The 576716-nt window shown below is 48.0% G+C and overlaps 2 protein-coding genes across 10 annotated transcripts; both read right to left on the bottom strand.

The window, feature by feature from the left end:
- Positions 1–133907: 133907 nt before the first annotated feature.
- Positions 133908–257730, bottom strand: CYRIB (CYFIP related Rac1 interactor B). 9 transcript variants are annotated; one of them, XM_090283358.1, is made up of 14 exons: positions 257688–257730; positions 222911–222963; positions 177699–177733; positions 177452–177470; positions 162813–162895; positions 155765–155886; positions 150437–150542; positions 144433–144569; positions 143371–143448; positions 141241–141357; positions 140178–140257; positions 138836–138962; positions 137627–137697; positions 133908–134648 (listed from the first exon to the last, which is right to left on the bottom strand). In XM_090283358.1, exons 5-14 carry the CDS (start codon positions 162883–162885, stop codon positions 134585–134587), a joined length of 975 nt encoding a protein of 324 aa, XP_090139484.1. In that variant the 5' UTR covers positions 162886–162895; positions 177452–177470; positions 177699–177733; positions 222911–222963; positions 257688–257730; the 3' UTR covers positions 133908–134584. The 9 variants fall into 9 exon arrangements, with proteins under 9 accessions (XP_090139484.1, XP_090139489.1, XP_090139482.1 ...); XM_090283363.1 differs by lacking the exons at positions 162813–162895; positions 257688–257730 and adding exons at positions 163772–163854; positions 257448–257641; XM_090283356.1 differs by lacking the exon at positions 257688–257730 and adding an exon at positions 257448–257641.
- A 19650-nt stretch (positions 257731–277380) lies between these two features.
- On the bottom strand, positions 277381–545032 carry ASAP1 (ArfGAP with SH3 domain, ankyrin repeat and PH domain 1). The gene is made up of 30 exons (XM_090283355.1): positions 544949–545032; positions 518450–518532; positions 489909–490035; positions 388002–388074; positions 367413–367558; positions 348923–348997; positions 348362–348411; positions 342949–343078; positions 341390–341475; positions 334068–334143; positions 332614–332700; positions 327312–327412; positions 324991–325060; positions 313288–313375; positions 312004–312052; positions 308319–308482; positions 306617–306750; positions 304956–305047; positions 302703–302889; positions 302383–302468; positions 301232–301347; positions 301011–301078; positions 299885–299992; positions 297787–298015; positions 291560–291730; positions 285714–285783; positions 283718–283776; positions 280463–280935; positions 278720–278842; positions 277381–277620 (listed from the first exon to the last, which is right to left on the bottom strand). The coding sequence occupies exons 2-30, from the start codon at positions 518503–518505 to the stop codon at positions 277546–277548; spliced, it is 3369 nt and encodes a 1122-aa protein (XP_090139481.1). The 5' UTR covers positions 518506–518532; positions 544949–545032; the 3' UTR covers positions 277381–277545.
- Between the last annotated feature and the right edge of the window lie 31684 nt (positions 545033–576716).

The following is a 576716-nucleotide window of genomic DNA, read 5'->3' as shown; positions in this document are numbered from 1 at the left end:
TATGTAAAATTAGAATGAATATAAACTACCCAAAAAAGGCAATAGAGAGTAAATGTATTTAAAGTATTCAAAGACCTCACATTATTGGGGAGGTGGTAAAAATATTAATTTGTATGTAAGTTAATAAATCTACAGTCAACCTTGTAATCTCTAGGGTAACTACTTAAAGTATAACTAAATTCTAATAAAGACGAAAAATAGAATTTAGAGGGAAAGTATAATTTAGCAATATTTTCATATTCTTAAATAAAACAAAAAAATTAAACATGAAACAAGTGGATCAAATAGGAAATAAATAATAAGGTTTAAAAGCACGAATACATCGGTAATCACATTTAATGCTAATGAACTGAAGTTTCTGATTGAAAGACCCACACTGTCAGACTAGGAAAAAAAAACTATATGCCGCTTACATGCAATACACCTTAGATAAAAAAGACACAGAAACATTAAAACTTGAAGGGTTTAAAAACATAAACTTCGCAAAAACTCACTAATAACATCATTCGATACAGATTCTAAGGTAAGAAGCATTATCTGAGGTAAACAGACTTATCTCATGGTACAAGGTCGATTCACCAGGTGTAATAAGTCTAAATTTTCACGTAGATAACATCAACTGTGGAAAGTAAAATTTAACAGAAAAGGGACAAATGGAAATAATATCATAATGGGAGATAAATATGGTATATAGAACCCCTCCAATCTGAGGCCAGACCCCCTTCCCTGACTATAATTCCCCCTTTTCTCTACACAGGGGGAATGGTGGGACTTACTGGTTTTTAACCTTTCTTGGCTTTTATATGCCACTTCTTCTTGTGTCCTTCAAGTCATCACTGAATACCCTTATTCTACCTAGTCTCCAAGTCCCAGCTCAAGTGTCACCTCCTCCAAGAAGCTGTCCCCTGACTTAGAACATGTGCTTCCTCCCAAACTCAGAAAGACGTTCTAGGCACTTGGCACTTCCTACAATACCTTAAATTCAAATTATTTTTGCACCTGTGTTAATGTCTCCTGTTACTAAGGCAGGGCTTCCATGTGCTTCAACCTTGTATGGATTATGTCCAACAGAACACAGTTCAAACCATAATGGGAGCTCACTGATATCCATTAAATAAACAAATGATGAATTTCCTCATTTGCCTTTCTTCCAAAAATGTCAGCCAACTCCAAAGCATGGAGCTGAGACAGAATGAGAATGTCTGTTTTGGGAGAACATGGGCCTCCTTTTAGACAAGAGTTCCTCAAGCCAAAAACATCTAGAACTTTTGCAGTTGACTGTGCCCTTCAAAAGGGGCTCCCTGGAGGCCGTGACTGAATTCCAGGGACACATGCCACCCTGCCTTGCCAAGAGCTGAGAGCCTGACCGTCTTCCCAGTCTTAAGGAGACATCGCTTCTAGAGCCGACGATTCTTGTTGTCTTCTGTTACATGTAAATACTTCGTTAAAGTGACTGTATTTCCCTCCACCCTGATTGTCAGCCCTTTCTTCACCAGAATTAAATCGGGAGGAAAGGTAAACGTGGCTGAGACATTGGAGGGACCCAGGGCTTCCAAAAGAGCTGCTTGACTTTGATAAGATACAGTACCGTCTCCAAGTCTCTGCGTCATCGTTTATAAAGGGGAAATAATAGCACTGCTTATTTGGTAGGGTCGGCGTGAGAATTAGGTGAGAAAATACATGCGAGGCCACCCAACAACGCCTGTGAGGAAAGGTCAGCTTCTTCCCCGCCTTCCCTGACTCTTAGGAGGCCATTACTCGTGTTCAGAAAACCCGTCAGGGAGAGAGGGGAGATGACCAACCCACGCCTGTCATCTATCTCCCCGGAAAAGAGGACAGACTGCCCCGGCTGCCTGGCATCACCAGAAGCCTGGCAGCTGTTCCGAGGATTCTCTGAGCGCTGGATGAAACCGGATTTCCCCTCACCAGGGGCCCCTGACTCCGGTCCAAAAGTGAACTGAGTGTGCCATCTAGAGGACACCCGTGGGTGTGTGGGCCCAACACCTGCTTCAGCCTCCGGAGCAGAGATGGAGCGTCACTCCTGCACCAGCCGACCTTGACTGAGGATCTGCTGTCACATGATGCAGCCCCTGCCCTTGGCGAGCTCACAGTCCAGCGGGGAGTTCACGGCCCGGACTAATCTCAGTGTCCGAAGTGAGACCTGGGTTCTAGTACAGGGTGGATTTGCCCACTGACAGGTCACACACCCAGTAAAAAGGGTGGCTGAACAGGGCCTTGCGCTCAGGATTTGGGTTCCGATCTCTGGACACGCAACCATGGTTACATTGGACATCAGTAGGGCCAAGCGGAGGTCTTGTGAGTTGAGACCTGGGCCACAAGGCTAGAAAGCAGCAGAGCCGGACTGGGGGACACCAAGGGATTGACATACACCCGAAGCAGCCAGGGACAAGGGCAGTGTGGACAGACGAGCTGTGGGTGGAGTTTCCTGAGCTGCGTGTCCTTAAAGAGCAGGTAAGCAGAAGCCAGTTCTTGCTCTACTTTGTTGAGGCTCCCACCTGCCAATGAGGGTTTAAATAAGGAGCCTTGGCCGCTGGCCGTGTTCAGCTATCTCTTCTCACCCACTAAATCTGGTGCATTTGGAGACGGCCTCTCTGACTTTCAGGGGTGTTCCTTCAGTTGCTGGTTACTGTGCTTACGGTCCTGGAATCCTGCAGCTCAATGTGGCTCCGTGCAATTGAGGGCATTTAAACTGGACAGGAAAACTTTTCCAGAAAGAAGAATGTGCTCCAAGGTATGAAACGTTGCACCAACATAATAACCTTTACAAACTACAGACCTACATGCTAGGTCTTTACTGCGTTTGTGGCCAGTTTCAGTTCTCCTACATGGTCATCACACAAACATGCATTGTGCACCTACTATGTGCTGAGTAATTTGGGAAGCAAAGCACTGAGGATTCGGTGATGACCATGGTGGTCACCGTCACTGCCCTCACAGAGCTTGCAAGTCATTATCCAGACCACTATTTCATCAGGGTGAGTGCACAAAAAGGTAAAGGGTGACTTCGCTGTGCAAAGGCCGAGCATTCATGGACTGCAAAATGAAACTGGATTTGTGGTCAGCTTTTCTGCTCGCTCCCTAAGGACCCACAGCGTCCTGTGCCCACTGTCCTTAGCGCTCTGCACAATATTTCTGTTGTCTTTGTTCTTCACTTTCTTGTCTTATTTTTATTTTTATTAGTTTATTTTTGTCTGTATCGCTCACGAGACTCTCAGCTTCTTGAGGTCAGGGGAAAAAAATTCTTATTTATCTCAAGATTTCCTGTGTCTAATAAATAGGCGGTGCTGGCTGACGTTTTTGAATAAATAAAGAAAAGAATGGAATCAATCAGTCGGTCAATCAGTCTTGAATATTACCAATAAAACCACATTCATTAAGTTTTTCATTTGAACCGCGTGAGATTCTAGACACAATTATCGATGATTGGTGAAAAATTGTAGCGTGACATGTTTCCATCCAAGCATATCATTGCAAGTCACTCATCACTCATTGCATGAACTATCTCCCAGACACTGTGCTGGCTACTGTCTCGAGCAGGGAGACAAGCATTTTCATAAAGAATCATAACATGCCTCCAGATTCTCAGAGAAGACCTTGCCCGCTACTTGCAGGGGTAATCAGAATAATGACTCTAGGGAGGACCAGGCTCATCTGTGCTGAAGGCGAAATTAACCTGAAATCCAGCTGTAAGTACTGGAAACAGAGCCCTCTGCCCCAGGAGTGGAGCGGAGAGGGGATTGCTTAGGAGTATGTCAAAAGACTGTGCCACACGTACACAGACACTTGTCACAACACAGTCAGTGTCTATAAACCTAAGTGTGAAATCCTAATGAATAGTTTTGGGTACTCCTCCACTTGGTTTTCCCGGAAACCTGTTTTAGGTCAACAGTCATGATATTTCCTAGTAGTTCATTCTCTTCCAACCCCATCCACTTCAAGTACTTTTACACACTCTCTAAGATTGGGTCTAATCGTGCTTCAACCTGACAATGCTCCCCGGGCCCTGAAAAGTCACTGTATGCACCTGTCTGGTCCTAAGCTTTTAACAAGAAAGCCCAGGTAACACAAGAGAAACTATGATTTCATGAGCATCTATCTGCTATGTGCCCGTAACTAAGCTAGGCACCTCCTCATAGAGAGATCTCATTCAATTAGCATAAAAATATGACATAGTGAGTATTATTAACTCCATTTTATACATAAGGAAAATATTGTTGCGAGAAGCTAGTTCTCCTGCCTGGGGTTCCCAGATGATGAGCAATAGAACTAGGACCTTAATCCAGGTCTATTCCCCAAAGACCATTTTCTTGTCCCTATACCAATATTTCTCAAAGTGTTATTATGTGTGAATGATAAATATTTTGCTTCATCTTTATTTTGTTTATTTTTATGTTTTATCTTCCACTAGTGGCAAGTGATACTGGTTTTCAAATTATGGTGTGTAAGATTTTCCTCTTTAAAAAGAGTAATTAATTTTTAATAAGAGATTTCAAGATATATGTTATGTAATAGTACAGTTGGTGTGTGAATATATGAAACACCATAAATGTGATGCAGAACTGACCAATGTCTGGGAAATGCTGCTTTGTCCTTTATGTGCTTTACTTCCTGCATTTCTGTGGTTACTTCTTGGTCTCTTTACCTTCAGATCAGATTCTCTCAACTCTGGGTGCTCACTAGAATCATCTAAGAATATGTCCAGGCCCCATCTAACCCAAATATATAAGAATTTCTGAAAGTTGAGCCGAAACATCAATATTTTTCAATATTTCCCAGATAATTCCAATGGTAAATGAGTGTTAAGAATAGTTTTGGGTATGCAAAGAATACAACACACTGCCTGCCATGCAGTAGAATATCAACTATGATTACTCCATGAAGGAATTACTTGTTCTGGACTCTACACCAAGCCCAGGACCCTGCTATGGATCACTAAGGCCATACTTGAGATTATATCTTCAGGCCTGTTCCCTGAACTCATATATGAGGTGGTAGTCTGTTATAAAGTGAGTAACTATTATGACCAAATAAAAATGAAATAAATCCCAATTTCTTTTGCACATCAGTGTGTTGACATTGCTTTTCTACTTTCTGAAGGATCTGAGGCAATTTAGTCCTTCCATAAGCAGAAAGTAAGCCCTAGGGTAACAACAGGCTTACCAACAGTTGCATCATAGAGGCACCAGAAGAAAAAGAGAAAGAGCAAGGGATCAGGAACCTATTTGAAGAAATCATGACCAAAAATTTCCTTAACCTGGTGAAAGAAAAAGACACACAAGTCCAGGAAGTGCAGGACGTCCCAAACAAGATGAACCCAAAGAGGCCCACACCAAGACATGTCATAATATGCATTCTTGATACCCAATTTATAGAGGAAGAAATCAAAGCTTAGAGAAAAGGAATTTGATCAAGGTCACAAAGCAAGTAAATGAAGGAGGTAGGATGAGACCATGTCTAGTTTTGCCTAAAACCAAAGCCTGCGCCTGGTTCAGGTGAATTCAGGGGCCACAGCAGTCAATGCCAAGATGGACTCAGTCATAGCACGTGTAGTGGTGAAGCAACAACCAAACAAAAATTTACAGACTGGTTGTAGTTAGAGATTCAGCTCACTGTTTTGGCCTACTTCAGCAGATCTTTCCCCAAAGGTCCTTTTTCTTTTTTTTTTTTTTTCTTTTTAACCTCAAATATCCCAATTGAATTACTATTGGAAAAATCCTTAAAAGATCATCTAATCTGATTGCTCCTCCTCTTAAGATGAGCAAAGTGAGGTCCAGAGAGGGGAACTGATTTTCTTAAGGCCACAGAGCAACTTATCAATATAGCTGTGACCAGGGCTCTGGCCCTTGTATTGTGTTCCAGAACTCTTTCTAAGATGCTTTGGGAGGTGGGGGGAGGTGGGATGGAGGGCAAAGGGAAGGAAATTGGGACAATTGTAATAGAATTAATAATAATGATGATAATGATAACTTTTAAAAAGATGTTTCTGTATAAACAATGCTAGTTTTATCCTCTACCTGATGCTTAGAGTCAGTTTAGCTGCTCTGGTTATGATATATAATGTAAAATAAAACATTAAAAAATCATATGATTGGCCCTGGATAAACTTGTATGGAGAAAGAAGGAGGGGGGAGACATTTCTAGCTAAGGAAACATCCAGAATAGTCATGAAAGAAATTCAGCTTAGTGTATTGAATAGAGGTATCCATCTGATGTAACCTAAACTGACATGTCAAGGGAAGTAAAAAGAAAGTATAAATTATTTCTACCTTAAACTCATTCTAGGGCATTGAAAATACAGTGGGGATCATGGCATGGCCTGACTTCGGGAAACTTAAGGTCTGGTTGCTTACATGAAAAATAAAGCAGGCATTTACAGTAACAAAGTGTGATGAATGTGATGATGGGTGTAAGCACAATGCCCTGCAGAAGGATCGAGCAGGAGCTCATTAACCAGACTCAGGAAGCTTTCTTGAAAGAAGTGGCAGCTAAGCAGGTTCCTAGTGGATAAATAAGACTATTGGAAGACAGGTCAATAGAACCATTCAAGACAAAGAATAATCAAATTAAAGACATAGCAGTTAAAGACAACATGGCTTGTCTGAAGCGCAGTCCAGAGCTCAGTAGGGTAGACCTTAAAGAATAAAGAGCCGATGGTTAAAAATGATGTTACAGTAAAAGACATAGACCAAGATGTGATGGACTTAAGAGGTTGTTCTTGTTATTTGGGATATTATTCTCGGGGAAAGGGGGAGCATTGACGTTACTTAAGCAGTTGAGTGACGTGATAAAATGCATGCTTTAGATAGATCAATGGAACCGCCCGCTGGTGGATAGAATGGAAGAGGGCGAGACTACAAGCAGGGAGACTAGTCAACTAGCTGTGGCAATGTTCTAGAAGAAGAATGACAAGGGTATGAACTACAAGTTTAGGAGAAAGAAGGCAGTCATACAACATGGATAAAGTAGAATCAGCACATCTTGGAAGTTGGTTAGATATTGAGAGGGAGAAGTTAAAAATAACTCTCAACTTTCCAACTATGGCCATTGGCACCTTACTGGGTATTCACCAGGATAAGAGCTTCTCAGTGTACAACACATGACCCTGAAAGGGTAAGGGCCTGAGGTTCCACGTAGGATCTCTGTTAACGCTACCCAAACAATTTTCAAAAGGAAAATAATGTTTTTGAAAATTTCACAGGCAGTGATATCTGAGCCTAACTGAAGGGCTTAATTGAATAGCTAACATAAGTGATTATACCAACCACTTTAGAGCATGAGGGGAATAGATCTTCCCATTTATATCTCATCACGTGATTTGACTTTGAAGAACTAAATACAAATCAAGACATACGAGATCCAAATGCTGTCTGATTTGACCAAGAATGGGAAGGGTAGAGAAGGTGAGAAAGCAAATCATTGGAGTATTTCAGAAGTAATTATTATATATCTTGAATACCTTACAAAAAACACAATCCCGATGAGTGAATCAAGGACTAATGATAAAACCTGAGGACAAGGACTTGCTCTGCCACACTGTCAAATCAGTTTAAACTTCATGCAGAACGTGTCTGGCTACTGGAGGTCGGGCTTTTGCCAAACCTCAGGGATGTGATGGAGCCATTTTTCAGACCTCTGCATTCCTATAGGTCTTTCCACCCCCAGCTCTGTCCCCTCTAATGTTGTGTTTCTCTAGGGATGATAGATCTTGGGGTCTTGGGTCTGATTCAATGTCTGCCAGGACTTGGAGACATTTTAAACAAGTTAGAAGCCACGTGTTGTTTTCAATTAAAGGTTTAGTAAGGCAAAGGAATACCAGTTCAGCCACCAAAAATTTGGGTCTTGGGCAGCTTCTTTAGCCTTCTTGACAGGCGGAGTGTGTTGTGGTGAGCCTGGCTCCTGTCAAAAGCAATGAGAGAGACAGCAGGGGACACTGGGAAAATTAGGCTTGGCACCAACCTAAGCCACTGAATATCCCAAATGCATGGCATGTGAAGTGAGGTCTGAGCATCATGGTTGGGCAAGCTATGAGACTTGGGGGTAGAATTTGGGTAATTGTGAGAAGTTATTGAAAAGACTGATCTCAAGGCAAAAATAGGAAAAATATCTATGGTCAGATAGAGGGTAGAAATGAGTAAGGAATACACAAATTCTTTCTAGACTTTTACATTATTCTTAAAAGTCCACTTGATCTTGGCTTGCTCACCAAATTCATTCATTAAATGGATATTTACTAACCCTGAACTGTGTGTGTGTCTTTTAAGTACTACATATGCTATAAAATACTTTGATATAAAGAGGAGATTGGTTGTAGAGAATGCACCAAGAAGTCCAATACATATTGTGTTACCATGGAGAACATCACAAAGTATTATGGAAACAGGTCAGGAACAGCTCCTGGGAGGAATGATGCTTTATCTGCGTCTGGAGGGAGCGTAGAAGTTCATGACATGAACACTCTCCAGGATGGGTGGAGTATAGGATTGGTGGGAAGAGCTAGGTGTGAGGACTGGAAAGTGGGCTGGTGTCTTTGCCTCCAGAATTGCCCAACCCCATCCATTCTCTACTCTATCCCCACACACAACCCCAACCCTGTCACTATTTCTACACAAAACATATTAATGACTCTATTTGGATTCAGGGTAACATTCAAACTCCTAGCATGCAGCATACAATTAATGTGCTCATTCCACGTGCACTAATTTAGCACCTACTGCACGCCAGAAACTGTGTACAGTGAGGATTACTATGTGGGCCTTAGCCATGAGAAGCTCACAGGCTAGTGGGAAGAAAGATGAGTATCTAAGAGGTTCTGTACCATGTGATCAGAGTTGTGACAGATAGGTGCCTACAACACTATACCGCAGAAGAAGGACTCATACCTCCTGTATACTGGCAGTGTCAGGGCAACACCTTCCAGTGGGGCTGCGTTTAAGTAGGAGAGCAAGAAAACATCTAGAAGACAGGGAACAGCACACAGAAACGCATGGAGGCAAAACTGGATTTTCAGTGGTGTCCATAAAAGTCCAATATTGCCTCAGCTTAGAGACAAGCAAATGTGGGGCTGCAAGAGAGGAGTGGGCTCACATAGGCAGAGACCAGATCATGACCTTGGACTCCATGCTAAGAAGCCTGTATTTTATCGCATCAATGATGAAGAACCATAGAAAGGTCATGGTCAGTGCTGCAGAAGATAGTCTGGACAGGAGCCATGCGAGAGGGAGAATGATCATTGAGGGTCTCCTGCAATAGTCGAGGAGATTAAGGGCAAATGAATGAACAAACAGATCAATGAATGATCATATAGATGAAGGGATCTAATAAGTTCAGCTGGAGTTTCTGTGCACACGAGAAAGGGAAATGGCTTTCTCTTTTCTCCCCCCACCCCAGCCATTCACGAATGGTTTCTCTCTTTTGCACGCATGAGTATCTCTTGTTCAGATATTGGGATCTCAAAACTTCAGCCTGAGCGTCTTGTATTGTGCTGGTTATATTTAAACAATTCATTCTATGAGGCAAGTGTCTAAATCAATTAAGTCAGAATCCCCAAGGTTCCAAGGCAGAGAATACAGGTATAGTTTGGACCAGAACTGTCTTCAGTTAGAGCTCTTCTTGGATCGCGGTGACCACAGAAGAGAAAACCTGAGGACGCTAAGATGAAGCAAAGGCCTGGAAAGTGGGCATAAGCCATGAACCTCGAAGAGGGGGATACTGCTCTCAGATTTATCGCAGTAATTCAGAGGCCAAGGCTAGAGAATTTTGACCCATTGATCACTAGTATTAATATGCCAATTATGTGCACACCACGTGTGCACAGTAGAAACAAAGAGGAATAAAACACATTCCTGACCCTCAAGGAGCTTATTGGGGCTGGGTGGGAAACAAGTAATAAAACTGCATTGTAATAACCGCTGAGACACACGAAAAATAAAGGAGGGTTTCATCCCACCTGCGAGGAAGGAAAGCCTTGACTTGGGAAGGAATTGTCAAGCAGGATCTAGAAGAGTGAATAAGGCTTCGTAAAGTCAAGAAAACAGCTCACACCAAGGCACAGAGGTGTGAATGTCAGGTCAAGCTTGGGAAACTTGAAAAAGAACTTCACCAGATCTGAACACTGAAGACTGAGGACCTGCGTATGATCCCTCTGTCTCTCTCCTTTGCACTCAGGGCAAAGGTTAAAAGCGCAGCCTTTAACCCTTGACATTAAAAAGGCTAGGATAGCAGACACTGACTTCAGGCAGAAGAGAACTACAAGCGAGGTCATAATTAATCAGCATATCAGAAAACCTGTGAGGCAGCCATTGTTAAAGATGAAAAAAGTTAAATATGGTCTATCTATGGGGAACTTCCTATAATCATGTCTGAGACTATGAACTTGGTCAGTTGCTTGATAAACTACAGGGAAAGCTGAACTCCTTTCCCAAACCTGCCGCTTACTTAGCTGCATGACTATAGGAAGGAAAGAAATTTCCTGAGCCTCAGTTTTTTAAATCTATAAAAGGGGATGAGTGTGTGTGGAATAATTCTCACTCCACAGGGTTATTATAGAATTAAATATGAAATATGTGAGATCATCTAGCACAGAGCCTGACACCCAGCCAAAAATGAACAAACGTGAGCCGCTTACACTCTCCCACCCCCTTGAATCCTGGATTGAGTTCAATGCACACATCTTAGATGAACAGATGTTCCTTTATTCTTGGTTCAGACCCCTATCAGCCTCCACATAGTCTATTGGGTCTACTACAAGATGTCAGAAGAAGATTCCTAATAACACTTACTACCTGCCAAATCCTTTTCATTGGATGTTCACAACAACCCGATGAGGTAGCTGGAGGTTATGTGGCCCAATTTTACTGTTGAGAAATTCTGAGGTTCAGAGAGCTGACATGATGTTTGAGGTCATACAGCCAGTCATGGGGCAGGGTCAGCAGCTGGCTCCCAACTAAACAGGCACTGCAAGGAAGGGCGCTCTGAAAATGAGAGCGAGGTGACCTCAGGTGCCTTTGCTCAACAAGCCAGGCCTAGATGAAGTATGGCCTCTTCCACACGCACCCAAGTGGACGTGTCTCCACCCCTGCTCAGTTACAGTCCCCAGTTTCTTCTGAGTGTCCCATGACACATCCATGTGACTTGTTCAGTTCCAGGTTGTATTTCTAGAACTTTGTTATTAATGATAAAGAGCAAGAATAATTCTCATGATACAGAAACAGCATTTATTGAGGACACACCCAGGAAAATAATTGGTAGGCTTTCTTAATTCCTAAGTCCATTAAAAAAAAAAAAGTGAACTCAATGAGTGAGATTTGAGATCATTAAAAGTAAGTAAAATGTCTTCTGTGTCTGTCTTTTTTTTTGACCACTTTGGGTAGGTTTTGTGCCTTTTTTTTTTTTTTCTAACTTCCAGATTTCATACTTTCTGTTCAGCTTTTGCAACTTCCCAAGAGCCTGGTTTAAAGAAAAAAATAGAACCAGAGCCCTTCTGTATCACTTTCAAGAAGGTACTTTTTGCAGAAGGAACTTGGAGCCATAAAAAGCCTTTGCAAGCTACAAGCTTGCTTTAGCTTTTCTCTTCCCTTCAAGATCATTCATTTTTCTTCTCTGTCTCTTCTTTGTTCTGGTTAAATAAGTAGTCTCTGGATGATTGGTGTTGCATATCTTTGGGAAAAATTCATGCCAGACTAGTCAAAACGTAACGGCTGCTGTCATCGGCTTGCAAGAGTTTCCAATTTAGTCCCCAGCAAAGAAACCACACACACAGGTCTCCTCTAACTTTGACACTGGAAATCTCTATTTGAAAGTTTTTAGATTTTTTAAAAAAACACAAATAATCACAAAACAGCACTGTGTCACCATGGATCTATAGTAGAATCCCAAGCGTGCAGCATGCAGCGCACAGGGCTCCCTGGCTCCCTCCTCCACCTCTTGGCACACACGGAAATAAACTCCGGGCGCCTGCACAGCACACTGTTCACAGTGGTCTATCTACTGAAAACATCTGGCAGCTTTGGCCACTCGAAGTGAACCTCCCAAGCAGAAGAACTGTAGTGTACAATTTAACTGAAAAAGAAGAAGAAGAAGAAGAAACTGTGCCCTCTCCCAGCTTTGCTCCTGACTGGCCAAGAGACACTATACTGTTCCTTTAGCTTACATCTCAAAACATTTTTTAAATGCATTATTAAGGCATTGCCCTATCTCCTTGAGCAAAGGATACTAAATATTGACTTTTCTGGAAGATGCAAAATCTCCATTCCATGCCATGCTATTCAGCATCTTTGAGGGCTGAGTGCCAAGTCCTAAGGGTGCAGAAGCAAAAGACATTGCCCCTTATTGTATATATTTGTGGCACTAACATGACACTTCCCAGTTAATGTGCTGGGATGCCCAGGACAGCTGTGCCAAGGTGTAACTCTCAGTACTCAGGGAGGCTGGGCAGGGTGGCATTCACCAGAGCCCAAACATGGTCCACTCTGCCCTGAGCAACCTTCTCAATGTAGCCCCATCCTGCAAAGAAGGTTAGAAAGAACATAACTAAGAATACGGACATGCCTGGGGTTGTTTGTCCCAACCCTGAATCACTCAACTTTCATGCTTTTGAAATCACATAGCGACTTTTTGTAGTTTTCTTTTTCTGTTTCCTTCCAGTTAATTGCCACATCTGGCTGTCTTAACTGTTCCAACCTTCTTGGTAGCTGTTTCTAGTCTTCTTTTAGAAGAAGAAGAAAAAAAAGCAATTAAGCAAAATCACATTACACTCAACAAACACTTCCTGAGTACCTCCCAAGTGTCAGGCGCGCTAGGCTCCTACAGAGGAAGGGAAAGTGTCCACGGAGAAAGCACGGAGTTGCGTTTTTCAGTGGGGTTGCCACCTAAAATTTTAAATAGGCCCGAGCTGACTAACCAATAGGTCTCCAAATCCGAGGGCTTATGTCTGAAACTATTGCAGAGTGCTTCATGGGTTTGAAAGCAAAACCCAGTGAGGAGTTTTCAAAATTGGAGCTGAGGAGTAAGCGTCGTTCATGCAGAAACCCTCAGACTGCAGGAGTGAAAAAAATCACACAAGCCCTGAAACAGAACCAACTTCACAGTCCTGGCTCCAGCCGTTACTAGTTGAAGAGTTGATATTTCAGGTTGCTTCATCTGTCTCAGCCTCAGGATCCTAGCTTAGAAAATTTGGGAAATAATAGCTACCTTCAGAGTTATTGCAAAATTGGGAGATAATATATACAGCTACAGCTTGGTCCTGACTCTGAGTTGGTATTTGATAGATGGTAGCTTTTTCTTTTAAGTTCTACACCTTATTTTTAGAAATTAATCTACTGATGCTAAGGAAAGAATGTTTTCCAAGTACGTAGATTTAAATACCGGTTACCGAAGTGCTCGGAGAGTAGGGAAGAGGTTGTCAAGTACATTTCCATTAACTACCAACTTCTTGTCTCTGAAAGGCTTTTAAAACTGCCTGGCTTGGCATCCTGCCTCCACAGAGTGGACAAATATGCATCTTGTTTTGTCACACATTATTTTTTGAACACCTCTGTGATGCATTGTGCACAGCATATCTTCAAAGTTTGCTAAGGGAATAGAGAAATGATGGAACACAGTTTTCGACATTGGTCTGGGAGCTCATGCTAAGTCAGCTCTGGCCGGTTTCCGTTTTGATCACATCCTGGAGATGAAAGCCTGTTGACTTCGGAAGAGCCCCTGGCTCCTAAAAGTGGAATCACATGGCAGTGTGACAGGGGCAGAAAAAAAGATGTTTCCCGTCCTGGCTGTGAGCTGAGACCATGCTACCTCCCCTCGGGGAACTCTGATTTTTCATCTACAAATGCGGATAATAATAAAGTCACTGTGAAAATTCCCCGAGGAAAGGTCTGCCATACGCCTGGCCCTGCACTTGGCCTGCACTTGACTTGCAGCTGCTGTCAGGTTCTCAACCCACTCTTTGTATTTGTGATCATCCTAAGTCAATAACTCAGCCTCTCCAAACCTTAGCTTCCTCACCAATGCATTAGGAATGATCACACCTACGCTGCAGGATTTGGTAAGGTGCCTACCATGGTCTGTGCCTATTCTTTCTTCACCGTATAGAATTATGTTTACAAATTTCTGGTTCATTGGAAATTCTAATCACTGAGGAATGTGTGTGTGTGTGTGTGTGTGTGTGTGTGTGTGTGAATTTCAATTGCCAAATAACAACAACAACAATAATAATAATAATAATAATAAAGCCACTCTATATTTTAAAACCATAAGAAAAGCTGATTGTAATCTAAATGCCCCCCGGAACCAGTTCCCATGTCAGAAGCTTTGGGGCCCACATGGCCACGCTCATTCTGAGCGGCTGGATACTGAGGCCAGAGCTGAGAATCCACACAATGCCCAGCAGTCAGAGGCCCCCACTGGGAAGGAGACGGCCAGACCCCGAGTCATGTGGGAGCTGTGCAAATTCTGACGGGCAGAAATAGCGGCATCAGATAATGCCCAGAGGCGCGCTGGACAATGGGCTTCATTCTCATCCTCGTGAATGAGTGGGGAAAGTACTGTCATCTCTTCCTGCGGTTTCCTGCATTTTCATTGACAAAAACATAAGAACACTTTTGTTTGCTAACACAGGGCCCTCGGCCAGCCAGCACTATCCCAGCGGCCAATCTGCCCCAATGAGAGGAAAGGTTACTTCCTCCGTCGCTCCCCTGCACTGACCACGGCCTCTGCCAAATCCTGTCATGTGCGTGGGAGAGAAGACAAAGCCCGAGGCACAGTGGCCGGGAGAGAAAACCACTTCTCGCTCTTGCCCAGCGTCTGAATCCAAAACGCTAAACCAGAGTCTGGCACTGCTGTCAGGCTCCGTGGTTGAGGTTATGATTCACGGACGGAGCTGGTGTGGGAAGTCTTCTTACACACGGTCACAGAGCCACGCGTTGCAGGCGGCAGGGGTGTGGCAGGGGCACCTCAGAGACTGTTTTGTGAAGGCTTTTCAGAAACAAGAGAAACCGATTAATTACAGCGTTGCCTAATTACAGTCCCATTTGGAGCTCACACGCTGGTCATCTGCACTGAAGTTGAACCCCCATTTTAAGCAATCTCCTTCAAAAGCGAACATCGAGGCCACGGAGGCCAGGGAGCTGCCTGAAGTCAACCCGGTGAGTAGGTGCTGAAGCCAGAACTGCAACCAAGAGAGGAGAAAGCCTCGTCTAGAAACAGAGATTTAAAAACATTGCTGAACAGAAAAGCTTAGCGTGGAGTCCCAGAAATTATTTCCTTTCCTTCTTAGGAAAGGAAAACGTCCTGGCTAATTGGTGGGTCTCCCACACTGCAGTCTCTCCTGTCCGCAGAAATCGTCCTTCCAACAGAAGAGAATGACAACCACAATGACAATACTTATCACTCCCTCTTCATTGAATGGCCATTGTCTGGCCAGATATCACTCTCAAAGCTTTAAATATTGAGTACAGTGTCATCCCACGCACACGGACAACCAGAAACACAATGAATGAGCTCCCCCAGGCTGAGGCCAAATCCCAGGTGCTAAGGGCAGGATGACCACGTAATCCATCACCCGAACCCGGACAGACCTCAGAACAAAGGGGTGCAATGTGAATAATGACTCCGAGATGGGCAAACCAGGACATACAGTCACTCCAGTTTAGCAGCCAAAGTTCCACGTCCCAAGAAGCCAATCTGTTATTTTTCAAGGAGCAGACATGGGGGAGGAGGAAGGCAGACATCTTTGGTGAGATCCTTTGTGTGCTTAGGCCTTGACTGAACACCCTGAAGAAAGTGTATTTGAGGGGGTAATGGAATCTAAATCTCCTCCGAGCCTACAGGGACATCTGTCCCCTCACTCGCTTCCACTCCGGCCCGTAAGTCCCTTCCCATTCCTGAAACGCTCTCTCCGCGTCTCAAACAGCTTTCCTCTGATTAATTTCTTCTACCTTTCAAGTGTCAACTTAAAGCGTCACTATTTTTCAGAGACTGGCTTTACCTGACCACCTGGACACAAACCCCAATCTAAATAGGGTCTGTTCATGGCACCTACAAAATAACTCAAAATGTATTTCCTTGTATGACTCATTTGTTTGTTTGTTTGTTTACGTGTATCTTCCTATAGAATATGCCTTGTGAGAACAAGGAAAGCAGGGACTGTACTGCCATTGTTCCTTGCTGTATCTCGAGGCTCCCAGAGCAGCGCCTATTAGACAGAATTGTTAACTGAGTGAATTAATCCACTGAGATGGAAAAGCAATTGAATTTAATGAACATATACTCTGTGCCATTTAATTCCCACAGCAACCCTGAGGGATACATATAATTTCCAAGTTGCAGATAGGAAAACTGAAACTCGTCAAACTACTTAGCCTATACAAGGTGGGCCAGTGACCAGATTACCTGAGTCAACTCTTCTGGCTCCTTTTTTTGTAGAAATGTCTGGGATACCAAATTACTAACAAGGAAGTAACCTGATGCAGAATTAATCATACCAGTGAGTGGTAGTTGCAGTTCTGAATGATATTTTGTCCCAACTGAAGGATTCACTCTGTCCCCATCACAATAAAGCCCATACGCCTAAGGCCTAGGAATGTCCCTGCTTCCCAGATGAACCTTGCTAATTTCTGAGGATTTTATTCCTTTACCCTGGTGTATATGCAGACTGTGTCCTTCTGTTACTGTGCTAAGCACACAAAATACATTTTCTCTTCTTAATCGTATCCCAGTTGTATGTAGCAAGTACTATTACCATCACCATTTAACAAATGGGGAAATTGAGGCTCAGAAGGAATTCATGAACTTGCCCAGGATCACACAACTACTAAACAGCAAAGCAAGGATTTGAGCTCAGGGATGCAAATTCCAGGCTTTTAACCCCTTTATGTGAGAATAATTAAGCCACAGCTTTTCATAATTCCGTTCCACTCATGACCATAAGGCCTGGTCAGGTTCAACCACACTTCAACGATTTCCAAGTTGCCTCAATGCTAAGTCTTCCCTTTACATGGCACAATCATCCCTTTGCAGACAAAGAGAGATCACTAAGAGAGATGTGCCCAGGAACTTCTTCCCACGTCACATTCATCTATGGAAATGTGGACCCAGACACCCCACTGTGAGAGTGCCAGTCCTGTTTCCATTGGCTGTCCTCATCCATAATAAGATTAGGGTAGTTTCCACCCAAAATGAGGCCTGTCTCTGACCTCATGTCCCCAACGGAGGGGCACCTAACTCCATTGACTTCAATAGCAATCTTTAAGTAAAGAATAGACCTTTATTTCATAGCAAGAGTGGGGAAAAAAAAAAAAAAGCCCATTTCCTGCTTCCTATCCCACAGGCCGCAGGGCACCTCCCCTGAATTTCCTCTTGCTTTCTGTGTACAAGCGTTCTTTCCACTGGTTAACTTCTCCCCAGGTGTGCTCCTTGCTGGGAGGCGGAGGGAGCCCATTACCACCTACCCCCTGGGACTGCCAAGCCGGAAGAGCCTTCCCAGTGGGGCTATCTCAGAGGAAGGAAGAGCAGATGTGTGACCTGAAATGCACTGGGCTCAGGGAAGAAGCCTCAGGTGTTTCTACACCTGCTGCTGGAGACAGTACCTATTCGCTGCTGCTGCCCAACAAGCAGAAGCCAAGGGCACGCTTTGGAAATCATGTAATGTTAGTAGATGGGTCAGCTAAGAGGCTGTAAGATCTGTTTCCTGGATCCCAGTGACCAAGAGCCTGTGAGCTACAGAAACTAAAAACACTACATGAGCATCTTAGCAAGGTGGCTAAATGGGATGGAGCATCATCCCACACACCCAAAGGTTGCGGGTTTACTCCCTGGTCAGGGCACATATCCAGGTACATGGTTTTGATCCCCAACCAGGGGCAAGTATAGGAGACAACCAATTGATAGTTCCTTCTCACGTCAATGTCTCTGTCTCTGTCACTCTGTCCCTCTCTCTTCCTTCTTCTCTCTTTAAAATCACTAAACACATCCTCAGGTGAGAATTTAAAAAAGAACAAACCGTTACAAGAACTAGGTTTTATACTTCCAAGAGCTAAATATCTCTTATTTCCTCTTAGTATATTTTTTATTCTGCAAATATTTTTCCAATGATCATGTGTTACTTTCATGATTATATTTGTTTACAATTATTAATCAAAATAAAATTATATTTTTATTCATGAGAAGACTTGATAAGCTACTTAAAATGTCAGGTTTAATAACAATAATTTGAGGAGAAAAATGAGAATGAAACCCTCTTAAAAGAAGATAAACAAATCCATTCTGTAATACAAATCAGAGGATGACACCTCATTGTATAAATCTAAAATAGTTTTTTATGGCACTTAGAATAAATTTCTAATCCTTCCTCATAGCCTAAAAGGCCCAATATAATCTGGCCTCCACTAATGTCCTCGATCATACCTCCTGCCCTTCCTCTCCTTACTCACTACAATTGGTATCCTGAAAACAACAGCTTAACCCTGACTCAGGATATTTGCACAAGCTTCCCATTGGCCTGGAACACTCTGTCCTCCATCTGCACACAGGTATCTCTTTATCCATTCAAGTCTCAGCTCAAATGTCACCTCCTCGGCAAGGCCTTTCCTGACCACCCGATACAAATTAGCATCTTCCCACCTTCCCCACAGTCACCCTCGCAAACAATTGTTATTTTGTCTTCTTGATGATATGCATTACTAGTGAAATTATCCTGCTCATTTATTTGTTCCAGACTATCATACATATTAATAGAAAATAATAATAATAATAATAATGATTCTAGACCTCTACTTACACACTCTTCCCACACTTATGGACACCCTAATATCTATATTAAAGCCTTTTCCCTAAAATGCTTAGAATGAGTAATTCTCTTGTCTTGACCAAAACCATATTGACACAAAAGGGATTTCATATGCTACTGAAATGAATGCCTTTCTCTCTCAATATTCAACAAATATTAATTAGGTTAGTTACTGTCTTGAAAAGCAATTGGATCCTCGTCAGGCAAGAAGAGTTCACTACCTTTGACCTAGTTACTCCACTTCTAAGAATTAATCTCTTCTAAGGAAGCAATCATTAATCCAGACAGAGATCTAGGGTTACATAAAAGGGCGTTAATAAGAGCAAAAGTAATACCCTCTTCCCAAATAAATGAAGACCAAAAAATCCAACAACAGGAAAGTAGATTAAAACTTAAGGTGTATTCATGTAACTTCTATGAATCATGTTTTTTTAATTACCTTATGATGTGGTAAAATTATAAATTGAAATATACATTATTTGGTATATTATGTATTCACTTTAGTTTTTCAGACTAAGTGAAGTGAAATTGCAATATATTCCTGCTATTTAAATAAAGCCTTATTTTACTTAACCAAAGTTAAGTGAAGATGCAATATATCAAATAATATATGAAATATTTCAATTTGCTGAAATAAAATGCATGCCATGCTCTATTGCGTTTTACCTTAGTGACTCCAGGCAGATCAGTTAACACTTTTAATGTCTGTCTCCATGTCTGTCAATTGGAAACCATAGCACTTGCCATGGCTTTCCTGAAGAGTCAGACGATATGTTTTTTATCTGAAGGGCCAGACCAAATAAGAGGCCTTAGGTACCTCGTTCTCATTACACACAGGGTGGTCAGGAGCAGGCCCTCAGGAGCCAGGGTTCAAATTCTGGCTTTGCCACTTATTAGCCATGTCACATTCGGAAAGTCACTTAGCCTCTGTGCCTCATTTTCTCTGTCTGAACAACAGACTTTAATTATTCATTATTTCATATTGTTATCATGAGAACTAAATTAGATAATTTGTGCAATATTTAGGACAGTACTTAGTACATGGTGACAGTTAAATCAATGCGAAATCTTCCTCCGAGATTAAGCAACTTGCCCAGAATCACCCAGTTAATACTGAACTAATATAAACAAAAATATAAATACAGCATTAACATTTGCATTTTACAAACTTTTATGTCCTTAGATCTTCATAACAACACTACAAAGGAGGCATTGTCACCCCAACCCCACAACTGAGGCTGCTGAAGCTCCGTACAGCTGTCACGTGCCTAAGGGCACACAGCTAGATGACAAAGGAATAAGGACTTCATCCATGTCAGGCTAACTCCATCCCACTAGGACCTCTCCATTGGGCCATAAATCCTGGTAATCTTTCACGTCAAGTTTCTAGTGTCATCGTGAGCCATTGCCTTACCCTTAACCTTCTACATGATGGGATCATTTTCCCCTACACTTTCCCCTAGTGGTCAAGAACCAGCTCTTAAGCATCATCACTGTATCACCCAGTACCTAGCATGGCTCCTGGCTAGCAGTAAGCCCCAATAAATCAATGTCGAATGAAAGAAGAAATGCACGCATGTCTGAGTCAATGGGGGGAAGACAGAACAGATTGTCCCCTACCTATTAAGGCTTGATCTCAATAGCAGGACTAAAAGCTGAGGCAATGAGCTATAAGGACAGACGCCACTCGCTCCCAGCAAACGCTTGTACTCTCCCTGACTAGTCTGCCATCAACTCCAGTCAACAGCACAATCCTACGGCACATTAAGCGGAGAATTTGATCCAAAAGAAACACAGTAAGTAGGTACAGCGGCCATTGTTCTGATTAAAGACTGCCTGCCATAGGCTGTTTGCAGAACTCCTTGATTTAAATTAGGTGGACCCCATTTTGGCAGCAGAGATACAGCCACGTGTTCCTCAGGCCTCGTGGACTGATGACTTAATCTGTCTATGACACAGTGTGGCTGATCGGCATCCAGCTGTGGAAACGCCAAGATGATCAATTAAAGCTGCCCAGGTCAAGTCCCCCAAGTCTCACTTGGTGAACTGAGGCAGGCAGTTCTAGGGTCAGCCTTCAGGGAGCAATTTATCGCAACAACATTCCGACTGGCAAGGAGCTAACTAACGCTTGGTACCCACTGACCATGCACTGGGCTCCCAGCTTAGGCTGCAGCATAAACCCTCTCTGTCAGTCCTCCCAGCAACCACCATTTTACTGGTATGCAAACAAGGCTCAGGAGGTTAAGTAACTCCTTCTGACACGCATCTGGTATGTGGCAAAGCTTGGATCCAAGCCTGGAGTTGTCTGGTTTCAAAGACATTGGTGTTGGTAGGGTAGGTCAGAGGCAGACCTGCTGGGCTCAAATCTTAGCTCCCGTGCATGTTAGGGGAGGGCCTTGGTAAGTTTCTTAAGTTTCTCCATCCTCAGCAGCCTCACCTGTCAAGTGGACACCATAGTCGTACCTATTTCATAAAATAGGCATGAAAAGTGAGATCACAGAACAAGTAAAGAGCAGTTTGTGGGCTGTTAACTGTTATCTCACCGAGTCGCTGACAACTCTGAGGTGTCAGAAGAAAGAAGAAAGTAAAGCCCAGAGAGTCACATGGGTTCGGATGAGGCTCCACAGACAGGAAGTGTCCGCGCTAAGATGGAAGTCAGCACCGGCCCTTACACACTCAACCAAATGCCTCCGACTCTCACTTTATCTCCATGGACCCCAGAACACACCAGCCAGGTCAGAACCCGGTGCCTCATGTAAGGAGACTGAGCGCAGAGCAACACTCACATGTTGGAATAAAGAGGCAAGCCTGACTCTCCCCCACCCCGCAATGTCTGTGAAAATCAAGTCCATGGTGAACATGGTCTGGGTCCAAACCAGTCCTGCAGCTTACGAACCCTGAGACCCATTTCTCTCATCTGCAAGACAGAAACAGCAGTAGCCCCTCCTCATGTGTTCGTTGCACGTGTTCAGTAAATTATTGTTGGGGAAGTGTCTAGGGCCGTGACTGGAATTATTGAGTCTGACTATGGCCGAGTGTCTTTATCTCTACTTGGGACTCACGGCCCTTCTATCTTCTGTGATGGTTGTGAATGTTAAATGATTTAATCCATGTCCAATGCTTAGCATGGTGTCACATTCATGTTGGAAACACTCGGTAAATGTTACTTGTCTTCATGTAGTAGTGGTAACAATGGCGGTGATGGTAGTGAGTCCTGAAAGTATAAACCTTCTGGTAGAGCTCATTCTCCCTAGATTGTTACCAGACCTAAATGCTTTTCTTATCTTGGTTCCTTTCCTGAGAAATTCTCCCTGGGGGAGAGAGAATAAGATGACAGTTCCATTCATTACCCCAACAATGGGAAGGGTCCATCTTGCTAAAGGAATGGAAAGACAAAGTTCATCTGCATATAGTCCCCTCCTAGGGAGTTGCTGTGAGGATGAAATGACACCCCACGTGGAAAGGTCATGGTGGTTGGCACAATGCACCGGAACTGCCCCATGCTTTACAAATGAAACAAGTGTTAGAGAAAATGGCAGCCGGTGATCTGAAGGTCTCCCATCTCTAACGCTCTTCACATGGAAGATTGTCTGTCTGCATATATGTTTATATGCTGTCCTGGATGGTGGCTAAAAAACAACTCTCAGCCAGCAGTGCCCCCTAACAATCCCATTCTAATTGAAGACATTAGGAGTCTAAGTCTTCACCCCCAAAAACTGATGCTCAAATGACCCATCCCAGTTGACTCAAGAACGCATTAGTGCTCCTCAGATCTGTACGCAGATGTGTGCTAGGCACTGTGGGGAAAAGCAAGGTTCAGGAAAAAAATGTGGTACCCCCTTGGTGCTGCTTAACGAACTAGCCCTCGCCTACCTCAGTGGCAACAACACACACCTCTCGTCCTGGCTCTCTGTGCTCCGGCCGCATTGATTGCCTTTTTTGTTACTCGAAGTGACCTCTCTCCTGACCTCAGAATCTACAAATTTTGTTTCCTCTTTCTGAATGGCTCCCTTCCCCCTTCTCACCACCCTTCACCCCCTGCTCTTGCTTATCATCAGTCATCTCTCAGGTCTCAGCGCAAATGCCACGCAGAGAAGCCTTATCCCACTCCCACGATAAGCAAGGACATGTCTTCTGGTTACATGGGTTTATCTCACCCTGCATTTCTTCTTGCAGGCCTTAACCGCAAGTGCAGCGAAACTATTGACTGGGTCACTGGGTGTATAAAGTCTCTAGCAGCCACTCAACTAGATTGCAAGCTGCAAGAGGGTAAACCCACACCTGAAGCTCTAGCACCTAAGACAGCAGTGGGACTCGGCTGCCACTTATTAACAACATGGGCATTGAGTTCCACAATTAATAAGAGTGTGAGATATTTTAGGGTAGCTGAGTTTATTTTTATTTTTTCTTTTGTTTTGTTTTATTTTTTTAGAAGAGGAAGAGCGGTAGATTAAATTCCCTAAAGCTACCTGGTATTAAAAAATGTTGATGTCTTCTTTCAATGTGTCTTTTTAAAATAAATTTTTTATTCCCTCCCTTTGAATCTGTTCAGGGGGCCAATATTGCAAAGAGATTAAAAAACCCTCAGGTGTTGGCAATATCTATACCAAAGTTACAATTCGTTTACTTTTTGCTCTATTAATTCTACTTCTAGAAATCTATCCCACAGAAATACCTGAAAAAGAATGAGATGACCTAAGGACATTAGTGGTAGCATTATTTGAAAGTCAAACATCAAAACAACTGACAAAAGCCCTGGCTGGTGTGGCTCAGTGGATTGAGCATTGGCCTGCGAGCCAAGTGTCGCTGGTTCGATTCCCAGTCAGGGCACATGACTAGGTTGCACGTCAGGTCCTCAGTTGGGGGCGCAAGTGAGAGGCAACCACACAGTGATGTTTCTCTCCCTCTCTTTCTCCTTTCCCCTCTCTCTAAAAATAAATAAGTAAACAAACAAACAAATAGATAAATAATTTAGGCTAGTTTCATCCAATCACATCTTTTCACAGACCAGAAAACCAAGGCCCAGAGAGCACCGAGGCCCAGTGACTTTAGTCAACACCCAAGGAAATTTTTTTTAAAAAAGAAAAAAAAAGGGATATTATCTCCCCCAAAATGTAAATAATTATAATCAAATCTCCTTTTCCAAATGGCTCTTTCCAAACGGCAATGGGAAGAACATGGATTTCTATCTCATAAGATTAAATTTGAATTCTATTTCTTTGTATCTATACAAACTTGGGCTATCTCTTAGCCCAGCTGAGCTTCAGAGTTCTAATCTGCAATGAGTGGATAAAAATATCTATGTTCCCAGGTTGCTGTGACAATTAAATGAGTTGATATATGTAAGTGCTTAACCCTCTGCATTGTCGTAGGTGCCCCAAAGTGTTATTCCCTCTCTTCTCCCTGACTTTTACTTTTCTCTCTGCTAGACACAGGACCTAAGAATTTGAGTGTTGTGTCTACCTTCCAAATACCATTCTCCCCGAAAGAGTCACCAACACTCAAAATAACCTGTGACCACAGTCCAAATAGAGTTCACATTGATCAGTCAATTAAAACCCACAAAGTAAACCAATCCTGTAGGGAGCAGCAAATCAAGCTGAAAATAGTTAAAACCCATAGAAATTTGCATCAGAAATATCACTTCCCTCTGACATCTCTCAAATAGCTATCAACTTAATTTTGGCTCTTTACACAGTCTTTCCCCCAAAATTCTACTGGAAGTTTCCGATATGTTTATAGGAGGCTTTTGAACCAATAACTTCTCAGGAAGTTCCGAGAATTAGCTGTTCTCCATCACGCAGGCTCTCAAGGGAAATAATGCTGAAGGCCACTACTGACTATCTTCTCCAATTCCCACATCAAGGTATTCCTGGAGAGCTAAATGATGCACCAGTGGAAGACAGACTTCCAATAAATAAATAAATAAATTTTATATATATATATGTATATATATATCGTCGGCAGCCGTCCGTCTCGAGAGACGATGGTGTAGCTTCTTAAGAGTCTATCTGCACCGCCGAGAATGGCTGTGCAGTCCGACTCGGGAGTGACACGGTATCTGTCTCCTCCTGTGTTGAATCGACATCTTGCGATGACGCTGGAGTGTCCTCTCCAGTGAAGCTGAAGCTACAGAGCCTGGGCAGGGTGATATGGAGGGTCTGCTGTTGCCCATGCAGCAGACCCCCCCTCTCTTCGCAGCTGAAGGGTCCAAGGGAAAGACGGAGTCAATACAGCTTGGCTTCAGGTGCGCCGCAGGAGTTGCCGGTGTTGACTACAACGTCAAACCGCCTTAGGGACTCCGGCTCCGGATTTTCTGTCGGGGTTTACTCCCTTAGCCTTTCCCCTGAAGAGGTATGCCGCAAGGCAGCGGAGGTTTTTTGGAGTCAGAGTTTTCCTTCTCTGATGTGCCCTGACTGGAAGATCGAACCAGCGACACTTAGCTCGCAGGCCGACGCTCAATCCACTGAGCCAAACCAGCCAGGGGGAAATAAATAAATTATATATATACATATGCAGTATAAAACTCTCAGGGTTTACCTGGAATTCATATGAAGGCTTCCGCTACAGAAAAGAGAGACAGAGGGTTGGAAGAAAATAAATGTGTGGACTAAAAAATATTGGGAAGCAAAAGAAAAGAGAGAAGTCTCTAAAATCTAGTCTTCCCTGTATTCCTGAAGGGTGACAGGTGAGATGTCTAGGAGGTCAAGACATGTTGACCTAGGAGGTCAAAACATGTGAGATGTCACATTTGGCCCTGGAGGTCAAAACAGCCCAAGTTACTCCCTCATGGTCCCCATCACAGTGGCCTTTTGTTGAAAGCCTTTTATATAGCAGGTGCCAGGCTGGAAGCTTTATATACATTCTTAAATGGGAACTTTAGATATCCATTTAAAGACTTATTTTTGAAGGAAGGGGGAAATTTTAAATGTTAACCAAAAGAATGACATTTTTGCCTTGGCTGCCGTGGCTCAGTGGATTGAGTGTCGGCCTGCAAGCCAAGTGTCGCTGGTTCGATTCCCAGTCAGGACACATGACTAGGTTACACGTCAGGTCCCCAGTTGGGGGCGCATGAGAGGCAACCACACAGTGATGTTTCTGTCCCTCTCTTGCTCCTTTCCCCTCTCTCTAAAAATAAATAAGTAAATAAACAAATAAATAAATAAATAATTTTTTTTAAATGATGATTTTATCCTAGTGATAAGATATGAAAGATCCCCATTAGAGCCACTCTGGTTCCTTTTAGTACCTTTGAAATGCTGCTACTTAAAATCCGTCAGAAGTCCTCCGTTCCCTATACTGTACTTTACATCTCCGCGACTGTTAGCATAACTGGCAATTTGTACTCCTTCATCACCCATCTTCCCAAGCCCCCTCCCATTTGGCAACCATCAATTTGTTCTGTGTAAAGTACAGCATAATTGATATCATTAGTAATATTGTAAAACTACGTATGGTGTCCCATGGGTGCGAGACCTAACTGGGGTGATCACTTCAGAAGCGATGTAATGTCTCATCGCTATGGGGTACACCTGAAACCAATATAATATTGCGTGTTACTGGCAATTGAAAAATAAAACAAAAAATGTTAAGTGCACCGTTGCTTGTAGACGATAAACCTAATTCCTTACGATGGCCAAAAGCCCGACATGATTTCATTCCTGCTTACCTGCCCCGCCCCTCAGTTTCTGGCCATCCCTGCTTTAACAGTGTACGCTCCAGACATACGTCACTATGGTTTCCCCCCCTGTCCCCCCCAGGTTGCCTCTTTCTCACTCTCAGACGTCTCCCCTCGCTCTTGTCTCCATCCATCACACCCCTTCGTTAATTGCTCAGGAAAGTTGTTGATAAAATATTTCTCACTGAGTCATGCATAATTGGTTTAATGTCTGAGTCTCCCAAGAGCATTTGCATTTTAATAGAGGACAATATTTTATTAGCATTAATGTTAATTATTAAGTAAAATCGCTTTCCCTTTTATAGCACTTCAGAGTTTACAAGGCACATTTACATATAGTATCACATCTATATTCAGAGGTGAAGAGGGACGCATGTTTTTCTTTAAAGAGAACAGTTACCTTGAATTACTTTTTCTTCCTAGGGTGTGATTCTTTCCTTTACTTGAGGGGAAGAGTATTTAAATTTATATATTATATGCAAACAAGGAATGATGCTAAACCCTAGACTATTTGTACAGTTAGGGGAGATTATGGGGTAATTCTCCATTTTAATAGAAAACTTTTACTTCGTTATAACAAATAATACTTATTATAACAAATATAAGAAACTAAATTTTACCTCAAAAGAGAGTTCTTGATAAGAACATTCTCTTTTTTTGCCAGATACTCTTTTGTATTATGTTGTTGTTGTTATTCTATTACAGTGGTCCCAATTTTGCCTCTTTGCCTTCCTCTGCTCAGCCCACCCCTACCCCCACTCCACTCCCACAGTCAATCCATATTCTTTTACTGGAAGAACAACCAATCATCGTTAAACAAAAGTGAATTTCCACTCATGACCATACAAAAAAAGTAAAGCTGGGATGTTAGGACATCTGTCAGGCTTCCAATTTTGCTTCTTTCTCTGAGCTCTTTGACACTTGGAATCCATTAGAGAGGAAAACATGGTGGTCTCTCCTTGTTGGATCTCAGTTTCAGTCATTGAAGAAGGTCTGTGATGAGAGGAATTTTGCAAATCTTAATCAAACGGCTGTGGCTCAATTGCAATGAAGTGAGAGGCTAGACATGGGAACGATTGGCCAGCGCCCTAACTATAGATAATACAGTTAAGGTCTACGCCAGCGTTCCAGCAGCGGAGACCGGACATGAAATGCGTAGAGGGAACTTGAGTGCACCTCCTACTCCCTCCAACGTGGACTGAGGTGTCATCTTCCTGCCGTGTGGCGACATCTCCAAGCCCACCATGAATGTTGCCAAGCATCTCAAGAAGGAAAAGCCACACTGAATGTGGTGATGCATTCAGAAACTCTACCGTTTTTTTTCATATAAAATGTCCAGCGTTCATGCAATAATTACTGAGAAGAATAAGAAACAGGACTGATGGAAATAAAGAGGCTGACAGCAGAAGCAAGCACATGGGTGACCCACTTATTGGACTTCATAGACCTGGACTTCTTTCAAACTGTGTTAATTATTGATACAGAAAACAAATGGATGGTCACCATATGTGAGGGGCATGGGGAGGGATGGGCAAACAAGGTCAAAGAAATTGAGAAGCACAAATTGCCAGTTACTAAACCATCCCAGGGATGTAAAGCACGGCACAGGGAATATAGTCCGTAATACTATAATAACTGTGTACGGTGCCAGGTGGGTGCTAAATTTATTGGGGTGATCGCTTTGTAAGGTATGTCAATGTTTAAGCACTATATTATACACTTGAAGCGAATACAATATTGTATGTCAACTATAATTCAAATGAATAAAAATGCATTTCAAATTTTTTAAAAACAGCATCACTTCTTTTTTAACTGTGATAGCATGTTCAAGAACATAGATGGCAGGGTGTATACCACTATTAGATACCTGGAATCTTTAAGGAAGGATAAAATGGAATTCCTAGCAATAAAAAAAAATATAGTAACTAAAATTAGAAATGCAATAAATCAATACAACGTATTGCATACAGCTCATAAATTAAAAGAGCTATCCGTAGAAATGATCTGTATTGAACTGTAATAACTATGTATGGTGCCAGCTGAGTACTAGACTTATTGAAGGGATCACTTCATAAATTATATATATATGTCTAACCATTATGCTATACATCTGAAATGAATATAAAATAATATTGAATGTCACCTGTGATTGAAAACTGAAAAATAATAAAATAAATCTCAAAAAAAGAAAAGAATTTATATTGAAGCACAGGAGGACGAAAAAGGTTGAAATACAAAAAAAAAAAAAACACAAATAATGAAAAAGTAATACAAGTATGTAAGTATAATTCCACAAAAGGAGGAAAAGATATGTTGACAATTATCAAGTACGTGTGGAATATTTACCTAAACTGACCCTATATTATAGTATAAAACAAGCATCAACCCAATTCAAAGGATTTACATCATTTGAAATATGTTTTATGACTGCACTGGATATAAACTAAAAATCCACAATAAACAACTAGAATAATCTCAAGTGTTTGAATAGACTTTCACTTGTTCACCAACTGGGAGTTCTGCAAATACCCGTCTTCTGGGTTTTTATGAAGACTTCATTATATAGACATGGTTGATTAACTCATTGGCTATTGGTGATTAATTCAACCCCTGGCCCCTTTCCCCTCCCCCGAAATCAGGGCTAAGACTAGACGTTCCAACCCTCTCCAGCCAACATCTTTAGGAGCCTTCCAAAAGTCGCCTTTATTCACATGAACCCGGGTCTGGTGGGAAAGGGCTTATTATGAAGAGCAAGACACTCACTTCACATGTATGGCTCTGAAGTGGTTCTCAGGAACTGAGGACACAAGACTAAATTTTATAACAAAAGATGCTTTCCTTATCACTCCTGAAATTCCAAGTGTTTTGGGAGCTGTGAACCAGGACCTATGGATGAAGACCAAGTATATATGAGAAATATATTTTGGTCATCTGAGTGGCCAATACAATAATTTCTTTTTTTAAAGATTTTATTTATTTACTTTTAGAGAGAGCAGGAGAGGGGGAGAAAGAGAGGAAGAGAAATATTAATGTTTGGTTGCCTCTTGTGCACCCTCAACTGAGGACCTGACCCACAACCCAGGAATGTGGCCCGACTGGGAATCGAACCAACAACCCTTTGGTTTGCAGGCCAGTGCTCAATCCACTGAGCCACACCATCCAGGGCAATACATATTTCTTATAAATCACATTACCACACCCCATTTTTAAAACTTGCTTGTTCAAGATACTCATCTTAACTAAATGCCTGATACGGTCTTGTGCTATTGAGCAAGAGAAAGTTGTTTATTTTGTTTCGTTTTAAAATAGAAAAGTATCCACCTAGAATAGACCAAAATAAATATGTATATTTCAAATATTATAACATGGAGAGTAAGACTATTAAAAACCTAAAAATAAAAGACTTCCAACTAATAATAAAAGCATTTGGAAATTAAGAACGATACACAAAAAATTCCTCAGGTGTCTCCCTGAATCGGATACCAGGGCCCTGCAGATTCAACGGTCTGGATTAAACTCTGGACCTAGGTGAAAATTTTAAAACACGAAAACACAATGGGGTCGCCAAATCATCTCTTGTGTTCATTAACTGGTGAGTCCTCGATGGCAAACTGCTCGGGTCCCGTGCACACCAGGCAACCAGCAAGCATCTAAACGTGTTTGCTATTGTCTGCACCCAAGTCACGATGTGAGCACCAGACCTTGTTCCCTTTGAAATTCTGCCTCAACCTCCCCCCCCAACCCACTCCTGCCCCCCCCCCCCCACAATGGGCAGCCCTCAGCACAGCTGTCTGCTGTCCCAAGCAGATGCGGAACAGAGAAACCTCACTCGGGGTCGGATTCCAAACGTCTATCAGCCCTCAGATCCTAGTCCCCAAACTATCTCCTTGCAACAGAGCCTAGTCTGGAAACAAGACAATTATCTTTTCTAGCGGGGGGATGTGGGGAGCAGAGGAAGGGATGTGGAAAGGAGGGAGAGAGTGAGGGGATGGGCAACCCACAAACTGTGGTTCGTTTTCAGGAAGCGGCTAGGCTGGATCTTTCAAAGCAGCTCATATTTTCTCAAGCTGCGTTTTCTTGGAGGTCCCCCACTCCCGACACCCCCACGCCTTCCTTTCAGCCCTTGCACCACCGCCAGCCGGGGGAAGGGGCCGTGGCGCGGTCATGGTCACAGTTCCCTTGGATAAGCTGTACCGTCATCTTCATAAACCTCAAGGCTCAAGGTGCGGAGGGAGATTGGAGGGAACTAGTTTTTCCGTTGGTTTCTCTCTGACTTCCGCTGCTAATCATTCCTAGAACAGGAAGCTGGACAAGTTTATGTGGGAGACACTCTTCTGCCCAGGCAGGTTTCCTCACGCTCCTAGGGCACAACTGGTGAAGAAAGCTTCGGGGTTACATAACCTCCTTTCTTCAGAGTGGTTTCCCACCAAAAGGTGAATGGACGGCCCTCCTCGGGGAAGCAGGGCAGGAGTCTCTGGGTTGTGTCCCCTGCTGCCCTCGGACTCCTGTCCTAGCGGAGGGAGGCCGAGGGACCAACGGGAAATCAGGAAAGTGACAGTGTGTTAGAAGCGCTGTGTGAAATCAATAAAAGCAGAGCAAGGACAGTGGTGGGGGAGGGGAAGCGGGAGGGCTGCCATTCTGAACAGGTTAGAGGATATAAGCCTTGAAAAGATGACATCTGAGCAAAGCCTTGGGGAAGATAAGGAAGTCAGTTATGTGACTATCTGGAGGGCAGCAAAGGCTTAAGGTGGGACTGTCGCCTGTGTCTTAAAGGGACAAGGAAAGTGGCCATGGTAGCAGGAGTGGTGTGAGGAGAGAAGAAGGGACGAAGATGCTGAAAAGCTTTGGGCCCAAGAGCAGGTGGGACTTTGCAGGTGGCCCGTGGGTTTAACCCAACGGGCACGCATGTTCGTTTGAACTATACAGATTTTTTTAAATTTTTTGATATAATTATAAGATCTATCACAAATACAAAAAGTTGTATTTCTTGCTTCTCTTTAAAAACACGAGTATCTATTGGGGTGGCCAAAAAGTCCGTTTATTTATTTTTTTTATAAAATAAAGACACATTTTTCATTTCCACAATAACTACCGATATGGATATTTTGAGTACGTCAGCTGTCTCCCGCTGTTGGCTTCTAGGGGGTAGAGGCCAGGGGGCTGCTAAACATCTTCCAATGCGTAAGACAGCCCCACAGCAAAGAATTATTTGGCCACAATGTCAATAGTACCAAGAAACTTTGCAAACCACATTTGACATGTTTGATTGGTCACAGTACCTTCTCCATACGCTGCACAAATCTTTTTTCTTTTATGTTTTCAGTTGCATTTCTACCTTTCTTGAAATCATAAAGTATTATATGCCAAAATATTGTGCATTTTCTTCCATGTTTAATTTTAAAATGGCTGCACAAAAATTCACCCATTTTGATGTTTTTTTAAAAATGCACACTAATATAATCTAACGAAATTGTTTCAAATGACATTAAAGACAACTAAGCACTAACTACTAGAGCCATCGTACAGAAAAAAATACATAACAGACTTTTGGGCCAACCCAATAGCAATACCAAGTCTGTATCTCAGCATGGCTGGAGCTTTATAGTGACTCTCGGCGTAAGGCAGGTAGATGGTCCAGTTCACACAGCTCCTACCCCTTCTGTTACCCATTTCTGACCCTTTCACTTATTATAGCTCTACGATTGTCAAGCCCTCATCTGATCTAACATCTTTGGTAAAACATATAGAAAACTAAGGCCTAGAAGGAGGGAGATGGTGGACCCTTCAGTCACAAAATCAGAATCTGTGCCTTCCAGCCAGCCCCAATAAATGCAAAGGCTAAAAATAAAACCCCCACAGGAATTAAATTTACCCAGGCCAGTTCTTCCTCCTACTGCAACCCAGTTGCTAAGCCTCCATAATGCTCTGGACTCAGATTCTTGGTCTTGTTTCAGAATTATTTTTAATTCGGCTTTGATTCTGTTTTACTCAGTCCCCCACCATGAGCTGTGTTTGCGGCTAAGGGCTTGAGCAAGCAAACAGCTCAGAGGCCCCAGGCTTCACCAGAGTTCAGGTGGAAACTGTAAAACCACCAACTTCCACTGGAAGCTGGTGGAAACCTCTTGTCTTGCCTGAGTGATGGCACCTAGACGTTGGGCTGGAGTCACACAGAGAAGGCTGCCTACTGCTCCTGTTCACTGGGATTACGGCCTGGCCTGGCCTGGAGCCAAGGATATTAGAAAGCCTGTCTTTGGGGCTGTCTGTGCTCTTCCCATTTGGTTCACACCTCCACCTCCCCTTCCGGATGCAGGCGCATTTCTGGCACGTTTCTGGCGCATTTCTGGTGCATTCTCACACTCTTCAGCAGAGATCTAGAACTCCACGTATAATAATGTCCCGCCTTTCCCGGTGCACATTCCAGCTTCAGGCTTTGTGGTAAGACGGGAAGACAAGAGCTCTCCGAATTGAAAAGGGGTCGAAGACAGATCTAAGCAAAGAGAATGCTTGCGCATTCATTTGGTCACTCATGCACTCACATAATAGCCCAGGATTCATTGCCTCTGGGGCTGAGGATTTGGAAAGTCTCTGTGGACTAACACACCTGCTCTGCCCTCAGGGAGCTCACAGAACCCCTTCCCAACCTTACAGTGTGACCCACGGGATGATGGAGGGGGGCCTCACTGGAGCCTCAGTTTCCTCATTTGTACCAGAAGGACCCGTTAACTTCTGCACCAGCTCACTGTGAAGAACAAGTGAGACACGCACAGATATTAACACTCTTTACAAAGGACAAGCTCCTCATCGCCTGGTTACCATCTCACATGACGTGTGCTCAAGGATTTGAACTACCATGAAACAGTCTTTAAGCAGATAAATGCAGAAGGAAAATCTCTTCCTTATAGCAGGAAGCTAACAAATGTAGAAAAAATGATATAAATAGAAAACCACCTTTTGGTAATCCTTATAAAAATAGTTGTCAGGCAAGAACCATCAATGCTTGAAAAAGCTAGGGGCTTACCATGTGAAGAGGTACAGAACATTTACATAATGAAGTATCTTCTGACATGATAGTTATTAATTACAGAGCAGAAAAAAAATGGTCATTTTACAGCAGAGAAAGCCAGCAAAGTCAAAGTCAGGAGAGACTGACAATATACGCCTTCTGATACAATGCATGGAAAAGGACGGAACATCACATCTATGGCATTCCAGCTGAAAATGCACAACCTGAGTCTCGTCATGAGGAGACACAGGAAAAACAAGACTGAGGACCACTCTACAAACTATCTTGACCCTTACTTTCCTAAACTGTCATTGTCATAAAAGACAGAAAGGCTGAGAACTGTTCTGTATTCAAGGAGGCTAAAGAGGCACGAATAGATTCAACGCATGATCCAGCGTTGTCTTCGGCTGTATAAGTGTATCATCGGCATCACTGGAAAATCTGAATGAGGTCTATAGATCGGGTAATAGCTCCATATTAACGTTAATTTCCTAGTTTTGATGGTGGTTGTGTGAAAGCGTGTCTCTGTTTTTAGAAAACACAGAAGTCCTCAGTGGTAAAGGGCATCGTGTCTGAAACTAAATTATCGAATACTTCAGGAAATAATATTAGAAAGATATATAGATAGAGAAATTAAACCAAATTAGCACCAGGGGATTCTTTGTACTATTCCCCAGAGAGGCCCAGCTATGCTTTCCGGAAAGCCCAATATGTTTTCCCCATTTTTTATCCCTGTCTTCGGGGCTTTCGATATTCATGACAAGATGGCAGATGATGCTAAATGGACCCGTTCCCATAACTACCCGTCCACGTCATGGAGAAGTGTCGTTAAGACTAGCTATCATAGCTGAACCAGCTGGGATCTTAAAACTTTATCTCCTGGAGCCCATGGCGCAGCACTGTCTCTTTCATGCCTGGCAGAAGGATATCTCCACTGCGGTGCATCATGTCAGGGCACATCCATCATGCAGAAATCAGGTGGCAGTTGGGTCCCTGGAGCCATGCGCCCCGTCTGACACCTGATTGTTGTTCTGGACTCTGTGCGTCCTGGAAAATCGCTGGTTAAATCAACCCAGCCACGGATGCTTGGCATTTTGGGGGATCATGAAATGTTCAGTCCCAGAGAACGGGCACAAAGTAACCTACCACCCCCAAAGTGACCCAAAGACTAACCAGGACAATGCAGACAAGACTTTGTCCCCTTCCTGGACCTGGTTAAGACAACCTAGAGAAAGTGCAAGAGTGCCCCCTTCCGCCCAGAATTGGAATTGGTTTTTTTTGTTGTTCCTTCAAACCCTTCAGCCTTCAAGAGAACTTAAAAGTCAAGCCTTCCAGATAAAAACATGATTCCAGAGAACGCATTTTTAAACACTATACTTCCGTTGTCCCTTAAGCCAGCAGTTATCATCCACAATAAGATTTCATCTTTAGCATTTTATTCGATCCCTTCCAACCACTTCAAGAGCAGAACAGAGCAGCCATCGCATCACCATGTCCCCTCGCAAACGATTTGAAACAGATGCACCTGTTGGTAGCTGATAATGCTACCGGAACAAAGAAACCGTTTGGCGAATAGGTTAGAGGCAGTAATAAACTACATTTGGGTTAAAAGTGAGTTGAGAAGACATGGAAAAGAACACCAGACTTGGAAATTGAAGACCAGAGTTCAACATGCAGCTCTGCTCCTCATGAGATGGGAGATGTTGAGCAGTCAGCATTGATAAAATGGGTATGATACGAATGTGTTATCTGGTGCAAGGTCGCCATACAAACAACATTGCTCTCGTTAGCCACGGTTTACAGATGAGAAGACTGAGACGCAAAGGGTTCAATGAATTCCCCGAAAACATGCAGCTCGTGCATGGCAGAGCCCAGTTTCAACCTTAGCGACACAGGACTGCAATGTCTCAGTTCCTCCCATGCCACCCGCCCCTGCGATTACAAGGATTTAATATTATTTGAATCCCACTCATCACTGGTCCCATCCTCCAGTCCTCCAGCACCTCACATGAAGTCCATCATACAGTAGGTAGTTATTACACATACTTGTTGAATAAACCAGGCCATGAATCCATGAGTGCGACAGCTAATAAATGGTTGATTCATTTGCAAATACTGTTAAACAGTTGCATGCATGACACGTGGGATATGGTTGTTTCACATTCACAAAGTCAAAAAAATATTCCTCCCACGTTGACATGATGTATCATATATTAATGTGTGTGTTTGCATTTGTAGCGCATATGTGTGTTTCCAAAAGAGGGGAAACGACATGAAAATAACACTAAGTTTTTTTTTTTAAGTAATTACTATCATGTTAAAGCCCTTGGAGCGAGGTGAACACCAGACCCCTGTCTTTGGGAAGCCTGACACCCAGCTGACAGCCCTACTCTGAATCACAGAGAGAATTGTCTTTGATGAACAATTCTGGCTTTTTCTCCATCCGTGTTTGGTGCTCAGAAGGGGATCTGTTCTGTGCATTTCCAAGGTTCTGGCTCAGAGCAAAATACCAATGTGACCAGGTAACCTTTCGTCACACAGTAAAAGCCACCAGCACCTGCCCCCACTCTGCCACTCTCCAGAAAGGGGTCTCTGGAATGCGGAACTGCCAAGCCTGCCTCGGAAATGCATCTCTGGCCTCCACAACTACACCCAGCTGCCTTTCCCACTTGCGTTGTGTGTTTTATGTTTTCAAGACCCTCCTCCTCCTACGTCTTCTTGGCTCTGGTTCTCAAGCTGTAGTGGAACATTTACTGACCTCACAGACTTGGGGGTAGTTAGAGTCCACAGGCCTGGTTCGTCCTGCATCGCTCAGCAGCCGGATGCTTTAGGCCATTTCTTTGACCCCTCTGAGCCTCAACGTCCTCGTCTGTGAAATGAGACTTAGGATGCAGAGAGGCTTAAAGAAGGAACACAAGTGAAGTTCCAGAATGCTAACCAATTGGAAGTGATCATTATGCTGAGATATAGGTAACAAATAAAAGTATAGTTTTTAATGATGCAAAAGGACAGAGTGGGTTTTGGAGAAAGCAGGTGGTCATGAAATTATACTCCTCTTTCAAGACGCAGCTTTAGCACCACCTCCAGGCCCTGCAGGCAGAGCCGGACAGGGCTCCCCATGCCTCGGCCAGTCCCCCGTTCCCACACCGAGCACACTCATCTGCGACCATCTGTCTACCTGTCCGCAATCCCCAACCAGGCTGAGATCAGTCCCAAGGCCACAGTCAACACGTCCTTCTGTCTCCATCCTTCAGCAGAGATGGTTTAATAAAAAATGCTCACTGAAGTCGTTGCCTTGAACTTGTCATAACCAACAGAAGGTGACAGGTTACTCAACTAAGCACTGCACTAAATTGTAGACCAGAAAGAGACTTAGGCTTTTTAAAAAAATGACGTTGAGGCTCAGACAAGGGAGGGGACTCTCCTGAGAATGGAGAGCTGGTGACGGAGCTCAGGCTGAACGTGGGGTCTTTGGGGTCAAGACCAGAGCTGCTTCCACCACCAAATATCTTCTTCCAGAGGCAGCTGCCCAGTGAAATGTGAATTTCAAATACGCAGCAAATAAAGTGTTAGTATAAGTATGTCAGATGCATAATTTAGGACACACATACACTTTAAAAGATACATTATTTATCTGAAATCCAAATCGAACTGGATCGCCTGTATTTTTCTTTTCCTTAATTCAGCTGCCTTCTCCCCAGACTTCAGCATGGACCTAGTTCATCCACCCTGAATCACCTGGCTGATGGGGGCCAGGTGGCACATTTTATGAAAGCCGGGGAGACAGGGAAGGAAGGACAGTGTGGCATTAATTGGGAGGCTCTGGAGACCCTGATACCACAGGACAGTGGCTTCAGGCACCTGAAGGAGAAACATCAAAGAGCGGCGATGAGGAGCCGCGCTGCAGAGAAGGAGAGGACGGGACTTTGTAGGGAGACCCAGAATCCCGCCAAGACACTGCCCTGCCCAGCAAGAAACTCTGAAAAGCTGCAATAAAAATATATCAAGTGAGATCGGTGGTGCTGTGCTGAGGCCAGCACTCGGCAAACTCCCCGAAGTAGCTTTAATTATTCTTCTTATTTTTGAAGGAACGAGCAGTCACATTTATTGAACATTTTTGCCTGCACCCAGCACTGAGGTAAGAACTATACATATATGATCCCATTCAAACCTCATAACAATTAGCCAGGGCGGTCACTGTTATTAATTGCAATCTACTAGGGTTCAGAGAAGTGGACCCCTGCCCAAGGCCACACAGATACTAAGTGGTAGAGACAAGATTTGAACCAAGGTCTGCTTATGCTTAAAGTCTCTCTTTCTCTACTGCGCCAAGCTGCTTGGAGGGGTTGGAAGTGTCCTTTTGGGATCTTTGCCTTTTGATGGCCTTTCTGGTACTGATACCCACTAGGAGACTTGAATGCATTCTTTTTATCCTCATCCAAGCATATGTTTTATCAATGAACGAAAGAAAGAGAGAGAGACATAGATTGAGGTGTCTCCTGCACACACCCCGACCAGGGGCCGAACCTGCGACCTAGATATGTGCCTGACTAGGACCTGAACCCTCCACCTGTTGGTGCGCAGGATGATGCTCCAACCAACTGAGCCACCCAGCCAGGGCTGGAGGACGTTCTTTAATGGGTTCCAGCCATTTTCCCCTGGAATAGCCTTCTGACCCCTGCCAGAGGGGGGGTGCATGTCAGCAGATGGTACTGTCCCCTGCTGCCTCTCAAGGATGAAGTGCAAGGGGATCAAATCCAAAATGGGGTGCCTCTTCCTTCCAGAACCCCCGAGTGACCAGCGCCTCGAGCAAGGCCGCACTGTGGGCAGTGACGCTCCCGGCCCCCGCATGCCCTCATGCCCACTCTCGGCCCCATTGCTCCTGGCCCAGAGCCAGGGGCAGGCTGTGGAAAGCCAGGAGGGTGGACAAGTCTGAATGGAGCCCCCCCTCCCATAACCACACCCCCCAGCCCCAATTCAGTTAAAGATTGCAGGAAGTGGTTTGTCCGTTTAGAAGCCATCGCAGCTCTGGGGCCTTTCTGAGAAATGAGCTTGCAATTCTCTAAAGATAGATTGCGCAAAATGGGAGGGGGCGGCCCTCAGGGACCCTCCAACAGCAACTCTCCTGGGGACTTCCAGAGAGCAGTCAAGTGCCTGCCACCCCCACCCCGCCCCCTCCAGCAGCTGCTGGCCCTGGATGGGCCAAATCAACGCTCCACTCTGTGGTGTGCGCTCTTGTGCAAGGCTCGGGTTTCGTATCCCCAATGAACACATTTTGTGCTGAAGAGCCCATGAGGCGGGGGTGTGGGGGGGCACAGGGTGAGGGGAGTCAAAGCGGTGGGGGCGGGGTTTTCAGCTGTTCATGTCATTTATTTTCCATGGGCTCTTAACTGTAATTTCAAACTGTTTCTGGGTTTTCTGAAACTGTGTGATTTGACCTGAGGCTCAGAGGGAGTGTAGGCCTCTCTCCAGACGTGAGTTCTTCTTGTGCCTAGGATGACAGGTGGCAGGATCTAGGAGGGAGACGGGGACCCTAGTACCTTGACGGACATAACAGTGAATAACAAGCAGTCGGCTTGGTCGGGGGGGGATGATTAAAACATGGAGGTGGCTTCACTCAAAACCTTGGAAATTTAATCCTACTAATCACATAGGGCTGGCCTTTGAAGAAGCAAACGTGCACAATGTTTTACTTTGGACAATGAGTTTTTAAGCAACTGCTTTTAGAGAAAGGATATAACTCGACCAAGGACTAACATAGACTTGAGGCTTCTTTAGGCCATCAGCACATATGCCCGATTAGCACTCCGATCAGAATTACTCCTTCACGTAAGCAGCCCTCAATGATTATATCAGTTTGTTTGTGGATCTTTTCTCTTGAGCATTGGGAATACAGGGGTAACCAAGACACAATGAACTTAGGGTCTAATGAGAGAGAGGCAAAAAATGTAGACAAAGAGAAAAGCCTTCAATTCCATGTAATAGGAGTAGGATTGCAAAGCACAGGTAGGCAGAGAAGGGAGTGAACACTTCTCTAGAGAGGCAGGGAGGCTGGTGATGGAAACATCAAGGAAGACTTCCTGGAGGAAATGGCAGCTAAGCTAGGTTTTGAAAAGTAAATTCTACAGTCAGATCTCCCTCTTTCATGTGATTACATATAAGGCCCACCCAGAAAATCCAAGATAATCTTCCAATTTTAAGATCCACTTAGTTTAATCACATCTGCAAAGTCCCTTGGTTTTTGAATTGTGGGTTGTATTTGGATCACCAGTTCAGTCTCTTCACTTGTGATAGGTCTGTTCAGATTGTCTATTTCTTGGACAGTTTCAGTAATTGGTATCTTTTTAGGAATCTATCCATTTCATACAAGTTGTCTAATTTATTTGCATACAATACTTTTTATTTCTATAATATCAGAAGTAATATACCCTCTTTCTGATTCTTCTTCAATCTGAATAAAGATTTGTTCATTTTGTTAATGCTTTTGAAGAACTCGTTTTTGACCTCACTGATATTCTTTTTTTTTCTAGTCTGTAATTAATTTCCATTCTAACCTTCATTTTTGTTTTTATTCTATTTGCTTTTGGTTTATTCTGTTTTTCTTTTTCCAGTCAATATGGAAGTTTAGATTATTGATTTTAAGTCTTCTTTTTTAATATTAGCATTTACAACTATACATCTCCCTCTGAGTACTGCTTTAGCTGCACCCCGTAAATGTGATATAATGTCTTTTTGTTTTAGTTCACACAAAGTTTTTGCTAGCTTCCTTTTTGATTTCCTCTTTAACCCTTCAGTTATTCATTAACTTTCCAGATATTTGTGAATTTCTCAAAGGTATTTCTCTTATTGATTTCTAATGTCATTTCATTGTGAAGAACATATTTTGTATTACTTCTACCTCTTTAAATTTATTGAATTTTTATGGACTAGAATGTAGTCTATCTTGCACTTGAAAAAAAATGTATCTTCTGCTCATATTAGGTGGAGTGTCCTACAGATACGTAAGGTCTATTAATTTAGAGTAGTGTTCATCTCTTGTATTTCTTTGTTTATCTTCTGCCTACTTCCCCATATATTCTACAGTGAGATACTGAATTCCCCAACTATTACTTTTAAATTGTTTATTTCTTCATTTCTGTCAGTTTACGCTTTGTGTATTTTGATGCTCTCTTGTTAGATGTATATGTGTTTATAATTGTTATATCTTCCTGATGAACCAGCACTTTATAATTATAAAACATCCCTCTACATCTCCAGTAACATTTTTTGATTTAAAGTCTATTTTGTATGATGGACACTCATGCTCTCCTGCTGTCGCTGGGTGTTTAATGTATCTTCTTTCATCCTTTTACTTTCAATGTATTGGTAGCTTCGAATCTAAAGTGTGTTACTCGTAGGGAGCATGTTTCTTATCCAGCCTAACAATCTCTGGCTTTAGATTAAATCATTTAATTGAGTCTCATTTATGATATTATTGATATGGTTGGATTTACAGCTGACATTTTACTTCATTTTCTGGGTCTCATGTCTTTTTTATTTCTCTATTCTTCCTTTATGGCTTTTTTATCATTAAGTGAATATTTTCTGAGGTTGCATTTTTATGGCTTTAATAACTTCTTTCACTAGATTGCTCTAGGTTTGCTATTTACATCATATGTTATCAAAAAAAAAAAAAGCGTCAGCTCACTTTTTCGTAACATGAGAAAAGAAATCCCTGCCATATAGACCTAACACTTATGTTTGTTTGTTTGTTTTTGTGGCAGGACATGAAATCAGTATGTAAAGTGAAAATACTATAAAGAGTGTAACTGATATGTCCCTTAGGAGCTCCGGGACTTAGGTAAAGCTAACTCAGCTCCTCCACCCCTCCAATATTAAATATAATTGAAACCAAGTCCTTCCCTATGATTTTGCCAAATTTTCTTTTAGAATCGTTGGCCCCCCTCCTCCCTTGCACACCTGTGACAAAGAATCCAAACATCTGGTGGTTTTAGAAACTACACTGAAGCCTTGGGGTGTCATGCAGGAGGAATATCATTTCTCATTTCACAGGACTCTTTCATCTTGCCAGGTCTCTGCCTCACGATCGCCTCTCCCACAGCCTCTGTTCCCATTACCTCACCCTCCCTGCCAAGCACAGCCCCCTGGCAGGCGGATGCAGTGACCCCAGGCCTGCCGCTTGCCTTCTGGATTCTTGAGACCCAACATTTCCTCCCCTTCCACCCTCCACACCCATAATACCTCATCTTCACAGCTGACGAAAGAGAGAGAAATGGGAGACTGTGGCATTACTTGTCCCTAAGAGTAAAGATATAAAATCATGGATCGCGCCAGAATTTAGAGCATGTTGGAGAAGTAAAGGACACACACACACACACACACACACACACACACACACAAGAGCACATCCATCTTTCATTCTACTCGAGCGATGTGAGAAATGGCGCACCACACCCCAAAGCACCAGGAAAGTGTAGGAGGCCCACTGAGGCACATGTGCTCGACAGGCCTCAGATCGTTTGTCCCTCGTTAGCGTTTAACCACAAATCAGCACATCCATGTAAGTCCTTTATTCTGTGACTGTGGGTCTCTGTGTTAGAGTCTTGTGCTATAATAGACTTCAGCAAACTTTACAAACAGTTCAGAAAGCAACCCTGTATAGCAAACGATCTGTAAAACATGTGAGTCATGTTTTTACAATAGTTTGTGCTTAACAGAATTTGCCTACTTTGCTGCAATAAAAACGTAGAAATATTCATAATAGCACTGCTGAGGTCACTGTCCACTTGACAACATCCCTAGTCTACCTAACACAAAGATGACGTTCTTGCCACTAAGTCAAAGAAAACAATAAAACAAAGTTTTTTCAGAATGTGATTGGCAGTTTGATCGACAACAACTCCCACTGTCCTGGCCCCTCACCCAGCTCTGCAAAGGACAGCCGGTCTCCTGTCACTTGATCTCAAAAATAGAAAAATCAACATTTTCTAAGAACAGTGTTAGGGGCTGATAATGATTGATTATGCAACCAATAATACATCGATTTCATTTCACTTGTCTCAACTTATCTCATGGTTTGGTTAAAAAAAGAGATGATTCAAAAATAGTTTTAAAAATATGCATTAATAAGCCCTGACCTTCCATTAAGAATCACAGAAGTCTCTTAAGTACCCAGTTTAAGAACAAATAAGTGCTTTGTGCTTTTCTGCTACATTCCAAGAATTTCTAGATGAAATCTCCTTTGCCGGAGTATCATCAGCAGTTCTAAAAACATAAAATGTCATTTGGTTTGAAAAAAGCTAATAAAGGAAAGTATTCAGATAGCCAACCCCTGGCATAAGTACATGATTCTATAGTTTACAAAGCCCTGACAGACTAGCTCTCCCAACTCTCTACGGGGCCAAATGTACAGGAATTAATGGTCCTGATATATCTTCACTCTGTCAGCAGTTTTAATTCAGAGCCTATTGTGTGTCAGGTTCTTTGTTCAAAGCTGTAGATACCGGCAAACTGACACATCCAAGCCCTACCCCGCAAGCACCTCGTCTGGCCATTGCCCAGACGCAGACACAGTCATTCCACAGATCAGTATGTGCGTGGAGGCCAGCACACGATTTCCCAGGAGCAAAAACTAGCGACAGCTAGTAAACATTGAGGCCAAGGCTCAAATCCCTAGCCACTATCTTCAAGATTTCTGATTTTTACCTACAGGGTGACGTAACCTATCAGCGTCTCCATTTCCTCATCTGTAAAATGGGATGATGATGGCATCTGCCGTATCTGGTCGTGGTGAAACTCAGAAGAGTTAACACTCGGCACTGAGGAATTCCTCAAGAAATATCCATGTGCTTCTTCTGCCCTTACCTTCCACCTTTCCTTTCAAAACCCCTCTCCCTACCCACCCCCTTACCTCTGAGAGTATCTTCTCTCCCAACCATAATAGGCTTTGTTATCTCCTTCACTCCCATAAGAAATTTTAAATAAGTTATGTTGATTGTTTTAGGATTTTTATGGTTATAAAAGCAATACACGCTCACCGCAGAAAAATATTTGATAGTATTGATAAGGTTCGAAAAAGGAAGGAAAAAATAATAAAGCAATTGCCTTAAACTCAGAGAGAACCACTATGGGTATATGTATTTTATGCGTATACTTCCAGATCTTTCTGTAAGCATACTTTTGTTAAAATTTTATAACATTTTAAAATGTGCTTTTCCACTAGATACTATATCATTAGCATCTTTTTATTGAAATAAGTACCCTTTTGCATTATTGATAGCATTCCATAGCTTAGATGGAGCTTCCTCATCGGTCTGTACAGTCATGTATTCACGCTGCTTACAGCCATGTTGTGGAGAATATGCATCCTTGCCATGTTCTTTGTTGCCCGTCCTGAACAGTTCCTTTGTACCCAGTCACCCCTTTTAACACAAAGCCTTCACCTGCTCACAAGTTCCATTAAATTGGGCTCTAAGTATGTCTTGTACTATTTAAATTTCTCCTCCAGGCCGAGAATGGATCCTTGAAAACAGGAAGTTTTCAGTAAGTTTACACCATTGAGCCTGTCTGTCTCACAGGCTTTCTCTGAAGGTCTTGAAACGTGCTGTTCCATCTGGTAGCCACTTGCCATGTGTGTGACTGTTTTAATTCTTTTTAATTAAAATTAAATTAAAATTTTAATTCGGTCACACTTGCCACATTTCAGTCACGCGAGAGCCACAGGTACCTGGTACGGCCATATGGGACTAGAAAACAATCCCAGCATCATCACAGCATGTTCTTTCGGGTAGCCCTGCTCTAGAATTGGCTCTGGGGACAGAAACAATGTTCCCCCACCCACTTCTCTTCAATGCAGGACCCAAGTGACCCCAAAACAGACAGATCCTCTGACATCTCTGTCTATTACAGTTTGGTGGGACTTAGTAGCCCCAGAACAAAGGCCATGGTCCTCCTCACACGTCTCTCATCAGCTGAACCCCTCCCTCTCCCTCTCTTCCTCTTCCTCCACCCACATTGCATGACTATCATTTTCCCTCTCATGCTTCTGTGCAAAAGCAAGCCATGACCCCTGCCTAGAAGGCCTTTCTTTTCCTTCTATGTTTGGCTAAATACCATTTGTCCTTCAAGACTTGGTTTACACTTTGGCATCTTCTGCCGAGTCTTTCCAGACACTTTCTGGCCGTATTGGATTCCCTTCCATTGTGCCCCACAGCACCCAAGACATATTTACTTTAAGCTAAAGAAGCTTAAGCAGTAGGCCCCTTCTGGGCCCCCAAAAAGAGCTCTAGCGCTGTGTTCACATGGTCACACATTTTTGTAAAATTGCAAAAATAAGATATTTTAACTGGAACCAGTTAGGAAACACTTACCTTCCTGTCAATGGCACTGCTGACGCTGCCAACATTTGTAGAATACATTTGGGAAACGTGAGTTGGGAATGTGCCACTGAATCTGCAAAAGAAAGAAAAGCATTTTATGTGAGTTAAGAAAGTCAGAAATGAAAGGTACCTCTTTGTCATCCTTAAATAATGGGGAAAACATTGAGACTAAAAAACTGCAGATGAAAGAAGAGCGATATAGAAGTGTGATAGAATCCATGGAAATTATTCTGACCTCAAGAAGTACATTGCCAGACTTCTGGTCAAGATGGCGGCACAGGTAAACACGGCCTGCCTCCTCACCGAACCACATCAAAATTACAACTGCACTATAGGACAACTATCATGCAGAACTGTCAGAAATCAAGCTGGATACGACTACAGAATGAATACATATCTATCAACAATTGAATCTAAAAAGCAAAATAAGCAAGCAGAACAGAATTATAGATACAGAGAACTTTTTGATAGTTGCCAGATGGGAGGGTGTGTGGGGGATGGGTCAAGAGAGGAGGGGATTAAGAAGTACAAATTGGTAGTTACAGAATAGCCATGGGGGTGTCAAGTGCAGCACAGGGGATATAGTAGCCAAAGAACATGTGTGTGTAACCTTGGACAAGGGCAATGGTGTAGGGAATTTCTGAGGGAGTGGTGGGGCCTGGGTGGAGCAGGGCACGGGGGGAAAAATTGGAACAACTGTAATAGCATAAACAATAAAATATAATTTTAGAAGAAAAAGTAAATTGTCATAAAAAATATCAGACCATAGCAAAGCAGCAATTCACTAAGAGAAAGAAAAAAAAATCGAATAGAGTAATGAATAGGCTCTCAAATAATTTGATTGTCCAATTAATGAAGAGGACTGAATCCTACAAATACATTGGGAAAACATTTAAGTTTCTTCCTGATTTAACTGACATTGACAAAGAAAAAAATACTAATAATACACCACTAAATAATACATGGGGGGCAAATCTGTTAATAATGTCATCAGTGCAAAGAGTACAATAGACAGAATAATGCTCGCCCTCCCCCAAAAGATGCCAACTTTCTAGTCTCCGGAGCCTGTGACTATATTACCTGGTATGGCAAGGGAATCTTTGCAAATGTGATTAAGGGCACAGACCTTGAGATGGGGAGATTAGTCTGGACTTTCTGGGTGGTCCCAATGTAATCACCTGAATTCTTAAACATGGAAGAAGGAGGTTTTCAGAGGGAAATCTGACTACAAAACATTTTGAGCTTTATAGATAGAGGAAGGGGCTACCAGCCAAGAGCTGTGAGCAGCCTCTAGAAGCTGGAAAAGGCAAGGAAATAGATTCTCCTCTGGAGCACCTAGAAGTGAATGCGATCCTGCTGACACCTTCATTTTACTACAGTGATATCTGTATTGAACTTCTAACCTAAAGAACTGTAAGAAATATTATGTCTGGTTTTAAATCATCACATTTATGATAACTTGTTACAGAAGCATTAGAAAATTAATAAAAATAGCCTGTAAGACTAGCCAAGTGCACAGAAAGTGTCCTGAAATCTGATTGTTTGTGTTGTGGAAAACTTGATGAGACTTTTCCAAAACTTGATAATAATCCTGAAAATTCATGAGACATTATTGATTTAAAAAAGAAAGAACTTGTCAAGGAATTAATATAAATGACCCATGAACATGGACAACGGGGTGGGTATTGACTGTGGGAGAAGGGGTGAGTGAATGGAGCAATAAGGGGAAAAATAGGACAACTGTAATAGAAAAATAATGAATAATTTTTTTAAAAAGAAAGAACTCTGTGCAAGCATATTGCAGGAAACACTTAATTGTCTTTCATCCTTCTTATAGAAAATATCACAAAACCATTGCCATGGAGAAGCAATCAAAGAATGCATAGCCAAAAATTAAATAACAATATTATAAAGGTGGGCCAGGCATTTAATTAATGAAAATGCAGTTGTCTTTATTGTGAGATATTTGTGTAATAGCTCTGTTTCTGAGGGTGGGTTCCCCAGATGCAAATCCCCAGTCAGGGCCTGTAATTTATTTGGGAAGGGCACCGGCACCAGGACCAGATTCGTACGCAACCAGTACGGCCACCCAGAGCCTGTGTTCTGAAGGGTCCTATGCTTGGTTTAATGCTCTGCTGTCGTCATCATGAAATGCATAATTTTCAACAAGGGGTCCTTCACTATCCTTTTGCAATGGACCCTGCCAATTAGGTCCCTGGGCATGACCAGGAAGTACCAACAGGAGAGTAAGGAAGTGAGAAAGAAGAGAACGCAGCTGACCAAGGTGTGCTCTTGGGCAAGTCGCCCCTGTGGGCAGTCAGGAGTCAGTCCCTCTGGGCACCTCCGGGAGTCTGTGTGGAAAATACCTTGGAGCTGTCCCACCCAGCAAGGGCTAATACACCAAGGCTGCGTGCTACTATGTCACACACTTCTGCACCCACCCATTAAGTTAGGTCTTCATCGAGAGCCATCAGTGGGTTCTTCTCAAACCAGTTCATGTCTTTTTCTCCCCTGGGAAATGAGGATAGTCCTGGCTTTCCTGGCAGGTTGTCATGATTAATAAGTGAATTCAGTTCAAGCACGAAACCCAGCACCTGGGACAGCAGAAGTCCTCAAATTCAGCTAATAGTACATGCATGTAACTTAAATAATCTGTACACCTGCAGTATCTGAGTATTTTTTTAAATACTGTTTCTATGGAATCTAAGTCAAAGTCTTTGGGAAAATTTGATGAAGGGGAGTTGGTTTTAAGAATTCTTTGTTGAATTAATTATGAACAAATCAACCATAAATACTGGAGGAAAAACATTGTAAAAAGTTAGAGTTCTAAAATCAGATTGTTTCAAAAGTATCTCTAAGCTCCTGATGCACTTTAAATAAACCAGAACTGGAAACATAAATGATACATTATGAGTCTGGCACTGTTTTTTTTTTTTTTTTTTTTTTTTTTTGTTGCTGTTGCTGTTTTTACAAGAAAGATGAAAACCAATACCTAAATGCCTTATTTCAGAAAATAAGTAAATGGCTATTTGTTTTGATTCAAAAAATATTGTAATTATACATGTATTTTTTAAATTATTACTTTCTTTTAAAATCTTGGGATTAGCCCTGGCTGCGCTCCGTTGGTGAGAGCATCATCCTGAAAACCAAAAGTTGGCTGGCTCGATCCCCGTCAGCGCTTGTGTGAGAGGCAACCGGTCAATGTGTCTCTCTCATGTTGCCGTTACTCTCCCTCCTTTCCCCTCTCTCTAAAACCAGTAAGCATGTCCTCAGGTGAGGATTTTTAAAAGATTTCAGATCAGCTGGTAAAATACAGGTTCTGCTCATGTTAAAGACAGGGCTTCTAATACAGAAGCTCAAACTTTTGAACGAACAAATGGTGATAAAAAGATGAATAACAAAATGAATAGCTAAATAAATTGGCCAGTTCTCTTAATAAATGCCCTATTTTATAAACCACACTACTCACGAAGGATAAAAATTTTTACCCTTTTGTTACTGATCTAATGGCTTGTTAGACCATATATGTAAACAAATACGGGACAGCTTCTTGTGGGCTTCTCTTTCTTTTCAAGTTCCTAAAGCTCTCCTTTTCTCTGCCATCATTTTTCCATTTTCTTCACCTGCTTGGATGGATGAAAGCATCTTAGTGAAATAAAAAGCTCAATGAGGTGAAAATACATCCCATAAAAACTCCCATTAAGGAGGTTACCCAAGGGGCTTGTCCTCTCCTCTCTTAGATGACTATATTTCATTCCTCCCGAGGAAACTGGACACCCTTAATCCAAAAAGAATGCACTGTGCATCAAAGAGCAAGAGACAGGATCGGGTTGCAATTCTTTTCTTTTCCAAAGTGGGCTCAGGGGGAAGGGATGGGAAGAAATGTATAACCAGCTATTCTGAGGCCTTAGGAGCACAAAGCTAGATCCCTCTAACTTCTGCCTGGTTTCCTCAACCTCGGCCCGTTGGACAAAGAGATTCTGTGTGAAAGGGGAAATCTGTGCAAAATAGAAAAAGAAAAAGCTGAAGCATAAATAATAAATTTAGTATATAGCTCTACAAGTAATGTGTATGTTGCATCCATGGATTTTGCCTTAATTGGACGAAGCAATGCAAAACGGGAAAAGAACACAGGACTCGGAATTGAACAGAACTGGGTTCAAATCCTGGCTAAGCCATTTAGTGTCCCTGGGAGGCCCTGAGGGAGGTTATCTAGCCTCTTTGAGAATCTGTTTCCTCGTATGTTAAGTGAAGACAATAATACCTATTTGGAAAAGTTGTGAGGATTGTATAAAATATTAAACAGAAAAGTATCTAGCACAGGGTCAGTCTCAAAATAAGTCCTGTGTGTTGATCTAAAGTAAGAGCTTTATTTCAGCTGGTATCCAAAACCTCACTTTCCATCTCCTGGGAGCATTCGTCACTTGAGGTAGGTAGCTCTTTACCCTGGCAAAATGTTTTACTCTCTTTTAAAAAAATGTATCTATATGAATTGTGTTGAGCATTATACATCCACTTGTTTAATTCCCACAACAACATTACAAGGCAGCAGTCCCCAGATGTTTTGGTACCAAGGACTAGTTTCCTGGAAAACAATTTTCCCGCTGACTTGGGGGGTAGAAGAGGGGATGGCTTTATACCCTGCCACCAGATGCAGCTTCATTGCCACTTGCCACTCACTGATAGGGTTTTGATATGCGTCTACAAGCAGTTTATTTTCTATGGTTTCTGCGCCGTCAGACCTCTCTGCTAGCGATAATGTGTGTTCGCAGCCTTCCCCCAGCGCTAGCGTCACGGCCTCAGCTGCTCCGCAGACCACCAGGCATTAGATCCTCATAAGGGCGTGCAGCCTGGCTCCCTCCCACGCGCAGTTCACAGTAGGGTCCGCGCTCCTGCGAGAATCCAGTGCCCCCGCTGATCTGACAGGAGGCGGAGCTCAGGCGGCGTCGGGAGCGATGGGGAGCGGCCGTAAGTACAGGTGAAGCTTCCTTCGCCTGCATCTCCCCTCCTGCCGTGCGACCTGTTCCTAGCAGGCCACGGACCAGTACTGGAGGTACAGGATGGCTGATTCACTTGCCTGAGGCCACACATCAAGTAGGAGACAGAGCCAGGGACTGGCTGCAGACTTGTCTGGCTTCCCTTCTTTTCTGGGTCCCCCAATCTCATATCAAAGAGATTAAAATTGCAAATATAGACTTCCCCAAAACCTAACCTTTTTTTCTTGATAAACATTTATAGATGACATTGACTGTGTTATAGCTTGATTTGAAGAAAGCCTATGATTTTGTTTATTTGGGGAAATTTGCTGCCTGTGTTCATTTCATTGAAATTAGAAAGTCCTAAAAATATTTATACTTCTCAACCAAATAATTCTCCCTCTAGGAACCTAGAAGAGAAATGAGAAGAGTTCCATAGCACAGATATTCATTACACCGTTATTAAAAATTCACGGCAATTGAAACCATCCAAATTCCCAATCAGAAAGGAAGAGGCAAATTCACTCTGGCATACCTATTTGAAGTAACATTACCTGGTGAGCGCAGTAACCATTTCAAAGAATTTGGATGACACTGAACAAATTTTAAGCACTTCTGAAATAATATAGGTGGTAAGAGGTAAGACACCCTAAAAACTAAGCGTTTTTGCCCTGGTATTAGTTTCCCAGGGCTGCGAACAAACAGCACCGACTGGGTGCTTGGGGCCTCTCGTGAGGCTGCCACTGGGCTCCGTCATCTGAAGGCTTGACTGGGGTGCAGAGTCCCCCCTCCATGATGGCGCCCTCACGTGGCAGGCCGTGGTGCTGCTTGTCAGCTGGGTTGCCTGAGTTCCCCACGTGCTGCTTCTCCTCCCCCAGGGTCTTCTTCTGCCCAGGCCCCCCAGGATAACCCGGACTTCCCCACGTGCAGCTGGGTTCCAACAGAGAAAGAGCTAGAGAGCACGCCAGACAGAAGGCTGGGTCTGTGTATAACCTAATATAAGACGTGAGATCCCAACACTTCTGTTGTGCTGTGTTCACTGCAAGGGAGTCAGTAAGTCCAGGCCATACTCAGGGGGTGGGACCACGCAAGGTCATGAACATCAGAAACGGAGGACCATCGGGCACCATCTTAAGGCTGCCCAGCACAACATTTGCTTAAAAACCAATAAAAAATAGATACAAAATCCAACCCAAAGATAGGTACAGTCATTTTAAGGAAGAATAAATTCAAATGGTTAACACACATAAAATTATATCCATAGAAATAAATGTATATTAAAATGATGAAATACCAGTTTTCTCTTACCATGTCAGCAAATTTTTGCTTTAATTGGATAATACCCAGTGTTTATAAGGGTGTGTAAAAACAACTCTCACTGTTGAAGGCACTCCCCTTGTAGGACAATTTAGCAATATCTCTCTTTTTTTTTTAAATGCACATACTATTTAACCCAGCAATTCCTATGTTTATTGAAATGTACTGTGCAGATACATTTTCAAAGACATATATATTGATATTTATTGGTGCAATGTTTTCATTGAAAATTACTGAAAACAATACAAGGCTGACTAAATAACTTAGAGAAATCTATGCAGATGTTAAAAAGAATGAGGCAGCTTTCTACATGCTTATAATAAAAATCTCTTTGTTACTTCATTAAGGAAGCACAAGGGACAGAGGCATATTTGGAATATAATTGTTTCTGAAAAAAAGAAAAAACATGCACATGTATATATACATAAAATTTCTGATCGACACCTACAAAAATATAATGGTGCCTATTTCTTGAAAAAAGAGAGCAACCCCACCTATTCCTTCACCTCCTCCTCCTGAAATAGACTCTGCTTCTCCAAAATAAAAACTTAGGGGTGCTTCTGATTCAAAGGCAGGGTGGTTGAATGGGCACCCCGAGAGATGTGTGGCTTCAGCCTCTGGGGATGGGAGCAGAGCCTGGGTGGAAGCAGGGTCCGCTGTGGAAGACATCAAAAGCCCAGAGGGAGCCAGATCCAAGATGGAGCCCCTTCCCCCGCCTCTTCTCCACCCCCGGGGACAAAGGGCCACTTGGAATGTGTGCCTCACTGTTTTACCAACCAAAGATTTTCACTTGGCAGCCTCTGTTCACACAACACGAACTGTCTTCCCTCTGACATCAGTTCTTTCTTGAAGAAGACAAATAAGAACGTCTCCATCATCACAGCCCACGGGCCAGGACAATGGCCAGAGCGTGGCTGCCAACCCTCAGTGAAGGGGGCCTGTGTGCCTCGCCCGCCACCCTCCTCATCTTTTATCTGCTGCCCGCGCCAGCGCGCTCATTTTTCCTGGGTGTTTTGATGACTTCTCTCCTTCAGCTGCTTTGACAGAATTTGCCGGCTGCCCGGCTGATGTGGAACAACCCTCCTCTTGTGCCTGGGCCGCTCTGTCGTCTCCCGAGGCCGCAGGGGAGAAAACGTGTCTTTGTGGCTCCCCTTCAATAGCTCTCTGAGTCCAAACCCCTCGTGGGTTCTGGCAAGAGGAGCTCCAAGACCTGAATAGATGGTGCTGTTTGCTCCTCTTTGCAAAGCCGACCTCTGGGCCTACAGAAATGTACCCACCATCCAGGCCTGGTAGTTTGGGGACAGATTCGTGGGTGAGCTGGCGGATGTCCCAGCCCATGGAGAATTATTATGCTCATGTTTGTACAGCTCATTCAAATCCATCCCCAAAATGTTTTCAGAACTTCTGGCTCATTCGATTAACCTTTATGGTGCCCCTACTTTGTGCCTAGCACAGCCCTTACCATTAAGTGTCACCCTGAGCCCTGTGAGCACACCCCACTGTGGGTGTCATTCTAGTCTCTTCATCTTACTATTGAGGAAACCAAGTGTCATAGAGGTAGGTGACTTGCACACAGCCACACAGCTAAAAAGTTATAGAGATCTAGCCAGTGGCCCAGTGCTTCCATGCAGAGGCGGATTTAATGGCAGGCGCACGGGCATGCGCCCTGGGCCCCGATTTCTGAAGGGCCCCGCAAAACCCCAACTTCACACTTGTTTCTAATGACACAAGTTTGGTTTCATATGTGCAATTTTAACTACGTACAAGTTTACAGTCGGCGGTAAAGCCTGATAGGATGTTCATATTCGCTTATTTTCATAACTTCGTGACTACGCCGCATCCTATACACACACTACCCTGCACAGGCCCCGCGCGGCGGCGCTACTGCCCATCGGAGCGATGGAGCCGTGCTTGCTCCCCTGTACGGACAGAGGCTCCTGCGGCGCGGACTGACGGTGCCCGCAGGTACGCAGGGGTGCGAGTTAGCTTGTGGGTGTGTGCTTGTTTCAGCTACGGTTTTAAAAATAGTTTTCTGTGCGTATAAATAAATATTCAGGTGAGTTGAAATTATATTAAAATAAAATTAATTCCTATTGTTACATCAGCACCTGGATTTTCGTAGTTTATGAATAATTTTTGAATTTTAATTAATCGTTAATTTATTGCACTATAATGAAAAATCTCTAGTATTCTAATCATTCAGACTATTAAATTTTATATTTTTCTTTTCATTGGTAGCTAGAACAATGAAATGACATCAAAACTTTGTGATTATTATTATGCTATAATTAATTATACATCTATTAAAAATTTTTGGAAATATAACGTTAATAGTACATAATATTTTTTGTTTATTTAAAAATATGGTTAACATGTATTTTTATTTTCCCTGTCTCTCTCTCTTTTTTTAAGGGACCCAATATTTTCTTCTGCACCCAGGGCCTCAACTGACCTTAATCCACCTCTGGTTCCATGCACCCTGAAAGCCATTTTATTTCCTGCTAAGCAACAGAGAAGGAATATCACCCCACCACCCTAGATGCCAAATGCCATCCCCCTCTCCCCACATGTAAGAGAAAAAGTGGAAATAGCTGATTCCCCCTTCCCTCCCTTCATACTCCCTCTTCCCTCACTCAACACCAAAAGCCCCCTTCAAATAAAAGCCAGAGTTGGTCACCAGGCTCTCAGGTGAAGGTGACCCTCTTCCCTATGACATTCTGAACCTAGGCGTCTCCAATGCATCCATCTCAGCCTTGGCTGGATGCTGAAAAGTGAACTGGGAAACACTCCAGGCTCCAGTAGCAGGACTGGAGATGAGACTCGACTCCAGGTGACCTTCAGCAAGGCAGTTCTGTGTGGCATTTTTCCCTCTGCTCCCACCGAGACACTGATAATCCCTCCTTGGGTGTTGGAAGTACTAAATGAATGGGGGGAAATGGCTCTGGGGAGGCAGAGCGCGTCCACCAGTTACCCTGAAGCAGCAGCTGCGGCGTCAATACTGGCAGTGACTATAATCTTACTGCAGCCCCGGGGAGAAGATAAACTGTGGCTTTTCTTTCACTCCCCCGTTGTACTCACTGACGTTGCGTCCTGTGAGGACACCTTAGTTTCCAAAGTCTGACTGCAAGTCCAGGAACAGAGCAGATTCTGAGCCCGCAGGTCAGCGGTCAGGCCTGAGATTCTGCTTGTATAACAAGTCCCCAGGTGATGTCATGATGCCGACCTGTGGCCCTCACTTTTGGTGGCAAGAATCTGATATTCTAGCCTTCCCAGACCTCCTGCCTCTCCTTCCAAACTCCATTGCCCACGGATCTACAGTCCTGAAACTCTCTACCTCCCACACACTCCAATGAAAACATGTTTATTAATCTGAAGTGCTAGTCATTAGTCCATCTTCCCAGTAGACTGTCAGCTCCTCAAGAGCAAAGATTGTATTGTACATGCTCAATACATGTGTGCTGAAGGAAAGCACGAACATTGACTGAGAACATACCTACAGTCCAGGCATCCAAAGCTGTGTGTCCCAAGATACATGATGAACCAAATGAACCAACTCTAAGTATTTCTCATGTAGCCACCGTGGTAAGACATGAGCTGGGAACCACAAATATGACACAAATACTCTGACTTCAGGGGCCTTTCCATCTGGATGGGGCAATGAGACCTAGGACAGGACTTAGATGAATAAAAACTGTGGAGGGGGGATAGTCAGGTGCCAGCTTACATGCTGCTCACTCGGAGAATTGGGAGAAGAGAGAATGAGAACTACCTGCTCTTTCGTATACAAAGTCAACTGTCTGTTTTGACTGGGGTCAACTGGGCATCTCTTGTGTTAAGGCTGAATCTCGTCCCCTGACAATTTCTGTGTTGAAATCCTAACCCCCAAGGGCCTCAGAATGCAACTGTATTTGGAGATAGGATCTTTAAAGGGTAACTAAGTTCAAATGAGGTCAGGAGGGTGAGCCCTGATCCAATAGGACTGGTGACCTTATAAGAAGAGGAGATTAGAACACAGACACTCATGCAGAGGGAAGACCATGTAAGGACAGAGGGAGAGGCCAGCTGCCGGTCAGCCAAGGAGGAAGGCCTCAGAAGAGGCCAACCTTGCCAACAACTTGACCTCAGATTTCTACCTCCAGGGCTGTAAGGAAATACAGTTCTGTTGTTTCCGCCACCCGGTCTGTGGTGCTTTGTTGTGGCGGCTCCAGCAAAACTAATACAACTTGTCTATTAACCTCTTTGCTGCCCAAGGTCATTACCTTTCAAGGCAGGTGAGGGAGATGGGAGGCAGATGTTTGTTAAGCACTTCCAGTGGGATTGTGTTAGGCACCTCCCCTGGTCTGATTCACTTCTCTTCACAACCATGTAGGCTAAATAGCCACATTATTCCCGTTTTGCAGAGAGAGGCCAGTGAGGTTCAGAGAGATGAAGAACTCCCCTCTGTCACAAGGAGAGATGACAAGGAAGCCAGGTTTGGGATGCCTCCATTTACCCTAAGACCCTCCACTACATTGCCTCTCTCAAAGCCGGCCCCACGGACCTGTTAAAAAAAAAAATCACTGGGAATAAACACTTACAATATTTAAAAAGAAAGAAGAGAAAGAAAACCAAAAGGCAGACTGTGTAGAGGTGCCAAGGAAGATATTTTTTAACACTGTATATCTGAGTAGCATTACAATTGCGAGAACAAACGTGAGTGCTACTCCTGAACAAAGAGAAAGTAAGAAAATATTGGAACTCCGGCCCCCACACCCACATGTCTAACCCTTTAACACTGAACAGCCTACAACGATTGTGAATTTAATTCCTGGTCCTAATCTTTCCACTCCAGTTGGCTTTGTGAGTTGTGGCTTTTATCAAAATTGAGGGAGAGTGTATTAAATACAATGTTGGATTCATTGGGGAGAAAAAAAGCAAAAGAAAACTCTTGGTTCTTCAATGCCAGGGGCTCACAAAGGCATAGAAACCATGAGGAATTCCAAGGACTTACTCAGAAGCCGCTCTGCAATGCATTTCTGGAACAAAGGGCCAATGTTCCTTTCAGGGAAGAGCGTGGTCCTGCTTTCCGGCATTTTTCTTTAAGTCATTAGGGCCTTGCCAACAAACAAACATATACTTCTCCTGGGAGAAAGAATCTCATTCAACACAGCTTACAAGAGTTTGATTATTGGGGAGGGGTGCTTCGTGGCACGTGCCTCACCAGCCGGCCCCCAAATGTACAGATCTGCGTACAGGGCTTTATTGATAGTGGCCACAGACAAATGGGAGCTTGTGGAGAGAACTCACATTTCATGGATGCTCACTGATCTCAGCCATCCTGACTAGCACACAGTTCCGCCAGAAAGAGCTGAAAAGTCTGCCTCGTTTGGGGGGGAATTCACTTCCTGCCCATTTAAAAATATAGAAATAATAAACTCATGTCTTACAGATTTGAGATTTCCTTTGCCGTGGCAGTGCAAGGGTTTTGGAGGACCTGGGATGATATGAAATGGAATGACATTAAATAATTGAACCCTGAGCCAGATATATATTTCACCTTTTAATGAACACAAAATATCATCGGGTGGGCTCTGAAAAAAAATATTATAGACCAGAGTTCAAAGTCCAGTTTTGCTACATACCAGCTGTATGCCCTTCGGGAAGCATCTTAACCTCTGTAAACTTCAATATCTTTATCTCTAAAGCAAGGATAATAATGTTACCTCCTGGGACTTATGGGAAAATGAAATTAGATTCTACAGAGTGTTCAAACAGTGCCTAGCATAAGGATAAACTCTTAAAATATGTCACCAATTCTTCCTTTTTTTCAAGGAACTGGTTTCAAATTCACAGAATGTTTAAAATGCACCTAAGGCTAAAGCCACACCGCTAGTAACATAGGTAGTGAGAGATAGGTCGTTCTACTCCAGCCGTTAGGAAGAGGTGGGTTTTCTCTCCTCCGGACCTTGGCCTCTAAATTCATTCATTTATTCAATCATCATTCATTGAGCACCCACTCTGCATGCCACCAGCCTGCTGGAGCAGGGAGGGCCACAGGGATGAATAAGAAAGTGTCTGGGAGCTCAGACTCAAAAGAAGGCAACAAGTGTGTGGAAAACACCACACAACAGACAGAAAAAAGCAGAGTTATAATGAAGGAATAAACACTATGCAAAAAAAAAAAAAAAAAAGATCTGACTGATTCCACCTGCGGCCACACACCCATATACCATCATGGACTGGAAGCTTCGTGAAGATTCATAATTTGTTTTCTATGTTTTCTGTGTTAGCAAGTAGCACATGGCTTGATACTCAAGTAGGTACTCAGAAAAAAAAAAAAACAGTTGTTGGAATAAGTAAATCTATCACTGTCTTAACCCATTTTGACCAGAAGACACTGACATGTTGCTGTTGTGGGACAGAAGGAGCAAGAGGTGTTTTGATGCAGAAGGGCCACCATTGGGCACCTGCAGAACTGGAGGGGTGTTCTCAGGACAGGGCAGGAGGCGCAGATGTGGGCTCACCTCTGTGGGAATGGGAACAGAAGTCAAGAGGGGCCAGTAAGCAGACGGAAAAGCAAAGCTGAGAGCCGGTACAGCAGCCGAGGAGACCAGCGTTCCCAGGAGGAGTCTGCAAAGTCCTCTGGGAGCAGAAAGCACCATCCTTGGAGAGTCGGGTATAAATGAGGGGGGAAGACTGTCAACGGCTGGTTAGGAGATGCCAGGAAGGCAGCCTTGGGGGGAGACACATGCTCCCCAGGCCCCCTAGTCCTGGTGGGAAATGTTATCTTCACACAACCACGCATTTCCACGGACGCTTCTCCCACCCTGGCCCTTCCTCAGCTATTTGTGTGGATGCTGTGGTTTTCCTTTCTGACCCGTCTTATTGAAAGTTTGGAAGAAAAGCAGAAGAAGCCAGGATGTTGTAGAGAAACTGGGTTGGCAGAGGGTGAGGACCTTGACCCTCGTGGCATTAGGTGGGGGCAGCATGAGGCTGCAGGAAGACCAGACTTTTCAGCTTCTCATTTCCTGCCGATGTCAGCCATTCTGTAACTTCTGTGCCTCTGTTTTCACATCTATCAAGGGACGCACACACATTTCACAGTATCTTATAGACAATGCAATAAAATTACAAATGAGAAAATCCCACATATCATGTCTGGGACCCAATAGGTACCCAGTAAACAGGAGCTTCCTTTCCTTTGGGTAAGTCTTATAACTGCTGTGGGTCTCTATTCTTTTAGAAGACAGAGAGAATTAAATTAAGCCCTACGTGTCTCACATAGTTTTAATGAGGATCCAGATAAAAGCTACTGGGTGTTTCACATGTAATGTAGGTGGCTCTCATCCCTGCAATGCTTTTTTCCTGGCTGGTTCTACTGGAGGAGCTGGATATAAGCAAAGGCACATGAATGAATGGGTCATGGAAGGATGAATGGATGGATAGAGGTGTCTGAGTTCATTCCTACAGATACAGAATCTTCCCAGTTCAAGCTGCTTCAACCTCTGAGTGGCCTCCTTAGAGGCGCGGGTCCCAGAATTCACCTCTGGGGTCTGAGGTCTGTAAAAAGTCTTTCTCCTTATTTTGTATACCCACGAACTTGACATTCCCCATCAAGTCTTGTTTAGAAATGGCAGTGCAGCCTGAGAAACTTGGGTTCAACTTGCCATGTAGAATTTTGTTAATGGAGTTGTATAAACATAGCTCTTTATTAATCTAAATTACTGGCCTTCAGGGTGAGTTTATTTTATTTGCACACACAATCCTCTGTCTCTGGGACCCCTGAAGGACAAGTGTGTTCCAGTGAGAACCAGCCTTTTGTGAACCACTTAGAAATGGACCTTCAGGAGGTGCTGCGTAAACAAAATGGAATGAATTGTTCCCCCTGTCAAGAGCGAACAATTCATAATGTGCCCCTGAATGGAACCAACTGGTCCTCCTGTCAAACACTCTGCACTTTGATGTCCACTTTGCTGGTCAGAAAGAAAAAAAGAAGAAGAAAATAACAGTCCTTTTTAATTTTTTTTTTTTTCAAAGTGAAAAGAGATTTTTTTTCAGATTAAAGAAAGAAAGAAGTTTATTCTTGGTAGCTGATAATTTATTCTAGCACCCTTCCTGGTGAACTGCTGGAGAGGCTGTTTAGAGATCTGAATTTGACTTCCTTAACTAAGAAAACCTTGGATCATGCAATTAAAATATCCTTTACCAGTGTTGGCAAACCAACAACAATCTTCCTAAGTGGCCATTGGGTGAAGTAGAAATAGTAACAAGAGCAATCACTAACATCACCGTCTCTTGCTATGTGCCAGGTACTGTACACTCATACTTTTTTTTTTTTTTTTTTAGTTTATTTGTTTGATTGTTTTTATTTATTTTTTTTTATTTTTAGAGAGAGGATAAAGAGAGGGAGAGAAACATCACTGTGTGGTTGCCTCTCACTTGTGCCCCCACCTGGGGACCTGACGTGCAACCTAGTCATGTGCCCTGACTGGGAATCGAACCAGCGACACTTGGCTCGCAGGCCGACGCTCAATCCACTGAGCCACAGCAGCCAGGGCTTGTACACTCACACCTTTTATGTGCAGTACTAAACAATTTAACCTGTATAACAACCCTATAGGATAGGTGCCATTATTACCTACGCTTTAAAAGTGAGAAAACTGAGGCAGAAAAAGATTAGGAGACTTACCCAAAATTTCACAGATAAATACATGGTGGAACCAAGTATTCAAACCAAGGAATTACAAGCCAGGGTGTCATTCCTGAACCACGATGCTACAGAGAATACTAGACTAGGGACTATGAAATACCCTTTGAGTCCACATTCTGCCATTAATTCTCCATCTGACCTGAGACAAATTACAGAGAGACCTCAATTTTCCAACCTCTAAAATGAAAGGTTTTAATGAGATTATTTCATCATCCGTTGGGTTTCTGTGATTTAAGGCAACTGAAGCTCACTTTGGATAATTTAAATCCAAAGAGGAGGAAAAGAAGAGGAAGGAGGAAGAAGTAAAAAGAAGAAAAACGGGAAGAACTCATTGGCAAGATCTTTAGCAGCTCACAGAATGGATAGAGGGCTAGAGGCTAGAGACCCAGGCCTGGAAACAGAGTGTGCGTAGGACAGAAATGAGCACGGCCTTCAGGATCTGGTTGAAAAGACAATACTAAGCTGGCTCATTTAGGTGCCACGGAGGAAGTAAATGAGCCTCCAAAGTTTCGTTCCATTCTTACGTCGTTTTTCCAGAGTCAAAGTCCCCATGGCAAGTTTATTGACCTTGCTTGACTCACATAACCACCCCTCTGCTAGGAAAGGCAGGGCACCAGACTTACAATCCCACCAATGCTGTACCCCCAGTGGGGCTAGATCTGAGAATCTGAGTTCTATTAAGGAGGTATGAATTAGGAAAAAATCTACTACTGCATGGACGGTCACTTTCAGATGAACGTATACACTGAAGGAGATGTATATAAAGTTTGACTTGGACTCAGCTTACAGTCATAGTGCCCGTGAGTTGTTGTATGAAGGTGATAGCAATGGCTACTGTCCTTGATGATTTTTCCACTGTTGTGCCATTTTCATCATAGAAATTGTGGGGTTCTGTGAAGTCGCCAGGACTAGGTGGCAGGAATTTATGGGACCAAGTCACAAATAGTCTATCCATGATACTTCTAGTTGTGCTCCTGCCTCTCAGAAGTATTGATCACACTAAGTTGAGCCCTCTGGGGTTGACTCTTCCTGCTAGAGATAGTATGAAGAATAAACTGGAGTGAAAACCATTTGGATAATTTTTGCAATATTTCAGATGAAAGATGATAATTGTCTAAACCAGGTCAAAGATAATAGGGATGGAGAAGACAACAGATCCAACAGCCAGTTTAAAGGTTCTATGACTGGACGCAAAGACCTGGTAAACAAAAAGGAAAGGTAAGGATGACCTCAAGTTTGTGGCACGGATGACCAGGTGGATGGACAAACCATAGACGCTGGAAATACAGGAGCAGTTGGCAGTTTTCAATGGAAGGTAATGAAGGCAGTTTTGGACATGTTGTATTTACAGTCTTTGTGCACATATCCAGAGAGACATCTAGAAGTCAGTGGAATATTAAAAAAAAAAAGGATATAAACCCAGCATGAAGTTTGAGAATGAGATTTGGCAATAATCCACAGCAGCATTCGTTTAAGCCGTAGGTTTGCCTAACCAAAGAAGAGTTAATGAATTGAGAATGAGTTGGTAAGGGATTGGAGCGGTCAGGAACAAGTGGCCGATCCCTGATGTACAGCAGGAAGGGGGAGAGAAGCCCACAAGGAGATGGAAAGGAAGCATCAGGGAGGTAGGGGAAAAACAGGTGCAGAAGGAGTCCGTGATATCCAAGACTAGGAGTATGCCTGCTAACAGTAAGTTCAGAATGAAACTCAGAATACAAAAATGCAAGGAGAACCCTGGCCAGGTGGCTCAGTTGGTTGGAGCATCAGCCAGTGCACCAAAAAGTTGTGAGTTCGATTCCCAGTCTGGGCACATACCTAGGTTGTAGGTTTACTCCCCGGTCGGAGCACATTCAGGAGACAACCAATCAATGTTTCTCTCAAACATTGATGTGTCTCTCTCCCCAACCTTCTTCCCTAAAATTAATAAGCATATCTTCAGATGATAATTTTTTTTTAATGCAATCCAGGTGGAAGCCTGCTTCTGCAAGGGGCCCTGTGGGAGGATGGAGCACTACATAGCTTATAGAAAGACTGACCATAGCAAGATGAGGCTGGAAGGTGGGCGGGGCCAGACCATGCAGAGCCTTGTGAGTCATGACGAGGAGTCTAGACTTTATACTAAAGGCGGAGGAGGGCCATTAGGAGTTTCAAGCAAGAGGATGACATGATCAGAATGAGCCTTGAACAAGCTACAGGGGGATGATTCCTAGAAGGTCAAGAGTAGATGCAGCAAAACAAGTTAGCAAACACTTGCTTAAATGTTAAGAGTGAAAGAAGTGGGCGTGGTCTAGCACATGAGCTCTTGAGTCAGACTGCCTGGATTCGATTTCCTAGCTCCGTCACTAACAAGTTGTGGGCAAAATGTTTAATTTTTTGGTGTCTCCGTTTTTATATCTGAAGATAGGTTTGCAACTATTCCCTACCTCCAAAGATGGTATTAGGATTAAATGAGATCATATGTATGATCTCTCAAAAGAGTGCCTGGTCAGTCGTACACACTCAAATCATCTTGCACTATGGTAGAAGGGCAGTGAGAAGGAATGGCAATCAGAACTGCAGCAGAGAAAACGGAGAGATGTGAATGGTTTCAGGACTTTTTTTTTTTTGTTAGCAAGTCATAGAACTTGCATCAGCTAAATTCACAGAATTTGTCTGACTTATAGGAAAGTAGTTGAAAATTATGTTGAAACAGTAGCTTGTAAAAGTGTAGTATTTTGCGAGCAGAGTTGCGTTTTCGAAGCTGTTGCAAATTCAGATTTTGCATAATGAACATGGAAATAAAGTCCGAATAAATAAGCAGGCACCCTAAAGGCCGGCATGCCTCCGAACAGGTGTGGGAAGCAAGCTGTAACCTCATCTGCAAACGGGCACATTATGTGTGAAGCGTTACCAATTGTTACGCTCTGCGTTCTGGAGAGATTTCCCATAACAACTGGTAAAGATACCACTGAGGAAACAGGAAGGCTTGCAAAGGCCACAGCAATTTCTCATTCTTCTCTTGACACTGAGGTCCAAGAATCTGGGATATTTTATGAGCGAGGATTAAAAAATATATGTGAAGGCAGAAAGCACATAGCACAGTCCCTAGCTCACAGAGGCCGCTGAATAAGTGTTATTTTCTTTCATTACATTAGATGACAATTGTTACTTATCTGCTGGATTTATTAACATCACAAACCACTAAGTACAAAGTAGGAGCTGATTCATTAGCTACGAATGTTCAAAATATATCACTTTGCTTAAGAAGATAATAGCTATTTGCTATATTCATTTTTATAGCAACATAATTAATAGTGAAAATTACATTGGCTGTATATTTGCTTTTGAACTCTTTTTTAAACTATATGCAGTCATATCTCGGTACCCATTCAGTTTCAGAGCTCGTCAAACCCTGTACTCATCCAATTTTGATGAGAAAAAAAATGTTCCAGCACTCGGCCCCTGCTCGCCACTCGGCGCCCCTCTCACTCGATGGATCAGAGGTGGACGCATCGTTCTCCCAGCGGCTCACAAACAGTTCCGCACGCATCGGTGTCGCCGCCCATCACACGTTCCAAAGCGCATGAGCGAGCCCCGAGGTACCACCATAGCCATTTTCACTGTAAGATAAATGGTAGCGTTAAAAAAAGTGCTCAGAGCCTCTGCCCAAAGCTTTCTCGCGGCCATGACCCCATGACCCATTCTTACACAGACAGCACATTCTTTGGGTCAAAGGAAGAAACAGAAAAGGAGAAATGGAGAAAGCTCGCTAGACGCAAGTGTTGTGTGAAACGCTCTCACATATGTCTGATGGGAAACTCCCCGCTGTCTGTGCAGCAGGAACTGTGGTCCCATTTCACAGAAAGAGAACCTGTGGCTCTAGGAGATCAGCAATCAAGGGGGCAGAGCTCATGAATAGCACATCAGGGGTCTGTCGACTCCAATCTACTCTCTTTCCGCGGCCCCCGTGTTCCCATGCCGCGTTTCGGCCCTCGGAGCATGTGGGAAACATTTCTTCCTTACGAGAAAGGAAGCAGACAGCTCACTTTTACAAATGTAAATTCAGTTCAAGATAAAGACAGGTTTCACCCTCCTGGCCATAATAGAACTGAAACTCCTTGCTAAAGAAGTTGTTGCCATCTGGGGTCCATTTACACAATGGGATCCTACTCAGCCATAAAAAAACAGGAAATCTTAATTTTGCCATGGCATGGAAGGACCCGGAGAGCATGACGCTAAGGGAAGTAAGCCGGTCAAAGAAAGACAAGTCCCATACCACTTCACTCCTATGGAATCTGATGAACAAATTGATCTAACAGGCAAAACAAAGACAAACTCATAGACACAGCGAACAGACTGACAGCTGTCAGAGGGGAGGAGGGCTGGGGGCTGGGTGGAAAGGTGAAGGGGTGAAACAAACAAAAAACTCATAGACACGGATGACAGTGTGATGATGACCAGAGGGGAAGTGGGCAGGGGGAGGTAGGACAGGGTAAAGTGGGAATAAATGGCGATGGAAGGAGACTTGACTTGGGGTGATGAACACAGAATACAATATACGGATGATGGATAGAATTGTACAGCTGAGACCTATATGATTTTATTAACCAATATCACCCCAGTAACTTCAATAAAAAATAAGAAAAAGAAGTCTTTGCCACGGTGAAATTGAGACATTATTTAGAAAGCATCAGTGTTCTTCTGGTCACTGTGAAATACGTTAAGGCAACCCCGGCACACATGTAACTAAATGATTTTGTTACAAGTTTTGGGGAGGAGAGTGCAAGCTGACCTTGATGAGTAAGAGAAATATAACAGTCATGAAGAGGGTGAGGAATAGTGACAAGCTGAGGACGTTTTAGACAAGGAAAGTCACAAAGAAATAGAAGCTGACTAGCAACTCTCTCTTACACACACACACACACACACAGAGTGATCTGGAATTTAGAGAACTCCAGCTGTTTTCAAAGACTTCTTTGTCATTTTATTTAAAAAGCATTTTATGACTATTAGTTGCTTAAGTACCTGTTTCTCTTCATTTTGAACTCCTTGAGCTTAGCATGTTATTTATTCTTGTATCTTTAGTACCATGTACAATGACTGGCACATGGCAGACATTTAACAATATCTATATTTTTGATGGGATGGGTGGAGAAAAGAATGAAGAATAAGGAGATATTAGATGAAATGAATGAATAAATACAAATGAGCATATTTATGGATACATTTTCATCAATAATGTTTTTTCTGAATTATAAATGCTTTGAAGTTAGGAGTGTTATCAAAATGCTATTGCCCAGTCTGCCCACTAAAAAGAATTAGGTCTCAAGTTTGTGACAGCGGCCATTGTCACAAATAGGCTTCACGGGGTAAGAAATTTTGTGGAGGGGGCTCCTCAAATATACAGAAAGGCAGAAGGCCAAAGTATTATTTTAATAGATTATTGATATTCAAACGCCGAAAGACAGCAGAAATCTCATAATCGACATTGGTTGCCATCTACCACTCTCTTTCCTAATGGTCTGACTTCCATCTGTTTTCTGAGAGGAGAGCTTATAACTCAGGCTCAGAAAGTTGATTCAGGACCGTCCCATACCCTTGGCCAATTCAGAATGACCCTCAAGACTTATGCTGAGAGATCTCAGGAAAAGAAGTTTTTACATCTGCTGGCTGAGACAAGAAGACATACTGGCCCAGGAGCTGTCGGGCTGTGCCTTGGAAACAAAGAAAGAAGCAAACTTTAATGGGAAGCCAGAAAGAAAAATGAAAAAAAAAAATCAAGTCTTCAATGAGAGCATTATCTGGGACTAAAGCTTTGGTTCTAAACTTTTTAGTTAGTTATTGGTTGGTTTTTCAGTTGTTTATAAAGTAATGCATCCTAACTGATACCACCATCACTCATCAAACACAATCCTAGCTGAGCAGATGGTGAGAGAGCCATCCTGAAGAATTTACTCAACTTCAGCTGGTGTTCACACTTAATTTAGGGGCCAGCAGACATACGATGCACTATCGCACTCAACAAGGTCAAGGATCTGGAAGGTCCATGGAAGGGAAGATGTAGGTGGGAGCAAACTGGAATGACTCTCCATGCTCAAGAGTCTGTTCTTGGGCCTCTGTGGAGAATCCGGCTGAATCAAACACTGTCCACCCCCTACCACCAGACTTCAGGGTTCAGCGGGGAAACCAATTGAACTCTCATCAAGATACGGATGGAGGAGACTCCCTTGCCCCTCAGCTCTTTCCTTAAAAGGACTCCATTGCTAAAGATACCATTACTAAAACAATGGTATCTTCCTCTTCCTAATGGCAGCTGCACCAAAAGCAGTTATGACAGAAGGGACTGAAAATGTGGAATTTAGAAATTAAGGAAATGAACAAAGCTCTTAAGTGGCCATGATTTCTTAAAAATCCCAGAGCATATCAGGGGCTGGGGTAGGAGAAGACGGAGCAGCAGCTGTCAGCTGGAAATGTGATACAGGGGAACATAATCAGGTTGGATTTCCAAAGCCCATATGGTTTACAGCAAGGGATAGAACTTTCTGAGCCTACATCACCCAAGTTTAAAAAAATCTTGTGTTCTGGATGGGAACCGAGGCTTCCAGCTACAACCACTTCATACAGTGAGCTTTGACACGGATCTTATTATTCAGGAAGTTTCTTTGGTGGGCCAGAGCGGCAACCCATCCCCCAAAGGGGATGCTAAGTCCCCCAACCACCCCATACCATGTAATCAAGTGAGAGAAGTATAGGGTGATGCAATGAATTGCAGCAGGATGGGATAGGAACAAGAAAGAAAAACACTCCAAAACCCCCTAATCTTTTCTAAGTCAGTACAGCAACTGGAGGATTTAAAATGAAATTCCTATCCATGGGACAATGGCCAAACCAGGAGACAGCGTAATTACAGGAGATAAGACTTGGAATAGGATAAATGAGAAACATTGCCCCAAAGTTACAGATTTGACAGGAAATAAAGATCACACACACAGTAAAATGTCTGTGATCTTGGGGACAACATCAGGATTTAAAAATGTATATGTAAAAGGAGATAAACCTACATAAATTTAAATTTATTTAAATATAAAAGCACGTTCAGTAGTTTTATCCAATTCAACAAACATATACAGTGAGCCTACTACGTGCCAAGCACTGAGTTAGGTCCCGGGAGTGAAACAGGGTTTCTCAACTTCAGCATGATTGACACTTGGGACTGGATGATTTTTTCTTGGGGGGCAGGGGGAGGGGGAGGAGAGCGAGAAGCCATTCTCTGCATTGTAGGATTTTTAGCAGCTTCTCTGTCCTCTACCCATGTAATGCCAGTAGCACCCCCCACACACTCCAGCTAAGACAACAAAACTGTCTACAGAAATTGCTCGGTGTCCACTAATTCTGAGTCCATTAGAATTACAAGGGAATCACAATCTCTTGAAGAGAACGCCAAGCATCTCCCCTGGGTGGGGAGCACAAAATTGCCTCTGAGAACCACTGAAATAGAGAGATGATTGAGAGAGGATCACCGCAGACCACTGTACTCATATGCGCTCTGGCGTGAAACTTTTTTGTCTGGCTCCCCAATCTGTCACTTACTAGTGGTGTAAGTTTGAGAAGCTTAGTAACTATATTTCAAACTTTAGGATTATTATCTATAAAGTGGAAATAACAAATGTTCTCACCCATAAAATGGAACTAACTCTTTGGAATTGTTAGGAGGATTAATGAGAAGATACATGTCAAATATTTAACACAATACCTAACCCCAATTAGCAATGCAAATGTTTTCCCAAGGATCTTACAGCATAATGCAAAACAATAACAGCAAATACACAATTGATTTTCATAAATCTCCCTCAAATAGTATCCAATATTCTCCCATCGTGCCAAAATCCCATTCCACCTCTGATTCATTGATGCGATTTCCCCCTTTACGCCCCATGCCCATGGCCATGAAACAGACTAGAGACTGTGCCCCGACCCTTCGGTCTCCATCATCCTTCTCAACACATCTTGCTGCCAACGTTTATTTGCTGAGGACCAACTCTGAAACCATATCATTTCCCTTACTTCGTTGGCTCTGTATGGCTTTTTCTGTCATTCAAAGTCTTCCATGATTTGGATTCACCATGGTTTGGAAGCTCACCTGCTTCTCAAAAATTAGTTCCACCCCAACCTCCTTCAAAAAATATTCCCAGGTCCTCTCAGGTAGAATTTTTTTTCTTTCTCTGCCACATGTTTCCTTGTACTTTCATGCATCTACATGTTAACTTATAATGATCTTCATGTCTGTCTCCTTCATTAGCATGAGACCTACAAGAAATCAAGACCAATCTTTTTATTATTTCTGTATCCTCAGTGCCCAAGCTGCTACTGTAGAGTTATTACACACTACACATGAAAAAGAAAAGAAACAGAACTTACAGAACACAAGAGAAATGAAATCCAGACAAGAACCAACCAGAATAGACACTATTTGGTCAGCCACGGCTTCTTAGCCCATTAGAATTATAGAGTAATCATAATCTCTTCAGGAGGACTCCAAGCACCAGTCATTTTTAAGTTCTTCAAGGTGGTTTCAATTGCAGAAAACTGTTGTACAATTGCATGTAGTATCTGAGAATAGTTTTCCCACCTGGGATGGCCGAGTTCCATTTGTTGGGGCAAGGCCGACTAATTGATAGTAAGTAGCTGCCTGGAGCGTTGCCAGCAGAAGGATTTTGAGGATCCCTTGGGTCTCAGCAGAAGAGAGAATGGTGATTGATTGGCAATGTCTGCCAAGGGCAAGTAATCAGGGAGCTGCAATGACCATGCTAATTTATATCTTTGTGATTGATGTATGCATGCGAAGGAACTGAAAAAATTTAATGACTATTATGTATATATGTGTGCGTGTATATGCATATATAAATGATAGTCATATATGTAATGCTATCGTGTATACATAAACCTACATATCAACATATATATTTATATATACGATTATAGCCACCATCTTTGGCTATGTGTTAAGCTCTGTGTTTAAACACGGGAGGTATAACTGAGCAAAACTGATGTGGGTTCTGGCCTCTCAGAATGTGTATAATCTAAGGGAAGGCAGTTATTTATCAGATAACTACATAGATAATTTAAAAAGTGAGAAAGAAAATTAAAGGATGCTCTACGAATCGCCAAAAGGTGGTATTGAACTAGCCTGGAGGGCCAGACAAGCCATCCCAGGAAAGTGGCATTTGAGCTAAAATCTGGGTAATGAAAAGGGTTATGAAGAGGGAGAGAAGAAGAAAGAATTCTCCAGGCCAGGGGCCAACACAGGAGGGAAGGATTGGAGCCCAGGCTCCCACACATAGAGCTGCATTCTGGGCAGGTTACTCCAGCTCTACCTGCTGCCTCTGTAAACTGGGAGACCAGTAAACCGCACAAGACAGTTTCAAGGCTGCCCCTTCCCATGATGGAGGCAACGTGACGCGTGTGCCATGCCACAGGGAGGGAGAGGCTCCCCGATAAAAACCATGAACCCTGTGGAGCCAGAGAGCCCTGGCATCGGGTTTGGGCTCTGGCATCTACTGGCTGTGTGGCTTGGTCAGAGTGTTTCATCTCTGTGAGCCTCAGTTTCCACATCTGTAAGTTGAAGGTTGTAATTAGCTGAACTGAGAAGACCACAGTGGTGGGGAGGAGCCTGTGCGCTGGAGTCAGACTGCCCACACTGAAATTCTGGCTCCGGTCCTTTCTGGCTGTGTGGCTCGAGCAACATAACCTCCCTGTGCCTCAGTTTCCTCATCTACAAAATAGGGGTGATAACTGGGTCCACATAAGTAAAGGGTTTAACACAGAGCCTCTCACAAAGAATGTACTTGGCAGAACTGACTGCTGGTAATTTCTGATTGGTGGAATTTACTCTGCGTGATGACTTGATCAGAACATTATCTACTCATAAGAGCTCATTCTGCTCATGGCAAAGGAAAGCTACAGCCGTGAGCGTTTAAGGGCTTTCGAGCTGAGACCCACAGCAGAGCGTCCCCACAGAATGTGTCTGTCTGGGACCGAGCAGACCTGCTGTTGGCATGGATGAGGCTGCTCCCTTGGTCCCAGCTGCTCCACTGGACGTCTAGCGTCTCACTGTCCGCAAAGCCAGGGGCCCACGCGGAACCTGCGTGCCTCCCCCACGGCCGGCCGAAGTCGGAGGAGCCCCGGAATCCCAGGCTGTCGTTTAGGACAACGCAGCATGAGGAAGAGAGTGGCAAGGGGCGAAGTCTGCGCTTTTCCAGCCTGAAAGACCAGGCACAGTTGTGTTGGCATATTGCATAGATTCTCTTACTGGGTCCTCAAAACAATATTCTAGAGAGTGACCCTTAGCGTCATTTTGCAGATGAGAAAACTTCATTGCACAAAATAATTGGCAGAACTGCCTGACTTCAAGGCTTTGCTTAGAAAAACAAGGTCAAGCCCTGGCTGCTGTGGTGCAGTGGATTGAGTGTCACCCTGCGAGCCAAGTGTCACTGGTTCGATTCCCAGTCAGGGCACATGACTAGGTTGCACGTCAGGTCCCCAGTTGGGAACGTGAGTGAGAGACAACCACACAGAGATGTTTCTCTCCCTCTCTTTCTCCTTTCCCCTCTCTCTAAAAACAAATAAATAAAATAAATTATTTAAAAAAAAAAAAAGAAAGGAAGAAAAACAAGGTGAGCATTTCTCACCATGTGCCCCATGTATATGAATAATTGTTAGTCAAAAAAAGGTCCCAGAGTCAGGTCCCAATGTTGTAAATACTCAAACCACATTAGACACGTTTGTCTCCCAGAGTGCTTCTCAGAGGCTTTAATATCAATGTGTACGTTATGAACTTGCAAGTAGGGGCGTGACATGCTATATGAGCTCAAAGCCCATTCTTAACAGAATATTTCACGGCACTACTATTCAATGGAACATATATTGGGAAATTCCATACTACGTTACATGAACTTCCTCAATAATAAATAAATATGATGAACGGGCACGTGAAGAGACGAAGGAATGAATTCAGTGCTATTCTGGTGGTACCCTCTGGGTATCTGATTTGGAATATGAGGCATGATCTATACGAGTATATTAGTTTGCTGGGGCTGCCAGAATGAAACGCCACAGACCAGGTGGCTGAAGCAACAGAAAATTACTTTCTTGCAGCTCTGGAGGCTGGAAAGCCAGGATCAAGGGATTGGCAGGGCTGGTGTCTCCTGAAGACTCTCTCCTTGGCTTGCAGATGGCCGTCTTCTTGCTGTGTCTTCACGTGGCCTTTTCCCTCTGTGTGTGTATCCCCCGTGTCTCTTCCTCTTCTTATAAGGACAATAATTATACTAGAGTATAGCCTTACCCTTATGACCTCATTTAACCTAATGACCTCTTCAAAGGCCCTGTCTCCAAGAATAGTCACATTAGAGGGTCGGAGCTTCAATGTGTGAATTTGGGGTGGGGGGACACAATTCAGCGCACACCAGCCTATCCTCTAAGTCAGGTTGGGTCAGCAAGGAGATGCCTGGCACTCGTCTATAAATGAAGGTTGGGCAGGGAGAACACCCTTGGGACGGAAGGAACCGTGAAGGCTCCACGTGGCAGGAAAGGACGTGCACCAAGAGGGTGGGCAGCTCTGCTCGTCCAAACGAGTGGGGAGCAGAAGGAGCAGCAAGGTGCCTGCGGGAGGGGAGGGCTGCATTCTCTCAGGGCTTGTGCAATTCCAGGGGGGTGTTTCCTGGGAAGAACAGTAGGCGGTGATGTTTTCTGTCCTAGGTCCACTCTCCAAAAGTAGCACTTCTTCAAGTTCAAAGACATCAAATCAAGTGGGGTGGGTAGTCAGACTGAGGGACGCAAGAGAAGGTGGCAGAAGGGCAGCACATTCCGTGGGCTTGCTCCCCTCCCAGTGGCCCCACCGCCACCTCCCAGCCGGGCTCCTGAGGTGCTGAATGGGGTTGTGTCCCTGAGAAGGGAGGTCCCAGGAAATGGGGAACATGGAGGTGTCAAAAGCAAAGTTCCAGAAAGGGACCAAGGTGATGGACAGACTATTGGGATGTTGTATTTTATCAGCGATGATGCTTACTAGAAAAATAGTCCAAGTGGCGCGAACACTAAGGGGCTGCCTGGAGGAGGCATGTGAGCAGGGCTAGTTAGTTCGGTGGCTCCATAACCCACCAAGGACTCAGGTCACCGCCAGCCTTCCATGCTGCCATGATCGGCATGTTCTCCTCGGGCTCATACCCTCTGTGGTCCCCAAAATGGTGGCTATAGCTCTAATTATCGTATAGGAGCACAGCAGTATCTAGGAGCAGCAGCAGCATGCCCAGTTTCTTCCTGAAAATAAGAAAAGCCTTTCCCAAAGGCCCTGCACCACTGACTGCTCCTGTCTTATCAGCTAAGAGGAGTTCCCAGCCCGTGCCCGAACCTGCCATGCGCAATGGACGGGTGCCATGAGAGCAGGCTTGGTCTAGTAAGGAGTTACTCCCTGAGCCTGGGCCAGGCTCCCTGGAAGGTGGGCCCCTGGGCAAAAGCAGAGTTCTGACAGCAAGGAAGAGAGGGTAACGGCCGTTGGATGATGGCAGCCAACAGTGTCTGCTGGAGACTGAGCAAAGAAAGCAGGAACCACAACCCAGGAAATGGGAGCAGAGAAGACGCTCCATCGTCATGGCGAAACTAATGAGACAACCGTGCCGGAAGGGCTCCCTGCGGGGATGCGCGCAGACCTACCCGACTTGTCCTGACTGAGAGGGAGGCGTGGCGAAAAGGGCACTGGGCTAGTCGGAGGGACAGGAAAAGCCATCAGCTGCCACATAGGTTGTCATCTAGAAGCACCGGGCAAGCCCTACTCCCCTCCCCCACCCCCACTCCCCAAAGCCACGACGAGCACCAGGGTGATCGACTCCATTCCGGAGCATTCTTGCGGTAAGTAGGAAGACTGCTTCCCACGGATTGAGAGACTTGTGTCCAGTGTCCACCACAGCCTCTTCCTGGGCTCATGACACTTGGTAGGTGACCTCTGAGCCTTGATCTCTTGATCCAAAAACTACAGGTGATAAAAATACTTCTCTCTTCAAAGCTTTGCAAGAATTATAGATCATGCAAGGGCTGGGTATTGTCAATCTTATGAATGGCTATACACTGTATTAATGTATATTAATTAATGGCTATATTAATAGTCATTTGTACTCTAAAACAGTCTCTAACCGCCTCAGACTGAGCAAAGTATCAGACTCATCCTACAAAATGCAACCTCGCCACGCCCCAAAATCAAGCCAGCCAAAAACTTAACTAAAGAAACCACACTGAATTCATTTCTAATCAAAACAAAGGTCCTTAACCTTTGTGACCTCAGGCTCTAAAGACAGACAGCTCCTTTCCAGTTCTCATACAAGTTTTCTTCCTATTCTTCTTCTTCTTATTATTATTATTATTATTATTATTATTATTAAAAACAGAAATAGTTTCCACAAAATTCCATGCTCCAGCAGTAATAATTACCCAGCATATCAGCTCTTGGGTTAAAAATTGTGGTTTTTCATTTCTTCTCCTAAGAAAACACCATCCAGAAATATGATCACAATATTCCAAAAGGGGACATGTCGTCATTTTTCACTGATCTGGGGTGCGGGCGATATTATCTCCCAATTTGTGTACATTGCAAATCCAGCTTTTAAAATAAAGACGGGCTTTGATTACAGAACTCCTCTGATGGCAATTTGAATTTAGTGGCCAGAGTGAAGTGTGTCCATCTTAGCTCTGCTACTGACTTGCTGTGCAAACTTGACTCAGTCGCTTTGCCTGTCTGGGCCGCATTTTCTTCAACCAAGAAACGAGAGATTAGCTTAGTTGACTTAGATTCATTTTAGTAGTAAAAACCTCCACTTCGCTGACCATTTTTATTTCTAATTCTCACTACAAACTGAGAAGCCTGAGCCTCAGCAAAAGTAAGTCTGGGTTCAAACCCCAGTATATTGTCCTTAATGTGTTACAATAATATCTTGAGATGTCTGCTTTTTTCTATTTTATCATTTTTAGAAATTTTTCAAATAAGCCACTTATTCCTGACTCCCCCTTCTAGATCTGGACTGTGATCTCCCCCTGCAAAGGATGGGGATCATGGGAGTTGGGTCATCCTGAAGGGGTGGGAGTGGGGGGTTAAACATGAAACTATGGGACTCCTACAGCTTCTCTCGGCACCCCATTTCTGTGACAGACAGCAGGTTCCCAGCTGGGTGTGACCTCCGCCCAGCTAGGCATTAGAAGCTACCCAAGTCCCTCTGAGAACCAAGGGTGAGAAGCACGAGGCCCCTCCCCAAGCCTACCTTTCATCTGCTTACAAAGACTCTCAGGCCATTACAGGGGCTCAGGCCTGGAGCTGGGGTAAGGGGATGCTAAGGCTGGGTCACCTCCGACAAAGCCCTCCCCTTTGGCCTTTCCCAAGCTGGGTGGTGGACCAGTGCCTTCTCCTCTCCTAGCCTGATCATCTACAACAAAGAGCTGCATGAGGGGAAAGTGGGAAGGGGAGAGGGTATTTAAAGAGGGGAAAAAAATGCCCATTCTCAACTCAAACAAAAGATACAATTAAATGGTTCAGAGGAAGGCCCTGCAAGGTGCTGAGGGGGCCTCTATGAAATTAATATACTTCCCTAGGCCTGCTGAGAAAGCCGCTCCCCCTGGGGAGTCCATATGCACAAGAAATGTTCGTGCAGGGATCTGGTGTGAGATTTATTGAAAGGTCTGCAGGACAGAACTGATTGAAGACCTTTGTCTGTCTCAGTCTCCCAGGTACTCAGGGAGGACACCAATTCCCCCACTCTTAACGACCTAGGGAATGAGAACAATAATCTGGGAATATTGGTTATAGCTTTGTCAATTGCCAACAGAACAGAACCCCACTACTTGGAGGCTGTGTGGCCTTTAGCAAGTTACTTGACCTCTCTGAGCTCAGGGTTTTCATCAATATCTCTCTTGTGGGAATAAGTAAGTATGAGATAAGGTATGGAAAATAGTTAATTAATAACTAGAGTGCCTTTGCTTCTCTCCCCTTCTGCCTTTCTTTCTTCCTGTCTGTCTTCCTTCTTTCCTTCCTCCCTTCCTTTTCTTCTTCCATCAATAGAATGCACATTTCGGTACCAGCTCTGGACAAGTGACTTTGCCAAGAGCTAAATTTACACACTCTCTGCTTTCTTTCCAGTGAGAACAAAAGCAATGAAAATCATGCACAGGATGGGGACTGTAAATATTAAGGGCCTTCACCCTAAGTGCTGGGGTTCTCCTAAGCAGATCTGAGTCTATTATTTCCCAGGTGATTCCTCAGGTGAACTCTATAAGCTACCAAGGCAGAGTTGGGCCCAGGAGTCACATCTGGTGACTCTTGGTCCATGTTCTTTCAATGTGAACCTGAAGACAGGACATTAGAAGATCATGAGCCATGAGTCTTAAAATATGTTATTTAATTCATGCTCATACATGAACTGTCTTCCTTTTTTGTTTTGATTTCTTTTTGTCTTAAAAAAAAAGAGATAATTTTTTTAAAGTTAGATCCCTTTGGTGATAACACAAGTCGATATAAAATTCAGCTTTTAAAAATAGCTGCATGGAAATGTAGACCCAGAGAAAAAAGGTCACCGGGGGCTGGGGCCCTCTTTGAAACCAAACCACAGAGAGCCCTGAGTGGGCTGCTCACATTCCAGCTGAGACTGTGGGCTGCGGCGAAGGCCGAAGCAAAGAGAAATCGCAGGCATAGCTGACCTTTGCGAGGGTGTCGATTGTGTCTAGAAGGGCCATGTGGAAAGAGCTCTGGGCATGACGTCAAGAAGGGACCGCTGCCGCCGCTCACTGGGAGACTAGAACGAGCCCTTCATCTCACGAAGATGCACCTCCCCTCATGTGTGAGGGACAGAAAGGACCCAGTACACCACCGTGGAAGAAAGTGTTTCCAAAATACACATCTGTGCTGTTCAATATGGCAGCCGCTAGCCACATGCACCTACTAAAATGGAAATTAACTAAAGCTAAATAAAATGTAAAATTTTGCTTTTTAGTCACACTAATCACCTTTTTCTTTGAAGGTAATTTAAATTTAATACTGGAAATTGACTTTGGTATTCGCTTTGTATAAGATATCAGTAGTAAATTACAACATAACCAATAACCAGTATTACCAGCAACCATAACGGACAATATAGGAAAAAAATAGATTACATACTAACTATAGTTGGGAAAACAGTGTGGAGCTATCAGAGAGACACCGGGGAGTTTTTAGTTTTATTTTTCAACACTAGCCACCTTTCAGATGCTCAGTATGAACAAGTGCCTAGTCCCTACTGTGCTGAACGTGACTGTGTCACCACCACAGAAAGTTCTGGAACAGCACTGATCTAAGAATACAATCCAAACGTTAATGACTGCTACCCCTGGGAACAGGGCAGGGGCCAGGAGGAATTCTAAATGTTTCTTTTGTAAACTTCCATCTTGTGCATTTTGCCATGAACAGGCATCTTATTTATAACTTCCAAAATAAAGAGTACCGAGGACGTTATTACCATTAAGGACAGAATAACAGTCACCTCCAGGGGATGGGGCTGGTGATCTGGAATGGGTAAGCACATCCACCCAACAAAAGAAATTAATGTCCCCATTCCTAATAGCCATAAATATGGGTAAAGTGATAAATATTTTAAATTATTAAAGCACTTTAAAATTATTTCAGATTGCTACATTTGTTTAATGTACTTTTTCATATGTGTATTTTATTTTGCAGGACACATTCTAATGAGACTGACTTTAATAGATAAATTACACTGCTGTCCTACTCAATAAGGAGGTACCACCTTTGGCATCAATAAATGAGCTCAGGTCTGGGGCATGGGGAGTGGGGCTCAGCCCTCAGCTTCACCTCCTCTCCCCAAAGCTGCCTTCAGTGCTGGCAGCCCAGCCCCCATCTGCTCAGCACACCCTCCCTGCCTGACTCCTACCAGGATGTCTGCGGGAAGCCAGCAGAAGGTAGCAGGTAATGATGACAGAACTTTTCTCAGGGGCAACTGGACGATACAGGGGTGGGCAAAAATAGGTTTATGTTGTAAGTACATGAAACAGAGTTTATTTTTGTGTTATTATTTATTTAGTAATTATTATAGCATTTATTATTATTACTAACTTACTTTTGCTCACCCCTGTACATACATCCAATTTGCAAGCATGCATGTGCTTTGATACAGCTATTGTAATTAGATTTTGACCTTTAAAAAACATAACTGTACAAAGATTTAGCTAGAAGAATGTTAATAACAGATTTTCATAACATTCAGGAGAAATAATTAGAGATCATTTAAATGTCCAAACTAACAAATGGATCAAATTCTGATATATCCACATAGCTCTCAATAGCTTTAGCAGCTCTTAAAAATCATATTGTAGAGGAACAGTTGATACAGAAATCCATTCTGTTATTAAGAGGAAAACAGCAGGTTACAGAAAAACACTTACAGTATGATTCTTTTCTGGTCATGAAAAATTTATATTGAGAGCTACCTTTGCTGATTTTTGTACATCATTCCCTAGCTGGGAGGTGGCGCGTAACTGATTACCTGCCCGTGCGTGGGGGCCAGGCTTAGTGGCTCACTTCCCACAAGTAGAGTATGGAAAGCAATAGTCCACACACAGTAGAGAAGCTGGTGATCAGAGGTCAGGCGTGTTGATTGCATGTACCCTGAAATGACATGATGAGAAGGGCACTTCTCCCCTGTGGTCTTCCTCCCCAAAACCTAGACCCCTAAATCTACTCATGAGAAAATCGTCAGGCAAAGCCAAATCGAGGGACCTTCTCCAACATTCCTGACTCATGCTCCTCAAATCGGCCGTGGTCATGAAAAATAAGGAAAGACTGAGGTGTCATAGACCAAAGACCAAGGGGAAAGGTCGAAGCGGGAGAGCTCGTATGTACGATCCATGGGCATGGACTTGGGGGGGGGGGGGGTTGCTGGGGAAGGGGGGTGCTGGGTGGAGGGGAGCAAAGGGGAAAAATTGGAACTATTGTAATAATATAATCAATAAAATATACTTTAAAAAATCTTAAAAGGAAACAGCAGGAAAAAAAAGAAATTGGGAAAATTGTAACAGCATAATCAATAAAGCATATTAAAAAAAGGAAACTAAAAAAAAGAAAAGAAAAAGAAATCCAGTGAGGGAAAGAAGGAAAAAAAGGAGGGAATGAACGGATAGATGTCACAGAGGATCGGTCTAACACAGATGAGGCAAACATCATTCTTACTTCTCAAGAGAAAATTTTAGGAAAGATCCTATATTAAAATGAGAGAACCATGTCTTAGTACTCTCACTTTTACATTATATTCCTCTGGCTCGACGGATTCCTTCTCCTGTCATCAGTAACATTTACTGATCATCTATGCACTAAACACTGTTTTCTCGTGCAAACCTCTCAACAAGACTGTTAGTTAGACATTATTATCTCCATGTTGCAGATGAAGAAACTGAGGTAATATAAAGGTAAGTGATTTGCCTATGGTCAAATAGATGATCAAGGGTGGACCCAGGGTTTGAACCCAGGAACTACAACATACTCTCAGTCATATAACTTTACAATCTCTGTAGCAATTACCTGTTCACCAGTCATTATCCCCACAAAACCATAAGCTCCTGGAGGGCAGAGATTACATTTGGTATTTTTTTCCAACACCTAGTTCATGCTCGGTGAATGGCTGGGAGACAAGAACTGCTTAGTTTTCATATTTTCCTTGTTACATTTACAAGAAATGTACAGCATTTAATGAGCATACAATGCAGTGTTTTAAAGTAGTCACTGTTCATCTCTGTATCTTCAGATCCTAGCACTGTATCTACACATTATTTGATATATTCTCAAAACAAAGAGTGAATAAAGAGTTTTTCCAGTAATCTTTTGGTCAATGATCACATTGGTACTTCAGTTAATACAAAAAAAAAAAAAAATGGCATTAAAGACACAGAGGGAGATGTGCCTGGGTAATTGAGCCACGTGTGACTAACAAACCAACACCCAGAGCCAATCCATCATATTTCTTTCTGCACAAGAAAAAAACATTGCGTGGCTCCAATAGTCACATGTCTGTCTATCATCCCCTCAAGCTACAGTAAAATTAGACCTTTATATTAGTAGTGCATCTAATTTACTATTGCTCACATACTTAGGAAAAAAACATAAGATTTGAGATACTGCAATAGGTGCTACATAAGTAAAAGCAATAAAGGCCATTTAAAAATAAACTCACAGGGGACTGGAGATTATATAAAGAAAAAAAGAGTGGCAATACTGTAAGACTATCTGTCTGGACCTAAAAATAAACCTGATGTGGTCATAGCCCCCCTTCTTCAGATCTTCTTTGGTGTCTGTGTATCTCTTGTGGTTCTTACACCTTCCACTGCTAAGGTGTAGCAGGTCACCGTCTCTGACCTCCTCTGTAAGATCAGATGGAAGCCCGCAGGGTTGGGACTATCTCTTGTCTGTTTCTGAACTTTCCAGCATGTAGCACATGACCCTGTGCCTACTAGATCCCCAAGAACTGAGGGCTGTTAAGGTCTTCTTGGATAGTCTCTCCATTCCTGGAACATGGTCCTATGGAAAGCAGGAGCCACTTACTGTTAGGTCCATTGATTAAAATGAACCAAATTGCCAAAATGTTGGCATCTGCACTTTGGACCCAATCCTCCTCTGTTCCTTCAAACTATTTCAAGAAATCCAAGCCCAGTCTGCTCATCACTCCACAGCCTCGGCCATACATCCAATGTCAGGCAGTATTACCTCTAAAATGTTCACTGGAACCATGATAGGCAGGTAACACATCTCCTTTTTATGATGAAGAGACTGAAGCAGAAGATTGAAATGTTTTCCCCAAAGCCATCCAAGACACCAGGTGACAGAATCGGGCTTGGAAGAATGACTGTACAGACGCAAAACCTACATACAACGTCCTTTTGTCTCGCTGCCTTCTCATTGCCAGACGAGGGCACATACTCATACACGTGGGCCTTATTCGTCCTCTTTTGCCTGCAAGAAGTGCAGACTGAGAAGACATACACACCTAGAGGCAGAGCCCGTCACAGCGTCCTATGTTCCCTCGTCCATTCGGTTCCTTTGACAAATATTTTTTGAGCGCTACATGCGGGGAGGCGACGTCCACGGACTTTTACTGTGAATGGCTAAAAAGGAAGATTTTTTTTCTCTTTTTTGCTTGTTTTCTTTTAAAATTACCGTTGGTGTACAATATAATACTAGTTTCAGGTATACAACTCAGTGATCAGACATTTATATAACTTATGAAGTGATCACTGCCATAAATCTAGCACCCATCTGGCACCATATGAAACTATTACAATATTATTCACTGCTTCCCCTACGCTGTACTTTATATCCCTGGGACTGTTCTGGAACTACCCATCTGTACTAGTAACTGTGTGAGACTTTACAGGCCAGCTGGTCTCTGACACAATTACCCAGCTTCATCCCATGGAGCCCAGAGCAGTCACTGACAGCATGTAAACAAGTAGGCGTGGCTGTGTTCCTATAAAACTTTATTTACGATTTGACCCCCAGTTGTTTGCCAGTCCCTGAGATGGAGAAGAAACATGGAAATAGGTTGAGATAGACCAAAAGTTGAGATAGACCAAAAGTATTGGAATAAAGTTAAGATCTATGAAGAAAATAAAACTGTGTGATAACACAAGAGATTGGATGGTGAATTGGGGTTGGGTAGCAAAGGGAGGAGAGGACATTTGAGATGAGACCAGAATGCTGACACACCAGCCATGCCAGGGTCCTGAGAGAGGGTTTTCCAAGTAGTAGAAAGAGCAAGAATGAAGACTCCCAAACAAAGTGTGTTTGGAGAACAGACGGGCCAGCTTGTCTGGAACAAGAGTCATAGGAGATCAAGTCAAAGGGGGGGAGGGGGGAGGACCAGATAGAGCGGATCTTAAAGGCGCTGGAGTGGGATCTTCTAAGTGCAATAGAAAACATTTGGAGGTGGTTTCGCAGCCTTGTGGCATGATATAATTTATACGTTAGAAACTATTAACTCCAGCCAGCGCACAGTGAATGGACATTAGAGATACAAAAGCAGAAGAAAGAGCAGGAGGTGGCCTACATATGGAGGGAGAAGGGCAGAGAGTAAGAAGGGGCTGGGCCCCAGAGGGCAGAGGGGTTTCAGAGGTGGCTGAGCCACGAGGAGCTGCTGGAGGATTCCAGATCCAGGTAACGACGTGCAGAATTCCAGCACATGTTCCTCTGGTTCGATGTACTGACATAGAACAACTGCTGGGCTTTAGGCAGGATCTATATAGGTCAAAGGGGAGTGGTGCCGACAGAAAGCACGGTCTGCGTGCTCAGACAGTTGACCCCAGCCCACCTGCAAGATGGCTCAACTCAGGTCAATCTGCTAAGAGGCCCCTGCGGAGCCCTCCAGGTGATGCCTGTTGTATCATACACTGTTTTGAAACATGCAAACCAGACAAGAAGGAACTATCCAAACTCCAATTTCTTATCACCAAAACGTCAAAAAGGAAGCAAGAAAACATGGCCAAGTCCAAGTTGAGTTCATTAGGCTTGTGTAATAAAGCAGTCTTATTCATGTTTTTCTGTAATCTTTAATTTTTAATAAATGTTAGATCGTAGTAAAAAAAAAAAAAAAAATACACGGCCAGCTCAGCTAGGATCAGTTTGACCTATTGACAAAAAACTCAAATATTCCAGGACATTCTCCATGAGAAATCCCTCTTTGGGCCCTCAAGGGCAGTGTATTTAGAAGATCTTGAAAGCATATTGAGGAATGTGGATATAAGGCATTATTTCTTGTGGGAGACCAAGGCCTGGGGAGACCGTCTGAGGCTAGCTGAGGAAATCGGTCTCTGCTTTAACGCTCCAAACGGTTGAAGACCAGACTGTCCACTGTAAGAAGCTTGAAGCCTTTCACCAGGAGAAAGGCATACTTTCTGTTCTCCCATTATCAGAAATGCTGTCAGGCACATAGTAAGAGTTATGTAATAGGAAGCAATACTTTCCGGCCATTTCTCCATCCTCCTGTTATATAATAATCGTGCCAAGATGAAGTGGCCAACGTCTAAGCCGCAGAGATGCAACCTTGTCAAGTGAATTTATAGGTTACACTTCCTTTTCTTTTTTTTAGCAACTACTCCTTACCCCCTCAGTTCCCCTCCCTCACACCCTGCCAACATGCTAGTCTCCAAGCTGATTTTTTTTCTCATTAGGTGAACCCGTTCCATTCATGAAAATAAGAGGGAAAGGTTCTTTTCATTCATTCATTCATTTACTCCTTCAGCCAATCAGTCGACAAATAATGATTTAATAGCCTCCCACATAAAAGATTGTGCAATGAAGTCGAAAGACAATAAGCTTCAAATTATGTGTTTGAACCTCCCCACTAGGTGACCTGGCACAAAGGACTTACTCTGAGCCTTCTTTGCAAAACGAGCTAAGGCCACCAACCCAGTGGGATCATGGGAAAGTTAAGAGATACCAGAGGCAAAGCATCTCTTTATAGCTATTCTTCTTCTTCTTCTTCATATTAGCAAGCATTTGGAACCAGGATTACCAAAGTGGAAAAGACCAAGTCTCAGCTCTTAGGAAGTTCACAGCCAGTGGGAGAAGACACTAGAGTGAAAAAGGAAGGTAGCAATTATAATTTGGATCTCAAACGTACATTGTTCAAAGTAAGGAAAGGGTGCAATGGGGACACTGAGGAGTTCCTAACTCAACCTGTTCTCTTTCGTATCAAGCGGCAGCATTTCATGTCATGTATGCAATTGTACGACCCCAAAATAAGTAATCTTATAGTTGAATTAAAAGGGTATCAGTACCTCAGCTTGGTAGGAATTTAATACAGGATGTACAAACTTCCAATCCTAGGAATGCAAATATCCTTGAAAATTCAAAATTCACCTGTGCAATTCACCATATCAAGAGAATAAAAACATATATGACCAACTCAATTGGTGCAGATGAAGCATTAGACAAAAGTCAAAGCCTACCCATGATAAAAACTCTCAACAAACTAGGAATAGAAGTTCCTCAAGCAGATAAAGAGCAGCTACAAAAAAATGTACTCTAACATTATACATAAAAGTGAAAACCTTGTAGCTCTGCATCTGGGGACAAGGCAAAGTTGTCTGCGCTCACCATGTTTAATCAACTTTTTATTAGAGGTCACAGGCAGTGCAACAAAGCAAGGAAAAAATAAAAGGCAAACATTTTAGGAAGAGAGAAATAAAATTGTCTCTATTTACAGATGATCTAATTGTCTATGAAGAAAATTTTAAGGAATCTACAAAAGTAAAAAGCTATTGGCACATGTGAGTTTAGAAATGCTGTAGGATAAAAGCTTAGCATTCAAAAAATAATAATAAACTGTATTTTTATACACTAGCAACAAACAACTGCAGATAACATTTTTAAATAACATTTATATTATCATAAAAATGAAATTATAGGGATAGATTTAAACTATATGCAAGACCTATATACTGAAAACTAACATTTAAAGACTGAAATAGAGAAGCTGACATTCACGGATGGAAGGTTGCGATATTGTTAAGATGGCCATTATCCCCAAATTATCAGTAGATTCACAAAATTACAATCATAATCCCAGCGGGCTTTTCTGTCTGACAAAATGACTTTAAAATTTATATAAAAATTTAAAGCATCTGAAATACTTAAAAGTAATTTTGAAGAACACAGTTGAATAGCCTGAGAATTATTGTAAAGGTACAGCCATCCTGTCGGTGAGGTACTGGCACGCGGACAGACACAGAAATTAAAGGAATGGAACAGGGAGACAAGAAATGGACCCTTGAACTGGCTGATTAATGTTTGACCAGAAAGCTATGAAAATTAAATGGCCCAAGAATAGTCTTTTCAACAAAGGATGCTAGACCAACTTGATATTCTTACAGGAAAAGATTACCTTCAACATTTACCACACACCAGTCACAAAACCTAACTTGAAAAGGATTATAGGTCTAAATATAACTGCTAAAATTATAGAAGTTCTAGAAGAATACATAAGAGGCAATCTTGGTAGCACTGGATTAGATGAAATTTTCTTAGGGGGAAAAAACATGAGGCATAAAGGGAAAAATTGATCAATTTGACTTCATCAAAATTTAAAATTTCTGTTTTTCAAAGACACCATTGAAAAAAAATGAAAGGCAAGCCTGGAAAAAAATATTCACAACTAGATTTCAGATAGTGGGTTTGTATTCAGAAATATATAAAGAACTTTGCAACTCAGTAATAAATAAAACAGCAAAATTGGCAAGGGAAAGGGAAAAACAATTTGAGCAGACACACTTACAAAAGAAAATATTCAAATTGCCAAAAAATCATGAAAAAGATGCTCAAAAGTATTAGTTATCATGGATCACAATGAGACACTACTACACGTCCTTTAAAACGTCTAAAATCAATGATATTGACAATGCTAAGTGCTGACAAGGAAGTAACTGATATTTTGACACATTGCTGGCGAGAGTTTAAAATGATATAATCACTTGCAATAACTATTTGGTACTTCCCTATAAAGTTAAACATACATTGACCGTACAGCTCAGCTGTTCCATTCTTAGATATCTACTCAAGAGAAATGAAAATGTGTTCACTCAAGACCGGTACATGAATGTTTAATCAGTTTTACTTACAAGAGACAAAAACTGGAAAGAACCCAAATGTCTATCAATGAATCAACACATAGCAATAACAAAGAATGAATTACTGATACATGCAACAGAATGGAATTACCTCCAAAACATTACCCTAAGCAAGAAAAGTGACCCACGAAGGAATAAGTTCTGTAAGATTTTATTAATAAAAGATACATCTAATCTATAGTGAGAAAAGGAGTGATCGGTGGTTGCCCAAGGTCAAGACCAAGTCAAAAGGAGCACAAGGTAGCTTTCTGCAGGGATGGAAATGTTCTCTAAATTCACTGTCGTAATGGTTCTTTGAGCAAATACATTTTTCAGAATTCATTAAACTGAATGTTTAAAATAGATGCTTTTGCTTACATGGACATCATACCTCAATAAAGTTTATTTAGAATAATTTTTAAGAGGAAGGGAAGGAAACTTGGTTTGGTGGGGCATTTAAGCCAAGATGTACAAATTTCAATCTAATGGACTTGGGAAGAAATGAAAGGTCAGTACAGAAGCTTCCAACTGATTGAAAGGTCAACCACAAAAGAAGCCTTCTAAGCAATTTCCATGAAATTGAACAAAGATATTCTACAAAATCCTATTAAATCTGTGTAGACTAAGGTCCTACAACAAGACAGGTGATACACTCAAAAAAAGAAAAGAAGAGAGTTTCATGAAGGGTCTCTTTTCAAAAGTGTGGGCAGAGTTAGGAGAACTAGAAAAAGGTGGTGGGGGACCCAGGGACTAGCTATAGTGGAGAGTCATTGCCACATGGAGTGTTAATGCATAGGACAGGCGCCACCCAACAGGAGCTGCAGGCCTGGGTGATAGAAAAGAGCTTCTGCCAAACATGGCTAAATATTCTTCTCTCACCCTCTGGTCTCCTTCCATTGGCAAAACCCAACCCAAAACTAGAGAAAAGCGAGCCCAGAATATACTCATCCTTGAATTCAGTCTCCTAAGGCAGAGCAGGTGGAGAAGGAGCCAAAGTGGACCCGGAGGACAAATCAAGGCGATCCCGCCTAAGGCCCATTTCAGAATTCAGTGCGTTAAGCCTATTTATCATACTCTTGTTTTATGCCCAGCTCCATACTTGGCCCCGCACAAGGTATTTTTCATGGGAAAAGACAAAAAAAGAGAGTACTTTGTTTTATAAAGCATTTTTCCATCCTTTGTTTACTGGATCTTCACAAAAGCCCCATGAGGAAGGAGAGCAAGGATTATGGTCCCCATAAGACAGACTAAGAAAAGAAGGCTCATACACATTGGTAGTTATAAAATAGTCAGGGGGCTATAAAGGGCATCATGGGAAATACAGTCAGCAATATTACGATAACTATGTATAATGCCAGTTGGGGTACTGGAAATATCGAGGTAATACTAGGTAAAGTGTGTGATTGTCTAACCACTAAGCTTTACACTTGAAATCAGTACAAAACAAAATGTAAAATAAAGATAAAAATTAAAATAAAAAAGAAAGGAAGGTTCGCCCAGCAATGGATGGAGCTCCACGGCTTGATGCCCACGTGGCTGTCCAATTGTATCCCTTCACGGATCAGACCACAGTGCAGAAATGGAATTCTAGTCTCTCTGGTCATGGATAAAGGAGCTATTCTGGAGAATGGACAGAATGCCCAAGTGTCTAATACACTCAGGCCCCCGTCCGCCCAGGGATGGCCAAAATGCTTATTCTAAAATGTATATCTGCCCACGTGACTTCCCTTCCTCACACCCTGCAATTTGCCCCTTTGCCATATAAGAGGCCTCCATGGCTTGACCTATGTTAACCTCTCAGACTCATCCTCCCTGGTGCTCCATGGGAACTTGTATGAAGCCACCCATCACGAACTACCCAGAGAGGCTTATGTCGAGCATCTCTGTCTTCCTCTGGCCCTTTGGTTGCATTCACTGCTCCGGGGACCCACTAAACACACAGGACTCCTGCTTTGCCTCTTGATAGTATCTGCCTTTTGAGACAGTAGGATCTCATTAACCTTAGTTTATCAAGAAAGAGGAATTTCAAATGAGTCAATTTTCCAAATTAAGAAAATAAAATGTGTAGTTTAAGTATGAACTAAATATCTTAGCTATCTTGGAGGAAAAAGTGTCTCACGTCTCTTGGCATTGTCATTGGAGGACAATAAACATCACTTTAGTCCTATTCAGTGTCCAAGGTCATCGTTCACTGCACCGTAACAGCCACCGGAATAGTGACCTATGTGGCGTACTGTCATCCTTGCACAGAATGCTGGAAGGTGGCCCCTCACTGAGTTTTCTCTGCTTTTTGATGGCCATTCTCTGTCTGGGTGTCTGGATTTTATGCAGCTTGCCTGAGTTTGACCTTGCACTCCCTTCCTCTTCAGACTTTTCATTTTTCTTTATCTAATCTGCTCTGTCTTAGGAAATGAGATTATCAAGTTAAACTGTTTCTTAAGTAAGAAAATATAAGTTTTGCACCAAAGCCAGAAAGTGCATTCCTTCCCTCTGTGGTCTTTCTGACATTGCCTTTGACACCTTTGAGGGGGTTTTCTGCCCATTTCCTGGCTCTCAGATGTTTGTCATGTAGCCAATGTGGCCAGATAAGTGACCTCGGAATGAGAAAGGTCTTATCAATGTCCTGGTAAATTACTGGGTGAGATCCCCTAGCACTGGCTCATTAAACCATTCAGACTAATGTCACATCTGCTCCCACACCTCAGGGGCACTTTCCAGAAGGTTATCCTCTCCCTTTCTGCTTTCTTAGCAAAACTGAATTATTACAGGACACAGATATGTTGGGAAAGGAGCCACGCTGTCATCCTGCAAGAAGGAGCCACTCTGAATCGGTGTCATCCCAGCCCCTGAGATTTGCCCGGGTTCACGCTCGTCGACCCACCTGAAAAAGATATCCTTTGCTCACACTCCCCTTGGGCCAGGGTGTTAACGCGGTGAAAAAATTTAAAGTGTCCTCTCTGGAAACAGCGCGATCAGACCCTTGGTAAAAATTAGAAAGGGGGTGTTTGCTACTAGCCATGAAGAAGTGAGTGATGAAATCAAAGTTTATAACATTCACTATGTGTTAGATTTCCATTTAGCTTTCCAGTCTCAGCTCAGGCTTCACGCTGATCTGTCCTGAACCTCTTCTCCCGTCTATGAAATTCTTCCTCCCAGTCGCCCTGGCTGTTCTCTGTAAACCCAACGAAACCATTGTAACGCCTCATTAAACTCGTGAATCGACTACTCTCACGCCCCCGCTAGGCGCTGAGCGTCTCAAAGGTAAGACTGGGCGCTGTTCACCGCTGCATTCCCAGAGCCAGCTGCCATGCCAGCACGCAGAAGGTGCTTCGTCCGTGTGTAAAAGCTGGGATGGAGCATACGTTTGTAAAACTTCAGCCGCTCCCTTGTTTCATTGTTCCCTTGGTCCAGCTAAGGCTGGATGCCTTAGTCCCCTGCCTGCCTCCCGTCAGAGATTTGGACTACTTTGAGCTTGTGGGCATTCAGGATCCAAGTAACTGGGGCTCAAAGATAGGGTCACCGTGCAACAGTTTTACTTAAATCTTACTTTTCCATTTCATCTTTTATAAAAGACTGAATACATTTCTTAAAGTGGTTGGCACGCTTTTTTGCAATGAAGGTTTGAGTGCCTTCAGGGAGCAACCAAGGGCCTAGGACCAATGTCTCTCTCTTCACGTGCTTCCTGGAGGTGACTCTCTGGGGGACGGTGGCGGGTGGGAGGGGACTGGCCAATCAAAACCATGCTTGTCTTTGGGCTAGAGATGCTACTTCTGGGATTTACCTGAAGGGTCTAATCAGATAGCTATGCACGGACATTTACCATAAAATTATAAACATATATTAACAAAAATCTAGAAACAGCTCAAAGAGCCAACAATAATCAAAGAAGGTGTGATTCATTCATAGACCAGGATACTAGGCATCCATTAAAATTTCTGTTTTTAAGAAATATTTACTATCATAAGAAAATGCTCATAGCATAATATGGTCAGTGCACATTATAGAATATATATATATATATGTATTTATATATACATAGGTGCATAGTTGAGAAAATACTACATATACATATTTATTTGGGAAAGGGTAGTATATGTACACACACAGTATACCCTCAATTCTAGATGGTAGCAATTTAAGGCTCACTATCCATTTAATGTCAAATCTGAATGCTGATAAATACTATAATATCAATAATAATGTAATATTTGTAATAAAATACGTCCCAGTTCAGAAAAATTAAAATGTAGGGAAAAACTTAACTTTGTTAGAAGAGAGGAAATAAAGCCATTAGATTTCAGATTTAGAAAAATAACATATATAAGTGTATGTTAACCCATAATACAGTGAAATACTTGAAAATGTTAAAGATGACTGTCTCTAGATTGTTGTGTTTTGTTTATTTGCTTGTTTGACACTCCAAAAGTTTCTAAATGGAAACTCTCTTTCTTCAAAATGCTTAGGTCCTGGTAAAGGGAATCAGATGCATAAACCAACGTTAGGAAGGCTTGCAACTACGAGACAGTGTCTACAGAGTTCAAAGAGCTGACAGTGGCCAATTCTATCAGATATGATAAGGACAAAGAGCGTCTCATCCCGGGGTGATGTTTGAGGTGACTCTCCAGAGAAAAGCAGAGGGAGATGGGCAGCCAGTGAGGGAAGGGCATTGCACGTGGAGGGAACAGCATAGACAAAGACATGGCTTTGTCTAGGCGTCACAGACACTCCAGGATTTCGCTCACTGAACACCTACATGGGGTGGTTAACATCTGCAGGACTTGAAAGATGTTCTCCCCTACCACACTGAGACACATCAAGATGTAGGTGCCATAAAATCTAAAATTCAAATAACTAAAACAGTTCACAATACAAAGCAGGTGCTTAAAAAAAACTGTGAAATGAATGAAGAAATGTAGCTCAGGATTCAGCTCTTCCAGTCAACTATTGTCTTTGTGCCTCCATCTATCTTCTGTCTTTTAGAAAATCTTTCCTTGATGGTTATCATTGTTTTCTTTACTTCAGCATCTACGAGTTAGATTTAATGCCCAAGAGACTCTTGAAATTTTAGAGAGCTAGAAAACGAACTAATTTTTGTTTCATCTCTGCTGTTTACTAGCCTGCGACCTCAGACAAATGGCTTGAATTCTTGGAATCTTGGTGGGAGGAGAGGGGAAGCTTGTCTGTAAAATAGAGATAATTATATCTTCCCTGACCTTACAGAATTGAGAGACTCATATTAGCTAATAATTGTTAAAGCCATCTGTGATATCTAAATTCTATACAGCTACGAGAGACTACCGCTTTATAAATCATGGGAAAAACTAAAAAGGGTCAATAATTTGCCCAAAGTTGCAAAGAATGGCAGGATGAGACTCTTGACCCAAGTCTTCATCTCTGTCTATAACACTCTCACTTGGAGCTCTTTGCTGGATGGAAAGGGGGGAGGGGCGGGGAGGGGAAAGATCCTGTACAGAGGAGGGGTTCTGAGTCTCACTGTTTTGCCTAACCTTATAACTTTTCCCTCACCTGTCCCCCTTTCCAGTTGCCTTCTCAAAGGGCAACCAAGTGGTCACGAAGCTATGGGTAAATGCCATCGCGTCTTACAAGATGACAGTCACCAGACCCTTGCGTGGGGAGAACAGCCAGACCAGGCTTGGGCGGCCAAAACCAGCACAGGTGTGCACAGCCCATCCACCCTTCAGCATGATTAACTCTTCCTCCATGGGCCAGGACATGAGCATTCATCTTCTTGAGTCCTTCAGCTATTAGCGCCCAGGACTCTTCTCAGGCCATATATCATGGCACCGGGAGCAGGGGGTGCAGACAAAACCGGTCACTTGTGTTGGTGTGTCAAGAGGATGATTAATGAAAGGCACATGTGGCCTCGCAGCTTCTGACTCACCTAACTTCACGAAAGACACTGACTCGCTGCTTTTCATGAGCCATCCTTCCCATCGCTATTTACAGTAACAGTTCCAGCTCTGAGAGCCTCGTTTTGAAAGGAAGAATGGGAAAACGCACAGGTGTCTCAAACAAGGGTGCAGACTCAGCTCTCAGTTCTCTGAATACTGCTGCTTTTCTCGAATTGAAGTTATTCACTCACTCAACAAACATGCGTGAGGACCTCCTCTGGGTGCTTGGGACACATCCGTAAGCAAAACAGACGAAATAATTCTTACCCTGCTAAAGCTTTGATTCTTGTCATGGAAGAGAGGGATTTATACATGCTCTGGGGGAGAAAAGAGCAGAGAACTGGAGTTAAGTACAGGAGTCCGGGGCCAATTGTAATTTTAATTAGAGAGTCAAAGTCCGCTTTGTTGATAACACGATGTTTAAACAAAATGTGAAAGAGAAAAGGGGGTTAGCCAAACAGAGGTGCGAGGGAGGAGTCCTCTAAGGAACAGGAGGGGCAGCCACTGGGAAGGTCCTAACGTGGACGCGTGTCTGAACTTCTTGAAGAACAGCAAGGAAGCTGGTGAGGCTGGGGTAGCATACATGCGGGGTAAATAGAGTCGCAACGTGGTCAGAGAGGAAAGGAGGACTGGGTCGCCTAGAGTGTTGTAGGACATTACAGGGACACCAGCTTTTTCTCTGTGTGAAATGGGAAGCCAATGGGAGGTTTTGATCTAACTTATGCTTTAAAAGAGCCTCCCTGGCTATCATTTTAAAATAGACTGGATTGTCACGGGGGAGGCAGGGAGGCCACTTCAGAAGCTACGACAGTCACTCAGGTGAGAAATGATAGTGACTTTGACCCAAATGTTAAGCAATGGAGCTCTGCAAAATGGCCACATCCTTGGAAGACCATATCGCATTAAATTTAAGATGCCAGGAGTTGGGATATATTCCTAATTTGGAAATATTAAATGGTGATATAATCTTTATCCTCGTATCCAGGAAATAAGGGATTCTTAAGTTAAATGAAGAAAGGGGTTCGGCAGATTTGAAGTGGAGATAAGAGAGAAGAAGAGCCCAGGTCTGCGGCCTGAACAGCAGGAAGGACAGAGCTGTCCTGGCTGAGATGCGGAGAGCCACAGTGGGGGGCAGGGTAGGAGGGGAGGGAGGTGTGGACCGGACCAGCGTTACAGCGTGGGATGTGTTAAGCTGAGCATGCCCTGTGGGCTGTTGAATATACATGTTCAGGGGGGAGGTTTGGACTAGAGTTACCAATTTGAGGGTGTAAGGACATAAACAATAATTGAAGCCAAGAACTGAACGAGGTCACCGAGGGAACACACGTAGGTAAAGGAGATCCCAAGTCTGAAGGCCCAGGCCTTCCAATGTAAGAGGCCTGGGCAGAAAAAGAAACCAGCAAAGAGACGTGGAAGACGTACCAGTGAAATAAGAAATCATTGAAAATGACCATGAGTTTTGGATTGGTTTGCTGAGGGGAAGAAGCAATGTACCTAAACGCTTCTAAAATAAATACAGGAAAAACGACTCGTGTGTGGGCTCAGGTGACAAGAGGTGAAGCCAGAATGGGATTATCATGGAAATGACCGCAGCGAAGAGCCTGTATCACGTGAGAAGAATCAGAGCAAAAAAGGTAAGGACACCAAGAAAATGATCACACTACTTATTTGATGTCCTTCTTCACAAGATGCCTTCTGCTGGGAAAGATTTAAGGTGGTTTGTGAAAAATCAGCTCGTTTGCTTTGAATATCTTTAACCTTGCAAAGCATTTCTCGGTCCCATCCTAATGTCTCCCCATCACTTATTCGGCGTATACTGCGCCATGGTCATCGCCCGATTCACCCACGTGACAGAGACTTAGTCACGGCTCTGTGAGCCAGTATTCCAAGCACTGGGTCTAGACAGCGGACCTGAACCCACACGGTTCCAACTGTCTTTTCCAGCGTGAAGCCAGTCCAGACACAGGACGAAGTGTTTCACAAACTAATTTCTCAGGCGCCCTGTTTTTAAATCCACCCAATGCTGAGAAGAAACCCAGAACACACCAACCATGAGCAGCCAAGCCGGCGGGAACCGAGTCCCCGTGCTAAGTCAGGGTCCATGTGGCCACAAGACTCGATTATCCTCCCCGAGGTAGGCAGGGGACATCAGAGTCGCCTGACAGTAAGGCCAGCCCACCTGTGCAGCACCCCTCAGGTTTAAAATCGATTGTCACATCTTGCATTAAAATGCACGGCAGTGTTGCGAGGTAGCACAGTTGTCAGGCTGGTCTTGGACGAGAAAGCGAAGGCGGGAGGGAGGTGAAGCGGTTTCCCTGGGCACGGCCAGGAGCCGGCTCAGCTGGGACTCCAGCCCAGGCTTCAGTGGTTTGTAGCCAGCGGTGGGTCGGGTGCTTGGAGGAAGCTCCAAACAGATAAACAGTAAAAAGGGCCTGAGTCAAAGCAAGAGCAAGTAGACGATGGAGGGGCCAGGAAGCAGCTGGAGGAGACAAGGCTCTAGGCAGCGGGGGAGCAGCCACTGGGGGACAGATCTGGAGGCAGCAGGCATGTCCCAAAGGGGAGTCCAGACCACGGACCGCTGTCAACAGAGGAGCCAGGAGACTTCTCTGAACCTAAGGGCTGTGCCCAGCAGGGAGAACCCAGCAGGCCTGGATGTGAGGCCGGCCAACCATCCCGCCCTCCCAGGACTGGGGTTGTTGCCCAGGACACGTTTGAGACTTGGGTTTTAAACCAGAAAGGCCCGGGCAAACCAGGTGGAGTCAGGCATCTTGGTGAGAGTTTCAGCCGTGGCCCTCTATGCAATGTGATCCTTGGGCGAATTACTTCCCCTCTCCCCATCCTCCTCGCCACCAACGTGGGTGTAAGAATGGGCGTCTGGTAGGCTTATCATGAGATTTAAGCAAGAAAAGAAAGAAGTGAAAAATCCGTAACAGACCATCTGGCACTTGGAAGGCGTTCAATAAATGGCAGCGATTGTTATGACTGTGATGTTCTGAGACTGGGATTCTCAACTGTACTTTTGTGGCCCTTCTGGAAGCTGAAACGCGTTCTTCACATCCTCCCGGAAACGATTCTGCCGGGAGCAGGGTCTGCGGCCAGCTGTTACAGATCTTCATAAACACCGCACGCTCAGAGAAGCTGAGGCAGCAGTAACAAGGAGCAAGTGAGAACCCAGCTGTGGGCTTCTCTGGCCTCGGGCCCCTCCTTCAAGTTCCTGCAGCTTCCAGGATAAAGCGTATCCTAGATGAACTTGACCGCTGGAAAAGTTTATCACACCAGACGGACCCTGGGAATGACAGGGAGGCCACCCCAGCTCCCTCGTGACTCAGTGGACCCCACACTGGGCCCCATCCTCTCGGCCTCCCAGGACATTTCCCCAAACACTGAAAGGGGTCTTCAGCTAAACTGATCACATCACAGTAGCTGAATCCTGGTGAGCAAGTTCTAAGTATCCCCTCTGTGAATATCATTCTAAATGCCACCAGTATCTGAGGCATTAATCCGCAGCTCTGTGACAGACACATAGGTTGGGCCCTGTATAGAAAATCATTCTGTGTCCCACGCTAGGTACCAGTTTTCACTTTGAAGCTCTGCACCACACTGTAGGCCGTTGTTTCTCTGGGCCTCAATGAGCAGTGTCCATCGTATGGTAATACGGTCCTTCATCTATGTGCCAGCAGCAGTCTGCAAAGGCAGGAGACCTCTCCGTGCCTCATCCATGGAGGACGTAGAATAGAACACAGCAATTAAGAGCCACAATGCCTGCCTGCTAATGGGTACAAGGTCTCTTATTGGGTTGGTGGAAAATGTTCTAAAATTCACTGTGGTGATGCTTACCTATCCCTGTCAAACCTACTAAAAACCACTGACCACTGAATCGTATACTTCAGGTGAATGTAGAGTGGCTGAAGTGTATCTCAATAAAGCAGTTTCTGAAAAAAATTTTAAAAGGCTCAAGAGCATGACTGCCTACGTGATCCGGAGTGAGTTCCAGTTTCTCTGGGCCTCAGTTTCTTCACCCCTAAAATGGGTTCAGACAATACCTACCTCAAAGGGTTGTGAGGAATTAAGTTAGCAATTGCTTTTAAAGTAATTAGACCTAGAAAGCAATATGTCAGGGTGGTTATTTGGTTTTCATCTCAGGACACACGGTGCAGTGTCTGCCGCAGTGAGTGAGTGATGGAGGTCTGTGAAATGCAGGACCCACGAGCCCCTCCAGGACTCCAAACGTGGACAGGCTACCCCACACGCCGTAATCAACAGAAAGAGGATGGGGCTAAGGAGCCAAATGGCTTGAGTTCAAGTTCTCATCACCCCCTTAGAGCAGGATGACATTGAAGAAGCCACTTGGTCATTCACCAAAGTCACTTTGTCATCCGCCCTGAACAAAAGCTGAAAATTCTGTATCCACCACCCTCCACGAGTGGGGCTGTTAGTTTTGTTTTGTTCATGGAGTTGTTTCTTTGAGTCCACGTATAGAAACACCCTTTAAAACTATCAAGAACTGTGTAAGTCTAAGGCCTTCCCCGAAATCGGGTTTACCCTAAACATGGCCCAGGTTGCTCGCTGGTGCCGAGGGTCCTAGTATTCGCTCCCAGGCTCCCTGACTGAGATGCATCGGCACAGGAACACGTGCCAGATGTCAGACCCAGGTGAGGTCGTGCCCCAGCGAGAGGAAAGAGGGCACTGAGCTCCACGCGGGGTCCTGCTGTGCTGACCCCCAGGAGGGCCGGGAACGCCAAAGGAATGCTGCTCCTTTAACCGCTGACCCTTTGTGCCTCACCAGTGAGGACACTCAGACAGCAGCTATGCCCTCAGCAACAAGCACTTCCAGGCAGCATTTCCAGCATCACGAGGTGGGAGGTTGAAATCAGCGGGGCTGCCTCCATAAAATCGCAATCCTCAAGCCTCTACTGCCATCTACCGGCTCTCCTGCGGCTCCGCCGGCAAAAAGCCAAGAAAGGCCTTGCAGGTGGGGGTCATCTTAGCAGATCTCCCCAGGCACAAGGGACAGGATCTCAAAGACCCAATCAGTCCATGCCCTCGTCTTCCAAATGGCCCAAAGAGATAAGGGGACTTGCCTGAGGTCACACCTCTAGCCCCCTGGCAGTCCACACACCCTAGATCTTAGCTCTGCCGCACCTGAGGCTGTTTGTACCTACCAAGGTGACATGTGAGGGATGCTGCCTTAGAGAAAAGAGTTTCTGTGAGGCAGCCCTTGCCTCCCCATTTTCTGTCCCACCTTCATCCTTTCACACCGACAGCCCCAGACTAGACCTGCACCGATATGCTCTCATCCTCCTAGAACCCAGAGGTCGCGTACTGCCCAGAGATCCATTTCAGGGAGAAAAGGCTGAACCAGTCCTGTGAAGGTATTTGCTTATTGTCTTAAGAACATGACGGGCAGGAAAAATCCTGTTCAGTAGACGGGCAGCACCCCATGTTATAGGTAAGGAAACTAAGGCGAGCGGCATCCGAGAACCGGCTCCTGACACACACCTGCCGTCAGGGTCACCTGGGCACTTTACAAACCCCAAAGCTCAGGCCACACCTCGGACCTGCTAAGTCAGAACCTCTGGGGTGGTTTCTGAAGCCCTTCCCTCTGTGCTCAGGTCACTCCCATGTAGAGACAGGTGTGGAGCCAGGGATGGTAGTCACCGCGTCAGGAGGTCAGACCACAGAGCCCCAGCGGCCCCGCAGCTCTGAGGTCACCGAGGAAGAGCGCTGCCCACGTCCCAGCTGTGTGCATCACACTTTAAAGATTCTCGCCAGCACCACCTTCGATGTCAGGAATGACACTGTAAGTGACCCCCTTGTCTGTTTCCATCGATGCGCTTTGTGAAGAACGTTATCACTTTTCACAGATGGACAAACAATATCACTTGTCACAAAACAAAACCCAAGCATACAAAGAAGTACACTTAAATACAAAAATTAAAATAAAAGCATGCATTGGTGTCTGAAATTGCATCATCTCATTTTCTGACTTGGAGGGACCGTTGCTTCCTGAGAGGAAAGAACGGTCCCCCTCGCTGCTTCCGAGAAGACTGAGAGAAGGGGTCTGCTTGAGCATCACATAAGCGTGTGCGTGTGGGGCCTCTACGTGTGTGCGCGCCCTTTTCCCTGTAGTTCGGCCTGTCTCCAGCCCCACAGCAGAGCCCGGGGGGGCGACGTCCCACCAGGATCCCCTGTGTCGTAAGCCCTGAGCCCAGGACTGTGGGTTCTCGGCCAGATTACAACAGCATCCTGCCCGGGGTCTTATCCAACAACGGGGCCACCCTTGCTCATGACTAAGAGCAACAGACATTCCTTTCACGTGGCCCCAGCCCCTCCCTGCTCCAGGCGCTGGTCCACCTGCTGGAGCGGCACCGCCGGCTCTCCCTTTGTCCTCCCGCCTGCAGACCAGCTCCCTGGCCCACATTTCCTGCAGGTGACTCCCATCCTGATGCTTGCTCAGAACACAGCTGCTTGGCCAGGACAAGCAAGCAGATGTGGCCCCCGAGCCCCAGCTGCCTCTGGCAGAAGCGCCCTCCGTCCCACTGACCCACGGGCAGCTGAGAGCAGCTGTCTTCGTTGAATGAAATGAAGGTTCATTAGCAGTGACTGGGGATGGCACGATTTGTGTCTGGTTTGAAAATATTTGGAATTGATCTTATTCAACAACCACTTGGAAGAAAATGGGTTATCCAATCTTTTGCTAATCAAATAGCACCATCACCTGTACACCTTTAAAAGAAGGAACTTTTAAAAACTAATCCACATTAACATATGATTGATTTATATATTTCAGATAAAGCAGAAAAGCAAGAAGCAAAAAAAACGTGTGTAGTTCCCCCCGTATAGAAAATATATTATTCACCACAAATGATAATCCTTCTCTCTTCATTGTATACCTTATTTGGTATTTTTAGACAAAAATGAGTTTATGAAAAACACACTACTTTGCATCATTTTTTCCCAAAGCGATATGTTACAACCATCTCTCTAGTGTTCAGTGTCCCTGTGTGACATCATTTGTATCGACTGCCGAGGAATCCATTTGCAATTGATTAAGATGACAGGGAAAGAACTAAGGCACTGAGTCTCCTAGACATTAGAGCTTATATCATCTATTTCCAAGAAATAAAAATGAGGGGGTATGAGCAGCTGCTTAATAGGGGAGCAGCAATGTCCACCTGCCTGGGCACCTGCCTGGGTTCCGGCCTCAACCCTGTCACCGTTACCCGCATTGCCTTCGCAGGCCTGGTTTTATGACTCATCTAGGAAATCTGCCTTTTTAACAAGTTGCCCATTTTATTATCAACTGAATTCCCAATGAGAACCTAAAGAGAACCACCTGAAGTGGCTGACGAGCATTAGTCAGAAGAACACGTTAAGTGGAATTTTGCCCTGGATGGGCACCAGCCAGGGGTGGATACGGCTTCTTGCCCCGTCCACAATCTTACATGTCAAGACCGGAAAGAACTCTGGAGAAAAGATCTGGAAGTCTGGGTTTTATCCTCACCTTCCTCCGTTCACCAGCCAAAATTCATGGCCATTACGCCCCATCTACCTGAGTCTCAGTTTCCTAATCCATTTGCTGGGGCCACCACTTACCAAGCTGAGAAGGTTCTTGAACAACCAATAAAACAACGAAGCAGTGTACCAACAAAGAGGTCCTTATGAATTCTTTTATAACTCTATCAACGGCTAACTTAACACTTGAAAATACACCAAAGAATTTTAAATAGGGAAGGAAACTCTGAAGCCAACTAATTTTAGAAATAGAGAAACTGACTTCTTGAGAAGTTAGAACTTGACTCAAGGTTTCACAGTGAGTGAGAAGCCCAGCTAGTGCTGGAAGCCAGCTCTGGGACTCACGGGGCAATATCCCTTTTAAAAGGCCACCTTTACTGTGATGACTGTCCCAGGCATGCTCACAGAATGTGTTGAAGGCAATTCAGTTCATTCCCACTTATTTGGGTTCAATTAAAATAAACATTTGCCACTTGAAGTGACCTCTTCGGTCACCAAGTTCCAGCTCTAATTTTTTATTTATTTATTTTCTTTTTTTACTTTTTACCTAAACTTAATGCTTTCAACTTTGAGGGCTATACAAGATAGTCCTTACCTAACAAGAGGTGCCTGAACAGAGTAGGGAAAAGCATAAAGAAACTTGGGGGTTGAGCTCTTCCCGTGCTGGGAGCTCTCTCACCAGGCACAGCACCCTCCTGAATCGAACCCAAAGTGGTGTGGTCAATTGATCACGTCCCAGGAATTTGGAGAGCGGCCCGGGGCCGGGAGAATCACTTACAGAGTCACAGAGCGGTGCGGCCCCATCACATGAAAGCCACTTCCAGCTTGGAACGGATCGCAAATTCCTGCCTTCTGAGTGGTGTTTCAGATGACTGGGAGCTGGCCTGTCTGGGGGCAGCCACCAACGCAGCCGAAGGAAGTTGGGGGGAGCGACGGCGTTCCAACCCCCTGCCCGAGCGAGACCCATCATCACCGAAAACAAGGACTTTCTGGTGCTCCCCCAGGTCTTGCCTTCACTGAAGGTTTTTGAGCAAAAATATCCAGGTTTGATTTGCCGGCAATTTGAAAGACTGAAAGCATTTGTCATTTAATAGCATAGGGACTCCCCTGCTCCAACCTGGAGATTTTCTCAACTGCCCACGCTGCAAAAGAAGGACAATAGGGTTGTGCACATGTCATCTGTGTGCCCAGCACTGCGCTAAGTGTCCTTGCGGGCCTTGGCTCTTCTGATCCTCATGCACAACCTCAGAAGAGAGGTCCCACTATCACTATGGCAGCCAAGGAACTTGGGACTCAGATGCTTAACTGACTAGTACAAAGGTCAACAATTGATCAGTGACAATGGGGGAACCTGACCCGGATCTGCCTGACTTCAAAGCCCAAGCTCTAAACATGTTGGATAGATGTGGGGGCTTCTCATGCCTCGATCAGACAGACAGACAGACGTCAATCCCGAGATAAGCATTAAGGATCTGACCTTGTTTTGTTGCTTCTGAGACCAACTCATATTCCCAAGGCACGTTGTGAAGTTTTATAGCCTGAACTTTTGGGACGTCTTCCTTCTGTCAAAGTGTTTCATCACCCTCAATCCCTGCCCTCTGCACCCCACAATCCTCCTGGTCCCCAAACGTCTTTCTGAGAAGTCGGGTGTGGGCCTCATTCCCACGAAACAGGTCCCCTGGCGTCACAAAGGGATTTTTGTCTACCCTCCGTCCTTCAGATGGAAGTTTCAGCAGCGTTTCTCACTCTGATTGAAGTAACAGAGCATGATTGTTCTCTGGTTCATGTGGCCCTCACATCCGCTGGTGTAAAATGCGATTACATTTTCTCCTAAAACCCTAGGGCTAGAAGGGGCTTGGAAATGTTATCTTTTACTCCCTCCCGCCTTCAGACGAAACCCCCTAAATCAACAAAACATTGCAACATCCTGTGAGATCTGGAGGAAGAGTATGATTAGCCCCGAATTAGATCCTCGGGGACAAGGCGGAGTGGCTGATCCGAGTCCCTCAAGTAGATTGTAAGAAAGGCAAGAGCTAGGTCCCTCTTACATGGCACCTGAGCGCTACCACTAACTATAAGCTAGGGACATCATGAGGTACAGAGACACAGGCGCACAGTGTCTTTTTACTGGCATTCGATTTCACCTGTCCAGCATCTCCTGCACCGTGCTAAGGATGTGGAAGCAGACGGAGCAGCTCACCACCCTGCAGAAGCTCAGGTCTCAGCCTCGGACAGGGAACCACCTGGGCGACACGCTGACGTTGAGCGCCCTCTGTGGGCGAAGCCAAGCTTTGCAAGCTGGTTTACCAAGGACTGTCCTACGTCTGCCTGGTCCATCCGCTGAAGTTCTACAACCTTTTATAGGACGCAGAGCATAAAACGGTCCTGAGGGGGACTCCCAGCCCAACTTTGCCACCCACCAGCTGGGTGGCCATGGGAAAATGACTGCCATGGGTTGAGTTCCAGTTTCCTCATGTCTACACCACGGTTGATAATACTGTGCAGTGGGGTGAAAGCTGCCTCCACCAAAGATATGTACACATCCTAACCTCCAGAACCTATGAATGTGGCCTTATTGGGAAAAAAGGAGTCTTTGCAGATGTTGCGTCATTACCTAGGAAATCTTTTCCTTCCTTACAGCCGACACTCGGGCCTTATCTCAGGTGAGGAAGCGACCCCGGCACGGGACCGTTGACATGTTTCCTGGAACACATGTTTTCAGAGAAGAAGACAAGGAGGAGTAGGTAGCCAACGGTCACCAAGCTGCTGTGGGAAAGGGCCCTTATCTGCTCCGCCCCAGCTCTGGACCCAGGGACCGGTGTCCGCCTCCCCACGGGTCACCAAAGCTGGGGAGGGAGACAGCCACACAAAGGTAAAGACGCAACAAGATAAACACTTCCGAGAAAGCTGGGCCCCCAAGCCTGGGGCTGCACTGGGCCAACGCACCACGGAGAAAATGTGAGCCCCACACAAGGCTCCTGGCATGGAAGGGGGTTCAATCAGCCGTAGTCAAGTTAGAGAGGTCTGTACGGGGTCTTCCCGCAGGGAACCCCCACTGCAGCGAGGAGGATAGGAAGGATGGTTGAAAACCTAAGGGGCCATATGATTCCAATAATAGTTCCAAAAGGTGATAGAGTGATCCCTCGCGACAGGTGAAAATCCGGGAAGTAGGAACCTTACATTTATTTTAGTATTTACTCTACAGTACCACAAAATACCACGATAAAGTGAAAAGTCCGCAATAAATAATTAAATATAATATTTTTTAAAATGCCCTGATACAGTGAGGCCATGATAAGTGAACCACAATATAGAGAGAGACTACTGTGCAAAGTACTATGCAGTGATTGAATAATTCAACCAGATAAACCGTAGGATCAATAATTACTAGAAGAGTCCAGAGGAGCTATTCAGACAGAAAGGACTAGCAGGACTTGGCTTGATACTGTCTATTATTCACTAAGCACCTCCTACCCGCCTGAGTTTCAGCATTTTGCTTCCAGCAACCCCATGAGGTCTGTATAAATGTCTCTGCTTCACAGAGGAGGGAGCGAAGCCCAACAGGGCTGAGGGATCTCCCTCAGTCACTCAGCTGTGGAGCCAGAGTGGGAACGCGGGTCTATCTGGGCAGGGGCCACGTCCTCAGTTTCCTCAGCTAGGGACAACAGGGGCGACCCAGATACGGGCAAAAGAGAGGACAGATCATTCCAGGCAGGTGGAAAAAGCCTCTGAAATGAGAAACAGGGAAGTCAACATCACATTCAAAGCCATTAACAGAGACGGACTCAGTGAGGATAGAGGTTTCTGGAATGGGGGATACTGACTGAGTACTCACTATGCTAAGTGAGTTCTAAGAACTTCACATGTGTTGTTTCATTTAACCCTCCCAATAACCCTGTGAGGTATGGAGTGTAATCATTCCCAATGTATGGATGAGAATATAGAGGCACAGAGAGGTTAAGTAACTTGCCCAAAATCACACAGCTGATAAGTGGCAGAGGTAGGATTTGAACACCATCTGGATTGGAAGGCCATGCTCTTAATCAGCACATTATACATGAAAGCATCAAGCTAGAAAGGCTGGATTCAGTGTGGCAAGTATTTGAACTTGATCCTTCTACACAACAAAAAAAAATGAAAGAAAAAAAGAAAGAAAGAAAAGGAGGTTATAATGAAATAAGTGTCCTTATAAAAACAGACCAAAGTGAGAGCAGAGAAGCTCTGCACGAGAATGAAGTCTAGAGAGGAAAGAAGCAGCGGCCCCCTGCCCCTTTGAGTCCTTCACATCTCTTATTTCCGCTACAATCCCATGATCCGAGCAGAAAGGATCGTTTGGCCATGCAGAGCAAGAGAGTCTGGAAGGAGGGAGGGAAAGTCAATCAGATGCTGGAGCCAGAAGCAAAGTGTGAAGTCTAAAGGCATCAAGTCAGGGTGCAAGGAGATGGGAAAAGTGGAGGTGGTCGTGGGAACAATGGAGAAGAAAAACTAACACGGATTTGGTGACCAGCTGGAAAGAAATGCTTGCTCCTGGCTGTGGCTGAGTTTAACCTCCAGCGGACCCCGCTTCTGACCCACGAGACAGGCTAATAGGTCCTCTGAAAACGTAAGGGGGCCAAACAACTGAAGCCGTCTCTTCCCCAGAAAATCGCAGACGACCTGTGGCTGTGTTCATGCCTGTCCCCTACACGCCTCTGCAGAAGGATTCATGAGCCCAGGGTGGGGTTGTCCAGCAGCTCTACGAAGAGAAAGACAGGGCGTGAAGACAGCCTCCAGGCGTCGTGTAGAACGTCACAGAGCTGCTCCTGGCTTTCATGGGGGGCATCACCTAGTACAAGGGTGTTACTGACCCTGCCCACCTCACCCAAAAAAAGAAAAATTTAGAGCTCTGGGAGCATGGGGCAAAGAATGAGCATTTGTTAAGGTGGCTTCTTTTCCAGGTAATGATCTGGTCCCTCCCCCACAGCTGTCCTAGAAAGTCCCCATCTCCCTGGGATGTGGTTCCCATGAGGAGTGGAGGGCATTTCACAGGGGTGGAAACCCACACCCAGAAACACCGCAAAGGCCCATGGCAGAGCAAGGTCACCGTCCCGGCTAACAGCGCTAGTCCAGGGTCAGTGTCGCCTTTCCCCGTTGTATTTGAGATGGCAGGTTCCTCAAGGAGAATCTCAATCCTTCCTTCCATCCTTGGCAACACCACCAAGGAAGGCCGCTGAAGATGTGCAGCGTGGGGCGTGGCTTGTTGGATGACCTGACTGCTACAACTCACCTCTTTGGCGCCAACACTTCATTCCTACGACCCATCCCTCAAGCTGTCTCTGGTGCCCTAGTGCTAAAGCCTTTGTCTTCTTCTCCAACAAAGGCAATTCCCTTCGTCTCTTTCAAGGCTCAGCTCAGAGGCCATCTTTCCACTGGAGCCCTTCTGCGCTTTCCACATGGTGACCGCCCTGACCGTGGCCTCTCCCAGATCACTTGGCTGGTCCCTCTGCTCTGCACTCCCAGCTGTCACCCAGTCACATTACACATTCCTTGAGGCACTGCCACGGCCATCTTGTATTCTTCATCAATGTTGATGAGCGAACACAGAAAGCAATACACGCACAGGGGGATGAATGGATGGGTGGATGGATGGACAGATGCGTCAATAAATAAATCAGGAGAGAGATAAGAGGGAGGAAAGAAGGAGTCCTGGGACAGACACTAAGCCATCGTACAGGGGAAAAAGCAATGGATTTTACGCCAGAGGCTCCAAGTTCCCTACAGCACTTTACCCCTCATTGGCTGTGTGTTCTAGAAAAAAATTCCTTGCCCTCACCTGGCTTCTTTCTACTCGTGTTTAAAAAGAAGAGTTTTAGAAGACCAGCATCACTACAATTCCTCTTGCTCCAATTCTGTGAATGAAAGTGTCCCCCTTTGACAAACTCAGTAACGGATGTTTTGGCCTCCGCCCTTGAAAATGGCAATTCTCCTTCTCCAGCGTCTTATCTGCAGCAACCCTCCTCTGCCTCCTGCCCCCTCCCCGCCCCCCCAGCATTGCTGTCTCCTACAGAACCTCCTCCAGTGGTTGGGAACAAAAGAGTATCTTATCTGGTCACTCTGTGACAGCACCCTCCTGCCCTTGGAAAACCTGAATGGATTTGCCTCTGATAGTGTCCCACCCAGGAACGGCCAGGAAGGCAGCTCGTCTTTCTTGGAAAGATTGTGCCGTTTCGTGCTGCTATCAGGGCTGACATGGACTCCTCGCCCTGGGCCCTTCCGCGAAGTTCAACTTCAGGTCAAGTCAGGCAGGGGGCCCCAGCAGCTCAGGGGCAGAGGACCCAGAAGGAAGAAATTCCAGGATGTTGCCAGAAGCTAACAACAGTTCCCAGCTGTTCCCGGGCTGGAGTGGGGGTCTCCACACAGACGCGGAAGGAGGGGTCCAGGCAATAGCTGTGTCTCCGGGCCAGGGTGGAGAACGGGCCAGTGGGAACAGACGGCGCTTTCTTATTGGCAGCTCCTGCACATCGCCCCAAGACCTCCCTCTCCCCGGACCCCCAGGGGACTTGACCTCTGCTGCCTGCATGGGCTATCCTATGTAATGGCCTGAAGACCTGTGCTCCCAGCTTGCCCAGGGCCAGGAGCCCGACTCTGTGATTCCGGTTGGGGCATGGGCCACGACATGCTCTTACTTACAAGTTAGTTCCAGAAAGACCCTCTCCTGAATGGCACCCAAACACCACCTCACTTAGAATGAATGCTGCTTGAAATGTCCCTTCCATCTGTCTGGCCAGCTCCTACTCATCCTTCAGGTCACATCTATGCCATCTTCCTCAGACACACGCTCCTTGCCCACCCGCCACAAACCAACTCTGCCCCTCCGCCCAACACAGCAGCCCTGGGTCTTTTCCTTCTTGGAACTCCACCGGTCCTGGGCCGCGTGTGTCCGTGCAGTGATTATGACCCTCACTGCTTCTTCGTGGTGGAAGAGCGTGTGCTGTTTTTCTGTTTTTGTTGTTCATTATCATCTACCGAGAGTCCACACATAGCCTGGTGCACAGTAAGTGACCAACGAACCGCAGTAGAAAAGAAGGAATAGGTTTAAGAATGAATGGATGACTTCATATAGAAGAGTATGATCTTCAGAATCCTAAAGAGAAAGCTTTAGATTGATTAAGAGTCATGAAGCCCAACATACATGGTATCTTAACTGCCTTTATTTTTAAGTAAAAAATAAATAAATAAACACAAACAAAAGCAAAAACCATGATGAAGACCGTCCTTGGCCCTGAAAGAGTTCACAGGCTACTCAGGGAACCAGACATGAAATCTTGTTAATTCTCCACATTGGGGGGAAGCAGCGTCACCCACCTTTGACCAGAAGGGGCTCTGAGGCTCAGAGACATGTTCTTGGCTCAAACGACGGAGCGAGTGGGTGTCAGCGTTAGAACCCCGGCCTTCTACTGCCGTCCCCCTTCCCTTTCCAGACTTGCACTGACTTCTTAATTCTTTCCCTTGAAAGCAGATGGGCCCAGAGGTCTGGTGGCCTATGCCATGTGCCAGGAGTGACTCCAGAAGGGCCTGGAGGCGGTCCCGCTGCCAGACCCAGGACCCTGCTCTCTGTTCCAAGCTGGCTGTGGGGTCAGTCTGAGAGGGAGGAGACTTGGGCCCCAGGTGGTAGCGACCCCTCTCCCCCACGGAGCTGGGTTTCCCTTCTTTCCTGACTCAAGGAATTTTAGCAGCTTCCTTCGGATGCCAGCCACCGTGGAAGACATGGAAGATTAGCGAAGGACTGCTTGGCTCTGGGGACACCCCCAAGGAAAGATGTGTCCTGACTTAGAAACGGCTCCCTTCAAAGCTGAGTCAGTGAGCACCCAGCGAGCAAATGCCTACCCCGAACAGCACGAGGGTTCCCCTCACACAAAACTGGTTCTGTGCTATTCTGAGCAAGTCACTCAAAACCTTTGAACTTGGCCTTTCTTATCTGAAAAACAGATTCGCATGATGCTGTGAAGACCAAACACGATAAACGGTGCAACACCGTTGGCACTTAGAAAATGTTCATTCTACGATATCTCCTGCCACCCTCCCCTCTGGTTTCTAAACCTTCATTTTCCTCCTCTTTTTCCTTTCCCAGGTCTCATTGGGTCTTGATCGCATTCTGTTATTTTCCTGACTGTTCCTTACATGATCAAGGTCCTCCAGATTCTGATCATCTCTTCTGGGAATGACTCCCTCCTCCCAGCGGTCAGCATGCAAGAGACCCCAAAAGAAGAGCAAGTCAGTTTTCCTGAGAGAGGCAAGAAAAACTGCTGAACTATCGACAATAGGGTGTAAGGGCCCAGCAGGAGAGGTGGCGGCACCCAGTCAGTGTAACGGAGCCAGCGCTCAGAGCTAGGCCAGGGCCGGAGAGCAAGATGGGACTGAGGAAGTTTTGTGGGGCCTCTGTGAAAGCTTGGGATGCCCTCCTGCAGCCCTGGGAAGCTTTCAAACATGGGAGTGAGCCCTGGTTGGTGTGGCGCGTTGGACTGAGCGCTGGCCTGCGAACCAAAGGATCACCAGTTCGATTCCCAGTCAGGGCACAAGCCTGGGTTACAGGCCAGGTCCTCAGTTGGGGCATGTAAGAGGCAACCACACAGTGATGTTTCTCTTCCTCTCTTTCTCCCTCCCTTCCCCTCTCTCTAAAAATAAATAAAATCTTTAAACAAACAAACAAACATGGGAGTGAAATGATACCTTGTTTCCTTGAAGCCAAAACTGTCCATGAAGCTAAAACTCTCCATGGAGGGGAAGGACAGAAGAGAAATTAGACACTAATAGGTTAATTAGGATTGGAGGTGAACCCGGTCATGGTAAGATCAGGGCCCAAATTAAGGCAAAAGACCATCCAGATAAGGAAATAGATAAAGGGAAATGCTCGACACACAATACAGGGGAATTTGCCCATCGGTTGATGCAGGAGGCAGTGGGAACAAACCCACAAAAATGCCTCTGAGGTCCCTGGCTTGGGAGGCCAAGCTTCCAGTATCCTTGCTAACAGAGATCTGGGATGCAAGAGAGACACACCCGGGAAGAAGAAACCAGTTTGGTTTGTGACACGCAATGTTGGAACGACCTATGGGGACACCCAGGTCATGCCCAGGAGGCAAGAGGGCAAGTGAATCTGGGTGGACCCAAGAGACGTCTGGGTGGGGGACACAGTCTGGTCATTAACAGAATCTACGGGAGTGGATACGCTCACCGCCAGGATAGCGTGAGTCCTTATTTAAATAAATAAGTAAATACACAAATACACAAATACATAAACAAACCAACCTAACACACCAGCATCTCAAAGGCTCTCAGAGAAGGGAGGCCGGGTAAGGAGCGCAGGCAGAAACGGGCAGAAAAGTAGAATCAGGAAAGGCCGAGAGGAGAGAAAGCAGCCATGCAGTGAATACACAAATTTGTGGATGTGCTGAACTTCACAGTACTGTATGGCAAAATACGTCAGCTTTGCTATAGGATAACTTAAAAAATAAACTCGATGAAATACAGAAAAAAGGAAAAGTCACGTAGATTCCAGCCACCAACAGAGGAAACCTCTGTTAACATTCTGGCGCCCAGGGTGGGCACAAGTAGGCCCGCAGCTGTTCGTTTGGAAAATGATACAATAATTAATAAATAATAATGCAAGAATAAACTCTTGTGTTTCAAGTACGCGCAACTATCAACCTACTTTGGCCCCACCCCGGTATCCGGTATTCATTTCTAGTCTTTTTTTCCCACTTAGGCATTTTTTGGAATGGAATTGTACGTGCAATTAACCAATGCACATGTCCTGGTTCCTAATCTACATCACATTGTTTTAAAATTCCTTGTGTTAAACCTAACGGTGCAGCAGGAAGGGCGAGGGCGGGGGCGGGGGTGGGGACCCCAGATACTGTTGGATTCGGCAGAAGACAGAGCGTAAGCCGGAGAAGAGGATACGGTTTCCTGCAAATTCATTTTCAATCCTAGCGAAAGCTTAGAACGATCCATCCTTTGCGAAAGCTCTGCCCCCATTTTTCAAGGAAGGAAAACACGGAGCTTGCTTATTCTTTTTTCTGGAAAGGGAGGCGGTGGCCGTGCGACTCACCGGCCAGAGGCCCTCTTCCGTGGGGTGCTGTCGCCATCTGCTGAGCGGGGCTGGCATCGCCCTGCAGCGCCCGCGGGGAGTGGGAGCCCACGACCAGGATTGCCTTCACCTGGCCTGCTCCCTCGCCGAATAAATACTCTGCCACCCCCAAGGTCATAAAGAATTAAGCATCAAACCTATTACCAGGGAGTGTAGGAGTCTGGACCCCACAGAACGCAAGGGGGAATGAGTGTGATTTAAGCTTTTTTTTTTGTGGCAAGAAGGCAAATGGGTAGGTGAGGGGCACTGGTTTGCAAGTAAGGACCCCAAGGCCCAGGCCCAGCCCTGCCGCTAGGACAGTGAGAGGCGGGTCCATCAGAAGGATCGCAGGTTTTGCCAGCAAGCAGACGAGGATTTGGGATGCACGTCACAGCCATGTTCTTCTTAGTTATCAAGGTGATTGTTCGCCTGTGTCTGCTTTTAACTTCTTAAATTGTGGGCTGAGTGTAATAAGAGTGATCAGTTAGCCTCTGCAAACTGGGTCTCTCTCCAGAGGGTGTCTGTGAAGGCCATCGTGGAAGATGGGGGCCCCCTCTGACCCACAGGGAGACCCCTCCTGTAACGCCCCCCCAGACCACGGGGCTGCTTACAGCCGTGACCAAGCCCTGCAGCGTTACACCCTTGATCCTCTGACAGGAGCTCACAGGTGGGACGTGTTTTATCTTCTCTCTTCACTTCATGGACGTCACCTGCTGAATGCCCCCGAGATGTACGAGGCTGGGAGATCCACAAACAGGAAAAGAGCTCAGAGCCCCAAAGCCGTCCTGCGCCTGGTTTCATACCAGCACTGAGACTAACGTGATTCTTGGGCCCAGACTGCAGCCAAGTAAACAGACGTGGGCTTCGAAGGGCCCTTGTGACCCACCAATTTAAAGGGCCAGGGCTCAAGCCTAGAGCAGATTCTTGAGTCACGACCATGACCTCCTCCTTTAGGGGAGCTTCCTACTGGATGCTCCATGAACCACAGCACCCTGATGACAGAAACTTTTGGTAAAAGAGAAGAGGAGTGATATCTCGCTTACTGGCAAGGGAAGCAAAAGTGCCGCCTAGTGTCATTCTTGGACTGATAATCTCCCCACCGTGGCTAACTCCTCTCCTGCTTAATGGTGCTCCTTGGAGAAACTGCCAAGTGATCAGTCTTCGGTGTTCTGTGCTTTCATGACTATAGCATGCTTATTCAGTGCCTCCTGTGGTCAGACACGTCACGGACCCACAGGGCACACGACAGTCAGTAGAGCAGACTCAGGCCCCCGAGGTAGGGTCATGGTGTGGGGCACTGGCCCTGGGACCAGACAGCCAGGTACCCGCCCGCCACTTCCTACCTGAGCGGTCTGGGGCAGGTTGCTCAGCTTCTCTGTGCAGTTATTTTCCCCACCTGGAACATGCAGATAATGATCATACTGATCTCATAAAGCCATTGAGTATTAAGTGAGGTCGTAATAAACGGCTGAAACCCGTGTCAGATGCCTGGTAGGCACTTAATTAATGTCAGCAATGGTTAGGTGGAGCCAAGCCCTAAGTTTTCATTCTAATGTGATAACTGTGCTGAACAGTGTAGATTCTAGTGTGGTTGTTGTTTTTAAGATTTTACTTAGTTTCAGAGAGAGGGGAAGGGAGAAAGAGAGGGAGAGAAACACTGATGTGTGAGAGATACATCAGTTGGGGGTCTCTCACACGCCCTCACCCAGGGACCAGGCCTGCTACCCAGGCACGTGCCCTGACTGGGAACCAAACCAGCGACCTTTCGGTTCACAGGCCAGCGCCCAATCCACTGAGCCACACCAGCCAGGGTAGATTATAGGTTTTAGAAAAGGAGGAGACTATCCTGAGAGTGGTGTACCAACTTAAAATACTTCTTGGATGTGGTGGTAGGCAGAACAGTGGTCCCAAAGATATTCATGTCCTCTAGGCTGGGACCTGTAACTTTATATGGCGAAAGAGACTTTGAAGATGTGACTAAATCAAGGATCTGGAGATGGGGAGATTATCCTGGACTAGCCATATGGGCCCAGGGTAATCACAGGCGTCCTTACAAAAAGGAAGCGGGACAGTCAGAGTCAGAGACAGAAGGTGATGTGATCACAGAACCGGAGGGAGAAAGGGGGACATGAGGTGACTCCTTGGCCATGAGCCCAGCAGGGTGGGCAGCCTCTAAGAGCTGGAAAAAGCAAGGAAGCCTCCGGAAAGAGTGGAAGCTGGCCGATGCCTTGATTTTAGCCACTTAGGACTCATTTTGGACTTAACGGCCTCCAGACAACGACAGAATAAATTTACATTATTATTCACTCCTAAGTTTGTGGCAATTTGTCACAGCAACAATAGAAAGCTAATACAGATTTCAATAAGAAGAGAAACTGATTTTCTTTTGAAAGAGCAGAAAGAGCACTCACTGGCCCGGGGTTTGAATCCTGTCTCTGTACATTCTTGTGTGTCTTTGGACAAGTTACTTAATCTCTCCGAGCCTCATTGTTCCACCTCCAAAATAAAGATCCCCATAATTATTCCCAGTGTTGGCTACAAAAGGACAGAGTAGACACTCAGTAGTTGGATCACTCTTCCATTAGAAAAACAGTGCCCCCCCCCAAAAAAAGAGCTGATTTTTGCATTCAGGCAGTAGCTTTTCTTTGCTTTGATTAAAGGGGTTCATTTGAACAGGGGCCGCTGCCCGTTTCTGAGTACTTGACTTCTCCTTGCTGTTGCAGGCTGGAACCTGGGACTGACTACCCAGATACCACGTGTTTGCTGGAGGTAACACATCGGTTTCTGCTACCAGGTCCTGCTGATAACCTGCGCTCCCCCCAGCCACGCTCCCCTCCACCCCTTGTGACAGTCAGAGACCCCTGGATGAGACTCTGTCCCCTGCTCTGGGCCACCTGTCATCAGCACACCAGTTCACCACTCCCTCATCCCACCCTGGGGTACCAGAGAATAAGGTCAGAACCATCGCGTGCCCACTGGAAATGCCACAGCTGCCATTATGGCCACGGGCAATGACAATGGCCCAAAAAGGTTGGCAGCCAGGCCCTGCACTAAAGACTTCGTGTAAGATGTGAGGCTTTCATTCCTCCCAGTCTTTTCCTGGGAGGGAGCTTTGGTGAGAAGAAAACTGCGGCTTCCCTGAGTATAATCACACAGGGGCATCAGGCAGCAGAGGTGGGCAATGTCAGCAAACAAGCTTGTCCTGCAGATGTTTCGCTTGTAGACGCAACAAAGTCCCCTCCCCACTCAGCCTCCCCTACCTCCTCTCTGTCCCCACCCCCAGCTACACTGAGCTCAGGGGTTCATTCACCCTAAACACTGTCACTGAATACGGTGGGGAGGGAATGCGTGGAATCAGAGCATGAACTCTGGGTGGGGAACAGACAGAGGCACTGTGGGGAGGGGACTCTGGGGACAGGATGAGGGAGGTCAGGGAGAAGGACTCATGGACATGCAGGCCAGACTGAGCAGGAAAAGCCCCGCTGGCCTCTGCCTGGACCCTGTGCGTGCACAGCCTGCTCCCCACAAGCCTCGTCTTAATGCGTCACAAAGACTGCTTTTCTTTTCTTTTCTTTTTTACAGACTGAAGGTTGGTGGCAATGCTGCACCGAGCAAGTCTGTCGGCTCCCTTCCCTGCTGGAAAGGCTGAGAAGGCTGTGGAAGTGACGACAAAGGGCTGAGGCCACTGCCTCAGCCTCGCTGACGGAGCAGCGGCGGGTGGGAGAGGATGGACTCCAGTTTCGAAAGAAGTTCTGTGGGTCCAACGCTCTCAAACGGCACCGCGTGCCACGGAGAAATTGTTCCTGGGAGGAGGACCACGTCGATGTGACAGATGTCACTGCTGTCTTATTTTAAGAAACTGCCACGGCCACCCAGCCTTCGGCCGCTGCCGCCTGACCAGCCAGCACCCGTCCACACCGAGGCAGGGCCTCCACCAGCAGGGAGGTGGCACCTCACTGGAGGCTCCGATGACAGGTGGCACTTCTTGGCAACCAAGTGTTTTTAACGCAGGTGCGCACGTGTTTTGGACACCATGCTGTGGCACACTTGGGCTACACTAGAGCGTGACGTGACTTCTGTGTGCCCTGGGAAGCCAGAAACGGGGGCGACCTGCCTGACGGCGAGACCCACTTGATTGCAGCGGTCTGGAACCAAGCCCTCCCTAGCTCCATCTTCCGTCTTTGTCACGGTCACAGACAGAGCCGAGACCCTGCCTGCAGCCCCCTCGTTTCAGCCGACGCTCGGGGGAGCTTGTTGAGACGGTTGTGCCTCTCCCGTGGTGTAGCCGAGAGGCTGATGCCCAAGGACCAACGTGTGATGGTCCCCACGAGTCAGAGCCGGGACGCAAGCCACAGCCTCCTAAGCCCCGTACTCTGGCCCTTGCTGCCCCTCCCCACGGCAGTGCCCAGAGCCAAGAACTCTCCCAGGGCCTCTTCTGCCAAGGTTCCTGGGTGGTCTAGGAACCTGGACACGAGCATCGAGTTTTATCCCAGAACAAATGAAGGACAGGGAGTGAAGTCCTTCCCCGGCTGCGAACAGCTGGGCCCTGCCGAGGGGCGGAGGGGAGAAGGCACATCATGAGCTGGCACGTCTGCCGCAGGGTCCTGGGAGGGGGCCCGCGCCTCTGCAGAGCCCTCCGGTGGCCACGAGTATGGAAGGGGTGGCAAAGGGTGCGGGACAGCTGCTGAGGGGAGGTGGCCCTGAGCCGGAGAGGGGCCGGGGGCCTGCAGAAATGCCCCAGCGTTCTGGGCACAGCTGGGAACCAGGCCAACACGCAAGCAGCCGGCACCCTCCCACCACGCACAGAAGAACACGCGTCCCTGAGCACCAGCTGTGTGTGACGGGTGTGCGCTGGGGGCTTTTAGGGGTGCTGAGCCAGTCAGAGAGCTCTTCAGGGTCAAAAGCCCCTCGGTCCCAGCCTGAAACCTCCTCCATGCAGGGCTCCGATCGATCCTCTCCTGGACCTGTTTCTTTGCGCTGGACCACGCAGCCCTGAAAAGGCCTGTCTGGAGCTTCTCCTTCCAGGTTCACATCTGGTGCCAAGTTCTCAGTGGACGTAAGAGGCACTGATATCACAGATCAGTTACAAGGCATGTTTTTTATAAGCATCTGCAGGTGACTCTCCAGGTACTCATCCCCAGACACCCCCCTCGAAGGCATGGCTCCTTTTCTAGGCCACCGGCTGAGGCCTTCCTTTCAGCCCAATGCCTGCCTCCTGCCCGACCGTCCAGGCCAGCTTCCTGCATCTCCGTTCTACGGACCTAGAGCTGTGGCCCGCGTGTGCTGGGTCGGGTTTTGACCTCAGGGGGCGCCTGACTGAGAACATCTGCCCTGCGTTCCACTAGCCCAGCTGGGCAGAGGTTACCTGCCCGGAAGAAGGCCTTTCCCTTTCATTTGTCTTGCCTGGTGGCTTCTTCTCTTCAGCTTTCTGGACTTCAGGGTCTTATCCTCCCTCTCTTGACTCAAGTCTCTCTTCTCCAGGCTGCTGCCTCTTCCTGGCCGCGCCCAGCCCCTCCTGAGCCGGCCTTGACCCCAGTGAGCTTCACCTCTGAGCTCACCCCAGGTGCTGTGGCAGGGGACAGCCGGGAGGCCCCCAGGAGTCTCAGGTGTCCCAAAGCTATGTGTTTGGGCAGGAAAGGGAAATAGAGCAAGTAAGTGCATTGCCAAGTTTGCAAAAGAAGTCGAACACGTGGCGGGAGAAAATAAACAGGAGATCGTGGGAGCCTGACACGGAGCCCAAGTCAGCCCCGGGCCCCCACCCCAGAAGGAGGTTTTGTCTGGCATCTCAGGTCTTAGCTTAAAGTTGTGCAAAACTATGCCTTCAATGCCACCATAGGGCCGTGCTGGTTTGAGCATAAAATTAACATGTAAGTCAGTTACAACTAAAGGGGAGATGAAGACATCCCTCTCCTGATTGATCCGGATCTCTGTCTACTGTAGAATGCGACTGTAGAAGTCAGGCTCTAACGTTCCCCGGTGCCATAAACATCCTCGCATCCCGTTCCTCGGAGACGCTCAGGGAAAACGAGGGAAGATGAATCAGCAGGAGAGAGGCACAACCCTAGGGCATGGCATAGTCTCTGCAGTTCTGTGACAGACTCGGGATTTAAAGGGAAAGGATTCAAGTTAAGGGACGCAAGGAGGGTGACGTCCACACGACCTGCCACCGCTGGTCCCCCGAAGGCACACGGATGCGGGAGAACAGGAGGGCGCTGTCGCTGTTCATTCCCGATGAGTCCAGAGAAAGATGAGTGCAGGAAAGTACGGATCCCCCTTCCACACAAAGAAACGCATCTTGCTCGGCCGCCTCCTGTTACAAATAGGAAGCCCACAGCTGGCGGCCCTTAGCCTAGAGCCGAGAGGAGTCCAGCCTCGTCCTGTGCCCATTGGGCCTCCCTGCTCCCGGCCCCAAGCGTCTCCCCTTACAGTACCTGGTTCCTCATTCATCATGAGGCTTCAAGGGCTTCTGTGATCAGCACAAAAGCACAGCACTTTGACCTGCAATAAATCACCGCAGCTAATGATCCTGCTGCCCGTGACCAACTGCAGACAGCCCCGTTCTCACTCAGTCATGCAGTCAAACAGCTGAGGCCACCGCCGGCCTCGAGGGGAGTCTGGGACCAAGAGACAGGGAGCGGGGTCGTCGTCCTCTGCCCTCTTCCTGGCTTTCTTTTCCTCTTTTCTTCATTCCTTCCTTCTCTCCTCCCTCCTTCCCAGCCTTCCTTCCTTCTTCCCTGGTTTCCACCTTTTATTTGCAAAGCACATTCACTCTAATCTGACCCTGGCAGCAGCCTTGGGAGAGGGACACCGTGGCTGACCCTGTCCTCGTTTTACGGGAGCAGGAAACGGGACAGAGAGCGCAGTGGTTCGCCCCAGAGCTCAGGCCGCGGCCATGGCCGACCTGCAACAAGAATGTGTGAGTCTCTGACTCCCGGCCCAGGGCCCTGCCCAGGACTCACACTGTTCCTTAGACATTAGCGTCACAGCCTAAAGGCAGTAGATGCCAAAGCAAGCCGTCCCTGGGGAAACCGTGTGTCCTCAAACAGACCTGGGTCCCTGAGGCCGCACCTAAGGGGGTGATGCATCACTGGGCTCCAGGGTCACACTCCACAGGGTCTGACACCCGCCCCCCAGGGCACAAGCTGGGCTAAGGAAGACTCAGGGAACTAGATCCCCACAGGTCACCGCATCCTTACTCCAGAGGACACGTTCTCAGGGCAGAATGGAGGGAGGGCCACACCAGCCACCACGTGATGGCAAACACTCAGAAGCACGTGCCGTGTTCTGGGACCTGCTCCAAACACTCTCCATGCATGAGCTCCCTGAACCTCCACAGTGATTGTAAAATACATGCACTTCATTGTGCCTACTTTTAGATGTGAGAATTAAGGCAGAGGAGGTCAAATGATTTGTCACGGGCCATACAGGTAGCTCCCGATGGGGCTGGGGTCTGCGTCCCGAAAATCTGGGTTGGGGTTACTAAGCATAACCTCTTTGAACCCAGATTCACCAGGACTCAGAGCCCCGGCCTCAGCCGCAGAAGGGCCTCTTACAGGTGTGCCCACAAGACGGGTCCAGGACTAGAAATGGGGGACGGGGCACTGGAGTTGGATGGAACCCGCCCGTCGGAGCCAGTGGGTTTCCCCTTATTACATGGCCCACTCCTGACCCCTGCTCAAGCATTGCCAGACGGAAATGTGGAATGCTGTCCTCACCCCACTGCAGACACACGCCTGAAGTCCCCTCCCTGGACAAAGTCCTCTTCAGCTGCCGGGTAACTAGGCTGTGTCTCTGGTGCACCCCACTCCAGGCAAGTGTCCCTCCCCTGACTGAGTGTCCTTGACTTTGTGGGCCTCAGTTTCCTCACCTGAAAATTGGCATAATAACAGCTGCTCTCTAACATGTTGTAGAGCTTAAATGAGATGATACAGATGAAGAGAAAAGGAAGCAGGGTGTGGGGAGGAAGGGGTCCCTATTCTGCCCCCCCTCCCCCATTGTCTGTACTCTCCTGTCCAGGCCCCACCCCCACCCCGAGTCCAGGGAGAGCTCAGGCAAGTCTTACACCCTCTGCCAGGCTCCTAGCTCCAGCTCTCACTGAACTCTGTCTCTTAACATTCAAGAGAAGTGCTTTTCTACCACGCTCATTGGAGCACTGGGTTACATTCCGCTCCCCGAATGCTATGGCGAACGGGGATAAATAGCATTGGACGAGGACCTGAACTCACAGTGAGGTGACTTATTTTAACACGAGAGTCCTCGGCACAAAGCCTCACCCCTCGGAGGCACACAGTCGATAGAACTATGACAGTGGCCAGCTTCACACTCTTCAAGACTTTCCTTCTGTCCTCAAAAATAATAGCAATTCCCAACTCCTGCCCTGGCCTGCTGAGACGCTGCAACACTCGGGCCCCTCCGCTTCTCCAAAATCACCTCCTGTCCTTCTCCCCTCCCACGGATGCGCTCCCATCCCACCGGCCTGTCTGCTACCCGCCTCCTCAAAGACGGCAACCTCTTTTTGCCCTCAGGGCTTTGCGTATGCTGTTCCCTCTGTCTGGAATGTACCTTCCCCGCCTATGGCATAAGCATTCCTTTCTTATCATTGAGATCTCAGGTTTCTTGTGGTGTTCTTTCAGCACCTGGCCTAAGGTGGTCCTCAGGTTTCCGAGATGATAGAGATTCCGTTTTTGCTGCACATCTCTGGGTACCAGCATCCAGCACAGCGCATGACCAACAGCTGGTCATTAATAAGTAAGTTGTTGAGTGAATGAATTCAAGAATGATCAATGCAGGAATTTTTTTTCTCTTCTCCCCTCTGCATGCCATTCTTTCCTGGGTGTTTTGCAAATGCAAATGGTGTTCCATTAGCATGCAAGCAGGGTGCGCATTACAGATTCCTTTTGTCTCCAGCCAGGGACGCAGCACAGTACAGTGTTTGTCTACAACACCCCAAAAATGTTTGATGGGTGGACGCATGAAGCACTGAATGAGTGAGCCATCGGCGCTTCCCCAGAACGTGCCGGGCTGAACTGAGTTAAGCAGACCTGCCTGTGCAAAGGAAGTGCCACATCCTGGTGACAGCGGACATGTGTTCTGCATTTGTCAGTAAGGCTTTCTCATGCGTGGCCCCCTCCCATGGCTCTCACCCAGCAGCCCACTAATGGGATCGTAAAGGGAAAGGGATGGGGGCCTGGGCTTTCTCAGGGTCATCGGCTCCAAGCCCTTTTCATGTGAGTTCCTGACTCGATTGGGTGTGGAGAGAAGGGAAAAGGTGATGAATGGCCCCAATACAAGGGGATCACAGATACCTGACTTTGTTCTTATCTCGGGAACTCAGAAGGAGGCGGCAGCAGGCACACTGAGTCATGATGAACTAAGAAACTCAAGAATGTCCCCTGATAAATGTCCGTGGAATAAGTGAATGAAGGCTTCTGTTGCTTATTACCTTTTAAGTGAAAGGGGTCAAAGGTTGGTATTAACCCAGGGCTCACGGGGTAAGATATTTTTTGTGACCTGGTAGGAATTACTGCCAAGGGCGGCCCGGGCCAGCCGGTTCACATGGCTAATGAGGCCAGGGTCACGGGTCTGAGGCCCTCGGGAGACTAGTTATCTGCGGGCTGAGGAGAAATGTGCTTCCCAGCCAGAGTTGGTGCGCTAGCGCTGGGCAACCCGCTTGCCAATTCATGCATTTTCCAGGGGGGGCGAGCACTGGGCAGAGGGCTTAGCTGACACCCTTCATCGGAGAGAGCGACCCGATTCCTGCTGACCTTTGTGCAGGACGTCTTAAGCACAATGACGGTGACCATGGCCAGCACATACTGAGCCGTCGCTGGGTGCCAGGCACGCTGTTCAGTTCCTCCGCGGGTTTTCTCACTTAGTCCTGACAGGTGGGCACCCTCGGCCCCCTTTCCACACCAGAACGTCAACGGTGAAGGAGAGCCTGCCAAGGTGCTGCCACACCCGCTCTCACGTGCGTCATGGAGCTGGTCCGAGGCAGCCCCGCGAGGTCAATTTCATCCTCCTTCTTACACGGGTCAGAAAACAGGCAGAGGAAGAGACCTGCTGACTGGCCCAAGGTCACCAGCTGGGAATTGGCACAGCCGCATCCCCACGCCAATGCCCTTCTCTTAACCAAGATACCAGACACACCGGTTTTATCCTTGACAAGCAGATTAACAAGATGGTCTCTCCGGACGAAAGGTGACAAGTTTAAAATCCATGAAAGCAAGGCCTGATGGCTGCAAGGAACTGAAGAATTGCCACCGAAGGCGTCCCCGAGGCTGCTCTCCGGGCTTGGGGCTGAGCCAGGGGGCGAGGACATGCAGGGGAAGAGAGGCCCTTCGAGCCAGGGGCCTGTTTGCAAGTCGCAGCTCCATCATCTATTGTGTGTTACAGGCAGCGACTCCACAGCTCTAGGCCCAGGGAGGCACGGATCCCAGTGCTCTGAATGCGTGACCCCGTCCGAAGTGGAGACCGGCAGTCTATTCCATGAAGAGAAAACTGAGCCACAAAGAGGGGAAGCAGTTTATCCAAGGTACCCAGGGAGAAAGAAGCGGAGTGGGGATTTCAGTCCGGGGACTCCAGCTACCGGGTCTGTGCTCTGCACACAGGAATAATAACAACCACGCGTTATCGGCCTCAGGCTTTCGGGACCCGATGCAGGGACGGGGACGGCTAAGTGTCCGGAGCACAGCACTGACCTAACACGGGGGACATTTATCACTGCATTTCCCACCTCAGGTGGTTCGTCCTCATTTTTCTGCAGGTGCTTGGGACCCCCCTGATTAGCTACAGCTGGGTGACACAGACACCTAGTCCAGTATGGTCCACGATTGCAGTTAAGCGTTTAGGGCACGGACTGCGCTCCATGGCCTAGGGAAGCATCTAGCCCAGCAGGCCGACCCGGTATGCTCACTGCTGGTGGGCGCAGCTCCAGGTCACCACCAGCCTCGAAGCCAGAGCAGAGCGCCCAGCCAGCGGTCAGGAGCTGCGTGTTCCCTGAAGCCCAAGTCTCCTCTGGAGCTGGCGTCTGCCCGCAAGACCTGAATCACCGGGCGCGGGGCTCGGGGACAAGGCTGCACTCCCTGGGGAGGAGATCTCTACGAGGGCCAGACAGGCTGGGAAGGATCTGCATGATGAGACTGAGGACTTGGGGACAAGAAGAAAGGAAGTGTGGCTGGGGCCAGGATAGCCTCATCCCAGCTACCAGACACCTGGGCAGAAGATGAGGAGAAGAGGAATAAGCCAAGCGGGCCCTGAAGCTTGGTTTCATGCCACTCAGCTAGATGTTCTTAAACCTCTCCTGCCTTGGGACAGCCAGAGTCCTGAGAGCTTGGCGTGGGGGAGATATAGATGAAGCCTTAAGGCGCTGGCCAAGACTGCACCTGGGTGAGCACCTGGCAGGGGTGTCAGGTGGGATTCTTGCACTTGGTGACGCATTGGACCAGATGACCTCAACCATACCATCCCACCTGCCATTCCACGACCCCAGCAGGCCCACTCCCTTGCGTCCCCACCCCCCTCTGGGCCACCACAAGACATCTGAGGACTTAGCTTACATGATAACCCTTCAGTTACAAATACGGAGACAGCGCCACGCTCTGAACTCTGAACTGGACAGAGATATCTCAGGAGAGCAGTCTCCCTATGAAGTCAACACTCCTCCTGAGACCTGCAATTCCACAGGCATGCATCTGTTCTCAGAGGTGAGGTGATGGCCGTGGGGAGGCAGGACCCCCTAGCGTGGCGCCAGGTCTCTCGAGGAGCAGGGATGGGACAGTCCCAGCCATCAATGGAGCTTTGTGGCCTCAGAGGAAAGAGAAAAACGCCCTGTCTCAGGAATGCTACCTCTGGAGCAGTGGAGACAGCCACTCTTTGCCATGATGAAACCCCAAATGCTCTGGGTGTGGTGGGGGTTTTTTAAGCATATTCTGCTGCCACTGAGGAGCCTTGGAAATGCAAAGAGCGTACCAGCCAAGCCATTAAAGGCCCAGACAGCTCAGGGCAGAGACAAGAACAAGGAGCCAATGAGCCTGGGGCAGAGCATCTCAAACAAATAAACATGCGGTTAAAGTATTTCCATGGCCTGTAAATACTGTCTTTCAGGGGGTTCCGCAGGAGACCAGACAGCCTCCCCCAGCGTCCCCCGATAAAAGAGTGACGCTGTGTACCTGCGGAGCGAGCGGCCAGATGCAGAAGCCAGATTTGCCAGCCACCCCTTAATTTATAGGTCGTAAATGATGGAGGCCATGATCTATTGGCCCTAAGTCGGCGAGGGGGTGGGGGATTTGTTCTGGACAAGAGCACACAGAGGGCCCCTGAGAGAAGTGACGGCCTCGGGTGGAAGAAGGCCGGCTCTCGCTCAATGCCCAGTAAAGATGTTCGGGGCCGACGGCTCTGGCACTAGGAGATGGTTGCGGACACCTCGCAGCGAGCAGCTCACTCTCCCCAGCGGGCTGAGGTCCCGGGGACACAGAGGAAGCCCTCAGATGCTACGGTGGGAGACAGCCTGCAGCAGTGGGCACTGACCTTGACCTCCAATGACCCTCCCCCTTCCCACTGTACATCTTTTCAGGGTGGCCTCTTACCCCAGCTTCTGCCCCATCCATACCTGCCCTCAGGTAAAGGTGGGCGCCAGCCTTTCACGTGAGCACGTTGACGTCCTCTGTCCCACGACCACTGAGGCACCAGAGACAGCTCGGTGCCCGTCAAGGAATGGAGGCTCAATAAAGCTTGTCCAGTGCCTCAGGAGACAGAAACAGTCTGTGTATGGCCATCTGTCCATCCAGCGGCCAATCGGTGCTTCTCAACGGGCTCACCTTGTTACAAAATCACAACGTAGTCCCTGCCCAGTGCCCAGCCAGCCAGAGAAAATTAATAACTTTATAACATATAGAAATTGTTGTCTATATGTGGTGATACTTCTTTCTAATCCATTGATGGTAGTATATGAACTTTTGTTTTTGTTCAAAATTTCTTCATATAAATGGAGTCCATTTAAATTAAAAAATGTTCCAGGAATAACAGCACAGGTTTTATAAGAATATGGCAAACCCCTTAAAGGTGGTTCAGGAATGATGAAACCTTGAGAAGGACAACATCCCACAAACAGTCCGTAATTAGAGACAATTCCGGAGAGGGTAAGGTCTAGGCCAGGTCATACAGCAGGTAAAGTACATTTTCCCCAAATTTTCTCTGTACAGTTATTGACATTTCCTGTCCTTTTTTCCTCCCTCATGTAGTTTGTCATTGGTGTAATCCTAGCATCTGTTGGTTTTTTTAAGTGAGTCACCATTACCGACTGAGCTGTGTTTTCCTCACCCCCGCCAATGTTCTTATGTTGAAGCCTGAACACCCAGTACCTCGGAATATAATTATTTGGAGAAAGGGCCTTTAAAGAAGTTAAAATGAATTAAAATGAGTCTCTTAGGGTGTCCTCATGAGAAGAAGAAGCTATTCTCTGATTCTCCCTCTCTCTCTCTTCCCCCCTCTCCCCATTCCCACCCCCACCCTCAGGCACATACACCCAGAAAAAGCGAGAAGACGGCTATCTGCAGACAAGGAACCATAGCGTGGGGGCCCCCTGATCTTGGGCTTCCAGCCATCAGAACGGTGAGAACATGGGTTTCTGTTAAGCCTCTCAGTCTGTGATAGTTTTTATGGCAGCTCAAGCCGACTGAGATACCCACTCCCACACTCTCCCGTGATGATTTCACTCCCTACACTTTTGTTTTCAATTATCTCCCATCCACACACACCCCTTAGAGCGATCCTCTCTCCCCAGCTTCTCACTCCAGGTCAGGAGCCTCCCCGTCTTCCCTAATCACCAGGCTCACGTTGCTAAATCTAGTTGCTTCCCCTGCCCCCTCCTTCGCCTGCCAGCTTCTTTGTCATCCTCAGAAACTTCCCTGACCTCAGTTACTTTCCGCTATTAAACCCTTGTTCCTGTCCACCTGCGTTAGACACTCTCCCACAGCAGCAAGGTCTCTTTTTGTGAAAATGGCAGAAACCCCGGGTTAAAATGCTTTTGAGAAAGAAGGTAACCAAAAGATAAATTGCCGGCTCTAAGAGGGAACTTCAGGCAAGGCTGGACCCAGGGCCTCACTGGTACCAAACATTGCTCTCCACGCCTCTGCTCTGGTTCTCAGAGGGGACCTCAGTCTAAGTCACGCTGTCTCCACGTGACATCCAATGAGGTCTGGGGCTTTGCAGTCTACCAGCTGCGACCCCACTGGTAAGAGGGGGTCTCACCCGTGGCTCCAACAAGCGTTCTGTAATAAGTGATTATTGCAGTTTGAGACCCAGTTCACGGACCCCAGCCCAGGGTGGGGCTTAGATGAACTCCCCCAAATCAGAATGACTAAGAGTGACAGGGAGAGTTCCCCAAAGCAAAATGGAGGAGATGCCACCCCAAAATAAGGAAGGCCTGCCCATCAGTTAGATAGATGATCAATGGACAATTGATAGATAGAGCATCTGTCCAGCATGACTCTTAATCCTATCTCTTAATCCCAGTTTCACTCTTCTTCAATTAACTCTGTTCCCTGTAAGGGAATTCATGTTAGAGATACCTCTGATCACTCCTTTCCCCAGTTCCCCAGCCTTCGGTGACTCCCCACTGGGGCCTGCAGGGTTGGAAGGGAGGGGAATGCCAATGGCAATTTGCAGGCACAGTGACAAAGAGCAGAGTCCTCCTGGAACGAGAGGGAGGGACGTGGAAAGAGGCAGCTTCAGGGACCGAATCACTGCCACGGGGTGGAGGCGGGGAGTTCTGCTTTTGTTTTATTCCCTGTAGCCTCCTGGGACCCCTCGCGCTGAGGAGGCTTGTAAACCAGCCCCTCGTGGGAGAGGCACACACTGCACCTCACAGCAAGCATTCAGAAATGAGGGTTGGAGTCGCGCCGGGTCCCCTGAGTGGCTGTCAGAATCCTCACCCACCTATCAGAGTCCCTTCTCCCTCCTCCTTCCCCAGGAGGGCACATGAGTTTTTCTCTCTTCCGCATCATCATGAGCCCCACTAGAAGGTAATACTGTGAGAACTGGGACTATCCTATCCCAGCATCTAGCAGAGTACCCGGCAAATATATACTCTTAATAAATATTGCTTTATTGAAGGAAGGAGAGGGGCCAAATACTATTTTTTGCACTTCGATAGCACCTAATCCAAAGCTCTGTGTGTAGCATGTGCTCAGTGGGTGTTTCCTGGGTTTAATTTATTTCAGAGCATATGAAAAAGGATTCTAATCTGATTTTCTTGTTTTGGGGTAGGATGCATTTTGGGAAGCAGTTGGATTTGAGTTATCTCTGTGCCAACATACCCCAAATTTACAGCTTCTAACCATGAAACGGTAGAACGCCCACAGATATGGGGACTTACTGGAAAAGAAGCCTTGTCCTATTATTATCTGTCATTCCGCCTCGGTCACGTGCTGCTGCAGCACAGGTCAAAGGCATTGTGAAAACAGATGTGAATGGTCTCGTTGTTGGTGGTCTATAAGGAGGGTCCAGGGCCATGTGCACACATCCCGCCCCCCAACCCCGGCAACTCGGCCCCTCCAGGGTCTTCCCACCTGGAGGCCCACCCTCCCTCCGCAGCGCCAGGTGCCCACCGGGGCTCAGCATCCAGCCGTCTCTCGGCTGCTTGGGAAACCCAGTGGATTCTAATGTTACTGAGCAACTCTGGTCCAACACTCCCAGTGTGAACTGAGCAAAGCTCTGGTTGCTAGGCAACCATTACAAAAGCAGAAGCATCTCCAAAATAAAAAGGGACCCAGGATGCACTTGAAACAAGTACAATCGCACCCTAAGTTTGTGACTGGGTGGAGTACACCCTTACCTGGGTGAGATGCTCTATTTCTTGGCTCCTCTAGAAAACAGCCTTTCAAATTGTTAAGGAAGCTGAAAGTATTGTTTACTCTTTTTCCAGCGTCCCAGGGAAGGAACAAAAGGGAATGTTTCAATCCTGGCAAGCAGTGGCTGCTCAATACATGTTTGTTGCATGACCATGAATGAGTAAACAGATAAATAAATGGATGTGTGGGCAACAGGATCTGCTTTTGCATCCTGAGGGAATTGGAGCCTGGCATGGTTCAGTTGACTGGAGCATCGTCCCATACACCAAAAGGTCATGGGTTTGATTCCTAGTCAGGGCACCTGCCTAGATTGCGGGTCTGATCCCCAGTGGGGGCATGTATGGGAGGCAACCAATCGATGTCTCTCCCCCACTCCCCATCAATAAATAAATAAATAAAATAAAAAGAAATACAGGGGTGGGTTTCTGCCAGCCTCTGGTCAATAAAATTTAAAAACAAAACAAAGATATCAACTTATAGAGTGGTTTTATTATAAGCCCACAGATTCGTCGGTATTGCTCCATTCAAGAGCTGAAGCTTGAGCGGGAGTCGGGCTTTGTGACTGACTTCTCACAAATGCAGCGGGGCAGATGTCGCTGTGTGGGACCAGGTCATAAAAGGCCTCAAGCCTTCCCCTCCCTCTCCCTCACTCTAGCTCTCTCGCTCATCATTCACCCTGGGGGAAGCGACCTGCCTCATCCCAGGCTGTCTATGGACTCCTGCCAACAGCCACGGGAGAGAACTATCCTCAGAACAGGTTCTCCAGCTTCAGGTAAGCCTTCGGTCGACGGTGCCCTCGGCCAAGGTGGCATTGCCTTCCCATGGGGTCCCCCTAGCCTGCACCACCCAGCTGAGGCCACTCCCAAATTCTTGACTCCTAGCAACGGGGAAATGTAAATCAAAAGGTAGCTATTTTAAGCCATGTTTTGGGGTGATGTGTTTATGTAAGAGATAACAATCGTCTTTCACCTGTTTTGAGATGATGGCTTATTATAATACTCACTCTGTAACCCTGACCCCTGGCTTCCTGCGTGAACTCAGTGAACAAGGGGGATCAACTCATTTCAGGGTAGGCGCGTCCCCAGTCTTTTATGGGCACCCAGAAACAGGGGCATCATTCACCAATAAAAAAGACTGTTTAATAAAGAACCACTGGACAGCGTAATTATTTTAAAAGGAGCCACTAGAAATTTACCCCCAAAAAGTGCCATTAGAATTTGCACAATTGATTTCTCTTACTGAATGGGAAGGAGCAACCTCTAGAAGGAATACAAGGCCTTGGTGTACCCAGGGTACAAACGACACAGGGCCTGGCCTGAGAAGTCCCAGCAGAAGGGGACTGAGGGCTCACACCCCACCTCCCCTGGATGTCCTCCTGCGGCCCTGTCATCACAGGCGTTCCCCCAGGCTGAGCGGGGAGACCTTCTCCTGCCTCGTGCCAGGCACACCGTGGGGCCCGTGCGGAGCAATCTCTCCTGCCCTCTGCCGGCCGGAAGAAAGCACCGATGTTCCCCACACCCAGGGTCACACGCTGGACCCTGACCTTGGGGGACTCAGTGTCAGCAAAGCCTACACACCGCTGCAGAAGTAGGAGAAGGTGAATGAATAATGCTGGCGGATCCCCGCCTCGTTCCCTCTGTGCCAACTAGGACGAGGTGGATTTAAAGCCAGTCTCAGGCAACGGAGGCTAACTGTCTGCCACGCAAAGAAAGACCCTTGCTCTCTTGGAGAAAAACAAACAAATAATGTGTGCCCCCGTACGGGCTGTGACGCGTGCAAGGAAAGCGGTCCTGAGCCCCCGAGTCCCAGTTACGAGAGGGAGGGGGCGTTTTTGAGTATGCTCGATGGCCTAAGAACATCTACGGATGGAAACTAGTGATTTCGATGTCCCAGAGCAGAGACTCACGCTCCTCACCCCTGCTTCTGAGGCTTCCTGTGGGCATGACAGCAGGGACACGGGAGGCTTCTGAAGCGCAGCGTCACCACTGCCTTAGTTCGGTTCATTCAAACACAGCTTGTTGAGTGTCAGCTATGTGTTAGGCAGTGTGGTGGGTTCTTTATGGACATCATTTAATTTGACCCCATAACACTCCAGTAAAATGAGAAAAATGAAGCTGGGGGAGTTTGGAGGACCTGCCAGGGGTCGTAAATGGAGTGGTCTGCTCAGCTCCGAACCCAGACCTGTGCGGCCACGCCAGTCTCGTGAGAGACCAGCTCTGTTTTCCACCGAGACAGAATCCCAAGATGCCCACCGGCTCTGCTGTCCCCTGGGTTGACCAAGGTTCCAACATTTTGAAACAGTTCAATTGCTTGGCTGAATTTATTTAGAAACAATACAGCCCTGCCTATTGAAAGACATTCAAACGCTTCCCCTGCTTTTGCCTTTGCGCAGCATGAGACAATCAGATTTATCACAGAATCCATAAGAATCCCAGCAGAAGCGGTTGAATTTCACCAAGTTATAGCTTTACTGAAACATTGGAAATAGCTCTGAGTTCCCCATAATTCAGGTCTTACCTCCCAGAGCTCTTTAAGGGAGTCATTTAATGCAATCACTGTAGTGTTGAAAAGGAAGATTCTAGAGGATATAAAGAGAAGCGAGTGTCAACCCCCTCCACCACTTCTCCCAGCCTATCCAAGTTAATGCATCGGGGAGGAAGCTGAAGAGGGAGGAAGGGGAGCCATGGGGGAGGGGAGGCTGGCGAACCGAGATGGAAGAGAGGAGACTGACTGGAATTCCAAAATCCCAAAGCAAATAAAGCAAAGGGGTCTCTGGCTTCACCACCAAGCTTCCTGCTGCGTGACAATGCTGCCACCTTCTGGCACAAATTGGAAATTCATGAGAAAATACGGCCAATCACTGTCATTCAATAGATGAACCACAAAGATGTGATCCTAATATATTGATACATACCAATACAGTACATATGTATAACTCCCCCAAGGTATTCCTGGGATCTATTTAAACTATAATTAAAGAATATATCCATTTTTCAATCTCCTGCCCTTTAAAATAGACTACTGAGTGCCTGTACCATTAGAGAAACCCCTTCGATGTTCCTGCACCAGGCAGCCAGTCACCTGCCATCTGTGACGACATGGGGAAACCTTGAAGGCCTATGCTCAGTGAAACAAATCAGACAAAGATCACGTCTGCTTATTATTTACATGTGGAATCCAAAAATACCCACACACTCACAGGTGCAGAGAAGAGCTGGGAGGGGTCTGCAGCAGAGGACTGCAGCCTCCCTGGGCTGACGCAGTGGGGAGACTCTCTGTCCTGCCCACCGCGGGGGCTCAGGCCTCAGCCAGCTGCTGCCGTGCAGAAAGGGGACCATGCAGGGCAGACGGGGGCTTCTGGCTTCCAGGTCCCAGGTTGACCTGGAAGCCACTCAGCTGCATCTTCAGACCCCACGCGCCTCACAGGCCGCAGGTTATGTCCAAACCCTCCCCCAGGAGTGGAGCTCGGTGCTCAGGTTTGAGGGTGAAGGGAATGCTCCAGGGGTGTTTGAAGCTGGGCTCCAGGGTGCGCCTCACCTTGAAGAAACAGTACCCAGGGAGAAAGAAAGACCGAGGAAGGAATGATCACGTGTGTGGTCATTGGTGATGACGTGGAGTAAACTCGCTGGGGGACAGACTTCCGTGGTAAAAGGGTGGACACCAGGGAGGGAAGGGAACGGAGTGTAGAAGGTTCTGTAAGGAAGTTGGGTGGGAAGAGGAGACACTTGGGGGAGAGGTTTCTGAAGTGGCAGAGACCTGATCTGATGGTCAGGTCAGGGGAAGGGTCCGCGTGAACCCCAGAGAGGGAAGATGAATTTGGGTCAGCCCCTTGGCCAGGCATGCGGCTCTGGAGAGAAGGCCTCATTTCAATTTCATAGACAATAAGGGTGACAAAGAGACTGATTTTCTCCAGTTACACATCAGGTGCTGCGGCAAACCCTTGAACAGTTCTGCAAATTTTTTTCCTCTCCAGTTTGATATGAGGATGACACGAGTTCACGCCGAGTACAACGTTTACTGGAACTGTGGAAACAAGCGAGCGCCGCGCGCCCTCTTGTGGGCAGGGCGTGACTTGCAGGCCCTGCCGTGAGGTTAGCCTTCGCGTCCCGCTCCACTTAGTTTACACCTGTCAACGCAGACAACACACACATTTGAGGACTGAGCTGAGCCACTGACCCCACAAGGTTGGAGAGTTCAGCCTCCTCCCATCTACTGCCACGGACAAGACGACAGCGACAGCAGGACCCTGCCTTAACCAGACGTTGCCGCAAGGGTTCTACCGGGAATAGAATCCACGTGTGCGCGTGTGTATGCAGGTGTGCTCATGTGTGCATGTGTGTCCGCGTGCACGCGTGTGCGAGAATGTGAGAGAGAGAGAGGGAGATGGAAAGTGTTGGTTATGTGTGCTGAGGGCACCCTTGATCTCTGAGGAGCGGGACCCCAGCTGCAGCAGGCGGACTCCACCTGGGATTCAACATTTGGGCCGGGAGAGGCCGCGGATCCTGAGCTGGCTGCTGCATGCATCCAAGAATGAACCAAAAAAAGCAAAGAATGAACGAACGAACGAACAAACAAACGAATGAATGAAAAGTGGGGCGGACCAAAGTGTAAATCTGGACGTAAAGCTCAGTTTTCTGAGTTGCCTGGAAACCTCCAATTTGGGTCCTGAGCTTTGCAGCTTCCAGCCCAGCGGGCCTCAGGTTCCCTTAGTCACCACCTAGCCAATAGGGTTCCTGTATTCTTTCCGGAAGGAGCAAGGTGAGTGGTCATTTCCCTTCCGCACCCCCAAAATTTGCTTTAGAGACACTTCTGAGGGTTTTCCCTCTACAGCCTCCTTCCACTAGAGCTTACCCTCTTCCTGTTCCACCCGGGTGCATCCCTGTGCCCTTCCCCACGCGTCCCATCCCACAGAAACCATCACCAGGCCCTGGGGCCATGGCGGCAAACGCAGGGACAAACTGCCCTGCTCACCAGCTGAGTACACTTAGGAGCCCTCCCCAACCCCAGCAAACACACACTCGCCTTTTTGCGTGAATGAAATAGCCTTCGCTGCCTAGAAGAGGAATAAAATTCCCCAGCTAAGTTAATCACTAGTTTGTGCGTTCAGTCCATTGATGATGTTTCGCTCACATCAATGCTTCTCTCTCCCCCCACCCACTCCAGAATAAAAAAAAGAAAAAGAAAAAAATTACAACTCTTCCCATGCTACAGAAGAGAAACAGAAGCGGTCGCTCACAATGGCTCAGGCCCCACCTTCCCAGCACGCACCGCCTCCTACCCCAGCCCTCAGAGAAGACAGTGGCTGTCCCTGGGGCCAGGGGCCTGTGACTGGGTCACAGCGAGGGAGACGCTGACATGGCTGGGGAAGGTTTACGCGTGGGTCTGTCGGAGCTGAGCCCCCAACAAGGTTTCTATGAGTGTCCAAAGTGGGCAGGGGTTCAGCCTGAGGTCTAAGCAGGGAACCTGCCCAACAACTCACCTTCTGGAAAGGTTCTCTCCTCCTCATCTGCGACGTGAAGGTGTCTGCGTAGGAAGACGCCAGGTCAGCAGAGCCGAGGTTATCCCTGCCCGAGTCTCACACCCCAGCACCTGCAGCCCCCACACTTCCTGTTTCAGGCCAGGTGTGGCAGCTTTTCTCAGGTGGCCCAGGGACCCCTTGCATCATCAGCATCACCTGGGATGCTGGTGGGAGCTCGGGATCCCTGCGCTCACTCCAGATCTCCTGAACCTGCATTTTCAATAAGCACCTGGGTGACGGCAACCCACTCCCATTGGAGAGCTGCCTTTACTGGGAAAGGAGCCCAGCTTCCCCCCTATCCTTTGACTTCCTCTCCCAGCGGTGGCCCCTCACAAGTCCACTCCCAGACCTGCCCTCTCCCTGGCCAATGTCACATTTTCCGCAGAGAAACGTGCAAACCTGGAATTTGCCTAACAGTCAGATTTGAGTGTTTGACAGGGCACAGGAGCCCATAGAAGGAGACCCCAGAGATCGGTGTCAGAGTATCCAGGGACAAAGCGGCTCCAAGGAGGTACTTGGGAGCTCGGTGTTGCGTGTCAGTGCAACATTCCGGCCACGTCCTGGGAAACAGATGCCAACACTCGCTCCTATTATGTGGGTTTCTCTGCTCACACACCCTCTTCATACACCCAGACACCACTGCTCCCCGCCGCAAAGGGCCCACTGGGCACCCATCTTTGGTCCTGGGACACAGCCCAAGCGGGTCCTGGGCAGGTCCTTTCTGAACACTCATGACAAAGATGCGCGCGTGAACACGCTCACTGCAGCCATGTATCACCATTCCGGAGTGCGACTTTTAAAGTAACTGTGTGGCTAGTTTGAGTTCCAAATGTGCAGTGATCACCCACGTAGCAAAGTGGGGCCACGGCACAGCCCGTTTTACTCATCAGTCGTAGGATCTCTAAAGGGCGTGTTCACGTTGTGGGACTTTGCCCAACACCCACGGGAACTGTCGCTGGGGACCACTCTACGGTAAACAGGAAGTAATGCATGTTTACGGCCACCACCTGAAATAGGCTACATGGCTGTTTTCAGTATAATCAGATGTCATGATGGGCGGGAGAGGACGGACACTGGACGCCTGCGACAGGCACAGGACATTACAGCCTCTGCCGAGAGGTCGGTCACTTGAATGTTCTGCTTTATAAAGGAGGACACGCAAGACTCACCCAAAGCCCCGCTGAGTTAACCCCAAGTTCACCTGCTCTGAAGCCCGTCTGAACCGTTTGCACTACGGCTGCCTTCCGCGGACGGTATGCAGGGAGGGCAAAAGTAGGTTTACGGTTGTGAGCACGCGAAACGTTTAAGCTTGTATTATTATTAATCGTATCATTTTCCATATGAACACCTGTAAGCCTGCTTTTGCCCCACCCTGTACATAAGACGCGTATTTAGGACACGCGACATCTTCCATCTCGTCTCTCCACTTACCGACGAGGAAACCCGTCCCGGAGAAGTGACACGGCTTGAGTTACCGCGTCTTCACCGCGGACCTTCACACCCTCGGGGACCACCAAGTGGAGGTTCTCAAGTCCGCTCTGCAAGGGGTTATTTTACAAGCATTTATGGAAAGGCAACCAGACGGCATTTGGGCTCAGAAGACCTGGGTTCAAGCACAAATGCTCCTTATTCTTAGGACAAGTCCAAAATTCTTGCAGCAATCTTAAAGAAGCCCGATGCGCTTCTTAATCCAAATCTCTGAAGTGAGGAGCCGACTGGAGAGTCCAGCTCGCCCAGGTAGAAAGGGGGTGGTGGCGAGACGAACCCGCTCTAGTTGGCAGGAGACAGGCCGCAGTGGACCCTGACGCTGTGAAGGGAGGCGCACAAGGACCGGGGCCTGGGACCCTGACCGTTTCAGGGGTGAAGGGGCTGAAGGGAGGTCGGCTGAGTGTGCGGGCCCAGAGGGAGTCCCTCCCCCCGGTTATTAGCGGGCAGACCCTGCTGACCAGCCCCGGCGCCCCTCCCTGAGGAGCCGTGGCCAGCCCCACCACCCTTTAAGGACAGACAGGAAGGACTGAGACCAGGCTGGCCAGTGAGAAGGTGCCTTTTCGTCTTCTTTGGTTATGTGAATGGCAAAAATCTGTCCTGAAATGACAGCCACTTCCTGGCAGCAGAGATGGCTCCTTTTATCACACTGAGCACCTGTCTATCACACGAGGTTCTCAAGTTAACCTGCTCTTATAATTAAGAGGAGGGGTCAGCAGAATCCCTCTGCAAAGGGATAGATAGTAAATATTTTCACCTCTGAGTGCCATGTGGCCTCAGTCACAAGAATTACATTCTACTATTGTGGCACGGTAAGTAGCTAAAAATAACACATGGACAAGTGAGGCCTTGTTCCAAAAAAGTTTTTAATAGACACTCTCGCCTCTCTCTCGGCAGCCGTCCGTCTCGAGAGACGATGGTGTAGCTTCTTAAGAGTCTATCTGCACCGCCGAGAATGGCTGTGCAGTCCGACTCGGGAGTGACACGGTATCTGTCTCCTCCCATGTTGAATCGACATCTTGCGATGACGCTGGGGTGTCCTCTCCAGTGAAGCTGAAGCTACAGAGCCTGGGCAGGGTGATATGGAGGGTCTGCTGTTGCCCATGCAGCAGACCCCCCCTCTCTTCGCAGCTGAAGGATCCAAAGGAAAGACGGAGTCGATACAGCTTGGCTTCAGGTGCGCCGCAGGAGTTGCCGGTGTTGACTACAACGTCAAACCGCCTTAGGGACTCCGGCTCCGGATTTTCTGTCGGGGTTTACTCCCTTAGCCTTTCCCCTGAAGAGGTATGCCGCAAGGCAGCGGAGGTTTTTTGGAGTCAGAGTTTTCCTTCTCTTTAATGGACACTAGAACTCGAATTTCATGTACTTTACACATACTACGGAATATTCTCCTTTTGATTTTTTTTTTCAACATTTTTAAAATGGTTTGGGGAGACCGCCCCACAGACCGGCTGGCTAAACCTCCAGCGCAGAGTTCGAGTCTCCCATCTCCTCCAACATGCGGAGCGTGAACTACGTCAACGGCCAAGGCCACAGTTGCGTGACTTGATTCGGGCTGCGTCATTATTACATTCATCCATCACATTCATTCACTCGCAGCGGCCGAAATGCAGGCCCGGGGCAAGATCCTCGGGACACTGAAGGAAAACCAACCCTGGCTCTTCTCCCACCGTCTGGGAGGATCAGAACAGATCCTAGCAGGTGCAGTTAAACATCGGAGGTATCTGACGAGCTACTTGTATTAGATCCCTGGGGCTGCCGTAACAAATGGCCACGAGTGGCGTCAAACAACGGAAATGTGTTCTCTCAGCCCAGAAGGCAGAAACCTGAGATCCAGGGGTCGGCAGGGACGGTCCCTCCTGGAGGCTGGGGAAGAGTCGGCCCGTGACTGGTGGCTGCCAGCAACTCTCTGTTCCGTGGCTTGTGTTGCTCCCCCCTCTCTGCTTCCGCCCCCACGTGGCCTTCTGCTCTGTGTCAGTTTCCCCTTCTCTCGTCTCATAAAGAGCGGATGCTGGATTTAGGGCCCACTCTCACCCAGGGGGCTCTTAACTAGAGATCCTTAATTTCAGCCTCAAAACCCCCTTTTCCTGAGAAGGTCATTTTCAGGTTGCTGGTGGGCATGCCTTTGTGGGCTTCACAATGAACCCCTGAGAAGCTGCCCAGAAGGACGAGGCTCATGTCGTCCTGCGGGCTTCCTGAAGGAGGTGGCACAAACTGCTCCTCGAAAGGTAAGAGCTGTTGTTCGTCAGACGGATGTGAGGGAGGAAGATGACGGACTGGGGGCATCCGGGCCCAAGGCACGGACGTGTGACCCCACACGCAACCATCTCAACAGCAAGCGCCAGGCCTGGCTGGAGGGCGGGGCCCGAGGGGGTGCGTGAGCTGAAGGCAGGGCCGCGGGCTCCGGAGCCAGCACTGCTGAGCAGTGGAAGCCTCCAGCACTGTCCTCCCGACCCAAGCCTTGTAACGGTATCAGAGCTCAGATCCTCTTCTCCTTAAATCATCAGCATGCTTGGGCCAGACAACCTGTAAGCCGCTTCTCCCCGTCAGCACATCCAGGTTTCACAATTAAGGTTTTAGGGCCTCGAAATCATAAACATGCTGGTGTTCTCCCACACATGAGACCACGGCCTTCAGCTTCTCCCGGGAAGGGCCCTCGCCCTCCCGCTCCTCCTCCCAGTGCGAAGGCTCGTCCTCCTTCCACTCTGCTTCCTGTTGCTACCCTCTCGCTCCCGGGGGGAACGCACAGCAAGCAAGAGGGCAGCTGTCCTGGTGTTACTGCACCCCCACAGAAGTTAGCAAAAATAAAAATCACAGTAACAACTAGATCACTGCTCTTACTGCACGCAAGGTTTTACAAGCCATTAAAACTGGGTACACACAGACAATAATGAAGAAAAATACTATTAAAAAGGCCCAGCTCTCTCGTAAACGAAGGGAGATTATGTCATATGTATATGCATTTCATAAAAATATACATGGGGAAAGCTTTGGAAGCCTAAAACCAAACCTCAGTAAACCAAGCCACACTTAGAAAAATGAAAGCTGATTTTTATTTTATCATCAACAGCCATTCTTTAAACATGGACATGCATACGTAATACTCTACGCACACATCACAGTTTTTAACGTTAGTTAATAAAGGTTAAACACACAACATACATCCTTACAAAAAAGTCAAAATGCAAACTGAAAACTTTAAACAAAGTCTTACTAATTTAAAAAATGTTTGTGTTGGGTACCATTTACAACACAGTTAATTTAATCATTTTCATTTTGGCTGAACATGAAAAAAGCGGCAGTAGAAAATAAAGTTGTTGAGGGTTTTTAAATAGCAGAATAGGCAGTTTTGCCATGCAGGAGAAGCAATATTAAATATTAGTTTTCAAAAAAAATCCACATTTAAAAATATTTAGTTCAAGTCACAGAATTTTTCTCAGTAGAGACCCCAATGCAATGCATAATTAGCTGCCTTAGATGGCCAGTTTGAAAGGAGAATGTCCCTTCAGAGTGTAACTTTACTGATTTTGGCACAGAAAAGAAGTCTTAAGAACAAGAACATGATTTAAAAAGAGGGAAGAGGAACAGAGGAGAGAAATAAAAAGCGAGAGTACATGAGAAAGTAATTGCAATCACTAAAAACTGTGCATTCCCAGTCACTGCAGAATACTGTCTTCCGTCTGTAGCAGGTGCTCACTCCAGAAGGGTTATTGCAGCATGGATTTGATTTGCTTGGAGGTAGTCTCATCATTCAAATGTTTTGTTGTGTACCTAAAAGTTAAAAAAAAAAAAAAAATGGAGGGGAATTAAGAAAAAACATGGTCTGCATCAGGTTCTATAATCATGACCAGCTAAGCAACTGGCGGGCAACCCTCTCTCACAAAACCAGGCCTCCCCCTCATCCTTCCCCTGCTCAGGGTCTGCTGCCCCCCAACCCCCCCTTCCACACAGAGCAGCCAGCAGCTGCTGAACTTCGTGGGAACCGCCTTGCTGAACCCACTTGGTCAGATTCTAAAGTAACAACCAGCTGTGCCGTCTCCCTCAGAGGAAAACTATCACTGTCCTATCTCAGGGGTTAGCAACTGCACCTGGCCTTTGAGCCCATTCTTGTGTGACCTGAAAGCTCAGGATCTTCTTACATTTTTAAATGGCTGGCAGGGGGTGGGGGGTTCAAAGAAAGTAAATATTCCATGTTAATGTGGAAATTATATAAAACTGAAATTTTACTTTTACCAGAACACAGCCACACGGACTCATTTAAGTCTGGTCTGTGGCTGCCGCCTCGCTCCAGCAGCAGAGCTGAGGGGCTGTGACAGGCACCGGGTCACAGAGCCTGAAACACGTGCTTACGTTCTGGCCCTTCACAGAGGTTTGCCAACCAGGCAGCGTGTTTAGCTCTAAGTCTGTAAACACAAATTAAGAACCTAAAAAGAGAATCACTAAGAGCCATTCTTATGTCATGAGGAGAGCCGCCATCTGAGGAAAAAGGACTGAACATGTCTAGTAAATCGGTGATGTCCTGGAAAAGGTGACTCAGTGGAGAGGTGCTCCCCTGCGCAGAGGTGTAAGTGACCACGGGCCCTGGCACGGCACTTCGGGGTCACCCAGGGCTTTCTGAGCGATCGCCTCTGCTCGCCTCTGCTCGGGGGAAGCAGAAGGGCGAGGCTGATTTCGTTTGCGTGGTGTTTCTCCAAGAACCAGCTTTATCTACACCAGCTAACAGGTGTTTATAAAACGGGGTGCCTGAGCCCCAATCAGACCTAATTAAGGAAGAGCCTCCCTGGAGGTGGTAGCCTGGGGATCTGCATTTCCATGTTCATCCAGGTGACACCAAAGCACATCGAAGTTCAATCACACAGCAAACGATGCAGCATCACACATATCTCAGAGACTGCCGTCCCGAATTTGCAAACAGATTCTGCCATTTATTAGCTGTATGATCCTCTAGTCCTTCAAGAGCGTAAGGTACCTCTTTGTACAGCGGGGACGCCCAACGCCCAGACACACCACCTACCGCACAGAGCTGTGGCCAAGGTCACATAAGGTCAAATACATAAAACGGCATTGTAAGGTCAGAGCTATAAAAATGTTACTCATTGTAACCACCACCACATGGCATCAAGTGTACTGATGAATCGTACAAAACTCAGCACATGAAAAAATACGAAGCAAAAATTTAAAAATATATATATATTCACTAAATAAAGAGGGGCAGAGACGTCTCTGCAACAACTTCCGCTCTCCCCGTCCGTTACCTACTCGGAAAGAGAGCTGGCCGCGGCCCCGGCTCCCCGCGCGCCCCTTGCCTTCCCCTCCTGCACGGACTGCCGGGGCTCCCGGGGACCAGCGCCGGCCGTCAGCCCCTGCCCTTCTTGGCTTGACGCTCAAGGAAAAGAGACCAAACTAGCTTCAAACTCTGAAAAGTAAACCTAAACTCTGGGTTTCTAAATTAATGTTTGAAGCACACAGTCCCTTCGAAGTCAAGAAATACTCCCCAAACCTCCTCGACCTCCATCATCTCACTGCGGGAAAAGGGTTCCCGTCACTTGCTGGCTCTGGAGAGACTCACCGACCGAAAGGGGAAGGGAAAGGGAGAGAAACCAGGCCGCCTGGGACACAGGGAGTCTCCGGAAAGGGATCAAGTAGGAAAGACTCACAACAGCTCAAATATTGGCAAAAGCAAAGGAAACTACCAGAGTAAAACATTCCCAAAACTTAAGCCTTTTGATAGGCTGTGGTTGAAACAGTTTGACATTTGAAGGTTTTTTTTCTCTTTTTACTGTGTTCCCTGATCATCCTGATGGTCATTTGGGACAGACCTCCTTTACTCAGGCAGTCGCTGAGTAGGGAACACTTCCCCTGGTCGTAACAGATGATTTGATGGTCACACTCAGCTGAAATGATGCAGCTAGACTTGGTTTCAGGACGCGCCAGGTGTGACTGAGTCTTCGCCACAAAACATGCGGGGAATGCAATACTGTTTTGGGAATCATTGTATTCTATATTATGTGAACTACAAAGCATTGTAGTGAAAAGCACAGATGGCATGTGACCTCAAAAAGTCAGTATATAAATATTATTATGTTCATCTAATTCTTGTGTTTAAACACACACACACACACACAAGAACAAGACAATCATCTTTAATGCCAGGAAAATTATACTAATTAAAATCTCTGTAAGACAGAGATTAGATAAAGTTTAGATCAGTCAAGCCATTATAATGTGCCAAGATTTTCACTTAAAAATATCCCAGCATTCCTAGGAGCTTCAGTAACAAATTAAGTCTAAGCTGAGAAAAGATAACTACCATATAGAGCTGTGACTATATATAAGTGAAAAGAAAACAATCGAGAAGGATATTTACCAAAATGTTAAGAAGGGTTTATTTCAAAATAGTGAAATTTTATGACTTCTTTGTCTTTATACTTCCATGTTTCTAGGTTTTATTTACATTAGCATTGTAAGTAAGCAACCTTTGCTTTAAGACGGGCAGAAGGCAAAAACCAAACTCTTTAGCAAAGAAAGCAAGCTGTGATTCTCACTGCGTGCACGCACGCACGCACACACACACAGAGGCATTTCATAAAGTACTGGGACCAATATTTGAAGCAAAACCACCAATAAGCAAAACGAGATCTTTACAGTGTGAGCTTGAACATTTCCACCCGCTCCTCTGTGCTATCCCCGCTCTGAAGCGCTTCCTTGCGTGTTCTTTCTGATCCACAGGTACTCATACGTATACACACCTGAGAGCATTGAGAAGACCTTCTACACTATTAGGAGGCTGGTCCTTAAGAACTTTGATACAACCTTTCATCTAAGGAGAAAAGGAAACAGAAAAAGGTGAAACATCCAGTTTTTTGACCAACATTCACTTTCAAACAGTAACACTTTAAACTAGCACCACAAGGGAGGCACACTCTAGAAACCTAATTATTCTTCAAACAGGAAAAGAAAAATCTACCCAAATCTTGTTATTTTCAGTTTGTGAGTCAAAGAAAACTTTTTCAGAACCAAGTCAGTCAGACTAAAGCACCGCCCACACGCCTGAGAACTCTGGGTCAGCATTTCAGCTGCATTTTTACCTTTACTGAAATAATAAAGCATAATATGGCAAAAATGTTGTGTATTTACTTCCATCTTCAATATTAAAATGGCTACACAAAAATTCACCAATTTTGACAATTTTTTAAAAAACGCATGCGGTGACAGATGTCACGATAAAATCTACAACTATTACTCCGGGTGACGTTGAAGACGACTGAGTGCTGCGAGGGCCGTCTGATGGAAAAAAGCAAACACACTTTATGGCCCACCCGATAATTCTGAGGAGTCAGGTATGAGAGGGCGAGGAGAGCAATGACAGAACAGGGAAACTGAGGCTAGAGCCAGACTGTGATGCCGGGAGGGGACAGGAAAATCGCGTCTTCAGCTCTGTCACTGGAGCACTACTACTAATGCTTGGCACACAGGGTGGGGCGAAGGGTTCGGCTGTTTGTATGGAAAATAATACAGCAATTAATAAATAATAATATAAGAATAAACTCTTATGTTGCATGTACTGACAACCGTAAACCTACTTTGGCCCCCTACCCTGAATATTTGGAAATTAATCTGTTGTTTGAAATGGCCTTTGGTCAAAGGAATGAAAGGATACAATAAAAATGTTCTTCTTACGTCTATTTCTATTGCCCGATATGTGAAAGGACCCCATATGAGTTATGAGGTTTCCATGCAGGGACTTGCTCTAAGACAATGCAGCTACCCTTCAACCCCCTTCCCCGCCTGCAGTCAGACGACAAGAAACACTGCAAGGGAAAGGAGCCCCAAATCCACCATCGTTACAGGCTGTGGCCCTGACCTCTGGGACAGAGAGCAGCCTAACAAGTTCTTTAATGACAGCCTATGCCCTTATTATGGAAATGGTTGGGAATCATATAAAACAAGTAACTTACATCAATTTTTGAAGTTTTGGCAAATGCTCCCACTGGGTGTACATGGTCATAAAGTATTATGACGCCCACCATTACCCTCAAGCAGAACGACACCGTCTCTTCGTTTGTAAATCTGCTTCTGTACTCCCTGGAGGGCAGAAAAGACATGCACGGATAACGCACACCACGCGTTAATGAGCTGATGCCACGCTCAGGCCGATGCCGGAAGGCGTGCCCGTTAACCTCTAACAGCGCACTAACGTTAGGCCACCCCCTTCCGCTCCACAGGGTTCCCAGATGTGAGGTGGTACGGGGCGGTTACCACTCAACATGTTATGTCTCCATATGCGCCTTAGCATGTTACCCATTCTGCTAGCAGAAATCAGACAACGTTAGAGAAATCCAAAGCAGCCCCGAAGTAAAAGTTTGGGAATAGGTGCTTCGTGAAGGCTGCTACCACCAACAGGATGAAAAAAGTCACTAGCTCAGTAGAGCAAGTGTGTCTCCTAACTTGATCTAAACACATTCTGTTACTGGATTTTAATTTTCTAAGATTCAATCATATTATTCTCTCAATTGGGAAACAGGAGCTAGAACTTCTGTCTCTATAGAAGGCAGCCTGGCACAGCAGAAAGAGTGCAGAACCCGGATGAAGACATCCAGGCACATGTGTGGGTCGCTCACTGTCCCTTCATTTCCCAGGGCCTCACTTGTCTAGATGAGGAAGAGGATGAGGAAGAAGATGATGAGGACTAATAGCTGCCCTCTTGCTTTGTAAAGTTTTCCAGTAAGACAGCATATATAACAGAGCTTTGGAAAATCCAAAGCTCCACAAAGACAAAAGCCCTCTAGTAGAACCATACATAACTCAGGAACCCCGGGGGAAGTCCTCCTGCCTGTGACAGGAAACCCAGCCAGACAACACCGCAGACACCAAAGGGCCCGAGAGAGGAGGAGCCCAGAACAGCAATGCAGGCAGGGCCCTGGTAAAAAGGCTGGGAGCCAGGACTGGAGAAAGGGAGACACAGAAGAGTAAGGCAAGGCTCTTTACTGAAAAGGGGGCGTGTTTACAGAAAGCAAACCGACAGAGCTTTAAAACTCTGCCCCTCCTTGCCCCCCACTGGCCCTGCCCAAAAAAGCAACACAAAATCCACATTACGAGGCCTCTAAGTTAGACTGCCTGGTCTGAAGCCCCCGAAAACCAACTGGCATTTACACTTAACCAAGTAATTTTTACTTCTGTTCCTATATTAACACTGGTTAGCTGGGACGCACTCCCCCCACCTCCCACATACAGCCTAGTCGTACCTGCACGGCCACCCCAACAGCACTAGGAAGGCTGAAAAGACCAGCGGGTACTCACGGTGTCTCCAGCATGACTCTGCACACGCTAGCCATGGTGCTTAGACAGTCTGTGGTGTTTTCTATCGGTAAGTTTTTATTCTGTAAAGGTGCACACGGAGGACAAAAAAGTAAACATGACCATTAGTACGAAGTGTAACATAAAACCTAGTGTAACATCAACAACTGGCAACTGTAAAGCCTGGTTCCTACTCTTCCTTCTGTAAAAAGTGCACTAGATTCCGGGTGCCGCTCTCAGCTGTGGGGACACAGCCACCCGGCCAGGACCCGCCCCCCCTCCGAGCGGCGCTGCCACGGGACCAGAGGAAACCCCCGCAGCAGGCAGCCAGGGCCCGGAGGCAGGAGCTGCGTCCCGCACGGGGAAGTCACTGGAAACACTGAAGGCAGAGGGGAAGGGAATGTGGCTGACGTTTTAGGATTCCGAGGCTGGTCTCTGGAGAGAGGACCCCATGGGCGAGAGAGGAAGCGAGGAAGCAGTCACGGCACGGACCCCACCCAGGCGAGAGGGCGGCGCCCGCGCGTGCGGAGGCGCGGAGAGGGGGTGGGTTCTCAGACTCAGCACGGGTTTTGGAGAGAGCGCCGACTAGACGGTCCGACGGAGCGCACGCGGCGGGTAAGGCGCGGGAGGGGTTTAGGAGAACAGGGCATTTGCCTGTACAGGCGAACCTCAGAGACGCTGCGGCCGTGGTGCCGGACCCCGCAATGAAGCGGGTCACACCTTTCCCCGCTGGTGGGAAGCCTGGTCTTCACCTTGCAGGAGATGCAACTTTGTGGAATGCGGGCAAGTGAAGCACAATAAACCGAGGTGCGCCTGCCCGCGGTTCTGCTAACTGAGGCGGGGGAGGCTGGAGAGAGCGCAGGGCGGGCAAGAAGCCACAGCGCGCTGGGTGCGGCCTATACCACATGTCCCGCGGGGGGCTGCACACAGGCAGGGCCTCGGGGAAGGGCCCCGCTCGGGGCACACGCCCGGCAGCCATCGGCTTACAGGAGGCCTTGCTGTGACCGTCGTGTCCGCAGACGGGCAGGGAGCAACAACGCAAACATGACGCCCCAGGCATGCTTACCTCTGATACAAACTTCGTTGTGGCGTCGCTTAAGGTCTTCAGCATCGGGGTTGCCTCGGCATAAAACAAAGACATTCGGTTTGCCAACTCATTATTTACTTCATTTTCCCCTTCTGCCTGTGTGGGAAACAAGAGCACCTAACATCAGTTCATAAGTCATTAAACACTATCTCATTTATAGAAGTACCTAGGCAGAGTGCCTGCCTCATGGATGCTGGCTAAATTAACCTAATAAATACTCGTAAGTTATGTTTTAGACCCTCAAGTATTCTTTAAAAATATAAAGATTAAAAATGGTATCAAGCCATTTTTTAAAAAAGATAACCTCTTTAAAAATAGAGGGTGGGGCAAAAGTAGATTTACAATTGTTCATATGGAGAATGATACAATAATTAATAAGTAATAATGTAAGAATAAACCCTGTGTTTCACATACACACAACTCACAACTGTAAACCTACTTTGCCTCGCCCTGCATTTTAAATATTAACCAATGGAATAAAACGCTGATGGGCTGCCCTCTGTGTACGAGAGATTATTCTAAATGCTGTGGGAGACAGGAAGATGACTATGACATTGCACCCTGCACCCACTGGTAACACACAAGCACCCACAAGAACATGCTGAGAGGTGATCGATGACCAGGGGGTGGGGGGACACTGAGTTAGACTAGAAGGAACTAAAATGCACCCCCAGGAGAGTCGGGCTTTTGTAGGTGAGGATGGGCAGGTACACCCACTCAGGTGGAGGGGCAGGGCATGTTTTCTAATGACTTGGGAGAGTGGAATTCCATGGAATCCCATGTAATAAGGGGCAGCAAGCAGTGAGAGATGAGGTTAGAAGGAAAGGCAGGGGCCGGCTGCAGAGGGCAAAGGCTGCGAAGATCTCCCGTCTGTGACGGTGACGCACTCAGAGGGGCAGAAGGAAGGATGACGACTAAGTCAGTTTCCTGAAGAGTGAGCTGATGACAGTGAGCACACTGTACCGGAAAGGAAGACTAGGTCAGAACGTGAGCTCTGCTGCTGTGGGATGATAGTCAGAAGGAGTGAGAATTAGGCCTCCAAGAGGGACAGAAACATCAGCAGATGAAACAGAGAGAAGACCGCAGAGATATTTCACTTGAAAAGGACTGGATTTACTTAGAACTGCTGATGGTGAGAGATGGTACGAAGTGATTTTAATGTCTTTGGCCTTGAGTGATGGCAGGATGGACATAATAGAGCACTGAGTGTTTTGCTTTTACTTTACATGGTATGTATGAGAAAGACAGATGATAAGGTCAACCTCACAGCAGGAATCAGATTATGCAGAATCTGACGCAAAGGACAGATGCTTCTTGGAAAAGAAATCTTTCCTCCAACCTAGGGACCATCTTGGGAGCAATGACATCATAAAATTTGACTTAATGAAAAAAAAGAAAAGAATGGTCTCCTTTGGTATTTTTTCTAACCCCGAGGCCACTTGGCACTCTTCACACACCTGTATGTATGTCTTTATTAAACTCTTACTAGAGCTTAGGGCTGAGCCTAGATATTTCTCTATTTTCCGCACAATATAGGCCCTCAAAATACCTACAGAAAAAGATAATTCTTTCTTCACATTTAAGGTTTTACTTTATTTGACTCCTTGGAGGGAGAGAGGGTACTGAACACTTAAGATAAGAAGCCGAGAGGCTCACAAGCCTGAAGAAGCAAGAGGAGGTTTGACGCCAGCCAACAATGGGCCCAGAAGGTGCCCGCTCCCCGCCCGCCAGCCTCAGCGCTCCCCTCCTAGGCCAGGCTCTCTCCACACGTCTTCCGTTCTAAGGTACAGAAACAAAAGACTCCAAACGACTAATTCCCCAACTATTATACCATTAAAATGAGCATACATAAAGAAACCTGGTAAATCAATGTACTATAGACAGAAAATAATTTTATTGAGTTAGTCACAGGAACTGGAGGTCAGTGCTACATGGTTGGCTACACTGTGCCCTCTCTTCCCTCAGCTGTGGCTGCCCATAGTTACTAACGTCATGACTGGCTTTGACTTTATCAGCACGAATAAGCAAACGAATGAACAAATAAAAAAAAATAAACTCAACAAACAGAGATGTATTATTAGCACCTCCGAGTTCACAGTACTGACTTACTGGAACATTATTAATCCTCATCCGACTCAACGTTCTTCTGTAATAGCTGAAGTCATTCTGTATGGCAGGGTTTGTCATCTAAAGAAGATATTGATGAAAGAAGAATGTATTAAGCACTACATGGCACTATAAAAATTAAGTGAATACAGTTTTAACTAGTTAAATAACATTTCCAATTTGTAATAACATTTTAATAACTAAAACTGATATCACCAAAATGGCTTTTTTGCACTTAAAATTATGTTAATACTGTTCTAGTCCTCAATGAAGATATAAAACTGTAGACTGTTTCTGAGTCATGGTCAGTATATTTCCCTTCATCTTTTCAATTATTTCACCTAATACACTAAAAGGTTATCTGCCAAAATTCAGTACTATCAAATACATAAAAACAAGAAAAAATTTATAGACGCTTGTTTTAGAATTACAGTAACAGTATGCATACCTGGCCAACAGGATATCTTCAAACAGACCAATATTTTACATATAAATCATCTGTGCTCAAAATATAATAAAGAGAACGGCTGTCTATGATGCAATCATAACATGCTGGGGTTAGGAATCCAGCTCTTCCACTTCCCAGACAGGTGGCTGAGGCCCTGAGAAGCCCAAGGCCTGACAGCTGACCACGGTGACAGGCCCTCAGGGGGCGCACAGGCCTCCCGACAGGAGATCAGCGCTTGTTTCTAAGCACTTAGCCCTTCTCCCGATGAAAGGCAGGTAGGGAGGCAGACAGGTAGATAAATAGGTAAATTGGAGAGGGGAGGATATGTCAACATTTTTATAGAAAAGAAAATTGAGATAAACTGGGGTGAGCAGAAAAGGAAAAAATATCACGAAAGGTCAATATTGTTAAGACGCATTTTTTAAATGAAGCTAAAGGAAGACTGGATTGGATAACCTTCCTGCCGTAAGTTTTAAATCCAGTCTTCTGTGTTTGCTAAAGACCGTCAGACAACACTGAAACTCAGTTCAGTCCCGCATGGTCCCCAGGCCCTTCCTCCTAGTGCTCACTCCAAGACCCAAGATCTCCATGCAGTCAGGGCCAGCAGGAGAGCCTACCTTGAGCTCATCAAACCGGAGCGTGAAATGAAGGATTTCTGCGAACTGCTTAGCGAGAGCCTGCTCCCGCTCTAGGTGCTGGGTGGGAGAGTACGGGGTGCTTGTCAGGGCGCCCAGAAGACCTCTTAACGCTGCTTCTAAAGGAAACAGATTGAAATGCTGTTTATGTCTCCTGATATTTGTCCAGTGAACAATTTATAAATGTTGTGATTTCAATTCCCATAAAGGAAGTTCTCTTTAAAATCCACATTATCGAAATACAAACACTCAAATTGAATGCTGTATAACAGAATAAAACCTTAAGGAGACTAATTCAATTTTTTAATTCTATAAACGCAAATTCAAAATAATGCAAAATGTAACTGAATTAAATGTCAAGATCAAAGGGCAGGTTTTATATTATATTTACCATTCTACAGGTTTGATTTTATGAAATGGTCACTGTTCCCAAAAGCTAAGTAACTTCTGCAACAGCACTGTGTCCACACAGTCAAATCTGCACATGGCTAGGCACCAATGACTAACTTCTCATACTTTGAATATGCTGTTAATGTATAAAAGAAACTTTCTTTCAGCTACTAAAGGAAACAAAATTTTTGGTTTAATAATTAGCTTCCTGAGTTTAAGAATTTGGCATCTCAGGATAATATAAATATTTTAATTCATTACATAAGTAAAATGGTTCCTTTAAGTGAAGTGCTACTTTTGGAAGGCCAAGCTAAAAAATGCTGTGTTTAAAAATGGAAATAAGTGTTATTTCATTCAAAAAAGTCAGAGAAATCAAACTAATTCAATTACAGATTACAAAATAAAACAATGCTAGATCCTATTCAGAGAAGACAGCTTACAGAGTCAGATGGTGATCTAACGTTAATGAATGTGTCAGATTAGTAAACAAATATTTCTCAATGAAAACAAAGTTATGTCAGATCATCAACCATTAAGAAAATACCAAGTCGACTCTTCAGCCAATTACGAACCAGCATGCGCACTGTGAGCCTAACCTTATCTCTCACTAACTTTCACCATCAATTATGACATGGGTATTTCAGATGGACAAACTGAGTTTCAAAGAGGTTAGACCCCAAGGGTGTAGCTATAAATGCCAGGTGTTTCTGACTCTACAGCTGGATTCCTTCCACCATAATAAGCTGTCTCAAATAAAGCAACACTCTCCCTAGCCTTCTGTAACCTCATTAAATATTAGTCTACTAATCGCTACCAATCATACGTACTTCTTATGTGTCTATTACATGCCTGGTACTGGGCTAGACAACACTTTCTAGGCATTATTTGTCATCCACACAATAACTCCAAGTGGTAGTTATTATCCTTTTTTAATAGTAAGTCACCGGCTCTCTGCTATGTGCTAGGCACTGGGGAAACAGAGGTGAAGGCAAACACACTTCCTACAGCCACATAGAGCCCAGTAACACAGAGAGAAGGAAGAGAAATTATTCCAGTGTGATGATGGTGTTAAGAAGAAATACACGGTACAATGGGAAGGTATACAGATGGGACCTCACCTAGTTGAAGGCTCGGAAAAAGACTTCCCTGAGTAAGTAACGTCTGGGCTGAGACTGGAGGGTCCTCCAAGGATGAGGAAGTGCTGGCACACAGACAGGGCAGGGAGCCAGAGCACGATGCAGCACACAGACTGCAAGACCAACACAGGCGGACAGAGAGCACGCGGAGGAGAGTAGCCTGGGACTAAACCCATATATAAGGTATGTGCCGTATGAAGTATCCTGGCCTTGCCTTCCTAATACCCCTGAAAACTATTTAAGCAGGGGAGTGATATCATCAGGTAAGAATTTAAATTCTCCGCCCGCAGTGGAGAGTGGATTGTAGGTCTATGACAGTTTACAGAACTGCAACGTGAATGTGAAAATCAATTAAGAGAAATAACATTTCTTTTGGCTATTTTAAAAAATGGTATAATTCACCCTGAATGGTGTGGCTCAGTGTGTTGGGCGTTGTCCCACAAACCAAAAGGACGTCGGTTCGATTCCCAGTCAGGGCACGAGCCTGGGTTGCGGGCCAGGGCCCCGGTCAGAGGCGTACAAGAGGCAACTGATCGATGTTTCTTTCTCGCATCAATGTTTCTCTCCCTGTTTTTCTCCCTCCCTTCCCCTCTCTCTAAAAATAAATAAAACATATTTTTTAAATGGTTTATGTCTCCCAGGATTCATTCCACGTGTCAGCATTAACGTAAGCGAAAAGCAAGCTTGAGAGATGAAAACAGGAAAAACCACTTGAACAAATACACACCAATACAAGACAGGCCTGCTGGCCCCGGCCGAACAGCTCAGTTGGTTTGAGCGTCACTCCGATGCCCCAAGGTCGCGGGCACGATCTCCAATCAGGGCACAAACAAGAGTCAACCGATAAATGCATAACTAAGTGGAACAACAAATCCAGGTTTCTCTCTCTCTCTCTCTCTTTCCTCTTTACAAAATAAATAAAGCTTATTTAAAAAACAGGACTGTTTCCAAAAAATTTTGCATTTCCTAGATTTTATCAAGTCTCAGGGTTAACTTCAGCATTCAAAGCACTCTACCACTTTGTAGGCTAGGAGACCTCTGCGCGAGGGGTGGACTCGGGTCACCTGGCTCAGTCGGGATGGCCAGTGAACTTGAGAGAATTTCTGTCCACGATGGCTAAGTTCTCAACAACAGATCTACTGTAAAAGAGAAGCTCAAGATGATAAGGCTGCTTATCTGTCTCTGAAGCAGCTAGATCAGCCTCTTGCCTTGGGTTCCTTTGCTGCTACAAGAGACTGATATTGGCCTAAACACGCAGTGTCTAGCAGGGAATCAACGACACAGGATTCTAGCAGGTGGCCCAGGTCTCTAGCTGAGTTGGAAAGAAGGGAGGTCAAAGGAGAGATGACCTAGGGATAGGTCTCTCTGATGAAGGGCCTGAAACAAAACCAGTCATGATTCTCAGAAAAGGCAGATGACAAGAGGAAATTAATGGACTACTAAGCCCTAAATTCTGGAAGAAATCAGCTGGTAGACCAGTGCAAAGGCCAAAGCTACATAAGATGACAAGAAAGAGACTAAATAGGAGAAATAACAAAGACAGATTAGCCTGTTAGTCCCCAAGGCAGAGCAGGAAGGGGAAACAACTGGGTGGCTAGAGAGGGGCAGCCCCTACAGAAAGTTCCCCTTGCGAGACAAGAGCCATTTACTCTCACGAACTGCCATCCATCTACTACCAAAGACCAGTCCTTGAATCCTCAGAAGAGCACCCAAAGGATGTGGTCTGTGGGGGATTTAAGACAGCCAAGAGACATGACCACAATTACTGTGGTCTCCTCAGGACCTCTGATAGACTGTGGTACATTTAGCCCAGGGAAAAGGAGTCAAGTGTAGGAGAAAATCACTTATTATGACCCCTGACGATAGTCCTATAAGGCGGCCCTGGAGCTTGGAGGGAGACAGAGCAAAGAGAGACAAAGCAGTCTGTCTACTGTCCATCCATGTAACCCTCCCTCAGGACACATCTCCCTCAGGCTGCATCCCCGCCAGGAAGGCCTCTGACCAAAGCAAGCAAGAACGGGATGTTTTCCAGACCGGCAAGGTTAAACACATGCGGCAAAGCTCAGTATCCCCCAAACTGGTCAAGTGATCCCTTCCCTGTCCCCCCATGAATATGCACACCAGGAAGGGCTCAGGGTCCTGCTTCTGGAATACACCCACGGTGTATGTGCAGCGCTCAGGCCGAGCCACCCTCTCCTTGCGATGGGAAGAGTCTGAAGGCCCGTGCCCATCTGATGGCTGTGTGGTGCTCTGAGTGCTGTCTGGGGCTCTGGATCCTCATCTCTGCCTCAACAGTAAAGCAGGAAGAGGAGAGACAAGGGATCTGACGGACATAAAAAAGAGGGCTCAGCAGACCGGAGGCTCAGACAGCACACTCAAGAACCTAAGTGACACGGTCAAGGCCACACAGCCAATGAGCAGCACGCACCAGAATCCAACCACAGGCCGTGATGCTGCCACAGCCCCAAATCCATTTATTGCTTCTCCTAAATCCCCAGCACACACTTCAAATTGCAGATGTCTGTATTCAGTAATGCACCACTCACTCGTTCAACAAACCTTAGTTCCTATCACATGCAAGCAAGGGTATGCGTCCTGTAAGCAGGAAAACTGGAAACATTACTGGCCACGTCATTGGACGAGCGATGAAAAGGAAGCCCTCAGATCGTCAGTGTGTACTGTGTTCGTAACTTTACGGAAGCCCCCAGAGGAGGAGGATGAAGGATGGAGCCTCCTACAGCCCGGTATGGGAACCGGAAGCTCTCTGCTGCTGCCTCTATCACTGTGTGCCTCTGCTGAAACGGAACACAGCACTCATGATGGGGCACATACCAGTCCCCCGACTCCAGTAGTTAAAATATAAGACAACATGTAAGCCTGACTGCTTTGGCCTAGTTCACAATTATTCTTCTTTTTTTTTTACTGGCAAATGCTAAGAGACCAAAACGAGCTGTAATAGGACCAGAGCACCACCTTAAAGCACTTCAAGTATAAATGCTGTCAAAAATTTGCTTTAAATATGAAAGAGTCAAGATAACCAAGATTAAAAGACCAAGGCTCGTGGTCTGAGGCCACAAAGCTACAGACTACATAGCTACTTGACTGAAAGGCCAATCATGTGAAAGAATTGATTGTTGTTCTTGGGAAAAGACATTACAATTCTTACTTCTAGTAAGAAAAGGATAATTTATAAAATACTTCTATCTCAACTATTATTTGTCTTTACATTTAATATGTGCACTGCATCTAAGGAAAAATAATGATTCCCTTACTTTTTAGAAACATAGGCATTTGTTTAAAAAAGAATAACTTTAAAGCAAAAGTTGCAAACACAAATGGCCAAGTAGCTAGTATGAAACGACATGAAAAGCACAGTATAAAAAACTAGGAAGCAACAGGACTGTCTTGCAAACTAGGAAGACTAGGCCCTAACTAATGAACAGAGGTGGTCTGTCACTTAGCACTGGCCAGCTGAGATGCAAATCAATGATGGATCAACTGGTGCCTAAACTATTGATTTTATCAAACAACTGGAAACTTAAAAACAACACAAATAATTACCAATTTTTAAACCTGGGAACAAACAAGGAATTTTTTAAAAACTACTGGGCCAAACAAATCACACCTCAGGTCTAAATTTAGCTTATGAGCTCCAGTTTGACACCCATTTTCCAATATGATTTTCTTACCCAAATGGCATGTAGTCATTTAAAATACGCAACAACTTTATGAGATTTAAAACTCTAAACTATATAAAACATGTCAAGAAATTAAATGTAAATGTTTCAAATTTCTAACATATCTATACTGCTCCTCCTCTAGGTCTACAATTTCACACAGAAAATCTCTTCCAAGGTACATCTTTCAAATTACACAAGCAGCTAAGTGTCAAAATCTTACCTCTGCGTCCTTCTCCAAGAAAGGGAATTCCAAAATTGTTTACCCATTGTATTGAAGATACAGTTCTGATCTTGCAATAATATTTCCCATGCAGGGGTTGAAAAGCAAATGGTTTTAAATTCTTTTTGCTTTAATAACTTTGGGTATATCATTAGCTTCCTTGTTCTCAAGTTGCACAGTTTTAGATATATGAACTCATAATCAGCAGTGGTTTTAAGAACACCAAAATATAAATAATCCAGAGGCCTGTGCGTCAGTTCCTACCTATGGGGAAGGGCTTGTTGTAGAACTGAACAGAAATTCTACCGAGTGGTTTCTCATACCAGACCCCCTTAAATGGCAACGAAATCAGAGAGTTCTGGAAACTATAATTTCTCGAGGAGAATGGTGTAAATGAAGACCTAGGTTGATGCTGTAATCTTACAGTCTAACAAGAACAAGCTTGCTTCACGTACGTAACGTTACTTTAGCAATGTGAACATAAAATACTATGAATTTTTTCCGGTATCATCAATGTCTTTTTCACTAGGGAAGTCACCATCACAAAACTTTCAACTTACCTAACCTCTGAGAAAACTCATAAAATTTCTTTAATTTGCCTACTAGTGGGACCACAGCCCCCCACGCCTTCTCTTGTAACTTCTCATCAGCTGGATGCTGGATGGCCTTCAAAATCCAAAGAAAAAAACAGTTAGACTTCTAAAAATCACCACAGTATTATTTTAATATTAAAATATAGTTTTCAGCAAACATCGGACACCCAGTATAATCTATACTATAACACACAAAAGAATGGACCCAAGGACGCTGAGAATGGGCCTTCTCAACGCCGTGGGTGCTTAAGCCCATTGTAATACACTTTCAGTTCAGTTACCCCTGAGACGGTTATACCACATACAGCGGACCAGGGGAAGACACAATCTACGTCTGTTAAACACACACACATTGCGCCTTGGTACCTTTTAGAGCCACAGAAGGAAACAGTGTTATATTGTTTCCTACGTCACAGGCAGGCTTTCTTAGCAGTTCTTTGTCAAAGAATTATTTTAGTGGAATAAAAAGAAACCAAAAAGGTAATAAATGAAATAAGATGCCAACTGTGGAACAAGGTACAAAACTTTCAATAATTCAAATCCTGGGGTCCAAACTAGCTTTAAGAAACCTAGCAAATACGTAAGAACCCACATCAACCTGAAACATGTGATTCAGAAATTGTCATACTTACTTCCTATAACAAAAATATTATTCTGCAATAAAATATACTTAAAAAAAATGGAACTATTGTAACAATATAATCAATAAAATATACTTAAAAAAAAAAGTATTATTCTGGAATCCAAGTTTCTCGGGTTTTCCTGAATAAAGAAGGCAAAAACTAATTTCAAATCTGAAGGGGGAAAAACTAAACCACAATTGACAGACCCTAATATAATGTGAATAGGCCTTTTTCTATGCCCAGTCTTTCGAACCACAAGGCAATCTTTTGTAAATATAGAATGTTATTCCCAAAGAAATATATTTTCTTACTTTCATCTTTATGGAACGTAATGCTTTTTCCAACAACCTGGTTTGTTTGCTTTCTCTGACATCTTCAAACAAGCTAAACACACCGCCTGAAAGCTGAGACTCAGAACCCAGGCGGTGGTGTGCGGGCTGCTTATCAACATTACCAGGAGGCACCGACAAGTTCAGATTTCCCCAAGGCACTAATATGCTAACTCCATCTACACAAAACCAAAAAACAGGACGCAAAATAAAATTGAAACTAGGTAAAATTCAAAAGATGCTCTTGAATAAATTAGCTATGAACTAAATAAATGGGCTATATATGGTTTAAGCAATTTGCTTTATTTATAAGCCTGCCATTATACTCAATTTTTCTTGATTTAATATTAAAATTTTAAAACAATGCTTAAACACAAGTCTGAAGTAAATCCCATTTATGGAACTATCCAGAAATATTTTAATGTTAAAAAAACTGACATTACAACAGGTAACAGTCTTTACTTCATATTATAATAATGAGTATTTCAAAGGGACTGTGATAGTACCGCTGTATATGAAAAATCCTTTCAGCCTGAAGCCCCATCTCAGCTGTGTTTTATAGCAAGTAGTAAAAATTTGTTTATTTATTATTCAGGAAATGAGCAGATGAAAATTTTAAGTTTGTTTCCTCCTCTTTAGAAGCGGATCCAACTTTTCTTGCAAGGATCTAAAAGTGACTTTCTAAATATCTACTCATTCTATCAAATGCTCTAGCAAATGTCACCCGCTGTCCTAACTGAGTAGTTAACCATTTCCCTGCCTTGCCAAGATTTAGAACTGAGGACAGTTGCTGCTCTTCTATGACGACAGTTTATGGTTCTCCTTAGAACTCTGAGCTCTCCTCCTTTCAGAGCAGTGCCACTGCTGTTAGAGTGTTGGTACAGCACCGTATGTGCTCATGTGCCAAGGGGGCTTAGTCAGTGTCAGTGGGGAGGTCATCGTGACGCAAGCATTCTAACTCTCATTTGCAAAAATGCTGAAACTGTTAACAGACATCAAAACATTAGTGGAAAGTTCTTATTTCCATCTCCAGTGGTTTATCCTAGAGAATAAACTTTATTTAATAGATTCTATCTTAAATCAAATTTTATTCTATTTAGAGTTGTTAATAGAATGCAATTCCAACAAGAACGTGTGTAACCCCACATCAGCAGCACGGTAATAAAGGCGGACTCTCAGTCCACGCGCCACGGGTCATGCGCTGCGCTGGTCACGTGGATTATCTAACTTTATCCTCAAAACAACTCTGAGAGCTGCTTCCACAATTTTGCTACCATGAACAAGGCGGTGGTAAAATCTATCTTCCTCTTAAATGACAAGCCTTTTGGATAGCACTTTCTAAAATGGAGGATTCTGCTGCAAGAGTACAAATAACTATAGATCTTATTTTATACACAGCCACACGGACCTCCAAAAAGACAAGTATTTTACAATACCACTTGCATTAAGACTACCCATTTTTTCACAAACCATACTGAGCTTCTACCGATTTATTACTGTATTTAGTAAAACCTCTCAACAGTGATATGCAGTTATTAGCAAATCGGAACATTTTTCTATTGTCAGTGCTTTTTCAGAGGTAGAATGCTTCTTCTACTAAGTCTACTAGGGCCTCATATTGATCCATGACAGTTATGTTGGTTATATCTCTTTTTTGTATATTTGGTATATAGACAGCTTTTATTTGTACCTTCATTTCTTAGTTTAAATTGTCTACTATTTGGAAATACTTTCGGCTTATATAGTTAAACCCAAACATCAATAATACATTTCTCAGTGAAAATTTCTTCAACTTCTTGAATAGTTACACATTTATCCCCCATCTACAGAAGATTTAAATGCTGTTTTTAAAAAGTTTTCCAGCTTACGTATTTCATATCTATTTTATTTACCTGCTTCTCTGCCCTTAATTCCTTTATGCAACAGTTTAGTCGTGGTTCCCTTACACTAAGTCTCAGAGCCTGGACAGGGGGATCTCTTACCGCTGGTTTTGACTCCCGCCTGATATTTTAGTGTTCCTCGGTATTATCTTTCTATAGAAACTCTTTTTAAGACTTTGAGACCTTTGCTTACTTCCCCAGGCGCCCAGCGGTGGGACACTCTGAGCGCGCTCCTCAGGACGGCACAGCACTGCTGCACGCCCGGCGCCCTGCAGAGCTCCGACCTTCTGTCACAGCGCCAGCAGCTCTGGTCTCAGGGCCCTGCCAGCGCTCTTGGAAATGACCAATGTATCAACTTTTCTGTTATTTTACTTCCTTCTAGAAGATTACAACTGAATGTTTTGTTTCTTTTTTTAATTTTATTTACTTATTAAGAGAGAAAGGAAAGGAGGGAGGGAGGGAAAGAAACATTGATAGAAGAGAAACATCGATCTGTTGCCTCTTGCAGGCCCCCAACCAGGGACTGGCCCACAACCCAGACATGTGCCCTGACCGGGAATCAGACTGGCGACCTTTTGCTTTGCAGGATGATACTCAAACAACTGAGCCACTCTGTTTACGGCTACAATTGAATCTAAATATGCATTCAATTATGTCAACATAATATTATGGGGAAAACACTTCCCACGGAGAAACAAAGTAACCCTTCCACTTGGGAAGTTTTAAAAAAAATCCTAAGAATTCTCCCTTAAAAAAAAATCAGATAATAATATTTTTTCTTTATTGTTTATGAAGACAACTGTAACCAGCTGATAAGAATTCAGTTACAGAACAAACTTTAAAGAAGTCTAATGATATAACACTGATGAACAATTTAAAGTAAATTGTAGCACTACTAATTAACAGAGAGAAACAATGAAACAGTTTTAGAACAATTTGTGAACTGGTATGACCTCTAAGGAAAGAATATCTTACCAATTAGTAAATTAGGAGCCTGCTTAATCATTTAAATCTTCCACAATGTTTGATTTTTCAAAGTATGTTTACATGTTTAGAGACCTTGACTTTCACAGAAGTGGTTTCATGCCTTTATTAACTGAAATCTTGAGGTCCGACTGAAGCTAATGGTGCTAGGTGCTGTCAGCACAGAAATTAGTAAGAATCAGGCTTCCCCTCCTCAAGCTGGAGGGACAGAAACATTTGGCACAGAAACATGTGCCAAATACTAGGACAAAGGAGAAAGGGGAAGGAGGAGGCCGCTGGGTTTCAAAGAGGGACAGGAAGTGAGCAGGAAAGAAAATAGGAAGCAAAGGAAGGGCACCTTCCAGACAAAACAAAGGCAAGGAAGCGTGCATGTGCGGGACGGGCCGTCCAGGGCACAAGCGGTGAGGCCGGGACTCACACCGTCTGTGTTGCGCCCTCAGTTAATGACATCACCGACTGCTCATCTAACTCAGCAACCACGGAATCACTGAATGCGCCTGATAGTAAATATCCAGTCAGTCACCAAAACCTGTGGCCCCAGAGCCCAAAACATTTCTTGAACCGTCATCTTCTGGTGCCGGGACTTACTTCTGCCTTCCCTAGTCCTCCAAACGCCATCAGAGAACCAAGCTGGATGTGAGCTGCAAACCCAGTGGACGGACCCTTGACAGTCTGCGCACTGTTAGTTATGAAGAAGGAAAACAGGAAAAGGGGTGGGGAAAACGAAGAAACGGAGTATGGGGGACACCTTCAAGAAATGTGGTAATGGGAAGGGAAGCTCGGAGGTTTCTCCAGGCGGCACCGAGCGGCCGAGTATGTCCGTGCTGGGAGGAGAAGGCCCCCGAGAGAGAAAACACAGATGTCATTAAGAGGAGAAGTAAAGAAAAGAGCAAAGTTCCAGAGGAGGCTGGAGAAGAAAGGCAGAGCAGCCAGCCTTGGGAAGGAGCAGAGGGACAGAGCTGCTTCTGAAAAACAGAGGGAACAGGCAGAGAGGGAGGGAAGGGAAGCGGGCTAAGTTCCGAGGCGGGGAGGGGAGCGCTGGGAGCCCACACCCACGTTTGCTCTGTGGTGGAAGGTCACCAGGCAGAGCCGGAGGAGTCCAGACCACAAGACGATTTCAGCGTTTCCCCAGGAAACTCAGGAGGAGCAGAAAAAAATAGACTGGCAGGACAAGACCGCCCAAGAAAGGCATGTTCTCTCCTCCCCTCCGAAAAAAGTGCCAACAGCCCCTCTCCATGGATACAGTACATTTCAGGCAGTGAGAGCAACAGTAAAATAAATAAAATTTTCTTCTATACACATAAATCACATATTTGTAGAACGCTGTTGCTGTTTTGTTTCCACTCTTGTATCTTGTAATCACTTTCAAAATAATGCAAGTGATCTTCCTTAAATACAATTCTTAATATGCAAAAGAATCCTGAAGTACAGAAAGCGACAGATTAAAAAGTGGAAAACAGTAAATGTCCATTGATTTACCTCTCGTATCTCATGGCCAGCTCCTCTGTATGACTGCAAGTCCTCCAAGATGCCTTCTGCATCTTTTAATACTACATTCACCTGATTATAAATTTCCTTCTCAGACTCTGTAGGCTGGGCATCTAAATAGCAGGAAAGCACAAGAAAATTCACAGTCACATGGTTTTTTTAGTACACATATAACTCTAAGCAATCCAAATTTCTAAAGATGACTAATATTTTATTCAATGCTAACTTTGCACTTCTTAGAAAGGGTAATTTTTTCATACTTCTACACTTGAATAACTAGCCTCAAGTTTGTAAATATCACAAAGAAGCAAGGGAACACCAAACATGAGTATTTATTTTAGTTAAAAATCACAACTTGGTATATTAAGTGAACTTGAGAATTATAATTCAAAATTTAAATTGTGATAGCATTAATAATCGCTTTTTCATTATAATCATCACTATCAGAATGATGGTAAATTCATGAGTAATGATCTATTTTAATGCAACAGAAATAGAAAACCTACTAATATACCTTGCTATCTATGGTAAAAGACTGAAATGAATTTATCCTACTATAAAGTTCATTTTAATGAATGAATGTTGATATAAAAAGAATAGTTTTTAGAATCCAGGGACCACTTTAAATGCTATACCAAGGAACTTCTCTGCTGATAAACACAAGGTCAAGATTCCTGCCCACGAGTTAAATTATGAAACTGCTCCAGAATTAGTGGGCTGCTGAAAGCTATATACTTTAGGCTACAATACCATCATTTCGATTTTTAAATAATAAAGTAAAAGCTGAGTTCCTACATCCCTGAAAATCAGTGATGAAAAAAATGAAGAAAAGAATTCTAGTCATAAGCAGCATGATGAGGAACACAAACATATGGGTATTTCCACCACCTGCAGTGTTAGCCACAGAACATATGTTAATGTGACTATATCTACATGTCTCTCTGCTAGACTCGAGGTAACAGAAATTCTGTTTTTAATAACATGGTCATTTGTTTCTCTAAGGATAAATCTTTTTTATTTAATACATTTCTTTGGGGGGAGGATGAGCAGTCTGTGAGGAAACTGAGTTTTTATTAAATCTTTCCAATTAGGCCATATTACCACAGATAAGGCATAAAGCACTTAAAATGGCAAACACTATAATTACCATAATGCTTTAAGAGAGGAATTGTACTGGAAGAATTTCTCCATGCTAAAATTTTCTCTTATGAGAGTGAGGAGGCAGACAAAATTTATAATATATGAGGATATTTCTGATAAATCTTTGTTTACCAATCATATAAAACTAGTACCTGAAGTTTTCTGACCCATGTCACCTCCCCACAAATACAAAATGACCTGTTTATTCCTCTCCTTAGGAAAGTTAAGGAAGCTTAGCTCTCATGTGAAACTATAACTCCAGATGCCTAAATACTGTAACTTTATTTTGCGCTTGGGGCAAGTCATAATTCAATTCCACCTATTAAACCTGCCAACTACTCAAAAACATACCACATACTTTTTAAAATCAACAATTACAGCACCAAATTTTAATTTCAACATACTTAACACAGTACTACAGAAACAATAATAAAGTAACATTTACATGCAAAGCCAACTTAAGAATTTGTGTTCACCTATCTGTTCCCTACTGTTCAATTTCTTTTCATAAATCACGTATTTTTTTAATGAAAATACTGTGACCAACTAAGCACACAAGAGGAGCCAATTAAAGACTGTGACCAAGGCTACAGAAGTATCACTAGGAGCAAACGCTGATATTACAGCTAAATGGTTTTTTAAAATTCAGAATTTGTCATTTAGCAGTAATATCCTTGCATATTTAGCCAGACCATATTCTCCACAGTAACAGTGAGACACACACTTTTTAAAAGTACACCTCATAACTTTTATACTTACACAGGTGCAGTAGAGAAAAATACTTATGTGCAAAAATAGCAATTTTAAACATTTTCATATGGACTGTGAAACTACAGACATAAACATCAATAGTAGACACATATCAGTTTAAATTCATGAAGAGGGAATTCATGACAAAAGAGTATTTTGATTTATATCAAAAGGTATGTATAAAGTGTGCAGGTGCTAAACTACGTATTTTTGGTGTAGTGACTCGTTAAAAGAAGAACATGACACTGAGACTCACATACAAAGAAACATTATCAAATAGATTTAAATAGACCTTGAAAGTGATTAATAATTATTAGATACCAATAAACTTAAAAATAAAGAAGATTTCAGTTTCTCCTAAGGGTGGAAAAAATATCCAGCACCACATGATTAAACATTTTTGAGACTGTCACAGGGAAGTCACATTTATAATTTTGAAAGCTGCTGAAGACTGCTGCAGAAATGAAGACAAACAGAAAAGAGCAGACAGGGAAGCACTACTTTACTGACAGCAAGTCATGCAAAAGGGGGAAATACTAGGGAGAGGAAAAGACTATATAAAAGAAAGCATTTGTTCAAAAAACAGCATCATATAATGCACCCAAGACTTGTCACTTTGACTTTTCATAGCAAATCATGAAAAATTTCATTAGTTGAAGAAAAAAGCTACCACTTAGCCAGCTAATCAAGGACATTCGTTTGATTGCGGAAGAACATACCCACTACCGAGGGCAGGCACGGCCATTACCCTTCAAGCGTACTGAAAGCTATCCACGGGAAATTACTGCATGTTTCAGGTGCTCTTACTGTTGGAAGGTAAATTTATAATATTTAAGTAAATTCACACTACTTTCCTATAAAAGTCACGGAAAATAATAGCTAAAACAGAAGCTGTTATGGAACAAAAGGAGGCAATGATCATCTACAAAAGAAAAAATGGCAAATCATAAAAATTATAATTGTGATCAGGGGTCTATCTGCTTTAATCTTGCATTTGCTCATTCGATAAATATTTACACTCTATCTCCATAAATTTCATCAAGGCAGGGACCTCAACGTACAGTACATGCCACTGTATGGTATAACTCAGTACCTTGATTTTCTGTAATAAATATTGATTAAATGAATGAAAGGTACAGAGATATAAATATGCCTCCAGCATGTGTCAAAGGACACCATTATGCATTTTTAACTTTGAACAAATAAAATCCTACTCATGTTAGAAAAAAACCTGTAGGAAAATGCCACCAGAATAAAAATATTTCAAAGTACAGGGTTAAAGCAACAGAAAATATACAAGAGGTAAAATGGAAAATGAAATTAGACTAAAAAAGACGGTATCAATATTTTTAAAAGATGGACAAACAGGTAACACAAAAGACACGAGAATTAGAGGAAATGTGTGACTAAATGGAAAGGCAGTAAAACAGTCAGAGAAAGTAAGGTTCTGTTTCTCGGTTACAAATATCCACCCATGTTTAATCTTCTACGTTGGTCTACCTGAAGATACATAAATCAAGATTAAATAACAAAAACTGAACTGTTATCATTTAGAAAGCAGCTATTCTAAGGTTGGGAAGAGACGAAAAAATAAATAAAATCTCTCACCTCCTTAGAACCACAACTTCGTAAACTAATACATTCAGGGGTAAGCAAAAGTAGGGTTACAGCTGTAACACAAATAAATAATAATACAAGAATGAACTGTGTCTTGCGTACTCAGGACTCTAACCCTACTTTTGCCCGCCCCTGTATCCTGCTTATTCAGGCTAACAACCTGTCGTTAGAAAGAGCAAGAACCTAGCAGTGTCATTATAAAATAAGAAATTCCAAGAACTAGAAGAAGCTATACATGCCCCAACTCAGTGCTCTTTATATATGCTGCCATTAGCAGAAGTGCTGCCAAATTTTATGGGGCAGATCTGAGCTTACATATTAACTGAACCATTTTTAAAATAAAACCTATATAGGTATAACTTGTTTTTGTTTATTTTAAAGACCCTCTTTCTGGTACCTCAAGAACAGGTAACATTATGTTTCCGTGAACACAGATGCCTTAAGGCCTTTGCACATGTTCCTTCTACGATGTCCTTGACTAAATTTGTCTGAAACATTCTAATTCGCCCTCCACAACTTAACGGAAATGTCACCATCAGAAAGTCTGCCATGAGGCCCAGTCTACTAGGTAAAGTTAATCCCTTCCTGATCTATACCTGGAATGGAAATTATGTAAAGATTACTACCTTGCATTTCTATCTATTTTCCTAGACTGGGAGCACCCCAAAGGCAGGGGCTGCATCTTAGTTATCTTTGCATCCCCAGCACCTGCTTGTCGCCATACAGGAGGCAAGCGATGAATGTATGTTGGACTGAAGTGAAAAACAGCACATGTGTGCACATGCAGAAGTTAAGGGAGTAATGATTTACGGTAAAGACAGAGTCTTCATTTTGTAAACTACAGGACTCCACTAACTCTTGTCTAAAATGGTCTAGAATAGTTCATCTGTACTCCGCCTGACACAAAATGCCAGTATGTCTGTATGGAGCTATTTCTATAGTTGCCCAGTCACGATGATACACTGAGCTAGGTTTAACCAATTAGAGTAATGGAAACAGCAACCCTGAATTACACTGGTAGCCTGAATATTACTGTTCATCTAGAAATAAACAATGTAGTACTAAATACTTTATGTAATAAAAGAATGTAAGCTGCATTCTCTTTAATCATAAGGAACGGGCGAATCAACTACGCTGACCATTTTGCGTCTGGTATGAAACAATTCAGAAGAGGAGCCATCTGATGGGCTACAGTCACTGTAGTAGCCAAATCATAAGGTAAATTTTTATGAATGCAAACTTCCAAAAAGACAAGTGAATGGCAGAGAAAACTGATAAAGAGAACTCTACAGTCAGAATCAAAAGAAAACATATTTAAAACATCTAAACAAGAAATAACAACAGGCCCTGGCTGGGTGGCTCAGCTGGATGGAGCACCATCCCATAAATCAAAGGGTTGTAGGTTCAGTTCCCAGTCAGGGCACATACCTAAGCTGCAGGTTTAATCTCCAATCAGGGCACATATGAGAGGCAATCACTCAATGTTTCTCTCTCACATTGATCTCTCTCTCTCTCTCTCTTTCTCCCCTCTCCCCCTCAAATCAATAAACATCCTTGGGCGAGGATTAAAAAAAAGAAGAAAGAAAGAAAGAACAGGCAAAAACCCTGGCTTAGTACAATATGCTTTCACTAAATTTCTCGCTAAATTTCATTTTTAGTATACCAGTAAGTGCCAAACCAAAAGTTCTACACTGGCTGATATAAGCAATAAATACCATTCTTTAATTTATATCTGCCTTTAAAAAGTTAACACTTTGTATGTAGCTCTTCATTATTGGTAATTGTTATTATTAGCAATTCTAACCTTTTCCTGCCACTAAAGTAGCTTTTAAAATTTTAGGGATAATGATCCAAACCCACCTCATATTTGAAAACCAAGACCAAATAATATTTTAAACACTACAGTAAATTCATGCTTCTCACTTGACCACAACATAATGCTGGATTTATAAAAAGATCAAGTGCCAAGTCTTGAACAAGATCTTGACTGTATCAGAGCCAAGATTCTGTAAACGTAAGGAATTTGAGACAGAGTAAAAAGGAGAAAGAATAGCAGAAAAATATACGAGACCAAGTTCGAAACAGATGCAAATAAACTAAAATACAGCTTTAATGTAAGTTGCCTCATCTGAAACAATAACCTTCAAGTCAGCAATCTGCTCAACATCCCAAAGCTGATTAAAATTCATGCTAAACATGCACTTAAAACAGCCTTGTTAAATTGTTGAGAAGGGTCAAGAAAACCGATATTTATTTAACTACACATTCCCCTAAAAACCCAACAATTTATTATGGTCCTGATATTGACATTACTACTCTTTGCTAGCCTGCACATAGTGCCCTATTAACAGAACACTGATAGGAATGTAGTAAAAGTAAAAATATATCAGAGACCACAAATATTCCATAAAATGGAGAAAAGTTATAAATTAATGTGTTCATATGAACTGTCCTTAAAGAAAAATACACAAATTATTCATGAAGTCGAATGAATTGCATATCACATAACCTAAACGGAAGTCGGTGAAAAATGCAACGGCCCCCTGAGGATTTATTTTAAGGGACTTATTTATTTAGTTTTTTAAATCAGAAAAGGTCTTAAATTTGAAGTATTTAAAAATCTGCTCAAATGTTTTAACCTCAGGTGATAGTGCAGGGGATGACATGACTCACAATCTGAAGGCTCTCTCTTCACCCTTTCCTAACAATTTTCTGATAACCAGTTAAAATAGCAACATTCACACGAAAACACCAACTTATTATCATTGTTCTTGATTTGACAACCAGACAAGCTAAAGCAGTACTGACAGCCAAAAGAGCAAAAGCTTCCCAGCATGCATGGAGGCGAACGACACTTACCTGCCACCCTTAGACCACATTACAATAGGCCATGCAACGTAAAACAAACAGAAGGCAAATTACTTAAAGGTCTGTGAACCCATTATTTTTCTTTTTATTTAGAGTTAGAAAAAAAATTAACTCCTGAAATAAATACATATAAGTTTAAATTTTCAAATTAATTATGTGCAAAGATTAAATAATTAAGGTTCACACTTACCTTTTAATATTATGCCCAAATTACTGAGCTGTGAATGGCCTTCATGAACAGTATTACAATACTTCATGAGGTACAGTCAATAGTTAGTTTTTCTCAACTGCAATAATTTCCCCAAATATTGCTTCTATTAACAAATTGTGAAGTAGCGTTTGTCCTTTACACCAAAATTTTTTCATAGAAATGTTTTCATTAGAGAATCTCAAATGTTCTCCTTAGAGATCTCAAACTGTAAAATAATGTTCAACTGAGAGATATGAATCTCTCATAAAAATTCAGATAACAGCATTTTATCACAATTTAGTCTATAAAATATGATTTTCAGTTCTAGAAGGCACCAAAAATTTTATTCAAACAATTCATAGCTCAGTCATGCAAAGCAGTTAAAAAGATGGCAAAATGGAAACGTTCATTTAGTGCAAGACAAAGGCAGTCTACTGCAGGCAAAGAGAAATAGGTATAAAATCATCTTCTCACTTTCAAAATCAAGGAAAAAATTTGGCCCCTGCTCAAGGTCTGTGCATGTCAAAACTTTAAGAAGATTCCCCATGTTAAGGTACCTGTCAAGACAAGAATAAGAAAAGAGAAAATATCCCTTTATAAGAAAGAACATCGGAAATTTATTTTTTGTTTAAATAGTAACAGGGAAAATGTTCATTAGGCCATGAATTCGTCCTTCAGGTTACACAGCCTGTGCTCTGGCAGACAGCAAACCGGGCGCAGCGTGTTGGTATGTAGGACCTAGAGGTGAAATGTGGTTTTCCTGTACACAATGGCACAACTGTCGCTCTAGTTCTTCTCAAAATTCTCCCAAGACAAGTTTCATTAATGGCCTTATAATGAAAAATTCTTTAAGTATTCCAATAGTGCTAGTATTCTGAAAAAGAAATTTCTGATCAAGAATTAGTCACATGTAATCTTGCTTAAAATTGCACTGAAAGAATAATTTATTTCAAAGCCAAATACCGAGAGTTTTGGCCACAGCTCACCTTTGCATTTCATCTTTAAATAGCAGAATATTAAACTTACTTCCCATATGCCATGAAACGAAGTACGTATTTCTAACCAAATTGGGATCAGTCATTTGTGGAGGCTGTTTAGGCACACCCCTGGCGTTCTGTAAGCCGCCGCAGGGGCAGGGCCGGGCCCCGTCACCAAGGCATACTATGAGAATGTTCATCATAAGGCAGCTTGCTTCATGGACTAATGAAAGGACAGCGCTGGCTACAGACGCAACATGGTTTTAGCAAATGAAAAACTAAAGAATTATACATATGATGGTGATGTTTGCCTACGATTAAGAAAAAAATCATGCAAACTTTGACTCCCCATGTTTTATTAACAAATATTCTGGCTGGCCTTCACTGCGGTGTGAGTATAATTAATCTTTCACCTTTACCAATATACACCAGCTGTGAAGGGCTAAAGAGACTTACTTTCAAAGTCCAAGAAAAAATGTGCTGCATTGTGGTCTATGTCCCTGGTTAGCACCTTAATGAGATTACCCATGCCAGCAAACCTAAAAATAAAAATGGCAACATCATTTAGTTCCAGTAAAAAATGTTTGAGCAGAGGCCTGGGATTCGGCAAAGGCTGGCTTGCACATAATCACCAACAGGTGCAGGTTTATACGCTCCTGGCGCTGAAAATTTGGAACAAAAGCACAGTTGGCTCTGAGTTTACAACTCTCATTCCTCTTTTGCACATTATCAAAAAAGTCACATAAAGCAAGACTGAAAAAAGATTAGATTTTTACATATAACTTGCAATATTTACATTTGATTAATCTATACTAGTGTTACTCCTTTAAAATGTTTGAGGCAAATATTCTTAGTTTAAATTAACATCAAAAATAGATTTCTCAAGTAAGTACATACTGAGACCATATTTTTAAATAGTAGGAATATTTCCTTCTGTAGATCAAACCTATTGGGAATACAAGGAAGACAGAATTCAAACCACATTTAACCATTAAAAACTTAAGGGAGTTATCAATTAATGACCTATTTTAAAATTTTTACCACACATAAACCAATTATTTCTTTATCTTCTATACTCCAAAGGTTAATCAAACATTTTATTATTTAACTCACAGACTGATTATTCAACAATATTAACTATATACAACTATATAGAATATGTACCTTAAAGGTTAGCACAGCAAACCAGTATGAAGGGAACCAACAATTACCATAACTTAGTACGTTTGCAGAGGAAAAATAGTAAAAATAAGGTACTGGCATAAATCTTGCCCAAGTATCGCCATGCCTCAGTGAGGACAGACGTGGGGGGAGGTGTCAGGAACACCAGGAAGCCAGGTTCAAACCTGAAAGTTGCAATAGCTATAGGAAAGTCCCCTCCCCTAACCTCAATACTTTTCCTCCAAATATGGAACTGCAGACAAATATAAATGAAACAAAAAAGAAAGTAACAATATTTTTATCAATGAAAGGAGGCGCCTTATTACTCATCCCCATTATAAGAAGTTAGAAAAGTTACCATTTCTGGCCGTCTGTGCTCATGCCCGCTTTCTCCCTACTCCCTGGACAATGGTCTCTGTCCCTAACTTTACACTCCACAAAGGGGAAATAATAGTATATGTATAACAGTTAGCTGTTAGGTTGACACACACATTTTTTAGAAAATGTTAAAAACAATCTAATTTTTCAAAGATATGGTAAATAATAAAGGGCCCCCTCTCTTTCAAACCAATGGGAGAGGCAGGCTCTGCCTTACTTTTACTATCAAAATCCCTATTACACAGAATTCCACTGGGAAGAGTTTATACAATGTCATCTTAATTACCTTATACATTATAAAAAGTTTCATAATATCAACCCTTTAAAAAAATTGATTAGAAAGAAAGAATGGGGGTGGGGGGATCAATTTGTTGCTCCACTTATTTATGCATTCATCGGTTGATTCTTCTATGTGCTCTGACCAGGGATCAAACCTGCAACCTTGGTGTATAGGGAAGATGCTAATAATACCAACCTTTTATATGTGTGGAAACTATAAGCATTGTTCCAAAATCATCACATCAAAGTAAGTGCCTCAAATTGGTTACTAAATTTATTCAATAAATTTTAGGAACCATTTAGAAATAGACTACTTCACTGCTTTAATTTTTAAAAGCTTTCAAATACGATTTTAAAACACACAAATTCTGTCACTAGCAAGAACTGGGACCAAATATGCAAAGAATTACCTAGGGTACCAAAATGCCTCCTGCAGACGGTGGGCGGAATGCAGGCTGGAGAAAGGCTGCGCCTGGCTCTACAGGGAACAAGGCAGCACAGCATCTGCTGTCAAGAGTTCAGTCTATGGCATCAAACCAGAATTTCCACTCGGGCTTTCCCAGCTGTCTGACCTGGAGAAGGCTCGTTAACTTCTCTGGGACTTGTTCTCTTCATCAGTAAAATATACATAATCACAGAAACTAACTTAAAGGATTAGTATGAGAGTTCAATGAGATTAAGCACTGACTTAACATGTCCTGACACACAGAAAGCATTTAATAAATGTTGGCTGTCCCTGGCACTGTAATTCAAAATCACAAAACAACTTAAAAAAAACACTAATGGCTCTATATCTTTTAATACAAACCAGAGTTTTAAATTTATCAATGAATGTCAATGTTATGAATCAGAGTAAATCACAAAACCTACTTCTAGCTCATTTTGGTCAAGCACATTGCTGAAATGCTGTCCTAAAAATCAATCCTGGGAGACCATGAGCAGGTACAGGAAGGAGGGAGGAGGCAGAGGTTCGTTTCCTTACCTTTCCACTTGTAAGCACACGGCTGATCCTCAGGGATATGGTGAAACTAGCCTCGTCCGTCTGCTCCCCTTCTCCACGCCCCCTCCACTATTCAGTCCTTTCAAGACGACCTCACCTCATGTGACCCTACACCTCACCTGCTTCCTACCTGGTTCTGACCCCTCCCCTCTCCACAAGAACGCAAAGATTTAGCACTTCTTAACCTCCTCAACACAAATAACAGACTCTTAGTTTGAAATGGCCCAGTTTATCCAGTACAGGTTTCTCAAACTCAGTGTTATTAACCACACAGACTGTGACAACTGAAAATGACGTGATACTGCCAAAAGCCCGCTGGGGACAAAGTCACCCCCGGGTGAGAACCACTGATGTAGTGAAACAGCAGGCCATTGCAGGAAGTCCCTCTGCCACATAGCACGCAGGAAAGGTGCTGTGCAGGCAACCATGTGTGTCTCTGAACAAAAGCTCATGGAATTTTTCAAAAATCTGAAAACAGTTCATTATACTATCCGTTGTCATAACTTTTTTATAAAGATAAACAACAACAACAACAAAAAATTAAAACCACATCCCTGTCATGCACTGTAACTCTTCAGCCCAAACCAAGCAGACGACCCCCCCTTCAGTGTGGCTGACTTCAGTGAGTACGGCACAGCGGCCAACTGCCAGCTTGGTGGGTGCCAGAGAGCCCGGGGTTCCAACGCTAACCGGGCCGCTTCCTAGCTTTGCGACGTCAGTCCAGGTTCCTGACTTCGCCGTGCCTCAGTCTTCTCATCCTTAAAATGTACACAATAATAAAACAGCCCCTGCGGAGGGTTCAGGCACGCATGAACGGCTAACTTCAGTGCCATGCCTGGTGCTGCGCGTGCCGCCACTGCTATGGCCGTCGGAGAGCCCGGCTGAGCCAAGAACCTGGGGAATGTGAGGCTCCCCAGGGTGTGGCGGCCTTGCTTCCTGCCACAAAAGAACGGCGCCAATTTGCAGTGGAGGGTCACAGAAAGTGTCCCAGAGTCACTAATTTCTGATTCCATCTGTTCCCAAATTCCAGCTGCCATTTCCCTCAGGGTAGCTGCTAAATTTTCTTCTGGTTTTAAGACACCCTAGTTCTTCCAATCAATTTCCCCTTTACCTGTTGAGGTGAGCTGGGTTTCGGTCATTTGTATCTAAAAAGAGTTCTGACTAGTAAGACTTCTAAGTCTCAGAGGAATAAATAAATCTGATACAAAGGATAACAAAGTATATAAAAAGATCTTTCAGATTATACACAACTTGGTCCAAAATACTACTGATTTATTTTAGAGGCACTATCTCAAAGTAAATGATAAATACATTTAGAATAGTAAACTGCAAGTCTTACAATCTGAATTTAGGAGGAAAAGCTAAAGAATTTTCTTTCAAAATTACTTTTTATTGTAATCCTTGGATTCAAACTAAATATTATAAATATTTACAAAGTAATCTAAAAAGAAATTTAATACACAGAAACCAAATACAGTTTACTTCTAGTGTAATATTTCTGGTGTAATTTTGTGACAATGAGCTCTTATATTACATGTTTGTTTCAAAGTTAGCAACTTATCTGGAAAGGAAAACGCTCTTCCTGGCCGGTAGTCTGTGGAATGTATTTGAGCTCACAAAAGGCACTTAATAACTGTATTAAACCATTTCCCCACAAAGCATTTAAAGTTTCCTTAATTAAAATAGAACCAAAAGAAACACAGCGATACGCTATAGTTAATATACTATTTCTAGGCAATTCCTACAAGATGTTGTTACTTCATTTACTCTTTTAAGCTCGAGGGCTTTATAATGCTGTGCCCTCTGCCTAGAACACGAGTCCCAAGGATGCTCCCATGGCCACCTTCGGTCCATCCTCAGGGCACATCTCAGATGCCCGTCGCAGCAAGGGCTCTGCCAACCTGACCCGTGGCAGCTGCGCCCCCGAGGTCCCTCCGTCCTCTGTCACAGCTCTCACTCACCGCTTCAGCACGGAGAGCACAAACTGAGTCACTCTGTTCTATTTGTCTGGCGTCAGTTTTCTCCACGTGCAGTTCAGAAACAATAACTATTTCTGAGTCGGGGATGAGAAGGAAGAAAAACTCATTAACACATGGACTCGCTTCACTATAAACTGGAGTTTCTTCAACTTGGCATTATTAACATTTGAACCATACAGTTGTGTGTGTGTGTGTTCTGTCCTGTGCATTGTAAGATGTAGGGATCCTAGAATGTGTGTGTGTGTGTGTGTGTGTGTGTGTGTGTGTTGTCTGTCCTGTGCATTGTAAGATGTAGGGATCCTAGAAATAACATTTCCAGCTATGCCAAATATCCCCTACGGGGCAAAACTGTCGTCCCCTCTCTTGCCATCCCGCGCCTAGAATGATTAGTTTAAAGTACATCCTGTTTTTCCTAGTAATTCTGCTACATGTCTCTAGTCAATCTACTCTCCCACTCTGCCAGGTAGCCATTCCACAAGGCTTTTTAAAAAATTTCTCCTCTAACCTCCGACAATCTCTCCATCCTCACACACACAAAGTGACTATACTACATTTTTTACCAATAAAAGAAAGAAAAAGCATCTCCTGGCCTAAAATATTCTGCCCAGGGGTCATCAAACAAGCTACTGAGCTTAATTCAGGTCACTGCTCAATGAGACCACCTCAGAGGGCTTCTCCACCAGTCCATCGATCTCTCCCCTCTCTCCTCCGTCTCCTTCCCAAACTGATGGTTATCATTCCTCTGATTACCCATCTTCCCCTTCCAGGTAAACTTTAGGAAGGCAGGGTCTTTGTTTTAGATACCTCTCCATCCCCAAGTCCTAGAACAATGCCTGGGATATTGTATAGGTAGTTACGAATGCTTGTTAAGTAACTCAGGATTAGACATGCACACAGTTGTTTCAAAGAGGTGAGAGGAAAGATCAAAATAAATATTGACAACTGAAAACTCTGAGTTGAATATTAAGGCCTTAGAATTTAGAAAGAGTTCACTGCCTTCCCAAACAGTCTCTTTCCCTCTCCCTCTGTTTGTCTCTCTGAATAAAAGCCATAAACTTTATGTACAACTATTAAGAATTTTTTTAATGTTAAATATTACGGAAATAAACTAACAGATAATATGAACATCAAGAAAGTTCACAGTTTGCCAAGGTAACTTAGGAAGAACATAATAATATCCTTCTACAGCCATAAATAGGCTCCAAAATAAAATAAGAATGGAGACTAGCCTATATCATACTTCTGATCTTTATAAAACTGAACAGCATTCATAACATTAGGCAAAATAAACTTTAAAATGTGGTTTTAAATTTCACTTTATTTCCTTCAAAAAAAATTCCTATCTGGGAATTTTTTCACATCTTCTGAAAATGAATTCAAAGAAGCAATGTCAATTCTGCCCCCTCAAAACTTTACAAAGAGGACACACTCCAAAATTAAGTTAACATCCATTATCATCCTCAACACAGATTAACTGAGTAAAGAATGCAAAGAAATATGATTAAGTATTAGAGAAAAAGGAGATGCTAAAAACATACTTTGTTCTAATAAAACTTCAAAGCAACAGATTTCATAAGAATATAATTCCACACCTTCCAGTTCATGGTGGCTAGGCATGTATGGATGTGAAAGAAACCTATTAAAATGAGCAGCAGAAACGGCCAGCCATTTCTAGTGAAGAAAAAGAAAACTATCCAAGCTCTGAATCCTTGGCAAAGAGGTCTTCTAGAAAGTATGGTACTGTAAAATGTTCCTGAATTATACTGTTGTGCCTAAAAATAATACTTCATATTAAATATGCTGTCTTTTTGTCTTAAGATATTCACACTTGTAGAAACTACAGGAAGTCTTTAAAATTGACAAATTGCTGGGCTAATGTGAAATTCAGCTATGTTTCTGCTTTACTTGTCTGCCAAGAAATGTCTGGTTCTCATACAACATGTACTATGAATCTGAAGAAACATTAACAGAATGGAAAATCAGCCCTGAAAAATATGATACAATTTCCATGGACGATGGAACACACATGATGAAGGCCAGGAGTGACTGAGGAGCCACTAGCTCAACATCTTGTTCACACCCTTCAATTGTGTTTTCAGAAACTATAATACAATGTGATATAACGAAATACATTTGCATGAGCAAAATTATAGTGAATCACTTTCATAATTCTCCTTCCAAAGACAAACTACCAGACAGACAAGAGATGCTGGAACAGCTCTGCCATGTACTCAACCAAGCAGCTACTGCATGTTAGAAAAGCTACTTTCACATAAAAAAGCATTCATATCGTACTCTGAAGATAATAACAATGCCAGTACAAAAATATTACTAATAAGCAATGGTTCTTTCAAAGAACCTAATTCACCTGCTGGCACCTACTGAAGAAACTGAGCAATTACAGAAATATGACATGCCAAGAAGGTCCACAGCAAATAACACGAGGTGAAGGCAAAGCTGAAAGGCAGGGAGAAACCACACCCTTTTGCTGTCCCGAAAGCCACTTACACACCCCACATCCACAAAGGACAAGCTGAAATAGCAGAAACTTCAAAAAATTCAAATGATGTCAACAATCTCACTTAGCACATCTGCTTCCGAAACTATTCGAGTTCCCCCTTCCTCCAACACTGCACAAAGTCTGTGTGCAGACCTCCATCTATGAAGCTGCAACACCACCATCTGAAAGCAAATGCGGACTTAATACTTCAAATGAACAGCAGAGTGACTCCAGGAGTAACCTCGCAGCGGGGAATAGTGTAAGAACCAAAGTGTTCAATGTCACACTTCCAAAATATTACTATTAAAATTAATAACACTGTAATCATTAAATTTTGATAAATTTTCACGTTTTTTAATGCATCTAAAAAGTTTATTCTATGACGATTTTTGGCTCTGGCCTTAGCTGAGTAGTGACTTGATCAGCCAAGTATGTATTTGGTGCAGCTCTGATACAGGCACACAAAGTGTAAACCTCCAACACAGCGCAGAGCAAACAGCCGGGAGAGGCATAATCATAACTCCTTCCAAGCTTCTGATACGGCTGCAACTCACACTGGGAACATGGCAGCCGATGGTACTGAATGGACTAACATGGACAACGTTGAAAACCGCCAATGGGTGAGGGTCAGAATGACAAGAGAAATACGCGCCCCAAACACCTGCAACAGTTACCTGACATCACGCCCGCTGTTCCACTGACGCACCGCAAACGCACGTCACAGCCTCCCCGCCCCCTTCCACGCCTGCTCCGCTCCGTTCTTCCCCTTCCCTCCCAACCAGAGGAGTTGCTAAATAGTGTCTTTTGTTTCAGCACAACAACAATAGGCAATAACTATTTGTTCATTAAGTGGTATAACCAAGATTTCCCTTCTTCTCTTGCTCTTCCTGTTTTCTGATCTTTGTGTGGTAAACATGCTTAAGTAGAACCTGAGCTCCCAGGACTTCAACTCTCCACACTCCTGGTTCCACTGACCTTAACACACTGTTGACGTGTCATGACAAACCTCATGTTTTCAAGCCCAGATGCTGTTGACCGATAATGAGTTAACTTACGTTTGCACTTCCATTAGCGTATACAATTCTTAAAACTAAGCGTAATATAGGATTTTGTAAGTTTTCTTAATCATGTTCTACTGTGTTTACTTTATTACAAAAATATTATTTTTCTAGGTAGTCCAGGTTTTAGCCCAAGTTTAGTACTGCAAAAATTTCGAATATGGTGCATTACAACAGTGAAGAATTTTTCAATGAATTATATGCAGACGCTTTTTCTGATTGTCCTAGTGACTTTGAAGTATATAGCAGTGATGTGGAAGATGACAGTCTGTCGGAAGATAGTTATGAATCTGATTAGACCACAAAAAAAAAAAAAAAAAAAAAAAAAAGTGATAGAATCTGATAGTGAAAGTGATTTTGAAGAAGAGTGGACAGAAGATGACATTACACCAACCCTGGAGGATTATACAAATATTTCTGGTGTAACTGTTGAACTTAGTGATCCACAAAATAACATGAGATACAAACAATTTCTGCTCGAAGTTGCTAGGGAATGGACAAGCGATGACTCAAATGCATGCAGGCACAGAGCCTGGCACTTCCGGCACCTCTAAAAGAGCTCCTTCCGAAGACTCACCTTCAGGCTTTCAGGAACACTAAAAGACCACGTTTTAGAGAAATAGTCACCGGCATAAAGAAGAATCCCACTAGAATATGTAGAGTATGCTCTTCAAAAGGAAAGCACAGAGAAACTAAATATATTTGCAAAACCTGTTGGGTACCTTTGTACACGGGTGAATGCAATTAGTTTATCATACCAAAAAAAAAAAGTTATTAAAAGGTATATAGAAGATTTGTAAAAAGTTTCATTTCAATACATTATGTATAAATAAAGAATACCAAAGTTCAGTTAGATTGTTTCATTTTCATATTCAATTACGAAAAAATAGCCAGTGATATCAAACTGCTGGTCAACACCGTGTTAATAACAAAAGAAGACTTAACACCCCCTCCAGGGCTCTATACGCCTCCCACCTACATCCCCAGAGGACCTACATTCCCAGAGGATGTGAGCATGAGCTATCCAAGGCCTAGAACTCTGAGAGAGGAAGCATGGGAACATCACTGCACTTAACCCAACACAGACTAAATGCTGCGTAGTCAGAGGTGACGCTCACCGAGGTGATGCTCACCCCCAAGCCTGTCGTTCTGCTCTGTGATGCTAGGACCAGAAACTGCCAAGTGTGTTTCCTAGACTTTGTTGGCCGACTTCTCATTAGGGTCCATCAATGGCAGGGGCTAACAGCAGACTGAAGGTGGGAAGGAAGACGGCCCCTCCCTCTGTTTTCAAACGCTGTCAGCATTTCCCATCAGCAAAAGGCAGGCAGGGCTCTCGGGGTGGCTTGCTGTGCCCTTGGGGCAGCAGGGCAGAGCCTGGCCCCTCAGAGATCTGAGCTTCCAGGAAGCAGGGCCTTTCTTCCAGCTCCTAAAACCTGCCTAACCCTCCCCCTCCCTTTCATTGCCCCAACTTTAGAAGGGACACTTGCCTCCTGTGGTTACCATTAATATCTAAGTACCTCAAGTGATTAAAAAAATAAATATATATTTGGTCTTTTTCCATCTATTTTATTTATCTTTCTTTTTAAATATATTTCTTGAGATAACACTGATCATTAGTCATACAGGTATCAAGTGTATACTCTTTTGATACATGATTTGTGTCATGCATTGTGAGATTATGCTTAGCGAAATATATTTAGCCTTTACCCCCAGCTCCCAACACACAATCCCTAATCCCCTGGGATTTCCTGGGTGACAGGAGCCTCCTTTGTTTTAATGAGGTGACTTGGCAGCCCTTTAAATAGCTGAAGACAGAGGCTCCTTACCAGAAAGACCAAGGTATGACTAGAGGGCGGGAGGGCGGGAGGGTGGGAGGGCGGGAGGGTGGGAGTTTTCAGCCCCATCTCCTGACCTCTGGCTTCTAACACTTGCGTAAATAAATCCATGTATGTTAAATCCCCTATTTTAAAACACCTAGCAAGGTTTCTGCTTTCCTAGTTGAAATGTGACTGATACAGAGGAAGTTCTAGAGAACAGCTTAATCTTTAACCTGACGAACACCATCGACTCTATCTGGCACCGGTGTAGCTATTTATAAAGTCAATCTTTGATTCTCCTTCCTTGGCAAAATGTAAAGGAAGAAAAGCAAAAATCAGTTATTACACGGTGTCCAGCTACAATACCATCAGAGTAGTACTAAAATTTCCCCATGACTCCCTAGCACATGTCAAGATCAACATATTTTATTGGTCTAGTAATTATATGGAGTTAAGCTGCTTGCCTTAAAGAAATACGACATAAATGAAAGATGAAATGGAAATTGGGAGCCTTGATTTCTAGTCTTGACTCTATCACAAAATATCTGTCTTCACACAAGTCAGTTTACTCCTTAGACCAAATCTCTCCCATTGCTTCTGACAATGATTTTATATGTTACATGCATCTTTACTAATGCTGACATCTAGTGGATATATTTTAAAATGAAAAATCTTATTTAAGCTATTCAAAATAAAAGACTTGCTAGAATGCCTGGCCCTGTGCAATAAATTAGGAGATCAATATTGCACCTTAAATGGAAGTAAGTCATAATAAAATAAGTATTACCAATATCAAACTGTCACACATCTTTGACGCTGATTCAGAGATTACTAGTACAAGTCCTCTTCTGTGCTTCTAACCATTAAAAATTAAACCACCAGTGCAAATTTAGAACAGGAAAGCACAGAAATGCTTCCTGCTTCGTCTCCCAGCACGCACAGACCTAGGATATGAGAAGGGCTAGTAAAAGGGTCCAAGGTAAGTAATTTAGGAGTGCATAGAATGATGTCTGATGAAAATATGAAGAAATTCAAAATATGAAAATTCAAAATTCCCTATTTTATAAAAATTTATTATGAAGGTTTCTCTTGAAAAAATATGATCATTAAATTAGAAACAGTATTCTGAATTCACTTTAAAATTTACCGCAATTTTGAAATCCACGAAAAAAATTATATATACACATATTTGGCAAACTATACATATTGAAATGCAAGGGAATGATAAACACAAAATTTAAGATAGCATTTATTTCTGGGGAAGAGAGGGCCATAAACAGGGCAACTTCAAGTCTCGATAATACTCTGGTTCCTCAACTTCTGGTGGATTCATGTAAGTCTTTTTTTAGGTTTTTACATTTACAAATAAAGGTATGTACATTCTTTTGTATGTATAAAGAATTGTAACAGTTTTTAAAATGTGAAGCCATTGTTGCTCAAAGAATACATGTGACTCACTCAAAGATGCCCGACAAAAACAACTGGAGTGGAATTTAGGTACTTGAACTCTTTCTGATACTCATGACAATATGAATGGTCTCATAAATAAAAACCTTACCATTATGTAAAACTTTGAATACTTCTATATCTAGTGATTAGTGTCTGGTGGCGGTTGCTGCTGTTTTAAATCAGGCTGCCTGTACTTACTGTCTGCCCTGGCCGGGCAGCTCAGTTGGTAGCAGGGGTCCCCAACCCCCAGGAGGTAAGCAGCGGGAGGGCAAGCAAAACTTCATCCCATTCCCCGTCACTCACATTACCCCCCAACCCCACTACCCCTGTCTTCTATGAAGCTGGTCCCTGGTGTCAAAAAGGTTGGGGACCGCTGGGTTGGAGTGTCGTAATACGTCAATGCTGTGGGTCTGATCTCCAGTAAAGGCGCGTACAAGAATCAACCAATGAATGCATACAAAAGTGGAACAACAAATTGATGGTCTTTTCCTGTCTCAAAATTAATAAAAATTTAGGAAGGAAGGGAGGGAGGGAGGAGAAAGGGAGGAAGGAAAGAAGGGAAAGAGAGAGAAGGACAGAAAGAAAGAGAAAATGTCCTTAAGTATTTCCATACCATTTGTCAGGTTGCTCTGTCTGAGCCTGGCACACCAAAGGGATTTTATACAGTGAAATTACAGGAGGTCACTGCCAAATGTGTCCCTTGTTCTTGAACTTCAACTAAAATCATTCTGTAAAATATAACTCCTTTAGGCTCATCATAAGCAGTATATAGGAGCAAAATATAATGTTCTGTCCTTGGTAATCATATAATTTTTAAGACATGTACTTGTGTAATTCTACATTTATAAATCAGTATCTCATAAAATGCTAAAAAGATTCCAACAGAGGTCATTACATTTTGATCTTGCAGAGGAGGTGGTAATTATAACTGAGTGTGTTTTCATTGTATTCTTTTTTAAAAATACTAGTTGGACACTGGAGACAGATTCCCTGAGTAAATTTAAAAAGCATACTCCATGACTATTTTCAAATGAAGAGGCCTATAGCTTTCACTAAATAACGTTGTAAAAACTGATTTACCACCCCCTAAAAACCCGATTAACAAAAAATAGAAGCATTCTATTGTTTTCTGATAGTGGAGTATATTAATTTTAAATGGATTTGTCAAACCATTACATAAGACAACTGCAGAATGTATATATCACATAAAGTTTTCTGAACTAAGAATGTTATCTAATAGTTACAGCTTTTAAAGTTCTACATAGCATATACAAGGACAATATTTATTTAAACCAAAGTTCAATTCCCTTAACTACTTTGAATATTTTTACCATGTGTCTACAGTTGCCAGGAAGGAAGTGCCAGGAACGAGAAAGGACAGAGAATCTGAGACCAGAATACGGGGTTCATGAAATCCCTTGAAATCATGTAGCTCAATTCTCTAATAAAAAAGGGGCAGTGAGAACTTGAGAAACTTGGTGACTTGGGCAAAAGCAGAAAATTAGGTGTTTTTTTGTTTGTTTGTTTGAAGTGGAGCTTAATCCAAAGACCTTGGCAGTGCAGCTTTTGAGAACATCTTTAAAATACGGCATCAGGGTCAGATCACATTGATAGAACCAAAAACCACAAAAGCCAGATACTTCGTGTTCCTTTCAAAACAAATATTAGTGCTGTTTTTGCTATCAACTGAACGTCAATAGCTCTACCATGTCCTTTACTTGTAGTGAGTGAGCTACAGGTGCTGAACAAACACCCAAACCTAGTCACACCACTCTGGCCTCTTCCTAACGTTGTGGGCACATCACCGTTGTAGAGCTCCTGCTGAAGTAACTGAAAAACTCTCAATGACTTTACAAGTCTTGACCTTTTTTGTGTTTCCATAACACAACCGTCAGAGCACTTACTATTTACATCCCTCCTGTGGCAATTAGTTATGACATTTCTCTTGTTACACTTCTGGCACCTTGAATTATTTTATTTTTTACATGTGTGGTTCATGTTCCTTGAACTAGAACACGAGTTCTTCTGAGGCAGGCAAACTCCTGCAGGCTTAACACTTGTCTTCTACACCATTTTCCACAGAAATCGTGTTTCATGATTATTAACCATCAATCAGAAGTTTTTCAAAGCTATTTCAAAAACTTAGGACTAGGAAGACACCGAGAGAGAGTTAAGCTGATCGTTCTCACTTGAAGAACACAAAGGATCTACAGAAAAATGACATTTCAAATACTCATTAACTTGTTATAATTAAAACTACAGGACTACCAACGCTTAAGTACTCAGGACCCTTTAACAACAACTATTCCTTTGTGGCTGTTGTGCTGTTTACTTCTCAGATTTCTAAAAAATGATCAAAACCAATAACTGGTAGAATTCTTATTAAAAATGTATGTAAGTGTCCTCCCTTATAGCTTCCAAATAAATAAATAAATGTTTTAAACTACTAGAATTGTGGCTTAGACCTGGCAACAGCTGAAATGACTTAAAAGGTAATTTAAAAAACAAAACATACCTCTCCTATTGAAAGAAAGCTGTAAAAAAAAAAAAAAAGTTCTAATTAATTTACATTTCTCTACTACTTCCTAGTCTAAGCCACAAACTAAACAAGATAGGATATTATTTCCTAAAGATATTTTTAGCAGTTCAATATTATGTACAGAACATTCTCCTTAAATTAGGGTTTAGCCAATGTAATTTTTAATTTAAATCATGACTTTTATTTGTGTCTGAATAATCATTTCTCCCAAAGACATATTTACCTTCAGCCAGTGCTGGTGATTCTGTTCTCGTCCCTCTATCTGTTTAAAGAAAGAAAAAAGAAAGATAGTCTAAAACATTACTATACTTTGAAACAATTTTAATTTTATTAAAACTAACAATAAAGTTCATGAGCGCAATCACATATTACATGTATATGCTCTGTGTGTGTCCCCTTGGACCAACTCAGCAACTGTTTACAGAGGCCCTACTAAGTAAGAGTGAGGCATCGGCTGGACCCCAGAAAACACCAATAGGTGATAAAAACATCCTAGCTGTCACTCTCAAGGCACGCAAAGACTAATAAGTATACTAAGAAAGGTGCACAGTTCTCATTATAGCTTATGAAACAGAACAAGAAAATTAGTAATTCTTTTTTGTTCTTGTAACAGGGCATACAATTATCAAGAGAGGCATATTTCTATATTCTATCACAGTTTAAATTCATTCAGTTTCAATGTACAGCACTATTAAAAATCAGGTGTATTAGAGGTGCTAAGGTCCTTATATTCCATGACAATAAACCTATTATTTGCCAGAGGCACATGTGGCAAAACTCAAATGAACCACAAAGTCCTCTCTAGGACTGGTTTTACTATTTCAAAGCCTAAAACAATTTTAGGTAAAATTAACTCTTCAGAATTAGTTTATTCAAATTCTGCGAATAAGGACAACTATAGCTACTATAACAAACCAGCTTAGTCCACACAGAGTGAGAAGAAACATTACTCCAACGTAACTTAGTCACCTTTATGTGAAAATTTACTTTCCCAGTTGTTTATTCTATATTCAAGAGTCCTGGATTTAACAAACATACACTTCCTATGTATAAAAGTGCTTGGTAACATCCTGAGGGGAAAACACTGCCTTCCTAAAATGACATGACATTTCCACTGACTCCCAAAGGCTGAAATGTGGTGCTGGATTTCACATAAACAAAAACAAGCCCTGGCTGGGAGGCTTAGTTGCTGGAGCGTCATCCTGTACACGGGAAGGTTGAGGGTCTGACCTCTGGTCAGGGCACATACCTAGGTTGTGAGTTCAATCCGTGGTTGGGGCACATACAGGAGGCAACTGATCAATGTTTCTCTCTCACAACCAAATTTCTCTTTCTTTCTTTCTCTCTCTCCCCCCCCCCCTTCCTCCCTTCCTTTCTACTCTCTAAAATAAACAGATATACCCTCAGGGGAGGATTTAAAAAAATCAGAACATGGTTCCAGAAACCAGCAGATGGGCTCCACTGGGTTAGAAATGCTGATTCTGGAGGAGAAGAGAAAGGGTTTCTTGCCAGGAGACACAGAAAGAATTCTGACACTACAACTATCACCTGATCATTTTGGACATATTATTTTGGACAAGCAGACTAAGGAAGGAGTTACTGTATAGTGGGCATGGGGGGGGCAGTCTTACGGCTGCTGCTAAACGGTGACAGGAGGGAGTATATTAAGAACCCTGGGTATTCAACCGGGGCTGTCAGGCCCGGCGGTAACTAAGTGGGCAGCTGCACCACTGGGCTGCTTTCAGCTCACAGGCTTTGCTGTAAGAAGCCTACAGGAACTCTGAGCCATCCAGAGCCACAAACGAAGGCTGTGGGCAAGCCCTGACCAATGGGGGATGGGACCTGGTAGGTAAGTATCCCCTCTTCCCACCCAGAAGCATGTTCTCTCCGTCTTTTCAGAGGGCTTCCTCGGGATCAAGTCTTGTGTGCTCACAGAAGTGACCGTGTCGGTCAACAACGCACCCTTGGACTGACTTTCCCTCCTTCCAGTTCCATGTGCGCCAGTTCTCCAACTTCTGTCTCCTGTTAACAGGTCCCCAAATAAAGTAACTGCCTAAAATGTCCTTGTCTCAGGCTCTGCTTTGGAGGAGAAACTAGGTCAAGACACTTGTACTTCAGGACACCACACTCACTTCCATTTCATCCCAACTCACTGGATGCTCCCCTTGCTAATAAATCTCTGCTGGACTTCTCTCACACCCCTGAACGCCGACCTGCCCCAGGGCTCAGCTAGGGCTCAGCCAGGACTCTCCACTCCTCTGTGATCGCATTTCATCTCACGGTCTGACATATCCTCTCAGTATGCCAAATGGATTTATTCTGTCTACATATTTCTCCCCAACACCACACTGCTCAATATCTCCACTCAGATTACTAGATACAGCAAACTCAACATGTCCAAAACTGAACTCCTCATCTTCCCCCCTCAGACCTGATCTGTCTGCAGTCTCTCCCATATCAGGGATGAACCTCTGTCCTTCTAGCTGCTCCGGTAAAAACCATGGATTCCTCTACAACTACTCTTTTTCTCGCATATCCCATATTCCGCTCAAACTCTCAGTACCTAAAATCTTCACGCCTACTACTTATCTCCTATTAACTCAAAGATGAAGGTTCACCTGCATTAGCAGGATCAGACCTGTTACTCTCGTATGCAAGAGCGTCTACAACAGGGCTGCAAAGTTAAATACACACGGGGTCAGCGGGAATTGGGTTAAAAGTGCCCACTAGGGCAAACTATAAAGTGTATATTTAATCTGAAGGCTGTCACTGATATTAACGTGCCAAGCTGTTGGATATACATGCACTGTAGTATAATTTTTAGATGTTATCAACAAAGTACGTAAATTTTATAAACATTCAGGAAGCCAAAAGCAGCTGTCTGAGGCCTATATTTGGTTTCTGACCCGTCAGTTTCCAATCTGTGCTCTAGAACTTTGTATTGGCTACAATTTATATATTATTGATCCTAATCTTTTACTTTTCCATACCAGTTAGGAGACGATCAGAGCTATTTATGTTCAAAACCTAACCCCTCTGGTTTTCCTCAAAAGCTCCTCTTGGATTAATGTTACTACAAATGGAATGAATAAACATTTTTTTGCTTTTCTGCCAAAGAAAAACTTCCTTCCCTAAGCCTGACTACAGCCACCCAGAAATAAACAAAACAAGTGGTTTGGCTGGCCACCTTCATGCTTTTATAAACCACAGGAGAAAAACCAGTGCCACTTGCATAAAACCATAGGAGAGAATTCTATTTATCCTAATTCTATTTTTCTTAATATTTTATTTTTTAGAGAAAGGAGAAGGGAGAGAAAAAGAGGGAGAAACTCCCATGTGAGAAAGAAACATCATCTGGTTGCCTCTTGTGCACGCCCCAACCAGGGACTGAACCCACAATCCAGGCATGTGCCCTCGCCAGGAATCAAACCAGTGACCTTTCGGTCTGCAGGACGACGCTTCAACCAACTGAACCGCATTGGCCAGGGCTATCATGTCTAATTCATAATAAATCAAGAAATAATAAGATACATACTTGTTTTTACCCTTAGAAATCAAATGTCAGTCATACTACACAATAAGTGAATTAGATAAATCCAGGCATCTAAAATCCACAAACCTATAGGCTCTTCAAATAAGTGTTAAAACTTCTTTGCCTCCAAAGTAAAACATAAAACGTGAAAGTCATGACCTCCGAACATTCTGTCAACCACATTAACAGCTCTGCAGTATTTCAAAGGGTAGTATACAGATGTTAACTGATTATGAAACCCAAATTGTGTTCCTTCTTCATTTGGGTTTATAATAAAATCTAATAGAATTCAATTTAATTTCCCCTTGACATATAAAAAGCAATCTGAAAAGCCATCTTACAAACAGAAAAAGAAAAAACACAAAACACTTCAATTAACGAGTCTACTGACCATGTTTCCAGATAAGACAATATTATAAAAGTGCATTATTATATAATTCCAACAAGTACAGTATCTGAGTTTTAATTTCAGACCTTGTAAAAGGTTATTCTATATCCACTTGAGAAAAAGAAACATGCAAGTATATAATTTTTTTTTTCTTGGTAAAGCAGAAGAACAAATGAGAAGGACTATTCCTACTGATTAATAATTAAAATTGTGTGGAATAGGTATATATATTTATGGGGGGCAGGGTAGGAGAACAGAGAAATCAGAACAGGTAACCTAGGAGATACAATAATTTAAACAACTGCCCTCTCTAGAAGCATCTGGCCTTACTGTAGCAATTAAAATGTTCAAGGCAAAAATGAAGTATCATGAAGAGTATCTACATAGAGTGCTGTGACAATTATGAGAGGACATTTTAGCTAGAGGTAAATCAAGAAAATCAGGTCTTAGGAAAGATTTTTATGAAGCCCTGATAGCTGAGGTCATTTTGAAAAATAAACAGGATTTGGGCAAGCAGGAAAAGGAGGTAGATGTTCAAAGGGAATATGCCACATGAGGAATGTATACAGTAATCATCACAGGGCAATGAAGCAAGAAAACGTTATTTAATATAAATAAGTAGTACTCAAATGATCCCATGGAAAACTGAGATAAAACCTTCTCAGCCTATACATACTAGATGGATGAGAATTTAATTTCTCAAAACTAAGTGGCAAAATAATAGAAAATACTACTTTACTTATCTTTAGAGGAATAACTTGAAGCATATATGAAATTTAAAATGGAAAGATAGGACCAATCATAAAAATTTTAAATAAAGAACATCCAAAATGGTTTAATAGTTCATGTAAATAAAATCACATCAAGAGGAGAAAAAGGGTATCATGATAATTTGTAAGAGAGAGCAAAACAGGAACCATACATGAAGACATTTACACTGGTTCTGGAATGAAAGAGAGCTGTATTGAGTTCCCACTTATTAAGTTCTTTGAGCATCTGTTGTTATTTGTAAAATGGAGATTTCCACTTACTTAAATTATCTAAGCATCAATTTCCTTTACTTGTAAAATAAAAATCATCTCAAAGAGTACGTGAAGATTAAAGAAAATGCCAGTTGGCTGAACGTGGTCACTACTTTCCTCATTTAATATTAAAATCACAGGACTCGGTACATACTTCTCCCCTCTGACACTCTCTGGACCTGGACAAGTCACGCTGTGCACACCAGCAAGGCCAGCGAGTACACTCACGTGAGCTCCCCTGAGTCCAGGCACACTGACGGTGCTGGTGTGGGGTTATATACCAGGCATCGCTGCACCAAGACATGGCCAGAAAGCCCTGATCCCTAAACCCACCCATGATCCAAGAAACGACATGCCATTGTGCCTGAAGCAGCCACAGGAAGTGACACCCTTGTACAGAGGACAATATGAGCACCCTGCCTAATTCTGACGGTGCCCAACACAAATCTTTGTTGAAGTAACAAAATATTTCAGGACACGTGGAGGTCTTGGTATCTACTGTCGAACTGTTTTACACTCACACAGCCATCAGAGCCGTGCACGGGCCACCACAGCATCCTGGACCTGAGTCTGTCGTTTAGAAGCAGACATGTACGTACGTGTGTACAGCCACAATACGGTGCCTTCTTTCACATTTCTTATTAAACTACTAATGATGCTAAGCACTTTTTTCTCCACAATTGTTAAAACTAGTCCTTTCTCATTTTTCCATTAAGGCCTTACTCATCCATAAGAGGACCACTGTCATGTTTTAATTTCCTGGATCAGATATTCAATATATAAATACATATAATAAAGCTAAATATGGTCTTTTAAAAATATCCCCCAGCACTTTGCATGATTTATTTCATTGAAGCCTAACAATCTAATTAAATAAAATTATGTTCTTTTCCTTGATGAGAAAAAAGAGGGTTCAAAGGGTTGTAGCTTACCCAGAGTCATGGCGGGGGGGCGGGGAGGGGGGAGATTTCTCAGGAAAAAGCCCTATTTAAGCATTAATGGTTACAATATTCCTTTCTGTAAATGTGATGTGCTGTAAAATACTCCTTCCCCACTAACTTTTATCATAAAGTTAAAAATTATTCCTTAAAAAATGTCTACCACAACAGAGTAATTGGATAACCCAAGGCAAGGGCTAGACCAAGATGATCACCAGGCTTTGGGAACATTATTTTTATTTTCCTTTTTATTGTATGTATTGGGGGTGATACCATTTAACAAAATTATACAGGACTCAGGTGCGTGACTCTACACCACATCATCTGTACCCTGTGCTGTGTGGTCACCACCCCAAGTCAAGGCTCTGTCCATCGCCATTGACACCCCACAGCCCCCTCCCCCGCCCGCCACCCCTCCCCTGGCAAGCACCACACTGTTGTCCGCGTCTGTGAGTTTTCTCTCTCTGTTTCTTCTGCTCAACCCTCCCACATTATTATTATTATTGCATAAACCATACCCATGAATATACTTTTGCTAAAATATCTAGGTGCCTTTTTTAACTGTAATGAGAAAGGAAGATCCTGTAAGTACAGGATGATTTACAGTTTGTTCTTTTTAATCTTCTCTCATCTTTTCCATCATTACCACTGACCACCTCTCCTTCAGGTCATGCGCAGACTGCAAAGTGTGTAGTTAGCTGTGTCACCGCCTTGTCTCCCAGTGACAAACGCATGAGACGTTTTACAAAAATGGGCAACTACACAAGGGAATTTGTCAATGAAGATGGAAGTGCAGCAGAGACACACCAGTGGTGACACTGGAAGTCAAATTCTAAGGGAACACAGGTGGAGTGCCAGCAGAGGGGCCTGGCCCGCCCCGCCCCGCAAGCCAGCAGCTCTGTGGAGGCAGCGCGGACCAGGAAAGGCGTTCGATGAGTAAGATGACGATGTCACAGAGGAAGTCACAGAGGCAAGAAGAATTCTTATTACAGAACTCTTGGATATACTTCATGACATTGAGAATACAATGCATAAAACGCTGAACTGAGTCCAAACTTAGAAGCATGACAACTTGGCCAAGACATAAAAATGACGCTCACTACAAACTCTAAGACATAAACAGGGGAGAAGAAAGTGGGCACCTGCTCGCTGTTACGCACAGCAAATACTAACAGCTCTAACCTGTGAAAAAATACGCAACGTCAATAGATCTCACCTACATAAAAGGGAAATGGTCTCTTTCTGAGCAAAGAACACCATTCCCACCTACCCATATCCTTCTACAACTGGGGCACTTCTCAGAGTACCTTGAAAATACACTTTATATCGACAGAATCTCAGACAAGCCCATGGTTGGAAAACCCAAAGTCCCAAAGCTAAAGTCACACCTTAATTTGCCATAGCCGTTTTTTCTATTGCTGGAAATATATAAATAAGCGTTTAGTGGCAAAATCCTAAGTGCCAAAATTAAGATAATGTTCTACAAAAGCATGTATTTCAGTGAAACATGTTCTGAACCGCATATCACAGATTTAAAATGCAGAGGCTGTATTTTGAGCCACCAAAGCAATTTTTTAAGTCGTAGTCCAAATACATCAATATGTGCAAAAGAGAACTAGGAACCATTAATAAAATCAAATGCACACATGACACTCTGAAAATCTCTTAATCTCTAGTATGTCGTTAAAAACTGGAGAAATAGTTTGCACAATCGGGCACAAAGGTCACTTGTGTGGCTTACGAGCACAGCCAGAGCACTGTTCGGTCCCGGCTCCTGCAGCAGGATGTCGCCCAGGCCAGCATCACAGACCCGAGCCTCACTAGGCCTGTCAGCTGCAAAGAGAAACTCTGGCCTGGGTTCTCATACATTGTCCTCCTAATCTCTGAGAGCTCGATGACCTTCCTGGAAAAATAAGGATCCATGGGTAACGTAACTTGGCAGAAAGAGCACTTTCTAACTTTGAGCAAGAATCTTAAGTCTCTCAAAGCTTCAATTTCTTCATCCGTAGAAAGGAAGATAATACCCACTCATAAAACTGGGAGACTTAGGGACACCTTTTACATACATTGTCCAGCACTTCTCCCAGGCCTTCCCTGTCACAGTGGGCAGCTACACTCTGCATAGGTGCTGTTACTACTACCCTTGTGGTTCTAAGAGTCCAAACCGATTAAGCAGCACCAGGGTTGTTAGGAAGTTTCTGTTTGTTAATTCAACAAGTATTATTAAAAGCTTCATTGTATCTCCAGCAGTGCTTGTGACATAAAGAAATAAGGACATTTTTATCCTGAAAGAGGTTAATGACTTCCTGTGGAAATAATGCTTGCATATATGAAAAATAACAAGTCCCTAACAGCTCTGTCCACCCTAGATTACTGTTGTTACAGACTGCACTTAAACTCAGACAAGAGGACGGTGAGAGAAGAGTATGATAATCCAAGTGGGGGCCAAGTACCTTCTCCTGGGCCCCACGACACATCATTTCACTCCCTAAAATGCTTGGCTCTGCCCTAGGACTGAATGTGGTTACCACGGCTTTTCGTTGTCACTATGCCCCTTGCACTAAGCGTAAAGCCTGGCACATGGCAGTCTCCCGTGTGGTTATGCTGAATGAGTAGGTGACTGAACAAGCAAACGAGATAAAAGATCTAAGGAGGCTGGAATAAATGTGAGTTGTTTAGAGTTAAGACCAGTCATTCTGCTAAAAGGAATGCTTGGGAACATAAGCAATAAGGGGAGAGCGATATACAAATAAGCAGATGACTGATAAAAATTAGACAGGTGTGCAATTTCTCCTGTTAAAAATGAAAGTGACAGACTTTAAATAGAATACTCTAATACGGTCATATAGAGAATGGCTTTTCCAGGCTGAAAGAATCACTCAGCTGCAACAAGCATGGATGACCCCATTGGAGAGATACTGTATACTGATGTGTGATATTACTGCACAGCTATCTACCTTGGTTGCAATCAAATAACAGATTTTTAAACGACTATTTAAAAAATGCTTTGTCACATAATATCAAATGTTTGAACTGCTTCTTATTAGGAATGCACCGAAGATTAGAAGAGGACCTTCGACAGGCCAAATGTTACAGGCAAGGCAGAGCAGAAAAGACTGGGTAAGACAAGACCTGCCCTCTAGAAGCTCATAGTCTGAGATGATGACATGTAAACAAATTACTACGATACAAAGTAATTAAGTAAAATGCTACCCGGAGTTCTACAGATACACTGCTATGGGAAAGCAGAGCAGGGAGTAATTGAATTTCATCCAGAGTCGCAGGGAAGCTAGAGAAGTGATGGCCTTTGAGTTTGCCCTTCAATGTTTTTAAAAACGCCACTGCCACTAACAGACATATTTCATATGGATTCAATTAAGTAAAACAAATGTTTAGAACTTTTATGAACGTATCTGCTAACCTGGAAAAGAGGATTTTCTCTCCTCCTAAAAGAGGCGTTTTAAATGCTAGCCTTCTGATTGTTATCAGCAGGTAAGTAACAGATTAACACAAAAGCCCTTTTAAAAAACGGCTTTGTTAAATAGACTGAGGCCAGCTGAGAATCCCACAGAACAACGGATAGGACTTTTCAGTTGACACTAATAAATCCCTGCTCCTTTTTTTTCAACAAGTACTACCCCATTTGCTATGTGTGTCTGAACCTTAATCTGTTCGTCCTTTTTAAATTTCCATTTACTGGAGAGTTTAGATAATTTCAGATTCTGACTACTCAAGTCTGAACGTATAAACCAAATGAGGGGAAAACACCTTCAAAAAAAGGACATGTACTAGTCTAAAGATTACTCTTGTAAAGATGGAAGAGTAAATGTTTATATGTTAAAGTTTTATCTTTAAAACACTCAGTCCCACATGCTACACATCCTGGGATGAAATGAGTTTTCTTCAATGTCTATCTCCTCCTCTTAGTAAAAACCTTACATATCTCACAGGCTTTTCTCCTAATGACATCTAATGGGTTCAACAACACACAAAGCTTCAGAAAGAAGTTGGTGGATTTTCAAGAGCTGGTGACTTCTTTAGTGGAACTGTGGCTTTCCTCATTTTAGAGGTTTGCAGAGATAATCAAGGGAAAGCCTCAGTGTTTCCATATTTGGGAGTACATATGGCCTCCTGTTGCCTATAGGAAACAAGAAGGAATTGTCATTTCCTAAGATCACTGTCAACATGCACACATACTACTTTGTACTACATGCTCAGAACAGTGTCATGTGTTTTATTTTCAAAGCATTAGTATAAACACAAGAATAGAAATAAATTAACAAATTAAAATTCCTCCAAGTTATGTCAGAAATCAGTATCATGCTATCTTTTATTTCGCAGACTTAAACATCTTAGTTTAAATGATGTCTAACAGATAAACACCCACCAAATAAATCATTGCAATACTTTCACTGCTGTTACAAATATTTTCATATCACTGGTAATTTTTAACCTAGGTATTTCAGACTGAACAGAAATAATAAAATAAATGATATAATTTTAAAATAAATTTTGAATAAACTTAATTCTGAAAACGTTAACTCATAATATCCTCGCTCTTTTACCATTCGCTGCTCTGCTCATTCAGTGAAACCGTACAAAAATCTGTGTATCTTTCATTTTCCCCTTTTGCTTTTCACTTAATTTCTACCAGATGTAAGAGCTTATACTGTACAGCTTCTGTTTTAATTTACATTCTTAAGAATTCATTCTATCTTGATCACTAGATGTCATATAACAATATTCAGTCAATTGGGAAGTAGATTTGGCTTCCTTGAATTAAGAGGAAAATATTTTTAAAGCTGCCAGTAAGACTAGGAAGGCTGGGTAAGACAAGACCTGCTCTCCAGAAACTCATAGTCTGAATGGCCTTCATTAACAAATCCACAAACAAGTGCTGGCGAGGATGCGGAGAAACGGGAACCCCAGTGCACTGCTGGTGGGAATGCAGGCTGGTGCAGCCACTGTGGAAAACAGTACGGAATTTCCTCAGAAAACTAAAACTGGAGCTGCCTTTTGGTCCAGCGATTCCACTGCTAGGACTATACCCAAAGAATCCTGAAACCCCAATTCAAAAGAACCTACGCACCCCTATGTTCATAGCAGCCCTGTTTACAATAGCCAAGTACTGGAAACAGCCTAAGTGCCCATCAGTGGATGAGTGGATCAAAAACTGTGGTACCTTTGCACAGTGGGATACTACGCAGCAGAAAAAGAAGGAACTCCTACCTTTTGTGACGGCATGGATGGAACTGGAGAGTTTTATGCTTAGTGAAATAAGCCAGGCGGCAAGAGACAAATACCATATGATCTCACCTAATACAGGAATCTAATGAATAAAACAAACAAGCAAAATAGAACCAGAGGCATGGAAACAAGGGACAGATTGACAGTGACCAGAGGGGAGGGGGAGAAGGGACAGAAGGGGAAGGAGCTAGACAAGGAACTAGAATAAATGACCCATGGACATGGACAAGGGGACAGGAACTGACTATGGTGGGGTGGGGGACAGGGGAGAGCAACAGGGGGAAAATGGGACAACTGTAACAGAACAATTAAAAATAAATAAATGAAATTGTAAAAAAGAATAGGAATAAACTGTAGGTATGGAAACTATGAATATGGAGAGAATTATTCATAATCTAGGTTAAATGACAGAAAAAGAGAAAGTCTTCATCACTGAAGTTAACAGATTATCAGTACAGATATTTATTTAAGCCAGTACACCCAGCCTCCTTCCTAATGTACCTTTTTCTCAGACATTATTACTCTTACAAAAAAAATTAAATATACAATTGTACAAAATAGCCATAGAATTATTACCTTTAAACTCCATATTAGGGAATGATTAATGTTGATTAAATCTGCTTCTATTCAAGATTTGAGCTTTATAATTATGAATCATTTACCTAACTTTCCTGTATTAAAAACTAACATTGGCCCTGGCTGGTGTGACTCAGTGGATAGAATGCCAGCCTGCAAACCAAAGAGACCCAGTCAGGGCACATGCCTGGGGTTCAGACCAGGTCCCCAGTCGGGGGTGCAGAGAGGCAACCACACATTGATGTTTCTCTCTTTCTCTCTCCCTTCCCCTCACTGTAAAAATAAAAATTTTTATTAAAAAATTGGTTTACTTGCCCTGACTGGCATGGCTCAAATAGTTGAGTATCATCCACAAAGCTAAAGGTCGCTGGTTCGATTCTCAATCAGGGCACATGCCTGGGTTGTAGGCTAGTCCTCAGTTGGGGCACATACAAGGGGCAACTGATAGATGTTTCTCTCACATCTATGTTTCTCTCCCTTTCTCCCTCCCTCGCCCCCCCCCTAAAAATAAATAAATAAAATATTTGAAAATAATTGGTTTACTTACCTCGTGGTGCTAATAAGGGGTTGATCTGACTGAAGCAAAGATCTGTCTGGTCCCAAAGTTGATGACACTTTATCTAATGACAAAATGCCTCAATGCACAAATTCTTATAAAACTTCATTTTCATTAATATTTTTCTTATTAGAAAAACAACAGTAACCACTACTCTGAAGAAGCAGAATCTGTGGGATATAACCTGAAAGCAACTTTTTGTCCACCACTGCCCTTTATAGTCTGTGGTAACAGTTAATGTCCCTGAACTTTTATTTAGCCAAGCCTATTCTTTGGTCATGTTCAAGTTATAAAAATGGTCTGAGCTTAGAAATTGAGAGATCCCGTTTCATATAATTATCCAAGTTTTTCATTCAACATTACAGCTTCTCCCACCCCAGGTGAGGTCCCAGGCTGGCCCAGGGTGATGCAAGAGGAGACTGCTTTGGACGGAGGTGCAGGAAGACACGCTTTGCCTCTCTACACGACTAAGAAGGAATACAACTACCTCAAAACTAGAAACAACCAGAAGTTACAGAAAATCAAGCTGCATGGAAGTCCAACAAACAAAGATATAAAGAACAAATACTCATCCAGACAGGTAGGAGGGATGGAGAGAACTCAGTGTGGTGGCGGCGACAGCAAAGTAGTGGCTGTGGCAGGCCAGCGGAAAGCGCCGTCACACATTATAAAGGTTGGATGGGACACCTGGGGAGCACTCCCAGCCCCAGACCAGACCAGCAGCTCACAGTTCCAGCACTGGGGACAATAAAGCCTCTTTGCTTCTGACTATGCAAACCAGTGGGTGTTGGAATGGAGGAAGAAACTGCCAGTCTCTCATCAGAGTCCGTTTGTTAGAGGCCCCCATAGTACTAGAATGTCCGCAGACCCACCCACACTGAGAACGACGGCTAGAGAGGTGCCAGTCCTATACGGAAGTGAGAGAAATGTCTGGAAAAGGGCCAAGTGCTGAGCAAGTGGCATTGTTCCCTCTCAGACCCCTCCCCCACATACTTTGCCACAGCGTGGTCAAACAGGTCGCCCTGTAAGGCTCCACCCCTTACAACATAAGAGGTGCAACAGCTCTACCTAAGACACAGAGGCAAATACAGGAGGCTGTCAAGATGAAGAGACAGAGAAGTATGGCCCAAAAGAGGAAGATCAAGGTTCCAGTAGGAAAACTGAGCAATGACGAGATAAACAACCTAACAGATGCAGAGCAGACAGCCTTTCACCCAGACACAAGTTTGACAGACATCTATCCTGTGCCCCCCAAGCTCCCCAAGTTATTACCATAAAGCCCCTGCACTTGAGGAGGAGCACCCCACGATGGCAGAGGGGAAGATTAGGAGAAACTCCTAGCATAGCAACAACTTGGTTCAAAAACTCTTCCAATTTCCAACAACTCACTTCAAAAATTCTTCCAATTTCCAACAACTCACTTCAAAAACTCTTCCAATTTCCAACAACTCACTTCAAAAACTCTTCTAATTTTCGCCTGGCCAGGTGGCTAAATGAGTTGGAACATCATCCTGTACACCAAAAGGTTGTGGATTTGACCCCTAATCCCAGGCGTGTGCAGGAGGCAACCGATCAATGTCTCTCTGCCTCTCACTCTCTCCAAAATCAGTCAACATATCTTTGCATGAGAATTAAAAACAAAAACAAAAAACTCTTTTGATTTCCAACTTCCTGAATCTTTTCGTACCAACAGATGGGGTAGGTATTAGAAGTCACAAGATCCATTTTCTGGCTCTTTCTTTTGCAAGACCTGCATGGTATTCTTACTACTCACTATGCTGACTTGTGGCCAAACTAAGAATAAGACAGTTTCATTTTAACATCTTATTACATAATACACAGGGTGGGCAAAAGTAGATTTACAGCCGCTTGTCTGGAAAATTATACATTAACAAATAATAATACAAGAATAAACTCTCAGTACTCACAACTGTAAGCCTATTCTTGTCCCATCCCACCCTGTATTTAACATTTTTCTAAATGCTCCATAAAAGGCAGGAAGAAAAACCCATAATTCCACCGCACAGAGTCAACCACCATTAACATTACACGTGTGCACTGCTTTCCTTTCTGCAGAGTTCATTTGTAATCTAAAAATTTCTTATTTCAAGTTTTAACTTTAAAAACCTTGTATAAAAAAACACCTCACTTAAATAAATTCAATGGAAATCCACCTTCTGCATAATTTAAGCATGCCTTTCTCAAACACAAAATTTCCAGTAAACCAATGTGAGGATGGCTTTCTGAAACCGGGCTCCACTGAACCACTCCTGAGACCCACAACTGTGAATGGCTCCCCACTGCCAGAGACCAAGATCCGATCTTTTTAAATTAAGCATGATCTATACGGCTTCCTACAACTACTGCATCTCTAAATGAGGTTTTAAACCATGCAGCCATCATATGAAAACCATACTACAAGAAAAATGTGAATGCCGGGAGAGCTTCCGGGATGCGACCTGCTCTCAGACAAGAAGTCAGGGCTGGCCTCAGTTCCACGCCAGCTACGGAAAGGATCTCAGGAACAGGATTCCCTGGGGCTACAAGGCTAAATTCACAAAGTGCAAAAGAGCAAAGGTCACTACTACTTTATTAATACGGTAAAATCAAGCTCCTGTCGGGGATCGGTTCCATGTGACTGCGAATTTAACTCTGTCACCACACATATATGCTTACTGGCTCCACACGCCTTATCACAACTGCCAAAAAGTTAATCTAAACTCAAGAACAGATTTATGGAAACTTTCAATGTTTAAAAATGGATTTAGGGATTAATTTTGTTAAAGTTCCGAACATAATCTGCCATCCATTCACAAAACATACATTTAAAAATTTGTTTTAAAGTCATCTTTCAGCAAAGTGAGAAATAAATTCCATTTGACATGCTACCAATAAAAAAGCATTCATAGTTCTTACCCAAAGAATTCAGCTTTTCTCAGAAGTTTATGTCAGTAAAAACTCACAGGATTACAGAAGTGCTTGAAGAAAGAAAATAATCAGTTCTCTCTTAAAGCCGACAATAAACATATTCACTCAAAAAGTACACAAGAACAATGAGCGTGGGCAAGTACTGATGTGTCTTTATGTTTAACTGTGGAGGCTATGTGTGTGCTCATACAACTCGCATATATGTGCAGAGATGTTGGAAAGATGTCCACCAAAATAGTGACTACTTAGATGGTGACTTTTGCTTTCTTCTTTTACTTTTTGTTCCCACTTTTTATAAATATAAGCATAGAAAAGAAGAATGCTATTTGTGTTATTAAAATATGGCACAGAAAGCTACAGTAATCAAGACAAGCAATACTAGCAGAAGGACAGGCATGGAGACCAATGGAACAGAAATGACAGTTCTGAAATAAACACACTTATCTACAGTCGACTGTTTATCAACAAAGCTACCAAGGAAATACAATGGGGGAAAGCAGAGTCTTGTCAACAAATGGTGCCGAGGCAACCGGATTTCCACATACAAAAGGGTGAACTTCGAGATTTACCTCATGCTATATAGAAAAGGTCATTTAAAAATAGATCAGACATAAGAGCTAAAACTACAAAACTTTTAGAATATGGGACTCAATCTCATGAGCTTGGGTTAGGCAAAGATTTCCTAAACACAGCACCAAAAGCATGATTCTTTAAAAAACAAACAAACAAAAAGGATAAAGATAAACTGGACTCCACCAAAACCCAAAATCCTTGCACCTCAAAAGATACCATTAAGAAAATGAAAAGACAAGCCACAGACTGGGAGAAAAATCTGCAAATCATTTATCAAATAAAGGACTTGGATCCAGAACATATAAACAATTCTAACAACTCAGGAAGAAAATAACCCAATTAAAAATGGTCAAAAGATTTGATAGACATTTCATAAAAGGAGATATGAAAATGGCTTGAAAAGATGTACATCATTAATCATTAGGGAAGTACAAATCCATACCACAGGGATACAGCACTTCACAACCACTAAAATGGTTATAATCCAAGCCAAAGATGACTGTTGGATTTAGAAAAAGTGAAATCCTCATATTCTACCGGTGGGATGTAAAATGGTATAGTCTGGACAACAAATTAGCAGTCTCTTTAAAAACTAAACATAAATTTACCATATGACCCAACAATTCCATTCGTAGGCATCTACCAAAAAGACATGAAAACATAAGGCCACACAAATATTTGCACACAAATGTTCACAGCAGCATTATTCACAGCAGCCAAAGAGAAACAATCCTAATGTCCATCAACTGGTGGATAAATAAAACATGCCATGCCCGTATAATGCACTACTACTCAGCCACAAAATACAACAAATTAGTGATACACTTAACAACACGGATGAGACTCAAGAACATTAAGTGAAGGACGCCAGACACACACACACGCACCATACTCGCATGCCATTATTTCTTTTATAAGAAATGTCCAGAAGGAAAATCCAGAGAGATAGAAAGCAGGTAAGTGGCTCCCTGGCGCTGGGGGTGGAAATGAAGATGGAAGTATGACAGGGGACAGGAACTTACTGGGTTGATACACATGTTTCAAAACAAGACCATGGTCCAGAAAACTCCAATACCAGAGATTAAAAAAGGAAGAACCGTCCAAGGTCTGGTCGAGAACTCTCTTTGGAGAACTCCAGCAAGGCCATATCTAAACACAAGGGGCTGAAGGCCTGAAGGTAAACCCGTACTCACTTTAACCCAAATGAATGGCATAAATGAAGTGGATTTCCTTGTACTTTTGAAAACTTGGTAAATATATTTATGAAATACCAGAACACATTAAGTATTTAAATTTATCGACTGCAAGTAATGAATAGTTAGTTCCTGGCAGTCTGTCTTCCAGTGTAGTCAGCTCACTTCTGGAAAGGTTACTGACAGGTCCCATTTTGCAGAGGACGAGGGGAAGGGGCGTATGTAGAGACCAGGTGCAGTCAGTTCACAAGACTCCACGTGCAATGCAGCCCTGGGGGCGACTGACTTAGAGCACCCTTGTAGCAGCCCTACTTTATGACCCGAGGGCAATTTCCTATAATACTGTCAACCAGTTATACATTTTTTAAAACTGTTCATCTTTTAAAAAAAATTTTTTAACTTTATTTTTAGAGAGGGGAGGGGAAGAAGAAATCGAGGGAGAGAAACATGGATGTGTGAGAGAAACATTAATCAGCTGCTTCTCGCACACCCCAACTGGGGACTGGTCCGCAACCCAGGCATGCGATCTGACCAGGAACCGAACCGGCAACCTTTCGCTTTGCAGGATGACGCCCAACCAACTGAACCACACTGGAGAGGGCAAACAAAAAGTCCCTTCATCTCTTACTTGTGAGGCCCAAAAGTAAGATCCGAGGAGGGGTCTGTGAGACCGGTGGCAGTGAAAGAACAGCACAAAAAGTTCTGCGTGAACAACTCCAACAGGAAGAACTTTGAAGCACTTAAATATTTTAAAATTATTTAAATATATAAGCTAACTCCCTAAACAAGCTAGGCAAATTGCGACTGGTTTTAAAACTTAAATTTAATTTGAAATAATACACACTATTTTTAAAAGCTGCTTATAAAGAAAGAACACTCAATATCATCTCAAATGAAGTCCTTAAAAGATATATTTAATAAGTCACTAGACTACTAAAAGGGGTCAGTGACACATGCCAAAGACAGGACACTGGCCAGTTGTCACCGTGACACACACCATAATGGAACTTCGGCACACCCATTTCAAAGGGTTGCCAACCCCAAGCTACATAGTTTTACTGCTGCTTCAACATACTGTTCTATAAATAAAAAGAAAAAAATCTTTAGTTGAATATACTCACATTTTTAATATAGGAAATTCTAATTATCAAAGACTGTTTCCAAAATGCTTTAGCCCTTGATTCTGAGGCATCAACCTACTTTTACCACCAGCAACTCAGAGCTAGCGCCACCATAGCTAGGTTATTTCACACTCCGGGTCTGTAAATTCATGTCCACTCTAACTCTTAAATAAATCGAATAAAAGAGGCTGACTTCTCTGTAGTTTTAAAAACAACTTGGTAAATATATTTATGTAACACCAGTACACATTAAATATCTAAATCTAAACAAGATTAAATGTAATAATCTTTAGCAAGTAAAGTTACTTTCAAAATAATATTTTTTGAACATTTGCTTACAGAAAAATAGCTGGAAGGGAGGAATTAGGTGGTGCTGATTGATAAAATAATGCCTTACCCCTTAACACACACATACACACCCCTGCAAGTATAAACCTTCCCCATCCATGTTAGCCCCTCTTACTCCCGCAAGTCTATCTTGTAAAGATGTAAGAGAAAGAAGTGTCACTTAAAAATGTTGTGCTTAATTAACATTGTTTATGTTTGTCAGAATTTGCCAGAATTTTGAATACAGAACTTTATGTACAGTGATATAATCAAAGCAATCTCATACCTTGCAACCCAAGGTGATTTTCTATTTCACTTTAATGTCCCTGAAATTCTTATAAAATCACATGCAATATTTTTTAAAATCAAAAGATGTCTAAATATGTTAGTCATTATTTTTGAATAAGTGTTATTAGTTAGTAACCACTTGCCTTGGAGAAAATTAATCTCAAAACTCCAAGGTCACTACGTACAGGTTACCCCCCAAAACAGATCGAGGACACGAACACCAATAATAGTATGTACTGTATTCTTACTAAATGCAAGTCCTTTTCTGAGTCAGATTCACTGAGGTGTAATTTACCGATGGTGAGAAACAGTTTCCTACAGATAGGTCTGTCTTTTCTGAATGTGTTGCAGAGGATACTGACTGTCCTTTGCTCTGGACTATATTTTCAAGGATATCTATAGAGCAAACAGCCTTGAAAGACATGTCTCCCGCTGGAGCAAAGGACAGGAACCCTACTGCTCATTACAAAAGACGTGGGTTCCCGACACTCAGGGCTGCTCTCCAATGACACAGCCATCTACGTATACAGGTATAGCCTAAGGATCAGGAAACCAGCACAAATGCTGATAGCTCTGGCTACTGCTATTCCTGAAGGTAAGAAACTGCCCTTCTTCTCTCCCACAGGAGTCTCATGTTATCAATATCCATTAAAATGTGGCCGGGTAACGTATTAGCTTGCAAGGAGGGTAAGATCTCAGACCATCATGGTTCTGCACAGCGCTGGCAACAAGGCTGGGCTACTGACAGAGCTAGGACCTTCCACAACGGAAGGTCAAGGATCCCAAGGTCAGAGCTCTGGAAAATGAGACACCCTGGGACCAGAGTTATGCTAGTGGTGGGTGGGGAGAAGGTGGGAATAAGGATCCCCAATATCCCACCTACTGACAGACAAGAAGTCAAATTACAGTACAGCAGTCCCTCTCCATATAGCAGCTCACTTATTGCGGCCTCACTATCGTGGGATTTTTAGAAATACTATATTTAATTATTTATCGCGGATTTTTCGCTATATCGCGGGATTTTGCTGTCCTGTATACGTATGTTGTTAAAGTGACGTAGGTTTAAGAGCGCAGAATAAATGTAAGGTTCCTACTTCGGGGCGGGGGGCGGGGGTCTAGAACGTAATACCCGCGATAGGTGAGGGAACACGTAATGTTTAGACACTGAGCAGTGAGAAGCGGGACTGACATCAGCCACCTAGGGAAAGTGTCTGTCCATTTCCCTCTGGGCTGGCAGACGAAGGAATGTGGCGTGACCTGGGGCAACAAGCCCTGCGCCCCCAGGTGGAAGGCCGCGGGTCCGGACTGCTGGGCCCAGGAATCCCCAAGGCAAAGTCAGATTCTGTGAGGAATGACCTTGCGGCCAATGTACAGCTTTATATAAACCGGAAGTATTAGGGGCTCTTTCGGCTGAACTACGGGAGAGCGACCAAAAGTGAACTAACTGGTAGAGCTGCTCTCTCCCTCTGTGCCCCCCTCCGCCCCTCCCAACTAGCACCTCCAAACTCTGCTGCTTTACAGAGAAAAATGGTAAGGGATGGGGCAGAGGCCTCCCTGAACCCCAAGAGGGACTCTAGGCCATACATACTGCTCTGAGGCTGTCCAGAGAACCTTAGAAAGGGACCCAAAAGTTTTATGGCTCTCTTGGACATACAGGAGCCCAGGCCACCACCATCCTATGTGGTCCCAGGGAGGGAGGGGACACCCAGGCTCAGCTAACAGGGTGTGGGCAGGCTTTACAGTAAGTAGGAAAGGAAAATGATGTGACCTATGGGTGGGGTTCTTTGGGGCAATCTGCTGCCCTCCTGTTGCTGCCTCTACACTAATGTGCAGTAGGCACTGAAGTGTTACAGGGTTGTACTTCCTCATCCTGTAAGTGCACAGGGGGCTCTCCCAATTAGGAAGGGCTGCAGGGAAGACAGTGCTAGAGCCTCTGGGGCCTCACAACCCTAAGGACCATTTTGGATTACAAGTCTCTGTGACTTGTGATTCTACTGATGGAGCCCCTGACAATGGAAGGAAGACTGTACCTGGAGGCGGCCCTGGAGCTCCGGGCACTGTGCCTCCCATCCCCCTCCACAGCCATCAGGCACACCCTTCTTGTAAAGCAGCTATTAGCTTGCAACTGGGCTCTTGGGGAAACGGAATGCCTGACTCATGGAAGCCTCATGAGGTGGGTCAACTCATACTCAATGACAAATAATGTGGAGAGTCAGCTAGACACGTATATTTGAGAATATACATGTTTTATCTGCCTTAGGTCCAGAAGCACCTTAACAGTACATGAAAAGGTAGTAGCAAGCCCTTTGGGGGAGGCTTATCCTCAACTCGACCATCAGAAGCAAAGTTGCTGGCTCAATGGAGCCCACAGTCAGGAAAATCATTAAATCTTACAGATTTAACATCATCCCTCCATTGTTAATACTCGAGCACTATCAATGCTTTCCTAGACTTAAACAACAGCTTCTTAGACTTGCCTACCTGTATGCTAGCTTCACCTTCGATCCATCCTGCGAAAGCTCTCAGCACAATCTTTTCAAAAAACAAACTTGACTATTTCATTCCCCCCCATCCCCTTAAAAATCCTATAATGGTCTCCCCCCAGCATTCAGTCAAAACTGACCTGACCTTGTTAACGTGACACAAGCAACCAGCCTTACGGTTGACTTAAAGTCTACCGCTTGCCCAACCTACACTCTTGGCGTACAGAAGCAGTACCCATGACCTCTCTTCCTTCCCGGCTTTTCCTGCTCCCTCTTCCTACACTCATGCATTCTCCCCTCTGCCTGAGTAACCACTGGTCCTCTCTTCACGTCCTGGGCTTTTATCCTGACTCATAAGATTAGGTATCTGTGGAACACACACACACACAGCACTGAATTCACATTGTCTATTTTTTCTAGCTCCTATTCTACTACAAGGAGGGACACTAACATTTTAGTCACTGTTACATAACCCTGCTTATATGCTTGATAACTATTTGGGTGATGAACAGCAATCACATACCAAGCATTGTGCCAGGTGTCAAAGAAATAGATGATCAAAAACAAAACAAAAAAATTAATGATCATTTCATTTACAAACGCATTAGTTCAGTGAATTATAGCCTGTATTCCCTATTACACTGCATTGAAATTAGTATAAAAGTTTCACAAGAGTGTTGTGAGGGGCATAACAGAGACATTATTACTCCCATTCAGAGATAATCTGAGAATCTTCCCACTATCAGACAAGAGCAAATCAGGGTTTAAATGCAATATTTTTGTCCATACACACAATTTTACAATGGGTAGAATCTCTTAATAAGAATACAAGTCAACAAACTACAAAAGTCCACTTCATAATCTAGTAAATCTCAGATTTCACATAAATTTGTGCCTTTACTTCATTATTACTCTAAGAATAGAGAAATGACATAAATAATCCCCAAATAATAATATCTAGGGATATGTCATAATTTTTCTCACAGCAAATGTTTTCTGAAATTATTTTACCTGAACGAGTATTCAGAGTAATTTGGATTACCTGAGAACATGCCAATTTCTGATTAGGAGAAACATTCTAGGCAGCCTGGAAGTGCCCGCGCCAGTCCACCCTTAATATATTTACTGCACACCAGACACACTGACCAACTACAATACATCAAGTACAGGTCACTCTCATGAAAGAAAATGACTGCACGGGAGTGAAAGCTTCACAGTGTCGCATACAATAGTCCCAGGCAACATTACCTTTTCAAAGTAAACTGCACAGCTACAAAAATATATATTCGCGTTAGGCATTCTATTTAAACGAAATCCCCCGCTATCTTTGAAAACAGCCATTCTCACCCACGGTCCCACCATCAGGCTGTAGGATGTATCATCAGAAATGTACATATTTAAAGAATCAAAATTCTAAGAATGATTTCCTTGTTTAAAAAGTTCTACAAATGTCACTCATTTGCATTCCAATATACTTGCATGGGTGGGTAAGGGGTGAAGCCACAATCAGGGAGCAGGAAATTATGACCTTGTATATGCTCAAGCGAGCAGCGAACAAGAGAACATTATCCCTCCTGTGTGCCAGCTGAAAAAGTTTTCAGATTGGCTGCTTTAAGTATGCCTTTTAAATATATAATACCAAATATAGGGCCTCAAACTAGTAGCTTGAAACAGAATTTCAGTCAAGGCTACAAGTAACAGAGGCCTGGATTTCAATGCCAGTCTTCCTCATCCTACTTGGAAGTGCACTTGGACAAGTTACCTAAACTGTCTCAGCTTTTCTTCCTAATGTTAATTAGAAATTAATAAAAACTAACCTACACCTGGCGGGCACGGTTGTCACAAACTAACTTAATGTATATAAGGAACCTGACATATAGTAGGCATTCCCTCTTACAGCACAGTAATTACGAGCTAACACCCAGCCCTATCATGTAGTAGCTGTGTCATGTTAGTTTAACCTGCTTCCAAGTCTGTGACGTGGGAATACTATTACCTACCTAACAAGGCCGCTGTAAAGATTAAACATCTCAGAACACTGTCTGGCTAGCAGCAAACACTATATTAGTGTTAGTTATTATTAACATCATCATCACCACCACTAAAATACTGAGCAACCATTGCCACATAATTGGATTATGCCTTCCATTTCTGCTATATGAAATATCCCTTGAAAAATTAACCTAATTTAGTAAATTGATCATAATATGGGATGAGTACACACATCGAAGAATTTTTATGACTTTTAGAAACTTTTAATGCACAAGAAATGATCTGAATGAGCTACTGCTCATGAATGCTGACAAGATCCACATGTCAAATATCCATTCTAAGTGGACAAATCCATTCAATGAACTAATGCATAACACAAAGTGACACCTACACCTCTACCATACTTTCTCCCCAAATATCTCAAAGCAGTTTAAGTAATCAGATACAGCAATCCTCAAAACAAGCTACCTGAAAAAACTGCAGCTGAGAACAATGTCTTCCCTCTAAAACTTTTGCCACATAATTACAAAACGATGTTCGAGTGGAAAACTCTTTGACCTTGCCATTCATTCAATTACTCTAAATATTTATTAAGTGTCCGCTGTTCAATAGGCAGGCACTGTGCAGTAACAGAAAAGGAGACCAAAAATAATAGTGGGCATAATATGACTAATATTATTAACATTTACAAATATTACATAATTGTTTTCCTTAAACAATGAAAGAACAAATTACAGGCTCTAGCAACTGAGTGTGTCAGTACTTAGTGAGTTAAGTAACCTCCTAAGTGGCAGTCCAGTATTTCCCCCAAGGAGACCAGGAGTAAAATGAAACAAATATCCGTCTAGACTCCTCTGTCAATTACTTACTAAGTAAAGGTAAATGACCATTTCGAATATAAGCCACATAATCTCAAGAGTGATGCTACTTAACATATCATTTTTAATCAATTTTTGGAAAAATTCAGAGCAATGAATTTTAAGTTTGATCATGGTCAGTGTCACCTGTAATCTACCAGACATAAACCACCTTCTCTTAGTTTTACTGAGCGTCCGAAATTATATTTTTGTTGGGACAACCAGGCATGATTTACTAATCATGCCTCCCTTTGACCAACCACTTTCTTAGGAGAAAAAGATCTAGCCCCTGTGAAATTAACAAATAACCTAGAGTTCATACTGTGTAGCCTACATTTTACGAAGCAAAAATTTCCTTTGAGGCAGCTACATAACTACGGCAGCTTTAAGGAATTAAACACTGTTCTGCCGAAAGAACGCAATCTTGACTGTGGGTTAAGAAGTCTTACTGCAAGAGTGATCACCCAACCTGAATTGGGACAACAGCCGCGTGCCTTTGTAACACGGAGCTCCCAGGAGTAACACCGTTAGCAACTGTGTCATAGTCACACTGGTAAGCAGATGTGCTTCCGGACTAAGCACCTCCCGTGGAGTTCATTATCAAGGACTAAGAATGTCACGTTTAAAAAAAAATAGTGCTACCATCTCATTTTATGAATGTCCAGCAGGCAGTTCTGGTGACCTGCAACACTTCGCAGACGGTCTAGCAAACGCGCCCCAATTACCAAGTTGTACTAGACACGACGTTCGCTCCTGTTATTAAACGCCATTAGAAATTAAAAGGATCCGTGTATTTCTTCCTGAGGAACATTCATCTAAAGTGATTTACAGTAAGTCCCCAAATACCCCGCTAGCTATACACGACACTCCTCTGGAAAATCAGTCTGCCACGCTGCAGGGTATCGGACTCACAACTGAGCGACACACATCTTCCACGTAAGGACTAAGGAGCACGAAGACAGCGAGCTCAGTAAATTCACAGGACGGGGAGCGGCAACGAATGAATCCCAGAGATCTGCGGTACCCAGAATGGCAGCTGTGGGTACCGCGGGCATCCAGGCGTTCCCTCCGTGTCCCGCACACCGGGGACACTAACGGCTGGTGACAGGGGAGAGAAAGTCTCGGCTACAAACGGCCAGGCTGCCGATCAGCCAGGGGACCGGGGGACCGGGCAGGACGAGTAACAATCTTCTTCTGCCGAATTTCACATCCAGAGAAAATCAATCCATCACAGACGCTCCTCCAGGAACGAAACAAGAAAGAACACAGGAGGGAAGATGCGCGGTGTGGCCCAGAATAGCCGTAAGGAAAACACGCGCACACGCGCGCGCGCGCGCACGCAACTGCCCCTCCACTGCAGTTTGACAGCCGCAGACCTGGGTAATTACAGGGGAAACCGTGTGGTTTGCAAACCCACGGAGACCACGCCCCGGGGCCGAGAGCCCGGACCTGAAAGGCGGGCAGCTCAGGGGTCAGCGCGGTCCACACGTGTCAGCGGGGAGGTCTGGCCGCACAGGTGGGCGGAGGGGGCGGCCAATAACGACACCAACTTCGACGCGGGGACCCGGAGGCTGGGCGCCGGCGCGAGGCGCAGGGGGTGTGGAGCCGGAGACGCGCGCGCGGCGGGGGAGGCCCGGCGGCCGCGCGGAGAAATGGGAGGTGGGAGCGGGGGTCGGGCGTCGACGCGGGAGGCGAGCGCGGAGAGCCGAGGGGCCGAACGCCGCCGGCCGCCGCGGGGTTCGGGCAGGGAGGGGGCGGGGAGCGCGCGCGTGGCCCGGCGAGTGCCGGGGGCGTGGGGAGGAGGATCCGAATGAATGAGTGCGGGCAGAGGCCCGGGCGGCGCGCGCCGGGGGCGGCCGCGAGGTGCAGCCGCAGCGCCGGGGTGGGCGCCGGGGCGGGCCCACCACGCCGGAGACGAGGAAGCCCCGCGCCGCCGCGGGCCCCGCCGCGCCCGCCTCTCCGCCAAAATGGGGTCGGGGCGCAGGCACGCGAGGGCTGGGAGGGAAGCGGGGAAATGGTCACGGCAAACCACTCACCCTGCGCTCGAGCCTCCAGGCTCTCAGCCCGGCTTCTCCGCCCTCCTCGAGCCGCGGCGGCGGCTCCTCGGCGGCGCTAGGGGGAGCCCCGGGCCCGGAGCGGGGCGGGGCAGCGGCGGCGGCCGGACCGGGAGCCCCTCCGCACCTGCCCCTGTGGCGGAGCCGCGACGAGCCAGGCGGCAGCGGCGACGGCGGCGCCGAGCGGGGAGGGCAAGTGACCCGGATGTACAGGGTAACGGCGAGGAGGGGGAGGGGGGAATGCCAGGAAGTGAGGGAGCCGCGGACCTGTCCGGCCGTGCGCATGCGTCGGCAGCCCGCCCCGTAAGGTAGATCCTTTCCCGCCCCCTCCTCCCCGCCCCTCCCGAGGGGGCGGGGCGAGGCCGGAGACAGGTGGTCTGGCGGGAGCCGGGAGGAGAGGAAGGGGGCGCGGCCACCGCCTTAAGCCCCCGCCCTCCTTAAAGGAGCAGCACCTTCCCGCGAAGACGGCGTCCGGGTGGGTCTGAGCCTGGCACCCTTCCCGTTTTACAAATGGAAAACTGAGGTTCAGAGGTGGCGGTGACCTGCCTCAGGTCAGCGAGCTCGGAAATGGCAGGAACAGGAACTCAGGACTCGCAGACCAGGACTCTTTTGTGCTGAACCCAGAGAAGTTGGCACAGCCCACTCCCCACCCCCCACCCCCAAGCCTGGACTGCCTGGGGTGGTGGGCGCCGTTCGCTCTCCCAGACAGGCAGATGCGCCTGGCATGCTCCCCGGAGCGGAGAGAGCACCGTTATCGCCTGCGATGGTATCCTGGAGACGCCCTTGGGAGGTGTTAAATGATCAGTCTGAGAATAGAAGCGAGGCGCCACTTGAGACTTGTACGGTGCCGTGCACAGCTCTTTCAGATAAGTGAGACCTTGTTCTGGAGCCTGCTCTGAGCAAAAACGTCTGATGGACAGACAACCTGGATGTGGCAGAGGGCGCACCGATTCCTTTTTCCCTAACCCCCTTTCGCTCTTAGAACATAAATGCTCCCTCCCTACATACGAAAGCAGAACCTCCCATTTAGCTAGCTCATCCTAAGGCTGTTACGAAACACTCAAACTTTTTCATTTAATACTAAAGTGTAAGTGATTACAATGTTGCTTCTCCTGGGGGCACTTTCAGTTTGACTGCCGAGCTGATGCTACTATAAAGATAAATGGTTCTGAACATTTGGGGGCCAAGGGCCCTACTAAACATCCTGTAAAAGTATGGTCTTTTCTCCCTCAGGAAAATGCACATAGGCACAGAAACTTGCATACAATTTCAGGAGATTTATGGATCCAGGAAGCCTATGTATGAAACCCTGATTATGAACCCTTGTTCCAATCAAACAGGAGCCCAGGAACTATCTGGGTCTTATCATATGTAGCCAAGAAATCTCTCCTTGCCCCAAATACTAAAGGGCAGCCTTTACCTTATTTAGCCTTTGTCTTCTTGACTTACCATATGGTATTGGTATTGGCCATATTACACAGAAATAGGTTGAGGATCACGTAGACACTACGTGGCTTTTTCAAGGCACACACTAAGGTCAAGAGTTCTAGTCCTCAGACTTTTACCATAACATTTTAGGATGATTTGGGGGTTCCATACTATACTGTAATCTTCATCAATTTCAATTAAACTGAGGGAGCTGATATTTATATCGCAAACATTGGTGCTGATAGAATGGTCTTCACAATCTAAGAACTTTGGTCCATTTGTCTGACACAGTGAGACTCTTATTAAATAACCCTGGTCCATGCAGACCCACTGTCCCCAGTTTGAACCAAAGGAAGAGTTCACACACCTTCCCAGTCCCGTGAGCTCTGAGTAAATGCACGCCTCTTACCCATCTCCCACCATAAGAAATCTCTTCCATAGTATCCTCAACACAGCAACATCCAGCTTAGTTCACATGTCTACATTTATGGGGAGCTTACTATTAGAATTGTTAGCCCCCTCAAATTGTGCGGAAACTCTTCCTTTACACTGAGAAGCCATCGGATGCCCAACAATTTTCACTCATTGGTCCTAATTTTATCTCTGGGAGCAATACAGGCATGACCCATGATGTCGGTCTTAGGGGGAACATCCAGTCCAGCAAAAATAAAAATAAAATAAAAAATCCATTGGTGACTAATGATAAAATAGGATGAGTCCTATGAGGTGTTCTTTTCAAAGGCACCTTTCTCCTTATCAGCGCAAGACCCCTTCCTGGCCTGTGCAAGAACCCATGAGTGAGTTCTACCACTACCTCATGTCAGACGTCCCGAAAGAAGGACAGAAAACAAGACCCTAAGAGAAGAGCTGAAGTTCTTCTTCCTCCATCCTTCCTTCACCATTCCACATTAATGTCATCACATTTCAGCTGAGGCCAAAGCTTTCAAAGTTGCATGTGGAAAAACAAGCAGAAGGATGCAAAAGAGGATGTTTGCATAAATCCACTAGCTCTCCATGCTGGTTTAATCACTGGCATTTTGGCATCTTTTTTAGTCCTTACAAAGAGCTAGGCACTGTACTAAGCCCTTGGCTTGCATTTCCTCTTTTGACAGCCACCCTATATGGTACTATTCTTGTGTCCAGTTTATAAATGAGGACACCAAGGTTCAGGATGAGACAGATCCAGAATTCAATCCCAATCTGTCAACTCCACGGTTTGTCTCTTCCTTCATTTCCCGTAACTTCCCTGTCTGCTTTTGTAAATTTCATGAGATCCTGATGCTTTCCTTTTTTAAAAAAAAATTATTTATTTATTTGGTTTTTTTTTTATTTTTATTTTTAGAGAGAGGGGAAAGGAGAAAGAGAGGGAGAGAAACATCACTGTGTGGTTGCCTCTCACTCACACCCCCAACTGGGGACCTGACGTGCAACCTAGTCATGTGCCCTGACTGGGAATCGAACCAGCGCCACTTGGCTCGCAGGCCGACGCTCAATCCACTGAGCCACAGCAGCCAGGGCCTCTGATGCTTTCTTTAAATGCTGTTTCCCTTGAAAATTTTATTTATTACTAAATCAACTTTGAAACAGTATAAAGAATGAGGTGCTTCCCTCAATCACTGATTCCTCCAATCAACGCACATTTGTGCTCCTCTACTGGGTCCCACGTAGCCTGCTGAGGGTCTAGGGTGGAGGACAGCAAGACATGTGGTCCCCGCCCTGAAAAGGCTCAGGATTTGGTGAGAGGGAGAGCTGTACCCTCACAATTAACAGCGTGGCGTGACTCGGTGCACGTTAGGAGGGTGAAGGAACCAACCCACGCTCCCTAGGACAGCTGGGAAGACTTCAGAGAGGATGAGCTTGGTCTCGAAGAGATGGGGGCAGGACTGAGAAGAAAAGGCACAAGGGCACAGGAAGGAGAGTCCACAGTGCGCTGGGGGAGGGGCAAGATTGGAAAGGATCTCCTCTCACACCATGCCGAGGACTTCAGACCTGCCTCCTGATGACAACAAGTAAGTAGAAGCTTCTACGCAAGGAAACATCATCAAATGGGTTTTCCATCAAAAGCACTCTGACCACAGTGTCCTTCCGGCACGGGTTACACTGGGAGAGAGAGGACGGAGGCCGGCAGACCAGTGAAGATGCCGTGGGGTCCAGGCGAGAGGTGCCAAGAGCCTAATCCAGGAAACTGGCAGTGGGAAGGGAGACTGGGCACCGGAATCAAGACACTTCCTGATGTAGAATCTACAGGAGCTGCTGACTAGTTGGACCCGGGCGAAGCAGCGGCAGGACCCGTGGGGCACGGCCCCAAGGCTCATGGCTTAACAGACCAATTGGACGGTGACACCATCCAATCCCAAGACCTTTACGCAGCTTTCATTCCTTCCCTTCCAACCTTTACCACACATATGCAAGTGGCTTCGACTGGAATCTTCAGAGACGTACAACTATTTCCCAATACTTGTTCGTATTTCTACAGTCCCATTCGTCATGTTAATGGCTGCAAAACATTTCATCATGTTGAAATAGTCCCGTTTCCTTCAGCTGCTGAAGGTCCACACCCCACACGCCTGGTTTACTCTGGACGTCTTTGGCTCTGGGCGGTTTGCAAGGAATGAACTGAGGGAGGGAAGAGAGCGGGTAGGTAAAGGGTGATGGAAAAGTGTGGCCTCGGGGGCCAGTGAATCGGCAGCCCTCTTGGAGAGCCTTGGGCAAGTGTGTCGCGGGTAGAAGCTGCAGAGCCCCGGAGAAGAGCCTAGTGACCACAGGGTCCCTGCTGCCTCGTTCTCTGCGGGAGCCCGCTGCCCAGCCCTGCCCCCTCATACTCGCTCGCTTACTTAGTCACTCATTCAGCAATGCGCTCCTGTGAGGCAGGGGCAACAGAAAATAGCTGGAACTACCTCAAAGCTCTGCGTGGAGCCCGGCCAGGGTTGGAAATCTGTTTGACAGCGTATGCAAGCTATTCAGCCTCTCAGCACCTCAGTTTCCCCACAAGACTGTTGTAAGGTTTAACATCAGTAACACCTGTAAGGTACCTGGGCCAGCACTAAGCATACGTTAAGAACAGTCGTTATTTTCAGACTTCGTTCCTTCCCTGGGCTTCCTTGCCTCCCATCATTTTCTCGAGTGTTGGAGCAAACCCACCACGCAGCAATCCCTATGCTCGATAAATTCAGAGCCTGAGTCTGCCAGAATGAACCAGAGCCACTCCCTTGTTCTCCCTCACTTTCCATCTGTGAAATGGGCATAAGAACCTACTTCATAAGAATGCCGCAAAGCTCTCATAAATATTGCACAGGAAAATGTGTGAAAACCCCAAAGCACGATGCCATTATTAACCACATTCCTGCTGTCATTTATAGACATTGTTGTTCTTTTGGTTTCTCCCCATTAAAAAAAAAAAGGATAAAAAGATGACCGAAGCATAAATTCCCTGAATTGTAATTACTGGGTCAAAGGATCGGAACATTACTATGGTTCTTGACTTGTGTTGCCTAATTGCCCTTAGAGAAAACTGAATAGTTGCTGCCGTTGTTAACTCAAATCCACTATTTAGTATCTGGCGTGCAGAATAGTTTTGGCTGCCTCTGTACCAAGTTTCCGTCTTCAGTCTGACATTTAGGGACTTCTGTCAACTGCTTGCCGCCTTCGCCTCCTCTTCACGGAATGAATGAATACCGAACCCGTGAGGAGAGAGGTGCCTTCCCAAACATTTCCGCCACCCCCAGGGGTTCAAGGTTCAGGACTAAGAGCACAGGGCCGCGTCTCACGATGAGCATCCACTGGGTGAGCTGAGTGCATGCAGAAGAGGACAGGAGAAGGAAGCCTGGGAACCCAGCCCTGAGAGATGGCATCAGAGCTGCTGTTGAAAAGGAACCAAAGCACGGAGCCAACAGCCCACACCCAGCACACTCCCGTTATTTCATTAATCAGGTGGTCCTGATGGCTGTGATTTCCCCAGAGTTACAAGATCTACCTAGGAGCCTCGGTCACACTCCCAAATGTGACAGTTTCTCACAGTGGGCAGCTCCTGTTTCCCCCGCTACACACGTGACCTGCAGGAAGGAAACACGCCCACACAGCCTCGCATTTGCCTCCTTCCTTGCACCTTCCCCACGCGCTTTCTTTGTTCTGGCCTCTGCATGCGGCTGTCTGTCCACCTCCAGGTTCAAGGGCTGCCTCCTGAAAGGGGTCCTCCCTCCCCATCACCCTTCCTAAAGTCAGACACCCCACCCCCCCATACCTCCCTTCAGTTATTCCCTAGTACATCCCTGGCTTTCTTTCTTCGTTCACAGCACTTATCACACACACCCTTTAATCACTTTCATTTTTTAGCTTAAAAATATTTTCCCTAAAGAAAGCCTCTCACTACAACATCAGCTCTTTGAAGGCAGAGGCCAGGGCTGTCTTGCCCATTCCAATACCTGTCATGGTGCCCACCCAGCTCCTAGGAGACCCTTAATAATTATGTGAAATGATTTTGTAAGAAAGAGAGGTTCTTTCTCTCCATACCATTTCTCACCTAATTATACAAATAATAAAGGTTGTTGCAGGGAAAAATTGAAAATGAAGATAAACAAAAGAAAATATACTCTCATGATCCGACGTCCCATGCCATGTGCATATCCTACCACACGGTTTTTGTATGTCTCTCGCTGTAGAAAGCTAATGCATGCGTCTCTGTAACACTTGCTCATACGCAGAACTGGAATCTTCTGTGTTTCAGCTCATGCTCCACCTTAATCGCCTTCCCCTGATAAAGGTCCTTCAGCTGCCTCATTGTTAAAGGCTATCTCATACTTCGCTGGGTGGCTGTATCTACTTCACTGGGTGGCGAAATCATAAAGCATTTAACAAATCTAGCGTTGAGCCAAAGGGAGGTTTCTTCAATGTCAATAACAGTAAAACATGTTAATACAGCACTTCCCTCTTGACAAGCTTCTCTTTTTTTTTTTCCTTGGCGTTTGTACTGCTTTAGAGCATTATTTCCACAGAGCTGTACTACTGCCACCCATTCACCACCTGGAGTTATTAGAGTCCCCCCCCAAAAAAGCAGGGGTCGGGGGTGGGGAGGCAGAGAAAGAGAGAGAGAGAAGGGGAGAGAAGCGGGGGTAGGGGGGAGAGGGAGAGAGAAGTTGTTTGCCGCCAAGAAAGCAGAAAAGCTGAAGTGTGACGAACCAGGACGACGCCCCGGAGTCAGCTCGGGAATCTGTGGCTGATAGAGGCGACCACAATAAAGAGCATGTTTTCTTGCCAAGATTTTAACAGTACAAAAGCGGAAAAGACTTCCTTCAGGCTTTCACTCTCCCCTCCCAAGCCCTGCCCTCCTGCCCTCAGGCAAATTCTTTCCCCAGAGACACAGGCTGGTCCGTGGGGTTCACCCAGGTTGTAAGCAGTCTGCAGCCCGAAGCCCTTGTGCCATTTGGAGAGGAGCTGGCTGCAGAAGAACCCAGGTGGGCCCGCTCAGGATGTGCTGCCCTTTCCACAAACAGCTCCTTCGGCCCACTGTGTGGTTCCGTCGCACAAAGCCCTACCCCTTGGGCATTTTCAGGGCAGTGACAGTCACGCCTCTCCAAGGAGGGGCCTCCCACACCCACCTGGTGAAGCAGGTGGGGAGAGTATAGACCCCACTCCAGCAGGACTGCTCAGTGTTCCAGGGTGCCAGCCACCCATGCCCACCCCACCTCGGATCCAGGAGAGCAGGCACCCATCCGTCAGGAGCAAGAGGTGCCCGGAAGGAGGGAGCCTGGAGCAAAGCAGCTCAGATCCCCCGCTGTGAGCGACCGCAGGACCTCTGGCTGCTCGGTTAGAGCACAGAACAGAATTGTGATGGTGCGGTGATTTCTGTATGTCCTTGGACACTGTGAGTTCCATGCGGGCAGGGCGGGCACGGGGTCAGCACTGTGCGTGGCACAAGGCCTGCACCCAACAGTTGTAGCTGGGCAGAGAGACGGCTTCAGTCCAGCTTGAGTTAACGCAGGCCTAGCGCTTCTCCCTACTCTGACACTCCAATGTGCACACAGCCGTGGAACCAGGGAGTCACAGACAGGCGAGACGGTGAGATTTAAATCCTCCCCAAAGTAGCCAAAATGCTTAGGTAACTAGCTATGGGACCCAACAGTTGAAATATAGAGCTTTAGACAGAAATTGGGAATGTCAAACATGAGCTAAAAGTATGGAAAGAGTTTTGAGCTTGGGGGCTAAAGAAGAAAAGATATTGCATGAGGTTTGGGGAAAAAAAAAAACAGCCTTTCCAAGAGAGAACCAGTATGGTCCAAGTGAAGAAGAAGCTGAACTGGTTTAGCTACTTTCTCTCTAAAATCCTGGTGCTGATTTCATGTTGGAACACAGGTTGAAGAGGAAGAGTTCCTCAGTCTTAGAGCTCCGATGAAGGCAGAGGGGAGCGCTCCCTTGCTCCAGTGCTGCTCTTGTGTGAAACCACAGACTCGGAGAAAACGTCCACAGGGTGCATTCAGCATTTATGTAGCATTTTTATTGAATGGCCACTTGATTAATGAGGTTCTGAATGAATTGCCTCGTTTTAGATGTGAAAGGAACCTTGGAATTCACCTGCAACATTTTTTGCTTAAGAACGTGAAGGGCCCAAGAAGGGCCCAGAGGGGGTTCACGGGGGGCCGCACCGCCTCCTCCCCAAGCTTGGACTCTGGGTCCCGAGTGTGGGTCACAGGGGTTCCTGTCTACACTGTCAGAGAACTACTGAGTTAATTTCCAAAAGTCTGAATCACCAAGGCATCAAGAGTCCTGTAAAAAAAAAAAATTCCTAGTATGAGGGGAGCAACACTTAGTAGTATCATGTCCGGGTGAACTTTCAGGGTGAAGGAAGCCAAGGAAAGCATCGTGCTTATTGTGCTTCATTACGTACAAATCTCTTCCAAAGTAAAAAAAAATAAAAAAAATAAAAAATTGTTAGAAGACACGGGTGCCGAATAATGAAGAAACAAGTGGGAATGCAGGTTCCCAATCGTCCGTGAGAGTCAGAGATGGTTTCTTTCTTGGTAGTAACACTAAACTGATTACAGAGTTCCTATAAATATTTACTATTTCCTGCTGTCGTGCCTTTGCCCATGCCGGTCTGTCTGCTCCAAGCACCCTTCCCAACACACTCATGCTCCGGGCCTGACTCCAACACCCCAGCCAGGCATCCCTCTGGACGCCGGGTAAGTGTCTCAACATCACTTGGCTCCTGTTTATACCTTACAGTAACACACAGCCCTGCTCACGCCTGACAGTCCTTCTAGTCGAAAAGACTACAAATAATATGAGGTTTGTAGAGCGCCATGCACCCCATTGACACACAGGTAATGTTTTATCAATTGATTTACCCTGACCCCTTGAAACACACAGAGTGATTTTGATGGAAGAAACAACCAACCCAAGATTAAGAGCCTGGTTTTCTACACACATTTCTCTTTCCAAGCCACAAGCCAGAATAAACTCACCCTCAATTTATAACTCTGCAAAATGTGCTTTTGCGTATCGACTCTTGAATCCACTGTGGTTATTCAAAGGATGGTTGCATCCGTCAGGATGGGCCAGGTTACACTGTGGTAACAAACAACCCCGAAATCTCAGCCCCAATGATGACCACGGTGGTCACTCTGGGGTCAACAGCGTGAGTCCCGCAGCTCCATCTCTCTGGACTTTACCTGACTATCTGGATTAAGCCACTCTGTAGCTGACAGCAGGTTAAAAGACATGACCCCTCTTTTCCTTCTCCAACCAACCAGAGAGCTGTCTTGCAGGGCTGTGGGGCACATAAGACATTAGAATGTCTGTGAAACACCCAGGATACTTACTGCCTGCCGTATTGGTAAGCAGTCGGTAAATGATCATGATGGCTTATACCATTGTCAGTACCGTTATCCCTACCCCTCTTCAAATAATTATGATGGCATTATTATAATTCTCATAGACCACTGGTTCCTGAACTTGCCCACACCCTGGAATCACCTGGAGAGCTTGAGAACTATACTTTGTGCCTACCCACCGAGTTGGTGAATTAACTCACCTAGAGTATAGCCCTCGCTTGGGATTTTAAAAGATCCCCTGCCGTCGAGGCAGCAAGATTCATATCTAAGCACACATACACATATTTGATGCCAACACGCACACACACACATATGCACACAAGCTGGCCTGCGCCCTGGTTCCATGAATCCGCCACTTCTAAGATGGTGGTGGTCGCATCAGTCCGAGTGAGTTAGACTCTGCTGTGGTAACAAAGAACTCTTACATCTCAGGCCGGATCACAGCTACCGTGGTCTCCCTTTAGAGTCAACGAGATGAGCCCTGCAACCCCACTTTTCTAGTCTTGGGCTGACACAGAAGCCCACGCATTTTACCCTCAGGCCTTTCTCTTCCCCTCTTTCGGTTCCTTCACAACTTTTCCAGGTGCACTGAAATAAGTTTGCTTGGCCCAGCATAAATCAGAACCAAAAAGGGATGCTGGTGGGAACAGACTCAGAGGCTATCTGATTGGAAGAGGGCCACTGAAGGCCATCTGAAATTAAGACTATCCTTAATGAAGTCGATAACATAATAAAAATCAGGGCAGTAAAGTCACGGTCATCAGTAATAACTTCAAAAAAGAATGAAAACCCAATGCAAGAACTCAAAAAGCATAGCATCGACGTTGAAAACTGTATGCACCAACTTGTCATCAACCACCGTTTTGATTTCTCCATTTTTGTTCATTTCCCCCAGGAGAAAATTCCATCTGCCAGGGTAGAAGTAAGGGAGGTCAGGAGAATGAGGAAAAACTGAGCAAGTGTTCTTTCACCCGGGAGCAAAGTGCAAGGCACACCCTGCAGGGGGGCAGGGAGCAGTAAGACCACAGACATTTTGCCACCGGAACTGAAATGATTTCTGGCGCATCATCCCCTGCTCTGTTGAAGATTATATCTCTGTCGCGTCTGGAGAAAACCAGAAAATCCAGCTTGTTTGCCCTTGTTTAGGCAGTTTAATCGAGGAATCATACTGGTTTTCCATGAACTCTTAACCTCCCCCCCAACTGTATTCTGTATTTTGAACATGTGAGTTAACGGGAGCCCGAGGGAAAGAAGCATTGTCTAGGGTTACATAAGAGTCGCTTTAAAATTGAATGGCAGTCTCAGGCAACAGAGTCAAAAGGAGAGAGAAATTTTTGTAAAGTTATCTGAACGGAACCATCTTTTCTGAGGCATCAAGTTGACAACAGTTCTGCTTTTCTCAGAAGCTCATTCAATTATCTGTTGCTTATCTAGACCTGGGAGAGGAATTTTCCTCTCATCCAGAATTAAATTTAAAAAAACAGGTAGGATTTCTCCAATAAAAGCTTGAGATAAGAAGCAGTCCAAGGCTCTGCCTCTTGTAGAAAAGTCATTAGGCGACCCTTTGTAGGGTCGCTGCTAAGGGTCTATTTTCTCTACAACCGTCATAAAGCAGAGAGGGAAGAATGGGAGCCGCACAGCCGCAGAACACCTCGCTGTTCTCCTAGATGTGTGATTGCTGGCAAGCTGCTTAACCTCTGCGCTTGTCCCCTAGTCTAGAAAATGAAAATACTTATCTGCTAGAGAGGGACATAAAAAACTGAGAAAACATATGTGAAGTGCCTAGCATTCAATAAATAAATGCCCTCCTCTGAGCATTGCCGGAATCTCAGGAAGTTCACTAGAATGTGCACTTTTTGAAATATAGATTTTATTTATTTATTTTTAGAGGGAGGGGAAGGGAAGGAGAAAGACAGGAATAGAAACATGGATGTTCGGTTGTCTCTCATGCATCCCCAGCTGGGGATCTGGCCCACAATCCAAGCATGTGCCCTGACTGGGTATCGAACTGGAGATCCTTTGGTTTACAGGCCGGTGTTCAATCCACTGAACGACACCGGCCAGGATGAGAACATGCGCTTTTTAAGAGAAGGAATAATGCCTCCGCGTCTCTCTACACCCAGATCCTACAGAATGCCCCCTTTGTGACTCCATTCCTCTCCCACCAAGCAGCATCCTTCAGTCATTCAGACCTCATCTCCAATTCTAGGGGTGGGTCCTGGATGGACTAAGCCCATCAGTGTTATCCCAGTTCCTCTGCCACAATGATTGGCTGAGAGACAGGGGCATGTCCCGATATTATCCAATCGTTGGGAAGCTCAGAGACTGTAGCTCTTTCCTCAGATGTGAACAAACAAGCATGTGATCTAAGAGCCAGACCGCGACATTGGACAGCTCTCCTCTACATTTTCAGACCACGCTTTTTCTAGGTGGCGTCTCCTGGCATTGAACAGCAGCGACCTCCCTGCTATACAGGCAGTCAACCTGAGAACAAAGCCAACAGAGAAGTGCAGAGCCCAAAGCATCACAAAGAAATGAAACCGGAGCCCTGATCAAAGTGTGCCTGAAATCCATCCTACCTCTCTGCTTTCTGGTTATGTGAACCACTCAGCTGCTTCATTCAATTATCCAGCTTGAACTGGGTTTTCTGTGCCTTGCAACTCAAGCATCCTAACTGATACGTCCTCGGATGTGGCTGAATGAAACACTGAGCAAAGGACTGTACGGAAACATCATTCCTCTGCCAACCAGTTAATTCAGACTTCAAGTTGCCCGGGAGCAGAAGCCCTCATTGATCTTCGTCACTCAGTCTCCCAGGGACTAAAAAGGTTTCTGGACACAGGCCCTCAATAAATACTTTTTAAGTAAGTGAATGGTATGAAACTTACCAAATCACCTGGAGTTTCAGAACCCTTTAAAGACCCACACCCCCAAAGTGACTGGATCAGAGCAGTCTGAATTGGAAGCACATAGGATCTGGAAGCATCAGATGGGTCTGAATTCAAATCAGCTGCAACTGAGCCTCAGCTTCCTCCCCTGCAAAAGGAGGACAATAGTGCCTATCTCTCTGGGTAAGGGAGCCATGCGAAAGCCCCTGGGGTAGGCTGCATTCGAGAAATACGTTTCCTTCCGTCTGTTTGGCTAACCCCGCTTTGCACCATGGATTGTGAGCTGGGGTTCAGAAAATAGGGTCACACCACGCATCACCCAGCAGAGATAGCTCTGGCAAGGTGTGGACAGAGAACACATACCATGAGCTTCCCATCCCTCAACACATACCCTTCCCCTTTAGGAGAGGGGTCTTGGGCAGAGGGCAGATGTAAGACTCGGCCGTCCAGCTCTCTGGCAATGCTGCTTTCTCTTTGCCTCACGGGCTGCTTCCTGAAAGACATGTGGGACCCCTTTCTGCGCAATGGGCAGTATCACAGATCTGCACATCCCTGGAGGCTTTGGGCTTAGCCACTTGTGAGTGATGTGGAGCTCAGCTAGATTGTCACCGCATGTCACATTGGCTGTCTGCCCCCAGCACCCAGACAGCACCCAGGGAAATACTTCCTGAGTACATGGATGAAGATAAGTGAGTGGACACACAAAGAATAACGAAATTGCGATTCTCAGAGTGGAACGAGAGTGAAACCCTACAAACAACTACAAATTTGTTATAAAAACAACAACCACCACCTATTAGTACACAGGCTGGTTATACAGCAGGTAAATCAAAGACCCAGAAAGGAGAGAGGAATTCTGAGGCTAATTAGATGTGGACTGAATTCTGGTCCTGGAAGTCTAGTGTCTCGGCCTGGGACTTCGGGCAGCTTCTTAAAATCTCTGAGCCACAGTTTCTTTCTCTGACAAATACAATCATCAAAATTAAATAAGAATTTTTAAATTCTACTATAAACAGGGAGACAAAATTAAAAGAATATAGACAAAAATATTAATATCAATGAGTCCAAGTGGTAAAATTATGGAAGAACTTTTATTTTTTCTTTCTTTTCTGCATTGTTGAACTTTCTAGGATAAACAAATACTGGCTGCCTAATAAAATGAAAATAAAAGTGGGGTGATATTAAAGGGTCTACTCCAACATCTATGATATAATGCAGGGACCCAGTAAATGTGTCATCTCTCTGAATGCCCTTCAGACACTTGGAAACAGCTCTTATATTGTCACTGATGTGTCTCCTGTGTCTCTTATTTCTTGTTAAACATTTCAGCGAAGTTAATGCCATCCTTCTGTGACTTGATTTCAAGGCTCTCTTCTATCCCTCCTCTCTGCAGAGGTTCCATCTGTTAAAACCCCACTCAAGGTATTGTATAACCAGCGCCCAGAATCAGAAGCTCGCTTTCATTGCTCATTCATCTGTTCATTCATACATCAAGGAACTGCTGATTAAAAACCCACTACAATGGACATCCTGGCTTTTGCCTACCTCCTCCCCACCACCCCCCAGACACAAATGGTTCCCATGTGATCTTGGGAATGGCTCTCCTTCAGCCTCAACCCTTGGGTTCTGGGAGGTGCAGACCCTACCCCAGCTTCTTCAGGGGGCGGGCATTTGATCCAGGAGGCCAATCAGAGCATGGTGTTTGCCTGGCCATAGGAATTGGTTCAGGGATGGGCATGTTACCAAGAGAAGACCAATCAGAGACATGTGGACTCAATTCTGAGACTCTGGTTGAATTGTTGGAGAAGAGGCCCTTTTGCCTTCCACTAGAACTGCTGACAGTCATCTTGCCGCCACAATCCAAAAAAGAAATGGTACGCAAGCGCTGAAAGATGGAGAAAAACTATGTAAGGCTTAGCAACACCATTTAAGCCTTACGCCCCATCCCTGGGCTTTTCGATTACATAAATCAGCAAACCTCCTTTCTGCAGAAGCCAGTTTGAGTTGGGATTCTGTTCAAGGCCAGTAGAATCCTGAGTAATGAAATCTGAAGTTCTGTGACATATGCTGCATGCGGGCCATGTACAGATGAAGCAAGATGATCGAGGCCATCTTTCCTGGCACTCAGTCTGATAAGGAGATAGCCACGAACAACTACAATTATTTAAAGCCAATAAGATAATTGCTTTAATTAAATTCTACACCATGTAATAGGAGCACGGGGAGGGGGAGTCAGGAAAGGGCTCACACAAGAAATAGCATTTAAACCAACTCTGTATCAGCATTCAGGCATGGAAGATAGAATTACCGTTTGGGGGAGTGGAGATAACACTGTGGATACACGTTCATCTCACGGTAAACTAAAACCACAACATCCCACACTGCACTTGGAGCGATGACACTTGAAGTGCTTAAGGACACTCTCTAAGTGAGCCCACGAAACAGCGTCTGGAGACACAGCAAAGTGCCATGGTCAGCAGCCCTCCCTGGCAAGAATTTCGTCCGCATGTCACAGATGATGTCACCCCCTTAAATCATCCTCAGGACAGTTTTGGTGATTTTGAGTCTATAAACTCAACTTTTCTGTCCCGTTTTCTTGCCCATTTGGATTACGGTCAGTCAAATCATATCAAGATTACTCTTTTCAAGATAAATAATAACCTATTTATCGAACTTCTTACCAAATGATAAAAGGGAGCGAGAAAAGAAGCCTCTGGTTCCATAAGACATTTCGCGATGGGCTAGCAATGTGGCTGATGGCAGAGGACAACAATCACCACACTAGAGGCACCTCTGGGAACAACAATTTTGTTAAGAAAGGCCCTGAAGGTCAGTCTTTTCAAGTGAACAGAGCTAGTGTCTCCTAGACCTCTGATGGTTCACGCTCAACAGGGCAGTGGTGCAGATAAAATCAGTCAGAAAAGGAGGACGCGGCAGGACAAAGTCTCCTTGTCTTTGCTGTCTCTAAACACATCAGCGATTGATCTGGTCCAAAAACACAGCTCCAGCTTTCCAGAGCAAACAATCGTACAGCTGGAAAAATTAATACCGACAGAACACGGGGTCTCAAGAGAGGCGCCGGGAATGAGTGCCAGGAAGAAGAGAGGCTCAAGCTACCTCCCCAATAACTTGAATTCCTAAGAAGCAGCCCTGGAACCGCTGTTCCTAAAACACTTAAGATTGCTGTTGACCCCACTTTCTCTACTTGCATGCCACGTGACCGCACAGACTTGACCTCCCCACTTCCTGGCAATGGGATGATCATTTCTCATACGCTGACTGGGAAACTACAGGGGTCCAGGCAGAGCCAAGCCATGGAGAGGCCTTCCGTGGACGGGCATGGGAAGACGAGGCCAGACCACACCGGAAGGGCCCGGGGCTGGACGTACGCTCAGTGGATGCTGGGGACTGGCAACACCATGAAGACCTGCCAGTCTCCTCTAAAAATGAGAGGGGCTTTCATGACAAAAGCTCCCGAAGTGAAGTTTTTGTTAACGAGTTGATTTTTAACAGGAAAAAAGAAAAATGCTATATGCTTATGTGTAAACATGCAAAAGAATATAAAAGGATATACAGTCAGATGTCTTCCATCCGAGACCCACAATCCTTTTTACCCCACAGAAGTGAACCGTAACCCCAAAACCACCTTCCTTCTTGGTGTCTTTCTAGTAACAGTCCATGCATGATCAAGCACATGTGTGTGTGTGTGTGGGGGGGTGTATGTAGGAGTGTACCACATGCACTTTTATGCATATTGCCTTTCTTAACTTAAAAATGTAACCTGGAGAGCATTCCTTTTTAGCATATATGACCTCCTATTTTAAACACTGGCCCAGTACTCTAAGAATATACCATGTTTCAGTCTATCAATCCCCAACTGACAGACATTTCAACTGCTTCCAGGGCCTGGCCATTACAGACGATGCTGCAGCGAACACACCTGTGTGACTGTAGAGCAGATGGGATTTATAGGACAACGTCCTTAAAGTGGCATTGCAGGGTCAAAGGGCACATGCACTTGAAATGTTGCGGTGCCAAACTGCCCTTCAAAGACGTTGTACTCATTGTCACTGTCACCCATAATGTAGTCAAGTTTTCCAGTTTCTCCGCCCACATTCACAAAATTTTTTTTTTTCCTCTAAGGGAAGAAAGGTGGGCAGAGCTCCTCTCTGGTCCCGCTGTCTCTTCCTGCCCCTGTGGTATCACACACGACACTACCACTGCCTAAGAATCCTACCCTTGGAGGGGCAATCCAGAGATCAGAGATCCGAGTTTACAAAAGAAGGAACATCAGAGCCACTGGGGGCTGGAGAGCTGACTGTACACCTCTCTTCTCGATTCTGTGCTCAGCGACAGCATGGTTGTAGCTTCAAACTGGTCCTAGTGCAAGTATTTATACCAGAGGAAACAGCAAATGATAAAACCGGGTCTTCTTTGTCCCTCCAGACAGAACTCTGTCAAACATATCAGGACACCAACGCATACTCCAGCGGAAACCAAGGCTCTTCCACACTCTTCTGGAAATTCCCACCCTCAACACGGTCACAAACTCCTGGAACCTAGGACTAGAAAAGATCTGAAGGGACATCTAATCATTGTCTTCGAAGGCTGCCTCTCCTCTAGTCCCTCTGCTTAGACCTAAGTCGTACCCTCGTGTTAGCTCCTCTATGCCTCTGTATCATTCTTTCATATTTGCATCCGTTTACCACTTATTTATGAGGAGTTCCCATAGTGTCGGAATTATCACAGACTCTTGGCTACACTAGACAGCCTGGGGTCAAATCCCAGCCGTCACATACCCGCTGTGTGACCCTGGCATGTGGCTTAAACTACTACGCATCAGCTTCGTCAACTATCAAATAAAGATGAAAATGATAATGCCTTCCTTATAATTTTGTTCTGAAGATTAAGCGCAAGCACCCAGAACAGCATCTGGCACATACTAAGGACTTAACAAATGTAACTGTTACTACTGCCTTCCAGGTCACTAATTATGTCTAATCTGTCAGTTAACCCTTTTGTTGGATAATTTCAATGACTAGTTTTCGTAACAATGTGGCTGCTTTTCAAATCAACCTTTTCCTTTTTCGTCTTTCTTACATTTTTGATATCACCTTATTCTTTAATCATTTTAAATATACTGTTTTATAGTCTTAGGTGTGCTATTATTTTCAACGCAAAGGAATTCATTTCCTGAACAGTGCACTTTATTTAACTGTGAACTCATCTTCAGAGGAAGTAGTTCTTACTGCGGGAGCCCCGTTAGCTCTGGGTTGCTGAAATACCCCTGTGGAGTGATTTCGTTTTGGTGCTAGGAGGCATTTTCCTGGTACTGGTCCTGTTTTATGTCGATTTCTCAGCTTGAGGGGTCTTATCCCTCATCGACAATAACCATATAGATTCCACAACCACCTACGGTACAACCCCAGGTTTTTAATTTCCTCCTGGTGATGTTTTTCCACTCAAGGCAAGCTTCCTCTCTGTTTCTCCAGACCGTGGAGTTTTTCTAGCTCCTATTCACGAAGAAGTATAATATTTTAGGCTCCTGGGTACTCAATTCCACCTTGGGCCCAGTTTTCAGTTCTAGACTCACTGTGGAATTAAATCTCAACACCCCAGATTCTATGGCTCAGACATAGCCATTCGGCTTAGACTTCTCCCTTCATTTTGACACTCACAGGCTTCCCTTCCTGATGAGCTCCCCAGGGTCTTACTCTTGTATTTCCATCAACTCTGCATTCACATCAGGAAGGACTCAACCAAATCAGCACCATCCACGGTGTTCCCACCGTGTCCCAAGTCACCAAATCTCAAACACCCACTTACCCAGTTGAGTTCTGTCCACATTACAGCCGCATCTTACCCAAGGCTTAGCTTCTAAAGTCAGCGTGTAATATGAAGACTGAAAGGAGTCAAAATTCTCCTTGAAAATCCCATAATAAGGCCTCACCATGGAGCCTGACAAACTGTCTCTCCTTAAGTCCAACACAGCCTGTTTTTCTTTAGCATCAAATCTGGTTTCTCAGGTTGAGCACCAGAAGAAAGAGCTGGCTTGGATTCGGGGGCCATGTTGTATGATAATTAAAATCTATAAATATGAGGAACACACTTGATGGCACAACATTCTCCCAGCCTACAAAGCCATAGGGACAAAGAATGGCAGAAGGAACAGCAGGTCCGCGTCTCTCCTTCACACGCACTCCGAGGGAGACGCCAGTCGGGTGGAGTGACAGGATCACCCACGCTGTTGAAAGTGTTATTTTTGTCTCTGCTGTGTTTTGTTTTTGTTGAGCAAGTATATCTGGATCTGGATAAGTCAGAAGCAGGAATCTTTGATATGACAGAGACAGGACTTCCATCAGTCTGAACAGTGACTGGTGCAGGGGGCGGGTCTATCCCTGCCATGCACTGTTCTGTGTTCCCGCGAAATTCATATGTTGAAATTTAACCCCCAATGTAATGGCATTTGGAGGTGGGAGCATTGGGAGGTGATGAGGTGATGAGGGTGGAGCCATGATGAATGGAATTAGTGCCCTTATAAAAGAGAGTCCAGAGAGCTACCCTCAGCTCCTCTGTCGTGGGAGGTTAAAGCAAAAAGGTGGCCCTCTGTGAGCGAAGAAGTGAGCCTTCACCACACACCAAACCTGCCAGCACCCTGATTCTCAGACTTGTCTGCCTCTAGAACTGGGAGAACTAAATTTCTGTTGTTCCTATGGACCCCAGCTCATGGTTTTCTGTTATGGCAGCCGGAATGGATGAAGACAACCGCTTCCTAGTGGCGTGAACTTGGGCAAGTTACTTTTCTTCCTTAAACCTCAACTTTCTAGGGCTGTTGTGAAGTTTAAACAAGGTAATTCAGACAAGACTCTTAGCACGAGGTCTGCTATTCAAAAGTGTTCAATAAATGTGAGCTATTATTACCACTGATGATTGGAGACTGGACATGTCTTCTTCCCTCCAAAGTTATGTAGTTCTTACTGAAGTCAGTAATTTGACCTGATAACCTTTTAAGTCCTCAATAAATATTCCTAGAGTGAATGAAAGAATGCATGTGGATTCAGATTTCAACAGAGGCAGAAGGGTCTCATTTCAAATGAACAGAAATCTATGTCCTGGCCTAATACTACCATCCACTATCATTTTTCTTCATACTGAAGTGGTTAAGAGCACAGGGGTTAATATCAGACGGCCATGGTCAAATAAGGCTCGGTTACTTACCAATTTGGTAACCTTGAACGAATTACTCAAACTCCAGGCTTTACTTTCTTCTCCTGCAAAACAGAGTTAGAGCGAGGATTCAGCAAGTGACAACGGACCTGAGCAAACAATCAGCCCCCAATAAATCCTAGCCACCAGTATTTTCTCCCATACCAAAGAGTCAGGCTTGAAATACCAACGCCCAGTTTCAACACTTCAGACCACCTGAGTTCACAGACCGTGTTCCACAAGCACTTTTCTTATTTAATGTTTAGTCTTAGGTATTACAAATAAAGAAATGGAGACTCAGAGAAGTTCAGTAACTTGCTGGAGGTTGCACAGTAGGCAAAGAGCAACCAGACCATGACTGATGGGCAGCTGGGCTGGGCTGCTTTGTCCCAGGAAGAGAGGGCGGGGCCAGAATTCTCAGATAAAGGATACTGGAACTCCGGCTACAGCAGCAAGGCTTGGTCCCAGCAAAATGCTTAGCTCAACTTGACTTTGAACTGGTGTTAGTCATTCTACCCCCTGAATCACTTCCTGTTTTAGTTTTCTACCCTGGCGGAGGGGGGGGGGTAGGGAGGAATACAAGCATGTACATTACACCACCCTTGACACACTCACATCTTACAGGGAGATTTTGACAAAAACTTATGAATCTAAGGGCGCTTTCATAAAAACCACAGTTAACATCCCATCGCATCGGAACACATTCACCAGCATTCAGTGTGAAGACAAGGGCAAGGTCACAGCGTCTAGACGCTCTTACTGTTGCCTTGAAGAGAAACAGAATGCCTTTGGCTGGCCTTGACTTTGATGAAATCTTTAGCTGCCTTTGTGTTTTCTCTTTGCTTTCCATCGGGTGCTAAAACTACAGGAAGCCACTTAACCTGCCTCATTTTAGTCACAAAGGGACTGGGGCCACGTCTGTGTGACTGTCCTGGGAGAACACTGTGGGCTGATCCTTTCAGCCACTGCTGTGGCTTTTCCAGCAATGCTTTGTTCTCGGGTTTTCTTTTTCCTTTTCCTTGTTGCATGAGTGTGGTTTAATATCTCCTTTTAAATATCATCACAGAACCTCTCAGCGGCCAGAGAAACAGGGGATTTCATTTAAGAACCATCGAAGCACACTCACTAGCTGTGTGTGGGTCCTCAGACGTGTGCAACATGCCTCTCCCTGCGTGTGTATGCATGCACACCACACACATGTGCGCACACACAGATGCCCGGAAACATGGTCACAGTTCTCCTCGCTCCTCCCAAAAAGGATTTCTTTCTTTCTTGCTGATTCTCTGACCACATTTACCAAATTGAAAATGGGGAGTTGTCCCCTTGGGAAAAATGTTAGGGTCTTGGGCAAAAGTGCTAGAAATGAGCAAAAGTGCACCAGCTCGCTTTCACAAAACTCAGTTTTTGTGTTTTAAGAATATGAAGAGCCCTGGCCGGTGTGGGCTCAGTTGGTTGGAGCGTGGTCCCTTAGACCAAAGGGTCACTGGTTCAATTCCCAGTCAGGGCACATACCGAGGTTGCAGGTTCAATCCCTGGTCGGGGTACATATGAGAAGACAATCAATCAATGTTCTCTCTCATATTGATGTCTCTCTCTCTCTTTCTCTTTCTCCCTCCCTCTCTCCTTCTTCTCTCTCTAAAAGTAATAAAAAGATCTCCTTGGGTGAGGATAAAGAAAAGAAAGAATATGAAGAGTAAGCTGGTCACTGCATCACTTAGAAGTAAACCCAGGAGCCAGTGTACAGCTCCCCTAGAAGGAAAGTGATCTTCTCCAACCAAGGGTGACATTTTTCACTTCCACCTTATGGGCAGAGAGAAACTGGATCTGATCTCGTCTCCACTTTAGACACACCATGGGCTCCAGCCCCGCTTTGTCTCTCAGAGCTCTGTGGCTTTGGGCAAGTTAGCCTCTCTGAGCTCCTGCAGCCTCTGCTGGCAAGTGAATCTACGTACTCATCCATTCAAGAATGGTCTGCGCAGCACCTACGACGTGCCAAGCACGTGGCCACAGAGAGGATTCTAGGAATTTAATCATCCAAGCCACCCAGGAGGCCTCATGGATCAGTACGGCGATTGCAGGCAGACAGGCAATTACTGTGGAGGATGAAACAGTGATACCACAGGGGTGAGTGCAGGTGCGGAACGGTCACCGAAAAGGGTATGTAACACTCAGCAGGGAATGCAGAGTGATGGGTGGAAGTCTTCCCCAGGGAGGTGATACCTGAGCGAGGACTAAAAGACAAGTTAAAGTTTGCCCGGCCCAGGAAGGAGGGGGACCCCAGCAGAATTGCAAAGGCCTACAGGCTAAACTGCTGGCTCACAAGCTCAAGTACAAGAGAGGTGAAGGGTACATAGACCTGGATACGTAGGTCGGGAGACCTACCAGGGTCACTCGCCTGGACTTGATGGCCTCCGGGGTCCCTCCCAGCCCTCAGGGTTCATTCTGTGGTCCTCTGGGAGCGCAGGTCCTCCTCTTTCCCTGACAACCCTCTCGCCAGCATGCCCAAGTCCCTGAGTCCACTCTAGGGACGGAGGGAAGTCCCAGCCAGCCCAAGTGGGCCCTCCTCCTACTTGTTTCCTTTCCCCTCGAGAGTGACTTGGCAGTGACTCAAGGAGGGAGCTGTCCCCTACTTGTATTCTGTTTCTCAAAAAAAAAAAAGTGCCCTGGCTGGTGTGGCTCAGTGGATTGAGCATCAGCCTGAGAAACAAAAGGTTGCCAGCTTGGGCACTAGCCTGGGTTGCAGGCCAGGTCCCCAGTTGGCGGCCTATGCCAAGCAACTGATCAATATATGTTTCTCTCTCTCTCTCTCTCTCTCTCTCTCTCTTCCTTCCCTTCTCTCTGAAAGTAAATAAATAAAATCTTTAAAAAAAAACATCCACCCAGGGCTCACATACTCAACCAGTCTTCTGATGAGACCATCTCTCCTTCTCCAACCCAGTCCCTGACGCAGCTGAAGAAATGCTGGAATTACCTGTGTCCCTGTCTCCTCCAAGACATTAAGCTGCTTGAGGGCTCACAGTGTGTTTTGGTCATCCTGGTGCCCCCAGCACCTGATACTGTGCCCGACACACAGTAGGTACTCAGTTGCAGAATTGAAGTGATTTTTTCTCTCCACAAATGAACAGCAGCCACCCGGAGCCCCGCCAGCTCCCCGTCCCCAGACAGCAGCTCTGTCTGAGGCCAGGGCAGGAAACCCAGAGACTGCGTGCTCAGCAGCCCTTCCCAGTGCTCTCTAGGAGACACCAGGGGCTTCGTGTCACTGAAAACTGACCATCCGCTCGTTCCATTGTACCAGCGAAGAACCCCAAGTCCAAAAGAAGGATGTGACTTGCCCAAGTCTCTCAGGAAATACGATATAATGGATGTATGTGTGTATATATTTATTTTTGATGGGCTGATTTTAGAGACAGGAAGGGGGAGAGAGAAACATCTATTTGTTGTTCCACTCATTTATGGATTCACTGGTTAATGATTGTTTGTGCCCTGACTGGGGACGAAACCCGCAACCTTGGCGCATCAGGTCAATGCTCTAACCAACTTAGCTACCTGGCCAGGGTTGATGTAACATTTTTAAAAGGGCGTGTTCTTCAGTGGAAAGCTATCTAGCCACCCTTACCAGAAAGGTTGCTTTTTAAAATATATATATTTTACTTATTTAACTTGAGAGAGAGGGGAAGCGGAGAGAAAGAGAGGGAGAGAGACATCCATGTGCAAGAGGAACAGGGATCAGGCATGCCGCCAACAACCCAGGCATGTTCCCTGACTGGGAATCAAACCAGCGACCCTTTGGTTTACAGGCCGGCATCCAACCCACTGAGCCACACCAGCCTGCAGGGCAACACGTTGCTTATTTTAGGGGAAAATGCCTAACGCTGGCATGTCTGACCTTTCCCTGACCACCAATCCCACGACACCTTCACAACTCCTGGGATTTTCTGGGCAGGGCCCAAAGTTCCCATTGACGCAAATCTCTTTGGGAAGATGACCAGAAACTTTTTTAGGGACTGAATATGTTTTTGATTATGGACCATATTTTAGGTTAATTTTCTGTTATGTGATCTAAGGCCCTACCAATTTTTCAAAGAAAAGTTGAGCTCCCCAAACCATTTAATTCCTTCACGGTTTTTTAATGTTTTGATATAAAACAACTTTACTATGACATCAAAGATGAATTTTAAAGAAGCCTTTTCAACTTGTAACCTCTCCACCCAAAGAATTCCTCTCCATTCCCTGCGTCTTATTAAACTCTTTTATTCATATATCTGTATTCTGTGCGTATGTATGTATTTCATTAAAAGGAACTACCTCTAGTGTGGATAGTCCTTTTTTCTAGGAAAAAAAAAAGCAAGTCACTGACATGTTTCTGATAAATATCACAGCAAAACCCAGGTGACAAATTAAGTGCACCTGGAAATTCTAGGCCTGAGACACTTAGTGCACCATTTTCTAGCCTGTTTCATTCTATAATTCTTCTGACACTTCCCACCTCCCAGTTAACAGAAAGCAGACAAAGCAGGTGTTTTACTTACTCCACCTAAGCCTAGCCAAGGCCCTCCGGAAGTCTGCAATCATTTCTCATTGCTGAAGAGTTCAGGTCAACGCTTTCCTCTAAGTGTGGTAGCATCTTCCTCTAATACAGCGTTTCTCGCTCTGGCTTAACCGGATCTCCCGGAGGAGGGAGGAAGAGTTTTAAAGGTCCTCCTGCTGGACCCCAACCCTGCACAATTAAACGGACTCTCTGAGGATGGAACCCCAGGACCAGAGCTGTCCAACGCTCCCCAGTTAATTGTAACGCAGCAACGGGAGGCTAAGTTAACTCATTAGACAGAGGAAGCCCATGGGAGGTCTGATCTGGAAGTGACGAGCGCATTGTAATTAAATCAAATAGCAGATGTAAAACTACCTAACGGTGCCTACTACCCAGAAGACACTTAATAAGTGTTAATTAACAAAAAAAATATGATTCAAATAATGACTCCTCCTTGTCAGTAAATTCATCTTGTAATTATATTGGCTTGTTTATTATCTGCTGGTTTTTCTTAGCCATGAGTCATTCTATCCCTTTTTATAAAATTATAAACTTAAACCCATAATCTCATTCAATTAGAAGAACTCTGTAGTATTTTCAACAATCCTTGATCCCTTTATAAATAAAATTTCTCCCAGGACAGTGGTTAATATGTACTATTCAATAAATGTTAGCTATTTATAAAAATTATTCCATAGTATCATGATCTCTTGCTTATAAATTTCTTTAAAAATATTTTTATCATGAAGCTGTAGTACTTGCGACTATTTGAGCAATGGAAAAATTTGCCTTTAACCTTATGCATTGTCAGCTATTTTAGGGGAAAGGAAGAGATGACATGGTAGGGTACTTAACATATTGATTAACGGTTAAAAATATTGATTTTGAACCTTTAACTAATCACCCCTCTAAACTTATAACATTATTATTATTCTGTACTATTGTGTCCTTAAGAGTAGAAATGGAGAGGAACCCATTAGCAGACGAGCAAGGTAAAGATGGTATTTCCGAAATAACGAAGAAATGATTATCAAATACTTTCTCAATGCGAGGATATGTTGTTGCCTTTAAAGACATGCCAGTATTTACTTGAAAATCTGTCATTGGAAGAGGTGCAGACTATTATTTCTGGGTATCTGGTCTACCTGCCTGACTTTACAGGTGAGTGAATCTGAAGCGCAAAAGGAAGGGAGCTTGCCTGGGGTCACACAGTCGGTCACAGCAGAAGCGGGACCAGCTACCAGCCTGCCCGACTCTGAACTACCCGGGGATGATCCTTTAGCTTCCTCCCACTGTCAGACCAGGAGGCTTCAGTCCAGAGGAGGCCCCTGCTGGGCACATCTTACCCGGAGCTCCTCGTTCAGAGCTCGCCTCCCATTCAACCTTGAGTGAGACCGTCACTTATTCAGACAGCTTCTCTGTGACCTTTGAGTAACTGTGAAACTCTGTCTCCTGGACCAGAGCACAACATGACACTGACATGGAAACTCTGTAGTGAACACAGTGGCCAGCGTGTCCCAAGTGACAGGGAATTTCCCAGTCCCGGACAACCCAGGATGACTGCCACTCTCGTTAGGGACACTTACAGGGTCATACAACCTGCTCACAGCTTCCCCTCCTCCGACCACCCTCAGCCACACAGGCCTGGGCCAGAGCCCCGCGTGTGCCCGGCGCCTCCTCACTACTGTCTGACAGAACGTTCTGCAGCGATCCAGACGTCCCGTCGCTGCGCTGTCCTTGGGGCAGCACCCGCCACACGTGGCTACTGAGCACCTCAGCTCTGGGCTAGTGTGACTGCGTTTATTTTATTCGATTTTAATTAATTTAGATTTAAAAAGCCCCATGTGGCTAGTGGCTACTGGACTGGACAGCTCAGTGCTGGTTTTACATATGTGGAGCCAGGTTCCCTCCCTGGGCGCAGGAATGAACTTGGGAGTCGGGCAGACTTGGTCCAAAACCTGATGCGGTCATCTGCTAATGTCTCTTGCTTCTTCATCTGTAATCCTTACAAATTTACTATGAGACTGTTCTTCAGAAAGTGACTGTTTTATAGTAGAACTTCAAGAAACAGAATTTGCTTAGGAGAGGCAGCTAAACCAAATCTGTGTAAAAATGCTAGAAAAATCTGATTCTGAACCAAAAGGAGTGCATTAGTGAGCATCATTTCTACCAGATCACCCCCCTCCATCAGGTTTAAATTCTAAAATACCCTGGCTGTCCTGCTGGGCTGGCCACACCTTGATTTCTGTCCCAAGGCCTGCGACTGGCTGTCACTGGGCCCCTCAGAAGATGCCATGGGGCAGTGGGCACTGGGGAACTGGGAGACAGTGTGCCACGTCACGTGAGCGTGGCCCTACACAGTCCCAGGGGCCTGGGTCCCGGCCAGTCACAGAGTGGGGAGGAGGCAGCACCTGGAGAAAGCCTGGGGGTCCTGCTGCGCTTTCGTGAGCTCCTCGCCCAGCCAGCAGCACCCCGGCATAAGGCAAGGTGCTCTGGGGGCCTCCTGCGCAGCATGGGCCCCTGCACATCTGCCGAGGACACCGCCCTGCCCATGGAAGCAGGACGCCCCCTGCGGCAGCTCCTCTCCAGAGCCTCTCCCAGCCTTAAGGAATCCATCTCTGCGGCAGTAACGGGCAGTAGGTCCCAGGAGAAGCTGCAGCTCAGCATCACCCCGGGAGCTTTTTAAAAACAGCCTTCCCCAGAACTGGGAATTGGTGTGTGCAGAAAGCTCCCAGGAGACTAGCTGGGTGCGCAGCTGGGGACCCAGCATGTTTCCTCTGAAGGCTGGGGGAGGTGATTCTGAGGAAGTGGGGGCGGGGGGGGGGGGAGCACCAGCAGACAGAAGCACTATGAGGGCGAGAGGAAGAAGTCCTCTTGTTAACAGGTCCCTCCTCTGGAGGCAGGGACCACAGCCAGATGGCTGCAGGGCCCTGGAGCCACAGCTGGGACACCAGCTGCTCCCCTCCCTCCCACCCCAAATGTCAGAGCACCCTGCAGTTCACCAGAACCTTCTGGTCCGATGCCTCCTCTGCAGCCCTGGTGGGGAGGGTCCTTCTCCCACAGAACCCCTGAGCTCCAAGGGCAGAAGCCCTAATCCATGCACGTCTGGGTGCGGGCATCCCAGGGCTGGTGCCAGCAACAATGGAGCCCACAATAAACGCTATTATTGTGGCTGTCACCCTGTTTTACTGGAAAGGAAGCCAGCTCTGAGATGCTATGACTCAGCCATGGCCCCGTGATGCTGCGGGCAGGGCCGGGACAGGAACTCAGGTTCCTGGGTCCATTCTCTTCCCCTTGCCCACCGCCTCTCCGCCTTACCCCCCCTCTTCCTCTCCCTCTCCCTCTTACGACCTACAGGAAGGCCCTGCCGGTCAGGATAAAATCTCACTTAATAGTGCAAGGGTGCCCTGACCAGTGATGGCTCAGTGGGTTGGGCGTCCTCCCGAAAAGCAAAAGGTGGCAGGTTCGAAAAGAGAAAAGTTGCAGGTTCGAGCCCCAGTCAGGAAGCTTAGGAAGCAACTGGTGGATGTTTCTCTCTCACGACGATGTTTCTCTCCCTCTCTTTTTCCCTCCCTTCCCCTTCTCTAAAAATAAATAAAATAAAATCTTTTAAAAACTAGTCTAAGGGCTCTCATTTATAGAACCCCACCTAGCCTCAGAGAGAGTCCATGGGTCCTCTAGGAAGACCCATTGACCCTATACCAATGGGTGGCTTTTGCCCACTTTGGAGTCTGACACACACAGATTGCCACCTAACAGCCGGTGATTTGGGACACACTTGCTAACCTGTGTGGGCTCAGTTTTCTTGGCTGTAAAATGGGGATGATCATATTTACGCCTAAAGATGGTGAGGATTATTAAGGACCAGGAGGAAGTCCTAACAGGCACTATGCCCATCACCTGCGCCACACCCCAGATTCTGGCCCACAAAAGCCTCTAAAGTGTGCACCCTCTTGCCCTTTTCACCCCCTTTCCCCTCCCAGGCCCCCCCTGGGCCAGCTGACACACCTGGAGGACCAGGTGACTTGTGATGTGTCATCCCCACCCATCCACGAGTTCCCCAGAAACAATAAACAAGAGGTAACTTCCGTTCCCCGGCCCAGATTCCTTTAACTGAAATCAAATATTTGAGCACTCTCCACGGCCTATAAATCTGAATTGCTCACAGGGAGAAGGGAAAAAAGAACTTAGGTGCCAAGACAGTGAGCGTGGGCAGAGGCGGCCTGGTCAAGCCCAGGGCACACCCTGAGCGCCAGCTGGGAGCGTGGGGCAGGCGAGGGGAAGCTAGCCGCCTTTCCAGGGATTCCCCCTGCTTGTCTCAATCAAGGTCAGCAAAAATCAACGGCGGCCAGGCCGTTCCCTCTGTGAAAGTCCCTCTGAGAATCACTCGGGGGTGTGAGCGGGGAGGGAGGCTGGAGGGTGGAAGTGTCGCTGGGTCCACTGAAGCCCCGCCCTGAGAGCTCGCAACCCAGCAGGAAGTGTCTGGCCGCCTCCCCCCAGGGTGGCCGCACCCGGTAAAATACTGAAATACTCCAGACCGGTCGGGAACTAGCTGCTGTGCAGAGCTTTTCCCCAGGTTGCCCCCCTCCAGCATTCCCAGACCTCCCCCAGGAGCCGGCAAGGAAAGAGTTCGCGTCAGGCACTGTGGGGACTTCCAGAAAGTACTCTGATGGGGGCCCAATGTTGAACCTTCTGACCATGACCCCTGGGCAGGGGGCAGGGGCATGAAAAGGGCAAAGAAAATTCGGAGGGGTGCAGAAGAGGGACAAGGACTCGAATGTTTGCGGAAGGAGAGAGAGGGAAGGGAGGAGACAGACTGACCCCATCCTCAGTGGGTTCATGAGAAGCTGCTGGTGCTCCCAGGCCCTCCTTCCTGCCCCGGCGGCCATTGCCCCTGACTGGGTGGCTCTGATAGCATCTGGGAGGCTGGCTCCAGGCCCCCAGTTCAGGCACACAGAGCACCTGCCTGTCTCCGTGGTGCCCCAGACTCCAGTCCCTCACCCTCCGTCCTGTGCACGCGCTGCCACTGGTTAGCCGGGCTGATAGGAAAGCCCTTCAGTGGCCCCACCTCCAGACTATGATGCCAGTCCCTTGAACACACCTTACAAAGCCACCATAAACTCGAGGGCCTGAGTTCTCCTCCACAGCAACCTTCTATGCAGCCACAGGGACGAACTCGCTCCCAGGCCCAGGCACGGGCACCCTCCACCCAAAAATAATGCTCGGTGTTTTCACAACGCCAGGTGACACCATAAATGTGAGCACAAGGTGACCCTTCCCGTTCTGTAACCAACACCCGATCTGCTGAGGTCAAAGCCCCCACTCCTCATAGGGGTGAAGTCACCCTTGAAAGAATCTCACAAAGCGTCTTCCCCGAGATGATCATGAAGGCCCTTCCAGAAGCTTCCGAGCACCCACCAAAGACATGAGGAGGCTCTGAGTTAAGCCATCGTTGTGTAAAGTCAAGCTTTTTATTTTTCTGTTTTAGTTGGGAAATGGCCACCTGCATAAATTTCATCCAAAACCATAGGAAAAAGTCTACAGATAAAACTTCTCCTGACCCTGACATAAACCGACAGCATTTATAATGACCACGTGCAGAGGGTTCATCGCAAGACATGAGTTTACAGACCTGCTCGATCTTCCCACTTTACAGAAGTGGAAACTGAGATTCCAAGAAGTGAAAACAGCACCCCAGGGTCACATGGGTCAAGAGGCAGAGGACCCAGGGCAGGCACCAGGTCCTCTGCTTTCTTCCCCCTAAAGTTTATAAATAAATGTACGTGCATTTTAATGTAGCCGGTTACAGCACAAACTGACACACGGACACGGTCAGCCACAGGGCAGCTCCATAGGTCCCTTCTGCATTCTGTACAGCATCTCACGGCGGGGTGTCTGAAAGGGAGCCTCTGTTTCCTGGCAGAGTGGAGGGCGCTCCAGACCTCAGCCTTGGGGTGGTTTCTCACCCTCTCCGCCGCCTGTAAACAAGGCCAGCGCTGGTGCTGGCTGTGCCACAGGAGGCTGTCCCTGCTTCCTGATATCAACCTAGGTGGTGGCAGTTCTCAGTAAACACGCTGGTCCTCCCCTGGACCCAGCAAGGTGCCATGAGGACATTCGCTCATGGCTCGGGGTGGCGGCATTTTGTTCATATCTCATTCATTTCTACAGGATGAGCATCTCGCAAGGAGACAATGGATTCAGAAACAGCCTGGAGTTTGGATTTCTGGCTGCAAGTCTCGCTGTGCATCCTTAGACGAGTTGCTTAGCCTCTCTGAGCCTCAGTTTCCTCATCTTCAATAGTGGCAGCTAAGACCATCTACAGAGCAGGGGTTGGGTCCCTCGAGCTCACCATTAGGGCTCGGCCATTCCACTGACCCCAGTCATTGCCCTTCCTGCCACCCATCAGCTGCTCAGCTCACAGCCACGCTCCTCAGAGACTTGGCTCAGCTCGGCCAACGTGGTCCCATCTGTGCCCTCCCTGGTGCAGGGCCAGGTCCTAGGTGGCCGCTTGCCCGCCTGCCGGGAGACTGACCGCCCCTTGGTCAGGTGCCCCCGAGGCCCTGTCAGCTTGTGTTCCATTGACTGTTGGCACCGAGGAACAAAGAGTGGCCTGCTGCCCACTGAGCCCAGAGTGAACGACCAGGCTTTCCATCGGGGTCCCATCCCCGCCAATCACGCCCTCCACAGCAGGGTCAGCGGTCCTCCCCCAACCCCCACCCCCAGGTGGACATCTATCTACAGACTGAACCTCCGGTGCCAGCTTCAGGCCCTGGCCCCACCCAGTGGGGAGCCCCGGCTTGCTGGGGTGGGGGTGTGGAACCCACAAGCAGGAAGCCAGGAGGAGGTGAGCCAGTGTGGTGGGTGGCAGACCTGCTGGGGGAAGGAAGAAAGGCATGGGGTAGAAGCCGGAGACTCATCCACGTGGCTCAGGGACCCCAACTTTCTGCCTTGCTGTTCATATGGAAAGTACCAACGTCAGTCAGGTCCCACCCGATGCCAACTTCCACATTTTGACAGGTGCCCCAGACAAACCTGGTGATAAGAGGATGCAGGATGGATTAAGTTGTGGGGCTTATACTGGGCACAGCGAGGGAGAGGGGGGCAGGGGAAGCTGCTGGAACCACTTAGTTCTTCAAAGCCCATAAACCAGAGGTTTTCTTCTTTTCCTCACCTCCTGCTACAGCCAATTACAAGTAGTGGGAACATCACCTTGAAAATGTTCTCCAGGTACACACATGCGAACACACAGGTGCGCAGCATGTGCGTGCACCCACACACACACGTGTGCATGTCCAGCCCCTTTTGCTACCTGCCACCCTTAGAGAATTAAGAGCCAGCGCAGAGGCAGCCGTCGTCACAAACTGCTGGCGAGAACGGAGACTAGCACAGCCACTTCGGAAAACTGTTTGGCCGTTTCTCAAAGAGTTAAACGCTCGACGCCACACAGCCCAGCAAATTCCACGCCTCGGTGTACACCCAGGAGGAATGAAAATCTATGTTCACACAAAGGCTTGCACGTGAAGACTCACAGCAGCATTACTCCTCATCGCCCCAAACTGAAGACAGCCCCAGTGTCCTCAGCTGGGAGGCGGAGAAACAGTGCGTCCCAGCCACACAGTGCAACCTATTCCGGATCAAAAAGGAATGAGGTACGGGTGTCTTGACAATGTGGATGGACCTCAAACTGTTACGCTCAGTAAAGAACAGCAGGCACAAGACACCCACATTATGTGCCTCCACCTATATGAGATGCCCCGAAGGCAAGTTCATAGACAAATCTATAGAGACAGGAAGTAGATTAGCAGTTACCTAGCGCCGAAGACAGAGGACATGAAGGAGCTTACTGGGGTGATGAAAATATCCTAAAACTGCATTACGGTCACGGCTGCACCACCTGGAGAGTGACTAAGAGTCACTGAATTGTACACTTGAAATGGTGGATTGTGGGAGACATAAAACTGGCTGCTGTAACCAAGTGCCATAAATTAGCAGCTTAAAACAACACACACGGATTGTCTCACAGTTCTGGAGAGGAGGAAATCCAGAATGGGTGTCACGGGGCTGAAATGAAGGTGTCAGCAGGACCGCGCCCCCCTGCAGAGGCTCCGGGGCTGTGTGTGGCATTCCAGGGCTGGTGGGCCCTTCCCACGCCTCCGAAGCCAGCAGGGTACCATCTCCACATCTCTGATTCTGACACTCTGTTTCCACCAGCACACCTCCCTCCCTGGCTGTGACCCTCCTGGCTCCCTTTTATAAAGGCCCTTGTGATCACAAGGGGCCCCCCTGAATCATCCAGGAAACTGTTTCCAGCTCAAGATCCTTAACATGGTCACATCTGTAAAGTTCCTTCTGCCTGGAAAGTCATGTATTCATAGGTTCCAAGGCCATTCTTCTGTCTACCAGATACCTCAATCAAACTGTTAAAAAAAAAGATTGCACCCTGACAAGTGTGGCTCAGTGGGTTGGGCATCACCCTGCAAACTGAATGGTCACCAGGTCAATTCCCGGTCAGTGCACATGCCTGGGTTGAGGAGCCAGGTTCCCAGTTGGGGGCGCACAAGAAGCAACCGATCGATGTTTCTCTCCCTCTCTTTCTCCCTCCCTTCCCCTTTTTCTGAAAATAAATACACAAATAAAATCTTTTTTAATTAAAAAAAAAATTGCCAACATAGAGTGACCTGTCTAGACCCTCCCTCCCTCCCCCCACCAGAGCAGCCCGCAGGAGACCTGTTCTGGGACACCACACGTAGCATAAATGAACTCAAAGGATCCTCATCTTGGCTTCAAAATCTAGGAGGGAATGGGGCAAGAGAATGACAAATCCTGGCAAGATACCAGGATGATTAGTCAAGTTCAAGATGAGAGAGGGGGAGAGAGGGGGAGAAATGCTTTTAGTTTTCATTGATGCGACTATATCACTTCCCAGGAAAAAGTGTCATGCCTGCACACATCTCGGTCATCGATTATTTTAAAGGAACCCAAGTTGAGTTAGTCCCCAGACGACGGCTGATGTTGGCAAGCACCTAAATCAATACATGAGGAGCCGCTCAGAGTCACTCCTGAGCAGGCACCAGGGCCAGCCTGTCCATATCAAGGTGAGGGGAGAAAGCACCCAGGACTCACTTCCGTTCCAGACACAGCCTTGGGCACAAAGTAGGTGTTCAGTGAACACTTGCCTGTACAGGTATATGTATATCCTGTATGTACATGTTTTATGCATATAAACAGGTTACCGAGCAACTACTTACCCAGTACCCAGTCTCTGCCTTCCAGATTGGGGGTGGGGGGGCACCTAATAAACAGGAGTGCAAACCATGTGCACTACATACTAACCAACTAACTTTGAAGGGAAGGAGCAGGCTGTCTAGGGAGTAGAGGGGGATGTACAAGAAAGACTGAAACTGATCAAGGAGGTGTCCGCCTCCCAAAGACCCAGGGACACAGTATCAGGCAGAGGGAACAGCATGTGCCAAGGGTGGGAAGAGCCCAGTCCTCTGGGGAACAGAAAAGGGGGTGGTCTCCAGCCAGGGAGGAAGGGCAGAGAGGTGGCAGGGAGCTCAGAGGCAGGCAGCGGTTGGGTCCTCAGGACCTGGGGTTTTGCTTAGTTTTTAAATGACCGCAGGAAGCCTTTGAGGGTTTTAAGCTGAACGATGATCAGGTCTGATTTACACTTTCAAAAGATCTGGTGCATTATAAAGAATGAATTGGAGGGGTGAAAAATGTTCTCCCACCACCTGGCCTACTTGTCAGAGAATGAGAAGCGCCCCCACTGGCCATCCCTTAATCACACTCAGGAAGACACACGCGACTCAGCCATCACTCACGCTCTTCATTTTTTCACAGACATTTAATGAGCACCTAGTATGTCCCAGGCGCTGTGATAAATACTGGAGACACTGAGGAGACACAGGCCCTGTCCTCCAGCAGCCTACAATCTCGACAAGACCAGCCAGCTTGGCACAGACTGGAAGACTTTAACTCAGACCAATACCTCTGATGGAAAGGGGGCAGAGATTCAGAGCTTTGCATCAATACAGCAGCCTTATTTCCTCCTCTCTTGGTCACTTGTTTATACCTGGCCTCCTTCCAACAGAGCTTTGAGATAGCACACAGCAGCCACAAAGGATCAGTGAGGATGAAAAAAAGTGAGAAAAAGGTAACAATGGAAAAAAAGCAAATAGACTGAACCTAGGGGCTGTTTACAGTGGCTGTGCTTAAGCATAAAATTTGGCTTTGAGCTCCCTGGCAGCCAGGGCAAAAAGGGATACAGGATAAGGAGGAAAAGGAGGAAAAACAACCTTTCCTCTATGGGAACACAGCGTTTCCTGGATGCCCCTACATTCCAGAAATAAAAAATGAAGGCTATTCCAGTGGAGAAACTGAGGTGGGCAAGGAGAAGTGACCTTGGGAATAGGCACCCCTAGTTCACCTTGCTCATTATAGAACTCAACATCTTCCCTGAAAAACGTGTTTCTCTTCTAATTCTACTAGTTACCAAGCTAGAAACGGGCATTTCTTGATCATCTTTCTTACTTCCTCCCTCCGCACCAACTGCACACACATTAAATTAGTCACAAGTTCTAAAAATTCCATCCCCCAAACACTTCTCAAATTTATTTTCTCCTTCCAGTGTCCAGCATCACTGGGGAGAACCACAACTGGCTACCCAGTCTCAGAAACAACCTCCTAATAGTGGCCCTGCCACGATGTCACCAGAGGGGTCACTCTAGAAATTACAAATCTGGCTGCATCGCTCTTCTGCTTGCAGTCCTCTCGTGCATGGGCTCCTTCCACTCTCTCCCATGAAGCCTGAACACACCTCCGTCGGGGCGGACCCCAGGTGGGGCCACGGCAGGTGGTTTCCAGGGGCCCTCGTCCCTTTGTCACAGTGAGCAGGTCAAGGAGGCAGGGACCCGAGCCTCAGCCAATCAGCACACAGGCCACAGGGGCCGGCTCCAGTGCATGCATATGACCTAAAGGGGTCCAACAAGGACGGGGGGAGAGAAGCGGGTGTGAACGCTGGAGCTGCTGCAGCCATGCTACCACCACGAGGAAGGCAGCCTGAGGACGAGCTCACACAGGAGCTGAGGGCACAGCAGGGACGTGAGCCAGGGCTCCGCTCAAACCCACCTGAAGCCCGCCCCATCTCAGCACATTTCAATTACGCATGTTCATTAATCCCCTGTCCCAGCTGAGCTGGCTTGAGTTCCCTGTTGTCTGCACCCACAAATACATCTATTCACATCTTTAATCTCAACATAAAGTATAGACCCCTTAGCAAGTACAACAGGGGTCGGCAAGCTGCTGCTAAATCAGGCCCCCCACCTGTTTCTGTCAATCAAGTTTTACTGGACCCAGGCACACCCGCTCCTGTATGGACTGCCTGGCTGCTCCGGGGCTGCCATGGCAGAGTAGAGCCCGCAACGCCTAAACCTTTACCATCTGGTTCTTCACAGAACAGGTGTCCTGACCCCCGTCAGACGGGTCATTCACGGTCTGGCTTCTGCCTTCCCTTCCAGGCCGACCACCCACCACCCTCTGTCTCCCACCCACTGTAACGCCTGGTGCCCGACCCTCACTTGGCATCGCTAACTCTGCATCCCACGAACCTCAGCTCAGATGTCGCCTCCTCTCTGTGGGTCCCCCGCAGGATTCAGAGTCACCTGTGCAAACACACGCCTTTCCCTGACCCTGTATTCTCTCACCATGCTGGGCAGGATTAGGCAACTGTGCCCTTGTCTCTGCTTCGGGCTGGAAGCCCCTGACCGGCCTGCGTGACGGTTTCTTCACCTTGTGTCCCTGTGCTTAGCGCAATGCCTGACACACAACGATGGCCCGATGTGCCCTGATGGGGACTGCAGCAGACAGGGACTTCGGGGAATGAGGTTGGGTTGGGCGGTGGAGCCCCCAAAGCAAGCTCATCTGCTCACCTGGTGGCCAAGGTCCACTGTAGGGACGGGAGCCTCACTCTGGCCTCAGCGGCAGGTGTACGTGAGTCGCTGACGACAGAGTCAGCGGTGACTATGCTGGGAAGCTCCCAGAATCAACAGACAGGCTGGAGAGCCAGGCTGGGATAAAGGACACGGGAGGCTGAGCAGGAGGGAACGGTGGCCGAGGACACAGGACATCTGCTCAGGACACTCACCATCACCATGGGGCTCTCCAGCCTACAGACCCGGGATGGCCTCTGCATCACTGAGGCACTCAGCCCGGAATCTAAGCCGCGTGGCCACACTGAGGCCACACGCAGGTGCCCAAGCAGCCAGAGGCGGGAACCAAGGTCTGGTCTGCTTCTATCTCCATATTGGGAGGCAGAGCTCTGCCTTACACACTGAGAGTTCCCCAGGAAGCGGGGGAAGAATGCCGAGCACCCCAAAATATAGAAAGTGCCCATGAAACACAGCCACTCACCACATTGCGGGAGGAAGTCAGTCTGGATCTGTGAGGCCTGTCTCTCCCTAGCTGGCCCCCCGGAGTGGACTCAGAGGCTCCCGGATGGGTCTGCAGAGCCCCAGAGCCAGGCGTGCACAGCGGAAGTGTTTCTCCATCTCACCACAGAGAGCAAGAGGCCGGCAGAATTTCAAGCCTCTGCTATTGCAAAACTTCTAAAATAGTAGCGGAGAGTCATTTCCAGAAACATTCTTCTCCCCAGCAAGAAGGCATTAGGCTTCAGCTACGTTCTGGGTAACTTCATCGCCATCATCTGAAGTTCATTCACTCATTGATTTTGCAAAGTGTCCCATGACCCAGCTAGGCCAGGTCCTGTCCCGGAGATGGGGACACAAAGATGAACCTGTCACTCTCCCTGACTTCTAGATATTCAGCTGGCTTTCACTTTGGGGAGGACAATTGAAGCTGAGGGTTAAAGGTTGGTGGTGTGACCGTTTTTACCATTTGCTGGGTCTCTCCCTCTCTCTCCCTCTCTCTCTCTCTCTCTCTCTCTCTCTCTCTCTCTCTCTCTCTCTCTCTCTCTCTCTCTCTCTCGCACACACACAGTGAGCTCTCTACCTCCTTAGTCAGCCACCAGCCCAGGACTGGGGTCCAAAGGACAAAGGCTACATGTCCAAATCTGGGTCCTGTTAGGGAGGGCTGCCGGCTCCTGAGTCAGCTAAAATATTGGGCAGTCTGTGTCCCTGAGAGGGCTGGGACAAGAGGTGGAGGCTGGGTCTGCCCCCCAGCCGGCTGTGCACCAGGGCAGGGCCCCCCTCTGGGCGACAGCTGGTCCTCAGGAAACTGGGTGATAAAGTTTATCGCAGGTGCCCCTGCTCTACCCTCCACAAATCATAACACCAACACCTGCCGTTGGCACCATGCTTTCTGGTTTATAAAACACATGCACACACTTTCGCTCATTCATTCACCGAACACCTGTTACATGTGAGGCACTTTGCTTCGAGGCAGGAATCCAAAGAGCAATAAAACACAGCCCCTGCCCTTTTAGATGCCACTTCCTCTGAGAAGCCTTCCTTGATCTCTCCGGGTGGGTTTGCTGTCCCCACCTCCCTCATGGGCCCACAGCCACTCAGACTTCCCTACAGCACAGAGTCCTGTGTCCTCGCTGTCTGTCTGTTGACCTGACCTCCCTGGCTGAGATGCAAAAGGAACTAATCTATCTCACATGCCACTGCATGCCCAAGGCCTGGCACACAGTGGGAGCAGAATAAATGCCTTCAGTTCCAATGGAAACACGGGGGAGGAAGGGGAGCCATCTGGAGCCAAAGCCAAGGAGCTGGGGCAGGTAAGACGCTTAGGGTCAGAAGTTGGCATTATCATTCCCCACTCAGCGCCTGGATTCTCAGAGAGCTTAGGTGACTTGCCCAAGATATTCTTGCCAATAAAACTGGCTGGGCCCTAATCCCACTCTCTGCATACCCATTTCGATCCCCACCTGACACCCCAGCACCTTCTGGCTCTCCCTCTCCTCAGGGACCAGAGTCCCATCTGCCTTCCTGTGATCAACTTACTGTTGGGGGCCTAATGTAATCTGTACGCCTCCCCAGGGGAATTTTTCGTAAGATATAGTGAAGACAGAAGCCTGGGTCTCTAATAATGGACTGTCAGAAAGTCATTTATCCATTAAACTGATGTTTCCTGAGCACCTCCGGTATGCTGCATTCCAGGGGCAGACAGACAGGACTGAACACAGGTAGAAACCACTGCCCTCGAAGGTCTGATCATGAAACAGCGTTACGAAAAGGTGCTGTCCCTCTGGTAGGTGATGGGTGGGCGGATGGATGGATGGATAAATAAATTGCAGAAAAGGTGATGTCCCTTTGGTGGATGAATGGATAGAATGGATGAATGAGTGAATGAAATGCAGGTAAAGTCAAGTGATCTATTGCAGGTAATGTCAAGACATGACTTCCACAGACTCAAGATACATGGCCTGTTGGGAGGGGCTAAGACCATATGATTCTTCACCCCTGGATCACTCTGTTCACTCTGAGGGGATCCCTGCCTTCCCTTACTCTTCTTTCAACATCCACAGCGCATGAGAAGTAGATGGAATGAGCCCCCTTCTCTGGCCATTGCTGGCTTCCTAATTCAAGTCAAGGATTTGTGTTTACTCAGCATCTATAAACACAGACCGAAAAAAAGTACTTAAGAGAAAGCAGATGAAATGTGGGTAAGGACCGGCTAATAAAATCCGGGGGGAATGCTGGGTGTTTTCAAGCGTGACTGTGATTAACCGAACTTGCAGAGAGCCAAGCCCCAGAATGTGTGCAGAGCTCCAGTTTCCGGGGCACAGCGTGACCTTTAACTTCCTGCAGTATTCATTGGTCCCCGGTGAGAGACCCATGCTAAGTTCCTTGGGACCATGCAACCAGTGTGGCCTTCCCTCCCTGCTCTGCCACTAGATTGTCACGTAGCTTGTCAAGACTGCATTTGAAAGTCCCGTGGACTTGGAGGTTAATGAGGAACAGCCTTTGGAGGAAGAACACATGCGTGAATAAGGAGAGGTACCTAATGAAATGTCAGGAGCTCAGGCTGCCCCCTTCTAGAACATTCACTGTCATCTCACCTTGCAGGGCCTCAGTCTTCCCATATGACCAAGGTTTCGTCAATGACCGCTTCCTGCATCCACATTCTTTTTCAGTTTAGGCAGGAGCCTAGCACCTCTCTTTTGAAATATGGGCGAGAGTCTGGCCTGAATTTGAACATCAGTGGAAAAGGCAGTGAGTGAGGAGCCCCAAGAGACCCCCAGGAGTCCCCAGGAAAAGAATGACTTCCCAGGGATCAAAGGGGAAAAGGAGGGGCGATGCCCAGGGCCAGCCCTAATAAAGCCCTAATGAACAAGTTTCCACAATTAAAGACAACAATGGGAGGGTAACCAGTGAGGCCCAGAAAACAGTCAATGTCTTTGATCAAGTGCTGATGAAATTCCCCATCACTGCTTTAATCTGGCTCCCCTGGGGAGTTTCATGGGCTTTGCAACATTTTCAAAGAAAATGATTCTGAATATACATTATTCCCCAAGCCACTAAACAGAGAGCTTGGCCCACCTACCTCCTGACCCTCTTCGGAGCAGGCAGCCGGTTCCCAGATGAGTCTTTGACTGCAGACAGAGGCGGCAACCCGGGCTCTTTTCTGAACAAGACACTCCTTCTCACCGGCTTCTGCGCTCTGCAGATCCCACTCCTATATCAGAGTCTCGGCTTACCAAGGGCTTTCTGCACCTGAGGTGGAAGCCAGCCTCCTCGGGCTGGGACCAGTCTCACAGTGCTGGGCTCCCGGGAAACATCAAAGAGCTCCCTGGAAACTGCCTGCGTTTTCATACCAGAGTGGAGTCTATCCTGGGTCAACTCCACACTGACCCAGATTCTGAACCATTCTGAGTATAAATGATCTACATACAGCAAAACACACCTAAGGACTGCTCCAAAGTTGAAGTGAACTGCCCACTCACACCTGGTAGTTTCTTGAATGCTGACCTACCTAATTTTTGCCTACGCTGTTCCCTTTGTCTAAAATGCTGTTCCCAGCATTGGTCTTCAAAATCAGTTGAAACTGTCACCTTCTCTACAAAACCTGCCCCAGCCCCTCCAAACAGAGTTCAGTTCACCACGTCCTGAGTGCAGGAGCCTGGCTAAGCCCTGGGCTCCGCCAGATGTGAAGAGGAGAAATGCCACATCTGGCTGGAAGCCCTCCAGCCTCGCATCTCCAAATAACCTCTTGCTCGCAAGTCTAGTTTTTAAAACTTTACTATGCAAGATGTAAGATGTACAGAAAGTATATAAAGAATAATACAACCACCTCTTACACTCACCACCCAGCTTAAGGAATAAAATACAGCGAATACAAAGTCCCCTGGGGGCCGCACCCAACCTTGTCCCTCTCCCCAATTCCCCAGAAGTAGTAAGCACTATCCTGGATTTGGTGTTCATCGCTGCCCTGCATTTCTTTATGTTTTTACCGCATCTGATGGCATTCCCATCAACCACTGTTTTGCACGTTTTCAAGTTTTCATAACCTGAGCACTTTGCGTGTTCACACAACGGTTTATGTTTATGGCCATCACCTCTCCAGTGCATGCCCCTCTGTGAGCAGCCCCGCTCCCTGCAGATCTCTCTGTGTGGGGGAGGCACCGACCCCAAAACCGTGGCACACACTTCATGCTTAAGGCATGCTTGTAGAAAATGGAAGGAGAACAAAGAAGAAAACGCAGAGCAGGGTTTTCACCCACTGGGCCCAAAAGGGGAGTGGGGAGGGGTGCAGAAGGCTTCCCTGGTGGAGCCTACCTGCAGCGCCGCCTTCTAAAGGCCTCCTAGTCTAGGGTACGAAGGTGGACCAGGTGGGACCCAGCCCAGAACAGGGTGGAGGAAAGGGCATTGGGCACCGCCGCTGTACCCGGCACACAGGAGGGGCTCTGGGCATTTGGTGAATGAATAACCATCTCTACAGATAAGAACGTGGAGAGGCGGGACCAAGAACGTGTGGCTGGGCCAGAGGACACCCAACTTGGGGACCGGCTAATAGGAAGTGACAGAGTCCTCTCTCACCCGGGGCCAATGTCTTCTTTCCTTCAGCCCCAGCTGCTAAATAAGAAGCCTCAGGTGGCTTCCCAGATTATTGGGGTAAACCCAGTGAGTGTCTTACAAATGAGCGGGGTGGGGTGGGGCAGGGAAAGACGGAGGGGACAGTTTACGTGGCCCCCAGGAGAACAGGCTAGAATAAAGGAGGAGATGGGGCCTTGGGGAATGTTCTTTTCATGAATTAGCCTGTGTCTTAGCCTGAACAGCATCTGCCCACCAGGTGGAGGCTAAAAAGAGCCGGTGCTAACAAAGGAAGCCCCGAGGCTGGCCCTGACCAGCTGTGCAGCCTTGGGCAAATCACTCGAGCTCTCTGGGCTTCCATTTTCTGGAAGTTATCCTGTGGACCTAAAATAAAAGAAAGCCCCTGGGCTGGGGGATGCTTCATGCCCTGAGTCCACAGCATAAACACGAAGCGGTCCATGGATATAAGGCATTGTTATTAGACTTTATTTTCTGTCATATAAGCCATTTAGTGACTTTTTCTCTTCTTTTTCTTCTTCTTTTTTTTTTAAGATTCAAGACATAGTGCATGGTCAATGCTGAGGAACATAAAGAGCCAGGAAGCTCATCTTTAATTCAGCGCTGACCACGCTCAGCTCAGCTCAGACTTGCCACAACCTTCCTTCCAGCACCTCTATTCAGAGACGGCTGTTCCTAGAGTGAGCTCTCAATCACTCACTCCCACAGGGGCATTGTTGCAGACTCTGAGAAAGGCCTGGGGGAGGGAGGTGGGGAGACAGGGAGGGAGGGGCAGGGAAGAAGGGGTGCAGGAGAAAGGGGTGGACCTCCAAAAGAGCCCCTGCTGTCCAGAGAGCAGCTACACTCCTCTGGGAGGGTGAAAGGGGCCAGGGCCCTCAGGGTGCGGTCACTGGCAGACATTAATCACCCAGGGCCTCTCACACGCCCACCTTCATCCTCTCCACGCCTGAGGACGGGAGGCTCAGAGAAGTGAAGTGACTTGCTTAAAGCAAGTGGCAGAGCTGGTTACACGCTTCAGGGACAAGGCACGCGGCTCCTGCAGCCCTTGGGAGCAGGTAATTAAAGCCCTGGAGTTGCCTTTTACCAGCGCTGCCTAACTCCTCGAGGGGCCGCCAGCAGGGTCTGCTGAGCTGAACTAGGTCTCCGGCTCCGTGCTGATGCGGAGGATTCCATGGGGTGACGCCCGCCGTGGGAAACCTCTCCCGGGAGCAGCTTTCTGACTGTGCGTTCTGGTCCCTCACTTTCTGGCTCCGAGGACCGGGCATGGCTCAGCAGGCTCAGCCCACGGCGCCTCGGGGCCAGCAGCTGGAGTGCCATCCCTCCCTTCCCCATCCAGACCCCAGGACCATCTGCTTTACAAGTCGCTTCCTCTGGAAGGTGCTCAGGAGAACGCAGCCCAGATCCTTGGCAGGAGAGGAGGGCAGAGCGGGTGGGAATGGGGAGGAAGGGGGAGTTTCTGGACACTCAATAAATGCCTATTTGAGATGCTAAAAATGTGTTCCTCTTTCGTATCTAATCATAGAAACACACACATACACATATACAAATTATGAATCCTGGCATCCGAAAGTGTTTAAAATACGGCAGTTTCAATTTTCCACCCCAGGCAGAAAATGAACTCACGCCCGTATTCATCAAAGATACATGTGGCACCTACGTACCCGGCACCTTTCGTGGTTTCGTGCCTTCCTTCCAACACGGCTGAGGAGTTTTGAATCAGAACCTCTCCAAAATGCAGGCAACGGTGACAAGCAAGCCGTGTGACGGCAGAGGACTTAGCAGGAAGCCGTACTTTAGTACCGTAAGGCTGTCTAGAAATTGGCACTCCCTGCGGTGGTGACAGACCAGCCACCCACCTGGGGACCCTCGCCTGCTCCTTACGGGGTTCTCAGAAGCCGTCTGCTTCCCCTTCTCTCTGTTCCCCATGATCCGCCACAGAGGGCGGGCAGAGGCTTTTGGAAAAGGGGGCCACTCCGCCATGGAGGTCATGTGCACCCGTCTTTCTGGACGTGCAGAAGAGGGGAAACCCAAGTGCTCTGGACATAAGGTTACCTACAGGGAACAGGACAGCAGATCTCCCACCCAACTGGAAGTTCACCCTGGACACTGACCCACACATGCCGCCCCGACAGGAAGCGCTTTGTTATGGTTACCAATCAGTAGCTGTCACTCATCCGACCTTCCCTGAAAATACAGCCCATACAGCCAGAAGAGAGTTGCTGGTATTGTGGCCTCTCTAGGTGCCCTTCACCCCATCAGCTGCTAACTGGGAGGGAGGGCTTGATTCTAGAAAACTCACGTACCTCTCTAGACCCCAGGTTTTCTTCTCATTGGCCTCAAAGGGTCTGATCCCTGGCAGCTATTCTATTTAAGAATTGTGAATTATCTTACGTGCCCCAAAGGGGGGGCACCAAACCTGCAACCCAGGCATGTGCTCTGGCCGGGAATCGAACCCTCGACCTTTTGTTTTGTGGGATGATGCCCAACCAAGCCACACTGGTGAGGGCAGGCCTGTTAGCATTTTAACCTCAGGAATGCCTGGGCTGAAGTGTCAGTAAGTGTGGTCTGTTCTGCTGCGTACCATTTATGAAGTGATCTCAACTTTGGTTTCTTTCTTTCCCTGGAAACAGCCGAGGTCTCGGTTTCTTAGAAGAGAAGAGCGATGAGGAGAGAAGAGGGCACGGGAGTAAAAGTAACAGAACCACATTCTAGAAAACGTGTCAGAGAAAGAAAGGAAAGGAAAGGCATCCCGTCCCTATCTCCATACCACGACCTCTGACACCATTTGGTGTGTACTTCCAAGATTTTTCCCCTATAAATGACTGCATTTCTCAGCCTCCTTGGCTCTCACGTTCAGGGATGACAGCATAACCGGTTCAAGAATTCGGTTATTGTCAGACACTTCAGTTAGTTTCCACTCCTTTCGTTATTGTAAAAAGCACCAAGCTGCAGGTCTCCATGCTCTGTTTTGTCTGTATATTCTATTGTTTCCTCAGGGAAGCTTCTCAGAAACGGGTTCACTGGGTCAACAGCTACAAATATTGTCAGGGCTCACCCTGGCTGGTGTGGCTCCGTGGGCTGAGCACCGACCTGTGAACCGAAAGGTTGCCAGTTCAATTCCCGGTCAGGGCACATGCATGGGCTACAGGCCAGGTCCCCAGTGAGGGCCTGTGAAAGGCAACCTACCGATGTTTCTCTCATACATCGATGTTTCTTCCCCTCTCTTCCTCCCTCCCTTCCCCACTCTGTAAAAATAAATAAAATCTAAAAACAAAAAGCTTGACATAAATTGGCACAGGTGACCAGGAGGGTCTTTGGAGGACCCCGCTGGCCACCAGCAAGAAGATGCAGATGACTTCATGGGGTGACACCTTTCACAGACATCACAGGCTGAGGACAGGAGCCCCCACTGGGCTTTCTCTGGCACAAGCTCCTATGGAACATTCCAGACTCTGCACATCAGCATTTTCAAGTCTCCCTTGCTGAGTGGCAGCTCTGTAATACACAGGAGAGGCAGCTCCATGCCCGACTCAAATACATCCAAGCTCCTGCCCCAACAGCTTTAATAGTATCAGGAACAAAGATCAGGTTTCCTTGCTTTCGGTTTTAAGTGTCCAAGGTCTTGAGACAAAGATCAGTGTATCTGGAGAGAGGCATTTTCCAGCCACACTCTGGGTCACGATCATGCGGGAGGGGGGCTCCTGACGAAAGGGCGGTCGGGGACACTCCAAAGGTCAGACCCTGTTTATTCCTCCTTTACTGCTGCCAGGGTCAAGTCAGAAGTATGCAAATGTCGTCTTTCTCCACTTCCCCTGCATTTCACCACCGAAACTTTGAGAAATGGCTTAGGAAAGAGGCCGTTCCCCTTGGGGCAGGGCCCCAGGGAGGCGGGGTCATCCCCAAAGGCCGGGGTTCCCCCGTGGGCCCAGGAACCTGTTTCAGATCAACTCTAGGAAGGGGCATTCCACCCCAGGATCAGGGACAGTCAGAACGTTCGCAAATACATCTAGACGTTGCTGTGACCAAAGAGTCAGACCTCCCTGGGCCCAGAGAGGCTGCGTCTTTCCTGCCCACGGAGTCTCCCAGGCTGGACAGCTGGCACACCCACCCCCGCCACAAGATCCTCTCCCAAGTCAACCACACCCACGCAGGAAAGGCTCGGAAGTAACCACATGCACACCTGTAGAACATGTCACCCACCCCTGGGACAGCACAGTTGACCCGCTGAAGGTGTCCTCGCTGCATCACACATGCAAGGGGCTTACATGGCCCACTCATTGAATTTAGCCATTTCAACTAGACTCAAAGGGCCAAAGGCCTTTTTCTTTTATTAAAAAGCAAACAAATAAACTGTAAATAAATGTAAAAATGCATTTTGCCTGTTGTATTGATTTGTGCTTATTTTATCTGGGGCGTATTGTACCTCATTGCGTATCGGACGCTGCTGGTCAGCCACGCTTTTCCACATGCACAAGGCCATCGGTATGCAAACCCTCCTTCAAGGGCAAGTCAGGACATTGTTCAGATCTGGTCACTTTCCTGACGCGCGTTAGTCTGCCCTGCTGACTTCCGGACTTCACACCCCAATGTGTGAGGTTCATCCTCCTTCGGTGCTTTCGGACCTTGGGGAATGTGACCACCTATTAGGTACTAGCAGAAAGTCAGTCTCGGATCAGGACAGGAAGCCAGGCTTCCCAGGCTGGTGAGTGCCAGGCCGGACCCCTGGGCTTTACCCCCTGCCTCCCAGGACAGGCTGCCTCATCACCGAAGTGGCCCTCCTCATCAGCAGGGCTTTCACCTCCCTGGCCTGGTCCCTCGTTCTTTCAACAAGTGATGCTGCGTGACTCTGGCAACTCGCATCACCTCTCTGGGCCTCCCCTGGCCGTCTGAACAGGGATACTAACGCCTCAGCACTTGGGGTGGGAGGTCCCTGGGTCAGCCAGCTCCAGCTAGGAGACGCTTCCCCTTTTACCCCTCATCCTCCATCCCACGCCTTACCAATCCCCTTTCCTGTGCGGGCCAAGAATGAGGAAGGCTGGGAGGGACAGGATCGGGTGATCCTCAATGGTCTTTCCATCCCCTCTGCCCGGAGTTAGAAAGGGACCGTGCACTGGCAGAGGACAACCGTGCCTGGTGGCTTCTCTAGCTGGGCTCCTCCCACTTGAGAGCACTTGCCAAAAGTACGGATTCTTGACCCTCCCACCTAAGCCGTGGTCAGGTGAAAGGAAGCGCGGGGAAAACATGTGCAAAGAATATTCTAGCAAGTTCAGATATTGAAAATGGAAGGAACACTGTTTGCAAGGTACCAATCCTGTATCTAACTTCTTTCCTCAGGTCTTCAATGACCGTTCCCCAAACCCAGGGATTTTTCCTCTCCAAGCCAATCCCCCCAAAGCACGGACCCACAGCACCCTTCCTCCCCCCCACCCATTTCCCCTGTGAGGGTGCAGAGTAACACACAGGACGCCATGCGTCCCAACACCAAAGGCACCGGGGTGTATTAATAGCATGAGTCCGTTTCACACTGAATGTACCAATGCCTCCCCACTCAAATTAGCGCAAGTCATCTGCTTGCAAGAATAACTTATAAAATCCGAACGTCCCTGGCGAACGAGTTCACAGAAGGGGGCTGGCGATGCTGGGCCGCCTGAAAACCACATGGTCAGTCTTCCTGCAGCCTCCAGCGGGGCCAGCCTCTGCCCTTGGGGAGACAAGTCACTTTGGCGATGTTCTGAGTCAAGTGCGAGGTTCCTGGGAGAAGGGGTAACAACGGCAGGTGGGTGCTGGGGCCGGCGGGGCGCACTGGCACGCCAGGTCCGCTCTTCCTTGGCCTCTGAGTGTTCTCACTTCCCTCATCTGTAAGACGGGCTGATGGCAGCTGCCTCCCAGAGGGATGGGGAAGGTAGGAAACGAGAAGCCAAGTCCACACTGTCCACGCTCACGGAGGAAGAGATGTTGCTATTACAGGGGAGAGCGACAAAAACCCCCCAGGTCAGCAGGACCCACAACATGCTATTTATGGGAGCTGTGTTATCAGCGAGGCTTTGGTCTGGGCTGGAAATGCAGCCTCACTCCCGATTCCCGCTCCTCCTTCACCAGGACCTGCTCTGACCTCTCTAGGGTCCAGTGACTCTCCATACTGTCTCCAAAGCTAGTCAGAGGACGTTTCCGATTCCTGAGTGACAAGAAAGGGCTCCGCAGGGCTGGGCTTCAGTTAAGCCAAGGAAACAAATCCAGAAATCCCTCCTCCCCTAGCCGCTCAGGCCCTGAGGGACTTGTGTTGGGTAGCAGTGGGACTCTGTCTATCCCCATCTCAGCGCCTGGCACATAGTAGGTGCTTAAGTACTGTTACTGACTGGCAGGACGGACCTGATTCCTCCCCAGTGAACTGTGCACTTGGCAGCCCCGAAGGCACGTTCAGAAGTGACTGTAAGAAGCCCCTTCGCAGGACGCTTTGATCTGCATGAGCCCCGGCTGCTCTCTGGGGCGTCCGGAGCTCAGAGCAGCACACAAAACCGGAGTTCAGGGCAGCGAGGCAGACATTTTAGGATGTTATTGCTAAAGTTTCACTTCCACATCGTCTTCTGAATTTTACTTCAACTCTGGTTTTGAGCAGAGCTGGGGCCAGTGCACAGACTTCCCTTAGTCTACAGGCTCCTCTGCCGAGCCCCAGCCCTGAGGCTGTGTGGGTGGGGGAGCCGAGTTACTGAGCAACCATTAATGCCAGGCCCTGAGACGCGCATATTCGGAGTTTCTGAGTTCAGAGCCACAATAAGCCACCAAACGGACACCAATGCAATTTGCAAACAGGCACCAAGCTGCAAGCTGCCAACCACTCCACAGTTAGGGAGACAGAGGTGAACAGAGACATATCTGACCCCGACCGAGATCCATGGTTCTTCACCCCGCCACTGCCCCCGTCCACAGGACAGCCCCAGGGTTCAGTTTTGCCGAAAGTCACCTGCAGCCAGCCGTTGGACAGAAGTATGGCCCTGGCCGTGGAAATGAGCACTGGACAATCAGTTCTCGCCCACCTGTGACCAGGTCTGGGGGGAAGGGGCCAGTCTTTTGGGGAGGTTCTCCCAGGGGCTCTGCTAGGAGCTTTCATATCATCTCACCCCACCCTCCAAACAATCCGAGAGGCTGGTGAGGTGAGCCCAGTTTTACCCATGACAGTTCTGGCCCAGCAAGGTGTCATGGTCGGCCCAAGATCACACAGCTATGGAGTGGCAGGGCCAGGCTCTGTCAGCTCCTCGGACACCAGCATTTGTGGAATGAGCATTGGGTTTAAATCCCAAAGAGCACCAGTGGCCAGACAGAGACTCTGGGAAGACAGCCTGAGCAGAGGCATAAAGGACAGAGCTTTCTTCCTCCCGCTGCCCAAGCCTCTTCCTATCTTCCCATCCTCACCTCCTCCACGTGACTGCACCTCCCTGCCCTCCTCGCTCACCCAGGGAAGCTGGGGGGGCGAGGGGGCCGTGAGCCTCCGCCATGGTGTGTAATTCCAAAGCTGTCTCTTATCCCATGTTAGACCCTCTTCTTCCCTGTGGATCTAAGGGCTTGGTCCCCTGCCAAAGGAGGGTCATGGGCCGAGGTACCTTTAGGGCTGGGGACGGACGTCCAGCCCCAGTGTCTCCTTGGCCTCAGAGCCTGACACTAAGGATGGCCCCACAGCACTCACAGGCACGCTGGGGGAGCCCTGTGAAAGGCCTCCTGGGCAAGACGCTTCCCGCGCTGGGTTCCCGCCTCTGTTGCATTGAAAATACTGGACACCTCAAACCTCAAACTGTGAGCACGAGGCGCCCACTCAGTTCTTCCAGGCCACAATCCCGTGTGAGGCTCACGCCGCTTCCCTTTCTTCCCTCTCAGCGCTGTCCCCACAGCACTGGCAATCATTCGAAGTTCCCTGCTGGGCTCAGCAAGCCTCCCTGGCAGACAGAGGAGGCTCTCCTGCTGTGCCCCTCTGTGTCCCCTTTGTGCTCCTGCCACAGTCTGCCCAGCTAGGCCTCCATCTCTGTCATCTGCCTCCTCCACTAACTGAGGGACCCGCTGCCTCAGGAGCCCCCAGTGTCCCATTGAGATTTGCATCCTCAGGGTCAGTTCAGGTCCAAACTGAATGAGGGGAGTGGGGACATCCGACCTCTCCCTACTCAAAGTGTGGTCCACGCGCCAGAGCGTGAAAGAAACGCAGACTCAATCATGTGGCCACGTGTTAGAAATGCAGGATCTCGGCCCAGCCCAGGCCTCTGACTCAGTCTGTGAGGGGACCCCCAAGAGATTTGGGGGCACACTCTAGCTTGGGAAGAAGTACTGCTCCAAAAGCCCCTCCCAGCTCTTCTGCATCCCTACCCCACATCCTTCCCTTTGAGCACCAAAAAGCCTCCTACTTGTGGGCCTTCGTAGGATTCAGGAAAACACAGCACATCATTAAGGAAAGGACGTTTTTCTTAGGAACCTTCCAGAAGCCTGCCACTGGCCCTCACAACCAGGATCTGAAATGTGCAGCTCCCAGGGTGATTTCTGACATGTGTTACCCCCTGGGCCCTGAGTCTCAAGGAAACTCAGACCGCTTTCAGAAATGTTGGTGCGCAACCAACGTGGGTTTCCACGCCGGGTTCCGTGGATTTGGCTGCCCTCATTTCCACCCACCAGCCCCCACAGATGGGGGCACGCACAGCTGCCAACCTGCGACAGCAGAGACAAACAGACCGGCGGGCCACCTGCCCCCGTGGGCCCCGGGGTCTGCGCGCAGGGTGGCTCCTCCCTCAGTCTCTACTCCCGACATTCGTGCAACGGGGAAGGAAAGGGGGCCTTTCCAAAACACATTTCCGGCTTTTTAATAAACCCTGCAATTCTTCTAATGGTTTCAGATGATCTTAAATATTTATAAAAATCACTCTCAGCAACACTTCATTAAACAAATCTCCTCGCCAACTTCCATTATTTATATATTTATGAACATAATGTCTCCTTCCCTTGGAGCAGATGGCAGCTCGTAAGTCTTTGAAAAGGAGGGGGGGAGTCAATGCGCGAGCATAGAAACTCAATGGTTCCCCAGTTTACTCTTTGTGCCCAGCTCTGGTACCATGGGCTTGCCACTCCGGGGAGGACTTGGGAAAACAGGGAGGCTTGAACTTGAATCCAGGATGAAGCTGCCAGCCAAGCGCTCAACCCCCAGAGGGAAACAGAGTCCTGTTAGTGGAGAGGCAGGGCCATGGGACTGGAGTAGGAACAGAAAGAGCCCGGAGGGTAGGAGAAATTCGCCAACGAGCACCTACTGTACGCCATACAAGCACCTACTGTACGCCATGCAAGCACCTACTGTACGCCATGCTCTGTGCCGGGAAGATCTCCATACAACCTCATCTGCACGACACCCTTGCCTGTGGAGATTATTCCTCATCGGAAAGATGAAGAAGTCCCCGAGAGAGCGTATCTTGCCCAAGGTTACAGAGCTAGGAAGCGGCAGAACCAGGATGTGAACCCAGGTGGCCTAGCCTCCACACCCACACCCACACCCACACGGCCTCTTGAACCAGAAATAGAGGTTTAATTTTATTTATTTATTTATTTTTAGAGAGAGGGGAAGGGAGGGAGAAAGAGAGGGAGAGAAACATCACTGTGTGGTTGCCTCTCACACGCCCTCAATGGGGGACCTGGCCCACAACCCAGGCCTGTGCCCTGACTGGGAATTGAACCGGCAGCCCTTTGGTTCACAGGTCAGCACCCAATCCACTGAGCCACACCAGCCAGGGCCACCCCTTCCTTTTAAGACCCTCAGACTTAACTGCCCAAGTTCTACGGCAGTGACAGAAATTTTGTTCACGTGAAACCCGGGGGGGAGTCAAGCGTCATCTGGAAGGGTCGCCGTGAATGTTATGTGAATAGGTAAACTGAGTGTCACAGACTGACGAGCTGACTTTATGAAAGAGAAGGAAAAAGAGCCTCTATCCTCAGAAATGGATGAAAAATAAGACCACAATGATTCTTTCGTCATCGGGCCTTTATCCCAGGTTCCCAGCAGGAAAGGAGAGAAAGAAAATCAGTCCTCCTCCCTCCCCCACTCAATTCTCTTCCCTCGAGACATTTAAACAGGGAGGAGGGCTGGCTTTGGAGCTGCTTGTCCTCTGGTTGAGGAAACAGTGATAATCCTTGTTGATGACATGAATCATCATTGATGATGATCACTATTTATCGGGGCCTATCCTAAGGGTTTCACTCACCCTATCCCGATGAGCAAAACCACCCCATGATCCATCGTCCCATTTTACAGGGGAGAACACTGAGGCCCCGCATGGCAGGGAAACTCGGTGATGAGCCCACGGTGATCGAGGGAAACGGGGCTGTGACGGTGGATCCCATGCTATCACCAGGAAGCCTGTGAGATGCACCTGGGTGAGGTGGGGAACATTTTGCCTGTTTGCCGGTGCGCAAAAAAAGGTTACGAGAGGCTGCTGACCTCTCTATGGCTTCTTGGCTAGCCTTATAATCTAAAGCATAACAATTTTAAATCTGACTTTTCACCGACACATCACTGTCTCCTCAATGCTCACTGGAGGATGGTATTGCTAAAGGTGGCCAAGTCCCGGACCGTGAAGCCACAGGATGGTGGTCTTGTCGATCAAGGGGACTGTGGTAATGCGGAACGTGGGGCCACCACCTCCTGGCTCCAGCACCGCTCAGGGGTCCCTCCTGGCTCGGTCCCTGGATCCTGAGGTAAGAGCTGGCAGAGCCTGGGACTGCACAATGGGGAATCTAGACCCACTTGGGAGGACCTGCCAGAGAACAATGCCAAGGTCACCTACAGGCCAGTGCACTGACCTTGAGGTAGAGGCAGAACGCACCTCCATAGACAGCAATAGGGAAACCGTCACTCTTCTGTCCAGTCTGTCAAAAAACATATACTGCGTGTCTAGCAGATGCCAGGCAGCCTGCCAGGTGCCAGGGAAACGCAAAGGCCATTCAGACGGGAGCAAAGTCTACAGGAAGGCGACTCCGTGAGGGCCCTGAATCTGCCACTTCCTGGCTGAGGGGTCTTGGGTCAAATCCTGCACTCTTTCCAAGTCTCACCAAATGAGGAGATCACTACTCTCAGGTGACCGTGGCCACTCCACATCTTCAGAAGAAACCTGCCCAGGCTCGCACTGCAGCTGGCCTGGCGGAGTGGGGCCTGCTGTCACCTCTTAAGGTGCAAGTAGCCCTCTGACTCTTCTCCTGCCTCCAGAGGGGAAAAAACACAGCTGAGGACCCTAAAGGGGTACACAGAAGCCTCTGGAAGCTGAAAAAGAACGAGGAAGAATGGCTGTCAGAGACAGCGAAATGACTTGAAAGTCTCCCAAAGTGAAGTGCAGAGAGGCATACTGGGCTTTTATGTGAAGGCCATTTCCAAGTGTCCCTGTGGGTGAAGGCACCCTAGCCTCCTGCAGCTCACACACTCTGCCCCTTCCCATGGCTGAGAGGCTCGCAAGGATGCAGAAAATGCAGATGACCACCTGGCTCCCCAGGAGGAAAACCCAGGCCAGCTGACCACTTCTGTGTGCCCCACCAAGGGAGAAGACCCACTTTGTGCCAGCTTCTTCCACGTTTACAGGAACCCCTGGGCCTGGGAAATCGGCCCAGCTGTCAGCCCTGGCTGCCTGCCTCAGCCCGTCATCTGGCGGTGGCAATCAAAACGGTGCTCCTTGTCATTGCCACAGACTACAATCTTCCAAGAACAGGAGAAGCTCTAAGTCAGAGTTTAAGCTCCTTTTCACAACGAGTCAATATTTTCACATGACAATCCTCCTTGTGCCGGGTGGGGTGATTCCAAAGATTCCAGGTACCAAGATGTGGCTCTCTGGGGATTGTGGGATGGAGATGTCAGGGCAAGGAAGCCAGGAACGTACAACCACACCCTCTCACCTCTCAAAATCCACATCCACTTACTCATTTCACAAATATCGACGGAGAAACTCCCATGCCCCAGACACCCCTTCGGGCTGGTGGGGAGGGAGAAATGAAGGGGGGCTGACAACGATACTTCCCATTCCTGTGCCCTCCCCCACAACAACCAGGAAATCCAAGTTCACTTACTCTAGGGTCAACTCGAAGCAGCCCATTTTACAGACAGGCGCCTAAAACTCAGAGAGGGAAAGCGACTTGCCCAAGGTCACACAGCTTATCAGTGGCAAGGCCAGGAATGCAACCAAAAGTGCAAAGTCTACCTGACACTCCCCAGTCAGGCCGCCTTCCAGCTCAACCCCTCCCCCACCGGCTCCATTTCTTGCAACTGGGTGGGGATCAAAGACTGCCCCCCCCAGGGCTGTAGCAAGGAAAGTCCTGGGTTCCTCTTTCCTCCCACCCCCCACACAGGTTGGAGACCCAGGGTGTCTATACACAGCCAGAGGAGAGCCCTGCAGGATACGAGGGCATCCACCGTTAACATCCACCGTTAATGCTGAACTTCCATTTAAAAATAAAGATGATGAAAAGATAAAGGGCGAAGAGGAAGTGCTCCTTAAACATAGGCGGGTATTCACCCCAGGAGGAAGTCCTGAGAGCAATGGAGATTTTGTGCACCCCCTCTAGTTCCTCAATTCTAAGCGGATGGCCTTGCAAGCCCCCAATGGAAGTTTGCTGGGGGGGCTGACCTGCACCCGGGGTCAGACTCTGCGCCCTCACCTGGCGTGCAGAAGGGGTCTGGGGAAAACGGCCCCCGGAGCTCCCCTCCCTCCCGACGCGGGACGCCGCTGCGCGCTCCCCGCAGCTGGGTGGACCCCACGGCGGTCCCCAGGCGAGCGCCTCTGGTGTCTTCTCGCCCCAGTGCAGCCCCGGAGCATCCTCCGGGAGCCCCCTGCGGCGCCCCCTCTCCCACGCACTGGCACCCAACGCGGCCCGGCTCGCACTCCCACCTCTCCCCGCATCCATCACGCCCGCGCCCCGCACCCCGCGCCCACGCCCGTGCCAGTCGCCTCCAAGGGCGCGCGCGGGAGGCCCGGGCGGCGGCGCCGGTGGAGCCCCGGGCACATACCTGGCGGCCCGGCGAGCGGAGAGGGGAGCGCGGCCGCAGGCGCTGGAGCGCAGGAGCCTCAGCTTCGGTTGCCGCCGCCGCCGTCGTTTCCGGGTTGGCGGGTCTCACGTCACCGCCACAGGTTTGCGAGCGGCCCCGCCGCGGCGGCAGCAGCCCCAGCAGCGACCCGGGCGAGTGCCAGGCGAGAAATCACTATAAAAGGAAGAGACGCCGCGAGGAGGAAGAGGAAACGCTGTTTACCTTCGCGAAGCCGAGCCGCCGGCGCTCGCACAAAAGGAGGACGCCCGCCGACGCGCCTCCCCCCCGCGCCGGGTCCCCTCCGCCTTGGGCCCCGCGTCAGAGCGCGCAGCGCCCCGGGACCGCCCCGCGCCGGCCCCCATCCCGAATCCCTGCGGCGGGGTGCCTGGGATCCGGTGACCCGGCTCCGATCGGCCCGTGCGCCCCAAGGCACGAGCGCTGTGGTCCGGGGCTGGGTGACCTTGGGCAAGTCACAGCCGGGGAGCCAGCCGCAACGTGGGCTTCGCTGGGGGGGCTCCTCGCCCTGCTGACATGGACCAGCTCTGGGAAGCGCGGAGATGGCACCAAGACACAGCATGTCCGGCAGGGCGTCAGCTCGATCCCAAGTCCCCTGACCTTCCTGCCAGGCCAGCAGGTTCCTGTCCATGGTGCGGATCCCCCTCACCTGTGCGTTGGGAATAATGGTGATCCGTGCCCAGCCCACCTGGCAGTGGGGTCAGTGCGAGCATGTACATCCAAAACATTCAGCCTTCAACAGACCTTTGCTGGGGGCCTACTAAGGACCTGGTTGTTCTAGACCCTGCGGGCACAGCTGGGAACGTTGAAACCGTGTCTGGGGCGCAGGGTGGGGCAGGCAATTACAAAAAAATACCTGCGGGGCTGGTGCTGGTGGGTAGAGCTATGTGGAAAACGGGAGCTGGCCAGGGGGCGGCCCGGGGTGTGAGCGTCTGTGCTATCACCCCAAGTGACTCTCCAAGGGCTTTTAGTACAGAAATCCCCAGACAATAAGCTCCTCACTGTCGTTACAGCTTCTGGTACAATGGGGGACCCCATCTTTCCCCTTGTCTGCAGTGGCAAAGAATCCACTTTTCTCCGTGTAACAGGACCTGCCTAGGAAACATTCTTCCCTCTGCCTTGCTCCCAAGCACTCAAGCCCATCCTATCATTGTCTTGAAATTCAGACAAATTTCTCAGGAATAAAGACAATGTTCTTTAAATTATCTCTCCAGGGCATCCAAAGCCTTACAAAAAAAGCTTTCACAGTCCCCTCCCCCACCCCCTTCAGCTATCCTGGATGTGTTGAGGGTCCTGCTGCAAGACTGGGATGTGCCTAAGCAGTATTGAGTGCGCACTTACCTGATAATAACTCATCGGGTTCTTTAACAAAGATATCCAAAGTCCTGTCTCTTGCCCAGGCCCTGTGCTAGGAGCTGGGGGTACCGAGATGACTTCCAAGGGGCTCCTGGTCCTGAGGGGAACTCGGGGTGCCATGTGCCTCTACCTGCAGGAAAGCTGGTAGAGGGGACAGAGCCGTGAAGGGTGCCTATAGGACTTGGAAGGGAGGAAACTAAAGAGCGAGCAGGAGACGGAGATCCAAAAACCCTTCCTGGAAGTTCAGAGAGACAGGCAAAGTGGGGAAAAAAAGAGCACCTGGAGGCTAGCTTGAGCATCAAAGGTGGGGCACTGGTGCCTACCTCAACCTGGCGGCGTGGGGAGGGGTGAAGCTGCTGGGTCTTGAACTATGAACATGAAGACAAGCGGGAAAGGGCTTTACAGTCAGAGCTGAGCTGAGATCCTTTCTCGGCTGCTTAAAGTGGGCATTCATAATCCCAAACATTTCTGAAGTTCCTCCCAGGTGCCCAACACTGTGCCCATCCCATTGAGTGCTTACAGCTGCCCCCTGAAGCAGGTGCCTCCTGCTCAGTTTACGCCAGTCGCTGCAGCTGGGAGAGAGATGGAATTGGCTCCAGGTCATTCTAATGAGAGCTGGGTGTGAACCCCAGGTTGTCTGGCTCCTCTGGGCCTCAGTCTGCTCGTCTGTGAAAGGCAACGGACAGTAACAACTTCACCAGGTGGTGGGAAGCTAAATGGAATAGCCTGTGTGTGGGACCAGCACGGTGGCAGGACCCAGGAGAGAGCTGCCACCATTGTTGGTGCTATCATCACAATCCCTTTGAAAAGCACAGGGTCCAGGAGCTTTCTGACACGCTCTGGGAACTGCGCACAGTCTGGCGTGAGTGTAGCAGAGCGTAAACGTGGGGCACCGGGAAGCAGGCAGGATTAGGGAAAGGTGTGGGCAGGGGCTGGAATAGGCATACCCTGCACCCCACTGAATTCAGAGAAGCCCGAGATGAGGGGTTCAGGTCATGTGCACGTGTCTCCACGCCTTGGACACAGTCAGGCAGCCAGAATCATTCTGGCCCCTGGTCTTGGCTCATGCAATCAGGGCCCGATAGGCCAGGCAAATGTAAGCAAAGGGAGACCTGGGAAAACCTCTGGCACATGATCACTGCGGTGACCCACTCTGTCCCCCTGACCAAGGCCGGTAGAGTCCCAGAGTCTCAGTTCGTTGGGGCTGTTATAACAGAGTACCACAGGCTGGGGTACTTACACAACAAACATCTATTTCTTACGGCTCTGGAGGCCTGGAAGTCTGAGATCAGGGCCTCGACAGATTTCGTGCCTGGCGAGGACCCACTTCCTGGCTCACTGACGGCCGTCTTCACAGGTCAGATCTCTGGGGTCTTCATGATAAGTGCACTCATCTCATTCCTGAAGGCTCTGCCCTTGGCACTTCCCAAAGGTCCCGCATCCCCGTATCATCACTTGGAGGACTAGGTTTCAGCACATGAATCTGGGGGGCGGGGCACAAAGAGTCCACAACTCCTAGCACTCTGTAGAGAGCACTGGCTTTGGAGTCAGGAAAGCCAGGCTGCCGTTTCCAGCTGTGCTTCCCTGGGCAAGCCACTGAACTTCTGACTCATCTGTAAAATGGGAATAATAATATTATCTTCCATTGAGAAGGCTCCATGAGATAATGAATTTTGTTTTTTGATTTCCGGAGAGAAAGGAAGATAGAGGAGAGATTTGCTGCTCCCCCCATCCCTGCATGCATCTGTCCTCTGCATTACCCTGACCTGGGATTGAACCCGCAACCTGGGAGCATCAGGACAACGCTCTGACCAATAGAGCTACCCAGCCAGAGCTGAGGTAATGAGTTCTTAATGCTTTGTAAGCTGTACAACAGCGCACACATTTTAGTTTCAATCTTAGAATCCTGTGCTCCCAGAGCAATGCACTCCACACAGCTTTTATGCCAAGTAGCTGGCCATTCTGTCGTAGACGCCAAAGTGCCTCAAAAATATGCATTTCCCTGCTGAGTGTTTGCCGTGGAAAGGGGGCAGAACGTCGGGAGGCGCAGGGGCTCCATTTCCATCCTGCTGGTTCATATTTTGCAGCTGAGAAGATTCCATATCCTGCGGGGATGAAAGCAGACGCAGTGACATTCTGCTTACCCGGTCGTCAGGGTCCCCGCACCCTGAGCCATCTGAAAGAAGAGACGGAAGTGAGGCCACTCCGAGTCTGAGCCCGCTGGGGGCTGCTGTCCTGGACTCGCAGGGGGGCCATGTGGAAGGGCTGGCGGGGTGCTCAGGTAGCCCCCTCAGGGCGGGGAATCCCATTCTCAGAGGTGGAGGGAGGTAGAACAGCTACCCCAGCCTGGGCACGGAGAACCTGTGGCTTCAAAACCTCGTGAGCGTTGGCTTCTGGGGACAGGCAGCTTGCGGGGCGGGGGGTTGGGGGAGTAACTGCTTAACGGATGTGCGGTTTCCATTTGGGGTGATGAAAATATTATGGACTAGATCAAGGTGGTGAATGTAGTGAATGTCAGTGATCTGTACACTTTAAAAAGGGTGAGCCAGAGGCTATGAGACTTTCACCTGAATTTAAAAACAAAGAAGGAAGGAAGAAAGACTTGGTGGTGCAGTGGGGGAAAGCTAGTATATTTTTGGTACATCCATGTATCCACAATAGGGCTGTACAAATGAACCAAAAGGTCAGAATCTGAGCAACTGGGTGCTGTAACTCCTTGCAAGCCACAGTTTATATAAGTGATCCTTCAACGGTTGAGAGTAGAAGGAATTAGCTCTGGCTGGTGCGTCTCGGTGGATTGAGCACCAGCCTGAGAACTGAAGGTTGGATTCCCGGTCAGGGCACCTGCCTGGGTTGTGGGCCAGGCCCCCACTTGGGGGTGTGCAAGAGGCAACCACACAGTGATGTTTGTCTCCCTCTCTTTCTCCTTCCCTTCCCCTCTCTCTACAAGTAAATAAATAAAAATAAAAAAAGAAGAGGAACTAATATTGAATACTGCAGTTTTTTGGTGTTATTACAACTTAATTTGTGTTTCTGATCAAAGAGTGTGGCGTATGACCAAGCTCGGAGCTGAGTTGGAGGGACCTGAATTTGAAGCCGGCCTTTGGTTCCCACCAGCTGCAGGGCCCGTGAGTAGCCTCTAGCCTCTCTGTGCCTCCAGTGTCCTCGTTACATAAAATGGGGTGACGAGGACATCCGTGCCATCGGAGGGTCATGGGGCCGAGTGAGATTGCACGCTGGAGTTTCACCTGGGAGCTGCTTCATAAATGGCTGTTATTGTTACTTCTGTTACTACGTGGCGTACACAGCCTTTCAGAACGTGGGTCCAGGGCAGAAAGGAACCAAAGGGACTCCTGAGGGAACCGCAGAGACCACAGTGCAGACAGTAGTGCCTGGGACCAGCCCAAAGGACAGAACGTCTACAGGGCGGATTTCGCACGTGCCTGGTGCCCCATGCATGGTAAGTGTCATGATGAAGAGGAGGCCTGGCGTGTCCCAGTACAACAGAAAGAGACCGTTGCCACTGAGAGCAAGAGGTCGACGTGAAGATACGGCAAACTCGCTGGGGTCATTTAGTGGAGTGGTGACCAGCCCTTCACACTTGACTAGGACCCGAAGTCCTCAAGAAAAACTGAGAAATGCCATCTGTTTTAGAGACAGCGCTGAGACACCATTACTTACAGGGGACTCACTGTGGAAATGGGTCACCTTTCATTGTCCAGAAAACTCAGTTAAGTGGAGGGAGGACCTTGGATCAGAGGAGACACATGGCCCTAGATGAGCAGGGACAGAAATGTCCCCCTCTGATGACACTGAAATAGAACCATTCTTGAAATCTGCCCCTGGTCTACAAGCGTAAGTGTGCATACACACTCACACACCCTACCACATACTCACACACCCACGTGCATACACAGGAACGGAGCATGTTTCTAGGAGTTATTTTTCTGGTTATAAAAGCAGTAGTGCATGGCCGTTAGAGAAAACAAAGGAAGGCTGATGGGGAGAAGCACCAGCTCATTGGGAGCATGGGGTTGCAGGAGAGCTTTGCAGAGACCCTGAACGGCCAGAAGGACGAACACGTGGGTCCTACGGCAAACGCGGCCTGAAACATGGCCGGAGGCGAAAATGACAGAACTGAGACCGTCCTGATTCCGGCCCGCTGTGAGAAGGCAGGCTCTGTGCAAGAGACAGTCACGCTGGGAAAAATGGAAGGCAGCAGGAAAAGGGGAAGAGCAAGGAGGAGCTGGCCTGCCGCCATGACAGAAGCCACTGGCGCACGTCCGCAGACACGGGGACGTCGCTCGTTCCCGGGGTCGCCAAGAGTTGCTTACCTCTTTATTCTTGAAGTTACCTGGGCCCCAATAATGTGGGTGTGCATGGGTGTGCATGCGCGCACACCAACTCACCGGTGGTTGAAGGTCTCAGTTGGAAGTGTTTTGGCTGCTTTAGAATCTGACTTGATTGGCTTTCATAGTGAAGGGCCTGGGAAACAGGATCTGGCATTCACTCTCCCAAATCTCTAAACCTCAGTTTACTGGTCAGTCAAATGGGTACGGCCATAGTCCAGCTCGTGGGCCTGGTGGCTGAGGACCCAAGCAGACAGTGCTGCTCAGGTCCTTGGCTCGGCACAGGGCGCCCAGGGCATTTACCGACGAGGCCAGTCAGGGTGCCTGTCACTCGGCTTTCGTCCTCAGTGTGTGGAGGTGAAAGTGCACGTGTTAGCATTATTCTCCTGTCACCGCATGCAAAAGGAAAAGCCCCCTGAGGCCTCTAAGAAAAGCGATCTCTAGTGAGAGTTTGGTTATACATGCAAATGAAGACCGAGGCGTGGCAAGCGGGACCTGTAATCCTCAAAGGATGAATGCCACGTGTATTGTACAGCTTACCTTTGGCATGTAGGATGTTTTCTGATATATTGTCATCGTTTTTCATTTCATTTATGACTATAGGTTGCCTGAGCTACTATCAGATATTTATTCCCTGAGCACCAGCTTTGTTTGGATGGTAGACGCAGGGCCAGCCTGTGAAGACAACTAATAAAAAGATTTTCGCCCTGGCTGGTGTGGCTCACTGGATTGAGCACCGGCCTGTGAACCGAAAGGTTGCTGGTTCGATTCCTAGTCAGGGCACATGCTTGGGTTGCAGGCCAGGTCCCTGCTTGGGGGTGTGTGAGAGGCAACTGATCAATGTTTCTCTTTCTTTCTCCCTCCTTTCCTCAATCTCTGAAAATAAATTTAAAAAATCTTTTTAAAAAGAAGTAAATTAAAAAAAAAAAGATGTGACAGTTACATAGGGCTTTCAAGTTCGCTGAGGGACTTTACACATATTCTCTTTGACCCTCAAACCCCAGTCCCCAAGGTGAAGCAGGGACCGTTAGTGCCACCCAATCAGCAAGGAAATGACAGGAATCAAAGTGACCTCCCCAAAGTCATCTATTTAGTAGCAGAGGCTGAAGTTGAACCAAGTCTCCGGACGCTTGGCCTGCGGTTCGCTGCATTAGGAGAACTGACTCTAGAAGTCAAGTTCACCCTGGTGTACCTAGTAAACATGTCGCTGGGGAACCACCTGCACATGATGGAGAAGAGCTCTGTCCTTTTGCTGCAACACTGCGTGTGGCTAGAACAGACGTTATCATCGGAGAAAGAAATACAGCTCATAAAAGTCACGTAGCTGGGGCACCAAAGGGGTGTGGCGATTCCTTCCAAGGCTCACGGTTGGGAAGAGGTCACGGTTTTAACCTCAACTCCCTCTTCTTTTGGTGAAAGAGAATCATCAGCCTAAAACACATTTCTTTTTTAATAGACAAAGTTCATTTTAAACATTGTTGAGGGAAAAAGGAAGCCTCTCCATTGCCCTGGGATGATGACCTAGGCACGGTCAGGGGGTCCCGATGACATCAGTTAGCAGGTGTTACTTATTCCACGTATTTTGTGTTTCCACCCCCTGAATGTGAGTGTAAGAAAACAGGGGTCTTCTCTGGCCTGTCCCCGAGCCCCCAGCGCAGGGCCTGGCACCCACCAGGTGCTCGGTAACTGTTCCCTGGGAGAACTCAGATAGCAGAAGGGGCCCCTGGGTCCCGGGCGGTCCGTGTCTGCCTGTGAGGCCTGTGCTTTACGGAGAATCCCAGGTTTTCCTCACCAGCCTGGGGCTGAACCTGCACAAGACAGGGGCCCACGAGAGGGAAAGGTGAGCGGACCGATGCTGCTGAGGCTGAGTTCGGTGTGCGGAGGAGGGCAGCGGGGAGGCATCCTGACCTTGGCCTCAGTCCAGGAGAAGCCAGCTGGGCTTTTCACTTCTTTCAAGTTGTGAAAGTGTTTCGGCCTCATGACAGGAAGAAGGCCTGTCTCTTCGCTGCTGGAATGTCCTTTCCTCTTCTTGCCACCAAAACCTTCAGAGCCTTCGCTCCGGGGCCAGTGTGGTTCTTACCTCCACCTACTCTGTCAGAGCTGACATTTTCCCATGTTTGCATCAGACCTTCCTCCCTCCCGTCTTTCTTCCCTTCCCTTCCCTCCCTCCTCCCCCCACCGCTTTCCCTCTCTTCTTTCTGGGAGGAAGAGGCAGGACAGGGGACGCCCTGGGTCCCCTCCAAGCCCATCAGCCCCTCCCTCCTCGGGAGAACCACTACCCTGAGTTTGAGTTACCCGTCCTGTGCATCCATAAACAATACAGAGAATTTCTTAGATACTAACAGCTTCCTATAAATGGTCTTACTTCTGCCACTTTCTTTTTTGCTCAACACCGTTCGTGCATGTGGCTGCATGCAGCCCAGCCCTAGTCACTGAGTGACTGACTCACTGTGCTCACCACCGGCCCAGGAAACCCCTCGAGTCCCTCTGTCTCTCCAACTCTGCTCCCTGCCCCTCAATTAGAGCGCACGGTCCAGGGTAGCGGGTCCACTGTAGGTGTCAGAACAGTGCCCAGTGCACAGTGTACGCACCCCGAGAAGCTGGCAGATTCGTCCCAAGAAGTCATCAGCACTGTAGACCGTTCCACTGTATACACTTAACACAGTTACTTTGATCATGCCTCTGTGGGTACTCGAATATTTCCGTCTTTCAAAAGTGCTTTTGCAGGGGTGTGCGGCTCTGTACCTCCTTGTGCACAGGTAGGAAACAATCTTTTTGTACCCAGGGGCCCGGGGGCTGTGTAACAGGTAGGTGGGTGTGGCTTCCAATTTATTAGATATTATTACCCACTCTTCAAAGTGGTCATGCCAAGACTTGTCACCACCATATGCATATATTATACGACATTATGTGAAGTACATAAACTACATGACACAGAGAATATATAAACTATATTACACATATATGTAGTTTATATATAATATCATATCTATCTATAACACATTTTTAAAAGCACAGCTGTGTAGTTCTGGCCTCAGAACTATGGCATTCCAATCCTTCCAGAATTTTTCCACGTACGTAATAGAGCTCTTTCTCTTTTGTCACATGGAGAATTTCCCATTTCTTCTTTGTGACAACTGTTAGCTTTTCATGGTCACGATGCGCCTCTGTTTTGAAAATCAGACCCCTGCTGGCGTTAGGTTTTGCTGTGAAACATCATACATTAACCTCATTTGTATGGTCTGTAGTTCCAGCTCTTTCTTCCTTTTTTTGTGGCTACATATCATTTTATTGGGTGGATGTACCATAATTAACTAGTCACATGTATTTTTAAAATAACAGCATAGGATACATCTCTTATTTTTCTTAGGAAAAATTCCCAAGAGTTGAAATTTTGGTCAGTGTATTAATATTTTTTGTGCCTCTTATGTATCGCCAGAGGATTATTATTATTTAGATTGCCTCCTCCTGGAAACAGCTCATGACAGTATTGTGGCCATGGGTTTGCTGACTCAACTTTGAGGGGCCACACAGGCCCAGATGGTGTTTATTATCCCCTGTGTCCCTGGGCGTGACACATAGGCAGTATCCGGTAAATGCTCTTGAAAGAAAGCGAGGCTAAGGGGAAGAGCAAGATTGGGTGAGAGACTAGGAAGAGGGGCCTAGGGGCAGCAGGAGACGTTGCCACAGGCTGGGAGGGGGTTAGAGACCTGTTGAGCAAGACGAAGATTCCCTAGGGCCACCTGGGGACCTACCAAGGGAGCCAATGGAGGGGCAGAGCCCGGAGCAAGCACAGCCCCTCTGCTGCTGGCCCAGAGCACCGGGTGGAGCTCACAGACCACAGGGGTGTGATCACAAGGGATTTGAGGAAGCAGCCACCTGGCGTCCCCTGACGCAGACTGCCTGCCCGCTAGCTGTGGGACTTGGGAGAGCTGTTTAAGCTTGTGGGAGAGACAGCATACCCACCCCGCCCCCCGCGAAAAGAGGTCCGTGTCCTTATCCCTGGGACCTGAGAACTTGCTGTCTGACACAGCAAGACTTTGCGGGAGTGAGTGAGGCCCCTGAGCTGGGCAGCCACGGGGCTGGGGAGAGGCAGGCTGGCACCCACCTCCACTTGGGCGCTGCTTTCGGCTTTAATCCCCACAGGCTGCTTTCATTTGTTTCTTAACTGAGACATGTGCAAGTTATTTTCCAAAGGCCAGTCCATGACCAGCCACCTCCGAGTCACCTGGGTGAATTCGCTAAAAGCCCCGATTCCACGCCTCACCCGCTCCCCTCAACCCACCGCTGACTCAGGCAGGACCTGTGAGGCTGGGTTGCCGGGGGCGCATTCTTCAGGCTCAAGTGTTTTTTGTTTTTCCCGAAGGTGAAGCAGAGGGAAACCCAAGATGCAGAGACTGGGCAGAGAGGGATGGGTTGATTGGCTGGGGAGCAGGGAGGCTCCCCAAAGACAGCCTGCCCCCGAGGGCATCACGGGGCTCTGGGCGCGGCCGGGTGTGTCGGGGCGAAAGAATCCTGCCTCCCGGGGAGGCACTCTGAGCGGAGGTCCTGCCCTTCGCATGATGTCAGCACTCCCCAGCCTGACTCAGGGGAGGGCGTGACTCCACCGGTGAGGGCCCAAGGGGCCCAGAGGAGGAACCTCTATCAGTTTTGTTTTCATTTTAAACTCACAGCTCAGCGTTCAGCACTGTGTCTGAGCCCCCGCCCCCAGCCCCACCGCCCCAAGGAAGCCCCTCTGTTAAAGGGAGTGTGACGTCACAACCACCAGACCCGCAGCCCCCCCAGGACCTGAGACCCCCTCTCCGTCCCCCACAGGCCGCTTTGCAACCTGGCTTTGGAAGCAAACTGGCTGTGGGAGTCACTGGGCTGGGGGGATGCAGGGCAGTCCCGGCCCAAAGGCTCAGGGGGCTCCCCTCTGTGCGTGGGATGCTTGCTGGGCGCTGTGGGGGAGACCGAGACTCTCTTTCCCGGGCCAAAGGGCTGTTTCCTCTCCAAAGATGAGAAAAATGACACTTTCTTTCTGTTGCAGTTGTTGGTAAAGTTCTTATTGGCCCGAGAAGCTGCGAACAAGCCTGCCTGTCTCTTTTGTGATCATCATGAAAAGCCCTTTCACCCTCTGCACGGCCCGGAGAGGAAGCAGGTTCACGCTGCCGCCACCCCGGGCAGCTGGGAGCCCCCACGAGTCCCCTGAGGCTGAGGGAGAGGGGCTGCGCCAGGCCCTTTGCATACACGGCAGGGTCAGGGAGGGAGTCCCGTTTCTGGGGCCCTTAATTTACATCAGCCATGGTCTTCCATTTTATTTTTTAAAATGTTTATCCAAGTAAAACGTGCATAGTCCCCAATCCCACAGGAGGGCCTGTTCTAAAATGTTCCACGGGGCCTGCCTGCCGCCCCTCTCGCGAGGGCAGTGGTAGTGCCCACCCGCCATTCATGGGCAGGCACCCCAGGGCTCAGAGAAGCTGGCTGACCGGACCGTGTTCACTCAGCCACGAGGGGACCATGCAGCACTGAATCCAGGGCCAGAGAACCCAACGGCCACATGCATGCTTCCAGAGGCCAGAGGAATGCTTAGCTCAGCCTGCACAGCCAAGTTACCAAGAGAACCCAAAGGTCGCCTCCCCGAGTTAGTTTATTTGCCTGGCGTTTGAGGGCTTCGGGGTTTGCGACTTCTGAAGTTGCCATCATTCTGAAGACATGCCCATGTTCAAAAGAATGGAAGGAAAAGACAACCCACAGAACGGGAAATAGGGTTTGCAAATCATGTCTGTGATAGGAAACCTGCCTTTGGAATATAGAACAAACAGCTACAACTCAATACCGAAAGGACACATGATCCGATTTTAACACGGCCCAAGTTTCTATCCGCCACTTCTCCAGAGGGGATGCACGCGTGGCCCGTAAGCGCACGAAAGAGGTTCAGCATCATTAGTCATCAGGGAAATGTGAATCAAAGCCGCCACGAGGCCCCACCTCCCTCCCACTTGTCTGGCTACACTAATAAAAAAGAGTCGCAAGTGGTGTCGAGGTGTGGAGGGATTGGGCCCCTCCGACGGCTGGAGGGGGGGGCGTGTAACGGGGTGCAGCTGCTTCAGAGGACCGTCCACGGCTAATTACCCACAGAGCCGCCCTGTGACCCAGCAACTCAGCTCCTGGCTGTACGCACAAGGAAAAGGAAAACAGACGTCCACACAAAATCATAATCACAAATATGCACAGCGGTATTTGTAATGGTTAAGATAGTGGAAGCAACCCAAATGCTCGTCGGCGGATAAACTAAGTGGAACGTATCCGTGCGGTGGAGTAACGCTTGGCAGTAGAAAGAAGGGAAGGGCTGATGCATGCTACAGCCTGCATGAACCTTGAAAACAGCGACGCTAAGGAAAAAAAGCCATCACAGGGGACCACATACTGAATTGTTCCACCAGGGTGACATTTCCGAAAGAGAGAAATCTATGGAGACAGGAAGGGTACCAGCGGTCGTCAGGGGCTGGGGAAACATGGGGGTGACTGCTGAGCGGTACGGGGGTGCCTTTTTTGGGGGGAAGACATTCTGAAATTGATAGCGGTGATGGTTGCACAGCCTTGAGAATAAAAACCTCCGAAATGTACACTTTATATGGGTGAATTGTATGGTGGATGAATTATGTCTCCATAAAACTGTGACTCGAATTATTTTAGAAGAGTGTGGGAAGTGAGGAGGTAGGTGAGGGGTGTCACTAGCAGGGCTAAGCGGGTAGCTAGGTCAGAAGGAGCTTGCCCTAATCAGCCCTTAGTTTCTCTGCACTTTAGCAGACTTTGTTTTACAAAAAAAAAAACAAAACAGAACACTTTTGTTGATGTATAGCCAGCATCTGTTGGAGATGGTTCGACTGGTGTTCAGCCACATCACCTTGGTGGCTTGCTCTCAGCCACGGTAGAAAAATGTGCTCTAACCAACTGGCAAACGCTATAAAGGGCGCGCGCGCGTGAGCGAGACAGGATAAGAGATGGGGTTCAACGCTCCTGAGCACCACGGAGGGGTAACACACACGGACAAGGGCCGTCTCAGAAGCGGGCCGCTCCATGAACGTTCGCAGACTGGAAAAACGCTGTGCGACCAGCGGCCAGAGAAAGAAATAGAACAGCATCTGCACCCCTAGAATCACGCTCGCCAGCATCCCCTTCAGGTTCCCTTTTGGGTAAACATGGTTCTGTCTCGTAACCACAGAGATGACCTCTTTCTGCGCATCACAGAGAATCAAAGGTGAATTATTTTGAGTCTGGCTCTTGCGCTCGACAGGGTTTGGGACGTTCATCCGTCTTGCTGTGGCTGGCTGTGCACTGCTCATTCTCGTGACTGTGGACGTCATGTGAATAATGACCACCGTATGCAGCCGTTCTACTGTTGATGGGCGTTTGGGTTGTTCACAGGTTTATAGCATGATGAATAGTCCTGCTATGGACATGCTAGCACATTCTTTTAGCCGATGCGCAAACATTCCTGCAGGTCCAGGGGCATGCACGTGGTCAGGAGTTTAACAGATTCTCAGCCAACTTCACTGGGACTCTGTTCCTATTCTCAGCCTCCTCTCTGACACCCTTCACTTCCTCTCTCCTTTACAAGCTGGCTCACCCGCCTGGCACCTTCCACGTTGTCATAGACCCAGAAAGCGGGAAGGTGGACGCCGGGCCAGCAGCAGGAGTCTGGGGGGCAAGCAGAGAAGCTTGGGTGCACTTGATGCCCTGTGGGCTCTGGAGCTTTCTGACGGTGGCCGAGACAGAACGAGCCCCCCAGCGAGGGAAGGAGTTGCCTGGTACCCGGAGCTGGAGCAGGCCGGGGAGTCCCGGGGTCTGAGCAGGAACTAAGCCGGCACATTCAGACAATGTGTTCTTGTGAGTCTGGGTTCTGCAGCTCTAGAGAAAGAGGCCCATTGTCCAGTCGCCTGTTTACTGGGCAGGAAACAGCATTGTTCAGTGCAAGTGGGCAGAGCCCACGGGGACCCGAGGCTCTGGCTCTGACCTTTGGTGGGGCGGGTGCTCCCCATACCTTCGAAAGCATGATGCTCCCCACACCAGCATCACCTCCTTTTCAACGGCTAGTACTCTTCTAGATTCTAGATACTTTCTATCAGGTTTCATGTGATCACCAATTGCATGTCAAGCATTGAGTAGGCTGGGGTCTGATTCCTCACTTGTCACCATGTCATGACATGACATTCAAGTTCCTATCATTTTTTTAAAAGATTTTATTTACTTATTTTTAGAGAGAGGGGAAGAGAGTGAGAAGGAGAGAGAGAGACATCAGTGTGTGGTTGCCTCTTACACACCCCTGGCTGGGGACCTGGCCCACAACCCAGGCCTGTGCCCTGACTGGGAATCAAACCAGTTACCTTTCTGTTTGCAGGCCAGGGCTCAATCCACTGAGCCACACCAGCCAGGGCCATTTTTGAGAGGAGTGCTGATAATCACCCTGTGCTACCCCAAGTGATGCCTTTGCACTTTCTGGCACCACCTCATTATTATTTAATTCTCACACTAGTTCTCTCACATCAGTACTATCATTCTCCCAATGGGGCAGGGGAAGAAACCGAGGCCTGAAGAGATGAAGGCTCAGTGCCATGATTTTCTGATTCCCAGGCTTGACTCTTGACCTTCCCCCGCCTGTCCTTCTGGGCTCAGGTAACAAATGGCCGTGACCGGCCAAGCCAGGCCCTTGAAGTTGCCACCTCTAGGGGTGGGCAGAAGCTGTGCTGCCGACGGTGGGGAAACTGGGCCCTGCAGGCTGGCTCCCACTGCCCCGAGGAAGCCAGGGGCTGAGCCCAGGAAAATGTCCATCTGGTTTTTTAGAGACGGCACACAAAGCCTGGCAGGTGACCGAGCATTGCAGTGTCTGCGAGGCCACAGTCCGAGCTCTGTGGTGCCTCTCGGGAAACCGGAGGCTCATAGAGTTTAAATGGCGGCCCAGGTCCTACAGGAAGGGGCCTCTCAATACCTGTGTGCTGCATGCATTTGCTGGTAAGCAGAGCAGGCAGGGGTGGGCTACTTCTGCCGAACCCCAACTCCTGTGTCTGTCATGGCACCCTAACACAGCAGGAAAATTACAACCGGAGGTGTGTAGGGGCTGAGCCATAAGGGGGGGGGCCTCTGTGCAGAGGTTCTGGACTGTGTGTGACTCTCCCTTTCTGGGTCAATTCTAGATTCTTAGGAGCTGAGCAGTGGTCCAGGGTAGACCTATGCCTCCAGCATTGCATGGAACTCACCTGAGGGTGCTGGCCCAATGCAGATCCTAAGGCCCCTCTGAGACTCCAGGGTCAGGGCCCGGGGGTCTGGTTAATATCGAGGACACAGATGATGAGACCCAAATCTGAAAGCCTGGCCCTCATGTAGTTCCAGGCCAGCGTGCAGATGACACATTTGCCATCCCTTGTCCTCAAGCCTGTTTGGACCTATAAAGCAACACCGTAAATTCTGTCCCCAACGCTGTGAAGCAGAACAAGGCTTGTCCCCTTGCAGTTTTGCAGAAGGTCACAGTTTTGGCCTCGGAACCTCTGACTCGGGTTTGCTGTGTGGTAAGATCTTTGCAAAACAGCTGTGTTTATCTGAGCTTTAATTCCTGTTTTCAGGAGCTTACGCGGCTGATAGGTGCTCACTCTCTGGCTGTTCTCTTCTGGCCACGTTCTGTGGGCAGCAGGACACCCTGGGCGCCAGCTTGACCTCTGGGTCACCGCCCCCCACCCCCCGGAGGCAGAGCAGCGCCCAGGACACACTCCTGGCCAGCAGGGCCCACGCCACACCTTCTCTGAATGGGCACCTCATTCCACGGTTTACACTCCCCTGGTCTGCTGGCCCTGTCGGCCGCAGGAGGCGGGCCAGCCTTGACCTAGTTTCTCTTCGGAAAGGGCAGCCAGGGAACACAGCGGCAGCAGGGGCAGCCCAGGGTCATGGCTGGGAGCCACTTGGGCCCTGACCTCAGCGTTCAAGTCCGGCCTCAGCCCTTCACAAGCAAGATGACTTCTGGCAAGTCACGTCTAACGTCTCTGAGCCTGCGTCCCCTACACCGGGGAGCGGGGGAAATGGAGCTCTACTGCGCCGCGCTGTCGATGAGCCCAGTGGTGCCAGGTGCCCTTCCCTCCAGGAAGCGCCCCACGAGGTGAGCCCCACAGTCATGCTACTGAGCCGTCCCCCTCCCCAGCCTGCGACCTTCTCAGGCACAGAGTGGAGGGCAGGGTCTTTGCGACCACACACCTGTCACTGTCTTAACAGAAAGGCTGTTCAGGGTTCTGTAACACGCTTGGGCTGACCTCACCCCCGCCCCAGCCTGGGGGCAGCAGAGGTCAAGGCGAGCGTGTCTGCTCTGTCCATCACTGTGGGGGGGGGGCGTCCTCAGTCAGAGAGGGGTGCCCATCAGCTCCCCAGGGCCCACCTACTGTGGATTCTGGAAATGACACTGTCCTTCAGGACAGATGAGGACATGTGTGTGGGGTCGGAGGTGGAATTATGCTGGTAATTATCATCACTACCACCCACCCCTGCCACACGTGCCCGGACCTCCTGGGAGCTGGGGATGAAGACGCAGGCTCAGGGAAGGGGAAGCCATGGCCAAGGCCGGAGGGGCTTGGGCCCTCACTGCCCCTGTGACTTCCGGTGACCTGGAGCAAGTCACTTCAGCTCCATGAGCGATTTCCTCACCTGACACGTGCCCCAGGGGGACTTCCGTTTCACAGAGGACGGAAGAACGTGGACGGAATGGGAACGTACGTAGAGGCCCATCCACCATTAAGTGCTCAAGGCCATGGCAGCGCTCGGGCCCCTCCGCGTCCCAGCATCCTCGGCAGGCAGAGGGCTGCCGGGCCCGGCCTTCCGGAGGGGCTGCTGCCAATGCGGACGAGTGCGTTAACCTCGGCAGACAGTCCCAGGCTGCAAACAGTGCCACCGCTGTGCCCTTCTGTACCGTTAGATGGAAAGCGGGCTGCCCCTCTGCCCGACGCCCAGGTGATTATGTCCGCCTCTCCCGGCGCTGTCCCGATAGAGCCGCCGGTTCCCGCGCCTGCACCTGTACCCACCTCCTGGCGGCAGTTTGCAGGGTTCGTCCCGCCTGGGCGTGCCGCAGGCACCCACATCGGCCTGCCTCGTTGGGAGGAAACAGGAACCGTCAATGCCCCAGTCTCCTCGGACAGCTTTCCGCCGCTGTTTCCCTGGCGGTGGGAGCCGTGCGGCAGGAAGCCCCATGGCGGCTGTGGAGCCAGAACCACTCCCGCGGGCTCCTGGCTGGGTCACTTACTCACCACGGCAGTGCTGACAGTGATGGCCCTGCGCCTCGTTTGCAAGCTCCGGGCAGCCGCGGGGCTCCTCCCTCTCCCTGGCGTGGTGAGGCTGCGAGACGGGGTGCAGGCACATGCCCGGCCCGGGTCTGCTCGCTGCAAAGGAGCGCCTGGAGGAACAGCCCCGTGACAGCCGCACACGCCGAGCACCGGGTGGGGGCCGGGCATCGCCTGACACCCCCATGCCGGGGCGCCCCTCCCTCTTCTTCCCACCCTGCTCCTATCAGCGGGCCGGACGAGGGTGACCTGGACGTGGGAGTGGGCACGGGGGTGGGCCAGAACGCCGAGGCCATGTTCTGTAAGCTGAGGACACATGTGCACAGACCCGAAGCCACACCGGAGTGGCAACGCCGTGGGCCATCTCAGCACGGCCAGGGGAAGACTTGACGGTCTCCAAACGGAACAGGCGAGGACAACTCACAAAACGGCCTGATTTCAGGTGTTGGGGTCAACTGAGAATATGTTTATTTAAAAGCAATTTTAAATATTAAAAAAAGTAGAAATGAACACATACAGTACTGAAAAAACTGTCACATTAAATACATGTGAAATGACAAGTGTACTGATGTTGGAGCGTCACATCCAGATGAGAATTCAGAATGTAACTAGTGGTGTATGGGGCTCCTATACAACAGGTCGAAGTTCTAGGCAATAAAAAAATAAATAGCAGTTGCTGGTCAACAGTAAAATAAGACACACGATTTGCAGAACATACCTTTCCCCTCTGAGGGAAAAAAAGAACTAATTAGCTATTTTTTTTTTCATAAAGTTCCATACCTTCAAAATACTATATCATGTACAAAATTGCAGATAGTGGCTCACTGAGTTTAAGAACAATATCAGATTTCAACTCAACCAAGATCAGCAAAGGTATTTATACCCAGTTTTCCTATGTCCCACCGTAAGCTGGGTTAGGGAAAACTCAGATTCCTGATGGAAAACAAAGACAAAATCCACAAAAAAAAAAAAGGGGGTTAAAAATGTGTTTGAGTTGCTGCAAAAAGGAAGAGAGAACAGACACTGATTCCATGTCATTTCAGACATCTAGTTTTTGTGTGTTTTAGAAACCAGTTTTATTTTGAGATCAGCTGAAAATACCGTAGGCCACAAAAATGAACAGTTTGGAAATGCAACTTAAAATCCGTGACTGAACGAACCAGGACACTAAGGAACTAGGGACGGTGACTTCCTGTCCTGACACCAGGGTGGCTGAGGTCCTGAGGCTGCGAACGCTGCTGGCCGCGCACCAGCCCGCCGGCCGGCTCCCGACGCTGCTGCTGGGGACGTCACGTGTGCCGTGGGGCCGCGGAAGCAACTGCTGACAATCGCTTCCCACTAACAGCGGAGAAGATATGTTGTGGGTCTGTCACGCAAGACTTATTAATTACGTGGCCACTCAAAGTTTTCACAGCAACCACTTAGGCAGAACTAAATTAATATCACTGAGTGCTGTGACTCTATTAATGACAACGTTTCCTAAGGGTTCGGTGGGGAGTTGTGCTTCTGTGAAATGAACAAGTCTCACTCATTGCCAAGATTATCTGCTTAAAAATATTAGTTTTCTGTGCGGTTGCCAACAAAGCAGTTTAAGCAAATGGAATGCCGGCGTGACACACGAGCCTCAGAATCAGAGCGCCGTCCCACCGACTAGGGACGGAGCCGACTGTATTCTTGTCACGATTCTAACTCACGTGAAAGGCCGACAGACAGGGGCACGGTGGTCTTAATGGTCTGATCGACACCCTGGGGTGAAAAGAAAACCGAGAGGGGGCCTCGTGGCAGGAGGAGCTTTCCCACAGTGCAGTCACAGCAGCGCGTAAAACCTTGGTTATGGACGGATGGGAAGGGAACAGGTCTACTCAGCAGAACTTGAGATCGGAAACCTTATGGACGACTGGGCTCAATGAAGAGCCCGGAAACAAGAGGAGGCCGGCTTCAGGACCCGGGTTCCACCGCGGGGAGCGGTGTGCAGGGCTGGCTTTCCGATCCATCATCCTTTTGAATAATCTTATAAGAGTTTACATTTGTCAAGAACAGAACTATGAAGATAATTTAAAATGGACGCGTGAGATGCTTTAACACATTTGGAGGATGCTGATTCTTAACATGGTATTATAAATCCATACTCTTGAGAAAGCCAAAGGACTGGCTGGAAACAAATATTGTTGCAACCTTATCATGTCTGCTTTAATGGCAATCCGGTTTAAAAACGTACAGTTTGACTGATCCATACTGTTCCTTTATAAAAGGCAGATTTCAGGTAAGCTTCTAAATGCATGCATAATGTAGAGGCTAACGGGTCCTGGCAGTCCTTGGTTCCTGACAGCTGAGCTTCATTCAGGGGGTTTTAAACTTTTGTCAAAAGAGTCACGAAGGCTACGTCACTTTTGCATAATGAGGTAACATCTCGGGGCACGCGCTCCTCAGGAGACAGTATAAAGCCATCGTCTAAACTCGCGTGAGGCTCCGGGCACAGTACAGTGTCACCCGAGGTTCTGGGGGTCAGTGATGATTTCGCTGAAGGAGTAACACTTACGTTTAACTGAGCACTTTCTGTAATAAATACCGAAGCAGGTGTCTGGGGCTGTAAACTGTGCACACAGATGCCTACAGGCTGGTCTGGCACGGAGCTCAGAGCCGCCTGGGAAAGAGCCCACCTCCTTGCCTACGCTGCCTTGTCAGTAAGGTGACTGAGCCTTCTGCACCGAGAGGGACTCAATCCTACGCCTTCTGACGGCTGCTGAGGCCACTCTATCTGCAAAGCCGGCAGCCGCTCTGCTCCCGCTCGCTCGGAAAACAGCGTAGACAGAGACGTAAGTGCTAGACGCCGAGGGTGGCTTTGGCAAACCAGGACGGCGCGCCGGGCCCCAGGCTCCCCTAATACTGGCAAAGGCAGAAAACGACAGGGTATTTATTTAGAACACACGTTACAGTCCCCCCGGGGGGGCCCTTCGGTGGGTGTCTCGGCCTGTAACAGCAGCTACATACACGTGCGCGCAGGGTTGTGTGGGGTGGCAGTCCTGATGGAGCGTGTGGGCCACCTTGAGGTCCTGCTTTTCGCTAGTCGGACAGGATGTGAACAAAGGAAACGGGAAAGACCCCCTTCCTGTCAGGCTGTCCTTCGATGTGGCCGATCTGTGGGGAGAAAAGAAGAGGCGTCAGGCTGGAGGCCGCGGGCAGCTGCCCAGTGCCAAGCCTGGCGGGCCAGGGACCCAGGCGCGCCCACAGCCCTGCGTGGGAGGCAGGCCTCCAGCTGCCACCCACGGTGACCCACAGAAAGCTGACGACAATATGCTACAGAAGCCCCTCCCAGCTCAAGAGGAGATGGCGGCTGGTGTGCACAAGACCCCGCAATGCCGCACGCCAGCCCCACGAGGACCCGTGTTTGACTCACAAAGGGACCTGGAGAGCATCACGCTGAGGGAAACACGTCAGTCACGCAACAGAGGCTTTCATTCACATGTGGGGTCCAACGAGCAGAATCAACTAGGGGAGGGGGCTTGACGGGCTGAGAGCCTCCATTTCAGTCCAAGCAGAACCCCTACAGCTGTGATCACAAATCCAGCCACCGTCTGGGCCCCAAGGAACGCAAACCAGAGGTGCGCGTGTGTGCATGTGTGCACCGGCACGGGTGTTTCTGAGCATTAGCAGGTGCTGCGGGCCCCGCCGGGGGCCACAGTTCCCGCCCGGCAGACAGAGCCGGGTCCCTCTGCGCATTGCCCGGGGCCCCTGAGGTCCACACAGCCACTGTGTGCAGAAACAATGCCCTTCCTTGCTGAAACCTGGGCAGCAGGCTTCCACAGAGAAAAGGATGTTACAGATACTCTCTCCGAAGCTTCTAAAAGCACACAGGAAGGCATCGTGCCCCACCCGAGGGAGAGAGAGGCCTGCACAGGGACGAGAGTCGGAGCCCGAGGTGCCGCCCTCGCCTCCCGTCTGGGGCAGCACCAGGGCCCCGAGCGCACCAGCTGGGGGGGCCGGGACTGCCTGCTGGCCAGCCGAGCCCCTCGGGCAACGTGCTTCCCGGAGCTTCGGTTTGACAACGAGGGTGAGGGTCAAACACGGGGACCGTGAATGCTTCTGACCCAGTTTCAAAGCTCCTGCTTCTCTAGCAGGTAAGACCGGGACAGAAGACACCTGACGCAAGGGCTGCCGGGAAGTGCCTCCAGGGCCCAGCGCGGTGCCCGTGACGCGCCGACAGAGCCGGGAGGGACCGGCCGCTGTGCGTACGTACCCACCACTCCTGGTCCTCCTCCCCCGTGACTACGATCACTTCTCCTTCAATGAAAGTCAGCTCGTCGTCGTTGTCCGCCTGGCAGTCGTAGATGGTCTTCACGCGCCTCACCTTGTTCTTCCCCTGCAACGCACAGACGGGCTCTCAGCCGCCAGCGTGGGCTGCGGGGGACAAGGGCGCGCCGACCTTGGGCCTCAGCTTCTCGGCTGTGACCGGGGGCGCACGCTCGCCCCGTGCTCCGTGTCCTGTGACATCACCAGGTCCACCGTCCCTGTCCCTTCCCTTGGCATCGGGGTAGAGCCTGGCACGGGGGGCGGGTGCTCCCCATTATTTTCATCAGAAAGGAAGCGGCTCCCCGGCTGTCAGCAGAGACAGCAGCGGAAGCTAAAAATGGGCTAAAAATGGGCGCCCGCCGCTGAGCGTGCCGCGCAAGGACGTGTCTCCGGCCCCGCGTGTGAAGTGCCCGGTGGCACGAGCTGGCCGGGCAGGGCGGCTTCTCAGCGGTGCCCCCAGAAGTTCTGAATTTTGACCAGTGCACCCGGGGCTTTTATTGCAGAACTTCTAGTTCTTTGCAAACAGGAAGACAGAAATAGGGAAATGACCTTCTAGAGGATGCCTTGGGCACCCAGCTCAGTAACTCCCAGTCAGGAAGAGAGCAAGCCCCGGCTCTAATATTTCAGTCCAATGCCTCTTCTCTCGGCCCCCCTGTTTCTCCCTCAGTGGCGCTGACACCCCCGGCTCCAGGCTGCAGCTCGCTCCTGGGCTGGCGGGTGGGGCCTCTGAGCTGGCGCGGCTGTGCTGGCGGCAGATGTGACCTCTCAGTGCTGACCTGGGAGCCACCAAGAAGCCCCTACGATCCCTTACAATGAGAGGATTCAGGGAGGTCCCAAAACACCGGGAAGGCGTGTGGCAACGCCTGTCACGGCCACGGTGACGCCCGGGGTCCCGGGAGGTGCCCTCCTGAAGAGCAAGGCTCCCACCACATGGATGTGTGGTCTCTAACCCGGGTCTCTTCCCTCTCACTTCTATTGCAACGTTTTCATAATGAAATGTGAGCGGGGGCAGGGCTGTCATGTACGGGGCTCCCCCACCCCGTGGGAACTGGGCTCCTCAAACTGGGGGTCAGTGTCCCTGTGAGGGTGCAGCCGCAAGCAGAACAGACAGCAAACGTGCGTCTTCCTAGAGCATTACTTTCCTCCCAAAAGATTTTGGGGAAAAAAGCATTTTTATATCAAAATAAAGTTGCTATATTAAAGAGGAGAAAGCGTTTCATGAAAACGATGACGCGGGAGACTTGAGCCCCGTTCGGGCCTGTCTCTGGGCACAGCCTCGGGTCCCTCTAGGAAGAGGCAGCAGGACGCGCAGAGGTCGGGGTTCCGGGAGCTCCGAGAGGGGCCTGCGCTCCCGTGACCCCAGGTGCCTGGCTCAGAGCGCCCACTTGCTAAGTGCATTGACTTGCCCATGAGCTCAGTGACTCTACCAGCTCCTTTCTCTACAGGAGGAAACTGAGGCTCGGAGAAGGTGAGTGACTGGCCAGGGTCCCAGTGACAGCGGGCACTGCGGGCGGGTCCTGAGCCGCGCTCAAAGCGGCAGGCCCTGCCCCGGCACCGGGCGGACCCCTGAGCCATCGGGTGAGCAGCTCCTGCCTTTTCTGCACGAGCTGCCCACCCCCCCCCCCCCCCGCCCAGTCTCCGAGGGCGGCAGCGTTTGCAGGCGCCTGCCTGCCCCCCGGCGCCCACCTACCGTGTTGATCTTCCTGGGCAGCGGGACGGGCGTCTCGGGTAGAGCAGGCGCCAGGTCGTTGGCATCCTCGGAGGCTTGCTTCTGGATAGCGTCTCGGGCCGGCACGTTTGGGGAGAGATCCCCCAGCTGTGACTTCAGGGCAATGTCGGAGGGCGGCTGAGTCTTGGGGGAGCCATCCCCCTGCTGGGATTTCGCCAGCAAGTCGGCCAGCTGCGGTTTGGGAGGCAGGTCCTTCATCTGCGGCTTTGGAGGCAAGTCTGAGAGCTGGGGCTTTGGTGGCAGGTCACCCAGCTGCGGCTTGGGGGGCAGTTCTCCTGGCTTGGGGGGCAGCTCTCCCATCTGGGGTTTAGGAGCCAGGTCAGTGGGCTTCGGGGGCAGGTCCCCTGGCGGCGGCTTCTGCGGCAAGTCTGCCAGCGGGATGTTGGCTTTGTCCAGGGAGAGGTGATGGCTGGTTTCTGTTTTCCGCAGGGCCACTGTGGAAGCAACCACAGAGAGGGAGGTCACGGGACGGGAACACGAGGCAGGGAAGCGCTGCCTCCGCTGGTCGTGACCTGGAGGAGGACCGACCTTCCACCGAACGTGAGCACCCGGCACGGAGGGCCACACGGGCCAGATCCGGGCGCACGTGGCCTGTTTGTAAACAGACAAAAGCTGGGAGCCCACGTCACAACTCACAGCTGTGGGCCTCAGTTATGTAAGGACAGGATGTCCAACCTCATCCACGTGTAAAACCCCCCAACTATAAGCATAACGCACGTCCGAGAGAACTGCGAGTTTTCCCGAAGGCTATCACCTCGCCGTCGCCACTGGGACTGTTCTGGTATTTTTCCTTTTTGACTTTTTCATATATTTTCCATATATAAAACTTTTATCTGCTTCTATCTATGTCCTCTTTTAGCGACCGTATTTGCCACGTTAATAAAAAGTCTCCAGTATGAAGGCTTCTCCTGTCCCCCTGCCCCCCCCCCCACCCCTTTGATTCTGTTTTGGTGACACAGGTACACACGTGCTCATAAATGGGAACGGGACTACAACATGCAGCTTGCCTGCAACTTTGATCTGTTTTCCTATGTAATATGTTTGGACGCGTCTCTAAAACAGTTCTTGCTTATTCTCTCCGGGGCCGGGCGGCGCACTGCTCCCCAGCCTGGGGGCGGATGCAGCGGCAGCCCGCCCCACGGCTCGGCACAGCCCAGCTGCAGAACTCGGGCCACTGAGGCCTCGCCTGCACGTTCAGCTCCACCACTTCCTTTCTAGCTGGGTGGCCTTGAACAAATTACACCACCTCTCTGTACCTCACCTTCCTCACCTCGGAAACGTGACTTACGACACGTAAAGGACTGGCCGGCAGCCCTGGCTGGTGTGGCTCAGTGGACTGAGCGCTGGCCTGTGAACCGAAAGGTCACCGGTTTGATTCCCAGTCTGGGCACCTGCCTGGGTTGTGGGCCAGGTACCCCACAGGGGGCGTGTGAGAGGCCACCACACACGGACACTTCTCTCCCTCTCTCTGAAAATAAATAAATCAAGTCTTAAAAAGAAGGACCTGGCACGCCCTACGTATTACGTTAGAGCGGTCTCATGATGTCTGTCCGACAGGGCTCCGAGGCCAGAGGTCGTGTCTCCACTCCTCCTGTGACTCTGGCTCCTGGCACGGGGGCCAGCCACACAGGATTCCGCAAGGACACAGCTGGCTAAGCACAGTGAATGAGTCGCACGAAACAAAACCATTATCCTAAAAATCCGACCTATTCAGCAAGATAATCTTAGAATGAAAAAAACAGATAAACAAAGATAAAGCCCAGTGTTGTAAGCTGTCACGGGCGCACTGTAGCTGCTTCCACCCATGGCCTGCCCGGCCCCCTTGTCCCGGGGAACTCAAAGTCAAGGGCACCGTGCTCGTGGGCTGGACCTTGAGCTTCCGCCGATGTGGCTCAGCTTACAGAGTCAAAGGAGGACCACCACATCCCTCTCTTGGATGTCTGAAACCGAGGAAGCAAAAGTCTGAGGCAGGCAGGAATGGGGGCAAATCTGGGGGACCCCCTGAGGCGGTCTGGCTGGAAAGCCTTGCTGTGAGTCACACTCTTTGGGGAACAGAAACTGTGAGTATGTGCTGGGCAGCCATAACCCACAAAATAGGCAATTCTGATTCTATAAATTTATCCTAAAAAAGAGATCAGAGCCAGGCACTGAGACAGCTGTGCTAGAAGGTTCAGCACAGCACTCTTCATAGTGGGAAAAAGCAAACCATGTGAATACTACATAGCAGAGTCTGCGCGACAAAGCCGGAATACTATGCAGCCAGTAAAAGTTACCCTGTTATGTAATGTATGTCATGGACCATGTTTTTGATTTACACTGTGAAAAAAAATCAGCTTAGATGGAAACTTAAAGTACAGACGAGAGAGTAAAAGGATAGATCCACTTGTTTATCTTGGTGGGAAGACTTCAAGTGATTTGCATTTTCTTCTTTTTGCTTATCTGTGTTTTCCAAATCTTCTAAAATGAATACACATCACTGTTATAATAAGAAGCGAAAAACGTAAGAAAAGAGCCTCTCCCCCAGGGGAGTCTCCACCCTTGGTTATTTTACCTCCCGGCGGGGCTTGTGTCTTCCCCATTCCAGTGGAAACCCCTCTCTGGACTGCATTACCTCTGGAGGGCAGACTAGCAAGCTTCCCCTGTGGCCGGGCTACATCGTGTCCTGCTGGAGGGAGGGACGTCTGCACAGAGGCCGCTGCAGGTCCACGGTCACGAGGCCAAGTAGGACCTCCCCGCAGACTGTGCTCCCCCCACCCAGGTCCTCGGAGTCAGGCCCCGTGTTGGTTAAGGGAACAGAAGCCGGCACAGGACGGCATTGGGAGGGATGCTGGCCGGGGCGGGGCTGGGGAGGACGCGAAGGGGACATGGATCATGGAAAAGGGGCAGCATCTACGGGAGGCCCCAATGGGGTGGGGAGGGCCCCTGAGAGTGCGTGATCGACGCCACCCAGGCGGGCTGGAGGGGGAGCCCCAGACCAGTGGGGACAGTGCTGGGAACGCTGGGCTTTTCAGGGAAAGTGAGCTGCTTTGCTAGCACAAAATCTGAGTTAATCAGTATGTTCCTCACTGAACACATTTCCCGGGCATCTCTTCCATGCCAGGTGCCACTCCAGGCATCTGGGGATCAGAGTGACCAAGAGAGACAGAAGCCCTGTCCCCTCAGGAGGTCCGGTGACAGGCTCTGTACACGTGAAAACAAAAAAGAGAGAAAGCTTACCTTTCTGAGGTAGTTTAGGGAGAACTCTCGGACCGAGTGCCGTCTTCGCAGAACCGGTGCTGGTTAATAAATAAAAACCACTTAGGACCTTCAAAGTGCTATGGTATCAGCAGTGACAGATTATCCGAGGAAATCCCAAGCGTTGACTGAACTATCTAAAAACCTTTCCAAAATGTCCTCAGCAAAGGATTACAGTCTGTTGCCCAGCACGGAAAGTCTGGCTGCCTGGGGAGGAGAGGCTAACTCCTCCTCCGCGGAGACCTCTCCCCAGAGGTCATGGCGTTGGTGAAAGCCCCTCGCACACCAGATTGTGTCCCGTGTGGTACACGGAAGTAACCACTCTCATGCGACCCCACAGCGTGGCCCTCGCCGTCCCCACCTGCAGGTGGGATGACTCCGGGGACGGGCAGTCGGCGGTGGACGTGGGGATTCAGACCCAGCTCTGCGGGACCTCAGAGCCTCACGTCCTCCGAAGGGGACCCACCACTGAAAGCGGACGCTGTGGGTGGCACCTGCTGTATTTGCTGGAACCCACTCTCCCCCTTTAACCAGAGGCTACGACCACGCTTGGGTCCCAGGAACGATGAAGACCCCAAAAGCAGCAGCAGCGGCCAAGTGCCCGAGCCTGTTTGCCGAGGGCTGCCTGTGACGCCTCACTTCTCCTGTCTGTCCGTTGCTGTCCTAGGCGCTGGCTGTTTTCCCTTCTGTCCTCATTGCATTTAAAAGGACAGGAAAAGCCAAACCAGCCAACCAAACAAAAACTGAGTCAAAGAGGGCAGAGGACACGCCTGTCTCTCACCCTGGCCCTCAAGCTCCCCTTGGGCTGAAAGCTCCTTCAGGTCCCTGGGAGTCCTGCTGGCCTCTGGGATAAAGAAAGCCACCCCTGACCTTGAAATACTAAATGCCCGAGGTTTTATTTTTTAATTAAAAAAAATTTTTTTTTGGTTTATTTTATAAGAGAGGAGGGAGGAGAGAGAAAGAGGAGAGCGACATCGATGGGGTGCTTCTCCTACACACCCTGACCGGGGCCTGAACCCGCAACCCAGGCCTGTGCCCTGATCGGGAATCGAACCGTCGACTTTCACCCTGCAGAACGGCGCCCAGCCGTCTGAGCCACACCGGTCAGGGCCACGCCAGGGGGTTTTGCTTCAAAGGGTTTTGGAGTGAGTTTCTAAGGTCCTGCCAGGCAGGGTGCCAGGACGGGCACTCAGGGACAGGCCGCCTGCAGAGCCAGGGGTTTGAGTCCAGGGCCGAGAACTGCCACCCCTTAGCTGCTTGGGCCGTCTCCTCGCCGCAGTGCTGATGGGACCTGCCTCCCGGGGCCACGAGGACTAAATCGGACGGCAGCATTAAAGAGAGGTCCTGGGTAAATCCGGACAGCAATGCCCACATACCGCAGCCGGCTTCTCCCTGGGGTTCTGGGTCTGGAGAGGGTCCTCCTAGCATCCTTACCTCAGCTCGGCCTCTAGAGAAAGCCCCTCGCGGTGGGGCTGGATAAATGGTGCCCGTCGAAGACATTCCAAAGTACCCGTTTCGGTGAAAGGTGAGAAAGAAAGGGCTCTCCTAGCCGAGCCAGAGGAAACTTACAAACAGGGAACTCGGAAAGTCATGTGTTTGTGTGTGAAAAGGTCCGGGCTGCCAGGCCTCACTGAGGACTATCTTTCCATCCCCACGTCTGCAAAACGGAGCCATGCGGGCACATAACAAAACAACATGCCTTAACTTAAAAAATTCAGATGACAACCTCACTCTGACAGACTCTGGGGCTCAGGGAGACGTGAGGCCCAGTCCCACCTGGAGTCCGGGGAGGAAAGAGCTACCCACTGGCAGGCACAGTCCGCAGAGCTGCCTGGCCCCGAGACGGGGGCACGTGCGACAGGAGGGGCTGTCATCACCAGCAGCCGGCGGGACCCACTTGGGGCAGATTGTCCCTGAGACCCACTCCTGGAATTCTGTCCACCACAACTGAAAGCCCAGCAGGGCAGAGGCGGCTTACCTCGACTGCTGGGACAGTCCCTCAAACTTGTTTGTGGTCTTGCTGGATGATGATGGACCCATATCGTTACCTACAGGGAAAATCAAATGGAAAAAGTTGCATCCTTAGAGGGGGAAATGGAATACGGGGACATGGGATTTGGCAGACAGGCCCCTCTCAGGTTCCAGAATTTAAAAGACTGAAGCCAGAACAGTGTGTATCAATTCACCCAGAGGCTCTGAGGCCAGGAGGCCCCAGATTCAGGAGAAACACGCAAACCACGTGTGTGTGTGTGTGTGTGTGTGTGTGTTCAGACACGGTTCAGCAGTGGGGCCAACTGGCCAAGTGCAGGGAGAGGCCCTCCGTCGCTTTACTCACTCATCATTCATTCAAACATTAACACTTATTAAGCACCTACTGTGTGCAGGAGGCACAAAATTACTAAAACGTCACTGTGCTCGCAGAGTGTAAGACCTGGCCAGGGAGACGCGTGCTACAGACTCCACTGGTGACGTGGAACGAGTGGGCTGCCGGCCGGGCTAGGTGCTGCGAGGAGGAGACAGCGTCTAAACCCACCTGCTGAGAGGAGCGGGGAGAGCCGTGTTTGGGGGATGTGGCCCCTGAACAGCGGAGCACTTTCTAATGGAGGAGCACAGAACCAGACAGCGCGCTCTGCCCGGGAGGCAGGAAGACTGGCTACAGTACAAGTGGCCCCTCTGTGACCCACTGCACGTGGGAGGAGTGCGGGGTGTCCTGGCCCAGCTGCCAGGCACCAGGAGGAACCCCAGGAACCTGCAGCTGCTGCTGGGCTCTGGTCCACTTCCTTGTTCTGGAAACGCACGCGTCCTCCTTCAGCACAGCCCTTTGCCCCCCGCCCCCCATGCTTCTGCCTGGGGCGTCAGCACCAGGAGCGCGCACTGTTCTCCTCATTTTACAGACGAGGAAACAAGGTTCTGTGAATGAATCGCTCCAGGCCGCATGGTTCGCTGACCTACCTGAAGTCCTGCCCACAAGTCTATGGGCTATTGGATACCTGTCACGCCTCCCCAGTAGTAACCATAACAGAGGCAGCTGCTGTTTAGTGAGCACTCACTCAGTAACCACGTTCAGGAGATGCACACTAACAACGACCCTCCGTTTTAGTACATGGGAAGAAACCCACAGAGAAGGTCAAGTCAAGCCCAAGGTCAAATAGCTGGTAAGGGTCAGAGGCAGGACACCAAGCGGAGCAGCCCACCTGCAGGGTCTGCACTAAACTACCAAGTCTATCACCTCCCGTCCCCCGAACCCACTGGGCAGGGAGAGGCTGGCAGAGCGTGAGGACGGGCCTCCTGGACAGAATGTTCTCTGGTCACATAAGGTAACTCTCTCTTCCAAAGACGCATGTTGATGTCTCTGTAACTGAGCCCCCTCTGTTCCCTCTCCCTTCGATACCTGCCCCTCCCACTAGTGGTAAATTCTTATGCAGCCTTCAAAGAACATCTCCAAAGCGCATTTCCAAGAATTCTTCCCGAGCCGGACTCTATAGCTCCCTGCTTCTTGAGTGCCTACACCCGGTGCTGGGGCCAGACAGGCCTGGTTTGGACTTCCAGCTGTACCACCGACCAGCGGGTACGAGTTCGGACTACGCGGCTTTTTCTACGAAGCCTCAGTTCCCCCACCTATAAAACAGGAACATCGACAGTCGCTACGCCGCTTGATGGGTACGAACACTACGAGAGAGAGACTCTGGAGGGTGCAGCACAGAGCCGGACCACGAGGAGCCTGACCCAGAGAGCTTGGCAGCATTCAGAGCTCCCTGAGATGTAATGTAATGTCAAGAAAAGAGCGCCTCCAGGAGAGGGCATCTGCCTGGTTCGTCTCAGAAACCCTACTCTCTAGCCAGGGCCCAGCACAGGGCAGCCCCTTGGTGCCTGCTGAAAGATGACAGGACCCCCCGCTTCACCTTTCACACACCTGGGGGGGTGGGGTAGGTGCCAGTGGCTGGCAGGAAGGAACCACAGCGAGCCAAAGGCCCCTGCTACACCTGGGAGGAAGAGTGTGGCCTCAGAGAAAGTCCTGAGACTAGGATGGTGTTAGAGGGATGAGCAAAGACATAGAAGCAGCTCAATCTTTTTTTCGTTTTGTGCACTTTGGAAAAGGACGTAGTGTAACACACAGACGTGTTTAAGAGAGAGCGGAAGACAGATGCCAGGCAGGCAACGAAAGGGCTGTGGGTACTCACTTCAGCTCAGAAGCTGGGGGCCAAGAGTCTGTGGAAAGACAGGTGGGCACTGGCCCAGCGTGATGGGCACTGAGGCTCCAGGACTCTTCTGGAGCAAGTTGATGGTTATGTGAGCCTCAGAGTCAGAAATGGGTTCAAATACCAATTCAGAAGTCCCTGGATTCGTGATATGATACAAATTGTTTAATGTCTCTGGTCTCTGAAATCCTCACTCGTAAACAAGGGACAACAATAGTCCCTGTCTGAACAGGATGGTTGTGACGGCCAAATAACGTGTGAACAAGTGACCGGCATCTGGTACCTGGCAAACAACCTACAAGTGGCAGAAGCCATTATTATTCCTACGACTGCTTGCAAAACGGGTGGGAGAAGCAAACACGAAAATATTGGGTTGGCCAAGAAGTCCATTTATTATTTTTTGTACAATACTGCTTAGTTGTCTTTACCTTCATTTGAAACAATTTTGTTAATTATATTATGACTGCTGTCATATCAGGGTGCATTAAAAAAAGCTTCGTGGGGCTGTTTTATGCATTGGAAGAGGTTTAGCAGCACCCCGGGCCTCTCCCCACTAGAAGCCAATAGTGGGAGACAGCCAACATACTCAGAATATCCATATCAATAGTTATTGGTGAAAATGAAAAATGTGTCTTTTACTTTACAGAAAAAAATGGAATTTTTGGCCAACCCAATATATTGGGAAATCCAAGAAAAAGGAAGAAGGAAATATCTTAAAAAAAAAAACTTTACTATATATTTTTACATTACTTTTTAGTCCCCTTCTCTCCCCCAAACCCCCACCCCCAGAATAGGGGAATTTCTAATCAAAGGCTCTTATACAAGCCAATATGACTCCCAGTAGTAGGTATGCATGCCTCACATCAGACATTTTAAATACTGATCCTTTTCACCTGGCAGTTCTAGCCTTGAAATATGAGAAATGAACCAAATTGTGGGACAGTTTAATGTTGCTCTATAACATTAATAAAAGCAGCTCCTATAACTTCAAGTCCCAGTGGCCAAACTGAGGAATGTAAGTGATTTCCAGAGGGCACTTAGCCAAGACTGGTAGAACCCGGATCAGAACCTGGGCTTCCAGAATGTTCGTTCAGCACACGTAGGGTTTCCCACAATGTGCGCTGTAGATATTCCTCTGAATTCTTGCCCAAGGATGGAGGTCCTGGGGGAATGATCTCAGGTGTTAATTACACGAATCTCAAGTGTGAGAGGAGGGTTAATCCTACGGCCACCGTGAACTGATAATCAGTTGCAGTTTTTCCTTTGCTGTCACTGGTTAAGAACCTCAGTGTCAAATTGGTCGTCTGTTTAGCCACCGTTTGTACCCGTATATTACGTATTTTGTGAGGAGATCACACACCTGGAGTTTGTCACTTTGCTACCTATATTCTCCCTTTGATCTCATTTCCTTATTAACTTTATTTAAATTGTGTTAAGATGTGTTGTTCTGTTAAAAGTAGGTTATAAGCAAATTATCTGATCCCCAAAGGTGAGAGTTAATGATATGCCACTTTAAAAATCAAAGTCTCCACCAAACCCAGATCTGCCCACAGGCCTGTTTTCGCTGTCCCTGGGGACAGATGGCCGTGGGACTTCAGTAATGTGATGCCAGCGCTATTTTGGGGGCTGCAGACGCTGTGGTTCTGGCAAGGAGAGAGCCCGGAGCGGCCCTCCCCGCACACCAGGGCTCCACACTGCAGGTGGTGGAGGAGCCACAGCCAGGCGGAGCGCGCGACCTGCCGGCTACCTCCTCCCGCCTCCGCTCCACGGACAGAGAAACAATGGCCAGTCCGTTCAGAGAAAAATGCCCTTCATCCCCAACAATTCCAAAACCAAGCCGAACAAACAAAAGTGCACCAGCTGCTGCCAGTCCTGCCGCTGAGGGGGGAGAGAGAGAGAGAAAGAGAGAGAGAGGTCTAAGAAAGTGACAATTCCGAAGCCGGGGAACAGAAATGCGGTCAGTTTCACTGTAGACGGATCGTATCTGTGAGGGAAATGGGCACTGGAAACCGGTCGCAGAAATAAAGACTGATGGAATAAAAGAATCCACGTTTAGTGGGGTCTAAAAAGAAGGTCATCCCTTGTGACATGAAAATCTGCACAGGAAACTTGTGACTGTCAGTGGAATGTCATTTGAGGGACAGTCCCTTTGGATGAAATCGGGGCCTCCTGAAGGCCCTAGAACGTAGGCTCTGCCAACGCCAGGACCACTGTCCCTCCCTTACTCGTGTCACCTGGGAGCGAGCCCCTTGTCACCCGCCGTGGGGCCTTCTCCTGCAAGCTGACACTCCTTTTCAGGATTCCCACAGTATTTGGTGAACACATCAACTCTCACAGTAGGAACGCTGTCCTGACTGCTTCCTCATCGGCCCCCTGCACCAGCCCCGAGCTCCCTGTGGGTGCAGAGGCCCCAACAACAGGCACCTAAGGGTGCTCAGTGGCCAGACACACACCCTTGGGCGTTAGGGTCAGCGGACGGACGGGTGTGCAATTTACAGATGGCAGTATGGCTCATTCCAAAAACTCCAAAAATCCAGAGTGCCTGACGTGGGCTTTCGGTGAGGCCTTTAAAAGCATTCAGCCGACTGACCATCAGCTATGATTCAGAAACAAACAAAAGCCACAAGGAAACCCACTGGAGGGAGGGCGTGACACATGCAGGGCTGTGTGTCCCTGTCACAGGCAAGGACCCTGCTGGGCGCTGGAGACACCCTTGTTCTTGACTTAAAACTGCTGACGGGCTAATGAACAGTTTTGGTGAACCAGAAAGGTAGACAAAGATGTAAGTTATGTTTCTCGTGGAGGGAAATTTGTGGTTGACAGTCAATGTCACTCACATGGTTAAAGGGCCCAGCTCCTGAGTAAGTTATTTAGTCTCAGGTGATTACTGAGTACCTGCTGCGTACTGGGCTCAATTCTAGGCCTTGGAAACACAGAACGGAACAAGACAAGCAAGGTCCCTGCTCTTCTGGAGCTCAGTCCAAAAACCAACCACAGAACGAGCAGCAACGGTGACAGGGTGGCCTGGAGGACACGGGTGGGGGGAAGCACCTTTAGGGAGGAGGGACAGCCGAGAAGGACCGAGGGAGCCAGCCCGTGAAAGGGCACAGACAGCCCCTGGAGGGAAAGAGCCTGATGTACCTCCCCGGCCCGCTGGTGACAGGGACCGGTGTGGCAGGGAAGGGCTGGGAGGGGAGAGCCTGACTGGGACCCCTCTAGGTCCTGCGGCACAGGGTGACCAGCGACTATGAATGACTTATCTTCTAAGGCGGCCGTCTGGGCTGCCATGAGCAGAAGGAAAGCCTTGGCTTTTCTGAGTCTTGGTTTCCTCATCTGTCAACGAGGCTGACAGTGTCCATCTCCCGAGTGGATACCGACTGAGGGACATTTTGTGGGAGGCGGACCGATTAGCACAGTCTGGTAATGCTCAGCCCCTTAGGATTATCATCTAGTTTTTAAACGGTTCTAAGTATTTTCCAAAATGTTTCTCGGCCTTCGGAGGTGGCATGGCATTCTCACGCACCCCCCCGCACGTGCGCAGCCTGGCCCGTTGGCTGCGTGTGCTTCGTGTTCACGGCACACTGAGCCCCGCATGCTGGCTGGCCCCGACTTCAGCATGACTTACCCCAAGAAACTGCGCCCTTGTTTGGGGGCCCGTGAGGTAGTGGGCTGGGAGGGTCGGACAGGGTTCTCTTGTGTCCGGGTGGCGGGGGAGGAGGCCGCTTCTTGGACAGAGTGGAGGTGCCCCCGGAGGTCTGCGTGCTGAGAGGGAGTGTCGAAGGCGGGCCAGTGGGACCTAGAAGGGACCGAACGGGGCAGGAAGGTTAATCCAGGTCTCACAGAGCAGCCCGTATGCAGCCCCTCCCCCACACCAGAGGTGGCATGGCCCCGAGAGGGGCAGAAGCCCCAGGGTGCACGTGGCCAGGCCATCAACCCAGTGACTCACAAGTGGGCTTTTTAAAAATTGTTGGGGGTGGGGACCAGGGGGAGACAACAAAGGAAAGGCGAGTGTGTGCGTTTAAGAAACAGAACGCCAGTCAACGTGACATGCTCACGCGTTTGGATCACTTAGGCGCAGTGGAAAAATAAAACACACACTTTAAACCAGCAAGTGACTGGAGTCATCGCAAAATCCACAGAGGAAGACGGCACACAGCACTGCCAGCAAGAGCAATGGAGAAAGAGCAGAGTCTGGGCCGCAGGTGGAGACAGGACGCGTGCCCAGGACGCACGTTTCCTCTCCACCACGGCTTTTTCTTTTGGTCAGCAAACTTGGCCGGAGCTTTTAAAAAATAGCTCTGATAAACAATGAAGGATCTGACGTAAAGAGCTACTCAGAAAAAAAAGAGAAATCCAAACACTCTTTTTTTTCCTCCAGGTGTGACGACTGTTCTGGAAATCATAAACCACCTATTAGATCAAAAGCCTGAACAGGTTATATCAATTGATGTCTATAGATTTTTTAAAAAAACAACTTTCTCCAGAGGTAAAGAAAGGGCAGCAGTAATCCTATTATTACACATACACACTCACGCCATCACTGCAAAAGTTTTAACTTTTTTGAATTAAGTAAAAAAGAAAAAGGAGTTTGTTTGTAAAAGCTGTTTTGGGAGTACTTGTTAGTTTTGTCTGTGCAGAGGTCACAGAGAAGGACTGGTGTGCGTCAGGCACTATAGGCTGGGCCCTTCGACATGCATCTCTCTTTGAGTGTCACCAAAAAAGTTAAAAAAAAAGGGGGTGGGGGGAAACAAAGAAAAGCTAAGAACACTGCCACACCAAATGTTTAACACAGGATGGTAGGTACCTGGTGATCCAAAAAGGCTCCAAAAGAGCTTTTTACATTCTGTGTATTGAAAGAAAAACTTAATTATTGCGGGCCTTCTTCCTTCATAAAATAAGCTTTGCTATTTCTCGCTGCTTCTCAAAGACGGTCCCATCTCGCGTAAGGATTAGATGGTCCTAGATGTACAATCTACCCGCTCAGTCCTAGGATGCGATCCAGGGCGGAAGCCTTACCGTTACCCCAATCAGCGCCTAATTATGGCGCCGGTCACTGCAGTTTCAGAAACTATTTTATTTTTGTAACAAGGACGTCGCTGTTCTTAGGGCCCCGTGCACAATGCTTCGTCGTTTTCAAAATGTGTCCGTATATGTTATTCCCCTCGATTTTCCTAACAACACTGGGAGGTACGGGGCAGGGGGGCGGGGGGTAGGGTATTACGGCCCCAACTTTGCAGCCAGGAAAGTGGGGGCCTGGCGTCATGAGGGTGTCAGCCATGTGGGGACAGTGAGGAGCGTGCCCCGTCACACGATGCTGCTGCTCCTGAAGCCAGGGAAGCATTTCCTGCAGACAACCACACTGGCTCGGTATGAGGAGGTGGCATTTTGTTTTGGAAATGCAGGAAAAGACTAGGGAATGCACAAGGGTGAGCGAGGCTCCCCAGCAAGGTCATCTCCATCACCACCTAGGGACACACTGGGCCACTGGGTCTGAAAGGTCGCTCAGTCCCTTCCGAATCCCGCCTGGAAACAAAAGCTGCCGAATAGAACGCCCACGGAGCCCTGCCGGGGTCCAAGTGGCGCGTGCACAGGACTTCAGGGGCGGTCAGACCAGAGCCGCCCTGTAACCCCAAACCGAGCGACACCACGCCTCCGGAACCATCATTCCAAAGCGAAGGGGTCGGCGTTCCCCACGTCATGACAGGCCCCCTTCCCGTCGGCCGTGACAATCTGCAGTGCTGCGTCCTTGGGCACGTGGTGACTGCCTGTCTGCCTCGCCAGCCCACAGGTTCTATGAGGGCCAGGCTCTGGGGTATAAGTAGGCTGGATTTAGTAATTTAATATTGAATTAATGGATGAATAAACTGCTGCTTCTGTCATGTTAAGGCTAGCGATCGATTCTTAAGGAAGCCTTACGTCTCACTTAGAAAGAGAGAGAAAACAGGGAGGGACGGAGTTCAAGTTCAAAGAGGAATATTTAGGACTATAATCTAATTTCATAGAAAACACCACACACACTTACCTTCCTATTGTTTTGTAACAGAAGCTACAGAAAGGAAGACGCCACAAAGTCTTCTGGGCTGGGAGGGTGGGGTTAGACAAGGCTGAAGAAACACGACTAGACTCCAGAGAAGTGGACTTAGTTTTTAAGATTTAACGAGCTCAAGAAACTCCCAAAACGAGTAACTCGTCTCTGAGCACCAAAGAGGATGTTCTATGTATTGGCTAAGCCAGGAAAGAAGCAATTCTGGGAAAATAAAGGAAGCTGGAACAAATACAAGGCACAAAAGAAAGAGAGGGAAGCAGACTCAAAAGGGGGCAAGATGAGCAGGTGGGAGGGGGCGGGACCCGGAAGGCCCCTTTTCTCCCCGTAACTTGGCCAGGGCCTGAGGAAGGGGGGGGCCGTGCCCCAGACCGTGTTTGCCACCGACAGTGGCTGCTACGTCCAAGTATCGTCCAGTCCTCTTCCTCAGAAGTGCGGGCCTGGTCTTCCAAGGCTGCTGTCACTAACGCCCACCAGGAAGTCAGTTGAAGGGGCTCTCAGCACATGTATCTCAGCTGCTCCCGAGGGCTCACAGGCCTGGGCCACTATCAGCGTCTCCAACAGCCTCCCGGTCACTCCGTCTGGATATTCTGCCTCTCGCCGGCCCCTCTGGTGGTCCCCGCTGAACCCCCGGCCGTGCTGCATGCCCCTGCTCCCCAGGTTTTGCTCGTGTTCTCGGGGACGCCAGCCCTGCTTTCTCAGATGGAGCCCCAGACAGCCAGCAAGGTCAGCTGTTAAAGTGTGCCCAGCGCAGGGGCCGGGTTGGCACTTACGGGGGGGTGGGGGGGGTCAGGAGAGAGGACTTCCTGGAAGAGGACAACGTGGACTTTGGCTCCCCAGGGCCTCACAGCTGCCCAGGGAGCCAGGCTCTGCAAACTGGTATCCCTTCCAGCGTGTGCCTCCCAAACTATATTCTCTGACTGAGGGCATTTAGTTTCTGTCCTGTTTCAGCCCCCGTGAGACCTGGAGTTCCTCGCCTTCCCCAGGGCTCAGTTCTCTTCCTGTGCGACGGGCTGTGGATATCGATAATCATTCAGCCTCCTTCTCACTTTCAAAGATCCTGGTTCTATGACCTAATTTTAGCTTAAAGATGGAAGACAAAGCAGGGCTGGCACACCTGAGGAACTTGTGGCCTCAGTAAGCGTAAGCTGGGGGCGGGGGAGCTGCTCCTCGCCGGCGAGGGACGTCTGCACTTAAATGTATGGCCCTGGTCGAACCTCGCTGGACCTTGCATCTAAAGAGAGGTGAGGCAGCAACTGCTTCTGTCTGAGGCTCCGGGCTGGCGAGGCTGGGGTTCTGGGGCTGACTCTTCCGGGGCCGACCGGGCTCCGCTCAAGCGCGAGGAGGCTTTGCCAGCAGGCAGTTGAAGTCCCGCTTCCTTGCATTTTGATGAGGCAGCTGGAGTTTCTGGAACGTAATCCTGAGCCGGATTCAGAACGATTCTTTCTGCTCTTGCCCTCAGTCCTCCTCCGAGGAGTGGGGACCTCAGCGTGAGCGCCTGTCTCCGCCCCCGCAGAAGCCATCACCCTTCAGACCCCACGCTCACAGCTGTGGGAACGGCTTCTGCAGGCAGACACCTCTGCTTTGCTGCCGTGGCAAACGGGCAACCCAGCTGAGTCAAGACACCCTTGTTTGCATGCAGATGGGCCTGTCAGTGCCACAGGATGAAACGAAAAAATGGAAGGGCCACGAAACTGAGGGGAACCCTCTCTACACAGAGCATCAGCTGACCTTCGACCTTGCTGTCTGAGAACTCCATTCTACACATCGCCACCTTCCCAAAAGTGCGGGCACGCGGGCCCCCCGTGCCATGTCCCTTACAGAAGTCACGGGGGGGCTGCGCTGCGCACCTCACCAGCACGGGCCACACCTCTGATCGGACGGCCTACTCTGCGCAGGCGGCAAGGACAGTCTGGTTTTAGTAGGGAGGGACTTCTCACTCCAATGACGGGAAATTTTTTTTTTTGGGAGGGGCAGTCTGTCGAAAAGCTTGTGGCCTGTCACCACAGTTGCCATGGCCAAGTCTTAAGGACTTGTTCCAGTAGCTGGTTCGCTACATAAACTTGGTCTTGACCTTCTGGGCCTTTGGTGAAAAGCTAGTTAGAATTTACTCACGGCAGAGATGCTTGACCTTGAGTCAGACAGTACCTTTTGTGTCTCCTTGAGATAAAATTACAGGAAGGGGCGCAGGGGGGTGAGGGGGACTCTTGTCCCCAGGACTCTGGCATCAGTCTCCCCTACAGACCTTTTCCAAGACTCTCAGTTACGTGGAGGCTCTCTGCACAGGTCCTGGCCCTGCCTGGCCAGCCAGGCCCGTTGCTGAGATGTCAGTAACCACAATCAGGGGACGTGAACCCTTTCCAAGTAACTGTGTCCAGCATTTGCCTTGGCCCGGAGGTTTCTCACGGTCCTTTTGGGGGTTGGAACGGAACACTCTGCTCTCACGTCACTGCCCAGGTGAGCAGCTATCACAGCACAGAGGGACAACCTGATGCATCGCCAGCGATGTGACATGGACTCAGATGCCTCATTCAGGTACGTTCTAGCCAATGCACGGAACAGCAAGAAAAACACAGGCGGGCTCCACTTTTGGCTCACAGGTGCTGTCATGGTCACGGTCACTGGTCGTCTCTGATGGGAACTATTTAGGCCAAAGCCTTCATTTAACTTTCCTCTGTTATTTTATGATCTATGAGGCCATTTGGGGTCTCCCTGAGAACACAGCTGGCATTTATACCACCACCTCAATGGAGAATAGCTCGGAGAAAAAAAACACTGTTTTGAATAAAGCTCACATTTCCCAGAAAATAGCCCCAGTGTGATTCAGATAGGCACGGCATTGTGCAGGCAGAGGCCCCGAAACCTGCGTTAGCACAAGCTGAGCACCCAGGGAGAGCCTCGCGTTTGGATGTCCTGGCTGAGAACAAGCCCAAAGCCACAGCATGGGGGACCTCTCAACGCCCAACTGCGGGGACCTTTCAATGCTGGCATTTCTGTGCCTCCATCTGTCCCTGTCCAGGGGGACACACAGACTTCCTGAGCAGGGCACTTTCTGCGGATTCAGGATACAGGACAAGCACGCTGTTGCTAGGAAACGGGGGGCAGGGTACCATCAGCACCCAGCACTGGCCTCGCGGAGGCCAGTGACACCTTTCCTAGTAGCTGCTCTGGGGCAGATCCTGCCACGGTCGTGTCTCATCAGAACACACGGGGGGTGTGGTCGGGTCACACAGGACCCGGGTGAGCATCCCCGGCAGCCGAGAGGCCAGTTACTCAGCCTCTGAACCACTGGCCCTGCCCGCACCCCGCCAGCAGCTGCCGTTCCCGCCTCCTCGTGGGTGTGCAATGAGAAGGGCTGGGCTGAGAGCCCCCAGGGCTTCGGGGCTCTGACTACCACTCCTGCCACTGCTACCAGCGGAGAGGCATGTCAGTGCAGAGGAAGGGACCTTCCAAAGTCCTGAAATTCCACCCACGGCAGAGGGAAGAGCCCAGGCTTTGGACCCCATGTGGACCTCAGACTGAACTGCAACCCTCCCACTCACCAGCCACATGCCCTTGACAAGCCACTCTTCCTCCTGAAGCCTCAACTTCCTCATCCGTAAAACGGGCACAGAGAGAGCACGGCAGCCGGGACCGCTGCGAGGCCGACGCAGGGGACGCGCGAGGAGCGCCTGCCACACCGTCGGCCCTGCCGCGGGTGCTGCCATCACAGGCCACCACCCTCTGGGACTCCGGTGCACCGTGCGCTCTACCTCACGGCTGCCCCGGCTCCTAGTTCTGAGGGCGGAGGCCCTTCTCAAAGCCCGTACCTTTCCCGGCGTTTCTAGGAGGCAGCGGAGGGGCCTCCGAGGTGGGTGACGTGGGCGAGTCCGCGCTGGTGGAGGCGAAAATCTGGTTGGTGAAGGCGCCGTAGGAGAGCCGCTGCCTGTCCCGAGGTGTGCCGAGCCCCGGCAGCGACAGCTTGTCCTGCGGGGAGATGCTGGAGGAGTGGCAGAAGCTCTGGGGTCGGGGCGAGCGCTCCTTCTTGATGGGGCTCGGCTGGCAGGTGAGAGAACAGTGCAGTGTGTGAGGTGCCACTCGGGGCCCCACACCAGGGTGGGCTCCCGGGGGACCCTGGCCTTCGTGAGGCCACCCACGGCGATGGCCCAGGAGCCGCCACCCAGCGCCAAGGGAAGGACGTGGACCTCGCCTTTCTGATCCTCACGCCACCACTTCCAGGGTCCCACTAGGGGACACTGGTTAGGGACCAGCAGAGGTCAGAAGCACATGACCACAGATTTAGTGTCGAGCCAACAAACCCCTCCCTGGAGCAGGGCAGTTTCACCGACATTTGAACAGATTCCCACCGGTCTATAACTGACTACGTTAAATGGCCCCTGCAGTTCAATCATTTAATATAGAAGTTCCCGATCCTCTTGGGAAGTAATCTCACCCACACCGTGGCTCTGACTGACATCTAATGCTGATGATTCAGACCTGCAGGTCCAACTCCAGCCTCTTGGATTCAATTGCCTATGAGGTGGCCTGTGTTGGCACCGCTGGTAACAGCTTTAGCATCCACGCAACTTTCCAAGTTAAGAACCTCATGTCATCCGGAGCCACCAGGCTGGGCACGGAGAACTCAGAAATGTCCCGCAGACTGCTGGCTGTGCAGGAGCCCACCAGCTCCCGCCCTTCCTGACCCGGGCTGCCTGACCCTGCAGGGCAGCCTCCTGCCTCTTTCCCCCGCGCCAGCGTGAAGGTCACCTCAACACTGGGCTTCTAACCTTTCCTCAGGCTTCCAGGCCCCAGCATGACCCCTGGGCCTTTGCACATGCTGTTCTCCCTTCCTGGAAGGAAGTGCCTCCTGCTCTCAGAAGCCCATTTCCAACTGCACCTCCTTGCTAAGGTTGTCACCGTTTGCCGAGGTGGAGGCAGCTGCTCCGCCCTCTGAACGCCTCTCCGTAATGTCCCCAGCCCCCATTGCAGTGGTTACCCAGGCAATGCCTGCTCTCAAAGCAGCGAGGGCCTTCAGGATGCCTCTGCACAACGCCTCTGACCCATCTCTACATCCTGCCTGGGAAAGAGGGAACGTTCCGCACACAGCCAATGACAGGTGCATGAGTGAACCCGCAGAGTTCACAACTATCTGCGGGAGTCAGACAGAGGCAGGTCTGATCCCCGAGACTGCCTTTCCCACTCTGAGACCGCACCTCAGCTGCAAAATGTCTGTGTGTGTGCCCGTTTTCTCCTCTGTGATGTGGGGCAGTGACAACGCCACAGTGGGCCTTGGGTGAAGACAGCCTGAGGGGACATGGGTGCATGCCTACTGCTGAACAGTCCACATGCAAGTGCATGATCAATGACAACTCATTCTTTATTCATTTATGGATCAACTTGGCTAAGTCACGGTGCCCAGGTGTTGGGTCACACGCCAGCCTAGGAATTGCTCTGAAGGTGTTTTTTAAGCATTTGCACTTTGAGTAAAGGCGATTCATTCCCTTCCATATTGTGGGTGGGCCTCATCCAATTAGCTGACGAGTTAAGAGAAAAAACTGAGGTCCCCCACTGAGAAGGAACCCGGACTCCAGACTGCCTTCAGACCCCAGACTGTTGGGATTTCCAGCCTGCCCTGTAAATTCTGGACGCGTCGAGCCTCACGAGTGTGCGCGCCAACCCCGTAAAATAAATTCCATGCTTCCTCTCTCTCGGTGTGCACATCCCATCGGCTCTGTTTCTCTGGACAACCCTGCCTAGCAGCTGTTGCACGGTCCCCAGCGAAGAGCAAAGCCTGAGCCAAGGAGAGCGCTCTGGTGCACCGGGACGTAGGACCCAACCACCTCCCAGAGACCGAGTCTGCTCCCCCCCTCAGCGTGTGGACAGATGAGGAGAAGCACCGAGGGACGCAGAGGCGCTGCTGGCAGTCACCTTGTCGTCCAGGTCATCGTCGCTCTCATCCATCTCCTCCTGTCGGAGGTTCCATTCATATTCTACGTGGACGTGTGGGTTGAACTTGCCAGATCTAGCCTGGGAAAGCTGAAAGGAACAGTGAGTGCAACTATTTTAATTCAAATGCTGAACACCCCAACAGGAGAGAAACACTGAACAAACCCCACCTTATGCCTCGTTCCAAGCTAACCATCAGCAGCTACAGCATAAGCAAAACTCTGACTGTACAGGCTGGACCACCCGCAGCCAGGCTTAAGAGAAACTGTGAAGAATTACAGGCACGGCCTCTTTGGGCTTGGTAACTTGACTTCTCTCCAAAACATAAAGCTTTCTTAAATATTATTAAAATGAGTCTGAAAACAGCCAATTCTTGGCTGGAAGGCAAAATCAGAGTTAGTGAGGTGTGAGAGGTGGGCCTTTAAAGTCCCAGTCCCAGTTCAATCCACATCCCACTTTTCTTATTCATACACGGGGGGCAGAGATAAGCAGAACTTCCCCCAAGGAGTCTTTCGTAATAAAAAGTAAAAGTAGAGCTGCGGGCCTGGAACTGAGCACCTCGCAGAAACTCGGGGGAACGGAACTCACCTTTCCCCTCCCGTCCTTTCCCATGGCTAAGGGACTCGTGTTCTGCTAAGGCCTGGAGCTGTAAGTGGCAATGACGGGGATCAGAACCAGGTGAGTGCGTACAGAGGCACAGAGAGGGGACTAAGTGCTTCACATTTTAGAAACCGCTGCGCTCTGAATTTTCCTTGCCCAGTTTTTGGAATTGGCTTCCCCGATAAGTCTCCTTTACTGGTGAGCTACAGAGGAAGCCTAATGTCGCAAATAAAAAAACATGACCTCGATGCATAAGCCCATCGGGTAGGAAAACCTCTCAAATGCCTTCCAGCTCCTACATCATAACCGCACTCCTTAGGCAGGCGGATGGCAAGTTTATCATTGTTCTAAAGGCAGCCACAGGGCTTGTCTGAGTTTTCTTCAGCCAACGTTCAAAAGAGGAAAAAAGAAAAAAGAATCTGCTGCTTTTATCTCCCATTCCAGTTGCTCAGAGTGACATCTGAGGGCAGGTGATGTCTATGAGATAGCTATGTCCACTTCTGCTTACCAAGTCTTCACACTGGGTGACTTTCAGTCTCTTTGCTATGTCAAGGGCGGTCTCTCCAGCCTGGTTAACTAAAATCGGGGGAAAATACATGTGCATAAGTAACTAGGGCAGACCTTGAAAAGGCAAAAAACAAGATCAGGTTATAGTGCAACATGCCAATCTCAGTTTTAGCCGAGGAAGGTTCTTAGCATAGGTATGAAGACACTTGGCCACGCTCTTACCGATGTCCACAGTGGGCTTGCTCCTGAGAAGGAGCTTCAGACACTCAGGCTTGTCATACATACTACAGTAGTGCAGGGCTGTGTTGCCCAGGGAGGTCTGCTTATCTGGGTTCCCACTGAAAAATTAAATTGTGAGAAAAAATGACTTCCTCACCAAATGAACACTACAGATCAACCGCTTATTTCTGTGCTGACAATGGAGTCAAATTTCAGACCTTTCTATTATAAAATTATGATGTCTCTAATATTACACGCAAATTTGTAAGCAGCATAATGAAAGAGCCAGCATTTATTGAGTGCATACCATCTGACAGACACTGTCTATCAGCTTTTCACATGTCTTATCTCATTGGATTTTCATGAACACCCGATGGGGTAGGAACTACTACAACTTCTATTTTATGTGAAAACACTCAGGCACAGAGAGGGTGAAGTGCTCACATTCAAGATTATCACCACATACGATGGAGCGGAGATCTGAACACGGGCAGTGAGCACCCGGAGCCAATGCTCCTAGCCACAGCACCTCTCAGTAAGGGGCCTGAGCATTTACACAACTTGTCTTGAGTCACATATGGGTTCAAATGCCCTCACTATTTTGCTCACTCTCCTTTGGGTGAGCTCCAGTTCCTCCTCATAACCTGTGGCTTACAGATCTACCCAATAAGGAATCCGGCAAGTCCAAGTCTCCTGTGTTTAATATAATACCCCTGTTAGCACGTCCCAAATTTGAATTAGCTCTCAGCCACGTACACTGCTGTCTCACCATGAACATTGTGTGGACCTGTGCTGTTTAGTCTTCTCTTTCTCAGCCACCCTAGTCCAGAAGGTTTTGGATCCAGAGACAGGATGTTACATTTATCTAGGCCAGACATTGGCAAACTATAGCCTACGGGCATTATCTGGCCCTCCATCTGTTTTTGTAAATAAAGTTTTATTGGAACACGGCCACGCTCACTTATCCGCATATCATCTACGGCTGCTTTCATACGGCAGCGCTGAACAGCTGTGACAGATGCTTCACGGCCTGCAAAGCCTGAGACAGTATCTGGCTCTTTAAAGAAAAAGCTCGCTGCTTCCTGACCCAGGCCACTAACGGGACCGGCCTGTGTTAACTTAGAAGGCATGTTCAGGGCAAACAAAAACCGTACCAGTTTTGAACAAGAAAGTCAACCAAATGGAGAGATGTCTGGTCTGCAGTTCGGACCGCAAGGTGAAGGGCAGTCTCCCCGAGCTCCTAAAAAGGACAGGATAAGTATAAACGGGGGGGTCACAGGTCCTACTTTGTCTACAGCAGCTTCCTTCACATCAGTTACCCCAAAGTCATTCTTACTAGCACCCCCTTTCACTCTCAGATTGTCCTGGTTCAGGCAGGGCCACTCAGTGCATTGCTCTCGTTAAATCATGTGAGTCACCTTTGAAACGGACGGTCCACATTCCCTCTGACCCCATTATTTCAGGGGAGCCTCACCTGCCCGGGTTCCAGGAGGGGCTCCATGAGCTCCACCCCCTCTGCATAGACTTGAATTAGTGCAAGTAAATCCCTGGATTTGATGGCTTCCAGCAGCTCGTTCAGTTTAGCCGATGAAGAAGAACAGGTCTTCCTTGAAAACCTGTGATCCACGTACTTTGCCGTGATATATTCTTTCCGTACGGTCCTAAAACGCAGCAAAACAAGACAAAGAACTTTTATCTTCCAAGAGCTAAGATGTACATTTTTGCGGACCCACAGTTGTCTCTGGGTTATTTTAATTAAGTTCTTCTTTTCCACATTCAAACACACCAGGTTTCAGACCCAGCTACTCTAGTAGAGACAGAATGAAGAACCTGGTATACATTTACCGGCATGTGCAGGCAATGTATAGGCACAAACCTAACGGGCACACCAATGTACAGGTACAACATACAGGTACAAAATTAGCGGGCAGGCAGGTCCTAGCAGGTTTCTTTCCCGCCGTGGGCATGACACATTTGCTGTTTGCTTCTGCTTCAAACTCAGACCGACACACGTATATAAGGCAAATGAAAAACTACAGAAGTTAAAGCAATTCTAAAAGACCAAGTGAACGTTTTCAGAGCTTCATGGAAAGGATTTTAGTCACCAGACATAACTGTATTTTAAGAGGGAAGGAAACTGAGGCTCAGGCAGGTTGTCATTAACGCCTTCATTCTCTGTGGTCTGTGCTCGTTAGTGGGAAGCAGACACCCAGGCAGTTTCTGCGCAAGGTCGATGCTGGCAGCCAGGCGCCCGCAGACTAGGTCGGTGTATCGCACATGCCCCCAATATCCCGAGCTTCTCTTCTGTGGCCCTTGCCACAACTGTGATCACACAGTTGGCCGTTGAATTTCTGAGTCATGACCTCCCTGCCTCTCTAGATTCCAGGTGTCGGGAGAACAGGGTTTAGGCCTAGTCCGTGTTTTGCTGCCTGCCCAGCAGCTATCATGGAGACTTGATACACATTTGTTGAATTCAAGAAAAGTCAACCGCCAAGGGACCTTCTGGGGCATTTTATGGTTTCAGAGTGAAGAAAACATGGCCCTCAGATGTCCCCCGTAACAATGGTACTGCTCCGCCATGTTGGTGCCTGAATAACCTCCCAGGAGGGGCGGGTGAAACGCCAGGCAGGCGTCTGCTTTGCAGCACCTCCCGCTCACAGGCTGGGACTCAACCCTCCTTCCTGTTCATCTGCAGTGTTAAAAAAACTTTTCAAAGTGCAAATCCGATGTAAAAATTTTCAGTAGGTTTAATAAAGAGCCACATGACTCAGCAATGAAAGTGACAGCAGAGGGTGTTAATGGAGGAGCCCCTGCTCACACCCACCCCAGAGTGAGCACTCCAGCTTCCTGTGTACTTTCCCCTATTTCTTCAAGCAAACACAATGTCAAATAAATGTGATTATGTATCTGTCACTGTCCAAATCTATTTGGTGTCTGGGTCCAGATACGAAATAGTGATAATTCAAAAGTGAGGCAAAGCATCAGCAAATTTACCCCAAGTTCAGTTCCTGAGTTTGGCCGGCCAGGAGGGCTAGCGCGCGTGTGTCCACGCCCCTTGCCCCGACGGCGAGGGCGGTACGTCTTGTCCAGCGCTCTGCACCTTGCTTTTCTTTACTTCGCAGTAATCCTGAGGATCGTCCCAAATCAGGACGTAGGAAGTGTGCTTCCTGTTACATGTAGCTGGGGACTTCTACCATAAACTATTCACTGGGCGCCCACCAATGATGCTTGTGTTGTTCCTCATCTCGCTCTGTTACGGAATAGGAATCAATTCCCAGAAGCGGGGCTGCTGAGTGGAACGTAAACAGGTTCCTAATCGTGACGAATAGGGCGAGTGTGTTCCCACCAGTGTCACGGGAGAGAGTCTACAATGTTTGTTTCCCCACAGCCCTGCTGCGTGGGCTGTGAAAGCATTGGACCGCTGCCAACCCGACAGGCCTCTCCCAGCGCGCTTGTGTCTCTTATGTACCACAACATGCCATGATTTACAGCTAATCGTCCTCGGGAACATTCATCCTCCAGAGCAGCTGCAGCTCCCCAGGGGAAGGTGATGCTGAAAATCATCTGTGCATTCCAGCAGCACATTTCAAAGTTCTTGTCTTTGCTCTGCTTTGCCCTTACAATGTGCTGTCCCCTGAGGGGCAAAATCCTATAACCACTAAGTGTTTCAGGAGGATTCGGAAACAATGCTGAACGGTAAGGAATGCAATGCATTGGCAGTACTTACATGTCACTCGATGGGGTGGGTTTTGGTGAGGGGCTGGGTAAGTTGGCTTCCATAATATCATTGAAACTGTTATTTCCGACATTCTTGGCCAGCTGTAACAAAAATAGAATGCAACATAGCAAACTCTTTGCCACCAGTTTTAACATTTTCTATTTGCTTTTGAGATTTCTGACTACGTACTTTCCCTCACTTGGTTCAGAATACAAGCCGTGCACCCATCTGGTCAACACACATTTGCTTGAATGCTTACCATGTGCCAGGCTTCTGAGTGCTGGAAATACAGAGACGGTAAACCATGTTCCCTCCAAGAGGAACTTATGGACTACAGGGACCGCTGATAAGAAAACCAGTAATTTTTACAAGTACAGTGTGATAAATGCTAGAGCGGAATAGGATGTGGTCCTACACCCATACACACAAATGATCTGATTCAGACATAGCAGGTCCCACATATGATTCTAGGCTCGATGCTTAATGAACAATAAATAGCTTTGCACCCGCCATCCCACCTCATTTTAGACTGAGCGGATTTGCTCTTACAGGACAGGAAAGAAAAGAAGTTTGGACTCCTTTATATTCGGGGTACAAATTTAGATGCAGTAGGCAACTAAGGAAGAGACTCCAGTAAGCATTCTTGTCTCTGGGTTCCAAATTCTTCCAAAAATATTTGTCCTAAAGGTCCTTTGGTCATTCAGATAATTGGGGATCTATGTGCAAAGTGTAAGACACTCATGCAGTCAGACTCCGCAAGTGAACAGGGATCCCGGAACCCGTATACTTTCTGAATTTCCTATTTTGTACATCAAGGGGCTCCTACAACCCAAGATGGACCATCAGACGCCAGCGACTGCTGGCTGGGTCACTAATGGCCTTGACCTCTGGCACTCCGCTCCAGACGAGGCTAGTGATAAGCTAGGCTTTCCGATTCCTGGAGCCCCTTCTTTTGCTCAAGGGCCTTCTGTCTGAGGTGAAGCCTGTTTTACTGCAAGCACTTTCCTTGTTACTATGACACCCCCAGTGCCCCGGGTTCAAATGAGGCAAGACAGGGCTCATGACCACAGACACTGGGGGTGCCTTCCCCACCTTTCCTGGGGTACTGTGGGGACCGACTGAACGTGGCCGATGAGGCGCCAGATATGGGCGAACCACGATGGGAAGGGCAGGGTTACAGGCACATGTGCGTGTTCATGCCCCTGTTCCACGTGGCAAAGCGAAGCCCCACACCTGCCCAGTGTTCCCCGTGTAACCTGAAGGCACTTTTACAAACTTACAAACAGTAAAAACTCTTCAGTCACCACTTGTAAGAACATAAGCCCCTTGGTAAAGTGAACAGGGGAGTTCACCGCCTACCTGCCTTTAGTGAAGCATATAAAACTGATTCCGGAAGAAGAAAGCAGCTTTGAAAAAGCCCGCCCCAGAGGGCCAGTCTAGCTGAACTAATTACGGAAATGTGTGATTCGCCAGTTCTTCAAACAGGAGACAGTACTAGCCAACGGTACACAGGACAAAATTTACAGTTTAAGTATCTATACAAATTAAATAAAACTCAGGATTTAGGATTTTTGTACTCAGCCAGAAACAAAAACCTCAAAGCAATGTATTAAATGTATTCATGACAATAAATGTCAAAGTTTTCTTCCAAAGTACAGGTCGCTACTTACCAAGAGCTCAGAAGTTCCCAGTTTGTCTAGTTCCAAAGATTGAATTCGAGAAATATGAACCCCCATTTCCCGGTGGATGCCAGAACATTCTATACAGGTCAAAATACCCAAGTTGGTTGAAAGCCAGGTGGGTTCTGTGGAAAGGATTTTGAAGACAATGAACAGTTTCAGTGTGTCCGCTACAAACGAAGCTAAACGAACAGCAGAGAAAGTTTTAAACAACCCTACGGGGAGATTTCAATGGAAGAAGCAGATGCACGCAGTTCGGCCTCCGGGCTATTATAAAAACTGATAGCTTGTTAGAGAGCAGAAAGTGTCATAAGACAAATTTAAAAAAATTTCCTTTCAGTAGCGAATTGTAAACAAAAACAAGTTCTCTATTCCTGTGAAACGTGAGAAAAGACTTTTCCTGTGGGGTCCTGGCAACATCCATCCTCAGGCCCGAGAGAGAGGCGGTCCCCCCCCACCAGCACCATCCCTGACCCTGACAGACCGCAGGCCTGCTGAGGACGGGTCCCGGGGGGCTGGGCGCTTCAGCCGCTTTCACCCCGGGTTCCATACGACTCGCATGAAGCCCTCCTCTTGGTAAACAGCTGTAAACACTGAGCAGCGAGTGTTTCTTTCAGAGACCCAAGACTTTTCTATCAACCCCAAGGCTGTAGGACAGCAGAGACAACCCTTCCTATTACCAAAGCCGTCAGGGCTCTCTCTCTGTGGCAAGCTTCTTCTTTTATTAAAAAAAATTTAATCTTTATTGTATGCTCTCGGCATTACCATTTTAGTTCTCTTACACCCTCCTCCTCCCCAGCTTCTTCTTCATGGGCTAACAGTCGAGCATTTACTTCTCCTCTGCCATGTCCTCCCACTGTGAGTCACAGAACAGTAACAAACACGCGACGTGTCTGTGAGGGGCTTCTGGTGTGTCATACAAGTCCAATGTCGTATATCCCAACTGCCTAAGAACAACAGGTCAGCATGCATGTTCTGACCCCTGCTCGATGTGTGACCTTACACAAGTCACTTAACTTCTGAGACCCCCGCTCTTCTCTTCCGTCAAATGGGGATGATCTTAGCATCCTGCTCACAGAATGCCTGCGAGGACTCGGTAAGATAACGCACGCAGAACAACAAGCATAATCCTTAGGAAGCGCCGCGTACCCGGTAGCTACTGTCAGTTTCTAGCGACACAGATGCTGTCTGGGAACAGGAGTTTGCGGGGAGGGGACACCACGTGATATAGAGGTTGGGTAGGTTTCACCAGGCAGGAGGAAAAGTGATGTACCATGTGCCAGCCACCATATATACCATTTCATGAAGTCTTTGTAAGAACTGGGGTTTATGATCCCGTTTTTAGGATGAGGGAACTGAAGATCAGTAACAGGACTCGGCGTGAGGCCGTCGTCCAGCTGTGAGCGGCAGGCTGGTGATTCAAAGGCAGAGATGGACTCCATGACCAGAGCCCTTTCCATGCTGACCATGCTGCCACTTAACTGGACCTCACCGGGAAAGGCAGCATTTGGGCAGGTGGCCACATAGAGTGCAGGTGGGAGCTTCCCAGGCACAGCGACAGGATGGGCCAGTCAACGTGGGAGTACATGTTGGGTGTGTCCACAAGGAGACGGGGGCCTCGATTGCTAGCTCATTTCTCTTCTACAAGAAGAGAAAAGACGCTGAAGAAGCCAGCCGCACCCGGGGACAGTACCTGAAGAGCCACAGTCGCAGCAGACGTCATTCCCAGGGAGCCGCTGCACGTCCTCGATGATGGCTTTGGTCAGGTCTTCCAGGCCGTTCTCGCCTGCACTCTGCTCCCCACGGAAGGCCATGGCCAGCGCTTCTTCTTTGCTGTTTGTCAGCACCGATATCCACCTGTTGCCAAAACAGGAGGCAGGAGACCTTGTTTTCCTCTCTTTTCGCCAAGAAACACCAAACGTGACACCACTCCCCCACAATGAGGTAAGAAAATGAAAAAAAAAAAAATGAAACCTAAAGGACAGAGAGTTAAAGATCGGAGAGCAACACCTCAGACAGCACGTGAGAGATGCGAGGAACAGACAAGAGAGGTCAAGGTCACTGCCACCGAGGACTTGCATGAACACACAGGTGGTTGCGCTTCCATGTGGACAGAACAAAGTGAACATCAGAGGGAAGAGGACTGAGCAAGGGACCAACCCGAGGTGACGAGGACAGAGAACTGGTGAGAAACGGGTAGGGGGCAAGGCAAGACCTCGGCGCAAGGCACCTGCTCTCTAGAGGCCAAGTCGGTGAGGGTACTCGCACAGCAAATAAACAGGGTACTTCACTAGCAGCCGTGCACATCTGTGCTTATGAAGAAGGGATATTAACATGGAAACATGCTGGCATTTTCATATACAATAAAACCTGAAGGCTACTAAGCGATCTATACGGTACGATCCCAATATGCACGGAACAAAGTAATCCTCTGCCACCAATCTGTGCATAAAAATAACCCAAATGCCCAACACCAGGGGGCTGATTAATAAAGCGTGAAATAACCACAAAGTGGAATAGCTGACCCGGTATTAAAATTTAAGTTTTTAACTAATTTTTGAATGACACTGGGGAAATGTCCACAATATCATGTTTTGTGAAATAAATAGGAAAAACCATTATAAATGATATAGTCCCAAATTTAAATGTATGTATGGAGTGTGTATTTTTGTTTGGAAAAAAAAAAAGGCCAGCAAGAAATTCATATAATGTCACTGGCTGTCCCTGAGTGATCTTCTGCAGGAAAACTGATAGACGGCCTGCCTGACCCTGTGCCTGTCTGTGAGTTTCCACATCTATAGGGAGCTAGTATCACTTTCATGAGTGAAAAAAAGCCAACTTTATTTTACGAAGAAATGAGAAACATTTCCAAACCACAGTTTATTCTTACCTACTGCATGGACAGCAGAGGATACAGAGGTCCAGAAATGAGTCTCTAGTTTTTCTGGTGTCTTGTAGGATCAAACGGATATGAAACAAAGGACTGTCTACAAAAGGGTTTGCATTAGTAACGGGAGTTAGAGGACAGGCCGAATAACACGGAGTACGTGACCTGCAAGTCACACCTCTGACTCTAGGTGGCGCTCACCTCCAGCTTGTTGGGAGACATACAAAATAGACGAAGTAAAAGAATGCATAACTGTATTTTAACACCCTAAAAGTCACTTAGAAATTACAGGATTGGAATTCGGCACCATAGTAGGAGCTTTACACATTTTTATCACAAGTCTCAAAATCCTGCAAGCAAGGTCCGTACTCCCCATCGAACCGGCAGGGAGACCGAGGCGGGATGACCGGCCAAGGGAAGAAGGGCAGGGCCGGACCAGCAGGCAAGCCGGCCCGCCTTAAACACACAGCGGCTCTTTCCACGGCACCTGCCGCCTTCTCGGGGGGAAGTGAGTTCTTCGTTCAGCTTCGCTGCACACTCTCCCATGAGAGAGAGGCTCAGGGGTGCAGCGGAAGCAAAGGGAGAGCCGAGGCCGCCCTCCGGGGCACATGCTTCCTCTGCAGAAAGCCATCACCCCCTCCGCCATTCAGAACACAGCCCCCCGTTACGTCGCCCCCAGCGCCCAGAGAATTCCAAGTGCACAACACGCCACAGCTGCATGAGCAGCCCCTTCACTGCAGGGCGTGAGGTCCCCCAGCAGGGAACCCGCCAACTCAACTGCCTGTAGTGAGAAGAGTAAGTCAGTCCTCACGGCCTGGGTCTGAGACGTAGGAGAACAAGAGGGGGACGTGCTTCCTGATCTGTCACCTGTCCTCCCACCGAGGGCTTTGAGGAAGGCAAAAGAGAAGCAACACGTAAAGTGAGAAGGGAAAGCAACGCCCCAAGGCGATTTTAGGAACTCTTCTTGGGACCCCCGTGGGGCTGCCTGGGAGAGCCACATGCCTGGCTGCTTTCTATGCGGGCCTCGTCTTACAAAGGATAATGAGCTTCCTGAAAGGAAACCAAGCGATGCCACCTTGAGGGAGGTGTGGCTTGGGCTTTCTCCAACTTGACCGTGAGGCACCCTGGGCACTAGGACTGTGACCATAAGCAGCACACTGTGCCATCAGTTGTGTCCTTTCTCCTCCTCCACTGCTTCTAGGCCAGCAGAATGTCCCACCCGCGCGGAGTATTTATTTACAACCTTCCCGCGCCAGCTCCGCTGCTTACCTTCCTCTTGGAAGTCACCTCTGAGCAGCACCCCCAGGGACCCGAGGGGGTGTGCCCCAGTCTGTGTTCCCACGGCACCTGGCTCCTCTGTCCCTGCACCCTGTCACCTGCCCGTCTCGTCCAGCCGACACTGAGTTCCTTCAGGCAGGGGCTCTGCCTACCTGGGGCTGTGTTCGCGACGCTGGGCAGGGGTCTCGGGATGTAGCTGGTGTTTATTAAATAGCCAGACGCACGAACGACCCACAGACCTTTCTCCTCTCCCCCTTCGTCTCTCCTGCCTCTCCGCTCAGCTTTTCCACTGTCCCTCCCAACTCCACGCCCTTCCTCCTCACGTCCTACTCTCTCTCTGATCCCTATCACTTCTCCCAGGAGAAGGGGTAAGCGCAAAGTTCTCCAGAGCAGGAGGGGAGAGAAATGGGGTGTGAGCAGAATTCTGTGGCTCTACGGAAATCATTAAGAAGGAAGATAATATTTATTACGTGCTACTAATGAGACGCGAACCTACAGACCGGAACACCACAGAAAGGTCTAACTGCCAGCTCTCACACAGAGGTCCCCTCGCCCAAGCAGCTCAGCCTGCAGAGGCTGTACACTGCTGTTTTCAGTCCGGCCAGGCCACGGGACGGAAGAGGGAATGATGATGGCCCCGGACGGGGGGTGACATGAAAAAAGGGGGCTGCCTAAGGTTGCACACCTGGTCAGGTGAGGGTAGGATTCCAACCCAGGGGTGGGGGGCACCAAGCCAACCCCCACCCCCATACCCACCCACCAGGCTCCTTTTAAGGAAGCCCTGCTCCCTCCCAGAAGGGCTCCTGCCAACACCGCTCCTTCGGGGCCAGGCTCCTCTGCTCCGCGCACCATGACAGCAAGGACCCGGGGAGCCGAGCTTACGCATTTGGCCACGAAACACTGAGCACACCCCTCTTAAGTGCAGGCGGTGTGATTCTGAGACAGGAAGACACCGCCCTTGCTCTCGGCCTCCAGGGGCTTACACAGGGCTGAGCAGAGGCTCTGGGGCCAAGAGAAGGGCACCTCCGGGGGGTGGGGCTTGAGCAGAGTCTTGAAGGCGCCAGAGTTTACCGGGCACCTTGGCCAGAGAGAGAGCAACATGTGAAGGCCCAGAGGGGAGAGACAGGGAGGGGGCCACCAGGCGCGGTGCACAGTCACAGAGGCAAGTGTACAGGACAGAGGTGCGCTGCGCCGTCATTTCAAAACTACTCACGCTACGTAATCCTGCTCATCTTCTGCTTGAAAGTGATACGTCCTATTATCTAAAATACAAAAAAGAAAAAACAGTGAAACCTTAGAAAGCAGAGTACCTTCAGGTCTAATAAAAATGTCTCAAGTTCCTACAAAAAGCCACCCTCAGTAAAAGTAGGATTTTAATATTCTTTTGTTTTTATGCCATTTTGTTTCAGCAGTCACACAATTCACGTTGTCAATGCTATTTTTTCTGAGGGGCCAAGGGAATGCAGTACAATGGCCGCAGGCACCACACAAGGATCTGGCCCTCCCGAAGAAAAGGGGGGAGGGGGCTGGTCCCACCTGCCTGGATGGATTCCGGCGACAAGCTGCAGAGCGCTTGCTGCCAACGCTGTGTCTCACCTTTCCTTTTCTATTTGCCTTTTATTGTTTCCCCTTTAAAAATAACTTCCTTTTCCGAAAGGATTCATAACTCATAGGGCAGCTCTGACGAGTGGGCTCCGTCTGCCCCCGAGAAGTCTGGGCTGCTCCCCGCGCAAAGCAGGCTTCAGGGGAGAAAGCCCCAACCTCCGTTCCACGGTCCCCCCTCAGGCGGTCGCCCAGGGGAGGACGGAGCGGCCTAACTTGGACAGTTTGGGCAGTTGTTTAGGAGGGAAGCTCTTTCTTAAAATTCAGAATCTGCTAGGGCGCCTCAACATATTCAGGTCAAATGAACCTGTACTTCCGGCCAGACTCTCACTGTGTGGCTGCTCCGGGCTAGATACTCACACCCCCATCTCCCGGAGAATAATCGTGTGCATGGGCAAGAACACGCCATGGGTCATGGGGCCCGTGGGTCTCAGCTGAATCTCTGCTTTAATGCTGTGCAGCCCTGTGTAAGTCACCAAACCTCTCTGAGCCTCAGTTTTCTTTCAAATAGGAAACTGGCTTTTGTGAGGATTAGCAATAATGTAAACACCTGGCACATACTAGATGTTCAATAATTGATGTCTACAGTTAGACTCTTACAGTTCGATAACGTATGGGTTGTGAAATCTAGAGGTTTTGGCTTTTTGAAGTCATATGAGAAATCAAAATTCTCATTAATAACCCAAGAAATCGCTTGGTCATAAAAATCACAGGGGATCAGCACTTCAGTATGTGCTACAGAATCCAGCTCAGACTCCAGGCAGGGGATACTTTTTCCTTCAGAAGCTCAAGTTTGCAGGCATAAAGTATAAGCAAACCAGCTGTTCGAATAGAGTGGCACACCTGCCTCTCCAGCCGCAGTAGCGGACGGACTCAAGAGAGAAAAAGGACTCACGTGAGATCAGGTCAAAAGACTTCTTGTCCTCGACATTCGGTTTCACCTGGCAGGTGAGAAGGTTCAGCTTCGCGGGCTGCCTGTTCGACTGGAACAGAGAAAACAGATGTGACCTGTAGCGCCCTCCCCTCCCCCGCAGGGTCAGGGCCCTGTGTGACACACATGTGGTTCCAGGCAGTACATTTGATAAAGTCTTACTCAGCCATCAGGATTCTGAAGGTCATTAAAGAAGGAAAAAAAATGTTTGGTGGCCTACTAAATGTCTTCTAACGATGCATAAACAATATCTGGTGATTAATCAGGATGGAACCAGGAAAACCCACCTTTCAATGAGGAGTGGACATAGTCCATGAAAATGCACCTTTCTGGAAACCACACATGTCCAAGCAGAGACAGTTGGCACTCTTAATACTGTGAAATGTAGTGGGCTGTATTTCATTCATTCATTATGTCCCCAGTCACCAATCATCCCAGACCTGACGTCCCATCCCAAGCAGCTTTGAGTTTTGGTTGCAACGTGGAATTTACATAACTTCTCTCAAACATACAAGGACAGCCACCACCTGTGAAGTCTCCCTTAACGAGCCCCCAAATCTGGACAGACAGAAAACTTAGCCAGGATCTCACATCGCTGATTATCAGCAAATCTCTTGGTCCCACACGTAATTTACACAGACCCTGCGCTACGTAGACAGTCATATACAGGCTGTGCCTAAACAAAGCCTTGCCACGTACTCACTCTGGTCAACACTGGCTTTTGAGCCCTGGCTGGTGTGGCTCAGTGGAATGAGCGCTGGCCTGTGAACTGAAAGGCTGCTGGTTCGATTCCCAGCCAGGGCACATGCCTGGGTTGCGGGCCAGGTCCCCAGGTCTGGGCACGCAAGAAGCAACCACACAGGTTGATGTTTCTTTCCCTCTCTTTCTCCCTCCCTTCCCCTCTCTCTAAAAGAGAAAAAGAAAAGAAAAAAAACAAAACAAAAAGAAACTTGTCTTTGACCCGCCTGCCTGTATTTGTCTGAGGCCACGCATTGGCCAACGCTGATGGCAGCATGTCTGCTTCCTGCAGGTGCTGACCAAGGGGTGAAAGTCTGAGTGTCTGGGCTGGGCTGGGTGTGAACAGAAGCCCACTGCAGCCAGACTGGAACTCCTCAGTCGGGCCTGTGTGCTCAACGGACAGCCATGGTTCCCATGGTTCTCAAATTCTCCATGCCAGGGGCATGTCCACCCATGCAGCCCAAGTTTTTAGGGAAAACGGGGGCGGAGGGGGGCTAGGGAGACTTCACAAAACAGTGACCAATCGAAGTCCTGAACAACAGAGATGATGTGTGGTCAAGCCGACTTCAATGACACGCTGCACTTTCCATTCTCAATAATGAGCAGCAAACAATTTCTGTCTGCCTTCCTGTGCTCTCCAGACAGTTGGCAGGGTCCCCCTCTGGGGTTTCAATGAGATTAGCCACAGAAAACAAGCCCCCTGTCCTGCACCTACCTGTTCCAAAGCAAGCTATCTGGGGGGAGGACGTGAGAGACCCAAGGCATTTCATGTTTGTTACCCGTGCCCTTGACTTAGACACGGAGAGCAGAAGCAGAGTCCTGTACAGGAGAGTTTGCCTAAGAAGAAATGTGCTGGTTGCCGGATCCAGAACAGGGTGGCGGGATGGTGTGTTTTTCTTACAAAAGACCTGGAGTCTGGGTTGCCGGAGCCTCAGACTGCGAACCAGCGGCCGTGCCACAAACCCAGGTCCCGTCCACTGTAAGAGGGACTGTCAGCTGCGCAGCTTATCTTTTTGGGTGTTGACCAAGTCCCTGGATTTCCCACATGAATGACAATGGCCTCTGACCACCTGAAAAGGTAGCAATCCCAGCTAACGGACTCTCCGTAGAATGCCATGTTCCAGTTTGGCATCCACAAGTTCCAGAAGGATGTAAGGGGGCTTAGGGAAGATTGAGAGATGATTAAAGGACAGGGAAACAGGACCTTTGAAGGTGGGTTAAAGGCACTACTTAGTCCGGAGAGGAGACGGGGAGGGAGGGAGTTAATAGCCATCTTCGAGCTCACACAGGTTCTTCTGGGGGAAGGCTGGGCAGCTGTTTCCCATCTGCACAGACCAAGAAGAAAGACACGCAAATTGCAGAAGAAGATTTGAGCCGGATAGAAGAAAGAACTTCCCAAGCTTAAGTTGATTACATGTAATAAGAGGTTTCAAGTTTCTTAACCTAAGTAGAGAAACCTCTCTGAAAAACTTAAGACTTTTTTAGACCCCGTTCGCTTTTGAATGCGGCAGAGGCCTAACCAGACGATTTTTTGTTGCGCCAAGTCTACACTGCGCCAGTGTTTCTGCACAACCTTCCCAACAGCTACAGCCAGCACAGTACAAGACAGAAAGGAAATTTTAAAAAAGGGAAAATTTCTCAAGTTGAGCATGAACTCACCCGGGAAAATTAAGCAGCGCCACTCACCTCCGAGCACGGACTACTTCAGAGAGTATTACCAGAAAGCTTCTGAGGATAAAGATTTTATATGTTTAAGTCATTTCATGGCTGATGCACACCTTCGGTGACGATGACGGATGATATGGGTTCCCTGGGAAGTCTGTCAAGCCCACCGGAACGACTTTGCCAGGTCAACATGAACCGCCCTGGATGTGGGCACATATCTTGCCTAACCATAGTGCTTGTTTCTCCCCCAAATGCCAGGGAGACATCGACAAATGACCTACCAACCCGAACGTGGCTTTGAGGAGCCAAAAACAGAGTTTGTGAGTATCCAGCCCGCTGACGTGGGCGGCGCTGAGCCAGGAACAGGAAAAGTGGCGTGGATGCTCCACTCGCGTTCCCGACCAAGGAACCAGAGGTCTCAGGAATCACTGCGGTGATAATGGTAATTCCAGATTTGTGCCACCTTCCAAAATTCCAAAGTCTTTCTCGACATCTAGTACTAATGTATAGGTATATTGATTAAAGAAGGTATATTCTTTCCTGGCGGCTCAGCAGACTCAGAACAAAGTGAGGCTGAATGGCTCGCCCAGGCTACCTCACCGTGGAACAGTTTAGAAAACGCTTTCATATTGTTTAACTGCTGGGAAGGAAAAAGGAAAAGAATAAGGAACGTGCATTTATTGAGCCCTTCCTGTGGATGGAGGAGTCATACCGCACGGAAAGTAAAAACAACCTGTCTGCACCCCGACCTCCAGGCTCCCCCAACTTCAGCTCAGGCCACTTTACCTGCCGCTCCCCCTGCTGGGTCTCCAGGGAGGGGCGCTGGGCTCCCTCCCTCCTGGGCTCACATACTGGGCCTGCCCTGCTCCCTCCCCCCAGGGGGCTCCCAGCCCACAGGTCCTCAGAGGGGCTCCCTGCCCGGCCCCCCGCCCCTCCCGCCCTGTTACAGGGCCTTCCTGGCTCTTACTCCTCCTCATCTGCTTCTTGTCTTTCTTCCCACGATAAACACACATTTCGGTTTTGTGCCCTAAAACCTTCCCAGCGTCCGGCAGGCGCTCAGTAAATATTTATCAAATGGATGAACGCGTTCCAGGTGACTTAACATATACTAACTGTGAGGGAATCATTTTTAGGTTCTTTCGCTAACTCAGATGAGGAGCTGGGGGCACAGAGAGGTTCACTAACGTTGCCACAACCTTCCAGGAACGAGACGGCAGGGCCCGAGCCCAACCAGGTCCGAGGGGACCGAAGCCCAGCACCTGCCCCGTGCCCACCATGCAGAGCAGGCCTGGAGACAGCCGCTCGATGTCCCTGGCACCGGGGAACGTCTCCCCTGAGAAGAGGAAGGGTGAGGAAGAGAGGGCAAAGGTGCCGAAGAGTAACTTCTATTTTAATGTCTTCTCGGGCAACGTGACCCCCTCTCAATCACTTACTTTCCTAACTGATGAAAGGAGGAATTGCAGAAGGCTATTTGAAATCCCTACGCACTTATTCACTTAAGATTGCTATTAAGCCACTACACTCCCTACGCATGTACAAAAGACACGTGGTCCATGCCAGCAAGCAGCCGTGAGGCACAGCCCTAGCCACAGACCTGGGACGTGCCTGGCGCCTGAGCCCGGAAGGGCACTGAGGCCCTGGACAGGCCCCATCGGCAGCCTCAGCCCGCAGCGAGGACTTGGGGAGAGAGACGAACAAGGCGGACGAGCGGGAGGAGGGAGGAGCAGGTGCCGGCACCTGGGAGTGGAAGGGACAAGGGCAGGAGGCGATGCTGATGGGGACGCAGGGAGGGCACTGCACGCGGCCCTGAGGAATTCACATCCTGCCATCGGGAGCCCCAGCAGCTACTGCAGGGAGCCGATCACCACGCGTCCCTCAGACTGGCATTCAGAAGGCGGCTGGCCGAGGGGCCCAGAGAGAGGCTCATGTGCCATCACGAGGGCCTAAATGAAAGCCATGGTCGTGGGGCCGGGGGCCGGGGACTGGGGACTCGAGATACAGCCCAAAAGGGAGACCTGTCATAAATTACTCCAGAAGGAACCTCTACGGAGCACGTGGACCACCCAGTCCAGGCACCGGAGGGGCGCGCAGAGGGTGGGGTGCACGGTCCCCACGGGCCCTGCTGCTGAAGCCATCCAGAGGCTGCAGGTGCTTCCACCCCACATGCAGTGACGACACCTTTCAGAAGGGAAGATTTTGGGGGGCTCTGTTCCCTCACACTCTGAGGCCTGCACTTTTACAGTCGTAGTTTTCATTAAAATAAAGCATATTTACTGAAGAGACAGAGGGAGACCGAGTGCACAAGAGAAACTGAACATTACTTGTCAATCCCACTTTTAGACCCAGAGACAGCCCCTTGATTTTAACAAATGTGTGAAAAAAACCAAAGTCTCTTAAAACATATCTGTAAAAAGAAACAACAACAAAAAAACCAACAAAAACATGGGCTGGTTCCCCTTGTATGTACTGTTTGGCAAATCGCTTTTTTTTTCCAATTAACAACGTATACAGATGTTTCCATTTTACACACGCGCGCGTGTGTGCACACACACACACGCATGCACACACATGGCAGACCTAGTCTCAAGCCTTTGGTCTTTGGAAATGCTTCCAGCAGGGAAGCGCTGGACACGTTCCATGAACAGAAGTGATGAAGATATTATCCCTCCAACTTGACGTCCTGCCACCCCCAGCAGAAAACGCTGTTCGGCTTGGGAAGCCGTCCGAGATGCAAGGAGACGCGCATGTGGCAACAGGATGCGTCAGCTGTGATGAATGCCTCTGCGTCTCCTGAGAGAAAACAAAGCCCACACATTTGTCCTGCGACAGCTCGGCGCGCCCCGCTGCGGCGTGTTTTCGCTGCGGGTGTGAAGCTGTTAGCGCCAGCAAGGTCCTGTTCGCAGAAAACAGCTGCTCCTGGAATGGGTCCCCAGAAAAGCAATGAGTTCCCCCCACCCTCCTGCTGAGTCGCTCAGTTTCACCCACAAGAAGTGAACATCCTTAATTATTTGGGAAGTAAGCAGGACCCCGCCGGGCTGTGCTTGCTTTGTGGAAACAAGTCAAAATAAAATAATACAGCTCTTCACTTCCTCTGCTCGTGCTTAGTAATGGAGCCGCACGGATTACGGTCACTCCCTTTCCCTGAACAAATATGTATTTCGACGCCTGCTACGCCCGCAAGGGACATGCATGTCTGGCAAGCAATCAATAACCGCAATAACCTGCTACAAGAAGTGAGGTGCGTGCTGAAGAGCTGCCGCTGCACAGAGAACTTAGCTCCAAAACGTTAGGACGTTACCGCAAGCACCGGCTTGTAGCGAGCATACCGGTGTATCTCGGGCAGCTCCGTACTTTACATGAAATTTTTTTACTTAATCCTTGTAAGAACCCTGTGAGCTAGGTGCTGTTCCTGTACGCACTTGTCAGCTGAGGAAACCGAAGGGCAGGAAGGCGAAAGCAAACTGACTTCCGTTTTACAGAAAGTCAAACGCAATGCTGAGATTTGAACCAGTTTCTTCCCAGAGCTTCTCCCATGTTTTAATGCTATTTCCCTGAAAGGGTAAGCTGTTGGGACATTTGCAGAGTAAGTAAAAAAACCCTTTTTCCTTCCCTTTCTGATTCTTCCCGCCCTTGAGTGGCCAGTTCCCTTATTTTCCTTGCGATCAGTTAATACTTCTGCTGAGAAATTCCACCTGTTCTTGACACGTTCCAAGTTCCAAAGCCGTTACCTCGTGGCCACAAAGAGAGCTCTGGGGCTGATGAGCGCCTATCACAGTAACTCCCCCGAGGGGGAAAGACTCCGAATCCCCCAGAACCTCCCATTTTAGTCACAGGAATGAGAGCCAGTGGGCGCCTGTCAGTTTACTCTTGAGGATCAACATGAAACAAAGCTGCAATATAAAAAGAAAAGGAGCACACGGGGCTCCTGACGGGGCGTGGGGGCGATGCTGTTACTGCGGCTGAGCAATGGGCCGGCTGTTCCTCCATTCGGCCATGTCTACGAATGTGTACTGAGCGCCTCCCACGCGTTGGTACACAGTCTGGGCCCTACAGGGAGACCTTCTAAGCTGACGTTTCCTATTTAACTGTACTAACCACTTTATTCCGTGTCTCGTTATCCGACCAGAACTTATAAACAGAACACTGTCCTAGAATAACTGTTAAGAAATGCGTTCATTGGATGATAAAACATCTGAGCTACAGACTAGGTTTTCTAAAAAATGTCGTCTCATGACATTTTATCAACAAAACGGGCAGTGAGTCGAGGCAATAATTCAGCACAGGTTTCTACGACCCTAACGTACGAGCGGCAATTAAACGCGGGCAGCATCACCGGCCTGATGAGCGCACGGCACTCGTACGAGGCGCGGTTCGGAGCGTCTTACACACATTCACGTGTGAGAGCCTCACAGCCACCCTACCAGGAAGTGCCCCTCCTACTACCGCCACGTGACAGACGAGGACGCCCGAGCACAAGAAGGTTAAGTAACCTTTTAAGCAATCCATAACTTTCCTATACTGGGGGAGGGTGGGGCAGGGAGCACGTGAAAACAGACTGGTGTCGGACGGCAGGCCCTTTGTTCTACACCTCCCAGTGTGTAAAATCAGAATTTTCTTAGCCTGTAACTAAGTGGGCACACTTTCTGAACCTGGGAGCTCTAGATCAACGAGGTTTTCGCTCACATTTCTGCTACAAGGGCAGAGCCACATGGGAAGCCACAGAATGACCCGTACTGTGCCCGGCCCCCAAGGCCAAGTGTGCCCCCCTCAGCCCTCCCCAGGGCTTTCATCTCTCACCTCCTTACATTTTCATGCTCCCTCCTTCAACTAGGGCAAGTTCCCCGCAGGAGTTCCCGCTACTCTCTGCTCTGCATGGAGGCAGGAGAGATTATGCGGCAGTTCCTGAAACCCCAGGCAGCATCTGCACCGTGGCACCCCGGGGGTTCCAGAGAACTTGCCAGAAGGAGAAATCAAGGGGGCGAAGCTGGCTGGGCTCTGAGGCAGAACCGAGAGCCTGGCACAAACACCTGGCTCCACGCATTCACAGCTTGGGAACGGAGGTGTGCCTGGAGCAGCGCGCTGTTCTGTTACTCTACAGAGGTGATGCACCCCCACTATAGGGTACGTGGTAGAATGGAGAAAAACACTTAACTTTGGACGCAACCGGAGCTGGGTTGAGTCTAGGCCCCATCGCCCACTACCAGCGCCACGAACGGGCACCTTAGCCCCCACGAGCGCCAAGCCTTCTCATCACAAAGGACGACGATGCCGCTGCACTAATGAACTAAGGTCACCGAGACCCGTGCCTGGCCCCCCTACGTCCTGTGGAGGCAGCGCCGCTGGAACTCAGCCTCGGGGGTTTGAATCTGGCCCTGGCCCCTGGTGGTGGTGTGCCTTTCAGTTCTTCCTGTGAAAACGGAGGGTACAGCAACTGCCTCGCGGGGATGCTACAAGAGCAGGAAAACACGTGCAGAGCACCTCGCAGGCAGCGCGTGCTCAGTAAGGGTCAGCGCTGCTGTTTCTATGGTTACCAATCATTTCCCACGTGCTTCCTCTGATGGTGTCCACCCAGCTGATACCTATATTCTACCGCTATTACCTTCCCGCTGGATTAACGCAGTATTCCTTGTCACATGGCACCGCCTCCGGGAGGGTGACCCGCTAAGTCACGCGGGCCAGGAAGAACACCAGGTCCTGTCTGACAGGAGGGTCACGCGGGCCTCGGACAGTGTGCGGGGCGATGGGCAGCAGAGAGAGCCCGGGCCCCTGGAAAGACACAGATGCCACAGGAGTGCCGGGCAGACAGGAGGACCCGGAAGAGGGCTCTGTCTTACCCTCCAGCTTTGAGGCGGACACAGCGTCTGCCAGAGCTTTCTTAGGACTGGTCCTTGGCGATGAAAACACTGTCTGCTGCTCTTGGAATATACTAGATGGTCCACAGACGGGAGCTGCGATCGACGTTATCGTAATAGCAAATGCAGATATTCTCATTGAATCTGGTTCCCAGTGATGCATTACTTCGAGCAGTAAATTTAAAAAGTTACGCCTTGGAACAGATCCAGGGAGAACAGCGAGTCTGCAGGTGAGATCCTCCAGGACGGCTGCAGACCTTGCAGGTGCACACAGAGGGGCTTCCTGCTGGAAGGGTGAGCTGGGGAGAAGCATGGCGTCTGGGGCAGGTCACGTGGGCGGTCAAGCCAGCCCACCAGGCCTCCTAGTTTGTCCGGACCACACTCAGCCCTCTCCTGAGCTTCTGTGATCATAACTTGCTTCAAGCAGGAGAACTCTCAGGTGTTAAGGGGTCCGAAACAAAGGCCCCACATTTTCTGACAACAAAGCGCCTTTGATCGACTTTTCCAAAGATCACCGAGTTCCACATGTTTTCCCAGGAAACTGCTGGTGTTAATTTTCCAATTCTAGGGGATCCGTGGTGTTTGCAAAGTCAGGAAAAGCCAGCTACCACTAGCCAGAGATCTTTCCTCTGGGCAGGAATGTGACGACAAGCGGTGTCACCGGCAGCAAAGAAGTGTGGCCTGAAGCCAACCAAGAGGAAGAGAGAGAAACAGACGTCACCGGGAGGGAGTCAGCAGTTAGGTGGGGGCACCCATCTTCCCGAGTTGCTGAAGGTGGACCCCCAATTTCCGATGTTCGTAGCAGGTGAACTGCCTGTCCCTTGATTTCAGTATTGCCAGTGACAGCCAGCGAGGAACACGACAGCGGTAACCGCTATGAACGGGGCGCCCACACCCAGGGGGTGAGCTCACCTCACCCTTATCACCCCCTTTCCATGGCTATGCAGAGAATGGCAAAGTGCGGATGCAGACTCAGGTGACAGGCGCCGCGGGCCCTTCCCACAGCCACGGAACAGCGCGGCTGATGTCCTGTCTGCTGTTGATTAGCCTCAAGAACGCAGGGGAGCAGCTGGCCTGGCCACAGCACTGTGGTCGGCGGGAAAGAAAAGGGGAGTATGAAAGAGAACTTTTCTTTTAGAACAAATTGGCCAAGTCATGTAACTACTAGCCAGCGGCGTCACTGCTTCTCGTCAGCTCTGACCTCCCAAAGCACTGTGCTGCCTTCCAGCAGGTTCTTAACAGAGGCAGGTCCATGGAACACGGTAAGGACACGTGTACCTTGGCAAGACGCTTACTGAGGACGGTCGTAGCCAGACGAATCCAAGGGACGGCAAGGGAGGAGAGTCAGGGCGCACGCAGCGAACTCTGACGGCAGCCCCCATCTGTACGAAGCCAGAGGGTCAGGAACTTTCCCTTCAGTGTGGCCTGCCGCCGCCGCCGGGGGGTACAGAAGCCGCACATTTCTGCTCGCACGCCATAGAGACCCAGTTGGGGCCCCACCGCTCAGTGCCACTCAGCTAACGGCATCAGACAGTGGCAGGCACGTGTCCGGTTCAGGGGAGCTGTCGGGACACCAGGCACAACCACACCCCACAGAGCGGCAGCCGAGACCTCTCTCCCGACATCGTTTACCCGACGAGCACCGGCCGGTCCCCCTGTGGCAGGCTCTGAGGTCTGCAGATCGCCTGGGTGCCTCCTGAACTCTCCCAGTGACAGGTCAGCCGTGTAGCTCCCCAAGGACCTCTGACCCAGGGGAGGCCACCCTGAGCTTTTCACCACGAAAGGCAGGGCTGCCTGTCCTGTCCTCATCAATGACTCCCCTCTTGGCAGTCATACTGATCATGCTTCAAGCCATTAGGCACGTGCCTCCCCCCAACACTGACTTCTGGGCCCTTCTGGTTCCTGGTGAACTCTGAACTAGGATGGCCCAACCTGGGACCCCAGGCTTGGGGGGAACTGGGGTTGTGGGTAAGGGGGAGTTAATGTCTTGGGGTGCATGGGAGCGTCTAAGAAGAGAGTCCTGGCCTGTCCCAGGCTCCCAGCTGTGCCATTGGCTAGCTGGGTAACCCCGGGAAGTGAACTGCTCTGAGCCCCAGGCCCCGCATCTGAAACACGGGGCGTGTCCGGTTCGCTAAGATGACGGGGTTCTGCGGGATGGGAGGCTGGACGGAAGGGGCACACGGACTCATGTCACACTGACCGAAGCCAGCTATTAGCCGAGTGACGGTGCTTCCTGTGCCTTAGTTTCTTCATCTGTAAAATGAAGGTTTCGGAGGATTCAGTGAAATAAATTTTATGTGTTTCACACGAGGAAGCGCTTCATAAGTGGTACTTTCCTCCTCAACAGAGGACAATCTAGACACGACTATGAATAATGAGAAACGGCCACCGTAATGAGCGCCCACGGCTCACTTCTACTACCCTGTTGGCCGTGAGCTGCCGCTCGCCGCTGGAGGACACCGCCCGGCACGGGCTGCTGAGCCCGGCCCGCGAGCCTCTTCTCCACACGGGCCTGCTGGTCAACCCGCGCGTACCTTCGTGAAGACTCGGCGTGCTTTGCCACTTCCATTCCCGCTTGGTACATTTTCCATTACAGCTTTTAATAATAAAAAATAATTTCTTGCTAGTTTCAAAGGGCAAAATTGTGATTCCTGGTTTTACTGCGCATGTCTTTGACTACAAAGCAAGACTGAACCTTTTCTGACACGTACATGGATTTTGTCAAGACGGGACTTTTAGCTGGAAATGAGTGATACAAAACAAAAAGTAAAATTTCTAGACAGATGACAGACATCAACTACCGGTATGTAATGTGTGTGTATTTACACTAATAATCTGAAGGTAAACAGAACATTAGTGTTAATAGCTTAGCTATTTTCTAGTTTCTATTAAAAAGGGTAGTGATAACTGAGGCAATTTTATTATTCACTGTTTTATTTATATACCCTTTAACATACATGATGGGCTTTCTGAGTAATTTAAGTAAATAGTAACATTAAAAAAAGACATATTTACATGCATTGTTTCACTTCCTACATTACTTTTTTCATGCCAAGAACATGCCATCTTTATAATTCAGAAAACCAGGTTTTCACAACCACCAATACTATTTCCCCAAAGAGATTATTAAATGAAAGCACACCTGACTTGGTTTGAGAGAACAAAAGATAAAAGTTCTGGTGGAGCAAGAGAACGAAGCAGGACAGACACCACAGGACCAGGAAAGACCAATTTCTTTTGCAAAGGAACACCTGAAAGTATTGGACCGACTCTACATGCAAACACACGTGGGGAGCACTCCGGTGCCGGTTGCAGCCATGTTGGCTAGCTGCCAGTCCATGTGGCCGCGGGGGGGGGGGGGGGGGGGGGCAGGGCGGGGCGGGGCGCGGCGCGTGGGTGCAGGCGTACTTACTGTGGCGTGCGAGATGGTCAGCATCCCACTCTTGACGGCACACTTCCTCCTCTGCCACACCTTGCGGATCCTGCGGAGCAAGTCGAACATAGGCGGGCTCAGTGTTGGGCCGGTTGTGGGGTGCGCAATCACGCACGCCTGCACATCACCAGTACAGAACACAACCACCCCAAGCCCCACAACCCCGCCTGCGGGTGGACGGTAGTTCAGGAGAAGGCAGGTACGGGGACGCTCGCTGCAGCACGGGTTTGACAGGGAAAGCGGGACAGCAGGAACAGTGGGCATCTGACAGCCGAAGGAACACGCGCATGACTGTTCCACGGTTCCATTCATGCTACATGTACTCCGCCGGAGTTGAAAAGAAGGAAGTATATACGAGTAGACAGACCTACTGTACGGAGTTCTAAAGCGTATTGTTGATTGGAAAAAGCTAGTTGTTTTAAGATAATTAAGTATTGTTGATAAAAAGAATTCAGACATATCCAATAGCACTCTAAAGTTTCTGCGGGTAAACACACATGTGTACACATGTACAGACGAGGCCCTGAGAGAAGCACACCATGCCGACAAGACCCCGCTCTGGGCAGGAGCCTCAGACGTGGATTAGGGGTGGTGCCGAGAAAGCTTTACACCGTATCTGCGACTCTTACACTTCGAGAATTCTGAGTTGATGATGCAGACAAGATGGAAATGAAGAGTGGAAAGGGTGACACATGAGAGATCCAAAAAGCCGAAGAGCCCTAATTTCCGCTCGGAAGAGCTCCAGGTACAGGGGAGGGACCACGTGTAGCAGACGGGCCCAGGGGCGGCAGGTCAATAGAAATGGCTGGGGAACAGCATCCTCCAGGCTAGGAGGCTGCACAGGCCTTCTGTTGCCATGGAAACAAACACCATTAGAGGAGACCATTGTAGCTTCCTCCCAGGCATTAAAAACAGCATCACCTTGTGGTTCCTTTTCCTTCTTAAGTTAGTCCTGTAACAAACCTGCCACGACATGAACTGAAATCGAACTCTAAACACAGATAATACAGACTTCTTGAACATAGAACTGTTAGAAGCCTCGTTTGCTCCAAAGCCTTCACAGAGGGCAACAACACTCTGACCTGAAGTATCACACGTAAATTGAACACACTGCTCACAAGGCTGGTCCCTTCCCCCCTGGATCTCTGTTCAGATCGTTCCTTCCCTCCTCCAGCTCTCTGCTCCAACATCACCTTGCTGACGTCTTCCCCGGCCGCTCTCTGTGACAGCAAGAACCGCCCCTGCCCCGTATGCCTGGCTTGCTTTATCTTCCTGGACAGTGCCTTCTACCACAGTCTCCCTCCATGCGTCTCCCACCCACTCCCTCTTCACTGCCTGCCTCCCCGAGAATGGAAGCTCTGACAGGGCGAGGACTTCCTTGTGGTCCACAGGTCACTCTGGTGCCTGCGACAGTGCCTGACGGGGAGCGGGACGCCCGGAAGGGGTTTGCTGAATGCAAAGTACAATGATGAGCAGAGCAGACAGCGATCCCAGAAATGTATAGGAGAAACAGCTGCATGTTTAACAAACACACAAAAACAGAACAACTACAGCAACAACAAAAATGGATGCCGCTTAGATCAAGTCAAGGAGCACATATCCACAAGCCATCGGGAAACAAAGCTTCTTTACAGAAAGGACAATTATTCAAGTGAATAATCGAGTGAGTCAGTGAATTCTACTCATGCACTTATTGTGAAGCAGGACCACTGGTTCAAGCAACGGGAAGGGGGCCAGGGGGCAGGCCGAGAGGTGTGAACGACACGGGACGACACCGGAGAGGAAGGCAGGGGCGGCAGCCTCCATGCGATGGGAAGCTGCAGAGCGTTCCGCGGCCGGAGTGACCTGCTGTGCTTTACGTTTTTCAGAGGCTACTCTTGAGTGCTGTGTAGAGACGAACTAGAGAAGGGGACAGGTGAGTGAGTGATGGACCCAGAGAGGCCAGGTAGGAGGCTACTAAGGTAGCCCAGGACAGACACAGGTGGCTTAGCTCAGAGCAGGACAGCAGAGATGGCAAGAAATGTATTATTTCTTGTTAGAGATGGCAGGGGCTGCTGTTAAGTTGGCTGTGATGTGAGAGAGAAGAGAGGAGTCAAGGTTGAATCCCAAGGTTAGGGTCCGGGGGGCCAGGTGGGCTTCCTAGGCAGAGGAAACGGCAATGAATAAAAGCAGAGGCGGGTGAGCAAGGACTCAGTAAAGCCACCCGCTTGCTTCATGGTCTGCCTGGTTCCTGCCTTCCTAACATTGAAGTCACAAGTCACAGGTGCCATGGAGGGACATGAGGCCGGGCCTGGACGTACCCGTCACTTTTCTTCAGCAGGTACCCCTTCTTCTCGCTGCCGTATTCCTTGTTGCCCTGGAGCTGATGCATGCTGTATCCCGCCTGGCGGCTCTGAGAATCCTAGGACAGACGAAGCACAGATTAGACACATGCTGTAGACGCTGCTCACATTCCTGACTGTTCTGCCACTGAGCTGGGGCCCATCAGTCTGGGGCTAAGAATTACGGGACTTGAAGAGCGATCTGGTCCCTGCCTTTACTTCAGAGGAGTGCGCTGGGCAGGTAAACACTTGCCAGAGTGGCAAGCAAGTTCAAGGCAGAGCTGGGGCTTGGGGTCCAGGGCTCCTATGTCTAGTTCAGAACCCAGCTCTACTTCAAACACGGCAGGGGAGACTATTCTACTTCTAAACCCGTCCGCACTGGCAAGCACAGGGAGGGCTGCCAAGCAAAGCTCATGCAGCCGGAAAATAAGTGCTCACCACTGAGGTATCACCTTTGACCTTCACATGCGCTGCTGAGACCCCCACAATAAAAAGTGCACCTTCCGAGTGAGGTAGTAAGAACCGCTGTAAAATTCGTGTTCTGTAACTCACTAAGTGCTCCGCAGAATGTACCTATAACCGTGCTTGGAATTCAAAAGGGTGATTCTATTGCAGTGACAAGTGTAAGGAAGAGGGTGACAAGGATCAGCAGCACCACACAGAGGCCGACGAGCCTCTCTGAGCGTGAGCACCGAAGCCCCCACTGTCTGTGAAGACTGCCCGACCCGACAACATTCGCTCCTGTGGAAACGCAGGAGGTAACCGAATCGCGTGGAACGGTGCAGTGAGGACGTGGGGCATAGACACAGAAAGAGGACAACACATTCTCAGAAAAAGTAATGACTTACTCTCCTAGACTTCGATCAGGAAGGGCAAAAGCAACAGAGAAAAAGAGGCAGAACATTTGAAAATATAGTTAATTTCATTGACAGTCTTATTGCTCATTATTGAAGCACTTTTTATAACACAGAGAAAACAGCATCGTAAAGCGAGTACTAGAACACACGTCTTTAGAACCATGATCAACTTTGGCAAAATAAAATAGCTGATATTAATTAAGTTTTATTTCAGGTCATTTGAGTGAGAACAGAAGAAAAGGCTAAAAGGAGGAGCATGCGTACACATTTCACCCCGACACTATGGTGGACAAACCCCCAAGTGCGTGCACAGGGAATCAACCCCTCAGTGGGATCCACAGTGAATGACCTAGAAAATCTAAAGGAAGCCACACATGTCAGGAGCTGATGCACCTTTCCAGGCTGCTGAGTCTATGCTCAACAGGTCACAGGCTCCAGTCATGCTCTTATCCTGAGTCATTTCTCTGCCTCTAACCGGCCACATGCCCTCCAGCTGAGACACACCCAGGCCCGGGGCCTTGAACGCTGCACTAACTGGCTTGTGCTTCCTCCCTGGTAGGTGCTCCCTTGCTCTGGGGGGAGTGTGACTGAGCAACAGGTGGGCGGAGAGCGGCCGTCCTCCACCAGTGTCCCTAGGGACAGTCCTGGTAACAACAGCAGGGGCACACGTGGCTTTTCTGAAGGAGGCAGCCATGTGTCCATGAAACTGACAAAGAACAATGAGGACAGAGAGTTGGGTGGGGCTGGAGAGAGCTGAGGGGCGGGACCAAACACCAGGCCAGACGCTGAAGTCCGCGGAGTTGTCTGCCTGAACCACAGGAAACCGCGTCAATATTGCTCAGCTACGGGCTTAGACTCGGGGACCTTCGCCACAGCTCTCCCCCCAAAACATTCAAGACAAAATCTAAATGCTCCTTAGATATCAATGTTCATTAAAAGAAGGCCTGTCTTTGTCAGAACCCTTTTCATTGAATTGAACTTCTCTTCAACGGCCTGGGTCATTACTGGTCCGTGGGATGCTTTAAAATTATGCCTCTCTAACCTTGGTGCACTTGCTGGCCTTTAAAATGAATCCTGTGTTTTGAAAGTGAAAGTACCTATATATTTAACAATAATTCAGATGCTGATAACTTAGGAAAGCTATTACAACCTGTCAATGTACCAGTAAGACATCCTTTACATATATTTATTACGAGCCTAAATAATCTCTAAATTCTAAATACCAAACAGATCATTGAACGGGCCTTGCTTTACATCGGACAACGATGCTTTTAAAAAAGGTAAAGAAAGTGGCTGAACTCCAGGCCGTGACCTCAGAAGACTATTCCATTAAACTGAGGAGGGAGGAAGGAATGTATTTCAGAAGTTGAGCATCAACGATCCTAAATTAATGAATGTTATGGTATAAGAAAGTCATACGAATTGCTGTTTCTGCACTTTAAGAAAAACGGTCATTGAGCTCACTTAGCAGGGCACTCCAGATAAACGAAAAGGTTTTTGTTTCTGAGAAGGTAAATTTTAGAGAACTGTTAATGCTAAAATAATTAAAAACAAAACAAAACTGAGGGAATGAAATAGGTTCTGAATCCTTTGCCAAGTAATAAAAAACATGTATCCAGGAAAGAGAAATGCAAATGGGAACATCTTTCAGGGAAAATAACACAAAACTAAACTTAAACAATGAATTTAAAACCTTGGGAAATTCCATGATGTGAGCCAAGAATTATTATAAACTGTAGAATGAAACTATGGTATTATTTTTTAGTTCAATTTCCTATTCTCTATTAGCAGCACAGATTACCTGACTTTCTTATTAGAAAACCTTATAATGCATTATTAAGGAGAAAAATCTCAAACCTTTTAAAATGGCAAGAGATTACACACTCACTGATTTAATGGGGTTATAAATGCTTCTGGCACCCAATCTAAAGCTAAACCTCTATTAGAGAAGCTTCGAATCTCTAATGTAAGGTGTGAATGGCGCGAGCAAAGGCATCCTTCTGTGTCAATTTACTAAATATTTACTGGGTAGCTTCTGTGTGCCCAGCACCGTGCCAGATGCCACGAAGGCAGAGGTGAGCAAAACGCAGAATCTCTCCAAGAAACTGCAGATCAAACGGGCTGCTGACAGAAACTCAGACGTAAAGCTGGTGTCTTTGGAATGATTTATGGACACAATCTTAAAAATAAAATATTTTCAAACCAAAGAACAGTTATGTAGCAAAAAGTTTCGGGAAGGTTAGGCTATTATAAGAGCTTAAGATAATTAATTTCATAGAATATCTGTCACAAATAAATAGCTTTATTCTCGTGAGGAAAAAAAAAAAAAATCAGTCTACCAAAAATCTGGGCGTCCAATTTACAGCTCAAATTCTTGACACTTTCTTTAAGGCAGTCAAGTCAGAGCCTGGTTGGTGGGGGTGAGTGAGGCTGTTTTATGACAGCGTGGGTTCCTTACTTTCCCGGGTCATTCTGACAAGACTTTATACTCTTCTGGAGTTCTAGCACTACGGCGAGACATCTCTGGCCAAGAATCCCCTGTTATATTTAATGGAAGTCATTAAAAACCATTACGTTCTCAACATATATTGCAAGGAGAGATGATAAACAGCACGAGAATGGACTAGGCAAGCTGGGGAAGAGCAATTAGACTTGTAAAAGACTCTGGACATGGTGCTAATGAAAACTCATCATTTACTAATTTGGCATGAAGTTAAAATCAATCAAGCCATGTGCACTTCTGCATGTACATACTCCTTTGTCTTACATGTAACTTTCTTTTAGCTAGCATGAGCAGAATACGTCGGTCTCTGTGCAAAACAAAGGGACTATATTAGTTTCTTTTTTCCCAAGAAAACTTCCATATACAGGAAGGAAGTAATCCTGTGTGACCGAACAAAGGTAGGAAGTGGTTAAGTACATACCAGTCAGTACGAAACCTTGCGAACTTCTCCCCAGACACAGATCTACCTCTTCTCCCCACAATTTGGATCTTTCTATTGCTCTTACGCTGAGCTATCATTCAAGGACCCCACTTCCAGGACTGGCATGCCAGTGAGAAGCACCCTCAAACAGACCCCCGAGGCCGATGCAGATGCCAGCCCAGGCTCCTTGGCACATGCACCAACCTGGCCACTGACATCTCTGTCCACAGGTTGGAGGCCCAGGGTTCAAGGCCTATAGACCTCTCTCACTTCACAAAAGCCAACATGTATGCAGAACTGGAAGCAGCGGAAGAGAAGGCTACAGTCACCCAGTAAAGAACCTTCAGGGTTGCTGTAAAGGATCAGTGTCCCCGGGGCAGCCTCCCACACGTGAGGGGCTGTGCTTTGTTTTGTTCGGTGCGCCTGGTTTTATGTGGACTCATGAACCCCTTTCAAAAAAAACGTCAGAAATTTATAAATAGTTCGCCATGGTGAGATAATATCATGAGGAATTAAAAATGTAAAAAATGTAAACATGGGATTCAGATATTACACTTTAATTCAATGCATAATAATTTCATGGACTAAACAGGCATTATTTCACCTCTCCCTTGTAACAAATGGTGCTCGCCATTTAATTCACCCCGAGCCCGAAGTCCATGCCCTCCGGAGCGCATCCAAGGCGCACGCTGAGTTTTATCCCTGATCAGGCCGGAGCTTTTGCCCCTGAAGCTGCGTCTCACACCCCCACCCGCCTCACCCAAACTGTCACCGGCTGAACATGCCAGGCAGCCTTGCACTTGAGCCTTTTTGGTCTCCTCGCCCGAGAGTCTCTTACGCACCCGCGCCACTTTCAGTACGGCTGCTCATTCACGTGGCCGGCCCTCTCTCCCTTCTGCCAGGGGCGGGCACGTGGGAGGCACTAGTTCAGTGTCTGACCAACAAGTGAGTGAGTGAGATGCATAATGAAGGATCAGTCATCTACCAGCTGCCACGCTGCGCGGATTCCCACTCAATATCCAAGGACTGTGTCACCCTCATTTTCCTAACCAGGGTGGGGGAGTGGGAGGTAGGGGAGCAAAACTACTATAGGATTCTGCTTCAGACTATCTCTCTATTTCCCTGGCAAAATGAGACAGGCCCCCGACGTCGGCTGCCCGAAGAGGGACAAACTAGAGAGGACAGGTGTGTGCCCGTCACTGCCACTCTTTAAACGGGTTGAGAATACACACCCCTGAAATGCACATCAGCAGCACTAGGATAAAAAGCCTAGTCATGGAGCTGCAGATCGGGGAGCAGGACCCCTTTTCTGGAAGAAGGGAAAAGAACTAAAACACAGGTTCTATCCTGGGCAAGGTGGTAGGTGCACACTGTGTCTGTCCCCACAACCCCCTGGCAGGAAGCTGTCAATGTCCCCGTCTGACAGAGCAGGAAAGACCAAGGCCACAGCCAGGAGCCTCGCCCACGCAGCCAGCCCTGCTGGCAACACAGAGCACTTACCTCTTTCTGATCAAGCTGAAGAGAGGATTTTATTAAGTCTCGGAGTGCAGTGAGCTGTTTCTTTTCCTCGTCCTGGGTCTGCTTTATCTAATGAGAGAAGAAATGGTTGCTGTCACTTGTCTTTTTATACATAGATGAGCAGAGTGTAATTCACCCAGATCTGTCACTCATCGAACAAGTCAATAATATAGTTCATTGCCGCACCCAAATCCTTCACATGGACTCATTTTTGATATGAGAGGCATACTTTCCTATCTTAGGAAGGTACCACTGAGTTTTGAAATGAGTGAATAATTCAACATGCTTTCTTATTCAATAATACACCTAGGCTAGATAATTAACTCTAAAGTTCCAACTTCAACAAAGTGAAGAAATGACATTGAGTCACTTGCTTCTACCTTTTCAAAGGTGGCAGTGACAATACCATGATGAGCTAAATGGGCCCGGAGAGAACTCTGCGGACCCAATCCCGGAGCTCATGCGTGTGGGAGGGTCCACAGAGCACTACATGAGGGCAAAGATGCTTGCTTTCCCAGATACTTGGAACTTAGTCACCACCAGAACCACGCTATTAAAAGAAAATCAGAAAAAACACACAGCTACATATTTTTAAAGTTATATAAAGACACACGGTATTAACTGTAACTCTAAAACCTTATTTGAACATATGCAGTTGCACTCATAAAACATATACTTTTAATATTTTTCACTGCCAAGTAGTGGTTTATGAGAATCAAGGTTGACATTTATATATATATATGCATTTTGTTTTTTTCCTCAGAAGTTTTTCTTTTGATTTTGTTCTTAGAAAAACAAAACCAAGATATTAGAAAAAACAGAGGAAATATAAAACAAGCAAGCCAAAAAAAAAAAAAAAAAAAAAATCATAAACTTGCCTACTCAGAAACTGTCAGTCACTTAATTTTTTCCTGTCGTAATCAAACGCCCGTGACGGGCCTCGACCCTGAACACAGCCATCTAGAAGCAGCTGTGATACTCTCCCCCGCTCCCTCCTAGCGCCCAGACCTCTTCTGGAATGGTCTGTCGCTGAGGACGCCTCTGAGGGAAACTGAAGGTCTATCTGCCTCTAGGTTTATTCTAACACGTCACCTAACTGGTCTTCTTTTCTTTTTAAAAAAAGATTTATTTATTTATTTTTAGAGAGAGGGGCAGGGAGGGAGGCAGAAAGGGAGAGAAACATTGTTGTATAAGAGAGACATCAATTGGTTGCCTCTTGCACGCCCCCTACCAGGGACCTGGCCCGCCACCCAGGCATGTGCCCTGACTGGGAATCGAACCCAGGACCTTTCAGTTCACAGGCCAGTGCTCAATCCACTGAGCCACATCAGCCGGGGCTCTTCTTTTCTTTAATACTCTTCTAATACAGATTTCACATCTGCTGGTACTTGTCTACAAAACAAGTTAAAATACATGCATTTTGATAAAGAACTTACATTATATAAATCAGCAGCCAGTTTTTCAATGTACTGTCTCAATGTATCAGCCGTTTTCAAGCCGTCTTGAAAGAAACTGCAATGGAGAACATCAGAGATTTACCAGCAGTTTAAAAAACAAATGAACCGTTATTACCCAAAAGCTCCGAAAACACTTATATATGTACTCTCTACCATGTATCTACACAAAATGCATATAAAACAGGCGTCAGCATTTTATAAAGATATGCCAACAAGCGCTTATGGGCACTACTGCCTGTGTTAGCAGACGTCACACAGAGGATGCAGATTCCAGCTGCTGCCCCAACACAGGGACTTCATGATGTATGCGCCCATCTACACACAGAACAGCTCCTCCTGGTTGTGCCTTATTTGAATTCAAAAGAGAGGGAAAGACACCTTAACCCGTGGGGTATCATGAAATCAGACTGCATACTAACTCTAAACAGAGGTCGGATGGAACTAGAGAGGTCAGAGAAGCGTCAGCATTTGCTCAGTTCCCCAGAGGTCCCTGTGCTCCCACACACACGTGAAACCCAGGACGCCGAAGCAATGGCACCAATGGGTCTGGGAAAGCTTCATCCTACCACACATATGAGAAGGCTGCCTCCGTTCACCCCGAATGGGGACAGGCGCTGACGCTGGCTGAGCGTGTATCCCATGGCCAGCGTGCCTGGCATGGCATGTGAGTTATCACGCGGACCTCTCAGAGAACCCTATTGAGTTAACAGCACTTCAATGGCTTCTCCACTTCAAAGGGGAAACCAAGGCAGAGAGTGAGCACAGGACGTGCCCAACTTACACAGCCTGTGAGCGGCAGAAATGGGATTCAAGTCCCGGTTCGGATTCTGACACCCCTGCTCTTAACCACCCAGTGAGGACAGTTCTTGTCTGAACACGTTTACTCAGGAGCCCAGGCGTTTCAGTGTCTAGAATCTTCTCTACCGTGGTGAAAGCAGCCCCCATAGCAGATTATTTCTCTATACACCTGATATGTGTTTCTGCTGCCGCACAAAAGGATGAGGTCCATGAGGATGAGGACTCTCTCTCGTTTCCATATCCCAGTGCGCCTGGCACAAAGCAGGTGCTCAGCTAGTTAGTGGTTAGAATGAAGCATATCAAGAATCTTTAGGGCACAAATTGGGATCCATAGCCCTATATGTTAGCTTAATCTGCACGGTCAGTGGTAACAATGCAACAGCGTTAGAACTGGCCGCCAGAATAATGACTGAAGTCCTCAAGTTTGAAAGTTCTTCAAGATTCCCGTCTTCAGCAGAGAACGCTTATGAGGAAGAGAAACAGTATCTTAAGAACGCTGTTCAGCAACCGGGATGAGAGAAAAGAGGGCTCTGGTTAACCATGTCACCGGGAAGCTGCACGGAGACCTTTGTCTTCTCCATCCAGATTTTCATCCTCGCCGATGGAGGTGAGAGGTAAACCTCTCAGTACGGAACTGAGCAATACTCACTGTGTGCTCTGGTCCCTGAACACACGCCTGGCTTTATCTTCTACCATTTTCCCTTAAGAGCGCTGGGCTCCTGGCCATGTGACGTTATTTCTGGTTGCTCCACTAGCCTTCGCACGTGCTGGTCCCTCCGCCTGAAACGCCCTTCCCTGCTCTCCTTCCTCGTCCTGCTGTTCCGTTCTCTTGCTGCTCAGCTGGCCAGTCAAGGGGTTGGCATCTTTAAGCACTTGCTTGTGCCCAGGCCTAAGTGCCAGCCCCCTGGCAGCTAGCAGTGTTCTGCACGGAGCAGGCCATCCACAGCGTGTCACGCGAGTCTAACACGGTCATCCATCCTCCCGAGAGCCAGCATCTTCTGCATCAGGGAAATACGGCCACCAAGGTAATCACAGCAAAGCCAATGCTGTTTTCTGATACTGCGCTTAAATAATTCCGGAGGAAGGGCTTTGGAGGTGGAACACCTCAGTGTCAGCGGGATGCCACCAGGACTTCTTACAGCAGAAAAAGGAAGGGCTCTGTGGTCAGGGCTGAGGCCTCGAGTCCACACCCTAGGATTTACGAGCGACAGGACCTGGGCAAGTCACTTCACTCCTGCTCACGTCATCCGTGTTCAAGGGGGCGGGTAACACAGGTAACACACACACGACCGCTCAGTGCAGTGCTGGGCAGTTAGGACGTGCTTGGTAGAAGCTGGTTTTCTTCACCAAAGCTGCACAGGTTTATTATATAAGGGCCTGTTTCTTTTCCAGAGGGATGGAGATTCTTTGAAGACATTTTTGTAAGGGTGTTTCATTTTCACTTTCAACACAAAGGAAATTTAATCTTATTTTTTTTAAAGTAAGTTTAAATGAGAGCGTTCTAGATCGGTTTTCCAATACAGTGTTGGCCACTGGTCATATGCAATTAATTTACATAAATTAACAATTCAGTTCAACTGACATGTGGCTAGTGGGCACTGTGTTAGACAGGAAAAAAATTTTCCATCCTTGCAGAAAACTCTATTGGGCATAAAGAATAAGCAAACTGATATTTAAACAGCACACAAGAAATGTTATAAAACATATATCTCAAGGAGAAAAAGGGCACTGTTTCAGTTTGAGGTGGCATTGATAAAAAGTTATTATTTTTTAGCAGTGAAAGCAAGTGGGAAGGGGGACAAGTTCCTACCAACTAAAAGGCTGAGAAAAAAACCAAGCAAGTCTACCTGCCTGTACTTAAATTCTTCAAAATGTTACAAAAACAGACTAAGAAAAATCAACATGATGAAGAATCATTTTAATCTACAGTATGACCCAATTTTTGTAAACAAAAAGAAATCATAAATCCAGTCATCTTCTGAGTGAGGAGATTATAGGTTTTTTCCTCTTTCATTAACTTCACCTTCTAAATATTTTCTAAAAGAGATCACATATTACTCAGGCAAAACAACATTAAAGAGATGAGTCACCATTTAGCCGAAGGACAAGGCTGAGCTGAGGCCATCTCAGAAAGCTATTTTAGGGCCAATCTCTAGTTTTCGGTGAGAAACAGGAGCAGAGAGAACAAAACAGTCCTGACAGTCGAACCTGGACATGTGGGGCCATCCAGTCACTACGTGCAGAACTGGGACTTGAGTCTAAGTTGTTCTATTTCCGGAGCCCAGGTAACTAGAAAGTCGGGCTGACGTGGGTCCAAATCCTGGCTCTTGCACTGAGTAACAGCCTAATCGCAGCATCCCTGTTCGGGAGGTGGAGACGGTGGCATGTGGCTAGGGGGGCTCTAGTGTGTACGCTGATGCTGTCCTTTAGCTACCAGGCCCCGAGTAGCAGGCCAGCCAAATGGGCTTCATTATTCCTCTGACCTTCGGGACACAGCAGGACTGGCTTCACTTGATAAATAAGCAGCTTGGAAGAAACAGGACCGTATTTTAATGACACAGGCTGCTACAGAAATCTAAGTGGCCAACTCAGGGGCAGAAGGACTGTCACATTTACACTGACAGGCTGTTACACCCACCGCTGCAGAGGGCAAGCTCATGGGTGTCTAACACAGTCACCCATCTCTCAGGCAGGACACACCCTTCTTAGAAAGAGCCAGAACCTCCTCTATCCTGGGACAGTTGCTACGCATTTCACTTCTTCCTTAAGTGATTCTGTGTGAACGATGATACGAAGGAAAACACTGTGTTCTTCTGCTTCTAATTTAAAAGAAAGAGAGATCAGAGCATCTCCCTGATTACTACATGCTCTGCTTGGCTCAGAAAGAGGTGTTATTTGGCCAAAGGCTGAAAGGCTCAGAGAACATATCATTTTCAGAAGAAGCCAGGATGTCCTGCAGTACCACAGCGAGCGTGGCACTATAAAACAAATCGAAAAAGAACGTGACCACTTAACACAGCGAGCACCAACCCCTTCTGAAAGCCTGATCCCCAAGATTCAGGCTTTGATTAAGTCACGTACTGATACTCAGCTTTCTGTCTGGGAGAAAGCTGCCCCCCAATCTCTCACCCTGATGTCCGATAACTCAGTTCCTCCCTGTTTGTCTCTGGCGCCTTTCAAACTGCTGTCCTAGCCCTGGGGCCCAGAGGGCCTTGTGTCTGAGTCAGCCTGCGCGCGCGTCCTGTAAGAGGAGCTGCCGGGGACTCCAGCTGCCCTCCTTCTCCCTCAGTCACAATCCCTGCTGGTTTTACCAGCCCAAACCTACGGGAACGTCTCTTCCTGCCACCGGCACCTTGGGCTGGGGGGCCTCGTGTGGGACTGGGACCCCCAACTCCTAAGGGGGCACTTCTGGAGCAGAGCTAGCCCTCCTGATTTTTACCGTCCACACGTGGGTGGGGGGCCAGCCTGTTACACGTCTCTGCCCCTCCAGTCTTGATGTGGCTCCTTGAATCCCCCGGTTGTACAGCTTCCATGCAGTCAGGTTTCAGACGGCTCCGAACGGTGGTCGTTCTGTAGTTTCGTGGTAACTTTGATGCGGCTGCGGGAGGCGGTGAGCACCGCGTTTACCTCCGCCCCCGCCGTGACCGGAAGTCTCCGCGTTCTCTCCAATGCTAATTTTCTGCTATACTGTCACTGCTGCTCTTAATTATAGCTGCCCTAGTGGGCGTGAGGTGGTTACCGAATTGTGGTTTTGATTTGTATTTACCTAATGACTAATGCTGAGTGTGTCTAGTCATGTGCTTTCTTGGTCATTTGTTTTGTTTTGTTTTTTGGTTTTGGAGAAATGGCTAGTCGAAATCTTTGCTCATTTTTAAATTGAGTTGTTCATCTTCTGGTTGTTGAGTTGTAACGGTCCTTTATACATTCCGGACACTAGACCTCTAGTAGATAAGGTAAATGATTTCCATGCTTTCTGTCGTTTTGTGGATTGTTCATTCGCTTGCTTAAAAGCATCCTTTCACTCACAGAAGTTTTGGATTTGAAGTCCAATTTATGTATCTATTTTCCTTTGGTTTCTCGGGCTTTATGTGTTTTGACATTAAAAAAAAAGATTTTATTCATTTATTTTTAGAGAGGGGGGAAAGGAGAAAGAGAGGGAGAGAAACATCAATGTGCGGTTGCCTCTCGCGCGCCCCCAGCCAGGGACCCGGTGCGCAACCCAGGCACGTGCCCTGACCAGGAATTGAACCAGCGACCCCTTGGTTCACAGGCTGGGGCTCAATCCACTGAGCCGCGCCAGCCAGAGTTGTTTTGACACATTTTTATTGCACATCTATGAAACGAGTGAATATGACTCTGAGCAAACAACTCATCCTTTCTGAGCTACAGTTTCCAGATTGCTCTTGATAAACGTTAACTATTATTATCTGTAAAATGTAGGATAATAAAGTAATGTTTGTAAGTGCTCTTTACTCTGCAAATCATAATGATCCTTGCGAGGTGGCAAAAGGAGTGCGTGAGCACTGGGATAATATGTTTGTTTCGAAAGCAGCAAGTTCCTGAAAGTGAAGAGTAATTGGTGTGGGGGAGCCGAGATGGGTAACAAAAAGTCAAAAGCTCTTCTCTTCTGCTCCCTCTTTTTCCCCATTCCAGCAGCTGCATCCCCGCGGAGGCGCCATGACCACACAAGGGATTATGGGAGCACGCCTGACTTTGTAGTGAAAATCGTTTTGGAAACAGGAATGAAATCTCTCTCTCTTTTTAATCTAAGTAGATGCTTTGCAGGTCCGCTGTATGTCTAGGAAGCGAGTGAAGGGCCTCACTGAAGCAGGAAAGAGTTGAGGGGTCCTCAAAAGAAAGCGACACCGGCGTCTTGCTGTGACACGGTTCTTGAGGTTCTACCGCGGGGCAGCCAAGGTGGACTCTCATTATAACCCAGTTCTACCTACTACTGGGTGTCTCTGATCACCTCTGCCTACAAGGAGCTTTTCCCTGTGCAGGGTTGCCTTCCGCTGGTATCTCTCGCCCTGGGGGTAGACCCCTCCACCAGATTCAAATGGCAAAATGCCACTCATCCTCCAAGTCCAGCCCCAAGTGCCACCACCTCTGTCAAAGAACCTTCCTTAGTCTCCAGGGCCATACGTCTCTCCTCCTGATGCCACTTGTTATCAGTCACTTCCTAGCTCCATTATGATTACTGACGGACCCAAGGTGCTTCCCGTACCGGGTAATTCACTCCTGAGGGCAGAGGCCTTGTTTCATTCATTTCTACCCCAGAACCTAGCAAAGTACCTGGCTTTTGCTAAGAGATTGATAAATATCTGTGGCAAGGGAAAAAGTCAAGAATAGAGAGAAGGTGAGTTAGCCAAATAGGTTTGAGTTGCTCTTTTTTCTCTGCATTTATTTAAAAAACAAACTATATATCTATCTATATATATGTAGAGATAGATAGATATATAGTTTTCCAAACATCTTACATTTTGGAAAACTTATGTTTGTTAATTTTCACATCCTCCCAAAACCCAAGGTGGGTCTACAAGCCGTAACCCTACTTGACAGGGCAGGACACTGAGGCTTAGAGAAGCACCTGGTAAAGGTCACACGGTTATTTAGCTGCCGAGCCAGGATCTGAACCAGCCATCTGACTCAGGCCTCGGGCATTTCTCATAGTATTAATGCTGACCTCCTGGAACGCTTCCCTCAGATACAAAGGTCTTCCTGCGGATAACATCATTAAAAAGATTAAATAAGCTTATCAAAGCAAACGATAAATATCAGCATTTTGGAGAGTCCATGTCCTGTCTAGTCCTAATGAATGACTTTTCCATTACTCCCCTTATAAATACGAGCGTTGCCTGCACCGCTTTGGAAAGTCCTTGCACTATTTTCCCATGAGAACTCTACCAGAAAAACCGCCAGTGCTAACCGGAGGAGTAAACCAGAAGTAAATAATCAAGTCTGGTGCCACAGAACCACAAGCATCATGAAAAGGTGGCCTGGCCACAGGAACAAACTAAAATGGGGCCGGTATAGAATCATGGATGTGCCAGCAACCCAGCTACAAACGCAGAGTATTCTTAATGGCCAAAGTAACAATGTCACTTAATTTAGATGATGAAAAAAACCACCAAATCCCAAGCAGGAGTATGTGGTACAAATTGCCCAATACTAGGCAAGTTACCAGCGAAGGGGGAGGGGAAGAGGGTCACCAGGAAGGCCTCTTCAGTGACAGACACAAGTGTCTGGAATAAGAGCTCCGCAGGCTGCGAAGGCCAATGTCAGCCTCTCTAAGTAACAGAGCACTTTCAAACAGCCAAATGGGTGCACCAATTTGAGTTACTGGTGCATAGAACACAATGAACAGGGAAGACGATACTACGTCTTATCCTTTGGCTGCGGGAGGCTGACCACTACGCAGTGACCAGATGAAGAGCAGAAGGAAGAAGAAGGAAGGGAAGGGTCCTTACTTGAGTTCTTCATTACAATGACAAAAGTCTACTTACTTGCACTGTGCATGATAATACTTTATAAGATTCTGCAGCAGATCCACACCCTTTTTGGTCTTGATTTCATTAACTTTAATGAGATACTGTGGAAATAAAACAGAATTGGATGTTGAGCATTACAGATAGGGCTCTTCAGTCATGGTTTTGAGGGGCAGACCCCCAGTCGTGAATCTGCACCAGTTATGGGGCCTCGGTTGTCTTCAGACAGGGTGAGCTTAATTTAGGGAATGCTGACCGGGCACAGGCACACGTGTACTGAACAAATTGGTTAGCGTTTTATAAATGCTTGAGATTAGTTTATTAGACAAGCAGAAATCGAGCACAGCAAAACATTCTGGAATAATTAATTTATTTCCTCTGGTGCAGTAGCTCTCAAACTTAAGAGTTCATGTGGTTAAGACCTGAAAGACGGATTGTTCTTTGTAGAAAACAAGTGAAACAGCACTCTCTCCAAGGGAATATGCTGGAAGGTACTAACAATTTTATTTTTTAAAGATTTAAATTTATTTATTCTCAGAGAGAGGGAAGGGGAGGGAGAAAAATATCGATGTGCGGGAGAAACATCAATTGGTTGCCTCTCGCACACCCCCCAACTGGGGACCTGGCCTGTAACCCAGGTATGTGCCCTGACCGGGAATCGAACCCGGGACTTTTCGGTTCACAGGCCGGTGCTCAATCCACCGAGTCATACCAGCCAGAAGAGGTATTAAAACTTTTAAACCGAGGAGGTGAGTTAGAAGTAATTTTTGCTACAAAAAAATAAAAGAATAAAAATGACACATTATTAGTTTATGCACCAAACATGACTGGCTCTGATTTTCACAACTGGCCCAGGTTTTTATTGTTTGCCTGTGGACGTGTTTGCCTCGTTTTATTGCTTGGCAGCGTTCACAAGCAGACAAGGTCTAGAAGGAAGCAATGGTTTATGGGGGCAGGGGGAAGAAAAAAATCAAGGGAGAAAAAGGTGGAAGAAACCCTATTCATGTTCACGGCTTCTGAAAACCACAGAAGGAACTCCACCACTCATATCAGTGTCAGGGGGGCCGGTCTCTCGGTCAGGCTGTGTGCAGTGGGGACACAGTCTGAGAACCACTGCTCCAAGGTTAAGGCAGCATGCTCCTCATTGCCTTTTTTTTTCATAAACCCCATAGACTTTCTCAATGACCGCTTCATTTAAGCTTTCATTCAAACTGGACGCACGGTTAAAAACACCAACAACATGCGCCAAGCCTGTCCCGGTCAAACCTAATATTCGCCAGGGTTACCTCCCACCAAACTTTTTTCCACACTCAGTCACAAGCAACACTGACGTTCTCACCAAAGAATCCTGCCTTGGCTCAAAGAGCCCCAGAGGCCCCAGGCTCAAACATGAGGCTACTGTGCCATGGATGATCCCAAAGGCTTGGAGAAAAACGAGATTAGAATCCTTAAGTAAGAGTCCCCTCCTCACATACTCAAACGCAGCCTGCTCTTACGCATGGGAACGGCTGCCTCGCAGGAAGGCGCACAGTCACTGACATTCTAGGCCAATCAATGGCTGACAAGTCTGCTCTTACTTCGCACATCTGGAGCTGGAAGAGGTGCCGCTCCTTCTCCATCTCCTCTGCGATCTCGGCCCCAGTGATCTCCGTGCGGATCATGCCATGCTGTTTCGCGTGCTCTCTCTTCTCCTTCTCGATTTTTGTACTGTAAGTAAAGCAGATGCCACCGTCAACACACACACACACACACACACACGCGCGTTTCTCATTCAGCAAGAACCACTTGATTATTCCTTAATGACTAGAGTTAAGGGGCGGGAACTCCTGAACTGGTAATAGCAATCAGAAGTAGAAATCTAAGTTCAAAGAGAATGAACACACTATATGGATTTTCACCTAGAAAACTCCTCATATTTAACTTTGATCTCACACAGAACTGATTTATATGAATGCTTCCATTCTGGTTGGCACAATGAAATTTTGATATTTACTTTTTCTTGGGTAAAGTACTTTATGATGAAAAAGAATCAGAAAGTTAAAGAACTGAGGCAGATTTCGATTTTCAACAGATGACGAGCCTTAGGATTATTTCAAGACAAGGTACATAACGGGCCTTTGTGGGTTTGCACAACAATTGGTCAAAGGTAATTTCCTATATTCCTCTACCCTTGGGCTGTTGCCATATCCCAATGACACATTTTAATCATTCGACCACCTGCCATTGGATTGCACAAAGTAAAAGGTTGGGAGGAATCCAAGTCTCAAATTTGGAATCTATAAAACCTTCTTCGGTGGGAAAAGGACCAGAAAGACAAGGAGGAAGAGGCCCCGCATTAAACCTCCAGCGCCTGAGGCCAATGCTCAGCTATGGTAGGTGATACTTCGGTAACACTACCAGCGATCACAGTCCTTTCTCCGAAAACCCATTTAACTGAAACACCGACTTCTAATTTCAGAAGCAGCCTGTAATTTCTAGTTGTGAATGCAAAGACTAAGTGACTTAGCCTTCGAGTCTTCTTTGAATTGTGGTGGTGGAAAATGAGCCCCAAAGAAAGCCAATATTCTTGCCTGTGTACAAACAGTAGAAAATCAACCCATCAGCCCGATCAATGGAAAACCCATTACAGCCCTGGCTGGGGTTCACGCTAATACCCTAATGCTATGTCGCAGCAAGTTTTTCCTCCTGCCACCTTGGCAGTCACACAGGTGCGATGGCAGGGTTTTACCAGAAATAAAATAAACCTCAGCTCTCCCCCGACTGGCGTGGGCGGAAGAAGAAGCAGGAAGCTATAAACACTTGAGAAAAAACATGAGGGGCAGGCAGAACAACGGTAATAATAGGCTTCTGAGTGAACACGGTGCCTTGATCACATGTGTTTATTTCTCCTTGGTCCAGCAACCCCACGAACATGATAGTAAAGTCATCAAGAAAGTATAATGTGCCAAAGACAAGAACTGGAGACAAAAAAGGATGACAGAATTCGACAGATGATGGAAAGAGCAGGTCAAAAAAGAGGAAAGTCTATCCCCCAAATGACAGGCTCCTTGCCTCCCCGGCCTGTGTCGCTTCTGGAAAGGAACTTATCAGGTACAGTCCCCAGGCGGGGGGCTGAGGGACGTGCATGACCCCAGAAGACAGGCCTGTCTTGACATCCTAAAACCTGAAACCTACGAAGGCAGCTCACTGCTTTCCTGACAAGGCCTGCAGATGTATCCGAGCTTTCAGTCCACGTCTGGGAGCCTCGCTCTGAAGTACGAACAGGCAGCCGAGCATTATAAGGTAAATAAAGAAGTGCTGTGAAATGAAAGTGAGAGAGCGGAACAGAAAGGTCAGGGACGGTGGCTGAAGGAACCAGAATAAGAGGGAGCAGGAACATTCCGTAAAATGTAACCAGATCCTCAGGAGACCTAAAATAATGCATATCTATGAAAGGGGAAACTATTAAAAGGTAAAAAAAGAATAAACAAACAACAATAACAACAACAAAAACCCACACAAAATCCAATTAATTGAGAAAAAGAGCGTTTAGAAATTTAAAAACTGATGGCCAGCATAAAAACGTCAATGAAAGCAACGGGGAGCAAAGGCTGAAGGAAAGGCTAAAGAACAACATAGACACAGAGAACAGAGAGGAGAATTCCACAGGAACGATGCAGAAAGTCCAATATTATATGACAGCCGTTTTAGAAGAACGAGAAGATAAAAACAGATGAGAGGAATTAGAAGAAAAAGTGTTCAGAGCTGTAGAACTGAAAGTTGCAACAGAAGGTCAGTGTGCACACCATGACACGTGAAGAAACTTTGTGAAACCTTTCATAAAAAGAAGACTTCCACGTTTCCTAACTGAAAATATGCGCCCCCCCCCCCCCCAATTCCACATCACAGAAAAATAAATGGGAATCAGAGACGCAGCAGCTTTTTTCATGATCTACAATGGAGTAATAATGCTCTTGACATTTTGTAAGAAAATGGTTATAAAATTGTGATTACACATCAGCAGAACTGAAGATAGTTTTGGACATGCCTGAAAATTTTACCTCCCTTAGAGTTGTTCCCAGGAAAGGACTGGAGGGATGTGCCAGCAAGATGGGGACTCCCCGGGCAAAGAAGAAGGAGACCACCTTCCACTAGTGGGCAGCCCAGATGACAGTCCGTCCCTGATTACAGAGCCCTGGAAGGGTGTCTCCAGGAGAGAAAGGAAGAAACCGGCAGGGAATTGAACAATCGATATAGAATTATTACAATAATACAAATGATGCATTTTCTAAACAGAAACATTAATTCACACTGCTGGACATCTGCTGGAACAGACAAAAATTCACACAAGATTCATACAGAACTAAGCAAAGGGAGAAATGAGGTAATTTTTTTAACCAAGAAAAAACAAAACATTGAACTTTAAAAATGGAAATTCAATCGTAACACATCACTGAAACTGACAATGACTATTTTTAAAAATCATCTATTCTTTTAAAAGATTTTTAAATTTATTTTTAGAGAGAGAAGGGAGGGAGAAATTGAGGGTGAGAAACATCAGGAGAGATACATGGATCATTGCATCTCGTACGCCCTCATACGCCCTCAACGGGGGACCCGGTCCCGGCCCGCACCCCAGGCATGAGGCCTGACCGGGAACTCACCCAGCAACCTTTGGGTTCACAGGACAGTGGTCAATCGACTGAGCAACACCAGCCAGGGCGACAATGACTACGGATGCTCACAAAAATGTAAACATTGGTTTAAGCACAACTGTTGTACTGATCATACTGGGTGACTGGGTGGCAGGAAAGTGACGGGGTATTCGTGCTAGAGGGCCGGATCCTCACTGACCACCGCAATGCCTCACGGATGAGCCAAGAAAGAACAGCCAGAGAACACTGAGGATGGAGATACCCCAGGAACAGGTGAGGGTTGGAAAAGAGAGCCAGGAGGCAGGGCAGGGGGGCAAATGCTTCCTATCAGAAGCTCGCTGGCTGGCTGCCTACTTCATAGTCGCTCTTGTTCATCATTAGAACAAGGACCCTGCATCATTAGGTGCAGCATAAACTCATTGAGTTTAGATTCTGAGGACGATACAGACAAGCGACCAGCCACACACATTTCGTCTGTTGCGTGAGAAGTGCTGTGAAGGGCGCTTGGTCCACCCTGGAATGCTTTCTCCTCGATTCCATGCTGAAGCCACTGTCGTCTGGCATCTCTGTTATATGCAGTCAGCGTAACTCTCAACGGATATGAGTACTATTTGATGTCCTATGGACATGCATTATTGTGACCAAATATCTGATCATTAAAAAACCTCATAAAAATTAGGTGCCTACCCTCTGCTAGACAACTGTGGCAACCACTTCAACACATCGCCTTCCCTCGTCCTCGCAAAAACTTTGAGAAGCAGGTAATTTTTATGTTATTTTACAGGCGAGGACCAAAGTTAAGATTCTCACGCAGACCTCAGTCCCAGGTCTGCGGTCTTAACCACGACCTCTCACTGCCTCTGGGGCTCTAAATGGAAGACCACAGAAAGTCTCCTCGGTTACCAAAGCGAATAAATTATTATTATTATTTTTTTGCAGCAAGTTATTTAGCTCCCTGTAACTCATAATGAAGTTGAGCCCAACTCCATCAAATAAGATACATTTGGTTCTTTTCTTCCTGTACCACTACACATCAGTGAGAAAGAAGCCTATCTTGGGACAATTATTTGTCTGACAGGGATTTATTAAAAAACAAAGCCAAGACCCAAATCTTCCTGGGGAGGTCCTAAAATCAGGACTCACTCAACTTGCTACCCCTGTTACACATTTCCAGGCCCAGAAAATTGCTTAATTCCTTCAATAAATACTCCCTGTGCACCGGCCACATGCCAATGACTCTGGTAGGCACTGGGAGACGAACACGGCACACAGGGACCACGTGGTCACTGTCCTCACCGAGTTCAGATCCTAGAGGACAATACAGACAAATGAACAGGCAAGTTCATGCATCGTTGGCCAGAGGTGCCATGACCGGCACCTGGGTCATCTTAGAACACGCTATGTTCTGTGACATCCACAATGCTGACCACCGGACACTTCAAGGTCTTCAAATAACACATAGATTTTTATATAAATACAGGTGTACCACCAATATTTGTAGCACTTTAGCTAACAAAGCACAGAGCTTGTTTTGTGGTTCCCATGTCCCACAGGGAAGATATGTTCCACAATAAGTCTACAGAGCAATGTTTTTCTCCTTTTGTGAATCCCCAGCCCCTTCAGAAGTACTTAGTTCTCTCTGGTCCAAGTGCAGGCAGTCGCCTCTGGGCAGGGCAGGGCAGGCCTTAGAGTCACATGTGTGAGTGCCCACAACCCACTTGCAGAGAGAGAGATGAGCTGGCCCACAGCATTTATCTGCCTCAGTTGCCCATTTTAAGAGTCTTTCTGTTCTCCGCTGCATTTATAACTGTCAACGCACAGAGGTATTTCTAAGGCAGCAAGTCTCCAACAACGCACTCATTACGTGAGCCATTCCGAAAGTTGTTGGGGATAAAAATATTTACTCTTGAATTATTCTTTCGGTTGTGTTTTCATTTTGCTCTTCCTGCCGCCTACAGAAATGCATGCATTCTCTCTGTTTACAGTTAGAGAGTTTTCAGCCAAGGTTTTTATTAAATGCTGGAAAACCCATTTCCCCTCCCATCCCAGCCCACGGCCTGGTATTACAACCGTCTCGGAATAGTAACGAAGGAGTGTGTTATGATCCGTATGGTACAGGGACGCACCAGGCCCACGCCAAGCGCTCTGTGTGCGTCATCTCCCCACGCCCTTGCAACAGCTCACCCCCCACCCCGCCCAGGCTGGCCCTGTGGCCCTCACAAACACGTACTAAGCGACTCATTGTCCAGGAGAGGGAAGTTAAGGGCCCTGTCCTAGTCCCAGTCATTCTTTTTAGGAAACTCACAATAATATAAAAAATACCAAACCACACCAAACAAACAAACAAACAACTTACAACTTTGTCTCATAATCTTTCCAAGCTTTGTCGAATGGCTTCTTGAGATCCTTAGAAAAGAGAAAATGAAATTGAAATGGGATACATGGTTGTTTAAAGGTGACTAAATAAGTTTGAAATAACATCTTGGCAAAAATGTTTTCCTTTATAGGACGCTTGAAACTTTATACAAGACACTTGCATGCACACCACACAATTGTTTTTATAGATGAGAGGCGTAAGAGAGTTGGAAGGGCGAGTGTCCTGGTCATGCTGGGGAAGTAGGACCCAGCCGGGCCCACGGGTGCCCCAGTGATGGAGCCGAGACCCAGGGGCAGACTCTGCCCCCCTCCCCACCCCCACCCCATGCTCCAGTCTTCCTCGAGGTGTCTGAGTTTGTTCCTCAGTCAGTAACCCTCTGTGAAGCGGGGTATCTTTTCCAGTGGTCATATTCCAACAATATTTTTTATGCTAAAAAGGTTCAGGCTGCCTTTTAAATACAAGTACCACTATGATCTTAAAAGGAAAATAAAAAAATCACTCCTTTCAAGCGACAGTGAAAATCAAATTTCTGACACTTACTCCTTTGACTCCCTTCAGGTCTCCCTTTAACAGGGAGTCCAAGGTGAAGATCACATTGTGGTTCAGACCCTGGAGCTGAAAAACAAAGCAAAGGTGGGAGCGGTTAGCAGAGCAAGTGCCCATGGAAGAGCGACAGCAGCCGACGACCAAGCAGGCTTCGGGGCCTCACCCACCTCAGCTGTGGGGGGACACCCCGTGGCCAGGCGGGTCCCTGGCTCGCTCCGCAGCGTGGCCCCAGGGCTTGGGCTCGCAACTCGGTGCTGCCGTGTACACGCACTTGTACAAAGAAGGCCTCGCGTCCCATTTACCACTTTCCTGGTTTCTCTTAGTGAAATGGCGGATCTTAATTTGACATTTCATCAAGGGCCTCGGTCAGAGTAGAGAGGAGACTGCACAACTGTTACCACTTCCTTTTTATATTCTTTTACATTCTACCTTTCCTTTTGTGATTCTTTTATGGCACATATCCGATCTAAGGGCATCCGGTGTGTTTATGTGTGTGGGCCGTCTCCCCAGCCAGGACGTCAGCTCCGTGAGGGCAGAACCTTGATTGTCCTGTATCCTCAGTGCCCAGATGTCATGAAAAAGACAGGTATTTCGGAAGTGCCATCTACCACTGGGGTGCAGGTTTTTCTGCTGTTCCGAGCCAGTGGCCTGGGTCACTTTGATTTTAAGATGGTGTAAAGGGGAATCTACAGAGGAGAGCGATGAAGCTGCTACCCCGTGGAAAGAAGGGCGTCCAGGAAGCCAAGGGACGGACGGGAAGTGCAGAAAGAGCCAGCAACACCGGGACTCGGAAGACGGCACAGCGTAGTCTGTCTTCAAGGAGACCCCTGGTATAGTGAGTCCTCACTCAGTATGGCCGGTGGGTTCTCCGACCTTAAGGGAACCGAGACGTGGAGACAAAGAAACCAGCCACACCCCAGGCTAACTGTGGTCAACACAAGCTAAACTCCCACAGCATCTCATCAGCATTAGAACGAACCGCGGCTGACGAATCAATGTTGCTGTATGTTGGTGAAATCAGATTTAGTAGCCTGGAACTAAGTCTGCAGCCATCTGCAGAGAGGAAGAGGTTGTGGGTTCCCTTATTGAGGAAATAATTTTACTTCCGTGTAAGCATCATTTGTCTGCCCATCCATCCATCTATCTGTCCATCCATCATTTACCAAGTACATGGATCCCTCACATATCGTGGGTATTACATTCTAGACGCCCCGTGTTAAGTGAAAAGCTGTGAAGTAGGAACCTTACATTTATTTTAGTATTTACTGTACAGTACCGCAAAAATACCACGATATAGTGAAAAATCCGCGATAAATAATTAAATATAATGTTTTAAAAAATCCCGTGATACAGTGAGGCCGCGATACAGAGAGGGACTACTGTACCTATTCTTTGACACCCTCGATACTAGGGGCGTTGGGGGGGGGCAAAGACAAATAAAAACCACTCCTGCCTTTGGAGATCTCGCACCCCAGGGACAAGCGCAGTCCATGTGCACCAGCAAACACGACCACGCTGTGACATCGCGGGCTGGATGCGAGGCTGAGGGCAACAGTGGCCTGACAAGGACCAACCAGTGCGGACGCTCGCTGGCTTTGTGTGTGTGACCCTATTAACCACGCCTCTCAAGGGAGGACATTTTCCCCTCTCCCGACGGCTGTGGTGAGATGGAAGGAGCTAGTGCACCCGAGAAGTGCTGAGTATCCGCTGATCTGTAAAATCCTGTGGGATCTTAAACACGAGTAAGGCAATGTGGGCGCAGAGAGGAGCAAGGCAGAGAGACCCCCCTTGCACCCCACTCCTCCCTGAGCCTCTCCGTGCTTCTCATTCAGGCTTCCCGCCTTCGCAAGGCGCCCCATACCCTGCCCTCCCTGCCCTCCAGCCATAGGCAGGAGGAATTCTTCCAGCGCAAACCTCCAGACGGACTGGATCAGACACAACCCACTCCTTCTTTCTTGTTTCAAAGACAAAGAGGTTCTTACCAAGACAGTTCTGTCCAGCAATTTCACCACCACCCATGCAGAGAAAGCCTGGCTGGCAGGCCGGCCCGCAGTGAGAGGTTCAGTCCACACCCTGCCCAGGGCACCGACCCTTGGGGAGTGCGGTGAGAAGGGATCTTAGGTATTACAATGCTTTGTGGCTTCCCAAAGGGCCACAGTACACACACGGATACAGAGAACACCTACGGGAGTAAACTTTCACGGGGGAAGTTAATGGGGAAGCAAATGTCTTTCAATAGGCTCCTCAGCGTGAGGATTTGTAGGTAATAATAATGAAAAAAGGTAAGGCTGAAAAACAGTGGTCTTGGGCACAAGATGGGAAAAGTAAGGACTAACAGGACTCATCCTCGGCCCTCGGTGGGGAGATGAAATAATATTTTGCTCTGAGTGACCAGCACTCTCATTCCTGGGATGCAAGCCCTTGCCTCCTGTATCCTGTGTGTCTTAGGCCTTCCTGTGGATGGTGGGTAAGTGGGGCGGGGCCGGTACCTCTCTGTCCTTTTTCATGGAGATCCTGGCATTATTTTCTTCAAAATTCCCACCGTCCTCACCCAGTTATATATGCGCGTGATTCCTTATTGGGTTGCTGTGTCCCCAATTTGATCGCAAGCTCTTGGAGACTAAGGTCTGCATGTTCCCTGCTACATTTCCAGAATTCAGGCCATAGCCTAGCACAGAGTAGGTACTCCATAAATATTTGTAGAACCAAGGAAATACAGAAGAGTGTGCATAAAGTCCTTCTCTACAGGGCTGTTTATACGGGTGGAAAGGTCATTGTTTATCAACAGGGGGCTGATTAATAAATCATGGAAGTTCTAAACAGCCATAAAAATGGGTAAGCTCTTTATGTGTAATTTTGTGAATGCTTCCAAGACAGTCTGTTATGCGACAGAAGCAAAGTGCAAAGCAGTGCTCACAGTGGGCGAGGACATACAGAGAAGGAGAACCAAATGGTACGCTTCTATTTTTTCTGAACGGACAGTCAGCTGCTGATACGGGGTCCCTCTGGAAACTGGGTGGGCATTTTTATACCTTCTACTTTTTTGCTTTTTAAAACATTTTGTAACAGGTACTCTATTGTTTATTCAAAAATATTCTAAAACAATAAAATGAAAAGACAGTGATTATGAACAGTTTTTGATGTTTAGTCACCAATGCTGCAAATGCTTTGTGAAATGAAGCAGAAAAAAAAAAATCAAAACATGTTATTGCCACTCTGATCTGAAGGCTGCGTGAGAAAAATGATGATAAAAGAATTATGAAATTCTGTGGTTAGTACTGAATGTGGGGGCTGTCTGGAAGGAAAAGTCCCTCAAAAGCCATGGACTGACCACACACAAACACATGACACACGCCTCCACCTCTGCATGCCGTCACCGCGGCTGGGCCTGGGGCAGGAGGCGGTGGGCTGGAGATGCACTGATGGAAAACCCCAAGAGTGAGGAATTTCTTTGTGGTTACCCACACACACACTCTAGGGGCTGATAAGAAACCAAGGAGGCAAAATATTGTGTATTATGAATCCAGAATCCTCCCAGTGACAAGCCTGTATGAAAAGGCTACAGGAAAACAACTTAAAACATGCAAACTCTTCTCAACTGCCTTCCTGGGAAAGAGTGGGTTCCTTTATAAAAACTGGCAAGGGAGATTGTTTTAAGTGAAAAGTGAATGGTAACTATCAGTCATTATAATGACGCAGGGAGAAGGCAAAGAGAAAGCGGGCCAGTCTCGAGAGAAGGTGTCCAGGAATGACTTACTGAGAAGCCAACCAGGATCTCCTTCCTGGGAGCTCTCCATGAAAAGAGGACCTCTTTCCTTTGACATCTTGCTTCGCGACAGAGATGAATCACGTAGCTTCACAGCTGGAGAAGTCTATGACTCTCCTGTTTTTTTTAAAATTTATTTTCTAGTTCTTTCAGCAATGTTTCTCATGGCCTGAGCAAGACTTGTGAACTGCTGCGTAACAAAAGCATCCCTACGGGCAGCTGCGATGCGGCCAACATAATACAGTGACAATGTGGGACAGACATCCTGTAGCACCTTCACTATCATCAATGGGTTTTATTAAAAAGCCTTGCCAATCTACCAGATAGTTATTTTCCATTTATTTTCCTAAATTCCTATTGACTCAGCTATAATCCATTTCCGTTCCTTTCATGGTAAGGTCGAACTAACGAGTTCTTTATGGGATTCCACATGACAAGAAGTAGAAGAACATGTTCTAAAAAGTACATCCTTTCCCATTTTACTGAGCCAACAGCACATTACAAACCACTTCGGGACTGATACTTAGGTGTGGTAAACACATCTGCTTTTCCTTCCTCACAGACGGCTATTTCTCCTGTGAATACAGACATCAGGCCCAACCAGAAATCTGGAATAGCCAGTCGGGAGGAAGAGGGGGTCTATCCTTTCATTATGCGGAAGTGACTTGTGTAAGCAAATAAACTGTAATTAATACGGATTTTGATAAAAATAGCCATTTATTACTTACTGTTGTTTATTTTCCTCAATGGCTATAAACACACACACGTAACTCCTGTCCTGATTTCCCAGCTAACTTTACAGCTTTACCACAAAACAGAAGCACCTTGTTTATCTGTTTCCTGACTCATCACCCACCTTTCCTCTCTAGAAGATAAGGCTTCTTAAGGGAGGTGCCTCATCTGCTTCTTCACTCACTGACCAGATCCCAATGCAGGAGCCACGAAGAGGCCATGGGCCACGCTGTCCTGCGCTTCCTGGCCGCCTACGTGGGCCTGTGGACGGGGGTCTGCGCTGCCCTGTGCAGCGCAGGCAGAGGGGCGTGACCCGCCGTGGGAGGGCAGCAGAGAGCTGCATGGCTCTGCGATGGCACCTCCAGGCCACTGCCTCAATTAGCAAGGACGGAAGTGGCTTGCTTTGTCATCCTGCACTACTTCTGCCACTCTCCCTGCACCGCTGGCTCTGTCCCCCGCCCTCCCCCTCACAGACAAGACGGCTCGCTGGAAGCAGGGCTGACGCAAATCTGCTGACTTGCTCAGCACGTGGGAAAATGCAATTAAAACCACGAGCCAGCTTCCAGCAGCGAAGTGGACGTTTCCCTGGCATAAGTGAGGGGTTCTGCCTGGCGGGTTAACTCCTTCATGCCCTAGGGAGCTACTGGCCACAGTGAAGCTATTAAAACTGGAGGCTGACTTGTCACCAGGCCATTTTCCAGGGGATTAAGAGACGCAGGGAAGTGTTTCAGGCAGGAGCGGGAAGCCCAGAGGCGCGTGGCCGCTCATCGCTCCAGGCCTGGGTAACAGGCTGGCCGTGAACCTTGCGGACACAGCGTCCTAATTTGAAAATGAGGGTTCCAGCACCCTCCTCAACTAGCCGACGGAGGGGTGCGGGGATCAGGGAACGCGATGCCACGGGGTTCCTTTTACCTGTGGCTTCACGGGCTGCCCCCGATAACCCACAGGGTGTTCTTCGATGGTCTGTTCTCACACCTCAGCTTGTTCAGCGAAGGGGTCAAACCACAAGCCAGGTCTGACTCCAAAGTCGCTGACCCACTGCCGGCACTCTCTGTTTGCACGTATCAGAATGGTTTGATGACTTTACTAAATACACGAATAAACAATCATCAGCGATTACTGACCTACTCGGTGAAGCCTTATTTTATTTGGTTGCTCGGGCATCACGGGGAATCAAGGATGCTGCTCACAGGCAGAGGGCACTGACAGACCCAACACAGACAAGACCTGGAGTTACCACCCACCGCGGCCCGGGGACTTGTCGCTGCAGGAGTGCCCAGCACCCTCATGAAGAGGGCGACGTTGCAGAGACTTGGTCTCCTTGCCTAGAGAGTGGGAACGGTGAGGCCACTTCTGTACCCCGCTGAGGGGACGATGTGAGACCTAGATCCTGGGCGCTGTGCAAGAAAAATGCCTGGCACAATAGAGACTCTTGAGAAAGATCTAACTAGGTTGATTTTTTTAGATATCTCTTACCCTTGAAAAGCTCAGCAGTAGTGGCAGAAAAATATAACAACAGCACATCAGATAATGGAAAAGAGTTTTGAGGTTGGGTGGAGGGTGAGGGGACCCCCAAGTGTCCCACACCACATTCTCTCCATTGGTGACTTCTGTAGTTCTTGCTTGCCTCTCTCGTTCTGCACAAGTCTCTACAAACTGCACAATAATGCACCCCATTATCATGTGCTCTAATCGAGGCAGAGCAGCCTGAATCTGATTTATTAAATGACAAATGGTACTGTGTTTAACGCAGGTTATCTGAAGTCATTGCTCACAACGACGCTGTACGATGGGCCGCAGTCTCACCTGATTAATGAGGCAACAGGCTCAGAGAGGTTAAGTTTCTTGCCCAAGGTGAAACAGTGAGTAAGCCGATGGTCTGTTTTAAGGTTTTTACTGACTCCAGAGGCCAGTCTCATTTCCTGTGTTCTAAAGTTAGCGTGATCTTTTAAGGTGCTTACCAGATCACATCACTCTCCTGGTTAAAACCATTCAAAGTCTTCCCACTGACCTGGATACAAATCCAACCCGGTTTAGGTCTGGCCTGGCCACCCGCCTGAAGTCCCTCTGGCCTTTCCCACTACCCTTCAACCCCACCTTTTCACCTTCTCCATCTGTCTGGAACATTCCTCCTCTGGCTGTTGGCCAAGAGTCTCCTAGTCTTCCTGTCACTTCCTCAGTAAGGTCTTGACCATACCAAAAAGGTCACAGGGGTCACTTCATCATTCCTATCAGAACCCTGATTTGTTTTGGTAGAGTTCACAATGCCCCTTATAAAACTTCTGCCACAATATAAATACAACCTTTTGAGAAAGTCTGAACTATCTCAAGAATGCAAGCCTCTTAATTTGCCCCAAGCAGGGACTGAGAGGACTACAAGACCTCGGGCTACAGGCAGTTTCTGCCCGTTTCCTAAGGGGCTCAAACAACAGCGAAGGAAGGAAAACCAGAAATATTACACAGTGAATTCATGAGGTAACGATGGCCAGCATCTAAATAATCTATCATTGCAGCACTTGCTCAAACCTCCAAGAACGCCCTCAGGTATTATTGCAAACAGTGAGCAAATGGAAACAATGGGGATGTTCAAAATGGGAGACCGAGTAAATAAATTCTGGTGGCATGCTGGGCACCCTACACGGCTGTCAGAAAAACGTCACGGGCGGTGCCTCTGGGCTCTGCAGCCTTGGGTGGGGACAGGGGTGGGGGGAGAGGCTGCTGGTCACGGGGGCTGCCACCCTACTGCAGCCAGGGCCGCTCTGTTTCCGGGTTCCAGTTAGGCTATAATATTTACAAAATTAAAATTAAAAATATATAAATGAGTGAAAACTGAGTTACAAAATAGTGCTACAGTATGACCCCAATGTTGTTAAAAATTTATGTTAAAAAATACACATAAAAAAGATACATGCGTAAATAGAAAAATGGTGAGAGGACACACAGATATAGGTATATCTCAATTCCTTAGCAGTGGGTTGTAAGGTTATGGGTTATTTTTATTTGTCATTTCCCCCCTGTATTTTCTAAGGCTGCAGCAATGAACTGGCATTATTTTTGTCCTCAGAAAGTTATTAAAAGAAATATGACACACAAACACAAGAGGGCGATATAATCAACCAACCAGCAGCCCATTTTCTGTTCAACTTGCGATTTGATTTGTTAATACGTGATACAAACCAGATGTTAGGCATGGAAGTAAAATTAATTAATTAGGTAGTGAATCCGGGAGAACGAAGGCACAGCTTCTCTAGAACACTAGGGAATTCTGGATCTCTGTCCAGAACAATGATCGTCATCAGTGGCCCGCAGGCCAACAACAATCTCAGCACCACCTGGAGGCTTGTTAGAAATGACATCTCAAACCCGGTTCCTTGACCGGACATGCGGCGGGTGGGGCCCAACAACCTATGGGACACCGAGGCAAGGTCAACTTTGGGCAGTGGCCTTAGTCTAAGGGCGTCCAGAGTTCCTTTCGGGAAGCCCTCCAGGCAGAAGGGGGAAGTCACTTGCCTGTGGTCTAAGACCTAAGTGCCGGGAAGACAGAGCAGGTGACTGACAGTTCCGGAGGCCGGTCCAGACCTGCGGGAAGGCGAAAACCCAACCGCACGCTGTCCTGCCGAGGCTTCAGGGGCCGACGGGACTGGGTCTAAGTGAAAAGTACGGCTCCGCTGGAAGTTTTACAGAGAAAACCAGGTGGAGGAGAATCGGGGAATAGGGGACTTCCGGAATGTAGAATTATATTTTGTCTAATTCAGTTGAAGTAAATGACGGGTTACATTTATCGGCATCTCCCCACATCAGGAACGAAAGCGACAGCAGTTTTCCTCTGCATGACGTGCGACATCTGATTTCATTTGAGGGTGACTGTGAGAAAGCGGGAGTAGCTCAGATTTATAAGGCCAAGATAAATGGGAAAGCAAAAGGAAGACATCCTATCCAGCTACTCTCTGGCTTATAGAGGACATCCCGACCCCTAGGATCTCTTGATTGTTGAAACGATTAATCAGTTAGTTTGTCATCAACTTCCAGACCTTCAGTTTCATTTCCATGCATGTCGTGTATAATTTGCTGTTTCAACTAGAACAAAACCATACTGTTAGGGGGATCAAATCACATTTTCCTTGCCTTCACTGAACATCTTTATCACACATATGTTTTACAACAACAAGCTTCTACGTAGAAAGTACCTTCTCAATACAATGTTAAAATCTTCTAAATTAAATAAACAAGCACACGAGGCTCACCAGATCCCAGAAGAACAGCCACATCTCAGAGCAGACATTCTGTCTTCATGTAACTGGTAAGGAAACCGAGACATCTGCTGCCCCTTGGTCTGCACACTCCTGCTCTGCTTGGTCCAGACACTTGATACTCACTGAAAATTTCAGAACTCAGACAATTTATCTAAAGGGTAAGGTTGTGGTAGCTGCCATCAGCTGACAGATTTCAAGGCCGCCCATACAGAAAAAGCACCTTCTTCGATATCACGCCCGTGATGTCCACTGCTCACAGGGAACCAAGTTAGTTTTCTCTGCTCTTGGGCAACAAAAAGCTCAAAAAACCCGCCCCTATGGACATGCCCACCTTCCCCTATGAAATCACGTGGTGCTTCAGGGTAAACTATGAGGTGTTCTGCATAAGCAACCTTGTAAACAGGAGGTGACAGTCAGGCGTAGCACAGAGCCTGGGGCAGAGTGAACCCTTAGTAAAAGCTGGCCGAACATTAGGAAGTCTTTTCTTGTAAAAATACTTTTAACAGTCTCTAAATATCAAGTGTATCAAGCAATGTTTAATGCTGTTCACTGTTTTTATTTTAAAAAAAGAATCTCTAAAAGCCTATGAGAATAGTTTCATAAGTATCTACTAATTATTTGTGGCTCGGCCCAAGGGTCTCTCCCCTCCAAGGACTTGCCTGACATTCTTGTTTTCTAGATGAATGAGTGAGTGAGTGAATGAATGAGTGACCCTGCCTCACGTGACCTGGCCTGGGAAAAGGTGGAACAAAGGTCTGAACTCAGTTGTATCTGACTTCAAAGTCACGGGATCTCTGCCATTCTCTGAACTTCCCATTGCTTAACACAGCCGGGCAATTGGTCAAGAACAGGGCCCGTTATTTTTAGTGGAAGATGTAGCAAGTGGCTCGTCCCAGACTGAAGACTAGGCCGTTTCTTCACTGTTTCAACCAAAAGGCATCAAAGGGTTTAATAAAAAATGAAGAGGCAAGTGTAAAGAAGCAACCAGCCTATCAGAAATTCCATATTGAAATGTAAATAAGAGATAAATTCTAGAAGTGTAGGTGTGAAATGAAATAACATGAAAACAAATAAAGAACTGCCCTGAGCCAGCAAACCACCTGACTCGGCGTTCCTTGCTGGTTCCATGAGGAGTTCCTGAACGCTTCTTACACCACAAGGATCGAGGAAGTCAGGAAAGGTCTTTGAACTGGCCAGGTCTTCATCGCAGGACCACCGCCCAGCCTTTAACATACAAATGTGCACTGTCAACCCCCAAGGGTAACCGGAAGTGCTTTTCAATCCAGAACGCGCATCCAAAACAAGGCATGAGGCTAGTGTTTCCAAGAAAACCCTGAGGAAGAGGCTCTCACACTCTGAAACTCCTGTTCCCAGGCCAGCAGGAAGCCAGAAGCACTGGGCCCAGCATGGCCACTGTGCCTGCCTGGCAGGGTGGGCTCGGCTAACGCACCCAGATGGCTCATCCAAGGGGAGCCCGCAACCCAGCCCCATTCCCTCACTAACCAGTGTTCCCTGGCACTGGCTGCCGAGAGCCCAGAAAGCAGCACCCGGCCTGGGCTGGGGTACCGCCCAGGAGTCTGGGTCCGGAGATGGTGGCCTGGTCTGAGGGCTACGGAGAGTGCAGGAGAGCTCAGAGGGCACAATCTGCAGAGGAACCCCAAGTCAGTTCAAGACAGAACATTGCATCGGCAGCAGGCTGGTGGAATGGCAGGACCCAGGTAGGAGGCGGCGGCCGGGATGGAAAACGGGAACTCCAGGACGAGTGGCCGGGTCAAAGGACAGTGCGAGGCCGAGTGGGGCGGAATTCTCTGAGCGTTCGCGTTGCACAACGGGCCTCCGGATCTGGGCCTGGAGAAGGCGCTCCGGAGGCTTCCGGGACTGAGACCGTGCAGACAGAAGGCTGTTAATGATCTCAGAACAGTGTTCGCCTGCTTCTCGCACCATCTGTGCCACTGTTTTACTTGCTGTTATACAAATCGATACTTCTTACCTAAATAAGTTGATTATTTTCATGTATTATGTCCACAAAAGGAGGCCCATTCATACCCACAGAGAGGCAAGGCAGTCCATCGTGCTGCTGGAAGGCAGGGACTCCAGAGAAGACCATGCGGTGTGTATGCCGGCTCTGATAGCTACTCAGTGCTCTGACTCAGTTTTCTCCGCTGTTAAATCATAACTGCAGCTACTGCTGGGGAGGGCTGATGTGAGGAGTAAATGAGGCTCCAGAGGTATGCATAACACATGCATTTAAACAACAACAAAAAATTATTTAGCAACAAAAGCTGACCTGACCTGAATTCATTTGGTGGGAAGCTCTCACCTGGATTGAGGTGGGGCTTCTCAGAGTCTTTGTCCTAATTCATGTAAATATTCACGTCTTTTGCTGCAGAGGTAAACCGTGTTTCATCATGAGGACCTGCCTAAGAAGTCACTGGGGGGTGTTAACAGCATGCATTCTGTCTCCCTTCTGAAATCTGTAGGATTCTGAATTTTGAAACACATCTGAATAAGACATTGTGAACTTGCATAATATATATACACATAGTGCCTCTGTGTATAAATGTATAAAATAGTTTCAAAGGACATACTATAATATTAGTATTATGTTGGAAGCCAGAATTATATGATCTTTATGTTCTTATTTAATGTGTTCCATACCCCTGAAATTTTTATGTGGAGCATGTACAAAGTTTATAACAGAAGAGAAAAAGAAAGCCCCCCCTCCCCCTCCCTCCGCCACACGGATGGATCTCATTTCGTGGACAGCCCCGCAGAAGGAACTGGCAGCGGAGCGTATCGGGACATGAGGGCATGTCTGAAAGATCAAGTGTGAAACCTCGCAACGACAGGTTACGTTCTGCAGACAGTTGAGGGTTTTTGAGTGTATGATATAATCCAGGGCACCGAGGGGCTATCAACGAACCATGGAGTACACCCAAGCCCTCTACATTTTTTAGGGTTTCAAAGAACTTGAGAACTTATATGCTAACCATCTCAATCCAGCCTGCATGTTACCAGCTATTCCCTGTTGGGGGGTGGGGGGGGGGAGGAGAAAAGATGAAAACTAAAAACTAAAAAATCCTCCACCCGAACCGCAGCACCCTGCAGTCAGAGATTGCACAGAGGAAATGCTCTGCAGCTGGAGAAATCTTTGCTTTGCCTCAGCAGCTCTGAAGCAACAGCTGCCCCTCTAACTGCTGGAGGCGGCTTGGGCTCTTAAGCAAGCGCTAGCACAGTGCCAAGGCCTGGGGGGAGAGGCGGCCAGAGGCCCCGCGTCCTGGCTGGACCACGGCCCCTCTGGGCGCCTCCTATGAGCTGAAACGAGGTTTTACATATACTTTCTAAAACTACTGCTACACACGCTGGGGCTCTTGGTGTCCCTGGTTTTCCTCTGACCACTGAGAAACTATTTCAATCCACCGGTTACTCCTTTCCGGTCCCATTTTGTGGTTCGGAAATTAAACGGAGGTAATTTTCGGTTGGTTCCTTAACATCGTGGCCAGCATCACAGGCCATGATGGCCTGACACGGGGAACAGAGCCGCACCAGCAATGACTTTCCTGCTTTCCTCGAAATGGTTAAAAAAAATAAAAGATGGAACGTAATTTTTGTATTGTATATTGAATCAAATGAGTAACAAAAAATACTTGGAAATAGCTAACACTCAACAGCATTTTTTCTGTTCCTCCTTTATTTTTCCTTTTTTTTTCTTTTTTTTTTGCAAGAAAGCTGCATTGTAAAGTTAGCCCTTATCATTAATACGTTAACTGTGAAAGGGTCTTCGAATAGAGAAACAGAAGATGTGAAGGCACGGAAACAAGAAGCAGCCTCTGCTTCAGTAAAACAAGTTACTTGTTGTCCATTTGGAGTTGGCATTGACTAGGGAGGCGCCTTTAACTGGAGGAGGGATGAGTTCAGAGCGATTGGTCAGTCAACTAAAGGAGTATTTATAATAATTTTTAAAAATGCTAAGATCTGCTAGCACAGACTAAGAACCGAACCCACGGCAGGTTCTTCACAGAAAAGCCCACGCACTTAAAACCCTGCACCGGAACACTGCCAACTGCCTCGATGAACTAGGTCACGGCCACGGGTCCCCGGCTTCACACCACGAAGGCGGCGTTCCCTGGCTTTCCTCAAACAGGACGAACAGGTCGCTTCCAGGGGGAAACAGCGAGGCACTTCACCTCTGGGGACCAGCGACCACGTGAAGGACTCTGACGAGGGGGGGAAATTCACAAGCGAAGAGGGAGTGGGAGTCCCTTTCGGTGGGTCTGAAGGAAGAGCGCAGTACTGTGGTTGGATTTTTGTCCGGTTCCTTTGGTTTGCATTTAAGTTTTTACATAACAATCGCTCTGTTAGTAGTGGCTTTCCCTACCTCCTCTCCGTCACTGGGAGGGGTGAGACCGCAGTGGGTGGGCATGAGGGCTGAGGGGCCAGGATGGGGGCCTTCCAAGTCTGCGACTTGTCCCAGACTGGGAGCGTCCACGTGGCAGCACTAAATGAGATCTAACGAAATACCAAGTCGCCTAGGACTTACGATCTCACGTATTTGAAAAAAAAATATGCAGAAAGTGAACTAGAAAGATAAACCCCCAGTACCAGTGGATGGGGGGGGGATATAAAACAAATGGCGATTTCTCTTTGTAGTCTCAACTTTCCCCGTTAGGGATGTGTGCTTTTCCATAAAAGGGAAACATACACGATAAAGCCCCTGCAGTGGCTATTGATACCCTAACAATCCACTGTGTGTGACTCGGGGACAGTTTACACCATTTTGACACGGGGATGACAGGCTCTCCCTCACCTAAGCAGTAGGGTAGGCAGAGAAAGTACTTCTTCTCCTTCTCCCGTGAGGAAGAACGAGAAACCTGCGCCTCTGGGTCAGGTAACACTAACGCACTCAGGGATGCGGTCCACAGACCCTTAGGGGTTCCCACGGTCAGAGTCCTTTCATTACAACCACGAGAGGCTTTAGCTGCTCCCCCGCCACCCCGCTGATGCAAAAAGGAATGGGGGTGCATCGGCAGGTGTCATTGTGACACCAGGCACTGCCCCCAACTGTCGCCACTGCGTTCTTCACGGTCACGTTCTCACAGGAAAAAGGAAGAGGCGAGTTTAACGATGCCCATGATAAAACGTAAACATTAGTGATTTTATTTCATATCAACTCTTGAGTAGTCTTTCTAGTACTGTTTGCTGAGACAGAAGGTGTGCCTAAAGTCCTTCCAAGGAAAACCAAAATGCAACAATTTGTCTGAAAAAGCACTTGGGACAGGTTTTTGAGCTGCAAGCTGAGCTAACTGCTTTTTTAGTTTCCGAGTGGAGTACAGTCGTTGTTGGCACTGGGACTCGGGATGTGGCAAACAAGGGACAATACTGGCCGCTAATATTAAACTTGGAGCTTTCAAAGAGGTGAAATTTTGGAAAACATGTATCTGCTGCCACGAGCTTGCTGGCTTCCAAGTGCTTGAAGCTCAATGTTACGATTTCAGACTCATGTTGCTAACTTTTCAGAAATGACCACTTGTCAAGTGTTGGTGTGCGTAGCATCAAAGAAGAACGCTGATAATGACCTGAAGTTCTTCTCTCCTCCTAACAGACAGACTTGTGTGGGGCTCAGTTTTTTTTTGGTCTGTCCCAAACGAAAGAACATACTGCAACAAAATGAATGAACAGATTTTAAAGTGTTTCAGTTTTAAATTCTAATAGAGTACGTATGGACAGAAATGGTCCACATAAACAAAAACTCTTTGGTGCTCTCAATCATTTTTAAGATATTGGGGTCCAAAAAGTTTCAGAACTACTGGCTACCACTCCTGCTCTTTCCTACCTATGACAACTCACTGATGAGGCAGATGGAAGGGGGGAGGGAGGTGAGTGAGTACTTTGCAAGCCGCACACAAAAAGGAGGTTGAGGACCATGGGTACAGACTCCAGTGGTCATGCCGAGTGGGCCCTTAGCATCCCTGCAGCCTCCAAAAGCAAGGTCATTACTTTATAATCTGCTCGGGGGGTGGGGGAGGCAGCATTACTGAGGCAGTGAGTGATGGGTAGTAGGGAAGATGAACTGAAGCCCTAACTCCACTGCCGCCCGGGTATATTATTTTTGTGGAGATCTGGTGCATTTATCTATAGAATGGGATATGACTCTGCATACCTGCCTCTGCCCTGGGAGTTGCCATAAAGATCAAATGAGAAGATGTAAGTCACAATAAACACCTGCCTTCGTGAGGCAAATTCCACATGCCAGGTACGGCGCTTCATGATTTACTTCTAGGATCTCAGTGAAGTCCCACCAGCACCCAGACACAGAGACCAGTGCTTCTTCTTTCAGATAAGGGAACCTGGCATTAGAGAAGTCAGACGGATTGCCTGAGGCCACACAGGTAGTAAGCCCACATTCCCCACCCCCCTCACCCACATGGCACCGCCTGTCTCATCGTATGTGACAAGGTGAAAATTTATGAAAACAACATTTTACAAAAACCATTTTCTAGAATGTGAAAGAGAGGGGCAGTAAGGAAAGCAAGGTCACTGAACCCTGACCTGCTCTGTGCATCACCCACTTTCTGGTTCTGAGACACCGTCAGTTTCAAGGTCAGAGCTGGTTAACGACAGCCAGCCTCTGCCCCGTCGGAAGTTCACACCCGTGTCTCCACGGCTCTGGGGGGGTTTTCACACAATATCTCACTTGGTTACCATCCCTTCCACTAAAAGTACAGAAAAAGAAAACTGTCGAAATGGTGACTGAGTCCCCACCACTTAGTGGGTCTGAATTTCTCGGGAAACTCCGAGACACAGCAAACAGGCTTGCAAACCCGACTGTTTATAAGTCACACAGATAATTAAGGTTTTTCCCTCTCTAGAGTTAGTCAAAATGGAAAACTAGACCTGACCCCAAATCCACCTTCCATTTTCCTCCATGTAATGCTTTCACATGAACTATTAAAATACCCATCATAAGCAGTATCTTAAGTAGAAAACGGAACACAACAGACATCTGGTATTTGCTAGTTGAACTGAGGATAAAATTAGAAAGTCTAAGAAATATGAAAGTACCTTTTTAAAAAAAACAAACCTTGCCTTCTAAATTTCAACTGTATACACTTATTGTTTAATGCTGCCAGCCTTCACTAGCCTAAGTGAATAAAATTTTAGGGAATCTTCTGAGAAATACTGGTTCCCATGGGTGCATTCCAGAACTTCAGCAAGGTCAGGACGCTTCCCCCAAACCCTCAACCTGGGACTGCAGGTGCTGCAGGCTGAGCCAGGCACCCCTCTCACCGTGGGGGGCACGGCTTCCTCTGTGCCCTCTGTCCCAAGGCGCTGACCCATCGGTCTGCCCGGTGTGCTGGCCTCCTTCCTGGCTAAACATGAAAAGGGAAGCAGCGAGCTGCAGACCGACTGTTGTATAAGCGCCCGGGACTGACTACTCAATCAGAATAGCTTGCCCTTAGTAACCACCGACAGTACAGACGGACTCTTTCACCTGACCCTCAAAAAAGGGATGCCACCACTCTTTTCAAAGGCAAAATGCTGGGTTTTATATTTTTAATTCAACCAAGTGGGTCTTCTAGCAATTTCCGTTAGCTCTTTCTTAGACTTTTGCTTCTTAAAAAAGAGTTGAGCTGGAAGAAGGCGGCCTGCAGCTTGGGTGAGTTTAGGGGACTTGCTAGATCAGCACTTCCAGGCAGGGAGACCCCCCCCCTCCCCTAGAGCGGGAGGTGACGGGCAGTTCAGTGGCAGGTGGGGAAGACAACGGAGGCAGAGACCATGTCTGGCTGCCACCTACTTACTAGCAATGTGCCTGGACAAGCTCCCTGACGCCACAGTGCCTCAGTTACCTCACTCTGCAGGGCTGTTCTAAGTTGTTAAGTAAAAAACGCACACGTTACGCACACGCCAGGCTGAGGAATGTGTTCAATAACAATCAGTTGTTTCTGTAGGGCGGTCAGCTAACGCATTATTAGATCAGCAAAGGCAGAGGGTGACGGATGCCGGCATGGCCGCCAGTACACACACACACACACACACACACAGAGACACACACACACATAGTAAAAAAGGAACCTGCAGAGCAGGGAAGGATGGAAGTGGATCGGCTGGGTCAGGAAACGTGGAAGTATGACTCCTGACTTAAGCCCCACACATCTGGTCTCCTGGAAACTGTAGGTTAGCAAGATATCCCTGTGAAAACTGTGACCTTGGTGAGAGCAGCTTCCTCCCGGAGCAAGCCTTCCACCAGTTATTACCAAAGTGGACTGGCAGAGTCTGGTTTCACTTCCTTCCTTCCTTTCCTCCCACCACACTGCCCTCTGAGCAATGCCAGGTGAAGCCCAGAGGAAAGAGAAATGAGAGGACCCCCTTCTGAATAAAAGACATTTAAATACAGTAATCTAAGATTTACAGAAATACCACGAATTCACCAAAAATCCCCAAAGTGGAGAAATATATATATGCTAAGGCAAGGGTCCCCAACCTCTGGGCCCAGGACTGGTACCAGTCCAGGCGTGTTAGGAACCAGGCCACACACCGGGAGGTAATGCACTTGAATCATCTGGAAGCCATCCACCCCCACCCCTGTCCATGGAAAAACTGTCCTCCACTAAACTGGTCACTGGTGCCAAAAAGGTTGGGGACCGCTGTGCTAAGGTCAAAATGATCCTTTCTAAAGTTTTTGAAAATAAGACCTATTTCTATGTTCAACCTTTACTTTCTTTAAGATTGTCATTAAGACTAAGTCAACAGCATAAGCCACCAATTAGGATTAAATTATCAGGAAGACAGACACATAACACATGTATTTATCCAGCATGGTAGGGGAAAAAATATTCTGATGGGTCAAATATTCAAGTTAATATACCTAGAAAGTCTTCATTTTTCTAAGAGAGTGTCTTCCTCTGGAAGCTAGCCAGATGGAGCACACAGATTTGTGACCAGATTCTCGCCTGACGGTGCAAAGCCTGACTGATACCTGAGTAACTGAGCCAGGGTGCAATGGTGAGAGGCTGGGAGAGAGAAAAAGAAGGAAACAGCTCCTCCTCTTCAGGAAAAGGCCAAGGAAAGCATGACGGTGTTTTCCTTGGGGTACCGTTCAACTTCTCAGGACTTAGAAGAAATGAGATTTGGCTAAATTAGCTCACAGAACAGGCCTTTCTCGGGGTGCACACAGTGAGGCTGGGGGAGCGTGGCGGGAACAGTCTGGGGGTGTCCAGGCCATCCTGCCTGGCAAAGGGGCCTCCACCCCCAACTTTATGCCTGCCCCCTGGGGCCAGCACCTCCAGCATCCCCGATGTTTAGGGGTGCTACCTGTCATCTACTTCTGAAACCCCAAATTCCCTGAATCTCACAATCTTTGTCTTCGTAGTGAATAAAAGAATGTGGGGAGAGATTCATTATTTGTAAATCAGGGATCAAAATGCACCACCATCTTCATACAAGTGACATGGAACCTGTACGGTTGACACTGTCATCACTCCTTCAACTAATTAAAGGACAAACGTTGTGAAAAGTTATCTAAAACGGAAACCAAGCCCTGGTGGGATGTGGGAAAGAATTCAGGTTAACCTGTTTTTCTCGGACTCAGTAAATCTACTCGGCTACCAGCGGGGCCACCGGTACGAGGTCCAGGCCCTTCACAGTGCTGTTTGCTTCTCGTGAGACTCCATACTTAGGACTGAAAAGCGTTTGGGCTGTAATTTTTTAAGAAACCACTTCTGAGATGGCTTACCAGGTTTTTCAGCAGTGTGGACAGTTCCTTTGTAAGAGTAGAAAATTTGACAAAAGCAGTGCCAAGGTCTGGGTTGTCGCGACTTAAGAAGTTACTCCCAAACTTATCCAGAACTTGTGCATAGTTTTCCTCGTTTTGTACATGTTCTGAAAAAGAAAAAGAAAGAGGGGTCTGAGCCATTTGCCATGACAGTGAGTTACTCTGAGCACCGACTGACGAGAAACTCTCAGAGGGAAAGTGGAGAGAAGCAATCCCCCGTGATTTATTGAACGCGTCCAGGAGGCCGTTAGCATGGCGTGGAGTGTTCTCACTCTGCTGGAGGGGGTCCCCCCTTCTCTGTCACAGCATTTAGCCCACTCATGTTCCAACTAAGCCACAGACTCCCCATGGGGTTGAGGAGTCAATAATCATCCCACTGCCAAGCAATTAAGCAACTGCGACCATCAGGAAGCAAGGAGAAAATTCTCCTTAGAAAACCAGCCTTGCGTTGCAAGAGAACTCCCGTGAGTTCTGACATGTTTCTTTTTCTGCCCTGATATTAGCGCCCTTTACTTTTTACTTGTCCCCTAAGTCGGGGGCTCAGGGGGAGCCTTCCAGTGCTTTCTCACCCCCCGGCTCCCCAGGGCATTAATAAAATACTTGGGAACAAATTGCCTCCCTCTGAAATTTGGTTTCCTGACCTGCGAAATCAGACTCACATCTCCCTTCCAAGGCTGTGCTGCGGACGAGCTCATACACAGCCGTAAAAAAGAAGGAACCCTTCCTCTTTTACACGGCGTGGACGGACCCGGAGAGCATGACGCTAAGTGAGGTAAGCCAGTCGGAGAAAGACAAGTCCCACATGATTTCACTCGTGTGTGGAATCTAATGAACAGAATAAACTAACAAGCAGACTCATAGTCACGGAGGACACAGGGACAGTTGTCGGGGGGGGGGGGGGCTGGATGAAAAAGGTGATGAGATTAAGCAAAACAAATCACACCAAAAAACTCACAGACACAGACAACAGTATGGTGCTGACCAGAGGGAAGGAGGGGGAGGTGGGAGAGGGTAAAGGGAGGACAAACAGTGCCCGGAGACTGGACTGGGAGCGGCGAACACACACATACAACATGCACATGATGTGTTATGGAACCGTACACTTGAAATCTATATAATTTTATTAGCCTATGCCAAAAAAAAAAGGACAAATATGCAACTCAATAGCGTGAATGCTCTATAATAACTTCTACCTCCTTGAAACACTGTTTTTAAAAACTGACTTTATTGGGGTGATGTTGGTTAATAACACTATATAGGTTTCAAGTCTACAATTCTTAATATATCATCCGTATCCTGTGCATTGTGTGCTCACCACCCAAAATGAAATCACCGTCTGTCACCATAAATTTGACCCTCTTTACCCTCCTCTTCCTCTCCAGTAACCTCCACACTGTTGCCCGTGCCTGAGTCTGTGCAAACTTTGTTTCCTTGGCTTGTAGGACGTCCCACTGGCTTCACTGCCCTGCCCCGGGGCCGTCCTCTCCCCCATGTGGGAGAGCCGTGGGCTCAGTCTTTGCGCCTTTATTCTTGTCTATCAGGGCTCACTCTCGGGGTCTCACCTCACCTCACGGCTTTAAATAAGCTCTATCAGCTGACAGCTGCCTACCCAACTAATACCCCCAGCCTAGACCCCACTCCTGAAATGCTGCCCACAAGGGTGCCCAGGGACGCGGTCACGGGGAACATGCCCAGCTCCAGCCCGGCCGTGCTGCCCCCGACCCGCGTTCTCTGCAGCCCTCAGGCCCCCGTCAGGTGACGGCAAACACTGTGCATCGCTGTAGTTGCTCGGGCGGAAGCCCGTTTCCTATCTCAGATGCAACCCACGGGCAAACGCTGGTGCCTCTATCTTTCAAACATACCCAACATCTGACAAGGCCTCCCCATCCCCATGGCCACGCCCCTTATCTGGCCCCGCCTCTTGCCTGGACCACTTCGGAAGCTGCCTGCAGGTGTCTCTCTATTGCAGTTCCTGCTCCCCGACCGTCTGTCATCCATACAGCACCCGGCGTGTCCTGCTAGGCTGGGCATCAGACCTTGTGACGACGGCAGATGTGACCACTCATCACCGACAGCCAGGTTCCCAATCTCTGCAGGGCCACGGACAGGAGCATCGAACCCCAACGCCCCCCCCCCCCACCCAAGGTAATAAGGTGTGGGGCAGACTAGCACAGAGCCAAGGAAATGTGAAAGGAGGTGACGGGTAGCACTTCGATGAGGAAGCGTTTTAGATTCTGTGCCCAACTCTCCACTTCCGTTTTCTGCCGTCACGGAGTCCAGGGAAGCACGAATTTGCATGGAGGCCCACAGGAGAGGTATAATATTTACTGAGTGAATAAATGAACCAACATGTATCTAAAAAAACACTATCGTTCTAAATCCCATCTTTAAAGGCTTAATTCAATACCCTTTTCCTTACAAAGGCTTCCCTTGGCTGCCAATGATCCTTCCTTGCCCATAATTCTCCGCACCTTTTCTGCAATCTGTTCCACCGCATCGGATCGTGTTTGTGTAGGTGTCCGTCTTTCCCGGACACGCGACCACGAGAGGCAGGGGCTGCCTCCGGCTCACCTCTGCGTCCTCCCCAGTGAGCGGGGCTCCAGAAGCAAGGCCTCCCCAAGTATCTGTTGCCCTGGATTTGTTGATTTCCTTTTCAGGAATTTAAGAAGCATTCCCTTAAATTCTCAGCTCCCAGGCTGTCCAATCATTGAGATGAAATGTTAAAAGAGTCCACTCTCAAAGACTGCCTCAGTAACTGGGTGGGAGCAACGGCACTCCAGGGGCAGAGCTGGGGCAGAGCCGGGTCCGCGCCGGGGAAGGCGGGCGCAATGCGACAGAGGAAACGAGCGTGCGGGCCGTCCGGGGAGCCGGAACGAGGCCCCCGCAGCCTCCCGATCGTCGCCACGTGAAACATTCATGATGCCCACAGCGGGTATCAGCATTTCGGGCTGCGAGATTTAAAAAGATAAAACGCAGCTCTGGTTACTGCCCACGTTCACTCCGAGCAGTGGCTCAGAAGGACCCACAGGAAAGGCCGCATCAGCCGGACGGACGGGATGCCCAGGTCCGGTCTCCCTCAGACGCTGCTGCTGCCCCGACACCTTCTGCCTGAGGCCAAAGAGCCTCACGCAACGCTGAGCCTCACCCCACCGAACACCATCCTCTGCTCTCGGAGGCCGGCAGAAAAAGCACTCGGCTGCTTGAATCCCAACTGCTTTCAAAAGCGGTAAATAAAACACAAGCATCAGGCTTTTGGTTTGTCTTCTCGAAGTGATAAACTAGTTCAAATGACAGATATAAAAATATTTCGATTAATATAACACCCACGGGCCCACCAACCAACTCAGAAAGAACGTCGGCCGGAACGCTTCCCCTGTCCCCAGCCCGGCCCTCCCCCCGGTCCAAACTCTTCCCTCCCTCCCCAGGCACAGCCAGGGTCGCGAATGTGCAGCTTCATACAGGGTTGGAAGGAATTGCGAGAAGCTCGCGGGCCATCCGGGATGAGGGACTTGGCCCAGGCAGAGAGAGGCCCCAGGCATTTGCTGAGAACCTTTTCTGACCCAAGTGCTTGTCACAGCGTCACCGTTAACCTTCGCTGGAACTCTGCAAGGGGAGGATCACGCTTACTGGGCAGAGGAAACACAACCGTGACCCGAGAGAGGCAGAAGGCGAGACTGGGTACGTGAGGATAGGCTGGCCGTGGGTCCTGTATGTTTTACTAATTCCACAACTGAATAACCATACAGTCACTATATCCATCTATGTGCGTGTGTGTGTGTGTGTGTGTGTATATTAACCACATACATATACATACATATATGAAAGTTCCTACTGCAGACACACATTTTAAAACGTGAGCTAATTAGTGAACTAGATCTTAGAATAGTGCCTGGCATGTGGCCGGAAGCGCCAGCCCCCTCAAATATCAGACGCTATTACCTCTGCACCCACGATCAGTTATAATACAGAGAGACGTGTTTAATATCAAAAAGCAGAGCAACTTATGTGTCACATGGCAAGTATTTTTTCTTTACAGACTGCATTACAAATCTAAGAAGCCATGTCACTGGGAAGATGATGTAAACACACACAGGCCTGTATGAAGGGAAGGGCTGACGGAGCAGGTTCTCAGCAGGTGCAGGGGGAGAGGGCAAGGACCCAGGGTCCCGGGGGAGGGAAGGGTGAGCCCAGGGGCAGAAGTGGGGTACGGATTACAGAGCTCAGTAAGCAAGTCGAATGGAATGTAAATTCAGGGGTTTGGGAAAGATGAGGAAAATAAAGGGCTCTGGTTGGGGGGGGCGGGCGGAGGGGAAGCCCTGTCACAGCCGTGGGTGTGACTGAATGAGAGGGACAGAAGAGGCGGGAAATGGCCCCATCAGGTCAGGACATTTCCGAGAGCGGCATAAAGCTTGGGTCCATCCGACCACTAGGACTTTGGGAGGTTAGTAAGGTGGGGGCTGGGGAGGAAGCAGGTGAGGAGAGAGACCGTGTAAAAGGAGAGGGTGAAGGAGAAATCTGATCCACCTCCTGGGGAGGTCATGCTTTCGGATATTTGTACGGAATGCCTGGCATTCATGGCACTGCTGCAGAAGGTAAGATCATTCTAAGAGCTAGGTGACTCCTGTCAGTTCTGAAAAGAGAACAAAATAATATCATTTTACCAACCAAACCAGAAAGGGCCACTCGGTCAGGATTTCAACTGCTGCCATTTCTTTGGAGAGATGACCAAGATGTACTAATCACGTGACATGCTCCATGCAGGTTGAAAGGGCCTTTACAGACGTTGGGACAGTTTACCCTGCAGCACTGCCTAAGCAGCGATTTGCTCTTTCAGTAATACTGGGGAAAACACTCGTGTGCTGAGTATTTAGTACATGCTAGTCACTGCGCTTGGCACCTTTCATACAGTGCTCTTCACTCTTCCTAACAAGAAAGGTTGTAAGCACTACTATCATCCTCATTGTTACACACACACACACACACACAGTTCCCAAGGCCACACAGCTGATAAACGGGATCTTAAACTGAAGTCTTTTGATCCCAGAGCTGAGGACTCTCTCCATGTCCTCACGTGGGCCCATCACTTACCCGGTGTAGTACTTGAGTCAAGTAACTTCACCTTTGCAAACCTCCTCGTCCCCTGCCGTGAAATGAATATAATAATGGTATTTACCTCAGAGAGGTATGATGGAGACTAATTAAGATACTGCAAGGTACACCGTAAGGTCAGTAAACGCTTATGACAAAGACAACCATGAGGACGACATCCCCAGGCTGCCCCGCTGGGCCACTGCATGGAGTCCGCCAGACACGGCCAGCTGGCGGGGACCCCAACAATACTCTGAAGCCCGTGACAGCACTTGGTTCACATTCCTCAGGGCCGGCAATAACACGTGTCTTGGGAAGACATTAAAATTCAATATTCTCTAAAAACACCTTAGCTATTCCTCCAATGAGGCCTGCCTGAGGATTTTCACAACCATTTACAATCGTGACGAAGCAGGCCTTTCTCCGAGGGGTGCCTGCCTGTCACCCTGGCTTAGACCTTCCCGAACTGGGAGATGGCGGCCAGCCCCACCGTTATTCTCCATCACCATAACGACGACGGCCATGGATAAGCACGGACTGTGTAGTGGGATCCATCGCGGTGAAGATCCTAAAACCCCCTCAAGCAATTGGCTTACAGATGAGTAGGTGAAACTCAGCGGTGAATCCAGATTAGAATTTAGCTTCATTCGATTCCAAACCCCATCGTTTTCCACTGCCTCTTTCAAGGTCAAGTGTACGTGCAACCTCTCAGGCAAGCTTGTCATTCACTCTCTCCTGAACCTTTTGCCGTGGCTACTTCCCAGCGTCACGTGATATGTCGCTGTATCGCCAGATCCCAGTGCTGGGCCGGGTACACAGCTCGTGTTCTGTAAAATGCTCACTGCACATGGCGAAGTCTAGAACAAGTCTTTTTCCTTCCTTCAAAAACCTCAGCGTTGGCCCTGTGCCCAGCATATAAAATACAATGACCTGTAACTGCAATAGTAAAGCCATGTAATACGGGCCATAAATTACAGTGATGGCTTGGAGGGCGAAGTGATACATCCTTTTATACCATCCTATATATACTTTGTAGTACTAGCAACATTTTTAAAATTCTAACTATTTGTTTTTTAAATTACAAAGGTAATTCATAGACTACTAAGATGAAGAAAGGTAAAAATTATTTCCCTTCCCCTTCTCCAATCTCACGTCCTTGAATAAGCAAAGGTAATGACCTTGAGTATATCTTGGCAAAATTTTCTGTATGCTTAAAAAAACACACACATGTACAAATATAAGGCTTTTTCCCTATTTATCACTTATGAAATAGATGGGATATTATTACAAGACTCTACGGCTTGCTTTTTCCTAGTAAATAAAAATGAAGAAATTCAGAACAACTACACCTAATTAATTATTTTAGCCACGATTACATTCCATAATAAACTTTACTGCAATTTATGTAACTATCCACCTCCTGAGAGACTTCCAGTTTTTGCACCCCCTCCAAAAAAAACAAGGCTACAATAAATATCCTTATATACAAACACTTACATGTGGTTACTTTATCTCTGAAAAGAAATATTCACACAAGCAGAGTTGTTGAGGGACCGGATGTACATTTTAAATTTTTATTAATATTGCTGTGTTCACCTCTCCAAAGAGGCTGGCTGTTGAAATCACGTGCCCACCGGCAACGCAAATATAAAAGGGTCTATTTCTGCATAATCGCACCAGCATAGAGAGGTCATGCTTTTAAAATTCTTGCCACATGGAGGTCAAAAACTTGATTGCAGTCTGTCCGCGCAGCTTTTCGGTTTGACTGTCCATTCACGCGTCCTCTCCCGCCTGCCCATGTCCTTGGGCCGGCTTCCCCCTGCTTGTCTTTTCCTGTCAATTTGACTGTCTTGCACAAGGACGACACTCTTTTGTAATATACGTGGCAAGTATTTCTCTCCCATTTGTCTTTCAACTTTGTTTAACTTTGCCATACTAACTTTGGAAACTTCACGTAGTTACACCAATCTTTACTCAAAAGACTGCTGGGTTTCCTGCCTTGTTTATGTTCCTAAACCTTCTAATGTGCAGTATTTTTTTAAAAAAAACCAAACATGCAAGTCCAATGCAATGTATTTGTTTACATAGCACGAGAAAGGGTCTGACATCATTTAAAGTACGTTCCTGCACCTTCTAAGATTTAGTTTTATTCTCTTTTTAATATTTCAATACTTAACCCATCAGCAATGGATTTATTTGTACGGCATGAGGGGGAGTTCCATAACAGCGTGACTTTCTTTCCTCTGTATGAAGATACACTGTTTATTGAACACGGCCTATTCTAAGTATCCATCTAATACCTGATAAATGAACACACAGCAAAATTGAACTAGAGCAGGCCAGGTTTCGAGAGACAATAACCGAGCAGCACTTGAAGAACAAAGTGCTGATTAACAAGTACACCTGCGGTGAGGTACAGCCCAGGTGAGAGGGAACCACACACCCTACGGGCACCATAAGGGGTAAAGAAGCTGGTGTCTGCCTGAGTGGGCAGACTTGGGAGGACCAACGCCAGGTCTCTCCAGGGCTCACCGACCTTGACCCAGAGCCGGGCAGATTAAGGTGCTAACCTACCTGCCCTCCACTCCTGATCAGAGCGCAGCTCAGACCCTTCTGGCCACACCGGTGCCTAAGACAAGTAACACCCGCCCTGGGGCCCTGAAAACCATTTGTTCTAACTTTATAGATACCACCTTAGTAGGGGATAGGGGCTGGGTTTAGAGTTCAAACTCTGGGCTTTATTTAGACATGGCGCTCCTCAGTTCCGGGACAACGCTGCCCTGCCTGGGCCTTCGTTCCCTCCCCCTCCCCACCGCCTCCCCCTGCCCACGCCTCTTGCTAAGATGAAAGGCACCATCCTGGGAGGCAAAAACGTCCCGGGCACTTTTTAAAAATTGCCTTCCTCCATGCCCCTGTGGATGATTCATTCCTCTCATTTTTCAATGTCATTTTGAATCTGGATTTGTTCTTTCCAAATTCTAGCCCAACTTCTGCGGGAATCTGCCCTGGCCCCTGGGGCGTTTGCTCTCTGCAGCTCAGCAGGCAGACTCCCATTTCTGCAGAAACCGACACATCCAGTTAACTAGCAGAACCCCGAGAAAAGATGCCTGCGGAACGCCACAGGGCTACTGCTCAGCGTTGAAACGGCCCTGAACACTGCTGCGCTGCAGCAGAAGCAGAAACACTTCCTCTTCTGGCTCCGTCACTCGGGCTCCCTGACCGGCAGATAAAATACACACGCACTTTGCTTTGCTGATGGCTCTCTGGGTAATGTAAGGTTTTGCAATATGGCCCCCAAGAAACGCTATGAAGGAAACACCCAATTCCTAGCCTACTCCAGCCTCCCACAGCATGACTACCCATCACGTAATGGAGCCGAGCTTGCTTTTAAATAGGCGTAATTTAATTTATTTTTTTTTATCCTCACCCAAGGACATTTTTTTCATTGCTTTCAGAAAGAGAGGAAGGGAGAGGAAGTGAGCGCGAGAGAAATATTGATGCAAGAGAGGAGCATCGACCAGTTGCCTCCTGTATGCTCTCGGACTAGGGGCTGAACCTGCCAACAAGGTATGTGCCCTGACCAGGAGTTGAACCTGCGGCCTTTCGGTTTACAGGACAACCTTCCAACCAACAGACTCACAATGGCCAGGGCTAAGTAGGTTGCAATTTCAAAGTACCACTCATATTTTATTTTTCATTCATAAGCTTTCACCAAGCACCTATACTGGGATATGAAGGTTATTTAAGTTGTTAGGTTCGTGGCCTTGGGTACATCCCCTTAGTCCTTTTCAGCTTTAGCTTCCTGGTTTATAAATCATATGTACAATAATTAAAGATAAAATAAAACCCCAATGCCTTCGCATTTTAGTAGATGATGGCCTAGAAAAGGGCTGCCCTGGGCAGCACTCCAGACTATTTTGCATCATCCATACCAGCCAGCAATACGTTTCAAAGCACACATTTCCAATCAGTGCTTATTTATTTAATCACTTATTAATATACTGATACTATATAGATTATATGCATAGGTTATGTACTAACACACTATTTGTATCAATCAATAGTTCTGACCTGAATTTCGGGGGTTCCAAAAACCCCTAAAATTGACTGAAAAAATTGTGCCTTGCTACCTAAGCATGCCGTCTGTAATTCACAGTATACGCAATGAAAAAGAATTTAAAAAGAAACATGGCTGATTAGTGTTTGCTTCTTTTAGTTCATCTGAATTTTCTACAACAAATGTGTTAATACACATTTTACCTTCACAATGTGAAAAATAAAAAAAAAGCAAGCATCAGAAAATGCCATTTAGAAAAATCGGCCCCAGGTGTTCCAAAGTGGAAGTCCCCTGCAATTCCCCATAAAGAAGAAGAATGTGTTTGATCAATGATCAGAAGCATGGAAGCTCTGAGAATATCCTTGTGCTGTCTGTGAACGCACGTGACAATCTAACTGCAAAGTCACCCTCCGTCAGTCCCTGATCCTGCTGTCTTACAGCATTAATTATCCACGAAAAACACTTCAGAACCAATAGCCACTTGCTTGATTTCCATACCCAAACAGGGCACCAGAAAATCAATAAGTAATTATCTTCCAGGCTAAAGACTCAGCTGGAGAGCCCTCCAGTCTTGGAAATAGAGACTTTAAAATCCACGTCCACATCCAAAGCACAAACTGAATTCAACACGCACACGACTGCTTGCTGCCTTCAGATTGTGTCTATATGAAGAATGTCACGGGTGTGCCTCCCATGTGATATTCCATGTGGTCTGGAGAGCATGTGTAAAGCCAGGGAGAACACCACACACAGAAATAACACCTAAGGCCCTGCCTTCCTCCAGAGTCTCTGCTACAGTGCAGGTGCAATGACGCGTACAGAAAGAAACAATCCTAGTTCGGTCAGACACAGCCCATCCAAGAGCAATTCTGAGTACGAGGCAGAAAGGCGGAGGCAGGCTGCAGACCCCTGACTGTAACCGCTAAGGAGGGTCTGTTCAAGGCAGAACAGTGGCTCATAGAGGAAACTAATTTAACTTATTATTTCTAATTTAACTTATTATTTTTAGCTTTTTATTTGGAAATAATTCAGACTTACAGAAAAGTTGCAGAAAGAGCCCATGGACATCCCGTGTATCCTTACCTATTTTCCCCAGATATTAACATCTTACCACATTTACCTCTTTATTATATATATACTTATTATTTTTTTCCTGGTTGTAGCTGCAGATGTAATGCTTTCTTCCCCCATAAATTCTTAAGTGTGTATTTCCTAAAAACAAGGTCATTTTCTTATGTATTCACTGTATCAAAATTAGAATATTAACAATAACATAGTACTACTATGTCATTTACAAGTCTTATGGAACTGACGAGATTTAACTTAGTAAATGTGAAGAAGGAGAGAGAGAGAGAGAGAGAGAGAGAGAGGGAGGGAGAGGGAGAGGGAGAGGGAGAAGGAGAGGGAGAGAGAGAGAGCGCCTGAGTGAGCGAGAACCAGCCCGAAAGCAAAGTGAATGGTGCCGGGGCCCCCATTCCAGTTAATGAGCATGTGGGGTGTGACAGGGTGAAAGGACCCGTGCCAATCTGTTCTTTGTTACCTGCTCACAGTGGGGGGGGGGGCTGCTTCTTGGACTAAAGGTTACTGACTTAAAGGGGTGTGTGTGTGTGTATGTTAAATACAGGGCCGCTAAAGGAATGCCAATGATTTGTAAGCACACCGAATGAGTTATATTTTAAGTGTACTTTGTAGGTCATCAAGGATTTTCAAGGGGTGTTTTGACTCCACGGGCACTTCCTGTTCATGCAGACTTTACACATAACTTCAAAGTGTGACTTTACAATGAACTGTAAGTGGTGGCAGAGTGCGGAAATCACTGCTTCGTCCGTTAATTCTATTATCACTCGCCTCTCCAGCACGTGAGACACAATTCTGAACAAATACATAAAACCCTAATTTTATGTACTGAGGTATTCGAGATCCACTAACTTGAGATGAGGACACACCTTTCTTTCTTCCTTTTTTAAATTATATTTTATTGCTTATGCTGTTACGGTTGTCCCAATTTCCTCCCCTTTGCCTGCCCCTGTCCACCCAGTACCCCCCACTCCCTCAGGCAATCCCCACACCATTGTTTATGCCCCCGGCTCAAGTTCTTTGGCTGCTCCATTTCCTATACTGCACTTTACATCCCCATGGCTATTCTGTAACTACCTATTTGTACTTCTTAATCCCCTCCCCTCTTCAGCCAGTCCCCACACCCCCTCCTATCTGGCAGCCATCAAAACGCTCTCTGTATCCATCAATCTGTCTCTGTTCTTCCTGTTTGTTTAGTTTTTTAGATTCAATTGTTGATAGAGTTGTATTTTTGTCATTCTATTATTCATAGTTTTGATCCTTTTCTTAAATAAATCCCTTTAACACTTCATATAATAATGGTTTGGTGATGATGAATTCCTTTAGTTTTTAGTTTTTTCTTGTCCGGGAAGCTCTTCATCTGCTCTTCAATTCTAAATGATATCTTTGCTGGGTAGAACAATCTTGGCTGTTAGGTCCCTGCTTTACATGACTTTGAATATTTCTTGCCAATCCCTTCTAGCCTGCCAAGTTTCTTTTGAGAAATCAGCTGACAGTCTTATGGGAACTCCCTTTTTAAGATTCTCTCTTTATCGTCAACCTTTGGCATTTTAATTATGATGGGTCTTAGACTGGGCCTCTTTGCATTCATCTTATCTGGGACTCTCTGTGCTTCCTGAACTTACACGTCTATTTCCTTTGTCAAATTAGGGAAGTTTTCTTTCATTATTTTTTCAAGTAGAATTTCAATTTCTTGCTCTTTCTCTTCTCCTTCTGGCATCCCTTTAATGAGAATGTTGGACCTCTTGAAGTTGTCCCAGAGCCTGCTTATACTATCCTCATTTTTTTAAAGTTCTTTTTCTTCTTGTTCTGATTGGTTGTTCTTTTCTTCCTTATGTTCCAAATCATTGGTGTGATTCTCTGCTTCATCTACTCTTCTGTTGTTCCCCTGAAATTCTTCTTTATTTCAATTAGTGTATCCTTCATTTCTGATTTGGTCTTTTTGTGCTGTTGAGGTCCTCACTAAGTTCCTTGAGCATTCTTATAACCAGTGTTTTGAACTCTGCATCTGATAGATTGCTTATTTCCATTTCGTTTAGTCCCTTTTCTGGAGTTTTGATCCGATCTTTCATCTGGGCCATGTGTCTTTGTTTCCTCATTTTGGCAGCCTCTTCTAAGTCACTTTAAGATACATACTGTCACAGACTGTAAGAACACATTACCCTAAAATAGTAACCGCCCTGTGAGCCAAGAGTGTTCCACCTATCCCTTATAGCTATATGCTCAATAAGGGCTTAATAAACGAATTACTCATATATAACTTTTATAATTAAAGGTCAGCAGTGATAATTTGACAGAGTAACTTGTATATATGCTCTTGTCAATAACAATTATATATGATGGACAAAATATGAAAATCAACCATCTGAAGTCACCGGAGAGCAAACAAAAGCAGGCAGAAACAGTACAAGGTAATTAATTACCCTTCAAGGAAGCGAGCCACACTAGGGAAGACCATAGTAACTGGCTTTTCACCTAAGGGCAGACCTCATTCCATAATGAGGGGAAAAAAAGAAGAACTCAAAGAGAAAACTGGTATTTTATTGAGCTAATATGCCAGAGGTCAGAGAGAGTTTGGGGTTGCTTTGTAGCTGGAAATAGTGGGTGAAAATTCTAGAAAGGAAGAAGTTAAAGAAAGGAGATCCTTCACATTTGTATATACCCTCCCTTCAAATTCTTGGTTGACCCTGAACTACATATGCATGAATGATACTACAAGGAGCCCAACAGAAAACAGAATCTAAAGAATTAAGCAGATTTCAGAAACTTCCAAATGCCTAAGAAAAAGTTTGTAATTTAAGTTCCACAAAGTTAGCATGGCTTGGTAAATATATTGTGTTGAAAGCCCAGAAGCATCATGCCTTAGAAGTATGAAGCATGTTGCAGGTATAAGAGTTACATCCTAGGACTGTGAGCAAAACTAAAATAAACTTTCTCTAAGAAAGCCTTTTATAGGATCAAGGTCCTAGTAATCACCAGCAATTTAACTGTGTACTACAATAAAACATAAAATACTTTATAGGAAGAAAACAAAATCCAGAGTCTTTACAAGATAAAGCTCACAATGTCTACCACACAGAGAAAAATTACTAGACACTCCAAGAAAGAGAAAAAAATGTGGCCAAAAATCAAGAGAGAAAAAATGAAGAGAAAAAGAACCACAGGTAACTCAGATGTTGGATTTAGTATAGAACAAATTCAAAATAAATATTACAGATGTGTTCAAAAATCTATTTTAAAAAAGGATGGATAAAATGGGTGAAGAGATGAAGAATTTTAGAGGTGATACAAATTCTAAAAACAAACCAAATGGAAATCCAAGAACTAAAAAACACAGTATCTGAAGTAAAAAATCAATTAGATGAGACTAATAGCAGAATAGTGGATATTGCAGAAGAAATGAGTAGTTAAACCTGATGACAGATAAGTAGAAATTACCCAAGTTGAAGCACAAAGAGTAACTGAACTAGTAATAAAGTCTCAATGACCTGTGGGACAACATCAAACAGTATAGCACAAATGGAACTGGAGTCTCAGAAAGAAAAGAGACACTATAAGAATAAATGGGCCCTGGCTGATGCGCCTCAGAGGACTGAGTGCCGGCCTGTGAACCAGAGTGTCGCTGGTTCGATCCCCCATCAGAGCAACCACTTAGGTTGTAGGCCAGGTCCCATCCTAATTTGGGGCCTGTGAGAGGCAACCACACACTGATGTTCCTCTCCCTCTCTTTCTCCCTCCTTTCCCCTCTCTCTAAAAAATAAAATCTTTAAAAATGAATTGAGAAAAAGTAATGAAAATGAATAAATGAAAAATCTGAAAAAATATCAGATAAAATTTTTCCAGCTTTACGTTGTTGCAATTAATTGTGATTATAAACATTACCACTGATGATTACTATGTCCAGTATCACAATGCACATTTTAAAGATATTCTCCGCAACTTTCACAACCAGGTTGGGATTACTATTCTATTTTCGAAACAAGAAAAATGAGGCTTGAGGTGGGGTGGGAGCAGGCCAAAGCCACTTCTATACATGTGCAGGGCAGTGGATACAAAACGGCAAAGGGAGTTTGTTTTGGAATCCCCCCCCCCCCCATTTCGGAAGGCGGCAGGTTGCTGAGAATGAAGGCCACCAGCACCATGAGCGCGTACCTGCACTACCTGTGTTCCGCTTTGCAACAGTACAACGTGGTAGAAACGCCTTTGTTTACAGAAATGAAGAAACAATGGCTCAAAGTATTCTCTGACATCATGTTCTCTGGCTACCGATCAGGGGCTAGACTAGCACTTAAGCCCAAGATGGAAACATACTATAAAAATTAACTCATTTTAAAATTGAGAACACTCGGTCCAGAACAGTGAAATGCAGAAAACGTGTGCGTGTGCACACATGTCCCCTCCCCCGATAGTTTCTTGTTTCAACCAACAGAATATTTGAGCCAACAGATAGAATATAAAAAATTGAGAGCTCCTATAGAGCCTACAGCTGTAAGATTATTCTAGAAAGAGACTTCAATTTTCTAAAGACAGCATTTAAAATTCCTCCAGATGTACCTCCACATAATTGGAGGATCAGTACTGTCCTGGATAAGTATACTCCCTTTTGGAAAAAGCCTGCTTTCTTGAGCAGTCTAATGGAACTCATTATTTCAATTTGTTTGCACCTCTGACCTAGCAGTAACAGACCCACAAGAATGCAAAATGCCTTGGAGGCCCAAAGTAATTTGTACACTTTGCTCAAATCACTACCACCACCAAAATGTATTTACAGATTTTTAATCTAAAGCCTTCTCCTGACGGCTCAGAATTAGTTTTTCTTTCTTTTCTTTTCTTTTCTTCCTTCCTTCCTTCCTTCCTTTCTCTCTCTCTCTCTTTTTTTTTTACTAGCAAGTTTACTTTAATTCAAAAACAAAATCCTCAGATACAGAAACATTTCTGAATCACAGACCAGATGCTCTTTGCATACCTTTTGACATTTATGCTTCCATCTCTTTCTATAATTCTAACCTATTCCACCTCTTACCTATTCATATTAAGAAACCTTGTCTCCCCACTGAATACCAGGGGATTAAAAACGACACCATGGTAAGACACTAAACTTAAATTTCCAACTCTAGCTACAATTCATTTCATAGTATACCTTTACACTTGGGAATGTGTTAATTAAAAAATAAAAAAGTTACTTGGCTATAAAAACAATCACTTCCTATCCACTGGTGAATTTAGCACTTTACCTTTAAAATCTTCAGATTTCATCATATACTCTGAGCTATTTCTTAAAAGGAACTAACAAAACGAAAACCTGAGCCAGATGTCAGCCAGGGCTGCAGTCACCTGAAGGTCCGAGGGAAGCTGGCAGGTTCGCTTCCGTGCTGGTGTTTGGTGGGAGACCTCTCTCTGCCGGGCTGGCTGACTGTCCTCCCAGCATGGTGGCTGGCTCCCACCGAAACCAGTGATGGAGGTCGGGGGTGGGGGTGGGGGCACCCAGGTGGGAGCTACCTCTTCTACAAAGTGACCCTGGAAACCATGTGGCATAACTGGTCTTACATTCTGTCAGTAGAAGGGAGTGGTAAGTCTGGCAAGCATTCAAGGGGAAGAACATTACGCTTCATCTTTTGGAAGAAAAAGTGTCAAAGACCGCAGCTTATTTAAAAACCTCTGCAGTGTTCAAGAGACTACTAGCTTTTAAAAGCCTGTACCAGGGAAGAGAGAGAGCGAGCCAATGCAGGGGTGGGTGAGGAGGGACGCACACACCAGGCAAAGTTCCTAAATGACAGTCCACTTCTTGGATTAATAATGGTTAAGACTTCAAACCTGAGAAACAACACGGAAAAACAGAATGGCTTGGGAAATTTTCCCTTAATCCAAGCAGTCCACAGATTTCAGTTCTGTGTTTTTTAAATGCCCTCATATACAGCAGGGACACTAAGGAAGAGACAAATTCGCAAAGTCATTTTCAAACTAAAAGACTTCCATGGAGATCATTTGGTTTTCTAATAAAATTTCTGCTATTATACTGTTTACTGATTAATGGTGATAAAGCTCATGCGTGACAACCACAAATATATTTTAAGAGTAAGCCCCTCCACCATTGCCCATCCCATCTTTTGAATCATCCAAGGGGGTGAGGGGGATAGAAGACGCTGGTAATCTCGGACCAGAAATACAGAAACGCTCCTTAAATCTCTAAAGAACATCAGATGGGTTTCGTGTCACTTAAGTACTGTGAGAAAACAAGAAAACTATGAAAACACATTGGGAAACAGATACCAGGGTTTGGCCTCTTGTGGCTTCTCTGGACGAGGCCAAAGCCCTTGGATGGGAACGGCTTGGATTCCACTGAGCACATCTCATGGAAAGTACCACTGTTTTACTCATCTAGCTATTTTTTTAGAATTAAATGTCATAGTGCTGCCCACACAGCTGACCAAAAACCCGGGTGTGTCACAGTCCTTGGTGACCAGAGTCATACTATGGGTCACATTACTGGAGGTTACATTTGATCAGTTTGTTCATGAATATTTAACAGCATTCCCAGAGAGCTTCTCGGGGACCTAGCTAGCCAACAAGTAGCAATTCCTTCCACGCTTGTTGAGTCCACGCCACGTGTCAGGGGGAAGACAGGTACACCGTGCCTGTAGGCAGCAAAGGTGGAGCCGGCCGGGCTCTCGTTGCATTACTTGCCAGGCGTGGCGCCTGCCTACGTTAGTCTGGCTCGTTAAGCTTCAGCCTCGTCACCTATAAAATGAGGATCACGGAGACCTCCCTCGTAGGCTCGTCGGGCTTAGCTTAGTAGAACATCAGCACCCAGCGACCGCCATGGCCTCCCGGCGGCCCTCCCCTTGGTACCCTCCTCAAGCTACGACAGATCCCTCCCGTCATTTCCGGCTGTACCCGGTAAGCCTTCCTTCATAGCACTTCCCAGGTCCTAATTCTAAACACCTCCCCGTCTGACGACCTGACTGACATCTCCCTCCCACTGGCTGCCAAGTTTCCGAAGGCAGAGATTCTGTCTGACTGTCCCACATACCCACACCCAGAACAGCAGCATGTAACAGGTGCCCAGTGACCATCCGTTGAACAAACGAACACACTATGTTGACAAACACACAAAGCACAAAGATGAAGGACGCGGGGCCAGCCCTCACCAAGGCGCTCACAGGCCAGCGGAACAGCTCTCGATTTTAGCTGCACATTTGAAACGCTGGGGAGGAAGTTCATTCGAATCCCAATCCCTGGGCCCTCCCGTGGGACAATTCCAGGCGTGGGGGCCTGAGGGATTCCTGGTTTTGTCTTTTCAGAGTTCTTCGGGCGACTCTGAAGAACAGCCAGGGTTGGGACTCACAAGTCTAACGCAAGGGAGGCTGGTCACAACGGTGACACAATGGGATACGTGTCCTTCGACAGCAGCAGCAGACCTCCGTGCGGCGGTGGCAATGTCCCGTGTCTGCACAGACCAATACTGTAGTGCTCCTCACATGTGACTACCGAGCACACAACAGGTGGCGATCGCCACCAAGGACCTGAATTTTAATTTTTGATTTTAATGAATTTAAATGTAAAACGCCACCACAGGTGACTAGAAGCTACTTTATTAGATAGCACACACCTAGGGGAAGGACACAGGAGAATTAATCCAGATTGGGGGGTCGGGGGGGAGGGCAGGTAGCCAAAGCTCCCTTAGCTGCGGCCCCCAGCCGTAGGGAGAGAACAGTCTGATGAAGGAAATGGCAACCAGACCCCGCCCACAGCCCTTGAACTCTCCACCTTGCACACAAGCGGGGACAACCTCTCCCTCCTGCCATATCCGGGACAGCCGTGACCAAGGAAACCCAGCTGAAGGACAAGATGAAGCACATCCCTCTTGCCCAAGGAGAAGAGCCTTTTCTGAGCTCCTGACTGATGTGGCCACGCAGCAAAGGAAGGAAGTGGATCCTGAGCGAGGACACTTGGAATACGAGCAGTCACGAGGGGCCCCGAGCAGGGTCAGTATGGCAGCTCCTCACGGCTGCAAAGCAGGGCGTCCCTTCTGTGGCTCACAGGCTGACGGCCTGGCGCACAGACCCCAGCTTTATGGAGAAGTGACGGGATTCCTGGGCCAGATAAGGGCTCGTGAAGCCCCCTGTAACAGCACAATGGCGCAGTGCTATTCGGGGAACGACTGAATGAATACAGAGAAGCAACCCAGGCTGTGGCTCTAGCTGCCATTTCCCCCACCTGCTGCTGGATGGTAAGCACCTCCTACCAGGTGGGAAGCACCTACTGCGGCAGGCAGTTCGTCAGACGCCCTAAAGACGACTTCATTTTGTCCAGACAGTACTCTGCAAGTTAGTTACTGTTTTCTCATTCTACAGCAAAGCAATTCAAGATTCACAGAAGTTTAAACAATTTACTTGACTTTACCTGTGATGACAAAGCTAGGATTCAGACTCAGGTCTACACTACCTGAGCTTCTTTTTTATAAAGACTGTATGTAGAGTATCCTATTATATAATACACTATTGTTTATGCAACAAATCCCCATTTATTTTGTTTTCCAAATCATAATCAATGCTTTAATGAGCCTACTTGTATATAAATTTTAAACAGACTTTTATTAGTGCATAATACAAACCTACTTATAAAAAGGTATATAAATCTCAAATGCAGCATTTAATAAACGATCAAAAAGTGGATATAACCACGTAATCACCCCCTGAATCCAGAAATAGAATGACACCAGCACCTCAGAAGCCCCATGCTCCGTCCTAGTTGTTTATCCAGCCTCCCCATCCCCCCACCCCCGACGGCTAGTATCTATAAAGGGCCCACCGCGCTGTGGGAGCTCGTGAAAGGAAGCCTAAGACAGAGGTTATTAATTGGGCATATAATTTAGGCTATGGCTTAAAACAACAGCCGGTCACTGGGTAACTAGACAACTACCATTTATCTACCTTAATTAGAAGTTAGTGTTTTACTGGATGTAAAGAAATTAAAGAGAGGTATCAAGGAACCAGGGTATAAAAAGTGTTAACAATTAAGATTATAAGGTGTCGTAGGCCTCAGGGCTTTAAAGAAGACGAGGGACTCTTCAGCTTCCTGCTCAGTGAGGCTGCGATTCCCAGCTCTGCTAAGGAGAGGGAGGCCAGGGGGGATCGAGGGTAGCGTTTAGCCTTTTTCAAAGATCCTTTCAACGCTGTAATTTTATGACAATCATGCACATAAATACAAATAAAATATATAGTCCCTATAAATGTATGGCATTGACGAAACTCTCATGAGGCGGTGGGCTCTTGGCAGATATTAACTCATTAAGTCCCTTCGACAACCTGTTATAACACCATGACCCCTGTTTTACAGAGGAGAAAATCAGTGTTCAAAACGGTAAGGAACCACGGGGCGTGGGGCGGACGCAAACCTCCGTGTGTCCCCCCTCGAAGCCCGGGCCCTTTCCATGAGACGCTGCTGCCTTCCCCGCCGGTTTGTCACGTTACAGACGACTGACTCCTCAAGAGACCTGACCTCTGGGCACAGGGGCTAGTGCTGCAATAACAACCCAAGACGAGAGGCAGAGACCTTGACGACTCCTTTTCCATTTCCAAGGCTCTCCTTCCCTGGGGTGCCGAAACCCATGATGTCTGGTGGCTCCCCACTGTTGATCTGAATTTGGTTTCCTTCTTCTTACCCACTGACAACATGCTTTTGTCTCCAAGGCGACAGTCACCGGACTGAAGCGAAAATGTGTAGTTACCTGACATGCCCCCGGCCGGCACGTCTGCCCCGGCCCCCCTTTAATGGTGTTGGCCCTTTCCCTCCTCCAGCTTTCACCCAGGCCTGTGTCACCAACCTTGACCTTCCAATGTGGACAGGTATACTCCAGAAAGAAAAGATCCTCATGTGTTTAACTGAGGCCACTGAATTACAGACTGACCAACCACACAGAGATTTTAAATATCTCTCACGTCACTTATGGCAAATTACCTATAATTCTACCAAGTATTTAAATTAAAAAAATTTTTTTCAATGCCAGTTGACATTCAGCATTATATTAGCTTCAGGTATACAGCATAGTGGTTAGACATTTCTATAACTTACAGAATGATTCCCCATCTCCTAAGTTTTTAATGCATTATATAACCCACTGCAACTGATGTTTTCTTGTTACTTTGGAAGCAGTAACAGGGTGGACTGATGGAAGAGACGGGAAAAAAAAAGAAACACGGAATTTCTTTGACCTACTGGTTTTTCCATTTGGAGCAAGTCTTCTGTAACCTTAGCATCTTATGAATAACAGAGAAAACCATAGACATGGCACATAATTCATGTTATCTGCTTTGTCAAGCGCTTACCTTGCCCAGAATTATATATTGCCTTCACAGACTTCTTCACTTTCTGTAAGGCAGTTCTATCTTGGTCGAGTGCCTGAAAGAGAAAAACAGAGGGGGAAAAAGATGTTGAAAAACTCGGTAAGGTAAAAAATAAAAATTCACCTGGAACCACATTTGTTTTGCCGAGGACCGCAGCAAGAGCGAACGGACGTCCTCACGAACAACGAACCGTTTCAGAGGCTGAGTAGTTTTGTTTTCGGGGTAACTGCAGAGGCATTCCACAAAGCTCAGTGCTGAGTGAGGGGGGAAATGTGGTCGCCGGGCAGCTATCATCCTAAGCTACGCACAGGACAGAAAATACCAGACACCTAAGAAATTATGAGACGGGCGCCTCCTTCTCTAGGACACTTTTCAGCTGGAGAAGGCAGAAAGGCAGAAGCTTAACACCGGAATCACACGGACCTAGGGAACAAAACCCATCTTATTCCATAAGGGTAAAGTCAGCCAGAAAGAAAATACTCAAGGGTCTGTTAACGAGTAGGAGGGACCAGAAGAGCTTTTCACACCACTTTTAAATCTGAGGATCTCTTTTAGTGTTACAAAGTACTTATGACAGAATGACAGGCGTATTTTAAAATTATGTTTACTAGAAAAGCATAGTATGAAAAATGCTACCATGATGCTGGTAATGGCCTTTAAATGACATGATGACTCAAGGTATCAGTCTACTTGTGTTGAAGGGTGTGTGTGTGGGAGGGGGGTGTCTACGGGACTGTCCAGGTGATAAATACACAATTGCTTTCATTCCATTTGTGAAAATTCATAAATTGCATACTTAGGATATGTACTGTTTCCATCACGTATATGACACTCAAAACCAAGTTTAAAAAAGGCTGTATTCAACCCAGATGCACACACGGTGCCCCTCTCTGTCTCCCCAAGAAGACCCATGATCCACGCGCTGGAACCCCCCGGACGGTGCATCAGGATGAGCGAGGCACAAGCAGGAACAGGGACAACGGTCAGCTTCTGTATGTAGAATTTAAGAACGGTAAAGGTACATGCATAACCATGACAGCATCTCAATCTCAAAACTTCAGAGGAGACGGCTGAAGTCCCCAGAGGTTACGTCCTTCCCTCCCTGACGGTCACACACGGATTTGAAAGGGGTAACGACAGCGGCACTGGGCATCTAGCGTTCCCCCTTTCTCCTGGCAAAACGGTCTTGACTGCCTCCGTAAACACGTGGTTGAACTGGGGGCCGCCCCTTCCTTTGGCTCAAGCTCCTTCCTAGGACTTCTGGGCTTGCCCTTCTCGTGACATGGGCCTGGGGCGCAGCACGGGCTATGTTTCTAGATGTGGAAAAGCACCTGCCAGGGGGAATGGCAGTACCAGAGACAGAGCACAGAGACGAGAGGGGAGAGCATCCTGGTGGCAGCCGAGTCCTTGCTTCCAGCTGTCCCCAAGGCATACGTCACTGCTAACCTTCCTAGAGACTGAGTACACGAGACAATCAATACCTTTGGTTCTAAGCTAGTTGAAGTTGGGAGTCTCTTACTTGTAACCCCAAGAACTAAAGTTTGCTGAGTGAGCACTGACCACACCAGACACAGGCGTGGTACAGAGGACATACCAAGAAGATAAAAGATACGTGCTTTCACTGTCTTCTCTCTTTACAGTGCATCTTAACAAAACCCCTGAGAAGCAGCATCTACATTTCTCAGATAAGAAAATAGGGTAGGACTTCAATAACTGTTTGGAGGGAGGGAAGGAGGGAGGCAAAGATTTACTACCTTGACCAAAGTCGTCGTCGGCAGCCGTCCGTCTCGAGAGACGATGGTGTAGCTTCTTAAGAGTCTATCTGCACCGCCGAGAATGGCTGTGCAGTACGACTCGGGAGTGACATGGTAGTATCTGTCTCCTCCCGTGTTGAATCGACATCTTGTGATGACGCTGAAGCTACAGAGCCTGGGCAGGGTAATATGGAGGGTCTGCTGTTGCCCATGCAGCAGACCCCCCCCTCTCTTCGCAGCTGAAGGATCCAAGGGAAAGACGGAGTCAATACAGCTTGGGTTCAGGTGCGCCGCAGGAGTTGCCGGTGTTGACTACAACGTCAAACCGCCTTAGGGACTCCGGCTCCGGATTTTCTGTCGGGGTTTACTCCCTTAGCCTTTCCCCTGAAGAGGTATGCCGCAAGGCAGAGGAGGTTTTTTGGAGTCAGAGTTTTCCTTCTCTGCTTGACCAAAGTACAGAGCCACAAAGTGCTCATGACACAGTTCACACTAACCACCAAATTCTAAACCTAACGGGATGCTGGGATCAAAACCAGTTTTCAGCCTGGACGTCTAATGCTATTTGCACCATTATGTCACATCTGTGTCCTACCTGTACCTCTTATTTAACTTTTATTTTTCTTTAAATTCATTCACATCCTTTTTAAGTAAAAACATGGTAAAGCGCTACCATAAATGGGTAACCGGGGTCACTTACCATCGACAGAGGATACCCTAAAAATACTATGCATCTCTAAGTATATACAATGCTGATCTCTTTGGCCCCCCAAATAATCTCACAGAACTCCAGGGATCCTGCATATCACACTGAACAGCAGTGCTTTATGAGACAGTTTTAGGGAAGAGACCAAGTTTGAGTTACTTCAAAGATCTCAGATTTGTGCTTTAGAAGAAAAGAGGGACGATAATGAATCTTCCAACAAATGCCTAGTATGAACCATCAGGAGTGCTGAGATTTATCCAGGTTACCTCCATTCTCACAGAAACCCCCTGAAATAAGCATTAGGACCCAACTCATTTTTTCCAAGACGAGGAAACAGAGACTTGTGACGCTTAACTTGCCCGGAGCGGCAGAGATGGAGTTTGACAACTGAACCGCGCTCCTAACCAAGACCCAGCCCTGCATGTCAATGGCATCTGCGATGAATGAAACGGAGGAGAGCCTCACCTGAAGGGGGCACTGTCACCAGTTTTCAGACACGAACTCAGGACAAAACATGACAAGACATTTCGGATGCCAGGACTGTGTGAGGGGAAGGCAGAAATGCAAATGTGCACATGAGCGCAGGTTTGAGAGATGAAATCCAATCCTTTGGGGGGACCTGCTTTTGTGGCAAGTGATCCTAATAGTCACCCCTTATTTTTTTATACACATTGTTGCCATGTCCTTTTCTGATGGAAAAACCCTGGGCCTGAGAGACGTAGCTTGCCAAGGGTCCCACATCCAGTCAGAGAGGAAGACCCCGTCTCTGCTCCTCCAACCACGTCCTTTATCCAAACCTGGAGGCATGCCCATGTTTCCCCTGGATCATTCCTCAGTTATTTTCGAGAAAGGACAACATCTGCTTCTGGAAGAGAATAACCTATCCGATCAGTGCTGGGGAGCCCTGGCCATGCCAGGTTGGCTTTCGGGGGGTGAATGAATGGGCATCAGTGCCCACGCACGTTTAGTTGTGACCCCGAAAGAGCAAAGGGCTGTGGAAATTTAGCCATGACGCTTTATAACACCAGCTATCTGCTACCCTCCCTTTTTTTCTGGGAAAGGTCTCAGAATTTATGTTGCATTTTTACCAACTCATCTATAAACTAATAGGGTGTCAAGTTCACAGACGTACTTTGAAAGGTTATTAAAAACCTCCGCCCTTGACAGCTCCGGTCACAGTTAAGTCTGGGTGACACCTCTCTCTTTACACTCCGGTACTTGGCCACCGGCAGAAGAAGCCACAGAAAATGCGCTTTGAAGGGCTCTGTGTGTAAGAGGGCCCGGGGACACTGTCACTCTAACAGGACTCCCTCCAAACACACACGTGTCTAAATGTGCAGCAAAGTGCCATTCCCTCAGCTGCCAGACAAGCGACCCTGCAGTGACAGCCTTCAAAGTGTCGCATCCGTAAACTTCCATAAGGGCTCAGAGAAGAGCGGCAGGTAACACGGGCTGTGAAATCTTCAGATCTCTCAGCCCATTAAAGGTCTGTTGCGACAGCTGAACAAGTCAAAAGGGTGCGCGCGTGTGTGTGTGCGTGCGTGCGTGTGTGTGTGTGACAGAGGGAAGGAGGATGAATGAACAAATCCAGGAGAATATGCTTATATCTAATAATAGAATAACCTTATCCCTATTTAAAACTTTGCAAGAGAAAATCGTCACATTCTCTCCACTCTGAAAGAGCAGAGGCACTGGCCTAGAAAAGCCCTCCAGCCTTCACACGGACACTTCTGACTTTTATTTCATGCCCAGTCCTAACAAGTTTGGTCACGTAACACACAGAAAAGACACAGGCGGCCGGGAGGGAGGCTGCCAGAGAAACCATGCCCACAAGGGGGTTACGTGAGAGGCTGGCAACCAAAGGATTCAGGGCAATTATACAGACAGACATGAAGATAAAAAATCCCTTAAGAGTCCGAGGCCGCGATGTTCTTGGGACGCACAGGAATCCAGCCACGCCTGCCCCCACGCTGGGGCATCTGCACCAACTGTTCCTCTGCCTAGAACTCCGTCCCCTCAGCTCTTCGGGTGGCCGGCTCTTTCGTCCCACACAGGCCTCAGCCACAAGGCCCCTTCCTTCGAGAGGGAGGCCTTCCACGGTCAACCTGGAGCAGGACGCACCGTGGCCCACCCGGCTACTCTAACCCACTCCACCCTTTACCCCAAGGCGCTCCCACCCCCCGCAGGGTCCACACCTGTTCACTTCTAAGGTATTCATCTCCGTCCACACGTGCGACCTGTTTGTGGCTGAATTCCCATTGCCTCGCAGTGCGTAGCAGATGGTAAATGCTCAAAAATGCTTAGAAAATGAAGTAACAAAGGACTAAGTAAACAAATTCTTCAGTATTCCCCGCTCCCCAAACAGAAAAGTATGCAAAGTAAGACTTGCCTTGAAAATAGTTAAGTAAAATAGTTCTGAACTAAAAAAAAAAATTGAATTTCTTAGAGCGACACCGAGGGGGATGGACATCTCGCCTGCCTTCGCGATGCGGAGCGTTAAACATACCGATGGATCTGGGGTTGGCTGGCAGGAAGCCTTGCACAGAGTAGGTGCTCAAAGCCTGCTAGCTGTCATTACCTGCACCTCTGAGGGTGCTTCTAAGAAAAACTCTTGAAACGCTCGGAGCAGTCACGGCAAAAACATCTCTGAAACAAGTAGTCCTGCTGGCAAAGTGATTTCTTCAATGGAAAGAATTTTTACTCACTTGGAAAAAAAAGGAAGTGTTTCTATTTTACGACTTTCTAGTTGCACTCGGAGAGAGAGGTGATTTTGAAATGGCACATAGCCTCCACGAAGCAAATGCTCACCTCTGTGCAATTCCTCCCACAGAGAGAGCGAGAGAGCGAGAGAGCGAGAGAGCGAGGGGCGGAGCACTGGCCTCCTACTGGTCCGGACGCTGACTCTCCCGCCTTTAGTGGCTGAACAGTCAGACCACCTTGCGGCTGGAGAGGCTGGATGCCTAATTCACATTCTCTGAGGATGAAAATGATACGAGTTCTCATACAGCCTCAGCCAAATCAATAAATTATGTACCCATCGTAAGGCCCCATAAACAACAACGTGTGTGTGTGTAATTGAAATGTAAACCTGAAATAAGCCCAGGAAGTAATCAAATATGTTAATGAAGAGCACTGAGATAAAGGTGCCAGAAGAGAGGATGACAACGAAACTGACCAATGCCTCAAAAACAGGGAGGGTCAGGCTAACCATACAAAGGAGTGTTTGCTCGGAGGGTCATCAAACATGGGTTTTTGTGTCATTCGCTTGCTTAATCGTATGAGTAACTGTGCCTACTGTACACAGAACACTCCTCTGCCAGGAACTCGTTTGAGGATGCAAACCAAACACTGCATCTACCTCCGCTTCCCCGGCTTCCACCGGTCAGAGCAAAACAACATCCAAACCTTCACTAGAATATGTGGGAAGTCTGGTATTGCTTTCGATAAGATCAACGAAGGATGTTATTCATGAAGTTTTGATCCCTGCTAGCCTGGGGCCTGATCCACATTTCCCACACCAATCCACCCTGTACCCTGTCTCTTAGGTGCCTAGGTACCTCTGTTTCTAACCTCAATCAACTACAAGTTCTCCAAGGGTAATTAATACGTAGGTTTCTTTCTCTGCACAGAGGACGCTCTGTAAGGACGTGCTGAGCGGAATGACAGGAAAATGCACACGCAGATGCACGCACACAAGGAAGAAAGAAAGAATGAACTCGTCATCGTTCGAGTGAAATCCAGGTCCTCACTCCTGCCGGCAAGGCCCTCGGCGACGCAGCCCCGCTGCCCTGGCGCCTGTCCCCACTGTCCTCTGCTCATGTCTGATCCGTGCCCACAGGTCTTCTGACACCATCAAGTCTGTTCCCACCTCGGAGCCTCTGCAACTGGGGACCCCTCTGCTGAAACGCTTTTCTCAGAACTCTCCCCCAGATGGAAAGGGGCCTGGCCTGCTCCTGCTCCCTTTCCTTTTCAGCACGCAGCTCAAACGCAGGCGGCAGAGCCCCTGTGAATCTGTGAAGCGGAAGGACGCCTGGGTGCTGGAAACCTTCCCGTGTGACAGCTATCTGCCACCCGCGTCACAGGGAGGCTCAGACCCCGAGCAGCGGCACAGACGACCTGCAGACAGGCAACGGCGGCGTAAAGGAAAGGAAGTAGAGATGCTATCAGTTGTTAGTTTCAAGATTAATGTGAATCGAAGGAGGCTGCTACACAAGGGGAAATGATCGACCTAAAATTTTTTTGATTTGCATAATGCAGCCAAAAAATGGAAAGTTGACGCGTCGTCCACAAAAACATGTTTTAAGTCATTTATCTGTGCTGTTCTAGACTCCTCAAAGGGTCCTTAAGATGCAGGTTCTCCTGTGTTCAGACAGATTTCAGTCAGAAACACTTCTGGTCCTCTACCGATGAGTGAGGGGGAGCACGGAGTAAAATTTAAAACCCACAGACAGCAAAGGTCTGTAGATGCTAAACTATTAGACTAAGGGTTTGGGCCGCGCCTGAGAAGTCACTTCACGGTTCAGATCTCCGGCAAAGATTCCACGTAGCACCTTCAGAAATACATCCTGAACATTCTAAGGGCCAAGTCCACCCAACCTATCAACTTCCCAAGCCAAAGAAAAGGTACTGCAGAAACCGGTAACTCACAAAAGCCCACTTCCCTCAGTCTGCATGCAGTACCCGCTGCGTGTGCACCCAGCGCGCGGGCAGGAAGCACGCGAGGCCCAGCGCAGGGGCGCAGTGAATACGACCAGCCAAATGCACCTGCCTCTATATTAAGAGTGTCTAGAATTAAAGGTGTCAAAGACCAAGACTGGTATAAGACGCTGCTGTTTATTTCTCACGTGCTATTTCCGTTAAAAACTCAAGTGTTTATTCCTCTCGCCTGAAGGCAGCACCATCCGCACCAAGATCAATACAGCAGCACGCACGCGTATTTTTGACCTGGGTGACACATGTAGACATAGTCACTTTCTGACCTCCCAGGGCTCATCCTGCCTTTCCAAAGTCAGTCACTTCTTCGAGGTATGAGGATGAGGGCCGCGGGCCAGGATGAGACACACCGCCCCCAGCGCACCACGCCGCAGCTAGAGAGCAAGCCTTCCAGAAAGAAGCCCCGAGTGACCTGCAGGCAGAGGAAGCTGCCCTGTCCGCCCTTCTACAGAGGCAGAAGCGGCCCAGAGAGGAACTGACAGCCCTCGGAGGGAGACCGGCGTGAGTGGGAAGGCCGAGGTCGCTTTCGTACTCAGCACTCTTTTTGCCAAATCACTGCCTCTTGCACTGTGAACACAGAAAGTGGAACAGGTTCCCATTCAAGACCCTTAAGGTCAAACCTGTCTTCATGAAGAAGCATGGCCGTTCTGTACGTTCTGTAATGAGGCCCTAACCCGTCTCTAAGGACTGAGCCGAGTCTTGCTTTTCTTTGTGAAGCTCGTTCTCTGCACATGGAAGGCCAGAACCCTCGCTGGCCCTACGCCGTCTGACACTAGCCCACTGGGGAGGCCACAGTTCTGCATGGTCACCGATCGCTCACAGGTGTTAACCCCCTTGGTCAGGGAGCCAGGTGCCCCCTTGAGATGCATGCTGCTCAGGCTTTGAGGCCAGGAGACCTGCCATTTAAACACTTCCTGCTTTGCTCCATGTGACCATGGTTAACCTAGTCCGAGTAAACTGATTTTGAGAAATGCTGGCCAAGTATTTTAGGGAAAAAAAAGAGGATGTGACAAATTGTAACACACATTACAGGCTAACCATACCTTTCCTCTGGGTACTCAACACAACAGAATATGAAAAGACTGGGAGATAACCCAGCAATTCTCAACTAAGGTAACCTAAATATTTACTGTAATTAAAATAAGCGTATTTTTTTTTTTTTTTTGCACACCTACAGAACAATGTTGGGACATCAATAATAGGACACTCTGTATTAAAAAAAATCTAAGAAATTCTCAAAAAATATACTATGTATATCAGTTAAAGAGGCCCAATGATTTTCTAATGTCAATAACAGATACTATCAGGAAACAGATAAACGACTTCAATTTTGAACAAAACCAAGAAAAAAGATCTACGAGGGAAACACAGTTACAATAACAGCAACAAAGCTGGCGTCTGCAACAGAAAACTAGTACGTGGAATTCTTCTGCCGGGGTGAGATGCAGAAGAATAAGGACAAAAGGCACTAACACGGAAGCTGTAAACAGTAAATGTATGCAACGAAAACAATTCCGAGGTGTATTTTTATCCTTCTAAAGCTGTAAAAATAGGAAAAGGAATAAAAACGATGAATGGAGACGCTTCAGAGAACAGTAACAATCCACAGAAAGGTCAATCTGTAGGCAAGTGACAAATCTGCTCTTTCATTTACTCCCAGTAACTATCAAAACCACCTCCCCTTCAATGTGAAACAAAAAGGAGATACTGTAAAACACGTCACCAGATGTTACAGCACAGAAAGTAACAAAAAACCTAAATCCAGTAACAGAAATGGCAAAGGCAAACAGGAAATAAATAGCAGGAGAGTTTAGCTATGGTCACTAAAAATTAGGCATGCAGCTTTAGGAAGGGTAAGAACTGGCGGCAGAAGAGGGTCTTTTATGTGGTATGTGCAAATACTCTAAAATCCCTTTAGAATGCAAAAGTACATATATGATAAAGATGTGAATTAACCAGAAATGTCAACTCTAGAGAGAGACACAGAGATGTTTAAAAGTGGTTGCTGTCTAGGACTGTTACGGCTAGGGCATTTTTTTCTTTTAAAATAAGTCCCTTATAGCATATCATAAGGACTAAGTATTAAAATGTTTAAAGCCTTTTAAAGAGTGTCATGTATACAATCAATGTGTTTTTTTTTCCCTCAGCAATTTCAAGAGAGCCAACAAGATGTTAACTTCCCTAAAAAAAATCATGAGGAAGAAATAGTCCACACTCTCAGTAATTTCCCTGTTGCCTTGCGAACTGTACATTTAAAAAATTAGTAGAATATTGTGTTTCAAGAGCTCCTGTCTGGGGCCAAAGAGAAAACTGTAATCACAGCAATTACCTTGCGAACCTCTAATTTCTGTTGTAGTTCTAAAGTTCGGCATGGCTCACCCACCCACAAGCACCACGGCTTTTTCATCATGAAGTAATTTCAGCTCCATTCTTAGGAAAATAATAATTATAGGTACGAGTTTTTTAAAAGACCAAAAAAGAAAAAAAGGGGGGCATGAAAACACCATTTCCATGGTATATCATGAGAGTCCCTTAAAAGAACTAAAACCCAGGGCAGCAGGGATTTCCACATCGTCTCGGGATCTTTGGAATGGAGGAGGAACCGGTCCCGCCGCTGCGACAGAACAGGTTCTGCGAGAGCACAGAGCCGGAACTGTGGCGCTGGCTGGCCTTCGCCTGGGAGCTTCCGACCAGCTCCGAGGCTCTGTAATGTCCTGCTAAACCTGTATGTCTGGGTCTCGGCCCAGTGATTCAAAATACAGTACTGACGGCTCCCAGTCATTCTGGCTTCCTCACGTAATTTTATGTAACATGGAGAATTCGTGTAACTGCCGACTGGTTGCGGGGATTTTAAATGGTGGCTAAGGGCACAGAATTTGGGGTTCTGCTGCTACCCTCATGACCAGGCCCAGTTACTTAACCCAGCTCACAGAGCTACCTGGATTCAGCGAGGTAACCATGTAAATGAAGAGCTCAGAATGGTGACTGGAACAAAGGCCACCTTCAACAAACGTTTAAGTAGAACTTGCAGGGGCGCGTACTGTGATTTACTTTTTCCCGGAGGTTCCCACGAGGTAGGGGGTTGGCGAGAACCATTTGCATGACTGGTGGTGTCACTATCGAAGGAACAGGAAAGGGACGAGTTGATATAAAACCCTCCACTCCTTAGACTGGTGAGCTCCCTAGAACGTACACAACAGTCCGCAGTGGGGTGGGAATAAAACTATCAGAACTTCTCTCCGTCTTTTTTAGAAGTATGTTATATTAGTACCAAAGACTATATGTATACATGTGCATGTATGTATGTGTACACAAAACGCATGCCCAAAAGGCTTTACAAATGCAAAGCAGAAAGCCACAGCTGCTAACAGACACCAGGTTTCGCCCTCTGACTCCGAACTGCGCTGTGGGAAACACAGGGGAGAGGGGTGGGGGGATGGTCCACATTGGGGTGACGGATGGTCTGCATTGGGGTGGGGGATGGTCTGCACTGGGGTTGGGGATGGTTCACACTGGGGTTGGGGATGGTCTGCACTGGGGTTGGGGATGGTCCGCATTGGGGTGGGGGATGGTCCGCATTATTGCCCACTGTGCCTTTCAGATGCCTGCATTTGGAGTTAACTGCTGTCTAAGTCACACACACACACAGTGGCTGGTCCTTAACACGCACCCTTTCAAATACAGCTCCCTAGAGGCAGCCAACTCGGAGAGAATGTCTCCTTAGCAGGGGATACTCACAGACCTGGGTCCTACAGATGGGATATTACTTGAGGAAAACGGTCTCTGCAGCACAAATAAATAATATGCTCCCCTAGGTGCTGTTCGTTATACAAGTAAACGTTCTCATTTCAAGAGCTGAAGTTTTCTATGAATCAAAAACCTGTGAATTAAATTTCCTATAAACCTTTGACGTTAAATCTTATTTCTTTAAAGACGTACATCACCATTTTAGAAATGCTTTCCTCAAATGGGTGTCAAGTTTTGTTGCTGTTTTATTGGAATGAGATCCCTTTGTACATGGCCACCCCCCAAATTCAGACTTTTGTACACCAAGCTGACCTGGGCAAAGATGCAGGAACAAAGTATTTGAAAAACAACTTCAATCTCCACTTAATGAATTCATTTATTTGATAAACATCCACCCGGAATAATCAAGCACCACAGAGATGCCTCCTGACCTTGGGGGTTATGACAGATTACTTCAATCACATGTATTAGACAGCTGGATATAAAACATTTTTAAACAGGAAAGCTGCCCTATAATATGACATTTGGTGTCAGTTTGCCAAGGCAAAATGTATTCACTCAGAAGTGAAGCATGGGGTGAATTTAGAAGAAAAAAAAAATGTTTAAGAAAAAAAATCCAGCTTGAGGGCAGGAATAAGGAAAATTCAACATCTTCTTGATAAATACATATAAAAGCTTTTATTAAATTACATTCTGGGCACTGAGTTATATTGTGAAGGGGGGGGATAAATTTCCTTAGAATTGTTCTTTAACACACTGCTGGGAAGAAAATTAAAGGAGTATTAACGGTTTAAGAAGTGGTTTCTACTTCAAATACCAACATTTAAAAAATGGAGCCAGAGAGAGCTCCAAGGAAGTATCTCAGCTTATAATTGATAATTTTAGGAAAACGAAGTGAATTGTTTCCAAATGTCCACGCTGATTCTTCGGCCAAGCCCCGTGTTCAGCGGGCACGCGGCGGGCTGTCACGGAAAGCTCCCCCTTTATACACATTTCTAGCTGCCATGGTGCCACTCCGTGCAACGCCGAGTGACGTTTCACTAGAAGGTACCCCAGACATCCCCCCAAATGACTCCCCTTCTCAGAAGTGAACAAACAGCTCCCTCGTTATCTGAAGACAAGGCCCACTGGGGACAGACAAGCGGTTCACCCAGCCCCGGTCAAACCAAACGCACCACATCAAGTCTGACTAACACGTCACAGCGTGACCCTGCAGGACTCGGCATGGGGGGCAGCACTCAGCGCCTCCCGACGCCCATTTCCTTCTGCGAGCCTCCTCACTGGGCAGGGAGCGGGGCGCTCGGGGGCAGGGTCTGAGGGCCTCCGCAGGTCAGAGCTGTTCACCCCGATGGGCACTCCCCCGGGGCTGTGCCAACCAGCCCAGCGAATGCTGTGAGAAGAAGGGACCTCCGGTCGCCGGGTCTGACAAATGTTCTGCACTGCGTCTCCCTCGGAAGGTGCCCAGAGCACGAATATATTTAAAGCCTGTGAGATTTCTGTCTTTGAAATTTTTTAACTCTGTCTCACACACTACTCCCAAACTTACATGGCCCCCGACGCACACCCCCCACCTCCATCCTTTTTGAGACGTGCGTACTAACGTCTCGGAAATAGTTCTCCACGTAACACGCTCTGGGGGACACAGACTTGGATCAGAAAGCTCCAGAGTAGCTGCTGTAATATACATCAGAAGAAGCGAATGGGTGACTCAAAAAAGTAAAATAAAAATAAAAAAACCAAGAAAATGCATGCAATAGGGTCTGCTCAGTATCTTCAGTAAATATCTGAATTAGCTCCTAAACATTTGCAACTCGGGAGATTTAAAATAAAAATGCTGGTCGAGCTGAACCCCCTTTCCTGTTAACAACGAGCGGGGCCTGAGGAGGACGTGCCATGTTAGGGACTGAACCAGCAGGTCCGTGACGGTCGCTCACAGCCGGCTGCAGGGACGCGTGGTCTCCTGTGATCAGATCCTACCCGCGTGCTGAGCAACAGCTGCACGATGGGAGGCGATCGGGGGTATTTGGGGCGTGTGAAGAAAAAGACATCGTCCAGCTGCCCATCCTTCCACTCCAGCTCCGTGAGGAAGCTCATACCCCAGATGGTTTGCCAAGGACACTCCCAGCTCACCCCGTTGCCCTGGCATCACGGATCGCCGGGCCACGCGCACTCCCACCCCATTCTGGATGAAGTGTATGGTCCCTCCGGTGGTGGAGCCAGCTTCCACCCTCACTCAAGCCCCACGGACGTATTTTAGCACTGGGGTGCGGCCTTCAGTGTTTCCGGCTGTTCCGTGTGACTGCCGCGGAAACAAGGCTCACACTGGAGCGCAGGTGACCTGGGCCTGCTTTGGAACTCGGCCTCGGAATGGCTTTGTGAGTAGGCCCAAGCCCCCGGGTCCCTCTCGGACTCAGGACATTCAGGACACCATTTCACAGAGCCAATGGGAGGGCCAGGGATGCAGCCTGTGCTTGGGAAACAGCAGGCATTCTGAGAACACAATTCCACGCGATTAAGGCTGCCTCTCTCGGTTATATTCCAAACGCAACGGTCCTGGGTCCTCACGTAGATAGATGACGGATGATTATTCACCGACTTGTTGGGTTCTTCCTTAAAGACCACACAAAATGCCCAAATGTCCTTGTCTCAATTCTCCTGTTTCTACAATTTGTTTTAGTTTGGGGGTAAGTGGTATGGAAGCATGTTCCCTATCAGCCCCGTCGATTTCAAAAATAAATTCCAGAAGGACATGTGTCCATTTACTTAGGACTTTTTAAAAAATGTTTTGAAAGCTGGGGGTAAAAAGAAAGGGAAAAAAAAGAAATCTCCCCACAGAGTATGGTTCACAAAATTCATGACCCGAGTTAATTTAAGAAATAGCAATCTGCCCGTGATTCAGAGAAACAGTGGTGACTCACCAGGAGGGGCTGGCGTTTTCTTCCTTCGGGCCTGGGGACCACTAAGTATCAGAGAGCGCTCCGCTGGGATTTCCCCCAAAGTCTTTATTTGTTCCCGACAAGCTTCAAACATTCTCCTACTTTCCACTCCTTTTAAATTCGTCCTCTTTCATTTCGGCTAATAACTGAAGCAATTTCTCACGAGGTACTGCCCTGGGAAGAAACCCTCAAAGTGGATGTTTAAGTGCTTAAAATTCACTTTAAACCCTTGCCAGACCTCTTCGGGGAGACGCCCCCCTGAAACAGCCCTGGACGCACGGCTGCCTCTACGGCCCGACTTACCGCTCTGGTCTGCAGCCCATGTCTAAGGGACGGGCGGGCAAACAGGACAACAGAGAGCAGGGCCCCGATCCACCAAGTGCCTGCTATGGCTTGGTTATGACGACGCAAAATTTTCAATCAAAATTAGCATAAATTAGAAATGCTGTTCTTCAGCCTAATGGTCACACTTCAGCATCTCTGGTCACACTCAGTCTCTAACTAGCGATGCCACGTGGCCTCCCATGACGTCACACGTTGCAGTGTCTTATAACGGATAAGAAGGGGCAGGTGGGTGGGAATCACTTGCATCTCTACCACATCTTGCTAAATGCGAGCCAGCGCCTTCATCCAGTGTCCAAATGACCAAACAGTGAACTAGGAGAAAAACAGAACAGTGCCTGCAATGAACCTGGCCTCTTCCTAAATAACTTTCAAGGGTATCCCTGCCTTTATGCTACTTCCCCCTAACTTGATGAGCTCACCGCCCCATCAAAGTCAACCCTTCTTCCAGGCGGTAAGTTTGAGAAGGACTAGGAAGACAGGTGTAGAATGATGGGATACTCGAGAACTATCGGGAAGCAGGTGGAGTAGAGATGGGTGGGAAAGGCTTGGGAGAAACCAGAGCATCTCTGATTTTGAGAAAAGACTTCCAGGAAGACCTCACACATGGGATGTCTCATATCGACTCTGGTCTGTCCAAATTTGATGCTCATAACCCTTCAGATGGAAGTACCCCGAGGCAACCATATCATCGACAGAGAGTAAGAACCTTGGGCACACAACAAAATCTCAAGAATTCATGCCAATGATGTGTGTAGAGGAGGCCAGGGGAGTTGGGGTGGGGGCATTCTGGAGGGGACAGGATTATAGTCAAAGAACTTTCCTTCCCCCCCTTTCTTAGATTTTGTTCTTAGTTCCATGACTACCAATAGTTAACCCCCAGTAACCATCAAGTGTCTTACACATTGTATTTATACAATAAACATCTGCAAAACAAAATAAATAAATATGGTTAACAGGTATAAAAGGGAAGAAAACAAAAATGAACTTTACAACTACTGCAAAAAAAGGACTATATGCTACAGGATTAAGAGTAGTTGCTAGACACAGACAATATACACTACACACACTTTTCTCATTAGCTAACAATCAGCATGTGAGGAAAAAAAAATGTATTTCATAGATTGTCTTCATGTTCCCAGTGCTGCTTTTAAAAAAGTACACATGGGATTTTGAATAGGTTACAGAATGTTTATTCGCTATCCTCTTCAGTAAGTTCTTGGATGAAAAATAATTCTTTACTAAGTAGGAAGAAAAGTAGTTTTTGCATGTCAGCTGGAATCTCGAGTTTCTCAAATGTCTTTAACTAATATTTAGACTCTAAGAACCCCTCACTTTCCATGATCCATGTTGGGATAAAGGCTATCACAAAAATTTGAAAATATTTATAAAATAGACTCCACTGAAAATTCCCCCCAAAAGCTCTGGGAGAACTGACCTCAAATACAAGTTTATCTTCAGATGAATTATGAAATGCTTTGGATTTTTTCCTTCTGCAGAAGGATAAACAGAGAGGCCTGTTCCATGACCCCAAAGCCAGGATTTCCTTGAATGACACGCTAATGAAAAATGCGAACCCGTGGAAGTCTTGACTCATTGTACCCGAGTTTGTTACATTCCGCCAAAGGTCTGCCTTGTATCAGGAGAGCAAAAACAGTTTCTGGAAACAAAAGTTATCCTTAACCCTTTGCCTCAAGAATATTTCCACTTACTGCGTAACACGGAAACAGAAAAGGATATTCCTCCCAAATACTTAACGTGTTTATTAACATACTTTATCTGTCACACAGTGATTATGTGTGTTGATCACACCTGCCTTCAGAATGCCCCAACTCAAAGGTCAGTTAAGAGAGGGCCAGGTTTTGTAGCAAGGGACCACACATATCCTCTAGCTACCGCTAACTGGCCCAGGCAAGGGAGCTTCATCCCGGGGGTCCCCAGCACCCCGTGATGTGGTTGGAGAAAAGAAAGATGAGCTGGGCCGATCAGATCTGACTGTCTCAGCGATTCGAGCTAGAGAACAGAAAAAGCGACAGAGGGAAGGCCACAAGGGGCAGGCACACACATCTTGATGAAGACACACAAACTACGACTCGGCAGTGGAGCAAAGATACAAAAGCGGAGGCATGCTCAGGCCAGGCAAGGGTGTGAAGACAAGGAAAGACACAAACGCACAAAAGGGGACGCCCCTGAGTGCTCACCAGGGGGTCTGGACCCAGCGCCCCGCCACCACCACACTTCGGGCAGTTTGGGTGCGCCTCTGCCCATCAGCGAGCCTAAGTGAAATGGCACGCGCCGTTCCTGTTTACCTCTGTTCTTTGAGTCTCAGAACAACCCCACGAGCAGGATTAGCCTCTGCAGACCACAGAGCTGCTGAACAGCGAGATCAGAGAAGCAAGTCCAGCAACGTCTTGCTCCAAAGCCTAAGGCTTATGCACCAAGCTCGACGCTTCCCTTAATACCTATGAATTCTGAGTGCCTTTGAGTCACATACAGACACCCAAGAAGCTCACGAGGTGGGCGTCACTCATTATTTCATACACCGTAAGGAGCCTGAGGGTCAGAGAAGCCGAGCAGCTTATCTGCGGCCGCGCAGGTGAGGAAGGGCAGTCCTGCGGCTCCTAAGAATGCCCTTGCCACACACCTCTGTGCCGCAGACGATGACAGCCGTGACCTTCGGCCCCTGCTGAAACCCGTGAGAAGCGAAACAGCACCAGAACAAGCGGGAAAGGCAGAGGATTCCACGGCAGGGACGTGCCATGACGGGGAGGGAAATGCAGACAAAGGTGTCACTTCTTGAGGGTTAGCCCCAGCTCTCGGAGGAAAGACAGGAGGGCCTGCGACCCCTGGGGCTGGGCTTCCCCGGAAGGCAACGCAAGTCAGGAATGCCCGTCAGAGAGAAACGCTAAGCAACCGCGGGAGAAGCCTGCGGGCGCCTCACCTCGCCTGCCCCGTCCACGCTGCACCTGCTCGGAGGACGGTGACCGCTATCCCGTGACCGCCAGCACCCTGGCCAGGCAGACCTGCTTCTCAGGCTGGCCCGGTCCTCTCTGGTCCTCCGCTGGCAGGGGCAGCGCTGTGCCAGGCAGTGACCGGGGGGACGGGGCTCGCCTCTGCAGGCGGCGTGCAGGGAGAACCGGGCCCGGGGCCACCTCTGACACCCCGGCCCATGCGGCTCCGCCCCTGCCAACACTGGACGACACCAGCTATCTGCACGATGTTGATCTTGACTGTGTAACTGTGTTCTTGACTTGCTCCTTGGCTATCCGGGCACATGAATACTTATTCCGTTCAGGACTTTACTAACTGCTTACTTAGTATGTGCTAAGCAGTGTGCCTGTCCCTGCCTGTGAGTACAGACGTGAGAGAAGGTGACTCCCGTCCTTCGGAGGTGACAGTGCTGGCGCAGCACGAGGGAAGCACAGTGGCCGCCTCAGATGACGACTGTGCCCAACGGGCTCTGGAAGCCATGCTTGGGGAGGCCAGGGGCAAGCGCGGCCCCAGAGGAGGCGTGTTTCACCTGCCTCTGAAGAGGGGAGCATGCTCTCCAACGTCAAAGGAAAGAAAAGACGTCTGAAGGAAGAGGGGTGCGCGCGGGCAAGGAGAAGCGCTGTGGACTGGAGGTCCTGCTGGGCAAGGGGGGTGGTACAAACAAAACCCGAGGGGATCACTGGGGAGGCTGCACTCCCTTCACGGGGGCGGTGAGCTCAGCGGTGCCCAACAGAGCTCCTCCTTGGGGCAGCCTCCTCCTAAGGCACCTGGAGAGGCCGCGAAAGGCCCCCTCTCTCCTGTAAGGCACCAACCCTGAGCCGGCCAAGCAGCTGACACGCAGTCTCTCCAAACCCGCGACTCCCCGTGCGGCTGGTGGAGCCCCCCAACCCTGACAGAGCCACGGGGCCGCACAAGTTCCAAACGATGGTACCCGCCGTTCCTTTGTCCGAGAATCTCACCGCGTGCCGGCTACCAGAGTCCCCTCTCCAAGTTTCGCCTAGGTATGAAGACCGTCTCAGCTTCGTGGAGGAAACATAGGTTTGATCCCAGAAGAGCACTTGGCCGGGATAAGGAATGGCCAGCGACTCAAGGGGACTGGGGCATGGATGGCCTCGGCCACAGTGCAGGCCATCTCAGGAGACCCGACAATATGGAAACGGTTCGGTAGATGAAGGGACACCTGACGAGGAAACTATGTAGCTCTTAAAATCAAAGACGGCAACACCGGCCAACAATACATCTGTGCTATTTTCTAAAGCGAAAAAGCAAAATTCAAAGTGGCAACTGTCTCAAGCAATGTGCGCACCTAAGAAAGACAGAACGGTAATGAGTAAAACCAGTGAGGTTAGAGCTGTGGGGCGGTGGGTGAGCTTTACTCTGCAAATATGTAAAAAATTCATTACTGTCACATGGTACGCTCAATTTTTTAAAAAAGGCATTTGGCTTCCTGGTAAGTCTCCAGTTCGGGAGAACCATTTGCATTCTCCCCCAAATTACACTACCATTGGTTAAATTCCTTCCCCCGCCAATTTTGCCAATGTCGGCTTACACTGTGCAGGACAAGAGCAATATCAGGTTCCTTTGCACGATTCAAGAAACCTGAGGGAGGATTAGGGGGAGGAGGAGACCGAACGGTCAAAGGCACTTAAACCACTAACAAAAAAACCACTGTGGCTTGTGCATGAAGCCATTATCGGCCTCCACGAGGCATTATCAGTCCAATAATGCATTTCTGTTTTAGACTTCTATAAAAAGTGTACTTGAAACCAGAACAGGCCTTGCATTTCAAACACACAGAACTAAAGGAATGCCACAGGGGGAGAATTAAGGTCAGCTGAAATTGGCCTTTTGTCTGGGATGCATTCTTCAGCCTCAGGAAAAAGGCAGAGTTTGGTTTAGCTGCCGATGAATTTGAAAGTAAAATCTGAGGTTTTCAGAATTACCCACACAGCCAGAGACAGAATGCCAATGCAGATTTCTGTGATATGGTTTCCAAATAAACAGCCATTGTGTGACCTTGAGTGGACCTCTAGCTGCAAAGCAGCGAACAGAAAAATTGTTAACAGGATGTCCTGGGAATACAGGTAGTGACAGTTCCAACGACTGTTTACACATGCTTGGAAGGTCAACGGCAGGAAAGAAGCAAGAATGTTCAACATGGACCAACACGCAAAACTGCAACTCAGGTCATACGGCCCGCTGACCGCTGAGCAACACCGGCCTGAACTGTGCGGGCCTACGCTCACACACGTATTTCTTCCAACTGACTGCAGTTCAATCCTGCCTTGTCCCAGGGTCAGCTCAGAGGTTGGGAATCCTGTCTGCACAGCGCTGACTGGAAAATGCAACTCTGTGGAAGTCAGATGCCCCACACCCCCCGTTTTTAAAGGTCAACTGCATGCTGCCTACCAGAGCCCCCTCCCCAAGTTTCACCTGGCAGTGAGGATCTCCACTTCGTGTAGACAATGCAGGTTTGGATGCCTGTGTGTGTGTGACTGGCCCTCGCCTGCTTGGGTACCAGGGACATCTGTCTCCTAACTAAAGACAGGTCTCCACCCAGACAGGTCACTAGTAGCTGAGTCACTGTCTTGGGAAAGTTGAAAGGGGCAGAAAGGGAGGGCCCACTGGTTAGAAGATGAGGTCTCTGCGTTCATATCACACACGGCGGAGTTATTTCTAATTGTTGCATTATTTGGTCTCTGGATTAGAGCAACCGGCCAAGTATGTGTTCTAAGCACCCCAGAATCACAATAATTTGAGGCGTTACTTCAAAGTTTAAGAAGTTATCAAACATCTAAGACCAAAGACCCAGACTAAGTCCCTCCCCTCCTTGGACCTAGGCTTGCCCCTGCCAGTGAGATGAAACTTATTTATTTTGGGGGGGTAAGGATCATACTAGATCATTTCGTGACCCTTTAATGCACTATGATCTGTAGCTTCGCTAGAATATTTCTAAGTCCCTTGAACTTTGCCTGATTTTAACATTTTTTCAGTCCTATCTTTGTGATCTCTAATACAGACAGGGGTTTCTTTGTATGTAAAAGTATAAAGAAATAACTTCCCTCATTAAAAAGGCTTACTAGGTAAGCAGTTGTACAGACAAGTTGCTTATATATTCAAAGCTTTTCATGAAAAATAATGTATCAACTCAAACATGTATAAGGACATAAAAATCACCTTGACTAGGCCAGATCTTCACCCTGTATGTTTTTTTAGAGAAAGCACTTTGGTTCTGACACCTGAGTTTAAAGAAACAAAAGGGAAAAAAAAAAAAAAAAAACCCTTTCCAAAACACAGTTGCACCTCAGGAAGGTCATTTTTTGTCCGGCAGGTGGAAGCTGCAGGGAAATAAAATACAACATCTAAACAAAAGGCACAGATCTGAGGCCACTGTGTCTCTACCTCTAAGCGCCATTTCCCAGGTCTACTGAAATTATTCTGTCCCTCGCGATTCACATTAATGCCCCTTGTTTGAAACAAAATCTTTCCCATAATCATCACCCAAGGAGCCATTCTCCGGTGTCCTATGAGTCACCAGCACCTAAAAGTGCTTGGCCAAACAAATCACTGTCTCTTCCCCAGGCGCCCGCGCTGGCTGGGAGGGGTCAGCGGATCACATTGTCCTTCGGCAGGAACTGCCTCTCCCGGTCCCCGGGACACTGCTGGTGACCAGCACACTGGCTGTGGGCTGCGCACGCCCTGGGAGCACAGCAGGCTGGGCTCGTTCCTCCTCATTCCCCAACTTCCCACTCTGCCATTCAGGAACGGGGCTGCGCTTGCACCGCGCGGATCTAGGAGCCATCTGACAGGTGCCCGAGACCCAGATGGAAAGGGGTCCTTCAGCACATGTCCTGTCAAAGGGACAGCCTGGCCCACACGCATCTTCAGCCTTAAGGGGCTCCTCTTTATAAAAAATAGATTACAAATTATAGTCATATGCTGTGAAGATACTGCATTGCCTGTATGCCATGTAACTCCAAGGAATTTGTTTTTCTTTCCCAAGAAATTATACCTTATATAGTTTCGGCAAAAAGAATACTTATCACTCCAAGGAGACAGAGAAGGAAGCCAAAATCAATGGTAACGTTTCTCCTACTTCTATGGGCTGTTCTCAAGACGCTGGGGCTACTCATACAACTTTGAAATTCAAGTTCCAACCCCTCCCGACCCACATCTCTGTGTCTCTTGGTCTCCTTCTGCCTCCTTTAGGACTGTGATGAAAGCCACATGGTTTTTAAAATGGAACTAAACAAACTATAAACTCTTAGGTTGGTCACCCACCAATCTAAACTTGCTTTCATGATGGGGATTTCCTGTCATTAGGTAATGATCCCCAATGACATTATGCATTTTTACCTGGTTCTCTTCACTCCTAAATTACTAAATTTACTTTTCTGTCCTCCTGTCTGCTGTTTATAACATGTATGCCACTTTGTTGGATTTCATTTTTTCCCACTTTGCTATTTTTATAATGCATAAAATCTTTGAGGGATTCAAAACTGCATATCTTTATACTGGAAGAGGAATAAAAGCAAGAATTACTAAGTTACTACCTAATTGGCTGATCCTTAAGTATCCAGTTAGAGGTCTAGCTTCCTCTTATTCTTTATTTTGTTGGTTGGAGGAAAGTTATGTGTCTCAATGTTTTGGGATGCACTCTTTCCAGTTTAAATGTAATTTATGCAACTACTTGGTTTATTTCAGAAAAACAACAAAAACAAAAACATTTCCTCCCGAAGAACAGGTTCACACCTTTGGTCACAGAACAGTGTGCGTGACAAAGCCTTAGAGTCGATTCAGGTTGGTGATTCCTATTCAGCAAGGTATGTTCAACTCACCCCCTCTTCTTACCAGACCCTCGTTCTTAGGGGCCAGGTGCTTTACGGGAATATTTTCAATCCCTAAATAATGTTCCCTTGGAAGTAATAATGCTAGATTTGTGTCACAGTGAAGAAAGAGTCAGAGAAGTAAAATAACTTGTTAAAGTCATCAGTAAATTCAAGTATTACTTTTCTATTTGTTTTCCAGGACTGTTCATTTTTCCTTCAGTCTCCAACATCCAGAAAAGCCAACTGAATTAGGGTGTCCAGTGTAATAAATCTCCTTGTTTTCCAACATTGCAGAGATTTTAGAATCGATATTGCAAACCCCTCTATACAATACCAGAGCAATGTACAGACAGAATTAAAGTAACAGTAATCACACTTATTTAAGTAAAACCACATAACCAGGGTCATATATGGTGGCAGGGGTGGAAGGGGAGAAGTCACCCAGGTCCATAGGTCTAAAAATTGCTTCTCGAGGCTGCAACGCTTCAGTACGTCTCTGATCTCACTACGTTATACAAAACCAACGATGTGAGGGCAAAACGCAGGAAGCGAGCAGAAGAGATTTGCACAAACACAGAAAAAAGGGAAATGAGCAGTGTTTTCCCTGAAAATGTAAATTTTTCAAATTTCAAGTTTCAAAGGGTGTCAGATGAAAATGTATTTTGCAACTGTTCATTCTTGAGGGGGGCTTTCTGTCCTTTCACTTAGACTGTTTTATTTATCTGTGGAATATCATTACACGCTGTAAGAGTATATTTATCTTGTTTTGTAATAAGCACAATACAGAATCCTAGGGCCAGAAAGAAAAAAGTCAGTACTGTGAGGTTTTAAATGTGCTAGAAGTAGAAAAACTCAGCAGGGAGAAACACTAGTATCTCTCTTTTTGAGAACTTTGCAAATAATTGGCAGGACGTGTGTGTGTGGCATCACTGCTTTGTGGGACCCTTGCACGTGAGCGGAAAGAGGGGAAGACTTTTTTCTGGTATGTTCCGTGCTGATGTCTAGTTGTATTTCTTGTGATGCTGCAAACGGCAAGTTCACCAACTGAACTCCAAACAAGGAATGGACAAAGACAGAATCTCCTACCACTTATTCACCAACACATCAATATACAGCTTATATATGTCAAAAGTGGCTTGCTAAGTTTCTTGGTACTATTAACATTTATGCCAAATAATTCTTTGCTGTGGGGCTGCCTTATACATTGGCAGATGTTTAGCAGCGCCCCTGGCCTCTACCCACTAGAAGCCAATAGCAGGAGAGAACCAACATGCTCAAAATATCCAAATCAATAAAGTTATTGGTGAAAATGAAAAATGTGTCTTTTATTATACGGAAAAAAAGGAACAGGCTTTTTGGCCAACCCAATAGTATTAGTGTAGTACTATTACTAACACTCAGAGAAGGAAAACTCTGACTCCAAAAAACCTCCGCTGCCTTGCGGCATACCTCTTCAGGGGAAAGGCTAAGGGAGTAAACCCCGACAGAAAATCCGGAGCCGGAGTCCCTAAGGCGGTTTGACGTTGTAGTCAACACCGGCAACTCCTGCGGCGCACCTGAACCCAAGCTGTATCGACTCCGTCTTTCCCTTGGATCCTTCAGCTGCGAAGAGAGGAGGGGTCTGCTGCATGGGCAACAGCAGACCCTCCATATTACCCTGCCCAGGCTCTGTAGCTTCAGCTTCACTGGAGAGGACACTCCAGCGTCATCGCAAGATGTCGATTCAACACGGGAGGAGACAGATGCCGTGTCACTCCCGAGTCGGACTGCACAGCCATTCTCGGCGGTGCAGATAGACTCTTAAGAAGCTACACCATCGTCTCTCGAGACGGACGGCTGCCGACGATATGTATTTTTAAGTTATTTGTTTATTTATTTATTTTTAGAGAGAGGGGAAAGGAGAGAGGGAGAGAAACATCACTGTGTGGTTGCCTCTCACGCGCCCCCATCTGGGGACCTGATGTGCAACCTAGTCATGTGCCCTGACTGGGAATCGAACCAGCGACAGTTGGCTCGCAGGCCAATGCTCAATCCACTGAGCCACAGCAGCCAGGACTTATATTTTTTAAAGATTCATTTTAGTGTGGGAATCATCACTCATTGCTCTAAAATTAATAGGAAGAAAGCCTATATTCTACACCGCACTCCTTTTCGAAGGAGGAAGACGGCAGCAGGAATCTAAAACCCTGAAGTGGAGCGGCCGGGGTTGCCCACTCCGCCCCGCGTGGGTGCAGGTACCACAGAGATGAAACCTATTGATCTTGTCTGCTCTGACCACAAAGCTCATTATTCTCACCCCGACACTTGTTCACAATCCCATGACCCCCAGCACCCTCCAAGGGATCAAGGGGGTAGAGGAGGCACACAGAGCTTGAACCTCAGAGAGGAGACCTGGGCGCTAGTCTTGGCTCGCTGGCTATTTGGATTTGGGGTTTTGGCAGGCCTTTATCTGCTTTGGTCCTCCGTTTGTCCCTCTCTAAAATCTTTGCTGTAAAATTCTTTTAGTTATAAAACTGTAATTCAAAATACCTTAGACACGATTCACTGTTCTCGTGGTCAAGGGCAGCTCCCTGCTCCCCTTGCTTCCCCCCACCTGGCCCCGGGGAGAACAAGTCAGAACGGCAGGTCTTGAGAGGTGAGAGGATGTGAGCGTGTTACTGTGAGATTAGCGGGAGTGACGTGCCTGTCACCGAAGCACGGAAGCTGGGCCTTGTGGCGTTTTCTGCGTCCTCTTCAGAGAGGCTAAGTCTTCACTTACACTGTACACGGGGGTGTTTTTGTTTTAGGGGGGATGGTACAGAAATCGGTGCTTTACATTCTTTTTCTCGGTAGAGAGACGATAATAACTAGTTTAAGACAGAGAACCAGGCTGAAGAATCAGGAAGCTGTGGCTTCTGGGCTGAACCCTTGCACTGGCCACTCAGTCGACTTGGAACTGCCATTTACCTTAACTGTGCCCAAGTTTCCCGAATGGAAAACAGGGAAAGAGATGCTTCCCCTGACCTGTGCCGGCGAGGCGAATACAACTGAATACAGCAACTCCTTTCTCCTCACTGCCTCCTACAGCATTCATTGTGAGGAACGTGCCTTGGGCACTCGCACCTGGTGACAGAATATTTTATTTGGCTCAAGTCTGATCAGCAGGGTCCATTTCCCTGGGGCACGAGGAGTGAATGGCCATGTACCTCAGCCGCAGAGGCGTGTGGGAGTGAATTGAAGGGGTCACGCACACTTTGCAAAGCCCACGTCAACACTGGGAGTACCCAGGAGGGTTGGTTTGTAGCTATGGCTAACTGTAATTCTTCACCGCCCCCCTCACTTGTAGGCAGAAATGGAAAGTGAACCTCCTTCTCCCTTCGCTTGGAGTGGAGACCATTTGGTGAGGTGCGGGAGCAGGAGGACTCTTAAGCCCACAGCTCCGTGTTAAAATGTTGACTGTGTACTTTGTAGCAGGCTAATCTTAGGCGTTTTTTGGTTAACTTTCTTAGACTGTCGTTTCATCTGTACAGTAGGGAGGGGTCACTGCAGCCATCACTAGAGTCTTAGAGAGCGAAATCAGAGAGGACACAAGCTCCTAGCACTCAGAAAGGCAGCCCACAAATGATGGTAGCGCCTTCTCTTCCAAGTGCTTTGAAACCCACAGCTGGGACTTCTGCACATGGAGTTATATTTCTGGCCCCAGCAAAAGGAAATAAATGGGTGAACAAATGAATCCTGTAGGGGGCTTTCTACAGGTTCATCAGGAGCTACAGAAAGCTCGCTAATCCGTTTATCAAAGATTCCTGGAAGGCAGCAGTAATGGCTTTGGGCTGCTACCCACTTAGGCTCATTCAGCTGAGGACCGCAGGGTCAATACCCCCTCTCAATTACTGGTCCCCCTGAGACCTCCTGGCCCGCCAGCGTGCAAACGCTGACCTCACGGCAGCACGGGAGCCAGAAAGCACGTTGGAAACTGGAACGAGCAGGGCTAAGTGCTTGCTCACAGAAGTAACATGGCTACTAAAGGAGCCGTAACAGGGACCAGATGAATCTATTTTGCTGGCCTGCTTTGTTCTAACTCCCCAATGGAAAGGCACGGGGAAAATTCAGGTTCCTCGTGAAGACTCAAAGAGAACTGGAAAAGGACACAGGCACAGACAACGAAGCTGAAGGTAATGTTAGTTCGTCAGAGGCTCTATAAGACCAAGAGATGCTAAGCCCGAGGGATCAAAGAAGGAGACCAGTTCCAAAGAGCAAGCTCCTCTGAGGGAAAGAGAGAGAGGAAGATTGAGACCAGGAGCGTCTATAAATGAATTGATACCTCACACCAAGAGATACCACAAGAACTCCAAGGGCCTGGCCTCTAGGTCCGGCATTGCTGTGAATAGGGTCTCATGTCCCTAGGCAAAGCAAGCTCCCAAAGCCCAGCGCCTCACCTGTTAGGGAAAAAAGGTGTGTTCGGGGTGGGGCGGGCAGGGAAGAGGGGTGGGGGGAGTTGATCAAAGGGTATGAACTTCCAGTTATAAGACGAGGAAGTCCTGGAGTGTAGTGTACAGCATGATCTCTATAGTCAATAATAGCGTATGCTCTATCTGAAAGTTGCTGAGAATGAATTTTAAGAGTTCTCACGACAAAACATTTTAAACTATATGAGGTGATGGATGTGCTAGCTGAACTTACTCTGGTAACCATTCTGCAATACATACATATATAAAGTCACCGTGTTGTACACCTTAAACTTATACAATGTTATATATCAACTGCATCTCAATAAAGCTGGGGGAAAAATCATCAGAGAAAAAGCACGGAGGGACTGTACTGCTCCAGCTGTAGCAACAATCTCTCTTTTCTGTGTAACAGTTAATACAGTGATTCCACATACATGCCAGTTAATACTGTGACAAAAGCTGTCTCAGCTCCCATTTTACAATGAAGGAAGCTGAGTTCCAGAAAGGTCGAAAGACTTGCCCTAAGTCACCCTGCTGACAAGTGGCTGAGCTAGGACTGAAACTCATAACTCTTAATTTACATTTTAGGTTTTTTTTTCCCCCCTTCTCTACCAAATCATGCAATACAAATAGTGAGCGTGAAGACCCCTGATGGTCTGTAACGGGGACGGGCACCCTGAGAGAGAAAAAAACCCGGCGTGCGGGTCCTGGGTGGGCCCACAACAGGAGCATCTATAGCAGCACCCTGGCCACAGCTGTGCCCACCTGCAGCGCACGCCAGCCTACACTTTGACCATGCAGGGATAACAGAGATTTGCAGGTCCAATCTGAGCTGAGAAAAATAAAGGATACGGCACTTAATTATGTAAGCCTGTGACCCCGAGGAAGAGGACAGCTACCAGGAAGGGCTCCTGTGGCTTTGATGGCCTCCAATTTAAAAGCAGAGCCCTGCAGCGATTTTTAAACTGGGGCTGCTCACAGAAGCCACACTTTCAGGGGCAGCCTGCGCTGAACTGCCTGCCTGCTCTGAGCTCCTGCCACCGGAGCCAGCCCTTCTCCAGGGGTTGCCGGAATCCTGTTTCAATGACCAGGATGAGCCTTTCCCCGTTCAAGCGGAGTGGTGCAGCCACATCCCCATTAGCATACTCACCGACCAATCAGAGTGGCGACCCTCTAACGCATCAGGACAGTGCTTTTTAGACCCATCCAACTGAGGATCTGGGCTCAGTCCCCATCTGCATGAGGACCTATCAGCCCGGGACCATGGGTGGGGACTTCTCTCTACATAAGCCAGCTCCCTTCTGGCTCGGGGAGCGCACGTGCCCTTCCCGGTGGAGACTGAAGGCTGTTTCCCTGGCTGAAGCTGAAACCCTGAAGACGTCTGGCCGGAGCAGAGCAGAGCAAAGCAGGACACAGCTGTCTGGCTGGAGAGGGGCCCCTCCCCAGGGCCGCCTCACAGCTGTGCTGTTCCCTAGCCCTGCTGAATCGCAAGTGAGCTGTTTGCACTGAACAGTTTCCTTCTGCACTGCACCCCAAACTGGGGACTCCTGTTGGCACTGATTTGGCACCAACGCCATCCGCTGACAAGCCCAAACGAAATGCACACACATACGTGCACACACACACATACGTGGCAGAAACTGAGTCCACAGAAGGCAAAGAGGAGAAGCAGAGGAAAGGGTAGGGCAAATTATGGGTAGCGCCAGGGGCCATGGCGGCAGAGAGAGGCCAGTGTCCCAGATGGAGATGAATCTTCCCGACTCCCCAACTGTGCTTCTGTCTGTGTGAGGCCTGGCGGGCCAAAGGTCGGCCTAGTCTGGCCTGCCCTGGCCCCACCTGCACCCCTCCACGTCAGAACCAACTCCGTCAGCGCTTTTACACGCAGGCAACTGGACCACACACCAGGCCTCCCAGATCGGAATCTGTAAGTGGGATGCTGAGCAGGGCGTGTGCTCTGGCTGAGGACCACAGGCTGCCGTCCTGAATACGGCCGAGGAGAAGGCAGCTGCCAAACAGGATCAGAGAGCAGGCGAAGCTGTGCTGTCCCTGATTCATCTAGCCTGGCTTGTCCCCTCCACGCGATTCCCTGTGACGTCCACTTTGTACCAGGGATGCAAGGAAAAAGCCAGACAATGTCTGCAGACGACAAGGGAAAGCCACCAGTGGCCATAACGTACACTGGTTCTCTATGGCCAACGCGTTTAAGACAACAGGAACCCTAAACCATTGAAGTTGAATTTGAGGTGAAGGAACCAGAAAAGTCAATTCAACACAACAACAACAAAGTCAAAATTCCAGTTCCATTTTGCAACATGAAAAAATATTTAGACGATACCATCTTTAAAAATGTAAGCAAAACCAAAAATTTAAAAAACCCAAAGGACTCGCACACAAAGCGACTGATGCTCTTCTAAGTGTTCTCATGACAGAAAACCCAAAACTGCTGTGGGAGTCCTCAGACCTATAACATGGCACCCAAACCGGGAGCCGACGGGTGGGAATACAGGAGGCACAGATATAGAAATGCACTTTCAAGTGCTTCAGGGAACTCACAGACGGGCAGCCGTTAGCTCAAATTTGGCCATGGTTTCTGTGAGATGTCTCGCAGGAGTTTCCAAATTTGCCTCCAAATCATGTGCCTGCTGACTGAGCGCTGCGGGCGTTTGAGGGTCCATCGTCCTGAACGTGGCAGGCAGTTCAGCGTGCAGACGACCAAGGGCCTTCGCAGAGGTGGAGGGCAGCAGCTCACCCAACCCGAGTGGAGCTCAGCGGCACCAATAAACGAACCCTTAGCAACGAAAGGAAGAAATCCCGGTTTTCAGGAGGCTGAACATTTTTATATCCTGAAGCCATAAGAAGAGGTCTAATGAGTGTGTTAAAAACCTGGGCAATGAAAAAGAAAATCAAAGGGCCATGTTAACATACATGAATTACCACCAGCATCCTGAAACTATGGGCTCCTGCCCTCCCTATGATATTAAGTATGTAGCGTGGAAGGAACAGGCAGAGTAGAGAATTATCAGGCAGTGTCATGCACGTTTGCCATTGTAGTTACGTGAGCACTTCCAAAAGAAGTTTTTGAGCCCAGATCTACAGAAAGCTGTAGTTGCATCCCACAGTCTAGATCTACTTTATCACTTGAGGGGGGCTTGGCAGGTAGAATCCATCCCTGTGCTCAAGGGAAACAGAAACTATGACTCTGTCCGAAAAACAAACTGCATTTTTTTGCTGACATCAACAATGTCAGAGTGGAAACAAAGAAGTAAACCAGAGACCAAATGGCTTCTGTTTCATTAGAAACACATGAAGAAACCATCTGCCAATGAGAAAACATTCTTCTCTCTTTGCAAAAGTCTTCCTTATGAATAAACGTTTCTTTTTCCTTCTTTCTTTGTACACGTGCGATTGAGACCCATGATAAAAGAAATGAGGCATAAAGGACAAAAAGACCCCAAATACCTCCTCAGGTATTTTATCCACACGCACGAAAAATACCCTTCCTGGACATACACACAGAGGGGCAGCTGTGGCTGCAGTCGCCCAGCGCCTTTCACCCTGCCCAGGAGCCCCGCTGCAGGCAGAATCGGAAGTCCAACCCGGGTCTTCTGCTTCATACTTTGATGTCTGTTCATCAGAGCCCTCACATTGGAGGGCCTTTGCCATGTTCACAACATCTTTTCTTGTCCATTAGTTGACACAAAACAACCCTCTGAGACAAGCCAGGCAGGAACCTTCAAACCCACTTCACAGATGAGAAAGGTGAGGTGAGGAGAGTGTTCTAGAAGGTCACACAGCTGATACGAAGCAGAGCAGGTCTGGGGTTCCAACTCTCCAGTCTATTTGTCAGGCCAAACACCCAACCCTCCAGTGCTTGACTGGCAGTGAGACTGAGGGAGGGAAAAAGTTACCAAGTACACAAATCCCACACCTTCCTCTGAACTGCGTGGTTGCTTTCTCCCAGAAACACGTGGGGGAGGCAAAGAAAATTAATTACCCTTTTCTCGTGTAAGCTCTGAATCATGCACCCAGCGTCAGGGCTTCTGAAGTCCCCACACCTACTACATTCTGCTTCTCTGCAAGAGGCGTCAGCTGTCCCACGCGGATGGAGCCTTGAACATGGCAGCCAGGGGACGTGAGGACCTGGCTCACACCACACTCACTGTCAATGGCAGGTGTTAGAAATCACTTCTGCAGAGACGTGAAACCATATTTTAAAACGGGGGTGGGGGAGCCCCAGTCCACGGGAACAAAATCTAAAAGGCAGCGTGGTGTGGTGAGGAGAGGTCTGTTTTCGAAACCAAGCCTATGGGGTTCATCAACCTGGCGGCTCCCTCGCCTCCCGGCTTTAGTTTCCTCGTCTGTAAGATAAGCACGCGTGACGAGGTGATGTCTAGATTTCTCTCCACTCTAAAAATCTTCTACAATTTCTACACGGAAGATGAGAAAGAGTAAGAGATGCAGCAGTAGGGAGAGAGCAAAAACAAGCGAAGGCCGGAGGGAGAGGCACGGGGTGGCAGGTGGGAAGGGGGCCCACCGAGTAGTCTGGGGCGTTCGTAACTAACGGTGATCCTACGCTGCAGGGAACCTGCTGCCCCTCCCGAAGCAGGAACCAATCCAAAGCCTAAGGCCAGAAAGAGGAGACGGGAACCAACTCTCAGAGAACATCAGCTATGGACCAGGTGAGCCCCCGAGTCTGCGTCTCAGTTCAGTCACTTCCACTGCTGATGAAAACATCGCCCACTGGCACCTGTATGGTCCTGGCTGCGTGTGGTAAGAGACATGCAGAGCTGATGTTTTCACCTCCATTTTGCAGACATGGAGACCATGGTTCAGAGAGATCAGAGGACCTTTAAACAAGGCCACAAGGCCAGGGAGTAGCACAGCTGAACTTGAACGAAGATGATTTTCCCAGTGTTCTTTCTACTATTCCTTGCTGTCTCCTTCCTACCTCCTCTATTCCTCACCTGTGGAGGTCAGAAGCAGCCATCAGCAGAGGACTGGTGACTGACCTCTGGCCCAGGACACAAGTTTAGAAAAGTGGGGAGCTGTGTATTTGATTGTGATGACAGTTCTAGGATGGAGTCGAATCATGACCACGGTTACGGTGCCTTCTGACAACCACGTCTTCACACATCAGCATTATTACTGGCAGGCGTTCTTAATGTACATTCTACCATGACTAATAGGAGTCAATCATGTCAGCATTTTTAGCATCTGGACTAGAACTTTCTAAGAGCCATGATTCATACAAGATAATTTACTCACTCTCACGAGCTCGCCCAGCTTTGAGACATAGAATTACTTATCCAGGACAATAAAGTGCAACAGAAAAGTACCAAAAGATACATAAATACTCTGATTTGAGATTCTGTTTAAGAATGAAAATGTATAATGAAATAATAAAAATTATCCAGTTACTTAAAAGTTCAGAACAATTATTTATCCCAAACTAGGAAAACTACCAAAAGTGAATTTAATTTTCTATGTTAGAATTTAACCACAGTTCAAGTTTTATTAAATTAAAAACAAAACAAGGAAATGTGAATCTGTCATTCATTTACTATGGTGGGGTGTTGATACATTGTTCCACTTAAAAGTTACGCAGAATACACATGGAATGACAGTCATTTTGTGTCTAAGAATCACTTTTTCCAAATAATACATAAAAAACAATGCTTACTTTTCTAAATAACAAACAGGTTTAGACTATGTGTGTGTGTGTGTATACGCACAGGAAATACAACATATTTGGTGGCAGTGTTAACAAGTGTAAAGGACTGGGTCAGACAACCTGGGGCCCTAGGACAATGGATCGGTCATTTCATCTCAAACTGAGATTGATACGTACCCCCCCAAAGGGAAGCTAGAAGGAAGAAATGAACCTACCACTCAACAGAAGGTGGCTACTAGTATTAAATATCTATAGATCAATGAAAATAATATTTCCCTATTTATAGCTTTTCCTCCTGCTTTTAAGTTTTTACACGTTTCTTCATGGTCAATGCCATTACTGTTTCTGGATTTTTTTTTTGCCACAGAAAGACTGATGCATGCTTATTAACTGGATTTGAAACTTCATTCCTCGGGGAGGGGACGACTTTCTTTGGGTTTTGGTTTCTTAATTATGCCAGAGCTTTCTGAGAACAGGGGCTTGGGAATCTACAACTAACGTACTGGCGCCATTTTTCAGACTGCAAGGTTCATCAGAAGTTTAAAACATGGGTTTATTTTTTAAAAAGCAATTTAATTCCTCCTATTATGAGACACATCTATACAATGACACATGTGAAATGTACCAATACCCACTCGCGCACGCGTCAGCTCCTTCTCCTCACTCTGCAGCTCACGTGCGTGCTCTGTTCTGCAATGTTGGTTATTTATAATCCCAGTTGATTTGAAGTATCTGAAACCCTGCAATTATCCAATGTTCCAGAGATTCATTAATCCATCCAGCAAGTCATCATTTCTTTACTTATTTTACCAAACAGGAAAAAAAAAAAAGAGAAACAAACGAACTGATATTGACTCTGTATTTTTAGATGTCTTAGTCAAAACCATAAGTTTCTTTTGTATCTGTATATTAAATCCTTCCTTTCTGAAAAATGACTAATTAATCTATCTGAAAAAACCACTGAGTCCAAACATTAAAAAACCTCATCTGAACACTGCTTATGGTCTACCAGTTACAATAAACTCTGCATGAATATCTGTTATCAATTCTGACTTGTAAAAGTAATTATAAACACTATGATGCCCTTTGGGCAATCTGAAAGGCTAAATATTTTCAGAGCCTTTCCCCTTTCTGTCATATAAATCGCTGCCCGAAGGAAAAAAGCCTACTCCCCAACGGGACCAGGTGAGAATTAACCAGAGAGAGGCAAACAGACCTACAAGTAGCCGGGGAAAAACAAACACATCAGCACGCACTGCCTCTGTCCAGCATTTCCTCAACGGCTGCCTTGTTTTAGGTGCTAAGAATACAAAAGTGAGTAAACATTGCCTGACGTCAGTCCCCAAGTGCACAGACAGGAAAGCCAAAGCACAGCCCCTGTGGCACCGGTCCGGACTGATATGTCACAGCGGGGCCAGTTCAGGAGAGAGTGGTGAAGGCCTCAGCTTTTGGAATCAAGACCAGTTTAGGCAGAAAGTCTTTATAAGGAAACTTATCGCTTAACTTCTTGCCTCAATTTCCACATCGGTCACACAGGACAAGAGTCGCTGCCGCACCAGAGCACTGCGGTGACGAAATGAAATAGCACGCAGAGGATGCAGTGGGAACCCATCTCCCCGGGACCAGAGAACTTCCCAGAGAAGCTGACGCTGGATCGGAGGCTTCAAGGCTCAGAGAAAGCCTCTCCTCCCTCTCTGTTTCAGCCGCCCCCCTTTCTGCTGAGCCCCACCTTCCACGGCTCTGCGCTCTGGCCTCGCCTGGGAGAGGCTGCGCTACGTCGCGAACGTTTGCTGGTGATGGAATTAGGGTGCTAAGGTTTGCAAATGCTGCTGATGCCGGAGACAGTACATTACATAAGAGATCATTGTTCTGTCATGTGTATGATGGCCATGACATTCAAGCTAAAATATCAAAACCAATTATAGATTTGGTGAAGTAATTGCCCGTCAAAGTATAAATACCTTTGGGGAAATTATATGTATATAGCTGCCATCCCCACTTTCATACAAATCGCACAAGGAACCATTGGAAAACAGAAGGAGGGCAAGGGCAGAGGATGATACAGACTACAGACCAAGGGGTCACAAAGGCAGATGCTTACTGGAGCCAGGAAGATGACGTTAGTGAGTCTGTTACGACAGAGAGAGGGTTTGACCGTGGCCAAGTGACAACATCTGCCATTTCAGAGCAGCCACCAATTTCATTAGCTTTAGCTGGCTTTTGCCATTAGGGAAAATAGAGTTCAGTTGTTAATCAGACTGTCTGATTTTTCAGAACAAGCCAGAAATCCAATATTTATGTGACATTTCCTGAAATTTCGATGATAACAACTAGGGCAAATTCGGTGGCAGACACAAAACATCTGAGGGCTGGGCTGTGGCAGGGGGCCCCCAGCCCCTGAGCTCTGCGTCACCGCTGCAGGGGAGAAGAACGCGGTCCGGGCCACTGTGCAGAGAGCGTGGGACCCGTGGTCGGCTTTGAAAGCTGGCGGCCCACGGACGGCTGGGGAGGAGTCCAGAGGGGCCAAGCAGAGGTTACGGGCTTTGGCTACAGTGCTGGGGAGCAGGAAGGGACCAGGCTGGTGAGAACAGAAACCTGTGAGACTGGAAACAGGAGGGGGGTCAGGCGGGGCGGCCTGAAAACCAGGCAGAGGACTCTGTCCCACGGGCAAAGGGGCAGCGCTGGCAGCAGCTGCCTAGTCAGAAAGGCCGCGATGAGCGCCCACAAAGACCAAGGGTCTGAAAAACGGTGCCCCCAAGGGTCTGAAAAACGGTGCCCCCGCTGAAGAGACACCCACGCTCGAATGCAGACCAAGTTCTCATGGGCACGTAGATCTGCGGAGCCTCAGAAGAAGCAACCCAGGTAGGAAGTCGCCCAGCTAACGTGGTCAGCCCACGCGGGGACACTTCACTGACTGTACAGGCGACGACCTCGTGGGGGATGAGTGTGTGATCGGGACGGTGCTCGGACTTACCACCATCAAGCCCATCACCCCAAACTCCTAGATCACTGACCGGGAGGGCAGAGGTTCTCACGGGCAGGACCCAGCCGGGAAAGTGACTGAGGCCGCCACTCCGATGAGCAGTGTTTTTGGAAAGTGCTGGGAGCCCTAAAATGTGCCTTAAAATTTTCTGTACATAAGACTCAGAAATTTAGTGGTCATAATGTAAGATGTCAAAACACTGGAGCAATGAGAGCATCCTAAAGAGAGCCAGACCCCACAAGTTGGATCTGTAAGTGAATTCGAGTGATTATAGTGTCATTCAGCCCCCAGGGTGTGAGGCCCCACTGAAGGCCAGAAAGGTGACAACAGGAGCCACACCGTGGCAACTCAGCGGTTCCCTGACGGTGAAGGGGTGCCCAGGGAAGACTAGGCAGAGGAAGGCGGGCTGTGTTTTGTGAACAGCAAGCACTTACGGGGTCTGGGCTGAGAATGCACCGGAAGGGGACGAGCCAGAGCGGTGGGATCCATGAAGACGAGCATCACCACTCAGTGAGACCAGGGGCCCCTCTGGTTACGTCTGGGAACCAGCAACAAGGAACCACGGTGGCCGCAGGCAGGCTAAGATGTGGGACGCACCCACCGGGAGGCAGGGGTAACTCGGTCCCACAATTAGGAGTATCTTAGCAACCACAGACAGGGCCTGACAGCTTCGCAGAGAGGAACAGAATACCTTCCCTGGTACCCCCACCCCCAATAGAGAAAACGTGATCTCCTTAGGAGGCAACGGAAGCGATCATTCCTTTCCACTCCCTTTCCCCACTCACCACACGTGGGTGGCCACCCACAAGGACTGGTCTCGGTGCCCGTGAGCGAGAACTGGAAAACCTCTCCGTCCCAACTCTATTCAAGACCCAAGAGAGAAAAGGCCCATCTTTGAAGATGATGGCCTTAGTGGTTAACACTTGAGTCTTCCTTGATTACAAGATCTGGAGTGAAATAGACCAAAAAGAAAAGGACAACCCACTCATTTTCTTACCGGAAGCATAAAGGGAAAGGGTTAGCAAAATAAATACGATGCCATACCAGCTTATCTTCCTTACAGTACTTCCGGAAACACACACAAGGAAAAATGGAGTACTCAAGGAGCTGTGAACCATGAAGTTAAAAAGAATGGACCCAGTGCCAGCCCGTGAGCACTAGCGAACATGGAATTTCATGAATGAAGAGATTTTAGGTACGTCAGCCAGAACAAAATGATCTAATCACTGGAATCATTTTTGGTAGATTAAATAAAACCAAGGGAAAGTGCAATTATCATCATATTTATCTATTCAAGGGCCATCTCTTTAAAAAAATTTTTTTGTTTTCATTACTGAAATGGAGAAGCGTCGTCTTAACATGTAGCGGCTAAAAGACCCAGCCGGTTGTTAACGCTGAGATCTTTGGAACGTGAAACAAACACACAGGTTGGTTTTATTTTTCTGAAAGCCTGGGGAAGGCCCCCCTGCTCAGTGGCACTCTGGCAGACAGGTCCCCTGGAATAAAGCTGACAGCAGCTCTATGCTTCACAGGCAACAAGACTTTCTTTAAAAATGTGAACTACCTGTTTATGCATGTCACGGTGGAAGGGTACCTGCCTCTGAGCTCTGCGCTAATGACAGGAGGTTTTATCTCTGCCGAGGAAAGTACCAACGATGCTCCAAATATTGATGGAAAACAAACAACAAACCAACCAACCAACAAACGAACAGCAGCCAGGGCCTTAGTGGCACAGATACAATAACTAATTCAGCACCTGACCTAAAACACAAAATCACTTTCTGTTAATGACAGGCTTCTGAAGTATCTATTCTGTTAGCCACTCGTTAGGAAAAACCTAGCAATGTGCCCTGTCTGACACAGGGAGAGGCCGTGTGTGACTGCCCCCAAACCTCACAAGCAATCTGCCAGGCAGTATCACTCTCTCTGTCTTCCAGGTGAGGAAAACAAGGCTCGGGGAAGAACAGGGACCTGCCCAGGTCTAAGCGTATCCCGGGGCAGAGCAAGAGTCTGCAACCGGGACCGCTGTGGTCTTAGACGGGCTTTGGGGGAACGGGCCCCGTAATACAAAGTGGCTGCAAAATAAATTGACAAAGTTATTCTCGATGAACTAAAAGCGAAGCTGGCATTCATTTCGCTGATGTTTCTGTCACTGCGTATTTGCAATTTCACTTCCACTCACAGTTTAAGCCCACCGCTTGGCTTGACATTCAAAACAATACAAAACAAAATAACAACAACAAAAAAAGTTTACAAAACCGAGACTCACGGCGGGTAGAACGCTCTCCCGTCCCGACAGCGTGGTGGTTGCAGAGGGTGTGTGGGGGCTGGGACTCTTGCGGTTTTAGTCCTGCCTGAGCAAGATGCTTACCACTGTGTGCCTCGTTTCCTGATCGTACGTGCGGGTTGCCAGGAGGATTTAAGTGAGTTAAAGCAGCCAAGAACTAAGAGCAGTGCCCGATTCACAGGAAGTGCTCAGTGCGGCTCAGCCGCCATCGCCTTCACGGGCTGAGGTGGGTGATCGAGATCCAGAGAGTCCAGCATCCTTCCTGAGCTCTAACCAGTGCTTGTCTCACTGAAGGCACATACGAGCTGACACCCTCAACGTCCACGTGCTCATCGTGATGCAATGAGATGGAAGCAGGAGTCCGTGCCCTCAGGGAACCCCGACCCAGGCACCTGCTTATTAACCAAGCAAGACAGACTAACACTGTGACTCAACAGCTCAAGGGAGCAGAGACCTCCACGCTACAGACCCAGGGCTGCAGGAGGCGAGGGGGAGAGGCAGCAGGTGAGGGCATTTTTCCCCAAGCGCCAATTGGGAGGGAGCCCTGGAAGGGGCAGGGAGTACATTCCTAGTAACGGGACCCCAAGAAACAGACTGAGACCCAGGGATGAGAATGGAGTGACAGGGCACGCAGAGGCCGGACAGGCTGGTAAGCAGAACCATTTGCCGATGGCATAAGTACCTAGCATCACAGTCTGAACCTCATACATCATCTTTGTACATTTCTGCTCAAGACAGTGCCTGGACAGGCAGATTCGGGCATGAAAGGATAGCGGGATCGAAGGACCCCTTGGAGGATACTGGGTAATGATAATAGATAAGATAGGGAAGGTGAGGTCACTTCTGATTAGTAAGACCTTGAACAGATGGAACACGTACCAACACAGAGGCTGGCATGCACTCACTCATCCAGTCACACCCTACTCTGGTGAATACTGCTGAGCATCCTGTTGGATCTATCTTGTCCATCTGTCTGTCCATCCATCCATCTGACTTTTGTGAGGAGCCCTGGTTAGGCTAACTTTTCCAGCCCGAGAGAAACAGTTCTATGTAGTGATGGGAATTTAAACTAAGCACCAGGGAATGCAACACCCGGCTCTGTGGGCAAATCCCCCATCCCCTGCACTTAGCTTTCCCGCGTGCAAACTAGGAATTAGGCCTAGCGCACAGACACCAGGGCCCTCTTGAAAACAGGGCCCTACCTGATTGGATCAAGGGCCACAACCATGTCACGGATTACAGGACACCACCTGCCCAAGCTGCAGAGAGGTGTCCCAAGGCCCAGCTGGCACTCAGGCTCTGCTCCCGTCCCCCTGGGCCAAGCCCCAGCCATAAAGGCCACTCAATCAGTGCCAGGGACTGCAGACGTGGAAAGCTTTTCTCCTCAACCAAGCTGTGGCCAAGACTTCTCATTGGGGGCTTTTCTCTGATAAAGCAGGGACTTGGAATCTATTTCTAACCCTCTTGGTTCTAGTACCCACCTTCAAGGGCACCAGTCCTCAACCTTGTTGCCCAAAACTTACTCCTTGGAATAATTCCACTCTTTTGCAACAGCTACTGTAGAAAAACATGCCTTGTTGAAACAACTGTTAATAAAAAGGCTGTTTTTGAGTGGATACAGAGCCCCCCTGACGGGCATGAGCTCCCTGCTAATGTTTGTCTGGAGCTGTGTTATCTGGAGCTGGTGTCCGACCTGTGCGTACAGAGCTCTGCCAGCTTTCACACCTTATCTCCACCGTCACGGGGGAAAAGGGCATTCAGCAGTCTGGCCTGCATATCAACTCAACAAATACGCGCTAACCACCTGCACCTAGAGATCCCCCTTTCTCCCCAGGTTTTAACCTGGGATTTCATGGCACAGCTGAGGAAGCCTTCTTGGAAACAGGGGCATAGGTGAGGCAGGGCTTCGTGGTGCCCCGGTCTAGCCTCGTTCGCATGGGACGCGCACCTCACTCCATACACAAGCCCAGAAGTCCCTATGGCTGTTCCTCATGCCAGTGGTGGTCCTTCATCTGAGGCTGCAGTCCCTGTTACGAGGCCTTTGAAAATGTCCCAAATTCTTGCTTGACTTTACCTCAGGCCAGTTCTTGCAGGTACTCTAAGCCATCACGACACCTGTGCTTTAATACATAAGATGTTGCTTCTCCTTCCTTCCTGTCCTTTCGCCAGGAAGGCAGGACCAACTGCAGTGCCCTGTCAAGTACACTTTTTCCCCCTTGACTTGCTTTGCTTTCACGCCGATGACACGTGGTTGGGTGACCAGGAGTAAGGACTATAAGGGCTTTAGGAAGGCCTTCATCATTCATCAGCAGGAGCGACTTCTAAAACCAAAGGACACCTTGTCGGCTGAGAGACAGAAGAGATGAGCTGCCGAGCTGCCATTCCAGGAACCCCGTTCTCCCGCCGTTTCCTCTGGGGCCCGCCTCTGCTGACACTAAAGATGAACCTCAGATCCTGTGCGTGCTGACACCCACCCCCCCAGTCAAACGCGAGGGAAAGTCGTATGTAAATAGAACCAGTACAGCACACGCCTAGGATGCGACTGTCAAATTCTCCCCCTGAGAAGACTCAGAGCTGAAACCAGGATTGACACCCAAAGAAAAAGTGCTGAAGCAAGAGAGCCAGTTGCTAGAGTCTATATTCCACGCGGAATAATTCCAGGGGAAACGATTATCTAAGACCTGGGCCAAACAGCTGCCTGTTCACCTGCCCCCGGGCTCCGCCTCCACGCGGCTGCGCTGGGGGGCTAATAACTGTCCTCACTCGGCAAACGGTCTGCAGAGCGTCATTTCCCACCGCCCACACAGCAGAAACACTACCTTCCCATCTCCCACAGGGTCCCGGTGAGAACGGAGAGGACAAGGGCGCAGATGGGGGGAAGCGGGGCGGCGTGTGACGGATGAATGGGAGCGCGCGGGAGTAAATAAATACACTAGGTGAATAAATGAATACATTTCAGTCACACCCTGAAAAAGCATCCAAAGCCCCTGAAGACTGAGCAGGAGGGAAGAGTCACTCCCACCTGCGTTTCCAGACGTGAATGAATTCATCAGACCCCAAACCACCACAGGTTCAAGTTCTCCGAACTGTGGAAAGGCCCCATAACTCTTGGGCTTCCTAGAATGTCGCTTGTTACATTCCAGAGCTTAAAGGGGACAGGGAAGAAACATAATGTGCAAGCGCTCCACATAAACGCAGCCGCTGCGGATGCTGGTTTACTCACTGTCGTGGACCAGATCACCCTCCAGCCCCAAGTGGGGCTCCCCTTCCCCCAAATGCTTTCCCAAAAGCTTCTGAAGAAGAGCCAAACTAGAAGTCTCAGTTTTACTCCCATCTGTACACGTCCTACCCACCTCCACTTTCAGATGCTATTGAAAATCCACAAGAAGCAGACAATGGGGGGGGGGGGGGGAGTGGCAACAGTCCGGATCACGCATGCGTACATTCATTCATGCACTTAGCATGTACGGAGGACCAAAGTAAGCCAGGCTCTGGGGCTACAATGGAGAACAGGCCTCTTTGCAGGTCTGCCGGGAGCTTCAGGCTGTCTGGGCAGGTGGGTCACAAGACAGGTAGTTAAGATACCGTGATAGGCTTTGTATGGGAAGCATGACTAAAACCCCAATGGAGCAACCAACTCGCTGTCCCCCACCCCAGGGAGGGTTTTACGGAGCAGGGGTCCTCCGCGCCGGGCTTGACGGAAGGGCTGGGGGCGACGGGGAAGGCAGGAATAGGAGGGAAGCGGCTCACTGTTCCAGGCTCTACACCAGGAACAGCCACGAAACTTTCCAAAAGCCGATTACTGCAAAATTCCACCCCCGATCCAGACTCCTGTCCGCCTACAACGGTCTCGTGTCCCCTGTGGGCACCGGCACACCGACACGAACGCCATATGGCACGGACGGAGGACTTCTGATACGATAATATGGAAACATGAGGGGATGGGGAAAAAGTCAGCTCTGAACTTGGACTTTGAAGACATCAGTTCAAATACGGCTAGTGGTTTACTGTGTGACGCTGGGCCCGTCACAGAGCATCTCTGAGGTTTCAGTTTTATTCTTGATTGAGCAGACATGAGACTATCTCACAGGATTCTGCGGGATCAAAGGAGAGGATGTGTATAGAAATGGCTTTTCACGCTAACGAACTGCTCCTTCCATTAGCAGTCACGCACCTTTATGCAGTCAGCAGCTCTGTCTGGCATTATGTTGCTTAAAATACTTGGCGAGTACATGAAAGTGGGGAAACTAGCCCTCCCTGGTAGCCCTGCACAGTGACTGACAATCAGTGACCCCAGAACAATACTCTCATTCCCTGCTGTTTCAGCGTTTGCTCCCCACTCCGCACACGAGTACCTGGGGAGCGTATTCGAGCCCAGACCCTGGCCAGGACGTGTAGAGGTGAGACTCAGACTCACATTTCTAAGCTGGTCCCATAGATGTGGGTGTTGTTGGTATCCAGACCCTGCAGAGAAGAGCAAGACCCTGGGGGCTTCACCAAGCGCTTTTCAGATCCACGAGCGGCTGCCCCACCAGGGGAGAGGAAACTCAGGCACCCAGCGAGGCAGCACTTTGATTTCTAGACCTTCTGTAAATCCCAAGGTCCAGCCCCTACGCCCCAGCAAACCCTCATCTCCTCAGCCCAAAAGGCCTCATGACATATTAAATCATCCTTCAGTCACAGAGTGGCGACAAGACATTTTCAGGTCCAGCCTGGCCTAGAACGACAGCACAAGGTCCAATCCTGACAGCAAAGGTGGAAGTACTAGGGACCCCCCACCCCTCCCCGCAGGAAATCAGCCACAGAGCTGGGGTGCAATTCAGAAGCCAGCTTTGCATTTCATACCTGCAAAGACCTCCACCTGCCCACCGCTCACCACTGGGCCACTTTCCTGGGATTATTTTGGTAAACGATCACATAACTCACGGTGTGATAAGTGCCCCATGTCCTACCTTGTCCAGCACAAGGCCACGTGCTCAAATGTCTGTGTGGTAAGTGCAGGGGGGAAATAAATCAGCAGTCACCAATATCTACCAGGTGTGTGCCCTGGATGGGCCTTGCAATGACCTCGGTGCCAAGGAAGCAATGGCGGGTGAGACAGAACTACGACCGGCCCACTGAGGCCACAGGGGCCATCCCGCCACCGCATCACATCAGTGTCTTAATTCTCGATTCTCACAATAACCGTATGAACAAGGGTTAATATCACACACTGCAGACGAGGGGACAAGAAAAAACATGCTGGTGGCTCCTCTAAGCAGCTCTCTCTCTTAATCAGCCACCACGGGGTTTCCCACCTACGGACCCAAACAAGCTGCCCTTTGCCCGCTCTGAGCTCTGTGACTGGGATCCCGTTCCCACTCCCTCCTGATGGTCGTGGTGTTCACAGGAAGCGTTGGGTGGCGGGTCCTGAAAGACAGTCAAGGCACGGAGCCCGAGGGGCAGCACGGTTTCCCCGGGGTCTCACTCACCTCCTGGGCATCCCATGGAGCCCCGCCTCCTCTCCTGGAGCCTCCCTGGTCCCTGTCACACACAGAGAAACAGGATGAGGCAGAAGTAACAGAGCTGGTCAGAACTGGGTTTGGACCCCAAATCCGCCACTGGTCTGCTGTTCGGTGGCTTTAACTCTTTCTGTGCCTATACCCTGCGGATAGCAATAGCGCCTTCATGAGGCTACTGGACACGGGACACGAGGCAATCTACTTAAAATGTGTTTCAAGTGTCCAACGCACAGGGCCACTGCTTTGCTAGTCACGTGGGACAAGCACCGGGAGTCACAAGGCCTCCCGCTGGCTGACGAGAACAGTGAATGACCTTAACACAGGTCGAGGCAGCAGAAGGCCAACGCCAGCGGCCACTTCAAGCCCACGTCCAATTACTGAGGCAAATGACAAGTGACCCTTTGGTTTCACTTGGAAAAGGAACAGAAGCCAGTGAAGAGATGAGATGCCTTCTTTTTAAAGTTAACATATCTGGAAGTCAGAAGGATGAGCAAAGCTAATTTACAGGAATGGGGATAAGGCCTAGGACAGAACAGTGAGGGGAATATTTAAAATGTCCTGAATTTTTTCCCAGATGGATTTCAAGTCCTGAAAGTAACCAGTCTTTCTCTTTTTTGTTTGGAAAGACTACCACAGTGACTCCCCGGGAACTCAGAGAGAGCTGGGTGCTCTAAGTGGTGGCCCTTCCTGGCAGGGCAACCCAGGGAAAGCTGCCTAAAACCCCCAGCCTCACTCCCCTCCATCGCCAGCCTTGACAACACCGGTCCGGTAGTCACTGTGCGGTTTACCGAGGTAACGTATACAAAACATCCGGCCAAAAGCAAGCACCCAACGCACGCCGCTGCTCGTTACCCGGGACTGGCCCCAGAGAGCCCCAGCCGGGGAGGGGAAGGCGTTGATAATAAACTGCACACTGGCTGGTGCGCGTGAGGTGGGCTTGACGCTGGGGTATAATTTGTGTTGCCATTGGTTTCAGGAAGGTTCCTAAAAATATCATGAAGCTGTGGCACAGGAGATTTTTTTTATAAAATCGTTCCTTTACTAGGTTTCACAGAGATTTCACGAACATGTTTGGACCAGGTCCTAGCTGTGCCACACTGCAGCTAAATACATGAAGTTCAGGAGCTGGGTGCTATGAAATAGGAGAAGAAATTCTTTCTTTTTACTGTCCCATCTTTGCCTCCCAATGTCCTTCTTTTAGTGCCTCAAACGGCACCAATCACAAGGACTGATGGGTGCTCCTGTAATGCACGAAGGGGTCACCTTGCTCCCGTCTGGATCCCCCACCCAGGAGTTTCCTGGAGCTGGTCTGCTTTTAATGCCTCCAGCTAATCTCAGAAGGACGTCAGACCTGTCAACACAAGGCCTTCCTCTGCTACATGTAGTCCTGCTCGGGGCACTGCCTTTGCCACGGACAAGCCCCGCGCCCAGGGTGGCCCTTCTCACTAAGGGAGATCTATCTGGTTAAACACCACATACAGCTGACGTTTGCATCTGGATGCTTCTCTGCAGGGAAAACAGGTGTCACGGTTTATGAGCTGCCCTTCCTCATGAAAAGCTTGCTCAGCAGTGGTCACGCTCGCTCCTGAGCCAAGTCCCGGGGGAGTGGTGAACGGGGGCCCTGCTTTATTTCCAGGAGCCCCCTGCCCTGTCCCCTCTTCTTCTGAGAAGCCCACGTTGTCACCCACTGAGCAGCAGCCAGAGGCTCATCACTCGTCACCTGCCCTGGTTCTGGCCTCAAATAGGAACCTCCCGCCATTCTCCCGCCCTGCACCCAGGAGAGACCGATGGCTCTGCACCGCAGAATTCATTTCTTCTTCTTTTCCTTCCTTCCTTCCTTCCTTCCTTCCTTCCTTCCTTTCTTTTTTTTAGCCCTGTCTTTGTAAGCATTCATGTATCTCTTCAGAGAATAAGGGCGACTACACAAAAAGTTTAAAAGAAACAAAAATCAGACTAGCTTCCAGAGCTGGCTCCTCTGCATCAGCCACTCCCCGCTCCCGCACGCCCCATCCCAGCTCAGTGGTCCAGCTTGGTTTCCACAGTCCGGTAGCTTTCAAGGTTAAGTGATGTGGCTCAGGGAGGGTGGGAGACAAGGGCACACACTTATCACTCAGGGGTGGAAACAAAGACCCCACTCTCCTGAAATCTCACCAAGGAGCCGGCAGGGGGGTGACTGGTGGGCGGGAGGTGCGTGCTGGTGAAGTGTGTGGTTTGGGAAACTGCAGTAATGGGACAGAGAGCACTAATCTGGCCTAAACGTAGTCGCCATGGTTACCATTTACTGAGCATCAACTCTGCGCCAGGCACAGTACCAGACTTCTTAATATATACGATCCTTTGAATTCTGCAGTCTAATTGGTTAAGGATGACCGTCTCCATTCGTTCAGTGCCAAACTGCCCAGGGCACAGAGCTGGGATTCAGACCCAGCCTGACCCCCAAGCCCAGGCTCCTGGCTGCCAAGCTGGGGTCTCCAGAAATGCAGCAGGACCACCTTCACCAGAGTGAAGCCCTCACGAGGCCCAGAGTCCCACTGCTCCCTGCCCCCCACCGAGGGGCTTAAGCGGCGAATCCAGGACTGGAGTTCACCGCTGTCAGAGACGAGGAAACAGGAAGGGCAGAGCTAGACCACGACACCTGTTCCTCCAGAGAAGCCCAGGGCCTGCAGAAAAGCGCACACCCAAGACCTGCCTGCCTTGACTGAGTTCCCAGCCACGCGCATTTAGACCAGCCCACCGCGGCGGACACAGGTGGGCGAGGTGCCGTTGGCCAAGTGGCACTCTCGTAGTTAACCTGGCCAGAGAGGGCCCATCTGGTTCCATTCCCGATTCTCTATGGGAGTCTGAGGAAGCCATTCCCCTTCCTTGGGCCACCAAGTGCTCATCACAAAATAAAAATGTTGGGGGTTAGATGGGATATTTCTAGGGAATCGTTCTGCTCTAAATTCTTAGATGCTAGGTTTCTAAATACGGGACAAAGATGATGAGTATGGCCGTTGTACAACCAACCCAATGCTTTAGCCCAAGGATCTGGAAACGGAGAGGACAGGAAACATGTGAAAGTAGCTGTATCCATGGGGATGTCTTCGTCTGCAGGAAGTTCACATGCATCTTTTCAACACGACACGCAACATGTATGAAGATCAAAGATAATGGCCCGGCAGAACATGCCCTCGTTTTCAGGGGCCAGGCATCATTTTGGTCCCCACAGGGCGGTCATGGGCTAAATACTTCTTGAGCCCTTCTGTCCGGCCTTCTCCACTCCAGCTGCCCTTCCTAGGCCAGGCCACCAAGAGCTCTGGCTGGGTCGTCTGTAACTGTCTGCGAACACCCGAGGCCCCGCTCTGAGGCTTGTCCTCTCCCCGCCCACTCCCCACTCTGCAGGCACAGCGGTCCTTCTCAGAGGTGAGTCAGAGCGCACGCCCCTGCTGCAAGCCCAAAGGCTTCTGGGGCCCTTGGGACAGCACCCTGCTGTCCCCCCAGCTCCCTGACCTTCTCTCCCCATCACACCCCAGCTCTAACAAACGTGTCTTCGCAGAAGTGGCTGGCTCTCTCCCACCTCTAGCCTTCAGGTCCCAGCTGAGGCGTCACTTCCTCTGGGATCCCTGCCGTGGGCTCTCAGGACCCCAGTGCTGTGCCCATTGCAGCACTGACCACCTGCGCTGTGAATTCCCGTTTAGCTGTCTGGCTCCCCACCTGACTGCAGGTGTCAGGCAGGCAGACCCCACAGCTGTCCTACATTCAGTTACATCCCAGCACCCAGCAGAGTGCCGGGCACAGAGGACAAACTGTAGAAACAAAAACAAACATTTCTGTTGATGGAACAAATGGCCTCATCACTGAGGGGACTGTGGAAGGTGGGGACAGAGGGCAAGCTGAAAGAAGAGGCTAAAAAAGGGGGTGGGGGTAGGCTGGGGACCCCACAGAGGACGTCTGTGCCTCTCCCCATCTGCCCAGCGGCTGGATGGGAACGTGAGCAGACGCAGGGCGACAACAGGGGCTGTGAACCGCCCCAAGGGCAAGCGGTGCCTCGTGCTGTGTGCAGAAGTGTCCCTTCCACACTGCGAGGGGCCCAGGGACCCTGAAAAAGTGGTTGGTTATCTTTGCAACGTTTGGGACTGTGTTTTGTGAGGCTCGTATGCATGGGGGACCGATGATGTGGAGGTCGGTCACAAAGGGAAGCAGTAATGCTGGTAGCTGGACGGCACGAAGCACATCCAACGCCCCCCGGGCCGTGTGCCGGCAGAACATCCCCAAGCCCTTTCGCAAGGACGCACATCCCGACAGGACGTGCGCTCGAACACTATGATACATGGGTCTGGTGGCTCTATTATTTAAATAGACACCGCTGCCACTCCCCATAAATTGTGACAAGATGCAAAGGCAGATTAAGAGTGGCACTTCAACAATGGGGAAAAGTGCAAAATGATTTATGATCTAGAGACTGTACTCAAGAAGATGGAAACATCGCGGCACCTTTCTGAAGGAAGTTCAAGAGCAGAGGCAGCAGAAGCAACGACAGAGGCAGTCCAGAGGAGCGCACACTCCCCTCGGAAAACATCTAAAATCATGACATTTCAAATCTGAAACAACACGCTTCAGAACAACAAACCGTGGGAGGGGACCAGGTAGGTATTTTTTCATGCAAATCTTTGCCAGTGGAATAGAAAAGCCACGAAGAGAGGGTGGATTGTGAAATGAGCCACATATGCAGGAGCTGGAAGTTAATTAAATGAGGAGTCAGGCAGTTCCTTGAAAAACAATTCAGCCAAAACAAAGAAGGAAAAACAAACAAGCTCTAACACATACAGTTTCTTGGCCAAAGAAGAAAAGACAGAAACACTCACACACACACAAACGCGGTGCAGTCAGTGCGAAACAGTCACGAGTTCCCAGCATCTCCCAGGGATCAGGCCTGGAGCAGGCGACCGACAGATGTGGCTGTCGGCCTTAATGAAACGCGGGAGTTAAAGTCAAGCCAAGGCGGCCCTCTAAGGGACCTCAGCCTGTCCTATGTTCCCCCCTTTGAGGAGAGGATACCGTTTTCGTGTTACCCCGATTTTCTCAGTTTTAGAAGGTAAAACTGCCTTGTGGAGCTGGTACAACCAGACTGCAAAAGGTCTGTGTGAGCAGTTTCCAATCCCGCCACCCAGCCCCTCCCGAGAGCTCTTGATTTAACTGGTCTGGGGTGCGGCCCGGGATGTTTAATTATTCCCAGCGTGATGGAAATGTGCAGACGAGGCAGAGAACCCCGGTCCCAGCAATTCTCAGACTAGTATTGCCAGTTCTCAGTTTCTGGGGCAGATAATCAAGTTGAAGGAACTCAAGGTCGGCTGTTCTAATTTCTAAAAAGAAAACATCGTTCCCTGCGGTAGTTAACCCCCGTCAGAACAACTGCACTGTCACAGTAAAAGCCAGCCCGAGGGCGGCCCCGTGGCCAAGACAGGGAAGAGGAGACACCATCCCATCCTTCCCCTTCTGCTGGTCCGGGTCTCAGCAGAAGAGCATCTGTCACAGAGACGACTCATCTCTAAGGGGCTTCTGCACTTACATCCTCGCCATCCTGTGTCTGGAAAGCACATAGTGTTATCGCTAAATCAAAACCCTGCCTGAGCGGGCTTCTTAGCGGAGAAATTCATTCCCCATGATGCAGTCACGGAGAGGATGCCAAAAAGCCCATTAGTTCAGGAGTGTATCACGAACCAGCATAAACACAGGGCACGACACGAAATAGTACCTTATATTTCATCCAGACCAGCCGAATGTAAGTGCTTGCATAACGAAGCGGGCTGCTTGCCCCCACCTCCTAGCTACGGGATGACATGCCCCGATGCCTCCTCCCGGGAAAACCCCATTCTCTCAGTGTGTACACAGGCCGTGGCAGCGCCCTTTAATCCGCCCACAAACAAAAGTACGTCCTGCGAGTGGAAATGCCGGGGTGCCTCTAATCCACCCACGTTGCTGCTCCTTCCGTTATCTAGCAGCATTTCATACACATTTCCATCATTCCACGGAAGTGAATCTAAACTGCATTCTAGAGGGAGGCTCCAAGGAGGAAGGCCTTGAACGACTGTGTTCACTGCTGACCCGAGCTGCCGCTACAGTGCCCAGCCTACAGCTGGCACTCACCGCGGGGCTGCTGAGCAATGAGAAAGCGGCCGCTGTCCTGGATGGCCGCTGCTATCGGCACGAAGGCCACCCGGGGCACGGGCCTGGGCGCAATGGTGTTTCTTCTGCTCTGTTTCTTTATCGATCAAATCTGCAGCTGCATGTTCACTATGGAAAACAATGAATCCTCTTTCAACTCCAGCATCCAGAGACACCTAAGCTGCACTTCCAGCAGATCGCTTAACTTTTTCCTTCAGAGGGGCATAAAATGGATACTCCTTCCTGTGATTTTACAACCTGCTGTTCTTCACTGAGCATATCCTGACTACCTTTCCACGTGGATAAATATGCATGTGTGTTGTGGATCATTGTATTCCATTCACCGGTTTCGCTAACGGTGGCCCCTAAGAACATCACGTCTGTCCCACGCTAAGCAAAGCCGCGGAGAGGATGGACTTCGCAGAGGTAGAAGGGCTGTGCCTGTGATGTGGCGGGAAGACCGTGAGGCCGTGAAGGCAGAGGTTCCCGCCGGCCCAGAGCCCGCTGCTCGGGAAGCACTCTGCTACGTACCGATCGTCTCCGGGCTCCTGGAGTTGACATTCCAAGAGCAGAGGAAGGCCTATAAATAAATAACCTGGCCACGGCGGCAATCTAACACTGTGCATAACATGTGCGTAAACGTATAGACTGCCAGGCACTCATTTGCACAAGATTTGAAAAACCATGTATACCTGTTCCCCTTAACCAGCTAAAAGGCACCGCAGCGACCTTGTATAAGAAAGTTATCTTAAGATTAAATAACATAGTAGAAGTCAGGCAGAGCTGATGAAAACCATATTTTAGAGGGGGCAGGGCGGGGTCTATGTTCGTACAGTGTGTGTGTGGGGGGGGGGTGCAGGGAGCTCACTTTCCCAAAATACGGAATATCTGCCCCTGTGAACAGCTAGCTATTCCACAGCTGAAAGATGAGAGAGAAATGCTAAAACTGAACAGGCAAAAATTCCAAACAAATCAAAATGCTGGCTTTTAAACCGGCGCCGCCAGCTGCTCTTCAGGGAGACAGGAAGAGCAGACGGAGCGAGCGGCCCCTGACGGGCACAGACAGGAACAACCAACTCCTTTATCCAGCTCAGCCGCCATCTGCCGGGGAAGGAGCTTCACAAGGCCAGAGGTGGCGGCCACGCCCTGGGGACACACACCGGCTGGGGGGCGGGGCACGAGCGGGCAGCTCAGGCGTTATTAGCTTCATTAAGCAAACGGCTCTCTGGAGAACACTGGTCTGGGGGCCCGAGACTGGGACGAGCTGAGTCACAGAGGACATGTGTCACTGGCCCTTTATCTTCTGGGCAGCCACATCAAAGGGGAGAGAACTATGAATAAATAAGCAACCAGAAGACAACCAGAAGGAATGTTCCCTGAGGCCAGAGCCCACAGCTCCTTTCGTTGCTTCCCCCCACTGAGTGACCTAGTCTGCACCCAGAGACTGTCACTGAAGCGAAGTGGAAGGATTGTAAGACATTTAAGCCACCAAGGAAAAAAAAAACGGAACAGCATTTGGGTTAAAAACAAAATTATCCATAAATAATGCAGCAGGGAAGGCCCCAATAATACCTAATACACTGGGGTGCTGGGTTTAGAGACAGAAGCTGTGGAGCTGAATCCTGGCTTTGGCTAATCGCTGGCAGAGCGGCTGGGGGCAGCTAACGAACGTCTCTGAGCCCGTTCCTTCAAGCGTAAGATAAAATGCACCGTACACCTGGCTCTCCGCGTTGCTGTAAGCCTGAGTGAAGTTCTCCTACTAGGCTCTAGCCCCAGGAACGAAAAGTGTCTGATTAAATACTAGGTCTCTACGACGTATAAGATGCTTGGAACTGGGCTTCTCAACCTCGGCACCACTGCCATTCTGAGTCGGATAATTCTTTGCCGTGTACTGCAGGATGCTTAGCAGCATCTCTGGCACCTTCCAAGTTGCCGACGATGAAAAACCATCTCCAGAGAAGCAACCGAGCTGCCCAGCAGCAGGCGCATAAACAAACGGTGGTGCATCCAGACAACCCAGGGAGGAAAAGAAATGCGCTAGCAAGCCAGAAAAGACAGGGAGGAACCTCAGACGCATTTTGCTAAGTAAAAGAAGTCAATCTGAAAAGGCTACGTACTAGCATGAATCCAACTATATGACATTCTGGAAAAGGCAAAACTACAGGAACAATTGAAAAGATCAGTGGTTTCCAGGGGCGTGAAAGGAGGAAGGGAGGGATGTCTAAGAGGGGCACAGGGCAAGTACAGGGCAGTAGAGCCGTCTGTATAATACAGGAATAGTGGGGACATGTCACGCATCTGCCACAGCCCACAGAACGTTCAACACAACATGTGAACTCTAATGTAAACTCTGGACTTGAGTTAATAATGATGTGTGAACTGTAACAAAGGATTTCACTGTATGCTGTTTCATTGGCCCCCACTACACCCGAAGAGCGGTATCCTCCGGACCATGACCAAGAACTTCACATCCAGTAGCCAGCCCCCCTGTGGCTATTTCAAGGCCCTTTTATTAGCTGTTCGAGTTCCTCTTACTCACAGAGGTCCCCTGAATCCTATGGATCACTTCCCCCCAAAACAACATTCCGGCAATGTCTTTTGCTGACAGCCCTAACATCATCAGGGGAAGCCACACTTGTCACGAGGAAGCAGGACCCTCGGGTCTAAAAGACTTGGGTCCCAGTTCCATTCAGCCACCATGACTGACCAAGAGACCTTCAGCAAGGAGGCTAACAATTAGCAAAGCCTTAGGTTTCTCACCTGAAGAACAGCAATGAAAACAGCAACCTTACGGGGTTTTTGGAGGATTCGGGAGAATTACACATAGAAAGGCCGCAGTCCTGTGGGGCATTTAGCAAAGAGCAAGCGCTTGCTAGACATGAGCCTTTGCTTGGAGTGTCATTATTTAATAAGTCACTGCAAATGCACATCCCACTGACTCCCTTCCACCGGTCACTTGGATAATAGCTTCTTTTTTAATGTCCCTCCCCCCACACTGACAATCCCTTTAGCCTTTGATAAACGTACTTTTTTAAACACCACAAAATCAATTGAGAAACCAAGACAAAACCTTATCCATTGTCTTTAGCACCAAGCCCCTGAGGATTCACATGATCAATTGGTCAAAGGTCTGAGTGGAGCCGGTCCTTCATCTCCTTAACAAGCGAGACCAAGAGATAGAGGCCAATCACCTGGGTGCCCAAGAGGGAACAAAGCCAGCTCTTTGCACGAGATTAAATTAGCAGGTGTACGGATAAAGGAATGGAGCTGGAAAGCTAGTTTATACACATACACAGGGTACACTCTTGGAAGTAAATTCCAGAGCACCGCATAAATCTCTTAGCACTCCTAATGCACCAACCATGTGACTTAACATTTATTTATAGTCTCCATCGCTATGAGGCTTTTTCTCTTCCAATTAAAAATTTAAGTCTTTCAGGGTAGAGACCAGAGAGCCGAGCAAAGCTAAAAACATGTACTCACCGGAGCCAGCTACCCTGGATGCTCAGAGGCAGAGCCGGGCCACCTTTACCAAGATCACCCCTTCCCTATTAAGTCACCTAGCTGGCTTCTTTGTAGCAGTCATCACTACTTAAAATTACCTTGAACATTTGTTTCCTCTGTCTGTCTCCTCCTAAAACGTCTGTTCTCTGAGAATTCAGGGATTTCCTCTGTGTGCTCCCACTGTTGTGGTCCCCAGCACCAAGAATAATTGCTATAATAAAGTAAGTGCTCAATTTAACACGTCTTGAATAAATGAATATATATAGTGAGTGTTCAGTCATATTTAACTAACTTAAGGTCACAAATTTTTATCTGATCCTGTGGCAAGAAATAAAGAACGTCCCAAAATGGGGGCCATTGACTCTGGCAGGTACGCGTGACAGCCATGAGCCAGAAGGTTTCGGTCGAAGCCACACCAAGTAGACCCGGAATGCCTGTCTGTATGCTCCTGTCTCCAGGGGTTCAGAGGCATCTAGAAGTCCTGAGCAAAGTGGAAAAATCTTATTTGTGGTCTGCCTCTGGTTTTTCTCTTTTCTTTCTCTCCCCGATACCCAATGCACAACCTTCCTCTGTGGGAGAGACATATGTATGCACACGTATAGCGCTCAGCAGTGGTTCCCTGTCTCAGCCGATCGATCTTCTAATAGCCTTGAGAGGCAGGAGGAACAGGAATAAACATTCCCATCTCCCAATTCCCACGCTCTAATTTGCCAGCTTGGCTCGGGGAAATAAAAATACTAGATCAAGGTCACAAAGGAGTAAGTGGTGAGGCTGAACTTGAAATCAGGTATTTCTGGCTCCAAAATGCCTATTCCTACTATCATAAGCTGCCTTTCTACATACATAAAATGGATTTTTTTTTAACTTTAGTATTAAAATACCCTTGAGAGAAATAATATTAGCACAACTTCAGTGAGCAGCTTCTTCCCTCAAAAGTTGTCTCCATCTCCTGACAGAGAATTAATTTAGGAAATGCTCATATTTTAAATTCGTAAGTCAATTTGCTCCTAGCAATACATCTTGAATTTATAATGCTACCGTAACTTCCTTTAATTAGTACAGAGATATTTTAAACATATCTAACTATCCATCTTAATAAATTTCACAAGTCATAGTCTTAAAATTCTTCTCCAAACTTAAAAGATGTTCCAGAAGCTAAGATTTTCACAATTGCCCAATTCAAAATGATACTAGAGAGTTTTCTCTAATCAGATCATAAAAATACAGTCTTGACTGCATATTCTAACTCAGAAATAACCAAGCCTATGTTATGATCAAGATGAACAGTCTGAATACAGGCAGACCCAAGGGACGAAGTGAACTACCCAACAAATAAAATGTGAATCAAACAGGCTGAAACCAAGTTGTACATTTATGATTCCCTATGTGTGTCTGCATATAAAAATAACTGAACCGTTTGGAATAAGACACAAAGGTTCTTTTAAAAATTAGTGTGGGATGTTAGGCAAAAACTCAGTAAGTGCGAGATCCTTCGATAAAGCAACACAATGCAGCCGGGTTTGTTTAACATTACCATCACGAAAGAAAGGGAGGAAGGAAACCCCAAATACAGATAGTTCAGAAGTCATTTTTAGCTCTTTTCAGCAACAGAGTTCGTTTTTCAAACACATATTTCTTGACAGATGAAAAAAATAATTTCAAGTCCCTCAGTACGTCTCAGCTAACAAGGGGTGTGTGTGCAGAGTGAGGGAGAGGAGTCTGCAGCCGTTCCCGTCGAAGGAAAGGAGCTGATGGTTCCCTCAGTTCGCCGCAGAGAACCTCACCATTGGTAACGGGCGCAGAGAATTCGGAGGGCAGGGTCGAGCAGGGCAGCCCTACTTTTTCAGTCCTTCACCGTCAGGAACGGGTACTGAAGCACCTACTCTGCGTCAGGGCGAGGGTGCTAAGAACTGGGATCATCCACTCTTGGGAGTGGCTGCTACTTAAAAACACGGGAACTTACCTTAGAATATAATCCCTGCAGAAGGACAGGCAGAGAGGGGCAGGTACGCGATATGTTTCCATGGAATAAGAACGAAACAGAGGTGGGCAGGACAGCACAGGTGTACGAGTTTCCCTAAAGTGACAGTGGAAAAGCCTAACCCAGGGCAGTGCGGTGACAGAGGCAGGAGATGCTCCTCGAGTGTGAGGGGACGTTTCGGGTGCTCTGACCCTCAGACTCACCCCCACAGTGAGGAGAACCAGTGAGGGGAACGAGCGGGTGGCTGGGCTGACGGGAACGAACATGCCACAGAGGAAGCACAGGTGTGCAGGCGACGCTGCTGGGGATGGGGTGAGGTCAGCAGTCAGCTGGGGGGAGGGACAGGGGCTTAGGCAGGACGGTCCTGTGGGCTTGCCGAGAGGTGTGGCTGTCCCCTTGCAAGCACTAGCGGCCACTAGAAGCTCTACCTAGAGAGTGGCACAGTCAGGAAGGCTGACGCTGGGACCCATCTAGACATCCCTGATAACCTCATTCGTGAATGGGGGAAAATGGAAAAACTCAAAGCAAACAGAGTTTGGCTCTACAGAAGACAAGTGAAAACAGATTTTGGTTCCTCCCAAGTAGGCTTTTATTGTTCGTGACTCTCAAGCTGCGCTGTCGCGTGAACTCATGACCATGTCCACACACATGGAAGACGTGACCAAGCCAGCTTCCTAGGTTTAGCTGCAGATTTAGACCTCCACACGGGCCTTCAGACATGTTTAAGATGCAATCCCAGTAATAACAGACAACAAAGAAACAAAAGCTCTTTTCTTAGCTGTAATACCCCGAGCGTGTAGTTTCTGCAGCGAAATGGCCCAAGTTCTGCTCTCTACTATAATAACCCGGCACGTTCGCCCTAGAATTTCTTTGTCTCGGTTTCCTCTGCTGCAAAATGATAATCCTATCTGCCATAGCAGTTTCTGGAGGAGGAAAATGTGGAAGTGATGAATAACGGAATATGAAAAGACTTTACAAACTCTAATTCTCTACACATGAAAGAAATAACATTATAGGCTCAGCTGATCATATTATAGCACAGAAAATTATCAGAAGGAGGAGGTGGATTCAAGGCACTAAATAAAATTAAAAGGACTGTTTTAATTAAATAAGACGGATTTGCCCGCACAGAACCACCACTTACGTTTAATAGCATAAACCATCTCTCAGCCTCTCCTTGACCCCAGGAGTCATCAAGCAAATAGTAGGACAGACGGGGTGAGCCGTGCAAGCTTCACGCTGATGAATGTGTCACGGAGTGAATTAAACCACAGAGGCAATTAAGTCAGAGCAGCCGCAGTGGCGCTAGAACTTGACAGAAGGTTCAGAGAACCTTCTTTGTAAGATTTCATTAGCTAAACCACAAAGTCCTGCTGAAGAGCACACCCGCAATCTAGTTAAAAAATGGGTCACTTTATTTATAGATTCCATCACCAAATCACATATTCCTTAGGTAAAGATAAAAGTCCCTGACAACTTTCTTGAGCAGGCCAGTGAAATGGGGCTGCTTCATGCCCCTGAAAGGAAGTAAGAAAATAATCTGTTTAAAGTCTGCCCACGCTCAACAGAAAAGTTTCTCAACGCGCTCAGTGCAGATGCTGCCCCAGTTCCCTATACATATGAGCTTCACTGTAAATAAACAAGCGGCCCCGCTGCCAACGCAGTGTGTAGATTACACTTTCCGAGAACACGCCGTGCTAACGGTTTGGGGTGGAAGACCAGCTATCAGGGGATCGTGTTTCCTTGGTGAGGTTCCTGTTTGGGTCCAGGGTGAGGGACACTTGTTAGACGAGGCAACGGGTGTCCCTAGGTGTCTGTGCGGAGGACAGTGACGGTGGGAACACTGACAAAGGCAGCCGGTCCGATCCGCGCCGCAGGCCTGGGAAATGCAGCCCATTTGCCGTTTCCGCCTGCCAGGGGCCAGGGCAACAACACACCGCGTGCAGCGGTGGTGGCCTCGCCGTTCTGCCCCCTGCTTTCAAGTCTCCCCCCACGGCCGTATTTTGTAAAATTAAAAATAACAATCCTTCCACAGACGGAAAGTTTGGAAAGCACAGAAGACTAAAATAGCAATGGCCAATTCTATCACCCAGAGACCATGTCTACTGACACTGTTCTACATCTTCCTAACCTTTTGTGAATGCATATACATTTTTTAAATTTGTTAAACCATTATTTTAAAGGGCAAAATAAGCACTTTATTATAGGTTACCTATAGTTACAAAAAGCAAGTGCCCCTAAGCCAGTATTAAATGTTAAAATTCTATTTTCAAATTAAAACAATAAGAACGCCAGCTAACAATGGCAAAGTTTTAAACCAATGATAATTTAAATATGACCCATAAGGATTTGCTAGTGACTGTGCACCCACTAAATGAGGAGATCTGAACACAGTCTGGAACACGTATGTGCGGGTACATTCTGGCTTATGCACCTTATCAAATTCTAAATGACCGCCCCCCCACTGTCAAGATGGAAGTGATGTGCCAGGGAGCTGGCCACCACCCGGCAGGATGGCCTTGGAAAGGGGGCCTGAACACTAAGCAGGCCAGAACAAAACTTTATATAACATACCTAAACAGAGCAGGACATCATTACAAGAAGCAGAAAAAAGAAAAATGCTTGAAATTCTGGTTGAAAAAGAAACACACACCCTGCGCTCACTCCCGGGGGCTCTCTCTTTGACATGAACATCCTATGCTGTTAGGAACACTTCCAGGGTTAAGATAGAAGTTATCTCATCAATCACACTGAACAGTGTTTTTTGATCCAAGGGGTACGGGGTATAAGTGGCTAACAGGCTTAAGGCAGAGAGATGGGCCCTTGTCGCCAGTCCCTTTAAAATATATTCATGTCTCAAAGATACGAGCATATACAAAGCTCCCGGCACGTATCAGCGTATACACATCTGTGCCCGGATCTGTGTCTCACAAGGGGGGCCTACTGATCCCCTCAGATCGTCTCTGATGGCTTTTTCTCAGCCATCGTCCTGGTTTTCCCTTTGCCGCGACGCTCTTTCGGCTCCCTTCCCAGAGCCCCGCGGCCCCAGTCTCACAGCAGAGGACAGCAAACACAGGCAAGCAATACGGCGTCACACTGGGACAAGACGGCGCGACCTCATAGCTGACACGAGCTGTGTGCTCCTGGACATCTGCTTAGTCTCACTAAGCCTCAGTTTCCTCATCCACAGAATGGGGGCAACAATGGCAGCTATTAACTTGTCCTGAAGTGAGGATTCGGTGAGTACGCGAGTACAAAGGGCTTATTAGCACTCGGGCAGGCAGCCTCATTCACCCCTTCCTCCCTAGGCACTTATCACTGCTAGGAACACACATCTAATGGGACGGGAACCATCTCCCTGCCCAGGCCACCAAGGAAGCCCACATCTTCCCACAGGAAGGCTGCTTCCCCACTCCGGCCTGAGGCCCCCTCCATGCCAGGGCACTGCACCAGTGGGATGCCCTGCCTTCCTCCTGACTCCTGCACTCCGTCCGTCCTAGGGAGGGGTGGGGGGTGGGGGACCACAGGCCAGAGGGGAGGGGCAGCAGAGCCCAGGCATTTCCTCGCACCTCCGTCTGGGGAGCGATCTGCTCACCCTCTGTTCTGCTCCTCCGACGCTGCTACGCGGCTTTCAATCCTGGAGCTCAGCATTAAGTCTGCCTGCCCACAGAGAGGAGCCAGACCACCCTATACAAGCCTTCCCAGCAACAGCGATGGTCTATCTGGCTTCCCCTGGCCTTGTTCCTTTGTCGTGACTCACAGTTCAGCCCATCACTTAGGAAGCAGAGAACTTACTTGCTGGGCCTCCTCCAGTCCCAGTGAATGCGTCATCCCTTCCCCATGGGTTGTTAGATGATTTTCTCACACTCTTACTGAAAAATCGCAATAAACACAAATATTCTAGCTCACAGTCATTTGCAGTTTTAATTTTTTACCTCTAAACTATCAGTTGCAACGAAGCCTAGATCCAAAGAAGAGTTAACAAAGGGGTGGCATGAGCTACAAACACTTGGATTACCAAACCCTTCTGCCTTACTTCTTGGCGTGTGTGTGTGTGTGTGTGCGTTGCGCATGTGTGTGAAATAAATGGAGTTCCAGAATGTTAGAGTGGAATCCGTCAGTGTCAGTCCTGTCTCCTAACTCCATACGTAAGAAAAATATTTCTGGGAGGTCAAACGATGTATCAGAGCTCACATAGCCCAGGCCCAAACTGCTAGTTTTACACACGTGAGAGATAATGCCTGGCAGAAGAAAAGCAGCAAAGCTGAGATAAAAAGGCCAGACTGTTGACTCCGAGTCCAGTGCTCTTTCCACATCACCCTGTCTCTCTCATTCTTTCCTGCCTTGGTTGACAAGGGGACATGTTGACATGGCACCTGATCCTGCCAACGGCCTTGAGCTGAAGGACAGAGGTACGCTGACTTCTTTTTCCACACTTTCAGAGACTGCAGAAGTTGGTTATTCTGTCTTTAAGTGTTCTGGGATGCCAACATCACTGGAGCTCACTTGCCAAAATGGCTTGCCCTTCAAGCGGCACGGATCAAGTTCAGAGGGCTTCGGGAGGCCAAGCTCTGCTGCTAGACCTCTGCGGATCTGAGTGAGTTTCAGTCCCCATGGAAAAGGAGGTGGCTTTTTCCTTGGCACGAATAAACAGGCATTAATTACTAGAGACACCTTCTGGGCCAATCCAGTCTTGCCACCGTACAGCATGGTACATTAATCCAATGTGTGATCTTGAGGAAGTCCCTTCCTCTCTCAGGGCCTCAGGGACTAGATTGGATGATCTTTTTAAAGCGCCTTCCTGAAAGAATGTTTTCTTATATTGTGAAAACAATGGCATTCACTCTAGTACAATGTGACATTCGCACATCAACATCTAACTCCTTCTACGTACAAACATGCCTTGGTCTTCTGCCTTTGGTCTACACTGAACAGATCTATTTTTAACCTTTAGCTCAAAACAATATAAAGACATTAAATTGGTTGGTCTTAGACAGTCACACAACTGAATAGTGCCTGACTTGGGTGCATGTGTGTGCACGTGTGCCCGTGTCATTGGCCAGTATGTGACCTGCAAGCTCTTGATTTCTGCCACATCCCACTGCCCACGCAAAAGCACTATGTGGGTACCCGTGTCACGGGAATAAACAGCCTGCAGTATTGGACCAACATACCTGAAACAAACTGAGAGTCACTCAAAGAGAGTAACCATCACAGGGATGGGATACTAATATGAATCAAATGTAAGAATCGAGCCTTTGTTAATTCAAGAAAACTGCACAGACAGTACAACTAACACTCACCTAAAGTAAAATGATAAAGTGTAAGATGATACGCCTCACACTTCCCTGTATTTTGTTCCTCCCGAAAGTTGCTAAACCGAAAGATAACATTAGATTAAAAAACAAAATAAAACAAAACTGGATGATGATGCCTGAACTGACTAGTCGATCTTAGTATCAAAGAGGGCAGACTGGACACACCAGGCATTACAGCCTCTTGATGCAAGTCAATAACGTCACCTACATGGTACTTCTGCACCGCCCCCCGCGCCCCGAAAAACAAACTTGAATATGATTAAGACTAGATCTGTTTCAGGAAATCCAGTGGCAGTGGGACACTGTTAAAAACATCACAGGGATACAATCAGCAAAACTGCAGCACAGAATGGGGGAAACTCTACAGGACCAGCAGTTGCTTTAACAAATAAATTATTATGAAAGGAAACAAAGGCGGGGAGAAGGAAAGCCCAGAAGACGTATCATCAAAACAATGGCACGGCTCGTACTTGCACGCTGATCTGAACTAACCAACAGCTGAGACCACCGAGGAAACATAAACGCTGAATATTTCATGATATTAAGGAATTGTTCGGCTCCGAAGTGTGATCAGAGTACTGTGGTTCCTTTCTGAAAGGGCCCTTATCTCTTGGAGATGCACTCCCTGCGGGGACATGACGCTCCGGGACTTGCAGAAGAACCCGGGGGGCAGACAGGAGCCCAGAGGGACGGCAGTGAAACAGGAGTGGCCGCAGTGGCACACTGAATGAAAGCTGGATGTCGAATACAAGGGGGCTCACGCGTCCCTCTGCCTTTGTGTATTTGGGTGAATAAAATGGTTTCTTCAAAAAAAAAAAAAAATTGAGATAGAGACGTAGGTACAGATAGGCAAGCTCTGCCAAAGTCACACGGAGAGGAAAACAAACTGCCGGGCCAGCAGTCCCAGCCACGGGCGGATACATCCTCGAAATGAGGCTAAAGATGAAAGATGTGGCCTCTCCCGCCAAATCCAAGTTATAATCTTGCTGCTTTCTTTCTTTCTTTCTTCTTTTTTTAACATATAAAACACTCAGCTGTTTGCCATGTCTCAGCTTGAAGAGTCGATCCTCCTGGGTCATGAGCCTCGTGCAGTGACTGCTTCACAGAGGGGAGAAGCTCCCTGGACTTCCACTGGGCTCATCTGAGTGACCGCCAGGGCGTGGTCCCCGGACCGGCAGCGCCGGCCCCACCTGGGTGCTTGTTAGACATGCAAGGTCTCAGGACCTATCCCAGACCATCATTTTGGCGAGTCCCCAGAACAAAATATAGCCTCCATCCCCATCCATTGCCATCTTCCACAAAAATACATCACCTTAAAATATGAATTTTGGAAGGTCCCCTGCTTCCCTCGTCTCTGCTGGGCTCACTCTCAGTGAGATCACATGAGTTTAGCCTTCCGCCCCTATCTCTTGCCTCAGAAAGGAAATTGCTATTTTGCTTTGCAATCATGGACCAAAGAAAACCGTTTTCAAGTTACGCCTTCACGCAAATTTACCCTGGATTCTCTCTAGAGTAACAAGCCCAGCCCTGTGGTCTTCCCAAATTAGAGCTGTATGTATTGCCCAACCTGGAGACGCAACTTGCAAATGGGAAGCTCTGCTTGGCGGCAGAACACATAATCAACGTCCTCCCAGAAAACCAGAGGTTTCAGTTGAAGAAAAGAAAACATTAACTTCCCTGCCTAAAACCATCGGCCTTAGAGTACTCAAAGCTCATGAATTTTCCCCTTAACACTGTCTACATTCTGAGTAAACTAAAAAATTCTTGACTTAACACTATCAGCTCTGACCATTTGAGTCTTTGCAGGGAGAAAGGGACAGGGATCCTCTGACGTGAAGACATCTCTGCCCGCAATTAATGCCACCTCACTAGCCATCATGTCCCCATGTTCCTCTCTCTAAGCACTTTGAAAAGATGAAGGAGGAAGAAGAAGGTGGGACATTTATTAAGTGCCAAACGTGCTGCTAGGCATGGTGCTGAGCTCCGGTTTATTTCATCTTACAACACTGCGAAGTGGGTACCATCGCACCCATTTTACAGGTGAGAGAAGTGAGGTCTGCAGAGACAACAAATGGTCCAAGACCTGCCTGCGCCCGCCCCACACACACCACGGGGAAGCAGCACCCGCGCTGGGAGCCGCCCACACCCGGGCCTGGCCAGTGCTCTGCTCCCCAGCGGCCCTGGGAGGCTGGGACCTGCACACGAACCTGCTTAATCCGGCCGGCATGGAAGTGCGAGGTAGACAAGATGCTCTAACCAGCACAAACAGAGGGGAGCTGAGTCCCAAACAATACCAAACATTTATGATCGAAGACTGGTCTAGATGTGGTCACGACACACAGGTAACTGCTTCAGCCACAGCAGACAGACTGATTAGGCTTTGTTCAGACCAAGAATTCACATTCACCTGCTTACTCTGAATCTCTACACTTAAGAAAGGGAGACAGACAACCTGTGTTCCAACCCCAGGTCTCCCACCAGGAGCTAAGTGGGTGACTTCTGATAATAAGTAACTGATAAATAACACGTGGTGCCAACCCGGTTTTACTATCAGGACCAGAGGAGAAAATGTCTGGAGAACGTCTGGAAACCGTAAGGCAGCACACAGATGGAAAGAGTGGTACACGGCAGCTGTGCAGGTAGAGGGGAGAGGTGTGTCAGGGAATGCTGGGCGGCCCCTATCATGCTAGTGAACAAGAAGGACATTGCAGGATTGAAAAACACAGAACAGAACAAAACAAAATAATAAATGTCTGTGAATGCTCCATAAAATGGCCAGTCCCTTTGCATGGAAGCACGAGAGATCATGTGAAATAATTATGATGCCCTGCCTGGCATTGGGGCTGAGATCTGGGAGCGGAAAGGTGACACTGGTCCCATGAGGTCTGAGCCAGAACTGGGGCAAGTCTCACAACCAGGGCCACATACCAGTCAGGTTCACAAGGAAGGCAGGGTCGCAAACACGCGCGGAAGCAGGTCCTACAGTGCGAGCGGAGCGCAAGGCAGAGGCTCCTCCCCCACTTCTCTCTAAGGAGCAGAGGCCACTCTAGCTTCCGTCCAATCAAGGAACAGGGTGCTCTGTGCTCCCCAGTCCTGTGCTCCCACAGGGAGTCCACAGCAGGATACCCTCATGAGCACAGCCCCTACCTCTCACATTCAGTGAGACACACACGCCTCCTGGCCAACTGGAATTTTCTATGGACCGCCCATTACAGTGAATCGCACATGGAGACACTCAAAATTGCAAAAATGGCAACACTGAGCTCCAAACGAACTCACTAACACCTCTGCCCATCCGTCCTCCTCGTCCTCCCTAACTTCCACACGCCAGCTCCCTTTTTCTTTGTGCTACGGCCACCGCCCTAGCCTAGACACAAACCCCAACGTGCCGACTCCCCACTTTTTAGCCTTAACTGGCGTTAGTCAGTCTCTTCTGTGTGCCCCTGGGGTCTCTTCTTTGGTGAGAATCTACTCCCCACCTTTTCGACGGCTGCGAGGAAAGCGTGCCTGCCTTCTCCCCGCCTTTCCTCAAGACCTGTTCTCAGCGAGGGATGGCCCTTTCACTACTGTCTGCTCCCACTCACCCGCCTGTGCCCGCTTTTACCCTCTTCGCCCAGCAATCTCCTCTTTTGAGGCTGAGCCAAGCATCTTTCCCTCCTGAGCCCCGAGACACAAATACTTCAACATCAAACAAACCGCAACTGTCTTAGTGACAATGAACCCTGACTTTCTCCAGCGCCACTGGGCTTCTTCTCCTCTCCCCCCAAAACGGTCCCGGATGTGACCGTGGGACAGACACTGCCCAACACCCATTTGGGCGTCTCTTCTTTTTAGTAACAGAATCCGTTTACCAGGCTCTCTTGCAGTCAGACGTAGCCAATAGGCTGTAGTGTCATGTAGGTTCTAGAAGAGAACTGATTCACTTGGGAGGACCCAGTTCTGCCTTTTCCCTTAAGTCCAACTCAGAAATGATAACTGGAGCTCAGGCATCTCTCTAGAACCAAGGTTTGATCGGGCGGACAGAAGCCATGTGCTGAGGAAAGGGGGTGGGGGAGGGTGGAAGGGGGAGGGGGGGAGGCGAGAAGCCTCAACCCATGATGGCACCAGAGACCAGCAATCCAGGGCTACATCCAGACTCCTCTGAGGTCTGAGAGAAACAAATGATCATACTTAAGCCTCTCTCCATTGGTTTTTGTTTTTCCTGTAATATGCAACCCAGCCTAAGTCCTCAGTATTACGGGCCAGCGATCCAACAGCGGCAAACACTGGAAGGTGCAGCCCCTGCTCCTCAGACCCTGCCCTGCCGCCGCCCTTTGCACATCAGCTCCCCGGCCAGCAGTGCCGGCTGCTAACCCGGCGAAGCCTGGGGGAAGAGATGAGCGTGGGGTGGGAGGCCCTCTCCTTGAAGAAGGAGTCACCCACTGACACAGCAGCAAGCAAGCCCCTCTAATACCGGGCAGGGGGAGAGCGCAGGGGACAGCTGGGGAAGAACGGGTGAAGAAATCGTTTGTGCCCCAGTAGTTAACTTTTACCGAAGCAGCTAAAATAAGGAACAGGAAATTGTTTGCAAATGGGTGTGCAGAAAGCACCCACTGGCAGCGTTTCTATGACAAGATGAAAAGGGAGAGCGCTCGCTAGCTTGATAGACTCCGTGAAGCAGACGGCGTTCTCCTGAGGCAGGGCACCTGCGCTGTGGGTGCCAGGGTTGGGTGCAGCGGGCACTTCCTGAGCACCCCGTCCATCTTCGTGGCAGAGCAACGGCCCGCAGGCCAGCAACCTAGCCAAGGGCAGCTGACGGGCGGGAATCAGACGTGCCCTGTTCGCTGCACCCGCACTTCCTCCCCGGGCGAGTGCACCCCCCCAGGAGCCCAGGGAGGGGTAGTCATTTCCTCTGACGGATATGGCAAGTGAAAGTTAGGTTCCTTCCCCAAGGCCTTAAAGCTGATTATCTGATCACAAGAAGAGGGGGGGGAAAAAGCCTTTGTTGTTCCTATATAGAGTGATGGTTGTCAATTGGACTTGTGATCATTTTGCAACGTACATAGTATTGAATTATTATTGAACACCTGGAACTAATATATGTCAAATACACCACAATTTAAAAAAAAAATGTGATAGGGCTGAGGATCAGCCCATATTTGTCTAACTTCAAATAAGGACCAAGTATTTAAATAAACCTTTTCACCCCACCTTGGAAATCAAACACGGAGTCAAACCTACCAGAGGGAGAACAGGTTAATGGAGAAAGGATGGGCAGGTCAGAGGGGTGGGCTCACGGGCCCCTCCCCAGGGCAAGACTGGCCAGTTTCAGAAGTGGGAAGGGAGAAAACCCAGCAGCCCTACACCCTGAAAGAGGAGTTAAGAAGCCATGTTCCTGCTGCACCCAACAACAGTTAGGAGAAAACGAACACCACTTAGGAGGACTTCAGAGCAGCCCCTGCTTCCATCAGCTCTGGTGTCGGTCTCCCCAGGTGTCCTTCCAAGTTCACGTGCTCTGTAGGAGCCGCTGGGGTTGTCTGCTGGAGAAACTGTGTGGCCACTGAGCACCTTGGCAAAGAGAGCCGACGGGGGTGGCAAGAAAGCTTGCGCAGCCAGAAACAGAGTGGCCCCCTTACTGAAGTCACGCTCACATTGGATCACATAGCCAGAAGCAGCCCCTGGCAGTGCCTAATTTTAAGAGAGCCATTTCTGTCCTTAAAAAAAAAAAAAAGGAAGAAAAGTATGTTGAGCAAAATCCCTGGCACTTCCTGTACAGATGAAGCTATTAGTGAATGAAGACGCAAAAGCAACCGGGAGGAAGAAACCCGTTCTAAGTGTGACAACGACTTTGATGTAGCGTGCCACCTTCGATGCAGGGGTGTGGGGACACAGAGGCGGCTCAGGACAGAGCAAATATTTACATGTCCTCAGAACGGGGAGTCAGAGCCTGCCTTGCCAGTGGAGAGGGGACACACTCGCACCCCACTGGTGGGACTAATGTAACATTTCTGGGAAGTGTCTGGCAATGTGTGAAAACAGCCTTAAACCTAAAGGAGTCATCAGAGCGATGAGCAGAGGAATTCATGCATGATAACAGTAAAAGGCCGGGAAAACCCACATCAGCAATGGGAGCATGAATAATAAGCAGATAAGGCCATTCAATGGAATATTATGCAGCCACTAAACTAGGGGGTAAAAATGTTTAATGAGACGAGGAAAAAACTTTTTAAGTGCGAAAAGCAGAACCTACGTCTCTAGATACAACAAGGCACTATAACTACTTCATACATAGTTACTACACATGCCATAGATAATTCCACCTATTGCTACATAATCCACAGAAAAAGTAAACCTGAACATCCTCCTGTCTAGGTAATACTATCACAAGTCTCAAGATTGTGATTTGCACTTTCTTTACGTTTTTCTGTATTTTTATCACAAGGAGACATTACTTTAGCAATCAGAAAAGTCAACCACGCTTCAATGCAGAAACCGAATTTATCGTGCCTGTCAAGCAGCCTGGCTTCACTGTCCAAACGGACTATCATCGAGCCTGTGTTGCATGCTCCTAGGATGTGTGACCATAAGAAGCAGAGAGAGAGAGAAGTAAGACCTGACCCCCAGCCTTAGACAGTGAGAAGCTTAGGAACGTCTGAGGCAGAAGAGTTAAAAAGGAAATGATAACCAACCTAGTTTTAGCTTTCCACACTGCGGGCACAAGCATCTTGCCTTTCAGTGTCAGGTAAGAGAACAGCAGAGAAAATTCATAGCTTCTCATAGTTTCTAGCCGGCCACTCTGTGAGTGGAACTTATCTATGGAAAGGAGTAACATTACCTCCCCAGAGTCACGACCGGGTCAGCAGACATCAATACCATCGCCCTAGTTCGCGCTGCCAGAGCGCGCGTACTCCCAGCCCTCAGTTAAAGGCACCGGGAGGACACGACGGGTAAACACCGAACCGGCTAGCCACGTGTCTGCCCTCAGACGGAGGAACCCTTCGTCCCACCCTTTATACACGTAAGACAAGGACGCTGGCCTAGAAGACCTAAGAACCCTTTCGATTTTTGAATCCTGTGATTATAAGACATAAATTTAATTTCTGGCATAGTAATAAGCCGCCTTGTCCAAGAAGAGCAGCTAATCAAGTCTTCCAAAGGACAGTTAATTCCCTGCAAAAACCGCGAGGACCGTAGTGGAATATGGTATAAGCCCCAGGGACTAGGGACCACAGAGACAGGTGACCAGCACCTACAGCCTGCCCAGTGCCTCGCTCTGCTGTGATGCTGGGCCGCCTCTGGAAGTATGACTGACTTCCAAGTTCAGCTGCCTCTGACCATCTGAGCTCATAGGTTTCTGGGCCTCCACTCAAGCTTCTGATGGGCAGGGAGAAGCAGGCCATGTGGTGGAGACAAAAGGACAAACCAATGCATTGGGAGTCCAAGTCCCACCTCAGCCAACAGGGACGTAAACTGTGATCCCTCAGCACCAGACCCCATGGATCAGGGTCTCCACCTCTTCCCCCGTGTACGTCCTCCATATGGCACACCCTAAAGCACTCACTCTAAGTACATAATCCTAATACAGTCTCTGATTTATCTCCGATATTCATGCAGGTTTTGCATTCTGCTCTATGTCTACATACTTCTAATTTAAATACAATGGTTTAAGCCTGGCTGGTGTGCCTCAGTGGACTAGCACCAGCCTGCGGACTAAAAGGTCGCCGGTTCGATTCCCAGTCACAGTACATGCCTGGGTTGTGGGCCAGGTCCCCAGGTGGGGGCCTGCAAGAGTCGGCTGACCTAGGTTTCTATGGCGCATGCTTCTCACCCTCTCTTTCTCCCTCCTTTCCTCTCTCTGTAAAATCAATCAATCAATAAAAAATTTTAATAGAAGATAATTTACTGGTGTGGAGGAGAGACAGTTCCACGTCCTGACTGCTGCAGGACCCACGGGCTGGATCCAGGTAGAACAGAGACTGCCTAAAACAGGCCCTTGTCCCGCGCTGGGAGAGCAAGGTGTTTCTCCCTTATCTGGGGCAGGTCACGCCCCGGTACCCTATTCATTCTGCCCCATCCTATATAAGCCTTTAGCGCCTGCCACGTGGAGTGGAGCATATTTGCGTCACCTTGCCACCATCCTTAATAAACTCCTGCTGTAATAACGTGGGACTTGTCAGCCCCTTTTTCCGGTCTCTCCGTCTGGGGAAATTTTATGTAACAACTGGTAACTTAAGTCACCTAAGTTTGCACTCCCCTCATCTTGGAGTAAAACTGATGCTCCAAGAAGAACCCCAGCCTTGCCCTGTAACATCAGCCAGCTCCCCCCGTCTATCGCGTAAACCCCTAGAGAACTCATCTGCTAGCAGGAGAGGCACGGTTCTTAATAATCACAAAATTTCCTCCCTGTTATAACTTTTTATGATAAAATGAAACGATGTATGTGCAAGTGCCTGGCTCCTACCAGATGGTCAAAGGATCAAGGCTCCATCTGACTCTAATGGACACGTTTTCTTTATCCAGTGAAACTTGCTACGAACACATGCCGCAGACCGCCCCGAGCCGAGAGCACCCCATAAACACTGTATGGAGCACGATCCTGCTGACACGGCCCTCAAGCTCTAGTTTCTCCATGAGAAAAAGGAAGCGTGGAGGAGACAAGGGAAGTCGGAAGTGAAATATACACGAACCACCAGAAAATTCAAAGGAACAACTTCTGAAAGAAGACTAGGTAGAGCACGCACAGTGATAAACCGCCTAAGGACCTGAGAGAGAAAAATTCACATTCCAGCTCACTGCTGAGGAGCAGCCTCACTGCAGATGAGCCTGACGCCACCTGCGGTTAACAAGGAACGTGCCGTGACTGATCAGGATTCCTTTGCTGTCTTAGGTGCAAATAACCAGTGGCGTTCCCATTGTACAATCTGCTGAATTCGGGGGTCTGAGTCCCTGTTGCCGCTTACAGAAATATTATTTTGATCGCTACCTCCACTGCCTCAGTTTACCTTGTATCCTGACCTTCTGGCTGCCATGTTCTTCAGGACACAGATGGAACACATAGCTAAGTAAATACAGACTTGAGGGCAGAGAATTGGATAAAGGAAAGTAAATATTGGCCTTTCTAAAAACAATGCGTTTTGTACTTGAGGACTTAGCTCAGAATAAATAATGCCGTCTGGATTAAGTTCGACAAATATTTATTGAGTGCTGACTGTGGCAAATCCTCACGCTGGGGATTGGGAAGAATGTATAGAACACACACTCCCTGCCAAGGTGAGTTTACAATCTGGTGGGAGCGATAGAATGTGCATGTAAGTAACTCACAAACGGTCGAATGTGATGAGGGCAAAGAGAGAGAGACAAAGACCTGTGTGGCAGAGAAGTCAGAGACCATTTCCAGGCCAAACGCATGTCTTCTCAGGGAAGAGCTCCTAGTTGTTAGTCCCTGTGCTGCTGGGTAAGAAATCGAACGCCACATTCCCAGGATCGCCCATCCTCAGCCAGAATGCCCCCCCCCCCCCGTGCTCCCATAGCCCTCAGCTGTGAACTCAACCTGTACCAGGCTTAGGTGGCCGTACACAGAGGTACACAGCAGCACTGTGCAGGGCACTCGGCAGAGGTGGGGGTCTCCTCTCCCACCTGTGAGGTCCCGGGGCACCTGCCCTCATCTTCATAAGCCCAAGGCCTAACAGAGCGCCAGGCATGAAAACCGCTAACCGGGGTACAGACCCAGCAACGCCGAGCTTCTCCCTTCTTGCCCAGGGCTCCCGGAGCTGCCAGGATTTCCTTTCACTGCCCCCCTCGCCCCTCACCATTCCTCCAGGGGCTCAAAACATGTTGGGCCCTCGCCCTCCTGCCCTGCCAGGTCTCTCAGATGCCAACTAACCAAACCCTCGGGCTCCATCATAAAATCAGCAGAATCCAACTTTAAAGGGCTGGGAGCTTCTCATCAGGAAGATCTGGCCATTTTGGGCGGGGCCTCCTGATTCTGCAAGAACATTACTCATCCCCCCCTTCTGGCTTCTCTTCTCCAGCAGACTGAGAAGGTAAGCCTCAGGGACCAGCACCCAGGGGTCCAGGAGAGCCACGGAGGGCACTCTCGCTGAATGGAAGCTGGTAGGAATCAAGAGGTTGGATTCCACACCCGTCTGGGGAGCTGGCTCCACTTGCAGAGAAGTCGTTTTTCTTAATAAGCTACGGTTAAAAGCCTTTAGAGACGCTCTAAGACCCCTTCATTCTCCAGAAGAGGAAACGGAGGCACGGTGACATGACTGACTTTGGGATTCACTCGGCTGGATGGAAGGGCATCAGACAGCCAGGAGCTGACGACGTGTGCCCTGGATGACTCATGTGTTCCAGGAGAATTAATTATATCCTTTTCCACGCGCCATCGATTCAGGAAGCAAAATTCATAAAATCAGTGAAAATACAGGCCTCCGACTTTATGGGTGCTTGAATAGGGCTATGAAATTTCAGCGGAGCTTACAGCCTCATCTGTTTTCACCAGATGGGTAAGATCCTTGTATCAAACACTCACAAGGCCCCCATTCTCCCCACTGGGTTTGTAAAGCACCCCTTAAAGCACAGAAAGCCCTCGGTGAGCGGCAACGCGCTTTCTTAGCCAGTGGTGGCGAGACGCTGGCTTCCTGGCTGCGAGTGGGAGGCGCGTCCCGAGGGGCTCTGTGTCCGAGCCCTGCCAGAGCCCAGCCAGGGCCGCGGACGCCTGCAGAACACAGGGTGACAGCTGAGAGCACAAACCTCCCGAAGCCTGAGCCCCGGCTGCGGGTGCTTCCAGAGGTGGGCGTGTCTCCTCCCAGCCTGGACGTGCACCTGAACTTAGGGACCAGAACTGCAGACTCGTTGGGGGAGGGGAGGAAGAGCCGGGAGAACACCAGCAGCAGCAGTTAAGGTGTGGACTTTCAACCCCCCTTTACTGAAAACCCAGACGAGATGAATCTCGCTCTTTCTTAGGACCAAGTCTGGTGTTTTGTTTTGTTTTTTTCTTAAACTGGGAGGACAGTTCGACATATCAGAGAATTCTTCCTTCAAAGTATTCCACAGCCATACAAAATGCCTAAACCTTGGCTCAGGAAATACAAATTTCTGGCCCTGAGGCCAACTTCACAGAGTGCACGGTGACCAAAGGCCAGTGCTTGCTGCCCTGGGCTGACCTTCTGTGAATCTGGGTGATCTCGCCACAAGCAGCCTTGTTAAGAGAAAGACACCTGCACCATTTATCCTGCTTTATTCTCCCTGAGTGTATTAAGAGATCCTTGTTTTTAAACTACCTGCGGCAGCAGTTCAAACACACCTGTCTGCATCACCATTTGTGATGAGCTCTTGTGCTGAGCAAGGCATTTTGGGACAAGGATGTAAGCGCATCTTCTGCTTCCAGTTTAGTGATGGGGACCGACCCAGAAATAACCAGGTGCGTAACGTAAAGCAGAAGGAAGGGCAACGACCACACACGCCTAGGCCACGGGTCAATTCAAGTTAGGCGCTGGCTAATGCCTTTCCAGTCCCGGCTCACCCACTCCTTACAAAAGTGCTGTTGAGATCCACATTTCTGTCCTCATATTAAGACGACAAAACTGAGGCTCAGGAAGGTGTAACTGACTTCAAACCATGCAGGTGTACAGCGACCATGGCCACGGTGGGGCACTCAGTATACCAGAAACTGTGCTGTGTCACACACCTTACGTGGAATTTCCTCATTCCGTCTTCACGACAGCCCTGCAAGTAAAGCATTATTATTCCCAATTCATACAGGAGGAAACGGACAGCGTTTAAGGAAACTGACGTGGCAGCTGTCTTACTGACCTCACAGCATGGACCCTTAACCGCCGTCTCTGCTTCTCTGTGGCAGAGGCTGTGGGATACCAGAGGACGCTGGAGGAGGGGGTGGCAGGTGCCATCGGATGTGGCGCCTCCCTGCCTCCCTTTCCTGCTGCAGACTGAGCAACGAGAAAAGCATCCCCACACTAACGCACGGCCGACTCTGCAAAGGCGTTTCCTCCTACCGGCCTGACCATGATCAGGGTCCTCTCGTGACTGCCTGCGTTGCAAAGCCTGAGAATCCAGTTGCCTGCAGGGCCCACACTTTTCTACATCCATCCCTTTATATTACAAAACAGTCAATGCTACATCAGAATCCCCAATTTAAGTACAAAAAAGCTAAAATGCCTCAAGCAATTTTCCACCTCCCCCCAAAATACAGGCTTCCACGCACGCCCTGAGCAGACGGATGCACAACCTGAATGGTCCTCCGTGCAACACTGCTGAGCTCCTGTTGCAACAGCTTTCATTCCCACCTTCCCCGAAAGAGGCCCAAATAGCCCATGCACCCCTCATCAAACGGAGTTAACAGCGTGGACATCCAGAGACCAGCAAAGGGTAGAGGAAGCCCCAGGAACGACGAATGAACGTAAATTGTTGGAAACTTGAACGTATGAAGCTAGTTAGATGGCAGATGCGCAGGAACAGATTCTCCTATGATCCCGACGTTGAAAAGCAAAGCAGGAACTGAATGCATCTCTGTCTCCACAGCACATTCCCCAGCCCTGGGCCTCGGAAACAACCCCCCAATAGAGACTCGGAGATGATGGATGATGGCCTGTTGCTTCAGGGCCTTTTGTTCCCAAGTCATCCTGACATGAGCCCTTTAGATGTTGCCACATCAGACTTTCTCCCGGTGCCCATACCCCCAGATCACAGGCCATGGCATAGGCGGAAGTGGACGGATGCCCCCAGAAGCCAGCATCAAGGAGCTCTATATTTCTGTGCAGGTGTAGTGAGTACTCCTCCCTGCCCTCCAGGTCTCACTCAGCTGTGCAAACCTCTGAGGCTGTGGCACCATTTGAAGAGGGGGTGACACCTGCAGCCCTATGCTTGGCCGGTCTTCCGACAGCTTTGCTCAATAAGTCACTCATTCCCTCTGTCCCTTGCTGACTGCTGCTGCTGTCCCCTGAACAGCCACGTGGGACCTCAGGGTGGCGGGGCCTGGTCTTCCTGGGCAGTTACGGGAGCATCTGTGTCGCAGCACAGTGACACGTTCATGTTACATCTTCCTTAGGAGTATATGACTCCCCAGGGACTCTACTGAAATAGCGAGAGAGACCCAACGTGAACCTTACCTATATCAGTGAAAGGAACTCTAATGCCCAACAACATGGAATGGTTGCTAACTTAAGGTACATCTGCATAACAGAACACTTTGCGGATGTTAAAAGCTGTGGGTTGGAAATGGGCCGGAAAAAGCAAATTCAGAGAGGAAAAGCAGATGAGGAGAGAAAGTGGGGAGTTTGGAGAACAATGGAGGATGAGTGCTAAAGGGTACAGGGCTTTCGGGGAGTGCTAAAAGTGTTCTAAAATCAATTACTCATATACTTTAAATGGAGGAAGTATGCTATGTGGATTCTATGTCAAGACAGCTGTTATGAAAAATGACGGTCTGAGGGACTAATGACAGACGCTCAATACGTGAAGAAAGAAATGGTAGGTTTTAAAACAGATTACTTAATGAATCCCACCTCTGAGAGAAAAAAACCCACACACAGGTTTACTCTCTTCCACTGATTCTGCCGCCACGACTCCAGCTGGTCGCCTTGCCTGAGCTCTTGAACTACACACCGGCCACCGTGATGAGTATCTCACATGCGTTTCTCATCCACCATCCCAACTCTAGGAGAATGACACTATGACAAATGGGGATATGACCATGACATACGGAAACAAAGGGCCCTGATCAAGTTCATACGTGGTGGTACGACAGTCACAACCAGGACGACCAGACCAAAGCCTCTGCGCGCTTAACCACTGGGCGTTAAAATATGCTGGCCAGCAGTCTCCGAAGTCATGAAAGAAGGCTTAGCTTTTACGATCACTATTACAATAAACCTGTATTAATTTTCTGAATTAGGGAGAAAAAAATATTCATCATTTTGCCACATAAAAGCAAGAAGTCCTAGGACCTGCCCTCCGTGGGGGGCCCTGGTCACGAACACCTTGACCGCACGACATCAATGCGAATTATTTCCAGCGTTAAGGCAAAAATCTGTAAAAACTCCTAAATTCATCATGACTCAGTACAGATTCTTAATACCTGGAAGAGGCAAGGCCTCCTGGATGAGCTGGAAGTCCAGCGCAATACTGTCCCTTGACTGCAGTGCTGACAGCGGGACTATGGCATCTTCATAAACGGTCCCGCGGGGGCCCCTGGTGCTCTCGGAGAACCCTCACTGCCATGCAGACCAGATGATGGCGGCTCATCCTCACTGCGAAGCCGCGCTTAGTTGCATGTGAGGTCTCCACATGCCCGAAGGCTAGCATGTCCCCCAGTGCCGCCACCACCACCACGTCTCTAGGTGACACAGCGAAGTTCCCTAAGCCACTTGTGCAAGAAGACTTCCAGTTCGGTTACCATGCTAAGCGCTGTCTCTCCTCTCAAAATATGGCCCCGGCCGTGGCGCGGACCCGGCTGGGAACCTCCCTTGCTGAGCGCACTACAGAGCTTCACCTGGTCCTTTTGTTTAAGACCACGTGAACTCACACTGGAGGATCCAGGACCTCGTATTTATTCCTTCCACTTCTGAGGGGCGCTGTGTGAGGGGCCCCTGGAGGTGAGCTGGCCCAGATACATCACCTTACAGATGTGGAGTGGCCTGGGAAGGTGGCTACGCAACCCTCTTCAAGTCCCACCAGGGACGCTGGTCTCCAGGTCTCCCAGGCAAGTATGCGACCAGCTCATCTCGAATGCGTAGCTAACTAAGAACTCCAGGTACTTTCAAACTTTAAAAAGCCAAGAGTCCTTTATATTAAAGAGAGAGCGCGAGGGAGCTCTGAAGTGGGGACGAAATAGCATGCCACATAAATGCATTAATTCTTTGTAAAAAACTTCGGACCACCTCTAATAGGCTGTACTTCCCGCACTGGGGCAGCCCCAGGTGGCGCCGCTCCGGTTCTCCTTGGAGGAAACCCACACCGCTCAGCGAGGACCCATATTTATTCATCAATTGGGCAACACAGCCCTGTGTTTTTTGTTTTTTTTTTTCAAGTAATTTCCAGTCAACACACCCAGCAGCCCTAAATCACCACTTCCCTCCTGTCCTGCCCGCAAAGGGAGGGATGTCAGATGTTACAACTGGCACCCCAGCTTCCAGGGAGAGGTGCTTGTGATCTAATTCCTCAATTTGTCAAATCGGACGTTTTTACTGCAGCTGGACCCGACTGGAAAGGAATCTCTCCCACATATTCGCCCAACAAAGCGGGAAAGGCATTTAACAGAGAAAGACAGCGAGAGATTGATTGCTTCATCAAATCGAAGAGAACAAGCATGAAATAAAGCCAGAGCACCGCCACAGGAGGCCGACCCCTACTCCCCACCGAATGGAAGCCTCCATCCCCCCACTCGGGGCTTTGCTGTTCACCTACCCTGCAGGGTCTAGGGCAGAAAGGACCTGCTAGGCCCCTCCAGCGGGAGTCAGGTGTGGCTTCCCTGCTCTCCCAGTCGCCTGAACCCTCCCAGCACGGACCACGCTGATGCTGTACTGCAGTCACCTCTGTGCCTGCCTCCCAGGCCCATTCGCTCGGGACCATTTCAGCACAGATCACGTCTAATTCATTGTCTCCTTTTTCTCGGCATCCACCACAGACCAGGGACACAGCAGGGGCCTGAACAATGTCATATTCAAATGATACTGAACTCGGTCTGACGGGAGGCCTTCCCGAGCATTTAAGACGTACCATATACTCCAAAGGGAAGCTGTTCTGCGGGTAAGCTTTGGGGTGGCCCCGTTTCCAGGGGGTGGGGGGCTGTAGAGTTCTACCAAATAAACCCGGTTATTTGTTGTCAGCTTCTAGGAATTCTGTCTTTATAGACAATCCTTCTTGAGCCTATAAGAGTGCCCCCAAAGCTCTATATGAATCTCAGAAGAACATGCTCAGTCCAATTCTACAGCCCTATGGGGTGCTCCTGAAGGTGCAAACAAACCCCACAGCCTCCCCCTTCTTTCTCAGTACTCGCTTGGTATCGTGTGCCAAAAACAGGCTTTGGCATTGGAAAGATCTGGGTTCAAAACCTGCTGGTTTTTAGCTGTGACCTTGGCCAGACAAGCCTTTCCAACGCTCACTTCCCGGAGGTACAAAATAAGGGTGGGACTACTTCCCAGCTGACAATACATAAAGCGCCTGGACCCCAGCAGGCACACCTTCAGTGGCAGCTAACCTTCAAGTACGTGTGGTGGGTTCTGGTGTTAGGGAAGAAGGGAGGCGCATTTTACTTAAGGGGGAGATGAGGCTGTGGCTGTTTTGAAGGAAAAGGGCAAGGAGGCCCCTCTCACCACTTGGACCACATCCTATGAGGTCAGTTGATGTTACAATGTCATCTTGCCCTTAGACCCTTCCCTCTGAGCCATGATGACTTCACTGTCAGGCCCAGATCTAGCATTCCAGGAAGGAACACTGGCTTTGGGCATTGCTTACCGCCTAGGTCAGTGTGGTCAGGTACCAGCTAAAGAAAACGAGCCAGATGCTAAGTAAAACAAAGTCATGCAATTACCAGTCAAAGCCTAACTCTAACTGGTGACCCCTAATACTCAGCCTGCCAGGAAACCCCTTGACATAACTTATACTGAGGTTGCAGAGAATCAGGTTCACAACACCGTGGGTCAGTCCCCAGGCAGCAGATCCTGGCAGACATGAGATCCAGCCTGACCCCCTGCCTCGATGAGAGGGGAAACTTACTGAATTTATGCGCCTCGGTTTCCTATCTGTAAGACGTAGGATGCTTGCAGACATCGGGTTATGAGCAAAGGATGAGAGAAACGTGAAAACAGTTGAACACAGTGGCTGGTACTTCGTCAGGAGGTGCCAAACCCTCAAGACGATAGCTATCTTTACTATAAATGGTATTAAAAATAAGTACCAGCAAAGCATCTTAAAAATACATATAACCAATACAGAGACATACCTAGACACACACACACACACACACACACAATGCACATCAGTTGGAGAAAATGATCAGAATCCTCAGAAGCTGCAGACTGAGGCCAAAACCCAAATCCACAGAGTGGGTCCCTGAGGATTTCAGGGTCCCCAACATCTAGGTTTGCTTTCTCAGCACCACTAAACCCAGAGACAGTGTGATGAAACACACTACATTATAAGGCTTACACAGAGAACAGCTGGTACAGTATTCCCTCACTTATCGCGGGTATTACGTTCCAGACCCCCCACCCCCAAAGTAGGAACCTGACATTTATTCTACAGTCTTAAACCTACGTAGCTTTAACAACATACATATACAGCACCGCAAAATCCCGCGATAGAGCGGAAAATCTGCGATAAATAATTAAATATAATACTTTTTTAAACCCCGCGATACAGTGAGGCCGCGATAAGTGAACCGCAATATAGAGAGGGACTCCTGTGTTACTGTGGCTACTATTTCAAATCCAAGAGCAAAAGCCTCTCTTTGAGGCATCTCTGTTTATTTCGTTTTGGGTCACAGAGTAAAAATTTCAGAACCACCATCTGGGATTTTTCGTTCAACTTTGATAAAATTATCTGATTGGTCACAGCTTCTTGGGCAGCACCCTGCTCTGCCCTGCCCTTCTAAGGTGCTTGCGCCAAAGACTCGCCTGCGTGGACCACCACACGTCTTCCCCGCACTCACCACTGGCAGGGGGTTTAATGGAAGGCAATGCTCTAGCTCCCTCGTGCCCTGCTGAGAAAGGAAACCTCACTTTGCCCAAACGCCCATCCGTGCCAGCTGCATTTTTTGAATATTCAATTCCATTTCAAATTAAGTAACCACTTTTATACTAGTTTTTCTGGTTATGTAATTGTAAGTTCGTCTGCTATCAGTATTTGTCTACTGTCAAAAAAATAATACAAAGAATAACTAGTTTTACTCTGACAGTTAAAATACTTCATAATTCCAAACCTAAAATGGAATTCAACATCAATAGCTACCCACACATAAAGGGTTACACCTTCATTACCAGGTAACAAGAATCAGGTGTATCACGTCTGCTTCTTGGGGAATGGAAATGGAAAATGCCATCACGCAGTCCAGTCCTCATTCCTTTACTGCGAAGGTCTGTAGACCTCAGGCTCCCCCCTGCCCTGCCTGCTCAGTCAGCCCGGGTTCAGGACACAGTGCATTCGATCTGTTTTTCCCTTTTAAACCAGAAGACGAGGAACCAAACCGGACTAGAACTTCACGCCACAGAGCAAAGACAGTTATCGTGATATTATTCCACAGTTCCTCACCACCACTCTGATGGCTTAAAAATGACTTCTGGCTGGAGCGTGTGACCAAAAATAAACTTTTATTTAATAATCTGGAGGAAACAGAACACAAAATGAATGAAAGATCTGTTATATTTCACGTGTGTAGTGATTTCCTGTTCCTTTCACACTTTTGGCAGCCCGGTACCGTATTCACAGAGTACTTTTTATACTACACCAACAAAAATCCCTTTTCAGACTCTGGAAAAACTGGGCATCTCTCTCAGATGCCAACAGCTCTCCATTTACTAATATAAAACAGCAATATGACTAGGAACAAGCACCCCACTAACAAGAGTGCTCCGTTAATAAACCTGTTCTCTAGATTATCCAAACTGTCACCCCTCCCTTTCAGAGGACATCAGGCCTCTTTCTCTCCTTTCCTTCACTCCCCCACCAGCTTCCTGGGCTCATCCTCATTCCCAAATTCTCTTTGGTCACATGCTTTGTCCCTGACCCGAGAAGCATAAAGGTGGCTGATGTCCTGTCTCCTCCCTTCAGCGTGGACTGGGGGCCAGAGGGCTAAAGCCCCTTCCTGCCCTCCCGTGAGGGAGGTCTGCTCCAAGCCATTCTCTCAGACTGTGTTCTCGTCCTTTTCATTTGATGACACGGATCATCTGCACAACCACCAGAATGACCACTAAGTGGACGCCCGCCATACAGAAGACCCTCCACCAGGCTTTCAAATAGACTAACTCATTTGAGCTTCCCTCCCATTCAATAAGGTCCGTGTATGAGCCCTATTTTAAAGATGGAGAAACTAAGGTCCCCCGCCCCCCAAAAAGAGGCACACACAGAGGTGCAGTAAACTCACAGGCAGCAACGTAGCAGGAATCCAAACCCCGTCCATCCGATTCAAACCATGGTCACACTTACTTCTCCTCAGAACTGGCCAAGTGAATGACAGGCATCACGCTACTCACGTATGTTGGAACATGGACAGACTGTGATCCAAAGCCAGAAATCAACAGTGGCTGAGAGCACACAACCACCCGGGAGGAAAAAGAGACGGAAAGAAGGAGCTGGGGGGCCGGTTCTGGGCCTGACTTGGCCGGTGGCGGTGGTAAAGGGTACAGCAGACCCCACTGCCGGGGCTGCTGCCCACCCCATGGGGACTCCTGGGGCTCCACGGCCAGACGGAGACAGACAGTGGGGCCAGCTGGGAGGTGCCGCTCATGAGAAAGCCCTGCGAATGCATCAGGGGTAACCACTCTGCGGGCAAGAGCCTAAGCAGGGCGCAGCGGCTGAAGCTGCTACGGAGACTAGTATTTCCTTCGCGGAGCTGCTCGGTCAGTCCAATGATGCCAAAAAAAAGTGCGAACTCCAGGCACTTTAATGACTGTGAACGATGCCGGCTGGGAAATGAGATTTCCACGTGACACACGGGGCGCGGAGGCCCGGGATGGGCGCGAGCCGCACGCAATGGCAACTGCGCAGCTCCGATCGCCGGCCACCCGAGACGGTCATCCAGGATTAAAATGCTATAAAAAGAAGCCTCAGAAACTGCCCTCTGTAAACAATCAGGCCACCCGTTGCAGGACCCAATATAAATGTTTGCTGAAAGGATGATCAATCACCCCGAGGCAATGATTCCTACCTCACACTTAACGTCACCGTAGGGGAGAAGGCGGCAGAGGTAAAGAAAGTGTACATGCGCCCGTGTGAGCACGTGTGTAAGGCTGCAGATCAACGGTCCTCATCCCTGCTAGTCAGTGTGGTCTGGCCGCGGTGGCATCCCTCGAGCGCTTGTCAGAAACCTAGAGTACTGGGCTTGCCCCAAACCTACGAAGTCAGAATCAGCACTTGATCAAACTCCCCAGGCAAGGTGTGCGCACATTATAGTTTGAAAGACACTGATCTAGGTCTACAAAAGACGTTCAAAGCAAGCTAAGGGCAACGCAATAAATTAAAGGGTACGGTATTTAAGAAAAATAATAAAGAGGGAGGCGGGATGAATAGTGTCAGCACCGACCACGCGATGCTGGCGGGAGTCAGAAAACCTGCTGCACTCACGATCTGGGAGAGGCAGGGCCACGCCGAGGGGAAAACAGCACTTTCTGACAATCCTCACTTGGGTATTAGTTATGAAACCAAACCTCTGCCCCCAAGAAAGCTATTTGCATCCTCAGGAACAGATTTTAGGGAGGCAGCCCAGGAAATTTTGCTCTGCACCCAAACCGGACATGAGACACAGAAGAACGCCCGGAACGATGCTGAGACACCAACGGAACCACCAGAGACCACGTGAGAGGAACTATGTCTTTACTGAACGTTTCCAGTTAGAAGCAAAAATCCCCTCGCGGCTCAGACAAGTGACCCTCAGAGGCAGCTGCCGAGCAGGCAGGTGGCAGCCCTGATGTCTCTGACCCAGCAATGGGACAGAGGGACCTCTTCCCAGTCACGCTGCTTCCTTCTGTTGGCCAAACCAGCCTTCACCAAAACATCAATAATTAAATACCACTCAGCTGAAATGAATAATGCAACACGCGGACTGTGCTAGGCAGCCTCCCTCTTACTTGAAGGGACTTGAAAAATGTCCTGTGGGTGGCTTGAAAAATCTTATCAAAGATGGCATTTTCTTTAACAGCCAATGCAAATCCAAAACGCACAGCTTGTCTGTTTATCAGAGTCCACAATTTGGAACGAGAACAGAAAAGTTCACAGTGTTTCTAATATAAAATCATTGGTTCTTCAAAACAAACCAAAACAATTATATTTCTCTGGAAAAACAGCTCGCATAGAAGCCACTAACAACTAACCATATGGCAGCAAACTTAACTCAGGAGGCCAGCTCCAGGGAAACGATCCAGGGTCAGAGCACCCGCCCCCCCGCCCCCCAGTCATTCTTTGCACTGGGGAGGGGGCACCATGGCAGTCTGCTCCCCTCCTGGCTTGCAGCCCCAGGCTAATGGAACAGAACCAAGTGGAGGGTCAAGAGAGGAGACTCTAAGTTCCAGCTCCATCCCTGACTTGACGCTCCTTGGCTCTGCGCAGTCCCTAGAACTTGCTCATCAGTTAACAATGACAACTACACACAATGTTGCCAGAATCAGTAAGAAAAGAGAAATAAAAGGGGAGGATGGGGAGAGGGAGGGAGGGAGAGAAGGAAGGAAGAAGAGAGAGAGAGAAGCAGACAGTCTCCGACCTAACCCCCAAGATGAGAAGGAATGAGAGGAAAAAAAGAGGAAGGGGATATGGGGGTGGAGAGGACCCTAAGCTATCCCCAAGAAATGGGAAAGAACTACAGAAATGCAGAAATATCCTCTTCCCCCTCAAGATACTATGGCCGAAGCCCATCGTGCTAGAGGCTCGAGGACCTGCTCCCTCCCTAACTCTAAGCATCCAGAAACAAGACCTCCTCTTTATGTCCTCGCTCTTCTCTTCAAGTTCAAGGTCTCCCCAAGGTGCCCCACTGCTAATCATAGATCAACTTCCTGCACTGATGTACTAATGAGAAAAGCCTGAATGTGGTCCAAGGCTCTCAAGCAATATATATGCACGTTAGCTAATTCTAGGTCTGTCTCGCACTTGTTTATACGAGGGGTACTAGGCTGGGAGTAGACATCCTGGGAGCACCTGCAGGAAGGAAACCAGGTAAACAGAAACGAAGACACACATTGCAATCAATGTCTGTGGACACCCTGTTGTGACTGCTTGGGACTGACCCCAAACAAGGGTATGCCAGGCGGACCAGTGGTAAGGGCACTAAAATATACTTGTAAACTAACTAGGTGGAAAAAATATATATCCTATTTATGCTCCCTGAGAGAGGAGTTCTTAAGTGCAGCCGGAAAGGTGACAGCGGTAATTTCGCAGCATAGGACAGTAGGAGCTCCAGAGGGCATGTCAGATGACATCTGGCTGAGGGAGGTATGCAAGTTTGGGCCGGAGCAGAATTGCTTTGCTTGGGACAGGAAAGGGGAGGGAGAGTTCTGGTGCCGGCAGTCTCTTCCTCTGAGGCCCCAGATGCTGAGAGGGCTCCCTTGTCTCAGGCTGACCCCCACTTGGAGAAAAAGGGGGTCATTGGTTAATATATTCGTGCAATGAATACTTAATGAGGAACATCTGCTCTCCAAATAGGCACTGAGTAAGTGTAAACACAGAAACACAGGAGCCCAAGACACAGTTATTCTCGAGATTTTAGTCTAGATGGAGACCAGCCGGGGTGCCTTGACGTTTGCCAAGGGCACAGGTTTGAGGACCCAAGCTTTCACCAGGAAGGAGCACAAGCTGCCAGAGAAAAGAGGGGGATTTACAGAGATCCCGAACCATCCTTTTGCTTCTCTTTCTTTTTTGATATTTTCTGCCTCTTTCAATATTATTTTACATTAGTTTCAGGTGTACAGCATAGTAGCTAGACACTCGTATACTTCACGAAGTGACCCCCCCACCCCGCTATTTCGAGTACCCACTCGGGACTGTGCACAGTTATTACACTATTGCTGACTGTGTGTGTCCCCTGTGCTGTACTTTACACGGGGCTGTGACTATTCTGTAACTACCAGTCAGTACTTCTTAATCCCTTCACCTTTAGATGAAGTCATCCCTTCTTCTTATCAGATGGAAGCTGACACTCAACCCTGCCCCCCTCTGTGGCCCACACCTCTACTACCTGTCTGAGAAAGGAAGAATTTCAGACCAGAAAAAAAAAGGGGGGGCGGGGTGAAGGGATGGTTTCATGGCAGACCATTGAGAGGAAGGAGGGAAAAAGGGAAGAGGGTCTGGAAGGGCTGTTTGTGCTGTTAAAATTCGACCACACAGGCCAAGGGAAAAACTCTCAAGCCCTGTACTAAAAGCCACCAGAAAAACTGCAATGCCCGACCTTTCGTCTCATGGGCAGAGCACTGAATTTCTGAAGAAAATCGCTAACTCCTCAATTCCTACTTCATTTTCATTCTGAAAACAACTCCTGCGAAACAGCTGCCAGAAGGAATCCAACTCCGCTACACCCCAGTCCTTTTGTTTTCAAATTCTTCACATGTCAACTGAAATTAGGTATTTCACAAAAATATGCCATGCCTCAAGGAAGACAAGCTGAAACCATTGCATCTACAGAAAGAGAAGGTCCCCTGGGGTCAAGGGAAGGAAGGAGACTTGGCGGCCTGCACAGGACACGGGGGTCAGGGTGACTGCCGGCCAGTGCACCCTGCTGGGAGATGCAGCCCCCAGGCCCCTTCCCGGGTGGGCCCCTCAGACCAGGGCCGGCACCTGATCCGGGGAAGGCTCTCCCACCGGTGGGTGGTGACCCCGGCAGTGGCCTGCTGTGGCAGGCTCGCTCAGCACAGCAACGGTTCTCAAAGCTTTCAGTGTCAGGACCCCTTTCTTACAAAAACTAGGAGATCCCAAAGAGGCCTGTTACTGCTTGAAAGTGGGTGGTACCCATGGCCATCGGCCACAAGAGCACTGAAATGAAGAAAACTTTCCAAAGTCAGGGCCACACACGCAACAAGCTGCGTGTAGCCTCGGGGAAACCCCACTCCCCAGTTCTGAGGGAGTTGGGGGGAACAGGGCAAACACTGCCTTGGTATGATTATGAAAACCATTTTGACGTCGCAGAGCCCCGGAAGGGTCTTAGGACCGCCCCCCCAAGACCATACTTTGGGAACTACTATTCATAGGGCTGGGCAATGACAAATAGCTACGCAGTCAGACAGCTTCATTCCAGAACTTGTGTGAGCAAATAAGAAAAGGCTTGGCGAGAAAATAACGGCACAGGCTGCTAAGAGGATGGGACTGAGCCCAAAATATTTTAAAAGATGTTCATGTGTTTTCCAAGTTAAATCATTTTTAAAGTTTGATCCGGCATTTACTTAAGACAACTATCATCTTAACTCCAAATGCATGGGGCATGCTTCAAGTAGGTTACAGAAATAACTGATACAACTCCTATAGTAAGTGACACCTGGGTTCATCTCCTAGAGCACTCCCACTCACTTGTCTCTGGTTCCTCCCTGAGAACCAGCGCAACATGTCGCTGTGCAGAAATGTCTCCACAGTGTAACAAAAATGGACACATTGCAAAGACAGTGTATTACAACTATTATGAAGGATACATTCTGAATGCTAATGAAGCATGGTGGTCCTCTCCAAAGAATCAAAGCCTCACATGCCTGGGGTAACTACCAGAACAACAACAACAAAAGTGTTACTGGACTGGATGTTTGCATCCCCCCAAATCCACATGTTGAAATCCCAACCTCCCAACGTGGTGGTATTAGGAGGTGAGGCCTTTTGGGGGGGGAATTATGTCATGAGAGGGTAGAGCCCTCACGAATGCGATCAGTGCCCTTGTCAAAGGGGTCTCAGGGAGTTCCCCCGCCCCTTCCACCACGTGAGGACACAGGAAGCTGGCAGTTCACGACCCAGAGGAGGGCACCACCTGGAGCCTGGCTGACCATGCCGGCACCTGACCTTGGACTTCCGGTCCCCAGAACTGTGAGAAGCAAGTTTCCGTGGTTCACCAGCCACCGGGCCTACGGTTCTTTGCCTCAGCAGCCTGAACTAAGACAGAAATATAATCCTATCAGGAAACAAAAGCTGGGTGCCGATGGAGCTGATAGTGCGTGGTCTCCTTCCATCCCATGAGTGTCAAGAACGAAAGTCTGGCCCCAGCTACCCGCAGCCTTGTGTTCCCTTTGGCTTCCACAATATCTTTGAACTTTCCTCTCTACCTGCAACCTGAAGTCTCTCCTTTTCATCACGTGGTTCTTTCTCCCAAGTTCGAGCAGAGCGGCTGGTGGCCGGCCTTGCTGACAGGACCCCGCGGTCCTACCATCTACACATAAAGGGCGAGAGCCAGCGCCCCACGGAGAAAGTACGGTTTTCAGCCACGGTGTACACGTGCACCGACGCAGAGCGTAAGGTGCCCAACAAGCTGGCCTCACAACGGTCCTTTCAATACGCGTGAGACCCGTTTCACAGATGAACAGGCTCAGAGGCCCGGGGCGGCTGGTCCTACGTCACAGCCTGAGGCCCTGGGAGGGTGCTTCATGCCATCGCTCACTTCACCCTCACGGCCACGCTGTGCACGTGGACGGTATCGGCTGACAGGTGCGGCTGGGAGCTGGCACCTGAGGCACAGAGACGGCAAGTTCCTGGCCCCAGGTAGCCCAGTGAGTAAGCAGCGGTGGCAGGCACTGAACAGCACCTCCCTCGAGGTTTACATGAGTGGGTACAGGTAACTGAGAACGGTGTCTGACACACGGCAAGCACCCCATGACCACTGGCGGCTCAAAGTACCCCGCAAACAGGAAGTGTTCAACATGGGGGCTGGCAGCAGCAGCAGATACATCAGGGAACTGAAGAGAGGGACGCCCCTCCAGGGACGCTATCCCAACCATTTCTGAGTAGCCTAAGGGCTCACAGCCCCTCCAGCAAACCTGCAGCCCCTCCCATGGCTCTAGGTGGCCATGCGGGTCTGTGAAATGTTTTCAGTTCTGCTATTAAAAGCATGCAATGGGTGTGGCGGAAAATCTGCACGCTGGGTCGCCGGGGCCCCGGTTCCGTCACCTTCCAACTGCACGACATTGCTGAGCCTGGGTTTCCTCAGCTGCCCACGGAGCAGTCCCCACTTCCCTCTGCCACCAGCACCGAGGTCCTGCTGCGGCGCAGGCCAGCCAGCGGTTCCAACAGAACACAGACCCCCCTTGGCAATTCCCCCCCAATCCCAGGCAGCTCTTGTTGGGCTCCTTCTGCTGAGTGCCAGCTCCAGGACTGGGGCTGCTGGCCTCACAATCAATGTCACGGGGTGGGGGACACACACACACACACACATACACACACACACACAGAACAGAAACACCCCAGGACCAAGGAGCATCTATTCCCTGACTGTGGCAGTGCAGGAGTCAGGGAGCACCCAAGTAGAGGTGGGGAACGAACCCTCAAGTTCCAGGAATTCTAGGTAAGCTTAACAGACACAGGGACAGATGCTTCATCAGGGAGACTTCTAAATAAGTACATAAATTTCTTTCTTTATCCTTTGTCATGGAAAAAGCCACAGGCACTCGAGTCCTGTCTCCAGGAGTCAACGTGAACCGGCACTGACCCTCTGCGAGATTTTAGCACATTGCCTTCTCTGGGCTATCAGTTCTCCATCAATTCCTCACAGAGTAAGAGAATTCTTTGTAAACTGTAGGGTGCTGACACATATGACATGCCATGTGGACAGATAATTTTGGTCTTTGTATAGAGAACAACTTTTAAGAGTCAGCAAATGTGCAAGGGATCCTGAATGGAGCAACGGGGCCACCGAGGCAGGCGACAGCTGAGAACGGGAAGTGGGGAAGAGGGAAGGGCAGGACGCCAGTGTGGCTGTCACGAGGGCCGGCACGCGGCAACCCTCTCCCACCGGAAGGCAACGCTCTGTTTTCACTAGTTTCTAGAATTTTTTAAAACTGCTTTTCCATCCTGACAAAAGGATCTTGGTTTCAAACACAAAACCGATTACTGAACACATACAACACAATGTGATGACCCATAAGGGTTTGTTATCAATCAAAACCATCATTTAAAGAGATGCCTGGCTCTGTGCTCTGACCAGGCAATGTGTGCACACGCAGGGCTGATGAGGAACCTCAGAGATCTGAAAAGGAGGGGTCTGGCCTCCGTGACCGCTAAGGCTCCTTCTGGCTCAACAATGGCAAGTTTATATGATTTCCCTTGAACTCTTACAAGTCCTGAAATTCCTCCCAGGTTCCCTCCTGCTCAGTCCCACGGATGATACTTCTTCCAGACTTGCCATATTCTCAATTCTCCCACAGTTCACCTTTGCCTCAATTCTCCAAGATGCCCCACCCCCACCCCCTACTGCATGTGTGTGTGTGTGTCGCAAGTGTGCATGCATGTGTGTTTGTGTATTTATTCAAATGTGGTTCATTCTACTGGCTCCTCAGCTTTGGAGATTAACAAGGTGATAAGACAGCGTCCTGTCTTCAAAACAGGAATGTGACAGATTCAGCACCCACATCTCAACACGGTGGGCTCTTCACGAAGGAAAGGCTGAGCTGGCCGGAGAAGGCAGTGACCCCAAATACCATAATTGCCTGTTGTCCAAGTGTCGCGCGGTCCTGAGGAAGAGTGGGCGGCTCCCCGGCAACGGAGACAGGCCCAGGGAATGAAAAAGCCACTGGATCTGCTCCGAGAGTGGGGACACGAACTAACGTAGCAATTTACCCCATGAGAGAGGCCAGCAAGGTCCGGCCTTCAGGAAGCGCCCACTGCCGTTTCAGAACCAAACACCAATTAACTCGCTCTGGGTAACAATTTTCGCTGGGTGTGGAGCAAGTCTGTCTCCCTTTCCTCTCTAACATTTCTGGGGGGGGAGTAGGAGCAGAAACGGGGTGTCTGGTGAATAACGCTTGTGCCATTCAGCCTCTCGTACCCAACACCTAAAATGTACCTCCCCATTTCAACGGTGGATTTAAAAACCATGAATTTAAAGATGTGAATTCTCATTCCACACCAACTTCTGAGCGGGCTGTGAGAGCCGAAGCAGCGGCGTGGCACCATGGGGCCGAACCGATCTGGCCGCCAGCTTGGCTCCCTTGCACACCAGCTGTGCAATCTGAGCATTTATTGATCTGCTCGAAGCCTCTACTCTGTCCCTATAAAGTGGAGAACTCCCACAAAGCTGTCGTAGGGACCAGAAATATGTAAGGAACTTCCTATGGCACTTAGCTCCACGGAGAAGCTGAATAAATTATGGCTATTACAATGTTATAATGGCTGCTGAATGCTTCTTAAGACTGTTCCAGCATGGTAATGAACGCTGAAACATTTCCAGAAGGCTTCCTAGTGAAAGACTGGGTTTGTTTTTATTAGGAGGGGGTGTTATGGAGTGGGTTTTTTTTTAAACCAGTATTTAGCATGATTTAGTAATGCCACATGATTGTGGGGGTGCTATAGATCACATCTAAGTCATGAAGTCAGCTGATACGATGCATTACAGTAGGAAGTCAAGTTGACACTAAACCCACTGACAACTTCAGAGCAAAGGACACCTATCACCCACAGCATGCGTGATCAGGCGCAGGGCACCAGGAAGGCCACCCTGTTCCCCCAGATGGACGTGTGACTCAAGTCACAATGTCAAGCTCCTGTCCATTAGTCACGCTTGTAAGAGTAAGTCTGGGCTGAAGCGCCCACAGCGTCTAGCACCCTAAGTAGACTTGACCAAGCAGCAATTGTGGGGACCTTGGAAGAACCACAGACAGAGCGGAGACCTGGGGACTTGGAAAACAGACAGATCCCAGTCTGGAGCTTGGCTTTTTCCCTTCAGCAGTATAACCTGAGCCAGGAAAACTGCCCACCACCAAGCCTCAGGCTCCTCATCTGAAAATTCAGTGTGACACCAAAGACGTGTTGTGAGGACTGAAAGATAAAATGAATGTCGAGAGCCTGGCAGCTCTCCGAGTCTCTGTTTCCACAACCTGTAACACCGGGACCGGAGAAACTGCCTCCTAGGGCTGATGCAGAGATTAAGTTATGCACGTCCTTACCTTGGCCTTGTTTCTAAGGGTTCCTGGGACTGAGCTATGGGGAGAGGCGGCCAGCTATACTGTAAGGCGTGAGGGGAGCCACACTCTCCACACCTGCTACTGGTGCCCCCCCACGAAGCCCGAAAGCCTGCGGTCCTGCCAGGTCAGGGTGTCAGCACTGCTAGAAATGCACACAGCTCTGGGAGGGGTGGGGGCTGGGACTCCTTAGCAGGCATTAATCCCTTTCAGTGAATCATCCGTGAGATTTCCCTCCGGGGGAGTCCGCTCAAACAGACTCTGCTAAGGAAGATAAAGGTCCTAAGCCAGGACCACCATGGGGGCTGGGGAGGGGAATGTCTTGGAACGTTAGAGGAACCAAGATGTCATGTGGAAGCAAGGAGGACGAAGAAAGAAACCAAATGGGCAAGGATGACACCAATCATGGAAAAACCGCATGCCTCAGACACACAAGCTCCAGCTTCCCCACTGACTATGTACCTGGATCAAGTCGCTGTATCTCCCTACACCGAATGGTCTCATCTGCAAAATGAAGGTAATACTGTTTACCCTCCAGGATTCTCTGAGCATTCTTTAAGATGCTACACATAAAGTACTCAGCTTGGAATCCACACCATTCTACAAAGAGCTGACCCTGACTTAAAGAAATCCACACTAAGCTGAAATCCCTCTGGAGAAAAATGCTCCAGAAAGCCAAGTCCGCTGACTGGACTCCCTAAGGAACGAGAGGCCCAACACACTCAGAGGAAAACTTGGACTTAAGAACGGACCTCTCCAAAAACCTTGGGAACTGAGAAAGCACCACCCCTCAACCCCTTAGTGGCCGGGTTTCCAGGCTAGGCCAGGAAGGCCTCCTGATGGACCCATAGAGGAACAAATCGCATGCAGTGATGGGGCTCCCTAGCCAAGGGCCAACTCAAGGGCATCTGAAATACGACTGGGCTTCCTAAAAGACTGTGTGCCAAGACTCAGAAAAGACAGGTTCAGCTGCTTCCCTTCGCCTTCCCTTAGGCCACCCCCAAGGGGCCAGGCCCTAGGCCCACTTGACTTCTAGGGGAGCCCACAACACCCCCCCATCCTCTTGAGCCAAGCGGTAAGTAGGAAACAGTCTAACTAGCTAAGTCACGACCATGTGTGAGTCACGTGGCAGCATTTGGGTATGCAAATGATACCTACTAATCCAAAGGAGTGTTTTACCTGGAGAAACGTACCACGGTTAGAAAAGGGAAATAAAGGTGTCCAGGCAGCCAAGAGAAAGCAGAGGAGCTACCCGAGGCCCTGTCTGGGTTTCTACACATCCCCCCTGCTTCTACTAAATGCTAGTTTTTCCTCAAATCAGGAGGTAGGAAGTCACCACGAAGAGGCTGGCGGGCTGACAAAGCTGGGCGGTCCACTCCCCCATGACACGGAGCTGACATGGGTTCTCAGCGCTCCGCTGTGCTAAGCAGTTTGCAAATACCCACGCTCCTTCTTTTTCCCTTTGCTCCTCACGGTAACCTCTGTATCACCAACACGTCCAGGAGGGCAACAGCATACCTGACGTCCCATCTGTTCCCCTAAGCCAGGACCTCACTCCAAGCTATCCCTGTGTGGGAAAACCCCTCTTGCAGGCTGTCCAGGGTTGGGGGTGTGTAGCATAGTGCAGACCAGCTTTCTGGGGGCATCTGGCAATATGACAACTGTAGCAGAAATTGATGAGTACACCTGGCTTTGACCTAATAATTCTACACCTCGGAACCTAGACACACTAGTGCAGATAGTAACAGGTGTATTCAAACAGTCATTGTTCCTGTCAACATGGGTCATCCTTCAGAGCAATGGTTGAGCCTCTGCTCTTCAACGGGGGGCAACTGAAGGGCAGGAGGGAAATACCATTAATACAGTGATATGCCTTATAAAAGTGTATTGAAGATTCTTTTTAACAATAAGGCAAAATGCTCACAACATGTTAAATGAAAATAAATAGGGTATAGGTACATACATCTGGGAGAAATACCGGAGGTGACGGTAGTGGCGAGCGAGCTGATGGGATCAGGGATGACTGTTGGTTTTTTTTTTTGTTTTGTTTGTTTGTTTTTAGAAAGGGAATGCACTCCTTTTATGTGTCAAGATAAAAAAATTATTAGGAAAAGAGGGATGTTAAAAAGATTGTAGCACGTGTTAAGTGACATCAGAAAGATATGATCAACGCTATGGGAAGCTCTATGGAGCAAGCTACCCATTTAGTCAACAATTTACAAGCAAAAAGAAAAAAGAAAAGGAAAAAAGAAAAAAGGGGGGACCCATAGATGAAAGAAATTTTAAGTATTTATCAGTCGATTTCAACATATAGATCTCATTTGGATCCTGTTTTTAACAAATCATTTTGAACATTGTCTATTGAATGATATTGAGTTAATGTTCAATTTTTCTTACATGATCATGGTATTGTGGTTCAGTTGTTCTTTTTCAGTTCTTTATCTTTTAGAAATACATACTGAAATATTTATGGATGACGTGAAAAAATACCTGGGATTGATTTTTAAAAATCGGGGAGGAAGGGCGGGGCAAGATGAACACCAGACTCGCCAAAGCAGATCAGCTGAGCGACAGGTGCCGAGATTCGTTGTGATCGCTCTACTTTCATCAATGTGTGCAGGCTGAAAACCCACCAGCCAACCAAAGCAGAAACATGCCCAAAGTAAAAAACCACCGAAGGTCTGAGCTCCTGAGGAAGAAAAGGACTACAAAGGGACATGTGTGTGTAAGGGGAGGGACTCTAATAATACAACGTATTACAAGATTATCTAATAATAAAAGCCACTTTTTAATTGGGAAGGCATTCTTTAAGTTGAAAATTACTTGACGAAACATCTGGTAGGTCCGCCTCCTTCAGATGGTGAGTTATTACAGGGTGCGGGGCGGGGGGAACACACCAGACTGGAAGGCAGAGCTGAGGGGCTCAGGCTTCATCATGCTACTTTGTCAGCTGTGACCTTTGACAAGTCATTGTAACTTTCTGAGCCTCAGTTTTCTTGTCCGTCAAATGAGGAGATGGTGGCTTTGTTGCCTTACAAAGTGCCGTGTGGATAAAATGAGTCAATACCTAGGAAAGCGCTTTGTTGGCTGTTATAATACAGAAATGCTGGAGAGTAAACCCAGGGCACAACTGCTCATAAAACCCTATGATTCACTACTTACCGTTTATAAAGGAAAATCAGAGAAGCCAGCTCTTTGAAATGCCATATCTCTCATTAAGCCCTCCAATACCACATCATGAACTGGCTGCCCCAGACAAGAGAGGAATTACCTAAATTTAAATGCCTCCCACTCAGCGTAAAGGAAACAAATCAGGAGGGAAAAACGTTTTCCTTTCCCGCTGGCAGAAGTGTCCTGTTTGTGTATGTACATGTGTGTTTGTTTCCACCATGAGAGTGAACGTCAAGGTGACTCGCAGGTTCCGGGAGTGGGGCAGTGGAGGGAGGGCGTGGGCCATGGAGCCCCACGGACCCGGGTTGGGTGCCTGGCTCCATCGCATATGGGCTGGGTGCCGTGCGGGTTAGAAAGGACCTGTGTAAAGTACTCAGTCCAGGGTTGGGACTCAAAAAGGCGGAACTATCGCCGTTCCAGACACGGCTAAGCCAGTGACGGCCTGTGGATTGCAGACTCCAAAAGGGCAGACCAAGCATTTGGCTCGGCATCCAGGTTTGCCACGAATCTGCGAAACAGCATGTTAGCAGATTGACTAACTGAGGGTTTTCCCAATTGTTCTGTGCAATTGGTAGGCATATAATTAAAGTCCAAAGACGTAGACAGCAGAATTTGGAAAACCTTTACGAGTTCTGCCCTCAACAATTATAAATCAAATGCAGTTTCACCATAATCTTCACTGTTTTAGGCCAATTTATGAGTGCCAACTATGTAAGAAAAAAGGTGTGGGGGGGCGTTATCCATGGCCCTGGGGTCTTCTAATCTAAATCTACTGAAGTGAATATATGTATGAACATTAATAAGCACATAATTTAGTTCATTAGCCAATCCATGGCAATTATCTTAAAATCACAGGAAGAAATGCTACTTCCGTAGACACCCAACTGGTATTTTAATGCCCTGCCGGGAAGTCCTTATTCAGCTCTAACCCAAATTATCCCATGCGTCAGTTGAAGAGTATTTCCTGATGGTTCTATTTCATTAACCTCCCATTCACAACATAAAGCATTGTTTCGAGAACGAGTCGGAGGCGGAATGGGTATGGGTTAGGCCAAATCCTCTCTACGCCTGACTCAGCAGAGCCGTTGGAAGGATTAAATTAAATGAGATGATGGATATAGGGCATCTAGCATAGCAACCAGCACACAGTAGGGGCCTGGCTGTAGTGTTCACATATCCTGAATTTGTTCCAATTCTTATCACAGATGCAGATGCCTTGGGACGGGGACAGGGTGACTGGCTTTGGCACATTGCATTTATTGGCAGGCAGTGCATTTACTTGCACTGATATGAAAAATCTTACTACTATTAAAGCAGCGCAGCTGCTTGACCAGCAATGAATGCATATTTTGATTTGCACTTTGCAAGAAGTAAGGAGTATCTAATTTTATGTAAGTGCTATTAATGCAAATAAACATGACACAGAAAATGGGCTCCATAAAAAAATGATTAATGAAACACCAAGGAAGACTCCCCACATTCTGAGACAATGAAGAGGCTCCAATTTTATCGTGTGTGTCAGTGGTCAGTGAAGAAGCCACTTAATGGAAGGAAAGCCGTTAGCCCTTGTCAGACCTTAAGCAGTGTCTGCTATTTAACAGAGAGAAGGCAGTCAAACCAGAAACTTCCCAAACACGGCCCGCTGCCCCTACTCAGCCTTCCATCCATCCTCGGTATCTATGAAAGGTTATTTTTGAGAACCACGTGATCACTGCGGATTTAAGCGGCAACGGGGAGTTTCTCCTCTGCCCACACCCTGTGTGGAATGTTGGTGTTTCTTGACCACATCAGGAAAGCTACCAACGAGGCAGCACAGCGCTCTGACCACAGCCCTTCCAAATGTCTCAAATGAGTACTGAGCAGAGAGGTCAAGGGGAGGCAAAACTTGTGGAGAGAAGAGCAGAGAAAGGAACGTGCTCCCGGGGCCACCGGGCGCCGGGCCTGCAGCTGCCCTGTCCTCCTGCGAACTCGGGGACGTCCTGGCCTCTCCAGTGAGTTCTCGCTCCAAAGTATGAAGATGATGCGCTGGAGACCTGGACTCTGGTCCCAGCTTCCCTGTGTGATCTGGGTGAACAGAGAGGGTGCTCCCCTCTGCTATGAGGACACCACCGCACCTCCGGCCCTGCTGCAGGGGAGGGCGAAGCCCTGCCCACCAGGGAACCCCACAGCCTGGCCGACGTGCTCTCCCAGCTGGGCCACTCCGATCCTCCTCTGAGATTCCGGTGGTGTGGGCCCCGGAGGAGGGGGCACGCAGAGCTGGGGGCCGTTCCCTGCAGAGAGCATCCTCACTTCCTACTGTTCTTGCCACTCCCGTTCCAGGAGTCCTTCCGATAAGCCCCCACTTTGCCTGAGTTAGCTGTATTTTGTTTTCTTGGGGTGAGGTAGAGCCCGTTACCTACAACAAAGAAGCCTAACACCTTTGGGTGTTCTGGGCCTCAGCCCTCAACCACAGAAAGGAGGGGTTGGACTAGATGGTCCCGAAAGCCCTTCCCAGCTCTGTGGAGTGTATTTCATGATAATAGCCATCACGCCAGGAGCTCGGCTGCGCACTGGGGACATGGCCATCCTTGCCTTAGCCGCTGGGCACGATGCGACAGAAATACAAGCCATCTAGGCTGTATTGGTAATAGGAAGAGCTTCTATTTTCCTCCATCCGGAGCACCTGGCAGGGACAAAGATGGCCCAGCTCAACACAGCCAACTGTGCTTTCTGTAATGGTTGGCACCAAAAACGCAACCGTTCTGGGGGCTTTACCTCCCTGGCGCATGTGGTTCTGCTTTCCTAAACAAAACTGGGTGCCGTCTTTTCAGAGGGACTGTATTCCAGTTCTTCTGAGAAAATTATACCACAGCCTCGGCACGAAAATTCCATTCTTACAGAGGCAGCCACCAAGCGGCACCATGACCCACAGCTGCCGAGGACGTGCTCCAGGCAGGAGGCGCCCGCAGCGGGCTCCCGATTCTGTAAAGACGGAACGCAATCAAGTGCCTGCGGGGCGGACCTACCCTCCCGCCCCACAGGTAATTAAAACTCCTTTTCCTGACACGGAAGAGTCATGAGGCACACAGAGACACAAGTCCAAGTAGATCCTTTTCGCTTGAAGGAGCCTCCCCCCAAACCAAAACAGATTTCCTTCCGGTCTCCGTGCTTCAAGCTGTAATCAGGAAAGCACACAGCCTGGCGGCCACGCTCTGTCCCAGCCAGGGCCAAGGCGCAAATGCTTGCCTCCCCTGGTGCCGCCCCGCAAATAACTACGAATCCCTGCATTTTCTATGGAACAGAGAAAGTGGCTCCTTACCCAGAAGCCCGAGTGGAAATCAAAAGGGCCAGCACCATCCTGACTTTGACGTACCAATGGAGGGGACATGGCAGAGGGGCTGGGGATGTGAGGAGAAACACAAAGAATCGGCAGTGACACAAGGAAGCAGGGGCAGTGAGCCTGCACTGGTAGAGCCCATCGGGCTGGCTTGGGTCACAGCAGCGACAGCCCTGCTCACTGGTCCCCTTACTTCAGAGTGGCATCCACCAAGGACTGAGTATGTAATAAAACTGAGTTGACAGTCTGTTTCAGATCAAATTGGCTTTGACCATGACCCCCAATGGTCCAAGTGTTTAGTGTTGCCTCTGGTCCCGTCTGCGTCTCCAAGACCAGGTCCTTGCAGGTGCAGACAGCCGGCTCTGTCATCTGAACTTACCACCCACCCTTCCAGAATGAGTCTACCAAGTCTCTTCCTCACAATTACACATGCAGGGCCCTAGCCCAATAATAATTAACAGCGACAGCAATGAGGATAATGAGAACCATCATCGGCTGAGCACTCACCACGCCAGACACTGTCCCCCAGCACTGAACGTACACTGACTCACTAGGAGGCACTAAGACACAGGAAGGATTGGTGACCTGCCTGACACACGCCGGAAGGTAATAGGGCTACAATGAACCCAGGCGAGGGAACTTCTTCTTCCTCAATCCAATGGCACCGCTGTTCTGGAGGGGAGAGGGTTCTGCCCATCTCCCCATTGGGGGATGCTTCTCACCTCCTTCCTCCCTGCCCCACAGCAGGAGGGCTGACTAATGTGGCCGGTCAGCCCTGCCCTTCATGGGGCCACGTTTTACCAGAATGAAGTCACTTGAGTGCCTCACCTGCATCACCTCCCTTAAGACTCGACACAACTCCATTTATCACATGAGGAAACTGAGGCTGAGATGCAAATTGATCTCTAGCCCATCACTTACTCATGTTTAAATAATACATGTGGAAATGGCCGAGGCCAAGGTCTGGCTCCAGTCCCTAAATGACTAGGTTACGTAAATGGAAACCATCTCTCTGAGGCTCCCTTGACTCACAAGCACATAGGCAGAGAGCTGGGTGGCGTCTGAACGTCCGTCCGCACACCAATGCTTCTAATGAAAGCCTCTTGGCCCAACACCAAGGAGTCCTCTGATCTATGCTGTGGCCCCGCACAGGTCAGTGTGTCTTGTGAGAGAGCAGACTGGCCAGCAAGATCAGGTACTTAAATTCAAGTTTCCTCTCCACCCATCTTACTTGGAAGCAAGTCCTAGGGAGCAGCAAGAAGAGGGTCCGCCCTACCCCGCCCCCTCCGATAAAACCAGCCTCCTAGCCTTTGGGGGGTCCCGTGCCAAAAGCCGGGGCTGGGAGTCAGGAGACCTGCAAACTCAGATCCCTGCCTAATTTCCTTCCCACCTTTTGGCCTCGGTCTCCTCCAAGTTCTTCCTATGTAAGAAAACGATGCCCTGCTATCAGACAGGGCTTTCATTGGATGATAGGTGTGGAAAACGTTTTTTAAATCCTAAAGATGGTGTACAAAGGGCAAACAGCATTCGCTTGGGACACCTGGCCAACAGGTTCCTGCCTTGTTTTAGGAAGAGCATGAGTTCTGGTTCACTAAGGAAGGTTCCTTCTCTCTCTGCTTCTGCAGGCAAATGTGTTCTTCACTCACTGACCTTGGTCGGAGATGTCCAAAAAACCCAAAACAACGCACCTAAGTATCTCTGGACTGGGTCAGAAGGCTGGGTGGCAGCACCCAGAGTTGTGTGTGAGACAGCAGTACCAAGGGAGGGCTTGTTCACCCTTTGCTGATCGGGGACAAACAGAGGACATGTTCTTTACTGTAAGCAATGCACAGGGCCAGCCTAGATTTTATGTGAACCCTTCCCGAGACTACATTCTCAGGAAGACTACGTACAAACCAGTTTAGTAGCTGCTATATCAATAAGCACTTCCTATTAAGCTGATCACCTTTCAACACTTAAAAGAGAAGTAATGAACTTGCATTCTGGAGCACTGGGAGCCGATGAACAAGACCACTCCTCAAGCCCTGGCCTCAGAGGTCTCATGTGTGACATCCACAGAGTAACACGGGAGGATCTAAAGGCACTTAAGTGACTGATGGCCTCTTGTCATCAACATGGAGGATACCCAAAAGAACATGGGTAGCAAGTAAGACTTCGTGGGGAGTGAGGAAGCACAGATGAAGTCTGACTGGCAAGCATAAAGATGCCACAGAAATGGGACTAATTCCCAAGCCCACAAATGACTATTGGTACGACCTTGGGCAAAGACCTAACTGCTATATTGGGGGCCGGGGGGGTCAAGATAACAGTAGGGGGAAGGTAAGTACGAATAACAGCATGAACAGGGCTGACACGTAGTAGGACCGCTAATAACTAGTAACTGTTATGATGAAAACGAATTTTGATAACCAATCTACACTCTATACCTCCCTTCTTCAGTCAGCCAAACATTTCTACGACTTCAGGAAGGAAGGAACATAGCAGATGCATATGTTAAGCCAAGCTAGCCTCTAATGCAAAACCCACACTTGATTAAGACAACTCAGTGCACCTCTGGATGGCAGCGCTGCCCGTCTGCACATCCCAGGGTCTAGCACGCTGCCATGCACGTAACGGGCGCTGGGCACCTTGTATATTGACGGGGTGGTCATCTGAGTGATTGAGCTTGGATCGCTGGGGTCAATGTCATTTATCACCTTCTATGAACTGTGCCCTGCTACCTTGTTAAGAGTAACAGCCTTATTTATCTCTTTCTCCAAGACCATTCGTTTTTCCATAACACAATCCAGATAACAACCCCAATACCCCAGCTGGGCTTAGCGAAGTGACCTGTACGTAGCAAGCGCTCCCCAAAAATGTATTGGGTAAATGCGGTTCCTGGATCACAACCAAGTACGTGCCCACATTTGAATCTGAAAAACCATAACCAAATATTTGAAGGCACTGGAGGGAAAAATAGTGTATTTAAGTATTGCAATTAAGAACTCCCTGGAATGTGAACCTGAGGAAAAACTAAGCCGCTTAGAAACTCAGGCACCTCTGTTCCCTGAGACCAAAACTAGAAAGGACAATCAAAGCAAAGCCTCCTACGTTCTCTACGCCGCCACTGAAACAGGTCTCTGCAGACAATCAGGGTGTTCATTTTCTGTCTTCGCCGCTGAAGGATTTCCTAACTCCATTTCCTTACTAGCCATTTGACCCTGGAGACAAATCACTTCGATTCCAGGCCTCAATTTTCTTCTCTGCAAAACGGAGCTAACAACTGTCCCTCCTTCCAGAAGCTCCTCGGGGGCTTCAATGAGAGCGGGCGTGCCGTCTGCCCCCCATGGGCCTGGTATAGAGCAGCTGCTCAATAAATGGGCAGAACAAGCCTCCTCCCCCGGCACCAAGGATGAAGTGCTGGCCCACAATTAACTAACCAAGCAAACCTTCATGGGCGTCTCCCTGTCATCAAGCACTAAGCACTGACCAATCCAAGCTTTTAAATGGAGGGTCTCTCCTGCTGTCCCCCCCTCCCTTCCCCCCCGACAGGGGCCCTGGGATGCCTGCTTGCTCCCTTCTCGGGAAAACTCTGTCTTCCATGAGCCCCCGAGTCATTTACTCATAACTTCCAAATGGTCTTGAGTGAAACAGCGCACGCCAGTGTGCTTGGGTTGCTGAATAAGCACCACACTGGCTTTCTGCGTGGAAAACACTCACACACCAGCATGAAGCCCTGGCAGCCAACCCATTCCTGCTTCCCAGAGGCAGCCACTCATTGCGTGCCAGCCACCTCATGCTTCGCAGAATCACGGGGACCCTCTGCCCCCAAAGGGGAAGCCCGGCATAATAAACTCTGCCTTCTTTACCATATTCCTGACCCATTTCCTAGAGTGCTCATAACAGAGAAAGCACCAACATCTGCAAAGCATAACGCTCCTCGCCGATGCCAGAGCAAAAGGGAAAGTGTGGGTTAATCTCGCGTTCTGAGCCTGGAGCTCTAATACAGTTTTTTAGTTGAGACGCATGCATGTTCATCAGGAACTCAAAGAGCAAAAAAGTTAGTAAATAAACAGGAAGGCACTCAATTACTAGAACCAGAAAAGATTTTTTTAAAAAGAAGTAATTCCAAGCTGCCCAAATTAATTCCTATTCCTGAGTTTCCACATCACCAAAAAAGTACCCAAAAGTTCTATTCCTAAGAATAACCACAAGACAGCACAAACAGTGTTCTGAAAATTTCCAAGTATCTCACTTGTGAAGCACACGCCAACACGATTTTGTGGTTTGCCCCAAAACTTCTCCTTATATTTTCAGGGTAATAATCTTAAGCCCCATATTTTTTAAGAGCTGAATTCTGATCCACTTAAGATATTTATAATAATGCACCCCCACTATATATGTAAACTTGGGGGAAAATAAAATTTCAACAGTGGTGGTTATCTATCAATAAGAAGCTACAGGGTATATTTCACATTTATGCAAATGACAATCACTCATGAGTCCAACCCTCATGGGATATGATTCAAGAGTTAGAAGATACAGATTGGGGACAATGACTTCTTGACCAGTATTGTACTCAAGCTCAGAAAGAGAGTTACAAAATTACTTTGCCATTCTGAGTAAAACACTTACTGCTGTATTTTTGAGAACATGAATATTATCAATGTACTTTAACATGACACTTTTAAACTTCTAGCCTGGTTCCAATTTCCTTCTCAAGTTCATAGGTGATCACATTTATATTGTGATTGGATCTATTTTCCTACCTACCCTTCTAAATCAGTGTCTCTCTCTCTCACACATAAACACACACACACACACACACACACACACACAAATGCATCTCTTGAATTCCCTTTTAAATTTAGTTACATCAAATTAAGACCAAGAGCAACAACACGTAATTCAACATTAACTCTATCCTCTTGTGGCATTGCTGCAGAATATAGGCACATACCCCTAACAAATAGCATCACCAACTACTTACCCTTATCACACCCCACCCAAATAGAACACAGAAACGCTATCTGAATGTGCAGAAAGGGAGTTAAAATAACTGACAGCTCTATTAGCGGGCACTGAGAAAGTTATCTAGGAGGAAAATAACCTCACAGTCTAACTAATATCACATCCGTTAGAGACATATACAATTAGTACAGAAAAAGGATGCAAAATGCTCCTGTATCAGCATGTTCCAATTCATCACAATTAAGTGAAGGGCAGACCCGCCATGGGGTGGAATGCCTGGCAGGTGAGTGCAGAACTGATGATTCTCTCTCTCTCTCTCTCTCTCTCTCTCTCTCTCTCTCTCTCTCACACACACACACACACACACACACACAGATCCATTTACCTCTGGCTTTCAAACAAACCTAGTTAGGTGATAGTTCTCCAACTGAATTTCAAAATTCAGTTCCACAGCCCAACAGGTACTTAAGAAAGAACTCTAGAAAGCATCCTCAACTGCCATAAAACGTTCAGACAAATCTGCAGCACCTGGCAGGCAAGATAGGCCCCAGTACTAACAAAAATCGTTCCTCTTAAAATTTAGGACTCCTGCGCTTCAGAATACCAGACCTATGTGTTATCTGCTCCGAAGAGCAAGTATCAAAACCCCATGATCAAGAGCCGTTGGCCCAAGCTTCTCAATATTCAAGAGGGCGGGTCATGGCCAGCTTCTATCAGAAGGAACTCCCCAACCTCAAATAAACCCAGGATAATCCACCCAGGAAAAAACGATCTGCTTTCTTAACTTCCCCCAATGCTGTCTTTTTCAGCTAAAATAGGTTTGGCTTCTTGGGAGGGGAGTGGTGCGTTATGGCACTTACAGATGGTGCCAAGTTCCAGGGCTAATGTCCTACTTACATCGGGGTTCCGAGGCTTCTGCAGCTCTTGGGCGTGTGGGCTCCTCCTTAGCTACGCACCGCACCCTATCACTAAGGCACTTAAAATGGGAAAGGAAGTCGCTGTGCCCTTGGCCCTGTCCCCAGACACTCACAAGGGTTCCCTGGTGGGTCTAGATAGGAGGAGCTGTGCTTCCTGCAGCCTTCCGCCCCCCGCCACCCCCCGCGCGCCTCCAGGCTCCCAGTCTGCCTGCCAGCCAGCCAGCCAGGGCCTCCGGTCTCCGTTCACAGCTCCGAGCGCTCTGCGGGCAGGTCCTGCTGGCGCAGCAGCCTTCACCGCAGCCAAAGCTTCGGGTGCGGGCAGCCGGGCTGGGTCTGTCTGCACCGATCACTCGGGGCACACAGGGCGTTAGGCAGCAGGACTACTGGGTAGGGATCCTGGCGTGGAGGCCGCCCCGTCCCAGCCAGAGTTCCCTCCCGTTCTTTAGGATGTTGCCCCGGCCCTTGCCTAGGCGGCTGAGCCGGCCGGGCCGAGCCGCGGAGAACTGCAATCACTGACCATCTCGCCGCGCCTTGCCGGTGACCTTGGCCTCGCTGCCGAGCCCCCCTCTGCCCTCGGTGGCCTGACACCATCTACTTCGCGCGTTGTGACAGGGTCACAACGGTGTGGAACAGCATCGAGCAGACGGCGGGGCACCCAGCAAGGGCGACGGATAGGAAGAGGACTTCCCTCTTCTTCCTGGGGGTGTCCGGAGCTCGCTCAGCCCTCTGCCCACCGCCAGCCTCGGGGGATCGGCGCCCGGGCACATAGGGGCGGGGGCTGCACAGCCGAGGTCCCGCATCCAGCCGGAAGCCGGGGGTCCCGGAGGGGGTGTGGCTCCCCAGCCCCAAACATCCCGGGCTCAGGAATCAAAGGCATCCGACTGCAGCAAAGGGTCCCCGGAGGGGCGCGCGCGGCGACCTACCTCCTCCAGCAGGGTGACGGTGTTCCTGCAATTGTGCAGCCGCGTCGTGAAGCTGGACGTGGTAGGCGAGTTGTAGTCTTCGGTGGTCTCGGCAATGAACTCGGAGACGGAGATCTGGTCCGGCATCCTGCCGGGGGGGCGAGACACAGGCCAGGGGTGAGTCACGGCGCAGGATCCCGGGGCCGCGGGCCGCCGGGCGGCTCATGAACGCCCCGCGCAGCCCGCCACCCGCCCGGCCTGGCGCGGCTCCCGTCTCCGGCGGCGGCGGCGGGAGAAAGGGCGGGCGGGCGAGCGAAGCAAGAGGCGGCAGCCCTTCAAACTCCGAGCCGCGCGCGAGGCAGGGGGCTCTCGGGGACCCGCCTCCCTGTGCTCATGCCGGCAGCGGCTCCTCGGCGGCGGGGGAGCGGCCTGGGCGGCGCGAGGCGGAGCGATCGGGCCGGGCAGCTGCCTTCTCGGGCGCTCTGACAGGCGGCGGCGAGGACACCGACTGCCTGCGCTGAGCACACACTCCCGCGGGCAGGCGGGCTGGCGGCGGGCTGCAACGCTGCCGCTACAGTCACGGGGCCAAACAAGGAAGTGCTCTGCGCACGCGCCACCGCCCCCCGCCGCGGCCCCCGCCCCGCCCCCGCCGCCCGCGGCCCCGCCCCCGCCCGCGCCCCGCCTCCCCGGCCGCGCTCCCACGTGGGCGCTGGGCGGGGGCCGCCCCCGGAGTGCTGACTACAGCGAGCTCGTTACGCCAGCGTTTGGCGAGAAGAGGCACTCCACCCCCCCAAAAAATAATAATAAAAAGTTGTACACGTTCTTTTTTAGTCTGGTTGTGGGTGCAGGAAGCGAGCGCGGAGAGTCTCCTCCTGCTGCGAGGGACGCCGGGCAGCCAGGGGCCGCCGCGAGGAGCCAGCCTGGTGCCCAGTCTTGCAGCTGCCTGCTCGCCCGGCTCCCGCCTTCATTCCCTTTGCGGGGCGCTCAGCGCCCCTGGAAGGCTAGTTTGTGTGCAGTTTGCTTAAGTCGCTAAAATGCTAACTGAAAACAAACGAAAGGGTTTTGCTTTTTTGACACTTTGCTAATCTTTCATTGCCGATTTTTTTTTTTTTTTAATAACCCGAAGGAAACACCAGGGTCAGGGGGTATAAAACGCATTGTCCGAGGTGCAAGTGATGTAATGCTAAGCAGCTGCCAAATTTCCGCGGAAAAAGTACCAACAGATTGCTCATTCCTCGGCTCCGGCAGATGTCTATTTTTCCCACCAGCTCAATCTACATTGAGTCCAAAGAATCCATTTAATTTCTCACCATGAACTGCGGATGAAATCGGTTTCAACAGAAAAACAAAACCTGGGCACCTGGGAAGCAACACAAGATTGGCTCCTGTAATTGGAGCCAGTAGGAGGAGCCTTCCGTAGCCACCTCTAAACTCAGCACCCAAATGCGCCCCCTGAGGGCGGAACGCTGGCCCTGTGGATTATCTTGAGAGGTTAAGTGGGTCCTCTGGTCTTGAACCCCAACTGCAACAGCGCATCAAGGTAAGGGACCTTGTCTTTGCATCAAGCCTGGGGCAGTTAAATAGCCAAGTGGTTGTCAGATGAAATGCATCAGCTCTCTTCCTGCCAACAAATCCGTATTAACGGCCCTGGAGACTGAGTAGTGACAATGCCGCTGCTCCAGTAGGGCAACTGCTAGCCTGCACATACGTCAGGTATACGGGATCATATATAAAGTAAGAAAGTGATGGAGGCGGAAGGAATGTTCAGAAAAGGCCTCTATGATAAGGTGACATCTTGGGCAGCAAAGAGTATAGGCTGAGTCCCATTGGTATCCCGATGGCTACGGGATCTCGGCTTTCCCTTGCCTCACACACAGGAAGAGGGAAGACAGGGGCACCCACCCCATGACGCTGTTGAATGATAATGGATGAGAAAGGGCTTTGTGCACAGGAAAGCCATTCCGAGAGTTGGAAGGGTTTTGTCTACCCAGGTCATCCTGCAGGAGGAAGGTTCTGTGGCTGGGAGGAAATGTGGCCTCTGTTAGTTTGGGCTAGGTAAGTTCTCTGAGCCTCAGTAACCCCATGCTACACCATGGAGCAGCTGAGTGCGTAACAGCCACCACGTAGACTTCAGCCACTCCAAAGGGTCTTCCTCTAGGCTGCAAATCAATTTAGACTTGGACTTCGCATTTATTCTGTTCTTCCTTCTATTCCAACTTGTCATCGAACGCCTGCCACCTCTGCTGAGCTGGTAGCTCCTTCCATCCTATGTGTATGGCTTATAGTAAAAGCTATACTATGCCTCAATAAATATGAGCAGTTATTAAAAGCCTCGAGTCAGTGAATGACTGCCTCCATTCCAGGAGCCCTGGATTCCAGAGCTTTCTCCCTTAACAACCGATGCTGTCCCCTTGGCCCTTGGTGCCATCACTTGTAAACTAAAAGGGCGTAAGTGTCCAAAAGACTGCACAGATCTCTTCCAGCTGGAGCTGAATCTGCCTATACCCTCAGCTCTAGAGATACAAGGAAGAAAGATTATTACAACAAGCTAAGCTGACTGAGACAGTAAACAGCCAGGGATTGATTGAGTGATTGACTGATTGATTTTTAGAGAGAGGGCAAGAGAGGGAGAGAAATATCAATGTATGGTTGCCTCTCATACTCCCCCAAATGGGGGCCTGGCCCATAACCCGGGCCTGTGCCCTGACTGGGAATCTAACTGGCGACCATTTGCTTCGCAGGCCGGCGCTCACCCCACAGCAGCCAGGGCCAGGGATTTCTTTCTTGAATGAATTCGCCAGAGAGCCCAAACTTGCTGCTGTCAGTTGGTGTTTCACTTTCACTTGAAGATTATGTTATATATCTGCTCCTCCTCCCCTTCTCCTCCCGCAAGGAAAGGAACGTGTGAACAATGTGAGACTGTGTCCCAGTAAGGATATACCTCCTCACACTGGTCTGCAATTAGAATTTCAAAGGTTCACACCATTTCTGGGGGTCATGGGCCAGAATCCTCTTTAAATTTGAAACCATGCCCCAGTGCAGACCATCTGCACCTCTCATTTTCTCAAGTACCCTGGAAACCATTCCTGGATATCTGAAAGCGAAAAGACTCTGATTTGGGCAGAACTTAAACACTGGGCTTTTTTGGTGTGTGGAGCTGCTGAGAAATATACAGCACCCTTTCCAAAGCCAGGAAACACACGTGCACATGCATGCTTACACACGTATACCCGTGTGTGCCCCGCTTTGGATAAAGTGGGGTCATCTTATCATCATAATCCCCATCAAAGACTATTCAGCACCTTGGACTCCTCAGGCCAGTTTCTTACTCTGAGCGCTGCTAACAGGGGTCCCTCCAGAATGTTTTTCATCTCCTTAAAAAGAGGCCATGAGAACAATGGTGGCTTATCCTCAGGGACCCTGGTGGCACTGCTGACCCACTGTTCTCAGGGATTGGCTAAGTTCTGTTTCCTGTTGCCACCATCACCCTGACGCTCTGCCTAACAGCCGAAGGAGCGCTGACAATGAACGTACCAGAGTTGGAGAGTGGGGGGCGGAGTACAGGGAGCTCTCTGGGTGCAAGCAACCAAGAGGTCTCGTTGCTCTGATCAACAGTGCTCACCACCCTCCCAGGAGGCTGGGACAGCATTGCAGCACTCATCCAAGGGTCCCCGTGCCTTCCTGTGACAAGGCAGTGAGTAGTGTAGGCAGATAAGATGTTCTGTGCTACAAGGCCCTGGGTTTGAGTTTATACTCTGTCACTCTAAGCCTTGTCTTCTCATCTGGAAAATTAGGGTAATTATCAAACTATGCTACAGGTTGTTACGTGAGCTAATATGAGAAGCTGTAGATAACACAGTTGACATATAGTGAATAATCAACCAGAGTTACTTCCCTCTGAGCTCTTCTTTTATGTGAAGAACGACTATAAATACATCTCTTCGCGTTCCAGGACTGGGATACATCTCTAAATCAGTCACCTGGAGGGGGAGCGAAGAGGGGGAGGAGCAGGCTGCACAGCAATTCCCAGAGTTTGGGATCTCGGATGTGGGAATTGCCTGCAGAGACCTCGCTTATTTTTGTAAGTATCCTTCATGAGACAGATCCATTAGGAATGGTTATGGATTTGGGAAGTAAAGAAGCAATATCTAGAGCAGGAGGATAAACACTAATGGAGACCAGGAGTGAGCTGAGGCCGTGATATAAGTCTCATTTTCACAGAACACAGTTCCTGTAAAGAAGCCTATTCTGAGCGAGGCAACTTCTGGAAGACAGAACAGGGCATTTATTTTGCAGGAGCATGAGTTACAGGATGACTTCCGTATAACAAAGACTTAGGGTCATATCTCTGCCATGTTGGGGCTATGAGAGCTTGCTAAAGCAATTAACTTCTCTAGGCTATTAGACCTTGTTAAAGTAAATTAGGCCTCTGAGCCTCGGTTTTCACATCTGCAAAATGGAGGCAATGAATAGGAACTATCCGTGAGAATTCAATGAGCCTAGGCACATAAAGTGCTTGGCAGGGTAGGCAATACCTTCCAGATATTATGGGATATGGAAAAACCTTATCTGGAGCTATAAACTCGGATACTCCTTACAAAACATTTTACTGAGATCTGCTATGAACAGATACTCGTGCTAAGTATAGACTTCGGGCACACAGATCCCCCTTTAAACTTCAGACCAACTTCATGAGGTAAGGATAATCACCCCAAATTTACCAGAGAGAAACATGAGGCTACTGAGGTCTAGGATCCGTCTTTCTAAGCTCTGACCTCTGGCCAGGCACCGCGCGGGATGTGTCGGAAGTCAATCACATAACAGTTCTGATTTGGGACTATGACAGCAATGGGAACAGAGACGCAGGGAGATCTGCCCTTAAGTCAGCATCCCTGAGCCTGGAGGACTAAATTCAGGGCTTTGCCAGCCGCCTGCAAAATCAGTCTCTTAGCTATACCTTGGATTGTGCTTCTTGCTTAGGTATTTTTCCCATCCCAGGCAACCAAAGAAAGGATTCTCATTTCCTTATTTCACCTGAGAACACATGAATTCGTTTTCTATCATCTTAATGAAGTCACAGAAGAATGAAAAGCGCTGCAGTGGGGGGTGGGGGGGGGACAGGAGGAGGCGAAAATGAACTTGATTCCACATGATGTACTGCCACTTTACTGCCATATGCTACCTGAGCTCAAGACCGCTGTTTTCATGTGCCTTGTATGAGTGCTCCCCAAGTGCACTCATGCAGTTCCATGTAATAAGTATAATAATGAAAAGTCTACTCTAGTCCCAAATGTACTCAATTTAAATACTCCAGGCAAAAGCACTAGAGTGTTCTCAGAAGGTAAAGAGAACATGGTTTGTTTGGAAGGACAAAAACCACTCAGTTTTACCTCCCTGCTCCCTGACTGCTCCTTCCGATGGAGAGAGGAGGAAAAGTCACACAGACAGCTGGGAAACCCAGGAGACAACCTGCAGTGCAAATATCAACTGAACGAACTCAGGCATGCATTTGTGTTCTGTCCTATAAAAGAATAATATCAACTACTCGTTGCTCTGTGTTACTATATGCCCGCACTATTCTGAGTCATGGCAGGCACAACCTCACTTAACACTGGCAGCAACCATGTAAAGCAATTATTCCCATTTCATACATGAGGTACACCTGACGCTTAGAGGTTACCTTGGCAGATGGCAGAGAAAGATGGACTGGTCATATTTCCCAGCCCATGTGATCAGCCACCGCACTATGCACTACGTGCTCGGACAAGACAGCGGGTCTACAGCTTCAGGATAATTTTCTGTTAGAGCCTATGTATTGCTTTTTCCTCCTGGGGAGCTTATTATCAGCCCAACTCCAATGCAAGCTTGTCTAGTCTGGAGCGCGGTCTCCCTACCCCAGCCCTCCAGTTGAGATTAATCTTCACATGGGTGTTTGCAAGACAGCCTCTCACTGTGTATAAGCAAGTGCAGGATGCTGGCACCGCTCAGAGGGACTTCAGACTTGTGTACACATGGACAGACTGAGAACCTCCCGAGTGACAAATAGCTCTGTTAGTGGCCACACTCTGCTCAGAACTCGGATCTTCCTGCTAAGTGTCCTGCACTTCAAAATTCCCACAGTGGCCCTCTCCGAGGGCACTGGGGAATAAATCATATCCTTCTCTGCATCACCTACTGAGGGAGGAACAGGAACTTCCTGGAGTCCGGGCTTGGTGCTGACAAGCACCATCTCCTGAAATCTCCTGGGTAGCCTTGGGGTGGGGGCACCATACTTTCCACTGAGAGAATTCAAAGACATGCACAATGTCCCCAAGGTCAACAGCTACTAAGAGGAGACCTGCTCTTCACAACCAGCCTGCATCCCAATCCTGCAGGCTCTCCCTTCCCCACAGAGTGCACTGCCTGGTAGAGGTCCCCTGTAAGCCCTCAATGACTGTGACTTGATTTGAACCAACGTCCTTTTATGAGCTACATCATTTCTAACATAAGGGAAACCACCTGCATTGAAGAAAAGTACGGTGTAGCACAGGAGTCCTAAAAGCTTGCAATCTATGGGAGTGAGGGGTTTTAAATCTTAGTTGGTTTCCAAAAAAGAACCATTAATCTGAAAAAAGAGGAAAACTCATAGAGCATCCAGGCTTTTCTTTCTTTCTTTCTTTCTTTTTTTTTTTTTTTTGATGAATTTGTTTTGTTTTCAGTTTAGTTATCACACTTAGCCACGCCCACTTCTGTGCTTTCAAGACTGAGAACATGCCTGTTGTATGGCCCTTTTCCATGATACCATTTTCCAAATATTTATATTTCTCCAATTAGACTGTGAGCTCCTTGAAACCAGGGGCTTATCCATCCATAGTTACTGGCCCAGAGTCCCAGGTGTTTAAGAGATAATTATTGAATAGATGGAAGAAAGAATGAACAAACGAACGGATGAACGAATGAACATTTACAGGGAGAGAACTATGAAAGGACTCGGGAGAGGAAAACTAGAAAGAGGAATCCTGGTTCTCAAGAGTCTCTTCCAATCATCTAACATCATCATAAACGACCAGGGCCAGAAAGATTTTCAAGAAGAACGTGGCTTCCAGTCCTTTCATTTTTCAGATGAGGAAACTACTTCTCAAGTGGTTGAATGGCTTGCACAGCATTCCCTGGCAGATTCATGGGGAACTGGGGCTGAGGAGTTTCCCACTCTTTCTCCTTTCCCAGTTACATTGCAAGGAAGGGACCAAGGCCCTAGTCTTCAGAAAGACATCTGAAACTCCCATTTAAGCACAGAGCATGTTGGTCTTTGCATCATGATCTCAAGGAATGCCTACGGACATTTGCCTGCTACCTAAAAACTGTACGCATATAAAATTCGGCATAAGCTCACCGAACTGATGACGCTGATTTTGAGCAAGAATGCTCTGAGTCCCCTGAGACCAAGTGGCACTCCTGCCTCCCTTTCCCTTCTCTTGTCTCGTTCTCTCCTCTCCTGCTCCCCAAAGCCAATGGAGCTGGAGGGCTTGGGGCAATCAGGGTCAGTGATGGACCGTCTAAGACCTCCATCCTTGCCCTTCCTTGAGAGCCCCTTTATAAAAGATAAGAAGTCAGGAGAAACAAGGATAGAGATGTTGTGTGACCTTATAAGTGGCAAGTGATGTTTTGGTCAACAACCCACCCCGCCTCCACCCCCAGCAGCTCTATAGCACATGCAGAGATAAGTGAGATTTCTCCTGTGGCCAAGTCCACTTTCCTCTCCTGATTGGCAAGTTCTTCGCCCCGTGGGCGTTTTCAGATATGAAGGCACAGTCTTCTGGTCCCTGAGGATGTTCCCCAGCGGGTTAGGTTGGAACCCACCCGTTCAATTCCATCCCACAGTTACTAAGCAGCACTATAACCTTTCCAGTGATTAAGAGTATGACGCCGGGATTCAGATTACCCAGCTTCAGATCCCAGCCTGGACATTTAATAGGGACTGTTAACTTTAGGCAAGTTACGGAATGTCAGTTTCCGTGTCTTTAAAAGGAGGATAAGGAGAAGAGCTCTCTCTTATAGGGTTGTTGTAATGTATAAATGAGATAACCCATGCAAGATGCCTAGCACAGTGTCTGGTATATAGTTAATGATCAATAAATATTAGTTCCTAATATCATTATTTGTATCCTAAACAGACCCTATGCCAGGCTCTTCATAAGGCAAAAAGATACGCAGGACACAGCCCCTGTCCTTACATGTTGGCAGAGACACAAGTTTTCAGCACACCTGATGAAGTACTCGAAGGATTCAAGCAAAACAAATGTGTACCTATGCTGGTAAAGTCCAAAAGAAGGTCATCTCATGTATGGAGAGCTCTCTGATTTGCCCAAGGCCTGGTCAGACCTATTCGTATGAGCACTTTTAAGGACGGCTAATCACCTAAAACACTAGTCAGGAAGAAAAACTTGATTACTGACAGCTGTCTGGGACTTCTGCACTGAGCTAGAGTGCAGAATGCTAGCGAGCTCACCTGCTTCAGCTCCATTGTCCTTGTAGTTAAAACCAGGCCTGGGATGGAAGCTCACTGAGGTTCTGGGGAACGAACAGCCTAGACGTCAATGAATTCTTTTTGGACATCAGTGTCACAACCCACTCCAAACACTGCGGGGCCCCCAACTCTGCCTCAAGAGCTACTTTTAGGCCAAGAAGAATCATCGGTTCTGGACCTCTGAGAGGGGTCCCCTATATTATGTGAATCTATCAACAGTGTCCACTTGTTGCCTTCCAAAACCATGCATTCACCTGCAAATGTGTGTGAATCGACAATGAGCTGTATTATAACGGAATTTTTCTGTCATTATGTCAAATGTAGGGCCCTGCTCCATTTGCAAAAGGAAAATTGCCCACCCGCTACCGAGTTTTCATAGCTTGTGCTATTTGGTTAACATCTTTCTCCGGTGTGAACATTCTAAATCACATTAGGGGTTCAAATAAAAAAAAAAAAAAAAACTATAATTGTAGCAAATCTTTTAACAAACACATTAAGCTCCTGTTCCTGGTTTCAAATCCTGTCTTATGTTGTTGAAAAAAATGAGTCTTTTTTGCTGTGGCCTGAAGAGATTTAGAAGTACAATACAAACCAATTTATAAAATTACTATGTTTAAGTGGACAGCAGAGAACTCAGTGTCGACTGGATCTAGAGATAATTATTTTCAATATCCTTCATTTTTCTTTTGTGAACAAACTGACTTTTCTCCTAATATTTGGTCTTGTGAATTAACTTTCACTTACCTCCAACTAATTTCAGCATCTTGAACTTAGCAATTCAGACCAGCGTGGTAGGCATAGACTCGATTTTCTGTCTGACCTTCTTTTAGGAACTACACCCTCCTGGACTCAACGTGATTTTCTAGAGACTGTCAATATATGTCTCCACATTCCCAAGCAGAGGGCTGGAGCCAGGCTGTCTAATCAGAGCTTCCGAGATTCCTGAAGGCAGCCTTGAGAGGGCATTAAACTCAAATGAGGCCAACTGGGGAGCTCTCTGGCAGTCTGAGATGGATGCTACTAGGGTCAAGAGCGATGTCCCTCTTCTCTAGAAGGTCCAGCTCAAAGGACTAAGTCTTCAGCTACTGGTAACCACAGCTGCCGCATGTGAGAGAGCCTGCCTAAGAGTGATGCCAACCCAAAGATGGCAAGCAATGGAGACAGGACAGGAGAATCCTGGTGACTTCGCTGAATCGCCGGACCTGCAGAACCTATCCCACACCTATATCCATTGGCCCCTGGTCTTCCCGGGTGTGTGAGCAACTACACTTCTGTTGTGTTGGCCAAAAGTCCATTTCGTTTTTTTCCATAAAATAAAAGACACATTTTCCATTTTCACCAATCTTTATTGATTTGGATATTCTGAGTATGTCAGCTCTGTCCCACTATTGGCTTCTAATGGGTAGAGGCCAGGATGCTGCTAAACATCTTCCAATGCATAAGACGGCCCCATAGCAAAGAATTATTTGGCCAAAATGTCAATAGTGCCAAGAAACTTTGCAAACCACGTTTGACACGTTTGATTAGTCACAGCACCTTCTCCGTATGCTGCACAAATCATTTTTTTGCATTTCAGTTGGGCGTTTACCTTTCTTGAAATAGTAAAGTGTAATACACCAAAAATGTCGCCTTCTTCCATCTTCAACATTAAAATGGCTGCACAAAAGTTCACCAATTTTGATGAGTTTTTTTGAGTGCACGCTGATAGGACAGCTGTCACAACACAATCTAACAAAATAGTTTTGAGTGAAGTTAAAGACCACGAAGGACTACTAGAGCCATTGTATGGAAAAAAACCAAACAGACTTTCCGGCCAACTTAATATATTAGCAAAAAAGCTGGTCTAAGAGGGTTCCTACCAATAAAACTAGAAGAGCCCTGGCTAATCTTTTTCCAGGTTCCAGCACCACCTGTACGATGAGTAGATATGCTGCACTGGATAAGCTAAGGTAAAACGGGAACCATGAGATTCACCTCAGAGGACTGTCGTAAACAGGAAGTTAGAAAACACATACAGAATAGGGGGAAATATTTGCAAATCTTGTATCTGATAAGAGTCTAGTATCTAAAACATATAAACTCTTGTGACTCAACAATAAAAAGACAAATAATTAATTTTTTAAATGGGTAAAGGACCTGACTAGACATTTTCCAAAGAAGATATGAACATGGATAAGAACATGAAAAGATGCTCAGTATCAGTCGTCACTAGGGAAATGCAAACCAAAAACACACCCAGGAGGACGGCTATAATAAGAAAACATGGAAAGTAACAGGTGTTGGAGGGGACGTGGAGAAACTGGGACGCGCATACGTTGCTGGTGGGAATGTAAAATGGTCCAGCAGCTTTCGAAAGCAATCTGGCAGCTCCTCAAAAGGTGACACATACTGTTACCATGTGACCCAGCGGCTCCACCCCTAGTCAGGTACCAAAGAGAAATGAAGACGCACATCCACACGAAACCTTGTGCAAGAATGTTCATAAGCATAGTCCCTAACAGCCGTCTAGTGGGAACAACCCAAATTCTATCAACGGATGAACGGATACGTGGTCCTTCCATACAACGGCATATTTTTCAGCCACAAAGAAATGAATAAAGCACCGATCGATACATGCTACAACACGGATGAAACCTGAAAACATATTATGCTGCATGACAGACACAAAGGTCGCAAATTGTGTGATTCCATTTATACCAAATGTCCAGAAGAGGCCAATCCATAGAGACAGGATCTGGGGGAAGGGAGGAGGGGGAGTGACTTCCAATGAATAGGGTGTTTGTTTTGGGGGGTGATGACAATGTCTTGGAATTAGACCCTGGTGATGGTGAAACAGCTTTGTGAATACACTAAAAACCACTGACCTGTACACCTTAGAAGGGTAAATTTTATGTTATGTAAATTATACCTCAATTTAAAAAATACTCACTACGGTGGGACCAGTTTAAGGCACAAGACGTCCATTAATAATAACTATTAATGGCTACCACTGAGTACCTACTGTATACAAGGAAATTTATATTCGTGTTTTGTTTCAACCTCACAACAGCCCTACAAAGGAGTGATTCCTCTCCTCCCGATGATGGACAGGAAATTGAGGTGCAGAGAAGTGGTCCTGGGACTGGTACCTGGAGGAGCTACGCAGGTTTCAAATTCAAGGCCATCTGATTTCAGAGTTCAAGCCCTTTCTACTACCCTGCAGTCTCTGTATAACTAGTACCTTGCTGGATGTGGCAGGGACTGCTAGGTACATCCCCTCTATCCAGTCTCTCTTCTTCAGGAAGAGCCTCCTGCGATGTAGGCCAGCAATGGGTGTGGCTAAAAGACGCATCCTCCAGCCTCCACTGCAGCTGGGGGCTGAATTGCTCTGTAGGACAGTTACAGAGCAGGGTCCCCACGGGGATGGGAGGGGCTTTGACCGTAGAATGGTGACGAAAAGCTTACAGAGCCTGCGTCACAGGCCACGGTCAGGCATTTAAAGATAAGGGGGCAGCCATTAACAAAAAGAAGGCCACGCGGCTTGCAAGAAGGCTGGAAACTCCACACGGTCTGCAAGAAGGTAGAAGGGAAAAGCCATGTGGTTCTGAACTAAAAGCTGGAAAACACGTGACACAGGCAAAACCTCCCCAGTCAGGCACCAATAACTGAAAGCTGCCAGTAAAGCTGAGCTGTGTCTGGGAAGCAGGAAAACGGTACCTCTGGCTTTTCTATTCTAAAACTAGCCTAGTTTGGCAGAAGAAGACAACTATGTGTTTGTAGGTGTTTTAAAAAAAGTAAAACTTAACGGCAGAAATCTGCCTTTAATCTAATCTGTATAACCTTTAAATCAGCAATTCCTTTTCTTTTCCCCAAACTCTGATAGTAAAAGTGATGCTTTTTGGAGACAGGCAATCAAGCCCCTCATAACCAAATAGCCGGTGGGTTCTGTTTCAATTGGGGCAACCTGAGGGTTATGTTTCAGGACTTTGGGGAAAGTGCCTTAAAAAGAGCTGATCTGGCAAGAAGAAGACGCCTGCTATCCTTTCCCTCTTCTTCCATCCTGCGGCCAGGGATGCGGATGTGATGGCTGATGCTCCAGCAGCCATTTCGGATCATTAGGCAATATGACAAGGACGACAGAACCAGAGACAGAAACCGCTTGGGGCCCCAATAACCAAGGAGGCACTGTCTGCCTGTGGACCATTCCAGACTTCTTCAGTCTGAGGAGGAGAAGAAAAAAGCCCTAACTGCTAATGTCATTTGGATTTTTGTTGATAAGCAGTTGAAATCTGATCATAACTTGTATTGGGCCTGTGAACGTGCTGAACCGACTAAGACTGAACCAAAAACAAGCCAATCTCAGAAGTGGTGAGATCAGAAGGATTCTACCAGAGTCCATTTCCCCAACTTGTCCTCCGTTTTAGTTTCTATATTCAGAGGCTTAGATAGTCTGTTGAATTACGCTGAGAACAGTCACCGAGGCCTATTTTGTGAAGTTATGGAATCACTGAAAAGTCTGGTCTCAATTTACCAAGCACAGATAATACATATTAGAGAAGCACTTAAATGTCATCTCAGGAATGGATTCAGAAATACAGCCACAGAGGAGCCAACAGGCTCCCAGAGTGGATTTCTGAAGAAGCAAATTTATTTACACAGCTTCTGCACAATTTGGTTAAGAGAGAAGAGACAGGGAAGATGCCAACAGTCAGCAGGATGATGAAGCTGAAAGAACTCTGTGCTTTATAATCAACATTCGGCCCCATCTCTCCAAGGCAATTATTTAAAATTCCAGAATTACTCTCCCTGCCCTTAGGACAAACAGTGGCGGCCTTTCCGCAACCGAGAGAGAATCGGTTTTGTTGTTTGTATGTTTACATAAGCTAGATGTGATATTTATTAGTCCACATATTATCTATAACCCAACAGCAGGGTGGTATAGTATTGTGGGCTCAAGAATGGGTTTTCTTTCATTATCCTTCTTTCTATTTAGGGTTAAGAATTCAAGCCACAATGACAGAAGCCAGGATGGAACATTTGCAGGAAGAAAAGATTTTTTTTTTCCACAGTGTTTTATTATGTAGCTTAATCTATCTGATTATGTACACACTGTGGATGGGGAGAGCGGGTACCCCAAATACTTTTCCTAAGGGTAAAAAATTCCACTGTTATTTTGCGTGACAGGCAGCATTTCGTATATGTATGCAAGTGAGTGAGAAGAAAGAGAATTCAGATGAAAGCTTATGACAGCCCTTTCTTGAGAATCAGAGCGGAGTTTTTACTCTACTTTTCCCTTTTCTAATAGTGCACGTCTGTGCATGTGGACACGCACACACTAACGCATGCTATTCACCTCTTCCCGAGCACAGGAACAAGGAAGTAAAGAACCACACGGATCCCCAGGCCAAATTCATTTCTACAAAGCCCATGCGCCAAAACGCATGCATTGTAATTACAGGAGCACCCCCTCAGCTCTCACTGGGCCCCCATTTTCTCTTCCTTGACACTCAACGCTGACAATTTTAGTGAGCTGGTTTTTAGGCCTTCGGCAGATGGAAAGGAGCAGTTATGCTGGGGATAGTAAGGGGCTACACCGAGAAGGGAAAAGATACTGACAAAAACTGTAGGAGTTGGATAACACACACACCCCCAAAGTGAAACTTTAAATCCATGTGGCTGCTAATGAGGGCAAACCGTCCTGCTCAGCTGATGGCGGCCTCAGTCAGAAGGGGTCCTCAAACTGAAGGACCTTTCTCATCTAGGGGCCGCTGGGCCCGTGGTGCTGTATTCTAGGCACCTTGCCAGGGGCGGGGCTTTTAGAAGGGTTTTCAATCGGACCAGCAAAAATCACCTAAGATCAGAAATATCTGGTGCTCACAGGCTTTACAGAAAATACCACTATCTCAAGGAAACAATCAGTGGCCAAACTGAGCGCAGATCAGGAGTCCAAGGACCTGGAATCAAACTGTGACACTCTCATTTTCAAGCTGCATGACGTTGGGCAAAACACTCAAGGTCCCTCAGGCCTCCAGTGGAGCTAATGGTGAAAACTTCACTGGGAATATGAAATAAGCCGATGTACATGGGAATACAATGTCTGTCTCCCATACTGTTCATTCAGTGCAAAGAACTGAAACTTTGCTGTGTGCACTCTTCTTCACCTTCCACGAACCTATTATTATAATTATTATTTACTTTGATGATGTCAATTTGAATGAAAGAATAATATGAACCAATAATTTCACTCCTGGGTACGTACCCAACAGAAATGCATGCATATGTTCACCAAAAGACACATAAAATAACGTTCACAAAAGTACTGTGTATATAATAATCCATGTATAAAAAGCTCAGGAAGAAATCTGTAGGTTCAAAGTAACAGCTCTGTAAGATCCTGAGGTACACGCAGCTACTCCTCCACCCCTAGTATTTACATTGCAGCCTACTTGTGGTTTGGAATTTTATGCATATATCTTGCCCCTGGTTTTATATTTTATAATGCAATTTGCTCTATTCTCCGAGGAATATAGTGGAGTATAAAAACATGTATACACACATGCTTTCTCTGTCACACACACACACACACACACACAGAAGATTTGGCCCAAGCTGTCTTTTACGTTCAATGATTCTAAAAAGGGGCCACCTCTTCTAGCCAGAAAATAGTCCCACAGTCCAGAGCCCCATGGCAACTCTCTCCCTGATCTTTGCCAAGGTTGAGTCCAACGTATATCTATTCGTAACAAAGGCAGACTAATCTCAACCAGTCTGAATCAGGGAGAAGCTAAACGGATTATAGTAGGAAGGCAATGGGCATGCTTACCTCTTAGGATGTGGCCGGCATCTTCGACACCTCCTGTGAAGAGAAGGTACCTATGAAGCTTAAGAAGCCTGCCCACCACCGGGTAAGCTATGAAGCGTTTACGTCTACACTGGCATCCAGTTCTTCTGATGCCAAGTTCAGTTCTCTTTCCAGCACGCCACAGTTAAAGGCCACCAGACAGAAGAGAGGCTGATTCACATGGGACCAGAGATGGATTTGATCTGGGTAGTAGTTTCTGTTCTCATGGTTAAACCCCAGATTCTCCGATTACTAACCCCGAGACAGCAAAGTTTTAGAATCATGTTCCCAACGACTGCTATCTCCCCTTCAGAGTGCAAAAAGGCATTCAGTGAGGGTCAAGCTTCTGGTCTATGTTGGCTCTACTATTTAGGCATAATTAATTTTTAACAAGCCGATTGCTCATTTTGCCCCACTCAGCAAACTGGCTTCATCATCACCTGGTTCCTAATGGGGAAGCAGCGTGAATGTTCGAGTCAAGTTGACCCAAGTTTAGATCCTAGCCTGGGCCACGGTGCCCGGCTTCCATGGGCAGTGCCCACAGCACACTCCCACCCCCAGAAAACGGCAGGAGATGAACGCATCTTGGCTTCTTAGAGATGTAACTGTTCACTGAGCCTCATCCACAAGGCAACTGGGATGACCTTCAAGGCATAATGGAAGAGGCATCCACTTTAAAGAATCACCCAAGGCCACACTTCAAGGATCTGTCTCTGAGCACCGTCACCTTGGGGATCTTAGCCGCACTGAACCTCATGATCAGCTGGCTGCCTTGCACCCAGCCCCCACTTTCATCTTTACTGCTAACTGCTCCATTTTGCTGGTCTCAGCAACGGGCCTTCCCTGGGGGTCACTTGGGGTCAACAGGCGTGGAGAGGACCCAGGCCAACATCAGGGGTGGTTTATCATTACTGACTGGCGTTCAGTCTCAGGGCTCTAAGCCCTTGGCTTCTACAGCCTTCGGGTCGCAATGTGCCCGCACCTGCCGCCATCCCGTTGGCTGCTCCAGGGCGGACCACGGGCAGGGTGGCTCTGGGGCACTGGCTGGGGGGAGAGGCCCCAGTGGGTTCTGGCTGTGGCTGCGGTGGGAGTGGGCAGCAGAAGAGAAAGACGGAAAGTAACACAAGCAAACAAAGAAAGACATGATGTCTCCTCCCTCTGGTTTCAGTGGAGGGAATTTGGAAAGGCGTGATAGAAAGAACAGGCAAGCGGGGTTCTCCCCGTAAAAAGGAAAAGGAAAAGAAAGGGAACTCCCATCACTGCCCATCCACCCCTGCTCAGAGCTCTTTACCTCCTTTCATTCTTCCACAGTCCTGTGATGTAAGATGATCCCCCCTTTACAGATGGGGGAATTGAGGCACGGAGACATTGAAAACTTGGCCCCTATACTAACAATCATGTCTGTGTGGCCTCGAAGCCAATATGTTTGTCAGCATCAGCTGTCTACAGTGGCGCTCCTGCAGACACACCTGAGAAACAGTCATCAGTTAGGAAGCCACAACTTTCTAACTGATCTGATGATGTCCTTCGGGAGGGAGATAACCCAACCCCTACCCTGCCTCTTCAGAGACACAAACGCATTCACACATGATACACAGATTGAAAAAAAGAATGACAATCAGTTGGAATCAGTTTTCCCTTGGAGCCCCTTAACCTAGCAAAGGTGGGCTCCCAGACATACAACAGTAATTCAGGGCATTTCTCTCTGGCTGGGCTCCCTTCCTCAGGGACCTCAGTTTGGAGGCACAGAGAGGGCCTGCCGACCACAGGCGTGGGGTCCTGGCCACGAGGCTGGGCTGGGAGCTCTGCCCTGGGTGCCAGCCCCTCCCACGAGCCACCCTTCCCTTATCTCGGGATTTCAGGCAGAGGCTGAGGCAAGCGTAGTTATCTCAGTAATCGTGGCCGCGGGCAGCCAGTGTGAAATGGGTGCGGCATTTGCTTGCTTATTAAAAAAAAAAAAATCTTGTTTTCTCCTTTCACATCCAAGTTCAAATGGGGCAAGAGGTGGAAAACGTTTCTGAGCGCCACTGAAAAGCAGCAGACAACTCAGGGTTGGAAGGACTTTGCCACCCTCTTCCCACGGCAAACCTTAGCGATAACATGAGTACACACACACATCCACGCCTAGAAATAACACGGACACACACATACACACTCCGAATCCTAAGCACACACACGATCGGCAAGCAGGCACCGTGGAAGGAGCCTTTTGACCGAGTGGCAGTCACTCGTTGTTTATTCACTGACACACACCCTGAGCACGTCCAGCAGTGGGCCATAGAGCAAGGCCAAGCTGGGCCCTCCAGGAGCCTAGAGATACTCAGAGAGTGTGCAGATAGCCTGCCACGACCACTGGCTCCCTTCCCTGTCTGCTCCGGACCCCAGAGGTCTGATTTGCTCCCAACACGCGGCAGGGCACCGTGGTCTTCCAGCTTCTGGTGGGGTTTGGCTAGTGGCACGTCTGGATGGCGGCTGGAAGAATACAAACACGCAGAGAGGAGGTGCTGTCCCCATCTCTGGCTCCTGCTTCCCAGTTCAGACCTTCAGAGAGGCCTGGGGTGTCCCACCATCCCCTGTGGTTTCCCGACCCCTGGCCCACGCATCTTGAATTAGTCCTTGTTAAACTCTGCTCGAGTTATCCTATTTTGAACATGCCATCTGCGTCCTGATGGGACCCGGACTGATCCGGGAGGCAGAGTAAACAGAGAGTTGCAAGATAATGCAATAAAGGACAATGTTGTTTCCCAGTGAAGTACAAGAGCTCTGGGTCTGACTGCTTGGGTTGTGCATCCTGGTCCATCACTTACTGTTTCTGTTAGCCTCTTTAATCCTCAGTTTCCATCTCTGAAAAGTGGGGTTAATACTGGTGCCTACTTCATAGGGCGGCATGAGAATTAAGTGAGATAATACGTGTAGTTGGTTAGCTCAGCCTTTGGCGCTTCATCAATGCTGATAGATAGTGGAGGGATTCTTAGAGTTAACTGTGCAGTCTCTTCAACATAGTAAGTGCCTGATATGAATCTGTTGAGTGACTGAAGTGCTAGGAGAAATAAATACAGGGGACATGGAGAAGCGACAGGGCAATGGTAGAATCTGGAAGGACTGCCTGGAGGAGGTGACGCTGAGCTGCCTCATGGAGGAATGAGCTAGTCGATTGGCTGGCAAAGGGTGTTCTAGGCAGAGGGACCAGCAAGTACAAGCGGGTGGAGATCTGACAGGTGCATCAGATGCAGGGCCCTGCAAACGGCTCCGTGCAATGAGAGTGAAGGGCACACACTGGGAAGGATCAGAGCCAAGGGCAGAGAGAAGGGCAGGGGCTGCCAGGGAAGGCCTTGGATGTCATGCCAAGGAGTTGGTCTTTGTCTTAAAAACAAATTGAGCTTCTAAGCCGGCACTGGTCATGAACAGATTTGATGCTGAGAAGCTTCACTCTGGCTGAAATGTTAGCCCTGACATGGGCACAACGCGAGCACACAGTAGGTGCTTTGCATGTCTGTTGCAGGATGGACAGCACCAGCAGTTCTATACAGCGAGATTTACCACCTCTCTCGCTCCCCTCTTCCAATACACATGCCGACATATAACACGCCGTGATCCAGGCAATTTGCCAGTTACAGGTCTTCCCACATGTTCCTCATCTGATCTCATTAATATTATGCCCCACTGTGGAATAATAAAAAATATATTTGGTCTTTGTCCCTGGTTCCTGGCACAGGGCTCCTAACATCCTTGGAACCTGCAGAAGGCAAGAGGGTCTCCTGTATGCTAATGAGATGACTCCCAGGTAGGGGCTGACCAGCTTCCTGACGGTGACCAGAGAGACCCCCAGGGGCAGAAGAGGCGTTGAAGTTCCATCGCCAATGGCCAATGATTTACTCAATCAATCAAGCCTGTGTAATGAAACCTCCATAGAGCCCCTGAACTACCGTGATGGGGAGCTTCTGGATGGATGACCACATCAACGGACTGGAGGGCAGCGACCCCGAGAGGTCACAGAAGCTCTGTGCACAACCCCCACCCAGGACCTCGCCCTACATATGTCTGCTATTTAGCCATTCTGGAGCTGTATTTTTTGTAATGAACTGGTTATAGCAAGGACAGTGCTTTCCTGAGTTCGGTGAGTCATTCTGACAAATTATTGACCGTGAGGGGGTTGTGGAGACCTCCTGATTTATAGCCTGTCCATCAGAAGTATCCCTGAGACGTGTGCCTGGCATCTGGAGCAGGAGCAGTCCAGCAGAACTGAGCCCCTCTGGGTCGTTAGCATCAGGACGGAATGGATTGCCATTCAGTTGGTGTCCGAGAGCTGGCCAGCTGCCTGGGGTCAGAGCTGGTGTTAGAAAAAGACCCTGCACCCACAAACACTCCCTCCTTCCTTCCGGCCACGAGATCCACTCACGCAACCCACTGCCAGAATCGCAACAGGACAGACCTCCTCTGCGCAGCTCTGTCCTCACTGACTCAGCTGCTGACTCACCTGTCCCTCTGGGTGTGGCAGGTGGAAGCACGCGGACCAGCCAGACACCACGCTCCATGCCTGGCACGGTGGCCTTGCTCCTTGTCCTCTGGCTCAGAGGTCCAAGGGCTGGAGAAGGCTGGGCGGGAAGCCTGGCCCCCTGCCACTCAGCCCCGCACCTGTGCCCAGGGATGTGCTGCACAGGTGCCACCCCTCTGTCCCCTTCTCTTAAGCACCTGTGAGTGTCAGGCTGAGGGCCTGAGACAGCGAGTTAAGGGAATGATCCCAGGTAGACAGCTGGGACAGAGCTGTACATTTTCAGTCACCGCATTGAGAAAAGTAACATTCATCTGAGTGTCATTTAACCTAATAGTTCCAAAATATTACCATTGCAACATGTGATCAACAGAAGAATGACAACCATCCCAGCTGGTATCCCTTATTTTTCAGACAAAGTCTCCAGAAACTGGTTGATTTTATACTCACAGGGCGTCTCAGTTCAGACCAGCCCCGTTTCGGTCTTAAGGAGCCCCCGGTGGCCAGCGGCTACCACCCCGGAAGCCCAGCGTCTGGGCGCCGAGGAGATGCAGTGACTGAAGGCCAGGCAAGGAATTTCAACGGCAGCCTCCCAAGGCCCTTGGAGTAGCACGTAAGGCAAGTCTCCAATGCCCGGCACCAGCTGGGAACACAAGGCAACTCACCTCTGATTCCGGGTCTGACGGGGTCTCCAGGCCTCACTTTCCAAACCTCCCACCTCTCTTCCCACCGCAGCCCGGCTTCCCGTCACTCCTGGGACGGGAGGCCATGGCACCGGCTCCCCTCCGGGAGCGCCCTGCACCCGGATGTCTTCATGCTCCCGTCCCATAGTCCTTCTCGTCACGCCCCTCAGGCTCCCTCCCCCCAACCCACTCCCCATCCCTTGATCTCTCTCTCCCTTTATTTTTTGTTTTTGTCTCTTTAATTTAATTTTTACTTTTCAATTACAGCTGACATTCAGAATTATTTTATATTGGTTTCATGGGTACAGCGTAGTGATTAGACATTTATATAATTTACGAAGTGGTTCCCCTTGATATTCCAGTGCCCACCTGGCCCTGGGCATAGTTATTACAATGTTATTGACTGTATTCCCCGTGCTGTGCTTTACATCCCTGGGACTACTCGGGAAGTACCAGTCTGTCCTCCCTAATCCCGTCCCCTTTTCATCCAGCCCCCTCCCACAATCCCCCTCCCCTCTGGCAACCTTTACCTTTGTTTACTTTGTGAAATCACACGCCACTGCTGACGACCTTCTTGGTCACCATGTTAGCAGTCACCACTTACCCGCAGTTTTGCTTTCTCCAGGTTTCGTGACCTGTGGTCAACCGTGGTCTGAAACTATTACATGGAAAATTCCAGAAATAATACACGGGCGAGCTTGAGGCTGCGCCCCGTTCTGAGTCTCTCCCTTCGCCGCCTCATCTGCCATCATCACAAGGAAGGTGAGCAGAGTATACCGTGAGGTCTTTTAAGAGAGAGACCAGGTTCACACACTTACATCACAGTCTATTATTATAACGGCTCTATTTTATTATCACTGTTGCTGCTCTCCTACGGTACCCCGATTTATAGATTCAACTTTAGCACACGTATGCATGTCTAGAAGAAAACCGGGGGCATACAGAGTTCAGTCCTACCCGCAGTCTCAGGCACTCACTGGGCCTCTTGGAACTACCCCCTGAGTATAAGCCGAGACCGCTGTAATTATGGATTTTACTGTCTTTTCCGCTATCCACTGAATCTCCAGCTCCTGGAGCAATGCCTGGCAAAGAGAAGGTGCTTCATAAATAGTTGTTGAATAAATGAATAAATAAATACCCACTTGGATAGAGAAGAAAGAGCAGCGGGGAAGGATCAAACTAATGTGGACACAGGCGCTGTGATTTCTCCCCTTTTGTCTCCTTAGGACAGAGGGCCGTCACCACTCCACAGATGCTTGTTTCAAAACGGAAAAGCAATTAATGGCAGGGGCGGCAGGGGCACCGGCGGCTTTAGCCGGGGCGGGGGGGTGGCTACAGGGAAGAGTGGGTCTTGGGAGATGAAGGGGGTGGGCGTGGCATCCCTGGCAGCGGGAACAGCGTATGCAAAGGCACTGAGGCATGGAAGAGCATGCCGTCTGTGACACCTTAACTGCCTCCCTCTCTAAGTACACCCCCTCATAAAACAAGGCTTTGCAAGGTTCTTTTTTCCGTCTTTCCCCGGAAATAACATCCCATCCTTGTCTGATATGGTGGGCAGGCTGCTTTCTTCTCAGATGCCTCCCCAAACGCCAACCACCCAGAAAATAACTCCCTGGCTGGTAGCGCGTGCCTGCAGCCAGGGAACCTGAGACCTGCGTCCATACTCCTGACTGCTTCTGGGAAAAAGAAACTCTCTTTACGGTGGGTGAGAAGCCAGGAGGCAGTGAGCCCCAGACCCTAGGAGGTGACCAGGGGAGAAAGCCTGAGCGGGGATCCAACTGAGACCAGGGCAGAGCCAAGGGGGCCTCTTGTGCCCCAGGCCCTGTGCTAGCTGCTTTCTGGAACTGGCTCCTTAATCCTCACTACAGGAGGAAACTGAGGCTCACAGGGGTTAGTGGCTTGCCCCAGGTCACAGAGCAAGGAGGTCTCAGACAGGTAAGTCTCAACGTTTACCTATGTCATACCGTAGCAGGCAAAGAGACCGAGCCCGGATGATCTAGAAGGGCCTGAATCCGACCTTGGACTTTCCTTTCTGTTCTACTGCTTGTCACAGAAAGATGCCCAACTGATACAAGGACAGCAGCATCCGGGAGAAGTGAAAGGGCTTGCCCGGTCTCTCCATCAGTCTGGGGACCACAGGAGCGCCCACCCAGGTCTACTGACTCCGCTTCGGGATAGGCCACCTGCCCTTCTCCCAGCTCACGGAGGAGATGGCCCTTTGTGCACGGGCCAAACTCATCTACACTCTCCCTTGGGTTCCTGAATCTTCTAAACCTGCATGTGCTAACAACACAGTGAGTCAACTTTCCATCGGGCTCCTCCAGCCCCACCAGGTGCGTTCAAAGGCGATCAACGACTCAAACCAGATGGAACACTCCGAGATGAAACGGGATGACCTCCAGTTACCAGCAGGGAAGGCCTTCTCTGATTAAAATAAAGACATGAGCCACTCTCTCCTCCGAGCATGAGATGGCCCTGCACGAGGGGCGGGACAACGATGGCTGCTCAGGTGCAACATCAAAGCCGTCAGCACCGCTATGTCATTTATGACTTGGTCTGCAGACAAGCCTTCATTCTGGGTGATAATGGTCGCCTTCCCTTTCCTGCTCCCCAGAGAACTCCTGTACGGGGGAGAGGAGGACGGGCGTGGGGGGGTACAAGGGAAGTCGGCCACCACGCTGGCCACAGGCCTGAGCACAGAGCCCGGCCCACGGCAGACACACACTCACTCACAGAGCTCCCGGTGAAAACTCCATTCCCAGTCTCCTCCCTCACCAAGTTTCCCAGCGTGTGGAAACGTCTGACAGCCATAACTCACCCTGGAGGAGCAGCCAGAAGCAGACGCCTCAGCCACAGCTTGTGGCCGGGGAACGGCGTTGCTGCTGATGGAGAGGCCGCGCGATGATGCGCCTGGCAGAGCTCATGGCAGCCAGCCATGCTAATGACCTGTCTGCAGTGACTGTAAACCGCAGCCAGATCCGTCCTCCTCCCCTTCCCTTTGGCAAGGACACCCTCACTTGGGAGGCCATGGTGTTGTCATGGTGGCTGTCAACTCTCAGGGAAACCTGCCTGGTAGTTTTTGAGCACCAAACCCCAAACATTTGCAGAGAACCCCTTTCGGGAGCTTTTGGCACGATGGTAACCCACACAGAGCATTCCACATCTCTCTCTCTTTTTTTTTTTTTTTACAGAGAAAACTGCTCTCTGCTCAATTCTATAAAATGTATTAGCTCATAGTTTCCATTTTAAACCCAAATCAAATCAACTTTAACAGGGACTGGGTCTCCCAGGCTGCGGTGTTCCCTAGGATCAATCATTTTTGTAAGCGCTCACATTTTGGATGACCCAGTAAGAGGAAATGTGAAAGCAGAAACCAAGGTATATAAAAAAGCCCAAGTTACATCCAATGGTTTCTTTCTTTCTTTTTTCTTTCTTCCTTTCTTTTTCTTTTTCTTTCTTCCTTCCTTCCTTCCTTCCTTCCTTCCTTCCTTCCTTCCTTCCTTCCTTCCTTCCTTCCTTCCTTTCTTTCAACTGACATAACATCAGTTAACGAAATCATACACATTTCAGGTGCACAGCGTTATCATTTGGTCCATGCATACACTGTAGTGTGCTTACCATCCAAAGTCTAGTTTCCATCCGCCACCAGACAGCTGCCCTCCTTGACCCACTTTGCCCTCTCCCCCTTCCCCCTCCCCTCGGGTAACCACTATTCTGATCATCCGTGTCTATGAGTTTGTTAATTCGTTCCCACCCAATTTTCAATCACTTGTATACACGTATGAGGACTGCCTCACGCGTGAAAGGACTCTTCTACAGGAACCAGGCCTCTCATGGGCTCTGTGTGTTCACGATTGACTTAGCAGGGGCCACTGATTTGATTTCAACAGCCATACATATTTAGTGACCATCCTCTCTGTGCCAGGCCCCAGGGTAACGTTCGCGGACAGCAGTCATCACCATGGTCTGCTGGGAGCTGTGGTCTGGTGGGGGTCGGGGTGGGGAGGGAAGCTCTGTCTGAGGAAAGAGGTTGAGCCTGAGCCCCCAGGCTAAGGGTTGTTGCTCACGTGAAGAGCAGGAGGTTGTGGGGCAGGAGGTGCAGGAAGAGGGGCCCTGCAGGCAGAAAAGCAACAGGAGGCCGTGTGCTGGGACCAGAAGGGAACCAGAGGCCGAAGCCTTTGAGCAAAGGGGGCGGGGTCCCCGCCAGGGTGCAGGGGCTACATCACGCTGGCCTTCGCAGGCCATAGGAAGGAATCTCGACTCCTTTCTACATACCATGGGCAGGGGCCTTGGGAGCACTTGTCTACACAGCCCTAGGAGACAAGTACAATATTGTCTAATCTTCTAGCTCCATCAAGACAGAAGCTACATTTTGTTCATGCTGGTACCCCAGCATGGGCACTTGCCCGCCATCCTGTAGGGGCAAGTCAAAAAATTAACCAGGTTCCTCTATCCTCAGAGACCGGAGCAAACTAGGTGCTCAATAAACATTTGTCGGATAAACTTTTCAAAACACAAGGAGAGATGCTCAGGGAGGCTTTGGAATGCCTTATTCACCTATTTTCCCAAAATTCAGGGAAGGGCATGGCACACAGGAGCCACCTGATAAATTTTGAAGGATAGAAGGAAAAAATAAAGGGAGGGAAGGAGGGAGGGAACAAGACCAGGACCACAGCTTCCCGCCACTCCGTCTGGGTGGAAGCGTCCTTCGTCTGTGTAGCTAACTGAGGAATGGCCGCAGCCCTGGCATTTCCAGTTGCATTTTGAACAGCCTCAATTATATTGAACTTGAATATTAAATGTTTTCCTAAAACATTTCTTTTCCTTTTCCAGCCCGAAACCCTAAGGCTGTGCAGCCAACCCTCCCACCAACGTTAGAAACGCAGTTCAGAGTTGAGAGGCCTGCACCTCTGCGTTCAGCTCCAGGGACGCGTTTCCCATCCAGGTGCCACGTGCCTTCCTGACCCCTGTCCTGCAGCCAACAAGGGACAGCAGCTGTGCTCAGGGAAATGCGATTTGGGCTGACAGCCGGAGGCATGACAATGACAGGGCATCTGCCTTGACCCTGGGAAAGGCGGAGGCTGGGGGGAGCAGTCATGAGGTTTCTCCTGGGCTTGGGGGAGAAGGTCAGTTCCTTTGTACCTACGGAGGAAAGCTCTCAAAATAAGGCCAGCTGATTTCTGCTGCTGGCTCAGAATTCAGTTCAGCTTCCCTGTGCTGTCCCTCCCCTCCCTGTGTCCTAATGGCACCTGGGGTGAATAAAGGGAAGACTGTGTTCTTTAGTCCCCTGGACTTGAGCTTCCCCAGGGATGACAAATGCATTGTTGTGAGGGGTGATTTTATTCATTCACTCAACCATTCATTCATTCATTCATTCACTCACTCAACCATTCATTCATTCACTCAACCATTCATTCGCTCACTCAACCATTCATTCATTCACTCAACCATTCATTCATTCATTCACTCACTCAACCATTCATTCATTCACTCAACCATTCATTCACTCACTCAACCATTCATTCATTCACTCAACCATTCATTCACTCACTCAACCATTCATTCATTCACTCAACCATTCATTCACTCACTCAACCATTCATTCATTCATTCACTCACTCAACCATTCGTTCATTCATTCGTTCACTCAGTCACTCAACCATTCATTCATTCATTCACCCATTTATTTTAATAACCACAGTAAGAGGTCCCTGGACTGTGTCCTGATGAATGGAGCAAGTCTCTGCTCCAGTGGGTTCCCCCTTTCACCTCCTGGACTCCCAACTCTGAAACCTGTCTGCTCCCCAGATGCCAGGCAGACATCTGTCCCAGTGGCAGACAAGGAAAGGAAAGGCGGCCCCCCGCTCTGAGCTGGTTAACGGCATGCAGAGGGACTGCTCTGCATTTCTCACTCAGCCTTCACGTCATCTGTACCCTTTCCAGTCTTCTCCTTCTTCCGACTCTTTCCTATCAAAGGACTCAGTGGAGACGGAAATCTGTGTTGTTCCTGTGGTTGGATTTATGCACCCCAGGGCGTCCCACACTGAGCCTCATACAGCGGTTGTCAATCTGTATGATATTTACATCTTTCCTTTTACCCCAGACAGAAAGCCCGTGAGAACAGGACTGTGGCTGCCGTTCGCAGCTTTGTATCCCAAAAACCTAGCCCAGCTCCTGGCACATAAGTAGGAAGCGACTGATGGAGCTACATTAATAAATAAAAAGAAAGAAAGGTGTTGGGCCTTCTGTCATAGTTAAGAGACTGTGGGTTTTGCTGTATTCAAATCATATTTCGATATAATGTAAATATATATAAAGACCCCAGGTCCTCGGTTAAGGTCGTTTTCAGTGTAACGCTAATGAGATGCTGTTGGAACTTAACTCTTCCATCAAGGAGCCTGTGGGAAACTTGGTTTTCTTGTATGTTAGTTTGCTTAAAGTCACAGAGCCTAAATGATGTTAAGTGAAGACTTACTAGATATAAAATTGATTGTGTCAGAAGTCTCCCATTCAAGAAACTTTTCCACCCATGTAACCAGCACCCAGACCAGGAAACGGAGCATTTGCAGACCCCCCGGAGCCCACCCCATGTCCCTTCCGGTCACCATCCCCTACGTGCCCCGGGAGCAAAGCCTGGGTCTCTGCTACGCTGCCGGAGCAGCCTGTGCGACCTGTGTTCGAGCTTTCAGGCAAGAAAGAAATACATTTCTATCTCTGTTAAACCAAGGTTCTTTTAGGTCTCACATCATTCATAGCAAAACCTCATCCTAAATTAGGCGCTAAGTTATCGCACGGATAATCCTTATCACCAAAAAAGGCATCTGCAAAACTAACATCACCTTTGTGTTGGACTCTTGATTTAAAAAAAAAAGAAAGAAATAAAGAAATATAACATGACTTCAGGTAATCCTATAACTGTCACACTCTGACAATAAATAGGCCGTCTTATTCTTCCTGGGAAGTGGGCACAGTCCCCGACTAATCACCTCATGTCTGCGTCACATCCCAGCCTCTCAGGATGCCCCCTCCCTCCAGACATTCATCTCTCCCACCCATTCTGGGCACTTCTCCTTGTCTAATTACCTTAAAAATTGCTTTCATCCTAAAATTTGGAATCATTACGATACTCCATGTGCCTCCTACGGCTTTTTTTCTGATCTGTACAAAAAACCTGAAGCATCACTAGCGCCCCTCCCCTTTCATAGATAAGAAAACAGAAGACGCAGAGAAGATCAGGGGCTTTCCTGAGGTCAGACAAAGAGGTGGTGGCAGAGCCAGGATTCAGCCCCCACCCCCCCAGGCACCCCTACTCTTTCCACCGCGAAACTGACTCTTGGGAAAAGCCAGCCACAGCAGGTCAGCCCTGGGCCAGGCACCCTGGTGACTTAAGACTCTCTCGGACTCCAGGCGTTTCCTCTGCCTGGTGTTCGCGGCTCTTCCTGTCCAGTGTAATTTTTCATCATCCTCTAACACAAGCCTCCACCCACCGAGGTCAGACTCCTTAGACTCCATCATGTCTCCTATACCAGGCCTCAGTATTCCCAGCTGCAAAATGGGGCAAATCCTACTTTTCCCAAGAGGCAACATGGCATAGAGGAAAAAGTCAGGAGACCTGGAATCGGGAACAACTGACTTTACATCCAGCTGGGCACGTTCTTTATCTGCGAAATGAACGGAGTAATTGATACCTGGGAGGACTGGGGGGCAGGGGGGACTGAAGGAAGGAATATTCCTGAAAAGCCCCTCGGCTCGAACAGCGCCCATCCCTGTCGGCGGGGCCCTTGTTCCTGCTATCTCTGATGCCATGCTGGCTGGCACGGTACCACTCCCTTTTCCTTCTGCACGAAGGAGACAGGCCCAGTGACAGGAACCACTTGGAGAAGTCCACAGTCCTACCGGCGCCCCCGAGCAATCCGTTCACCACGAATATTCACACTCATGGTGTGTCTGTCACATGTGAGTGCTTGGGTTTGGTCAAATTGTGCATTTCAACACCCCCCGAAGAATCCCTCCACATTCCCAGGCCGGGCTCTCTAGACAGGATGAGATAAGGCCACTCACCGACTCCATATTGAATCTTTCGAAAAAGTGGAGAGCCTGCAGACTGAAGATTTCATGTCTCAGCTGTCACGCCAGAAATTTACCTGGATGAGGGGCAGGAAGAAAGTGACAAGAGTCATCCAACGAGACTGGGCAGAAGATCCTGTCTCAGATCAACACGTGACTTCGTTTGGGGGCCAGCGTCCTGGTTAGGAATGTTCTTACAGCGCAAGGTGGCTGTCCGGGCGTGTGAAGGGACGCAGCCAGGAGGCCACCACTCCAGCCACCCACCTTGGGGCTGCATCAAGCAAGAGCTCAGGAACCACCTTCCATTCTGTTTCTAGCTCTACACGGGAGAGCAGTTTACAAGCCATTAACTTCCCTAGACCTCGGGTCCTAAACAGAAATGGAAGTGTGCTGACAGGTGTGACAGACAGACAGACAGACGCCTGCAGCTGTGTGCGCACAGGAAAGCAGAGGTGTCCCCAGCAAAGGGAACCAGCCCCAGGAAAGAGGGAGATAGAGATGAAGATCCATATTTCAGCCCCCCTGAACCCGAGAGAGGATTTTAATTAATTCGTGCACATCAAAGCTTAATTCATCACTGCGTGCACAGAGCACAGGAAGTCTGAGGTAAGAGGTGTGAGTTACGTAAGAGAACGGCTTCCATATTTGTGGAAGTTGAGCTGGGGCTGTGAAAACAAGATGAACCGGGGGACCCGTGTGGCCTTTCTCCAGTGATTCCTAGCTCAGAGTGGCACTTCCTCCTGCGGTCAAAAACTGAGGGACACTCTTGACCCCCATCCCCGTCACCCCTGTATCCCATCCATCCCCAAGTCCTGTCTCCCTTCGTCTCTAGGATCTCTCAATCTCCACGACACAGCCCGGGACCACGCCCCCATCACTGTCACCTGGGCCACTCCACCTGCCTCCTCACTGATTGCCGCATCATCATTTCTTCTTCTGAAATCTGGTCCCCCACGCAGAAGCTAGAATAATCTTTTCCTTTCTTTATGTGTCATTATGGAGAATTTTATAAACACAAAAACCAGAGAAGAGTATAAAGAACCCCATGCATGCACCACCCAGTCCCCAGCATCATCAGTTCAAAATCAACCCAACTCCATCCATACCCTAATCCTTCCCCTCCCGACATTATTTCAGAGCAAATTCCAGACATCTTATTATTTTATCATAAATAGTATAGCATGTATGTCTAAGATGAGGCTTTTTATAAAATTATAACTGCAATACCATTGTCACACCTAAAAAGATAATTCCTCAAGTCACCCAATACTCCATGTTCACATTTTTAATAGTCTCATAAGTACTCAAAAATATTAACAATTGTTTTTTAAAGTCCAGATCCAAGTAAGGGCCACACCCTATAACTGGATAATAGGCAAAATGAAAAATTTAAAACACAAACCTGGTTGTATCATTCCCCACCTCTCCAACTCCAAACTCAACATTTTCCAGCAGCTTCTTAGTGCTTTAGGATAAAAACCCAAATCACTGAACATGGTCTGCCTCTTGCCTGCTTCTCTGGCTTCTTCTGGCTCACCTGGGCTCACTGCTACAGACATATGATCTTCTTTCAGATGCTGGAAGCTGCCCCGGTCCTTCTGCCCCAGGCCCTTTGCCAGTGCCGTCCCCTGGGCCTGGGACGCTTCCTCACTCACCCTCTTTGCCGAGTGCACTCCTGTACCCCCTTGGGTCTTATTTCAACCGCACTGTGCCCTCACAATAGTCATAAATACTTGTCGGATAAATGATTGAACCACTTCCTTCAAACTTAGATGCCAATGGGGATGGACCAAATCTTCCTTAAGTTTGACTCACACATTTAAGTTAGATGGGGGATTGACAGTCTTACCCCCAAGTTCTTACAGAAAGGTTGTGGACTCCGGATAATCAGACGTCCTTGAAAAGGAATGACACTGTTGGAGGACTCACACTTCCCAACTTCCAAACCTACCACAAAGCTACAGTAAACTGGCCAGTGTGGCACTGGCAGGAGCAGAAACATGGGACCCCGTAGAATGACAGGTCGTGATCCCCCTACAGCATTCGCCTCCCGGCTGCGCCTCAGCTCGGCATCCGTCCATGAGAAGTAAAGCCTTGCTGCGAGCGTAACTCACCAAGGCCTCTCCCAGCACACTGCTCAACTTCTCTGCCTTTGCTTTCCTTGCGTCCCCCAAGTGGACCAGCTGAGACAATGATTAGAAAGGCTGGGTCACTGCTTCTCACTCACCTGAATTTAATTACACACCCCTGCCCTTGGTCATGGACTTTGAAGCACCTTCCGCTTCAGGCCCCCTGGATTCTGGACGGGGACCATTGACTTTGTTTAGTCAACGGAACGTGGACGGAGGTGACAATGTGTGGATCCCAGTTCCCTCCCTGCTGCACTCCTACGATGGGCCACAACAGGAGTGAGTCTCCCTAGGTCCTGTCAGCTGCTGCCTTTCACTCTGGACCGCAGACTGATGAAGGACACAGGGACAGACCTGAACCCACCCTGACGGCCAGCCTGAGCCAGCCAAGACCAACTTAGATCAGCCAAACTATATATAATACGACTGACCCGCAGGCCCCTGAGCATGAAAATAAACACGCACTAAAGCAAGCCACCGCAGTTCTGAGGCTTTTGTTACTTGGCAGAAGCGGGCTAATACATATGGGAACACTGACTGGTGGGCCCTAATGAGTATCAACACGGGCTGAAGAAAACTGGAAGCCTTGCACACGGATAACACAGGTGTGACACACTCACAACTACCCTGCAAGGCCCAGAGATAGGCTCTAACGTGTCCAAGACAGTGTGAGGCAGGAGCGGGACTCCAACCCTGGTTGTCTAACGCGGAAAAACCCAGCCAGGCTTTCCCTCTATTAAAGGGTCTTGCAGAGACTTGGAAACAGCAGTCACAGGGTCCAGCAACCCACCCGGCCCTTGTTCCACTTCCTTTAGTGGGTCTTCAGGAGAGGCTGCCAGGACAGAGTGCAAAGGCCACGGGGCTTAAAGTCAGATGCCCTGAGTTCCGACCCAGCTCTGCCCCGGAGCAGAGCCTTGTCTCGGTCGCTGAACCTCTTTGGCACGCAGGTCCCTTGGTTTGTGAAACGAGGCCGCTAACCTTAGCCTGGCCTGTGTCACTAGACTGGCGTGAACCTCCAGAGAGGTGGTGTGTGAAAGGGCTGTGTGAGCTGTGACAGCAAGTCAGGGCACGTCCCGCTCCTTCGCCTGTGAATGCCCTCAAACTAGGTTAGCGTCTATGTACCTCTCAGGCTTTGGCACCCATGAACGCTGGGAGACTGCTTTTTTTTCAAACAGAGATCATTCCTTTGCAGTTATGAAATAATCCAGGTCTATCACGAAAAATAGGAAGGCGTGAAACTAACATTTCTTCTTATCCCACACCCAGAGATAAATACTGGTAGGATTTTACGGCTATTTCCTTTCCGGGACTACATCAGGGTAAAATAAGTGATGCCTTTCAATGAACAGCATTTTCTTAGAACCAGGGAACTACCAGTAACTAAAAAATAAAATAAAATAAAAAATCCATTTTGCTTTCATTCGTTCCCTCTTTCATGAAGCACGTATTTGTCCTGTACCTCCCATTTGCCAGGGACTCTTCTAGACGCCTGAAGGAGAGCCAAGAATGAAAGACTGTTCATGAGCTCAAGGAACTGTCCTCATCTTTGCAACGGGGATCATTCAGGTCCTCACCTCATCCAGCCCCTGCGAGAATTAGCAGCGTCATGTCGTGAAAGCCCTGAGCAACGTGATTGCTTCCCTGAAGTCGATGAAGCAGAGTAGTACTGCTGCTGCCAGTGATGATGATACACTGTCTCACTGAATCTGCACAACCATCCCATAGAAGCTGAAACCCAGAGGTTAAGGAATTTGTCCAAGGTCATGCAAGCAACAGCTTAGGAGCCTGGGGCAAATCCCACCTGGGAGCCTCTCAGAGAGTTGTGCCCCCCGGGGGTAAGGAAGCCGGGGCATTTATGCACCAGTGCCCAAGCAGGGCTAGGGCAAGGGCTCACACTGATTCAGAAAGCGCTCCTGTGCCTTCCGGGGTGGGCTCACGTTAGGGGCAGGGAGCACACAGCGTCTGTAAATAAGTTCTCAATAAATCCATCAGTGAACGCGGGATACCAACCCCTGTGTTCTCCTCTCCAACCTCTCATTTCCCGCTGCCACCAGTGATGAAGGATTTGAAGTGTCTACCTGCTAGCGCGAACCAGAACTCATTACCATCAAGCATCACATTTTTTATCCACCCACATTTCTGCTTTCCCGTGGAAATTCTGTTCTGTGACTTACGGTATGTCAGCCAGGACAGCGATTCCTGTATGCCAGGCGGAAATAAGAGACCTAAATCATTTGGTGCATAACCCTTTCTTTACTGCCAAATCCCCAAACAGGTGCTGAGTCTTATTCAACAGACTTCATGGATGTTAGGATTCGCCTCTTTTTCCAGAGGAGGTTAGGGGCACCTGAGTCATCTTCTGCTGGCTCCAGTGTGGACAATTCCTTGTTTCCCATCACATCCCTGCAAACAGTCTTCCTATTTACTGATGTGGTTCTTCCCTGATCTATGGAAGCTGTACTTAGAAAATCAGGGACCAAAAGAAGGTAGTCTGTTGGACTATCTTCCCTCCCTTGAAATTCCACTTCTTCCAGAAAGCTTCCTCCAATTTCCCTAGCCCAACAAGCTATCCATTTCTGAGCTCTTACTAACAGTAATAATAACAATAACAATGATGACCCCTTATCGAGCGGTTCCTGCGTACCAGACCCATTCTAGGGATGTTCATCTTCTCATTCAGTCCTCACACCAAAACCCTGCAAGGAACTGTGATTCTCTGAATTTTACAGATAAGGACATCGAGGCTCCCTCCCCAAAGTGATGGAACATTTCCCACGTCCCATGGCTAGTCGGTGATGGTACATTCAGGATTCACACTGGGTATGGCTTGACATTGAAGTTCAAGGCTGTACTCACTACGCTAAACAAGGCGGTCTGGCTTACGACTGAATATATCCATTCTGTATTATTCTCTGACTGTTTCAAATAGGTAAGTCGAACCTCCCTTCCTGTGGCAATTCCTGAATGGTGAATCCAGACATGTCTGAGTTGGTTATGGAGATTTCGTATCGATTACTAGGTCTCTCAGTTTCCATAATCACCAGCAAGCGCTAAGTCCCGCATCTCTACCTGTCCCGAGGAAACCCAAGTGATGCATCTGTGGCCTCTGGCCAGGTAACTGAACTCTTGCCGTTTCTCCCAACCTCCTTACCCCCTGCCTCCTGGCAAGTGGTCGGGACGGGCGGCTCCAACTGACTCCGTCTGCCCAGGCTGGCCCAGTCAAGGTATGGAACAGAAGGAAGCAGACAACACCCCAGCGAAGCCAAGGAAGGTTGACGTGCTCCGCCTAACAATGTCTCCACCTCTGGACCTGGGGCCCACCCCCTCGCCTCACTCACTGGTTAAAGTAACAACCAAAGATTATCTGGGTCACTCCTCTCCAAAAAAGAGGTCACTACGAAGGACCCATGATCGGAAACGCCAGAGCCACTGCTCTGTTGGATGATAAATCACCGTGACTGTGACCATATGGCTTAACACATCCTGTTCCGACTGGATACACAGTAGGCCAGGCGGTGCGGAGGTGAAGTCGGGCAGGTTCCACTGACAGTCCGGTGGGGGCAGGGGGACAGGTTTAGAAACATCGGCCAGCAGGACCACAGTGTCCTAGCACATGCCTCATAAACATTTAGCAAGCCCCCCTTAGGCATGCTGTTTCCCACTGGCTAGAACATCCCGTAATGAGAATCCTCTGTTGGGGAAATGCATCCATTCATCCATTCATTTAATGAAAAAAATTATCAAGGTAAATATCAAGAATATAATGATGGTTAGCAAAACAGATGGACAGCTGCATCCCGGGAATTTCGTTGAGTCTTCAACTAAGCGAATGTCAGAGAAACAGCCTCCAAGGAGCAAGGAGAGAACGGCCAAGGAACCTTGCGAGCCGAGCGCGGGGAGGCCAGCAAGGTCCACTCACCAGCCACATGACCCGCTCCTGAAGATGGCAGGAGCAGACTCAACTCAGTCTGCGCCTCTACGAAAGCACAGATCCCTCCAGGGTCCCCGGGGAAGACTACAAGCGTGGGATGTGACATCTCCCCAGATCTGCCGAGGGGGTGTGGTGCTACCAACTGCTCTAACAATGCGGCCGAGGACCTTTCAAGCAACCGTGTCTCCTTCTCTCAGTGAGCACGCTGAGCGCAGAGCCATCTGTGCGGCTGCTCCCCCAAGCTCACTGCGTAGGAGAGGGCAGCCTGCTGCCGAGGGAGTTTCCCAAGCAGTGACAAGGGGAGAGACTCTGGGGCAGGGAGACGTTCATTCCCACACTGGCTCCCCCATGTAACTGCTGTGTGATCTTGGGCAATGACGTTCACCTCTCTGAGCCTGCATCTTCTTCTGGAAAAAGGACATGGTGGCAGCCTATGATGGCGCCCGCATGTATTGTATTGATGTTCACAAATCCATTCAAGGCCAAGTACATCCTACTGAAATCACACCTAAAATTTTCTGCCCGAGAACCTGCTCTCGGCCACCATGGGGCAGGCTGGAAGTGACAGCGATTTAATATTCCCAAGTATGGCCCCCAGACAAGGATGTGGGAAATGTCAGCACAGAGCAGGGTATGGTGGCCAACGGCCACCGCTGTCACGACCCAGAACTAGAAAGGGCGTCCGCAGGCCCTGACTCGGCAAGGCTAGCACTGTGGGTGTGATCCCTGCAGCTGGTCATCATGTTGCTGGCCACCAGCCACTGTCCCAGGAGCAGCCAGGGAGGGTACTACTGAGGCCTGGAAGTCACCCTCCAGGGGCGGCAGCTCAGTGCCTCGCCGCCACCCTGCCCATGGGAAAGGGCTTTGCATGGAAAGGCGCTCGGGCCCCTGCAGGGAGCTCCCACTGCCCGGTGCCCACTGGACACAGGTGGGCCCTGCGTGGGCACCGCCACATTGGCACGTTCAATTCCAACGACTCTTCACCCAGCCCCGAGTAGTGAGAAGCACAACTGTCATTATGAACCCAGTCTTAGAGGAGACCACAGCTCGGACTGAGCGTAACTGGGGAAGATACTAGAGCTGGCGTACACTGCATGTTTCCCGTGTGTATCAGACCCTACACAAGGAACAGCTTTGGAAATCTTCCTGACAACCCTAGAAGACAGTTATTACCATTGCCCCGTTTTACAGAAAAGGAAACTGAGGCTATACAGGAGGCGCGTCTTGCTAGAGTTTTCGGAGCTGGTACATGGAACCCAGATGTGTCTGACTCCACAAGACTCCTCTGTGCTATAAACCCCTGGCAGCCTCAGGAGAGAGCTCAGCTGTATGGATGTGTCCCCTGGTGCTAGAACTTAAAAAAAAAACAAAGACCTGTGACAAGCTAGCAAGACCAGCCCCACCACTCAGGTTCAACCCTAACTCCTTGGAGTAGGTCTGGTCAGCATCACCCCCCACCCCCAGCAGTGTGTGTAGGCACATTATTCCTTCCGTCGGGGAGGGCCATGTTTTCACATCTTACCACTGCTGAGAAAAAAAACGTGTCTTCCTAGCAGTGAAGCTTAACACGGCAGAGCCGCGGCTTCACCTCCGACACTGGGATGATGTCAAAAACGTATGTTGCAATCATAAGCATCTCAGAATCAAAGGAACGAAAGCAAATCACAGAAATGCTCACCTCTCCCCTGGCTAGAGCCCAGTTCCGTCCTTAGAAGGCTGTAAATCTGAGAAATGAGGCGCCTAAACAACCCCCTTCAGACCACCCACAGAACCCACGAGAGCACACCTGCCCCGGCCTGAGGCTTCACCTCTTGGTCTCCCACCTGTCTGTGGCTCAGAAATCCCAGGCTCAGGGTCCATGGCTATTTGCACTTCTGATAAGAAAAGAAGGGAATTCCTCACTCGCCAAGTCCACAGGTAACAAGGTCAAATAAACGCCCATTATATTATACAACTATTGGACTCTGTTATCTAGATGGCCATTCATTCATTCACTCACTCACTCACTCCTTCATTCATTTATTCATTCATTCTTACAACAATTCCACAGGTTACATTAGATGCCCATCCCAGTTGGGCACCGTCCTCCAGCGTAAGGCACAAAGGGGAGTCAGCTGCCGCTGGAACCTGTAAAAATGAACTTTGGGCAAAGCGCAGACACAATACAGAGGCTCGATTGCAGAGTGGCTTCCTCCAGGTTTTGAGAGGTGAATGCGGGGACACCAGACAGAAAACACAGGAAGAGAGAGGCTTCTGAGTTCACAGAGCAGTAAGTTCGAAGTCACAACCTAAGAAAGATCTTTCACTGGGCAAACGTGGGCTGCCCCACGGCCCCGCCCCCCGCCATACCCATGGCACAGCGCTGACACTTCTGTCACGATGTCTGGCCTGCTGAGCGGTGCTCCCAGGTTCCCTGCACCGCGCGCTGAGCCAGGCCCTGTCCACGGGTCTAATTCCTGCCACCCCCGCTAGGCCGGCCTCTTGCTCCAGGTCCTCAGCCCTCCGACCCCTGGAGGTGGTTTTCACCCCGGGGATCTGGCCAAGCCGTTTCCCATCTCAGTTTCCACCTCCTCATCGGCACAAGCGGGACAGTTAGCAGCTACCTTGTGGGACTGTTATACAACTCCTGGCACATGGCAGGTTCTGACGACAGCGGACGGTCCATGGGGTGAGGGCCTTGTCTGGCTTATTCACCAGAAAATTCTCAGAACTTAGAATATGTCTGCTTTAAAGGAGTAGTTACATATACATATATATTTTTTTAATTTTAGTTGTGGAAAGAAAAAAAAAAAAAACAACCAAAACCCCACATAGCACAGATTTTCCCATTCTACTCATTTTTCAGTGTACAGTTCAGTAAAGGACATTCATATTGTTATACAATCAATCTCCAGAACTTTTTCATTTTGCAAAACTAAAGCTTTATATCCATTAAACAACAATTCCCCATAACACCTCCCACGGCCCCCGGCAGCCACCACCCTACTTTCTATTTGTATGAATCTGACTACTGCAGGTATCTCATATATGAGTATGTGGAATCATACAGTACTTCATGTTTTTTGTGACTGGCTTAGCGCACACAGCATAATGTCTGCCAGGTTCATCCATGTTGTCACACGTGCCAGATTTTCTCTGACCTTGACCCCCAAGGCCCTGGCACGAGGGCGGACTAGAGCAGACACAGAGCAGTATTTGCTGAATGGTTACAGAAGGGGAGGTCCAATCAAGGAAGGCTTCCTGGAAAAAGATGGCTTTGAAAGAGGGAGAGGACAGTCTGGAAGAAAAAGGAAGAGCGGGTGTCTGACGCATTAGTATCTCGCTCCCGAAGGCAGAGGCAGTTCATGTCTAAGACTCAATAGTAAAGCCACCTGACATCACGACGCAATAGGCTTTATATGTGCCGAATACCTGTTGAGTGAACCATGATCGGAGTGAGATAAAAACAAAAGAGGGAACCATCGGAAAGACTGCTGCATGGGTGCGCAAACGCGAAACTGAGGTCCCTGTTCAACTATAGGGAGACAGTCACGTGACCTAAACTCACCCTTCCCATCCCACCGCCTCCAGTTGAACAGGAAGTCCTAGAAGGAACGACCTGTCAGCCCAACTCTAGGAAGCCTACGACAGAGGACACCCCTGTTGGGACAATCCCAATTTTCCAACTTGTTTTGGAAACCCGTCTCTGCTTCTTAAGAATCTTCCTGCCTGGTAACTTACAGGGATCAGCCAATGTCTCTCTCCAAGACTTCTTTTGAAAATAAAGTTTCTCCAAAATCAAGACTCCTTCCTTCTGAGGAAGATCAAAATCATTTCTATTTCACAGTTATTTGTCTCCAAGATGCTGCAGGAGTTACCTGCTCTCAAGACAAAAACCATCTAATGAAAATTCTGTTGGCTCCCCAAAGCCTTGTGTTCCATCCACAATGCCAGGGTTCTGTGACAGCTGTGTTTCCCGGGGGACGGGGAACAAAGCAGACTGCATCAGACACCTGCTGCTCTGGCCACACAGGAGGCCAAGCGGACACGGGCCCCTCCCACCTTGTTACGAACCTGAAAAATCTTACGATACCTAGCCAAAATGGAAAGAAAAATAGGGGGGCCCCCTGGCAGAAACAAAGGCCACAGCTCCTGGAGGGAACTGGGAGTCGGGGAAAGGGAGACGGAGGGAGGAAAGGAAGGAGGGTGTAAGCTACAGATCATTCTTATTATTAGAGAAGACAGGAGCGATTAACTTCAACTTTACCCAGCTTTTATGTATTTTTTATCTATGACCACCTTGTCAAGATATAATTCATATACCATCCAATTCACCAATTTAAAGTATACAGTTTGATGTTTTAATATAATTCACAGAGTCGTGCAACCATTACCACAATCGATTTTAGAATATTTTCGTTGCCCTCAAAAGAAACCCCATACCCTCAGCAGTTACTCCCCAACCCTCTCTACCCAGTCCTGGCAAAAATAAATAACTAAAAATAAAAATTCATCATAATAAATAATAAGAAGACAGTGAACTTTATTTCAATAGATTTGCCTGTTCTGGAGATCTTGTAAAAATGGCATCATATGACAGGTGGATTTTTTTCAATTCTGTCTTTTGTGGACCATCTCCTGAACTCCTGGCTGAACTCGGGCCTCTGCTTCTAATCGAGTCAGGCCTCACTTGGGAACGGTCACTGTGGCAGTGAGCCAGAGGAGTGACGGCAGGGGCTGGCGGCCCTCGGAGGAGGCGGGCAGGCACGCTGTCCAAGGACTCAGCCCAGCACCAGCCCCGCAGCAGTAAGGGCTGGGAGTGTGGTGGCGAGCGCAGGCTCTCAGCAAGCCCATGTCCCAGGGAAGCCCGGGAAGGCCACTGTGGGTCTCCCCCAGCACCCGTCCTCATTCTTCCTTGCACTGGGGACTCCCCATCTTCCAGGAAGCACAGGTTCCTGCAGTTCCCAGGTGTGGGCCCAACTGGCTCCAAACCTCCCAGTAATTGGCCAGCAATTAGTTCAGAAGGGCACGTGGAGACTTGAAGCTGGAGGTTTCTGGGAAAGCTCTCTCTCCATGCTCTCCAAGCGGTTCTGGGAACGATCTTTTCTCTCGTCCTCGCTGGAGGGCGCGATGATTATGTGACACCCAAGAAGGCAGCGGCCGGGGTCACTACCAGTGGGGAGAAGGCAACAGGAGAGGGACAGACACAAGAGCTACATACATGACAGGGGTCCCATGATGCCTCATGCCCTCATGCTCCCCTCGCCCTCATCTTCCTCTTCTCCGAGACTCAGAGGGACCCTGAGGGGCTGATAATAAAAAGGAGAGGACAGAGGGGAGAATGAGGTGTGCACCCCCCCTGCCACCCCCCTCGCCCCGCTCCCTCCCTGCGGGTCACTGTGAACTGGCTGCCCCCCGCCCCCCAACTCTCAGCCCTGGCTGGGCCCTTGCGCACAGCCCTTGCTGTCTCTGGGTTCCAGTAACTGCCCCCCCACCCTTCAAATGAGCCTTGACACAGCAGCCCCAGGGTCACCTGCCCCAGCCACTGCACCATCCCTGGAGATTCGCCACACCTGCCCACACCTGCCCACAGCTTCTCGAAGCCCCCACCTGTGGCCCACAAGCACAGGACAAGGTGCTCAAACGCATCAGTCATGAGAAAAATGCACATCAAAACCGCAACAGCATACGACTTCATGCCCACTAGGTCGGCTATGATAATAACTTCAAAACCCCACGTCAGTAACAAGTCCTTGGGCGGATGTGGAGAAATCGGAACGCTCCTACATTGCTTGGGGGGGGGGGGGGGCGGTGTAAAATGGTTCAGCCACTTTGGAAAGTCTGGCAGGTCCTCAAAAGGTTTAACATAGACATACCAGCTGACTCACTGATTCTGTCCAAAGGACTGGAAAGCGGTTTTCAAACAAATACTTGTGTATGACGGTGCCCAGCGGCCCTGTTTATACGAGCTAGGAGGTGCAGACGGCCCACGTGTCTATCAACGGGGGGAGGGTGAACAAAACGTGGCGTGTACATCCAATGGAACAGTAGTTAGCCTTAGAAAGGAACGAAGCGCGGATACCTGCTTCAGCGTGGATGAACCTCCGAAAAGGATGCTCAGTGAAAGGGGCCAGGCACAAAGGTCACACATTACATGATTCCCTTTACATGAACCATCCATAACAGCGACCTCCAGAGAGACAGAAAGCAGACTAGTGGTCGCCAGAGCTAATGGTGTCAATAACAGAATGTCATAACTAAATATTCGATAGAAAGCGGCCTAACTAGGGATGATAACCATTTTTTCACAAGTTGTAGTTCACAAAGCTCATCTCGTGCATCCGGTTACTGGGTACTTCCTGGCCTCTGCACCCCGTCCCGAGCTTCTCTCTGCGCAGGGTCTTTTCCTGCCTTTTCACTTATCTTTGGCTTCTCTGCAGCTCCTCTGAAGTCCCTCTGCCCAGACGCTCCCATTGTCCCTAGAAACCCAGACATTTCCCCTGTCACCTTTGCCCTTCCTCCTTCTCTGTGTTCCCAAAACTATCTCCCACAGATCAGCCTCTTGGAGGGGATTCACAGGACCGCTGAAGTAGCCTGGTGATGCACTAGGGTCATGGCAGGTCTTGGCTCATTGCCCGTAAAGAAGCGTGGAGTCAGGAAAAGAGCTTGGGGGCATGGAACCTGGGTTCAGATGTAGAAGTCACGTGTTAATTCCAGGACCTCCAACAGGTCATGAGGCAGGCGGAAGCCTCCGTTTCCTCACAGTTGCTTCTATTACTCTTAACAAGGAATAATAAAGATGCAGCTGGAAACGACCTTCATCCACCCCTTCATCTCCCTCACTGTGCAGATGAGGAAGGCCAATGCTCAGAGGTGGAGCCAGCAGCCTGAGGTCATGGTGGTCGGCCACATCGAATCTAGAACCCACGTCTCTGTAAAAGTGCGGTATTAGGTCAGTCTGCAGCAATCATTACAGTCCATGTTCATCCCAGTTTCTATTTAGTGTATGACATTCTGATATTTCAAGAAAATATGCATAACGTCTAACTCAGTGATACTAAATAAATACGGGTGGACCCCAAACGCTACAACTGTCCTGGAATATCACAGGGTTCCTTGTACTTGGGTATCATTCACCAGCGCTTGTGTTATATACTGAGAAAACTGAGGTGCCAAGAGGGGAGCACGTGCTCCTCCTGTGACCCCGGCACTCACTGCTGTCCTGTGGCGGCCTCTGCCCTCGGCCCCGAAGCGCCTCTCACCGCTTGCCAGCTCTAGGAGCCCCTTCTCCACACACTCACGCAGAAGGCCGAAAGTCACTCTGCTTCCTCAGGACGGCTCCCTCGGGGTCCCTCTCCGCCGTGACACCGGGAGCACTGACTTCCAGTCGGACGTTCTCAAAAAGTGTCACCTGGAGGCACGGCCAGAATACAGAATGGGAAGGTATGTCCACCCCCGTGGAAGCTGAGTTAGGGCCACAGGCCTTCCGTAGTCGCCATGTGTGAGCATCTTTCTGTTCAGAGTTTAGACCAGATGACGAGAGTGATGAGCATGAGGATGATGATGGTAATTCTTCTTCTCCAGCGTTGTTGTCATTGTCATCATCATCATCATCATCTTCATCATCATCTTAGTTTGCCAGGGCTGCCACAGCAAAGTACCGACACCTGACTGGCTTTTTAAAGCAACAGAAGAGTATTCTCTCACAGTTCTGGAGGCGGGACGTCTGAAATCAAGGCGTCAGCAGGTCTGCGCCATCTCTGATGTCCCTGGGGAGGAGAGGATCCTTCCGTGCCTCTGCCTAGAGGGTGGTGGTTGCCAGCGATCCCTGGCGATCTCCCTAGGCCGGGAGGGGCATCGGCCAGTCCCACAGCTGCCTTCTCCCTCTGTCTCCACGTTGCCTCCTCTCTGTGCATGCCTGTCTCTACGTCCAGGTTTCTCTCGTAGAAGGGCCCCAGTCACACTGGATTCAGGCCCAGCCTCCCCACTGGCATCACTTCCATTTCATCACCTCTGGAGAAACCTCATTTTTAAATAAGGTCACACCCTGAAGCACTGGGGGGGCGGGGGTGAAGACTTCAACCCAGCTTTCATGGAGGACACAATTCACACTCTAACGACCCTCACCACGAGGACAGCTCGCATTGCCACCTGTGATTGCAGCGTGCCCAGGACCACCCACACTGCTACCTGCATACCACCCCGCATGGTGCTCACCGCAGCCCCGGGGGACAGCAGGCTTAGCCTCTCCGACTGACAACCGGCAAAACTGAGACTCCGAGAGGCGCAGAACTCGCCCAAGTTCAGCAAGTAGCCACGAAAAGGCCGAGTTCGGACTCCACCTAAATCCAGGATCCAAAATCTGACCCGGTCTCTACACTACAGAAGGCGTTTTCTCATGATGTGACTACCCTCTGCACACTTTCTATTTCAGCTCCAGCGCAGTTTGCGTCTGCATATGCTCAGCCCTGTTATTTCCTCCAGAGCCGAAGTCTAAAATATCCGCGCTGAACTCAGCTTACCCCAACCAGCTCCCAGCGTGTTCCAGGATGGGAACACCCCACACATGCATATGTTACGTCCCTTAAGATTCGTTCGGAAAAACGCATGTAGACTTCACTGACTGATCCAGGCAGCCCTGTTTCTGCCAACGCCTGAAGCTGCTGTTGTCTGTCATCACTGTGTGGAGGGCCCCCACCCTTTTCCAGGGTGCTATAGCCGGGCACCCTGGCTCCTGCCCGGGAAGTCAGAGGGTGGCCCATGGAAAGAGTGTGGGCAGGGAGTCAGGAAGCGGCGCTGGCATCTCGACTTCCGTTTCCTCCTCCACGTGAATCCCCCCTTGTGTCAGGGCCCCACTCCTGGTCCTCGTAGGACAACGTGAAAGAATTTCTCAAATTTATCAAAAAAAAAAAAAAAAAAAGATTGTCAAACTCTCAGCTAAGAGAATGAAGGAATGATTCATTCATCAAACACGAAATACACATCTGGTCCCCTGTGGGGCGGGCTCTGAGGATTCACTGAGATGAACAGACTGCAGAGTTCTCAAAGAAAACCTGGGTGTGCGCGTCTCAGGCAGGCACGTCAACGTATTTTTTCACTCACGCATCACTCATTCCAGCTCGCAGGAGAAGACACGTAGGCTCAGCGGGTTAGGTGACCTGTCCGAGGGCACTTAGCAAGTCAACGGAGAGCCCAGTGGACCCCAGGGCTGAGCAGCTAAAAAACTGGGCTATTTTCCTCCTCATCTGACCACCCAGGCATTGGAGGGGGAAACTGAGTTGGCCAAGCAGGAGGGTGACCCTCATCTGAAGTTTTAAGGAGACTCCCCTGGCAGGAGCTTGGAGAACGGACCCAGGGGTGGTCCCAGGAAAGCCTGACCTGAGGCGGGAACCGTGGGGCCACACAGAATGGACCGGACTGGAGCTGCTGGGAAAGGTTTATTCAGCACTGGTTTGGTTCGGGAGAGGGACAAGAGGAAAAGCAGTGAGCAACAGGCATGAAGAAAGTTCTCCTCTTCTCGAGGCTCAGACCTAGGCAGCGAGGTTACCAGGAAAACCCCGTCACGGCTCCACTTCCTGTTCCCCTTAAACAGGAACCGAAGAACCAAAGTTGTGGGAGGAGGAGAAAAGGAAGAGGAGAGGGACAGGCTTGCTTCCTCGTCACCCCGTCTTGCTTGAAATCTGGGACCCAGCCCTCGAGGGGGGCGCACAGACACGAAGGACAGGACCTGAGGAGGCGGCAGTCTTGTGAGACAGACATGACTCAGCCTCACGAAGAAGCCAGAAAGCTCAGTGTCACCAGCAGCTCAGGCCCCTCATCCGATCAGTCCCCAAGCAAGGCCGTCCTACCGTCAGATACCTTCGCCTTCCATCTCCTGCAAGTCCATCCCACGTGGCGTCCCTGCTTCCTTTCCTTGCGCTCACCTTCTAGGCTATTCCATCCAGTGTTACCAGAACCAGCTTTCTAAAGGGCAGAGTCACCTCACTGCCCTGCCTTAAGCCTTCAATGGCTCCTCAGTGGCCTCCCATCAAAGCCCAGGCCTCAGGATGTGGCTCCTGCCTTCTTCTCTGCCCCAAGGCACCCCACCTCAAATTCTGGGGTCTAGCCACATGGAGTGACTCAGTTCCCAGCACAAAGTGTGCTATTTCTATCATCCACGTCTTTCCTTAGGCAGTTCCCCACACCTAGAATTCCCCTCCCTTCCCTTTGCTTTCTTCGGCCTAATTCCTATTCATTATTTAGGATTGAGCTCAGGGATGACACCCTGTTGCAAGTCTCTGACCCTCCCTGCCAGGCAGGGTCAGGCACCTCTCCGTAAGCACCCTGTAATACCCTGGGTTCCCATATGAGCACACAAAACGCACTGGCTCGTGGTTTGCTGTGCGCGCCCGCCCCTCTTCATACAGGAGCGCATCGGTGTGCAACGCAAAAGCTGGCACACAGTAGGCACTTAATAAAGAAGGAAAGGGGAGGGAGGGGGGAGGTGCGGGGAGGGAGGGGTAGGTGTGGGGAGGGAGGGGAGGAGGGGAGGGCAGCAAATGTTACAGGTTCTTAAACAGTAAAAGAATTACAACAGGAAGGCTCAGCAACGGCTTCACGGAGAAGGGAACTCGCAGCCATACTGGAACGAATAAGTTGGAGTTTCGGTAGGTGGGGAAGGGAAGGGCTGCCGAGGTATAAAAGCGGACAATCTGGTGGCAGATTTGAAACACAGGGTTGTAGGGCAGGGGAACGAGGAAGGGGGCAGGGGACCAGACTCATCAAGGTAGTATGCGGAGTGGCATCCCACTGTCTGTTACTTAAGATGCTTTCTGGGCTACAAGTAACAAGAACTCAACTCAACATAGTCTGAAGTGTAGAGTGTTCAGCGTCTCATGCCTTCCATCTTTCGGCTCGGACATGCTCCACATGCCCTCCCTATGCAAGGACCTCAGGGTCCCAAGATGGCGGCAACAGTCCCCAGCATCACGTGCCAACCCTACTGTGTCCCTAACAGAAGAGACACCTAGGCCTTAAACTAGTCACTGACCAGGGGGACAGAACAGCAGTGGTTCACCCGTGGGACTGGGGCTGGACTTCTGAAGATCAGTGTTCTGTCAGCAAGGAAAAAGGGGGGGGGCGGGGTTTGATCATCGGCCCAGAGTGTCCGCTGCTCCTTCGCACCCCCTCACTTCCAAAGGCCACCGTTCAACAGTTTCGCAGCAAGGATCCCGCATCTCCGCCCTTCTGGCCGTCTATTTTCGGTCTGAGGAAGTAACTGTCCTAGGAGAGGAAATCGCTCACGGTTGTTATGGAAAGACCTGTAAATAACACCGCGCGCAGTCTGCTCTTGGGGATCGGGAACCCTGCAACAGTGCGGGGTGGGGATAGGAAACAGCAAGGGGGGCTGCATTCCAGAGAGGAGCCCCCAATGCCACCTGATTGTAACTCGGAGTTTGACCTTTCCCCCTGGACAAATGCTTTCCTTAGCCCTCCAAAAAAACAAGCAGCACATTCCTACCACAAAGACTTGGACCCAGCTACTCTGGGCCGTGACAACCCTTCCCCGCTCTGCACACTTCCTGAGATCCTGCTCCCACCCAGGAAGAGACAGCCCCGATGGGACCTCTTTCCCCGAAACTTTCTCTGACCACCCCTCTGGGATCACTCTCTCCCTTCCCTATACACTCATGGCTATTCTTCGGTAACTTTCCTGTGATATGGACTGTGGTCCAAAATTATGAACAGTTACACATCTTCCTCTTCTAATCAACGATAAGAAACCTTAGTGCATGGACCTCAGGTTTTCATCGTTGTGTCCTAGGTGCCTGGCATAGAGGAGGGTCTGCAGGAAGTCTGTGCAATGAAGACTCTTGAAGTTCAATTAGTTCTTTCATGTTTCCCTGTTTCCTCTTCCTATTGATCAGGCAAATGAGAATTTGTATCCTGTTTGGAATCCACTCATTTTTGTTCAGTACCAATTACGTGCCCGGCACTCAGCCACTTACTGAATATATTGCTTTACTTAACACCTTTTTAGAAAACCTACACACTTTTATAAAGTTTATAGAAGAGGAAACTGAAGCTCAGGAGGTTAAGGGAAAGGCTAAGGGGAGACTCTTCCCATGACCACATGAGGGATGAGGGTATGGAATTCAATCCCATTGAACAATGCATCGTGGTCAAGGGTGTGGGCACTGGATACAGACCACCTTGCTTAAAATCTGGCTACCTATGAGCTATAGGACCTTGGGGAAGTTAGTTAGCCTCTGCATCTCTCAGTTTCCTCACCTATAAAATAAGAATGAAAATAATGTCTACTTCATAGGGTTATTATGAAGATTAAATGAGTTCATATACAAAAGCTGCTTAGAATAGTGCTTGACCTGTATTCATACACAAAAAATATTAGCTATCTTTATTGATTCCAAAGTCAATGGTTATCCCATTATATCATGACAAAGGCTTCTACCCTCCACGCACCACGTCAGCTCAGGGAAGAAAGACTGACCTGGCCGAAGGACAGACCACAGAGGGATCATGAGTTCCATCATCCAGAGGAGCAGCCGCAGAGGACAGAAAGTCCAGGGCCAGCAAGGCAACACCCTGCCTGCATTCCACCCCACCATGGCCCTGGACTGCAGCTCAGCCCTCATTTATGGCGTCCCGGGGAGGGGATACTTCTAAGAGAAACAACATCACGTAAGACAGGAGCCAGCACAGCTCCCCACTGCCCAACTTGTGACCACACACCGAAGAGCAGCCCTTTAGTTAGAACAAGGACCGGAGAGGCAGCAGCCCTTCCCAGAAAGCCCAATGCCCACGTGGTTGTGAGGTGAGGAGGAGGGGCTCTCCACAGCAAAGGCCCACTGGCCTTGAAGACAACAAAGACCCCTAGTCCTGACCCTCCCACATTCATCATCTCACTGGGACCGAGGGGAAGGGGGGGCGGATAGGAGCTGTCACCCTCTTTATGCAAGTGAGGGAGTGAGGTTCCGAGAGGGTACGTGGCTGCTGGCAAAGGTCACATAAGTAATCAATACCGATTCCTGGGCCAGAACTCAGGACTTCTGCGTCTCAATTCCGTGCTATTTTTCTTTATCTGTCTTCCGCCTCAGGGTTTTGTCTTCCTCAGCCACATAAATTCCCTCTTTTTCTCCCTTCTGTCCTTTCTTCCTGAACATTTGTCTTCTCTGTGCTGGGGGGGTTACAAACATGAACAAATCCCTTTGAAACCTGGCTCCAACTTGCTGCATACACCCCCTCACCCCCCACCCCCAGGCCGTTCTGCAGGGTGAACACACAGGAGGGGCCTGCTGATCAGAATCAAATCTTTTTTTACAGTTTCTATTCTGATAAGGATTCTGATTTTCTTTCCTCAAAATGGCAATTTTTCCACTTTTGTAAGTGTTCTTTCTTTTCCTAGTCTGGAAAGGCAGACTGAATGTATTCCTCTGGCTGGTTTCCGCTTGGTGTCTACCAGAAGGACAGTAGAGCTGGACCTCTCTACAAAGCCACGACCCCAAAGGGATCTTAGCCTCCTCAGAAAAGGGGCTTGAACTATGCTCGTATTTCTCCCGTCAGGGCAGAGAAATGGCAAGAAAGTTTTGCCTGCCTCAGCGTCTGGACGGAGGAGGGAAAAGCGCCTATGCACACACAGAAGAGGAAGAAGCTCCTACACACACTGCAAAGCCCTAGGTACGGGTGGAGAGCCCAAACGTACACTGCCAGTGTACAGTTACAAGTCTGGAGCCCAGAACTGAGTGCAAAAACCTGTCCAGGACCCAGGAGAGATGAGACTCTCCGGAGGTACAAACTGCCATGCCCCCAAACCAGGAGATGCAGGAAATGAGGGAACTGACCTAACAGAGCAATCTGGAAGATGACTTCAGCGTGGTTAAAACAAAGCTATGAAATAAGGAGGAATTCTAGTGACAGAATCTGACCCAAGGATTAAAGGTCAGAATGATCTGAAAGAGAATTTCTAGAAGCACCAGAAACAGAGAGTTGTTAAAAACTCAACGATGAGAAAATTCAACCAATGTGGCAACACAGCTAAGTGAAAGAAGCCAATGCATCTGGTCAGTGCCCGTCATTCCCATTTGCCATGTGCCAGGAACAAGGGGACAGGGGGAATGACACGGAGCCCCGCCCCCCTCCACAACCCCTTAAGATGCTCAGTCTGCAGATGAGGCAACTCTCTGAGCAAACATATTTCCAGACAAGAATGGAATCCTTGTGCAGGATTTCTACACAATCTCAGTTCAGTACGGAAAGTGCATGAACAGAAGGAAAGGCAGAGCTTGCGGGAGAGCCCAGAATCTTCTGGTTTCTTGTCCACAGACCATCCCACTCAACCAAATTGCCACAATTATAAAGGAATAGTTGAGCATTTTATTTGAATTTTCAAAAATCTTTTTATTTGGAAATAATTTCAAGAATAAGAAGAGTGCAAAGAACCCCAATACGCGAGTTCACCTATTATTATTAATATTTCACTCCATTTGCTTTTCCTTTCTCATTCACAGATAATTTTTGTAGTATGTATCACTTTTTCTGAGCCACTGGAGGGCAAGTTGCATCTCTCACGTTCTTTTACTGCATCCCTTCTGCATTTCTACACCAAAGGGTAATTATTTAAATACAAAACTACAATGAAACAGACGCCCAGTACTGCTACATGCAGGGAGGGCGTTATAAAGGCATCGTCCTGATGGGAAACTCCTAGTTAGCCCTGAGGAGGGAAAGAAATGCAAGCTATTTCGCAGAAGCCACGACTCTCTCCTTCCTGTTCTGCCCGTGGGTGCCCTGCGCCCACTTGGTCTCCGGAACTCCAGTCACATCTGGGGGAAGCGCAGATGGGCGTTCTTCTTTATCCCGTGTTTAACCAGAATCCAGCTGAGGTCCCTCCGTTGGAAACACACTGTTTGCTAACTTCTGTGTTTTTCTAACTGTGCACTTTCTCATTTCCTGCCTTAGAGCAGGAGAGGAAGAGGAAACGCCAAAAATATTACAAGACGAGCTAGTTCGTGACATTTCCAAGGAATGGGGACGGAAGGGGCTGGCAAGGGGACCTCAAGCAGCAAGGGACCTCGGGCTCTTTGCAACGCAGCCCGCTGGTGGCCTACAGGGCTCATGGGGCTCTTCAAAGTGCTTAAGGTCTCGGGGAGCCATCTCTTTCTGGGCAGTGTCTGAGACAGAAGCCCATTTTCTCCAAATAACTGAGAGGATGTTCAAAATCTGGCCTTAATTACGCCCTCGCAGCTCCATGGCTCTCCCAAGATGAGGCCACCTGCCACACACCACAAGCCTACGCCCTCACGTTACTCCCCCCACCCCGCCTGCCATGGTTAGGATGGATTCATCCTGATTGAACCACGCACTTTTTCCTGATCTCCCTTGCCTTGGGAACAGGGCTGGCTGAGGTTGAAGACACCAGCTGAGGCTCTGGAACCACGGTGTCGGCTGTACGAAAAGCACAGGTGTTGGCATTGGCGATGGGCAGGAAATGCACCACAGCAGTCGTTTAAAGAGGGTACCAAGGTGTCAGGTTCCCCATTCCATCCTAGGAGCGGACACCGGGTCGGTGGGCTGGGAGTGGGTTTTCACGGGCTGGTGAATTTCATTTTCTCATGAGTCAGGGTGAGAAGAGGTAGCGTCCCTGGGTAGAAAGTAAACAATCTGGCCTGCAGTCTGAAATGAACCCTCAACTCCAAGGAGAAGAGCCTGAATGTAGGAATGAAGACACCTCAGTGAAGGGGTGAATCTGGGGAGGGCAGCTAGGGTACAAGCGGAGATTGAACCCTCCCCATGCGTCACTACAGCTGCGAAGACAGCCCGGGTCTCTTCTCCCGAGAGCTTCCAGGACACCTTCTCTTACCGAAGATGCCCCCGTCCTAAACCCCAGGACCTATAGATGTGTCAGGCTCCATGGCCATGGGGAATTAAGGCTGAAGATGGAAGATTGCTAATCAGGTGACCTTAAAAGAGGGGGATCGTTCTAGATTAGACAGGTGGCCTGATGTAATGAAAAATGGAAGACAGAGCCAGCAGGGAGGACCAGAAAGATGGCGGCATGAGGACTGAGACCAACGTCACTGGCTCTGAAGACAGAGGAGGCGCCTGTGAGCCAAGGAATGCAGGAGGCCCCTAGAAGCTACAAAAGGCAAGTCAGCAGTCTCCCCTAGAGCCTCCAGAAGGAACAGAGCCCTGCCAACGCCTTGATTTCACCTCTGTGAGATTCATTTCAGACCTCTGACCGCCAGCACTATGAGAGCATCAATCTGTGTTGTTGAAGCCACTAAGTTTATGGTAATTTATTACAGCAGCAAGAAGAAACTAATACACCATTTATCATTATACTTCTGCTAATATAGTTTTTAATTACATGCCTAACACTCCCCTCAATAAGGATGATAATAATAATGGCAGCTGGCATCTGCTGAGCACTTACCATGTGGCAGAATTTTTCTAAGAGTTTTACCAAGTTTTTCATAGTTGTTAGATGCTATAAAAAAGTAACTTCAATAGTACATTAAGATGCAGGTAAACACAGGGACCTGAGAGGGTAGGAGGGAACTAGAGGCATCTTCAAGAGGATAAAGACACTGGTATAGCCCTGGCTGGGTGGCTCAGTTGATTGTAGTGTTGTCCTGCATACCAGTCAGGGCACATACCAAGGTTGCAGGTTTGGTCTTTAGTCAAGGCACATGTTGATCTCTCTCTCTCTCTCTCTCTCTCTCTCTCTCTCTCTCTCTCTCTCTTTCTCTGTCTCTCTGTCTTTCTCTCCTCCTCTAAAATCAGTAAACATGTCCTCAGGTGAGGATTAAAAAAAAAAGACACAGGTATGTTTTAAAAGATAAGTAGGAGTAGCCCTGGCTGCTGTGGCTCAGTGGATTGAGCGTCGGCCTGCGAGCCAACTGTCGCTGGTTCGATTCCCAGTCAGAGCACGTTACTAGGTTGCATGTCAGGTCCCCAGTTGGGGGTCGCAAGTGAGAGACAACTACACAGTGATGTTTCTCTCCCTCTCTTTCTCCTTTCCCCTCTCTCAGAAAATAAATAAGTAAACAAACGAAACAAAATACATACATACATAAATAATTAATTAATTAAAAAGAAAAGAAAAGAAAAAAGACAAGCAGGAGTTAGGGCAGGAGTTAGGAGTTAGCCTGGAAGAGGGGAAGAAAATCCCAGGCAGGGGGAAGGGCATAAAGGCATGAAATGCAGGCTGTGCTGGCAACCACTTTGGGGGCTCAGCTCTAGGCTGGTCATTTCTGTGTTCGTGTCTCCAACCCAGAAGTCTCCTCCGAGGTCCAGAACCACACGCCCTCACGTCGGCCTGCAGTCTGCACCTGGATGCCTCGTAGATGTTAAAACTGAGTGTGGCCACTGTGGACCCTCATTCCCGGCAGGAACATGCTCCTCCACTAGTCCTCCCTGTGTCCTCCCAAAGTGACACCTAGCTGTTCAAGCCAGAAGCCAGGAGTCATCCTGGGGTCCTTCCCCCTGCCTCACCCTCTCCGAGGTCTAAGACGCAACATTCACCTCTCTCCACCTCCACCACTACCACCCTGGTCCAAGCCATCATCATGGCTTCTGGTTTAGTGCAATGGTCTCCTAACTGGTATCCCTGCTTCTGCTCTCTGTCCCCTGTGATCAAGAGTTCATAAAGCAGTCACCTCTTAATGTCTATCAAATCCCACTCCTGTGCCGACACCCCCCAATGCTGCCCTCTGTAGTGGGTGGGAGAAGCCTCCCCAGCACGGCCTAGAACCTCCTGTGGAATCCGGCCCGTCTCCCTCTAAAATCTCACCTTATGCCCCTCGGTCCATCACTCCCTTACACACTGGCGCCCTGACTTCCCTCACTCCCACAAACACATCGAGCTCTTTTGTGCATAGAGGACTTTGCACATTCTGATCCCTCGGCCTGGCCTGTTCCTTCTAAACTCTCTAGTCTCAGAGAAGCCTTTCCGTAGCAAAATTGGGAGTACCCCCACCCCACTTCACTTGGGCCATGATTGCCATCCCTTGTGCCTTTCCCTGATAATAAGAATCACAGCCTTTCATTTGTTAGAAGGTGCCTGCTTCTTTATTTTTTCCTAGCTCCTCCGCTGGAATGCTAGCTCCACGAGGGCGGGGCCAGGCCTACCTGGTTCACTGGGACTTCCCACAGTGCTCAGCACGGAGCAGGGGCCAATACCAGCCTGTGGAATGGACTAGTTAAAAGAGAAAGTGTGAGGCTAACACTGAAAGATGAGGCTGGAAACAGAAGGCCTTGAATATAGGGTCCTAGTCATCTCTGCAGACCTGTACCTCCCACAGGGGAGCCACCCGGCAAATGTGTCCTGGCTGAAGGAAAGCGTGACCATTCCAGAGGGATCTGCAAAGGGATGTCCTTTCTTGGCAAGGCTCCCAAAGGAGTGCCCTCTCTTCCTTGGGACCTCTTAGGAGGTACCATGCCTAGGGCTTACAGCAAGGGCTCAATAAATGCTTACTGTCCTTATCACCATTGCTTCTGTGGGAATGATTTGTGCATCCCATAGAAAAGGCTTCTTCTCGAGCCCATGCCAGATACAGTGGGTGGGAGGGGAGTAGGAGGAAGCAACGCAGGAGAAGATGAGCACGGGATGCAGGATCTAGTTCAAGTCACTTCTTTCCTCCAGGTGCAGCGTGGAGGTGCCAGCTTGCCAGCTCGGGGGTGGGTCTTCCCGAGAGATCGGGAAGGGCCCCATCTGAATGCACACAGTTATTTAGGGTCCTCGCAAGGCTCAGACTGATTTTGAAAATCTGGCTCACTGTGGCTGGGGAGGACAGGGGAGGTGGAATTTCAATTTCCTTCACCAAATGGCAAGCTTGCGAAAAAGTCCTTTCTCTCTAACATTATCACATACTAAAAATGAAAAGCCAGCCATTCGGAGGAAAATAGATGGGCTGCTTAGCTCACAAGATAGAAGACGGCTCAAAATCAAGCCCTGAGAACATCATAAGGTACATTATGTGCTGAGATGCTGCCCTTTTCTGGACCTGGAAGTTTTTATTTTTTTACAAAAGAAAAGTAATTCCCTATATAATAAGCCACTCATTTTATATTTCAAATCCATTTGGTGGCTGAACTGCAGGGGTTAGGATTTTTCTTTTTAACTCTTTATCTCAAGATATGCAGTGTGAAATGACAGCCTGTTTCAAAGACAACAGTAATAGATAAGACAGGACAAGAGATGGCACTAAACAAGACAGGCTATAATGCAAAGAAGGCCTATTTCCAACTGCTTTATGGCTGACAGATCACAAACTGACACAGGGGAAGGAGAAATGGTCTGGGAGTCTGCAGACGGGCCATGTGGAACCTTGGGGACCTCACTGCACCTCTCCCAGCCGCGCTACATTGTATATATAACCAGAAGGGGCTGAAAGAGTTGTCCTCAAAGGTCCTTTTTCCTTTCCTAACTGTGGAGACTTGAAGTTTTCAGAAGCCCCTCCATCTTCTTAACTTTACTCTGGCCCCCCAATTGTAAAGTAGGAAGGCCTTGGGGTCCAGGTTGCAACAGACTATAAAACTGGCTTCAAGACTGAAGTAAGCTTTACAGTCCCAAACATTCGTCACTCAGCAGCCCGGCCCTACTGTCAGCCCAGAATCCGTGATGCCAAGACCATCTGACCAAGTCGACGGGAAAAGTGGCAGAAAGCTCTTGTTCTTTCTTGCAGGTAAAGCTGAGGTCACGTTAACGATAATCTGCACTTGGCTCTGCGTCCCCCTGCCTAGTGGAAAACTAAATTATTAAAGGAAACCGCTTCAGGAATGCCCGAGAACTCTCGGGATGTCTGAAACCGCAGAATGCCAGACGCCAGTGAGTTTCTTTTTTTCTTTCAAACTTCAAGTCGCTCTCAGAAAATGCAGCAGGTCCCCAAATGGTGTAAGTGTTAAAACACAAGTCACTTCCCAGTTTTCCCGAGAGCAAACACCAAACCCCGAGTGGGAATCTTTTTTTCCTCTTTGGTTGCATTTGCTTTAAGCAAGTGCCCTGGGGCCTGCTGGGCAGCGCTGCGTCCAGGCAGGGCAGGGGATCCGGGGGCCCAAGAGGCCGGGCCAGCCCTTCCAAGAACGGCGGGGAACTTTCTTCCGCCGCGCCAGGGAGACAATGCCAGCGCCCGCGCTCCGCGCCGAGCAGGCGCCCCATCAGCGGGGCCCCGCCACCAGGCGCGCAGCCCGGCCCCTCTCCGGAGGGCGTGCGGAGCCGCCGCAGGGCCCCACCCGCCCCACCTGGGCGCCTCCTACTTGCGATCAGACCCCCTGGGCCCTGCAGAGCCCGGGGCCGGCCGGAGCCCCCACTGCGGACAGGGGCACCCCACTGGGAATACAGCCAGGAGCCCGCCCAGCGCACCGTCCCGGCGCCTCTCCACGCGGGGTCCTGCCCGGGGGCGCCGACGACCCAGGGAGACCCCGCCATGCACGTCCGGGTGCCCTGCAACTCACCGGGACCGGGCGGGCCGCTGGGCATTATTCCATCGCGGGCTCGGTGTCGGCTCCGCAGACGCCCGCGCCCCGGCCCCCTTGGCCGAGCGATCGCGGCTCTCGGAGCGGAACGCAGGGTGCGGTGGGGAGCGGCGGGCGGGGCGGGGGGCGCGGGCCCGGCTGCCCGAGCGCGGAGTGCCCGCCCGCAGCGGCGGCGGCGGCCAGGCGAGGCGCGGGAGGCGAGCGCGGCGCAGGAAGGGGCGGGCGACCATGTGCCGGGGGAGGAGGCCCCAGCGAGGCGCGCGGCTCGGAAGATCCCGCTCGGCGGGGAAGGCGCGGGTTTCAGGAAATCTAAACACTTCGACAGGAAATCGGGATCCTGACTAAGCATTCCCGTCCGGCCGCAGCTCCGCGCCGGGGGCTCCCGCCTCGCTTAACCCTTGGCCCGCCAGCACGCAGGCGGGGGACGGGCGGGGTCTCCGACACCCGGAGGGGGGCACCACGGATCCGGGTGAGCGAGCCAGTCCGGGGTCAGGAGGCCTGCCCCTCCGCCCCATTGCGTCTCCAGCCTGTCTCCTCCTTGCCCAGGGTTGGGAACGATGGGATTTGTCTGCATAAAACCTTGGCCTTGGAAGGTGCCTCGATAAGGTGCTGAACTGCAGGAGAGGGCCTTGGCCTCTCTCTTCCCATCCTGCAGTGGATGAACTTGGAATCTCCAAGCTCTTTCCCCTATTCTCTGTGAAAGAAATGACTTTACCTGGCTACCCCCTTTCATTGCTTCCGCTTTGCTAATTTTCTCAAATTTTACTCAGTGCCAGAATGCAGAAACGTTAAGTCAGGATAGTGTATTAACGGTACAACAGTAATAGTCTAGACTTTGGACTCTGACCCGGGGCTGAATCTTGCTTTGCCTTTTTTCCAGCTGTGTTACCTTAGGTAAGTCACTGAACTTCTCTGAACCCCGCCCCCGCCATCCTCAAATGTGAAATGAAGTGGTATTACCTCGGCAGGCTTGATTTGGAAACCGAATGTTCACATTGTTAATGCTCAATAAATGATAGCCATGGTTGTCTTAGGCCCATTAGAGACCTCAGAGGATGGAGGCTTTTAAATGTGGGTGTGTGTGTGTGATGCACATCTATGCCTTCTTCCGAAGAACTTCACTTCCCTCCTAATCACAGAGTGATGATGGTGGGGATGATGACTGTAGCATTTCAGAAACTGCTCTCAGCATAGGAAAAGGTTAGCGGCTATGGCAGACCCTCTCCTGGTGAGATCTGAAAGTCAGCAGACCTCACAGAGTTAGGGATTTTGCTCTTAACCTGAGAGTCAGGACATTGTGGGGATTTGTGGAACAGTCTGGCCAGGCTTTATAGAGTCGGAGAAAAGCAAGGTAAATCTCTGTCCAGTCAGGCCCGGACGAGGCGGCCAGTGGCAGTGATTCATTGTGGTTTCCCTTGGAAATGCCACATTTGGGGGTGTTCTCCGTGGAGGATGCAGCTTGGTGGTTTTGCTGTAAGCATTTCAAATTCCTCTGAAACCCAGTCAGACTTTGAAGAGGGAACAGCATGCCGGTGACGGAAAACCAAAGCTTGAAATGAACCTGCTAGGAACTGAAAGTCGGGTTTCAGCTCCTCCACTGCAAGGAGACATCTGTTTTAGGCAGGCGTGGTCTCTTTTCTGCAACTCTTTTTCAGTGGTCAGAAGTGGTGGGAGCTCTGGGCTTGGCACCGAGAGGCCAGGGTCCTTCCCCAGGCCCTTTGCAGCTGCTGTTTTCTCTGCCTGGAAGAGTCTCCACTCGGCTGTTCTTGCAGCTCAGCTCGAAACTCAAAGGGGGCTTTCCCCGGCCATTTGATCTCCTTGTCTTTGGCACCTGTGCTCCCACCGCACCTCTCCTGCATGCCGAGCCCTGTTTCACTGCTCCGTAACCCTTGTCTCCATTGAATCTCTCCTATGTATTGCCCTCCCCACCGTCCGCATGGGCAAGCTGCATTATAGCAGGACTGCGGCTTGTCTCCATCACTCAGAGCCAAGAACCATGCTGGCCCATTGGAGACCCTCAGCCCAGATATGTCCAATGGGGGAAGGAGGCGAACGAGATGGGAGCTGCGAGCTCACTCTGCCCCTCAGCTGCCTGCATCGTCTGCTTTGGCCGAGAGGCTTTCAAATGGGAAAGCCCAGTGTAATGGAAGGCGCGCTCCTTGGCTCTATCAGTGGTTCTGGAAAGTGAAAACTGTAAGTAATTAAGACTGGCAGAGATAAGTGCAGTCTCATTGGTATAGTCCCAGTTAATTGTTCCTCTGTGCTCCCCCACCCTGCATTTCTGTTCATTTAAAGAACGTATTCACCGCATCATATGCTTGCTTGGTGCGTGGTCCCTTAAGTCAGATGGCAAACTCTTTGAGTTGGAGAGAAAAGAAAGGAGCCTGCATGTATTGACGACTTGCTCTTAGCGGGGCCCTGGGCAAGGTGGATTTGAACTCATGAAAAGGCATAGGTTTAGGGCCTATGATGGGCTCACAAACCTCCCGGGCACTAGATCAGCAAAGATAAACTTGCTCTCTGAGAAAGACAGACAGGAAAGTTCTAGTCAGACAGCAGAGAGATGATAACTCCATAAGAGGTCTTCCCAGGGGCTGTACGGAGCATGGGGGGTGGGCGTCTTCGTCTGTTCAGGCTGCTATAACAGTACCATAGATGGAGTGACTTCTAAGCAACACACATTTATTTCTCACAGTTCTGGAGGCTGGGAAGTCGGACATAGGTATGGACAGATTGAGTATCTGGTGAGGACCTGCTTCCTGGTTCACAGCCAGCCGTCTTTTCACTGTATCCTCACATGGGGCGAGGGGCGAGGGCCAAGTGGCTTCCTAGGTCTGTTTTATAAGGGCACTAACCCCATTCACAGGGCCCCACCCTCATGACCTAATCTCCTTCCAAGGCCTCACCTCCTAATACCATCATTTTGAGGGTTAGGATCTCAACATGTGAATTTGGGGGGGACACAAACCTTTAGTCTCTAGCAGGAGGTTAGAAATCACTTCTCTGTGACTAAGTTTCAAGGAAGAGCAGGAACCAGGAGTGCCAGGGACGCTCAGCTCCGTGTCCCCTGCGCCCATCTCTGAGCTCAGCCACAGCTGCAATTTGTGCCATCTGTCCAAGGAACGGTCTACCTGAAGTACACATGCCTCCTTCTCCCTGCCTGAGGCCTTTCTCCAAAGCTGTGGGATCTTGGCCAGACTGTAAGTGCCCAAGAGCTTTGGGGTAGCCCCCAACCAATCAGTGGATAAATGTCCCAGCCTCCCATCCCTAAGTAGGGAGAGCCCCACAGGGCTTTCAACATAGTTCAGAAGGCTCCCCAGAAGTAACCCTCCTTAACTCACGCTTCAGGCTTCACCTCTCTTCCCTGCTGGACTTTCTCCCTCCCTCGTTTTTCCTTCCTGGGAGCTATCACCTCCCAAATAACCTAGCAGCACTCACTTCCTTCTCTTGAGATTTGTTTCTGGGGAAACCAGTCCAGGGCAGCATTCATTCATTTATTCCCAGATACTGACCAGGCACCCGCTGTGGGCCTGAGCCAAGACTGCGTATGAGCACATAACATATTTGCATAATTCTACAAGGTTCATCACGGTCTGAGGAAATGGTGCGTGTTCAGACATGGAAAGCAACGAGACGAAAAAGCCCTGCACCGTTTTTCAGTTGAGGAAACTGAGGCACGGGAGTGTTGAGTAACTGGCTGAAGGCCAGACAGTGTGTAGAGGAGCCCTGGAGCCCAGCCTCCTAACCGCCGCCCTATGCTTCCTTTCCCGGTGGTCAAAGCCATGGGTGCAGGGTGCGGGCTGCAGGTGAGCTCACCTATGGGGGAGGGGTAGAGTGAGAAAATACTGGGATCAGGACTGAACCCTGAGGGACACTGTAGGTGGCAGAGGGAGAGGTGCCCTCAAAGGAGACAGAGGGAGTGGTCAGAGAAAGGAAGTGGAGGGAAACCAGGGCTGGAGGGAGGAGACCGCTTCTGAAAGGAAAGCGTGGCCGGCCCGCTCAGATGCCCCAGCAAATTCAATCAAACAAGGCCTGGGGAGCGAGTGCCATTTTATCCGGCAGTGAGCAGCCTGGAGACTCTGGCCTGCGCTGTCTCAGTGGAGTGGAGGGACTGGAAGCCAGATTGCGGTGGGCTGAGGACTGAGTGGGAGACAGCAAGTGTGGGCAGCTCTCTGCAGCCACGTGGCCATCTAGCTAGTGGGGGTGCGTGTGTGCCGGAGGATTCTTTAAGGAAGGTGGGAGAGTGGCCGTCTGTGGTGGATGGGAAGGTCCCAGGGGAGGTGAGGAGCAAGGGTGGGTCACTAATGGAACAGGTGAAAGGGGATGCCATCTAGAGTGGGCTGGGAGGGGACAAGCTCTGGCCCGGAGGGTCACCTCGCCCACCAGAGTAGAGCGCCAGATCTTAGTCTGGAGTCACAGACTAGGAGTTCGGTGGGTTCTTAAGCCCTCCCCCCACCCTACCCCGCACACCCCCAGTTTAATTCCTCATGAAATTCATGCTCTGGGTGAAAGGAATTCATTCAAATGTAGATGAGTAAAAAGTGACTTCAGCCTCATCACTGGAAAAGAAATAGCCTGAGAAGCTATTCTGGTCCAAAGTAGGTTAGGGAGGTAGGAAGGGACTTGGGAGCCAGGACAGACACAGCTTGGTGACAGACGGAGGGAAGGAGGGTGGCCGTGGGGATGAGAACATGCCAGGGGTGGACAGTGGCGCTCACCTGTGAGGAGGAGGAGGCGGCGGAGAAGGGGGTGGTTTTAACCCCGATAAGGCGTAGGGGAGAGGAAGGTTTTGAGGAGGAAGATAATGAGTTCCTGTGTGGGATCTGTGCTGGGAAGGCAGTGTGGGTGGCGGGTGAGAGTCTGCAGCTTCGCTGGGCTGGGGGGGGGGGGGGGGTTTGAGGGGGTGGGAAGGGGGAGGCAGGGACCTGTACAGTTGGTGAGCGGGAGAGGAAGCCCCTAAAAGCCAAAACCCTTTACTAGCTTCGCACTCTTGTTTTATAGCCATTTTCTAAACTCAGGGTTTCTCAACCCTGGCCCTGTCAACATACTGAACCAGATAATTCTTGGTCGTGGGGCTCTCTATGCTCTGTAGGGGGAGTAACAGCATCCCTGGCCTCTACCCAGTGGATGTCAGTAGCTAACCCCCAGTTGGGACAACCCAAAGGTCTCTAGGCATGACAAAATGTCCCCTGGGGGGCAAAATTGGACCCAGTTGAGAACCACTACCCTATCACCTTTTTCTTGTGTCACTTAAAAATTGTTGACCGTATGCCAGTGTGGAAATAATGTTTTTAAGCAGAAGCACCTAATCCCAGTTGTGGAGTCAGAAGACCTGGGTTTAAATCCTGGTCACTCGACTGGTTTTATGGGGGTTTTGTTTTGTTTTGTTCCCTCTACGAGATGAGTTAAAGACGATGAAAAGAAGTCACCCCTGTGAGGTGGTGGCCGAGTCTGGCGCACACACGGTCAGCGTCCCATCACCCCCTATGTCATTGGTCACATTCGTAGTGATGTGTAGGCCCCACAGAGACAGCTAGCAAGCGTTTGAAAGTTGGGGCCTGGAGATATGGATGTCACAGATGCATCACAGACAAGAGGGCACAGTTGAAGCTGTGAACACCTGTGACATGGCCTGGAGAGAGAGGGGAGAGAAAGAAGTGAGGTTTAAGCATTAGCCTCAGGGAACCCCTCAGTTTACTGAGCAGCTGGAGGAGGAGGAGTCTGTGACAGGGATTTGGGTGGGCAGAAATGAAGACAGGGAACTAGGTGTGTGTTCTTCATCTGCCCACATGAAGCAGCAGCCCTGGTCACTGGGTGGTAGGGGGTACGTCAGCTGATGGCGGTGTTGTCGAGAGATGATGATGTTGATACAGTCGCTGAGTGCTCACCTGGAGTCAGGTGCTACCTAGATGTTAATGCTCATGAACCCCAAGTTCATTGCAGCATTATTTACAATAGCCAAGACATGGAAGCAGCCCATGTGCCCATCAGTAGACAAGTGGATAAAAATGTTGCAGTACCTATACACAATAGAATATTAGTTGGCCATAAAAAAGACTGAAAATCTTACCATTCGCGACAGCATGGATGGACCTAGAGTATTACGCTACGTGAAATAAGTCCGACAGAGAAAGACAAGTCCCGTATGATCTCACTTATACGTGGACTCTAAGGAACAAAATAAACTAACGAAGAAAATAGAACCAGACTCACGGATACAGAGATCAGACTGATGGTTGCCAGATGGGAAGGGGGCTGGGGGTGGGTGGAAAAGTAAAGGGATTAAGTACAAATTGGTAGTTACAAAAATAATCACAGAGAGGCAAAGTACAGCATAGAAAATATAGTCAATAATATTGTAATAACCATGTATGGTGCCAGGTGGGTACTTGAAACATCAGGGGGATCACTTGTAAAGTATATGATTGTCTCGTCACTGTACCGTACACCTGAAACTAATACGAAATAATATTGAATGTAAACTGTAATTGAAAAATTAAAAAAATACTCATTGAATGATCCCAACAAGGCTATGACTTAGGTACCACTTGTTACGGCCATTTCCTGTGAACAAACTGACGCATAAGAAGCCCACCCGTGAAGGCGTCAGAAAGGTGGGGCAGAGGAGAAAAGGCCTTCCCTGCGCAGAGGACCACGTGAGTGACAGCAGAGCCCACACCGGTGTCCCGTCAGCGGCGCTGGGACAGAGGCACGAAGGTCTGGGAGGCAGACGCAGGCCTCCATGAGGGGGAATGTTCAGCTGTGCTGGGTCATGCCACGTTGGGACAAGACAAAAGAAAAGTTCAGTCCTACTGACCCTATCTCTATGTAAAAACTTGATATTTTGTTCATTTTGCAACTTATACGTTGATTTTTCTTTTTTAAAAATATTGCAGCCCCGGCCGGGTGGCTCAGCTGGTTGGAATGTTGTCCCTACATGTCAAATCCCAAGGTTTGGGGTTCAGTTCAGGTGGGGGCACATAACAAGGGTCAACCAACGAGTGCGTGAACGGGTGGATAGATCGGCCTCTCTCTTTCTCTCTCAAAAAGTCAATCAATAAAAATATTGCATTAAAATATTTTATCTTGAAAATGGAATGTGTTGGCTTGGACAAAATGCCAAACTCTGCCAGCCTCCTTGACCTCACTGCTTGCCATTCAAACTCCAGCCTGTGTCTCTCCTGTCCCTTGGCCAGGAGAAGGCCAGGGTCCTGATGTCAGCCCCACAGAACGGGAGCCAATGGGGAAGAGGCGATTCCGCAGGAGACCAAGTGCCTTTAGGAAGAGGAAGGGGATTCTGGGCACCGAAACCAAACAAACACCCACCACAAGAGGCTCAGAGGCAGATTTCACGGCGGGCGCACCGGGCACGCGCCCTGGGCCCCGACTTCTGAAGGGCCCCACCAAACCCCAACTTTACACTTTTTCCTAATGACCCCAAGTTTGGTTTCATTACTGCGCTGCATAAAATATGGTTAACATGTATTTTTATTTTCCCTCTCTCTTTTTTTTTAAGGGGCCCAATATTTTCTTCTGCGCCCGGGGCCTCAACAGACCTTAAATCTGCCTCTGGAGAGGTTCCTGTTTGGGCCACTGGGGGACCCTTGGTGCAGGGTGGGGAGTGGCAAGAGGAGGTATGGGGAGGTGGGAGGCGGGGCCAGCACACGTGAACATGCCTGGGTGTAAGTTCTGGCTCCCATACTAACAGTGTGATTTTTTCCCAGTACTGTAACTTAAAGCGCCAAGCCTCAGTTTCCTGGATATAAAATGGGGATACTCTAAGTACCCATATCATAAAGTTGTTAGGAGGATTAAATGAGTTAAGCCACAGGAAAGGGTTTGAATATAATAAATATTCAGTGGTTTTCTTTTAATAGTGCTTTCAGCGTTTTCATTATTATTCTCCAAGTTACGGAGTAATGAAGGACAGCGAGACGCAACAGTGACAGGCACCTTTACGGGGACTCCAGGGAGGCTTTTGGTTTGTGTGCTTGTTCGTTTTCCAGTTGGGTGAGCAGGAGAAGTCCATGGAGAGGGAGACCAAGCAGGCGGCATGCCCGTGAGCCGTGAGTCCCCACCGGACCTGTGAGTACCTGTTAAACGTTCTCAAGGTGATCTTGCCAATTTCCACACACGTTAACGACTGGAGAAGGGTCACCTGTGCCTGACCAGCCTGGGCAGGGACAGAGTCCAGATTTCCTCCCGGCCTGGGAGGTGTTTCTCCATGAAAACCCAGCCACCGTACTCTATCTAGTCACTGTCAACCCTGCAGCCAACGCGCGGGAGCCCAGGTCACAGGGATGGGAGATGTGATGAGGTTTTTCCCAGCACGGTGTTCACGAAATTCCCTCTTTGCCGAAGCTGGACCTGCCAGCGTCCTGTGTGATGCACACCCGGGGGCATTGCCTCCGGAGCTGGCTGAACATCAAGGGAAAGTGCTTTCTGTCCTTGGGTTATTCATTTTAAAAGCTTCACTGACGGCTATCATGGAGCTTTGGGATAAAAGGTCAGGCAAGTGAGTCATTGCAATAATCTCTTAAGGAAGGAGGTTGTGTTCCCTTTTGTGTGAAATTAATAAAGGCCTCACCCTCTTCTCTACCTGGCAGTCCCTGGCAGCCCCAAATAAGACTTCCCTGACCTTTTGGGGTGGGGTCAGCCCCTCGCTTAGGTTCCCAAAGCCTCTGGGGATCAGCGCTGGTGGAGCATTCACTGCAGTGCCCCACACTTGTCCCCTGCAGGCCCTGATGGCAGGGATGCTCCCACTCACCTGTACACACCCAGCTCCTATCAGTGCCTGGTGTGTACTTGGCCCCGTCTTGTGGAGGAGTGTCTGCACGCTTTATGGAACATCACCACTCACCAGCTATGTGACAACACCCCCTCACTTCCTGGGCGAGCAAAACCGGGCCAGGAGCATTTCAGAGCAGCCTTCTCAGGCTGGTACCTCGTCCAGGTTGGAAGCAGCTGCGGGCGTTAATAACAATAGCGATGGTGATAATGAGCAAGACGGGCTGAAAGGCACGGAGGGCTTCCTCTCTGCCTACCACTCCTAATGGTTCTAATAGAACTTTCCAGCAATAATCTCATCTGGTCTCAAAACAAATTTAGGAGGTAAGGCTATTAACATGTACAATTTACAGATGGAGAAACTGAGGCTCAGAAAAGTTGCACGCTGACTATCTTTGGAACAGTTCACTATCAGCCACGTGCTCTTGCTGCAAACTGGGCTCTGAGGACCAAACTAGGGCATGGAGTTGGCAGACTCCAGGCCTACGGTGTATCTCAGCCATAGAGTTATACTGTGAAGTAACAGGTCCCTCTAGTCAGTGCCTACTGCTTCAGAAAGAGTGGCGCACCCTCCCCCCGGGGAGGTTTGTAAATGGTCCTTAATTGAACTCAGCCGTTGGTATCATTATCCTCAAATTCTTCAATTAACCAACCAGCCTGGAGATTACTCTCGGTTCCAGAGACAGGGATACGTATTTACATACCCACATTTTAACTCTAGGCAAGACTTTCAGCCTGTAAATTGCTTGTCTAGCTCATGGTAGGGGCTAGGAAACTGCCTGAGGCCATTTCAGGGGGATGAGAGAGAGGATTCCCCTAAAGCCAGCTGTTGCCACCCCAGAAAATTAACACTAACAATGAACAGCTAACTTTGGTACAGTCCTTTAAAAATTACACAACATAATTTTATACAGTGGTTTGCCCAGTTTTTGATTCCCATGGTAGTGGGAGGGGAGGACTGGGGCGAGGATTATTATTTGAAAGAAGAACACCAAAGGTTTGTTTCCTCCAGGACTATGGCATCCTTCTTCATTCCGTAGATCTTTGGTGAGCACCTACTATGTGCTAGGAACTGTACTAGGTGATGGAACGTAATGGTGAACAAAACAGACGCTCTTCTGACTCAGGAAGCTTATGGTCTAGTCGAGGAGAAAGACCATAATGAAATAATATACCCAGACAAAGGCAAAATTCCAATACTGCAGTGTTACTACCAGAGATGCAAAAAGTGTAATGTGAGCCAAAAATGGGGGGATTTACCCTAAGCAAGAGAAGGAAAACTTTTCAGAGCCCGCATGAGTAAGAGTTAATTAGGCAAACGAAGAGGGAAAAGTATTTTAACCAGAGGGAAGAGCAAGCATAAAAGCCCAAGAGTCAAAGGAGGTGTATCAGTTAGCTCTTGCTGCCTAACAAAGCACCCCCAAAACCTAGTGGCTTAAACAACAACCTTAATTCTATAGATCGCCAATTTGGCAGGAAGCTCCTGGGCAGATTTCCTCTGATCTTAGACACGTGGGGTCCTCTCCCAGGTCACCCGAAATGGCCTGTCTCTGTGTTGTGGTTGCTCCCCGTCTAGCAGGCTGGTCCAGGTTTGGTGACACAGCAGCCGGGTGCTGAGAGGAACGAGAGAGGACGCTGCAAAGGCCTTTCACCGCCTGGGCTCTGACCTCACACAGCCTCGTTCCTGCGACATCCTGTTATTGGTCAAAGCATCTTTCAATATCACTGATAGGAGACAGATTCTTAGACACGGGAGGGATTTTCAGTGGAGTATCGTCCAGGAAACAAATAGCAGGTGTGCACTAAATGCTACTTGAATGAAAGGAAGGAGGAACGCACCGTCCGCAGCATCTCCCGTCCGTGAAATACTGTACTAATGGTCTGGAACTCCTCTCTCTGCCTTGGGTTCTTTTTGGCTCCTTGTCGGCGCCTCCTCCACAGTGAGGTCAGAGCGGTGTACCTGAAACGTAAACCCGACAAGATCACCGTCCCTGTTTCCCTGGGGGATACACCAAAATCACCAGGAGGGGCTGCCTGAAATGCAGAGCCCTGCCCTCCACCCTACATTCACTGAGTCAGTGTTTCCTGGCTTGGAAACCGGGATCCATACTTTTAAAAAGCTGTCCCAACGAGTTAGATGCAGCTGATCCACAGATCAGTTGCAAGGGGGTTCAGACCCAGGTTTTACAGAAAAGGTTCTCTAGCATTCTGGGTCTCATCCGCTCAGACGGTGCCTCTTTAAGAAACAGTCTTACCCTGTACCACCTGCAGAACTGACGTCTCCCTTCACTGTGTACCCACGATAGCCTGGGCAGACTTTTTAGCTTTATTTTGTTGTTGTTCAAAAGCTGTTATTAAAATCTATTTACGTAGCTCACATCCTCACGCCCCTCCCCAGCTCTTTGGCCTGCTCCCAAGTAACTGTGAGTTCACCAGAAGGCCTGGGACAAAATAGATGGGATCACTTGACTTAATCCAGTTGATCCAAGTGTCCCTGAGAGGTGAATGGATAAACAAGATGTAGCATATACACATATTATTCAGCCATAAAAATGGAAGAAACGTCTGACATGTGCTACAATATGGATTGAGCTTTGACGGGAAATAAACCCGTCACAACAAGACAAACACCGTGTGGTTCTACTGCCCTAAGTATCTCGCGAAGTCAAATCCAAAGAGACAGAAAGTAGGACGGTGGCTTCCAGTGGCTGGGGGTAGGAGGAATGGGGAATTATTGTTTCGTGGGGACAGAGTTTGAGCTGCATAAGAGAAAAGAGTTCTGGAGGTGGGTGGTGGTGATGGCTCTGCCACATGTGAATGTACTTAATGCCACTGAAATGTACTCTTAAAATGGTACAGAATAAGGATGTGTAAGCTGGTAAGTTTTATGTCATGTGTATTTTACCACAATTAAAAATTCTGAGGCGAATTGAACCGCTGGAAGTATGGATGGTCACCAGGCATTTGTCAATACCTCCAGGACGGGAGCGTTTCCTGACACAGTGACATTGCCAGGGACCAGGGCACGGCCTCTGTTATAACTTGGATTCTTGAAGATAATTGCTCTGCGCATATTTCATAGAGCCACCGAGGGGTGACGGCCAGCTGAGGTTGGGCCAGTGCTGCTAGATCCTCATCTATCTATCTCTGCCTGGCTCCTGAGGCTTGGCCCCTCTCCCATTCTCTCCTCTAGTCCTGCCTGTGGTCTTGGCACGGTTCTGTTCTCCCTTGAAGACTAGGCTCGGCTCGGCCCCAGTGGCTGTCCCTACCCCAGACTTCCACAGCTAAGGGGCCTCGCCCCAGACAAACCCGGAAGACTCAGTGGCCACCTCAGGACAGCCTCCTTGGTGGAGAGAATCAGATGGAAAGTTCTTTCTTAAATAGAGCCACGGCGCCTCTCTTTATAACTTTCCTTCCTATGGTTCAGATTCTACCTTCTGGAAGACTACAGGGCAGTTCCAGCCCCTTTTCCCATTCAGCAGCTCTTCAGACGCTCAGATACAGCTTGGATAATCCTCCCCAAGGATTCCCCACATCTTCAGTTTCTCAGATAACAGATTTCTAGATCCTTCTCTCAACCCAGCTGCCCTTGTCTGACCGCACGACAGTTCATTAATGTCTTCTTAAAACACGGCTCTTAGAAGTCAAAAAGCTCCAGATTGCATCTGACCAGTGCAGGGAAGAGCAAGGTTATCATTTCCATGACAGGGACCCAAAGTTGCTGAATCCTGAACTGAACCCCCATATCTGTTATGTTTTTAAATTGAGCTGTAAACCCAAAGTCAGGCTGTTTAAGCACCCACATCCTCCATCAGCCCCAAACGCAATCAACCAACGTCTTCAAAACTTCAGATGGTCCAAAATATTTAGGTGCTCTGCGCACAAGAGGCCATCAAGCGTTTCAGTTGTTTTAGTATCTTTTCATTCATTTCTCTGGAATGTTCATTAATTTGCATCCAGAACTTCCGTCTTCCCCACCTCGTGTACAGTCACGTCCCATGTCTCACAGGTGGTTGGCCTCACCGGCCACCTCTCACCTTCTCCCCCTCAGACTCTGACGGGTTATTTCTGGGATCCCCCAAGGGGGTCTCAGGCCACTCTAAAGAGATCTCTCAGGCTCATGGCTCTGGGCCCCTTGTGTCTGTCCTCTGCCCTTCCAGCCCTCCCTCAAGGTGCCTGGCCATGCCAGGGCTCCCAGCACCAGGCACCAAAACAGAGCCCCCGCCCAGACTGATGTCGCCCCAGAGCCTCCAAAGCTACAAACTGGACACTTGGTTCTGTTCATGCCTTCATCTCCCCAAATCCCTTCTGGGACAGCCCCTTCTGCAGGGATGGCTGCAGGGGTTCCTGTCCCTTCACTCTTCATGTCACCCCCAGTCCAAACACAGGATGTCAAGAGGCTGAATGAATAGAAGCCTCTCTCTCTTTTTAAACATTTTATTTATTTATTTTTAGAAAGGGAGGAAGGGAGGAAGAAACAGAGGGAGAGAAACATCAATGCGAGAGAGAAACATGGATCACCTGCCGCTTGCATGTGAGCAACCCAGGTAGGTGTCTGACCAGGAATCGAACCGGCAACCCTTCACTTTGCAGAACGATGTCCAACCAGCTGAGCCATACGGGTCAGGGCAGAATAGAAGCCTCTTTAGAACTCTATGCCATTTTGATCTCTAACACAAACTAAGCAGAAGCAGCCATCCAGGCATAACTCTGAAGCCCTAGCGATCACCTAATACATTTCTTGTGCCCCAACTACCCATCCTACTCAGATGAACAGGCCGAGACCCAACAGGGCAAGTTATTTAAGCAGAGTCCGTGTTCACATGTTGAAACCAGAAAAAAATCAGGTCTCCTGAAATTCCCCACCCCCCTCACCCTCACCCAAGAAATCATAATGTCCCAAAAATTCCTAATAAAAGCTAAGCATCTTCATGAAATTTATCTGGAGACGTCAAGATATTTTTTTTAATTCTGATACAAAATTATATTTTGTGTTAAATCCCAACAGTTCACTCACTCCAGCTCTCCCATCACCCCAATCTTTTCCTGTTCCTTTCCATTAGATCACTGGCTAGGTTTTCGTAAGGAAAAGGAAATCCAGCAGTGTTATTGCTAGAAAACACGAAATCTTTTTTTTTTTTTAAACTGTAAGTTGAACAAGTTTTTCCTTGAGGGCAAATGCTAAAAAAAGATGAGCAGGGGCATCTCATTTTTCGGAGTCTGAGAGCCAGTGTTCCTTTCCTGGTGGATGTGCTGTTTCCTCTGAACATCACCTCTGAGCTGGCCTTCTACCTCAACTGGGGAAAAAGCATTACTTCCCTCTGGGCCTCACTTCATTCGGGTAGAGAATGAGCCTTCCTGGGGCCTCTAACAACCACTAACTGGAAAGCGGTATCCAGGAAGGCTCAATTTCCACGGTACCACACGGGACGGTGAGGAAGGACGGATGGACGAGGGCAGAAAGCTGAGACAGGAGGCGACAGGTGTCCAGCAGAGGGGGGAGTCCGAGTGGGATGCTGCTCCCCACAGCCCTAGGTTTACTAGGAGGGTCGTGGGGCTTCCTACTGCACAGGGGAGGGGGAGTTAGGCCCATTTCAGTGCATCTCAGAAGACAGGTGACCTCCGCTGACCATCGGGCTGTGGTAAACTATAGCTTGCATTCACTTTTGCTTAATTCTTTTAAGTGCAATGGGGTAAATACTCTCTGTAGTTGTTTATAGGTCTAGTTTTCTTTCAAAAATTTAGGATCATCCTTTGAACTATACGCAATCATGAACTCTTTTGAAAATGAGGAAGAAGCACATAGCAAGGAAAGATATGTGTGTCTGTACGTTAAAGTCTCCCACAATGATGATAGGTTTTTCCATTTGTCTTTTTAGTCCCATCAACTTTTACTTTATATTTATATTTGAGGCAATATCATTAAATGCTCCTAAATTTAGAATTTGTGTATCTTCCTGAAGGAGCTAACTTTTTTATCTACTGTACATGTTTCTTGACCTTGAGTCTGTATTTTCTGATACTAGTAGAGCCAGGCCAGCTTCCTTTTAGTGAGTCTTTACATTATGTATCTTTTTCTAGCTTCTTATTTTCCACTTTTCTGTTTCTTTAAAGTGTGTCTCTTAAAAGTAGCATGTACATAGTTGCTTTTTTAAAAACCCAGTCTGGCAATCTTTATCTTTTAAATGGGTTATTTAGTTCAGTTACACTTAATGTGATTATTGATATATTTGATTTGTGTATGTGTGTGCTTAATTTGTAGTTTATCAAGATATGAGGACTGGCCTCTCATTATATTTTAAAACCTTGATTTGGCTTCTGTTTTCCATGGATAGAAAACAGAGTTGATGCAGTCACATGCAATACAAACTTAGAGAAACGCAAATGAGTAACTCTGCCATAATGAAAAACTAGAAATAACCCAAATGTCCATAAAAAATAGAATGGACAAAACATTTTGGTAAAAGCATACAATTGAGTCTTTGTGTTCATGTGGGCCTGAGTCTCTCCCTCTGTTGATGACCCAACTCTTTTCCTAGCATGGAACACGGGTCTGCAAAGTAGAGCCAAGGGAAACAACAAATGGGATTGAATTTTGTTAATTGTAAAGAATGATACGACATGAAAGGCATTGTTATTAGTTCTTAAAAAAAGGCAAAGAAAATTGGTGTATGAAATGCTCGGTTAGTTTAAAATATTAAAATCATTTAAAACCATGCTTTACAAGACTGCCTAATTGCATAAGCTATAAACCCTCTTGGGAAAACAACCATTTTTTAAAAAAAGCATGACATTTCAAAATGGAATACAAGTCAGGGATGACTAGCTCATGATGGTTATTGTAGCAGAATTGCTATTTTGATTTAATGGGACACTTTAAAAATACAATTAGATCTTTAGACTCTGGCAGAATAAAAGCACATAATGAAATGAAGATAGCAGGTATATTGGAAGATGTTACATAAGGAAATTATTTTGGTGAACTTTATTTGAATCAGGATGATTCATAATTGTATAATTAGGTACTTCAATTTAAACATGAAGTGCAGTAAATTACGCAAGTAGAAAACAAAGCATCTTTCCCTGGTACTTCTCATTGAACTATATTAATGAGACATTGACTGACAATGGTGTTTTTCCCCCTTCAGACAGTAATTTGTGATTAGTTGATAGTGTGCTGTTTGCAAACATTGCCTCTTGGTTTGGAACATGAACATTCAGGGAACTGGTTCTGTATTTGCATACCCTTTGCTGAGGTCTGGGTCTCCTTGAGACCTCATGTCCCATCTTGGCCATGGCATCCTTGAGGTTCCTGAGTGGCCACAACAGCAGTGCATTGTGGGAGCTACTCAAAACTTGCTAGGATAGGTGGGAAGGGTCTTTGCCTACAGGGCTGACGAGCTTATAGTCAGAATGTCAGACTGATACGCTATCTCTGGAATCAGAGGGGCTTTTCTGCCCCTTGCTCCTGCCATCTTTGTTCAGCTGTTCTAGTCAGGATCAATCTTGGGCGGAAACACATTGGTCACCTGAGAAGTGGCTCACACATTCAAGGGAGATTAAACTTTTGGTGTAGTTTTACCAATTGTACCTATAGTGCCTTATTTGAGACTCCTTAACACACTATGGCTAGACGTTGTTTTCAGCTTTTGGTCTGCAAATGAGAAAACCACAGAAGGATAGTCACATGTCCCCCAAAAGTCTCATTATTGGTCCTCCTGATTAGACTACTTCATCTTCCCTCTTCCTGCCTGTCACGTTCCTGAAAAATCAACTTGGTCCTTCTTAAAAACAGTCAGGACGCCCCTGTTGCCGTCAGAAAGAAACACAGTGAAGGCGTCTGTCTTACAACTAGTCCAAACAGACCCGAAGACACGGGCAGGGTAGCATAGTCGATGGGCAGAGCCATTGAGAAAATGTTCCAACTGTCCAGATACTCAAAGAAGGCCCACATGAGTAGGTGACAAGAGTGCCAAGGAGGCCAGTAGGATGAGCCCTAACCCAATCTGACTGGTGTCCTTACCAGAAGAGGAGATTAGGACGTGCCACCTACAGAGATGACCACGTGAGGACACAGGGAGAAGAGGACCATCTGCAAGACAAGGACAGAGGCCTCTGGAGGAATCACCGCTGCTAATGCCTGGACCTCAGACTTCCAGCCCCCAGAACTGTGGGAAAATAAGCTCTTGTTATCGAAGCCACCCAGCCTGTGGTACTCTGTGGTGACAGCCCGGGAGGGTGAACATATCCATCCCCACTGCATAGCTGTGAGCTTTAAAAGAGATAACAAGTATGGGGGAGCCTTCGTGCACCTGTCCTGTCCACGGTCATGCACTGAGTACTCACTGTATGCCACTGACCGTATCAGGCACGCAGAAACACAAACACATGTGGCTGACTATTGTCATTACTGAAAAGAGACAAGTTGGCAGGTGAATTTTGTCCTAGCGCTTCGCCTCCGAACGGCAGCTCAGCCTTGGCCTGATTCAGTCGCGAGCCTGAGAACGATGCTGTTTCGTGCAGAACTGTGTCTCTTTCCTCCGTTACCTCACAGCCTTCCTTCTCCCCGAGAGGCCATAAATCTCCCTCCTCGTGAGGTCATCGGGAGGCAGTGAAGTCCCCAAAGACCTTACTGAAAACCCGAGGCTAAGTAATCAATGACGCAACTGCCAGCAAGGGCCCTGGGACACAGGCTCTTCCTAGTTTCCACCGTGAGTCACTCACTGGATTTCTTGACCCTGAGCTTGATGCGGGGGCTGGACAGGGAGCCCCAAGGCCCTGGAGAAGGGACCCTTTGTGCGGCCCAGTGTCAGGGTTGGGAGTTTCCCTGAAAATCCATCATCTGCCTGGGCCATCTCACCCTGAGACAGAGGCACTGAATCCCCCTCGAGAGAGACACGACCACCTACCCTGATAGTGCAAAAAGCCCCCTCGAGATGCCAGGACTCCTGTGTGTCCCCGACATGAGTCATCTGAATCCACTCTCGTTCCAATCCAGTCTAATTGAATGCAGGGCTTCCCAGGCGCTGGGCACAGTGCTGGCATTGGGACGTGGAGTGAATTAGACGGGCTCTGCCCTCGAAGGGCTCGCTGTCTAGTGGGCGAGACGCACGTGAGTACCCAGTGACGCTGCCCCCTGACAAGGGCTGTAAGGCAGGCAGGCAGAGAGCGCTGTGGGCGAAGAGCCGAGACACACTAATTCTGTCTGGGCGTGCGCGCCGTGCGGTGGTGTCTGTGAGCTACAGACACCAAAGCTTCCAAGACACCACTGAGTGTGAGCTGTTCCCTGAGCCAAGGACAGCTCCGGGGTAAATAATCAGATGTGGCGTCCCACTGAATGTTCACATCGGTTATAAGATGCATTGCAGAAATGTTAACGCTGTGAACGTAATGCTGTTTGAACTCCCTTTCTGCTAATGCTGGGATGTCCTACGCTTGGGGGGTACTCCAGAAGTCTGTTCTCAGCTGAGGGGTGAGCAGAACCAGCTTAGGGCCCCAGGTTAGAGCTTACAGAGACCTGAAGGCAGAAGGGATCCACCAGCCAGGCACTGGGACATAACTAGCCAGGGCCAGAGACGCAAGAAGATGGAAGAAAGTTATTCCAGTGCTCCTTCCAAGAAGAATACAGTACGTGATTGTAAGAAGTATTTTGAGACGATGCTTATGGAGGAGATCTCCCCAAAGCTACTCTGGCTGCTAACTGTTCCCCAAGAATATCCATTTGCAGGGGCATGAGGTGATTCGCCCGCCCTTGGCCCTACTTGTTCTTATCCAGCTCCGGCTGAAAAGCAGCATTCCGAAGCAACGGATGAAATGTCAACCCAGAGAGGGGCTCCAGGTGCAAACTGGGGGAGAGGCTGTGAAATGCAGAGCAGGCTGGGTCAGGAGGGCAGGGGAGGTGGACCTGGAGGTGTTCCCCAGGCCTGGAGCCTCCTGCTGGGACACTATGGGGCCCTGTCGGGTGCGGTGGGCTGAATGAGGGGCGCGAGCTTCAGAGCTGTTCAGGGTGCTGAGGTTATTCAGAACACATCCATCTTCCAGTATGTGAGCTTTGTGGCTGCTTAATCACCAACTGGTGCGACATCTTTTGTTTGACCGCCAACTACCTCTCTAAGTCACTGCCTTTACCGGGTGTGCGTGCACGCGCGCGTGTGTGTGTTCTGGAATCGGGGTCAAGAAGTGGAGTAGGAAACAAAATATGGACTGGAAAGATCACTCTGGCTCCTGGCATCCTGGAGACTCCCCTGAGTGGCACTGGGGATCTTGGATGATGGAGAGTAGTTGACTGTCGTGGCCAAGAGCACAGTAGTTTGAATCCCACAAGACTCTGTTGGAATCTTCACTCTGGCACTAACTCTGTGTGACCTCAGTGAAGTGAGTTAATCTCTCTGCAGTTTCAGTCCCCTAATCTGTAATATCCATCTTGCAGGACTGTTGAAAGAATGAAATGAGACCGTGCGTCGTAGAGGGTACGGCATTGTGCCCCACACACAGCTGATGCTCAGTGGGTAGCAGCTCTCACTGTGATGGTGGTTATAACAATCATACTAATATTATGACTCACTGTGGCCTTTTGGCTCAAACCAAATCCTAAAATAACTATACTCAGCACTTAATGGGTCAAAGGACTCCATCATGAATTTCCAAGCAAGACAATCTCTTCAGTAAGACCTCAGGTAAAGAGCGAAGTCCCAGGATCCTGTATCTCTGAGGAAGTTACTTGACTTCTCTGAGTTCAGTTTCCTATCTAGCAAATGGAGATAAAGGCTATCAGCACTGGGATTTTTGCCTAAAACAGAACAACCCACATCCCAGGGGGTTGGAAATATACAGTGTGGCCCTCTTCCCAGGGAAAGGGAAAATTAGATGAGTTACCTTATCCCCTAGGATTTCCACCCATTCCTCTTGTCCAGGTCTGTTCCCTAGTGCCTGTAAGTGGTTTGCAGTAGGCCCTCCACAGATACGTGTTGAATGGCTAAAGGAGTGGATTAGCCCAGGCACCCACCTCCCCATTCAGGCAGTAAGTACAGGTGGCCCAGACAAGGATTCTTAGCGTGCAGATGCTTTCTGCCTCTGGCCCCGTGCGTGGCCCGTGCAGCCACCTGCTCGTAGTGAGTCTTTTTTTCTCCTTTCCAGGGAGGGTCGTGCCAACTTGTTCCCTAGACTTGGGGAAGAATATAAAAATAGGAAGATGGGTACAGAGAGGCGGAATACCAAAGGTATGGAAGAAAAAAGGAAAGGACTCTTGCTTAAAGTAGACACAAAACCAGACATTGTGCGTGTGTGCGTATGTACATGTGTACATGTGTGTGCGTGGTGGGGAAAGGGTAGATGGGGTGGGCAACTGGGGGCTCCGGAGCAATTCCAGAACATGAGAGAAATGGGGAGCAGAGAAAAGGAGTTTTGGAAGTTACATATCACCTCCCCTTTCGTGTTCTTGAAAGAACTTGGGTGAAGAATGCAATTCCCTTTTCATTCCATTGGTTGCTGGACTGTGGTTCTTTCAATTCAAGTGCACCCCGAAACCAGCCACACGGGCCTCAGGATTTATTAGCCTTATACAAATAATGAGCATTCACCATGTACCAGGAACTGGGCGAGGAGTCAGGGATACAGAAATCAATGATAAAACAGCCATGCCCTCAAGGAGCTCCCAGAGGAGGCGCCAGATTTTAAACACGCACACGCACACGCACACGCACATGCGCACACAGGCACCAAGGCTCAAGTGCTATGGTGGAGAACTGTGCAAAGTATAGGGGGGAAGCAAGAAAGGCTTCATAGAGGAGGTGCCATTGGAGCTTGGCTTTGAAGGGGAAGTTTACCATAGGGAAAGGGGGCCCAAGTCCTCGTGGAGTTCACTGCCTAAAAAGAAATCTCAATATGTTTATGTATGTATAAATGCTGATGTGCATATAACATGGGATATGCTCTAATGAACGTAGGAATAAAGTACATGGGGAAAACAGACGAAGGAGGGGCTGAGCTGCCTCTAAGTGTCAGGGAAAATTCAGGGAAGATGACCCTTAATTTGGGTTTTGAAGGATGCATAGGAGTTTACCAGGTGAAGAGTATGAGGAAAGGCATGAGAATCTAGGCCGAAGGCTCCGGTCCCTTGGTCCCATCCATGTGCTGTGTGGCTTTCCTGAAGATTATACTGGCCTGACCATGCCTAAGCAGTTGGCTCAGTTAAAATAGTCCAGACAGAGTTTATTTGTCATCATAAGCAGTGTTCTCAGTGATGGTCACACCTAATTCCTTTCTGGTGACAAACAAGGTCACATAGTGAAGTTACCTTTCCAAGAAAGTAATACCACCTGAGATGGGCTCTGCATATCCAGCCAGATAAAGGATTTATTGTCATCCAAAGAACAAGGGTACTGACATTTAGTGAAGCTGCAGCTCTGAAGCCCTAATACCTCTTCCAACCAGTGGGATTTGAGGGGGCGGGGTGAAAACGAGCCCCGGTTCTGGCCTAGACTCCGTGCCAGCACTTACGAGCATTGCCTAATACGTTCTTGTGTTTCTCCGGTTTCAGAAACCTACCTCCTGACGCTCAGATAAGTGCCACTATAAGAATCTAGAAGAGCCAGAGGTGGCCAGGCTGCGGAGGCCAAGGAAGACCTCTTAGGTGATCTGAGCTGGGCCCTGGAGCGTTGGAGCACTGGGATTCGTGGGTCAGGGAGGGACAAGGGACTTAACTTGATTCAGTGCTTTGTTCAGCTGTAAAATGGGCACCGTCACCTTTTATGAAGTTTGTCTAAGGGTTGAAAGAATCAACACACTCCTACTCTATGTCACGGGGTAGGCAATGCTAGCCCCACTTTACGGTCGAGCAGACTGAGGCCTGGCACATAGCAGGTACTGTGTAAACAGCTGTAGTCATGGTTACCGTCATTATCACCCTCGCCCCAGGTGTATGGACTGATAAGATAAAAAGCAAGGGGGTTTATGACCACCTTGTTCCCTGTTTCCCCAGCGCCTGGAACAGCACATGGCAGGTACTCCATGAAGAATCGCTCACGTAATGAAGTCCTAGCTTCTCCATTTACCACTCCTGGGACTTCCGACAAGCTCCCTGCCTCAGTTTCCGCATCTGTATAATGGGATAATAATGGCACCCATGTCACTGAATTATGGAGAGTAATATAATAGTGCCCAAGTGCTCAGTACATGTTCCCTGTTTTTATTCCTCGCTGGCAGTGATGGAGAACGTCTGATTGGAAACTTACATCTGGTCTGTTACATGTTCAATGATTTGAAAGACGTTTTTCCATCCATGTGTTTTTAGAGCACGCTTCCCTCTGAAGTCGATGGCCTGAGAGTTGTCATGTTGACCTCTTACCAGGAAGATGGGGATCAGGACGTGGTGGCCAGTGAGGACCGTGGGCTGTGTGTGTGATAGTTAGGGAGGCTGGTTATGCACACTGTGAATGCTGACTGTGCTGATTGCTGTGTGACCTTGGGAAGTTACTTGACTTCTCTGAGCCTCAATCCTGCAGCTGCAAAATGGACATTCCTGAAGCCTCCACCTTATAACCTTGGCAGAGTACTCATGAGTCTAGAGTGAAACCCTGTCTGGGTTGGGGCAGCCAAGGACAGGCTCCTGTGCCAAACTTGCTTTTGAATGACTAGCGTCCCTTCCATAAGGTCCACGGGAGGCAGCAGTCACCGGCAAAGCTGATTTAATTCTACTGTTGGCAGAGGAAGATGGTCGTGACCTGCACTTGTTGTGACTCGAAATTTCTCGAGACGTAAGGAAGAGGTTGTTGGAAAAGACATCTCTTGGACTGTTGCTCAACCTCCCTCCAAGTCGCTTTCCATTTGGATTAGTTTTCTGCCAAGATTTTTTTTTTTAACTTCACCTCCATAAAGGAGAGGCCGACAAGATTTCCTAACAAGAAGCAAATTATTCTTCTTGCAAAAACCACACAGGGGTGTGTTCAGCCCTTGGACGTGTGACAAGGATCCTGTTGGCTTTGGCAGAGAAGGAAGACCCTGAGTGGAGGCAGGTGAGGCAGAATCACTAAGCATCTGAGTTCAGCAGTTCAGTTCCCCTAGCGCTTACCTGGCTTCTCTTCAACGTGCTAAGCTTTGGGGATGTACAGACTGACTAAGACATGGCCCCTGTCCGCAAGGAGCTCACAGTCCAGCAGCAGGGAGGGACAGATATAATTCAAAGCCCTGCAGAACAGAACACATGGGGTAGGAATTCTTGAGTGACCCGCGAGGATAAGGAGGTAGGGGAGTGTCCTCCAGCTGGGAGGGGACACGCCAACCTTGGCCCACCATCCTCAGAGCTCCAGAGAGGTCCCAGCGCCACCTCATTGATCCGTGCACTTGTTTTCTCTGAACTTTCAGACTGCATCCTTGCTGCAACTTGTCCCTAAGAAATGCCAACTATGCCTTTGACTGGTGACTTATTATTTGGTTTTTTAAAGATACAGGGTTATTCATTCAGCACATTTATTGGGCCCATGATCTGGCACAGAAATTTGGCCAATGGACCCAGAGTAAGAAAGACCCCAGGTGACAGATTCTGGGGGAGGACCCTGCATGGATCCAAGGCAACGGACCAGGACCTGAACCAACTTTGCTCTCCTAGGTGGCAGTCAATACTGACCCATGTCCTATATCATGTTCTGCAAGCATTCATTGAGCATGTACTGGGTGCCAGGCCCTGTGCTCGGCTTGAGGGATACAGAGACCATGAAGACTCACCCCTGACCTGGGACCATGGAGTGCGGTGCGGGAGGCAGGCAGACACAGACAACTCAACAGGACAATTGCCGCGATGGAAGAAAGCACTAGATCTAGTGACATCATAAGGAGGGACAGATCACTCAGGGAAGGCCTCGCTGAGGACAAGTGGCTGGGGCTGGCCTTAAGGGGTAGGTATGAAGCTGTCTGGTGGAAGGATACGGAAGTGGTGATGAGCACAAAGCATCCCCCAGGGAAGAAGCCATGAGCCGCAGCAGCGGGAAGGCAAGGAGGTGTGTCTGGGAAGCTGTCATGTGGTCCGGCAGGAGCACACTTGCGGAGGGCAGGGGAGAGTGGGGACTAGGACGTCAGGGCACTGTGGGTGCCAGGGGGAAGAGAAACATTCCCCAAATCCATCCACTGCTAGGTAACAACTGATAAGATCTCTGTGTACCAAGGAAGCACTGTGGAACATTCTGGCAAAATGCAGACCAGCTACTGCAGCCGTAAGTCTGCTGATGGAGACCTACCAGACAGGAAACGAAGTCACAGCCCTTAAAGCCCCTTAAATTCAAGTTCCAATCAGCACTGAATAAAAGGCCCCCCTCTGCACTGCGTCCTCTTAGAGACCCTGTGACATTTGTCATTTTCCCATTCCCTTAATAAGATAGTTGCATTTAATTTCACCTTCTTTGCATTTAATCGCCCTCCTCTGAAGAGAGGCGGTATAAACAAGCCAGATGCAGCCCTCCAATTATGCTGAATGCGGGGAGAAATCATCATCGGGACAACCTGCCAGCTAAGCCCTGCATTTACTCAATTCGATTGTCCAGCAATATTCATCTTTGGAAATCCTAGTCCCATAAATCCATAGTCATTTTGGACAGAGCGACAAGCATGGTGCTTGGTATGCACAGACACGGAGTCCCCAATTCCTCCTAGGTGTCCATGACGACAGTCAGCGCCCCTTGCTCAGCATGGAGGCCGCAGCGACAGTGCACAAGGCCCTTAGCGGAGGCCCTGGAGGAGGGGGGTGGAGTTCGGCCCAGAGCCAGATGGAGGAGCGTACAGTCCGGGAGGGGGGAACCCCACAAGTAACTGCACAGGCCGTGCGCAGGCAGCCGGCGCGCTGCTGAGGCCCCGTCGGGAGGGAGAGGGCCGGGCTCTGCTCTCTTGGAGGACGGCGATTCGTGCCGGGCCCGGGGATCGGCAAAGGCCTCGCGGATGGTTCACCTGAACTAAGCTTCTCGGTTACTGACTCAGCGCACACATCCCTGTTTTGGGGACGGGGATTCTGCCAGGTGCTAGAATTCGGAACAGAGTGACAAACACGGAATGCTGAGTAACGCAGACACGGCTGCCCTCGAGAGGTTTTTGTTCTAGTGGGGAGGGCGACAGGCCAGAGGACGAATGAACCAGCAGCGAACAGGAAGAGCTGGATAAGAGGAGCGCTATGAAGAACATGACGCAAGTCCATGCCATGGATCGCGCTTGGGGCAGATGGCGCTGCTCCAGATTGCGGGACCGGGAGAGGCCTTGGGGGAGGACAGGTGAGCCGGCCTCGCTAGGGTTTGGTGGGAAGGAGCGAGCTGGGGATTAACAAACACCAAGGGGGCGGCACTTCAGCTCCGGGGTCTTGTCTCGGGGGGCTCTCTCCACACTGCCCTCAGCAACCTCGGGGAGTCCTGCATCCCACATGGTGGAAATTCCCAGGGCCTTGGTGGGGCTGCTTACATTCTGAGAGACGGGGTTGTATCATGGATGCAGCCTCGACCTGGCATTTCGGTGGCAATATTACGTGGTGATTACGTGCACAAGCTTTGGAGCTAGAAGGGTCTGGTGATAAAAATATTCTACAATTAATACCTGGCTGCTGTGGCTCAGTGGATTGAGCATCAGCCTGCAAGCTAAGTGTCGCTGGTTCGATTCCCAGTCAGGGCACATGATTAGGTTGCACCTCAGGTCCCCAATTGGGGGCACAACTGAGAGGTAACCACACAGTGATGTTTCTATCCCTCTCTTTCTTCTTTCCCCTGTCTCTAAAAATAAAATAAACAAATAAATTATTTTTAAAAAAATTCTACAATTAACTGTGATGATGGACGCACAACTCTGGACATATTAAAAACCATCGAATTATACATTTAAATGGACGAACGATAAGGTGTTGGAATTATATCTCCATGAGGCTGTTATCAGAAATGTCGGCTCTGCTTTTTCTTGGTTGTCACCTGGCTAAGCCTCTCTGCCTGTTGGCGTTGCCCTCTCTGAAATGAGAGAACGAATAACTACCTAACAGGATGGATGTAAGAGCAACAATACATGACGCGTGTAAAGCTTTCAGCCTAGGGCGTGACACGTGGTAATGAAGCTACTGTGTTAGTAACTGTGAGGCTGATGTCTAGCACCCAATCTGCTGCTTGCTAGCTTTGGGGGACTTCAGGAAGTTTCCTAATAGCCTCTGGGTCTCAGTCATCCAGCTTATAAAACCAGATAGCACTGCATCCGCTGTGGGTGTGGCGCGGGATTGCTGTTCAGGCGCACACAATAAGACAGGTGTGAAAACCCTTCCTAAACTGTGGTGTCAGGAAGTGATGCTCCAAGAGGCTGTCAGTGTTTAACTTAAAGAAAGCAGACGCTCTAGCCAGAGTACCCAGGTTCAAATCCTAGACCGACTGCATACCAGCTGTGCCAACTTGGGCAAATCCTTAAACCGCTTCATGTCTCAGTCTCCCTGTCCGTAAAATGTTAAGACCGGTGCCTGTCTCATTGGTTCATGGTGAGAATTCCAAGTCATGGGCACAAAGTGCTAAGGAACACTCATCGGAACAGAATAAACATCAAAGAAGTGTTTGCTATTATTATTAAGCAAAAACAGGCAGATTTTGATAGTGACAGTGAGGAAAAGTCTCCCCTTCCCATGAGGCAGAACCAGTGATCTGTGGGCATTCTGGAAAGAACTCAAAAGGACGCAACATCATATTTGCCACCTGTTAAGTGAGACTGCTCAATTCACAGGACTGAGCCCTAAAGACACTGTGTAGGCTGTGTAGCAGGGCCCGTCCCAGGGGTATAATTTATCCAGACGCTTCTGTCCTATGCTGGCCAAAGTGCCACCCCACAGAGCATTAAGTCCCTGCACTTACGGGTGGTGCCCACCTGTGGATGGGAACCCCGGGTGAGTGGATCTCTGACCGGAGGCGTGTGGCCTGATACACAGGCAGGATGGAATAGGAACTGGACAGTGTCTCCAGGGACAAGATGGCCAGAACGCTGGGCCCCTCCTCTGCAGTGAATCTTTCTCCTGATCCTGGCTCCGCAAACCCTGATTCACTTGGTGGTCCCGAACTCTTGGTCTCCCGGCACCTTGGGGCTTAGAAATGGGCTGATACCTTAAGGGGGAAAAAACAGTAGAGCATGTCAGACCCGCCATCTATTGTGGGCCTTTTTTTTTTTTAATGAGGTTTTGTCTTCTGGAGCTTGAGTGCCTGGCTCCTGGAGCAGGGATTGTGGGGAATTCCTCCTGCGTCTGACGGACAAGCACGTACCTGCAGGAGAGCAGGGATCTGGCGCCGACTGGAATGAAGCTGCCCGGGTGTAGGCAGAGCCACACTGCAGTCGGACTGGCTCCCCAGGGCGTCACCTCAAAGGACCACCTGGCCCCGTTCCTTTGCCCCAGAGCCCTCTGGGATGGGAAATCCTTTTGGTTTCAGTGCATCCAGGAAACTGAGTCACTGGGATGCGGGCTCCCTGGGGAGGGGAGGAGGCTTTTCCTGCAGGAAGGACTCTTCAATACCCTGCCCTGTCCCTCATCTCCATGGAAATGGTAGACGCCCAAACAAACAGCAGGCCAACGGGGATGGTCTAAGGACAAGATGCGGAATGCCAGGATGGGAAGAGGCTTCAGAGCATCTGGGACCCAGGAGTGACGGGACCTGCCCAAGGCCACACAGTGTAACTCTCACAGGCTAGGGCTACGATCCCACCGGATGGCGCTCTTTCCTGCTCCAGGATGAGCCCTCTTCCATCCGAGTCACAATGCAAATCGAAGCTCACACTTACTGAAGGCTTGCCGTGTGCCGGGCACAGGACTGAGCCCTTTCCACGGTCACAGCACCTCACAGCAGCCCTGACAGGGACGTTCCGCTGCCCCCAGTTTACACACAAGGCCACGGCACGTAGATAGCCTGCCTGTCCTGCACAAGGTCACAGAGCTGACGATAGATCGTGGGCCATAACCACTATTCCTTCATAGTCTGTGTCTTCTGTCTCCTCTTGGGCCCCGACTCACGGCCCTCACCTCCGAGCCCAGGGCAGCTCCTAGTCCACATGCCAAGTATCTGTCGGCTTCCGATACTTAAGTGCACACCTGGTGCTGTTTTGTTGTGAACACGACAGCAAGGAAGACGCCTTAGGCCTTTTTTGAATAGCTGTCTAGATCCATAAAATAATTCTTCTCCGATTGCCAAAGTAACATGGATGTTCTCTGCAGAACACAGGGCCACTGTGAATAAATTAAAAAGAAGGCTGTGCCTTCCGGAACTTGGTCCTGTCCTTGTCCACGTACCCCTTGGTGATCTCAGTGATTTTCTTACCCATCGGCTCTGCACTCCCTATGGCGGTCGACGTCCCCCCCCCCCCCGCCCCCCCCGCCCAATGTGCCGTTTAGTATCGCATTCGGAGAAATGCGTTTGGAAGCTGGAAGTGGCAGCCGAGATGCTGCAGACACACCCGCTCATGGGGCCGGGGCAGCCCGCTGGCAGCGGCAGGCGGACAGGCCTGGACGTGGGCTGCAGCCAGTGTTTGCCCACAGCTGTCAAGGCTCTTCTGCACCGGCTTGACCTGGAGAAAAGCAGTCCTGCCCTCGGAGGCCCCAGGGCGCCAGTCAGAAATGCCATTTCCTTCCCTTTCCTGGGAAGTGCAGAGCTCTGCTTCAGGGGCCGGGAGCCAAGAGTGACAGGCCCAGAGAGGTCCATCCAGCCGGGTCCTCGGAGCCTGTTATGTAACCCTGGACGCAGTGGAGAGGAAGAGTCCTTCTGCCTCGCTCTCCATGCACAGAACTTCGCTCAGGTCCCGCTGGCCAGAGAGCTGAAGGCACCGTTTTAAGGACAGTTTGTACGGCTCAGCTCAAGGGCCATCAGCTCCCTCGTCTCCTGGTTGCACTGCTGTTTACAAAAACTGGTTTTCTGCCCTAGCTGGTGTGGTTCAGAGGATTGAGTGCTGACCTGTGAACCAAAGGGTCGCTGGTTCAGTTCCCAGTCAGGGCACGTGCCTGGGTTGTGGGCCAGGTCCCCAGTTGGGGACATGCGAGAGGCAACCACACACGGATGTTTCTCTCCCTCTCTTTCTCCCTCCCTTCCCCTCTCTCTAAAAATAAATAAAATCTTTATTAAAAAAAGTGGTTTTCACACCCACACCAGGAGGTAGGCAGGCATTTAGGAAAACCCATGCTCAGGACAGTGGCAGGGACAGTGGCAGGGCAGGGAGTAGAATGTGAGCTCCAGTGAGCCGTTGGAATGAGGGGTGAGGTCCTGGGCATGGGCAGCCGTGGTGGGGAAAGTCGGAGAGCTTGGAAGAGGAGGAGAAAGGAGAAGGAGGCATCTCTGTGGGCACTTGGGCTGGAGCCGCAGTCAGTTCCCCAGGGCTGCCCTTCCCCCAGTTGCAGCTGTAAAAACAACAGGGCACACACAGGCAGTGTGGATGGGGGAGGAGTGGGGAACGCACATGCACGCCATGTGCTTAACCATGAGCCCCAGTGGTCCCCTCCCAGTTGGGAACATGACATGTCCCTGATGTGTGGCTGTCACCGCTAGACAATGGTCACAGTGACAGCTAATGTGATTAGCAAGGAGAAAGAACAGGAAGTAAACATTAAAGAGGAGGCCAAATTACTATATAGAGACGTGACTTTATACTCACAACCCTTGGTATGTTCACTTAGAAAACATCACCAACAGGAGAATTCAGTAAGGCGTCTGGGTAACAAAGTCAGTGTCTTCTAATAGAACAGGCAGAAAAATACAATGAGAGAAAAAAGCCCATTTACCACAGCTACAAACAGATTACATACCTGGAACTATAGTTATTAAGTTACGTGGAAGAAGAGTATGAATGAGATTTGAAGATGCTACTAAGGAATACATACCAACACCTGACTACGCGGAAAGACATCCATAGAGAGGAAGCTGCGTGCTGCACATAAGCCAACTGTCTCTAAGTTAATATTTAATTCAATATAATCCCAATTTAACAATATGGCTTCTTCTGGAATTAAACATGCTGCAGTTTATATGAGAAAGAGACAGATGGGAATAATCAAATTCAAGACAATAAAAGGTAGTCTAGGCCTGAAAGAAACTAAAACATATTATAAAGCTAAAAAAAATCGAGTAGTTTGGTAATGGCACATGAATAGACAGAGGGACCAATAAAACAGTGTGGGAAGTCCAGAAATAGATCCAAATAACCACAGAAACTTAATTTATGATGAAGAGGTCATTTCAAATCAGTGGGAGAAAGGAGATTTTTTTTAATAAGTGGTGTGATATTTAGACAAATGGTAGCCATCTAAAACAAACTTTAGAATTCCTTCTTAGACCCTTATACCAAAATAAATTCCAGATGGAGCAAGATTTAAATTAAAAAAAAAAAAACCCATAAAAGTATTAAAAGAAAACACAGGAGACTTAATTTAAATAATATCCAAATGGGGGAGGACTCTGTCTTTTTAAACATGGCACAGAACCCGGCGTCCATAAAAGGAAACACAGGCACATATGATAGCATAAAATTAAAATTTTCTGCATTTCCTAAGGCAGACAGGGGAAGACAACTATTATATAATTTCACTTATCTGTGGAATCTAAGGAACAAAATGAACAAACAGAATAGAAACACACAGATACAGAGAGCAGACTGATGGTTGCGGGCGGCGGGGGGTTGGGAGGCTGGGTAAAAACGGTAAAGAGACCAGACATACTAATTGGTAGCTGCAAAATAGTCACGGGGCCCCGGCAGGTGCGGCTCAGCTGGACGGGCATAGTCCTGTGACCCTAAAGGCTGCAGTTCGACTCCCCATCGGGACACATGCCTACATTGTGGGTTTGGTTCCCCCGTCGGGGTACATATGAGAGACAACCCATGATAGTTTTCTCTCATGTCAACGTTTCTCTCCCTCCCTTCCCCTCTCTCTTAAAAAACAAACAAACAAAAAAAGATCTCTTAAAAAATAGTCACGGGGATATAAAGTCAGCACAGGAAAGATAGTGAACAATGTTGTACAATAGTAATCACGTGTGCTGCTGCGTGGGTACTAGACTTATCCCGGGGGTTGGGGCACTTTGTGACCTAATGGTTGTCCAACTGCTATGCTGTACACCTGAAACTAATACAAAATTATATTGAATGTAAACTGTAAATGAAAAATAAAATTAAAAAATTTTATTATAAGGTCCAAAGATAAGCAACAAACTTTGTTGGGGGAAAAAAAAATGTTTCCAACGTGTGAGATAAAGACAAAAGAACTAAAGTCCTCAATAGCTAAGTAAACTCCTGCAGATGAAGGAGAAAAGGCATCAGCAGGAAGTTCCAAGCTCACAGGAAGCTAGATACCAGTGGCCTTTAAACCTATGCAACGTGCTCCCTCTCACTGTGGTTATTTGCTGGTAAAAAGAAAAGCACACCTTCCATTAAGTTTTCTTTTGCTTTCACAAGACTGAAAGGAGGGGCCAGGTAGGAAAGAGGGGCTGTTGCTATGGGGCGGGGGGCAACGGACGTCATGATGACACATCCATAGAGGGTCTCTGTGGCCTGGCAAGGTAACACCTAAAATATTTTTTATTTGGGGCTAGGTTAGCAATGCTTACTTTCATTTTGTAATATGGGAAGTTCTAACATATGCAAAAGCAGACAGAGTGGTCTCTTGAATCTGACGGAACCCAGCCCTGCCCCTGGCCATGAACTCACGGCCAGTTTGCTCTTATTCCCACCACCACCTGTCCCTCCTCCCTTATCATTTTAAAGCAAATGCCATTGTATTACATGATCCATAAATATTTCAGGAGGGGTGTCTCTAAAAGAAAAACTTTGAATAAACACAACCACAAGATCATTATCACACCAAAAAGGGATTCATGCTATTCCTTAACATCATCAAGTATACAGGCAATGTTCACATTTCAATTGCTCAGTAAATTTAATATTTTTATTCCTAATTCTTTTGCCTGAATCAGATCTAGACAAGACCCAACACTGTGCCTGG

Source organism: Furipterus horrens, unplaced genomic scaffold (assembly GCF_987537825.1).
Source record: "Furipterus horrens unplaced genomic scaffold, mFurHor1.1.pri manual_scaffold_7, whole genome shotgun sequence".
NCBI lineage: Eukaryota > Metazoa > Chordata > Mammalia > Chiroptera > Furipteridae > Furipterus > Furipterus horrens.
Note: the sequence above shows the minus strand (reverse complement) of the source record. Positions and strands in the feature narration are given on the sequence as shown.

Coding starts and splice junctions, on each gene's coding strand:
- CYRIB (XM_090283358.1), bottom strand. CDS start 162,885: ATGGGGAATCTTCTTAAAGTTTTGACATGCACAGACCTTGAGCAGGGG. Junction 155,887..162,812: donor TTTTTTCCTTGATTTTGAAA/GTGAGAAGATGA, acceptor CCTGCTATTTAG/ATGCCCAGCCTACAGAGTCT. Junction 138,963..140,177: donor AGAGTCATGCTGGAGACACC/GTGAGTACCCGC, acceptor TCTGCCCTCCAG/GGAGTACAGAAGCAGATTTA.
- ASAP1 (XM_090283355.1), bottom strand. CDS start 518,505: ATGAAATCTTCAGTCTGCAGGCTCTCCACTTTTTCGAAAGATTCAATA. Junction 341,476..342,948: donor TCCAGCTCCAGATGTGCGAA/GTAAGAGCAGAC, acceptor TTATTTCCACAG/TATCTCATTAAAGTTAATGA. Junction 291,731..297,786: donor TCCTAGAAACGCCGGGAAAG/GTACGGGCTTTG, acceptor GGTCCCTTCTAG/GTCCCACTGGCCCGCCTTCG.